At 40.6% G+C, this 576,716-nt stretch overlaps 1 protein-coding gene and 1 pseudogene across 3 annotated transcripts; both read right to left on the minus strand.

Moving 5' to 3' along the window:
- Positions 1–12,391: 12,391 nt before the first annotated feature.
- On the minus strand, positions 12,392–13,914 carry LOC118577839 (annotated as a pseudogene).
- Positions 13,915–44,361: 30,447 nt separating this feature from the next.
- On the minus strand, positions 44,362–451,485 carry Kcnb2 (potassium voltage-gated channel subfamily B member 2). Of its 3 annotated transcripts, none has more exons than XR_004944249.1 (4): positions 450,384–451,293; positions 424,910–425,577; positions 47,030–49,649; positions 44,362–44,711 (listed from the first exon to the last, which is right to left on the minus strand). XR_004944249.1 is itself a non-coding variant. In XM_036179239.1 (4 exons), the coding sequence occupies exons 3-4, from the start codon at positions 425,486–425,488 to the stop codon at positions 47,505–47,507; spliced, it is 2,724 nt and encodes a 907-aa protein (XP_036035132.1). In that variant the 5' UTR covers positions 425,489–425,577; positions 450,384–450,664; positions 451,356–451,485; the 3' UTR covers positions 46,872–47,504. The 3 variants fall into 3 exon arrangements, 2 of the variants coding, with proteins under 2 accessions (XP_036035132.1, XP_036035131.1); XM_036179239.1 differs by lacking the exon at positions 44,362–44,711 and adding an exon at positions 451,356–451,485 and having other exon boundaries at positions 46,872–49,649; positions 450,384–450,664; XM_036179238.1 differs by lacking the exon at positions 44,362–44,711 and having other exon boundaries at positions 46,872–49,649.
- Between the last annotated feature and the right edge of the window lie 125,231 nt (positions 451,486–576,716).

The raw sequence follows: 576,716 nt of genomic DNA on the forward strand, positions 1-576,716 counted from the left end.
GACCATGAGTTCCGTAAGTGTGATGATACATCTTAGGTGTGTTTCATTCAGTTGAGTATCTTCAGAGGCCAGAAAAATCCATACTCAAATCAACATGACTTTCTGCAGTTTTAAGCACACACAGGAAAAAAAATGTAACTTTCTTCTTGGGCTACTAACACCAACTCCCTCTCCATTGTTTGGTCTAGGTGAACATGGCAACCCCACCACCATGCCACTAAGAAAGTTGTACATGGTGCCCCTTCCCCCCCTTTTTTTTAGATTGTTATACAAAGTAATGAGTTTCATCATGACATCTTTATATACATGCATCATTAACTTTGTACTCATGTATTAAAGCTATGTCTTTCAGATACTTGGTGGCTTTGGGGATATGAATTCTACTGATGGTCAGGAAGTTTCATGGGTGTTCTTAAAGGAAACATAGATGGGACCTCTTTATTTGCATAATTTTGGAGGGTTTTCTGGGTCAAGAGCATAAAGATAATTTTATAGGTTATCCTAGGCTGATTACAAGAAGAAGGTATTATGATTTTTAAATATTAGTCATGTGAGACTCTGTTGGCAAAATGAATTACTCTCAAACAATATATAAATTTCAAAACATAGTACTACAAAGGGTAAAAATGCTGACTAGAAATAGTTCAACAAATTCTAAGATATCAACTAATGTTAAACCATCCCAGTTGCCATCACTATTTTCTTTAGTATATGAGTGGCCCTAAAATTTCTTGATATAATTTTTGAAATGCAACATAGAAGTTCTAAGTTGAAACAAAAGTCTTTTTTTTCACTAATTTACCTTTGGGGGCAATTTTATACTAGAAAATTTTCACTATTAAAAAACACTATAGTTGTATAATATCTGTATTGATTCTTTAAAAACAATATTCTTATCCTGCTGGACATATCTGGGCTTTGTTTCAGAAGTATGATGAAGGGTCGATAATTATGCTCTTTGATCTTCTTGCTGTAAATTTAGAATGCTGGTTCTCCTCATTTCAGAGTCACAGTTGCTTCTGGAGGTAACCACTGATGCCTGTGACTAACAAGTCCCCAGGAAGGGTCAATTGCTGCTCCGAATCTACTCTCTTTACAACATACTAAGTGTAGTAAATACTATTTAAATGTTTTATCAACAGTCCAACACCTTTATACAGGTACTAATCATTGCAATAAATGAGAATGGGTACATGGATGGTAAGTGGCTGGCTGGATCAATGGCAGTTCTTTGTTGTTGTGGAACAGATCATTTACAAACTTAGTGACAAAGAAAAGCCATTCATTTTTCTTGTAAATCTACATTGAACAGTCTCTGAGATGAGGCAGCTCATCTCTAATTGTGCGCATCAGTGGAAGTGGCTTAACTGATAGATGGGAGATCTGATTCCAAGATGATATACTCACATGTCTGGATAAGTTGTTACTGGCTGTTGGCTTGGGCTTCTGCAAATGATATGAACCAGGCCTTTGGTTTTCCTTGTGCCTAGGTTTTCCTTTGTATGCTGGCTGGGTCTCTAAGGCAAGCAATCCCTGAGGGGACACACTAAGAAGAATAGTGCCCTTTCACAGCCTAGCCCAGAGAGTCATACATATCACTAAGATTAATGTCTCTCCACCTAATGCTGTGACCCTTTAATACAGTTCCTCATGTTGTGGTGACTCCAACCATAAAATTAGTTTTGTTGTTACTTCATAACCATAATTTTGCTACTGTTATGAATCATAATGTAAATATCTGATATATGACCCCAATGAAAGGGTCACTCTGTCCTTGAAAGGGTTGTGTCCAACAGATTGAGAAACACTGACTTACACCAACTCTGTTACAGCTTTGCTCAGCCTCAGCACTGCTGACATTGTACATTATGGGATGTTTAGTAGTAGCAGCACTGTCTTCACTAGTTACGACCCTTAGTCTCTAGATGTTGCCAAATGTTCCCAAGGGAACAGCTATTCATGGGTTCACACTATTGGTATTGTTTGCTATAGATACAAATGTTTTCCCAGATTCAAGGAAACTCAAGATACAGAAACGTGCTTTTGCATGTATAACAAGAAATGCAATTATTTTTGTCAGATAGGCATTTTCACTATTATGGACTGATTTTTGTCTTTCCAGTTTACCCATGGAACACTAATTCTCAAAGTGATGGCATCTGAGTATTGGGCCTTTCAATGGCAATTACGTATTGAAGGTTAGGTATTCATGGTAGACTTACTAACCACATGAGAAGAGATACTAGAGAGCTTGTTTATATTACCAATTCCTTTCTCTTTCTCTGTCTCTATTTCTTGGTCTCCGTCTCTCTTCCATGTAAGAACACAGCAAGAAAGTGTTCTACTAATCAGGAAGTGGCCCTCAGAAACTATTGGCATGTTGGTCTTAGACTTCTTAGCTTCTAGAAAAACTGTGACAAATAAATTTCTATTATTTCAGATTCCCAGACTAGGGTATTTTGCTATAGCAACCTGAATTAAGTAAGATTTTAAAGGGTATAAAACGAATGTACGTGAATTTTGTTAGTATTTTCTTTTTTGTTTTTGTTTTTGTTTTTGTTTTGTTTTTCAAGACAAGGTTTCTCTGTAGCTTTGGAGGCTGTCCTGGAACTCGCTTTGTAGACCAGGCTGGCCTTGAACTCACAGAGATCCACCTGCCTCTGCCTCCTGAGTGCTGGGATTACAGGCGTGCGCCACCACTGCCCGGCTTGTTAGTATTTTCTATGCCAATTATTTGAAATGTTCCCAAATTGTAGTATTGACTTTAGTTGGAGAGAATTTCTATCTCATTTATCAAGTAAAGATCATAATTCATTCTCATTCTATTGCCTTGACAATTTTGATGTCTTAGTCATGAGGCTGTTATTGAAGTACATCTAATTAATACTATAAACAATTTGCATTGTAACCCAATAGATTGGACAGTTTACTTGTTTCTTATTACCAGGGTATAAATTCATAATGTATTGATATACTATCATTTAAATAAGTTTTCAATCTTCAACTATTTAATTTTGCTTCCAGTGATTAAGGACTTTCTTTCTTTCTTTCTTTCTTTCTTTCTTTCTTTCTTTCTTTCTTTCTTTCTTTCTTCCTTCCTTTCTTTCTTCCTTCCTTTCTTTCTTTTTTGTTTACACTTTCAAATTACATTTATTTATTTGTATATTTGCTATGTGTATGTGTAGATACCCTTGTGCCAAAGTATGCGTGTATTGATCAAAGGGCACCTAGAGGGAGTCAGTCCTTTCCTTCTAATAATCGAGTCCCGGAGGTTGAACTCGGGTCCTGAGTCTTGGTAAAGTACCCTTACCTGCTATGTCCTTGTGTCAGCCCTCCTTTCTACATTTCTACTGCTGTATCATAGAGCAGACCTTCTTACTATTCTGTGAAACAGTGCAACACATGTGCTCACGGATGTTTATGTTGTGTAAGAGCAATATAAAACAAGTATTTAGATGTTGACCTTCATATTGACAGAAATTCTGAAGTCTTCAGAATCCTGGTTTAAGTCATTAGAAGTAGCAATTAAAAAAAAATCAGGGCTTAAAGCTTTGCTCAAGACTATTTTAAATTATCATCTAGAAGGATTCCCTCCTACAGATCCATCCCATAAAAATGCCCTAAATCATTTCCTCTATAATCCTTCCAGTACTACCATGACAACCCCCTGAAGAAGGTTTGGAGGGCTATGGAATGTGGGATTTTCATTCTCAGTTTTGTTTTATAAAAAGATCTTAAAAGGATATGACTTCATTTGAAAATTTGCAAAGACTTTCCATAAAAACCTACCTCATGCCTTTGAAAAATAAGACTGCCTAACATTTTCTGAGTATATATTATGTGAATGTTTCACTGAGACCCCATTGAGGTACCTACTATTCTGATCCCTATTTTGCAAACAAGGAAACTTGTATTAGATCACTCACTTCCTTGTTAGTGGTAGAGCCCTACTAACCCCAAGGAACATAACACGATGGCCTGTAGGTCTGACCACTGTTCTGGACTTCCAACAGTGACGACTGGCTGTCTACATTGTACAGCCTTATTGGACTTATGGTTGGGGTGGGATAGAAGCGTTTTTTAAAATCCACTCTCATCTACTGCACAGAACACCGTCTCTATCCTTAGCGGCTTAAAACAATAATCATTTCTCAGGGACAGAAGATTTGGTGGTCTTGACTGGGCTAACTCATGTATCCATAGTCATCTGCTGGAAGAGCTTCAAGATGGCCTCAACTCAACTCAGGTGTGAGTTGGCTCTCAGATGGAGCATCTTAATTTCCTTTTACATGGTTTAGTCTATGTCTTTTCTAGCATGGTGGAGTCCACACTCCAAAAGTCTGAGTGCTGGATCTGCAAGGCCCTTTGTAGCTTAATACTCATCTAGGACTTCTACATCTCTTTTGTCATTTTCTATTGTTGAGTAGTCATAGTTCCTGACTCTTGATGGGAAATATGGCAATATAACATTGCAAGGAGGTATAGAACAGGGTAGCATCTGTCTTTGGAGCAATTGTTATAATAGTATTTTAAACTATTTCTGCCTACTATGTAAGAAGCCATCCCCAAATATAGAAGTTTATAGTAACAATGTCTTTACTCATATATGTGTAGGTCAGGGACTCAGGCACATCTTGATGGAAATGGCTCTTCTCTACCCTACCTGGTGCTGCCTAGGACACCTGGCTTACAACTGTTTGGTGCTGTGGAACTTAAGATGGTCCCACATGGCATGTCAGTGGTGTGTCCATTTCGGGCACATTAAAAAAGACAATTCGGGGTTGGGGATTTGGCTCAGTGGTAGAGTGCTTGCTTAGCAAGTGCAAGGCCCTGGGTTCGGTCCTCAGCTCAAAAAAAAAAAAAAGACAATTCAAAGGACTATAGACTTGCTGGATTCTTTTCTTGTGGGAATAGTATGGTTCATGCATATGCCAGAATCCTTAATTTTCTTTCATGTGCTCCCTCCTTCTGGGTGGTTTCTCCTCTAGAACCTGTCTTCATGACTTCTTCTGATATAACCTCAATGGACTTCTTTCCATGGCAACCAGGAGGTGCCGAATGAGCAGAAGCAGATGTCCTCAGGTCTCAGAAGGCTCAGGGTTGGAACAACAGTGTCACTCCCTCCCTTCTCTTTGGTCCAAAGCAAGCCCCAAGGTCACCCCACAGCCTTTGGCAGTCATGTAAGCTTTGTCTCTTGATAAGAGAAGGCACATGCATGTGTGGAGATGAGCAGGACTGTTGAAAGCCATTCTTGTAGACAATGCACCAGAGTGTTTGGGCAAAGGTGAAAAACTGAGCAGTTGGTGTCAAACAATTAGTCTGGGCAGTTAACAGCCAAATGATTCAATGTAGGAAGAAGCCATGCATTTTAGAAAACACAAATATTTCTTTCCAATAACAAATCAAGCAGCAGGAGACAATCTAAGGTCAGTGTTGAGAAAGTAGGGGGAGTATGTCCTGCAAATGGCATCTTCATTCTAGACGGCTGTGAATGGTCAAAAAAATGTCGGGAATGTCCTGCAGTCACACAGCAAGTACCCCGAGGGTCCTCATGTCTTCTCCAAAGGCAGTTAGTCCTGATCAGATAAACGTGGCATTTATCCTCCCACTGAAGGGATGAGATCATAAAATATCCCTTCCATCACTGAAGCTTGGGAAGGACCCAGAAGCAGATGGCCAGGCAATATGGAGACTCTAATTAAGGAGAGAAAGCTGCAGGGCCTCCAAAATAGATGGAGACATTGTCCCTCAGCAGTAACTAAGGCGGCTGTGGGCATCCCCAGATTGTTTTGGAGGAACATAAAGCCTCGTTTTTGTGCCAGCATTATTTATATACTTCACATGGAATCCTGCTGCTTCCAGTGCCTTCTCTTGTATTTATTTATTTATTTATTTATTTATTTATTTATTTATTTATTTGAAATGCTTGTTTTGTGATGCTTGGGACTGAATCCCAGGCCCAAGTGCATGCTAGGCAAATGCTATACCACCACTGAGATAGACCTCAACTCTCCTTTTATTGTTTAAATCTTTCCACATAAAAGTATTTATTTTTATTTTTATTTTTAAAGGAATTGGAGAGCAGCTGATAGTCATGGCCTTGGCAAAAATAAAGGTAACAAAAGTTAATAATTTTATGCTTTTAGTGTTTCTGGGCTTTTCAGGTAGACCCTTTCTATTCCTGTGGGTTAGTGTTACCATGGCAACAGTAATAGTAATAATAAATGACTGATATTTAAAAGAAATATTTAATGTTTTCATAGAGTATTTACATTTATCATTAATTTTTATTAATGTCTTACTTATGTTTCACTGGTAAATCTTGGTTTCCTGTAGATCATGGACCTCTGGATAGGCTGTGAAAAATCAGAAACTGGAAAACATAAATGATGTCATCTTTGCCTCAATTTTCTTATAATTATTTGGGCATTTTGTTATTTCCTTCTCTAGTTTAAAGGTTCACTATTTTTAGTAAAAAGCAAAATACATTGTATTTAGGAGCTTCAACTTAATTAGAACTCATAAATGCTAATTTTGTTCTTCTCCTAATGAGAGTCATTCTTATAGTTCCCGTATGTGCCCCCATTAGCACACAAAATGAAAAGTAGTGGTGTTACTGGTTAGTTAGCCTTTGCATTTAAAATGTGTGTTTGAAGATTGTTTAGTGTTGTTGAACATCAGTACACATCAGTAGGTTCACTTATAGGTACTAGAGTTTGGATGTTAAGTACTTCCCAAAGGCAAGTATTGGATGCTTGGTCCCAGGTGGCAGACTTAGTAGACCCGTAGGCTTCTGAGGGAAAGGCTCTAAATGGCACAGGGAATCCCACCCCACTCTTCCTTCTTTGAGGCAGGAGCACGTCTGTTTTGCCTCGTGCTTCCAATGTGCTACTTTGCTGCAAGCCTAAGAGTGATAAAGCCAAGACACTGAGTAGGACTTCTAAAACTGTGAGGTGAAGCCAGTCTTTGTCTTCCTCAGTTCATGCCCCAGGGATTTAGTGGAGTGTTGGAAAGTTGAAAAAAGAAAGAAAAAGGAAAGGAAAGGACATGACTGCTCCTAGGTGTGGTGGAGGAGAAAGTTTCTTGTAGATAAAAGGGAGAGTGTAGGTAGGGACAGGGATATCTGAGAGAGTCCAGAGTGGACCAGACTGAGCTGAGCCATGTGGGGAGACTGAGCAGGGAAGAGAGAGGGGAGAGAAGGAACCAGATGCAGCAGCCAGGAGGCCCAAAGGTACAAAAAGGCAGACAACTAAAATGTTATATAATATCCCTTTAGGGAAGGGCCCCTAGGGGAAGGGCAGCCCAGCTTCTGGGCTATAGAGCTCAGAGTAGAGGGCTGGATATGCCAGCCATCCCCTGTAACAGGTAGGGACTGAGGGGTGCTGGGAGGTCAGCCTTGATATGTTAAATAGGAGCCTTTGGAGAATTGTATCTGCCATTTCCTGAGTGGCCCTCTTTGGGTAGGGCGTGGAACTGCTACATACAGTGTGGCTGTCATGACAGCCTACTGACAAGGAAGAATGTTTGTGTTACAGGAATAGGCCCAGGACAGATTCTGATTCTGATTTTGAGGTTCTGAAGCTGTGCCCCACACCCGTGTAGTAAGGTACCCGGAAGCCATGTTGACTTCATAGCAAGAGACTTTTTCTTGGGCTCCATGCAGTACAGAGTTGCACTGAGGAGGCACAGCAAGATTGGTGTTTATTGAACATAGTTGACTAGTACTTTGTTTTTAATTTTAATTTCCAAATTTTCATCACAGTTCCCATGGAGCGAGTAGAAAACAGGGATGACAATTGCTGTGCTTTGCAGGTCACATTTGGACAGAAAATGGAACAATGTGAAAACAAAGGGGAAAATCAGAGTCTTTGTGATGCCTGAGTTTTTCGGCATAGAATTTTGTTCTTTAAAAATCAGAAATCTAAATCATAGTAAATCACTTTAAATGGCAACGTGATTGCATTCTGGACACTTACTAGAGTCTCACACTTAAAATGAAATGTCAAATTTCGGAGGAGGCAAAGTAATGCAGTCCTAATCACACACAGCCTGAGGCTAGGGTGGGTAGGTATGGCTGGATTTCCTGACTCTTTAGGTTAAAGGACCTGGGATAGAGTGGGTTGTCTACCCAGCAAGCAGTGAGCTTCAGGTCTCTGTTCTCTGTGTTGGATGGATTGGGTCTGTGGCATGACTTGACCTTGAATTCCTTTGTTGATTTTATTGTTTGGATGATTTATCCACGGATGCAGTGGGTATTGAGATCACCCAGTATCACTGTGTTGGGACCTGTCCTTGTCTCCTTTGTGAAGAGTTTGTTTTGTTAACTGGGGTGTGCCGGTGCTTGGTGCCTATGTATTTGTAACGATTCTATGTTCTTGGTGGTGTTTCCCCTTTGTCATGTGGTGACCTTCATGATCTTTTCTGAGTAGTTTTGGCTTGAGGTCTACTTTATCAGACTGGTTAGAACTAGTCTTGCATTGTTTGGCTTCCATTTGCATGCTATAGTGAATTGCATCTTTCCATAGTCTGTGTGTGTGTAAAGTTTCTTTAGTCAATGATAATTGGATCTTGCTTTTAAAAAGTTATTTATTTTTTAAAAATAATTTAACTTTATTCCTCAACAATTTCATACATATATACAATGTATCTTGATTATATGTATCCTAACTCCCCTGTTGTTAGAATTCTGCCCTCACTCCATGACGGCACATGCCCAGTTCAGGAGTTAAGCAAAGGGTCTTGTGTCCTTATGTCATCAGTGTGCACTGGTGATCACATGTTCGACGTAGTCACACAATCTGCGCATGTGTAGCAGGCTCTGTAAGCCCATCTGCACATTAAAGAGCCATGACTCAGACCCCACCCTCTCTCTGTTCTGCTCTGTTCTCTCTCCCCCTCCACCATCATCCCTCTCTCTGCACATGCTTTCCCCCCTAGGCCTGGTTCTCTTGTCTCTTCCCCTCCTCTTCCTAATAAAGCTCTAAAACTAATACTGGGTTCTGTTGTGACTGTGACCTTTCCACGCTGTAACCAGTGAGGCCACCAGCACCGCTTAATTTCACCTGTCCCTCCAGGAATTCCCCCAACCCTAAAATGTGCCTCCCCACCACATTCATGTTCTCTTTGGGTTTTGTTTGTTTGTTTTTTCTTTTTCTTCAATAACTCCTGTGTCCAGTTGGGTGGGGTGTATATTATTCATTTGGGAGAAATTCGTAGCCACCCTTTACTTCTACTATTTCTTTGCTTCTTTATTCCTTCTTTGCAAATTCCAAGAGCTCATGGCGTACCTCGAGCTACCCCGTAGTGGCTGGATTGCAGCTGGTTTTGTTATTTTATTTTATTTTTTAAAAATCTCTTTGCTTGTCAGTTTAACAAGTTTCTGCTAGTTTGCTTTTGAACTATGGGTTCTTTCTTTGGCTGTCAAAGGCATTCATTTTTGATGCCACAGTTTTGATATGCATCATGTATTGTTGATTCTTTTGTCATCTTTCCAGCTTTGTTTACATTCTGATCTGTTCTTAAGTGCTGTCTAGGCTGGGCATGGTGGTACACACCTTTAATCCCAGCACTTGGGAGGCAGAGGCAGGTGGATCTCTGTGAGTTCGAGGCCAGGCTGTTCTACAGAGTGAGTTCCAGGACAGTCTCCAAAGCTACACAGAGAAACCCTGTCTTAAAAAACAATAAATAAATAAATAGATAAATAAATAAATAAAATGTATTCTACTTTTTCTTCTAGTCATTAACATATTAATTATAGTTATTTTACAGTTCCTATCTGATAATTTTTTTTTTTTTCCGAGACAGGGTTTCTCTGTAGCTTTGGTGCCTTTCCTGGAACTCACTCTGTAGCCCAGGCTGGCCTCGAACTCACAGAGATCCGCCTGGCTTTGCCTCCTGAGTGCTGGGATTAAAGGTGTGCGCCACCACCGCCTGGCTAAGGGTATCATTTCTGATTCTATTTCTGATGATGTTTTGTCTTATCAGACTTTATACTTGGGATTTTAGCATTACTTACTCTGTAATTATTACTTTTTAAAGTATGTGTGTGTAGGTGGATGTATACATGTGTATGGAGAGTGGAGAACAACTTTGGGGGGCATTCTCAGAAATGTTGTTCCCCTGCTCTGGGTGGGTCACTAACTGGCCTGGAGCTCACAGATTAGGCCAGACTAGCTGACCAGTGAATGCCAGGCCCCTTGTGTGTCAGATTCTCCAGCCCTGGCATTACAAGCCTGCGCACCAAGACCAGCAGGTTCCTGTGGGCTCTGTGGCTAGAACTCTTCATTACGAGGCAAGCACTTTCCCACTTGAGCCATTTCCTCAAAGCCCTTTTGTGGTTGTTGTTTTAAAAGCCATGCATGATGCATAAGATGACAGGAAAGAAAGTAAAAAGGCCTTAAGTGTGAAGCTTAGTGTTAATCTAGTTAGGAGTTGCTACAGCTACATAAACCAGGGCAACAACATGCCACTCCAGGTCTTTGGTTTTGTCTCCCCTTTTGTTTATACTTTCTCAATAATTTCTCTTAAAATAGAATCTGACCCTTGCCGCTCTTTCCACTGCAAGTTATGTTGTTATGCTGGAGCCTTGTGGGGGTAAAGTGTCAGGAGTAAAGTATAATCATGTGACCTACGTTATGACCTCACACGCATTTTCAGCTCTTTTTTCCCATCTTTAGGTGAAACAGAAAGTCCAGAGGGAGTGGTGTTAGGTAAACTTCCTTTCACAGTGCAGACAAGGTTCTGCAGAGCTCTTTGGCTAGAAAGTAGGCCTTTGCCATAGGAATTCTATGGGGTTTAGGCATAGTTTAAATGGTTACCATTTCTATCTTCTTGCTGAAGATGGGAAGGGATATTCCCTGGCTCATCACTGGGAGAACTCAGTGGGATTCCTAGAAGCAAAACTCACACACCTATAAGGGTTCCCCCAAACGCTGGGATTCCAGAAAGGGAAGACCATACCCATATAAGGGTTCCTCTGAATGTTGGGATTCCAGAAAGGGAAAACCATACCCATATAAGGGTTCCTCTGAATGTTGGGATTCCAGAAAGGGAAAACCATACCCATATAAGGGTTCCTCTGAATGTTGGGATTCCAGAAAGGGAAGACCATACCCATATAAGGGTTCTGCCACACTCTGGCCCTGGAATTTTCTCACTCTCATTCTTAAAAGTGTTCCTGGCTTTGTCGGTTTTTGCTTCAGGCCAGCAAACCTGGACTGTGAGACTCTGTATTCATTCATCTCTCCAGATTTTAGTGTGACAGTTGGCCCTGTTCACAATTCTTCCTTGCGTGTAAGAAAAGTCATTGATTTTCTCTTTGCATTTTGCTAGTTAAAAGGACAGAAGTGGCAACATCCAAACTTTTTACATGTTGTAGATGAAGGCAGAAATTCTGTAATAGTTGATCTTTGGGGACTACTTTGCTGGATTTATAGATGAGGAGATTTACAGTAGGTCTCAGTGACCTGCAGAGGTCCACTCCTATTACCCAACTTAGAAATGGTGGAACTACAACATTATGATCTTCTAACCACATTTAGAGCTCTTTCTCTTGTATTCTAATTATTGCATAATTTCTTTATTCTCAGAAGTTTCTGGCAGAGCTAGGTTACAGAATTGGCTGATTTAGGGGATGCATCCATGAGGTGGATTTTTGTTGTTATTTTGAGACAGTGTCTCACTCTGTAGCCCAGGATAACCTTGAATTTGCAGTGACCCTCCTGTCTCAAGAGCTTGAATTACAGGTGTGAGCCATCACATTAAGCTAAGGCTGTGGATTTTAAGCTTCAGCATTCCATTGATAAGCAGCTCCTAAAATAAATTTAGTGTGTCTCTGAAAAATTTTAAAATATGTACTAGAACAGAATAGCATAGAGAAATCAGTCTCACCTAGTGAAATACTCTTTTACTATATGTGTTTAATAAATATGAATTTTGATATAAATTTCCATGTTTTTTTAATGTAGATATGCATTTGCTGGATTGTAATGCAAAATGTGTTCATTGCTATGAGTTGTGCTGCACTTAAGCTTGAAGGTATTGGCCTCAGGAAATGGAGGAGATGCTAAAACAAAACCCCATTTTATTTATTTATTTATTTTTGAAAAGTTAAAAATTCCTTAATTTTTTTATTCCTGGTACCACTACCACAATTTACAGGGCAATATACCTGATGTAATGAAAAGAAAAAGAAAAAGCTACAACAGATAAAGACCTCAGGAATGTACATCTAATTGACACTACATTGCATGAATCAATAGCTGCTCTTTTTTGGAAACTGTGGCTATGACAGGCCTGAACAAGAAGGGTTTCTTGTTTAAGCTGCAGTAACTTTTCTGACTATGGATCATCGCTCCTTCTGTGGCAGATGTTTGCAGTTCCTCTAATGCATTTAGGACGGCTGTGTCAAAGTAACCTGCAGCTTTCCTGACAACTCCGCATTCTCTCTCCTGTTGAGAACTGGAGCCCTTTTATGCTTTTTTTTTTTTTTAAACCTTCTGCTACCATATCCACCACTTCCACCACCAGATCCATAGCCACCACCATAGGGACTGCCTGAGCTTCTTCCGCCAAAACTGACCCCTTTCATGGGCCCATAATTTGATTGCTATTGTCCACTATAATTTCCAAAGTCATTATAGCTCCCACCACCACCATAGTTAGCTCCACCAAAATTTCCTCCTTCATTGTAACCATCATATCCTCCACCACCACCACCATATCCACCACCTTGGTTTCCATAGCCTGGTCCACCACCACCATAGCCTCCTCTTGCTGTGGATATCACTCTGTATAAATAAAATGCTAATTGGCTAATAGCCAGGCAGGAAGTATAGGCAGGACAAGCAGAGAAGAGAATTGTGGGAAGCAGAAGGCTGGAGGAGACACTGCCAGCCGCTACCATGAGAAGCAACATGTAAAGACACTGGTAAGCCACAAGCCATGTGGCAAAGTATAGACTAACAGAAATGGGCTAAATATAAGAGTAAGAGCTAGACAATGGTAGGCCTGAGCTAATGGCCAAGCAGTTTAAATAATGTAAGTATCTGTATGATTATTTTATAAGTGGGTTGTGGGACCGTGGGGGCTTGGTGGAACCTGGAGAGAAGCTCTCCAACTACATCCTCTACTGCTGTAACCAGGACCACCATCGTAGTTGCCACCATCACCTCCAAATCCATTATATCCACCATTACCGCCTCCATAACTACCTCTGCTGCTACCACCTCCACCACCATAGCCTTCTCTTCCACCAAAGTTTCCACCATGACCAGCATCACCTCCACCACCTCCAAAGTTTCCTCCACGACCCATAAAGTTGCCAGATCCACTTCCACCACCTTTCTGTGATCCAGCAGTCTGCACCTCTTTTTAGAAAAGGCCTTTTTCATTCACAGTTATGCCCATTAATAGTGTGGTATTTCTGAACAACAATTTTATCTACTGTGTCATGATCATCAAAGGTTACAAAAGTGGATCCTCTCTTTTTTTCCACTCTGCCTGTCTTTCATAACTTCTATGGTTTCAGTCTTGCCATACTTTTTAAAGTAGTCTCTCAGATTATATTCTTCTGTATCTTCTTTAAGACCACCAACAAAAATTTTCTTCACGATTGAATGGGCACCAGGCTTTGCAGAATCCTCTCTAAAAGCGGCTCTTCTATTCCACCACACGCCCATCAACCTTGTGTGGCCAAGCACACATTGCAGCATCCACCTCTTCCACACTAGAGTAGGTCACAAATCCAAAGCCCCTGGGACGTTTTGTTTGGGGATCTCTCATTACCACACAGTCTATAAGTGTGCCCCATTTCTCAAAATGTTGTCTTAAGCTATCATCTGTGGTTTCAAAGCTCAGACCACCAATAAACAGCTTCCTCAACTGTTCCGGTTCCTTTGGATCATGGCCCTCCATTTTGAGACTGGACTCGCCTCTTCCAACTTGAGTTCAATATGGGCACAAAACCCCATTTTAAAAAGAGCACATGAACTTAAGGAAATTTAACTTACTTCTTTATGAATTAATTCTAAAAGTGAAAAAAAAACCTATTTGCCAGGTAACACAAGAAGATATTTAAAAATTCATGGGAAATTAAGTTAAATTTTCGTTGTTTTTTTCCCCCCACTAGATATTTGATGATTTTGAAAACTCGTGGCTTTTTGGTTTGAGTACATATTATTTGGAAGATAAATGTCTGTAGCCAGAATTTTTGTGTCTTGAGATGCTAAAAAAATTAGACTTGAGAAATTTGACTCTTTTCTGATGCCAATTATTCTGCATTTAGTGCCCAAATGTTCTGTTAATGAACTGTTTACTACTGCGTCTGTAGGGCTAGGTCTATGGTCTCAACTACAGCAACCTTGGTTGTCAGCCACTAATCCATGTCTTCTTTTTAGTAATGTTTTTCTTTGAAATGAGAGCTTACTAAGTAGCTCAGGATGTCTGTGACCCGGTGATTATCTTGTCTCAGTCTTCTGAGTTCTGGAATTGCCCCTGACCCACTGATGTTTGATTTTTTTTTTTTATAAGTTCTACATAATTCTCGAAATTTAAGTTTCTGACAAACTGTTCTTTTTGCTGCAGCTCTTCCTGTAGTACACCACTAGAAATAGCATCTGTACCTTCGTCTAGGTAAGTTTCGTTTTTCAGATCCTCTGGAGACATTTGGGCATGGTTTGTGAGTTAGAGGCTTATGTGCTTGGTATATGCATGGATCCACTGGCCCAGGATGTGATGAAGGAGGGTTTCCATTGGACAGCTGAACCTGTTTGCTACAGCCAGAGTCATATACAAGATCATCAACTTGGAGAGTTACCTGATGGGAATGGGAGGGCTAGGTAGTTCTTGCTGGAGAATGGGCCACTATAGAGAGTGCAATGGTTTACCATTTATTATTATTATTATTATTATTATTATTATTATTATTATTAGTGTTTGTGTGTAGGTCTGTGTGTGTCAGACAAATGCTACAGCCTGTATGTAGAGCTGAGAACTGTTAGTTCTCTCTTTCCATCTCTACATGTTGTATTAGGGTTCTCTAGAGTAACAGAACTTATCGAATGAATCAATCTCTCTCTCTCTCTCTCCCACCCTGAATATATACATATATACAGAAAGGGGATTTATTACAATGACTTACAGGCTGTGGTCCAGCTAATTGAATATTGGCTCAGCTAATCCAGTATTGGCTAGCTGTGAATGGAAAGTTCCAGAACCCAGTAGTTGCTCAGTCCACAAGGCTGGATGTTTCAATAGGTCTCCAGTATATGCTGGAATCCTGGAGAAGGAGGCTCTAATGCCAGTGAAGGAATGGGTGTGCTAGCAAGGAGAGGGCAAACAGGCAAAGAGCAAAAGCTTTCTTCTTCCATGACCTTACATTGGCTTCCAACAGAAGGTGTGGACCTGATTATGTATGTCTTCCTGCCTCGTGATCCAAAATAAAGGTATGTGTCCCCCTTCCTCAAAGGTCTGGATTAGTGGATCTACTTATTTCAAATTAAGCAAATGTTCCTCATAGATGTGCCCTCCATTTTTTGATTTTAGTTAATTCCAGATGTAGTCAAGTTGACAACCAAGAATAGCCATCACACATGTGAAGTTAGAGTTTTCCTGCCTGGCCCAGTCAGGACAAATCTCTCTTACCTGCCAGTCCTACAGTCGCTCAGACCCAACCAAGAAAGCACACAAAAACTTATATTGCTTACAAACTGTATGGCCGTGGCAGGCTGCTTGTTATCTACCTTTTCTATCTTAAATTAACCATTTCTGTTAGTCTATACTTTGCCACATGGCTTGTGGCTTACCAGTGTCTTTACATGTTGCTTTTCATGGCGGCTGCTGGCGGTGTCTCTCTCCAACCTTGTACTTCCCAGAATTCTCTTCGCTCTTTTCCCGCCTATACTTCCTGCCTGGCCACAGAGTGATATCCACAGCACTTCACCTTTTCTTTTCTTTTTTTTTTTTTTTTAAGGAAGGTTTTAACTTTTACATAGTACAATTACATATAACAAAACAATTATCAAGCAAGAATTACAGTTACAATATTAAAAAAGATATCCTATCTATCTTATATTTGTGAGTCTAAGGTTTTATATCTAACTTATCTTTTATCATAACTGAGGAAATTATAACTATCTAGCCTTCAACCACATTAAAGACCTCAGAAGGATATAATATTACCTGAGAACTGGAAGAAGGATGCAAGCATTTTTCAGGAGTCTTGCAGGGTAGACAGAGACAGCTGGCAGCCTGGACAGTCACCTAATGTTCCTTTGTAAAGTTGGGGCATTTGTCTTCAGCCCATAGGGCTAGAGTCTCTTGGTCACTTCTCTCAGTGTCCTGTAGAATGTCTGGCAGTTTCCTCTGTGAAGCAGGAACCTGAAGGACCATTTTGTCAAGCAAAGTTTAGTGGTCACCTTTCTATGGGTCCTGCATGTCCAGTCGATCAAGCAGTCCAGGCAAGAACAGTTTCTTGCCCAAATGGCTATTTTTGCCAAGGTGAAGATAAGATATGAAGTATCTTAAATGCCCATCCTCCTCTCTGAAGTAAATTGGTGCTGCCAGAAGCAGACATGTCTCACTGTCCAGAAAGTCTAAATTTTAAAAGTATTTTAAATGCCATATTCTGTAAGTCTTTGAAGTATTTGAAGATTACCTATCTATCTGAAATATCTCTATGTATATCTAGAAGACTTAACTAACATGGCTACGAGTATGATTATCATAGATGACTAATTATTAATCTATTTTTAATTATCCATTTCAATTTAAAATGAGCTATACAAACATAATACCTTAAACAAGAGTAGAAATATACACACAGTATAACAAAATTAACTTTAAGTTTGTATCAATAGACTAAAATCTATACCAATGTAAAACATTTTAAATGAGTTGTTGCTCTTTTAGAAGTAAGTTCATTAATCTACCCTTTCATCCTATCATATCTATATCATATCCCCTTTTTATCTTTAGAAAGAGATTGCATTTATAATCAATCTGTTTTAAATAAAATAGTGGTTTTTCTCTGTCCCACACCAGAGGGCTCTTCTGATTTGGGACACAAGAAGCTCTTAACCTTTTCTTTTAACAATGTGCTTGGGTTTAGAGAAGGAATGAGCCAATTCCATCTCCAAAGCCAGCTGGGAATTTGGGCGTAGTTTGTCTTACTACTTCCTGCTGGAGTGGGGCGCTGTATCTTATGGGGACACAGAGAAAATTTTAGGATTATGGAGTAGTCCGTGAGGGTGAACCTCTGAGCCAGTTGCCTTGAAACCATTCTGGATGTTGGATCATCTGGGCCATGGTGTCATCATAGACCTTTCAGGTGGTCTTGGCTGATCAAACCTGATGTTTCTTAATCTGGAACAAATCCACAGCTTCCGGCCTTCTGTGGAAAGAAAAGCAGAGACTCTTTTCCAAAGCAACATATCCTTATATCCACATTTTGAAGTCAAGGTACCTTTAAAATGTTCATATTTGTTTAACTCAACAGCTTTTACGATCAAATCTTTTTTTGTAGTTAAAAATCCCAAAGACAAGACAAACCAGATTCTCGGTGTAATATCCATCTTTGTAAGACTGAAATGCCACTGTGGCTGCTGGCTCCACCCACCTCAGCTTCCTAACATGGAGGTGGTACAGTTTACCGCCAGCTCTGTGTCTGGAGCCATGTGTACCATCAACTATCAGAAGCAGTTCTATCAAAGCAGCGCATAGCCCAGAACCCCACCTCCTTTTTTTTAAACTAGCAAAGGCTAAATCCACCATGCAGCAGAGTAAAGTGCCACTTGTAGACTCCTCATTCCTGCCACACTGCAGGTCAGACACACACACCAAGAACCCGCCATAGTAGCTCAAACCGGCAGGCTGCCGCTAACTTGAGAGAGACAAGTAGGAAGCTGTTTTTAGCTCCGTTTTAGAATCTTTTTTCTCAGGTTTTAGGTGGAAACTCATGCCCCACATTGGGTGCCATTTGTAGTTAGAGTTTTCCTGCCTGGCCCAGTCAGGACAAATCTCTCTTACACGCCAGTCACACAGTCGCTCAGACCCAACCAAGAAAGCACACAAAAACTTATATTGCTTACAAACTGTATGGCCGTGGCAGGCTACTTGTTATCTACCTTTTCTATCTTAAATTAACCATTTCTGTTAGTCTATACTTTGCCACATGGCTTGTGGTTTACCAGTGTCTTTACATGTTGCTTTTCATGGCGGCTGCTGGCGGTGTCTCTCTCCAACCTTGTACTTCCCAGAATTCTCTTTTCTCTTGTCCCGCCTATATTTCCTGCTTGGCCACTGGCCAATCAGAGCTTTATTTACACAGAGCGATATCCACAGCACACATGGGTTCAGGGATTTAACTGAACCCTTGCCACCCACTTTTAATGGGAACTAGGTTATTGCTGCAGATCTCTCATATATTATAGTACAAAGATGTAGCATGAATCTTAAAAGGTCTTATTAATAAAAACAAACCTGGAGCCAGGTGTTTGGGTGAACAGAACAAATCACAGCTTCTTCACCTTGCCAATTCCTCAGCTGATCTTGTTTCTTCAAACTGGAAGCCTCATCCGAATGGATCTCAGCTGAACTGCTTTTAAAAGCCTAAAATCTTAACCAGGCTTGTTCCTGGTTTTTACGCCTTCTATACCTTTCTGCTTCCTGCCATCACTTCCTGGGATTAAAGGCGTGTGTCACCATGCCTGGCTGTTTCCAGTGTGGCTTTGAACTCAGAGATCCAGATGGATCTCTGCCTCCAGAATGCTAGGATTAAAGGTATATGTGCCACCATTTTCTGGCCTCTATGTCTATCTAGTGGCTGTTCTGTTCTTTGACCCCAGATAAGTTTATTAAGGTGTACAATATATTGGGGAACACAATATCACCACGCAAAGATTCTATGTTGTACTCTGTGTTGCTCTTATATTTCCAAAACAGGGCCCCAGACCTTAGCACAACTCACTACTTCATGGAGGTACCATTGAGGCCATGAAACTCAGCATATAGACATCACCCCCTGACAAAATGAAAACAAAGACTTAATCCATCAAAGTCCATAGTTCTAGGAAAGTCTCTAAATGTACTAACCTTGCCTTAGGCTTCTGAAGTTCCACTTCTGGCTCACTGTTCTTGTGAACTGAAGTATGTCAGCCCAGAATATGGTTTTGTTGTTTTTTTTTTTTTTTTTTTTTTTTTTTTTTTTTTGTGTGTGTGTGTGTGTGTGTGTGTGTGTGTTTAAAATCTTACCCAGAGAAAGGCTTGAGGCTACCCTGGGATCCTGAGCACCCAGTGTAGTCACCAGCCAGCTAATAAAGAATTTCTATTGGCTTAAATCCATGTCTGAGCAGTCTTCTCTGGTAGATAGTTATAGTGCACAACAGTATCTTCATTATAAGTCTTTCTATCTTGGTATATCAAACTAGGAATTAATCTTAAGAGGAGAGAGGGGATACTGCAGCCAGGATGTAAAACAAACAAACAAACAAACAAACAAACAAACAAACAATAATCTTATTGAAGTAGCATTTTCCCTCATGAATTTAAATCAACTTCTTTTTTTCTTTTTTCTTTTCCTTTGTGTTGGGAGTGTCTAAACTGTTAATAATAATACATGCGTGCACACACACACACACACACACACACACACACACTTGCAAACTAAAAGGCAATACAGATGATTTCTCAGAGCTGAAGGAATTGTCCCACCACTGCCAGGGCCCTGATTTTCTGGTTTGCAGCTTCCTTCTTGAATGCTAGTGTGGTCCTTCTGATGGTGCTCATTTATAAAACAGTTCCATTTATGAAGACTCTGAAATGGGCTTTGTGCTCACAGAAAGAAAATGGCTCTTTGGAGAATAATGCTTGATTACTTGTTCTGTGAGTGCAAAGTTTTTCATTTCCACAAAAAAGGATTTTTAGGCTGTTTGTGAAATTTCTTTCAGAGCCTCAACACTTGGAAACTTCCCAGGGTAATTTCTAGCGGGTTTCAGAGAAAGTACTATGCCTGCAAAAACGTGCACAACAAGTGACGACGAGGTGAACCATCTCACAGACAGCATCCAGAAATGATGTAGTTAATTCTGAGTGGAAGAGAACATAGAATGGAGAAATATGCATACTGTGATTCATTTAGCAAGTGGATGATTGTCAAGGAGAAATCAATTAGTACTAGTCCCTCCCAGTTGACTCTTTCCAAGCTATATTAAATTCCTTGGTTAAAATTCATCCTAAAGAGGGACATTGGATCTTTATTGAAGAAAGAGGTTCTATATACAATAGAAACTCATCCCATCATTCTGAATATTACTCCTTATTGGTTGATAGTCTAGATGAGGGCTGTTTTAAAGGACTTTTTAAATTTTAATTTTCATTGTTTTTATTCTTTTTCCCTCTTTTTAATTGAAAATATATTTTTTCCCTCACACAATATATCCTGACTGTGGTTTCCCCTCCCTCTACTCCTCCAAGTTACTTCCCTCCTCCTCTCCCATCCAGATCCACTCCCTGTCTTGTATTTCATTAGAAAGCAATCAGGCTTCTAAGGGATAACAATAAAATATAATAAAAATAAATATAATAAGATAAAACAAAAACTATCATATCGGAGTTGGACAAGACAGACATTCAGAATGGAAAACAGCCCAAGAGAAGGCCTAAGAATCTAAGACCCATTCATTTACACACCAAAAAATCCCATTAAAAACACTAAACTGGAAACCATAATATATATGCAGAGGTCCTGGTTCAGACCCTTGCACATCCTGAGCATGTTGCCTCAGTCTCTGAGAGTTCATATGGGCTTTGATTATGTTGATTGAGAGGATCTTGTTTTCCTGGTGTCCTCCATCTCCTCTTGCTCTTAAAGTCTTTTTATCTCCTCTTCCTTGGGATTCCCTGAGCTCTGAGGGGAGAGATTTGATGAAAACATCCCAGTTAGGGCTGAGTGTTCCTAAGTTTACCACTCTGCATAATGTCTGTCTGTGGGACTCTGTATTTGTTCCCAACTCCTGAAGGAGGAACGTTCTCTGATGATTGCTGAGCAAGGGACTGGTCATTGATTATAGCAGAATGCAATGAGGAGTCATTTTATTGCTACATTTATTTTATTATTATTGTTTTTTTCAAACAGTAGTATTTGTTTTTTGTTATGCCCAGATCTCAGGGATCCCCAAAAGACCACCACAGAGACCGAATCCTGCATATAATAGCTAAGAGCCTTTATTTCAAGCTCCAGAGCTTGGTCCCTCTGTCTGTCCAACACAGCGGTGAGAGCAGAGAGCCCTGAGCTCAGGTGGTGCAGAGTTTTTATCAGAGCAGAGGTTGGAGTGAGGGGATTTCCAGGGTCCAAGCCCCTGATTGGCTGACAATTGTCTAGGGGTATTTGTAAAACAAAAAATAAGTGTGTGCTAGACTCAGGGACATCTAGCCACTTTTTCTAATGGTTAAAATGTTTGGGATGTCAAGTACTTCCTCACCCCAGGGTAGATCCCTGGGTGGTGTCAGCTTAAGGCTTTTCATGGATCTGGGTGTAGCCTGCTAGTAAGCCTGTCACAGAAGCTGTGTCTAGGCCCCTAGGCCTGTCATAGCTTCTGTGTGGTCAAGCTATTTTGGGGCCCCTTTGAAGTTTTATCCTAGGTCCCTGGGCTATCTAGTCTTGGTTACCCAAGCAGTGTCAGGTATGAGTTCCATCTTGTGGAATAGGCCTTAAGTCAATTCAGCTATTGGCTGGTTACACCCCAGTCTTTGTGCCACGATCTCCTTTGGTAGCATGTTGTTTGTGAAATTTCTTTCAGAGCCTCAACACTTGGAAACTTCCCAGGGTAATTTCCAGCAGGTTTCAGAGAAAGTACTATGCCTGCAAAAAACGTTCACAACAAGTGATGAGGAGGTGAACCATCTCATAGACAGCATCCAGAAATGATGTAGTTAATTCTGAGTCATGACCCTATGTAGAATCACGTGACTAAATATGGATCTTGTGAAATAGAACATAGAATGTAGAAATATGCATAATGTGATTAATTTAACAAGTGGATGAATGTCAAGGAGAAACCTTCCTGTACCAAGGACACTAGACTGTAGGGATGAAGGCTGTATGTAGTCACCATCTCTCCATGTTCAATGAGTTGTGTGGATGTTGTCTTCAGCAATGGGGCCTTGCTGTCATTTGCAGAGAGCAACCTATATAGTCTTTGAAACAGCCTGGATGGTTTGGGGCCCATGGGACCCCTTTGGCCAACAACTCAATCAGATATTACCCAATCTAAATAAGGACTTCTTAAACAATTTCCACAAACCCCTTTTCCAGAGAATTGTTTATCTGACTCTAGGTATATAAAATATGTATACAAGCCAAGTAGTGATGGAGCATGCCTTTAATCCTAGCACTCAGGAGGCAGAGGCAGGAGAATCTCTGAGTTTGAGGCCAGCCTGTGCTCCAGAGTGAGTTCTAGGATATTCAGGGCTACATAGAGAAGCCCTGTCTGGAAAAACCAAAAGAAAAAAAAAAAGGAAAAATATATCTACAAATCAGATGTCTACTGACAATAAATTATGGACAAACATACTTATTTTAAAATAATTCTTTGGTCTACATTAAAGATGAATGCAAATTTGAGTGAGATAGGTGTTTTTCTAACAATGCAATACAATATAAAGATATATGAATTTGGTACTTGCTGAGAAATAATGGTGAGGAAATGCCTTTGTTTGCTGTAATGACACTACTATATTTCTATCAGAACTAAAAACTTTCATGCACAACAAAAACACTGCAATTCATAACATACAGTAGTCTTGAATCTGACTTGAATTGTTTCAGGCTGTATTTGTTGTATGGTGTGAGAGCATGCACAATGCCAAGTGCTCATGTTGTGAGTTCAAAACTATGAGTGTCATGGAGTCGCAATGCAACATGGGTAATCACTGCCAGAAACACTTCAGATTCATTATGTGCTCCATTTTGGATGCTTTTCTTGTGGAGCACTCAGAAACCTTTTTACTGTTGCTGTATATTTCACAAGATCCATATTTAGTCACGTGATTCTATATGAGGTCATGACCCACAATCACAGAAACTTTGGTCTAGGTATTCTTCAGTTACTAGGCTAGAGAAACTTGATTGTTGCCAATTGAGAATGGTGCTGGCATCTAGTGGTTAAGGCCAGCAATGCTCCTAGACACGCTACAACCATTAAGTCTTCCAATGAATATCAATTCCCCCTACAGTCAATGATTGAGAATCCTTAGTCTACCTAGGAGTATAGGTCTGCCAGGATCCCAAGTTTATAACAGAGGTGAGTTTAATGCATTTTGCTTTCCTTAAAATGTCAAGCAAAAGCTCGCTACTCATTTGAAGATTCCAACTAGTAGAAGCATTGTACAATCATATCCATGGTTGTGGCTTGACCTGGGGTATCACCTAATGTGGGATCGACTTCTGCTGCATGCATATCCTTATTTTCTCTTATAACTAACTAGATTATTAGTTCTAATTCACTCCTGCTTTCTGCTTGAGTGCCTGGAACATTTAAAAATGCTCATGTCTACCTACTTCTCTTCCATTTAAGGAAGTGGGTAGGATAATTTTTCAGTGGGAAAAAGTGAAAATAAAAGGGTTTATTAGTATCACTCAGTAAACCAGGTGCTTTTCTATTGCTGTGATGAAGCACCATGGCTAAGGCATCCTATAGAAGAAAGGGTTTATTTGGGCTTGTGGTTCCAGGGGGCATAAGAGTCCACTATAGCAGTAAGCAGTAAGCGTGGTGGAAGGAACAGAGGCTGAGCGCTCACACTGTGAATTGCAAGCATGAAATTGTGCACTGGGAATGAATGGTCACAATGGTTCTCATCCTGTGGGTCATGACCCCTTTATGGGCCAAATGACCCTTTCACAGAGGTCACTTCAGACCATCAGGAAACATAGAGGCTTATATTACAATTCATAACAGTAGCAAAGTTACAGTTATGAAGTAGCAATGGAAATAGTTTTACAGCTGGGGGGTACTATAGCATGAGGAAGTGTATTAAAGGGTTGCAGTATTGGGGAGGTTGGGAGGCACTGGGAGACTTTAAACTCTCAAAGCCTTCCTCCAATGACCCGCTTCTTACTTCCCAAGCCTCCTTGCACAGTGCCACCAGCTGGGGATCAAGCCCTCACATGCCCTAGACTATGGGGATATTTATCAATGTAAACACCACACATAGCTTCCTTTCCAAGTCCGTGGAGGAGAATATTGAATAAAAGCCGTTTCAATTTCATTACTAATTGTAGTATTGCTCAGCTATGGGAATATGAGCAGCCCATTGCAAGTGGGAGGTCGAGAGGATTCCAAAGCTGGTAGGAATGTTGTTTGGAGTGAGATGTGTGTGCACAGTATTTGCACGTTGAGAAGGATATTATTACAAGGGGGAAAGCTGTATAATTTAAAACTCAGTGTTGGGGGGTGTCCCAGTATTTTAAACTGCTTCCTGTGCTTACATGCCTCAGACTCATGTGAGAAGCTCAATAAAGATGAGCACCATAAAGATGAGCACCATAAAGATGCTCATCATAAAAATGCTGAAAGCCAAAGAAATACATCTTGAAACCAACAGGAAAAACATCACAAAGAGAACACCAGCAGGTTGTACTGGTGCATACCTGCAATCCCAGCACCTGAGAGGAAGAGGCTGGAGGAGAGCTACAAATTCAACACCTGTCTGGTCTACATAGCAAGTTCCAGGCTGTACTGAGTTTCAAGACATAAATAAATGATAAGTAGGAGAGCCAGAACTTCCAACTTAACAGCCAATTTCTCACCAGAGACAGTGGACTCCAGAGATAGTGGACTCCAGAGATAGTGGACTCCAGAGACAGTAGAATCCAGAGACAGTAGAATCCAGAGGCGGTGGACTCCAGAGACAATGGACTCCAGAGATAGTGGAATCCAGAGTAAATAAACACAGGTGCAAATTCTGAGTCTGTTTTTCAATCCTTTTATCAATGAACTGAGGAACCCAAAGAGGAACCCCAGTTTCCTTGGTGATATAAATACTATACCAGGGGAGTTGCATCCCTGGTTGAGTGCCTTCCCTCTTAACTAACTTTGGTTTGGTCATATGACTTTCCTTTATTCATGCTATGTGAACATGTACAACACAGAACACATTTAACATGAGTTTCAAGTGTGCTTCCATCATTTGGCTAGCCCTTTTCATTTCTACCAACTCCCACAGAAATAGCAAATGTCAGATATCCATTATTCCTAGATAAGATACACTTGGAGCCAGTTCAAATCTACAAGGTTGCCCAAGTTACAGAAATTCCTGTTCACTTTTTGATCTGAGTGAAAAACCACTATTTTTAGCCAGTAAGTCCTGGTCAGAGGTCTGGGACTAGCCATGTGCCATGTTCACTCAAGTCTTGCTTGGTGTTATTGAGCATCCAGGCACTGTCTTTAGTCCCAAGATAGACTCTTCAGGGACTACTCCACTCATTGCTTATCCATTTCCTGCTGGGATGAGTGGGATACACCAAAGGTGGGGTGGGTCTGAGCCAATGGCTTCCTTCAGTATTGGTCAGTGGGGGCTAAGGACTGAGCTTTCTGAGGTATAGGAAGTCACACCTAAGCAGGAAGCTGTGGTGGAAACTAAAAATGGTATTATCCAAAACGAGTTGTAAAATAGTAGAAAATTCTTTCATAAACCAGGAATAATAAAACAAAGATCATCAACCACAAAGAGGAAAGAATTGCTTAATTTCTTTTTTCTGCATAGAAAGTATTGCAAAACCATATAAAGAGTCATTCAAAGAGCATGCAGCCAAAAGTGTTGGAAGAAGATTCCAGGGGTACACTATTAACTAATAGCAATCCTAAAGGATGATACTTTGTGATAGTCTAGGATTTACCAACTTTAGCATTTAGTTTCATGTGTCATATAAAATGAGTATGAGGCATATAAAATGCAACTTTCTAAAATATTTTTTCTTTCCATCCCTCTGGGTCTTATTGTGTCCTAGCTCAGACGCTCATTATTTGTTATCTAAATTATTAAAATAGCATTCCTGTTTTCAAAACTCAGTGTCTAAGTCATAAAGGGTTAGCAGGAGTATTGTCTCCTCTCACATGGGGGTTGTGAAGATGATGTAAGAATAGGCACATATTCTCTACCACAAAGAAAGTGCTCACAGTCCCCCCTCTCAAATTTTCTTTCTGTTTTTTTTTTTTTTTTCTCCCAGATGCCTTATTCTCTTCATGTCTTATCACGACACTCATTTCTTCAAAATAGCCTCACTTCACATGGAGAAAAAGTGAAATTCTTTTGTATAATTTTCAAGGTCTTGTGTACTGGTATGGTTTGGATGTGAAATGTCCTCCAAGGTCTCAGATGTTGAAGGCATGGTCTCCAATATTTAGAGGTGATATACTCTGGAAAGTGATTAGATCGTGAGGACCCTGACCTTATAAACATATTAAGGCATTGATAGGTTCACAGCCTAATAGGCTGTTTGGAGGTGCCCAAAACTCTAGGAGGTGGGACCTTGCTGTGGATATCACTCTGTATAAATAAAGTGCTGATTGGCCAGTAGCCAGACAGGAAGGATAGGGTAGGCGGGACAAGGAAGAGGAGAAGGCTGGGAACAGAAAGGCTGGGAGGAGACACTGCCAACCGCTGCCAGGAGAAGCAACAAGTAAAGACAACGGTAAGCCACAAGCTATGTGGCAAAGTATAGACTAACAGAAATGGGTTAATTTAAGAGTAAGAGCTAGACAATGGTAGGTCTGAGCTAATGGCCAAGCTGTTTAAATAATATAAGTGTCTGTATGATTATTTTACACGTGGGTTGTGGGACCATGGGGGCTTGGTGGAACCTGGAGAGAAGCTCTCCAACTACAAATGGCGCCCAACGTGTTGGCAAGAATTTCCACCTAAAACCTGAGAAAAAAGATTCTAAAACGGAGCTACAAACAGCTTCCTAGTTGTCTTTCTCAAGTTAGCGGCAGCCTGCCGGTTTGAGCTACTATGGCGGGTTCCTGGTGTGTGCATCTGACCTGCAGTGTGGCGGGAATGAGGAATCTACAAGTTGCACTTTACTCTGCTGAGTGGTGGATTTAGCCTTTGCGAGTTAAAAACAAACAACAACAAAAAACCAAACCAACCAACCAACCAAACAAACAAACAAAAAACAAAACAAAACAAAGGGTTTCTGGGCTATGCACTGCTTCTGATAGTTGATGGTACACATGGCTCCAGACACAGAGCTGGTGGTAAACTATACCACCTCCACGTTAGGAAGCTGAGGTGGGTGGAGCCAGCAGCTACAGTGGCATTTCAGTCTTACAAAGATGGATATTACACCGAGAATCTGGTTTGTCTTGTCTTTGGGATTTTTAACTACAAAAAAAGATTTGATCGTAAAAGCTGTTGAGTTAAACAAATATGAACATTTTAAAGGTACCTTGACTTCAAAATGTGGATATAAGGATATGTTGCTTTGGAAAAGAGTCTCTGCTTTTGTTTCCACAGAAAGCCAGGGGCTATGGATTTGTTCCAGATTAAGAAACATCAGGTTTGATCAGCCAAGACCACCTGAAAGGTCTATGATGACACCATGGCCCAGATGATCCAACATCTAGAATGGTTTTAAGACAACTGGCTCAGAGGTTCACCCTCACGGACTACTCCATAATCCTAAAATTTTCTTTGTGTCCCCATAAGATACAGCGCCCCCCTCCAGCAGGAAGTAGTAAGATAAACTACGCCCAATTTCCCAGCTGGCTTTGGAGATGGAATTGGCTCACTCTTTCTCTAAACCCAGGCACATTGTTAAAAAAAAAAAAAAAAAAGGTTAAGAGATTCTTGTGTCCTAAATCAGAAGAGCCCTCTAGTGTGGGACAGAAAAAAACCAATATTTTATTTAAAACAGGTTGATTATAAATACAATCTCTTTTAAAGATAAAAAGGGGATATGATATAGATATGATAGGATGAAAGGGTAGATTAATGAACTTACTTCTAAAGAGCAACAACTCATTTAAAATATTTTACATTGGTATAGATTTTAGTCTATTGATACAAACTTAAAGTTAATTTTGTTATACTGTGTGTATATTTCTACTCTTGTTTAAGGTATTATGTTTGTACAGCTCATTTAAAATTGCAATGGATAATTAAAAATAGATTAGTAATTAGTCATCTATGATAATCATACTCATAGCCATGTTAGTTAAGTCTTCTAGGTATACACAGGGATATTTCAAATAGACAGGTAATCTTCAAACACTTCAAAGGTCTACAGAATATGGCATTTAAATTACTTTTAAAATTTGGACTTCTGGACAGTAAGACATGTCTGCTCCTGGCAGTACCAATTTACTTCAGAGAGGAGGATGGGCATTAAAGACACTTCATATGGAGTTTATCTTCACCTTGACAAAAATAGCCATTTAGACAAGAAACTGTTCTTGCCTGGACTGCTTGATAGACTGGATGTGCAGGACCCATAGAAAGGTGACCACTGAACTTTGCTTGACAAAATGGTCCTTCAGGTTCCTGCTTCACAGAGGAAACTGCTAGACATTCTACAGGACACTGAGAGAAGTGACCAAGAGACTCTAGCCCTATGGGCGAAAGACAAATGCCCCAACTTTACAAAAAAAAAAACATTAGGTGACTGTCCAGGCTGCCAGCTGTCTCTGTCTACCCTGCAAGACTCCCAAAAGTTGCTTGCATCCTTCTCCCGGTTCTCAGGTAATATTATATCCTTCTGAGGTCTTTGATGTGGTTGAAGACTAGATAGTTATAATATCTTCAGTTATGATAAAAGATAAGTTAGATATAAAACCTTAGACTCACAAATATAAGATAGATAGGATATCTTTTTTAATATTGTAACTATAATTCTTGCTTGATAATTGTTTTGTTATTTGTAATTTTACTATGTGAAAGTTAACCCTCCTTTTTTAACAAAAAAGAAAAGGGGAAGTGCTGTGGATATCACTCTGTATAAATAAAGTGCTGATTGGCCAGTAGCCAGACAGGAAGGATAGGGTAGGCGGGACAAGGAAGAGGAGAAGGCTGGGAACAGAAAGGCTGGAAGGACACTGCCAACCACTGCCAGGAGAAGCAACATGTAAAGACAACGGTAAGCCACAAGCCATATGGCAAAGTATAGACTAACAGAAATGGGTTAATTTAAGAGTAAGAGCTAGACAATGGTAGGCCTGAGCTAATGGCCAAGCAGTTTAAATAATATAAGTGTCTGTATGATTATTTTACACGTGGGTTGTGGGACCGTGGGGGCTTGGTGGAACCTGGAGAGAAGCTCTCCAACTACAGGACCTGTTTGGAGAAAGCAGGTCATTGAGGACACACCATTTTGTCTCCAGCCTATCTTCAGTCCTGCTCACTGTCCTTCTTACCACTGTAAGGTGAGGAGCATTTCTCACATGCATTCCCCTCTATGATTGTCATGCTATGGCCACAGAAGTCATGAGGCTAACTCAGGCGACTGTGGGCTGAAACCTGTGACACTGTGTGACAAAATACATCTTTTTTTTAAACTGTCCTCAAGTGTGTCATCACAGTGACCAAAGCTGCCTGCCACCCAGGTGTTCTACACTTCATGCACACTGTGAAGAATTTGCTGTTTTCAGAACACACTGGGCACTTCTTGTTTTAATTGTTGTGCTCTTTAACTTAGGGGCTTTCTTTGCTTCCCAGAAGGCCTTCAGCACTCATTCTGCTTGCTTCCTGGTGCCTTCTGAACTCTCCATGCTCAATTTCTCTACCCACAGCAGTGCACTCTGCCTGTGTTTCAGCTCAGCACTTACTTTACTCACCTCTTCCAAGAGATGATACTTCACAAGATGTCTTCCTGCTGGTCTGCAGGTGCCCTGAAGGCAGGGGTTGCTTCTGTTTCTCCTTTGGTGTTCCCTCCACCCCCCCCCCCCCTCACCCCCGTCCCAGACCCTGTACGATGTGAGAAGCCCTGTGTAGTTAGAGTTTTCCTGCCTGGCCCACAGTCAGGACAAATCTCTCTTACCCACCAGTCCCACAGTTGCTCAGACCCAATCAAGAAAGCACACAGAGACTTATATTGCTTACAAACTGTATGGCCGTGGCAGGCTTCTTGTTATCTGCTTCTTCTATCTTAAATTAACCCATTTCTGTTAGTCTATACTTTGCCACATGGCTTGTGGCTTACCAGTGTCTTTACATGTTGCTTTTCGTGGCGGCGGCTGGCGGTGTCTCTCCCCAGCCTTCTACTTCCCAGAATTCTCTCCTCTCTTTGTCCTGCCTATACTTCCTGCCTGGTCACTGGCCAATCAGCACTTTATTTACACAGAGCGATATCCACAGCAGCCCCGCTTACTGGTCCTCCTTAGAGACCTTCCCCTGCACAGATACCTGCCAGTGCTCTGCTTTCTGCTCATCTGAGTAGTCTTCAGTTCTGAGCCCATTCGCCCAGACTTCTTCAGTTTCTCTCTGCTTCAGTGCTTTCTGGGATAACAGCCCTTTGGTTTTGATTTTTTTTTTCCTCCTCATGTTCTCACTTCTTCATTCAATGCACTATCCAAGTGCTGAAAATGATGGGGATGAAAGAGCAGACTAGGTAGTTTCTGCATGAAGCTCTTATTTCCATTTAGGTGGCCTCATGGGAGTAGGAGAGAAACACCACAGGAGTAATCAACTGAACAAGGAAAGCACAGAGCATGGTAAAAACAGAGAGGATAAAGTGCAGAAAGGTGACAGGGAAGAACACGGCAGGAGGTTCTGAGTCAGGCACTGGAAACTGGAATTCTAGTTTATCCGTCATCCTCCCTATGCGGGGGGTAGAGGCCAAGAAGCTAACAGGTTTACTTCATCCTATAGACAACAGGATTAAGGATAGATGTTGGGGTGTCATGATTTACTGTTTGAGAAATAGCCTGGAGTTTGGATCAAAAACTGCAGCTTCTTGAAAATTACTTTATAGTAGTGATATTTTCTTGCTAAAATCAAATGTTACGTAAGTCACATTTTTCTTAATTCTGCTTAGACAAGAATCTGAACTCTCTCAAAAAATGCTTTATGTGTATGGGTTTTGCCTGCATGTATCTCTGTGTGTCTGTGTATCATGTGTGTGCTTGTGCCCTAGGATACTAGAAGACTTCATTGGATATCCTGGAACTGGAGTTATAGATGGTTGTGCCTTGCCGTGCGGGTTCTGAGAATTGAATGTTGGACTTCTGGAAGAGCAGCAAGTGCTCTTAACCACTGAGCTATCTTTTCAGCCCCATAATTGGAATTCCTAAAATTAAAAATACTCTAGTATTTTTGTTTTTATTTCTTTCTAAAGCCATTGACATTCCAGAATCAGTTTGTGTATACAAGTGACAAATACTCATTCATTTGTCCCCATCCTCACAGGGGCTTTTCAGACTCATTTATCACACACGGTGCAGTGTTTGTTTGCTTGGATTTCTGGGATGTAGCCTTATGTCATATATGCCACTTGCTATTGAGATCTTTTGGTGCATAATTCTCTAAACAGGACTTTTGTTCCTGCAAAAACGTGAATATGTGATGATTAGAAGCTTAAACACGTGTTTTTGCAGATTTCTTGCCTCTTCCCTCAGCTTTGTCATCTGTGCTAATGGGAAGGGAGGCAATTTAATGAAGACAATTCACCACAGATTTTTAGCAAAAAATAATAATAAACTTGATTCCAGAGCATCACAAATTGTAGAATCTCGGAAATGAAAAGGACACAGAAAGGTCATCTGCCTCATCTTCCTTCATCCCGACAGGTTTGTGCTTCTCATTACAGCTGGGTGAGTATCTATCCTAATTCTGAAGACATCCCAGGAAGACATCTCACCAGCTCTGTCCTTATCGCTAATGTGAGACATCCATCACCATGGCGGCTCCATCTAAAGGGCACCTAATTTCCTCATACTGAGGTTTATTCCCATTTCTTCTAAATGTGTCTTCATTGATGACTGCTGAAGAGTCCTGTTAACCAACTGCATTTGAGAGACAGGAATGAAGGAGATAGCCGAGTCATGGAACTCTTAGGACATTATCTGGACTACAGTGGGCTTTCAAAGCCCATTAGCTGCCACAACAATAATTACTGCAGAGGAAGGTATTGAGGTTTTTGCTCCTTGTAGTGATAAAGGCACTTTAAATGCTCAATGGATTAGCTTCTCTGATTGCCAGAGGTGGTTGATTTAGGTGTTGTGTATAAAGGCTGTGTCTTGAGTCAATGGAGTGCCTGATTAGAGGTGATATGAGAAAGGACAGCGGACTAGATTGCATGGAACACCTGTATTGACTTTTGCTTGCCCTGTAATGTTGCCTGTGAACTCTTTGATGGCAGATTCCCCATGTTATGAGTCTTAGGTCCCTGGTACTAAGCCTGAGGCTAGTATTTAGCACTGAAAGATGTAGCATGAATTAATTGAATGCTGGCTGTTCTAAGAATTATGTAACAAAACATTGGTAAGTTATGTGAGTGTTATTCCTACCTTCCTGTATAGTGACAGCATTAAAAAAAAGCTGTCTTTGAACGTACCGCCGTTTTTCAGGTTAACTTTCTTTTTCAACCTTTCCCATTCTCTTTTACTTGGCCAGAAAGCTTCCTGCAGTTCTCCTCGGGAGGTATTTCCCACTCATCTAGACTATGTGTGTGTTATAGGTACATGACTTGAACTGCATTGAGCATTGTGAAGAGTTCTGATAGGCCCTGCTCTCTGCTGCTGCTCTCTGCTGTCACTCTGCCCCCTGAGAAACCGCAAAGCTCAGTCATAGGAGGGGACACATGTTTCAGCCAATCAGAGGCATCCAAGTAACACTTAGCTTTGACTAGAGACTTCATTAGACCACTTTCCCGGCTAAGTTCCAATGGATTGGCTAGGGATGCTGACAACCTTTCTCTCTGAGAAGACATCCAGTGGAGCCATCAGGACTGAGAAAGCCCTGGGGATGAAGTGAGGAACGTGCTCAGCTTTGGCTCTAGTAATCTCTGCTATTCTGCACCCAGCTGAGTCACACTGTTAAACCCATCTGTTTACATGAGGTTGACTATGGGGGAAGGTGGAGAAGGGAGGGAAAAATCTTATTTTAGTTCTTTTAGAGCCATGCTATTATCCCCTTCCCACCTCCATCTTTTTGTTTCCCAAATCATGCCCTGTACAGCTTATATGCTAAGGTTAAGGAGGAGCGGGGGATGAATAGGGTGGACTGGAGCATTGAGAAAGGAACACATCTCAGGGGAAGAATTTGCACCCAACCAAGTTTTGTTCCATTTCTCTTAGGTAGAGCTCTAGGAGTGGATGACCTCCTACTTATATTTTTGTCTTAATCTGTTTCCCCTGAGTCTTCAAAAAAGAGAATTCTGAAGAGTGTGGTGGACAGAATACAGATGTTTACAGATTTATAATTTCCTAATGTGAACAGATCACCCACTCTGGGTGCCAACCCTGAAGGATGGCTGTGGTGGTTTGAAAGAAAATGGCCCCTAAAGGGAATGGCCCTATTAGAATGTGGCTTGTTGAATTATGTGTGGTCTTGATGGAGGAAGTGTGTCACTGTGGGGGCGGGCTTTGAAGTCTCTTTTGCTCAAGCTTCCTTCAGTGCGACTGTCAGTCAATTTCCTGTTTCCTGAAAGATGTAGCTCAGCTCCAGCACCATGTCTGCACACTCCCCATCATGATGATAATGGACTGAACCTCTGAAACTGTAGCAAGCCTCACCAATTAAATGCTTTCTTTATAAGACTTGCTGTGGTCATGGTGTCTCTTCACAGCAATAAAAAACCCAAACTAAGACAATGACTGTAAGTACTTTATCCAGATATTTTGGGTAGTGTGATCAAATTTGAAGGATGCTGGTATGGTGGGCTTTTTAGGGATCCCTGTTCTCTCCATCTGTGACACTGAATGCTGAAAGAACATTATTCATTTCTTTTCTTGTCCGATTCCTAGAGTCTAGTATGGAATCACACTCTACTAGCTCCAACCTCTCATGTTCACATACGTGAATTGGTGAACTTGTTCTTCTTCTAAGTCGAGTGGCAACTATGGTGGCATTTACTCATGTATGCTGCCCTTTGTCATTTTGGAAGAATGTGTGGAAGTTTCTGAGCTGGGAAGGCAGAGGGATGATGGAGGGAAGTGTCAAGGCCAATGCTATCTCCTAAGCAGCGCTCCTCTCTCTCCTCCTAATGCAGAAGGAGTCTGGAGAGACCAGGCTCTCTGCGATCATGTTTGAGCTGGGGGCACAAGCCCACTGGCAATATTTTACTTCAAGTTTATAGCTATCTTATTGATTTAACATGCACACATGTCTGACAACATGAGCAGGGCCATTTTGCTGTCGAGATTTGCAGTTTCTCAGAAGGTATCATCTTTGAAACTTTTCGGTTATTAAGCACTAGTTTTTATGGTAAAAGACCCTGAAGCACTTCCCAAACACTATCTTAACAAACAGAACAAAGTGCTGTTCTCTGATGGAAAGGCCACACAATGAAGCAAGACACAGCATAGTCTAAATGGTCAGCACATATACTCGGTGTCTCGGTGGGCATGCTTGGGTTCAAACACTGGTTTTCCTAGCTATGTGACCTTAAACAAGGTGCTTACCTTCTTTCTGCTCTAAGTTCCTTGTCTGTAAAATGGGGATGATGATAACACAGTATGGAGAGTCACTGAGCAAATAAATGTGTGATCAGTGCCATGTAAGGCTCTCATTCCGATAACATCTTGTTTCAGAGGATCTGAATAGGTGGGAAGTCCCACCGTTTACCCAACTGATGAAAATATAAGGCTTCTCCTTCAAAACTAAGAGTTTCAAGATGATATCACTAGGCATCGTTTTAGTACAGATGTGTGTGGTGGTTGTTCTCTGAAGGGTTGCACGTACATGGAGTAGCACAAGTCACATACCCACAAAGCTGGCACTAGGTCCAGAGTGAGGGCTTCATTTCCCTGAAGGAACTGTCCTGAGTTGACTGTAGGATAACAGTGGGCAACTATCTCAATGACTTTTGGTTATTTTACCCCAGAGTTTTAGCAGGGTTGTCTGAATTAGATTTAAAAGAAATCACTTTAAGTGTGTGTGTGTGTGTGTGTGTGTGTGTGTTGGTGACTGCAGAGGTCAGAAGGAGGGCGGGGTCTGATCCCCTGGAGCTGGAGTTACAGGTGGTTGTGAGCTGCCCAACATGGGTACTGGAAACTAAACTTGGGTCCGCTGTTGGACCCGGAAGCACTCTTAACTTCTGAGCCAATTCTCTAGGACCTGCATTGGGTTTCTAAAAAAAGATAAAGCAAGTGACTTTTGCCTGTCATCTTTGTAAAAGGATTGTTTTGGAAAGGAGAATCCAGTCCTTTCTTGGAGTGGCCAAGGATCCAGCCCCCATCCCCTCAGGATGTGAGAGCTTTCCCATCTTCTCTAAAGACCACCTGTCTAACCCACCAGCAATGCGGGGTCAGGCTGCTGGCAGGCAGCATTGGTGTCATGCTTGATGTTAAAGTGGCTTCATGCAGAGGACCAAAATGACACAGACGACTCATTTACACATTTATTTTCTACCTCACTTATTCTACCAGACTGGAACAGAGAACAATGCTGGCAATTTTACAGACATTTTGACATGAAATAAACAAGTGTTTTGATGTCGAACAATTGTACAGACTACCACATGCAGAGAAGTATGCGGATTGGTGCAGAATTACTGAGTTGATGAGCAAAACTGTAATACAAAATCATGTTTTCTTTTTATGGAGTTAAAATGCAGCAGATATAGGGACACAGATACAAATACCATTAAATGGGAGAAAAAGGCATTGTATTAATGGTGCAGGATGGACGGCCAAACAAACACGCATATGCTAAACCACATCCTCTTTACAGAACTGAAACCAAAACATCTCATTTGCAGATATAATGAAATAAAGCATGTAGAAGCCGATGAATGAGACTAGACGAGACTTAGCCAGTTATGCATACGCTTTAGCCCCTAGTGAGAGTCTGTAAGTCAACAGAGTATAGGATGAAATGCAATTATTACATGAGTAGACAGGACAGGGTCATTCATTTGGGAACTCTTAAAACAAAATACTGATTGTGCTTCTTTTTCCCTGCAGCATTCAGAGCTTTTATAGCCTAGTGTGAAAACCCCCTAAGACACTGAAGTTAATAAAAGGGATGATGTACCATGCACTGTAGCTACAAACCTAATGCTGTGTGCAGCTACAAGATAGGAAGCCGTTTTACTGAATATATATGTATAGAAGCATTTAAGGAACTACTCATTTAGTATTTAATTTCTGATACTTTATTCCCTAGATTTAAAAAATATTTTTGAGTATTTGTAACTTGGGGGGGGATGTTTAGGGACTTCATTACAATAATTAAAGCCTCTATAACTTGAGAGAAAAAAGACAGGTTGTATAGTAATATGTTTTAAAGAGAAATCATCCAGGATTACCCCAACAAGGCTTTTTTGAATGCATTAATTTCTGACAGCACTAAATACCTTCATCATAAGTTTTCAGAAAATTCGTATGAATCTTTACAGAGTTGTCCTGAGTTTAACAATAAGCTTATAATTCTAACATTAAATTTTGTATTAATGACTTTTGCAAGTTAGACAATTAAAAAGGAAAAACATGACTTTAGTAAACCAAAGGGGGGAAACCAAATAGATAATTTAGGATCCCTTTCTGATCCTAAACTCATGAGTGCCTGTGTGTGCACAGCTCCCAAAGCCAGTCACGTCCCCATAAACATATGCTACAAGCATTAACCCCACATTTGATACTTCCTTTGTTTGCGCTGCTTTTTCTCTCCTCCGTTTTCTTCCGTTCCTCTTTTCCCTTTTCACTCCCCCGCCCCTTTCCCTAAATCCTGGAACCTCAGTGTCCATAAACATTAATTTTGCAGATATCCACATTTTTGTTTGTTAGTTTCCTGTTGCCAGGGTTTGAGCCCACAGCCTTGCATGCACCAGGCAAGCACTCCAACACTGAGTGTGCTCACTCACATCCAGTATTTTGGAATAGTAGAGTTCAATAGATGAATCATTTCTGAGGCTAGTCCAATCTTTGACTAGTTTTAACAGTTAATGTTAGGCAGGTAAAATCTCATCACAGTATTTTATATGTAATAGTGATGAGAGACATCATTTGAGACAGGCCTATATTGCTAACAGAAGAGAATTTGAGCAATTATATGGAAAAATTAGTAGATATTTTTCTTTAGTTTGTCAGTAGGCAACATTTAAAAACTGAATTTTAAAATATATATACTTGATATACGGCTATGTAGATACGACACAGAGATTTTTATTACAAGTCTAAAATGCACTGAAAAACACCACTTCAGCATTTGTGGTAAAGAACACGGGGACGAAGATGATCTGCACAGTGCCCATTTGGACTACAGGGCTATTGCATTGCCTCAGACTTTGTGGACGCGACGCTGACTGAGGAATTCGCAGCTGTGTTTGCAACACCGCCTGTGCACACGACACTGTGGCGGCTGAGTGTTGGCATAGTAAGATGAAAGGATGACAGTGGCAGCTTCGGAATGCAGGAGACACATGACAGTCAACAAGGAAGTGTTGTATAAACCACACAGAGACAGGTATCAGAACACTTAAAGCTGATTGGGCGGCATCATTTTCTGTCAGAATTTTCTATTTAATAAACTAGGAACTTTATTGTTTTGAGAAAACAGAGGGATACAGTCTCCATTAGGCTATAACTAAATATAATAAGAGCTAAATTGTCATGCAATTATGACTTAGAACATGAATTGTTTTTTAAGCGTTATAATGAATTGAAAGTCCAAACCAAGTAATGTGTTATACTAAGGTTTTCATAAAATTACTAAGCAACTCCCACAAAGAGCTGCCATCTCCCCAAAACCACACCCAACCAAACATCTTCAAAATAAACATCCCAAGCCAATTAAACAAATGAAAATTCATTAAAATTAAAGTATGGTTTTTATTTTTCCAGTGATGGCTACTAGATCCTCTGAGAAGAAAGTTTTAATGTATCTTGGAAATTCTTTTATAGAGTCAATAGAAGAAACCCGAGTTTAGCTTGTCTTTAATATCAGAGCCACCACACTGTTTCCAAAGAGATCAACCTGCCTTGCCTGGAGTTGCTGCATTGTGTCCAGACGGAGTGTGCAGGGTGTTGTCTTGTATGGCACCCCCTGGTCATCACTTATCATCACAAGATATGGGGGTTCATCTCAATTTCATAGCTCTGAATTTTAAATACACTGACATGAAACATTAGCTCCCCTGGATCAATAGGATTAACATTAAAATAAAGCAACACAAAAGCCTTCAATGAAATCTGCTGATGACAATTTATACTATAGATTTTTCAAGGCAAAAAAATTTAATGAGGAAAAAATACATTAAATGAGAAAGCCTTTGTACTCAAAATATAGTTGGCAAAGGGCTAGTTATTGTAACTGTGGAACCAAATTGGCTGTGAATCCCTTTATGAAATGGGTCCACAGGTTTGCAAACATTGAATGTTCCCATGATGATGATGATGATGATGCAGCTTAAATTTGTGGTAACAGAAAAATACAAAATACTCTCCAAACAGACTGTGTGTTGAAATATTGTAGGAAGCTGTTTTCCTCAAGAAAAGATTGAGACTTGCAAACTGAACACTAAAAATTTAAGGCAATTAGGTTGAAAATGTACTACTAGTTTCCATAACATGTTATCTGTTTAAACATGTTAAAATAATATCATTCTTGAATGCCACATAGAGTACCTCTAGGTATATAACTTGGCAAATGAAATGACCTATATTTTATATAACAGTAGGTTTTACTTAAACACACATTAAATTTTTGGCTGTTCAGGAAGCTACAGAAGAATTTGAGAACTCAGTATTGAGGACACACATGTGACTTGAACCGCTTCCTTTGGAGTTCTTGTTTTAAGACACATATCTTCTATTTGTCCAGCAGTATGCTTGGCATTTTCCTATATTCCATCTTATTTAAGTTATAATAGTCTTTTAAAAAATCTACATAGTTCTAATAAAATACGTACTATATATTTCACATGGTAATCTTAAGAAACTTTTTACATAAAAGAAAAATTTAAAATTCCAATCCAAATATGAATTGTTTATAATTCAATGGATGACAAAGTATGAGCGTTTCAGTATGGCTTTCTTTCCGCCCTCGTCTTTTGTTAAGGTTTTGTTTGAATGGCTATTAGAATTTTGTCCCCTAACTATATGAAAATTGACCTGAAGGTCAGTTTTCCCCAGCTGAAATGTCTGTTACTATAGAAAATTAAAAAGATGATATTGGTATCTTCCCTTTGGGATATTGCCCTGAAAACAGACATACTCATCGGCTTCATACACACTTGGTAGAAAGGCTTGCATTTGAGATGATTGCCTTGGAATACATTAATGAATTTGGTCCCATCTTTCTAAAAATCCCTGCTATTTCCTTTCAAGTTTTACAGCTTGGTAGAATGAGTGCAGCTTAGCTGTAGAGCACATTCATAGAAGGAGGGATGGCCCGGGCTTGACCCACAGTGCCACTGCCTGAAATGTAGTTTTGGTCACTCATAGGGAAAGAATGATGTCAAATCATGTTACTTTTCTGTGCTGGGACAGTGTACCTTTGGCCTCTGAGTTTTCTGATTCCCTCCTTCTGGCTTTAGGTTTCAAGTTGTTATTGCTAATGGCCCACTTGCTCCTGCTTGTGACTAGGTACCTATGTTCTCTAAGCAGGTGGGCCCTAGGGCAGGATTCCTGGCATGTATTATAGATAGGAGAGGAATGAAAAATTGGAGGGAGAAGGATGTGAGATGTGATCATAGGACTGTCCTTTCAAACCAGGGTAGTGAAGCCTGGAAAGGGGAGTGTGTGTGTGTGTGTGTGTGTGTGTGTGTGTGTGTGTGTGTGTGTAACCAGGACAGTGAAGGCCACGTAGTTTTCAACTTACTCCAGGTATAGTTGGTAATAATAAATTGCCCAACAATTTCTTCCTTTAAACACTCCTTTTTTTTTCTATGAATACTCCCTTCTTCAAACAAAACACAAGAAGCAAGCAAACAACATATAAGCCACAGTAGAAAATAAAATAAAATATTCCATTGAAAGTAAGGTGCTAAGAGCACACGTCTGTAGCTCAGCTAAAGGCTGTTAAAATGCTTCAGCTTGCTGATGGAACCTCATATTTGCTTAGTAGACCCTTTCTACACATTCACTTCTGAATTTTTTATGGTTTAATATATACCTCTTTAAAATTGCATAAGTTTGGAAATTGATAATTGTGTGATAAACCTAATATTTTGTGAGTTGCAGATTTTTTTTTATTCTTCTTTGATCTTGAGCTGAATACAAAGAATTTTGGTAATTCTTCACTGAAATTTTAGTAGTATATACATTTTTATTAATTATTTCTGGTGACAGCTTTCCCGCTGAGCAAGTAATTTGAGTTAATACTAATAATATTGCTTTTTTAATGTCTGTTTTTCTTAAAGAATACTCCCCAATTTTAGTCAAATACAGTGATATGTATAAAATTTGCAGGCAGAAAAAAAGAAAAAAGCTTAGTCCATACACTGCAAATACAAATGTTGGCTGCATTTTGCCTTGAGGATGGGTGAGCAATTTGGCTCCAGTAGACTTTCTGGCCAGCACAAACCGATGTTTATGGGAAGTTTAGAAAACACTCCTTTCTTGGTCAGGGTCAAGCCAGTGGCTGTGTCACACTCTGGTCATAGTCTCCAAGTAGAAGCTATCAGAGTAGTAGCTGTTGAGCAGACCAACCAGACAGAATTGTCTTTACACCATGACTCAGACCCCCTGCCCCGCCCCCCACCCCCACCTGGTCCCCTTGCCATTTCGAGTTCTTGCCTAGCTTCCCATAGTGGCAAGAATGTCAAAGTGGTACACACGGTGTATCTACAGTGCATACCTAGAGCACTGATCAAGATTTAGCAAAACTTGAGGTTTTTTTTTGTTGTTGTTGTTTGTTTTGTTGTTGTTGTTTTATAGGCAGTAGCTGAGGTTCCCTGAAAGTGTAGTTCAGAGGGTAGCAAACACAAAGGGACAATAACAAGAAAAAGGAGATGTGATCACAGAAATGCCTGGAACCTAGCTATTTCTGACTCCATGCAGGGGACATGGACATAATGAATGGTAGAGAATTTGTCCTTGCTCCTGGTTACCAACTACCTTTTCTGTGCAAATAGGATCCTACCCTTTGCAGAACATCTTGAGTTGGGAAGGAGCAGTGCTGGGGATCTAGAAGAGGAGTTGAAGGGACAGGAACAGGGTTGACCTTGATCATTACATCTATGTGCAAATTCTCAAAGAATTCACCTTTTTTTGCATTGAGCACTAGAAGGCATTTAAGGCAAAGAAGAAAAGCAGAAGGGTGGGTGTTATGATACACCTTTGCACCTTCACCTCAGGCTGTCAGTGTTCTGTGTCTTCATTCTGAAAAGCTGTTGTTTTTGACTTGACATGCCACCTCAATCTGTTTCAGATTCAATAACATGTGAAATAATTATAAGAAAAACTATCCAGTCATATCTTTGTCAGCTGGTCCCATTGTGAATAGACTCAGACCAGCAGAAGGCTTTTACCAAGCCGTAGGTTGTGTTGGCTTAAATAGAGACTAGGGTTAAAAATATGGAACAGAATAGTTAAAAATGACCACTTCATAGGCAGCCAAAACAGGAGGACTGTGATTCTGAGGCCAACCTGGGCTACCTAGAGAGAGTTCCTATTTTTTTAAAGTCATTTTTATTAATAAACATGATTTTTGTTTATAATTGTTTTCATTCATCTTTTTTCTTTTTCTTTTTTGAAGTGGAAATATCTTCTCTAATTTCAGGTATTATAATTTTAAGCCAGAATGTTTAGGAATTATATGGTGGAATTCAGATACTAGATTAAAGAATGAAAATAAACACCTTGAGTCTAAGGGACAGAAAAGGACTTTGGAGATCTCAGACAACAGACTATCCCACTCCGTGAAACTGGATTTCACGTGGGAACACAATCACTTAAACATGAAGCATCTGCTAGGCTGTAAACTGGAGGGTGTGGACTGTACGTGTTTGTTAACTTTAGGCAATTATAGATGCTCAGGAAAGTTTTGTTATGTATCAACAGTAATCTAGAATTGTTTGATGATAAGAAATAACTTCTTTAGGAGAGAAAGTGAAGTTAAAATTATGGCCTAATTCTATTCTATTCTTCATGTATCAAGTATCTACATTTCATACATATATATTTGTATAAGTACAACAAATTAAGAATACACTAATTACTTACATTTTAAAAATCTTTTGTATTTTTGTCTTTTTCTGGTTTTGAAATGACTTATTATTATACCTTTTTCTCTCTATATATATATTTTTTCTGTCTCTCTCCATAAATAGCCTTTTAGACTTACCAAGGGAGGTCATGCATGTTAATGACAGTGGTAAGTAAGGATTCATGAAATTTAATTAGGTAATTTTACAAAGGTAAGTTGGAGAAATGACCATTGAAACCACATTAACTAAAATGTGTATAGGCTGTTCACAAGAACTGTTGAGGTGAGGCCTTCCTCTTCTTAGTAGAAACTGGCCTTTGAATATTTTCACCTCAGTTTCTTTTTATTTTCTCCTTCTCTCTCCTTCTGTCTCTCTTTTTAAAGACAGTATCTCCCTGTGTAGCTCCGGCTGCACTGGAATTTGATATGTAGACCAGGCTGGCCTTGAACTCAAGATTAGCCTGCTTCTTGCCTCCTGAGTGTAGGGACTCCTGTGTATACCACCATGTCTGGCAGCTGCTGCTGCTGCTGCTCTTCCTCCCCCTCCTTTTGGGATAGGGTCTTAGCAGATTAGCCAGGCTCATCTGAAATTCACTATGTAGCCACAACTATGCTCTCACTCAGAGTCTTCTTGTCTCAACCTCCCAATAATAAAGCCATGTGCCACCAAATCCATTTTTCTTTTCTCTTGTGTGTTTTCTTTTATTTCCTTTTTGTTTATTTATTTTTTGTGTTACTTTGAGGAAGACATTGCAGTGGCAAAGTAACCAATATATTTTCAAATCTCCATGGACCTAGTGATTAAATTCTTTGAGTCAAGCCAGGGGTGTTGACTTTTAAATGTTAGGAATTTGGAGGATTAAGTAGAGAATACGTTGTATTCCTGTAATGTTGCCAAAAGACTGCAGGAAGGTACTGGGGATAGAACCCAGGTCCTTATGCAGGCAAGTGCTCTACACGGAGGTGCATTCCCAACCAAATATTACTTTTTCATTTACCAGATAGCAAAGGTATTTCACAGTCTCACTCAATCAGATCAACAATTTGTCATTTCAAGTATGAAAACCAAACATGATTTTAACATAATTATAAATTAGACTTTATACAATTTATCTATTTCTTAGGAAAATGTTCTTTGGGAAAGTGATATAGTTTATTTATGTTTTATAGTTCTCTGATGCGATTGTTGGGTGATTTTTTTCAGCCTGTTAGGTGACCTTTGGGCAGTAACCTTGAGTGTGTAGCTGAAAGCGACAGGAAGCTCCATGAGATAAGAGCTGTACCTTTGCCCAGCTACTGTAATTGGCACGGAAGAGAGAGAGCTCATCTAGTATCATCTGAATGGGTAAACAGCACAATGTGAATAAATTCAATAAATGATGTGTCTTAGTTTAGATTGGAGGTAATTTAATTCTGTCTGCTTTTGGTTAGGAAGATCAGGTGGCTTTCTGTAATCTCCCTCGTGTGTGTGTCCTATCACATTATAAACAGTGGGGCTTTCTTCTGTGCTAAGGGACATGTATGCTGTGGCCAGAATCCCCAACTGTCAAATACAAGTGCCTAACTTGTTTCAGATTAATTACCAGGCCCTTACTACCTCACAGACTTTCCTGCTACTTAAAAAAAAAAATAACCTTTTTGTTATCAATATGGTTCCTGTTTATTTATATCATTTTCGACATTGATAGAACTGTGAAGTAGCCTACATACATAAGCTTTTTTTCCTTCCTTTCTAATTTCAAGAGAAAATAAATTGTGACATTTCCATGGCCAGCATGAAAATAAGAATGTTAACAGGAGAATATGGGGTCAGACAGTGGGCACATACTCTCTTTGTAGCAGATTTAGTCTCATCATGATAGTGTTTGATCACATCTTGCTTCAAGGCAGTTGACTGTGTCAGGGAATTACTAGTGAAATATTTCGAGAACAATTAAGTCAATTTCAGGGACCCACTTGGTGTATGCTTGTGGACCTACTTAAGGCATTTCTTCCTTTCTTCCCCTTTTCTTTTGTTTTCTGCAGTGTTGGGGATTAACCAGGATGTCATGCGTGCTAGGCAGGTTTTTTTTATTTTTTATTTTTTTTTTTACCATTGATCTCCATACCAGTACTCAATGCACACTCATTCCTATGCTCTTATCTTTGAGATAAAAACATCTTGTGGCAATTTGTGCTGGTTAAGACAGCCAGCAGAAACATCTTAGCCATTTGAGGGACCATGCTGTTTTGAGGCTGTTCAAATAGCCTTTTTCATTGGCCTTTATTCCTGGTTGCTGAGCTAACTAACGGTGAAATGAACTCTTGGAAGCGCGACCTTTCAATAGCCCATTCAGGCAGTCCTTTCTAAACTTGGGTGGTGTTTTCCAAGGGATACAAAAGAGGTATTTGAAGTCGTAAGACTGTCAGTTTTCCTGTTGATGAGAAAAATAAAACAGTATTAAAAAAATACTGAAACAGATATATCATAGAGTAAGTTGCTACATGGACATGAACTTTAAATGGAGAACACAGAAGACTTCAAAAGAACTCCGCACTTGATAGGTGTATCCAGGTCTCCTGGTCTTTCCAGACAGACACGTTCTCCTCTGAGTTAGATACCATTTGCTGAAGTTTGGAAGGGCTTCACAGGTGCATTCTGGGAGATACCTCCATGCTAAACAGCAAAGTCAAAGATTTCCTAGAGGAAATTTCTCTTTCTTTTCTCCTAGCCGAAGACTTTTGGTTCAGAGGAACTAAGAGACTAAGAGGACGAGATTTCCAAGGGATTAAAAAAAAAAATTCTTTAAAACTTCAAAACAAAGCAAACAGAAACCTTCCTAGCAAACCTCTAGGATGACAGGGAGAGACTTTTTAGGAAAAACGCTTCCAGGAAAAACATTAGAGACTTTTAGACTGGGTGAGGGTCCCGACGGTAAGCGTTATGGAACAGGGCTCTCAGTAGAAGGCCTGATAGACACATGGCGAGTGGGACACTGGTCATTTGGCAGGGCAGTAAGTCCACTTATGAAGCCAGATGAATAAAAAAAATAGAGATTCATCAGTTGGAGACGTTAGAAAATAACTGCTTTATGAGCTGTGTGAAGACAATGATCTTCATAACTTATTTGCTAGTCATCTAACAATAGATAGACCTACTTGACCTGAAAAACTATATATAGAAAATTCAAATACTCCAGATTTACAAAAACGGGTCAACATGTAGTCTTTAGACACTAAAAGAAGTATACACAATATAAATATTAATGATTAATGACTATAAACTCTTAAGGGTTATGTTTTGAAACAAACATGAAAACCATTAAGAAATTCTAAGCACAGTGGGATAAAACAAGTGTTTTAAATTAGTCTTCACATCAGGACTGCTTGGATTTTAACAAAAACCAAAATTTGTTTTTTGTTTTTTTATATGAGATTTAATGACCAGAGTCTATTAATTAAGAAATATTAAAGACTTAGATTACAAATATTTGGATTACTTATTTCCTGAATGGCTTTCCTTTTAAAAAGGAACAAAATTTAGAGTTTTTCCCTTAAACAATAAGCTTTGTGTTTAGTTTTCTTTATCAGTTTTCTCAGTTCCCTCAGCTCTTTGCACACACGCACAAAATACATTTTGCTGAGGCAAAACCTGAGCATTGCCAGGAAACTGGAAATCATTCCTTTGAGATCTTGAGGGGGCCTAGAAATAATTTGGTATTTGTTTTTATTCCGACACAAGTGAGATGACAAGAGGTTGTAGAGTCATTCCGGAGATGGCATGGCTGGTAGCTGCTTATCAGCAATGAGAGCCTTGGTTCCCACGAAGCAGATGAGTCCAGTGAGTGGGCAACCTCCAGTGCCCAGTGCCTTTGCATTCGGTATGCTCCGTAAGAAAGTGCCAGAAGGGACTCTCAGCAAGGAGAGTTCTGGCCTCTTGTCGGGGCTTCTGTGGGTTGGAAACCTGAGAGTTGTCCATTTGCTGCAGTTACTGAGAGTGCTCTTACTAGGCTTGGGAAGGATTCAAAGTCTGCAAGAACAACAGCCTTCCAGGACTGGTAGTGTCGTTCTACATCTCTAGCCTACATTGGAAAGGATTTTGGGGTCCATCTCCAGACCTGGGCTCCTAGCATGGCACCTCATTTGGGGACGAGCTCTGTCAAGGAAGGGGGCTCTACTTTTAGTCCATCAACAGTCACTTTGTGGAATTTCCATTTTAACAGACCTTAAGTTGTATGCTGGACACCAAAGGAAAATACAGCCATGTGTGCAGTGCCAAAAGAAATTGTTTTAAAGATGATTTCCAAATGTGGATTAACTATTTAAAAATTTTATTTTATGATAGAACCTTCTATACATTTTCAAGTTTATGAAAACTGAATTTCTATAATAGTCTGTGACATGGTATTTAATTTGTAGGCAAAAATTCAAACTTAAATTCCAAATACTTGACATCTGGTCATTAAATCTTACTGATTTCCATGATTTATAAATAATACCACAAATGCAACAACTAAGCAAAAGCAAAAAAAGGAAAAAAATGCCCTCTGAATTTTATTCCAAATAAATAAAAATACATATAAACATAACCCTCTGAATTATATCCCAAATAAATAAAAATACTGTATTCCTTTAAACAAACATAAGAGCTTTATAATCCAAAGCTAGATGCACAAAATGGGTTAAGAAGAGGTTGCAATTTTGCAACAGGAAGTCTGGACAGCTCCTCCAGGCAGTAGCTGTGAAGGATTACCTGTGTCTCAGAAACTTGTATCCACGTGTTCTTGAGACTTCTGCATCCAGGCCTATGTACAGAGATATGCATTTTGCAAGCTCAAAGCACCTTACTCCCCATAAGCATGAACACATGCAATGACATTTCATCCTTTCATGTGCAAATCCTAAAATTCATGGTAATGTAAAAGTTAAAACCGGAAACCTGCCTACAGTTCGGAATGAAAGGATCAAAAATGTCAGACATTGCAGAGCACTGGTTCCTAACAGAGCTCTTTATTTGCTCACTACTCTTGACTCAATTTTGTTTGTTACAAAATGCAGTCTTGACTCTTTATTTAAACAGTACTTAAACTAAACTGTTCATGCCATGCAAAAATAACATTTTATGCACTTTTTTTGGGGGGGGGGTGAGGGGTTTCCCATATTTTAGTTCACGGTATTATTAATCGCATTTTTAAGAAAGAAGTTTTTTTTATTGCTTTTATGACTAGTCACATGCTGGTCTCACGAGTGGGACAGTGACTCGTATCTCCTGGATTGGAATGAATTTCTGGGGCAAACAAGTGGTTCTCCATCTTGTACCCTTCTTGACTACTGTCCTTCTTGACTTCACCCACAGCCTGGTAAATGTCTTGCCTACAGTTGTGGTCTGTGTTCTGAGGGGAGGAGGAGCTCACACAGCCCTCTTCTCTTAAAGGGTCTCTGGCATCGCCAGGCTTATCTGATAAGCAGTTGGGGCTGGAGTCTGCTTGCTTGTCTGGTCTTGACCTTTGGAGGTCCAAGAAGTCTTCATCATCTCCAGTGTCTATTTCCGTGAAGCTCCTTCTTTCTCTAGGAGAGAAAGGAAACAGTTTTTGCTTGGGAAATCGAGGGGAGAGCCCTCTGGAAGATGCCTGACAGTGTGCTGAAGCATCGGCACCTAGCAAAGGTCTCTCTCCCTGGGGAAGGGCTTCTTCTAGAAGGATGGTACTGATGTGCTGAGGAGTCGTGAGCGGAAAGTCAGCCGTGGTTACTGGCAGTGGCCTGGCTGTGCTGGGTGGGGTCTGGGGTGCACTGCTTCTGTTTTCCTGAAAGTTCACTTTGAGGGATCTGGACTTGAGGGGGTTGCTCCCTTTCAGCGAGCTCTTGGGGCTGCCAGTAGCACTGTCAGGTTGCAAAGGACCCTGTGAAGTCCCAGCGTCAAGGTTCACAGTTATATCAATTGGGGCATAATCCAGAGGAGTCTCCCTGGCAGCAGGCCCCCTATCTCTGTTCAGGCTTAGAAATGGATGTGCCCTGACTCTTTGGTGCTCCTCTGCTCCTGGGAGGTCAGTGGGGAACCTAATCTGCAAATGAGAGGCAGAGGGGGGTGGCAGGGGTGACCTCTCGGTCTCTGTGAAGTCAGTGGCACAGCTGGTGAAGCTGTCGATGCTGGAGGTGCTCTTCATGTCCACGATGACCTCGGTCTGTGCCACAGCCAGCTGCTCCTGTGGGCAGGCCACCTCTTCCATTTCAATCTCCTCCTCATACACAGATGGCCTCTCGGGCTGTTCTTGGCAGTCTGGGGTTGGGTGGGAATGAGGCTGTGTCTTGGTGATTTCATTGTAGAGCATCTCCAGTTTCTGGGCACTCAGATGCTGTGGGCTGGAGGAAGAAGTGTTGTTCAGCTGTTCGTGGGAGTCTTTCTGGCTAACCTCCTGGTACTTATTCTCATAAGACTTATTGGAGCTTGTTTCTGACAGAGCCTTCCTGGCCCACTTCCACCGGCTTGGAGACAGGTGATTATCATCCACAGAGTCCTTGGTATTGGCTGACTCTCCAGCCTTATCCACAGCCACATCTATCAGTTCCATACTTCGAGCAAAGGCATCTTTTAAGTTCATAGAAACAATGCTGCCATTCCTTTTGGCTCTTTCAAGAGCCTCTCTCCTTTTAATAGCTTTCTCCTGGCGTTTTTGCTCCTTATAGAACTCAGAGAAATTGTTCACAATGATGGGTATAGGAAGGGCAATAACCAGGACTCCTGCAATACAGCAAAGGCCACCCACAATTTTCCCTAACAGTGTTTTAGGGTAAATGTCACCATAGCCCACAGTGGTCATGGTGATGGTGGCCCACCAAAATGATGCAGGGATACTGGTGAATTTGGTAGCATCTTCATCTTTCTCAGCAAAAAACACCAAGCTGGAAAATATCATTATCCCCATAGCCAGAAATAATATTAATAAGCCCAACTCATTATAACTCCGTCTGAGGGTGAAGCCCAGAGACTGCAGGCCAGTCGAGTGTCTGGCAAGTTTCAGGATCCTGAGGATGCGCATGATCCGGAAGATCTGGACCACACGTCTCACATTCTGGAACTGCAGCACACTTTTGTTGGACTCGGTGAGAAAGATGGTGACATAATATGGTAAGATGGCCAGCAGGTCAATGACATTCAGTGGGCCTTTAAAGAATTTCCATTTATTTGGTGAGGACAGGAATCGTAAAAGGTACTCCATGGTAAACCAAGCGATGCACACAGCCTCTACATGTGCCAGCTTGCGGTTGTCACTGGGCTGCCCAAATTCATCATTTTCCTGCAGCTCCGGAAGTGTGTTGAGAGACAGAGCAATGGTGGAGAGTACGATGAACAGGATAGACACAATGGCCAGGATCTGGAAAGGAGAAGGAGGTCCACATTAGCAAATCCTCTTTGTTTCCCTGGCAACCACACATGCATTGGTGGTTCTTGGAAAGATAGAGAATATGATCTTAGTTATTCCAGAAAGGCTTTATGAAGGTCACTTTACAACCTAGAGTTTGCTAAGGAATAGAAACACTTTATGAGTTAATTTTGCTTAACAGCCTCATGCACATTTAGATTTTAGCAATTTGACAAAACCTGAGTTCTCCATACTTGCCATTCTCTGAGACACATTTGTGTGGGTCACCACCATTTGGATGAAGACTCCATGTAGTTGCATACCTTCTTGGGGCTAACGGTCTCTTCTCTCTTAGCTAGCTGAACTTTTGCTTTCTGGTTTGTATTTGCTTGAGTAACTTCTCTTACATGCTACATAAATTTGATAGAGGATTTCCAAGCTTTCTTCTACAGCTATACACACTAAAGCAGAACCCAAATGAGAAGAGGAGAGACTGGGCAGTACTCCTTGTAAGAACAAATACTTCTCATGTGGTCAGCATTGGCTTGAGAAACAGCTTGGGAGAGCCTTTGTCTGGAATGCAGATTTCTGCTTCATATCACTTGGGGGAAGAGGATCATGAGATAACTTCATTTCAGGAAGACAGTGTTCATGAAGACTCTGAAGAACAGACAGAGATGTCATTACAGGACAGACAGATGCTCCAGCCAAGGAGAGGGTAGCACAAAGGCATCAGAAAGAAGGAAGAAGAGGCTCTTGTGACTGGAGCCTGCACTCCCCGCTCTGACATTGGCTGTGTCACTTACTGTGACACCTTGGCCAGATTATTTAACCTTTCTGTGTCTTGGTGTATAAATATGTTGAATGCTTGCAATGGTCATAGCTATTTCATGCTTGCTGTAACAATTGCATAGTATGCAGACATTGCTAAGAAGATCAAAGATATCTAGATGGTTGACCCAGGACTTTGGTGCAAAGGGGGATTTGTGGCTCTAAGTCAGTACCCAAGATTTATGGGGGTATATCAAGAAGATTAACGCTAGAGAGCAATGTAAGGGTGTATATCTTTGCTTAGAAAAATCTGTACATTTGGATCACATATGTTAATATTCTGATCTGCCCCTTGAAATCCCATCCCATGGCGCTGCACTGTGTCATGACGTAAAACCCTCATTCTAAGGAAAAGCTCCTCTCTCTCTCTCTCTCTCTCTCTCTCTCTCTCTCTCTCTCTCTCTCTTCCGCTTTTCCTCCCACCAGGTGCACACTCTCTCTCCTTTTTCTTCTTCTCTCTCTTTCTCTCTCTCTTTCTTTCTTATTTTTCTCTTCATCTCTCTATTGTAATAAATTCTCCACACGGATGCAGGTCTGGGTTGTGAATTACTGACTACTGCCACTGCTGCCATACCTGCATGGTGTGCATCTGCCCATCATGTTTCCCTGCACTTGTGGGACACCCTCAGGGGTTCCCCCATGTAATAATTCATAACAACATAGCTCTTGATGGAGTAGGAAGCACTCTTTGCCTAGTTTGGGTTGACTTGGTTTGGTCAGACCTTTATCTATGACCTTGAGTGAATGAAAATCCGCCATGAAGAAGTAATCCCTTGAGCTGATGCCCTCTAACCTTGACAGGTGTTATTAGTAACAGGTTTTGTACCTAGCTCTGAGAAAAATCTACAAATCCTCAGACCGAATTGGGAGGGAGGCTGAGATCCTGTCTCCATCCACCTTATATTCCTGTTTCCACCTCTCTAGTGCTGGGATTAAAAGTGTGAGACACTACCACCCGGCTCTGTTTCTCTTTTAGACGGTTCAATCTGGTGTAGTCCAGGGTATCCTTGAACTCCTGATCTTCCTCCTTCTTCCTCCCAATTGCTGGGATTAAAGGTGTGTGCTACCACTGCCTGGCCTCTATGGTTAACTAGTGGCTAGCTCTGCCCTCTGATCTCCAGGCAAGCTTTATTTGTCAGAACACAAACAAAATATCACACAACAGTAAAATAACCAGATAGTGACTGTTTTCCAAAAAGACTTAGCATCTAGCTAACATCTCAAAGCATAATGATTAGTCTTGAGGCCATGGCTCAATACTTATTAGACTGTGAAAAACTTAGTTTGTGTTAGGACTTCTGAATTCTTTCTCCTCTCTCCCTCTCTTTGTGTATACATGTATACGTGCGTGCGTGCGTGCGTGCGTGCGTGCGTGCGTGCGTGTGTGTGTGTGTGTGTGTGTGTGTGTATGAAGGTGCCCATTTGCTAAGGTGCATGTGTGGTAGTCAGAGGACAACCTCAGGTGTCCATTCTCACCTTCCACCTTTCTTGAGATGGGTCTCTTGTTTTTCTCCTGTGTACGCTAGACTATCTGGCTGAGGGATTCTGGAAGCCTGTCTTTGCTGTCCACTTCCCTGTAGGAGTGCTGGGCTTGCAGATGCTTGTGTTGTTCACCCAGCCTCACGTGGCTTCTGCAGATGTGAACTCAGGTCCTCAGGCTTGCATACCAAGTGCTTCTCCCCATCTCTCCAGACTGCATTGTCTTCCCTTTATGTCTGTAAGCTCCTCTACTTGGGGTTGTTCTCTTCTTTCTTTCTTACTCTTCTGCTTCATTTATTCTATCTTTATTGTTTCTCTTCCTGTTCCTTTGTTCTCATTTGCCCTCTCCACTTGCTATGAAGAAAACCCTAAGAGCATAAGGCATTTCAGGATGTCTTACGGGTGCTAAATAAAGCTATGTTGCTCTCCAATTCCAAGAATGGTCCTCTATTAGTAGATTTTGCTTTTTTTTCTTTCCTCTAGAATCAGGTTATGTATTGTTTCTTGAGTATACTTCAGAATTTTCTATTAAAAAGGTGGAGCATAGCCAGGCAGAGCCAGGCGGATCTCTGTGAGTTCAAGGCCAGTCTGTTCCACAGAGCAAGATCCTGGACAGGCACCAAAAACGACACCGAGAAACCCTGTCTCAAAAAACCAAAACCAAACCAAACCAAACCAAAACAAAACAAAAGATATGGCTCAGTGGTTACAAACACTTCTGTTCTTGCCTAGGACCCAAGTTTGGTTCCCAGCTCTCCTGTCAGGTGTTCATACCAGTTTATAACTCCAGTTCCAGCTGTGGATTCCCCTGTGGATTCTGTGGTTACTCCCCCCAAATACACACATGTACATTAATAAAAATAAATACAGAAGGGATGGGTGATGTCAAGGAAACAGTGTCTTCCAAACACAACAGGATTGACACATGCATATCACCGAGAATGAGCAGCATGTACAGGGCCTGCACAGGTTTGAGCCACATGGGGTCCCTAAACTGAGAAGGGGAAGTGGACACGATGCCTATTCCTAACCAAGAAGCTATCTCCAGTTGACAACCATTTGCAAAAGAATAATTAGCCTCATGGGGTATATACACCGCACTTAAGGGCTGCCCCCATGCCCAGAGGTAGAAGGCCAACACAATATGAATTCATTGGTGTTTTTGTAGATTTTTTTTGTCTCATATTGGTTTGTTTGACATTTTTTATTCCACTGGAATTTTGTTTGTATACTATAGTTTCTAATTTTGTCTTTTATGTTTATGTGTGTGTTTCTTGTATCTTTTGCTTTTTTTTTTCTGGCTTGTTTTCTAAAGAGAGAGAAAGGAGGCATGGAGTTAGGTGGGTAAGGGGTAATGAGGAGGATCTTGGAGGAGAGGGGGAAGGGAAGATATACTGTATGAATTTTCATTATAAATAAATATATGAATTAAATACTTTTTTAAAGATGGGCAGTGAATCCCAGTAGGACCAATAGTTTTCATCTCCCCTACGAGCTTACGGAGGCTGAAGTAGAACCACCTTAAGATTGTTTATTTAGATGAACCTGTGGATAACAGATTGTTTATTAGAGATGTTAGGAATGTTCACCTTGAATCTCTTCCTTCATTGGCCAGTGGCAGGACAACACCCAAGCTATTCTGTTTCTGAAGCCACTGGTCACCTCTTCCCTGACCTTTTTGCTCTACCATGAGAAACCAGCTCTGTAGTTCCTAGGAGGCTACACTCTTATTAACACACTTGTGACTTTTTTTTCTTTTAAAGACAGTGCAGCATCTCAGTAGGTAGCAGAGGCTGGCCTTGAATTCACTGTAAAGCCCAGGTTGGCTTCATACTTCTGAACTTCCTGCCTCTGATTCCCACAGGCATGTGCCACCACATCCAGCTCTGGACATTTTCATATTGGGATTTCTTATATCATTCTTGTATAGATACCCATACTCTAGATTTTCTACGTTGAATCTCTTCCATGACCACTTCTGAGGCATTTAACTGATGTTTGCCAGTCCAGAGGAAAAAAAGAAAAGCAAAACCACAAATGAATCCATCTGATTATTTTTAAACTCTTTAAAAAAGTATGGTGCCAGGAACCAAGCCCAGGATCTCACACATGCTAGGCATGTGCTGTATCAGCCCAGGATCTCACACAGGCTAGGCATGTGCTGTGACAGCCCAGGATCTCACACATGCTAGGCATGTGCTGTATCAGCCCAGGATCTCACACATGCTAGGCATGTGCTGTATCAGCCCAGGATCTCACACAGGCTAGGCATGTGCTGTATCAGCCCAGGATCTCACACATGCTAGGCATGTGCTGTGACAGCCCAGGATCTCACACAGGCTAGGCATGTGCTGTGACAGCCCAGGATCTCACACATGCTAGGCATGTGCTGTATCAGCCCAGGATCTCACACATGCTAGGCATGTGCTGTGACAGCCCAGGATCTCACACAGGCTAGGCATGTGCTGTGACAGCCCAGGATCTCACACATCCTAGGCATGTGCTGTGACAGCCCAGGATCTCACACAGGCTAGGCATGTGCTGTATCAGCCCAGGATCTCACACAGGCTAGGCATGTGCTGTATCAGCCCAGGATCTCACACAGGCTAGGCATGTGCTGTATCAGCCCAGGATCTCACACAGGCTAGGCATGTGCTGTGACAGCCCAGGATCTCACACAGGTTAGGCATGTGCTGTATCAGCCCAGGATCTCACACAGGCTAGGCATGTGCTGTATCAGCCCAGGATCTCACACAGGCTAGGCATGTGCTGCACCACTCAGCCACACTCCTAGACCCTATCTTCCAACCTTTGGACAAAGAATAGTAAGTCTTCCGTTTTTTCAACTTCACAGAGTTAGGTTTGTAAGCCATTTTATTTCTTAACCTATTTTCAACCCCCAAATGATGTGTAATATTAATCCAGTCTGTAGTCTAGATGGTTGCAACCTGATAAATATAGCTCTGTTTAACAGCTGGAAAGCCAGCAGACACATGAAATGGCCCAGAGGACATTCCTGAAGAAAGGGCATTATTGTAGGAAAAAACCAAACACTGAAGCTCTCAGCAACCCCGCATGCATGTTAAGGAAACCCAAGGTACTAAAGCGAACTATTTTCTATTTCATGTTGAAATTCAATCTGTTAGAACCCATTTGGAGTTCCAGTTTGGAGGAATGGCTTATTTTAAATATCTGTGAAACTTGGAGTTTTCTCAGAAGGACAGCTGCTCAGACAAATTGCTCCATATATCTCCAAAGTGCTTTTTTGTGGCACAATAAGCCAAATATATGTTTATTATTTTTATTGGAGAGGTTTTTTTTTAATGTAATAGATGTGACAGTTTGCTCAGAGCTATAGGATAAGCTTCTAAACATGGGTATTCACACTAAGTACAATGAACCCTAATCACATGTGCATTGTTTTACTTACAGCCGTGCATTCATTAAGACTTGACTGACTTGGATCTTTAACCTTGAATGGGCCTCCAGACCTAGCAGAGCCAAACTGTTTCTCAGCTTTAGCAAGTAGACTTCTATTTGTACATGGCAAAATAAGTGCAAACAAGTACCTATGTGATGTCAGCCTACCCTCCTCGGAGAGTTGAATTAGCTCAGTGCCAAGGTCCCTTCCTCACTAACACACTCACTATGAACTAACATTCTGTGTTTCACTTTAACATTTTTCTTTTTCCAGTTAGGACTACAAACCAAACCAAAGACAAGTCCTAAATGACCCTGACATTTGGTTCAATTGACAGAATTACATTTTGTTGCTTAAGAAAAAAATTGAAAGAGAAGGCTTTGAAAAATATTGCACTGAGGATGTTGCAAGCATTTAGTTATGGGGAGCACACATTCTTTCTGGGTGACTCTTTTCTCTATCGAATCACAGGGTGTGTGTGTGTGTGTGACTATTCCTGTCTTTGCTTCGACACAGGTACCGTAGCATGATGTAGAGTTACAGACAGGGTTCCTATACTTCCATAAGTAGGCACTAAAAGTTGGCTGCATGGACTTCTGTTTGTTAGAGTATGCATGGCAGCCCAAGACTTGCCTCAGTTACACCAACTTGTTGGTGTTATTTGTAGATAATGGATGTGCTGTGGTGGAAAGCAATGCAGGGCAAGGAATTAAGACACGTCGGTCTGCTAGATATGGAGACAAACCATTCTCATCTCAAAATGAGATGCGTCACCTGCTCCCGAGGACCACTGACTGGATCATGAAGAAAACACTTGGTAAAATATGGTGTGGTGAGTGCAAAGGATGCCAGCAATCCTCCCACACCACTTTTCTGTTTGCTTTTGAGAACAGATCTGAGGTTTTCCAGGGTGACCTCGATCTAACTGTATAGCTGAGGATGACCTTGAACTTTTGTTCCTTCAGTCTAAGCTTCATAAGTGCTAGATTATCGCTTTGCTCTACCCCGCCTTGTTTATGTGTTGCTGGGGTTGGATGTTCTGTGCATGCTAGACCAAGTACTATACCAACTGAGTAATACTTTTCTCTTAAATATGATGCTAGACCTTTTTTTTGTAGCCCAGGCTGGCCTCTGATTCCCAGACCTACTGCCTCTGCATTGCAGGTACTGGTGTTACAGATGTGGACCACCATAACCAGCTTCCTATCCATATTTTCAACACTTTCAAGCATATTCTTTGACCTATGCAGTGATTTGCATCTCATTTTCCTTCTGACTAAGCCACCTATGTGGCAAGTATTTACGGTTTGGCAGAGGTTGCTTCTGGTGCCTCAGGTCTCAGAATATGCGGATATATCAGAATATACTTGTGTTTCTCTGCTGTGTATTTACTGCTCTTCAGCCTGCCACACAAACAGGCAGACATTCTGTGCTTCATGTGGAATGCTCCGCTTGTGTTGCCTCTCTCTTCCCCAACCCTGCCTTTCCTGGCATAAACACATGTCAAGAGGTGAGTGAAGTAGGTTATATGGTCTGAACTGATGCACACCACTCTGACTTTATGTTCCCAGGAGGCCATAATCTACGCTTTGGATGAACTATGGAACACAATGTGGAGAAGAATGACATAATTTTCAGGGCAAGGATAAGTTGCTTAAAATGACAGGGAGGAAGAGGGCTGCAAAAAGCATTCTTAGAAGCATGAATAATTTTCTACTTTCAGAACACGGATGTTCTGGGCCTATCAGCCAAATGCCAACCCACTAGTTGAAGGGAGAGGCAAGGATTTGGTACGAATATCATGATTTCCATGCACCCATCTCCTGCATCTACTCCCCAGATGACTACTGGGAACAGCTGAGCAAAAAGTAAGTGCTTTGATTCCCACTGAAGGAAGAGTCACGTGGTTGCTTTCAGTTCCAGCCTTCCATTTTCTTTGAACCACATGGTGCCTATCTTTCTACTGGCTAGCTGACCCTTCTTCTAACGCTCCCTTGGGTCTCCCAGAACACAAGAGGCTCCACCCTTAAGTTCTCCCAGCCGATTTTCACATACAGGCAAGACTTCTTATGCCCTAATACCACATGACTAAGTGAAAAGAACAAACATAACAATAAAATTCAATTGCTTGCAGGGTTATGATGGCCCTGGTGATTATGTGACCCTAGAATTCAATTCTCTTGCAGTTTGGGGGCTGATTGGATGAAAGATTGCCCAGGTACACAATGCTTTCTGTATGGGGAGAGGAGGGGTGTGAGGAGCAGCCCTGTTTAGACTGCTTCTCATTTTCAGATACAAACCTAATTTTTTTGAGGAGACTTTGGATATTTTACAACCAAAGACATTGTTTTGCTATTTTGCTGGTGTCTTTAGAAATAAGTGTAGTTTCATCATCCATGATATATTTCTGTATCTGAAAGGATTAGATTTTTAGGAATTGAGTCATTAGGTGAAGGCTGACAAATGGAACGCCACATTATTCTTAGAATCTCTACAAACATAGGAGCAATAGTGAGCTTGAGACGACTTGAGCCTTGTAGAGAGCTGCGTACAGCTGCGCCTCAAAGATGGTGCCCACTTCCGCCCTCCACCTTCCCGATGGTGAGTGCTCTCAGTGATAAACAACTCCATATTTGGCTAAGGCAAAGATTCTGGCTTGCTTCCGCACACCTGGACCTATTGGTAGTGCCCACGTGGTGTATCAGGGTTGGCTACCCAGTAATTACTTAAGGCTGTGAACAGGTTTCCCTGGGGTCAGAAGATTGTTCAAGGTTCCTGAGTAAGCTGCTGAAAGAAGAGCCTGGTGTTGCGTCTTCCTTGCTGGTCGAGGTGGTCGCGGCAGAGCCTTACACTTACTCTCATGCTTAGGCAGTGCCTGTAACTGCTTCTCGGGGAAGTCTGTAGAGCCTCAGAGTGAAAATGGAGATGAGCCAAGCCTGGCAGGACACAGACATCGCCTCCGCCAGCTCTTCAGGAGCAGAGTCACGGATCCTTTCTGTTGCCTGCTGGTCTCCATGAACAGTTAACTAATTAAGTTTGCTTGCTTTTGTTGCCTCACTGGAGCAGAACCCAGAGAATTGCATGTATTAGGCAAGCCCTCTGCTACTGGATTACCCCACAGTCACCATGGATGTTTGGACCCTCCCCTTCAGCACAGGAATAACAGGGTGTGGGAAAGATGCATGCAGAGGTCCCGGGGCACACACCCTTCCAGTGGGTTTTTCATCAAGCTCAACTGCTTAGAAACTGTACATTATAAAAGTCAAGCTGGAAGAGAACCAAAGAGACAAAGACTGAGGGAGTGTAATCAATGGTGGGCCATAGGTAGGGCTGGGAGTGTATGACTGAGGATCAAAGCTTGAGTTTGAACCCTGCTTCTGACATGCTGTGTTCTCTCTCTGACCCTGGACATCAGAAGTAGCTTTTCTGAGAGTCAGTAGTCTCATGTAGAGATTTCAGAAAATACAATTCTTGCTTTGTTTATCTAGACAATCCTGTCTTGTGGACAAATAAACAAAGTGTATGTTAGATTTTTGTAAGCTGTAAAGCACTAACAATATTCATTATTATCCTTATTTGAGAAGTTCCCAAATCATATCTCAATTCCTGCTGAGCCAAAAGAATAATCTAGTTCTTTATTCTGTCCCTGTTCTGAAAGCCTAGATGCCCCCTGTCCCCAGTATCCTACAAAGGATCATGTTCAAGTACACAGCATAATTAGGAAAGCCAGAAAAATGGCAGGTTCTTGGATGTTTGGTGCCAACGAACAAGACTCCCCGAAACTGGTTTTTTTCTAACAACTGCAAACCTTCTAACATGGTCCCTTCTACCAGTTGCCTAGCCAGAAGCTGGGGGAGACATCCCTTTGAATATTTACCTGGAGAATTAATTTCACTGTAAACAAGAGGGCCATCAACACTCTCTGGACTGACTTGAACTTTCAAAATCTCCTTTTGTGGCCTTACTTATACTAAAGAGCTTTTTTTTTTTTGTTCCAGAGCAGCCAGATTTAAGAGATAAAAATACAGAACATTTTAGTTGTATTTAAATCAAATGTTTATCTGGGATGTACTGAAAATGCATTTGATGTTTGGATGAAATTTATGAAAGTATTCTATGTTTGACCAGGCATGCAGACCTGGCAATGATCTCTGCTCCAAGATGTCTAAGCAGATTTACTTTTTGATTATGTGTATGCATGCACCTCTGTGTGTGGGTTTGTCTATGTGCATGCAGGTGTCTGAGAAGGCCAGAAGAGGGAATCAGATCTCCTAGAGCTGGAGTGACAGGCAGGCATGAGCCACTTGACATGGGTGCTCAGAATTTCACTTGGATCCTCTTCAAGAGCTGAGCCATCTCTTCAGCTCCCAACCAGATAGTTTTGCTCTCGGGCATCCAGAGATGGAAGTGAGAGACTTGCAGATGAACAGTGGCTGGGATGCAGGATATGTAATGGGGGCTCTCTGTGACAAGCCACAGCAAACTCATGCTCTGTGGAGTCTTGTTTCTGCCCTCAGTTGACTCTTCCCTAAGTTGTCTCTTACCTTCTCCTCCTCAGCTCAAGTTAGCCCAAGTATTATTCATTTTCCCTTACACCCGTACAGCCTTACAGCTCTCTGGAATAGTCATTTGACAAGTTCATAGGAGATACGTTTGTTTCTCCAACAAGGTTTTAGGCTTATGGCAAAGACTACTGATCTTCTGTGGAAGTTCTTCCAGTATCTAACAGGGCAGGCACTTTGAATGTGTTTTGAATAAAGCAGTAAGCCTCCATTCCCCACTCTACCTTCCATAAAAAGAAAGGGAGATCCACAGAGCTGGAGAAAATGAGAATGGACCCTTAAAGAAATTAAGGATTTTTCTAACCAAGAATGGTATGAACACCTATAGCTCTAGAACTCAAAAAGCCGAAGTAGTAGGGTCATGCAACATAGCAACACTTTGTATTTAAAAAAAAAATAATGGAAGAAAGCCGAATATTTCCTAACTATGAGAGAATATAGCAGAGGATTTGTCGTTTTAGCTGGCTTCTTCATTATCCAAAGTCAGCCTAAAAAATCTTGAACTGCTTTTAATCATTTTCTTCTTTAAAAAGAAATTTCTATTTGAAATGGTCCACTTTGAGATAACAGAGCAGTGTTACAAGTTCAACAACATAATCCTTTCTAGTTTTAAGAGCTATACTTTTTATTAATCCCTTTCTTCTTCCATTACACCGAGGAGATGGCCTTTCCTTTTTTAAAATCCTTTTTCTTTAGGAAGCCTGTTCTTGAATTGATATTGGCTTTGGACGTCACCTTCATGGAAGGGTACATTTGCTTAAAGAAAAGCTCTATATCCATTCCATATCACATTTTTATGAGTTTGCATGTGATTTTACCAGTTCACACACAGTGAGAGTAACATGTATAGATTTGTATGATTCAGGCTTGTGCCAAAGACATTAAGCCACTGAGAATAATGAATGATACAGGTTATGGTTAAAAATAGATTTGCATATAGACATATTTTATTTTACCTTTAACAGTATTTTTTAATTCTTAGAGAATTTTATACAATATATTTTAAACACACTCATCCCCAACTTCTCCCATAACCACACTGTCTACCCTTCCCTCCCTTCAAACCCAACTTTGAGTTTTCCTTTTTCCTCATCCCGTTAAGTTTGTATTGGCCAACTGATCTTAGCAGTGGGGCCTGCCCCAACTTGTGGTTGGCTTACCAGGGGTCACCTCATTAAAGAAAACCAACTCTTTGTCTCATAACACTTATACACATATTTTGATATATCTATATGCCAATTATTATCCCATGTGAGCAAAAGTAAGGCCCCACAAAAAGTATTGAAAAATATGTAAAAGTAAAAAATAAAGAATTCTGCATATTTTATTGAAGAAATACATATTTGTAAGCATAACTTGTTAAAATATTGTGTGATTATACAATATCTCAGACACTTGAACGTTTAGGACAAAAATAATAGAATAAACAGAGACTTTCTTTACTTTTCCCATTGTTACCAGCTTTCCAGTTCTTTAAAAAGATAGTTCATGGAAACTTAAGGAAAAAAAACCCCAGATTTTGAATGTGTTTTATTTATTGGGTATTTCTGCCTATTTATATTTCTATCCAGATTTGGTAATATTCTTCCTTTTCATGTTGGAATGATGTTTGCTTTGACCTAAGTACGATTCTAATCACAAGTAATTTTGAGAGGGAAGCCTGGAAGGACAGAAAGGTAGAGATTTCTATTCAAGAAGGAAAGTAAGTCCAAGGCAGGCTGAGAGGAGAGGACAATGTCTTTGAGGCTCCCCAAATTATGGCTTGCTCAGAAAATATTGTGTGGCTGGAGGAGTTGCTAAGAGCATGGTGTGCTGGTGAATTCATGGCTGCTACATACAAGGGTATAGACTGTGCACTGCATAACTGCAGATGGTACCAGCCCAGATAGTCTAGTGTGAATGATCCCTCTCTCATTTGTGCAAAATAAACTATGAAAGCCTTGGGGAACAGAAAGTTCTGCCGTGTGTGCTTCTGGGAGGTCAGCAGATTGTAAAGGGCACACGATGTACAGAATGCAAGTGTGCTAAGCTTCCTTCTGTAGACTACTCTCTCTGGCTCAGCACCAATAGATCAGCAACATGGTGTGTATTGTGCTAAGTTGTTGGAAATATGAATTCCCAGGCCCTATTTAGTGATTAGGGATTAACTCAGCAGTCTGTTTTTGCTTGTTTGTTTTTGCTGCTCAGCCCAGTGATGCTGTTGCCTACCAAAGCTTGAGGATGACCTCTGTAAGGAGTAAATGCCACAAAAGGAGGCAGTGGCAACTAGATTTTCAGGGTGAACAGATCAATGGGTGTAATACATGAGACAGGTCGGGGATGCAAATGAGCCCAGAGAGCAGTTTCTACGGTAGCTGGACCGTGGGCAGATTATAAGAGCATTTCTCCGAGGCATCTCACTTTTACTTGTTACAGGGTTGGAGGACCCCGGGGCTCTCTAGCTACTCATTAATTTTACCAGGGAGACTGAGCAGCTCTGACAGCAGCTTCATCACCTTCCTCACCATCTTACAGGACTAGAAGACAGAGTCATCCTTGGCATCAACCATGACTCGTCTTAAAAAAATGTTTCTTCAGAGCAAGAATCTAGTTTCCTCGGAAGTTCAGGCTTTGTAAAGGGAAATGTTTTCCGATAGAGTTAAACAGTTCGTTGGACACATGAATAAATTTTGAAATACATACTGTGTTATTTACCAGAACTGTTTTCTTAGATAATATGTTATCTTAAGTGTACATGCTCAAGTCACACAGGGCAAAGGCTAGTTTCAGGACCGATTTATACTTGCCATTCCCTGAAAGCATGCTCGTTTTTTGAATGACTTCTTATCCATTCTGACTTTTAGTTTCTGCAAGGAAGTCTTCTAAATTTCCAGAATTAAAGTGCCATTAAAATCTGGCTTTGTTCCTGGGGTACCTTCTCACTCTCATCAGCTCATCAATCACCATTAACAGAGGACTGCAAGGATTTATTCCTTCCATTATCCCCATAGCTCACGAATGTGTCCCAGCAGCTCCACAGAAAGAAAAAACAAACGCTGTAATGCAATCATCTTTCCTTTTAATAAATCTCCGTGGCAAATGTCTTCTGAAAAGTACTTCTGGGGTCAACATCATTAAGACCACATTATGGAATGCTAGCAAACAAGACAAGCGGGGGCCATGGTGAAACTGAACAGCACTGCCAAGGGAGGAGCTAGATGGGAGCCAAACCCAGTTGGGTCTGCAGGGACCTAGCCTGACTCACTCTCTATTAGGGAGGCTACTGTGTGGTCTCCAGGCCCCAGAAGAGCTGTATTTCATGGAGGTTTTTTCTTTTCTTTTCTTTTTTTCACTTCTGATGCAAGAATAACAGGTGTTCTTCCAAGTATGAGAGTGAACAAAAGAAACAAAGGCTTTTCACTGGCATCTGTTTGACCTGCTTTAGCAGCCACAATCAGAGACCCACAATCAGAATGGGCGCTAGCACTTCTGGACTTAGTGCATCTGGGTTTACAACTTAGGCTCAAGAAGCGTTTGTTGGATAGAGAGATCACACTACTGTCTTATGTGGACAATGTCTACAGTCATGTAGATTCAAGCTAAGCCTAGGGTCACCCATAGATTCCCTTCTGAGGACTACCGAAGACCTTGCCACTTAGAATATGTATTTAAAAAAAATTTTGTTGTAAAATAAAATACTACATAGAAAGAGAATTTTTTCCTTTTTCTTATTTATGTATTTAGTTATAGTATTTTCGTGTGTGCAGATGCATTTGTGGTTTGTGTGAAGCCCCGAGGTCAACTTTGGGTTATTGTCCATCTTGCTTTTGGGATCAAGGTCCTTCACTGATCTGGAACTCACCAGTGGTTCTAGGCTGGTTGGCCACCTAGTCACAAAGATCTCCTTCCTTAGCACTGAGATTACAAGCCACACCCAGCACGCCCGGCCTTTCTATGTGATTTCTGGGCCTCAAGCTCAGGCTGCTGTGCTTACAAGGCAAGTGCTTCACCAGTCTACCACTTCACCCCCTGCCCCAGCCAGCACAAAACAGCCTCTGGAAATACCTTTAAATTCTATTTATAAACCTAGACTTTAAAATAGAAGCCACAGTATCATCTTAAATCTCAAGACTCCAGATAGTAAGGTAGGTTTATTAAAATAGATCTCAAATGGCTCTTTCCATTCACATCTTCCTACTGAAAGTTTTCTGAATCACTGTTTTTTTTTTGTTTGTTTTTTTTTGTTTTTTTTTTTTTTTTGTTTTTTTTTTTGTTTTTGGTGTGGTTTCTGAACTAGCTGCATCACCACCAGCAGGCTTCACCCCAAGCTCCCTGTTTTTTAAAAAAGTTACTGAAGATTGGACCTAAGGCCCATGTCAGGCAAACACTACACCACTGAGAACTACACCAACCTAGAACTTAAAATTTATTCTGTTTATTTATTTTGAAACAGAGTCTGACTATGTACCTAGGCTGGCATTGAATTTGTGACCATCTTGACTCAGTCTTCCGTGCTGGGATTGCTGGTATATGCTACCACACCTGGTTGCAGAACTTGCTTTTTAACAGGATTTCCAAGGAGTTCATATGTGCATTTAAATTTGAGGGACACTCCCTTTAAAAGTGTGTGTGTGTGTGTGTGTGTGTGTGTGTGTGTGTATGTGTATGTCTCGTATTTGTGTGTGTCTCTGTGTGTGTGTATGTGTGTGTATATCTCTCTCTGTGTGTATGTGTGTGTGTATGTCTCTGTGTGTGTGTATGAGTGTGTGTGTATGTGTGTGTGTGTGTGTGTGTGTGTGCACGCGCATGTGTGTCACTTGAGAAAAAACTCAGAAGGCAGGGGAGGATGGTTTAATGTAGCATGTTTGCCTAGCATGTGTGAGGCCCTGGGTTGTATTCCCATGATAAGAAGGAAAGAAAGCAAGATCAAAGAGAGTTGGAAAGAAAGCAAGATCAAAGAGAGTTCGAGGCTCTTTCATACATTTTTTAAAATGAGTTAATTTCAGTTCTGTGGGCAAGGGTGTGCTATCCAGCCTTCTTTAGACTGTTCAGAGGTTGGGTGAGGATGTTGGGTTCACAGTCGGACAGCAGAGCCTGGACAGGAAGTAGCCCAATGAAGGTGTGAAAGCCCCAAGTCTTACCTTCCAGTGACCCACTTTCTCTAGTGAGGTTTGACTTTCTAAGGGTCACACAACCTTCTGAAAGAATCCCACCCACTGGTTCTGATACATGGCTTTCTAGAGGACATTCCACATTCAAACCACTGTGGATGTCAAGACTGACAGCTGCCATTAGAAGCTGGGAGGAGTCTAGGAAGGGTTCTTTTCTAGTACCTTCAGCCTGGGAGGACAGAACCCAGTTGTTTTGGTTGTCTTCACCTCTGCAATTTGTGGTAATTTGGTATAGCCACAGAGCACATGAATGCAACCAAGTTGCTTAGTCAATTAGAGATCTAATCTTTAATGAGCAATAGTGCTAGGAACACCCAAAGAGCTCTTAAGTGTGTTTACTGCAAAAGCAAATTTACTATCCTTTGAAAAGGAGGGCTAGAATCCTAGTCAGCAGGAAAGCCAGTTTAATTGGAGGACACTGAGTTGTATTGACTGTTGTATGTACCTGTGTCCCAAGAGGCACCTCAAGCCCAGCTGGGACAGAGGAGGCCAGAAACTGTGAAAGAGTCACTTGTACCAGCAGGATGCGGGGTGGGGGTGGAGTGGGGGATAAGGAAATACTACTAATAACAACTTGAAAGCAAAGTTAGCAGCAAGAAATTCCTTTGATATTAAGAAATGGGAAAGCCCAGTTTCACTTTGAGTTGGTTCTCTATTTTTGCTCTGTTTATTTTTAAAGCTAGCATATAAATTGATGCTTTCATTTGGGCATTTTGAGATATATGTGTCATTATAATTCATTCTTATTCACCCCTCCCTCATTATTCCTGCTGTCCCTCCCCTCTCCACAAATTGTCCTTTCCTTCTGTTCTCTCTCTCTCTCTCTCTCTCTCTCTCTCTCTCTCTCTCTCTTTCTTTTTCTTTTTTTTCCAGATAGTGTTTCTCTATGTAGCCCTGGCTGTCCCGGAACTCGCTCTGTAGACCAGGCTGGCTTTAAACTCACAGAGATCTACCTGCCTTTGTCCCCTCAGTGCTGGGATTAAAGGTGTGTGCATCACCACCGTCCAGCTCCTTCTGCTTTCTTGTCACAGGAATTCCATTGCCCCCTCTTTCCCACCTTCACCTCTCCTTCCTCACAAGCTCTTCCAATCCTTTATTGACCTCCAACCCCAATCCCCACCACACACATTTAAATCTTGATTCTGCATATGAGGGAAACCATACAGTATCTTCTGAGTCTGACTTAATTTGCTTAAAATACTGACCCAGGGCTCCATCTATTTCCCTGCAAATGTCCTGACTTCATTTTCATTAAGACAGGAAAAATTTCCTTGTATATATGTATCACGATTTCTTTAGCCATTCATCTGCTGACAGACATGTAAGGCTGGTTCCAGTTCTGGCTATTGGGATTAGTGCTGCAAACAACATGGATGTGCGTGTGTCTCTAGAGTCCTTTGGTAGAAACTCAGGAGTTATAGGCTTAGCTCATATGGTGGTTCTACTTTTAGCTTCTTGATGAGCCCCCATCCTGATTTTGACAGCGACTCTGCAGTTCCACCAGCAACAAATAAGGGTCCCTCTTTCCCACCCCTGACAATTATTTGTTGTCATTTGTCTGTCTTTCTTTTTTTTTTTTCCTTTCGGTTTTTCAAGACAGGATTTCTCTGTGTAGCTTTGGAGCCTGTTCTGGAACTCACTCTGTAGACCAGGCTGGCTTCAAACTCATAGAGATCTGCCTGGCTCTGCCTCCCGAGTGCTGGGATTAAAGGCGTGCGCCACCACTGCCCAGCGACATTTGTCTTCTTAATGATAGACATTCTTCCTGAGTTGAGATGGAATCTCAAAGTAGTTTTAATTTGATGGTTAAGAATGCTGAACTCTTTAAAAAATATTTATTGGTCATTTGTATTTTTTTCTGTTGAGAAGTATCTCTCTATTCAGTCCTATAGCACTTTTAATGATTGAATTGGATAATTAAATTGTTTAATTTTGTAATTCTTTATGTATTCAAGATACTAATCTGTCTGGTGTAAAGCTGGCAAAGACTGTGGTGGTTTATAAATTAAAAGTGCTGAGGAATTATAATGCTATTGTCCAGATAAATAGATCTTAGACCAAAAGCACCTGAAATGTACCATGTTCTTATGTATTTTCTATTAAGCCCCCAGTAAGAGCAGATCCTGCCAAAACATGGCAGTGGTTTTCTATGGATGAACAGCACTTGTTTTCAAACTATAAATCATTTTGAGACTCATAGTCAGTGTCTCTATAAGAATGAGACAGGGGGTTGGGGATTTAGCTCAGCGGTAGAGCGTTTGCCTAGCAAGCGCAAAGCCCTGGGTTCGATCCTCAGCTCAAAAAAAAAAAAAAAGAGACAGAATAGTTGATCCTAGGACATAAAGTACCAGGGAGAATAAATTGTGTGTTGTAAAAATATTTGTTCATGTTTATGCATGTGTTGGGCATGATGTTACTAATACCACTACTAATAGTTGTTCCCTAAAAAGAATACAGGCATTTGTCACAGCTGTTCACTGCCTACCTGAACTAGATGGTAAGGCACTTGAGGAAGCTACCACATGATTTTGTCACAGAACATAGAAAAAATAAGCTGGGCCTGGGATAGAAGTTTTCATAGCACCTAGAGGATGCTATGTCCCCATCCCCAAGGACCTTTGGGCAGTTAATGGTAGCTATGGGGAGAGGCTCACAAGGTCCCTCTCCTTTCTGTGGGTCTCTCGGCAGTTGTCATTAGGGGAGGGAAAGACATTCTCTTCAGTGATGTAGCTTCTGGTTAGGAGCCCAGGCTCCAGTAAGTAATCCCTTACCCAATCATCCAGGGGAGAATTGCCATCCACAGTGTCACTCAGCTGTGGACCTGCATGCTGCACAAGTGACTGGCTGGGCTAGAAGTGCCAACCTGTGGAATAGTGGCAAGTCAGTCGTGGGGTAAGTAGCCTTGTTTATACCCACAGATTAGTGCTGCTGTCAGCTCTGGTCATAGGAGCTGTTTTGTTGCCAACAGCAATAACTACAGAGACTCATAACTGGTCAAAGTACTGAGAATAAGACACGGCTGATTGTTCAGCCACAAGTGAGATTCCCAGATCATTTCCTTTAAGGATTAGGGATCAATGTAGAAGAAGGGAAGAAAGAAGGGAAGAGCCGGAGGGAGCAGAGAGAAGTGAAAGTCTCTGCTCACGATCTCACAGATCTTAGGGCCCACGACTTGCTGAGTAAGTCTGCCAATGTCCTGTCATAGGGGGCGGGACAGAGAAGGGCTATGAGACCCCTGACCCCAAGGACCTGGATGTACTAAGGGGTAGCTAGGAGGAGGGAGCCTTTCTCCTCTCTGTGTGCTTATAGGCAGTTAATTGTCACTGGGGGAAGGACTTCAGTGATGTGGCTGTTGACAAACCCATGCTCCTGTAAATAACCACCCAAGATCCTGAAAGGAACCCTACTTAAAATCATTGGTTCATTGGGAAATTAAATAAATATATGAAGGGGGGGGAGTAGAAAAAGGCGGGGCAGTGTGGCAAGATGGGCATTGGTGGTAGCGGAAGGGGAACAAGAAAGGATTATGGGGCATGAGTATGATGAAAAATATTATATATGTATTAAATGCATAATGAGACCTATCATTATACACAATTAACATACACCAATAAAATCAAAATAAACAATAGTTGTTATTAAGTTAGAATTGTTGATGATCCATATAAAGGCAGCATGAGTTTGTTTCCTAAACATAGCTTTTCTTTGCTTTTTCCTCCCCTTTTTGAGACAAGGTTGTGCATGCAGCTCAGCTTAGCTTTGAACTTGTTATCCTCTTGCTTTGACCAACCAAGTGCTGGGATTATAAGTATGTGCTGCTATGAAGCCGAACACTGGAGAATTCTAAGGATGGAGGGAAGGTAGACTACCTCTGCACTCTCCTGCGCTCTCACACTTCAGCGTTACTCTGACTTAGGACTTGGAAATCTGGTCTGCCCATCTAAACATCCACATGTGGCTTAGGAGTGTGGTAAGCTCTGAGAAATGTGTCATCAGGCTATTTTGTCTTTTTCTGCTCATTATATGATGCGTTCTCACAAACTAATATGTCTATGATGCCACTCGGTGGTTTAATATTATGAATTACCATTGGATATGCACTCTGCCAGTGATGTAGACATCATTATGTGGTTTATGCATATAGCTACTTAAAAAAAAAAACAAGCATATTGGTGCTTTGTTACTTCTGACCTTAAGATTTCTATCCTTCATAGTATTAAACTGACTCCTAATGACTTATCATTATACTCAAAGGTAAATGCATTCTCAATCTTCATCAGAGATACTTGTATTTATACTAGATGTCAGTTAACATGACGACCCAACTGGCCAAGATACATAGAATAAGAGACTGCAGAATACTAAACCTTAAATAGGGAGGGCATCTACATCACACCCCTTCTTGCTAAGGTTTGGGTGTCATTGCAGAAAAAGGGGGAGGAAAGAGTGTATGAGCTAGAGGGGATGGATGCCACAAAGAAGCACTGTCTTCCAGACACAGCAGGGTGGCCGCACACACGAACTCAGTTTTGGTTCTGACTCGCACAAGAACTGTGCAAGTTCAAGCCAGACCAAATGCAGGCGTTGAGAGAGGAGATAGGCATGAAGTCAACAAACCACTGGCAACTGATAGCTATTGTGGGGAAATGAGTCAGTATTCTTTAAGGACAAAGCCCCTGGTAGGTTGACCACACTCCCAAGGAAGGCATAAATCCAAGAATACATGGCCAGCACTAATTGGACTTGATGGGTTAAAAAAAAAGAGGACACAGTGGTGGATGGGTAGGGAAGAAAAGAAGACCTGAAAGGAGTTGGTGGAGGGGTAATAATAAATATTATATTTATAAATAATAACACATCGTATAAAGTTCTCAAAGCAGTAATAAAACATTACAATTTTTTCTGTCATTTTATTTACCATTTCCATCCTTCTGTTATTATTGTGTTTTGAGTCTATTTAAATTGCTTACTTCATGTTATTTTCTAGACTATAAGTTGGGGAGATAAATTTCCATGAATCATTAAGAAGGTAGTAGTTAAAACCTTGTTATAAAGAAGTGGCAAATATTAAATTTGACATCACCATTATTTTTGAATATTCCATCTAAATTTATAATCAAATCATTCAAGATTTAAGAGGATTTGACAATATTGATAGATCACTCTAATGATCACATTGGTTTTTCAGTCATATGATTTGACTCAAAACAAATGATCCAAATTTTGATTAGATAAATATTTATTAATTATATAATAGTTACATATGATTTAAATAGTTAATATTAAGATACATGATTCTATACTTTAAAATTATTATCTTAGCTAATAGGTCATGTTTTGGATTCAAATACCAATTTTATTGCTCACTTAGCTATGAAAAGATCAAGCTATAATATGTCATATATTATATGTATCACCTAATAAGTGATTTATTTAAAAATATAAGCATGCACATTTTTCATATAGTTTTCTTATATGATGATTTAAGTCTACAATGATTCCTGTCCATCAAGACAAATTTCAAACACTAATATATTTAGCATACAGATAAAAACAAAGTGAATATATTATGATTTCAGAATAATTTTATATGCATCATTCTCAGCCTTATATATCCCCTAGACCACAGTTTAGGCATACTAAGGAGCATGGCTAGAGGTAGTGACAAGACAATCATGTGTGTGTCAGCATCTTACAAATTTTTTACAAAAGGAAATGGAATGCCATGTCTGAAGACTTGCACCTATCACTGTTTCTGATATTGGAGGGGAATTCTTTCTAGAAGTCTTGACAGAGCTATTTTGAATAAGGCCAAATTTAAAAGCCATAGCTTCCAAAGTTTTCATTCTTGATCTCCATGAACAGGAATTACTCCCTCCTGTACTTTTCAGGACCTTAGAAATCTATGGATGGTCCCAAGAGGCTATTGCTAAAAGAAGACTGGGTGGGCAAGCTCACCTTGCCTTGCCATAGACCTGGTGGAGCTGTGTCCCAGATAGTGCCAAAGGCACTAGGTAACTAGGTAAAGAAAGGAACATTTTCACTGGAAAATTTTTAATAGATTAAATATAAAAATAATATACACATACACACATACAAACACACACAGTAATATTTGCAAACAAAGGTCTATGTCCTTTAGAGTTGACGATGCTGGTAAGTACTGCTTTTAGGAGCTGTGTTGAAGGATATTGTGTGAAACCATTTGTATGACCACAAGGCCTTTCCATGTTGGTTCTTCACAAATAGATGCTTGTTATTCATAGCCACAGCTGTTGTTTGCAGAACTGGCTATTGAGTGAGACTCTGTGCTTTAGATATCTAGGCCTTCTAAATGCCATTCCAGCTTTGCATATGCCAGGAAGCTAAAATTTGATACTTCCAAGCAAGCAGAGGACATGTCTAACACATTATTTTAAGATGGCACATAAAACTGGAATCCTTTGAGAACCTGGTTGCTCCCATCCAGAGGAAGGGTATTAGCTAGCCTCTGCAAAGGCTGCTATGCTCAACCACTGTACCACCGATACATTTAGTTAGCCTCTAGAATGCTGGAAGGCTTGGGCACCAGGAAAGACTTAATCATTGGGGTTCTCCTTCTTTAAGAGAAATGTTGTTCAGTTTTGGATAATTGGATAAACATAATAAAAATAAAGAAGGTTCATCTCATACATTATTTACATGCTAATGTACGACTCCTTACAAAGAGTTCTGTAAGATGTTTAGGTCTGAGTATTCAGCCCAGCAATGCCTATTAAATATGTGTTATTCTCTTCAAAGTTCTATGTATGCACATGAATACCTTCCACGGCTGTGAAACCTCCTTAATCTTTGTTCTAACATCATAAGCTGAAGAAAATAAACTTTTCATATAAATGAAGAGTGAGCAGAAGAATCCTTTAGGCCCCTCATGCATCACACTTATTCCAGTTTCTCATTGCAGAAACAGTCAGCCTTTGCTTCTTAGAGTTAAGTAGACCCGAGAACAAATCCAGGCACATGATGACTTCGTACTTATATGAACCACACAACTTTTGTGCTGCCTGGCCTTCCTGCTTGAGAGTTCTCATCCTAATGATATGGTTGGGAGACTGTCAGGTACTGCAGATTTGGCAGATAAACAAAGAACACCCAAATCCCCATGCAAAGCAGGCTGAAAGGAACTACTAATTTTCTCTCTATAGAGCCATGACTAGGTAGGTTGAAGATGAGAACATAATTGTCCAATTGCATATTGGCATTCCAGACTCGCCGGGGAAACACTGTGGAGTAAGTAAGTTATCTATCTTATTATTTAGTCTGCTTCTTCCTGTCCTGTTTACCTCTTCCTTCTCTTCAGCCCTCAACCCTCCCCTTTCTCCCCCTCTCTTTCCTCCCGTGGTCATTCATTTCCTCTTCATCCCCTTGTGGGGCCAAGTCCTGAGCCCTGCTGGAGCTGTTCAGGGCTCTCCAACATAGCATATCTGCCGTGTCCCTTTTCTGCCCCCACCCCTTTCTTTTCTCATTAAAGTGTTTCCCCCCCAATCTCTACCTAGAGCTCCTGTTCAACCAACCTGATGCCACCATGAGAGTGGTGTGGTCGTCCAATGAGTATGTGCTTGTCAGTAGGATTTCAAATGGAGACATTTGTGATTAGTACAACCCATTACATTATAACACAAAACATTCATCTATCAGGTCAAATTGTAAGATTACTATTACTAGAGAAGTGGTTTAGTACAACAAACCACTGTTTTTAAATTTTTATCTAATAAGTAAATGGTATAAATTGGTCTTCCTCCCTCCCCTCCCCTCCTTCCTCCCCTTCCTTCCTTCCTTCCTTCCTTCCTTCCTTTCTTCCTTTCTCTCTCTTTCTTTCTTTCATTCATTCATTCATTCTTTCTTTCTCTTTCTGTCTTTCTATTTCTTTCTTTCTTTCTTTCTTTCTTTCTTTCTTTCTTTCTTTCTTTCTTTCTCTTTCTTTCTATTCCTTCCTTCCTCCTTCCCTCCCTCCCTCCCTCCCTCCCTTCCTTCCTTCCTTCCTTCCTTCTTTCCATCTTCCTATTTCAACCTCATTGGGAAAGTAAAAATTCTGTTTGAATAGAAACCTAAACATTTTTTTTTAATGCCACAAACAATGGTCAATTAAGAACATTTAAAATAGTCAATTTATTGACTAGATTTCAAGCTTTTAATTCTGGAAATTATTCTTTTCAACAAAATGACCATATGTGCATTTGAGGACAGCATAAATCAACTCCCTTTCACTTACATCACATCATTTTGGTTTTCTTTTTTCTTTGTGAGTATTTCAATAAGGGTGATATCTCACATATTAATGACTGCTTTTAGTCAACTGATTATAGTATTTATTCTCCTCTCGTTCCACTGAAGATATATTTGGTGCTAAATTCAACACTTGGATTCCTGGTTTCTCTTAGCCATAGAGGTTTTATTTTTTAATTTATTATTTTGTTAGATTTATTCACATTCCAAACAGTTAATGACTTCTCAACTTTAGTAACCAAAAAAATATCATAAGGAAGTGTTTTCCTTCTCAGCTTAATAATTTACTGTGATTTATGCCTCACAACTTTAAAAAAAATAAACAACAACCTTATATTTAACCAGTGTTATATACAATCCTGTAAAGTTGACTGGAAATTAACCCACAATGTAAACAAATTAGCATTTCCCTACACTAAGCTTCTGGAGTAGCTACAATCTCATGGATTCTCTCTGTAGATCTCATGTAGATGCATGTAGTTTTTGGTTCTGTATTTCCAATCTCTTCAGGGATATGTCCACTCACATAACTGCCAGTCTCTCTAAACTTACAGAAAGTTGAAAAAAGAAACTCATGATGTTGTCTTCCAACTGTTGTGAATCCTTCCCGATTAAAGAAAAATTCTTTAGTGTGTGTTTGTGTGTGTGTGTGTGTGTGTGTGTGTGTGTGTGTGTGTGTGTGTGTGTGTGTGTGTGTGTGTGCGCGCGCGCGCGCAATGGAACATGTGTAGAAGTCAGAGAACAACTTGGTGGAGTCCCATTTCCTTTTTTGTGTTCATATGGGGATGGAACTAAGGGATGATTCAGTTTTGCCAGAACTCAGAAGTTTCTGGAAAGAACTACACTTTATACTGAACTTTCCTTGAGTCCAGTTTAAATGATTAGACTTTCAATGACTGTGGCAAGGTTGGGATGTTGTCTAACTACAGGGGAAGTGAGAGTTCTGGTTTTGTGTGGGCTCAGGATGCCAAGCTTACAAAGCAACCACCTTTCCTTGAGGAGCCATCTTGCTGGCCTGTTCCTAGTTCTTGTATCTCTATTAAAAATACAACCCTTATTCACTGTTTAATTAATGGAATTAAAGCATTTTTCCTAGTTCTAATTTTTGTCTGTATCTATGTTTATGTGTATTTCTTCTCCCTTACATCCAAGTCTCTAAGTTGTAGACACTGATTCTTTTTGTTTTTCTTTCTTTTATTGAAAATATATTTTTTCATATGATAAAGTCTAATCACATTCCTCTCCACAAATCCTCTGACATCCTCCCACCTCCCATCCCATCTGAATCCACACTTTTTCCATCTCTTGTTAGAAAACAAGTAGGCACCTAAAGAATAATAATAAGATAAATGAAATGAAATAAGATAAAACAAAAATAAAGACACGGGAATAGGATAATTAAACAAGAAGGAGTTAAAAAAAAAAAACAAAAACGAGATACACACGCAGACACAAAAACACACAAGTTCCTACACACAGGAGTCTCCTAAAAACAACAAAAAAAGGAAGCTGTAATATATACACAAAGGATCTGTAAGGTTAAAAACAAAACAGCAAAACCATCAAAATCTTATGAGACAAAGAACCCCCAGTACTGCTATTGAGTTTATTTTGTATTGGCCGCCTACTGTGGGGCATAGGGCCTGGCTTTAAGAGTCGTTTGTGTCCCTGGTGAGAATCGGTTGGAGAACACTGATTTTTTTATTTGCAAATATTTGTCAATTGGACATGGCTTTTGGTATGGAGTAGCCACTGATTCCTGAGGATTTTATTTCTACGGTTTCTCTCCCCATTTTTATTTTCCCTTTCCAGACATCCAGATCTTGACTTTTTTTTTTTTTTTTTTTTTTTGAGCCCTAAATGATCTCACCATTTAGGTCAGATCCTCCTGCATCAGTTTCAAAAGCAGTAGGATCAGAGGCTTGTGGCACCACTTTTGCTCTTGTGGTGCTGGAGATCAAACCCAGTGCTTTGTGCATGCTGCCCCACCCTCAAACCCTGAACTTCTCACTCCTAAAGTCCATCACCTCCTCAGAGATTCAGCTGCTTCTAGCCTTGCCTATCTTCCTTGAGAGGATGGGATGGATGTGGGGGGAGAGTTCAAGGAGTGGGTACATATCCCTGTCCTTACTAATTTGACTACCCTGAATCTTTCTCATCTCGTTTCAGAGCTTAGGCACTGGTCTCTCTTGCTGTTGGGTTACTACCCCTCACAGACAAAGTCTGACTGAATCTTGAAGTGTTCACTTACGTTGAACTATTATTAAATAAAACTCGGGAGTCAGATATTGGGGTAAAACCCTGATTGATCAGAGAAGCAGCAGAGAAGTGACCAGTGAATGCCTCTCTCTCTCCTTCCCCAATCCAAAAGGCCCACAACTACTACCCCTGTGTATATGTATATTCCTCTATATGTATCCTGGGTCCTCCAAAACCTCTGTGCTTAGTTCCGGTCAGCCAGTTGCTGGCTCTGCCCTCTGATTCTGATTCAAGGTAAACATCATTGTCACTCCTGGAGTGTCAGTGACAACAAATATCCTGAAACAAATCTGTTTTCTTTCATGTACTCAGCACAGTGCTTACCCCCAGATGCTTAATTAAAGATTTAAAGATTTAATCAGTATTTGAAGGGCTCTAACAGGCCCAAGTATGGCAAACATGGTGCCCCCCCCCCCCCCCCCCCCCCGCAACTCACTTCTCTCTCTTTTAGATTTCTCTTATTCAGAAACTTCCACATTCCTAAACTAGTCACTGAGGTCCATTCTCTTACTTGGCCACTTCCTTATGCCTGACTCACTGGCTAACATGTGCAGTCAGGACTTACCAATTCATCCTAGCACAGAACTTCCCCTTTTCTTTTTTAAAAACCACTCCTACAGAGACACCTGTCACTGTCTTTGCCCAATCCAGAGGCAGCTCCCCCCCACTTGTGCCTTTAGTATTCTTGAACTTATACTTAACATAAAGTGGTACACCTCAACAGTCAGCTAATCTCCAGTTACATTGCAAATACCTCTCACCAACTTGTTAACTCGATTTTGTTATCTCTCCCTAAACACCAAGCTTAGTCCTTGAATCACTAGATTCCTCATCTCTTCTGTTTGCTTCCATTCATGTTGAGGAAATCATCCTTTCTGTCTGTGCACAGACTCCACAGAAACCAAAGCCATACATTGTGTACTGTTGCATCCAAACCCCTAATGGAGAATTACTTCTTCTAAAGCCTTCTGGACCTTTCAGTTCCATGTTTTCATGGCTAGGAAGTTTAAACAGGGAACTGGACTGTTTTAGCTAACAGAGCCCAAACAACAAAACATTGTATTGCTACCTCCACACAAAATCATCACCTCTCCTAAACTTCATTTTCTTCCATCCTGCTAGGGTATGAATGTTTGCCTTCCTCTAAAATTTATCCTTTGTTGGGGGAGGAGGTGAATATGAGCAAAGCACATGATATATATTCATGAAAATGTAATAATGAACCCCAATTATGAAAATATGCTAATAATTTAAAAGAAAAATTGTATGTTGAACATTTGACACCCAAGCTCATGGATTTTGGAGGTGGGACCTTTGGAAAGATTATTTTCTAAGAGTGGAGCCCCAGTGAACAGGTTTGTCCCCTAATAGAAGAGGCATGAGAGACTTCATGTAAGGACACAGGGAAAAGACATCTGTGAATCAGAAAATGGGCCTGTGCCAGACACAGGCTGCTCATGCCTTGGTCCTGTTCTTGGCAGCCTTCATAACCGTCAGAGATACATTTCCACGGTTTACAAGCAACCTTGTGGTCAATAACTTATTCTAGTAACCTGAAAAAACTAGAGCATCCTAGCAAGCACAAGGCCCTGGGTTCGATCCTCAGCTCACAACAACAACAACAACAACAACACTAGAACATAGCCTTTTTTCCACCTCACCTGTCTAAATTTTTCTTAAAAGTCAAAACTCAGCAAAAGTAGAATTTTTGAAATGCAGTTCTACCAGCTGAGATGGGAGAGGAGAGAATTCCAATGATTACACATTCATGAAAGATTGGGCGGAAGATGTCGTCTCTGGAGAATCAAAAGTGGCATCTCAGTTTCCTAGATGTTAACCGCTGATCTGGAAGGAATAGGCTTGATTTCTGGGACATCGTCCAGACCCTGTATTCAGCATCTTGTAAAGTCTAAAGTGATGAGCATCTTGGCTCCAGGATGTTTAGATATGAATGCTTATGGTCCTTTGTCTCAGTTATATTTTGAATGTAAGTACTCATTCAGTGCTGTCGCCTTAAATGGTAGAGCTGAGGGTCTGCAGGGACCTTGGACCCGGGCTGTAAGCAGAGCCAGATCCTAGCAAGCAGCTTTGTCTGGGAGTATAGAGATCCTATGCTCAAGTTAGGAAATGAATAATTGGATGTACCTGATGTTTTTCAAATGTCCCTTCCTGTGGGAAGGATTCTGCATCTTACCATTATTATATAGAGTCCCGCCAACATTTTCAAATATTCATGAGAAACTGAGTTCTGGAAACAAATTGATTGAGCTTTGACACAAGGCTTGCTCTCACCAGTAGGTGTCTCTGTTCCATCATGGTTTGCCCCAAACCCACCTAGGTTCCTCTGGACCCACGTATGTTACATAAAAGGCTCCTTTTCTTTAGAAATGCTATAGTTTGGAGAGAAGTTATAAACGACTTCTTGTCTTTATTTATACTCACTTCAACTCTGAATTTGGCCTTGCTTCACATCACTGGTTGCTGAAAATGTTGGAGGGTGTTTTCAAGATAAACTCCCTTTTCATTCTTTGGTACTTAAATTAGCCCCGTTGCTAAGCTTTATCTCTGTTAGATAAAGTGGTACATTTCTGAGAAAAACAGCAATAAATACAGTGTCGGTATGCAGCCTGCTCAGAAGGCCAGAAACCTCTGAAATAGTTGTTTCCTTTCTGATAAAATGAAGCTGTGGGTTAATCTATACAGGTATTCATCTCAGGTATGAATCTTGGAGAGCTGGTGTAGGTAACAGTGAACCATGTAGCCTTGGGCTCCCGATTAACAGTCCGTATTTTGCCTCTAACTTCGATTCTGTTTGGTCGTTTTGGAGTGACATGTTCAACCTGTGTGTCAGCTCCTCATGTATAGGAGGGTGATGGTAATAATGTGATTATTCTGCGATCAAGCTGTAGAGAGTGGACATCGTGTGATTTAAGGTACTCAGAATACCTCACAGTGTATGCGGGTTATGTATGCTATACATTGTTTGTACATATAGAATGTAGCCCTTCCAGTTACTGCTTTTGGCATAGCTGAACTGAGGGGACAGTTCCTGCAACAGGCAGGTGTAGATGTAACTGTCTCGGCTCTGTGTTTCTTATTTAACAAGACGGTTACATCTACAGGCAGGTGTGCACCGCCTTTAGGACTTGTCTCACCCATAAAAGCTCTGGATATGGAGTAAGAAAATCATAAATAAAAGAGTAAACTGCTTCCTGGAGTTTCCCTCAGACTTAGTCATTTCACCTGGCGTGTGGACTTTCCTAAGGTGAGAGCTAGCTGCCATCTCCTGAACTCCCAAGCAGCTTTTCCACACAGCACAACTCAGGACCACGTGGAGCTGGGTTACAGATGTTAGTACAAACTCAACTTTGGGGGTGAGGAAGTAAATACGTCTGGATTAAATCATGAAGAGTGACTAATTATGACGGCGCATGCGATGTTTTACTACACAGCCCAGGAATTATTTTCCAAATAAGCTTGATTAGGATATAAATAATTAGAAAGAGATGGTTGGTAGTGACAAGTACACATACATTGGCCCATGCCAATCTCTTAAATGTACTTTTAGGTGGGAGTCGTCATTGCTTTTAGCCAACAGACAAGAAAGCAAAAAGAGAAATGATTCAGGACTATGCCCGGTGCTTTGTTAACGAACATGTTAATACATAGTATTCTCACTACTACATGTCAATAGATACTACTGTTATCCCCACCACACAAGGTGGGGAACAGAGGCACAGAGAGATTAAACTGGTACTTGAAATCTGCCAGTTTGGTTCTGGCAGCAAACAAGAAATTGGCTAAGTGATGCTCACATTCAAGCTTGTAGCAAAGAATCATCTAATGCAATTCAGCCCAGAGCTGATGTTCAGTGCTTGGGTGATAAGTCCTGGATGGAAGGTCAGTCTTGACTAACAGGAAGGTCAGTTTGGGCTGTGGCTGTATTTTGGTCAGTGGTATGTGCTCTTCTCTATGCACAGCTGGGTAAACGTGCTTGCTATCAAGCCTGATGACTTGAGTGTGATCTATGTGATGAAACTGAGAACCAATTTTACCAAGTTGTCCTCTGACCTCTACACACATGCCATGGCACATGTACCTCTTCCCACACAAAATAAACAAGCAAACAAATAAATAAATGTAATAGCAAACTACTTGGTACTTCAATTTGTTAATCAATGTAATTTTCAAGTGAAGGTGTGAATGGTGTGTGTGTGTGTGTGTGTGTGTGTGTGTGTGTGTGTGTGTGTGTTCCTCAGTTGTGAGTTCGGTTGGACTAAAACTTGTTAGTCTGAGGGTAAATAAAGATCCTAACACAGATGAGGTAAATGGTCACAGGAGGACAGGTGCCATTTCAAATCTGTCTGTGCTCCCTGTAAAGGAAGGGGATGCAAGGCTGGTCTCAGATCTCCCAAAGCCATTGAGAAGACTCTGGAGCTGGGCCTAGAGATGTGGCCTGCCATCAGAACTTCTGCCCCAAAGAGACCTTTTAATGCCTAAGCACAAAAATAAATTCTCCAAGTGAATACACACGCAATGCAGAAAATTGCTACTGATGCTATATTGAGTTAAATTCCTATTCAAAAAATCCTTGAGAACAGAATAAACACATTATGCTTGGATGGCATATGTGAGAAGGCTCCTCTATAGGAAATAACTTTAGAATTATTATTTTCCCTTTCTTTGCCAGTGCCTGACAGTGTATGATAAAATGTTAGAACAGGGCATCCAAAGCCAGACCCTGAAGGTCTTTTTATCACATGCTGAACCTCAGCACAGAGGCAAAATCTCATTACTGCAGTCGGAATACACTTTCACTTTTTCATATGCTCCTGACCTGGACTGTTTTAATAAGCACCCTTGCGTTTTAACTAACCATCCATATCTGGCAGCTTCTTTTCACCTGACGCAATTTTGCTTTTGTTCCAGCCCATCTATAAAAACTCCTATCTTGGGGTCCCTGATCCTGACTTAACCCTGACTACAATGAGTCTTCACAATCCTTTCTCAGGTGCTTGGTAGAAGTTTCTTTTTGTACCACTCCCTTTTCTTGATGCCTCTCACTTCCTTCAGTGCCAAGCTGGAATTGCATACTCTTGATTTTCTTCTCCACCCCCCCCCACTCCGGAGGATTCTTATCTCCAGGGTATGCCACCCAGTGTCACTTCTTGCACTGGTTCCCCATCACTGCACACAGGCAGTTCTCAAATCGACACTTTCAGGGCAGTCGCTGCCACTATCAACCGTCATTTACTGAGACTCTCAATGTTATTTCACTCACTATCTGCTGAACCAGGCAATGCCATCTTTCCATCCCTGTGATCTTCTCTTGGTCCTGAGTCTTTGTGCATGTCGCTCCTGCACCTGGTAATGCTCTTTCTCCCCTCACTGGCATGCCTCTGGTTTGCAATTAGGTCACAGGTCACCTGAGACCAGGTGCAGCTCCCATGCCTGCATCAGATCATTTGCTGCACTGTGTTGCCCCAGCCCATCTGTGGCTGGTTAATCAGTTTCTAAGCTTTGTAACGATAGAGGCCATATCTGCATTTTTTTTTCCAGACCTTCTATCCAAAGACTTTGGCATGTGGCCAGTGTTTGACGAATATTGGTTGACTGACTAACCCTGAAGGTTTTACCTTCTTGAGTCAATTTGAAAAATAGTCAGGAAGAAAAATAGCAACTTAAAAAAAAAAATCCTGCTTATACTGCCACGGATACGAAATGGTTTAGATCAGCCCTTGGGTTGAGGATATTTTTGGTGATGGGTCTATTGGGTCAGAGAGGTGGAAGCATCCTTTAGAGGGTATTCCTTGCAACCCTTGTGGATCCTCTAAGAAACAGCAGGACTGTCTGAGGTTGTGTGACTCATTGCTCGTTCCTGCTGCTCTGCAGCTGCTGCCTTTGTCTGAACCTCAACATTTATGGCTTGGGCCACAGCAAAACCTTCCTCCTCCTCTTCCTGCCTCTGCCTCTTCTGTTCCCAGGCCTCTTTGCATCCTTCTACCCCAGTGAACCTCCTACATTCTTAACCCAGTCACTGCAGTTTTGAAATTTCATAGCGTCTTGTTTATAAGCTATGTGGAAATGCTTCTGAAAGGATGTTTATAATTCTGTCCCAATCTGACTTTTCTGGCCTCACCTGCCTTCCAAGCCTAGTCATGCTCACTTTGATGTAACACACTATGGGCTCGCGGTTGCTCCATCCATCCATCTGTCTGTCCATTCATCATTCACCAATCAATCCACAAATTAACAGAGTGGTGCTGAGTGCCAGACATTGGAATTAACTGCTGAACAAATTTAGACATGGTTCCTGTCCTCGATTTCTTGAGACAAGCATTAATCAAATAATCAATAAGTGAGTTTATTTACAGTTAAAGTCAGATCTGGGAAGAAAAGACTGAGGCTCAGGGCAACAAAGATGGCTGCCATGGACTTGGGGGTCAGGGACACTTCTCTGAGACTATGATGCTTGAGGCCAAAGGGAATGAAAGAGCTTCACAGGTATAGAACAGGAAAAAGGTCTCCTTCACTGTTTGAGGTTGCCCCTCAATAAACACTTGCTGAATGAATCAGAGACATCAGGGGAAATAATTACAAAACAAACAGAAACTACAAAAGGTTACTGTAAGACCTTCTCTTAGAGGAGGACTACCTCAGCTTTGTACACAGCCTGAGTCAAAGGCTCTGAGTTCCCAAGATCCTGTAGAAGGACAAACAGTCTTTGTCTTTGTCCAAGTGGAGGGTGACAGGTCCTGTAGACAGCTGTCCTAGGAAGCTGGGAAAGTGACCAAATTCCTCAGCTCGAATAAGGAGGGACCAGTGAATGGAAACTTACATGTAAGAACTGATTGACTAAGGCTTTAAGCCTTATTATGTAACTTTCAAGGGAGACTTAGGCTCATATTTACGTTGTCCACTAGGTTCATAGACATAGATATCAGGAAGGCCATTCTCAGGCTCTTCTCAGTCTCAATTACTAATTATAGTGACACAACAGAGAGGTGGAATTGCTGGAGCTTGGAAGTCCTTCCTCTGGCATTGCCTGACTTAGGAGCCTTTACACACACCTTCATTTTTTTTTTTAAACAGTTGGGGGATGAGAGAATCCAAGTATGCCTCAGTGTGCTTCTACATCAGGTTCTAGACTTCATGAAGACTTTCGGCAAGGGTTCGAAGCAGGTTCCTCCAGTGAGCCAGTCTATCTGCCTTGGACTGATTTTATTTGTTCAGCGCACATTCTCTCCTATGCATTGTACAGCTTTAAAAGATATGCTTTTTGGTTGTTTTTGAGGACTGTACTTCGGTTTTATTTATCAAGGGTACTTCATGGTTGGTTAATTCCTTGTAAATAAAAGGAACAAGGAACACATACTTATCAGCCAGCAACTATTTTTACTTCTAAGCAAACAAACATTGATTTGCTTGTCTGCTATTAATGGCAACATTCTTATGGTGGCACTGATTGTACCATATCTCTGGGTAAGAATATAGAAGATATATTCCTTGTAATCATAGTCTCTCGGTCATAATTGCCCCATGCATTCTTCAAGGACAGGTAATATGAGGTCACAATGGGTGGCTCCGGTGGCAGAATTGTAATAGAACTTAACGTTCATTAGAAAGCAATCAAACGACAAGGCAGTCTTTGCTGTCAGGAAAGTTATAGTTTAGAAAGTCAAAACATTGTGAGTCACTCCTTTACAATGCAATTCTCTATTTTGGCTCCACCTCATTAATTTGCAAACTAACTTCTACTCTAAGAGAGGAAATGATTTTTATATAAAACCACCCAAGCAGCTTTCTTTCATGGTATAGTTTAAATTCTACCAAGTAACTTGGAAACTATTAAATATTTTGATCATAAAAAACTGGAAACACATGCATTTCTTCAATTATAGATGCTCTTGTTCAATTAGACATCATCTTAGGACTAGTGATGATCTGAACTCCTTGGAAATGTTTTCGAAACCAATGAGGATCATAAGCTCAAATTGGAAATGAAAATAGAAAATTTGGGTGAGAATCGATGAAAGGTTTAGGGGTTGAGACAACAGAAATGACTTTTTTCATGGAGAAGAATGAGCAAAGGAGACAAGCTAGGCTGTTGTTTGTTTTTGGGTTCTTTCCTCTCCCTTTCAAAGCTACAAACAACTATGCTCACGTGCAGGATGCACTGGATGCTCCAGGGTGCCTTGACAACTCCCTCAAAGGGTGGGGGGAAGAACGAGCTGAATAGTGACCTGCTTCCCATGCAGTGGGGAAGAGTTTCGCTCTATGGAGTTGGCCTGGACTATTCCTTATGATGAGCCCATGGGAGTCTGTGCTCCCCGAGTCTCCTGATCTCTCCAAATATCTCACATTATTTCCTGACAGTCTGGCTTCCCTGAATGAGCTCACTGTGCTGCATGAATTCTGAGAAGGGTCTAATCAACAGTCTTCCCAGCTCTTTTGGTGGGTCCAGGGTGACAGTTGGGATTTTGGACTGGATTCAGTGTTTGTGGGATGATGGCTCTTTTGCTAGAAGCAGGCCTGTTCACATATGCAAGCAGGCAAAATGTTTTCTTTTACAATGGACCTCAAATTGTCAGCAATTATGCCCACAGCTGATTAGAAACCAACACCTGGGCTGGGGTAAAGCTCAGTAGTAGGGCTTGCTGAGCATGTGTGAAGACCTGAGTCTGATGCTCATACTATAAACAAAGCAAAACAACACCCATAGCTGAGGACTGACTGAGCATGTGTGAAGACCTGAGTCTGATGCTCATACTATAAACAAAGCAAAACAACACCCATAGCTGAGGACTGACTGAGCATGTGTATAGACCTGAGTCTGATGCTCATACTATAAACAAAGCAAAACAACACCCATAGCTGAGGACTGACTATCATGGCTGCTGTGCCTCTGTTGTTGTTTTTCTGAAAACTTTCTTCCTTATCAATGTGCTCCCATGTCATTAAATTCATTTAATTTTCAAATTCTTCTGAAATTTTAGCACATGTAAGATTCTGAGAGGTTTGAGGTTGTTGTTTTAGTTTAAAATTTCTACAGTCTAACTGTTTTCACTTAAATTCCATCAGAATGACCAACTGTGGTGATATTTTGTTTGTGCTCTAATAAATAAAGCTTGCCTGGAGATCAGAGGGCAGAGCTAGCCACTAGTTAACCAAAGATGCCAGTCTCTGGTGGCACACACCTTTAATCCCAGCACTTGGGAGGAGGAAGCAGGAGGATCAGGAGTTCAAGGCCATCCTGGACGACATGAGATTGATCCAGTTTAAAAGAGAAACAGAGCCAGGCGGTGGAAGCTCACACCTTTAATCCCAGTACTAGGTAGGTGGAGACAGTAATATAAGGCCAGAGGAGACAGGAGCTCAGCCCCTTTTTGTTAGAGGATTGGGGAGGTAAGAGGTGGCTGTGGCTTGCTCCTTTGTCTCTCTGATATTTCAGCATTTACTCCAATATCTGGCTCCGGGTTTTTATTATTAGGACCAATTAGGATTCGTGCTACAACCAACATGGGATAGAGAACAGTGTGATCCTGTGCATGTTGGAGAGTATGGTAGGAGGAATTGGAGAAGGGCCGGGGAGAAACCTTGAGAAAGTTGTTCCTATGGCCTCTGTAAGCATTTTAACTGTCTGCAGTGAGCTCTAGATACATTCAATTCTTTTGATTTTCAGAAGTCAAGCTTACCTTCTAAAAGATTTTGAGAAACTTTCAAATACTTTGGTTCTCAGGCCATTTAAATAAACCATTTGATAGATAGCCACTTGAAAGCCATTGGAAGTGAGTTCGGATATGCTAGGTGTTTTCAAAGGTAAAGGGACATGAAGATGGCTTCTTCAGACCTTGTTGAAGAATTCAGTGATGGCTGTTACCCATCTACCAGTCTATCCACCTGTCTCAGTTACTTTTCTATTGTGGTGGTAAGACATCATGACCAAGGCAACATGTAGGAGAAGGAATTAATTTGGGCTGACATTTTCAGAGGGTTAGAGTCCATGACCATCATGGTGGGCATTATGAAAGCAGGCGGGTGCAGTGCTGAAGTAGTAGCTAGGAGCTTACATCTTGGTGCACAAGCACGAGGTAGAGAGAGACACTGGGAACGGCAAGAGTTTTTAAACCTCAAAGCCCACTCTCAGTGACACACTTCCTCCAACAAGGCCACACCTCTCAATTCTTTCCAAACAATTATATCAATGGGGGACCAAGTGTTCAAACATACAAACCTACAGGGACCATGTCCATTTAAAATACCATACCACATGTCCATCCATCAGACTACTCACATATTCATCTATTCATCCATACATCCATACTTCTTTTCATCCATCCATATACCAACCACATGTCTACCTGCCCATTCGTCTACCTGGATAGTCTTTGAAAGGTATAAGGAGTATAGCAGTGGATGAGATAAGATTTTTTCTTTCTACAGACTATATTTGAAAACACATATGTTAAAAAAATTATACTACAAAATGATGAATTTTGCAGTGTAAGTTTATACAAAGTGCTAAGGCAGCATTGGTGAAGACTGCTTTAACTTTTTAAGTACCAAAGATAGATAAGTGTAGCCAGCTAAGCCAATGGAGTTTGCTCTTGTGCCCCTTCCTCTTGTCCAATTTCAAAGTGTCTAAGACCATTTCAAGGGGCAGAAGAAAGATGAACTGAGATTAATCTTATATGGAAAGTTGCTACTTTGGATAATTGAATTTTAAAGAATCTAAAACTATCTGTGCACACTTAAAAATAGTACAGTAGTTATAGGTCTTAGTAATACTAACTTGCAAACGCATCAGCTTACAAAAATAATTGGTGACATGGCCATCATATATATACAAAGCAATCATTTGGATAAAAATAGAAAAATGGGAAAATGTTGGGATAAAAATTAAAAATGAGAAATCGAAATATTTTAATTATATAGTTCTCCTCAAACTCCTTTTATAAATAGCCCAGTGTGTTTTAAACATACATGATTCATCTGGGAGTTAGCCTGTTTTTGGACTGTGGTTATCTGTTTAAATTTCCACCTGATTTTTATCTGTCTTATTAGCATATGGCACAAAATTTTATGCCTTATCCGTCCATGTACTCTACAAAATTAAATCCTTGTCAAATAAAGTTATATCTTCATTGAATAAAGAAATATGCCTTTTCTTTCCAAAACCTAGTATAACCAAAGGAAAAAAAAAACTTTTGTGTTATTTATCTGACCAAAATTTGGATTACCTGGCTTTTAGATGTCTAGCATTCATGGGGAAGATAATATTTTAAAAAGTACAATATTTTATTAATTCTTTGAGAATTTTATACATGCATACAGTATATATTGATCACAATTACCCCTCTCACTTACCTCCTTAATTCCTCCAAGATCTACCTTCCTCCCCCACCCCTTCCCAATTTTGTGCCCTCTTTTTTCCCCCCCCCTTTAATAGCACACCAATGGCAGTTCATGCTGCTCATATACTCCTGGGTGTAGGACCATTCACTAATGTATGATTGACACAGCAGGGTATAAACCCTTAAAGAAAGGCTGACTCTCCTCCCCAGAATCCATTAATTGTCGACAGCTCTACAATGGTGGGGACTCATGAGTCCTGGGAAAAATAATCTTTTCAGAGATTTAGGGTCATTGAATATTTGGGAGTATTTCCATAATTTGAAAACTCATTGTATGTCAAGGAACTGGTGTGATTTCCCACAAGTAGCTCTTTCCTTCCTGCCTTCCTTCCTTCCACCCTTTCTTCCTTCCTTCCATCCTTTCTTCCTTCCTTCCCTTTTTTGTTGCTTTAAATTTTTTTCTTTTATTTTTGAGATTATAATATAATTAAAACATTTATTCCTTCCCTTTTCTCCCTCCAAACTCTCTTATATACCCCCCCAATCATGGCCTCTTTTATCATTAACTGTTTTTACATGCATACATGTATATACATGTATATTCTAAATATAACCTGCTCAGTCTATATAATATTACTTGTATGTATGTTTTCAGGGCTGACCATGTGGTATTGGATAATCAGTTGGTGTGCTCTTCCCTGGAGACTATTTCCAAGGGAACTAAATACAGAAAAAGGAGAAAGAGGATAAAGTAACAGCAAGGATGTCTGAAAAAGCCAAAAGGAATCATACTATTAATTATTTACCTATAACCCCCAGTGATACATGTAAGTCTCTAAGTCTCTGTATAAATACACATATATAGTTCAAATAAACTTCTCTCATCTGGGCTGACAATGTTCATTCCAAGAGCCAAAGACCACCTAACAAAACCCTCAACACCAGGCACGAGAAGCCCTCTTTTGAGTTGTTGGTCAAGTTGTCCAAGAGACTCCCCAAATGTTAGATTATTGCTGTTGTCTTTGGTGTCCCCCAGAGGTGGAAGGGAAGTCCCTATTGCTGAAGACACCATGCACTTCAGACTCAGGGCACAGAGACCCCTGAGCTGGACCTGACCTGAATAACCTGCAGACTAGCTTTCATGGTGTTAGGAGGTTCCATGCAAGCTTCCAAAGGAGGGATGCTACCAACAGTCCTATGCAGCTATGACACCTATGAATTGCAAGTAGATTTTTTTTTTTTCAAGACAGGGTTTCTCTGTGTAGCTTTGGTGCCTGCCCTGGATCTTGCTCTGTAGACCAGGCTAGCCTCGAACTCACAGAGATCTGCCTGGCTTTGCCTCTTGAGTGCTGGGATTAAAGGCGTGTGCCACCACCGCTCGGCTGCAAGTAATTTTAAAGGCCAACCCAGGAACTTTAGTGCTTGCCTTCAGAGAAAAAAAATTTTTTAAGAGCTCTAAAGTTAGCTGAAGTCTTGAGCTTGGTGATTCTCCTGTCTTAGTTTGTTGGGGAACTGGGACTATAGGCATGTGTCACTGTGCTCAGTTTCAAAGGATTTTTAAATAAAACATTTCAGATGAGATGGATGAATATAATTTTTTTTCATTCCTTCAAATTCTTAGTCACTAGTTGAGGAGAGGAAGGAACCAGTGTGAAGGTCAGTGAGACAATGAGGGTAGTAGGTGGTGAATATGAACTAAATACATGATGTAGACTTGTGAAAATGCATGGGCTAAGGCACCTGCTGCCAAGCAAGATGACAGATCTTGAAATCCTTGGGGCCACATGGTAGAAGGAGAGAATCAACTTTCACAGGTTGTCCTCTGACCTTCACATGTGCCCTGTCCTGAGACAATAAATAACCATAACATAAACAAAAATTTTAAATTCCATCACTTTGTATAATGAATATACGCTCGTTTAAGAATTCCACAATTGTGGATTTCAGAGTTAGAAGTAGATGAGGAAATTCTCAGAACAACACTATCTCCAACGCTTCTACTCACAGTAAGATTTGTTCTACTGTGAATCTCTCACAGATAGATACAAAATCAGACCCAGGGACAGAGACATACTAAATTTCTTTACTAGCCAGCCATTAACGATCAAGTCAGAAACACTGAACTAAATGCTGAAAGTGTACACAGCTAACACCCATGAGCCATACCTTAGGGACTGGATATGGCTTTGTCCTCTAAAGGGGAGTGTGTTGGAATTGGGGTTCTCAGTGTGACAAGCTGAAAGGAGGTAGAATGTTCAGGAGGAGAGCCTTGGTGGAAGGAAGGAGTCATTGGAGATGTTGTCCTGGAAAGGAATTGATGCCTGTTTTATGGATCAAGTTAATTGCTCTGGGAATGAGTTGTTACAGAAGAGATCGTTCCTCCCACAATCTCTGGCTTCCTGGCTTGCCTTTCATCACCCCTTTAAGCACATGTTCCTGCCAAAATGTCATCCACCATGATGTGTTGTAGCTACGGTGGCCCCTGCAAGATCTGCAAGTTCAGTCTCAAGAACTATGAGCTAAATAAAAAGTTGAAATCTTTTTGAAGTTTTATTTATTTCCATTTTATGTATATGAGTGTTTTTTGCCTGTAGGTGTGTCTGTGCCCTCAAAGGCCAGAATCCTGTCAGATCCTGTGGAGCTGGAGTTACAGATAGTTGTGAGCCATCTCTCCAGCCCCCCAAATAAAATTGTTTTTAAAAGTAATGCACCAGCTGGTTATCTTGCTATAGCAACACAAAACAGGCTGGAAGACCACATTATTTCCTAAAAGCTGCTGCATAAGGTTTCTCTGAAGAAATTGTGTTATTAACTTCATTCTACTAACATTAAATAATACTAAAAATTTCTTTCACTTATCATCTACTTTGATCCATTTCAATACTAACCTCAGGGGACATTCATATTTATGCAATACAACTTCCTGATGCTTCTTAACCTTATGTGGTCCAGAACATGGTTCTCTTTCTTCTCTGGTAATACGCCATGTTTCAGATCTCAATTTCTGAAAATCCACCCTCTTATCCTAATCTCCAGTCTCCTTCTTTGCCCTGTTTCCCTGGTTCGTGACACCTATTGTTGGTGCTTCCTCAAGCTCTTCTGCCCCATAACTTGTATTTATTTATATTTCTTAGCTTCCTGTCCTTTTGCATCCTTTGTAGATGCTGAGGTATCCCCCACCTTCAACTTCCTGGCTCTCTGGTCCATGTGCTTTTACTGCTCCACATCGGTTAGTGTAAATGCCTGTGTCAATAGTTTTACTGCTGGCCCATGATCCACGGTTCCAGTCTGCTGAGAAATGCTGGCAGAAGGTCAAAGGCCAGCATCATGGTCGAACCCCCACAGTACTGAAGGGTCCTCTCTCACTTGGTGCTTGGTTTCTCTGTAGTTCTGAAAGTGTCTCTCTTGCTTCATAACACCAGTTCATACCAGCCTCCTTTTATATTCACCAGTGACCGTTTTCTATTTGACAGAAAACAGCAGCGCCAGGCTTGGAGCCCATCAAATCCCCGCTCTGCTTCTCAAACGTTACTCAATACTCGGTACTCACTTGACTTTCATTGCTGATGTGAATTTAAATAGCCATAGCATTGGTGGAAAGGAATTTGGCAGCACCTAGCAAAAGTACATATACCCTGACCCAGCAAATCTACTTCTACAAACTTATCTTAAAGCTAAAATGCTCCAAATACAAAGCACCTCCATCAGCAGGGATCAATTCTAACTATTGTAAGAAAACAAGCTCACTGCCCATTAATGCCATCAACACTACATAAAACACTACACAGGTGAAAGAAAGAGATGAGATTATGAGGGAGGGTTGTTCAGTGTTGATTAAGTGATAATAGTGATGTACAGAAGAAAGCTAGACTATACTGTTAAAAGATGATGAAGATGTATATTAATAATAGATACCTACAGTTGTTCCAAGGCTGGGCTGTGTCTCTTCTTTTGTAACTTTGACAGTGTTTCTTGCTGTGATTTGCTAAAATGCACCTGCTGTTGTGGCTGCTTTTAAATAATAAGACCCATTACACTGGATGTCTGACACCAGTGCTGTGTACTGTTTCCGCTAACTTCTGGTCTGCCGCTCTTCCTGTGTCCTTCAAAGACTTGGGCCCTTGACCTGGTGCTTCCACATAAGAGGGGTGCAGAGGCCCAAATAATGACGGCTACTTATATTCCCTCTTCATAGGTAACTAATATTTCATTGTCTCTTGAACCTGAGCACAAATGAGTATGGAGAAAGCACATTCAGGTAAATCAGATTAAAAAAGAGATAAAGGAAGTGATAGACTTCTATAATTGAAGTGTCTAAAAAAACTTGTCAAAAGCCCATTTCATTGCAACATATGGAAAAAATACCTTTAGAATTCATTTGCCTCAGCTTGGGACTAGGTGCACAGATAAAAATAGTTACTATCAGTTGAATTTCAAGTTTTTAAAGCTTGACTGAGAAGCAATGTTCATGACCCCATGAAGAAACAATCTGTTCAAATATACTTCTAGGAAGCTCAGCAAATTTGGAAAGGAATGTGAATGAGCAGGGGAAACTTCTGGCTTGGTCTGATAAGAGCATTGTCTGAATTTCAGTAGCTTTTGTTACGTGTCGTTTGAAGGAACACTTTGGCCTCCATAATGTAGGTCACCAAATAACTGCTCATACCAGATAAATAAATGGTCAGCTTTCAATGGCAAGGTGTTTTCAGCCTACTGCCAGCGTCTGGGAGATGTCTCAGCCACATGAAGTGATGAAGATGTACTTCCAAATGCTTTCCAAATATGTTCGTCTTTGCTAGAAACGCAATTCCTCATGAATTCTACAAGAAAATTAATCCCTATTTAACAAAACAGACTTCAAGGTATAAAATGGACATCAGATAAGCTAAGTCTCAGGGTCCAGGGTTGCTTTTGGAAAGCCGGGTAAACACACCAAAAATCTGGCACTATTAGAGGTGATAGCTTTGAACCAAACAGCCTGTTTAATCGCCTGGGATGCCTTTGTCTTTCTACTGGGTCTGTGATAGTCCCGTATAAATCCCACCTTATCTGGGAGCAGGGTATACCCATGAAGCCAAAATCGTGAATGAAGACCAAGAATTAGGGTAAGAATTCTTTTTTTCCAATAGGATTTATGTTGATCACTCATATTTAGAATTCATTTAATATGGCTACTTTTCCTGTCTGAGCTAAAGGATTTTCAAGGCTGAAATCAAGACAGCCTGAAGGAAAGGGATTGCTGGAGAGAAGAGCTGTGAATTAATGAATTTGGGACAGGTAGAAAATCAGTGAATCATTAGGACCAAACGCTGAGCTTCAGGGTTTTGCATGGCGGTGTTACCGTGCTCATCATGTTAATTTTACATGATATCTTTTTACATAAGATACTTAACTTGTTCGGTGATTACATATGCAAAACAGGTAGAGGGAATCAGAACATGTCTCCGCAGTGGCAAAAGTTGGTTTTCCAAATGTGATGCTCAGGTAGCATCATAAATTGTCTACTGTCATGTTAAATTGGGTAAGTTAGGGTCCAGAATTTAATACACCCTCACCTCGCACAAATTTTGTAGTCCTGGGAATAAACTCCAGGGCCCATGCATGTTAGGCAAGTACTTTACCCTGGACCTACACCCTCAGTTTGAATTATTGATTATTATTGTCTGCTTAAAATAGATAGCAGACTATGTTCTCAAATGGGGCAATGTATGTAACCCCTTGTGCTGGTTTGAATGAGAATGGCCCCATAGGCTCATGTTTGAAGGCTTGGTTCTAATAGAGTGGAACTGTTTGGGAAGGGGCAGGAGGCGTGGCCTTGTTGGAAGTGTGTCCCTGGGACTGGGCTTTGAGGTTTCAAAAGCCCAGGCCATTCCCAATTAGCTCTCTGCTTCCTTTCTGTGGATGTGGATGCGACCTCTCATCTACTGCTCCAGTGCCATGCTGCCATGTTCCCCACCATGATAGCCATAGACTTAAACCCTCTGCAGCTATGGGCCCCAAATGGAATGCTTTCTTTTGTAAGATCCCTTGGTCATAATGTTTCATCACAGCAATTGAAAAGTAACTAAGACAGTCCTTGTCTAGGAATATAAGACACTCTGAACAAAGGGTCCCCTGATAGTGGTGATAAGCTTTAAACTGTGTTAAATCTAATGGTTCCTTGTGATCCAGGTAAAGTCAAGTTTTCTACAGGTTTTATTCTCAGATGTTTCTCAAAGTCACTGTCTGTTTGCAAAAGACTCTACATTCTAATAAAACATTTCCAAGTTGGAAAAAGTAAAAAATAAAATAAAATAAAATAAAACAGATACAATCAATTGGATCATTATTTTTACTTGATTTTATAATATTAATCATCTGTGACCCATAGAATGAAATTCAACAAAAATATCAACTGGCAGCTTCATCCTAAATCTAAGGAATTACATAAAATTAATAAGAGGTGGTCCCTGTTATCATATAGGTGCAGGTGTAGGAAAGAACTCAGGAACTTCCTATGTTGCTATGATGTAATGAGAAACTTCAGTCTAGAACTTTCTAGAACCTGGATCATCCATTTATGTCCCACAGACCTATGTGCTTGTAGGGATAACCACAGTTGGTGTTTCCCATGAGCCTCTTCTAGGTTTCTAGTAGTCCAGAACAAAATGCAACCAAACAAAAACAATTCAAAAATGCTGATGAAGGGTAAGTGGATACTGACAATGGAAGAGAATGAGTATTTTCAGTCTTGATTTCTTCATCAGGCTCAAAATTTGAGCTTCTTGGCTGGTTCTTGTCTTGACCCCTTCTTTCCAGTGGCAAAGCCAAGCTGTAGGAGAAACTTCAATTAAAACGTATTATGAAAATTAGTCATTTCAAAGAAGTTCAATGAGAAGGAATTTCTACTTCTCATATATGGTGCATTCTTTTGAAATATTTTCCGGGTCCTTGAATTTAGTGTATTTGAACTAATAATTTAGTGTTCAATCTCTGATATTTGATGCTGACAAATTATACATATTAGGATGATCTTGGCAATTTACACACATATGCATTGGCATAATGTATAACTACAGAAGTTTCACGTGTATGAGCATTCATACATGAAAACAAGTTTGAACAGGCAAAATGAAAGCATAGGGACAGTCATAATTATTCAAATTGACTGCTCAACATTTCTGCTATAATTCAAATATTTCCTTCATTTATTCTCTCATGAAATACTATGTCCTGTTGGCTTTATGAAAGATACTGAGCTCATAGCTGGATGGGAATGAAGGTGGAGAACACATGTTGCATTTGTCCGAAGGATAGAGAAAATTCAGACAGTGACAAGTGCTGAACTCACTGTGATTTTCTGTGTCCTCCTCCCATAGCTGGCCTACACAACAGACAAACGGGGCAGTGTTGACTTTGTGGAGGAGGCATTGACTGACCTGTGCCATCAGAGTGGAGCTTATTAAATATCAATGGCCACTTACCAAGATATCCTGAGCTAACTTTCTCTTCTAAAACATTTAGCAGAGCAAAACTCTGCCAGGCACAGAATGAGCTTCAACATAGATCCTCACAAAGATCCATGGAGGTTTTCAGAAACTCACTTAAGAACTTTGAAATAAAGAAAAAACATAGTGCAAGGATATTTTGTCCTTCAGATTTTATGAGCTGTAAATGACAGCTTAAATGGTTATGAAATATAGACCCTTAAAAATAGGAGCAAAATACATCCCTAATCAACATCTATATTCATTAGCCCAGATATTTTTAAACTTATACAGAAATCAATCAAAAATATTCCTGTATCCTGTAGTAATTTAGACAGGCTGTTGGTCAGGGTGCTGGCTCCAAAGATGTGGAGATCTTTGTGTTTTCCTCTGCAGAAGGATGTCTACCATAGCTTTTATGGATGAGTATTTGCCTCTTGGGAGACCCTGGTCCTGTGAGTCTGTGTTCATCTCTCTTGCCTTCCTTATTTATGCCACATTGCGGAAGCTTTAGCCGTTGTACTAGTGTCAAGTTGCCTCTTGAACAAATTCCCACCAGGGCAGTGAACAACACTGTCATGTACTAGTTCCATAGTCTAAAGGTTCTTGACCCAGTGTTCTGTGGACTAGAATCAGGGTGTGTTGACAGGGCTGTGCTCTTTTGGGGAGGCTTTAGAACATGTCCATCTCCTTGCTTTCTCCTCTTTTCTTGGGTTTGGCTCCCTCCATCTTCAAAGCTACCAACATTGGATCTCTGCATGCCTGTCACTCAGCAACTCTCTTCTTATTCCCTTTCCCATTTGTAAGGAGGCTTGTGATTTCAGGATCAAGCTAGAGTAATCTGAAGGGAGAGAACCTCGATTGAGAAAATGCCTCCATAAGACCCAGCTATAAGGCATTTTCTTCATTAGTGATTGATAGGGGAGGGCCCAGCCCATGGTGGCTGGTACCATCCCTGGATGCTAGTCCTGGGTTCTATAAGAAAGCAGGCTGAGCAGACCATGGGAGCAAGCCAGCAAGCAGCTCCCCTCCATGGCCTCTGCATCAGCCCCTGTCTCTAGGTTCCTGCCCTGTTTGAGTTCCTGCCCTGACTTCCTTAATGATGATTCCTTAAATGAATAAACCATTTCCTCTTCAAGTTTCTTTGTTCATGGTGTTTCATCACAGCAGTAGTAACCCTAACTAAGACAGTACCCACTGTCATCATCCAGGACAAGTTGACTATTTTAGTGTCAGCTTATTAGTAACCTCAATTCCATTTGCAACCATAATTCCATTTTGCCATGTAAGACAACACATATATTCCAGGAATTAAAATATAGGAATCTCTGGGAGTCATTGTTCTGCCTATCACCTTTGTCATAATCAAAGCCTGAAATTCACCATGCTGGTGTATCACTTATTGTCCCTAGACTACTGATCGATTTTCCCTTTCTTAGGAGCTTAGGGGAGGGCTATTCATTGTCTCATTCTCGGCTCTTAAGGGATCCCGGGACACAAAACATGGGAATTCCCACTCAGATATTTATGATACTTTTCAAATGTCCCTCTCTTCATTTGAGGGTCTTTCCTGCCTCTGTCTGCATCCAGCTTCCAGAAATAAAAATAAATAAATAAATAAATAAATAAATAAATAAATAAATAAATATTGCAACAAATTCTACCAGAATGTGAAATTAAATTTCCAGAGAAAGAGGCAGAATTTCTCAGGCTCACAGAAAGCAATGGACCTCCTCTTAGAGTCACATATAAAACTATTGTCAAAAGGAGTTTAGATCAATCAGCATCTAAACAAGATGAACTCCCAAGGATACTGCTGCCTCACAGGAGGCCTGGAGAGATTGATGCAGTAAGCATCACCTGGGGCATCTTTCAGCTACCAAGGAAAAACTGAAGTGAGGAGATGGTTCCGTGGCATGCAACTGGGTGTGATTGACATGGGACTAATTCTTTCCTTATTCCAAGAATTAGTATATTGTCACATTTCTAACTTCAACCTTTAAAACATAGCCTTCTTCAAAGAATAACTTTCCAATGACTCCCACTCACATTTAGAATAAAACACCAACTGCTTATTCAGGCCTGTCATGGTCCACTTGTGTATGCTCTCTCTACCTTCACCTCTTCCACTGTCTAGTATGACCAGTGCCCAACAGCCACACAGACTTTCTGGTTGCCTTCCTTGTTAGCTTGTCTCTACACCTCCATATTCTTCCTGAAGACGGTGACATTGTTTGGTCCATCTTGTCATTGAGAACTCGGGATAAATATTGAAGTGAGTCCTTTATCACTGACCTCCCTCATACCTCACAGAACTTGTCCTCATGAGCTGTCTTGGTAGCTGCTTAATTCCACAAGATTATGGAAAGTGCCACTCTGGCTTCCTGCTTTATCCTTTGTGTGCCAGTCAGAGCAAGGCAGAGGGCAGGAACTCAAGAATTAGGGATGATATAAAATAATGGAAAATTGGTTTTATCATAGTATCATTTGGGTTGGCATCAAACCAATTTAAAATACCTCAAAATGTCCTCTGCTCTCTGACACTCCATATAATGAATCAGTTCAATGAACCCTTTGGCTTTTAGGTTTGTAAATGAACATCTGGATTTGAAAAAGAATCTGGCTAAATTTTCTGTATTTTAAACACTATTTCTCAATGTTTTTCCATTGCTTTCTAGATGGACAAAATATGGGATAGTAGTAATGCATTAAGATTAGTTGTTTCAATTGAATAATAGATACAGATTCAATAAGATGTTCATTCTCCCTCTCTGTGGAGGCCCACAATGGTTTCCTAGTGAGATCTGAGCTTGCTTCATCAGCAGGGCTGCATTAGAGGATTGCTTGAACACGTGTGTGGTGATTGGAAGGGACTATACTTGGCTGAGCTAAGGGGAGGTCTTTTGCTCCACTCCTTGGCATTCCTATAAATAGCCCTGTAGAAGAGACAGGAGAGGCTGGTAGAGAAGGATCCAGGCCCTCCCGAGGCTATCCTGTGTTTCTATCTGTTTCTATCCCCTCTCTCCTTCCATCTAAATCTCTTATGCCTCTCTCTTCTAGATTTCCTTGGGGAAAATGTGGGAGTGGGTCTCCCAGCTGGTCTCTCTCTCTCTCTCTCTCTCTCTCTCTCTCTCTCACATGTATATTTCTCCATGTGGTCGGTCTCCTACTCAATTGTCTTAGCATATTCTGTGGTCTCTGTGAAGACTCATCCGTCCTGTTCATCATCATACCTCTACCACCTTGTCATATATATGTGTTAGCACATATAAACATCTGTGTGCACATATAAACACATGTGTATATACAGTTATGAACAGTTACACAGTTTATCTAGTACTATTATTTTTTTGTGAAAAATATTTTGATTAATTTTTAGTCTAAATTATGATAACTAATATTTGCTTTTATGTGTGTTAGAATAGGTAGGAATCCCAGAAATGTAACTAAAATATCTTCAAGTATGAAACGCATAACGTCTAGGTGATAAAACATTCAGCAGAGTTGGAAAGAACAAATCAAAGCTATATTTTCCACCCTATGCTGGAATGGAAATAAATTCAGTGTAATAGGACTTGGGACATGAAATATATTTATTATGCCTACAGAGTAAACTGATGAGTGTGAATTTTTTAATAAGCAGAATAAATGTCAGTCTAGATAAATCTATCACAAAAAGCAAACAATTTCTTTATAAATAGCAAATCCAATCACATCACACCATGGCCATCTTCCTCTTTTGTTTGGTGTCACCTTGCATAAACCTTCCCCCTTTTAGCAGTTCTCAGTTCTAAATCACACACATTCATCACCCTAAGGTCAAACCAAATTTTCTGGCTGTGCAGTAGTCCAGGACAAAATCATTATCTGTTCCCAAGGGCTGATCAGCTGACACTGCAAAGCTCATAGTTCCAGAAGCGGAATGTTATTGTGGCCGATTCCGTAAGCACATTTCCTGCTTTTAAAGATGAATTTGCATACTTGTTTAAACAGTAATCTGATTTAATTCACAACCTAATGGCCACATATTCAGAGCCATAAGGTACTGGAAAACATTTCATGGAGAATACTTTCATAGAGGTTTTAAAAGAAAATAAACAAGGAACAAGGGAGTTACAGAAGGGGGATGAGGACTAGAGCTCAGTGGTCTAGCTCTTGCCTAGCTTATGAGTTGCTGACACTGGTTCAGATCCTGGCTCTGCTACTTCAAATCTACATAAACCTTGAGTGAGCTTTGTAAGTGTTGGGAACCCGAGTTTCTTCATGCATACAATAGGGATGCCTGCCAGCTCCTTCCACGACCGAGGGTGATGTATGTGAAATACTGGCTATGTCTACACTTTAAAAGTAGTCCCAAATTATATCAGAAAAATGAAGATGACTCCCTGGGAACCCACAGGGCACTCCAGACAGGGATCAGTATCCACATCTATCAGGAACCCAGAAGAATTTCCTACTAGCCAACACTCAGCTACTACACTTTCCTAAGAATCAGAGATGGCAACAGAAACAAAAGAATGGAACACTGCCCAACAAAGACAAGACCACATATCAGCACCTAGAATTAGAATCTTTCCAAACTCACATTGTTTTGATAAAGGAGCTAGAAATACACACTGGGACAAAGAGACAGGATCTTCAACAAATGGTGCTGGTCCAACTGGATGGCTGCATGTAGACAAATCCAGTTAGATTCATACTTCTTACCCTGCACAAAACTCTACTCCAAACGAATCAAAGACCTCAACATAAAACCAGATACTTTGAATCTGATAGAAGAGAAAGTGGAGAATAGCCTTGAACTCATTGACACAGGAAAAGACTTTCTGAACAGAACACTGTTAGCACAGACACTGATATCAATAATTATTAAATGGGACTTCATGAAACAGAGAGGTTTCTACATACTAAAAGATACCATCATTAGGACAAAGTAGCAGGCCACAGAATGGGAGAAGATTTTTACTAACCACAAATTCAACAGAGGGCTAATATCCAAAATATATAAAGAACTAAAAACAAAGCAAATCAAAACACTGGATATCAATAAAACAACCCAATTAAAATGGGGTATAAATCTAAACCGAGAATTCTCAGAAGAGGAAGTTCAAATGACTGAGAAACACTTAAAGAAATGTTCAACATCCTTGTTCATCAGGCAAATGCATATCAAATTATTTTGAGATTTCATCTTACACCTGTAAGAACGGTAGCACAAGTGACAGCTCAGGGAGGATGAAGAGCCAGGGGAACACTCATCCATTGCTGGTAGGAGTGAAACTTGAACAGCCATCATGGAAATCAGTGTGGCAGTTCCTCAGGAAGATGGGAATCAATATGCCCAAGATCCCAATATATCTTAGTCATGTACCCAAAGGATGCTTTATCCTACTACAGAGACACTTGCCCAACCATGTTCATTGCTGCTCTACTCATAATCACCAGAAATTGGAAACCACCTAGATGCCCCTTGACAGAAGAATGGATAAAGAAAACATGGTACATTTACACAGTGGAGCATTACTCAGATGTTAAAAAAAAATGAAATCATGATATTCACAGGTAAATGATGGAACTAGAAAAAAAAATCATTCTGAGGGAGGTATCCCAGACCCAGAAAGAGAAATATGGTATGTATTCATTGTTATGTCAATGAGAATCAAGTTACAATCTGTAGGGTCACAGAGGTCAAGTAAAGAGTTAGTAACGAGGGTGGAGGGATGGATCTCCCTAGGAGATGGAAATAGGTAGTTATGGATGAATGAGGCAGGGTTGGTGGGTGAAGAATTAAACAGGGAGTGGGAGGTGGGGGAGGGAAATGCGGGGAGAGACTGCTAAAATTAAGTGCCATTTGAGAGTAGTATGGAAACCTAATATAATAGAAGCTTCCCTGCTGTGGGATGTTCTGTATGTCAAATGTGTTGCTCTGATTGAGTAAAATGAAGTGCTGATTGGCCAGTAGCCAGGCAGGAAGGATAGGGTAGGCGGGACAAGGAAGAGGAGAAGGCTGGGAACAGGAAGGCTGGGAGAGACACTGCCAGCTGCTGCCATGAGAAGAAACATGTAAAGACACTGGTAAGCCACAAGCCATGTGGCAAAGTATAGACTAACAGAAATGGGTTAATTTAAGATAGAAGAAGTAGATAACAAGAAGCCTGCCACAGCCATACAATTTGTAAGCAATATAAGTTTCTGTGTGTTTACTTGGTTGGTTCTGAGCATCTATGTGCCTGGTGGGTGAGAGAGATTTGTCCTGACTGTGGGCCAGGCAGGAAAACTCTAACTACACTTCCCAAAATATATACATATGTGAAGGCAATATAACTGAAATCTCCAAATAACAGGGAGACAGAGTACTAACAGGCCGTGTCTTGTTACCAAATGAAGTTTCCAGTACTGGGATTGGGTTAAATCGAATTGAGTTGTTGGTCAAAAGGCTTCTAAGGGAATCCTCAAAAAAGCCAGGCTGTTGCCAAGACTATAGGTTTCTCTCCCCAAACTGATGGCAAAGCCCCACTGCCTAAGACAACAGGTACACAACTAATTGAACATGAAGAAGTTGAGCTGATGCCTACTTAGAGCCTTCACCCCTACGTTCTATAGTTTTTGGTACAAGAAGATAATCAGCATGATATCAAGGCATAAATATAAACACTAAGCCCTTGGATCGACCTTGGTGTCCTGCCTGAAAGATAAGCTAGTTTAATGGTGGCACAAAACTTGTGGGAGTACATAACCAATATCTGATTTAAGGCCCACTCCACAATATGGAACCCATCCCTGACACTTCTTGGATGACCAAGACTAGATAGCCCAGAGACCTAGGGTAAAACCAAATATTACTGTTCTCAAAAAAAAAAAAAAAAAAAAAAAAAAGGAGCAATAAAATGACTCCTAATGACACTCTGTTATGCTCACAAAAGCTTCCTCTGCAGACAGGGACACATACAGAGACTCACAGCCAGACATTATGCAGAGGGTTAGAGACTTTGGAATACTCAGTCCTAAATAAGGTGTCTCCATTAAATAACCCTCCTTACTTATCAGGGCTCAGGAGAAACTGGGGAAAAGGAGGTGGAAAGAACATAAGAGCTAGAGGGGATGAAGGACAAGAAAACAAGGCCCTTCATTTGACATCATCAAAGCACATATGAACTCGTAGAGACCGAGACAGCATGCACAGGGCCTGCGCGGGTCTGTACTTAGTCCTTAGCTAATATATATTGTGACTTTCAGTTTAGTGTTTTTAATGGGATTCCTGAGCATGCGAATGAGTATCTCTTTCTTGTGCCATCTCTTGAGCTCTTTTCCTTCTGTTTGCTTGTTTTGTCCAGTTGCACTGTGATAGTTTTTGTTCTATCTTATTATATTTTATTTTACTTTTGAAAAAAGAAAAAAAGAGCAAAGATGTAGTAGGCTCCATTCACTGCTTTTAATCTGCAGCAAGGTTGATTTGGTCTTCTTGAATGGTGGCTCTACTAGAAGCTCCTCTGGCCCTCATTTCACTTGTGGAACGCCCTACACACACATCCCTTGCTCTTCCTCTTACTTAGATTCAGAAGGAGCGTCCTGTGTCTCAGGTATCAAGTAGAGAGAGCTCCAGTGTGGGACAGCCTGAGCTGTACATTCTCCAGCAGGAGAGTTTAAGATGGAAGCCAGTCAAAGCCCAGGGAGAGCTTCAGGTTGTCTTTACGCTTTACATCTGTTCGTTTCAACTAGCAGGGATGGGATAAAATACAGGCTGTTGGGAGTCTTTGGTAGTCCCCATCATCTAGTTTACTTTCTAGTTCAGCTGCTCTTCCCACCTGTGGCTACCAGGCAGATCGACTTGCCAGTCTCTCCAATTCTGTTCTTTCTACTGAAGCTCAACACGACTCCATCTGACTTTCTGTCTGTTATGAGGATGACATAATCCAGTTGTTCGTGTTCAGGAATAATGGATGATAGAGGGTATGACATCCTTGAGAGAGTACTGTTAGTTAAAAAGAAAAAAAATCCTTGATACATTCTACCACAAACACAAGAATAGGCTGGTGTGTCACCCTCTGAATCACAAACAGCTTTAGTTAAGTCTCAGAAAATATCATACCTGTAATCCCAGGACTCTGGAGGCTGAGGCTGGAGTATTGCTGTGGGTCCCAGCCAGCCTGAGCTATAGTTTGGGAACTTATCTAAAAAAAAGAAAATATCTCCCAAATAAGAATAAAATAAATGACAAATTTTGAACCATGGATGAATGAAATCCCTTATCCAGTCGTCATCGATTGCACTGTCTATGGTATAGGTATTTCATATATGTGCTGCCATGGATCCCAACCTAGGGTTGTCTGAACTTTTAGACTTCTTTTTCTTGATATGGACATTCAAAGAAGTCAGTGCTTCTGCAGTTTAAACTGAATGGTTACTGTATCAGGGAACCATAGCTGATGGCCCATGTCCATTCATATTTTATCAGGAGACCCCAAGGGATCATGGGTTATGCTAAGGTTTCTTGCAATGGGAGAGCAACTGTTGGTCTTCCTGAGGACCCTTCTCCATTGCATTTCTAAAGAGTGACCAGTGAGCCATTCTGGTTGCATGTGAATTGTGTCCTATAGATTGCCATCTTCACTAAAGAGTCTTATCACAGGTAGACAGCAGCACAGCTATTGCTGCTGGTTCCTGGGATGACTCAGGGGTGATCATGTGTGATCACTTCTTGTTTCTGAGCCTCTGATTCTTTCCAGACACCCATTTCTTTCCTTTCATTTTTTCAAGATAGGGTTTCTTGGCTATCCTAGAACTTGTTCTGTACCTCAGGCTGACTCAGACTCAGAGAGATCTGCCTGCCTCTGCATCCCGAGAACCGGGATTAAAGGTGTGTGCCACTATCACATGGCTATTTTTTTTTTCTTCAAGATTCATTTTTATGTGCATTGGTGTTTTACCTGCATGTGTGTCTGTGTGAGGGTACCATACCCCTTGGAAATGGAGTTACAGACCATTGTGAGCTGCCATGTGGGTGCTGGGAATAGAACACAGGCCCCCTAAAAGAGCAGCCAGTGCTCGAGGGTAGGGACAGGTGAGGTGGGTGGTTTTAGGTTAGTGTGTTGTCCTAGGAAAGGAACCTGAGCTTTTCAGGTATGAGGAACCTTGCATTGGTGGGCCGAGGCCTCCCCTTATGGTGTGAGCTAAGCTGTAGTGTTCCATCTCAGCCCTGTCCACCAGTCTGCTCACCACTGAAGCACACCCATGGTCTCTTGAATTTAGACTTGAAGATCCTTCCTTACCTTGTCTTTTTGTAGATGTGGTGCCAGTTATGCTGGGAGAAGGAATGGAATTCAGGTATTTCTGTGCGGAGTGGGAGATCATCTGTGCTACACAGAATGTTCTAGAACTTTAGCATCTGAATCTGACCTTTTGGCATCCAATTAGAGAGCATGGTCTCCATCACTTTTTGTTCTTCCTCTGTCAAGGTCTGGAAATAAAGACTGAAAAAATAGTAGGGCTTGTGTGGGTATGGAGAGTTTTGAGCTGACCATTCCTTTTTAGTTATTGTGCATTTTGTTTTCTATTTTTGGTTATAGCAATGTTAGTTTACCTCTCTGAATGAGGCAGTGTGAAAATGCATCTTCCTGCCTCATTCCATGGTATCCTTGGATCCTAATGTACTCAGTCTCAGCGAGTGTTCCTTTTAGCTGTACAACGAAGCCCTTTACACAACAGGAAGTATTTGGAAGGATTTTGTTCATGTGGTGTGCTTTGCAATACCTGGTAGACAAAGCTCTCCTCTTCCCTTGCCCAAGAAGCTGGTGATGCTATGTGTCAGATGCTGGGGAAGCCCTGCAGAAAGCAGGCTTATATTGAGCCACAGAGCTTTCCAAAGCAATCCAGAATTTCCTGCAGGTTCCAGATTCTGCCGTAGATTTTCAGAGTCCCAGGATTAGTGTTACACAAACTGCCATTTGCGAATCCCAGATTTCATAAGAGCAGTAGCAGCAGCAGATGGTTAAAAAAAAAAAAATACAGTTCTAATTCACTTAAAATCTGCTCCAAGAAATGAGTTCTCCCTGTACTCTTCATACTGTTATTTTTTCTATACGTCTCTTCTATGTCTTCTAAATAAAATCATTATGAAGAGGAATGCCTGGCTGATGTTCCTCACTGCTGAGAGGCAACAGCAGTTTATGGCCTGTCCTCTTACTAGGGAATCATAATATAAACCTCTATTACCAAGGAACAAGGAGGTGAATTTTGTTGTTTTTAATGTCTGAGGCCCTAGAGGTGTTAGGTATAATTTACCTTTATGTGTACAGAATGCTTCCTTATTTTAAAATGCATAGCAGTGTCAAGAGCAATCATCAGCCTGACTCAAAGGCTTGTGGAATGTCCTTAAGACTCCACCACTTTTTGTATCAAAAGCATAATTAGGGTGTGACCACAGATATTGTAGATGGATTCTTAGAAAATTAACTGGTTGTGATTCAACAGAGGGCTCTTTAATGAAGACCACACTATATGCAGAATATTTGATTGATGTGTTTGCACTATTCTGAGCTTAACAGCTCATGGGGACAAGACACACACGGCACAAGCTGCCTGGGTTTTATGGAGCTATCTTCCACAGAACACACTTGGGGGCCAGTGAAACAGTTTGATTAGAACTGTGTAGATGTCTTCCCCTATCAGGCCTGTTCAAAACCAAGCTCCCCACTGGGCAGGGAATAAGTTCACAGTCCTAGGCTTAGTTGGGGATGAGTGAAGGCACATGAGGAAGAGGTCCTGCCTGTGAGATAGGTGGATGAAAAAGTCAATGGATAGCTAGTTAGATTAATAAATATTGAGGAAAATAGAGTCCTGAAATATCAGAGAATACAAGTTTGCTTTGCAGAGAAGCCTTTGAAGGGAGCCTACAGCTCCCCTTGTGTACTGGAGGCCAAGAGAATCCTCCAAGTCAGTTTAGATGGAGAGAGTATTGATCTGAAGCTCTAGTCCCATTCCTGACTTGAGATTGGATAGATTTTCTAAAAAGTGCTAGCTATGATTATGAGACAAGTTAGGAAAATCAGGAACCATGTTGTGCATTTATCTACACATCTGGTACATTAAACTTGGCATGCATTTTGACAAAGTTCCTTCACTCTGTATTCTAAAGTAATGTTCTCTTTCTCGGTTTAGTCTTTTTTTTTTGTTTTTTGTTTTTTTTTTTTGTTTTTTGCTTTTTGAGACAGGGTTTCTTTGTGTAGTTTTGTGCCTTTCCTGAAAGTCACTCTGTAGCCCAGGCTGGCCTCAAACCCATAGAGATCCGCCTGCTTTTGCCTCCCAAGTGCTGGGATTAAAGGCTTGTGCCACCACCACCCAGCAGTTTAGTCTTTAGAAGGATGCTCACTAAGTACCAAGATCCATCTCTAGCATGTTCAATTAAACACTGTAGCTGAAGTTATCTCTAGTCCTGTCTGGGACCATAGCCACTCAGACTCAAATAAACACAGATGCTTATATTATTTAAATTGTTTGGCCTAATGGCTCAGGCTTCTTGCTGTCTAGTTCTTGTATCTTAAATTAACCCATTTCTATAAATCTACACCTTGCCATGTGGCTCGTGGCTTACTGGTATTTTTATATCTTGCTTCTCATGGTGGTGGCTGGCAGTGTCTCCTGACTCAGCCTTCCACTTCCCAGAATTCTCTTCTCTGCTTGTCCCACCTATACTATACTTCCTTTCTTGCTACTGGCCAATCAGCATTTTATTTATCAATCAATCAATCAATCAATCAATCAATCAGTCAATCAGAGCAACACTTTCACAGCATACAGAAGGACATCCCAAGCAAAACACTGGCAGACATAATCCTGGATTGTTCTTGTAATAGATAAATAGGCCATTGAGGGGTGCTCTTGAGGCACTTGTGAGTGTTGGGATTTCATTTCAAGCTCCACAGACAGGATTTGACTTAGCTCCCTCCCTTGCTGGCTGTGGAAATGATGATAGAAAATTCTCACCAAGATGGTTTAGGGAATCCTTAACAATCTGCATTCACAAAACAGCTCAAGCAGAACACATCCTTTGTCCTGGAGAGAACGGCTTGCAGAAGTGAAATGCGTTTTGGCTGTGGGCAGAGTCTCTTGGAAGAAATTGCTGTTGATGGGAGATGTGTGCCATCTCCTGAAGATTAGGGCCCAGTGACTGCCAAGTGTGACCTTTGGTAATCCATCAGATTAAGATGGTAACCTCTTTTCTGTGCCACTGGGTAGCTATTGATGAATATTAACTGCATATTCCCAGTGTGCCAGCTTCCACTGTGATGAAAAAGCCGACGAGCTGTTGAAATTGCTGCTGTTTGTTGGGCAGAATGAGTCCAAGCTGTGAAAAACTTGGGGCTGTCTGTGAATATCACTGCCAGCTTTAGGGTCAGGAGAAGTCACATCACCAGGGCCAATGCTAGGCTCTGTGAAGTAAGCCAAAGGCTGTTAATTTGGCCCCCTTCCTGAAGAAGCCTGGTGGGAGGAAAATACTTTGCTCCCTTCTCTTTCTTCTCCCCCTTCCCCCTCTCCTACCTCCCTTCCATAGTTCCTTCCTTTTTAGACATTGGGAATTGAACCCAGGGCTTCACTCATACTAGGCAAGAACTTTACCACTAAGCTATAGCACAGCCTGAAGATACTTCTTTGTGAGCAAGAGAAAAGTGGGTGGTGAATATTGATGCTTCCCAGGAGTAAGGTACTTGGTGCTTAGTTCATTTCGGGACGGGGCAGAGCAGCCATCTTTGGAAGCAGAACTTCGGTTTAGGTCCAGACTGCTGTCACAGGAATGCTGTGGGCTTCTGTTTATTCCTCTCTTTCTCTTTATTTTTGTTTTCTTTCTGGTATATGGGAAACAGTAACACTAAGACAGAGCAGCCTTTAGCACAATAGGAAAGTGCACAGTTAGGGAAGCAAGTCCATAATCTCTCTGAAGTAGCATTGCTCAGCCAGTGGAGGGGCCAGGCCAGAGAGCAGGGGCCCAGGTTAGGAAAGGTCAGCATGGCAGAAAGCACACGGAAGAACATGTGTAAAGAAGTACGTGTGTTTTTCTTTTCATACTTTGATCTAAGCATCTGCTTTGGGCCTATGAAATAGAGCAACTAAATAGTTCAAGATAGAGGGAAAGGTGATTTGTGGACTATGAGTGTTGTCATCTTCCTGAGAGGCTAGTTTCAAATTCTAGGGTTTGGTATTGGGCTTGACTGGATTAGAAGTTCTAACACCCATGTCTTTCATCTGAGTTAGGAAGACACCCCTTGGAGGTGGGGGCTGGGAGTTGCAGGTCAGAAGTAGACCTGGTGCAGAGCATGCAGTAGGTCCTGGATTCAATCTCCAGCACTACTACTAACGGAACAAAACAGATAAAATGCCTATTCGGAGGAAAATCCCACGGAAAGCGGGCATCAGAGAACCAGGAGACAGGCTTGCTGCGGGTTTTCTGGCAGCAAAGCATACTCAAATCCGTGCATTTTGAAACCACCCCACACATATCTCAGACCTCAATTGTGATTTTAAGATTTCATCAGAAGAAATTTCTACTCAAAGTTGATCTTTGTGATGACGTGCGCAAACGAAAAATTAAAAAGGCAGGAGAAAGGGAGGATGGGTAGGAGATGAAGTAGTAGCAGGAGAATATATTAAATAAGAAGAGGTTATCAATTACAAATAATGCAGGGATTTCCAAATGTCACATGATGGTTTTCATCTTTATGGTAATAATGTCAAATACAAAAATGAGGTGAATGATTCCTAGAAAGCAATAAGTTAACAAGATGTCTCAATAGAGAGATAGTCCCAATACACCATCAGTAAGTGAGGAAGCTGCGTCACTACCCAAGTCTAAACATTCACCAATACAAAGCCTGAGTCTTTTGTACAGGAGACTTGATAAATCTTCAGGGAACAAATAACCCCTTTATTACTCAAATAGTTTTAGGAGAGGAAAAATATCCAGCAGCTAACTGAAAGTGCATAGGAAAGTGTAAAACATTAGACTAGTCTCATTAGAGAATATAAATGAAAAAAAAATGTAATTTATAAATAGTAAATTAGTTCAGCAGGGTATATGCCCATTGGGTATTTATTCAAGGAATACAAGCATAGCTAAGTTAAGTTAATTTTTTTATTTTGGATAAGATGTCTCATCATGTAGTCCAGGCCTCAAACATGTGATCTTGCTGCTTCGGCCTCCTGAGAGCTGAGCTACAGGAACATGTCACTCATTACCTTTAGGTACTATTTTAAAATCTGTTAATTAAACTATTTCCAACAGGTTACAGGTGATGATGTCCTAAACCATGACACCATATTAGCTGACACAGACAAATATTTAATGAAATTCAACTCTCAAGTAGGATTAAGAATTCCTACTAAATTACAGGCCAATTTTCTTTTGTTGTTTGTTTTTTGGCTTTGTTTTTTTGTTTTACAAGGCAGGGTTTCTCTGTGTGTCTTCTCTGGCTGTCCTAGAACTCACTCTGTAGACCAGGCTGACCTTAAACTCACAGAGATCTGCCTGCCTCTGTCTCCTGAGTGCTGGGATTAAAGGCGTGTGCCACCACTTTGGCTGAAAAATGTTTTCTTAATTTGATAGAATATACCTTTTTAAAAGGAAATTAGAAATCAATCTGTAATAATGCAATTCCAATTGAAACCCCAAAGATAGAGTCATGATGTTACCAGTTGACTGCGGAGCTTACATAGGACAGTGAAGGGTTAAACAGAGCAAAGGTCAATTCCAGGACAGAGGGGATGGAACCCTCCAGCATCAGGACCATCTAGCAACTAAAATGAGGATTGGGGGTGAAACAGACGGCAAAGACAAAGTGAAACAGAACAGAATTCCTAAACAGTCTAAACACGTACGAAAACACATAAATAACAATGGCAATCCTGCAGGCAACACTGTGGAAACACTTGTTTTTAATAAAGACAGGAAATGAGCTGGTTGTCATGCCCACACCTTTATTCGGGCACTTTCAAGGCTAGGGCAAGCAGATCTCTGTGAGTTCAAGGCTATCCAGGGCTGCACAGTGAGACCCTGTCAGAAAAGTGAGGAGTAGGAAGGAGAAGATTCCCCTTATGCCAACACCTACAGGAGGTTCAGTAATTTCAGCATGAAAAGTAAAATAAAACTTGAAAACAAACTAACATAGGAAAGTACATTTATGACTTCAGGACAGGGAAATAGTTGTTAAACTAGACATGGAAAGAACAAGGCATGAAAATATTAACAAATCACTCCACATTAAGACCCAAAACTTCTAAAAATCAAGAGACCCCCGTCATTTTAAATATATCTAACCTTCAAGTGATTGTTACTAAGGTTAAAGAGTGGGCTTATTAATCAGTACAAGAGAAAAAAGAATGAAATAATCAGGAAATTTATGGCATGGGGATTCCCACAGTAGGGTTCCTGAACATGTGAGAAGATTTGCAACCTGGTCCTGGAGAGATGCTCAGTGGCTAAGAGCACATGCTGCTCTTGTAGAGGATCTGAGTTCACTTCCCAGCATCCACACTGTGTGGCTCACAACCACCTGTAAGTCCAGCTCTTAAAAAGCATCTGATGCCTTTGGCCTTCTAGGGCATCTGCACTCACATATGAGCACAGACACAAAATTGAATCATATAATTTTATAAATATAAATATGTATATGTATGGAAATATATATTTCAGAAGATGCTGACTAGTAATCCAAAAATGAAATTTAAATGATGTTGAGGTGTCTTTTCATCCTTGTATTGGCCTAAATTAAAAGCCTCCTTAATATCAAATACTGGGAAAGCTGAAAAAAGGAAGCTCTTGTATATTGCTCTTAAGAAAGCTGCGGCAATGGTATTATTTTGGAGATGAATTGGTGGTAAAATAAAAGTATGAAAACACTATCTTGTGACCCCTAATTCTACTTGTAGGTGTATAAAGAGACTCATGCCCACATGCCAAATATAGGAACAGCCACTTCAGTGTTGGTAATGAGAAAAGCCAGACATAGTATACATGTCTGTGCAGAATTTAAGTCAATCATGAAGCATTATGCAGGGACATAGCTCTTAAACATGGACCTGTATCAAATGGCTAATCCTAAAAATGGCATTTGCAATAATGGAAGAGGAAGGTAATTAGACTGCCAGTAACCTTAGAAAATTAGAGAAGAGCATGGATCTGGGAAGAATATGTGGAGAACCTTAAACATACCAAAGCTGGTTGTTCTCAGGAGAAAATAACCTGGAGCAGCAGGGCAAAGTGCGTGGTTCCAGTAAAGCCAGGAGGTGTGCGTTACCTGTTCTCTTTTCTATGGATCTGAAATAATTCATAATGAAGAGTGGAAGCCAAGGAGCAGCTACAAATGAGCAAGTTCCATACAATGTAAGTAAGTGGGCGACCATTTAGCAAGTCTAGAGATGTAGTGTGTCCTTGAACCCAGGTGAGGAACATGGAAAGGACCTCCCGCAGGGAATACAGAGAGATAGGCAGCACATTCTCAAGAGTGGTTGGAGCCACAGAGCTGCTTAGGTGGGTTGACGGTGATGCCGAGTTTTCCAGGGATTGCTGCCGGCAGGTGCTGGCACTGACCGAAGAATAACCACAGAATCTACCCACACAGGCATTCCATTGCCTTCTTGTGCAGCCATTCTTATTCTTATCTGAAAGAAACATCTAGATGCTTTCCAAGTGGATCTTCTCCCAGCCAGGGGAAATGGCCACAACTTTAGATAGCTGTTGCCATATAGAAATGAAGATGCCGTCAGCTTCCCACTGCAAAAGAAGCCAGTAATCTGCAGTAATCTGGACCTTTTTTTCTTTTCTTTTTTTTTTAAAGAAAAAACAAAAACAAAACAAAACAAGAGAGGTGAAATTTCATGATTTTTAAATACTTCACAAATTTGAACATTTCTTAAAATACTGTGCAGGAGAAAGCATCAAGAAGAGTCAGTTGCTTGCAGATTCCTGCCAGCAGACTGTCATCTTGCTGGCCATGCACAAGGAAGCACCCCTACTGGGGGCCTATGGCAATTTTTTTTTTTTTTTGAGCTGAGGATTGAACCCAGGGCCTTGCGCTTGCTAGGCAACCCTTATCAGTGCACCATTGCTGAGAAACTCATAGTGAAGCGTAGGCTTGAGCACACTCACACAAACACACACAATACATTATACCTCCACCATGGCATATATCCTACACACTACAAACACATACACACGACACATGCTCACTCACTATATTCGTGCCTATACTACACACACAGAGCAATATGTACACACATACTATAAAGACACAATCACACAAGTGCATAACACAAACACACACACACACACACACACACAAACACACACACACACACACATTACACACCATGTTCATGAGTCTGCATGGCTGAAATTAACAGACCCAGTCTATGAACTCTAGGAAGTACAAATGCAGAATGGAATGATCTGGAAGAATCTCCTGGAGGTGAACTATGACCTCTGTTCACACTGGCCCTTTCTGTATAGCCTCCTTCCCAGGCTTTCTCTCTCTTTCTGGGGGAATACCCCCAAAGATGTTTGAGTTTCTTATACCCATATAGCACCTTTTTATATGCTGGAGGCAGAGGGGGCTTGCATGGGACACAGGTATGCTTCGATGCCCTAAACAACACCTGGTTGTTCTGTTATTATTATTTGTCCTGGTAAGGAGAGAAGCTTGTAGAGTCGGGAGAAATTTAGAATTGTTACAGACGTTCTCTTATTCAGTTATAATAATAGAGCTGTACATTTCCCCGGCCCACTGAAATGATAACTCTGGAGTTTATTTTTGGAAAAAGTACTTCTCATGTTGTAAAAATTTAATGGCCTCTGAGTGACAAAGGGAAGTTCCAAATGGTTTCCACTGGCCGTTTCCTGTCTGCAGCAGAAGGTGGCCTTGAGGACAGGGCCCTCCTTGCTTTTTGGGCAGTCAGGCAGTCATGGGAACCCCTCCCCATCCACATTCGCTGGGTGCTGTTAAACAGGAAGCCCACATCTATTTTCTTTCTCCTTTCTCTGAGCAGGGGTCAGGGCAGCGCAGATAGACCTTTGGGTAAGACTGTTGGGATTTGCAGCTTCGGTGCAGAGCATTTCTGTCTCACAAGCATCAGCACCTTCAACTCTTTCTGTTTTACAGCATGATTTCACAGAATCAGTTTCCTCCAGGTTGGTGTTCATCTACAGGGAGGTGTCTGGTCATTTTCTTCAGCAGCAGGACAGAGGGACTTTCCAAACAACTGCAAACAAATCACCCGGGGTCTTGTTCAGATGCAGATTCTGATACTCAGGGTGGAGAAGGGTCCCAGAGGCTGTTGGCAAGTTCCCAGGTGGTCTTGAAGTTGCTCATCCGTGTACTGCATCTGCACCCGGCAAGGGAGGGCTACAGAGAAGAAAATGCTGGAAGACGCAGCTTCCCTTCTCGCTCTGAGATGTGCTTTACTTCTCCCTAGAACAGTATATTGTCACCTAAGCCTTGCTGCGGGGAGGGGGCGAGCCTTGGCTTTGAGGCCCAGAGGGAGGTTTCTTGCACACACCTTTGTGAGAGAAGATGACAGGGCCAGCAGACATTTGTCTTAGAGCTGCTGCCCTGGTTCTTCAGCTTCTTGTCAACTATTCTCTGGGCTCCAAAGTAGCAGCAGCTGAAGGCTGGAGAAGGGAGTGTGTGAGCAGAGGATATTAATGGGTTGTATGGCAAATTAGCAGTTGTATGCTTCCTTTGAGATTGGGGCAGGTCAGGTAAGCCAGAGTGAAAAGAAGGCTGCTGCTAGCCCGTTCCAAGGTTTCTCTTAGTGCAGCCTGGATGGAGAGAAATTAAGCCCTCCAGTGCCAGGCCATTTGGCTTGAGTCCCTGGCACACAGATGGTGTCACAGTCAGGCTGGCCCCTCCTGCTTCTGACAGGGAGGCGATGAGAACCTCTGTGCCCCATAGGACTGGAACAGATGTTGTTTGGCCCTGGCAGCTGAGCGTGAGCCTCTCCCGCAGTGTAAACATGTCTGCTGCTCAGCGCACTGTCCCCTCTGTCTCTGAACATCTGTCTTCCTTTCCAGTCTGCATGCACTTTTCCATGCTTGAGCTGGTCAGGGAGTGTGCGCCAAGGCCTGGGGTGCCTGAGCTCCTGGAGCTGGCCAATTGGTGTTTCTGCACAGTGGGGAAGGCACTAACTACAGATCAAGGCAGAAACCAGATTCAGTGGCAGCCAGGCTGCCAGGGTGGCAGAATTCCACTCAAGCCCCACTCACAGACTCCCTCAAGAGGCTCTGGCCTGCCAGGTTCATCATAGGCAGAATAAAATTAAGACTAAGGCTCCTACTTTAAGATAGCTTTGAAAATTTTGGAAACCCTCTGGTGAATGTCTATCAGTCTCTGGAGCAAAGCTGTTACTGAAGATGATTTTTAAGTAATTTGGGGATACAGGAGTGATAGCTTTTTTTAAAATTGAAATCATGTCCCATTCAAATTCAAAGACAAGTGAAAAGAAAGATCCCCCAAGTGAAAAGAGAGCAAGTCACAGTTAATTCACTTTTAAATTGCAGATCTGAGTGCGCAGGAGCAGGCAAGTCCACATATGTCTCTTGCACGGTGCCTTCTGGAAATGAGAAAAAGACTGCACTGTGTGTGTGTGTGTGTGTGTGTGTGTGTGTGTGTGTGGTGGGAAGCCAAATCTCACAGTAGCAAGAGATACTCTACCCTTCAACCAGATTACAGTGACTTGTGGTTGAGGCTAGCTCAGTAGGTGATGTGCTTACCAGGCACGCTTGGAATCCTTGGTCCAGGCCCCAGCACTGCATGAAGAAGAAATAGTGGCCTATAATCCCAGCACTCAGGAGTTAGAGGTGACAGGATGAGAAGAAGCTCAAGATAATCCTTGGCTACATAGCAAGTTAGAGTACAGCCTGTGCTAAATAATGAGACCTTGCTTTAAAAAAACAAACAAAATTACTTTCCTGCCCCAAACAAAAAGGTCCTAGGTGTTTTAGGGAAATCTATTTCTAGAAAGGGAGTTTAACAGACTCCTCAGACTGTAGTAGCTTCTAGACCTTAGCACAACTGACCCCATAATGGAAGCACCATTTAGACCTTGGAACCTACCAGGTAGGCAGGACCACCTGTCAAAAACGAGAGCTAAGACCTACTCCATCGAAGTCTGTAGTCCTGAGAAAGTCTCTAAATGCACTAATCTGCTTTTGGCTTCTCTAGTTCCACATCTGGCTAATTGTTTCTCCTAACTGAGGTGTGTCAGCTCAGGATGTGGATTTTGCACTTAGACGCTACAGGCTTGGGACCTCACTCAAGTCCCAAACACCCAGTGCAGTCACTGGTCAGCTAATGAAGCCTTTGTACTGGCATAAACTTTTGTCCGAGTGGTCTTGTCTGGTGGATACTCCACAACAGGGGGAAAGTGATGTAGAAAGAGAAGCTTTGGTTTTCACAAAAGCAGATGGGTAACAGATACCACCTCATGATCTTTCTGCCTGGCATGATTTGCTCAGTCCTGGCCATATTGTAGATAACTCACAACAGAAGGTGTCAGTTCCCCTTGGTACTTAATGAAGATACTTGTGGGCAGATATCACAATTGCCTGGAGGAAAGATAGGCAGGTCTGCACAATTTTGTCTCTCCATTGCTACCCCAACAAGGAAGGGCAGAACATGCTTACTTTCTGGTCTGGTCTGCCTTCTCTTGTTTAGAGTTTAGGTCTCACTGTGTTGGCCAGCATGGTCCTTCTGGAGGCTCTGTGGACAGCAACTAGTGTTCTCTGAGTAGCACCTTTGCCACAGACACTTTCCTGAACACCACATCTCTAAGATCAACTGTGTGGTACACTGCACTGCTTTTATCATTCCAGATTTGGAAGAGCCAAAACTTGGGTCAACTTTCCCCTATTTTTAACATCAAAGGCTCCATGATGTCTGTCATGGCCAGGAGTGGAGGTCATGTTGAGTCTGTGTCATTTCAACTGTTGCTGCGTGGGTGGGAGCGGTACAGAACTGAGGCTTCTCATCCTAGTTGTGCGGGCTCAGGCTCATGGATAAAACTAGGCAAAAGATGCAGACCATGCTTCTGACTTTGTGCTTCCCTTCCCCAGGAAGGCTGCCAGAAAAGTTGTTCCCTTACATATGAACACCGCTCACAGCAATTTACTAGGGATAGGCACTTTCAGGACAAATGTTAGAGTCACAGAAACCTTTTCAACACATATGTGAAAATATAAAGACTCTCTTCTGATTTTTCTTTTCTCTCAGGACAATAGGCATACTAATGTTCAAAAGACCCTCCAGGGACCCTACTGTTTACAGGGTACCACACTGAAGCTGATGGGGAAGGGAGAACACCAAATAGAAGATGAGATGCTTAGGGCTAAGCTTAGGGCATGCTCGGAAGGACTGGGGCTCTCCTGGCAGGGCTATTTGCCAGCATTGTCCTTTCTGCTCAGAATGCCAGTCAATTATAGTCCCAGCTGCACAGGTGAGATGCCAGATCATAACCAGAGGCTGCTGAAAAGAGCACTTTCCTTAAGACACACAAGTTAATTTTCAGGAGACACTCTCCATTGAACAAGCAAGTGCCCGTGGCCCAGTGATTCAGCAGGCTGAGGTGGAGGTATGGGACTGACAATCTTGCATGAGCTCCAGGCTGGTTTACATCTGAATAAGCTGTTCTTAAACACTGAAGGGCCAAGGAGAGATTGGAGCCTGGTCTCTTGATGAGGAATGTCTACATTTGGTCACGGTTCTCTGCTAAGTTGCAATTCTCATGAACAAGACTCACCAGTGAAATTCCAATTTAAGGTACTACATGAGGTTAAACACTTCTACTTCATGTCATAGGAAACAAGCTGTTCTATTATGTCTCCTTTAATAGAAACTGTATTTTCTCAAGCATTTGCTGTCTACAGGGTGAGCAAATGACTTTAAAAATAAAAATTCAGTGTATACTTTATTAATTTATTATTTAAATAATATATAATGTAAGATAGTGTGCATGTGCATGTGTGTGTGCATATGTGGTACTGGGAACTGACCACAGCTATGCTCATGTGAGGTAAATAAATGCTCTACCACTGAGTTATATACCCAACTTTGATATGTCACTGCATTTTAAACACTTATTATTATGTGAGTGTATGTGTACACACATGATGTGAATGGGGGTATTTGTGTCTTGGTATTCCCATGAAGTTCAGAGACTAGCTTTGGGAGTTAGTTCTGTCCTTCCACCTTTATGTGGGTTCTGGGGATTGTTAAGCTTGTGCAGTAAGTTCCTTTACCAACCGAGCCATCTCTTCAGCTTGTAAGCCCTTTTTAAAAATATTTTTTTTAATTTAATTTTTAAAATATGTTTTATGTGAATGGGTGCTTTGTCTGCATACTACATACATGCCTGGTGTCTGCAGAGACCAGAAGAGCATATTACATCCCTCAGGACTGGAGTTACAGATGGTTGTGAGCTGCCGTGTGGGTACTGGAAGTTGAACTCAGGTGCTCAGGAAGCTCTTAACTGCTGAGCCATCTCTTTATCCCTTGTAAGTCATTTTGAACCTGAGAGTTTTACTAAGCAAAGATGAAGAGTGCTGAGGGAATACAAGTGGGAATGTTTCAGTGTGAAGGCACAGTGTGACGTGTCTCAAGAGCCAATGCTGTTGGGTAAATCACATCGATCCCACCACTCAGTGTGTGAATCAACTCTGGGCTGAGCAATGCAGGACCCCAATGGCAGCTGTAGTCTGTGGTACCTCAGCTAAATTCAAGCTATGGACTCTTAGCTATCCTATGTCATAGGAAATATTTTCCACCTCTGCTTTGGGCTGCCTTGTGATATTTTCACCAGTAAGGCCAATACAAGAGCTTAGTAGTTCACATGTGGGGAGCTTTCTGAGGCGTTCACTCATTTATCAAGGTCTACTGGATAGCTTTTGTCTGCACGTGTCTCCCCACCTTGTTCATTTTCTTCGGCAATATTTCCTGTCGTGCAAAGCTTTTAGTGTTAATAAACAGGTTCTTCTGTAGCTATCACCTCTCTGGACCCCGTTGGTGGTTCTGTGAGGATGTCACATCCGATATTATTACAAATGACAAAACTGGTGTTCAGAAAGGTTCAGGGCTGCCTGGAGGCCGCACACCTATTGTGAGGGGAAAGAGCAATTGAGGAAGAACTAGAAGCCATCTCCCATATTCCATTCACCTGTCTTTCAATTGTATCTTTATTCATTCTCTCTCTGTGTGTGTGTGTGTACATGCATGCAAGGACAGAGTGTGCAGAGGGGGGTCGGAGGTCAACTTGTGGGAACTGTTTTTCTCTTTTCACAAAGTGGGATTGAACTTGAATCCTCAGTCTTGGTGGCTGACGACTTTACCCACCGAGCCATCTTGCTGGCCCCTCAAACATTTCATTTATAGTATGAGATTGCTGCATGTCTGGTAGCCCCCACTTACTTACTGCTTTGATGCGGGCCATCAGCAAAGCATCTGGGCTACATTACCTCTAAGTTCTCATCACAACAACTTATGAGAAAGCCAAAGCTCGGAGATCACATACGGGAGCACGAAGTGGAGCTGAACTGCATTTTCCCGTTATGGGACACCATTTCCTCTAGATGCACATGTTGGGAGAGGAATGTTGAAGTTCTTCCTTAATGAATTTGAGCTCGTTTGGGATCAAAGACAGATGATGACATGAAGAACAGTTAAGAGGTAAGAATCCCACCTGAGCTGTATTCCTCTCTATATCAGCGTTTCTGTAAGATACAACTTCACCGTGCAGTGTGTTTTCCAGACGTGGTCACACCACGTGCCTCAGACTGGACTTGAAGCCTCCGTCTTCCTGCCTCAGCCTCACAACTACATGGAGTGTAGGCATGTTTTACCACACTGGATTCTAAAAGCTTTGATTTACTTATTTATTTGTGTGTGTGTGTGTGTGTGTGTGTGTGTGTGTGTGTGTTATGTATGCTGTGAGTGTGTGTGTCACTTGTGTGCTGTGAAGGTATGTGTGTGCGTCATATAAATGCTATGTGTGTGTTACATGTGTACTGTGAGGGTGTGTGTGTGATATGTATGCTGTGAGGATGTGTATGTGTGTGTGTGCTACATGTGTGCTGTGAGGGTGTGGGTGTGATATGTGTTCTGTGAGGGTGAGCACATGCATGACCTCAGGGGTCCTGATCTTTCACTCCCTGCCTACACCCTTGAGACAGGGTCATTCACTGAAGCTGGAGCTTGTCATTTGTTTTTTCTCTGAGAGGCTGCCTAGTCAGCAGGTCTCAGCAATCCTCCTGTCTCTGTCTCCTACACCCTCCCCCAGCCCTGAGGTTACAGGCAAACATGGCCACACCTGGCATTTACATGTGTGCTGCAGATCTGAACCCAGGTCCTCATGCTTGGACAGCAAGTGCCCTTACCCACTGAGCATCTCCTCAGCCTTAAAAATGTATTTTTATTGTGGTAATAACACTGGACTTGAGACCAATCTTTTTTAAAAAATGACCAGGTGCCTGATGCAGATTGTTAAGTAGAGATACAATGTCACACACCAGATCACTGGCATACGCATCTCGTACAACTGGAACTCATCCCCATGAACAGGAGATACCTACTTCCCTCTCTTTAGTCTCTGGAAACTGTCTTATGTCCTGTCTCTGAGGGTGACGGCTCCTCAGCCATATGTAAATGGAACTGTACAGTATTTGTTCCCTACAACTAGCTCATCGCTCCTACTACAACATCTTCAAGGTTTACCTGTCCGTGCTGCCACTCACGGTAGGGTGTCTTCAAGGTGGGATAACATTCTATTATGTAGCCATCGTACTTCTTTTATTCACCCATTTGTTGGTGGGTCTGTAGGCTGTCTTCAGGCTTTGACTATTGTGAGTAAGACTGCACCGAATGTAGGCAGGGAGACAGCACTTTGAGATCTTGATACCAATTCTTTGGATGTCCTTTTTCACAAGATTTCTTAACCATATGAGAGTTCTATTTTCAGTTTTCAGAGGAACTTCCACACTGTTTTCCATGGTGGCTGCACTAATTGACCTTTCTCCCAATAGGTACCAAGGTTCCATTTTCTCTACAACCTCAACAATAGTTTACCATCCCTTTTGTTGGTCACGGCCGGCCCACTTTGCTTCTTTATTGCAGTGGTGGACACCATGACCAATCATATCCTGAGACAAAAGGGTTTACGTCATCCTCTGCTTCCAGTCCATCAGTGAGGATAGTCAGGGTGGGAACTCGAGGCAATAGCTGAGACAGAAACCACAGAGGGACGCTGCTTACTGCCTTGGTCCCTCTGGCTTGCTCAACTACCTTTCTTCCATTTCCACAACCACTTGTCCAGAGCATGGTCCAGAGTGTCATCATCAACTATCCATCAAGAAAATGCCCCCACAGACATGCCAAAGGCCAATTTGATGGGGAAACCCCTCAGTTGAGAGTCCCTCTTCCCAGGTATGTCAGGTTTGTGTCAAGTTAACAACCAACAGGCACAGTGGCTGTCTGAACAGGTGTGAGGTGATGCTGCAGGCCACAGGAATATATCAGAAGAACTCAGCTGGTTATGGCAAAGTCACTACCTGGAGGAATCAGGGAATTCCTCTAGAGGAAGCCAGATACCAAGGAGTTTTTGGTGTTACTTGGCTTGTTATATATCAGCTGTATTCTATTATAAAAATCATGTGTGCCTTCATAGTTTTCCCAACTGACTTTTCCCCTAGAAGGGCTAACAGTGTGGACTGATCACTCTCTGGACATACCCATTCCAGGAATTTGGAGAAAAGCCTCATTCTCTGGAATCAGATATCTCCCTTATCCACTTTCAAGGTCTACAGGAAGCACACCAGCCAGGTGGGTGCCCAACTTCCAAGGACTAACAGTGATAGCAGCCCATATACAAGTCTCCTGACTTAACGTAAATTCCACAAGGGGATACTGCCTAGGTCAGGTGGACATTAAGTAATAGCTTTACACAGTTTAGCTCAGACCCTTCCTTCTTATATCAGGTCTTCCAGGGCATGGGATGGAGAAGAGAGAAGAGAAAAGAGAAAAGAGAATGGAAGAACTAGATGGATAAGAACTTGAGAGGAACTAACCGAGATGGGGAAGAACTAGATTGAAGGACTAGAAGAGAGTACTAGAGGAATGAGATGGAAGATGAGGAAGAGCCAGACAGGGAAATACTAGCTGGGTAAGAACAAGCTGAAAAGGCCCTAGGTGAGGCAAAATTAAGACAAGAGGGTTAAGATAGAACTTAGAGGGAACAGTAGATAAGTACAGAAAGAAATCAGGCAAGAAAGGAGCTAGGCACGAGAACAGAACTGAAGCTGTGTATATAGGAAGTTATCCTAGAGGAATTAAAGCAAGTGGACTATGGAGCTTGGTGTGCTGAGATTCTATTTCCTGAAAATAGTCTTCGCCGTTAGTAGTTCTCTCTCCTGAGCTCCTAGGATGTATAATATTGAGGCTGGTCCTTCAAATATTATACAAGAAGGTGACATCTCAATGTGGTCTTGACTTCTCTGATTCTTAGTACTACTGCCAAGTCTGAGGACCTGAGTAGGAGAGAGCTAACTCCTCTGATTGTCCTCTGACCTCCACTCAAGGGCCATGGCATGTATGTGCCTCCCATACACGCACACACAAATAAAGAAATAAAAAGATAAAAAACTGTCTATTGAATTATTTTGCCCATTTTTAAATTGAGTCATTTGTTATCCATTTTTGCTCTTGTCTTTGCTTTTAGCTTGTTGTCTCCCTTGACATGGTACTGTGCTGTACATCAGCTTGACAACAGAGCAGATATGTTTAGGAGTTCCTTATACATTGTGAAACATGTATATAATTTGAAAATATTTCCTCCTAGTCACAAAGGCACAAATCCCCCAGTCCATGAAAGCCATGATTTAGGTCAGTTCCTTTGCCCTCTTCCTAATGTGTTTGAGCTATGAAGAGGGTCTGTGGGTTTCTCTTTGTTTACTTCTCCCACCCCTCCATCTAACCTGGCATGCACAGACACTCTCCTTGCCTTCCAGGGGCTTTAACCTGTTGTCTTTACCCACAAAGGCAGGTGGCCAGCCAGACTCTGTTTCTGTCGCTGAGCTTGTCCTAAGCTAGAAGCTTCTCTTCTCTACAGTAGAGACAGAACTGCCACTGGCTTGGGGTGCGCTCACATTCCTGGGGCTGGCCTGGTTTCTTTGCTGTCAATCACTCCTTCTCCAATTTTGGCTGCATACTTGGTTCTTGTTTTGGTAAATGAGGACTTTGGAGGAAGAAATAGACTCTGTTCCATGGACACATGAGGAAGTGAATGATTAGAAGTAACATTGAGGTACTTCCAGGGACCACATTTTAATCTTAAGAGACCAAGAAGGAACCTCCATTGACGTAGGTGTGTAGCTTCCTCTATTTTGAGATTTTCTATTTTATTTTTATTTTTGTAACAAATTACTTCAGAACATTTTTTGACATCTTCCAGTTTGGCTGGACTATTATTAATGCAAGTAAGGGAGGATTTTATCTGTTTGAGACAGGGTCTTATGTAGTCCAGGTTAACCCCAAACTCAATATGCAGTTGAAACTGGCCTTGAACTCTTTACTCCTTCCTCCACCTCCAAGTGCCAGGATTAGGCTTCCTAGTACCTTTTAAAAGAGTGAGACTTTTCTCAGAGGCTTCTGAGCTGGAACTGACCTGAATGCCCCCTCCCTAAGGAACAGCTTTTATGGTACCGTGAAGGAACCAGAAGGAACCATGCAAGCTTTCAAAGGAGGAGGGCAACCAAGAGTCCTACCCAACTATCATGCCTATGACCCACATCAATGACAAGCATGATGTACTAACCCTATAGGAGCTAGTGGCACATATACTTCGGCAATAATCAACAGCTCTACAATTGGGATTATAGAGTTCAACAAGAGGGATACCAAAGTTGTACTGGGAACTTAACAAACTCTTCATTACTAGTGAAGTCGTGGTTACTGGAGAATCTATAACCACTAATTTACTAAATCAGCATAATCCCTAATAACAGTCTATAGACATTTGTTCTTATACACACAGATAAGTGTAGTCTTCACCCTTTGCCAAGAAAAATTCTCTTTGCAGATGGAGATACAGATGGAGACCATCATAGAAAAACCACAACCAATTAAAACACAGAAGACTCGAGCCCAGTCCCAGTGGATACTCTACAAAACACTCTCACACAAGGCTCAAGGAACATTTCGGAAAAGGAGGAGGAAAGACTGTAAGAGCCAGGGGATCAAGGAGTTTCCTGTGAGACTGTGTCTCTGAGTGACATCAGAAGCCACACCTGTAAAGCCTTGCTAACATGACTGCCCCAAAGCTAGTCGAACAAAGAAGTTGGCAAACACGCCAAACTGGATGGGGAAAAGCCCAGGAGGCCTCAACCCTCCAAAAGCACTAGAGCAGCTAAGCTGGGAGTAGGAGAGAGGGTCCTTCCCAGGAAAGAGCACCCACATTGGTTGTCCAGTACTAAACCATCAGCCCTGAAAACGTATATACAAGTAACATTATATAGACTCAACCGTGTATAGTTAGGAATATATACATATCTATAATTCATATATGCATGCAGTAAGAACTAATGAAGAAGAGGCCATGAATTTGAAGGAGAGTGGGGAGGCGTACATGAGAGGGTTTTCAGGGAGGAAAAGGAAGGAAGAAATGTTGTAATTCAAATACAATATAAAAATAAACAATAACAATAAAAGAACGAGGACCTTAAGAGAACTAGAAAACACTTACTGGAATATGGAAGTCATTGAAGGTGAGACCCCCAGATACCCAAAGCACCCCCACTGGCTTGTCTACTGTTCTTTCATTGATGAATGACATCAATATCTGCGGTGTTTGTAATATTTATTTCAATGAATTAGACAGCACAGTCTGCAAATGTGCAGGTCGCCTTGGGAAGTAGAAGGTGAAAAGAGGCAAACCACTAAGCAATGCTGGAATGGGCCTAAGTAGTCATTGACTACTGTTCCATTCCAGAAAATGTCCCCAGCAATGCCATTTCACACAGGGATGCTGTCCCTGGATGGGCCATTTAGAGCATCCTGTCTACTATAGGCTCATAGCTCACTTTAAATGTGAGTAAATTTACAGGGCATGCCCCAATAAGCAAGAGAAAAAGAATGTGCTAACTCAGTAATTAGATTCATGGCAGATGGATGTACCACTGTGGGCTACTCTTTATGATGGTCTCTTTAGATTTGATTCACTTGACTAAATTTCAACAAGAGCTACTAGATAGTATCAACAAGAAAATCTCCACCCTGTGGCTCTAAGACATGCTCAACATGGGGCTGATTTCTCAGAGCAAAGGTAGGAACATTTGCTTGTGAGTAAATACACCTGGAACTACCTGACTTCTCTTACCAGGACATATGGTTCACAGTATGGTATTTAGTGATATGTTAAATAGATGTTACTTGTGTGGATAGACAGGTCTAAAGCAGAGGGTTATAAATGGTTGAGAAATAACTGGTGCACCTGCAAACCATGGGCTAATCTGAGGTGTGAAAACCAAAGAGACACGGAGCCGAGTACATGGTGCACTTCTGGGACAGCTCCCCTGAGAAGAAGCCCTTGGCTGGAGTCAGTTTCACCTGCAATCTTCTTAACCAGCAACTAATTTAAGCACAGGCCCAGCATTTTTTTTTTTTTAAAGAATACTTCCCTATCTACTTTAAAATATTGAAATAAATAAGAAATAAAAATTTTCACTTCCTTTTAGGAATAATTCATAAAATGGAATTGTCAAGCCTGTCACCAACATCATTTATAAGAAGCATCCACACTCCCCCGAGTGTCCCCATAAGTGGCTCCTGAGACATCCTAGAATGCTATCTCAATAACTACTTACCCCCAGAAATTGCTCTGCGCCTTCAAACAGAGTGGCTGTCAGGACAATCATTTTAGGGCTTTTAACTCCGAGAGTCAAGTACTTCTGGGATGGAAGAGCTGGCACTTTCAGGGTCCTGTGTCTACCATACAGCACTTGTGAAGGAATTCAATAGACATTTCAGCCAGGTAACAGAACATGTGGCTGAAATAAATCTTCACAGCCAAACTTTAAGTTCTCATCTTAAAGATGCTCCAGAGGCTCCTCCAGGATCCTTGACTGGACAGAACCCTTTGACCTTTGGCGTAGAAAGTTTCTGTTTTCTAGTGGGATGCTATCATTATTCAGGAGAACTCGCCAACTCACAGGGAGAGGGATGACAACACATATCAAGGGTCCGTTTGGGGAAGTTATGATACTCAGGTGTTTTTATTGGCTCTTTCTGACACCAACAGCTCTTTGCAGCCTTCTCACTTACCCTCTGAATAGAAGTTTGTAAAGGCTGGAAACAAACAACCAAGGGAACAAGTATTTATTGAATGACCACAGTGAGAAGGTCTTATGCCAGGAGCTGGGGATGTGGTGCGGAAGAACCCTAGCTTCTGCTTGCAGGGACCTGAGAGTACAGGCTGAGAGGGAGGTGTTATCACAAACAGGCTGGTGCAAGTTCTAGTACGCAAAGGGACAGAGTGCATTTGGGATGTGGGTGGACTCCTGGGGGCAGGGTAGCTAAAGCTGGTTTTACTGAGGTGACATTTATAAGCGATGACAAGCAGGAAAATGAGTATTGTGTAGACCAGAGCTTCGTCTTCAGAAGGCAGGAAGGAGACTTTTGGAGAGGAAGATATCTTAGGTAAGCTAACAAGGAAGGGGGAAGATTAGCATTTATTTGCAATTATTATGAGATTATTCTAAGCGAGTAGGTAATGATGATTATTGTCATTATTATCTTTGTTTAATAACTAGTTGGTGAGGGTTAAGTACTGTACTGTATGTACTCAGAATACGTGTTCTTAAGAAACCCACACCAAAAAACTTGTCCTTAGACTTCAGGGAACATTCTCATTTCTCTGAAAGAGGAGAGTGAAGAAAGGAAAAGAGAAGGAAGGAAGTTGAGGAGCAGGCCTGGATCTGGGAGCTTTAGAACACATAATCCTTGTAACTGCTCGGCAGAGGTGGGGCAGAGTGGAGCTAGTGCTGAGTGAGCTGGCTACACAGCTGGGGAGTGAAGGCATCTATCAGGGGTCCTAGGCAGCTTCCCAGAAGATGCCAGCGTGTTCCATGTCTCAGCCCCAAATATGAAGTAGAAAAGGAAACAAGCTCGGAGTGCTCCTTCCTGTGGGCTAGGCTAGCGGGAACAGTTCTCAGGGGAGACTCCAAAGGCTTTGCTTAGAGGAGACACTGATGAGATTGTTGGGAAGCAAACATAGCCAGAGCAGGAGGGGGAGGGGGTAAAAATGAGCTCTCTCTTAGAGAAGCTGGATGCGAGCTGTCAATAACACAAGCGCATTGCATGAGCATTCAGCACTGGTTCTGAATCCTTCTCACACCCACTCCCAAGCCAAAGGGCAGCCCTTGCAGGAGATTTAATTAGCTAGGACACTCATGTAGCAGGGCCAGCATAATTTGTCTTCTCTTGCCAACACTCTTGAAGGTCCATCAGATGGGGAATCAGGCTCTGAGAAAAACAGAGGAAGTGCTGGGGGTGACTCCATGCGAAGTGCTGCCGGTAGATCCCAGCACAGTTCTTTTCTGTCTTTCTGTTATTTCCTACATCTAGATTAGTCACTTCTGGGTCATGACACATCTGGATTCACAGGACAAAGCTCCAACTCCCTTGCCTTGATCCTGGATCATTAGCTTGGGCTCACCCTCCCCTCTGCATCCACGCTGTAGGTAATATACACTCTGGTTGACCCTAATGGAAATTCAATCAATTATTCATGCCTCCTCTACAGCAGGCAGAGGGTGTCGACAAGGGGAACTCCCAGAGGAGTTTCTGCTCTGGTTTTTCTGATTTTAAAAGCCAGACTAAGGTAAGAAAGCATCTTGAGCATAAAAGATCCACTTTTAAAGATATCAATGCTGGACATTGGAATGAAAGCATTTTTGTATTTTCATAGATCTTCCCAATGCTCATGCTAGCTTTTCTGACCAAGGAGTATAAAGCACAGTGGTAGGTCTTCATGTAGACAGAGGGGCACAGGGCTCTTCAGTCTGATGCCATTATGAATTTAATGGCTCCTGTGTTATTGAAGATTTGACAACAACCTTCCCCGGCACACAGCCAGCCTAAGAAGGGCTGTCATTGGTGTGAGTTAAGATCAGATCTTACTGATGAGGCAGGCTGGGATCTGGCTTTAGAAAGCAAAGGGACTGTTCTACCCAGATGTGCACAGGAAGGAACCATGTCCTTTGTACACACTTAGTCTCATTTTCACAAGCTGGCAGGTCCTGTCAGGGTCCAGCTGCTGGAGGTGGGCGAAGAATGCCCTTTGTGCACACACCTACCTCTAGGTTATTGTCCACTAACAACTGGTGGTGAGGGTACCTTGTGGGATGACAGTCCACAGGACACTGAGCTGATAAGGAAGCTGACACAGGACAGCTCCCTCCCTCTCTTCTTCCCTCCCTCCCTCCTTCTCTTCCTCCTTTTTACTTTTTCTTTCAGAGATATGTTAGCTGACTTGAAGTTTTTGATAATTATCTGTATGAATTCTGAAACCATTAACATATTAGAACAAACTAATAAAAATTGTACTAATTTCAAATGTATTATTATTTTGACAGGTCCAAGCTGGGCTGGCTTACTTTTGCTTGGTAAACGCATTCCTAATAGCGTGAAATTAATAGTGCAAAGCAGATTGCAGAGGGAATGTTTGAAATACTTAAAGGACAAATTGTTTTCAGCACTGACAAGCCCTGTAGGAGTGCTGTTTACACAGAAACAAATGGCATGCTGCTTACAAACCATTAGAATTTATTAATGAAATCAGATCCCCCCTGCTAGGCAGCACTGAGGTAGCTTAGTTTGAATTACTGTATGGTTTTTGTTTTTGTTTTGATTTGGGGGACAGAATTTCATTCTGGGCTGGCCTCGAACTCACAATCTTTCTGCCTCAGTATCCTGAGTGCCAGGAATACAGATACACACCACCATGTCCAGCTATATGTTTTACAGAGAGTTAAAAAACACCCCTATAATTCTTAACATCCTATTGTAACTGAAAAGTCCCTGGGATGGTGCGACTTGGAGCCTTTGTAATGAGAGCCATCTGGATTGGTGTCATGGCCTTCCATCTGACTGTCATTGTGACTTTGGGGACCTGGGCAGCTTAATCTCTTGTGAGCCTGAGTTCTGGCAGAGGTGAGGTAAGAATTATATCTGACCTTTGTGGGTTATTGTGAAGATGCTATAATTGTGTGTCAAGTAGCTAGAACCATCCCTGACAACACAGGATGCATTCCTAGCCCCACCCAAGTTGCCTATGAGCTAGAGAAGAAGTGTAGGGTCTGCACAATACAGCACAAGCTCACACACTGGGGACAGCATGAGCAAGAATGGCGACTTCTCAACTACAGTAACAGTTAAAACAGACCTCTTAAGGACTGAGTGTAAGATGTTACTCAACCCATTTTTAATAAATAAGACTGGAAATTCCCACCCTTTGTAACTTGGGTGTTAATCCCAAGACTTATGATTAAAAAATAAATAGGTTCTCGATAAAAATAGGATTTGGGGGACTGGGGATGAAGCTTGGCAGTAGAACACTTGTTTATCATGCACCCAGCCTCTGGGTTTGATCCCTAGAAAAGCTCACAAGGACAATATAACCCCCAAAGCTTACAAATCATAGCGTCTTTTTAATGTAAGCATGCCGGACATTTTCATATGCTTTAAGTTTTAGTTATAGTTCAACATTTTATAGGTCTCAGGTTTTATGTAGAAATGGTGGTGGCATATACCTTTAATCCAAGCATTTGAGAGGCAGTGGCAGGTATGGATCTCTGAGTTCTAGGCCACCTTGGTCTACAGAGCAAGTTCAGGACAGCCAGAGCTACATAGTGGGACCCTGTCTTGAAAAGAAAAAAAAAAAGAATCAAAAGTTAACTGACTGGAGAGAGACAGAGAGAGAGAGAGAGAGAGAGAGAGAGAGAGAGAGAGAGAGAGAGAGAGAGAGAGAGAGAGAGAGAGAGAGAGAGAGAGACAGAGAGACAGAGACAGAGAGAGACAGAGACAGAGAGAGACAGAGACAGAGAACGATAACTAACTGTACAATTAGTGGCCACTTTTAACTAATGGCCATGAGAAAACGCTAACAAATTCACAACTTTCATTTCTTTTACTTGGAAGTCACTTACATTCTAGGTTTCATTTATACTGAAGACCAAGTATTTGTGTGACTTATTAAGCTAAAAAAACTGAAGTTGGCTTGTGTCTGGACTTGGAGAAATTAAAAATGGCTGCTGATAAATTTCTTTGACATTCAAATACCTAGTGTTTCTCAAAGAAATCATGACCCAACTAATCACCTTAAATTGGTAACAGCTTACAAGAACCAGGACCGTCATTGGGCACAGGAGACATCCTATCCCAGTTGTTTTGAATGGGAGAAATGTCACGATCAGCACTAGCATTTTAACACTTCCTCCCCAGTTAGTGGTGCTGTTTGGAGAGATTATGGAAAGCCTTGCTGCAGGAAGTGTGCCTCTGGGGGCAGGCTCTGAGAACTTAAAACCTTGTCCCTTTTCAGTACCCTCTCTCTGTGTTTGCTGTTAACAGTGTGGTCCCCCAGCACCCTGATCTTGCTGCCAGGACTGCCTATTGTCGTGCCTCCCTGCCATGATGGATTCTTCTCCCTGTGAAACTGTATGCACAAATAAACTCATTCTTCTATATGCCACCGTGGTCATGACACTTCAGCACAACTGAACAGTAATGAGCAGAAGCAGTGAAGAAACCTGCAGTGCAGAATGTATTTTAACAAGAGTCATGTGCTTTTGTGAATGTCCGGTTACTTTGCTTTTGGGGTCTGCGGGTCTGGTAAATTGAGATTAACCAGGGAATATCTAGTCTAGGCCTGGTGCAGGCTGGGAGATGTACCCACAGCAGCCTGCCACCAAAGTCACTGCTGTCAACAGCTTTGGTCCCTCATTACACCATTCTGCTGGAAGACACTTTTGGTCCTAAGCAGTTGAGTGTTGAGTTTGCGGGTTATTGCATGTTGTACCGGCTGCTTCTGCCCACCCTTGGGTTGACAGCTACCTCTGGTGACCTTCCAGCTCTCAGGACCCAGCGCTAGGGAGTGGAACTGTAATCACCTCTGAAAGTCTGTCTGTACCAGGAATCTTAGAAGGACTTCTTAATAAAATCAAACCCAAGCCAGGTATTGGGGCAAATGCTGGAAGATTAGAGAAACAGAACAGGCTACAGCTAACTTCACCTTGCCAACTTCTCAGCTGATCCTGTTTCCTTAGACTAGAAGCTTCTGAGTCCTCATCCAGAATGGATCTCAGCTGAACTGCTGCTCAAAAGCCTAAAAGCTTAACCAGGCTAGTTCCTGGTCCTCATGCCTTATATATCTTTCTGCTTTCTGGCATCACTTCCTGGGATTAAAGGCATGAGTCACCATGCCTGGCTATTTCCAATGTGGCTTTGAACTCACAGAGATCCAGGCAGATCTCTGCCTCTGGAATGCTAGGATTAAAGGCGTGTGCCATCACCATCTAACCTCTATGTTTAATATTATGGCTGTTCTGTTCTCTGACCCCAGATAAGTTTACTAGAGTGCACAATATTTTGGGGAACACAATACCACTACATCTGTCAAGGAAGAGAAAGAAGCAAGAACACTTCTTGACCTCAAATTGCATGGCTATGATCAAATCCTCATTTTTACAAAAATTACATTAGAGCAAATGACATAATGGCTTTGAGGTTAGAGATACACAGAAAATTCATAATTTACAAATCTGAACCTCTTGATGTGCTTCCACAGGGAGAATCTGCAAATGTGTAGAGGCCCAACATCCACAAATGGACTCCTCTCAGACTGAGAAGCACGCAAAGCCCCTCTTCTCATCATGGGCCTTACTATTTCAACAGCAAAGACATGAACGGTTACACGGCAAGAGCATTCCACGTCCTTCTAGGTTTTGAGATAGGTTCAACGTGTGCACTTCTCTAGGCTACCAGCCCCAGTTCCTAACGTACTCATTTGTGTGAGATGAATAGCGACTACATTAGAGAAACCATCTCTGACATACTTCTGTGTGAGCAGCTGCTGTACCATCAGCCTTTGCAACATGCTTCAGTGTTATGACACAGATGCTCATTTGGAGTAGGTAGTACTTTAGTAAAGGCAAATACAGAGTGATGGGGACAATTACAGATAACATGGATAAACTATCACAAAATATGTGATAGTTCCACATGTTAGAGCACAGTAAAATCCTTGTGTTCATCCCTGGGCTTTCCTGTCTGAGAATGATTTAAAAGCTAAAACTACCACAAGGAAATCCAAATTCACCACACTCAACAAAACCCAACACCATTATACTTGTGCAACTAAAGCAAAAACAGGTAAGTAGGTTATACCAAAACGAAAAGAAAAGGAGGAAGAGGCAGCCTAAGGCTTGGGAGAAATATTTACAAACCTTGTGTCAGGCAAGAGATTAGTGTCCAAAATCTATGAGAAATTCCAACAGCTCTATAGAAGGAAATGATCCAATTAAGAAACAGGCAAGGATCTGAGGAGGCTTATTAGAAGAAGGAATACAAATGACTAGTGGAAACATGATCAAGTGTTCCCTGGGGCTTGCAAATGAAAAGCACAATGAAATGTCACTCCTATGTTTTGTAATGGTTAAGACATCCCTTCCCCACCAAACAACAACAACAACAACAACAACAAACAAACAAAACAGAAATCCAAAAAACAAAATGCTATGGAGAGAAACAGAATCTGTTATTTAGTCCAACATTAAAAAAAAATTCTCAAAAGACCAAGAAACAGTATTATTATTATTTTTTATAGTGTCATACATACTAGGCAAGTACTCCACTCACTTACAGGCCCCACTTTCAAAACACAAAAAAACAAAACAAAACAAAAAAACCAAACCAAACCAAAACAAACAAAAAGAATTCTCAATGACCCAGGTGCATCTGTGGGTAACATTTACTCAGAAGACCTAAACTCTATAACTCTGTAACTCAGTATGCTAAGGAATGTCTTCACACCATGCTCACTGTACTGTTTATAACAGCCAAGTGAAGGGCCAATCTCGGTGTCATGAGGGATGAGTGGATAAAGAAACTATAAGGAAGCCAGGCACAGTGGCACACAACTTTAATCCCAGCACTTGGGAGGCAGAGGCAGGCAGATCTCTGTGAATTCGAGGCCAGCCTGCTCTACAGAGTGAGTTCCAGGACAGACTCCAAAGCTACACAGAGAAACCCAGTCTCAAAAACAAAAACAAAAACAAACCTCCCCCAAACAAACAAACAAACAAACTAAAAGGAACTATGAGGAATAATATCCAGCCTTATACTGCCTGGTTTTGTGTCAAATTGACACAAGCTAGAGTCATCTAGAGGGAGGAGTCTCAGTTGAGGAAATGTCTTTATGAGATATAGCTGTAAGGCATTTTCTCAATTAGTGATCAATGGGGGAGGGCCCAGCCCATAGTGCTATCCCTGGGCTGGTGGTCCTGGGTTCTATAAGAAAGCAGGCTGAGCAAGCCAGGGGAAACAAGCCAGTAAGCAGCACCCCTCCATAGCCTCTGCATCAGCTTCTGCCTCCAGGTTCCAGCCCTGCTTGAGTTCCTGTTCTGACCTCCAATGATGAACTATGATCTGGAAGTATAAGCCAAATAAACCTTTTCCTTCTCAACTTGCTTTTTGGTCATGGTGTTTCATCACAGCGATAGAAACTCTAACTAAGACAAGCTTTAATAAAGGAAGACTCTGTTTTTTTTTTGTTTTTTTTTTTTTTGTGGCATCAATGGCTGGACCTGAGGAACAATGTCGCAAAGTAAGCAAGCCAAACATCAAAAGACCAGAGGCCCCCATTTGGGAGTACACAGTATGTGATCTTTATAGGTTTGTAGAGCAGAAGTCAGTTTAGTCTCTGTGTAATCCAGTCTGTGCAGGAGGCAAATGAGATGCAAAACTCCATTCCGGAAGCCAAGCCTCATTTACATGAGGTAAAGGGTGCAGTAGCCAGAAAACCTGGTTCCCCCTGGAGAACTGCATTTATTCAAGAAAAGTTATGAGGGAGAGAAGCAACTCACACCGTGTGAGACAACATGTACCAAGGAGAGAAAGCAACAGGAGATGCCAGGACTCCCGTGACCTCACTCTGTAGTCATGGTGCATGGCCACTGGCAGTCACAGCAGGTTCCACTGGAGATTTACAGTAACAACTGCCTTGAGATGCACATATTATACCCACCTCATTTGCAAAAAAAATTTTTCGGAGTTGGTTCTTTTTCATTAGAGGGACATGACCCCAGTGTCATGTGATAGAGAAAAAGCCAATTTGTGCAGGAAATTTAACTCTGCAATGTGGGAAAATGCAGTTGTGCACACTTATTTAACAAACTGCTGTAGAAAGCAGCAAAATGGCACATTAGAGAGGTAAAGTTACTCCCTGCTCGGAATGTAATTTTTTTTTTCTTGCAAAAGCAGCGTTTGAAAGAACTAAACAGAAAACACGCTGCTTTTAAGGACTGGAGTTTCCTTTTGAGACATATTGTTAAACTCCAAGTCTTACAAGATATGGTGGGATCAAAGCCATTTAATTTGGTTAATTTTGTTCAGTGATTTTTTTGACTATTATCATGTTGTGAACATGAGGACTATATGAACTAGATATGCAATGATAAATGTAGATTGACATGGACCAGGGCACTGCAGGTGTATGATTTATGATTTACACTTGTGAGAAGACAACCGCAGTAATGAAATGTCCGGTTTTAACACTGAGGCCAGACAGGCCTGGATTAGCAGCCTTTCCTAAGGAACTTTCACCGTAAAGAACTCCAAAAGTTGAGTTTCCTCCTTCTCCCTTCTCTTTCCCTCTTCTTAAGACCTCCCTTCCTCCATCTCTCCCTCTGTCTATTTATTTTGGTTGTACTGGAGAGGGAAATTAGGTAGGGCCACAAGCACTCTAGGCAAGTGGTCTATACCCTAACCCACATTCCTTAAAAAACTCAGATTCCCTATTGTGCTTGGTTCAGTAGAAAGAGCTCTGGCACTGTGGCTTGGCAGCTCTGAGTTTGGGTGTGCATGTCCCTCATGGACCATTTCTCCATGGAGAGCACAGGCAACCACTCCATCCCTACCCCTTCCTTGCCTTTTGTTTCTTCATTTCAAAACATCCTATTCGGAAAACTATTCAAGGCACTATGCAAAGGGCTGTATACCAGGTTTTTCATTCAGTGAATCTCCTTTCCATGATCAGTGCACTGTCATCATCAATGATCCCAACTGGTCTTTCATCATCAATGCCAGTGGTTCTCAACCTGTGGGTCTCAATCTTTGGGAGGTCAAGTAACTTTTAACAGGAGTCGCCTAAGATCATTGGGAAACACAGATATTTACATTCCTATTCATAACAAAATTACAGTGATGAAGCAGAAACAAAAACATTTCTTGTTGGGGGTCCTCACAACACAAGGAAAAGGAATTGTATTAAAAGGGCTGCAGCATTGCAGTGGTTGAGAGCCGCTGCTTTACGCATCTCAACTCCCCCTTTATCCTGCTTCCCTTTTCTGTGTTTCCCCATCTTCTCCCTGTCACTTTTTTCTTTATGAACTGATCCCCATATAGTTTTTTTTTTTTTTTAACTCTTTGCTCTTTGGAGGCATGCCACCCAGCTCCCAAATAAACACATGGAGACTTTCTTTCTTATGAATGCCTGGCTTTAGCTTGGATTGTTTCTACCCAGCTTTTCTTAAATTATCCCATCTACCTTTTGCCTCTGGGCTTCTATCTTTCTCTATTCTATATACCTTTCTTTCCTTCTTACTCCATGGCTCACTGTGCAGCTGGGGGCTGGCCCCTGATGTTTTCCTCTCTTTCTCCTTTTCTTGTTCCTCAATCTTCTCTTCTCAGATTTCTCCTTCTATTTATTCTCTCTGCATGCCAGCCCCACCTATCCTAGCCTAGCTATTGGCTGTTCAGCTCTTTATTAGACCAATCAGGTGTTTTAGACAGACAAAGTAACAGCTTTACAGAATTAAACAAATGCATTGTAAAAGAATGAAATACATATTTGCACCATTAAACAAATATTCCACAGCATAAATGAATGTAACACATCTTAAAATAATATTCCACAACACACCCAGACTTCTTCCTCAGGCTTAGTCACAGCCACGCTGTGGTGATTTGAAAGAAAATGGCCCTCATAGGCCCATAGTGAGTGGCACTATTAGGAGGTGTGGCCTTGTTAGAGTAGGTGTGGCTTTGTTGGAGGAAGTGTGTCACTGAGGGTGGGCTTTGAGGTCTGAGATGTTCAATCCAGGCTCACTGGCTCTCTTTCTATCTGCCACCTGAGGATCAAGATGTAGAACTCTCATCTTCTCCAGCACCATGTCTGCCTGCATGTCACCATGCTTCCTGCCATGACGATAATGAACTAAACCTTTGAACTGTAAGGCAGCCCTGAGTAAATGCTCTCTATTAAAGGAGTTTCTGTGGTCGTGTTGTCTCTTCACAGCAAAGAAACCCTAACTAAGACACACACCATCCTTCAGTTATTCCCCTACTCACGATAGACAACAGATTTCCACTTCCTGGAAAGCCTTGTTTCCTGATGTCCAAATCACAATGTGCCATTTTAAATGTGCATCTTGCATGTGCTCTTTTCTTTGTGAGCCAGCTCTGTCCCAATCTCCTCAGCTAGCTAGCCCCTGCTCCTCCCTTGGCCCTCACCTTGATCCTTCTCTCTCAGAAAGGCTTTCAGTAGCCCAGGTCCAGGCTCTAGGCTGCTTCTGCAACCTTTTCCACGTTTCCCCCACACAAATCACAGGCATGCTCAACATCTGACTTCTTCAAGGGCTTGTGCACTTCTTGAAGTCTATGATTATGTCATCCTCAAGCCCATCATAAAGCCTGGTACATGGTAAGTGCCCCAAAATCCATCTATGAAACACTGACTGAAACAATGAGTGGCCTAGGGTTGTGTTTCTTAATAAATTCATGTGAGTCCTTCAGGTAGTTGTAAAAGATGAGTGGGCTTGTTGATGTTTCTCTGGCTGCAGAGTTAACTGGTGTCTTTCTGTGTTTCTGTGGTCGAGAGAGATGCTTGGATGTAGAAGTCTTGTTGAATCTCACTCAGTGATACTTACATAAACTGATCAAGTGACAAAAGCTGGTTCTGGAGGCAGGAGAAGAAATGTTGCTAGGCAACAATACACCAGCTATCTGTTTTTCTCCTGAAATATAAATGCTAGTTTTAAAAAATTTAGAAATTATTTTACAGTGCTCTTTAACTCAGTGCATCTGACTAGCTCACATATGTCTGGATTTGGAATCAAGAAAAAGTGAAATATGAGAAGCAGAAGAAATTTTCCCTGGACTTTTTAATTTTTTTTAAGGATATAATAATAATACTGAAGCATATACATGGAAATAGGTAAGGACATTTTAGTCCATCCACAACTAAATGAGACAATTAAAGCTTCTATGCTCAGACAATTGATTTCTCCAAAGTCTTTTCTGTGAGGCTCATATTGATGTTCTTCAGCTCATTCTCCCTTTTTGTTGTCCATACCTGGATGCCACCTATCTAAATTTGTGCTACCCAATATGGTGGCCATCAGCCACAGATGGACTTGAGATATGCTGAGCACCAGCTGCTGTCTGTTGCTAAAACATGTACAAAATTTGGGGAAAAAGCATGGAAGGTTTTAATCATTTTTAGTTTAATCCCATGTTGAAATGATTGCCTATTCAATATATGGGTTAAATAAATGACACTGATGTTAATTACACCTGTTTACATTTACTGTTCTGATTTTTTTCAAGATAAGGTTTCTCTGTGTGGCTCTGGCTGTTCTGGAGCTCACTCTATAGACCAGGGTGGCCTCAAACTCAGAGATCCATCTGCCTCTGCCTCCTGAGTGTTGGGATTAAAGGCATGTGCCACCACTGCCCAGCTACACTTACTTTTTTGATATGGCAACTTGGAAATCAGAGACTTGCATTACTTTGTTTCCGTTTAACAAGGCCATTCCATACTTCAGACTTCATTTAAACAGTCATGGAGTCTGAAATACAGATGGTAACAGAAACACGAAGCATTACAGTTTATGCCAATTCTGATGAGAAATTTGATGATTCTCCCCCCCCCCTAAAAAAAAAAAAACAACAACCCGCAGCCTGGAGTTGTTGGAATGTAATGATTCAGGGAGAAAAGAGATGGGCTAGACAGTCCAGTCCTGGAGGACTCAGCATATAAAAACACATTTTGCTTTGCAAATGAGGGCAAACTTCTGCAGAGGCTAAGGTGGGATTCTGTCAGGCATATATCTAAGAAGCTGCATAGGTTTGGTCTCAAAGCCATTTGGCTCTACGTTATAGGCTGTAGTATATCGTAGACAAATGACATAAGGTTCTGTTTGCTTTTAGGATCCCTGGGAGAAGAGCAGCTCAAGGCCATGCAAGCACAGGGCCCACAGGCACATGTGCAGAGGGATGGAGTCCAGTGGAGTTGAGAGGTGCTGCTAGGGTCCTCTTGAGGAAGATTTCCTAGCTCTGAATTGAAGACAGTCCCTTGCTTACAGTGGACACAAAATATACTTCAGTTTGGGCTGGAGAGATGGCTGTTCTTCCAGAGGACACAGGTTTGATTCTCAGTACCCACACTGTGGCTCACAACCATACATAGCTGCACTTTCCTGGGATCCAACACCTATTCTGGCCTTTGAGGACACTGCATGCACATAGCACACAGACATATGTGCAGGCAAAATACCTATCTACACAAAATAAAATAACAGGGATCATTTGAAAATACGTTAAGTGGGTTGAGAGGTCACTTCTTGTTGGGCAGCTGTCCCTTTTGTCAACTTTGCTCACCTTTTCTGAGTGGTTGTTTTGAGCTTTAATGTTAACCTTCACCGACAGCAAACTCTTGACTGTCACAGCTGGCCATGGCCCCTTCCTGCTACAGGATCCTTGCACACATGAGGCTTGTCATGAAATGCTCCTCCTTATTCTATATCCGTCCAGTCTTCCTATACTGTCAATGTAATGGTTAGGTTCTTTGGAAGCCTATTCTGATAACTTGGAGCTGACCATGCTCCTCTATCTGGAGAACGCCCTTCCCAATTATATTCACACATTCTTTGATCAGTCTTGTCAGCTATACTGTACTTGAAGGGACAGGGGTCATATGTGTTTCTGCTCTCCTTTGTGTTATCCCCAGCCTCTCAGTGCAGTGCTTAGTGCCCAGAAATCCTTGACAAGCATCTATCAGTCAACTGGATGAGTTCTGACTATTCCCAGGATCATGGAGTTCTAAAAGAACAGGGTCAGCATGATGGGCCATGACAGTCCCTGGGTTGAAAATGGACACCAAAAGCTAAACTTTTGGTAGCTGTCAACCATGTCAAAAACATAACTGATTGAGTGTTGTCTCAGATGTCATTTCCCTGTGTTTGTAAGAACATGTGCTTTACTCTTAGTGATTTTATTTTTCCTGTTTACAAACCAAAACCCCAAAGCCATAGTGTTTGCCGAGTACCAAGATCCAGTTTAGGGAACATCCTATAATAGCTTTCTTAATTAGGACCGATTAGCCCAGGAAACAATTAGATCTCATAAGTAAATGGATAGCTCATAAACAAGCACCTCATAGGAGTAGAACACAGCCTTAAATGGTGCTAATTTAATTGGGAGGAAATGTCTTAGACTTGCACATGAGCCATCAATATTGTTTTAATTTATACTAGTAGAAGATTGATAATATCACAGAGCGGAGGTTCAGACAAGAAAGCTGTAAGGCACAGCAGCATCTTTGTGCCTGTTTGGGAAGCACTAACATTTGAGAATGAATAGAGCAGAATAAAACAGCTAGGAAACCCCACTCTAGTTCCGCTGATGTGAAGGGACAAGGAGTGACTTGTCACACTATCCATTCAAAAAGACAGTTATGGCAGACTCTGCGGAAGGGTGAATAGTAAGTCCCAGACAGTGTAAGGGGCTGCTTGCTGTCCGACTTTGGTAATACTGTTGAACATGGGAAGAGTGAGTAAAACACCTTCACAGCACATTGTATCACTTATTACTCATAGTGATCCCATGGTGTGCCATTAGTAGGATTCTAATGGATAAAGCAAACCTTCAACACTAGATGGTATCTTAGGTCAGTTTGCTGAAGTCAGAGGCCGAGGAGGTTGAGATCCTTGTTCAGTGATGTGCTGTCCCAGCACCAAAAGGAGCCCAGGAAAGAGAGGGATGCTGGGAGAATAGAAGCCCCGAAGCATAGATCTGCTGGAGAGTAGACTCAGCCCGGCTCTGAGGGCCTTGGAGCACTCTGCCATGGAGCTGGTCCCATGTGGAGGCCTCTCTGTCATCACTGGCTGCCGCTGCACACAGCTTCCCCTTGGACTTCCAAGAGCCTCTATGTCTGGGGGAACCCACAGCTCTGTTTGTTGGTAGTCAGTACTCAGAATGGCAGAAGAATGGACACGATAAGTAAGGAGATGAATAGTTGAGGTGCTGGGGGCGCAATATAATAGAAAACGGCCACTCAAGAGAGTTCAGGTGAGGAAGATCAACTCTGCTTTGGTTTTCAACTTTCCTACAGAAGTTCTCACTGGTACTTGTGTATGTGCATGTGTGTGTGTGCATATGTGTGTGTGTGCGCATATGTGTGTGTGCGTATGTGTGTGTGTGTGTGTGTGTGTGTGTGTGTGCGTGCATATGTGTGTGTGCATGGGGAGGCCAGAGGTCAACTTTAGGTATCTTCCTTCATTTCTTTCTACCACATATTTTGAGGCAGGGTCTCTCACTGAACCTGGTGCTCATCAATCAGCTAGGCTGGCTGTTCAGTGAACTCAAGGGGTCTGCCTGGCTCCATGTCCCCAGTAATGGGGTTAGAGGGCACACAGTTGTCATGCTCAGCTCTTCCATGGATGCTGAGGATTTGACCTCAGGTCTCCATGCTCGAAGGAAGCATTTTCCCAACAGAGCTGCCTCCTGAGCTCCTCTATACTTGTCTATAACATGACTGAATAGAGACTGATGGAAATGAAATAAGAAGGCAAAGAAAACAGTCTGTCTCTCTGAAGAGGTGGGACGTGCTGGCCACCCTCTGCTGTACGTGTTCTCCAGCAGCTTTTTAGTGCGCTGGTTTGCATTATGTCCATGACAAGGTATATCATCATAGATTTATTATTCTGAGTTCTTAGTATGTGACATCCCAAAACAAATAAATCGTATTACCAAAACCACTCCTGCTAAGGATAAATGGCTTGGCACTGTAACTGCTAAGGGACCAAACTCCTTTAACAACTCCTTTGTCAGTTTTTGGCAACTGTTGTTGTCCGCTCACTTCTGGGACACTTTTACATGGAGAAATAAGCTCAAGATATCAGCCTTCAGAGCCTGTTGGAGTGTCTCCATCAGGCCTGCAGAAAATGACTATACCGAAACCTGTTTGGTTCTCTATTATCTGCTGTAGAATATGGCTATTGACTGCTTTCCCAATCCACATAAATGTTCAATAATATGTTCTGCTATAAACCAAAGATTGATGTAATAGAACTATGGGGCCTGCAATGTTTCAACTCTAGTTAGAGTCATAACTGCACAAATACAAACAAAGCAGTAAATAAAATGAAGTATGCAATTCTGATGATAAATAATTCATCTGTTTAGATTAGTGCATGAGCATTATCAATGGTCAGAGAGAGAGAGAGCAAGATGCAACAATACGCCTGTTAAAAAGTTCTGTCTGGGAAGAAAATTCCAAAAATACTTTCCAAACAGTTCTTATCGCCAAGGATTTATTTTAAATTCTTGAGTGTGAGTGTGTGAATGTGTGTGTGTGTGTGTGTGTGTGAGTATGTGTGTGTGAGTGTGTGTATGAGTGTGTGTGTGTGTGTGTGTGTGTGTGTGTGTGTGTGTGTGTGTGTGTTTGTTTTGCCCACAGACTATATAGGAGGATGTCGAGCTGGACTTATATGTGGTTGTGATGTACCAGACATCGGTGCAGGAACCTATTAGGGTCCTCTACAAGAGCAGCAATTGCTCTTAACTACTGAGTCATCTCTCCAGCTCCTCAAAACGACTTTGGTGAAGTTTGATGCTGGAAACTGAATCCAGGTCCTTCACAAGAACACCAAGCGCTCATAAATGCCGAGCCATCTCTCTAGCCCCATTCCATTCTCCCACTTCCCCACTAGTACATCGTCACCTTCCTGTGAATTTAAACCTTGCCTACATTTCAGCCTGCAGCAGCCAGGCCCGTGTCCTTGGTAGTCATGAAGCTAGTAGCTACTGCGCTGAGCTGGAGGAACACCATGCCGACAGGCTGGGACTAAAGTATAGGCACTTCTCTTCTTCATTTTGTACGAACAAAGGCCCTGGCTCTATCTGCTTCCAGTAAAAAGGAAATGACTTCCTTCCTCCTTACATTTCTTTTCATTCTTTAAACAGACAGTCCTGATTCTCTTGTGTCTGATGGGGAGTTTTTAGAGGTGGGAGGGGAAGTCTTGGGACTCAGCAGCAGTCTTTTCCTCCAGCTTCCCATTTAAAGGGAGGAGAGGAAGGAACACCAGCCTCCTGGCTTAATTCAGGGATGCATCTCTTCTCTAAAGGGGCCTGTGACCACATCGGTCTCTTCCACAGAGCCACCTGGCAGTTTAGAATGGCTGGTAGGTGTCAGTGGCACCACCAGCTTAAAACCAGCTTGTCTGCTCTGAAAGCAGTCATGCTGTCAGTGGAGAGGTACACTCAGTTTGGCTTTTGGAGGAAGGCTTGTAGCCCTGTCCAGCTGTCTAGGAAGATTTAGGATCATTTCAAATTCCCATATCAAAACTCTTTGCCAACTTCATGAAGTGAATGGGAAGAATTATGCAACAGGAATGTACAAATGCATCAAAGTGTGAGGTGACATAACACAGATTCTTTGTGCTTTACTGTCTTAATGCTTCCCATGGTGCATCTTGTCTCTTTTAACTAGACAACATCATAGGCCTCATGGTGTCCCACTTTTGGGGCTAAGCTGTTATTAGATTCAACATTCACTTAACAAACATTTGAGTCTATTTCGGTGTCAATGATATTTGTGGCACACAACGTCAGATGGAAATGTGGTCCTTGTTCTGGGAGTGCATATGATTCTGCTTGGCAAGTGACAGGTGTGGTAGGTAGGCCTGAAGTACCTGGATGGAAGACCATTGATAGCTCATCCCCACATCTGAAGTCTGCATGTTTCAAAGATTGTCTCCCAAGACTTCATGCTTCACAACCCTGGTGGGAAGAAGACAAAACTACCCTGCACTGTTGAAAAAAGAAGGCAAACAGGATGCCACACGAGCCCCGCTCCTCAGACACTGTTTGGCTAGTCTTCTCCAGAGCAGCAGACATTGAACATCCTCACTTTAAAAGTCAGAGGAGGGGAGAATCCCTTAAAGTAGGCGGAGCTCCGGTTTATGTTATTTGTTATAAATGATGATTGACAGGTTGGAAGGCCCGTATTTAGGAGCCCAGGTTTATAGCCAGATAGAGAATGCTTAATGTTAGAGAGAATCTGGTCACGTTAATCCAAGCTCAGGCACAGCCGAAGAAGATAAGAAAGAAAGGAATTACGGCTTGTGTGTAGAGTTGCAAGCTGAGAAGGTAGAAGCTTCTCTCAGTGGGGAAGGAAGTGAGAGCAATAAATACTTTGCTTTTCCTTAGAAGAAACACTATATATGTGATGAAAACACTGAAAAACACAAAACAAAACAATACCCTACTATTAGGTACAAGGAAAATAACCAAAACTTTGTAGTGCTAGATTTTTAGTTTCTGTTTGGGGGCATATTCCATTGAAAACACTCCCAACAGTGGGTAGGCCCCTGAGGGGAGACAGTGTTCTTTACTACTGTGTCTCCAGCATGCAACAATGTCCGACTTAACAGGTTAGCAGTGTATATTTATATATGCAACACGTATTTGATGAAAGAGTAGACAGATGGATGAATTAACAAACGCTTTGAACAGTAGCTTTGGGAGAAAGAAGAGGAGTCCAGTGTTCTTTAGATCTAGTCACAGATTCATCCTCTAGGGACATACTATTCAAAGTGCTGTCACTGGGTCAGACCCACCTGCCACTGCCACTAACCCATAGCAAGAGAATAACAGAAATGGAAGGAAATCATTTAGAGTAATAATTGTTATTTCAGTTTTTTTGGATACAGTTAGCCCCATGTAGTCAATGTGGGCCTTGAACTTGAGGTCCTCTGCCTCCCAAGTGCTGGCATTGTAAGTCTCTACTGAACCACCTCACCAACTAGATTTTTTTTAAGCAATGACCAAATAGTCAAGGGCATGCATGGTTACATTTATTATAATTTATTTGTCATATTGTTTACAAAAGTCTCCATCCAGGACAAATAGAAAGGAAACAAACAAGTGAGGAAGTGTTCCTTCATTAGTGTTTTAGAAATGCCCTTTTATCTGAAGCCTGCACTACAACCCCACCTTACTGATAGAATCAGATCAGTAATTGGAACAGCCAGAGTGGGCGGGGAAGGCTGGAGCTGGCCCTTTCTTATCTGGAAAACAGATGTATCTTTTTGCTTAAGCACTTGGTTTTTTACAACCCATTCTTACTGGCAAACATAAAAACAGAAAGCATCTGGCCATTTTTCTATATTTCAAATGCAAATTGGCCTTAATGGTGTAAATAATGGCATGCCCAGCAGTTACAGTCGGGAATCCGCCAGAAATGGTCGGTGCAGGAAAAAAGCAAGCACACACATAAGGAATTAATGCAACAAGGTTTATCCACTTGAGCAAGCCTGGTTGTGATCTATTAGGGAAAGAGGTTGTGATGGATTTCCCACAGAGTCCCTACCCTACTCTCACCTGGCAGGGATGAGCATACTGCTCACTCCAGGAGGCCATGTGCACTGAGTTAGAGAACTGAGAGGACCCGCTGGGTTCTGGGGAGGGAAATGGAGGGTAGAGCACATCTGCTGATTTGCCGGAAGATGGAAGATTGAGAGCATTGAAGTGGTTTGTTTGGTCTTTTGTGCTCTCACTTATTTGGATAATCATTTGTTTCACAGAATTTGATTTAATTTGAGTGGAGGGAAAACATAGAGACTTCTTATGAAAAAAGGGACTAATTCTCAGGATGAAGCAGCAGGCTGATCAAATGATGTTAAAATGTTTCACATATTCAGAATGGTCTCTTACTCTTGATGGTTGTATAAATGCTACAGGAAATATTTGACCTGATGCAAGACCATTAGAATTTACGAATTCCTTCACAAATACTTAGGAAATCAAATAATTATTAAATAGCAATGGAGGAATGAGAGACATTAAAGAACCTGTTTGTGGCTCTGTCTTTCATCTCAAGTGATCAAGACTTAAAGAAGCCAAGAGGAGGCCAGGCATGGTTGTTAATCCATGATTGCAGTCCCAGAACTCAGGAGGCTGAGGAAAGAGAATCATGACCTTGTCTCAAAACAAAAACAACACACACACACACACACACACACACACACACACACAGAGAGAGAGAGAGAGAGAGAGAGAGAGAGAGAGAGAGAGAGAGAGAGAGAGAGAGAACAAAAGGTCAGAAACAAAATAAGATCATAAGATCTTGAGGTGGCAAGTTCTAATGTTTTGGCAGAAACTGGAAGACCACTTGGGGGCGATGTTGTACAGGGCACTAGGACAGTGTTTGGCTACATTGAGAGAGCACTTGCTTTTAACCTCAAACCCTGCTGAGAAAGCGGGGGGGGGGGGGGGGGGGGGCTTTTAGTTGTTTCTTGAGTGAACTCTTCATCCAAATGTGTGAAATCATCCCCCATTTAAAAGAGAACCTTCTAATGGAACTCAAAAATCTCTTTGCTTTAGCTCGTCTCTTATACTGGCAATGTGAAATGTGCTTTAGGGGATTGTTGGACATGCTTTGCTGGTGAGTTTTTGCTTTTGCTCAGCAAAGGGTCAGTCCCTTTCATATTTTTGTGGAATACCTAACATAGTACTTGTCAGGGCATCCAGTTTCAAACCTGTGTGTGGATTGGAAGTGGATCTGAGTTCTCCAGAACAGAAGGCATGGCTTATAAAGTTGCTTCTTACTGGAACCTTTGAATAACATTTAATTGTTTAATGTTAAAAATAAAATTCCAGTGTGTGAACACATGTGTGTGCCATATGTATATGGGTGTCCTTGGAAGCCAGAAGAAGGAGTTGGATCCCCGGAAGTTGGAGTTACAGGCAGTTGTAAAGCACCTGACATGGGTGCTGGGAACAAAACTTGGATCCTCTGCAAGAACAGCAAATGCTCTTAACTGCCAAGCCATCTCTCCAGGACCTGGGTTTATGGATTCCAATGTCAAGTTTCCACCCTGGAAACAACTGTAATGAAACCTATAGCCCTCCTGTGAAATCCACAGCTAAGGAATATTTAAGAAATTGTATTTCACAAGGACAACAATAATAATATAAATTAGTATAAGGAGGTTAGACCAGTATGTGTGCCTTGACCAAAGCCTAAAAATATTTCTAAGAACACAGAGCTCTGCTGTGTAAGTAGCAATCTGAACTCATCGAATACTTTAATTTTTGAAATTTGTTTCCCTGGTCCTTATATAGGACCAGTAGACAAGCATTCTGCCATTGAGCTGCATTCCCAGCTTCCAAATATTTTGTAGTCTCTGATGGATCTTTAGGACTTTACTTATTTAGCAAATAAACTAGAAATAAATAAGGTCTGAAATTGACATGGGCAATGATTTAGAATACCTGAGGAATTTTGTTTTCCAGAGTCTCTGATATCTCCTTTGACTGTGGGTTAATTGCTATGGGATTAGTAAACCTTGTACTCCTATTAATTGCATGAGATTAGTAAGTCTCATAGGTGGGAGGAGTTATTTAGTGCAGTAAGATCAATCCGCCAGGGGTCACACCCTTAGAGAAAACAGAAGAGTATGGATTCTAAGTTGTTAGGATTCTGAGCGGGGCAGATTTTACTCTATGTGATTAATTCATTATCAGGGAAGACTGAGAGAGAGTTTGACCACTGATCATTTCCAAGTGTGGTTTCAGAATCTATAAAGGGACCAGTAGATTCTAGTGTGGAAGAGGGTTGATCACTGTTAAAAAAAAGTCAGATCTCTACAAAGTAGCTTGGAAACCTAGAGGGCCTGAATTGCCCAGCAGTCATGATAGGTAGGTTTTCCAGTCTGGAGGAGTGGGGACACAAGAGCTTCCAACAGCATGAAGGTCCCTTGAGGGACATCACTGTTTGGAGATGGACCCATGGACCTCAGTGGCCCTTGTGCCCAAACCAGGGGCAGGTGGGAAGTGCTCTGGACAGCTGTGTCCCAGAGAACAACCAGTAACAACTCGTCTGGTGCCTCTCAAAAGGTCTATGGTCACTTGAAACATACTCGATTGAGAAAACAGAGACTCATTTTGGCAGAATTGAAAACCACCACTTGGGAAAATACTCACATCTCAAGTCAGGGGGCGCTGTGGAGTGTCATGTTGTGCTCCCCCTTGAATTAGCAACATCTGAAGAACAGGAGGAAGCTGTTGACAGTGCTCGGTGTAGTGAAAGTACATTAAGTGATGAGTGTGCAAAGAAGCGACTTCCAGATCCTCTGGTAAGGAGGACCTGTTGGTACTAGGGATGCCCGAGCTTGTCAAATTTCCAGGAAAGAGCTAAAATTCCAAGACCCTTTAGGCTGATACTTTAGCTTACGGCAAGCACTGGCTGGCTAGCTCCTAGATCACTCTGTGTATGTTTGACTGGAGACTTCTGGAGAATTGTGCGTGGCCTTTCACTGTTATTTCTCGTTCATTTACCACAAGCTTGTTTTAAGGTAGAATCACATTGTGAATCGTAACCTTATTATTTATTTATTTTAAAGAAAAGTGTACCCACAGTGTGTAAATTTTGAGTAACATCAAGTTAGTAAGTCTTTTTGGAACCCACACCCTTAAGTTTTTGACAAAGTCAAAAGAAAACAAGTTAGGCAAATAGAAGTGAAATTGAGTAGTCACTTTTCTTTTTTATTCTGCCTATCTTTCTTTCCTCCTGTCCTCTCACTATGTTGTTGGTGATTGAACGCAGGGCTTCCCACACCCTACACAAGGGCTCTACCACTGACAAACTTTCCCAATGCAAACATTTAGCCTAAATTGTAAAGAATCGTTTGAGTAAAACATCTCACTTTAAAGATTGCTGCCCTTTGCCAAAACTTAGGAAAAACGAGATATTAAATATGAATTGTTATCAACAGAGAAAACAAAAGGTGGCTAGGCCAGGACTGACATACCCCGAGAGGGACAGATGTTGACATCTGTGCATTTTGTGACACATGTAAGTTCATAGGTGGCACAGTACCTTGGGAATGCAGGGAGCTGGTAGGACTGCTAGAGGAGAATGCGTGTGTGAAAGAATGGTTATTTTCTAGTAGATTCCTACCGTTAGCAGAGGAGTTCAGTGTTTAATGTGATTTATCCACTCTGGTTCGCCACACTATTCCATTCATCAGAAAACTGTGAATTTTCAGCTTGTGTCATGTGTGATTTGTACTTTCTACTCTGCTTACACCTTTAGGGCCTTGGAAATCACACATTGGGGAGCTCTTTGCCCAGAAAACTTCAGAGTAAGAGCAGGTCTTTATTTTGAAGCGCTGTAAGTACCGTCAAGTCTGTTTTCCACAGCTCTCCGTACCAGCATTAAAAGACAGGCAATTAGCTCCAGGGGTGTCTAGGTAGGCTCCTAATAAAGATCACAGAGTTCCCAGAGCTCTCTGCGCCAGGTGCCCTCCATCTCCAAGCTCGTGCTTCGCTCACATCTCTTGGTTTCCCATTGCTTTATTTTTCCTCGTGAGGCAAAGCCATCACCCGCACAACAGCAACTGGGTTTGGTTTAATTTTGAGGGTGGAGGGCCATACTATTCCTTTCCATAATAAAGTGCAGTACTTACAAGTTTAATCACTCAAAGACACCATTGCACTTAATCAAGGCGAGGTCTTGACAAATTACCCATGAACTATTAAGAGCAGAGGGGTTTGGGTCAACAATTGTCCTGGTTCATGTGCTTGCTTCACTTGCTTAATTTCTTTCTTTCTTTCTTTTTTTTTTCAGTCATGTGCAAGTTCCAAGTTCCTTGTTCAAGGTAAACAGCTATGGAAACACATGGAATGAACGTTGTTAGAGGAACAGCCACTCAGAGACTTGTCCAATTGGCCTATCCCTGCCAGCTTTCCATGCCAGCTTTCCATTGGTACAATTTGATGACACCAGTTGCCTGATTTGCTGGGATGGTACAGAGTGACAGAATCAAGGAGCAGTGTAGTATGCGTTTCTGGAGTGACCCTGGGTTGTTTGTATTCGAAGGTAGTGATACATTTACAATCTACTTATTTATCCCTTTCTTGCCTTCTCATGTTCCACATAGAAACAACCCCCTTTCCTCTCTTGAATCAACATTCTCTTCAATGCTTTTATTGTAGGTCTTGATTCTGGCTCTTGGTGCTTTTTAGAACATTTGCCATTAAATATCTTTTATTCGGCTCAGTATATCCACTTGTTGTTGGGAAATCATTCTCACAGATCTCCTGTATTCATGTATGTCTTGGAGCAGAACTTAGCTCCATTTTTGTCCTGGTATGTTATCCCAAGGATGTTTGATTCCAGTACACAGACTTACAAGATAGAGGCAATGATTTCAACTAACAAGCAGGGTAGGCTTATCACTAATCCAATGTTCCTCTCCCGTGGACGAAGGATCACCTGACCTTTTCAGTATTTCCTTGTGGGAACTTGGACACAGAGAATGACACAAGAAAACACAAATATTCTGGCTCCTGGCATGAATTTCTCTGACTTAGTGGTCTTGTGTATTTCGCCAGCATCAGTGGTCCTGTCCAAATCACGTAAGTTGAGAGTGGGTTAAATTTCAGATCTCACAGTTTTACCACAACAACAATGTTGGTCCTTCAAGTCCTTGAAAGTCGTCTTTCTTTGATTCTGTTACTGGGTTAATTCTAGTTACATTGTCTTTTGCATTCACAGCTCTCTTTCTCAAAAGTAATGTCTCTTCTCATCCCCACTCACACCTGCTTTGAATCCCAACCTTGCCTGCAACCTTACTAACCCTCCTCCTGGGAAGGGGAGAGTGGCTTTCTAACTCCAAATTTAGGAGACTGACTTTTCCTTATCATATGAGGCCATAACTTAAACAATCAGACACTGGCAGATGCTTCAATGATTCCACAGTTTCTGCAGAATAATGTCCAAACCATTAACTGTGACATTCCAGGTTACTCTTCATAACTCTCATATTTCTCTCACAACCTGTGTTAGCCATTGTGGATTTATGCTCACCCTTCTCACACTGTTCCCTATACATTGCTTAAAGAATAGGTTTGCATGTTTTGTTTATTGCAGTGTATATTTCTAAGGCATTTATTTTGTTTTTAATTGAAAAAAAATTCTCTTTGGGTGCCGATGTCAAATTAGTGACATTAGCCAATTTTAACTTAAATACCAAAATTATAATACAAATGCAAACAAGACGAACTGGCGTGGGAGCAAACATGGCTGGCTCTCAGGGTGGTCTCATGAGACCATGATAGAGTACCCCATGGCTGGACTATTTAGCATGATCACAGCCTCAGTTAACATGATTACTGAGGGAAATAAAGAAGACTGGAGATAAGCTGTTACAGCAGAAAAAGTTTGAATGGGCACCTATAGTACTTAAAATTTATTCTTAGTTTATGTTGTTGGTCTGTACAGAGGAAAATGAAAGAGAAATTGCTTAAAATTCAAAAGCAGATAACTCAACCTTAGCTTTTCTAAACTTGAGATTTTTATGTGATATCACAGAATATATCAATTTAAGCTCTCTCTGAATGAAAGCCTCGACTCTCATACTTCCACTCAAATTTTCTTTGCTTAGGACAAAATTCTACACAGATGGGAGAAGCCATCTGGACAGGTTAGCCTGGCACCTGAAGGGCGAACAGAAAGACTGAGTGCTAGTGATGAGGATGTGTGTGTGTGTGTGTGTGTGTATTTCCTCCTTCTCCTTCTTTCCTGGCAAGTAGCTGCAAAGACTTTATTTTCCAGCTCTAAGAATCTCTGCTGCTACAGCAGCCTATGTGGGGGTGTGTCACTGGAAGGCAAGGGGACTATGATGAAGTAGGCTGTGTCACTGAAAAGCAGAGGAAATAATGAAGAGCTGAAGAAACACAGTTCTGAGGTGCACTCTCAGTGGCATCTGATCCTTTATGGAATAGCTAGCCTTTCCCTTTTGAGACAGTGATTTTTTTTTCACCACTTTCTTCCCTTATGCCCTTCCATTTACCTCCCACAAATAATTATAATTTCTGCTGCAACCTCACTTTCTGCTTGTAATCTTCATGGAAGGACACATCTGTATCCATGGTTACAAAGGCCAGTTTCACAAAAATAATCACTTGAATGCTTTAATTTCAGACACATTATTTTTGTCTTGTTTACTTTATCAAGGCTTTGGAAAGGACTCACAAAGCAGTGTGCATAGTAACTTTAAAAAGTACTATGTGGCATATACCACACCAAAAAGAGAGAACCAGAGCTGGATGCCAGTCCCAAGACACCGTTAGTATTATTGTGACCCAAGGCAAGTGATCTGTGGTCTCACTCTCCATGTCTGGGCTGTTGTAGAAACAGGACCTTTCTTAGAGTTGTGCTGAAGTATAACGTGAAACATTTTCCAAAAGCCTTGGGGCCTTATGAAGAACTGTCAGGCATTTCTTCTTCCCCATTTTATTCCATACACCTTCTCCTCTGAAACTGTCTTATCGCAGCTCAGAGGGCAGGTTTTGGGAAACAATAGATGCTTTCTAGGCATGCAGAGGATTTCAAATAGACCAGAGTGATACAATCCTTCTCTTGTGTTTTGTGAAGCCAGAGATTGAACCCAGGGCCTTCTGTAGGCCAGGCAAATACTCTCCCACTCAGCTAGATCCCCAGCCTGGAAGGACTTTTTGCAGTCAAAATTGCTTTCTGATATGATGTGTAGAGTGGAATAATTACTGGGTTCATTTCAATGTGCCTCAGTTCATGAATTTATCTGTGCATGTAAGAACTAGATGACAGTGTCTTCATGGATATCATCCAGGCCTCTAACATCCTTAAGTTTGGAGAATGAGTTTTGGGCAGAATAATCTAAAGTAAATTACTGATTCAACTCTTCATCTCGACAGATTGAATTTTGTCTTTATAGACAGATATTCAGATTCTTGTCTGGGCAGAACCATGACAAAGCAGATGAAATTACAGTGAACCACAGGAGGAGGCTTGCCTGAAGGGGTTCTCTAAGTTAGAGCTGAAAGGAGAGAAATAGGCAGAGTAAGAAATACAAGAGGCTATTTCAAGCTCTCAAGAATGTCAAGTTCTTGAGTGCTGGGATGGAAAACTCAGCAGCATTATTTTCAGTACATGCTTTACTTTGGGACTTAGGGTTAAAACACTACCACAGCATCCCTGTTCTTAGAGGGTTTGAAAATGGACGATCTTAGCTTGGCTTGAAAACTATAGAATAGAATATATTTTTAGCATAATAGATCTCTTCAATCTGCTCAGAAAATAGACCCAGAGAAAGAGCAAACAGATGGAAGGCCATGTGCTATTTTGTCATACGTCCAGGGTTTTAAACTAGATAAACACTGAAACCCTGCAGCCACAAATCTGTCCTTTCTCTAGCAAAATCCCATGAGATTTTCAGAACTGCTCTGATCAAACATGCACATTAAGAAAATTCAGGAAGCCCTGCCAACCTCTCTGCTAGCACCATATCATAAGTGGCCTTGGTACATGGACACGAACCCATTTCTGTAGAGAAAATGTGCATAAGTGGGTCTACAGTGCTGATTACTTCAAGAATCCAAATACTTGGGCTATTAGGCTAAATAGAAAACCGTGCTGAGAAACTGTACAAATTAAGTTATTTTCCTATAGGCACCTATCATATCATCTATGGAGACGTGATGATAATTTCGGGCTGTGACCCAATTGTGTTGTGTGTGTGTGTGTGTGTGTGTGTGTGTGTGTGTGTGTGTGTGTTTCTCCAATAAATGATAGTTAAGCTGAGCCCTCAGGTGAGCATTGGTTAGAAATCAACTCTTCTCTTTAACCTTGTCTTCCCCTTGTGTAATTCATGCTATTCCTCACAAGAACACTTCCCTTTTTCTAGGTGGTTGCAATTACAGTTAGAAAGGCATTTTGTGGAAGAAAGAAATAGAATTACTTGGAAATGAAGACCCAGAGCAGAAAAGAGCACACCTGGGGAAGAAACAGAGCCTCTTGGAGGTTTGTCTCCCCTGCAGTGGATTGTGATCTTCTTGGTTGAGTAAGTAGGCATCTCTTAATATTTGCTGAACTAGTGAACGAGTGAGTGTAAGTTGGAGGTTAGGCTCTCTGCAACTCTCAGCCCCTGCTTTAACAATCCAAAAATTTCTTTCTTGCATGCCTTTTTCTTACTCAGCTCTCACAAAGTGATAGATTAAGTAAATTTTTTGGTTAGCATCTTTCACCATAGCGGAGTATCTGGATTTAAAGTATCTCCAGGAAATATTTGAAAGGGTAGGCTTAGTTTCCTTGCTTCAGACAAAAACTGTTAATACTTATTTAAACACTTTAGAAATGTTAGTTGACACAGGAATGATCAGGTATTCATTTAACCATGACAAACACTTGCATGTTTGATACAGGGACTCCAGGTATGAACATGGCCCATCCCTTCTACTGGGAAGCTCAGAGGGAATGAAGGTTGAATACGTATAAACTACAGGGTATTAGATTCCATGACAGGATGGCCTGGAGACTGTGAAAAAATATTATTCTATCTGGGTTTAAAGTGAAAAAAAAAAAAAAAAGCAGAAAGGCTTCCCAGGGTCTGAAGGATAATATCACTGCCTTAAAGGAGAAAGTGTGCGGTATGAGGAAAGGGGGTCTTTAGCAGGCTGTTCGGAGAGGAGAGCATTTGTGTCTAGGAAAGGATCAGGACCACAGCAGAGGGGAGAAAGTGACAGGAAGTAGCAGCTAGAAAGAGAATCAGATTACAGCAGGGGGTGGGGGAGGTGGGGGTGGCGGGGGGGGGAGGTCAGTCTACTGAAATTATGCAAAGTGTGAGGACTCCTCCGACTTGAATGCATAGAACTCCAGATACCAGTGCCAGAGCTGTCCACCCCCCCCCCCCCCCCCAGATAAAGTAGACTTGAATTTTCTAGGAAAACAACAGAGGCCTGAAATCAAAGATGTCATTAGGTCAGCTCACATATCAATGGATTTAACAGGTTGCCTGTGGGGGAAAAAAAATCGGTATCAAACTGACTTCCCTGGCTATGTCAAGATCACTTCTACCATTTCTCTCTGCCTCCTGAGCAGTTGGTATGTGTGCGGAGGATAAAAGCTGATTTTACTAATAGCTGGCTTTCTCCACCCTTGGCCGGCCCAGGAAGGTCAATCTCTGCTTGCTAATCAGGTGGCAGAGTCTAAAACCAGACAGAAGTTAAGTCTTGGATCATTCGATGTTGCAGATATGCAAGCTCACATCCCCTCTGAGCTAGCAGTGGCCAGCTAACAGGTGACCTTGATGGCAATAATCAGGGCAAGTGGAGTGCCGTTCAACACTTTCCATCTAGCATTGAACTCTTTTTTTAAGGGCAGAGCAATGAGGAGTAAAGCTAACACAAAGCTGCCGTGGAGTTATTATTGTTGTCTACATTTAGGTGACAGTGAATGACACAGAAATTGTGCAATGGAAATAAGCTGCGACAGATGTGAGGGTCACAGCTGGGAGGGTTGCCAGTTTTCATTCGTAATGTTCAGAGTTACCGACTCGTCAGGCAGGAAAATTGATTTCCTTCAAAGCATGGATTTTTGCCTGTAATATCATTTTCTAATTGAGGAGACTAAGGAGTCAATTCACTCACCCTGTCTCCTCTATTTGATCTAAGAAGAAAAATCTCTAAACAGAGAGACTTAGCATCCATGGTAACCTAGATACACATTCTCAGGAAATACCTAAATTAATCTCTCATCCTGCAATTGAAATCTATTTCTTTTACTTCTTTCTCCTCTGAAGTAAGGGAACAGCTGTCCGCAGTCTTGATCATATGCTTGCAAACTATTCTTGTCATACCTCAGCCTTCCGTCTTCAGGTTGGATACACCCATTTCCCTTCCTCACTGTTCACAGAAATCCCCATGTTTGCTGCTGACTCGCCTCTGTTAGGTTGAGACTCTCCACCATATTGACATGCTACACCAGTAGGACTTGTGGTCTGTGGGATCCAGCTGGAGTACAGTAGGTAACTTGCAATTCCTACATCTTGTTTTCCCATCATATAGATGTGAGAATTAGGTTCTTCATGCCTCAACCCTGACTTGGGTACCAATATGATGGATAACCAATAGCAAAGCAAGGATAAAAAGAAACCTGCATATGGAATTTCTGCAGAAAATCGACGCTACTAGGATATGGATCCTTCTACAAGGGAAGAAGAGATCTGAGCATAAGAATCAAAACTGTAAGTCTCTTCAAAGGAAAACAGAAAAACCTTGGTGTGAAGTTGGGTTCAGTAATGACGCCAAAACTGTAGGCAGAAAATTTAAAAGGAAAGATGTTGGACTATGGCAAAACCAAAATTGCTCCACACAGCACTAGTTCAGAGAGAATAGAAAAGCCAGAAGAGCCACGGGATAGGAAAACTGCATGGAAAATCACACCTGTAATAAGGAGTTCACATCCAGAATGAAAAATACAAACAATCCAATTTAAGAGTGGGCAAGAATTGAGATAGATGTTCCTCCAAAGAAGATCTACAAGTGGCTAAGGATGTGGAAAGATGCCCAGCCTCACTACATGATCCACATAGTCATTGGGAAGTGCAAATAAAACTACTACATAATTTCGCTTTATTCCCGTTAATATGGGTCATATCTGCAAAATACAAAACACATGGTAGGTCAGATGTAGAGAGTCTGGAATCTTGTGTACTGTTAGAGAGAACATGAAATGGCACAGCTACTGTGGAAAATGGTAGGAGAACTCCCCAAGCCATTAAACACAGCGTTAGTATACAACCCTGCAGTTCAATCTCTAGCCACCGACCCCAAAGAATCAAACGCAGGGATGCATGTCAAAGGCATCGTTCATTACAGCCAAGGGGCTGAGGCAACTTGGTGTCTATGGAAGGCTGAATGGCTGAACACAACGTGATATATGCAGACGATGGAATACCATCTCAGAGAGCAGAACTCTGGGTCGTGTTTCTCAGCTAAGACACTAACTGAGATCGTTGTGGAAGGACAGCTAGTAATTGATAGGAGGCACTAGGAATACTAAAAAGCCACAGACTCTAAAAGAAGTATGAACTCCTGGGTATGGAGATGAAAATGTTCTGGCAATGACAGTGGGAGATGACTGCTGTGGTGTGAATACACTTCACACCACAAAACTTAGCTTTAACAATGAATCCGCAAAGTGGCATATGCTATGTTACATGACGTTTACCATAGCAAAATACAAAGGGAGCCAGGCTGTAGAAGAGAAAGGGCTCTAAGAGGAAGCCTTGCAGGAGGGGTCTTCCCCACTCCCCTTCCAGTGTGGGTTGTCACCTCACCCACTGCCAGTCTGAGGCTGGTTCCAGACGTGAGACCGCCAGGAGGGCTTAACTCTGTGTATGGGGGTCCATGGGCCAGTATGCTTAGACCAAGGAAGACTGGGTGTTTCAGGCTCATGACTGTGACTGCTGCTTTGGAACGAGTCTGCGCGTGCAGAGATTTGAGGAAAGAAAGGGTATGAGGGTACCTGTAGGCCAGGCAGAAGAGAGTCATTGTCAGACTTTCAGGACATCCCCAGAAGAGGTCTACTTCAAGGGCAGGAGGATCCTAGCTAAAGAGTAGGAAGCATGCACCAGGAGATGGGGAGGGGGGGTTGTGAGGAGGGAGCTAGAAGTGACCACTGGGTGCTGCTGGAGAGATGGCAATGTTGGGGGACCCCGCAGGGACAGGTTACAGGAGAGCCATCTTTCAGACATGGATGTGCCAGACTAAGGCACATGAGCCAGACACTGGCCAGGGGTGGGGCAGGAGGAGCCCAAAGCAAGGTAAACCGAGAAAGCAGAGAGCTGGCTTATCACTCCAGCTTTTGTACAAATGATGCCCACTGCTCCTTTTAATGTTTCCATTGATTTGTTGTAGGGCATTAAGGCACATGTCTGTGATTCTAGCACATGGGAGACTGAGGCAGAAGGATAGCTGTGGTTCCAGGGCAGTCTGGGCTACTTAGTGTGCTTCAGGCAAGTCTGAGCTACCGAATGAGACCCTGTCTCAAATGAAACAAGACAAACAAAACAAAGACAAACTACCAAGCCAAACAAAACACAATAATAACAAAAGACTGTCTTTGTCACAGAACACTAGTCTCTGAGTGAAGAGGAGAATGATTGTGTCTATGGAGAAGAATATTGCCCAGATTCATATAGTTTAAAGGAATGGGGAAAACAGAAACAAGAGTGATTGTAAAAAATATTTGAAGATTTATTATTATTATTTTTTATGTATATGTGTCTGTGTCTGTGTCTACGTGGGGGTGTGTGCATGTTAGTGCGTGTCCTCAGAAGCCATTGTATTGCATCCCCTGGAACTGGAGGTATAGGTGGTTGTGAGTCACTCAGTGTGGGGGCTGGGAACCAAACTGGTCTTGTGCAACCTCTGAGCCACCTCTCCAGCTCACAAGAGTGCATTTTGATCACTAACCACTAGCCACACTTGTTGGGCATACCAGCTCCAAGCTCCAGGTTCTCAGGTTTTTGAAGACCGGATGCAGGTTTCCTTGGAAACCCCTTACAGGTGAAAGCAAAGTCCATGGCCTCCAGGGTGATGGCGAGTCTTTGTCTGTTTTAGTCCTAGCACTTGCAAGGATCCACTTAGCGTCTTTCAGCCCTGGTTTCTTCCCTTGCAGAATGGGGTTGATAATACTATCTGCCACTTAGATGGCTTTTGGAATTACATGAGACAATGAAAGTAAGTGTTTCTATATGTAGTCTATAATTGTTATTGTGGGTAGAAAAATTACAGGTGTTTGCCTTTTGAGGATTGTGTTTCCAACAAAGGATGTTGTGTCTTCTCTCTGAGATCCTGGAAAGTGGCATTTGACAAGGAGCTTGGCAGTGGAGTATCAGAGGCATCAAAGTCTCAGCTCAATTTAGCTCAGATCAAGATTAACAAAGAGTGTGCCCCGAGCAATGCCCTTGGCAGGGTCCATTTGGGAACCAGTGTCTGTGCAGAGACTCCAGAAGCACAGAGAAGCTCCTTCCCAGGTGGGATTTGCTTCCTAAAGCTTTTACCATGGCAACAGGGAAACACTGGCAGAGCCCTGCAGCTGACACTGTGAAAAATATCACCTGTTCTTAAGGTACTCGAAATCGCACAGCATGACTCAGCCAGCTTCCTCCTTCTGGTTATAGGCTGGGTCATAACTGCTGAGCAAATACAGAGCATTAAAGGAGGTAGGATCTGGGAGGAGTCGGGGACAGGAAACCATGATAGAATATATTGTATGAAAAATTTATTTTTATTTTCAAAAGTGTGTGTGTGTGTGTGTGTGTGTGTGTGTGTGTGTGTGTGTGTGTTCCATGGCTCATGTGTGCAGGTCAGAGGACAGCTTTCAGGACTCAGTTCTCTCTTTCCACCATGTGAGTCTCTGGGATTGAACCCAGGTTGGCAGGCTTAGAGGTGAGTGCTTTCAGCTGCTGAGCCCATCTTGCTGACCCATTCAGGAGTTTTAAGTGTGGGGTGACAATATGGTTTGTAATTCCTTATAAAGATCACAGTGACTGCTACTGGAGACCAACCCAGGTAGGCAGTTAAGGGCAAGCAGAAGGAGATTGGGATGGGGAGTGGAGAACGTGATGTCTGGACTCAGGAAGCAGAGTGAAGAGAAGAAAGGTGAGGTCAAGAGGGCGCACTCCATACTTAGGTCAACAGCCTGTAGTGCATGGGCAGTGGATACTCACTGCCTCAGACTCACTCCCCACTTTTGTTTCTGTGTCTTGTCTGTGCAGCTAGGTTGCCACACAGTTCAGCACAGAGGTGCCAAGTGTATGCTGTGTGTGAGACATTGGTCCTCCTGGCACCAAAGGGAGGGGACACATTCCAAACACACAGTTAGCTGTCGAACCATGACAAGTGCCAGAGCCGCAAAGGTGTGGGTCTTGCTAAAGGACAAGCTGGCCTTTTTACACATTCAAAGTGATATTTTAATTCCCCACTTCAAACAGCTAATTCCTGAGGAGAGGCTCTCTGAAATGATGTGCCACCAGAGGATTTTGTGACTGAAAGTTGCTGAAAAGATCTGCACTTTCGACACAGCCTTCTGCAAAGTGGATTAGTTTGATTAGAACTTCAATAATGTGGAGAGGACTTGAAATGTTCAAATCCAGAGCCAAATTATCCTGGGGTATCATTAGTCCCCTTAATAGCCATTTATTTCCTTCTTTGGTACCTGACCTAACATTTTCATGACCATTGGGGTATATCTTTTGAAATGCATGAACAGATACAAAGTCCATCATTGGCAGACATCAAGTCAATAATTTAAGGCAGGAACTTGAAGCATAAACCATGGAGGCATGCTGCTTACTGGTTTGCTCCCAGCACATGCTCAGCTAGCTTTCTTATACAGCCCAGGACCATCTGCCCACTGTGGGCTGGGTCCTCTCATGTCAATCATCAATCAAGACAGTTCCTCATAGACATGGGTATAGATCAACCTGAGAAACCCACCGTAAAGGCTCCCCTAGATCACTTGGGCTGTGCCAAGTTGGCTTCTGAAGCTAACTAGAGCAGATCCCCTAGTTTCCAATCAACCAAAGGTCTATGAATGCTGTCAGAGGGAGTCAAGTCCTATAGGAGCATTTTTCCTATTTTGCTGTAACCTGCCTACCAAATCCTTCCATCAATGTGTTTGAAATGCACCTTGACTTTTTGTTTTGTTACATTAAAAGCCTCAAGAAACTGTTACTACACTGGAACATAGAATTGGGGGTAACCTAAATCTGTGTTCCTGGTCATGGTCACTCACATTTGTCTACAGGATAAATGATTCCTATCCCCCTGGAGGAAAGTGCTGTATTTTTGCTCAGACATTTTAAAGCAGGGCAATGATATGGTCAGAGCACAGGTTAGCTAGAGATGAAAGAGCATAGAGAGAATGGTTGGCATATGGGTAGGCCAGGATGGATGAAGGAAGCAAGAGTGAGGATGGAGATAGAAGAAGACAGGGTGTAGCTGAAGTTTTCTCCAGTCCCGCCCTGGGTCTGCAGCTGCTCATATTCAAATAAACACACAGAGGCTTATATTAATTATAAACTGTATGGCTTAATGGCTTAGGCTTCTTGCTGGCTAGATCTTATATCTTAAATTAACCCATTTCTATAAATCTATACCTTGCCACATGGCTTATAGCTTACTGGTATCCTGGCGGTGGCTGGCAGCATCTCCTGACTCAGCCTTTGTCTTCCCAGCCTTCTCTTCCCTGCTTGTCCCACCTATACTTCCTGTTTGGCTACTGACCAACCAGCACTTTATTTATTAACCAATCAGGGCAATACATTCACAGTGTACAGAGCAATATCCATAGCAACAGGGGATGAGGGTAAGATATACCAAGGACTGGAAGCCACTCAATTTGGCACTTGACTGCAAGTGTGTGAGGATGGATGGGTTGGGGGAGAGCAAGAAGAAAAGGAAAACTCTCCCCTTCTCTCTCTTCCTGCATATGTGTATGCACATATGTATCTATGTATCTATCTATGTATCTATCTGTCTATCTATCTATCATCTATCTGTCATCTACCTATTCACATGTTTTCCTTAATCTGATTCCTCTCCCTTCCCTTTCACCTTTGTTACAAAGAAACAAATTAAACATACATCTGGAATATTAGCATAAGATTAAGGAAGTAAGGGCAGATCATTCTGAAAATATCATCGCAAATGATATTCATTCTTGTCAATTAATTTTAAGAGCTACATCATTATTATTGTAAAAAGATTTTCCTACCAACTTGGTATAGCATGGTGTCAGTTCATATTACTTAGTCCTTCAATCATCAGGCTATGAATGCTTTTAGATTTTCCAGGGGATTGCCGAAGGAATCAGAAGTGACATTCTCAGGGCCACAGAGCTCACTCACAGTGAAACTTGGACAGTTCCAGTTTGATTGGCTGGCACTGTGTAGTCATTCTAAACCAAATTATCCTTTCATGCAAAGAGTTTTGAATATGGAATGTCTTAGGAGGATAACATATTCATTTAGAAAATTGTTTGAATAATAGAAAAATACTGATATTAGTCAATAGGTTGTATAATATTTTTGTTACATATCAGGGTGGTAATGCTACATTTTATTTTATTTTTACACTACTGAACCCAGAGCCTGTGAACACTTGGCAAATGCCCTACCACTGAGAGGTATCCCTCACTTAAAAAAATACAAAATCTTAAAACTTTATTTTTGAGACAAGGTTGCCTAAGCTAGTCTTGAGCTTGCTATATAGCACAGGCTGGTCTTGAACTCTTGATATTGTTATACTAGCCTCCCAGGTACCCGGGATTAAAGATGCATGCCACCATGCTCAAATGCCAGTTCTTTAAAAGAGATTTTTGTTGGAGTATAGTAAATTTCCTTGTATATTAATTGAATGGTTATAAGACTCCTTTCCTTGCTGAGGATGAGAGGAATGTTTTAACAATAAAATACAACAGCATATGATTTTGGGCCATTAACTCTGTTGAATAAACCTGGTGGTTAGTTACTTTGGGGTTGTTGTGACTGAAACATGTAACGAAAAAAACTTTAAGGGAGGACAGAGTTCCTTTTGGCTTATGAGTTCAGTTTCAGTCCACTGTGGGAAAGGCATGGTAGCCAGGGCACGAGGCAGCAGCTCCCAGGGGACAGACCAGCAGACAGATGTGGTGGTATTGTGTTCCCCAAAAATATTATGCACCCTAATAAACTTATCTGGGGTCAGAACAGAACAGCCACTAGATACAGAGGCCAGAAAATGGTGGCACTCACACCTTTAATCCTAGCATTCCAGGGGCTGTGAGTTTACAGCCACACTGGAAACAGCCAGGCATGGTGACTCAGGCCTTTAATCCCAGGGAGTGATGGCAGAAAGCAGAAAGATATATAAGGTGTGAAGACCAGAAACTAGAAGCTTTTGGCTGGTTAAGCATTCAGGCTTTTGAGCAGCAGTTCAGCTGAGATCCATTTGGATAAGGACTCAGAGTCTTCCAGTCTGAGGAAACAGGATCAGCTGAGGATTGGCAAGGTGAGGTGGCTGTGGCTTGTTCTGCTTCTCTGATCTTCCAGCATTCACCTCAATATCTGGCTCTGAGTTTTTTGTTTTTTGTATTTCGAGGCAGGGTTTCTCTGTGTAGCTTTGTGCCTTTCCTGGAACTCACTTGGTAGCCCAGGCTGGCCTCGAACTCACAGAGATCCACCTGGCTCTGCCTCCCGAGTACTGGGATTAAAGGCATGAGCCACCACAGCCTGGCTCTGAGTTTGTTTTTATTAATAAGACCTTTAAGGTTCCTGCTACAGACAGAAAACTGTAAAAACCAAGGACTGCTGTAACCTTCACATGCCTACCCCTACTGAGTGATTTCCACCAGCTAGGTCCTGCCTCCTAAAGGCTCCATGACTTTCTAAAATGGTGTCAGACACTGTGGACCAAAACATTCAAAACATGAACCTATTTGTAGGACACATCTCAGACAGAAACTGTAACACGTACAAAACTTCCAATCCTTCCAGTCATTTATTCGTTTGTAAAATAACAATCTTGTTGGTTAACGTCCTATTTTCTGTCTGATGGCAGATATTCAGAAAGATGCTTGTAAAACATTTAATTGGTACTCAGTCTGGTTTCTATGAAGAGAGAATCACAAGGCCCTTTGTTGCCTTCCCTTCCATCAGCCATTGAGGAATCCTCTATGAATGGCAGACAGAGAAGACCGGGCCTCTTCATTTCCTAAAGGCAAGGCTTTGAACACACCTGCTTCAGGAGGGAGAGCACAGGGTGAGCCGAGGGCAAGACTTTTCAACGTGCAGCTGCCATCCACAGCTCCAGCAGGGCTCTGCCCTATGAATCACCAGCTCCTCCTTCAGAAATAGAAAAACAGCGACAAGATGTCACAAGCAGGAATCTTTGATTCATTCAAAACCCTGTAGTCTCGTTCAAGGTCACTGTTTGTCTTTACCCTTGGAGGATATTTTTCCTACAGGGCTATACCCTTTTCTAGGACCTCCCACACCAGGGTGCATGAAAGTTAGGTTTCAAAAATTCCCTAACCCAGAGAATGAATTGATCTATTTATTGCCCCCAGAGATGGAGGGAAAAAAGCCTTCCAGAGACCTGGACATTCACAGGATGGTGAAAACTGTTTGAACCACTTGGCTTCCAAAATTCACAGCTGGAGGCCTCAGGATGAGATGCCATGTGGAAGAAACAGCAGTGAAGGCCAGCCTTGACCTGCTTTCTTTAGAATGAGGAAAAGAGCAACCAAAAACATCTAATTTTATATCTTCTTTAACAGAAGTTTCAAAAACAAAGATGCCCTTAAACTCCTTAGTGAGACAATCCCATTAGTAGGAGCAAGACTTTTTAGATGCATTGAGTAGGCTACTCCTTACAGAGAAGACGTTAATTGTGAGTTCATACTACAAAGATGTATCCAGTCCGACTAAACTTTCTGAGATGTGTTTCCATTGAATTTATCTGCTACCAGGAGACTTGAGAAATTGCTGTATTTTTGTTCATGTTTTGGACTTGACTGCTCCGAAATCTTGACAATATGTTTAGTTTGCATAAATCAGGCAAAACATATTTTGTTTTGTTCAGCAGGCTCTGAACTTTCACCGTTATTTCATTATCTGCTCAGATGGTCTCTCAGCCTTCCTTCAACCCAAAGGGAAGTTGTAAATGTTGTTACAATACAACCCGCCTGGCGCACCAGCAGCTGTGCAGTTTGTGAAGGACCAGGGTTCAGGGATCTGGGTAAATTCAAGAAGCTTGGGTCATTAACTTCTCAAGTTGAAGAGCATCACTACTCAGCAGGTTTTGCAGAAATCTGTTCAAAGCTCTCTCAAATTTGTTCTTTTCATAGTTGTTTAACTTTGAATTACTTCATGATGAATTCAAATTTTCACTATTTCCTGGGTTACTGCTATCTTCTGCAGTTTTAACATGAAATGGTTGTATTTTTTCTCCCCCTGTTTACTATGTTATTATTTCTCTATGCTCTTATTTAGTTCCCTTAGGCTTTTCATATCAAGGTATCAACCTCTAGGTTTGCTGACTGGGTTTTAGGGAATTCTTCATGCTCTCTTATTCTTCCTCGAGAACATTCTTCCTGCACTTTCTCTCAAGTTGTGGATTACTTCCTGCTAAATTTTCTGCTGAGAAATTTGCTGTAACAGGACTGTATTTCACTCCCCCCCCTTTAAAGCGTAAGATGTGAAAGGTAAGATTTGGGGATCAATTAGTCAATGAAAAAGTAGAGGAAGTGTTACCCTGCGTTGGTCCCCCTAGGTTCGTCCATTCACCACTTATGTGACAAACATTTTTCATATGGTTTTACTGGTATGACAAGCAATGGAAATGCCACACAACTATAGCCAAAGACTCTGCTTTCTTCATGTCTCTCTTCACAGAGCACGGAGAAAAAGAAAGCACTGGTAGTGATACGAATAAGTGCTACTTAGGGGGGAAAGCAGAGGATCCGGTATTCTGTTTAAAAATGTGTGGTACCTGCCCATGATCACAGCACTCAGGAGGTTGAGACAGGACTAGATTACAAGCTGTAGGCCAGCCTGGGCTACATAACGAGAACTTGTCTCAAAGCTAACGGACAAAATTATTTTTGGGAATTAGGAGAGAGGGAATAAAATAAAGTATGCACCCCTTTGAGGGCATACTTCAGGATATTCTGTGTAGAACCTGAGTTAAAACATCCAAGAAATAGTCATTATTTTATGAAGACAAGTCCGCAAAGACTATTTGGGCATTTCAACTTCCCTTCCTGAGAACGTAAGGAGGATGTGTCCCAAGGCGCTCCAATGAAGCTAAGCACGACGTTAGAATTGGCCACCATTCTCACCAGGGCAGATTTGGTTAACTAGCTCCAAATGTTGGTGGAGAAGAAGCCCTACAAATTGAAAGGCAGGCTTTTGCAACTCCTCCACAACATGCCACGTGTTAGTCCACAAGGCATTGTCCAGGCTCAATAGTTTCCTTTGCTCTAATGTACTAGTTTCTCTTTACCAAGCACTGGCCTCTTTAATTTCCTTAGTAATTACTGTTGCTCAGCCCACTGTTTCCTCTGTAACTCAGGCCCTCTTCTTTGGTCCATTGTCTTGAATAATTAATGTGGAACAATTATTATTCCACACACTTAGAGATGTTATTTGCTAGAACTATAGTGTGCCGGATAAAATGCCAACATGAGAACAGGAAAATCATTAGAATCTAAAAGAGTGAGTCCCTTCAGTGTTCACTACGAATCTAAATGCAAATGTCCTCAGGAGGGTGCTTTTAGCCTTGGAATGAATCAAATTTTTTTGGCTAATTAAGAACTCCTTATTCCTTTCATTATTTATTTATTTATTTTTATTAATTAATTAAAAACAAGTTCTTAATATAAATTATTCAAAGCTGTGTTAAGCACTGAATTAACTTATAGAATGGCTAAAATGACAATAATGAAAATCGAAATATATCAATGGCGGTATAGAGGGTGTTAAATTCTAATACATTGTTAGGTGTCAAGTAAATTAGTACAATCACTTCAGAACACACAAGGCCATCGGATAACCTGCACCTTCATTTCTAGATATATACTTGATAACAAGGATAATGAGAACTCACGAACGAATATGGATATAGTATCAAAAGGATTCATAATAAATCAAACACAGAAATTATCAAAATCTTCATTAGTATCAGAGTAGATTAAAAAAAAAAAGCTAGGCGTGGTGGTGGTGAACACTTTTAATGCCAGGAAAAGGAAGGAAGGTATCAAGTCTGAGGAGGGCCTAGACTATCCACTGAGACCCTGTCACAAAAACAAAAACAGAAAAACAAACCTCAAAATAAAAACAACCAGAATTGATAAAAAAAACCCAAAAAACCAGACCCCCCAAAAAAAACCCAAAAAACCCTCTAAAATTAAAATAAAAACAAACAAAACAAAAACAAAAACTCCATACCAAAACTGTGGTATGGCCAATAATATCATAGTATACAATAACAATAATAGAATCAACACTTATCAATAAGGCTGTGTTGTACAAATATAATATTGAACAGCAGAAAGTAGATACAAAAAGAAACATGAACTAGATGATACATTTTAGATAAAGTTCAAAGCCAGGCAAACCAATTCATTATGGTAGAAATCAGAAAAGTACTTCTTTAGAGTGGTTGAGAGGGTTGATATTTACATGAAGCTGTGAAAATTAGTTAAGTTACCCACTTCTTGTGTTTGTGTGCTTGTATGTATGTATATGACTTTTCTCAAAAAAAATTTAAGAAGAGAAAAAAACAGATAGAGGAACAGAACAAAGGAGGTTAGAGAAAGGGTAAGAGAAAGGGAGAGAGAGGGAGGGAGGGAGGGAGAGAGAGAAAAATTTGTAAGAGAAAAGATAATCTAATCATTGGTTAATTCTTCCTAGGTAGAACCAGAAAAATGGCAATTTTACCTTTGACGAGCCTTTATTTCTCTTCTGGTAGCTCATTTTCAGTTTTGTGAATCTGGGGACATTAAAATCATTCTTTCCAACCTCCTCACTATTGTCATTTTCATGAATCTGGGAACATTACAGTCTTTATCCTTTCCTTTTCTGTATGAAAATCATCTTGGAGAGCCAATGACCAGAAGTTATTGCTTTAGGGTATAACTATAATTGGGGATTCAACATCTCCCATGGGAAGCAGCATTCTAAGACCACCTATTTCTGGTGTCCACAAATTTTTAGGCTCCCACTAAGGAAACTTCAGCAACTACAGCTGTGGGATGTCCTGTATGTTGTGAATATATGTTGCTATGATTGATTGACACCAATTGACCAGTGGCCAGGCAGGAAGTATAGGATAGGCAGGACAAACAGAGAAGAGAGGCTGGGAGGTGGAAGCCTAGGGGAGACACAAGCCTGTCATCCAGGGAGCAACATGTAAAGGCTATAGGTAAAGCCATGGAACATGTGGCAACATATAGATTAACAAAAATGGGCTGAGTTAAGTGTAAGAGCTAGTCAGTGGTAGGCCTGAGCTAAGTTTCTGAGTGATTATTTTATAAGTGGTTGTGAGGTCCTTGGTGCTGGACAGGACTGGAGAAAACTCCAGCTACAAATTACAGCAGGTCTGAGGGAACAAAGATTCTGAAGTTCCAGGTTGGACTTTTTGCTTTTCATTCTCATGAAAATGTCAAGACTAGTTTAGCGCAGTACACTTTTCTTCATTAAGCTATTATTTTTGTATTGTATTATATTTTGTATTGTCACATTTCCTACATTTTTCCACTAAAGAAACTTATTGTTCCTTTGTGTAACATGTTACTGACATGTTTAACCCCTCCCTACATTAGAACATAGATTTCTTGAAGGCAGAGATAATCTCATTCATTCCTGTATCTCCATGTGACTATGCACAGTGTTTGATACAGAATCCATCTAACCTTTGGGAACCTGACCATTGCATTAAAGGACTTTAGATTTCCATTTCTTTTCTTTTTTTCTTTCTTTCTTTCTTTCTTTCTTTCTTTCTTTTTTTTTGGTCAAGACACATAAAATAAGGAAACCATCCCAATTGTTTATGATGTCTGTACAATGTGAATCCCAAAAGCCTCACACAAAGAAGAGAACTACAGCCCCAAAAAGATGAAAATTCATGTAAAACCCTAACAGGAAGAATCTGGAAACACATTAAAACAAAACAAAACAGGATCAAGTAGAAACTCTCCCAGAAATTCAAGAATATAATGATCCTAGGTTCTGTACTAACATAAATAACATTGGTAGACATAAGGAAAACATATTACCCTCTGTATAGAACTGGTAATCTAAATCCAGTAACTGTTTGTAATTAAAAACACCAATTCAAGTAGGAATTGATAGCTATTACTTAAAATAATGTCCATCCAAGCATTCTTCCATTCATCCCTCTCTCTTCTTGTCTGCCATCTACCCTATCCCCAAATGACATCAAAATTAGGGGGAGACAAAAGGGTAGAAATAGAATGCCTGCTCTGAGCATTACTTTTTACCACAATGAAAGGAAAAGAAAGAAATCAGAAGCACAAAAATTACAAAGGAGGTAAATCTATTAGTAGTTTTAGACAAGATTGCTTACCTGAAAAACCCAAGAGAGCTAGCAAAAAGTGCATGCAAAGAATGAGAGAAATCAGGAAGACACAACCTCAATTAAGAAAGGTCAACAATCTTTTATAGAAATGCAAATTAGAAGGTGCAATGGGAAAGAGAACACATTGAGAATACAATCTGAAGCCAAAACCTAGCAAGCAATGTGGAAACTTTCACAACTTCCCAATATTTTTGAAGACATGAACAAAAGAAAAAAATTCTACTTATTGGATCACAATAGGAGGCAACAAGTTATCCTATCTCCCAGAGGGAATTTATGAAGACAACATGATCTAAAGTAGATGATCCTGGAATTCATTTACTTATAAAAAACAAGGAAGGATAGCTTTGAAAAGAAAAGAGAATTTAAAATAGATTGTAAAGTCTTAACAATTTAGTTGATGTGGTTTATGCATGTGAATAGACTGATAAACGAATGGTAAACATTAAAATATAGCAGTGATCATGTATAAGGCTATACTCATCTTTTGGATGGGGGTGAGCCAAGTGGATGAAAAGATTTGGATCCACTTTTTATCTCATAACAAATTCCAAATGGATGAAGTATTTTAAAATGGCACCATGAAAATTTGAGAAGTAACAAAAAATGTATTTATAGCTTGAGAATGGGGAAGACATATTAAATTCTGACTCCAAATCCAGAAGGTTAAAAAGAAAAACAGTAATGGAGATGCCATCTGCATTGTGGGAATTTGTTTCTGAAAACTGAAACCTATTTCTTTAAGTTGTCCCGAGAAAGAAATTGTTAGTAGATGATGGGGGAGGGGAGATAACTCAGTTGGCAAAGTGCTTAGGGTACAAGCATGAAGACTTGAGTTTGGATCCTCATAACCCATACAAGAAGCCAGGTATTGTAGCAGAAGTCTAATCTAAGAGCTGAGTGTGTGGATCCCTGGAACATGCTGGACAGCCATTCTACATAAATCAGTTAGCTCTAGGCCAAGGAAGAGACTGTCTGAAGATAAAGGTGGGAAGACATTGAGGAAGATGCCCAGTGCTCACTTCTGGCTTCTGCACATGTACATATAAACATGTATATGCATATTTGCATGTGCATACACACAGAGAGAGAAAGCAGACAATAGACAGTGTAAATATGGTTTGAACATATCTCTTCATGAGAAGATGATGTTGTTCTTTTCTTTTTTATGTTCCAGCTTAACAACTGTGATAGCTATGCAGCAAATTAGGCTGTTATTTATTCCTTCACAAATGACGTGCTAATGATGCTATGCCCTTTCCTTGTCTTCATCATGTCTAAGGCACAATATAGAAACCACACTGGGGATATGCACAGATGTTACCATCTAAGACATGTTACTGTAAATAGATGGTTCTCTCCTGCCCATCAGATCCTGAATAATCACTCAGAGGCTTAATATTACTTATAAATGCTCAGCTGGTAGCTCAGGCTTTTTACTAACTAGCTCATACACTTAACCCATAATTCCTACCTATGTTTAGTCAGGCGGCTTGCTCTGTTTTCTCAGTGCAGCATTCTCATCTTGCTTTCTCTGCATCTGGCTGACAGACTTTCCTCCATCCTCCTTCTTCCCATCATTCTCAGTTTGGCTGTCCCACCTAACTTCCTGCCCAGCCCCTGTCCAATCAGTGATTTATTAAACCAATTTACAGTGTACAAGAGGAGTAGTCCCAGCATGTTACCATGTCTAAGACATGATGTCTGTGTCCATCATGGGTTGGAGTGACTAAGGGTAAACATTATGCTTTGTTTCTTCCAAGTTCCAACTTGCTTGATATCAAGCACCAGAACTGAGATATAGTACTTCTTTTTATAGAAGTCTTTCTAATCAATGCAGAAAAGCTTTGTGGGTAGCTGTTGGGTGATCTCCAACAAAAACCTGGGAGTAGGCATATGGGGATATTTCTTAGTGGAACAACATTTTCATAGCATGTGTAAGCCCCAGGAGTTTGATTGCCCAGTGCCACAAAACAATAGTCTCTGGGTAATAAAAGACTTCTGTCTGTCCTCCACTAATTGCTTTATTGTGACAACAACACACAACTGGTTCTGTCAGGGACCTGCTCATATCACCTTAAGGATACTAGCAGTGCAGAGATGAGATTTGACCTTGTATGAAAATATTTCCTTATCTGAACAAGAAAAGGGATTTGAAGGTCAGTCAAAGTGGGAGAGCCAGCAATGGACATTTGGACAAAGGATGGCAGAAAGATTCATTTCACACCCTCATGATGGACCAAGAATCTTAGATTCTTACATCTCTTGTTATTTATATATCTTTCATTATCAAAATAAAATGGGTGACAATGCCTGATCCTCTAGACATCTCTGTTTTACCTATTTTCTTATCTCTGTCCCCTTGGAATAGAACCCTCTGTGCTGAATTCCTTCAAACTGGATGGATGTTCTGCTCTGAATTTTGATACTCTAAGATACTCTCCCTGCTGTGATATCTCCAGTGTAAAGGAAGCACCTTTCACATATATTGACTGGTGGGGTCTGAACTGACTGCACAGGGAAAACCATTCTAGGATGAATCAAAGTTAAGAAGAATTTGGGGCCATTAGGTTTTTACTATTTTGGTCCAATTTACAGTATATTTCAGAGTGAGGAATTGTTAGAGTAGTAGGAACTAAGATTGAATGGACTACTACAAAATACAAACAAAAATAATGATAAACAAAGGCATTTTTAGGTAGTTGTTTACTTGAAGAGATAATTTGAGACTGTCACATGTTTCTAAATTTTAGTGTACCAAGTCTGATTCCAGGCATGGTAAGTACTGATACTTAGAACCTAGAGCAGTTGGGGTCTTTTGGGCTTCCTTGGAGACATTCATGAATACTGATGGTCTTTTCCAGGGAAATGATAGGGGCATATTTGAGAGTGATATTAGGATGGTAGCTTCAGTTTTCAAAGCACTTATCTAATAAAGTTGAAAGAAGATGCTTCCCTTAGATCCAGAAAGCAATGTCCTTGAGCTAATCAGTCTTAGTTCCTTTTAATCCTCAGGGTGATGGTAGCTTTCTCAATGGTGCTCTTAGGAGGAGACCAGCCACATTACTTCAAATCCCACATTTCTTTTTGTGTCCATTTTAATTTTAATTTGTAAGTGACATTCTACCACTGGGAAATAAAATTTACCAGGAGGAGGACAACTAATTTCTATACATTTGAGAAGAAATTGGTCAGGAAATTTGTCAAAATACTTGTCTTGGAAAACAGAAATCATACACACTATCTGGATTAACCTCCTTATGGAACAGAAAACCAACAATACACCATCACATAGAGCTGGGCATTGAAGTGATACCACACAAGTAGAGCTTATCATATTTAAAGGCTGTTTTGTTGTTGATGGCTAAGGTAACTTAGTGGGCTGCACAGATCCTGGACCCCAAATCACTTCCTAAAACATTTAGTCAACAAATATTTATTGAGCACTTGGTTCTAGGTTGGTATCATTGTGTGGTAGTAAGAGGTATTTCTCCAAAGATGATTAGACTTCTACTCATAACTCCAGGGAGGCTACCTAGAAAACAGGACCCTAAGAAAGACACAGGAATCACCCAATAATAGAGAAATGGATGAGATCTACATGAAAAATCCTGGACACGAGAGGGGGTAATGAAGGGCAAGGTTGGAGGGAAAGAGAGCTTAGGGGAGCGGGAGATCCCAGCTGGATCAAGAACAGAGAGGGAGAACAAGGAATAATGAAGACCACATGACAATAGGAAGAAGCAAAGTGCTAAAGAGGTCCCCAGAAATCCACAAAGATACCTCCACTGTAGACTACTGGCAATGGTCGAGAGAAAGCCCAAACTGACCTACTCTGGTGATTGGATGGCCAAACACCCTAATTGTCATGCTAGAAATCTCATCCAATGACTGAGGGAAGTGGATGCAAAGATCCATGGCCAGGCCCCAGGTGGAGCACCAGGAGTCCAATCATCGAGAAAGATTATATGAGCGAGAATTGTTGAGACCAAGATTGGATAAAGCACAGGAACAAATAGCCAGACTAATGGAAACACATGAACTATGAACCAATAGCTGAGGAGCCCCCAACTGGATCAGCCCCTCTGGATAAGTGAGACAATTGAATAGCTTGAACTGTTTGGGAGGCACCCAGGCAGTGGGTCCAGGACCTGTCCTTAGTGCATGAGCTGGCTGTTTGGAACCTGGGGCTTATGCAGGAACACTTCACTCAGCCTGGGAGGAGGGGAATGGACCTACCTGGACTGAATCTAACAGGCTGAGCTGTATCCCCAGGGGAGTCTTTGCCCTGGAGGCAATGGGAATGGGGAGTGGGCTGGGGGGGGGGAGTGAGAGAGGGGAGGACAAGGGAATCCATGGCTGATATCTAAAATTTAATTAAATTATAAAATAAAATAAAAAAGAGGCATTTCTCATGGTTTCCATATACCCTATCCTCTAGGACCAAGAAAGATCAAAATGAATTTTAAATTATAATTGCGTGAATGATAAGTGGATTTTAGTTTTGTGATCCTTTGAGTGAGTAGAATCCTCAACAAAGTTAGTGTGATGATGACAAACTTGTGCCCAGGGTTTAGAGAAGATATGATGATATACATTTAGGGTCAGGAAGGGTCTATGAAGAACCCTCTAGGCCTGAAGGATAGATGGACATGATTTGAGGAGCTAGGGTTGAGACTTGGATCCTATCAATACCTGGGACCCCTCTTATTTTCCCACTAAATGATGTAATCCTAATTGGAAATACAATATTTTCTCTTGGGGCTGTGGCTAATATTTTTAACTGCAAACATATGTTGATACTTCTTTTACTTCTGAAGATTCTAGATGATTCTTGATGACTCTGATGTCAGTATGGATATTAGACTACAGTGATGTTGAAGACCCACTACTTGACAGTGTTCACTTGAGAGATGTGTATCAAGTTGTTCACTGTACATGACACCCTATGCTATGTGCTGGATTTTCCTCCTTATGTTATAAAACAGCCATGTATTAGTATCCAAAGATTTTTGTATAGGGATGTTATGAAGCTTCAAAAACACTACAGATGATTGTTACATAGATTTAGGCATACTTCTTTGAAAAGTTGTAAATTTATTTATTTTTTAATTTATTTATCCATGTAGATCATGTGCACACTATGATGTACATATTGATTAGAGGACAACTTTTAGCAGTTGGTTCTTTCTTACTGTCACGTGGTTCTGGGGATCAAACTCAAGTTCTCAGGCTTGGTGGTAAGAGCTTTTATCTGCTAAACCATTTCATTGGCTCTTGATCTATTCCTGGTCAAAACATATTCTGACACACACATGCAGACACACACACACACACACACACACACACACACACACACACACACGAACCATACACAGGACATTGCTGATAGCTATTATCATACTGCATTGCACTGGTGCTCATATCAAAGCAGGACAATGTTTAAGAGTGAAACTGCTCTTTGGCTTAGGATTTAGTGAGATTAAATGGAGGACTGTGTTTGGCCTGACCAGAAAACACTGAAGTATGGAGGTGTTTTTGTTTCTCTTGCTTGTTTGTGTTCTTTGAGATAGGGTCTTGCTAGGTAGTCCAGGCTAACCCTTGAGCCTCTACCTCAGCCTCGCTCCCAAGAATCTTGATTCTCTAGTATCTTGCATCAAAATTGTCATGAATATTAGGATGAGGAAGATTATCATAAGCATACAGTAACCAGGCAAATGTTCTGTCTTTTAGTAACAGCTTTATCATCTGGGTTTGCCCTGTACTCTTTCTCTGGTTTATTTCTCAACATCCCCGTACTTACTCAGTATTGGTTTAGAAAGAAATGCCCACTTTATGTGTATGTTTTGTATATATGCTTTCATCCAGTCATCTTTCTTTCTTTCACTTACAACTTTCATGGGAAATAAGTGGCCCAAACAGAGACACAGATTTACTTTTGTCTCATATTTGTGCGATACATAAGTGGCACTTTCTCCCTGCCCAGATGCTTTTTAGATAATGCTTTCCAGTTCATGCTGCTGAATGGATTTTTGGGATGTAATGAGTAAATCAAACACAAATCCTCCTATACAATCTAAGATCACCCCTCACCACTGTGAACATGGAGTTGGGTCCTAAGCAAAGTTAGGTCATTGAACACAAAGGAAGATAGAGCCAGGAAAGAACAAAGATGCGCACAGAGCCAAATTGAATGTCTAGAAGTGAATGGTGCCTGCAGAGGCCATCAATAAGTTCTGTATTAGCAGGAAACACAGTGATGCTCACACCTGCAGGGTGGGCAGGTTTGCAAGAGCTTACTCACTTGAGATACTGCATATGGGTCTCCCAACAACCGTGAATCCCCCAAAGCAGCTTGCTTGCATTGGCCTGCAGTGTATGCTTCATATACTCCATCTCTACAGCTCACTGGGGAGCAGCCATACTTTGAGATATAGGGCATCACATCCATGGTCTGCATGCTGTGAAGCCATAACTCTGCAGAGTCCCCAAACAGACATAAAGCTCCCACCAGCTGGTAGTGTGTGCATATTTAGGCCAGATAGTTGTGCTAAAAATTTCAAATATTTTTCTTCCTTAGAGTTTTTACAGTGAGCTGTACTCTTCCTCTTTTTATTTACTTATTGAGTAACAGGCTCCCTTTGACTATTATAGCCATAATTGTGTATGTGGTGTGTGTGTGTGTGTGTGTGTGTGTGTGTGTGTGTGTGTGTATGTGGGGGGAGACATACACAGAGATGGACATAGAGAGACAGAGACACAAAGAGAGAAATGGAGACACAGAAACACACAGAGAGACTGTCTATGACTATGTTCTTCAAACATGGAATGCTCTTCTGCTATCCTTTTTCATCACTTGGTTGGTTATTCCTTCAGAGTACCTGTAACCATCAAAATTCATTTGCCTGGCTTCTTTATTGACTGGACTAGAAGACAAGAGACCCCATCTCCTGCTATCTCAGTGAGCCAGCACAGAATGTGGTGCTGGTACACCTGAGGCATTCAACACATGTCTGAAAGAAGTTTACCTGTCATGCCTTTGAGTAAAATAATTATCATTTTAATTAGTTGCCAATGTAAAATAAAGCAACACCATTCTACCTCTGCCACTGTGCAGATGAAGAAATGGAAGGCGCTGGTGTTCTGTGTCATTCAAAGTTATAGCCAAGACTATAGCCAGGTCTCTGCCTCATTCACACCCACTCCTGCTACACAAGGGCCACATTTGCGATGTTCATACTTACAGACTGAAAAGCATTTATGAAGTGTATATCATAAGCAAACACAATGGGGCATGATGTTGATGAGACCATGTACTTTGAAAGCAGCTGCAAGCATTTTTTTTTTTTTTTTTGAGTAATAGTATTTAAAGAACCAGACTAAAAAATGAGTTTAAGGCTGAGAGGGGCATGAATCACTCCAGGTAACAAGGGTAGATGGGCTAAGTTAAGATATCAATGGGCCAGTCACTGAGCTAACACTATTTAAGCATTGTTTCTAAAGTCTTTATTTGCAGAAAGAATAATTCTTGAGAGCATGGATGTATGTAGGGAGACAGATTTATAGTCTAAGATAGTGTTCTCAAAATACATCCTTAAGCTCCTTAGGGAGCCACACTTTTCCAGGGAGAAGGCAAAAGTGAACAGCAACTTCTTTCTTAAGGTTGTCTGGGTTCAAAGGGGATACTTGGATAAAATTATGATTGGAGGGGCTTTCTTTCCCCCATTAATCAGAGGACATATGCATTAGTTTGCCATTTTATGTATAACCAAATATCTAATAGAAACATTTAAGGGAAGGACTATTGTTAGACCATGGTTTCAATGGAGTGGTCCATGGTAGCAGGGCTCAACTACTTGGGCAGTTTATCATGATGTCAAGAGCATAAGGATGGAGGCTAATCTGAACTTGTTGGCAGTCAGAAATCAGAGAATGGACATACACGCTCATGATGACCCATTTTCTCTTGCTAGCCCAACCTCTTACCTTTTGCCACCTCCTAATAATGCCATCCTATCATGAATCCATCCATTAGGTCATTGTCCTCAAGACTGAATTGTCTCTGGAGACATCTTCATCAACACACCCAGAGGTGCATTGCACTAATCTTCTAGACTTTTCTTAATCCAGTCAAGTCAACAATCAAGATTATGTCAGTGATTACCTAGCAAACACATTTCTTCCTTGGCATATTGCTCATTGTTGTTGAGGCATATTTTTCCATTTTGATATTATAGATTGTTCAGCTACTGGTCCTAATGATGATAATGAATGGCATGCATAACTCCAATTTAATCCTACACATGATCTGGCCATTATGGTAACTGATACTGGTCATCCTCACAGTTACCACAATGACAGGGATGTTCAACTTATGAGGGTGGAAACTGGGCTTCATTTATGCATCTGGTACATAAGTTGAGGCAACATGGTACCAGTGGCCAGCAGCAGATCCATTGCAGCATGTTGTCTGTCACCCAATACTCTAAAGTCTGTATTTTGATTGTAACCTTCACTCTAGAGAGCAAATGCCAACTGTTCTTTGGAGCTCTGGCTCCTTTCGACACTTCTCTACTTTCAACACTTCCTTTCAACACTTTCTCTAGACCAGATCCTTATCACCCCCTCCCATGTTTCTGTCCCAGCTCCAAGAAGCAAGATAGTCTTTTCCATTTTGATATTCCCAACAGTGCCGTAGCTAACAAATGCAGGTAACAGGTGTTTGGCGAATGTTTGCTCAATGAGTCAATGCATTTTCAGAACTAATTGCCATTCCATTCACTTTATTAATTATATAGCAAAGCCCCGCAAGTCATTTCCAAATGTTATGTTTTAATTAGTAGTTAATTTGACTTAATCCCTGGGGAAGGAAGGGGGTCTGGAAAGGGAGGAAATAGAAAAAAGGACAGTATTGATTAAAATTTTTGAATTGGAAAACCTTTGATGGAAGTACAATGACATGCGAATCTTAATCTTCATTAACAGAAGCTTTACTTAATTAAGTTGTCTTTGTGTGTATATTCCTAGGTATTCAGTCTTCCTAACAGGAATCACACCTTCTAGCAGCCAGTAAGAGTTTCCATGTTGTGGTGACACTTTAGGGCTTAGAACAGAGGAGATTTTCTATCTGGACTGTGTGTCTCTTTTCTCTTTTTTTGGCCTTTGTTCATTTTGATGCCCTTCTGCTAACACAGTCTGATCCTATCACCCTTCTTGTGATGCCTCATTTGCGATTCCAGCCTCCCTCGGCCTCTCCTGCTCTTCTCTTCAGCTCTCAGAACCCTCACTCTCATTTGCATTTCTTTCAGCTTTGGGTCCATTGGTCATTACTGCAGAAAGATCCTGGAGAAACTCAATTCTTGTATCACTTTCTGCAGGTTTTCAGAATTCTCTCCCCTCTCAGACCTGTGAACTCTCAGGATTATAGAGGAATCAGGAGAGTAAAATGTCTGCACTGGCCACTGATACAAGTTCAGGTTTTTCCTGGAGCTTCCTATGCCTCTCAGTTCTTACATGTATGTGCCACAAATCTTATATTTTATAAATGAAGTATTGGTGATACCAGATAATGTGCATCCTTGGGAACAGAGTGGCTCCTCAATTCTTGGTGTGGTTATCATGTAACTGCTTTCTTCAGGCATTAGGAAAGTCTGGGGAAATGTTGGTGAGATGCTGTGAGCGTGAAACAAGACATGAGGAGCTGAAGCAGGTCTGCAGATAGATGGTTGCAGTAACTCAAAGTATAATCCGGAACACAATTTGTTGTGACCATGGAATTGACTAGCTTGAGGTAAACCTACTTCAAGTCAGTAGCATCTACATTGACATCCTTGATACCAAGGTTGATATACCTGTGATAACTTTGGTTGGTATACACCACCCCTCCCCCACCAAATTATCAAGCTTTTGTCTTCTTTATTTCCATATGTTGAGATCATGGACACAGAATTATGGTTGTCACAACCAAGCACGTTTCTCAAAGTTGCATGGATTTTCAAATATGGCGGATTGTTTTAAGGACATTTAGGCACAAATCTTTTCACTAAGCACCACTTTTCAAAGGAAACTCTCTTGGTTTTTCTATAGCACTTGTCAAAGGAGCAAAGCAATACTTGAGAAAGAGATGAAGAAGAAGAAAGCAACTGACATTTCTACCAAGTGATTATTACTCACCCTGGGCCAGAACTTCCACCCTAAAGTGAAGCCCATAATGGGTGGCCGAGAACGATGATTTCGTTATAGGTGTCAAGCATGGCCTTTAACCGCAGCAGCAGCAGTGGAGGGAGGGGAGGAACATGGCTAAGAGTAGGACTGAATTCAGAAAAGTACTGAAGTCAGGCTTCAGAGTGTCTCTCTGCTGGAAAACCTCTCACATCTTTCCGTCTTTGTCATGCCAGGGAGATACACACAGAGGACCGAAGGAAGGGAGAATGTCTACAATCGCATTACCAAACACACAAATAGCCACACAAACTTCTAAGTTGATTAAAAGTAAAGCGAGCATCTGTTCTTGGTGTACTGCAGCACATATTTAATTAAAACCAACATGATACAAACAAAATAGAAGAATGAGCCACACTTTGGAGTGTATGTCAGTACAGAGACACTATCTAAAGAAGTAAGGATCATTCTGGGTGTATATGACTTCGTAGACTTGAGACAGCATTCTGTGCTGTTCTCAGTATGACGACTCTATGGTTAGGAACCATTACTATCAATAATTAACTCAGCATGTCTATGCATTGAGGGATTATTTGTCATCTCAAAGCTCTTGCAAATGGCATTATTTGCCCTATAGGACTGAAATCACTATGTTGCTTGCTGAAAAGTATTCAGCTCTGTGGAAGAACATAACAGCTGTTTAATACCAAATAACAACACTGCACAACAATTGAAGAGAAGGAAAATTCTGAAACCAATTAAAACTACAGGGATAAATTAGGTAGGAGGAATGTAATTATCCAAATTGAGATCTGGGCAGGCTAACAGGACAAATAATAAACTCATCTTTTACAGAGATTTAATAAGGAAAGCAGTTACTTAATTTTTCTTTTAAATGTTGTCCCCCCCACCCCATAGAGACTGGAGGAAGTGGCTGAAATGATTCTGCTTTTGTTTCAGCAAATACATGAAATGGAAAATGATGCTATCCTTTAGTTGATCCCAATGCTTCCATTGGATCTGCCTGGGGAATATGCTTCAAGCTCCTATAAGCTCTTTTTAGACATCTGATCTGATGAGGTCAGATAAAGAGCATCCTTTCTGGTGGTCTCAGGGACCCTGATGCCACATCCATCTATCCCAGCCCTCAGGTGCTTTATTATAGTGGAGAGATGTCCAGTCTCCCTTGCCAGGCTTGAAAGCAGAAACTGTGTCATCTATTTCATGAAGCTGGCAACTCAACTGATATAGTTAGAAATCAACAAATGCTCAAAAAATGGAGCTATTAGGAGAAGTGAGGACATCAACATAGCTACCAAAATAAGACATCCTAATATCTGCCCTTTAAAAACAAATTCAATTCTAAAACCTAAGCTACAGTCAGAATAGTATTCTCTTTCTCCAAAAGGGTGGCCTCAGACCATTCAGCAACACATCAGCAAGTGTGTTCTAGACTTTTCTTTACAGGACAGAAAAATGGGACACTGTGATCAATAGATGTCCTTGGCTTTTAGGCCAAGTATCTAAAAGGGGGTGTATGGTTACCCAGTGATTACCCAGTGTGCTGCATAATAATACTATTTCATGTGATGGGATCTCTTTGAATCAAAAGACTCCAGAAGAAGTTGGTGTTGGTTGCATCCCCTCAAAGTCTTAACAGAGAGACTCAGTTTGCTTTGTTTCCCCATGGGGAGGCAGACAAGCACAGATCTCAGATTTCACATCGTGATATTCCCCTTTCATGGTCCAAGTTGCTGATAAACCATTTTCTACAGGAAACAGAGTAAATGTAACATGAAGAAGTCCTCACAAAGGGCTGCTGGCAGCAACCCAAGTGGGAATCAAGTTGCCTTCTTCTAGGAAGGCTCACAACCTGCAAAGTTTAGCTCAGACTGGGTATTCTCTCTGACAATGGCATCTTAGCGGCCATTGCTATTATTGAAAAGTATGAAAGAAACATCACTCTACAAATGGTCACCTTGGGAAGTGGATGTGAAAGTCTACCAAGTATGACAAGAAACACTACTACAGCTAACCATCTTCTTGCCATTGGTGAGTGTGAGGATACAAGAACATCTATGAAAAGGTAGTAGGAACCAGGACTGTATTCCCAACACTAGGGAGGCTGAAGCAGGAAGATTGCCATAAGTTCCAGGCCAGCCTGGGCTAGAGAATGAGATCTTTGCTCACAAAAACTTATAAAAGAGGCCACAGGGACTTGCTATTGACAAATGTATTTATTCAATATCAATAGACAGATTAGGAATGAGCCTTGTCTAGTGCTTCAGGTGATATCCACATTTTCTTGACTGTGGAGTCTTTGGGAGCAAAGGCCAATGGTCCAGTAGCTACCGGTCTCACTGGGGCTTTCCTTTGTTTCCTTTCCTTCTTCTTCTGGAACTCTCTATATGTCTCTGGTTGATCTTTAACTCATGGAAATCCTCCTGCCTAAGCTTCTTAAAATAAACATACTGGGACTTTGGTTGAAGAATAAACTAACTATCCCAGCAATGTTCTATTATATTAAATTCAAACTTATTTGGCAACTAAAGTTTTGAATAAGAGAAAAAATGTTCCATAGTTAGGGGCCAAACTCTGTCAATATTTATGAATATCCATTGAATAAAACGTAGAAATACAGCATGTTGTATTTTCCATAGAATAAGCTATACTGCTTTTTGAGGGAGAATGATTATATTCCAGTGATGCAGCATTTCTTCAATCTGAAAATCTCCTGCCTATGAAGACATTCAAAGAGGTAAAATCAGCTGCTGTGATGGTTTGAATGGGCATGGACCTATAGGCTCAAATATTTGACTATGTGGTCTTCCATTGGGTGGGACTGTTAGGGATGGATTATGAAGTGTGGCCTTGCTGGATAGGTGTGTAACTGGGGGTGGGTTTTGGGGTTTCAAAAGGCCATCCACTCCCATTTATCTTTCTCATCACTATGTGAGCTCTCTGCTGTTTCTGCCACCATGACTTTGCTCCCCATCATGGACACTCACCCTCTGAAATTGTAAGCCCCAAATGAAATGCCTTCTCTAAATTGCCTTGATTGTGCCTTTAATATCATGCATGGTTTTTGTCTGGTTTCCTACCCTTCCTTATAGGCCACAGTATTTTTTCCAGTTTACAGAAAAGACACTCAGAGAATTCATTTCACTGGCATTTGAAAGTAAACTCTCTGTTTTGAGATCTGCACATGATAATAAGTTTTTCTTTCTTTTTAAAAAATTTTATTTTTGACATTATAATATTATTACATTTATCCCTCCCCCTGCTCCCTTCAAACCCTTCCTCATATCCCTCCCCACTCTCCTTCAATTCACAGCCTCTGTTTTCATGATAACAGTGTTTTATTGAAAAGTACATTTTCATTAAGAAAAGTCTAAATCCTCTATACATATTTATCAGTGTTTTAGACAAAGGTTGAGGAGGAAAGCAGTGTTCCAATTTTCAATTAGTTTGTTCAAAGTAATAGTAGTAGATCAGAATTTAGGAAAATATTATCTCTTAGCACTTTTCTGTAAATTGTCCCAAACAAGTGTAATGTTGGTACTACTAGGTCATCTACAGAATTGAGAAGATGGCCATGAAGCACAGTCTTGTGGGCCTCACACAGGGCAAAGCTTTAGAGTCTCCATTTAGTTTGAGTCCTGTGAGGACTACCCTCTTTGAGTCACTCCACACATCTAAAGACCGAACTCTGTGGGCAGAAGATGGTCCTGGAGAAGTCCTAGTGAACAACTAGAAGTGGAAGAGGGAACTCCTCTTCTCCCAGCACACCTCTAACCCCAGCACTCACAAGGCAGAGGCAGGCGGATCTCTGTGAGTTTGAGGCCCTACTGGTCCATACAGCAAGCCCCAAGATAGTCAGGACTATAGACGGGAGGTTCTTCTCTGCTAGGCAGGCTTGGTCTCTAGATGGTAAATTCAATCCATGAGAAATTATTGTCTCATGAGGGCTCTGACCTAATTAATGGATTAATTCACTGATGAACTGATACTTGAATAGACTATTGGGAGGTAATAGAAACTATGGGGCATGGGACCTAGTTAAAGGACATGGGTTGCTAAGATCACGTTTTATAAGGACATATGTTGTCCTGGTACTTCTCTCTGTCTCTCTCTCTGCTTCCTGTTTATGATGAGGTGAGCACCATGATGTTCTCTCTCAGTTCTGACCTAAAGCAACAGATCCAGTTGGCCCCAGACTGAAACTGTGAGCAGACATGAATCTTCCTTCCTTCTAAGTTGTTTCTCTTGGGTAGATGTCACGAGCTGGAAAACCGACCAACACATTTATTTTCACTTGGTTGTCACTTCCCTGAGCCGCCAGCTTGTCATCTGGGGACTTGACCACCATGTGCTGACTCTTCCTAAGAGATCAGTCCTCAGAAGAATCTGGATTCCTGCATTCGCTCACAGAAACCAGTGCCCCATGACAAGTGCCCTCTCCCACCATGGGAAGTCATCTTGCAGTAACTGGTGCCAGATGAACTGAGGAAAGAGAAAAGACATACTAGTGTGCTTGTGTTGGGAGGGTTAGGGTAAGGAGGATGAGTCAGGGAAGAGGGAGAACTTGCCTTTGTTCTCCCACTGATAAAACACCTGCCAATTTTGAGCTGTCAGGATTCCTGAGTTGAGGGAGGGAGGTCTTAGTATTGGCCATTTGGGAGTTTTCAGAGTAGGAGGGGTGCACTTTCACCAGCACTTAACTAAACAACTCTGTGAGGAAGGCATTCTGCCCAGAGCCACAGTAGCTTCCACATTAAACACACACACACACACACACACACACACACACACACACACACACACACCCCAGAACTAGCTTTCAAAAAGAGCTGACAATCCATCCATTGGGTGTCAAGATATTCAGCCTTGGGTTGCTAAAGAATTTCATGTTGCCTTCACATTTTGAAATCTTTGAGACACAGAGATTTGTGGTAAGATTCTCTTTGTAGACTAGTCTTAAAATGTAGCTAAGACAGTTCCCAAGGCTAGCACTAATCTAGGCAGAGCCTGCAAGTATTGAAGCCTGGGGCTATTTAAAAAAAAAAAAACTTATAAAATTGCTAAGGATAAAAGTTGTGTCTCAGGATCAAGGGCAAATACAGCACTGTTGTGTCTTTTCCATCTTTGACTCAAAGTAAAATATCCTGATGAAAATGCTTTAAAGGAAAAAAAAGTTTATTTAGGTCATATGTATTAAAGGTGGGAACAGATATGAAGAAAAAGGAGGCTAAGCAATTGTGATATTGTGGAGGACAAGTGGTGTGGGGAAAAGGTTCTAAAACATGGTAAACATGGTTAGACACAAATATAAACTTGTGCAAGTTTTGATCAACATAGCATATTAAAATGCCAAAATACGGAAGGTAATGGGAGCCCTGTTTTAGCTATCTTTCACATTCTCTTTCTCATCCTCCAAAAAGAAATTTACTGTGTGCAGGACAAACCACAATGGCATTACAGACAACCCCTTGGGAGCTGGCATGTATTCCCAGCAGTGAGCATCTTTATAATCCAGTTGGCACCATATTACTGTAGGTGAGATGGATAATTGGTTTCATAGTGCTAAGCTGTGTCAGCATGGGTTATCCCAGATGGATGAGAAAATGCTCTCAGCCTGGCAGGTGCAAGATAGCGAGTCTCACAAACTTCATTCCGGTTTATTAAGCTTCTCCCATTTGTAGCACATTTCCGTGGTGACCAAGTTAAAAAACACAAGGGGAAGAATCAATTAATCAAGTTGATAGAAGGTAGTTCACTGGTTTCCTGGTAGGAGGAGCAACCTCATACTGAGTGCCCATCCTGCCAAGGGGCCTCCTCTGAGCACAGGGCCTAGAGAGTCTGGCTGCCATCTATGTGATAATTGAGCTCTCTTTTTACTATATTCTTGGCTGTGGAGTAATTGATTGGCAGCCATACATTCATTAGTAAGCTGTGGGAGCCAGAACTTCTGGTTGCTGAGACAACAAACGAGAAGACTCAGTTTTACTTATTTAGCTACTTTTATAGATGTCTTTATAGGACTGCATTGACAGTCTTTAAAAACTTTTAAAGATGCTTATAAAAACATCTACTCCTATAAAAACAGGAAAATAAACATTCTTTTTCAGAGACCGCAAATCTAGCTTCACCTGAATCAGGAAATGGAGCATGGTGAGAACTGAATCCCAATACCATGCCGTCGATCACACATACCATGTCATGTGCCAAATTATGCCATCAGTGGTAACACAGACAAGCCATGATGGTTAAACAAATTATTTACAATTTGCTCTCACTAATCCTAATGGACCACTGGATTTACCAAAAGACAAGCAAACAAACAAATATTTCAAAAGTATCTAGAAAAGTTTTTCTTTGTAATTTTGTCAGAAAATAACTTTCTATGCACCAAAAAGTGCAACCAGAATTACCCATGCACTCAGGAATACACTTTTAGTTCATAATTTATTTCAGTTTGGTGACAACCTAAAGTTTTCATGTTATTATTTAAGCCAATCTAATATTGGAAATATTTCTACTCAGCCTCCTTATTTTGTGGTACAGAACAAAAAAATTTCCTGGTATTCATTACCACAGGAATCTTCAAAGACTTCATCATTTTTAGTAAATTATAGTAAATCTGGATAGATCACATAGGTTCATTAAACCCCATTTTATTATCTCAATAAATGACCTGTATATTTGTAAATTCTCCCAAAACAATACCAAAGAAACTGAAAACCATAATTACTTTTAAATTTGGCATGACTCAGTTTTCTTGAGCTGCCTTAAAATCAGAAGAAGTGTGACAAATTACCTTGTTTCTTGTATCTTTGAAAAGATACCAGATTGCTGGCTCTACGGTTAACATTAGCCAGATGTTTGGCACAATTAATAACAGCACACACACATTTGTATCTGTGTCCTTTTATACATTAGGTCATCTCTTTCACTTTCCCTCCTGTATTTGTAATGAGAACTGAAGAACACAGAAAAAAAAATCATTAGATTTTGGTTGTACAGAGCTACTGGGAATTGGGGTGAATTCAAACTCTGTTTCACAACAGCTCCAAACAGGTGGCCACTCGTGACAAGTAACCATGAACAAATATTGCCTTCAGTAAATATTTCCTGGTGACATAAAAGATCATGGGTCATAAATGTGGCAGCTTAATGTAAGACATGCCAGATGGAGCCACAGAAGGGTGACTATTTCGGCCTCTTTATTCTGTAAGAAGGAAGTCATACTTCTATAGTGTGCTATCATGTTATACATTATATTGCAAGGTGAACAGCAGCTTCTTGGCTCCATACGCATACATCAGCTATTTGGAATGACAGATTTTTCTTTTGTACTCTGAGTTTATTGAAGCTAATTTGGGTTTCAGTGCATCGTTACAGAGCCATGAGAGAGACTTTGCTGCAGGGGAAACAGTGGAGCTCTACTGCTGCCCAGCAGGACTGGGAAGAGTGGTTGCACAAATACTTTGGGCTTTGGTTTGTGTTCAGAGTCATCTTCTAAATTTTGTTAGTTCCCCTAAAAGGAAACTGTGATGTAAGTTCTTTGTGTTTAGAAATGAAGCTGGGTGGTGAGTCCATTACTAGTTTCAAGGTAGATGTAATCGGATGACCTGACTACTGCAGCCAGGGAGAGTCGGCCTTTGTGCAGTGCCTAGACTAGGTCATGCATTGTGTTTTCCTTTAGACAAATCCAGGCTGCTATAAAAGTTTCTTAGTATTCCATTACACTGCATAACTTTCAACAGAAATCTCAAAGTAGCTGGAGAAGACATTATTTATTTTAAGGGGTCATTTGGTGAAGCTGCTTCCCTAGTCCCTAACTAAGTAATATTACTGATTGAAATTCTTATCCTCTAACTTCTGTTTCCTACATATCTTCTCTTCTGGGTCCCTCCAAGAAGGGAAAGGGAATTAGAAAATATGTAAATTTGTGGAGTCACTATCTATTTTTTATGCACCCACTTACTCAACTTCAGAAGAACTGTGATCTATACATGTTTCCTCCTGCCGTCACATTAAAGCCTGAATCTTACTTATCTCTTCACAAGCTTGACTGCCTTGATCCTACACCTCTAACATCTTTCCCTGTGTGTTTTCAGTTTGAGTCACTTTTGCTGAAGGTACCCATTAACTTGTGGCAAGAATCTTATGGTCATCAATTACATTCTACCTAGCAACCCGATTTCTCAAACTCCCAATCTGAGATAAGAATTTTTCCAGTGATTACATTTCTATTAGACCTTCAGTAACCTTTGAACCAGCCAGCCACTCTTCTTTCAATTCCTGCTCTAGGGTTTTGGCTCCCAATACATTTATGACATCTTCATGACTGTGACTAGTTTCTATATAATTGGCACTTCTCAGTTTGCTTGTCTCATCTGTCTTTCACGGAGGTCCAGAGTTATCTGTTCACCTGCCTCCTTGCTTTTCCTACTTTCCTGGCCAGCAGAGAAACCAAGGAACAGATTTTTTTTAGGACCCACATATTCATACTTTAGTCACCACATACTGTCTCTGCTCTTTTCCCTCACAGCTAAAACATACAGCCATTCTCACTGTTTTTTAACCCTGGGTTACAAAGTCACCCCACCTTTAATTCAGGAAAATCCAGGAAGTGCAGGTGGCCACCTTCCAAATGCTTATAACAGACCAAGCCTGAGAACTCATCTCTACATGTTCTGGACAATGACAAACCATTGGTACCTCTCTTCTAGAATAGTCATCTTCCTTAATTGACTTCTTGATGATTTTCCTGAGTCTGTTCTAATCTATCCACTAGGCGGTGATGTGTTACTCCCTGCATCAGCCCATTTATTTCGTTACTTCTCATTATACTACATGTAAATGACAACCCCATTCCAATACACCCTTTCTTAGTTCTTTTTATCACTGTTGTGATATGGTTCTTGTGGTGTTTTGAATATGAATGACCCCCATGTGCTCATAGATTTGAATGCTTAGTCATCAAGGAGTGCTACTGCTTGAGAAGGATTAGGAAGTGTTGCCTTCTTAGATGAAATGTGTCACTGGGAGTAGGCTTTGAGGTCTTAAAAGCCTAAGCCAGGACCAGTGTCTCTCTCTTCTTGTTGCCAATGGATTGGATGGAGAACTCTCAGCTGCCTTGTCTGCCTGTCTGCATGCTACCATGCTCCCCACCATGATGATAATGAACTAACCTCTGAAACTGTAAGCAAGCCCCAATTGAATGTTTCATTTATAAGAGTTGCCAGAGCCATGGTATCTCTTCACAGCAATAGAGACAATCCCTAATGATATTGTTGAATTCATAGATCAGTATGGCTGACACCTCATCAGAGAAGCTTCTTTTTGCTGTAATGTAAGTAACACAGCTACCCACAACTGGACACCATGCAGACAATGATGGACTATGGAGCAATCAGCCTTAAATGGGGTATCTATACCACACCTTTCCCTTCAAGGCTCAGAGATCTATGTGGAAGAGGAGACCAGGAGATCTTAAGAACCAGAGGTGGTGACTCCAAGGAAATGGTGTTTTTCAGATATAACAGGGCTGATGCACATATGATCTCAGAGACAGCGACAACATAGGACCTTTATATTTTCAAACCAGATAAAATGCCAGCATGGAGAAGGGGACATGGGTACAAAGTCCCACACTTAGCCAAGAAGCTATTTGCAATGGATAGCTGCTGGGAGAGGACAAATAAGCTTTCTTTCAATGGAGCGACACTGGGTAAATCAACCACATGTTAGGGCAAGCCTCGTGTTTGGGAATAGCTGGCTAACACAAAATGGACTCTCTCTCTCTCTCTCTCTCTCTCTCTCTCTGTGTGTGTGTGTGTGTGTGTGGTTTTGTACTGGTTTTATTTTCCTTTTGAAGAGAGAAAGAATACAAAGTTGGGTGGGTGGGTGTGTCAGGGAAGAATTAAAAGGGGGGAAGAATGTGACTAAAATATATAAAAAATTTCAAAAATAGATTTTAAAAACAAAAAATAACACAATAAGAAGCAACTTGAGGAAGGGTTATTTTGACTTACAGGTGTACAGGGCATCATGGGAAGGAGAGTTTTGAAGTGGGAGTGGCTCCCAGCTGTGGCAGCAGGAGTGGGAAGCATCCAGGTAGATCAAGAAGCAGAGCGGGTAGAATCTCAATGCCCACCAGCACTGTCCAGCCTCCTCCAGTGAGGCTCCTCTTTCTAGTCTCCACAAGCTCTCCAATCGGTGACACCAGCTGTGTTCTAATTCATGTTCTTATGGGGACAAAGGAGCTTATGGGGGTATTGAACATTCCAATCACAACACTCATCCTAATCTTCGAAGTCTTAGCCAACCTTAGTCCTTTCTGCAATGTGTACTTTGTGTAAGAAACTAATGCTGCAACTGAACATCTTCTGGATTCATGCCTGGATTAAGCTTATAATTCATTTTTTTGTTGTTTAAAATGCTCTCAATTTGGATCTGGAGACCAATAGCTCTGCATTAAGAGGGTTTGCTGCTTTCCCGGAGACTCAAGGTTAGTTCCCAGAACCTATGTCAGGAGGCTCACAACCACCTGTAACTCCAGCTCCAGAGGATTCAATGTCCTCTTCTGGCCTCCATGGGCACCTACATTTATGTAAGGTGCACGCGCACACACACACAAATATAAATATAAAAAGAAAACTGTGTTCTAATACATGTTCTTATGGAGACAAAGGAGCTTATGGGGATATTGAACATTCCAATCACAACACTTACCGTAATCTTGTCTATGTGTCTATCTATCAATATGCACACACACACACACACACACACAAGATTCAGAGTATATACTGCCTTCTGGAGAACCTTTCCCCCCGCTCTCCTGATGTTGCCACCTAATTGGTGCTGTAACCTCGTCTTCAAATGACCAAAGTCAATTCCATCTTCTATCAGGCCATATCTGGTTCTCAGTATTGGTCTCTATTGTTGGCTGATCTGGCACACAGCAGCAACAGTAGCCAGATCATTTGTGGTGAACGGAATTTCATGTTGAGCTTTTGCATTGATCCCATCTCTGCTATCACAGCCACTTTGTTCTTGGGCCCATTGGGCAATGACCTGAATGGCTGGAAAACAAGGCTGACTGTCCACAGAAAGAGTCATCCTTACTGAGTCAGCCACTTTAACAACCCCCTGCTTAATAGAGGCTCTCTCTGTGAAAAAAAAAAAATAGATCCAGATCTGGAAAAATAGTTACATATTTGCTTGCCTGTACATGAGTAGTGTTTGGGTTCTTTTTTTTTTTTTTTTTTTTTCTTTTCTTTCTAAACGTTCTAGCTACAAAGATATCATCAGACACACTAAGCCCATCCCTGTAGCAAGATCATTTGGTGCCTGCTCTAAGTACCTTCTCCACATTCCTTCACAGAGACCCATCTCCCTATTAGCATGTTTTTCTTAGCTCGGAGATCCAGTTTTCAGAAAAGCCTTCTCTCGTGTCACTAGTCACAAGGGACCGCCCCTTGGTCTCTCCTTTCTGGACAGCTAGTTGCTCCAGGGTTGTTGGCTTTGTCAGGTCTGCTTGTGCATCTTGAAAAGAGTCTGGTGGAAGCAGAAACCACAGCATAGCATGATAGCTCATACTAGACCCTCAGGGAATGCACAAATGAATGTGGACTCTCTGCAATCATGGGAAAATACAAAAGGATATTTAAAATCACCATGGTCCTGGAAAACCCAGTATATTTTACTTACTTAACAAACAAACATGTTTAAAATTGTGGAGCTACTCTCAGGCTCTAGAGTACTGTTCTCATAGTTTGTGGAGGGGAGGGGATAATGTTACTAAGTTCTCCAATAATCTCTAAACATGTATTTTAAGACAGTTAATGAAAGTGAGAAGTATATTCAGTTGACCGTGCTGTTGATAAATGCCATTGAATTTTCACTTGCTAAATTCCACCATCTGGATGATGCTGTTATGTTAACAAACAAACAAACAAATAAATATCAGGTCAGGGCATTTAATTGGGTGTACATGAGATGTCTTATCAATGTAAGCTTTAGCTGGAAGCTATTAGTGGGTAATCAGTGGGCTTGTTGATATCAGTAGTTTCCAGTCTTGGCTACAGATTAGAAACTTGTGTGTGCACATACACCAAGAGTCTTCTACTAAAGAAGAATATCTGAGTGTGGGGTCCTGCTATCAGAATTTTATGAAAGTTACCCCCCAAAGCTCTGTGCATATCACTGACAACATAGTTTGGCCTGGAAAGGGGAAATGTTAAATTTGTGTGATAGGCAGAAAACATCCCCAACAGGAGCAGTTTTCCTTCCTCCCTTCCTCCCTTCCTCCCTTCCTTCCTCCCTTCCTTCCTCCCTTCCTCCCTCCCTCCCTCCCTCCCTTCCTTCCTTCCTCCCTCCCTTCCTTCCTTCCTCCCTCTTTCCCTCCCTTCCTTCCTTCCTTCCTTCCTCCCTCCCTCCCTCCCTCCCTCCCTCCCTCCCTCCCTCCCTCCCTTCTTTCTTTCTTTCTTTCTTTTTTAGGAAATAGGGACATTTGGTTTTTTGCTTTGAGAGACACTCATCTTTTTACTTTATCATCTGAGCTAAGTCGCTAATGTTATAGATGGTTAACAAGAGATAGAGGTATAGATTTGGGGGGAGGGTGTGGGTAGAAATATTTTTCAAGTGTTAATAAAATTGGAGAGATGCAGACCATGTGATTTCCTGAGTGAGAGGTGAAAGGGTTTGTTAACTGACCGTGGCATCCTGGAGACTCAACAGAAGGCCTGGGTCCTACCTGCCTTGCACACTCTGCTGTTTGACAGGTCTGTGACACTGGACCAGCTCAAGCTTTTCCCACCTCAGTTACTTACTGCCAGAGCAAAAGGAGCAAGAGGAGATGGTGGTCCCTTCCTCGCTTGGTTGTTATAGCAACTATGGGCAGATGCACTGAACATTCTGGGGGACACTGCTCCCTTCCCCCTCTACAGTAGAGGAACAAGTCATCTGGGATAACTGTACACAGTTATGTAAGTGCTAAGGAAGGGTTTGCAGCATTGATCATCATGAATGGCCTCTGGACACTGGTACACCTTACTTGAAGTGCTAAAAGGAGGAGTATCATTATCTGATACTTCATTTTTTCTTTCCTCTCTAGTGGAGCATGGCTCACTCTTGTAGCTTCTCAGACAGGTAAATCCAGATAAAATAGAGCAAGATTTGTGAATAGGCCTGCTGGACTCACATTTCCCTGATGATAATGGCTTTCTAGTGTGACCTGCTATTTCCGTGTAGGAGTGAGTGAAATGAGGATGATGCAGCCTCGGGTCCTCCTGTGACAGGTGTGTTTGCCCCGTGCACAGGGCTCACCTGGTTTTTTTTTTCCTCCAGAAGCTAGATCTGTCTTGTCTGAATCTAGCCTGAAATCTCTGAGCTCTCATCTTGCCTCCTAGCATCTCTCAGGATCCTTCAGTCAAATTTGAGGGAGGAGATCTCCTGCTCCCATGCAAATCTTTGGGAAGAGTCAGTCCCTTGGCTCTTCTTCCTTCTCCTACTCAGTCTTTCTGTTCATGGCAATGCTCACATTCTGAACACGTGTTAAAAATAAGTCAAACAATGTAAACAGATTATGATTCTTGTTAATGAACACTCACAGAAAAAGGATGGATAAAAACATTCTGAGCTGGGTACTCTTGAATTTCAGTCAAGTTTTTATAGCAGCCAGACACAGAATAAGCACAGGAAAATCTCATATACAAATTTCAAGTGCAAACAAACTTTATCACTTGTAAATGAAGTGAAAGTTTAAAAGAACAGTAGTCTTCCCCTGGCCCCAAAGCAGCTCTGAAAAGATAGGATATTGTTTAATCCCTAATAGTTTGGGTATTATTAGAAACTGTAGACATAGTAGGGGAAAAACACATTGCTTTTACTTTGATCTTGACTGCCTGCTGGCTACTACCACAGAGACTTTCTTCCTCAGGCTGCCAAAGTTCTTGAAAAACATCTTTTACTTGTGTTTACTCCTTCCATCACCCACTACATTTTGGCATCTGTCCTTACATTCCACCAAAGCCACTATGGCTCTGTGGCCAGGGATATCCAAATGATCACATTCAGTGGATCTGAAGCTGTTCTTACTTAACTCCAGGGGGTAGACTCCTGCTGTCTTGCTCAATCCTCCTGACCTCCAGGAAGCTTCTTTCCTGGGTTTTCTTTGGCTCTTCTGACCTCTGCAGTATCTGTTCTGGGGTCTTTGGTTACTGACCTTGGCAGTTATGGCTCCTGAGCTGCTGTCCTGGAGGCTTTCATCCATCACTTGGTCTTGAGCTACTGCTTATGAGTAAGCACTTCCAAGGTACCATTTCCAGACTGGTTTCTCTCCCTGGTGACAGCTCTGCACACCTACTGTCTGTAAGCATTGCTTGTTTGCATATTCCATAAGCAACTGAGAGCAAGGGATCCTGTGAACTTTATCATTCACCCAGAACCTCCTCCTCTTCCTTTTCTCTTGTGTCATAGGACACTATTTCATCCAGTTAAGATCCTGAGTCTCAGTCTTGCCTTTTTACTCAGCTTCAATTCATCTAGTTAACTATAACTACTGGTATATAAATCTTTTAATTCTGTCTTTTCAACCTTGCCCTCCACAGTTCTAATCCCACTTTCCTAGTTAAGATGCACTCCATCTCTTGTTTTATTTGGTTGTGAGACAAGACTTCACCACGTAGCCCTGTATGGCTTGGATCTCACTATATAGACCAGGATGACTTCAAAAACATAGAGATGTGCCTGCCTGTGCCTCCAGAGCCTGGGATCAAAGGCATGCACTATCAAGCATGTCTCTCACATTGTCTTTAAATATTTTCTTTAGATTTATTTTGTTTTATGTGTATGAGTGTTTGTCTTGATGAATATTTGCATCACATGTATGCCTCATGCCCAGAGAGGATAGAAGAAGGTGGGAAATCCCCTGGAACTGGATTAATTGCTGGTTGTAAGCTTAGATGGATGCTTGGAACCAAACCCTTTATAAGAATAACAAGTACTCTTAATTGCTGAGCCATCTCTCACATCATCTCTTGATTAGAGAAATGGTAAACTAATTTCTTCTTTCTAATGTTGCAGCTTCCTGAAATCCTGCCATCATTCAGTCCAGAAAGCAGCTCAGAAGTGATAACTTCCAAGGTGAGTAACCAGAAGAGCCTAGGCTAGACACATCAAGGAGGTCAGAAGAGACAAAGCACCCACAGGTACCAAACAAAACACGAAGCTTATCTATCTCATTTATGTTACCTTCCTGCTCAAAACTGTTCCAAGGTCCCTTGCTGTCCTCAGATTAATCCTTCTGAGATATCCTGGTTGGTTTTATTGTCAACTGGACACACCCTAGAAAAACTTGAGAAGAAAGAACCTCAACAAAAGTGTTGTCTCAGTCAGAATTGCCTGTGGCCATGTCTGTGAGAGTTCCTCTTGACTGATGATAGACATTAGAGGGTCCCGCCCATTGTAGGTGACACAGTCTCTAGGCAGATGGGTCTTGGCTATTATAATCAAGCTACCTGAGCAAGCCAGAGTAAGTCAGAAAGCAGTGTTCCTCCATGGTTTCTGTTTCAATTCCTGCTCTGACTTCTCTCAATAATGAATTGTGTCCTGGAAGTATAAGCCAAATAAACCCTTTCTTTACTCAAGTTGCCTTGGCCAGAGTATTTTATCACTGCCAAAGACATATAAGCTAGAACACTGGGCTCTTGAGCATTAGTTCTCAGCGTACTCTCCTCTGAGAGCTTCCCTCCTGGGTGTCCTGCTGTCCACTCCTGAGTACACCAAGTTTTTCCATATCTCCTGGTCTTCCCGAGTGCTTGCTTTCTCCTTCTCCACCCAGATAACCTCTGTCTTCCCTCTGAGAGCTCAACTATTGTGGGAAAGGAGAGGAATTTCAAACAGTCACATCTCATCTGCTGTCAAGGGCAGTCAGAATGAATGCACTCATGCTCACTTGCTTGTGCTCATCTTGATTTCTCCACTTTTACACAGTTCAGGGTCACCACTACCCGGCCTAGAGAACCGTACCTCTCACAATGGGAGGGGCTTCTTATGTTAATCAGCTTCAGACAATCCTCACAGATGTGCACCCAGGCCAAGCCAATGTAGAGAATCCTTCCCTGAGGCTCTATCCCAGGTGATTGTAGGCTAAGTAGACAATTAAAACTAACCACTGTAACATGGAACCTTCATAATCCTAAAAATGTTAATTACAACAATACTTAACTTCCTATGTTTTTGAAATTTTCAATGAAACAATTGGGCATGGTAACTAGCACATCAGCTTGAGCACCCAATAAATGATAAATATTATATTTCATGGAATTTAATATTATATCAAACTCTATGAATTATGTTTCTAGTTCATTATCATGATATTGTCTGTTTACATATCTTCTTTTTCTGAAGTCCCATGAGTTATTTCTTGGCTAGAAGCCCCAAGAACCATAATAAAGTGAACTTTTATTGTTAAGTCAACTCATATGGGGCACCTTGTTATGACAGGTTTAGTGAGTTGAAATACTTGGGACACAATTTCTGCTATTATAATAAAAGATATATAAATTGATATTATTTATTAAGGGATATTTGTCAGATTCACATCACTATGATAAAATACCTGACAGTCTTATAAAGAGGAGAGATTTATTCTGGCTCATGGTCTGGGAGGTTTCAGCCCATGGTCACTGAGCCCACTGCTTTTGGACCCACAGCAAAGCAGCAATAGTATGTCAGGTTGGGGAATGAATGGCAGAGGAAGCTGTTCACCTCACAGCATCCGATAATAAAGGAGAGAAAAGGGCTGAGGTCCCACCATCACCTTCAAGAGAATTTCCCTAGTGACTTAACTTCCTTTCATCAAACTCCATTTCTTCAAAAAAAATCCAGTCTCCCAACAGCATCAGAGGTTGATGACTGAGCCTTTAACATATGGGACTCTGAAGGACACTTTTACAATGCTAAGGACTATTGCATTGCCAGACACTATCCTTAATGTGCCTTACTGCATTCAATCCTCCTTACACTGTCCTTAATGTGCCTTACTGCATTCAATTCTCCTTACAAGTTTATGGAGTGGGTACAGTTACTACCATTTCATAAAGAAACAGAGCAGGGCAGGTGCCCAAGGTCACAGATAGCAGAAATGCTCAGATGTGCAATTCAAGATGTCTGACCTGAGAACTTCATGATGATAGATAGTAAAACTGAATTATCTGACACGAGTGAGAACAGGCACTAGTAAGTAATAAACGTGAATTAAAAAAAGCAATGAAAAACAAAACACTTTTATGGTGTCACTCTGGTGCAAAATGCATGCACATAAGTTCATCTGTCCTTATTTTGCTGGAGGGCATGGAGAAAGAAAGGCAAAGCTTGTTCCATTGGTTGACTGCTTGAAACTCTGCCTTGCCTTTCTTCCATAAGGCACTTCTGAAACATGCTGTATACAACTCTTAGTCATGAGTCCCACAGTCTATAGTGGATCCATGAGGACCTTTGCTAAACCATTTAGCTTTTTCATCTCCATCTTCCCAGTCTTTTAAAGTTGTCATGCATGAACCTAATTCAAAAGAAAAAATATTTGGCTGCATACCCTTACTGAACATCTCCACAGTACTCACTTTAGCTTTCATAACAGTAACAACCCATTCTTACTGTACTGTATTCCATGGGCTTATCCACAAAGCCAACCGGCACAGACAGGTTGAAAGCAGACACAACAGAAAGTAAGACTACAACACTGTATTTGAAGCATCCTAGCCCTGAGTGGGCAGTGTGGTTTGGAATTTAGCAGGGAGTGAAGAGCCAGTGTGACCCTGGCTCTTGGTTAGACACAGTATAGATTAGGAGCAACTGTACTGTGGGGTTATACCTTCCAACTCCTCCTACAAAGTACAAGCAAAATTGCTTAAATGTCACAGTCTAGATTTCTGTTTTCATGGGAGGATTTCCTATTCTTGGGCAAAGTACTTACTATTCCATGGTCTACGCCACCTGCCAATGGGCAGCTACATTCATTCTAGGATCAGAGGCAAAAACGAGATAATGAATAGTTCATCAAAGGAACGGGATAACTTGTAGTTAGAAAATGATTAGTGTGGAAAGTACCAGCATGGAGAAATGACATAGGAACTCCAGGCTTTGATTTGCCATCACTCTTACTTATGAATTTCTGTAAAGCATGGTATCTTACTTAGATGAGTTACTCTGCAGATACAATGAAAAGAGAATGGGAAGCAAGAAGCCCATCCTTTAAGACTTCCATTTTCAATGATTATTATTCTCTCTCATTTTATTACAGTATCTTTAAAGCTTTTTATTTCAGCACAGACATAATCAGTTTAGGATATTCAGAATTAAGCAAATCTAAGCTCTCAGAAGATGCCCTCAAGTCCTCATGGCCCCAAGGAGGCTTAACTGAATTGTCTAATCATGTAAAACAATCTGCGCAATGAAATGAATCAAACAGAAGGAGGCTGAGATAGCAACACCCAGTGGTAATTCACAGCCTGGGAGCTAACTGCCACAGAATTTATCAAGTTGAATGGGGAGAGGGGACTAGAACTCATGGAAATCCTGCAGTTCCAGAAGAGTCCCACTTTGATGCCAATCTTGCTTCACATGGAGTTATAGGATGGTTGGTTGAACACTGACTACATAGATGTAGGGAAATAAAATTTAAGGTGCGAGTGTCGCAAAGATTCTTAAACATGGGCTGTCTTCCCAAAAGCATCTCTGTCTCATGGGACAACGTGTCCATTATGTCGGAATCTCTTATTTATTTATTTATTTAATTTTTTCATATAATATATTTTGATGATGTTCCTTCTTCTCCCCCAACTCCTCCCAAATCCTTCCCACCTCCCCACCAGCCAATTTTATGTTCTTTCACTTCCTCTCTCCCCCAAAAGAAAAACAAATGACAAGAATCAAAACAAACAAACAAAAAACAACAAAACCCCAAATCAACAAAACCCAATAAGCCAAAAATACCAAAACAAAAGAAAACACACACAAACAAATGAAGCCAGAAATATACACAGGAGAAATGACAGTATCTTCAACAAATGGTGCTGGACAAACTGAACGATTGCATCCAAATAGATCCATATCTATCACCCCACACAAAACTCAACTCCAAATGGATCAATGACCTCAACATTAGACCAGATATCCTTATTCTGGTAGAGCAGAAAGTAGGGAGTGGGCTTGAACTCATTAGCACAGGGAAGGATTTTCTGAACAGGACACTGACAGCATAGGCATTAAAACCAATAATTAGTAGAAGGAGCCTCATTAAGCTAAATCCTTCTGTATAGAAAAGGATGCCATCATTCAAAGTGGCAGCCTAGAGAATGGGAAAAATCTTTACCAAGTCTACATGCCTGGATAACTTCTGATAGGCTACTTACTACTTCTCACACTAACGCTGTAGCTGATAAGAGGTTTGCCTTAAGGGTTAGAGAGTTTCCTGAGCAAAAAGTCATATTCCATGTCTTATGAGAGATGAGTGTGTGCATTTAAAACAATGCTGCTGTGTTCAATCCTATTGCATTATTTTTGTGCTTAGACGTTACCATAAAAATCTAGCATAATTGATTGTTTTACAAGTAAGCAGTGAATATACCAATGTGGGAGCTCTAAGCCAGGTCTCGCTTCTTCTCATTTTCAGTTTTCTTCCCACTTCACATTTAATTATGAACAACTTTATTTTTACAGCAAACTAGTGACCTTTTTGCATCTCCAAGCCACATTTCAATATGGAAATCCTCCAGAATTTAAAAATGGAATTGCCCTTTTCAGTATGCTGGTTGTGGGGAAAGGTCTTGAGAAATCTCAACCCTGTGACGTGTCTCACCTACAGCACTGGCAAGTGCACATTAGGTATTTGACAATGAGTGTGTGAATAAATCACAGCTCCACAGTGATCCAAAGGCTGTTAAACCAAAGTGACTAGATTTCTGGATTCTAAGTTACCATGCTAAGCTGACAATACACCAGAAGTTCTGGGAATACACGGACATAAAAAACAAATTCTCATCCATGGCAGGCATCTTTAATGACAGAAAATGGTGTCAGAAAAACACCAGATTAAATGGTATCATTTTCCTGTGGGGGTGGGGACACTGTTCTGATTAAAGAACATCATTTAATCCTGGTCATTTTTCATACTCATTTTTATCTGAATCGTTAACTGGATTAACTTTGTTTTTTTCCTAGAGAATTAAGAAAAAAAATCAGCAAGGCATAGTTGATTTTTTTCTTTGCTGACTTTCATCATGACTTGAGAATTCTAGAAAAAGAAAAAAAATGACTAGCACAAATCTAGAGAGTTCTAATTATTCGGAGCTCATTTCCCAGCATGTGGGCTGTTGGTAATTCCTTTCTGCCTCCCTTTCTCCCACATAATTTTGTTAGGAAGAGAAATGTGCAGAAGCTGTGCTCATATCAACATAGTTCCTTAGTAGTTAGAAGCTGTGAGCCAGCGTTCCATGTAAGTGATTTCTAATATAAGGTTTGTGGGTTTCTTAAGGATTGAGGTTATCCTTAGCAAGCACTCAGACCATATATATATATTTTTTAAACACTTAGCCATAAGCCACTTTCATGGATGATATGTTTAACTAGAGGTCAGAGACTCTTGCACATAGGTGTAGGAGGTCATAGAGTCAGAAATGATAACAGGGTGTATGCATTTGAAATGAAGGTTTGTTTCTGTAAAGCAAAAGTGTCCTACAGAACATTTATCTCCAAATGTCACACCCATTCTCTGTGCGTGGAGAAGGTAAAAAAGTGGCGGCCCCTGCTCCTTCCTGGAGTTTATGTTTAGTGGAGAAGAGCAAGCAAACAAGTTACTTTGGCTGGTGACAGGTTCTGTAAAACGAACAAGAAGGTGGATGATGGGGTAGATTCAGGATGGGAGCGTGGAGGTTGGGCAGCTGCAGAGAGTGGCTCAGCATAGTTTGTTTGAGAAGGTGAACTGTGCCTTGAGCCTGGCAGAGACTCAGGGGAAGAGAATTCCACGAAGTGGGTCAGACAATTGCAAAGGGCTCAAGGTAGAAATAAACCTGCATTCCCAAGGGTCCTGGGAGAGCAGCAGTTCATTTGAAAAAGAGTGAAAATATGTGAGATTTCAAAATCCTGGGGAAAGAACTGGATGAGCAAGCTGGGGTCAGCCTTGGAACTTGGGGCGGGGGTGTGGGGGTGAGGGGTTTGGAGTAGGGGTGGGGAGACACTGCTGGTCATTATCAGGCTATGACTTGGTTTATATTCTGAAAGATCACAGCCGATCTTGGGCAGGGGTGTATAACAAAGTGAAGGCAGAAAAGCAGAAGCTAGGGTCTAAGACTAAAGGTGTCTTTAACATTTCTTTGTACAGTGGACACAAAGATACTTGTGAAATTTGGCTAGTTGGTGTGAGGACTCAGCAGATGAAGCGCTTGTTATGCAAGCCTGGTGACATGAGTTCAATTCCCGGAACCCACATAAATGTGGTAAAAAAGAAACGACTCCACAAAGTTGTCCTTTGACCTCCTGTGGCATGCACACACCTTCCCTACTATGTAATACATATTAATAATGATGACAACGATGACGACTGAAATAAAAATCTTTGCAAAAAAGACCCATGCAAGATGGGAAGAACTATTGTAGGGAGGGATCTGTAGAATACCACATCACATCTCTCTGATTCAAACATCAGATAGTGTTGCAACTCTAATTAGCTTTGAGCCCATGGCCATTTTTATGAATAGGAAAAGTAATCACTCTTCTAACAATAGTTTGAAAGAATTTTTAAAAAGACCCAGAGGGAGAAACAGAATCCTCAGAAACTCAGCCAGGGCATTTAGAACTTTTTCAAAATAGAATTGAACTTCACTCTCAGGTAGCAGAAACTATCGTGGAAATGACCTGTGTGACATGCCTCTCAGGAGTCACCCAGGAATGCCTGAAAGGGGAGATCCAATCAGGAAAGAAAGATCTGGAAGGCTCTCACAAAAGTGGTGTTCAGAATGGCAAACACTAGACATTGACAGAGGTGTCAATGATTGAAATAAAACCACAAGGCACTCCCTGCCTACTCCTCATTTCTAAGCAATACCATTATAGCCACACAGTTTTTAATAGTGTTCTGAGAAATGTGTTACTGGGTGATTCCACCTGTGGGGACATCAGAGAATACACTTACATGAACCTAGAGAGCATGGGGCCATCACTAAATATGGCATAGTGATGCAACCAAAAGACACTGTGAACCTGAGATCTACCAGGCTAGTATTGGCATACTTCAGAAACTTTTTTTTTATAAGTAGATAACTGCATGCCAATACAAAGTATAGCAAGCACAATAACTGGTAACAGCATTGTCTTTTGTCATTCTCAAGGATCATGTTCAGGGTATAGACTGTATGTTCCATGTATTTCTGTTCCTGGTGGCACAGACACATAGACATGTTAGTGTCAAAACACTGTGGCACAATGACAGTATGGCAGCCACATCACGAGGAGACAGGAATGTCCAGCTCCATCTGAATCTTCTGGGAGCATGTGGTGGAGAGAGCACATCTTTAAGATAAAGGATTTCCCTCAGTCACAGTCCATGAAGATAGACACTTGGAAAGAGCCACCCAAAAGTCCTCGGCATTTCATGTAATAAACCACTTGGAAAGGGCATGTGTTTTCCCCAATGTGATTTAAACACAATAGTAGTCATTAAGAAAGTTCAGGCTCAAGAATAAAATGAGGGTTATTATAATACTCTGAGGTTTATGAGATTGACAGTTGATTCAGATGGGCGAACAGGCTTCAGACTTGTCCTGACTCTGTGAGGCTCTTCAGTCTTAAATACTTCAAATTTTACAGATCTCCTACTTGAGAATTTTAACATTTTACAACAGCTAAATGATATTTGCCATCATTTTCTAGAAGAAATCGAAGAGAGATAATGCAAGGTGAAGTGGGAAGAACATTAGCCATGTAATTTGAGATGAAAATATTTCAGCACCATGAGCTTCATATATTTCAGTCTGCATTTGTCAAACTGGCCTCAGACCTTCAATTTCCTCTGGACAGAGGGACAATCAGAAGTCATAAACTAGAGTGGCCATGTCTGGGCCTGTGTTGGAGCCAGGAGATTCTACTTGAAGCTTTGAGCATCATTAAGTGACATTTCAGAGGTGGAGGCTTTGCATTCCAAAATCAGTGGCTTTATAGTGCAGCTTGATCCAGAGCCACCAGCCCAATACACATTAGGTCTAAGCCATCATGAAGGATGGAGTGTTGTCTGCAGTGATGGAAGAAGATGCGCTATCCATCCTGATGACCTCTCCTCACACCAAGGAAACAGTCCTCCAAAGGCAAGGAGTGTGTGAGATATGACATCGCTAAGGAGACCAGTCATTTAAAAATAATATTTATTAGTTTAATTTAGTGTGTGTGTGTGTGTGTGTGTGTGTGTGTGTGTGTGTGTCCACGTGCCCCAGTGTGGGTACCTTGCTTTTCTATCATGTGGGTCCTGGGAACTCAGGTCCTAAGACTGGGTGGGAAGCCCCTTTACCAGCTGAGCCATCTTGCTGCCGGGACATTTTTATACAGTTCTCACGTTCAGATTTGTTCCACAGCTGTCACCTGGCTCCTTCTCTTCATTTAGCAGTAACTTTGCAGTTGCCAAGCTTCTTCTAAAAGGAGCTCTATAGACAGAGATGATCTTACAGACCCATAAAGTCCAACAGTTGGGGGCTGTATTCGTAATGTTTCTTGCTGTGACCTAATGCCTGACAAGCCGCAGCTTCCGGGAGGGAGATTGGTTTGGGTGGGGGAGGTTCAGCTGCAGGGGCCTGGGCCTGTCACTCTCAGGACTTGGTGGAACAGGAAGCAGAGGGAGATGAAGGGAGGTACACTTTCCCCGCTTCCCTTAGTCTGGGGTCCCAGCCCAGGGCATGGTGCTGCCCACACTCAGGCTGGGTGGTCTCTTTTCAGCCAACGACTAGGATCAGAGTGGGAGAACCTTGTCAAACAGAGTTTTGAAACATTTCCCTGCCCCTGTTGACACGTCCCGACATCAGGTAGCAGTTTTGCCAAGGAAGACATGGGCAGGAGGACACGAATATCGATTCCATCTCAAGAAAAGATGCCAGTCTGTTCGACCACCCAGTCCAGACAACAGGAACACGCTGTGTGTCACATGTCCTGTGTACACATCTGCATGCCATGATGTCCTTTCTTCCTATCTTCAGCACTTGGGGAGAGGTGGGAAAAGGGTCCTCTTAAATTCATTCTACCATGGTTTGGATGTAGATGTGGAGTGTCCCTTGTGGGTCTGTGTTGGAAGGCTGTTCACTAAGGTGGTGGCACTGTGGGAAACCTCTGGAGAGGACTCCTATACACTGGGGCTCCCTCCCAGACCTGGGAATATGCACCAACCACTCCCAAACATTTTTTTTTTCACAGAGAGATCCTTTATTAAATGGAGGAGAAACGTTAAAATGGCTGTTTTCTGACTCAGGCAGAGAACAGCAGCAAATGACCTTGCAGGTGTCATTTTAAGAGGAGACAAAAGGGAGGTCTGTGTTAGAATGGGCTAGGATGTGTGGTAAAGGAATAGAAATGAGGGAGAAGGGGAAGGGAACGAAGGAGAGGGGCAGGGATGTTTGTGACGAAGGACCGCCTCTGGATAGAGAGGAGACAGATGTGGCCCATAGGCAAGAGGGAGTTTATAAAGGTAAAGGGGGAAACGCCGCGTTAGGATGAGGTGTTCAATTTTAATTGGTCATGTTAATTAGGTGAACCAGAGGGGGCTTCTGATTGCTACACTGGACTTTGGTAGTCAGCCTCAGGGAGAGGAAATGGCCAAATAAGGGAATAGACTTTGGTGACTAGCTTTAGGAATCTAATCTAAGGGCTGTTAGCAAGGCAGAGGGAGTGGGGGAGAAGGGCAAGACCTACCAGAACCACATGTTCGAGTGGGCTAGTGTCCTGTCAACTTCTATGATGTGAGACGTAGTACAAGGTAACTATGCCACTTAGGGTACTGCTGTGAGAAGTGACTAATGAAGTTCTTAGGGGACCCTGGTCAGCTTCCAAAAGGTTTGCTACAAAGTGTAGGACTGCCCCCTGCCATCCTCTGGCTTCCTGTCTTACCATATGATCTCCATTATGAAGCAGTCAAGGAGATTCTTACCAGAGCTGTGGATGTGAATATTTCTCTCTTGAACCTCCAGAACTATGGGCTATGTCAACTTCTCTTCTTTTTTGGTTTTTTTGAGATAGGGTTTCTCTGTGTAGTTTTGGTGCCTGTCCTGGATCTTGCTCTGTAGACCAGGCTGGCCTCGAACTCAAACGAGATCTGCCTGGAGTGCTGGGATTAAAGGTGTGCACCACTGCCGCCTGGTGTTAAACCTCTCTTCTTTAACTGCTAATCTAGCCTTGGGTATTTTGTTATGTCATCATAAAGCAGCCTAACCCAGAGACAAAAGCCTTCTTTTAACCAAAGCAGAAGTTGTCCTAAAAGTGTTACTTAGAGAGTAGAGAAGTATTAAAATGCTGATACCTCTGCCTTTGCAGGTTGAGTGTACAGGTCTGGTTCTCTCTGCCTGAGATGGCTAAGCCAAAGCCTCAATTTGGCACTTAACTCAGAACGCAGCAAGCTAAGGTGCCAGTGAGGCACAGGTCAGGAGGGAACCAGCTGCTAGCTAGCCCTCCTTGCACTTACTGACTGGGCCAGACAGAGACACCACTGAGCCAGCTTCTTATAGTTGGCTGTGAGGCACTCCCTGGCTTTTTACCATTACCTCCTCTGCAGGTGGCCTTGGCAGCCATGTCTGAAGGAGAACGCACTGCCACACACAACACTTGGCTTTCCAAAGTGACCTCGCAGGAAATCAAGCCACAAAGTTGGGCTGGAATTAGAGGTGTTTCTTCGTTATCCTTTCATTGAATTGGGAAGATTTCTAGAAATGGAGGTGCTGAATTTAGTCATCATTTACTGTCTTCAACCAAAGACACATACTTTCTCTTTCTGATCCTCCCTCAAGTGAGGAAGGGTGACAGCTGACCTGGAAAGATTGGTTGAAAGCCAGGGGGCAATGAAGGTTCTTCTCTTTTCAAAGATCTTCATTTTCCAGGGCAGCAAAAGCAATACCTCAGTGTGAACACTCATTCTTTGTTTCCATAATTAGAAAACAAAGCTGCATAACCGTTGGCTAGAAAGGGGAGGGCATTAATTATAAATATCACACAGCAAATGACAGGAGTGTTATCACATGGCCCACCCACAGGGGCTCCTGATTCTCAGATGCTTCTTTAGATGATTTGTTCCCAGACTAACATTAGTTTATAAGTGAGGAAGAGAGGCCGTGTTACTCACCAGCTTGGAGGAACAAGGCTTCCAGAAAGGGGAATACTTCAAATGAATATTCATTAGTGAATGTTTCTTCAGAAGCAACAAATTCCATCTTCTATGCCATGTCAATGAGTCCCCCAAAGATTACAGCAGCCAATCGCTTTAAAGAGTTCTCTGTTTCTTTTTACTTCTCTCCTTCCTGCCTCTACACACACACACACACACACACACACACACACACACACACACACCCCTCACATACATTTTTATCTTCAGACTGAATGTCATAAATGTCATAGATTACAGATTCCTTTTATTCTCCTCTGACCACTAAGCCTAGTGGCATTTCACATGTATGTGTGTGCACAGACAGTTCTCAAGAGTGTTTGTAATAAGACAGCTTGCTACTAGTTTTAAGGTCTAGGGTTCTGGAAATTCTTCAAAAACAAAAAGACTAAGCACCCCCAAACTCCATGATGGTAGCAAACAGCTGAGAGACTCCTTTTTTTCTGACGGGATGATTTTACAAGTCAAGAACTAGAGGTACAAAATATGGATGACTTTCCTAAGAAAGCACAATGTCTTCCTGCCCCAGGGGGGTTGACTGCTTGACTCTCGGCCACTTACTACAGTTCAATCTAAACTCCAGGAAGTTTCTAGAAAGCTTCCCATGCCCTGTGCCTGCCAAACTGGTGTGGCTCATCCTCTCATCTGTCAAGTGCACATGAAACACATCCATAAGTCTCAGGAGCACTCTGCCAGTGTGAAGGGTCAAAGGAATGGCAGACACAGTGCCATTCAGCAGTCTTTAAGCTTTATGCTTCTATGGCATTGGAAGTTTTGTCTGCAGGCTCTTGCATGGGTCTAAGAGCATACTGCACAGAAAGGAAGGCAGAGGAGGCCATAAAATGCTAACCTGAGAGAGAACGATTCCATGGCATGGTCTATTGAAAATTTAAGTAAGTAAATTCCTCTTCATGGCTGTAAGATGGTCCCTACCTTTTCTGTTTATTTCTGGGGTCTATTCCATTTACAACCTTTGTAGATCAATGGCCAACTGGTCATGGGCTGTCATAGCGTCAAGTTATCTCAGAGGTTACCCAGTCTCCTTTCATCTTCCCATTGAAGACCCAGACAGAATAAAGTTCCAGCTTACTTGGGCTGCTCTGTAAGTCCCAAGGTCTCCTCTCTCCCTAACAGATTCTGTTCAGGAGATATCATCATCTAAAACTGATTGACAAAAATGGATTCAGGTATGTTGAATCCTGAACTGCACATTTCAATTATCACCCCAGTTTCCTGGACTGGGTCCAGCCCCCAAGTCCCCACTCCACAGATGTTTGTAAAGGATACTTGTTGGTGGCAGGCACAGAAATACAAATAAGACGCTGTGAACAAGGAGAGCCACATTGAAAATGCTAAAAATATCACCAGTGGAGTTGCTAACACCCTCCTAAGGTCCCAAAGCCCACACAAAGCAAACACATGTAAATAAGGACAATAATGAAGAGCCGTTCAAAGCACAGGAAGCAATCCAAAGGCTTTGAAAGAGGGTACCATTTGGGATTTCTGTAAATCAAAATATACCCAGCCTAGCTATTCCAACCTGTAGATCAATTTTGAAAAGCAAATTCATATAGCCACTTATTCTAGCCCTCCCTACTTATAACAAGGTGCTGGGAGGTGGGAGGAGGGTGGAGTTTTCTGTTTTTGCTTCCAGGGCTGAGGGGTGTTTACTGTGAGTCACAAAGTCAAGTTGGGCCTATGTGTTTTTAAATCTACATACTTACTTTACACACACACACACACACACACACACACACGGAGTATAAAGAACATTCTTTTAAAAGTATTTGCAAGCATCTTGATATTGAAGGGAAGGCCATGGTTCCTCTGAGATCAAACTTGAGTATTCTAAGGAATTCCTTGAGCTATATCCATGTAGGATACTCAAAACTGACAGTCTGCAGCTATACTCTGCCACAGATGGTCTTGCTCCCTAGACACTGTTTAAAAACTTACAAGTCCAGTGTCACAGATAGAGCGATTGTTCAGCAATTAAGAGTGTGTACTGTTCTTGAAAAGTACATGAGTTTGATTCCCAGTACTCATGGCAGGCAGCTCATAACTGTTTTTAACTCCAACTCCAGGAGATCTAACATGGGCAACCCTCAACTCTTAAAAACAAAACAAATCCCTCTCCTTCTTTTCCTTTTCCTCTTCCTCCTCCACCTCTTTCTTCTTCCTCCTCCTCACCCTTATTCTAAGGAGCAGTACAGCATCTTTTGGCAATATCTGTACCCTCTCCTTAGAGGGACCCATCCACACCTTTAGATGTTGACTGGGGCCAGTCTGTGGGGGACAGAACTTTAACATTTGTTTACAAGGAAGAGAATGGAGGTCCCGAAAGGTGACTTTCAGGAGATGGCTGGCCCTCCCCCCCTTTGTCTGTCTCAAAGGCAGAAGGAAGGGAGGCTAATGAAGAGCAGTGGAGTAGCCAGTCAGCTCTATCTTTGGGGGTGAATTTGCTAGCCTCCCGCTTCCCTGACTCCCTTTCTGTCTTCACTTCAGCAGCTTACATGCTTCCACTTTGAGCTGACTGTTTCATCAGCTAGTCTAATTTCTCTTTCCAAAGAAAACTAGTAGGGTTGGTTAGGTTGCTCTCTGCTCTAAATCCCAGTAGAAAGCTGGTGACCAGAGCCATTTTGTGACTCCAAATTGGGGGCACCTTGTTGAATACTAGATCCTTGAAGGATTTTATCTGCAGTGTGTTATTGCTCTAAACACATTCCCAAGCATAATCCAGGGAAACACAAATTTATACAAAGGAATTTATATATTGAGAACAGTAGGATTTCTGTATTCATATACACACAAAATTGGATTACATAAAATTGTTTGTTAATTTATGTATACATAAAATGTATGTATTTATATATAAAATCACAGTGACAGAGGTGGTATAAATGTGAAATAAGAGGAAAAGTAAAAGTATAGAAATATCCTCCTTTGGCTCATATATAAGAAAAATGGAATGCTATAATTATAATGCATGTAGACTTCATCTGTCTGCCTGGGCTTGAATACTGGCTAACCCATGGCTGGCACCAGGCAGGTGGCCTTCTGTGTCTCCATTTCCTTATTTACAAACAATGCAAACAATAAATGACCTCATAGATTCATAATGGATTTAATGAGAAATATACATGAGAGGGGATGGTAGTCATTATCATAACTGCTACCTAAAACTTGACCAAATGACACTTCTCTTAACGATTTTCATAGCTTTACAAGAGCTTGGAATAAATCACTGATCTGGCTTATAACTCTGTAAAAATGTTCTAGCATAATATTATGCTTTGACAATAAAGTTCTATACTATCTTAAAATTCTTACATACAAAATGAATGATTAAGATAAGCCCTGGGAAAATGAAAGTGAAAACTGACCCCTTCTAAACACCAGGCAAGTTGAAATATTTTAGCAGACATCCCAGACAATATTTTAGTAATAGGACTCAATTCAGCCAAGAATGTCTTGAATAGTCTAGATCTATCCCTAATTTCTGCCAGTACCCTAACATTTTGGCAAGTGAAGCCTGCCCCACTGTATCCCTATCCCATGGGCATATTCTAGACTTTCCCCAATGTAGCATAGGTGAGGAAGAAGACAAATAATCCTGTGGTTAAAATATGAGCTCTATCTTCCTTAGGAGTACTGTACAATCTATAAAGATCCATTTGTTAATGTTGAAATGATTAGATTAGATTAGATTAGATTTTCCTCCAGTCTAACAAAAATATCTGGTTTTCCTCACACAGGGGAAACTAGGAAAACATACTAAGCCTACTTTTTTTGGTTCTGGTCTGCCCAAGGAAAGCTGGCTGAGTAAGTTTTCATGATGCTGTGTTCAGCAGACCTGAGTGACTGCTTCCCATCTATCAACAATTCATATGAATTCTAATGAACACCACCCAGAACACCCCAACCAAGAAGGGTGAGCATGCTCTCAAGATCTCCCAGAGTAGTGTGTGTGTGTGTGTGTGTGGTGTGTGTGTGTGTGTGTGTGTGTGTGTGTGTGTGTGTGTGTGAGAGAGAGAGAGAGAGAGAGAGAGAGAGAGAGAGAGAGAGAGAGAGAGAGAGAGAAAAGAGGGATATTGAGATTATTTTAGGAAGGGTCTTCCTCTAGTGCAGGCTGACTTGAAATGTATTCTATGATCCAGGCTGGCCTTGAACTCATGTCAGTCCTCCTATGCCAACTTCTCAAGTGCTGAGCTTATAGGTGTGACCCACTACATTCAACTCAGTTTAGTCTTGACATGACATTTCCATCTATAGATAGCCAATTGAGGGAAATGACAAGGGGTAGGATTATATGTGATTCCAATATGTAGAGGGATCTAGATTGTCACCAAATGTCACCTGATCATTGCCATTGCAAGTGTTAGTTCCCAACTAACAAGAGTAGTATTTATTTTTAAAGCTAATGACTTTCCAGAGTGTTCTGGCTGACATCCTGGAGTAGACATTGACTAGAAACCAGTATCCCAGATTCATTTAACCGAGGGTGGCATTCACTATGGATCCTAGTTAAAATTTGGGCCTTGCCATGGTACTTCTTTCAAACAGAGTACGTTTTACCTATGTAGTTCCAGTAAATGGATGTAGACCAAGGCCTTGCCGACATCTAACTGCTTCTAGGGTAGACAGTGATGTTTTCTAACAGAACTCTTCTTACAGAAGGAATCAGAAAAATGACAAGCATGACTAGAAAGGATTTGGTGTTTAGGAACAAGAAGGGAGCTTTGGGAAGCTCAGTTAGGGGTGACGGGAAGACCCCAGCGACAGACCACCAGCACTGAGTGCTGAATATTACAGCTCTACATGGCAGCTTCTGAACTTGGGCAGTTGTGCCTGCTTATTAGTTTCAATCAAAGGAACTCATGGGGATATTTAACAAGGGCTGGAGACATTTTTAATTTTTATGACTAGAGGTTAATGTCTAAAGGCTAGATATGCTTCTAAATACTCCACAGGACATGGAGCAGCCCATCGCTGCAAAAAAAAAAAAAATGTATCTGTTTAAAATGTCAATGATGCCAAGGTTGACGTCTCTATATGACCTGTTCTAGGTTTATGTTCATACTGGCCCTGGCCCTGGTTAGGCCCTCCAAGTGCTACCTTAGTGGCTAGGGAGCACTGATCTTGCAGCATGGCCTTTTTTGCCCTTGGATCTCAGTGCTGGCCTTGTCTTCACTCTTGGCCCCATGTCTTTGCATGCTCTTTAGATCTCCTGATGGTCATTCTGCCTGGTTCGTCAGGAGCTGTGGTCTTAGCTTTCTCCTTGAATCCTTTAGGGACTGAAGTCCCGAATCCCGTCATCTGGTCTCCGGCACTAGGACTTGTTGGGATGTCATGGAATCTTCTGATTCTCTGTTGTAATATGGATTAATGCTTCACAAATCACCCTTGGGCTTGCCTAAAGACATTAGACTTCAAGGCCTAACCTCTGTTTTTACAATAATGTACTGAATGTCAGGCTCCTGAAACATCTGCCATGGCTAACCTCCCCACATACCAACCCCCCCCCCCACTACCCTCTTCTCACATGGGCTCAGTCTCAGGGTTCCATCGGCTTGACCTATTTCTCACTGAGACTTGGCCAGAGCATATAGTTACTTCTCCCTCTCATCCCATCCTTCAATAATACAAGAAAACGAGGCTGCCTTCTATGTCATAAATCCTCTCCAGACAGTAGTTTATATTTAGAGACCTCAGGAAAAAAGAATAGGCTTCTTTATAAAACCAATTCTTTTGATAAGATACAGTTTCGAATGTTGATATGGTAAAAGCAGACTTCTGTAGCTCAAAGGAAAGAAGATGAAGAGAGGGAATCGCTTTCTTTGCAGGCAAGTTAAATGAAATATTTAAGAAACACCACAGCAAAGCTGGATGATTTTCAAGTGAGCAGTTCTGTGAAAAGAGGCTTGGATAACTGCTAATGTTACCTGCTGCAAAGGTTAATTACATATCATCTTCCTGTTTATTATCGTAATTTTTGGTTAATGTATCTCTTCCTTAATTATACAGCCCATGTCCATTTCTTGTGGAATAAATACAACCCGAGATGATTTTTTTTTTTTAAATGGAGAAACCATGATTTTAGCTAAACATAGCTCAGTCCTATCTCTCAGTTAATAGCTGGGAGCTTTTCCTTTCAATAATACACAAATCACCATAAACAAATATAGCGGAATTCCCATCATAAAAAAGTGTATGAAAGGTATAATTTGGACTAAGATCAGTACAATGTCCTCAGAACATAGAGCATGCTGCCTAAGGTCCCTGTGGTTGGGGCCCGGGCTCAGCTATGGAGCTTTTACACACAGAGAAAACACGTGGTTGTTTTCAGTGTGTTGTATCTGTTGTCATTTGAATATGAAATGTCCTCACAGGCTCAGGCATTGACTTCTTGGTCCCCAGCTGGTGGTACTATTTTGGGAGGATCTGAAAACATTAGGAGGTAGGGCCTAGCTTGAGGAACTAGGTCACTGGCTATGCACCTTTGAAGTTACATACCTGGTCCCCAGTCCTTTCCTCTCTCTAACATGCTGTCAACCATGAGGCGGAAAGTCTACGCTACATGTACCAGCCACCGTGATGGTCTGCCTAGTGAGGCCTGAGATCTCTGGAACTATGAGCAAAGCCATATCTTTCACCCTTTCTGTATTTTGGTCCTAACTACACACATGTATTTAATGCAACATCCTTATTGATGTCCATTGTAAGAATGAGAGATAACCACAGCCCCAGCGGTCATTTCAGGAGCACTTAGTTTATGCTAAGTAGTTAAGCCTCAACATGCATTCTCCCACCAGTCCTCACGCTGACTTGAGGTTGTCGGTCCCACCACCTTCACTGTGTACAGCACAGAGCTGACAGCTCACAAAGAAACTTGTTGGTAGACAACACGACTGTATTCCAATCTTTAATTGCTCTGCTACACGGAAGACTTGCTCTCTTAACGAGTAGGGACATTTTCTTGCTCTGGTTTGCAAAAGCAGCACTCAGACTTTCCCCTCAGTGCTCAGTTTGGACACTGATTCCACAAATAGGCCCTTTTCATTAAGCACTAGAAGAAAACTTATATCTTTTGTTTATTTGTTTGTTATTTTGGTCTTTTGAAACAGGGTTTCTCTGTGTAGTTTTGGAGTCTGTCCCGGATCTCACTCTGTAGACCAGGCTGGCCTTGAACTCACAGAGATCTGCCTGGCTCTGCCTCCAGAGTGCTGGGATTAAAGGTGTGTGCCACCACTGCCCAGCTGAGAACCTACATCTTAATAAACAGGACTCTCCAACACCACTGATGCCCCCAGGGACATAGCTTGTAGAGGAGATAGGGAGCTTTATAGGTAGGTATGTGTCCTGATGCTATCAGGATACAGTCTTTACTCTTTTCTGGGCTGTCACAGGGCACTGGAAGGATGGCTGCTTTTCAGCTGTACCAGAAGGAGTGAGCTTACAGGGGTGGGGGTTGGGGAGGACGGGCATGGATCCTGATGCTCTCAGAGTTTTAAGGGCTGCTCAAGGGGTACTTGAAACTGGTATTGTGTCTCACGCTGAGCACTGGCCCAGCTTCTGTTTTACCTGGGCCATTGTGCCACTCACAAGGAAGGAAGCTCAGGCTATACTTGTGATCTCATGGTGGAGACTTTCCTACTTAAAGAGTCCTGTAAGTACCTGAGTCATGGTTTGGTGAGGAAAAAGCAGTCTAGAATTTGTGGTCAGTGATACCAATCCCGGGAGCATGCTCAAGTTAAAATGCACAAAGACGCTGGAGAACCTCCAAGAAATTCAGAGAACTAGCTATGTCTAAGATCCTTTAAGGGCTTCATCAGAATGTGGCCCAAACTCCAGAGGGGGTGTGGGGGTTATTCCAAACTGATTAGCTTTCTGCTTCAACACCACCCACTCTTTGCCCCACCCCCTCAAGAGCTCCAGTCTTCCAGGACTTCCTGTCCTTCTTTCCCTTCTCTGCAGAAGTCCCCTTCTCTCCAGGGCCTTCACCCCAGAGACAAACATTGCATTTTCTGTTCTGCCATTTTGCCCCTCACCTATCACAGGCAGAACATTTACCAGTGTTTACTGTTTACTCTTCTGTCTTCCTAGATAGGCAGAGTGGATAAAAATTACAGTCAGTTTATTTTTCTTTCCTAGAATACCAGTATGTAGGAAGTATTTAACTAGCGCCCAACTGATGCTAAATTAGGCTCTTTAATTGCTGTAGGACATGAACCGTATCCAGTATACATAGCCACCTACCTGATTGATTTTCAGTGAATCTTTTAATCTGAGAAAATATTATTAGTTTGTCTTTTTATGGCTCTTAATTTTTGAAAGAATGAAGATACTAAGACAATTCAACTGGGGGAAAAGAATAATCTTTCTAACAAATAGTGCTGGAATGACTTTAGAGCCACTTGCTAGAAATGAACCAGTTCTCCTTTTTAAAATGTCATGCACACAAAGCAACTCACAGAGGTCAAAGGGTAGAGGAAAGAGCTGAATTATAAATTTTAAGAAGGTGACAAGCATACACATTTGTGATTCTCTTAAGCAACAACTTCTTAGACGCATTGCCGAAACTCACAAGCAACTCAAGAAAGAAAAGATTAGCTACACTAGATCAGAATTGAAAATTTTTGTGCTACAAATAATACAGTGCCAAAAATATTTGCAAATTCTATTTCCAGAAAGGGATTTACAACCAGAATATAAAAAGAGCTCTTCCAAGCCAATCATAAAAATTAAATAACCCACCCTAAGTGTAAAACACTGAAGTGACATGTCGACAAAGAAGATAAAGAAGTGGCTTAGAAACACATCCAGTGGATGCTCACTATCATTAACCGTTAGGGAAATGCAAATAAAAATCACAATGAAATCACACTTCAAACCCATGAGTACAGCTATAATAAATAACTACTATTAATAAAGATGTGGGAAAACTGAAATCTTCATTTCTGGTAGGGATAGAAAATGGTGCTACCACTTTAGAATACAGTTGGCAATCTTTCAAGATGTTAAACATGGATTTGTCCTATCGTCTAGCAATTCTACTCTTAGGGAAATGGAAAACAGGTTCAGTTAAAACTTGTTCATGGACATTTGTAGAAGTATTATTCACAATAGCCTCAAAGCAGAAACTCAAATGCCCACAGGTAAAACTAGATAAAGTAAGTATTATGCCCAGACAATAGAACTTCATGCAGTAATACAAAGGGATGATGTACTGGTAGGTGGTAAAATGTAGACTTGGAGACATTAAGCTAAGTGAAAGAAACCAAAGACTACATACTGCATGACTGCATTTATATGAATTAGAGGCAGACAGTAGACTCTTGGTGCTTAGAGCTGGGTGGAGGGGTGGCAGAGGGAATGTGGATGCTTCCTTTTTGCTATGTAGCTTCTTTCTGAAATGATGGAAATGTTGTAGACTTAATTGCATTCATGAATGCACAAATCAATGACTACAACAAAACCACTAAACTGTGTACATTAAATAGGCAAATTTTATGTTATACAAATTGTATCTCAATATGGCAATTTTGTGTATGAAGATGGCCTCTGGACATTAGGTAAGAGTTGGTCTGTTGCAAGTTCTCTTAAGGAACATGGTTTAAGACAGAAGAAGTCTTGGACTAGTCCCTCAGTGGAGAGAAGGGGACCATGAGCCCTTCTCCAATCCGTGATTGGTTGTTAACATACCTAGTCTTGAGCATGCCCACTGCATGCAACCACAGCTGCTGTGAGACTATGTTTGTAAAGGTTGTGCCCTGAAGATAGCATTTCTCATCTGCTCTGACATTTTTTTTTATCCTATTTCTGTGATGTTCTATGAGCCTGAGAAGGTGGTATAAATGCCCTGTTTGAAAAACAGAGTCATTTTCTTCAGCTGTGTACTAAGAGTGAGCCCATCAAGCTCTCTGATGCCCAGTTCTAAACTTGTGGTCACACATATGGGTCTGGCTAAAATCAGTGGACCACAAGACAAAGCAAGAAGACATGAATGTGAGAAGGAACTTGTAAAAAACAGTGGGTCATGACAGGGTTGGGAGTGAGACAGGACAGAGTGAAGGTGTTGTGTGACAAAACTTTTTCTGGGGAGATGTGACACATGTCTATTCACCCCAAACCAAGGACCTATGAGAGACCAATTACAGATATCACTGAAGTGCATCTTGGTTAACCAAAGAGTTTTATTGGGGTTACATACAGGAATATATGTCGGGTTACTTATGAGAGCAGAAATGACTCAAAGACAGCTGCATCACCACAGCCCACCCCAGCATGGGTGACAACTCGCAAAGCTGGGATCCTGGAGCACACTGCACAGCCTGTAGGCAGCTCATCAGGCTGGAGAATGTCCTTTTCATGTGCCTGAGTTAGTCTCAACCTCTTCTAAGCAGCTCATCTGGTTTCTGCTTCTTCCAGCCAGCTGGTCTGGTATTGGTCTTAGTTGTAACTTAATGAGTCTTCTTTACAGCTTAACTTCCTTCAGTCTTAGGGGGACTGTCATCTTTTATTGCTTACTTTGGCAGAGAAGGGCCTAGTGAATCTGGATAATTTCAGGGCCTTCCTGAAGCTACTTTGAGCTGTTTACCTTCCAGTTTAAGGAGCTTCCTGAAGCTATTTTGGATTATTTACCTTTCTGCTTAAGGAGCTTCCTGCAGGATGGAATGTTTCTATCCTTAGAGGATTGAATGCAACAGGATACACAGCAGGAAATGAGAGTAGATAGAATGCACTACATGCATGTGTGGTAGTTTGAATGTAATTGACCCCCATAAGCTCATAGGGAGTGGCACTATTAGGAGGTGTGGCTTTGTTGCAATAGGTATAGTCTTGTTGGAGGAAGTGTGCCACTGTGTGGGTGGGCTCTCATATATGTTCAAACCACACTCAGTGTCCCAGTTCACTTCCTGTTGCCTTTGGATCAAGATGGAGAACTCCCAGCTCCTTCTTCAGCACTATGTCTCCCTGCACACTGCCACATTCTACCATAATAATGGACTATACCACTGAACTGTAAGCCACTCCAAATAAATGTTTTACTTTATAAGAGTTTCTGTGGTCATGGTGTCTTTTCACAACAATAGAAACCATAACTAAGACAGAAATTGGTACCAGGGACTGACTGGGGTATTTCTGAGATAGGAGGCCTGACTATGCTCTTGTTTGGAGGAATTTGGACTTAGAGAGTTTGGGTTAGAAAAGCAGTGGAATGCTTTAAGTGCTGCTTAATGGGCCAGACTATTAGGAGCATGAAAGACAGTCATGCTAACTGTGATTTGAACTGTGGGGGCAGAACGTTAGTATGTGGCCTCGAGACAGTTCTTATAACATTTTGGTGAAAAATGTGGCTGACTTTTCCCCTTGTTCTAAAGTCTGCCTGAAGCTAAAGTGAAGAGTTTTGGATTAATTCTGTTGGCAGAGGAATTATCTCAAAACAGCCTAGTATTGACTCTGTTGTCTGGTTACTAGTATCAACTTGAATGAAGACTTATAATGAAAAGGAGCAAACTGAGAAAGCAAAAATATAAAATGTACATTTTGAGGAGAAAAGGAGCACCAGGAAGTGGAATGGAGATAAGTCCTGTGTTCAAACAGATAAACTGATTAAGAAATGGAATAAAGGGAATGGTTGCCTCAGGACAGGAACCTACCAAGCTAAGTTTCCGACTCATGAAAAGGAATTAAAGAAAAGCTTAGAGACAGGTGTGGTGGTGCATGCCTTTAATCCTAGCATTTCAGAGGTAGAAGCAGGTGGATCTCTGAGTTTGAGGCTAGCCTGGTCTACAGATCCAGGTTCTAGACAGCTGAGCTTAGGCAGTTAAGGGAATCATGAAAAATAGAAAGCTGGTGAAGATGTAATTGAATCAGGGGGCCGTGTTCCAGCCCCAGCAAGCAGCAGAATGTGGCACTTTTGGCCAAGTGGTTCTGGCTTCAGAGTCAAGGATAAAAGGAAAATGTTATGGAAACTTCATCCACAACTAAGGAAAGCTGCTGAGGCCAGGTGTGTTTCAGGGGTGAAGCTATGAAGGAGAAGCCTGGATTGCCTTGGAGAACTCAAGGTGTTAGAGATGCCAGAGTCATGGGATACCTGCTGAGGAGCTGTAAACAGGGAGTGGAAACAGCTCAAGGGTTAGAACTGTGTTGCAGTCAACAGAGCTGAAAGGAATTGGAGATCTGAAGAATATTTGGCATCAGAAATGAAGATGCAGAGTTTGGAGTTTGCCCAGCTGGTGTTTTATCTTGTTTTGGGTCCAGTATTTCCTCACTATCCTCTCTTCTTTATATTTTAGAATGGTAATGTGTATCCTGTGCCATTATATGTTGGAAGTATGTGATCTGTTTTTTTTTTTTTTTAATTTTGATTTCAAAAAGGGTTAAAGTTAAGAGATTGCATGAATCTCAGAAGAGACTTTTAAACTTTGGACTTTAAAACATTGTTGAAACTGTGATTAACAATGGGGATTTTTGAAATTGGACTAAATGTATTTTGTATTATAATATTGTTACAAGCTTATGGGGGCTAGGGAGTGGAATTTGGTAGTTTGAATGTAATTGACCCCCATAAGCTCATAGGGAGTGGCACTATTACAAGGTGTGGCTTTGTTGGAGGAAGTGTGTCACTATGAGGTGGGCTTTGAGATCTCATATATGTTTAAGCCACACTTAGTGGTCCAGTTTACTTGCTGTTGCCTTTGGATCAAGATGGAGAACTCTCAGCACCTCCTCCAGCACCATGTCTGCCTGCATGCTGTTATGTCTCACCATGATGGTAATAGACTAAACCTCTGAACTGAAAGCCACCCCAATTAATTGTTTTCCTTTATAAGAGTTGAGTGGTCATGGTGTCTCTTCACAGCACTAGAAACCCTGACTAATACAACATATATGGAATTGTCAAAGAACAACTTTAAGCAACAGTGACGACAACAACAACAACAACAACAACAATAATAATAATAAATTACAAAGAGTTTATGTACAGGCTATCCTTCCTGGGTAGTGTCTGCACTTGGACAACTCAGGGGAGCCTTGAAACATTTCAATACCCAGGAAGTGCTCAAGTCAATTAAATTTCAATCTGCAGTCAGTACCTAGGAATCTATGGTCACTCAAGCTTTTCAAATGATTCCATTATGCTGGAGTCGGTAATGCTGGCGAATCAGTGTGGGAAAGTTCATTGTTATTACCTAGAAAACACGATCCTGCCATGAGTCCATTGCTTGCTCATAGCATCTAGGTGAGTTCAGTATACATGCTGCTCAGACTGTACCTCAAAAAGCAGTTTTATGGCCAACCTGGGTTTCATAAAAAGTCCCAGAGTAGCCAGAGTTACATACTGAAGCCTTGCCTAAAAAAAGAAAAAAAAAAAAAGAAAAAAAAAAAGAAAAAAAAAAGGTTATGGGGCTGACTATGGCTCAGCAGATAATAGCATATATTGCTTTTGTACAGGACCCAAGTTCAGTTCCCAACACCCACATTAGTTCAAAACTCTCTGTAACCCCCGTTCCAAGGGAACAGATGCCATCTTCTGGACTCCTGGCATGTGCGTGCGCGCGCGCGCACACACACGCACGCACATGCACATGCACACGTGTGCACACACACACACACGTCTTAAAAATAGAATCAGCAGTTTTGTGAATGAAGGAGAAAAGCACCTAGCACAGTTAAATGCTGTAAATTGAGATGGTAGTTACTGGGTTAAAAAGAGGTTCTTACTGTATGGATTCTAGACTAAAAGTATGACATCGTCTTAGAATGTATTAGGATTAAAGTCTGGGGTCCCTGACCCAGAAAATTGGAGTGTCTGGCAATGATTCCCAGCAATTTGAGTTTTAACAAACCATCCAACATGACTCGAATATACGTTGAAGTTTGAGAATCCTGAGGATAATGTGTAGCATTAATTGCATGAGCATTTAAAATAGACTTAGCTCCACAGTAAGGCTGCTGGCTTGTGTTTAAAGTGGCACTTTCTCGTTAAACTTATTCTGACCCTTCTCAAGTTGCTAACAACAGCAAAACTGGAACTGTGATATTTTTGAGAGAGGAAAGAAGATAAAATTGAACAAGGAATTTTTCCAGAGACAAATCCCACTGTACTCACACTGGTTTTTATTTGTTCTTGTGCATGGTGAAGAGAGGGATATTTCTTTTAATTACATTTAAGCATAAAACAGGCTGGCTGAAATCAGTAGAGGACCCATTACTCTATCTGGTTTAATAAAGGACACTGGTGATGAAATTGATGGAATATTTATCAACATGATACACAAAAATAAGAAAATTCCATCTGAAAACTTCATAAACCCTAGTGCTTTCCCCAGCATTTATCTGCCTAGTGGAAAGAAACAATACACAAATAATTTCGAGCAGAGGTCAGTCTTGATGGCAGGGCTTAGGCTCACTTGTCTGTAGACAATAGTGAATGAAGGTTAAGGATGTGACATCTGCCCATCAGAAGAGTTATGTAGGGCTCTTCCCATTTTATAAGTTCTCTGACACCCTGCAATTAGCAACTACTAACTTGAATGTATCTACTGAATTGTGTTAATTGGGAAAATATTCTCCCAAGTGAGACATTTGTCACGGTTGATTCAGACTCTGTGATGAGGGGTACCTGTCATTCCTTGTCAGGGAATGTATCCCATTGAATTTGGCAGATAAGAGTTTGCTCAGAACTGACACCAACTCTGGCATTATTCTGTTGAGCTGGAAACTGCAAAACAAGGGAGGCCCTAAGCACACACTTTTCGCTTGATAGATCTGAGAACACATTTTCCTAAAATATGATTTTGCCTAAGAAGCAATCAAAACTTGAGGATTAGTCTGCCTTGATTACTACTGCCCAGCGCTTTTCAACTAGGAGAGATGATAGGCAATGGGTTACAGGGCTATAGATGATGGTCAAGGCAAGAGAAGTCACCCCAGTCCAAAGACACACTGCTATTGCCCAGTAGCACAAGATGTGCTCCTGGATGGAATCTCCACACAGACCTGTGCTCAGGTAGAGGGAACTGTGTCTTTCCCATTGCTAGCCCTCCACACTACCCCCTGCTTGCTTAACTAGGATTGCTGGACACTTTTTCTTCCTCTTTGAGCTCTTCCTACCTAAAGGACCCTCTCTCTGGTCAGTTTCTACCTCATCTTCTGCAGTTGGATTCTCCTGAACTCAATGCTGTATTCATTTCCCCGTCTTTAGTGACTCCTCCTAGCCCCAAAGGCCTCTTCACCCTCATTTGTCGAACTCTGAGTGAAGCCTGAGAATTTTCAAGTCATCTCAGAGCACAGCTGGCTCTCCATTGCTCAGTTGTGAAACTCTCATTAGCTGCTCGGTTCTCCTCCATTTTTGTGCTTTGTCAGCTCTGAGGGAAGACTTTAGCACATAGGCCAGGGGTCTGTCTTTTCCTCTCCAGCTGTGAAGACACAGTGCAGGATCTCCATGGTCACTGTCATGGGCCTTCCACTGTGGCAGGGGATGATGTTTGAATTCTTCAACCATACAAGGCCTCTCCTATGTCCATGGGCACACACTGATCTGCCAGGATTGCTGCTCCTCCTGTAGTCGTCTACCTGAGCCCACTCTGTCTTCAAGACCATACAAGTCTCAGCTCCCTCAGGGAAACCTGCTGCTGTGTTTCCCAGCAGTGCTGGGCACAGGCCTTCACAACGGTACTTACTGTTGAAGCTAACAATACATTCTTTGTACTTAATAATTCAACATAACTTATTGAGCATTTGACTTGTACTGGGCAGGGTAGAACCTCACTGCGGGCAAATGATTCTGTTTTTAATCACTGGGCATCGTTGGCTGGATTGGCACCTCTTCAATTTCCCTTGCCTGTGCTGAATTGTTTTTGAGAAACAGAAGTTTAGTTTTTAAATAATCATAACCAAATGGGGTCTCTCTCACTGGGCCTCATGTCTAGCTAACTATATGGCTGTCTATTTCAACAACATCTCTCAGCCCTGCTAGGCTTTGTTTTGGATGGATTGAATGGTGTATCTGCTTAATGACCTTTGAAGGCACCAGAGTTTTAAAAGAGCACATTTGTCAACCCATTGCTGAATGTGACAATAAAATCAGTGTTTCTGATATGTCGATGAACAAAGGATCCCTGGGAAAGGGACGTTTAAGACCTGAGATTCAAGTAAGGGTCAGAGAAGTGCTCAGCTGTGAAAGTGTCCCCAGTGCAAGTGTGAAAAGCTGAGTTCAGACTCCCAGCACAAGCGTGAGTGCAGGACAGGATGGTGGCTCACCTATCATCCCAAACCCAGGAGGCTGAAAAGAGGGTCCCTGGAGCAAGCTGGATAGCTAGGCTAGCCCAACCTGGGAGGTCTGGGCTCAAGTGTAACAGTTTGCCTCATTATAAGAGGTGAAGTGTGATCTAGGAAGACAACCAGTATCAACCTCCACACACAAAAGTGTATAAGTGCATGTATACCCTCATCCACAAGAGCGCAAACATACACACATGCACACACACACACACACACACACACACACACACACACACAAACACGAATATAAAATAAACAAGTAAATAGATAAATAGATGAGTAAGCTTCAGGCTGTTCTGGAAGTTATGATTTCTTGGGACTGAGCAACGTCTAGGCATCTTCATGTCAGTGTGTATCTTAATTACTTTTCCATTGTCATGAAAGAACATCGTGTCCAAGACAACTTATAAAAGAAAGCATTTAATTGGGGGCTCAAGAGTCTAGAGGGTTAGAGTTCATCAACATCATGGTGAGCAACATGACAGCAGGGAGGCAGATATGCACGGCACTGGAACAGGATCTGACAACTTACATACATCTGATCCATAAGCGTGAGGCAGAGAGAAAGCTAACTGAGTCTGGCATGGGCTTTTGAAACATCAAAACTTATCTCCAGTGACACACCTCTTCCAATAAGGCCACACCTCCTAATCCTTGCCAAACAGTTTCATCAACCAGAGACCAAGCTTTCAAACATATGAGCCTATGGAGGCCATTTTCATTCATATCACTATAGCATAGTATCCTGTAGTGTGGTAGGTTGTGTTCTGAGATGCTCATTGTGGGGTCTGCAGCACCTACATCAATGCTTGCACACACCATCAGTGAGAAAGCCCATTCAGAAAAATCCTTTTAGAATTACTTTCTTCCAGTGGATATTTAGCATCAGGACAGTACTGATTGAAGAACAGCTTAAAAAGGATTTTTAATTCATTCTGAACCAAATCTAAAGAAAAGATTGCCTGCACGTTTATCTATAAGCTTACTTTTGTCAAAAATGACAAGCTTTATTTTATTGATATATGTTATGTAAATTCACAATGTAGCAGAAATGTAGCAGGAATCTTAACAGGTCTTATTAATAAAAACAAACCTGGAGCCAGGTATGGGGGTGAATTCTGGGACATCAGAGAAGCAGAACAAGCCACAGCTACCTCACCTCGCCATCTCCTCAGCTGATCCTGTTTCCTCAGACTGGAAGCCTCTGTGTCCTTATCTGAATGGGTTTCAGCTGAACTGTGCTGCTCAAAGCCTAAAAGCTTAACCAGCCAAAAGCTTCTAGTTTCTGGTCTTCATGCCTTGTATATATCTATCTTTCTGCTTCCTGCCATCACTCCCTGGGATTAAAGGCTTACTTCTTGGGATTAAAGGCACGTGTCACCATGCCTGGATGTTTCCAGTGTGGCCGTGAACTCAGAGATCCAGAGGGATTTCTGCCTCTGGAATGCTAGGATTAAAGGTATGAGTGCCGCCATTTTCTATCCTCTGTATCTAGTGGCTGTTCTGTTCTCTGACCCCAGATAAGTTTATTAGGATGCACAATATTTTGGGGAACACAATACCACCACACACATATTTATTAAAATGATGTGTTTTGTTTTCCTTCTTAGCAGCCAAGAAACAGTCAACCTTTTGATGCTCCAGTGAAGAAATAAGCACAGGATTATCTAGCCTAAGCATCCAAGAGCAGGTCAGCATGAGGGGATAGTAAGAGCTAACGCTTATTGAACATTTCATGCAGGCGAGGCATCTTAGGCTTCCTTATTTCATTCAGTCTTCTAAAATAAATGTAAGTGTACATGTATATCTTTAATCCCTATGCAGAGAAACCCACAGGAGCACTTCCTGCCAGGTAAAGCCCAAGTGTGGTGTGAAGGTACTAAGTATACAGGGAGGCTGGGGCGTTGAATGTGTCACCGAGCTCTGGAGGGATGTCCCAAGTGGAATGCCATTGAAAAGGAACATAAAGACAATGTGTAAAAAAATGTCAGCATTTCACTTTTCCATTGTTGACAGACAGTTACACATTCATTTTATGCATGCCTGAACCATGTGAAATCTGTGGCCTCAAATCCATAGGACCCTCCCTGCCCCTCATCTCAGAACATGGTCAGAAAGCCACACCTGCTGTGAAGCAGGCAGTTTTGGGAATGGAGTCTTGATGTCCCTCAGGTGACACTGTTGCATGTTTGTTTAGGACATAGTGAGGGTATTAGACAGAAACATTCATAAATAGGTAATACAATGTATTTTTTTATATCAAGAGTTATGCCAATTTAAGCCAATTTTTAGAGTCAATAAAAATCTACCTTTGATGATCTTTTAGGTTAAAATCTACAGAGTGATGATTGAAGCCAAGTTATGTGTATTTTACAAGGGGGATCCACCTTTGCATTTGATCTCTCCAGAGACTTGAACATGCTGCCACCACCGCAGATACTAGGTTATAATTTCCTTCTTTTGAAGCAGCCATTTTATTCTAAAATCAATGCCACAACTTTCATAGCTTATTGATTTTGTCTGTAGGCATTCCTTTGCTGCAGAGAAAAATCATTGCTTAAGTCAGGTTGCTCCAAGTAAGGTTGACTAAAACAAGCACGATGGTATTCTTGTCAAAGGTATCTCATATTCCAATTGACGTATTGCATTTTGTTACTGACAGCTGAGGGCTAGAGTTTTGATTAATCCATTTTCCTCTCATTATAAACACAATCTCTCTTCCCTGAATGTTCCAGCAATCACTCTGGCAAGTATTGGGCCTTGACCGAACAATGCATATGCTTTGGTGGCCACGGTGTACACAAGAGAGAAAAGGCTGGTTTTGTTTTCTGGTTCTCCTTGGGCATTGTTGAAAGGAACTCATTTGTGAATGCCTGTGTTTCAAGCTCAAGGCTGTGTTTTGTTTTGCTCTCCCATTCAAGGAGCGGTAGAGAGAAGGAGCAGGTATGTAGTCAACCCAAGCCTGACAGGCACCTGCTGATGAGTCATTTCAAAATCCTTGGTGAGACAGAACCTAATTCCATGGCAGTAAGAGGAAGCATCTGATGAAGGGACTGTAGAGCACCAGGTAAGGTGCTGTAGAAGAGAAAGTGGGGAAGAGAGGAAGCGGGGCAGTGACTCCCCTGGTCTGCCTCTATTTTGTACTGAATCAAGTTGTAGATTAACTCGGCTTCTTGAACCTGTTAGCTGCACTATCACGCACACCTGGAAGCTTATTGTCTGGATGGCTGTGAACAGTTACCGTTCTTTGAGACTGAGATTTTATAATAGCAGAGAAATACCCAGCAGCTGCTTTCAGTACTTAGTCAGCAAACGTCATAGAGAAAAATTGGGAGGGGAAGGGGAGTGATGGTACTCAGGAAGAACTGACTTTGCAGGAAGGCGATAACGTGTGTGTGTGTGTGTGTGTGTGTGTGTGTGTGTGTGTATGTGTGTGTGTGTGTATGTGTGTGTGTTCCTCTGTGTGTAGGTGTGTGTGCCATGTGGAGGCCAGAATCATCAACTGGCCACTGGTTCCCTCCAGTTTTTTCTTTCTCATTGCTCCCTCCTCCTTCTTCTCCTCCTCCCCGCCTTCCCTCCCCTCTGTTTCTGTCTATGTTATATACCCCTTCACTGAATCTGGAGTTTTCTGATTGGTTGGACTTCATGTCCAGTCTTTGCTCCATCATGGCTCTTTCATGTGGTGCTAAAATTTCAAACTTAGATACTCATGATTGCATAACAAGCAGTTGATGAGCCAGGCCACTACTTTTTTTAAAAAAATAATTTATTATTTTATTTTAAATACATTGGTGTTTTGCCTGCAAGTATGTCTTAATGAGATCACCTGGAGGAGGAGTTATGGACAGCTGTGAGCTGACATGTGGGTGTTAGGAATTGAATCCGGGTCCTCTAGAAGAACAGCCAGTGCTCTTAACCACTGAGCCATCTCTTCAGCCTGCCAGGCCACTTCTTCAGCCCAGCAATTGGTTCTGGAATTTCCAAAATTTAAGATACATAACCAAACATGTGCTATGTTAGTGGAGAGAACTTGGAAATGACCATTTTCAGCAAGTTCAGGACTTAGCCACATCCACCATGTAGGGCCCAGTTGAAGCAAAATATTACCAATACCAAATGGATCTGCATAGATAGGTATGAGATAGTACTCAGCAGGAAATGTTTGCTGAGGTCTACAGGCATTGCACTGGCTGCTCCTGAGTTACTAACCTGGCTCATCCCAACATGCCAGTGTTTAGTGTTCATGAGACTCCACTGGAGTGCTTGGTGAAACACAGGTTGTTGGGCCCTTCCTCAAGAATTTCTGGTCCAGTAGCTTTGCAATAGAGCATAGGTTCTCAGGTGATATTGTTGCTCCATATCCGGGGACCAAATTTGACTACCCCACTGTGAGTCACTAGGAGAGGGGATGCCTTACTCAGCACATTAGAAACATGGTAGATTTGAGCCCAGGTCTCTGTCACCTAGGTTGTTTTAATGTTTGCTCTTGAGTGGGAAAGAGACAAATTTATTAAGAAACTATTAAGCACTGGATACTTCATGTATTATCACATTTAGTGCTCACAATGGCCTGACAGGCATTATTATCTCTAATGCCCAGACAAAGGAATTTAAATTCAGAGAACCTTTCATTTACTCAAGTCCATGAAGGTCATATCTTGAGGCTGACGAGTCAACCAGATTTGGTCTGGCTCTGAATCTCAGACTTTCTACAATATCTGAGCTTCTCTTTGGGTCAATTATCCTTAAAAGGAGAACTTTTTAAAAGAGCCAGAGAAGAAAGAATCAGGGCCAAAATAAAGGAATTCATCTGGATTGACTATGTGGACCGACAGTTCATTTGTTTTAGGACAAGTAACAGGCACACTAGATTGCCTTGTTTCTGTCGGTGACACTGTTAACCTGATCTGAATTCCGATGATTAACTTGCCATACATACTGATCTTGACTCTTATATCTGCTCACTCAGAAACACAGGTGTCACTCACAGCCTTCAAACAAGAAGCTTATCCTAATGGGCGAATTGCTTCATGAATGGCTGCTTCCTTCCCTACTACTTCTCATGAGGATATCATTCAGGACTGGGGAAACCCTATGTCCCATCTTAATCTCCCTATCTCTACCTTACAAACCTTAGGTATCATCTCTCCCAAAGAACGGGAAAGGTAATTTTTAAAAATAGCACTCTTCAGCTGGGTGGCGGTGATGCATGCCTTTAATCCCAGCACTTGGGAGGTAGAGGTAGGCGGATCTCTGTGAGTTCGAAGCCAGCCTGGGCTACAGTGTGAGTTCCAGGACAGGCACCAAAACTACACAGAGAAACCCTGTTTCAAAAAACAAAACAAAACAAACAAAAATTAGTACTGTCCTTGTGAATTGCAATATTTGAAACAAGTCATGATGGAGAGTAGTGAATTCATCCCACAAGAAACAGAAGCATAACTTCTGTTGGAAGTCTCGCATACTCTGGTTGCATAATTTCAATTAACTGTAGTAGCAGGAAGAAGGCATCAGAGCAGAGGTGGAGAAAGAAGGTTAGTTTCTGATGGTTGTCTGTTAGTATTTATTAAGAGTCCCTGGGATGAACAATTCTTTGCACATTTTTTTTTCTAAGATTATCTAGATTTTTTTTTCACATAAGTTTTCACTGAGACCTTTCTCTGTCTTCATTTATAGTAAATATAAGGAAGCAGATTCTTTTCTCTTCAAGGTGAGTTTAGTTTTTCCATTTTTTATAATGCAATATAAGTGAGCCAAGAACTATTTTTCCCTTAAAACTGAAAAGATTGATATCTTTCCTTCTGTACCACCATTTTTCCCACAGACTAGAATAAACAAGACTTTAAAAAGCATATTTTGAGAATAATAGCTGAAAATGAGGAACTAAAAACCCCAAGTGTGTATTTATACCAGGCAGTTGCCTTTCCTCTGTGGTTACCAAAGCTGTGGTTTTTTAGCCTGTTTGGGATTAGTTTTAGATATTCATTGTATCCATGTAAAAATAATATTTCCTTTGTATGTACACATTTTAACCAGTATAGTACATTCATGTTATATGTCTGTTGTAATAAATGCTGGAATAGGTTAAAAAGAAAGTGGTAGTTTGACCTTCATCTCAGCCCCTAGTTCATTTTCCTGGCTTCAGTATAAAACTTCTACCAGTTCAGTCCAAGTTCATTACACAGGGGGTGTGGGGACAAAGAGAGAACTCTAGAAGTTTTTCTTGTAAAATATTGGCATGATTTTATCTTAATTCTCCAGCTGCCCTTTAATTATCCAGCCAAGCCTGGGCATATAATAAGGTAACCCAGATAAACAGCACTTGGCACATTAAAAGCAAATGTCAAATCAGGTTAGCCTGTGGAGTTCTGCCTTTTCTCCACATTAGTATACTTGTGGGAAATAACCAATGCTCCTTCTTCAAAAAGTATTGCATTGTGGGGCCTGCATTTCCAAGGGCTGCCATTCAATCATGGCTTAAATTTGGTGTGTGCACTGCAAAGGTATGTCTGGAAACTGAGCTGCTTCTCCATCTACCTGGTAGCGCCAGTAATGAGAATGGTAGACCTATTTCCTTTCAAGACATAAATGCAGAGGTTAGTGATATGAGCAATGAGTAAGAAGATCTTGAGTGAAGAACCAGATTTCATTCCCAAGAACTGGGCAAGAGCCATTTGAAAGAGGCTTGGGTTAACCATCATAATGGTGACCCACTCAGCAGCTGTATATTAAGAGTTTCTATTTCAACCTTTCTTTAGCATCTACTTCAGCTTGCCCTTTTTCTGGCCTCTTTTGACAGCCTGGCTCCTGGATTTGGGCCACATCTGCCTGGGCAGACTGGATCTTACAGTTCTGTCTATGATTGCACCTGAGCTGCCAAGCACAGCCGGAGACAATAACTCAGGGCTAAGGACTGGGGCCTCTGAAAATACCTGGTTTCCAATCTCAACTGGCCTCTATTTGACTTCTCCTGTTCAGCTTCATTTTCTTCCTTTTCTGTTCTCTTCTGTGGCCACTCTGGAACTTTTCTCTGCTCCTCTAGCCTCTTCTGAACCCCTGTTCTCTTTTAGTGACAGATGCTGTGAGTCCCACTTGGTTCAGAATAGAGAGCTAGGGGGTGGGGTCACAGCTCTGCCTTGAATCTGTCTCCTGCCCATCTTTCCCTTTAAGCTCCTATGACTTAGCAGGTGATGGGCTACATCCCACACCTCCCAGTATCTCCTCTGGATCTTTGATTCTCCTTCTCTACCATGCACACCCCACAGAGTGACTTTGCCTTGATATGATAGTGTGTCCCACCTATAAGCTTTGAACTTGAAGACTCCCCTTGATTTTTCTCTACTTTGAAACTTAGCACACACTGGGATTCAGGACCCACCCCCTGCAAAGTTCCTTCCTTTCTTGGGAGTTCCATTTTTCCTCTGCTGTTACTACTCAATTTCAGTGTAATCACTACAGAACCAACCCTGACCTTCTCTAGTTGAAAGTCTATGTAGAAATGTCAGACTGTGATTTTCTTTACAAGAATTGTTCTTCTTTCTCTAGGTACAAGGGAACACACACACACACACACACACACACACACACACACACACACACACAGCCACCACCAAGAACAACAATAACAACAGAACAAGGATGTCCCCCTATCCCCAGTGCTCAAAGATCCACTATTCTCTCCTTCCCATTCAGAGCCTTTGATATGTCAGTTGCCACTTCTTGCTGGAGTTTTACCTCTTTGTTGGTATGGCTATAGTTCTTCCCCACCCCTATAAACACACTTATAAACATACTTATGAATCTCCCCTGAATTCTGCATTCTCCTTCAGCTACCTCCAAGCATCCTTGTTTTCATTCACAGCCAGTTTTGCCAAAGAACCATTAGCCTTACTGTCTCTGTTTGCCTCTTCAGGCCCATTGTGGGCGGGGCTTCTCCCACCCATATCTACTAAAATGACCTGACCTGAGCCAGTCCACAGAAAAATTCAATAAACACCACACTGGACCCAGCAGCAGCCCACCCATGGACCTGCTGTTTCTTCCCACACTGCCTGCTCCTTTCTCCTCCATGGTATCACCCATGCTTCTCCTCGTTGCATCTCAGTCACTTTTTTGGCTCCTTTTCCTCTGCCCTGATCTTGAGTACAATGACTCAGTTCTCCCCACTCCATCAACATGCACAAAGTAATCTCATTGATCTCCAAGTTTCTAGGGAGCATTTTAGGCCAATGCTTTCCAACCATTTGCTTTGCCTTCCTCTCTTCTCAGCATCTCACCCCACCCTACCCCTGGATAGTTCCAGAAGTAGGGGACATTTAACACCTCTTCTGGCTTTCCTTGTGTGGTTTTAAGAGACCCTGAAACACAGACTTCATCCTCTCTCTCTAGTGCCACATGCTCTGCTGGTCGCAGCGTCGTGACCACTCAAGGCTGCATTCTTGTCATGACCCTCTGGGGAACTCTCCAGCAAAGTCTCCAGTTCGGTCAGATGCTGTAAAGAAATAACCTTTTCATTTTCCCTATTCCACTTCTGGTCATGCCAGTAGATTTGACCTTGGCTAGTCATTAGAATAACTTTGGGGGCCTGAGGTCCTGCCACTCATATTTGCAACCAGTCCAGGACATCTCTACTCTTCTCGCTCTCTAAGGTGATTCTCATATGCTGTCAAGAACCATCCCTGCATCGTATTGTTTATGATCAGTAGCTGCGACCCCAAATCAATGTCTATGCATGATGTAGGATACATGGATTAGTTACCACAAAGACTCAGAGTGGAGGGTAACAAGAGCGGAAGTAGGAACAAAGAGGGCTACAGGGGAGGGGAGAGAGGGGGCCATGCCCAAGAAGCTCACTGATTCCACACGGCAGCTGCTTACTGGAAGGTTGCTACCTGCAGCCCTTGTGCCTCCTATAAACAGGGACCTGGATTTTTCCTAGCACATCTGCTCTCTGCTGCTCCCTTCACCCGAGCACAAGGTGAGAGGATCTAGAATTTTCTCACAGTCCTGGCCAGAAGGAGCCATTGTGTGTACAGTTGTTGAGAGTCCTGGGAGTCAACTTTCCCCAGCTGGCAGGACTTCTGGCCACAACTGGATTAGTTGGTTTCTTTCATCCACAGGATTGAAAAGTGCCCTGCATTGTTTTACTTACCACCATGCCCATCCTTTAAAATACCTCATTACTATGTTTACTTGGATTCAGTGTAACCACATATGAGATTTTCATACATATTTATTTTGGCTAATTTCCCCCTTCCCCCTGCTTCCATTTTATCTTTTTGGCCCTTGTTCCCCACTGTACTCTCCCACCACCCTGTGTTTCCCTTTCATTTTGTTTTATTTTTTGTGGAGGTGGCATGAGAGGTGTCCCTCTGGTCTTTATGTTCCATAGCACTCAGGGATCCTCTGGGCAGCAAGTACAGTTACTCGATTGCAGATCTAGTCACATGTTGCTGTAGAGCAGGGAGTTTAGCAGTTGAAGGATGGGCTCTTGCTTGGCCTGCCCTTCTGCCTTCTTCTGAGTTTCTCCAGATTTCATGGAGGGAAGAAAGATGCTTTTGGAGGCAAATGACCACCTGTCCAAACCTACAGCCAGCCAGGGAATCTCTCATGGCTTTTTCAGCGTTGCTATTCCCAGGAAAGGCATCTCCTCCTTTACCCAGGCCCTTGTTCAGCACAGAAAATGGTGGGGGAACACCCTCTGCCAAGTGGTCTCTTCTACCCTTTGCACGTTCTTCCAGAATCAAGCCGCTGCAAACACAGCTGCATCAGCTTTCTGCACCAGGCTTGAGGAGGATGGCTTAGTTATTGCACTGGAATGATTTGTTTCTCTAGATCTCTGATAGCCTGCCTTGAGCAGGTTTCCTTCCGGACTGGATAACCCCAAACCTCTTCTCTCTTGTTTCAAGGAAATTCTTGCCTCTGCTCTTGTAAAAGTCATGCTTGAGGTTGCAGGATTCCTGTTGATACTTGTGCTGTCCAGGTGCATTGCAACACCATATCACTTTGAAGAGGCCTTAGCCATGAGGAAGGCATAAGGAAGATGTTATGAATCAAGTCAGTGGAGGCAAGAGGTGTGTCATTAGGAGGGCCTGGAATTGGCTAGGCTCCCCAGTCTTTATCTGAAACTTCAAGTCATTAAACAGTTGATCTTTAAAGTCTGAGGGTTTAAGATTGGGGGAACAGATAATTCATGGGGGGCCTTCCAGTGGACAGAGTAGCTTCTACTTTGCACTCATTCAAACCTGGCATGGGGGTTCTTTCTGGTAGGGTAGTCATCGAGAGATTGCTAGCCTGTGACTGGCCACAGAGCTCTGCTCCCTTGAATTTCTTCCCTGGACTTGTTAGACATGGAAACATTTCCTAATCCAGCCTCTTCTTCTGAGACCTCTGCTCTCCTGCTGAAACTCCTTCTTTATCCATTGGCTCATGTCCAGTTGCAACCAGTCTTGTGAGCAGCTGTGGGCTATCTAGTGCCTGGTCTAGGTAGTTTCAGGCCAGCTTTGTATTTGATGCCATGCATTTACTGCAGAAAAGAATATCCACTGTCTCTCATTCTAAGACTGTTTTTGTCTGCAAAAGTGACTGTCTCTAGGTCCCTGTCCTTTGTCACCCGCAGGTGAGGGAGCAGGCAGAGGAGCATCTAGCATTGGGATTGAATTGGTTCCCATCTTGTTGCCTCAGAGAGTGGTAGAGTTCCTCTGAGGAGCTTCCATCCTGTATAGCCAGAAATAGGGTGGCAGGAGACAGGAAATCTGGGAAGGAGTGAGATAGATCCTTCTATATTCAAGGTTTCTCTGGCTTCTTGACCTTTGTAGGGAAGGCTACATACCATCCTCACATGAAAACCTGTAATAAACCCAACAAATAAAATATCCTGAGGGAACATGGCCTGAACTCAATTTTTCCTATGAGTAAAGCTAACAGAGCTATGGTGTATATAGTGCGGTCATGGAAGCAGTGCTGATATGTTAAACAAGTGAAGTCTACAGTCAATTGCTTTAATTTTAACCCAGAGTCCTTTTGCTATGGCAGGTTTGCATACAGTTATTGCATTGCACTTAGCAGGACCTCAAAGATTCCCTTTGGACTAAGGCAATTGCTCAGACTCTTTGATGCCATGTCTGTTTGAATCTTAAGGCAGATGCTCAGGTGTTACCCAGAATACCTCCCTGGAGTCTGTCAGGTGTTTCTTCATCATTAGATCAGGCCTGTGGGTTTGGAGAGCTGTGGGCCCATTTCTTTCTATCAAGAGCTCAGTAGGTTTTTTTCAGTTCTTCTGTGACCATATTGCTTTTATTGGAAGGTTTACTACTAAGTTAACACATGTACAGGAAAAGTCACTGTTTCTGTTATGTTAAATATACATATTGATTGCAAAGTGCATCCTGACTTCTGAAACATTTAGTGAACAGAGAAAGCCTTCCTTCATTTAATGATGAAGGAAACATGAAGACTCCTTAGATATGCAATGGTTATGTTGGTCAGGCTATGCCCTTTTCCAGGTTATTTCAGACTGTGTCCTGCCCAAAGAGACTCCATTTTCATTTACATTTTTTATTTTTCAATTAGCGTATAATGACTTACATGTATGTACAGCCCATATAATTTCAATTCAAGGATAGACTTGACTAGTTTTTAGAGAATTTAGAGCATGTCTGGTGTTCACTAGGGTCTAGTTTGTGTTAGAGTTTTCCAAAGTTATCCTATTCTCTGGCATCTTGTGGACAGTGCCTGAACTCCTGGCTCCTCCAAACCAGCTATGGGACAGAAGGTTGCTGAACTCTATGTTGTGGTTTTCATGGGTTCAGGCATGCAGGAAGGCTCTGAGAATGCCTTTCTTCATATGCATTCTGATGCAGGTCTACAGACAGTAACCCTTAGTGGGAGATTCTGTAGACTGCTGACTAATCCTCTTTTGCATGAATATATCGGATTAATTTCACCCAAACCATTGCTACAAATCTTCAGCACTTCTTAAAAACAGCTTGAGATCAAGAATTGAAAGTTTGATATTTGCTCAATATATTCATTAAGAATGGAGACTAATCAATTAGCTCAGCGAGCCTGCTTTCCCAAGGAGAATCTACTGCACTGTTTATATATGAATTCAATAAAATCTCTCACAACTGACAAGATTCTGAATTGGCTCCATTCTTCCTGTCCCTGCCTGATAAATGCTTGTCTTGACTATAAGCTATAGGAAGGCAGGCACTGCCTGTCTCTGATTTATCACTGTTTGCCAGGGCATAAGGGCATAGGCATAGCTTGATGGAAGTTTGTTCAACTACGCTGCTGTAAAAGTGATGTTGCAAGATGGTGCTTACAGATGACGAAGCTGCTTACGTCCACACAAATAGAAATATTAACTAATTAGTAAGCAGAACCCAAATACTTTAAGTCACAGGAAATGGGCAATAAACTTTAACTTTATGGGGAGTTGGATTCTAGCTCAGCCGTGGGGTGTGCCCTGGCTTCTGCAGGGCCTGGGTTCCATCCTTTGCAGCGCTTCCACAGAACTATTTAGAGAAAAGACAGACTTTTCCTCTGGTGTCTATTGACAGTATCATTATTCGGTCCCCAAATTTGGGTCTGCTGTCAAAATACATCTTAAAGAAGGAAATCTAGCAGTCTTAGGGAGAACACATCCTTCCTTGGGCTGTCAACTCAACATATTCAGAACACAATCTCTTGTTCAATGCCTGACATTTTGATCCATAGATGAAGGAGTCAAAGCCTGGCTAAAATGGGAATACACCATCTGAGTGTCAGTGTTGGTTTATGGCATTTTTGAAGGAGACAAACAGGAGCAGACAAGCACAGACATCCTAGCTCAGTCATTTGACTAAAAATTAGGATAATTATCATGATTTCAGTAGTAAGCTGTTAGCGTGTGTGTTAGAGTTTCCTAGAGACACAATCCAACACACACACACACACACACACACACACACACACACACACACACACACAATTATGTTAGTAGATAGCTTTTCAGTTGCTAGTGGGTGAGTAGGCTGTAGCTCTGAGCCTGAAATATGATGACCAGGCTTAACTTTCATTCTGTAAGGTCTGTGCTATTAGGATGTTCACTAGGCTCGATGATTTAAACACACCTTGGACATGTGATATTTTCAATTTATGATGCCCTTATCAGGACATAACCTCATCATAAATCAAGGAGCATGTGCACATAGAATGATGGATTGCCTCTTGTGATTATAGAGCTTAATAAAGCCATGATTAGTTATCATCATGTGGAGACTGGAAGCTAGTGGGATAGTTCCAGACTGAGCCCAAAGACCTGAGAACCAACAGTGCACAGGAGACCAGATGACATGGCCCAGCTCCAGTAGTGAGGCAGAAAAAAAAAATAGGTATAGTATCTTCCGCCTCTGCCTTTGTCCTGTGCAGGCCCTCAGAAGACTGATCATGTTCAGCTGGGGAGGGAAATGTCCTTTACTGAATCCACTCATTTAAGTGCCCATCTCCTCCATAGGCATGAGGACCCACCCAGAAAGAATGTGCAGCTGGTTAGCAGTCATTCTTGGTCAAGTCAAGTAGACACATACACTTTGGCAGCTTCCGTGATAACCACATAATCCTGCTCATTATTCCATCATCATCATCATCATCATCATCATCATCATCATCATCCTCATCCTCATGATCATTCATTTTTCTCTCATATGTTATATCCAAACCTCAGTTTCCCCTCCCTGCTCTGCTCCCAGTCTTTCTCCACTCCCCCATCATCTTCCTTGGGTGTGATACAGTCATGGTTACATCAATCTACCTCACTTTATCTTGCTTCCTTTAAACCCATTCTGCCATATTACTGTTACTTCCAGTTGTTTGTGTCTGCTGCACTCATGTTCAGTAGGTTGCCAATCCTTTAGGTCCTACTTCCTCCCTATGTCCTGGACCTATCTCCCCGTTTTGGCTTCCACTGAAAATGCTACGGGCCTATCTCTGAAATACAAGAGGCATTTAGGTTCATTGAAATACTCTCTCCTCTCCTGGCTTCTGTTAGATGTCATTATCCTTAATGGTAGGCAAAATGTCTTTATTTTGGGTGTATGTAAATGTACATGCATAGAGAGTGTGTGTGTGTGTGTGTGTGTGTGTGTGTGCGCGCGCGCGCGTGTACAATGTGCCCAAAAGAGCGCCACACATACAGAAAACCTCTCATAGGTACTTACCTAAGTACTAAAATGTCTAAGGCAAACTGTTCCTCAGCTGGCTTTTCAAAACCGAATTCAGAATAAAAAAGTCAAAGCTGATACACACATGTGTTCTAGGGAGAGCAAACAGTCCTGAGGCATCCTTCCCAGTGACTTGCCCTGGTACCCGCCTTCACACCATTGTAATGCCCTGCCGACGGAGGCACAGTGGAGGGAAGAGGTCAAGCTTTAGGCTGTGGGCTCAGAAGCCTTGAATGCAAATTGCACTTACCAGTTTGGGCTATGACATCTCTCACAGATTTTAAAATACTGTGCTACAGTCTGACACTAGTGAGCAACAACACATTTTACTTTGTGAATTGTTAAAGTAGATGTTAGGTGTTCTTATTACAAAAAATGATAACTATGTCAGGTAATCAGGAGGACCGAGCCACTGCCAGATATTCAAAACATCATGTAATACATGACAAATACAATTTTTAATTTTCAAATACAAATATATAATTGTGAGGAAATAAAACAAGGAGAGATTAAAGAAAGAATAAACCAGTATAGCAAACCTTGTTACTTCATCAGCTTCTAATTTCAAACTAAACCAGTGAGTTGGATACTCTGCATATTGAATAGGAATGGGAATTTATTTATTATATTTCAGCCTAATCTCTCCTCTTCAGACCAATCTTTGTAAAGCATGGTGTGTGCACTGAACTTGGGAATAAAACTTAAACATCAACATGAAATATTCTCTATCTTCCAATGGCAACTCCTGTAATGTGCAGAGGGGTCCCTCTGCACACAGTGGGTCTCAGCCTGTGTGGATGTTCATCTGACAGGCAGTGCTAGGTTAATAAAGAACCCAGCAAAATCAAGTTGGGAGTGAACCTCAGTAGTAGAGCATTCCAGTTCAGGAATCCCTGGGTTTGTGATTGGTTAAAAAACTTCTCATGTTGTAAGTAGCTGAGGCTTGACTAAGGGAGGAAATAAATATCTAACATGTGAAAGCGACAACAAAGTCACTCAGTTTGAGTTAAACCACTTCTCATGCACGATTATCCACCCTGTTCCTCTTTTGCAGTGTTTGTCTTTGCTCTTCTGTCTTTTTAAGATTCTCATTAGCTGTGGGGCCACCCTGAGCTCTGCTTCCCATTGTAATTTCACACTTGACCAAATCATGGGAGCTGAACAACACTGTGGATATGAAAACAGCAGCTTTGAAGAGAGAATCACCGGAGTGTTCCGCATCGGAAGAGAAACTGTGGTCGTTCCATCTAGAACTCAACGCCCTTTTCAAAGGAACAGTGCCTCACCTAGATCTGAGCTGCAGCCAGGCGTGAGAGCCCTATAGCATGCTGACTACTAACCTGTTCACTTCCTCTGCTTTTGGGAACACGCCCAACAGTCTCACAGAAACACACTCCCTTATTGTAATTTCAGACTTTGGGTTTGCACATGCAAAGACTATCTTTACACAGAACCCATACCATCGAAAATCCAGAAAGGACAAGTTTGGTCCTTTGGCAACACAGGAAGGTAGAGAGGATCAATCCTTGTGCTGAAGAATTTGAGGTGGCTGGATTCCCTCCATAGGACATTGACAACAGTCACAGGATGTTCAATAGTTTCACTACTCAGAGTGAGGTTTGAGAGCAACAATTAATTAACAAGACTCTCGAACTTGCTACAAGGCAGGCTCTAAGCCTAGTCCACACCTGCTCAATCAGAACCTGCATTTTCTCAAGATTCCTCAGGCTAGCAGTGTTGATCTATTTTGTAAACAAAGCCAGGGCAGTCTGTTAAATTCGATTCTCAGACAGCAATTGATTTGTTTAGAGAACGCACATCCTGAGTGTTACACAGGCCACACTTAGCCTAAAAATTTACTTTTATCATTGTTTTGTAATTTAAATTACTCTGTGTGCTCTGTACTTCAACTGCAGTTGAGCAAGTGATTATGCATGAACTATGTAGCTTGAGAAAGGGTTAGAGAGCAATGGTCACCAAAGTGAAGTGTGAATCAGGGCCTGCTAAGACACAGTGCTGGGGCCCTTCCCCAGAACTTCTGATTCTCTGGGTTGCAGTGGTGGTGAATCCTAACATCTCTAATCTGGCTCCTAAATGATATTAGCACATTTCGTCTTGGGAAAACAAGAATTCCTCAGTGTGGCTTCTCAAGACTTCTGGATATACTACAGCTGCCTCTCCACACAAACACTCATTTCATTGGTTAAGGGGAAGCCTGGGCACATGTGGTTTTCGAAGCCCCTTGGGGGAGTCTGGCTTTTCTCCTTTAAGAAATCTATTCTTAGATTTTTTTTTTTTTTGAGGAATCTCCATACTGATTTCCATGGTGACTGGACTCATTTACATCCCCACCAGCAAGTCTAAAAATAGAACTAACATATGATCCAGCTATATGGAAAGATGAAATATGACCAAAAGAATCTAAGTCACTGTGCCACTGAGAGATGTGTGCACATATGCTCAGTTTAACCGTACACACAATACCCAAGCCTAGCTATCTGTCAGCAGGTGAATGGATAACAAACAATAAAGTAAGTTTACACAGTGAGTTTTATTCAGCCATAAAGAAGAGAACAATGTCATTTGCAAGAAAGTGGGTGAAACTGAGAAAATCAAACTAAGGGTGTAAGCCCAAGTTAGAAAGACAGCTTGTTTTCTTACATTGTATATAGCTAAACAATATATGAATGACATGAAAGCAGACTCAAAACTCTCTGGGAGAAGGAAGAGGACTATCAAGAAAGGGAGAAAGGTCAGTGGGAAGGGTGGTGAATACATCAAACTACATAGTGAATGAAAATGTCTTGGTGGAACACATGACTATATGCAATTACTACATGCTAATTAAAACAAAAAGTAATAACGAAATACAAATACCGGGTTAATTCTTCAGACTTATTTGGTTACATAAGTCATACTTAAATTAAGAGGGTTTAAAATACTCTTATGCTAAGGTCACAATGAAGACTCCTTTTTAACCCCATGTAGCAATTACACTTTCTGGAATCTGTATTGAATGCTTTGACACCTGGAGTCTTCCTGAAGGAGGAAGTAGCAAATTCCCAGAGAGCACAGGCAACTAGCATTGAAACTTCCTTGCATGCACAGACCAAGCAATCCAGACCTCAATCCCAGCCACCTCCACCACAGAGCTCTTTGAATGTCATTGCTATCATTGCTATTTCTTTGGTCCTGTTCTTCCCAGGACCTGGTACTAGGTAACTATGGACAGCTCCACGTCACAGAGACTGTTGAAAGTGATCAAACTTGCTAATCCCAAACCTGATGACTCTTCCTTGCACATTCCTTCTACAGAAATTATAGTATAGACTCTTGCTTCATCATCCTTCCACACCTTTGCACCTGACAGACCTTGTGTGTTCCCTGACATGTCCACTTTCAGTCCTGAAGAGTGTGCTAGGATGCTGTTTCTGGGCATTTGTTAGAACAAAGCTTTTCATGACAATCATTTCTGTAACCTTGTCTTACCAACTCCCAATTAAATAAATCCATGTACACAATTGAAAGACCATTAAGATAATATCAAAACCAAAACAAAATTATAATAATATCCATTCATTTGAAATGAACTAGATTAGTGGGAAGACCATTAAAGAGAGAATATAAGACAATAAAGTTTGCTTAGAAACAATTCAGTTTCTGGGACTGTTAGTCTACACAACATTGGAAACACTTTGGTGATTAAATTTGATAGCTTTTCTATAAGAGGCTAGCTGCCACATACCTGCAGTTGCCCACTGAATCCCTTAACTCAGTGTGGCCCACAAACATTGCTCTTCAAAAGCAATGCACTCATCCTGAGGCCACACTTGTCACACTCACAATCAAGCAGGCCAGACAGAGCCTGTGTATTGCTTAAAGTTATTGGAAAACCCATAAATAGCACCCACATCTCTTGGGCCGTTACACTGTAAGATGTAAAGTTCTCCACACAATCTTCCATTGCGTCATCAGACTTTTGTTGTTACTTTTTACTTTCATATTATGTGTTTTATCACTTGTAGATAAATAACAGTTTAAAGAGTTGACTGAAATCTCAGATCCTAAAATGCCAAGGATGCAAAGGGAGGTTTATTTAGACCATTCTCCTCTGGAGAAAAGGATGAGCTAGGGTCGTCTTTCCAGTACAGGTTCTCACGATGTTGATGTCATCTGCTCAGTGTAATGTCTGCCAGGCAGAGGCAAACATCCAGACGAGGGCAGAAGTAGAGCTGTAACACTTGCCAATTAGGAAAGAAGCACAGAGAAGTGCCCTGCGACATGTAGAGGTGGAAATTACAAATCTGTGATTCTTTTACAAGATGCTTACATTCCCAGATCTGCTCTGCAAAGAAATTCAAGCACCAAGCATGGCTGCTCTGTAACTCAGGCTTCCTTCATTGGACTCATGACTAGCATACAGAATAGCTGATGGCCTACAAATCTGATGCAAGGCACTCAAAGTCTTCAGCCTTTGTCTCTGGCTCTTGGGAGGTTTCTGGATATTTGGACTTTACTACACAAAAAGACAAAAGAGTGTCTTTACTGTTGATGATGGCCTCTTTTGACCTCACCTGATAATGTTTGCTAAGGAGCTGGCTAGGCTGGAATGATCAACCATGTGATTGAAGGGTCAATGGTTTAGGCTAGTTGAGGAGCAGAAGTGATTTTGGAGGTTCCTTGCTCACTGCCTCCTTCCCTCGCTTTCATGGTTAAGCTTGGCTGGCTAATTCATTCCTTGGGAGTCACCTAGGAGACATTGCTCTAGATGTGTCTGGGAGGACTGGTCCAGAGGGCACTAAGTGAGGTGGGAAGACTCACTGTTATCTAGAACTGAATAAAAAAGACAAAACAAACTGAGTACCAACATTTCTCCTGCCCCGCTTCCTGATTGTGGATGTAGTGTCACGATCCTGCCATCATGCTGAGCCTACCTTAAGAGACCATGCCCTCAAACTTGGAACCAAGATAAACCCCAACCATCCTTTCCTTAAGTTGGTTTAGTCAGGTATTTGGTCTCAACCATGAGAAAAACAAGTGCCACACTCCCTCCCTCCTAATTACCATGACAAGAATTCTTACACAGAGAAACTCCTGGTGGTAGACTGAGCTCATCAGTGTGGCTTCCACTCAGCTCTGTTTGGCCAAGTGTTTGTTCAGTTTCTTCTCTAAGATGCAGGGGTAGATAGCACTCAAATTCTCTAGGATGGAGAAAGCAAAGGGTTCCAGGATACATATTTTATACAAAAGGCTAAGAGATAAGGCTGCACTAGCAGGGTGGGTCCTCCTGTCTCTGTTCTAAGTCCCTTCACACCTTGTGAAGCAGGAACACACAGCTGAGTGAAGCTGGCAGCAGCCATGAAGGGATGAGAGTGATGGAGCTAACCATCTACAGGCCTCAATTCAAGCAGCTTTCTCATCCAATGGGAACTCAGGGTCCAGGTGGCCTCTGCTGCTTTTTCCTGTCATTGGGTACATGGCTCCTATATGTCAGCTTTTTCCCCCATCCTTCAGCAGCTTGAGTTCATTCTTGCTTCAGGACTTGGACAATTTTTTTTTCCCCATCTGGAATGTTCTTCATCCATCAACTCACATGTTGTGTTTTTCACAGTTGGCATTCAGTCAGTTCCTTCTGGACATGTGGGAAAGGCTCCTCCTCTTCCTGTAGTGCCACCCTGGAACTTGCTTCTCACTTACGTCATGGCTTATTTTCTTGTAAACACTTACTGTTTTAAATGTATTAGTAGTTTATATTCTTCCATGGGGATTTTCTCTGTCTACATCTGTACCCACTGTCGTAAAGTGAGCACTGTGATGACAGGGTTTGTATGTCTGTTTTGTACCATGTCCTTGGCCCACAATGCTTTTCCTGTCATAGGTGATGGAAGATCCACAGCAAATGCATAAGACTCAGTTTTTCCCTGAAGGAACTGTGCAGACTGAGCTGTGTGCACATAAGAACAAGGAAGGCAGCTACTTCTCTGCTGCTTCTGCTCTCAGGATGGTCCAGTTCTTGCACTGGTGTCCTTTGCTTTGTGGCTTATGGACTCAGTCTCTTTCAGACTTGAAACACAACTGATTCTTAAACTGATTCTTCAATTTTAAAAGTTTACATTGTCTCCAAGAATGTGTAATATAGACCTCCTAGAGAAAGAACACCAAACTTGCAGAAAAAATTACTTAAAATGTACAAGAAAGTTAGGTTTATGGTCTCTAAATTCACTGCATTTATATTTTAAAAACAGGGACATCTTAACTAGAGGGGAAAGATATGATGCAATTACTTGTTAAATTTTTCTTGTGGTGTGCTTTATAAAGATTTTTATTAGATGACATTGATACATATAAAGTGTAGATAAACCTATATAATAAGATTTATAGGCATTTTGAGAGTTCATACACAATGTGTCATAATTTAGTTGTAGTGTTCAAGACAGAATAAATACAAACGGTTAGTTGCCTGTCTCAAAAGAAAAAAGACACAGACAGCAAAGGATATAAAATAAATGAAAGTTTATTGAATTTATCAAAAAATAAAAATTCCCTAGGCCCACTGCCAAGGAATATTCTTGGCTTGGAACTTTTTCAACACTCTAAATGTACCCAGCTGTAGGTCCTTTGTAAGTGCCATCCCATAGAACCTTCTAGTTGGAGAGTGTGCATTCAGGAGATTGGTATTCTGTCTGGATATTCACTCTCTAGATCATAGTTTGCACTGTGCTCTACATGGATCAGAGAAGGTGCAGGTCCCAGTTAAAGACAACACACAAAGGATCAGTCATGTTGCTCTCTCTGGACTGTGCCTAGACCATTTCCACATTTGCAAGTCATGTTTTGTATAGGAAGTGCCAATGTCTCTTATTTCATGTTTCCTAGGATCTGAACACACTGGAGCCAGGGAGGGCTTTTTAGGATGTTCACTTCCAGCTCAGGGCCCCTATTGTGCTTAGAAGCAGGATTCATCCAAACACTGGCAATGGACAGATTCTAGTCTTGGCAGGAGCTCATGTCCTCATTCATTCATTCATTCATTCATTCATTCCACATACACTTATTAATAGAGACTGTACTTTATTAAAAATAAAATGTAACAAAGTGTCCTTCTCTGTTTGTAAGGTACTCATGGTAGAGGAAGGCACAGCCCATTACATGTTTCTATCCCAGGAGCAATTATGGGGGAGCTGATACAGATTTTACCACAACCTCAATGGTAAAAAACATTCATAATGCTGGGAAATGGAACCTTCTAGTTTAACCAATACAAGTTGCATCTGAAAGGCAACTAGTAAAGTCAGAAGCTGGCCACAGCATCTGGCTCTGTGTTCTTTGCATAGGCTCTAAACCTCCTCCATGAGTATAGAGAGTAGGATGAAGAAGGGTGCAGAAATCCAAACTTCTGAGAGAAATGCCCTTCCTCTGCCCAAGAAAACAGGAGACATTATTCCAATTCAGGTACCTATGGGGTCAAGGGCCTAGTTCATTAATTTACTAGTAATGTGAGAAGTTCCAAAACACCTCGATGTCTACATCTGGGAGCAGAGATCAGCAATGGGGCAGCATATTCATATTTCTGCCTCTTAGTTTGGAATGGGATACAGGAGGGTGGAAGGTATACGTAATGATAAATAAAAATTCCAAGGCTGCATCAGCACTACCTAACAGAAGTTAAGTGCTGTTATTACAGGGGACCAGAGCCCAAGAGTTGGGTTCCCAGCAGTCATGTAACTCTAGCTACAGGGGATCTGATACCTTCTCTTCTGGCCTCCAAGAGTACCTATACACACACACACACACACACACACACACACACACACACACACACAAATAAATAAATCTTTAAAATATCTTGAAGGAAGGCATAATGTGCCAGACACATGGGTCTACTGAGCATTATTGAATTCAGTATTTTTTTGTTGAAAGATACCTGTCTGGATTGAAAAATAGACCCATTTAAAAAGTATCAGATTTACTAGGAAGAACTAACAAACATAAGTTGTTGTGAGAGCAAAAGTGGGTAGTTGGGTTTTTAAGATGAGTTGATGGTGGTAATTCAGGAAGAAAGCAGAGTACAGCATGAATACAACCCAGCTGTGTTTCTCCATCTGAGCCTTTTCCTAGTTTGTTTCTTTACTCTGACAGTCCTCTTCTCATTGACTTCTGTCTTTGCCACCAGAACTTGCTCTGTGAAAAGGTCCCATAAACATATTCCTGTTAGAAGTGAAAGGTCATGAAGCTTTGGTGAGTTCTTTTCTTCTGCCATTTCGTTCAGCAGGGGGCAGGGACCTGAAGAGCGTAAGGGATGAGCTGCCTGGCACAGAGGTGTATTGACTGGGGAGGGGCGTTCCAAAAGCCTGCTCAGCAGCGTACGTTAAGTTTCCCATTGTAACTATTAGCTACACACCAGGATGTAAATCCGTGTTTCAAAACATTCTTGCTCATCACTCTTCATTCCATATAAAAATAGTAGCTATTCAAGTGACACACTTTCAAATATCAAGTCACTGTTTCAGCTTGATTGGCACTGAACTATGATTGAGTATTAGCCAGACTTAAGTAACATTAGAATCAAAGAAATATAAACCAACAAAGATAATAATAACAAAGTACTTTTATCTTAGAAGACAGAATCAGAAACCCATGGAAGACAAATATTTACTTACGACCTCATGAGGTCAGTAACTTGGACCTAAAAGCATAGTGATTTTTTCCCCAGAGACTTATTTATTTTTATTTCTGTGTATATGTGTGTTTCTGTGTCCAGGTATGTTCATGTGCTTGTGGGTTCACACAAAGTCCAGGAGAGGGCATTGGATCCCCCAGAGCTACAGTTTCAGATGGTAGTGAGCTGCCGGATGTGGATGCTGGGAACTGAATTCTGGTCCTTTGAAAGATCAGCAAGTGCTCTTAACTGAGGAACCATCTCTCTTCCCTAAGTACAGTTCTTCATAGGCAGCTGATCCGTTGAGTCAGGTAGTTATCAGTCAGCATTGCTTGTCAGATGTTTGTTTTGCATTCAGTGATATTGGTAATACTGTATTTGACCTGGCTCCCCGCTTCTACTTAGTTAAATAAAGGACATTTCCATGAGAAAATAGTTAAAGGGTGAACTTAGTTGTTGGGAGATTGATTGCTGGATGGCTTTTCCGTCTTCCAGTGTTTCCTCTCATCTTCAGGACGTGGCCTGAATCATCTCAAGGAATGATTTTTATTTGGTTCCCAGCAATTTTTCTAGCCTTATCTGATACTTGCTTTCAGGAACTGAAACCCTAGATCAACACATGCAATTTTCGGGATTTATCTTCTCTTTTTTTTTTTTTGTACAACTAGGGCTATTCTTTCTGTTTGAAATGTTCTTCTCAGTCTTTCCCCTTATTCCTACTCATCCATTACAGTAACCTCCTCTGATGAGACGTCTCTACTCCATAGTGTTTCACATTTCCATTTATTCCTAGTGTATCCTTTCCTACCTTACATTTCAGCTTGTGCTGAGATCAATTATGTACTTGTCTAACTTCTATTACTCTATTTTTAAAAGTAGGATAACAATCTGTAGCTCATTTATGTTTATATTCCTAACAGCTAACGTGAAACCTAGCACTGAATAGGTATTGATGTATATTTGTTGAATGGGTCTGGTTCCCAAGGTGGGCAGCAGGTAGGCAAATTTTATTCAGAGGGACTGAAAGAACTGAAAAGAAGACACAGCATATAGAACGGAAGTGAGGAAAACATACCCACCAAGTCCCACAGTATGCTCAAAGGTCAGAATATATCACTACATACTTGACAGGCAGATTTAAGAAAGTGAAAAGAACTTGTGCATTTTAATAAGTGATCTATTTGGAATGTGTAAATAATTCTGAGATTACCTACTGACATCAGGGCTAATTGTAAGCTTAGAGGCTATTTCCTCAATGACATCAAAATGAAAATCACATCCTATGTCCTGATGTTCCTAGAGGCTTTTACTGAAGAAGTACTGTTTGACTAGAACATACAGATTACATAACATGATAAAACTCTTTTAAAAATATTTTGCTTAATGTTTCTTTGGTTTAGTGTGTGATTCTTTGGCCAGGAATGCTTAGGCTTGAACCTACGAGCTTTGGCACTAAGTTACATCTTGTCAGAGGCACCAATTCTGAGCCACCAAGTAACTTTAATCACTGAATAATTATAGCCATAAGGGTGAGGTGGGAGTGATGTGTTTTTCTCTGAAGAATGGTGGAGTGCATACAGAGTTTGATGTGACTCCCCACTAGAGTGCATTCATGTCTCCAGGGATGCATGGGCAGCCCTGGCTCTCAGAGAAGGATAGTTGAGAAAGGGGGAACAAACTTGGGGCTGGTGTCTAGTGTGTTGTGCAAGACAGACTGGACAGCTGCCTTTTAAGCAACGATTTCAGAAGTCCCTTCGAGCAGGATGGACAATTAATCAAGGATATCATCTTGTTGAGGGACTTCCAGCTCAGAGCCACCGCTCACAGTGGGTTGTAAAGGTCAGGACAAACATCTAGGAGAAATAGGAAGAATCCAGCTTCCTCAGGAAATGTAGGCAGCCTTTGTTCTAGAATGAGAGCACTTCACAGAACCTCCAATAATTTGGTAGACATTGTGGACCCTCTTCTGGGACAATGCATAAATTTTACTGCTTGCAAAGATCTGGCCATCTCATGCTCACCTCTCAGAGATCTCACAGAATTGGGATCTTTAAAGACCCTCTAATGGTTACCTTTGTTTATAGTTTGATATATATTGCAGTAAAAATGCAGTCTAAATCAGGGAATTTACGAAACAACCCAAATGTGCTGAGTTATAACCATCAAGGCCTTCAGTTTCTGTGCTGTTTGGAGCAGAGGCAGCATCAGGGCATCCCTCCTTGGTTATTGTCCCATCCCCACCCTGTGACCACACTCAGCCACTAACGGCACTTAGTGAGTTTCCCATCTAGTGCAAAGGATCCATGACTCAATACTAAGGTCAGAAGATCTCCCCATTTAAGGAAATTGGTAATGGTAAAAGACAAAATATTCAGTCTGGTTATATGCTAGAAAACATCTCAGAAAGGATCTTTGAATACTGCTACCAAGAACATTTGTCATCAACTAATTTGCATTAATGAACACTAGCTAAGTAGACATGTCTGCAAGCTGTGAAGGCACAACCTTATCCCATGTTAATTCTGTATTGGAGCCAAGATTTTAATAAGAACAGGCTATTGATTGTGCCCATAAGGATTGCTCATTGCTTAATATAATTTGGCAAAATTCAGATGTTATTAATCACAACTAATAGTCTCTATCTGGAAAACAAGCACACTGTTGCTCATTTGGTTCAGAACTTATTGAAAACACAACTGTAACCCAAATATATGCTAGAAATCAATTAGAAACATTAATAAATTATTTCACCATGCATATATTATGCTTAAATATATTCAGAAAGAATATGATTTACTGCATATAAAGAATATGTACTGTAACCTTTGCCAAATCATACAAATAAAAACAAGAATAATAAAAAGTAAAACATAACTTTATAACAGCATGATGGTAATAGTTGTGAAACACAATTATGATTTATTTATGTTACATGTGAATTTTAATAAATGTAAGTACAGGAGTGCTTACACCTCTCTCTCTCTGTGTACAGCATATGTGATACACATATAAATACTCACACTTACACAAACACACACACACACACACACACACACACACACACACATACACACACATATCCAGTTCTTATCCAAAATGCTTGGGACCAATGTGTTTAGATTTGGAATTTTTAAATATTTTAATAGTTGACATATGTATCAAATGTTAGGTACCATGCCCAAAGATCAACAAGACATTCATGCATGTCTCTTACACACATCTTCTACACACAGTGACCTAAAGATAATTTTAGAGGATTTTTTTAGTGATTTTCTGAATGAAAGTAAAGTTTCATGGTGTGGAATTTCTATTTCAGATGTCATATTGAAACTCAGAATTTTAGTTTTTGAAGTATTTTGTATTTTTATTTTTGAACTAGGGATGCTTAATGAATATACATGTATGTTTTCTCTCAATGTGTGTTTGTATATGTGTGTTTTCCTCTCTATTGTGTGTGTGTGCATATCTGTGTACATGCATGAGAATTTTCTGTGTGTATATAGACATGAGTGAGTATGTGTGTTTGTCATATATGTGCATGTGAGTTCTTATCTATGGTTGTATGCATGTGTTTTCTGCCCATGTGTTTGTATACATATGCTTGTGCATGCTCTTGTCTGTGAGTGTGTATATATGTGTGTGCATATGTGTATGTGTATGTATATATGTGCACACATGTTCTTCCAAGGAGCACTGTAGAAGAAATGATGCTGGACTCAGGAGGCATCCTGAAGTAAATCATCTTAAATAAATTTCTAACATTAATCAGAAATAATTAACCACGTAAATTAACTTGGCTGTCTTTTTATTTTTCTTTCTTTTTATGTATTTATATCCTTTATTTACTTCTTACTTTCTTTTATATTTATGATTTTTAGACAGGGTCTTAATATGCAGCCCAGGCTGGCTTGGATGTATTTTAAGTAAATTTAGAAAGTATTATCCCCATGTTTTATCCATCAGAGATAAAAAGGTTGGTTAAAGAATTGGCTGTGCAAGTACAGTGGCACATGCCGACACACAGAGTGTTCAGGAGGCCAAGCAGGAGGATCTCACATCCAAGAATATCCTGGACTACAGAGTGAGTTCTGGCCCATCCAGGGCTGAATAGTAAGATCACATATATAAAAAGTTGTTCATTCCAGCCAGGGAATCAGGTAGCCTAACTGTATATCTTCATCTTTCCTTACCTTCCTGCACATCCAATCCCCCAGTCTCACCCTCAACTCTGCAGCAGAGCACCTGCTGTGGCCTCCCCTTCCTCTCTGCCCCCTTCTCCAGTTGATCACACAGATCTCCTCCATCCTTTTCTACCATTCATCCTGTTATCCCAGCCCCCAGCTGCATTAGGCAGTCCCTGGGAACCCGCCAGCCAAGACTGCAACAGAAGCAAGCAGAGCAGCAAAGCAGGTAAGCAAGTTTCAGGTCTTCATTCCCCTTCTCTCCTCCACACTCAGTCCTTCAGGCTCATCCCCAGGGCTGTAGCAGCTGCCTGTTGTGGCCTCCCCTCACTCACTGGCCCCATTCCTAGGGGAATGAGCAGATACTGATGGAACACACTGGTTTCCTTCCTCTAGTAGACCCCTCAGCATCCCCCCTTCTAAGGTGTCAGCTTCCAATACCTAGAAACATATTCCACCTGGAAACCCCAGGGCCACACTTGGCAGGAGCCTAGCAGACTTCCCTACCAGGCATTACACAGTCACCACTCCCTCAGAAGAGGGTGACAGAAATCAAGGAACAAAGCGCCCACCCAACAAGACAAGAACAGATACCAGCACCAAGAATTATAGTCTTCCCAAACCCAGATGTCTAAATGCCTGCATAAAAAATACAATTAACAACCGCCAGGACAATATGTCTCCATGAGAGCCCAGCAACCCTATCACAGTAAGCCCTAAGTAATGCAACATAGAAATACACACACACACACACACACACACACACACACACACACACACACACACACACGTCTTTATGAATATGATAGAGGCCCTTAAAGAGGAAATGAATAAATCCCTTAAAGAAATCTATGAAAATATGGACAAAGACTGAAAGGAAATGAATAATATAGTTCAAGAATATTTGAAAGTGAAAATAGAATCCAGTAAAGAGAACTAAAATTGAGACAAATCTAGAAATGAAAAATATAGGAACTCGACAAGAAGCCTCAGAGGCAAGCTTCACAAACAGAGTGCAAGATGAAGAAGATAGATTCACAATCATTGAAGACATAATAGAAGAAATGGATATCTTAGTTAAAGAATACATTAAATCTAAAACAAAATAAAACAAAACACTCCTGATTCAAAACATCCAGAAAATCTGGGACACTATGAAAATACAAAATAATAGGAATAGAAGGAAGAGAAGAAACACACATTAAAGGCACAGAAACTATTTCAATAAAGTCATAGAAGAAAATTCCCCAAATCTAAAGAGGGAGATACCTATTAAGGTACAAGAAACATACAGAACACTAAATAAACTAGACCAGAAAAGGAAGTCCTTCCAGCATGTAATAATCAAAACACTAAACATACAGAACAAAGGAAGAATATTAAAAGCTATATGGGGAAAAAGCCAAGTAACATACAAATACAGAAATATTAGAATAACATCTGACTTCTCAATAGAGACTCTAAAAGCCAGAAGAGTTTGCACAGATGTGCTATAGACTCTAAGAGACCACAGATGCCATCCCAGACTCCTACACCCAGCAAAACTTTAAATCACTGTAAATGGAGAAAATAAGACATTCTATGATAAAACCAAATTTAAGCAATATCTGTTTACAAATTTAGCCCTACAGAAGGCACTAGAAGGAAAACTCCAACCTGAAGAGGTTAGCTACATCCAAAAAAACACAGTATAAGTAATCGCATACCAGCATATCAAAAGAGGGGAAACAGACAGACAGACAGACACACACACACATTACACACATATACCCCCCACCCCCCACCCCCTACCACCTCCACAATAACAACAATAAAACCAATGGAATCAACAAATATCATCCATTGTTATTTCTCAACATCAGTGGTCTCAATTCATCAATAAAAAGACACAGACTAACAGAATGAATGAGAAAACAGGATCCATCCTTTTGCTGCATCCAAGAAACTAACTTTAATATCAAGGATAGATATCGCCTCAGGGTAAAAAGGTGGAAAAAGATATTCCAAGAAAATGGACCTAAGAAGCAAGCTGGTGTAGTCATTTCAATATCTGACAAAAAAGACTTAAAATGAAAACTAATCAGAAAAGATAGGGAAGGACACTACATACTTATTACAGGAAAAATCCACCAAGAGGGCATTTCAGCTCTTAGTGTCTATGCCCCAAACACAAGGTCATGGAAGTTTATAAAAGAAACACTACTATAGTTTAAATCACATATCGACCCTCACACATGGATAGTGGGAAACTTCCATAGCCTACTCTTGCCAATGTACATGTTGTTCAGACAAAAACTAAACAGAGAAATACTGGAGCTAACTGACATTATACACCAAATGGACCTAACGGATATACACAGGACATTTCATCCAAACACAACAGAATATACCTTCTCAGCACCTCATGGAACTTTCTTCAAAACTGTCCACATACTGTCACAAAACAAGTCTCAACAGACACAAGAAAGTTGAAACAACACCCTGCATCCTATCTGACACAAATGGAAGCTGGATATCAATTACAGAAATAGCAGAAAGCTTACAAACTCATGGAAACACGAACAGCTATTTACTGATTGAAAAATGTGTCAAGGCAGAAATTAAGAGATAAATTAAAGAATTCCTAGAATTGAATGAAAATGAACACACAACATACCCAAACTTGGGGGGCACAGTGAAGGCAGTTCTAAGAGGTAAGCTTATATCATTAAGTGCTACAGTAAAAAACTGGAGAGATATCATACTAGTAACTTAACAGGACAACTGAAAGCTCTAGAACATAAAGGAAGAAATTAAACAGGAATAAATAATCAAACTCAGGGCTGAAATCAATAAAATAGAAACAGACAGTACAAGGAATCAATGAAACAAAGATTTGGTTCTTGGAGAAAATCAGTAAGATGGACAAGCTGTTATCCAAGTTAACTAAAAGGCAGATAGAGAATGTCCTAATTCATAAAATTAGAAATGAAAAGGGGGATATAACAGTAAACACCAAGGAAATCCATGGAATCCTAAGGTGTGCTTTAAAAACCTATATTTCACCTGTGCGGATAGTTTTATGTCAATTTGACAGATTCTAAAGCCCAGAAACAGATGTTTTATGCACAGAATTTTACTGGACTTTTTTAAAAAAGAGTTAATGCCAATAGTCCTCAAATTATTTCACAAAGTAGAAATAGAAAGAACATTGCTCAATTCATTTAAGGAGGCCACAGTTACCGTAAGACCCAAACCACACAATGAACTGAAGAAAGAAAGAAAACTACAGACCAGTTTCCTTCATGAACACAGATGCAGAAGTGCTCAATAAAATATTTGCAAACCAAATGTATTAACACATTAAAAAATCATCCACCCTGATTAAGTAGGCTTCATCCCAGAGATACAGGGATGGTTCAATATACACAAATCGATAAATGTAGTCCACCATATAAACAAACTGAAAGAAAAAATAAACCTCATGATCATCTCATTAGACACAGAAAAGGCCTTTAACAAAATCCAACACCTCTTCATGATAAAAGTCCTTGAGAGAAAAGGAATAAAAGAGACATACCTCAACATAATATAGGCAGTTTACAATAAACCCATAGCCAACATCAGCTTACATATAGAGAAACTCAAAGCAAGTCCACTAAAAACAAGGAATAAGTCAAGGCTGTCAACTCTCTCTGTACCTATGCAGTATAGTACTTGAAATGTTAGCTAGAATAATAAGACAACTGAAGAAGATGGAGGATATACAAATTGGAAAGGAAAAAGTCAAAGTATTGTTATTTGAAATGATATGATGTTATACATACGTCACTGTAAAAACTTTACTGGGAAACTCATACAGTTGATACACACTTTCAGCAAAATAGCTGGATACAAAAAAATCATTAGTCCTCCTATATACAAATGATAAACAGTATGAGAAAGAAATCAGGGACCATCTTCACAATAGCCTCAAATAATCAAAAATATCTTGGGGGTAACTCTAACCAAGAAAGTGAAAGTCTTGTATGATTAAAAACTTCAAGTCACTGAAGAAAGAAATTGAAGAAGATATCAAAAGATGAAATGATCATCAGGCTCAGGGATTGATAGAATTAATATTGTAACAAATGGCCATCCTACCAAAAGCAATCTACAGATTCAATGCAATCGCCCTCAAAATTCCAACACAATTCTTCACAGATCTTGAAAGGACAATTTTCAGCTTTATACAGAAACATAAAAAACCCAGGATAGCTAAAACCATCCTGAATAATAAAAGAACTGCTGGAGGTATCACTGTGACTGATTCAAGTTGTAGTATGGAGCTATAGTAATAAAAACAGCATGGTGCTGGCCCAAAACAGACACGTTGCTTATTAGAATTGTATTGAAGACCTACACATAAATCCACACACCTATGATTTCCTGATTTTTGATAAAAAAAAAAAAAAACAAAAACAGAAATACACACCAGAATAATGACAGCATCTTCAACAAATGGTGCTGGTCAAACTGGATGGCTAAATGTAGAAAATCCAACTAAGTCCATATTTATCACCCTGCATAAAACTCTACTCCATGTTCTGGAGTGGTGGCTCACTGACTGCTCTTCCACAGGTCCTGAGTTCAATTCCCAGCACCCACATGGTGGCTCACAATCATCTGCAATGAGATCTGGCGCCCTCTTTTGTGTACATAATAAATAAATCTTAAAAAAACAAAACTCTATTCCAAATGGATCAAAGACTTTGACATAAAACCAAACTCACTGAACCTGATAGAAGAGAAAATGAGGAATAGCTTTGAACTCTTTGGCACAGGAAAAGACTTTCTTAACAGAACACTGATAGTGCAGGCTCTAGGATCAAAAACGAATAAATGGGACCTCATGAAACGGAAAAGCTACTTTACAGCAAAGGATACTGTCATTTGGACAAAGTGGCAGAATACAGAATGGGAAAAGTTTTGAACCAACTACAAGTCTGACAGAGGGCTACTATTCAAAATATATAAAGAACTCAAAAATCAGATATCAAGAAAACAACTCAGTAAAACGTGGGAAGCAGATCTGAATAGAGAACTCTCAAAAGAGGAAACTCAAAAGAGCTGAGAAACACTTAAATGCTCAACATCCTTAGCCATCAGAGAAATGCAATTCAAACTACTTTGAGATTTCACCTTATAGCTGTCAGAATGGGTAAGATCAGTAACACAAGTGACAGCTCAAGCTGGTGAGGATGTGGAATAAACAAACATCCCTCCATTGCTGGTGGGAATGCAAACCTATACAACCACTATGGAAATCAATGTATCAGTTCCTGAAGAAGATGAGAATTGACCCCCCCTGAGACCTGCTGTACCACTTTTGGGCATATACCCAAAGGATGCTTCATCCTACCACAGAGATACTTGCTCAACCATGTTCATTGCTGCTCTGTTCATAAGTAGCCAGAGACTGGAAATGACCTCATGTCCCTCAACAGAAGAGTGGATAAAGAAAATATGGTAATTTACACAATGGAATATCACTCAGCTGTTAAAAAATGAAATCATGAAATTCCCAGCTAAATGAGTGGAGCTAAAAGAAAATCATCCTGAGTGAGATAACTCAGACCTAGAAAGACAAATATGGTATGTATTTGTTTATATGTGGATATTAGCTGTTAATTTAATGATAACCAAACTAAAATCTGTAGAACCACAGAGGTTATGTATAGAGTGAGGGAGCTGGGGGTATAGATAGGTCTCTCTAGGAAAGGGAAATACAATAGATGGTTATGGATGGATGAGATGGTGGGGTTGGAATGGAAGGATCAAACAAGAAGGTAGTGGAGAGAGGTAGATGAGGGAATGAACAAAAAGAGAGAGAGCTAAAGTTAAGAGCCATTTGAGGGATAGTATGAAAATCTAATACATTAAAAGCTTCACAACATATATACATATATGAAGAGGATCTAAATGAAATTACCGATTCACAGAGGAGACAGAGCCCCAACTAGACATCTCTTGTCATCAAATGAAGCTTCCAGTCCCAGGATTGGGTTATGTCTAATTGAGTTGTTTGCAAAAAGGGTCCCATATTGGAACCTCCAACATCCCAGGCTGTTGCCAAGACTATGGGTTGCTCTCCATAAATCAACGGCAAGGCCCCTTTGTTGGAGACAAGACCTCCAAAATTCATCAAACATGGAGAATTCAAGTTGGTGCCCAAACAGAACCTTCACTTGTTGTGCTAGAGTCTTTGGTTCAGGATGGTGCTCTGCATGCTACCAAAAGAGAAATGTAAACACCACACCAGCCATAAAATATTTGATCTACAATGGTATCTGGCCTGAGAGTTATGCTAGTGCAATGGTGGCACAAAACTTGTGGGAGCAACCAACCAATATCTGACCTAAGGCCCACTCCAAAGAAGGAAATCGTGCCTGTCACTGCTTGAGTAACCCAGAACAAAAGATTCTATAGCCCAGGGACCTAGGGTAAAACGAAATAATACTCTTCTATAAGCAAGCAAGCAAACAAACAAATGGGTAGCAATAAAAATGACTCCTAATGACACTCTTCTATATCTATAGATCAGAGCCTTGCTCAGCCATCCTCAGAGAGGCTTCTTCCTGCAGCAGACAAACACAGACTCACACAGCTAGGTGTTAAGCAGAGAGAGAGAGAGAGTCCTAGGAACACTCATTCCTAAATGAGATGTCTCCATCAAATCCCTCATCCTCAGGGATTTCTGCAGAAGAGGAGGCGGAAAAAGTGGGGATCCAGAGGGGATGGAAGATGTTAAGAAAACAAGGCTCTCTAAATCAGCAGCACATTTGAACTCACACAGTCTTAACTGGTCTGCACCAGACAGGGTCTTAGAGCTGAAAAAAGTCGGCATATGATCCCATCCCTAAACTAGAAGCTATCTCCAACTGATTAACCACTTGCAAATGAAAATTTAGTTTTCTTCAAGGTAGTTTCACCCAGGAAACAAACTACTAAGTGTGAGCTATTTCTCCAGCACTCGATGACCAACAGAAAACAAGCCCAGTGACATCATTCGAGGTTCCTTCTTTTTATTTTTTAAACTTTTACCTTATGTTTTAATTAATTCTTAGCCTATAGATCCTTTGTATGTGAATTGCAACTTCCAGTTTAGTGTTTTTTATGGGAGTCCTGAGTGTGGGAATGAGTGGGTCTCTTGTCTATATCTGTTTCATGTGCCTTTTCTTGGACTCTTTTCCTTCTGTTTATTTTGTCCTATTATGGCTTGTTATTTTTGTTTTATTTTAGTTTATCATATTATATTTTAGTGTTATCCCTTAGAAACCTGTTTGTTTTCTAATGAGAGAAGAAATGGGGTGAATCCTGATGAGGGAGAGATGGGGGAACTAGGTGGAGCAGAGGGAGGGAGACTAGTTATGATATACTATGGGAGAAAAAAAAGTTATTTTCAGTCAAAGTGGGTGAGGGAGAAAGCAGTCGTTCATAAAGCAGGACATGACAAGAAATGCTTCTCAAGGCCAGTTTGGGCTTTACTTGTTTCAAACAAATGGAAGCAGGATTCATGGCTCCAAGGTACATGAACATTTATTTTTCCATGTTTCCTTCTTACGGAGGGGGACACGTTCTTGGGCCTTGTGCATGCTAGGCATGTGTTGTACCACAGAGCTGCATCTGCCATCGGTTCTTAATCAGAAACGACAGTCATCTTAGTTTTCAGTTAATGAACCTTGGATATATTATCGCATTCAATTTATGAACAACATCTCTGGGGACAGAGCTGAGGTCACAGAAAATCTGCCTGTTGTCATCCATGTGGATCAGGTAACTCTGGTCCATGACCTTGTATCTACCCATCTTGGGACCAGATAGATATGGTTCAGATGTTTTAACAGTAGAAAAGAAAGAGGGGCGTGTCCTAAAGCCAGCAGGGATTCCACATCATTTTGATTATTTTTTTTTTGGTTTTTTGAGACAGGGTTTTTCTCTGTGTACCTTTGTGCCTTTCCTGTTTCTCGCTCTGTAGACCAGGCTGGCCTTGAACTCACAAAGATCTGCCTGCCTCTGCCTCCCTGAGTGCTGGGATTAAAGGCGTGCGCCACCACTGCCCGGCTCATTTTAATTTTTATAACAAAGTAATTTCAATATTCACACTGTTAAGTAACTGTACAATAATTATATTAGTGGTGCCATGCCAACTCAGGCCAAGTTTTGCTCTCAGGTGAGTTTTAAAGCAAAACTTGGGGAATCTTTCTATTTTTAAGTATTGCTGAGATTTGGATGTTAAAGATAAGAATTGTAATATAGATGCACAGAAAGAATTCCTCCTACGGCAATGATCAAAGGACTTCCCATTAATTTGCAAACTGATTTACTGAGAAATTGTAATTCATGTGAAAGCTGAACATCAGCCAGCCCTGCTCAGTTTCTGTACTGTTTCTTAATGACACCAATTAACAACAGTCTCCATGGTATCTGAACGAACCAGGGACTACAGGGTTGCCAACAGGCTTAGTAAACGGCTACTTTTCTGTCAATGAACAACCTAGGCATAGTCCTAGACAAAGAGCACCATTGGTGCTTCCACAAGTCCAAGATCCTCTATGTACCAGCACGTAAGTAGACCACACACGACAAAAAGGCCCAGCCTTGCTGAAGCAGCAAGGATCTTGTGTATGAATTTTCACCAAATATGGCAGATAACTTCAATTCACAGTAAAGCCTGAAAAAAAATCTCTAATGGAGACAATATTTGGTTGCATTGTAACTTCATCTGTTTTTAAGTGGGAGAATTTTACCCTGGAGTATCAAATTTGACATATAGACTTCTTATGGGAAATTACTGCCATTTTTTTCCCAGTTAAGATACACAGTGACTTTCATGAATAAAATAATAAGTCTTGCTGGGAAATGATGATTCCAACTGCTTCTAATCAAGTACTTTTAAAAGCCCCAATGCTTGACTATAGCAGAGCATAAGGAATAATAAGAAATTCACTACCTGGTGACTGATTCTTATTTGTACGAATTCAAAATATTGTGTTAAAAATGGAACTGCGCTCCTGGATGCTATTTGAAATTGTGAAGATTGGGGCATTGGGTGTCTGTGGTTTACATAGCTGGCATGGTACAGTGTCACTGCAGTTTGACTGTGATTCATGGTAATGCTCACAGGAAGACTGTGACAAGGAGACAGATCTACATTCCCCCCACACTCGCTGCTGCCCATTATAAACCACTGAATTGCTTTCAGATAAATGCATCTTGTCCTTTGAGTGGAAGCGACTTATGAACTGCCCCCACCCCCAACGTCCACCGTGTGCCTGTTTTGTTCATAGTAATGAAAATGCACTTCCTACATCAGAATCTACCTAGTTCATTGGCACAAGCCTGGCCCACCTGCCTGCTCTGGGGAGGAAGAACAAGGGAGGAAATAGACTGGATTTTTCTAAAATGGCAGACTCTTATCCAAAATTGTTGAAAATCTTCCTTAGTATCCTGAGTTGACCTATGCACAGGCAGCCAGATTCCTCTCTGGACTAGAGCATGCCTGTACCGACAGACAACTACCCACTCACTAAAGAGAAAGAGCTTGGCCTGCTGCTGGAGTAGGGGGCGGTCTGAAGCCATGGCACTGAGTCTCATTCAGTTCCCTTATTTCAGTGACTATGGTTACCAGATACCCATTGCATTGCATCATGGGTCCTGTGGTTCAAGTGCTGGACTGGTCCTGGTAGCATCCTGTGCCCTACAAGTAACTGTTACAAAACAGCAGTGCCAGGAGGAAATGTTCACAAAACCCTTTTACAAAACCCTTTGAAAGCAACAGTTGAGAGCTTTCTTCTTCTGTATCCAACATTTCATAACTTCCTATCCACCTTCTTGGGAAAGCGCAAGATGACGCTAATTGAACACATCTACGTGACAGTCATAGGGACAGGTTTTGACATGGTTGAAGTCAGATTTTCCTTACTAGAAGAAAGAGAGAAGGGTGCCAGGATGGATTGAGGTTGGCTTTTGTTTTCACCAAAGCTGCCTGTACAGGTTGAGCCTGGGCTCTGAAAACACTTCTGAAATGGTAATGTGTTTGCCTTCTCTACAGGGAAAGCACTCTTAGACTCCCCGCTGGGGCTGGTGAAATTGTTTTTACATCTTAAAGAAGAATCCAGTTACTAATCTCAATGTTGTCCTTTTGAGATTACAGATGACAAATACTCCGTAAGCCAACTTCCAAGTCACTGCAGCAGCCTGGGAAAGGACGGAAGAGAGCTAGCTGCCTTTAAGAAAAGCCTGCATCTATAAAAAGAGCTGGATCAAAAGAAGACGCCCGATCACACACCCACTGTGGTTGGGATGACAAAAATAGCCAGTTGCACAGATTTAGTTCACTTCAATGCCAGGCTTTCCCTCCAATCACCCTGCCTCCCTCCCCCACCTCCATCTCCATAACCGATCTCCATGGTGAATTCAGCTCTGAGAGCAGGTGCCTCAGTCCTCCGCACCAAACACTCCATCAGAAACTGCATCTAGATACTGCCAGCCCAGAAGTCTCTTCCTCCTCCTCACTGTCTAAGGAGCACCTTCCTGGCACGGGGTGGCTTTGCAGGGCTGCCACGCGGAACGACCCTCCAAGGTGCCAGGCACTGTGCAGAACACTGTGCAGGCACACTCCATCACTCAGACCCAGACAGTCCGGCGTCAGAGTCATTATCCTCTTTATTTTACCCACAAGGAAAGGAGGGCTCAGACAAATAATGTATCCAAAGGCACACATTTAATTAGCGGTAGAGCAGACTCTGACCCCGAGTGCTCACGCAACCTGTGTATTCAGCTATTATGCCCTGCTGCTCCCTGCCTGGACAAAGCATGGAATCTTCAGTACACATGCTGGCAGGGGTTCCTTGCAGGAATGCCCTGTTATCCACAGCCCCTGCCTTGTTTCTCAGCTCAAAAGCAAAAGGAAACTTGGAGATTTTTACCTCACTTCTATTTAGACGAAGACAGTAAGTGAAAAGTCAAAACACACAGGGAGGCAGTTTTCTTACTATTTTGGTGATATGGAAGGGGGGGGTCACCGAGAGAATATGTGACACATCCATGCTGAATAATGTTGAAGTATGCCTACAATGTCTCCTTAGGCTAATTAACAATAAATGGAATGTTCACAGAGGCTTCCCCCTCCCCCACCCAGCACTTCCTACTCTCACGCTGTAGTATCCCCTCCCTGTTCCTCTCCCTTACATGTCCTGAAGTCATACATCATCCTTCATCATATCAGACACAGTCTTGGGTGCTGGAGAGAGGCAGGATACATGGCTGTCCCCACAGCGCTTACATTTTAGCTGGTAATCATCTCATTTTATTAGTTATACACCCTTGCAATGTATAAATGTCCAGAGTAAAGAGTGACCAGTAGGATGCTGTCAAGTGTTTCCTAGAAACTAGTGGGCCACCCCCAGCAGGGCCATCTCCTAAGAGTCAAGTCAGCCTGAAGACTGGCCACAGCTTATAAGGTGAGGCCAACTCTGCCTTCAGCTCCCAGCACAACCTGGAACAGGAGCTTATGGATTCATAGTGATGCTCACAGGTTCTAGATAGGGAGTAGTTCCTTCCAACTGAAGACACACAGTTGGACATATAATGAGCAGATATACAAGCAAATAAGGATGTTACCATAGCAAAGGGCTCAGCTCCCAGGACCAGCAGAATAAAAGCAAACATCTTCAGCAGAAAATGAACAAAACACCCTGTACCAGAGCGAACCCATTTGGCTCTAGTAACTTCCAAATGAGACATCCTCTTGGCATCCAAAGGGGAGGAAGAATCACCAGAGAATTCAAATCTAACTGTGGGGAAACTTTTTCCATTCTGCGAAGATGAATTAGCTAAATTACATATGTGAGACCAGCTGTCACATGGGACTTGGGCAGATACAATCTCCAGGCAACTGTTCTCAAAAATCTAAAGTGGCCTGGAACAGAAAAAATTGCCAGCAAAGTATGATACCAGGTATGACACGAAAGAATCAGAGTTTCTAAAATTAATGATCAGTTCAGACACAGAACGCTTTCTGTTAGACGTTCTCTAACATGTATTGATTTACAATATGCTTCTTTCTCCCATTGTCTCATTTCTTATGGTTTTCCTGAGCAGTGTTGACCTTATCATCTCACAGTGCTCGAGAGGCTGAGAAAGCATGATGTACTCACACTCTCACTGGCTCTTGCTAGTGTAAGCACTACACTACATCCCAATATTTATCTATGAAGAAGTAGCCTTGCTCAAGTAGCTTCTAAGCTAGTTCCTTTTCTATAAAGCATTTGTCTTGTTTGTGAAATATTTTTAAAATCATAGTAACACTTGGTTAATGGGAAAAATCTCTTAGCATATATTTCCAAGTTTAACACACAATGGTAATTGATTCTCAAAATGAATATTGTCAGATTCAAAAATACCTTCTGAATCATTATAAGAAATTAAATTATGCCCCAATATGTATTTTGTCTTCAGTGTATTTTATTGTATGCAATTCTTAAGCAAACAGTTGACTATTGATAGGTATAGTGGCCATCTTGCAAGGGAATTCACAAATTCAAGTAGCAAAGTAGAATTTTTCTATCAAGTAGACTCTTTCTATCTAAAAATAAAGGATGATAGATACACAATGCTAGATGTTTTCTTCTTTATTTTCCTTTCCTTTTCTTCTCTCTCTCTCTCTCTCTCTCTCTCTTTTTTTTTTTTTTTTTTTGTTTAGTCCTGGAACTCACTTTGTAGACCAGTCTGGCCTGGATCTCAGAGATCTGTCTGCCTTTGCCTCCTGAGTGCTGGGATTAAAGGTGTGTGCCACCATACCTGGCCTTCTTTATTTTACTTATTCCCACTCACTCTGTAGTCTTATTATTTAGAAACACTTCCTGACCATTGCACCAGAATCATGAAAAGCCCACATCTCTTTTACGGGTGTCATACATGACAGAAAGCAGAAAGTGGAGGTGGTAAAGATAAACAATGGCTTCCTGTCTCAGAAAGTCATATGTTAGTATCACTGTTTTTATAAAATAGAATATTCTTTTTTCAATAGTAAATTTCTTAATTATTAATAATTGATTACTCCATTTTGGTGAGAACTATTTGAGTAATTTTTTGATTGTGAAGAAATCAAGGTAAATGAATTAGTTCATGAGTTGCTACTCTATCATACACCCAGTAAGACTTTGATGGTTTAAAAAGAGGTCAATAATAGCACACAGGAGTCAATTGATCACTAGGATAAGTATTATACACCATTCTTTCCACATACAATTTCAGAATTTAATTGGTGTTTGGCATGAAAAAAATGCACATTAATCCAGATTTCATCAAAGGCTATAGGATACCTAGTTTAAGTTTTACTTTGGAATGGTGGTTGTGGTAGATAAGGAAAGATTCAAGGAGAGTTATGTCAAAAGCAAACCCATGTATTTTGGTGTCTAGGAAACCTTAAATAAGCATATTCTTTCCTCCTACTTTTCAGATTTTGCTATTTTTTTTCTAATTTATAGCAGAGACTATCACAAGAGAGTGGATAGAGTGGGTGAGTCCATGTAGGATGCCTTCTAAGGTATTCTAGATTAAATATTATATATCTAGATTTTGGAAACTGAAGCCCCAAATAACATACATACATTGAAATAGGAAATGAATGGGATGAGGGATCGGGGAGAGGAGAGAGAGAATACAGGAAGAGATATTTAACACTAAAAGCCATTTTTAAAAGCCACACAGAAGCCTACTAGTGTCACATGTGTGTGTGTGTGTGTGTGTGTGTGTGTGTGTGTGTGTGTGTGTGTGTTAATGAAGTTACCACATAAAAGGGGAGACAATACACCAATTAGACATCATATGTTGTCAAATAAAACCCCAGTACCAGTAAAGGATTACATAATTTTTAGTTGTTGACCAGTATAGTACCAAAAACCTCCAAATATTACATGCAATTGTCAATGTTAGTGGTTACCTTACACACACACACACACACACACACACACACACACACACACACACAAGACTCTATGGCTAAAGACACCATTTACATATATCATAGAATATTAATAAATCTAGCTGATCCTCAACTGGAAGCTTCATTGTCTAGTGCTAGAACTAGAGAAGAAAAGTAATTTCACATAGCTATGAACTAGTTAGCTACAATAATGACCTGCCTGTAAGATATGACTACTTGTGTAATAATGGTACAAATGTTATAGAGTAACTGACTACTTTTAAAAATTAGATTCAAGGCCTGTCCAATGAGATGGAACACATACCTGACATGACCAATGATTCTAAGAAGCTGAGGTTAGATACATGTCTTATGGTTTCTAGTGCTATGATAAAACACTATGGACAAAGGCAGCTTGGGAAGGAAAAGGTGTATTTCATCCTACAGCTTATAGTCTATCATCTCGGGAAGTTAGGGCAGGAGCTCAGGGAAGGAATCTGGAGGCAGGATCTGAAGCAGAGGCCATGGAGAAGGGCTGCTTACTGACTTTCTCCCCATGCCTTGCTCAGCCTGCTTCTGTCTTAGATACTCCAAGACCATCCGCCCAGGAATGGTACCACTGATAATGGGCTGGGCCTTTTCAAATCAATCACCAATTAAGAAAATTCACCACTACAGATTTACCTATAGGCAAATCATATAGAGGCATTTTCTCAATTGAGAGTCTCTCTTCCCAAATGATTTTAGCTTATGTCAAGTTGACATAAAACAGGACAACAGGTCAAAGGCCCTAGAGGAATTTGCTACTGTTATTCTGCTAAATGAATATAGCAACAACATGACTCCTGTGCCCATAGATCAGTGCACATCTCAACACTCACCAGAGATCTACAACTGCACAGCATTCAGAGGATAAGAGACTTTGGAATGCCTAGCCCTGAATGTGATATTTATATCAAGGGTCAGGGATCTACATGGAATAAGGACAGGGTGATTGTCAGAGGCAGAGGGGACATATGACTTCAAGGAAACAACATTTTCCAGAGCCAATAGGGCAGATGTGCATACGGACTCACAGAGACATGGATGGCACACTCAAGACCTTCACAGGCTCAAGCTGGACAAAATTCCAGCACAGAGGAGGGGAAGTAGGCACAAAGTTCACACCTATCCAGGGAGCCAGTTGTAATTGGTGGCTGTTGGGAGAAGGAAAATTAGGTTTCTGCCATGGAGGGACACTGGGTATAGCAACCACATTAGGCCCCATGTTAAGGAGTAGTTAGCCAACACAAACTGGACTCCATGTTTTTGTTTGGTGTGTGTGTGTGTGTGTGTGTGTGTGTGTGTGTGTGTGTGTGTGTGTTTTAAGAGAGAACATAAAGAGTTGGATGCATAGGCAGGATGGAGAGGGTCTGGTAAGAGTTGCTGAGAGGAATGAATATGATTAATATAAATTATATAAAATTCTCAAGGAATAAAAAATGTTTAAAAAAGAAGAAAAGAAAGTAGAAAAATAAACCAATGGCATGGTGCTGATGAACACTGATGGCAGAATATCATGCAATCCAATTGACAAGAAGCATGAAGGCCCATTGTGACTTCTTTAGCACTTTCTGTGGGCCATGTGTTTTTGTTACTTTTCATGTTTTAAAATATTTTATTAAATAGGGTAGCATAAGGCTAATTACATACTGTGCTCACTATAATGTGCATCATGCAGGGAGAATCCACATTATGCAAATGAGCCAAAGAACAAGTAGGCACAAAGCCCAAGCTATTGTGCTCTTCATTCACTGTGATTCCCAGGAGGCAGGTGTGTCTTGGTTTGGGCTAACTGTGAAGGACACTGTGGTCTTTATGTACAGCCTAGTAGTCTTTCCACTGTCCTCTTGTTGATATTTTCCCAGCACTGACTTTTTATTTGTTACATTTATACCAGTAAAAACTTTATCTTGAATTCCCGTTGAGTCTTTTGGAGAATGATGTTGTGTTAGTTAGGGTTTCTATTGCTGCAACAAAATACCATGACCAAATAGAAAGTTGGTGAGGAGAGGCTTTATTTGGCTTACATTTTCAGATCATAGTTCATCATTGGAGGAGTCAGAACAGGAACACAAGCAGGTATGGAACTGAGAAACAGGAACTGATGCAGAGGCCACAGAGGGGTGCTGCTTACTGGTTTGCTTCCCATGGCTTACTCAGCCTGGTTTCTTTCTTTCTTTTTTTCTTTCTTTCTTTCTTTCTTTCTTAAGATTTATTTATTATGTACACAAAAGAGGGTGCCAGATCTCATTATAGATGGTTGTGAGTCACCATGTGGGTGCTGGGAATTGAGCTCAGGACCTCAGGAAGAGCAGTCAGTGTTCTTAACCTCTGAGTCATCTCTAGAACCCAGGACCACCAGCCCAGAGACAGCAGCACCCACCATGGTCTGGACCTCCCCCACTGATCACTAATTGAGAAAATGCCTTACAGTTGGATCTCATGGAGGCATTTACTCAACTGAGGCTCCTTCCTCTCTAATGGACTCTAGCTTGTGTCAAGTTGACACACAAAACAAGCCAGGACAGATGTCTTCAAAGAGACAGTTTAATGTTTTGTTTTATTCTTTCTAGATGCTTTGTTGCCCTGTCTGTCTGGCAAATGCCTCATGACACCTCCAGGCCTACCTCAGTGTTAGACATTTTCCAGTTTCCCTTGTGTTACTTACTTCCCTTTGCATTACAGGTAGAGCAATGAGTTAATTATTAATTCATATAATTATGATATAGTTTGTAACATGAGGCATGCCATAATGGAAGTATAAGAGAACACTATGGGGAAATTAATCATGCTTTGTCTAAGTCTGCTATTATTCCACCATTGTTCTATTTGAGCAATGTCATATTTTGTACTCTTGAGCACTTAAGTCCTTGAAATAATATGGCATATAAAGGTATTTATTGGCATTTCATCAATCAAGTAGTGGCCATTCTTGGACTACCCTTTGAGGACCATTTATTAATCTATCTGTGAAACCTTAGGCATTATTAGCACAGAATGGGCTTAGACCTAGGGAACAAGTTCAGAAGGCGAGATTAGCAGACACAAGAGGTGAAGCCATGTATGGTGTTTCTTCATCAGTCTGCTGTCCAAAGACCACATCATATCTGAGGCCCACATCACTAGTCTAAAGGAAAGTGCTGCATATCATACAGCCTCTGATGCAATTAGTCCACCATTTCTGAGACTAATGTTCAACTTCCTCCCAATTAACAACTGATAATTGCGGAGATGTGAGAACAGAGTCACCCTAAGAAACAGGGACTGACAGAGACACTTCTGGGGAGCCCTGGAACAGAAAGAGAGCTGGCCTATCTTCTTTTGCTTGGTTGCTCAGCCCCAGCAAGTGCCTAGTGAAGGGACAATCCACTCTGCCTGGGAAAAGAGACTGCATTTCCCTTGGGGAGTTTGGAATTGGTTTCCTTGCATCTCAAATGAGTTGAATTCCTTTTGCACTGAGGCAATACATAATCTTAGTATTTACATAAATTTTAGAAATGCAAAAAGTATCTCTAGATTGTTATTTATACACACTGCACAAAGCTATGCTTCAAATAAATGGTTGAAAGCTCTGGTACAGGTTCCTAGAAATGACGACATGCTGATTCCTTTCTTAGATAATGGTTCTAATCCATCGGGGATGTTCTGCTGCATGTTCTCCAGGCTCAGTTTGTGATTCCTGCCTCTTCTTTCTCACTTCTTCTCTGAATTTGTGGGCCATCAGCAATGGCCCAGCAATGTGATCTGGGCATTTCTCCTGGCTCTTGTCACCCCATCTATCATGTCACAGTGAAAGAGAGCAGAGATCACCACCCCAGGAAAGGCTTCAATTCCAGCCTTGCTAATTAGGTATAGACTTGCAGATAATTCAAACAAAAGCCTGGAAAATAGGATTTCTTCTGTGGAAAGGGTTAGAGACCCTGTAACAAATGAATAGACTGACAGCTTATCTAACTTCTCAATGCAAGCTACAAGATTTCTTCTATTTTATCACAGTGCAGGAAAGTTGCAAAATGCTCTATGATAATGAGCGGTATGTTAAAGATGAGAGAGAGGAGGGTCAGAAGTCTTGGCTAATGAGCTTGCTGCAACAGCCAAATTGAGAAATACACCAATTTATTTTTTATGTTCACTTTTACATTTTATTTTATATTTAATTGACAAATTAAAGTCATATATTTATGAGGTGCAATCTGATGTTTTGACAAGTGTGTCCAGTATGCAGTGATCAAATCAGCCTAATTAGCTTGTCCTTTTTCTAAACTTGCAGTGTTAGTGCTAAAAGATTGGATAGACAGACACAAATTCCAAGCTGTGCAGAGGTGAAGTAAATGGGTGAGTGCCCTGGGGACTTCAGTCGATCTAGGAAAATACAGAAAAGCCAGTCAGACCCTTGAAACAACCAGGTCTCTGTTTCCAGTGTGTCTCTCTGTTTCATTTCAGCTTCGAATCGTCTCGTCTCTGTGCTCATTAGAAGACTTTCTGTTGCTGCGTGCTCCAGTGCCTTATCCAACCTACTCATCTTTATATCCAGTGAGCAAAGACACCAGCGAGGGTGGCAATGGCAAAGGGATAAGATGAAAAGAAAAAGGAGAGAAAGAAAGTACTTCTACCAGGTGGGACTCCTATTGGCCAGGGAGCTTTGAACCCTGTCTCCTAGTTCATCAAGAGGCTGCTGCCCACAGCTGGGAGCTTCTGGCCTTTACAGAAAAAGGCTCCTGAGTATGTGGGAACACTTCCTGGACCAGCTCCTCCCTTTGGTGTCAGCCTCTAAAGTAGGCATCAATTCATTTGCAACAATGACAACCACATGTCTCCTAATTGATTTTTCTGATTACAAAAGTAAAACAATGTTCAAAATCCAGCACTTAGATAATACGGTAGAGAATAAAATCAGAAGATTAATGCCTAACTCATAGATTCCCATTTTGATCTATGACCTTGTGTTCTTGTGTTTAAAAAACAACCAAACAAAAGTGACACGTTTTGTCTATGTACATACCTGTATCATCTCCTAAATTGCTGGGGGAAGGAGAGAATGTTCTTGAGTGGTCCATACATTTAAGTACTGGTAAGGTGTCTATACTCCCATAAACAGTCCTAATGGAACTCACTGGGTCACAAACAAAAAGTGACATGAAAATAGAAGGATGCAATTGGGGAGGAGGAAGGGGATCGTCAGTAGTGATGGAGGGACAAGAGAAAATAACAGGGTGAGCATGCTGAAATTACATGACATATACATGAATGAGAATGTCATAATAAACCATTAGCATAATTAATACATGCTAATGAAAATATTAAACATATAGCAGAATGTTTTGTAGTCTACTTTTTCATTTAAACATCACAAACATTTTCCCATACTCCAAATCGGCTGGAGAATGATGCTGACTATCCAGACATCTACAGAAGGGTTTGCCACCACTTACTGAATCCATATTCTGCACTTCGACATTGATCGTCCCTGGCTCAGGATGCTCTAGTAAGTTCTGTAGAGTGAGCAGCCCGAACAACAGAAATCACTTTCTCACAGTTCTCAATATAGAGATCGCGGTCCCCACATTGTCAGTGTCTGGCAAGGGCTCTTTTCTTAGCTTTATATGGATGTTTTCTCACTATGAACTTACATGGTGAAGAGATGGAGACAGTTCTCTGGTGACTTATGAGGGAACTAGCAAGAGACCTGATGAAGAAGAGGTGGTTGTATTAGTCAGGGTTCTCTAAAGGGGGCGAGCTGACTGTGTGTGTGTGTGTGTGTGTGTGTGTGTGTGTGTGTGTGTGTATGAGTGTGTATCTATAACTGTATCTGTGTGTTTTACTAGAGTGGTTTACAGGCTGTGATCTGGGTATTCAAACAGAAAAGCCAAGGACCCAGGAATTGTTCTGTCCATGAGACTTGGAGACAGGACAGATTGGGAGGCAGTCCCAATCTGATGCTGGTGTCCCAGAGGATTCCCTGAGAGCTGCTGGTCTTCAGTCTACGTTGGAATCCTGAGGAAGTAGATTCAGACACCAGTGAAAGAATGCTTCATCAACACAATAGATGAACTTGCCAATGAAAGTGAGGGCAAGCAGGCACAAAGTGAAGTTTCCTTCTTCCATGTCCTTTTATGTGGCTGCTAATGAAGGTGTTTAAGGACCAACCTTAAAGCCTTCTTTTCAGGGTTCAAAAAGAGACACTACAATAAGTGAGGAAAAACTAAGTATCTGAGGGTGAAGGAATGAATCTGCTCACACTGTGTTCTACCTGTGCACGTCTCTTTATTCTTCTGCTGTTCTCCTAATTTTCTTGGCCTAATTGTCTATAATTTCTTAGCTCTAATTCTCTATTCTCATCCTCCTGCTTCTTCTCATCTCGCCTAATAATTCCTCCTTCACAGGAGGCTTGAAGGAACAGAAAAAGTTACAAGTTACCTCTCATTGGTCAAAAGCACATTCCTAGTGTAAGCGATAAGAAGCCAAGCCATTTACCATGGCAACACACATTTTCAATGTTTTAGGGGTAAGAGGGAGGGCCATAGTGCCCAAATGAGACAGACTTTGAGACATAGGTCTACTGCCAGCAGACTTGGCAAATGAAGAAGTGGTATGCTTTTCTTAGGGTGCTTTGTGTTAGTAATCTTGGTAGATACCTGTGACTCTGACCTTGTACATAAATGTAAAGTTTTAAACTTACGATCTATTTACAAAGTCCTTCAGTCTAGATTGAACTTGCTCTGAGGTAAATGTGTGCAGTTGTTGTTAGACTGAAGGGAGCTTGTTATTTTTGTTAGTCTGAGTAAGAGGAACAAGGCAGGCTTTAAGTGTCTACAGTCTCATGGGACAATAGAGCTAGTTATGAAGCATATCCTAGTATATTTTCTATACATCAAAATTGTATAGCTAATGAGAAATCATCTTCCTGAACATCCATGGATATATATATGTGTGCCCATAAGATTGAGATGTAATCATGAGACTACATATACACATTATATGAAGATGTGTGGTGATGGGGAGATATCATAGCTGTAACTGCACAAGAAATCCACAACAAGAAACAGCCAATTCATTCAATATGCAATTATTCCAAAATGTCCTGCTTTCTTGGTTTAATCCTCCATGAGATTCCTTGATTCTAGTGGGCTGAACTTGCAAATGATGACTGAATTCTCACTGCATAATCCTGTGGCCTGCAATAGCTCCTGATAATAATGACTCCTGACAGGCTGCCACCAGAAGGCTTGGCCCAGATTTAGGGTGGTACTTCCCAACTCAGATGATCAGAAAATTCCTCCCAGGTGTGTCTAGCTGCTCAGGTTTTAGCTGATTCCAGATGTGGTCAAAATTGACAACCAAGATTAGCCATCACTGACCAGAGCTGTTACCAGACACTGATCATGGCCACTAGACATTGATTGCTCTGTAGAAGCCACTGCGCAAACAAGAAGACATGGATACCCCTTGCTCCAGAGGAGTGCCCAGTCTCAGCAGAAAGGTGGCAGGGGTCCAGTGCAGAGGCCGTGGAGAAGAAGCACACTTCCTTCCACCATCCCCTCTGCAGAGAAGGCTGTTTTAGTGGGTCATTTGTCCTCAGGAGTTTTGGGTCCTTATTGGCAATGTGCCTTCTAAAAAGCATATGATGTTTCCACAAGTCAAAAAGGGTTCCCACTTTGCTGAGTGTCAGTTCAGTTTTAAAAATGCACTGGATGGAATTCAACCTTTAGCTGCCCCTCACCAGAACTCCTGGTAGCAATTAATTTGCTGGCTGGATGCCGAGTTATTCCACATAACTGTAGAAATGTCCTTGTTAGGTAGAGAAGGAATGCAGATCTGTACATTTCTGTCAACTTCTCTGTCTGAGGCAGGATTAAGGAGTAAACGTTTAAAAATCTGCTAGCATTTCTCATCTGTACTTTAATTTGGCTTCTCCTGGTGGCGGAGGAATCAGGCAGATGCAGCCTAAAATATGATTTCATTTTTAAAAACATGGCTTCCTTTTATAGGAAAGAGGAGTGATTGATTTTCCCAAAAATTTTAATAAGACTAAATTTTAAATAATTTATGGAATTAAGTATCACATGACCAAAGTTAGAAAGAAAAAGAAAAACATTATAACATGTCTTTGGTGCTAAAGCTCTCAAACCTAAACCATTTCTTAGAATCATACAGAAACATTGTTAGAATGGTATCTTAGGACTTCTTATAAATGAAAAGGTAAAGAATCGACAGACTGACTTGCTGTCATCTGAAATGTTTGGGATCAAAATATTTAAATATTTAGGCCCTTTTCAATGTTTCTTTTCCTTTCCTCTCCTTCCCTTCCCTCCCACTTTTCCTCTTTTTTGATTTTGCAATATGCACATCCACATGATCACATATCACATAATCACAGTATTCACAAATATGTCTTAGGGATGAGACTTAAGCTTAAGCATAAAGTTCACTTGTACTTTAAGTACAGTGCACATATCTTGAAGGGAATTTTATATAATATATTAGTGTATATGCATTTTCACTGTAACTCATTATGTACTATCTGGTGTAGATTTTCATGCTCAATTTAGATTTGGGAGCATATTGTATTTTGTCTCCAGGATACTGAATCAGCTTTATCGTATTAGATATGTTAATTCTATGTTAGTATATTAAGTCCATGTGTTTGTATTACCTCAGGAAATTGGTTTTCTTTCTCTTAATTTTCCTATGTGGTTGTGATTTGCCAAAGAAAGGTCTAAGGAGCCTCAAAATATTTAAATTTCAGATAAACAACATAATTTAAACATGTAACTGAGATAGATAAGGACCTGACTCTGTGTGTGTGTGTGTGTGTGTGTGTGTGTGTGTGTGAGAGAGAGAGAGAGAGAGAGAGAGAGAGAGAGAGAGAGAGAGAGAGAGAGAGAGGGAGAGAGAGAAGTGAATGAGCAAAACTGTCTGGCATGGGAAGCCGTTCTTGAAAGAAAGCTGAAAGGCTCTCCACCTCTACTTATGTCTGTCTGCTTTGACCAGTAAACAGCTAGCCAAGCAAGTCCCTTTTCTGCCTACCTTCACTGAGTGCTCCACCATCACTCTGAGAAAATTATACTCCAACTGCAAGGGCCACTGACTCCATGATTTCTGCTTCAGGGGCCCTTGCTATAGTTAGGATGGCTCCAGGCAACTTTTACCAGCTTAACACAGTCTATGAACTCTAAATGACCCTGCCAACCCTGTGACTCTTCTCATTCAGGATGGGAGAGAACCTCAGTGACCCACCAAAAAGCCTGTGATTGATATCATGAGGCTAGTGATTGGCTCATAAGCAAGGCTTATGAGTGGTGGATATACAAGGCTTGTGATTGGTCATGTACATGTAAGGCTGAGATTCTGGAGAAAACAATCCAGTTGTAAATGTGTCTTGCTTCTTTTTAGCTGTATAAACAGACTGTTTCTCAGGTTTTTTGGATCAGTCAGGGAGACTTCTGCCCCTTGATATGATTATTATTGTTGTTTTTATGTTTCTTTAGTGTTTCAGGGTAGGGGTGGGGACATAAACCATGGTGCATCTGTGGAAGTCAGATGACATCTTGTAGACTTTATTCTCTCCTGTCATGTGGGTCCCAGTGATCAAAGCCAGGTTGTCAAGCTTTGGAACAAATGTTTTAATCTGCAGCCCTACTTCTTGGTATTACAACATTAAGAACCACTAAAAGTTTCTCCCAAATGTTTTTTTTTTTTTTTCCTACTTGTGGTCTTTTTGGTGGTTTTAGTGAACTGGGTTAGTAACACCAAAAGCAGATGTAATCATGGACTTCTAATATTAAGAACCAGGCAGCAGTAGCTAGAAGGTAGCTGGAGGATGATTTCTGAGGCTACAAGCACCCAGAACCAACTGGGATATAAACCCTTGGCTTGCTATCAGAGAAGAGGTAGCCCAAACATTTCAAAGAGGCTTGGGGCAGAGGCTGTGAAGACCACAAAGGACTGTGGGGATGCCAAAGGTGAGGGCTGGAATAGTCCCAAGAGCCACCGATGGTTAAGACACGAGGCCACGAGCTCAGGAGCTATAGACTAATCACTTGATGGTGGTTCTTAAACCCAAACTCAAAGCCTTGAGCAGTGAGCCTCTAATGTGGCACTGGGAGCTCTATGTCTCCTGTGTTGAAAACTTGAATCAATATGCTTCTAGTTCTTGGGGCCTAGAGCCATGAGCCTCTTAGTCCAAAAGCCCAGTTTACCAACTGAATGCCTAGAGATACAAGCCTCCAGGTTTTGGAGCCTGGGGCCATAACCCCCTTGTTCTCATGTCCTGCATTTTAAGCATCTGGGTCTAGAAGACCCGTGGATCTGCCACTCAAGAGTTCAGGCAGACTGGTTGTGGTCCTGTGCCTATTTGCAATATCTATCCAAATAGTGCAAAAGTATCCTTCACCTATTTCCAATATCAGTATAACCCATGAATTATCTGAGACATGTGTGCACTAAAAATCATTATTAATCTTAAATTCAAATTTAACTGAGTGTCTTGGATTTGATTTAGGCAACTCTTCATGGACATGATTCATGCTTTGGTTTCTAACCTATGGAATGAAATAGCCAGAAATGAAATAAATAAATAAAGGTCCTCCTGTCTGTCATAAAAGATCTGGTGTCTATAAATTAAGATATTAGTTCTCCTTTGATGGTCAGCTTCAAAGTCTTACAGTATATTTGGCTTAGTTTCTTTGTCTTTAGTTTGATTTAAAGGTTTTCCAAAATGATACATTCACTGTTTTCCATCTGGAAGCCAAGACATGCATCAAATGGAGAAATATCTATACAATTGGCATTGAAATATTAATCTGGTTAAAGATTGATTTTCCTGGGCATAACCACTCACTCATATTTAATTTACAGAACTGTGGGTACACCATAAAACACAAAGCAGACAGTGACATGTGATATCTTTGTTAGATTATGAAATCTGACCACAGTGCTCTGTGTGTGTGGGTGCTCCTTTGTCATGCAGGAGAGATGAAAAGATAATTAGGAACAGAAGGGAAAGAGACATGACTCAGAGGGGAAGGGGATTAGTCTCTTACTGAAGGAAGAGAGGAGTGTTACTTTCCAGGTGGTGAGGAGTGACTTCTAATCTACCATGGAGGCAGGAAGTAACCGTGGCACAAATACACCCATGCAGACGATTCTTGACTTCACAAATTACAGCAAGGGCAGCTAACCTTTTTAGATAACTGCCAACCAGAGAAATCTGGTTCATTCTATTTGATGGCCCTAGGGTGGCCTATGAAATCCTAACATTTCTTGGTCATGGATGAACATTCATCCATATGATTTGGAGTGGAAAATATGATGACAATGTTGGTTGTTTTGCACTTGAGGCATCTGGATTGTGAGGATGGGAAAGCAAGCCTGTCTGGTGTCTGAGGCTTATGAATGGGCAAGTGCTATCTATTAGGTAGAGATGGACTGACTCTAGGCAGCTGAGTAGCTATCAGGGTAATGATGGAGCCTACTGGGTTTTCCCAGAAGCTGGAGTACAGAATAGGGGGATCTGGGTTTCAGAGACCAATACAATGATTATTTTTAGTTAGAGGCACATATTCTGAGGTTTACAAAGGGGTAATTTCTATAGTAGAACTGAAGAAATCAGATTGAGTAACTCATTTGGGATAATGGAGCTTAGGTTTTGATGAATAGGACGGTTTTTAGATTTTCAGTTTCAAGTGTTACTCCATTTAATATGTATCTTAGTTCAAGTACATATCTTGTCCAAAGCATGCTCCTAGTATGCATTAATGCAATCATTCTGATGTCCTACTAAAAATGAGGCATGAAGGGTGAATAATTGAAGACAGATTTTGCTTATTTGCATTGCCCTTTCTAATTGCAATTTGGTCAACTAACCATTTCATAATAAAATTGTATAAAAAGGCAAACATTTCACATTATTAGACATATTTTAATAAAATGCTTCTCAGTCCTCTCAGGTGAATGGAAATCTTTCATGCACGAATGAGCACTTTCTATGGTATCACTATTGTCAAAGGAAGACTGGTGTTGGCTCTTGTTAGGACCTTGGACAATGCATTTTGAAGTGACTGGTGATAAATAAATGGAGCATTCTCCAATGAATACAGTTTTCTAGACATTGGGAGTAAGAAAGTATGGACAGGTGTGGTATCTGTAACACCTGGCTTTCTCCAGAGCAGGTGCTAATTGAGGTTTTTTTACTTTTTTTTTTTTTTTTTTTGAGCTGAGGATTGAACCCAGGGCCTTGTGCTTGCTAGGCAAGCACTCTACCACTGACTTAAATCCCCAACCCTGTTTTTTTTTTTTTTTTTTACGTTTTAATTAATAACATCGTATTAAATGTAGTTGAATTGTCAACATGTGTCCAGGGATGTTTCTTTTAATGTCTTAACCTTTCTGAAACAACACAGATCTTGGATTGTAAATGGCTAGGACAAAGTCTGCTACAATGTTCACACAACCACAAACCTCTTATCCATCGATTCAGTCAGAGTCTGTTGTGTATTAGGATTGTGCCATGCATTGGGGGGTCTGAATGTGAAATGTCACTCATCAACCTGTGCATTTGAGCACGTGGTCTCCAGCCAGTGGTGCTCTTTTGGAAGGTTGTGAAGCTTTAGGAAAGTAAGACTTACTGGAAGAAATGGGCCACTGTGGATGAGCCCTCGGGTTTTACAGTCTGTCCTTATTCCCTCTCCAACTTTCTGCTGTCTGAATGCAGGTGCAATGTTATCTGCTGTCTTACATCTTTGCGGCCATGCCTTCTCTGGCATGATGGGCTGTCTCCCTTATTAATCTGGCAGCCAAAACAAATCCTTCCTTACATGACTTTGTGTTAAATTTTTGTTGTTTGTTTTTGGTTTTTATCACAATAATGAGAGAAGGAATTAATACTCAAAGAGAAGAAAAGCAGACACATCCCCTTGACTACAATGTTTACAAACACTCATTAAATAATCCTATGAGCTACAGTGATGACAATTACTAGAGAAGAAGGACATGCTAGACAATGAGGTGGTGTCAGGGAGGTGATGACAGCAATGGCCAGACTATTCTGAACAGAGGTAATGGCTCTGGCAAAGACCTTGGGAAAAATATGTCCCATGGTCAGAAGGAAGCCTCTGTCTGGTGCATAGAATGGGGATAGAAGAAAGTAGACAACAGGTCCTGGAGGCTATATCTGCATTTTTTTTCTTAACTGCCTAGGCAGTGAGAAGCCAAAGCATTTCAAGGAGGTCAGCAGGTCAGATGAACAGTTTGGAAGATCATTCTGCTTGTGGGCTGAGCAGCAGGCTGACAAAGGGCCACAGCAGATGCAGACAGTCTAGGGAGGAGTGGATGCTGTGGTCTTGGTGGTGGTATGCTGCCGTGGTTTCACAGGTCAAAGATGGTGACAGAGATGTTATAGTCAAAATCTGAGGCACAGGGAGGAGACAGACAAAAAGAATCTGATGGTAGGTCCCAGTGAGTTGGTAGATGGAGTATGGATACAAAGATGAGATGTCAACATGGCATTGTTACAAGGACTGTGTACTGATGACTCAGAAAATCCTGCAAATGAGAAGCAAGAGTGTTTCATGGAGAAGAGAGATGCTTGGTCATGGACAGATTGCCATGGGTACTCCAGAGGAATCATTCAGTCTGATGTACTCTGTGCTCATCACCCAGGTTTATTAGGGAGGAAGGTCCATCCATGTTTGCTTTTGAGGGCAGAGATAGAGAGGGCAGGTCTTCAAGCCAGTAGGATAGAGAGCTTCAAGCCTCATGACTGATTCCACACCCAGCTCTGCTACATGAAGACTCTATGTCTTCACCTTTAACTGAGAACAAAGGGCTCAAAGGTGAAGTCTGAATGAGATAAAGGTACACAGGAAGTCACAGTTGCACACAGAAATGAACAGTTCTGTTCTGAGCCACAGGTGGGATACATATGAAGAGGACATATTTGGAGAAACATACAGGATGGGGAGTGGGTGTGTAGAGACGCAGAAGTTCTAAGAGGAGACAAGGTTAGGAGACAAGGCTTTTAAAGGAAGCTTTCATTTGCAGCAGAGTATACAGATAGAAGCTGGGGAAGATGGACTCTGAGGTTAATCAAGAAGAAACCATGGCCAGGTGACAAATTATGAAAAACAGCAAGGCCTAGAAATGACTCCTCCACAATGACAAAACAGGAGAAAACATAAATGTCATCCGCACTGGACAAATATGTTCTGCTCTTTGACACCTCTTGACAGAGCCTCAGTAAAGCAAGCAGCCAATCTATGTCTAAGACTTTAATATAATGGGGAGGACAGATGTACTCATGTCTGGAGGTTCAGTAACAACACCACTCTGCAGAAGGCAACATAAATTTGTAAAGTCATTCTCAGTGTCTACATACTACTTCAGAACCCCTTTGGATATCAGAATACAGCATGCATACAAATTATAACAACATTCTGTAGGAGGCAACAGAAATAATGAAATGCTCAGCTCTGTAGGAGGCCAGACATGGTCCAGCAGCTTTCAATGTAGAGGATTCAACTGTAATGTGGAAGCCAACAAAGGTTTCCTAGTGAGATCTGAGCTTGATTCACCCAGCAAAGCTGCTTTAGAGGATGGCTTGACCATGTGTGTGGTTACTAGGTGATTGGAAGGGTCTGTACTTGGCTGTGCTGGGGGAGGTCTTTACTCCATCCCTTGGCATTCCTATAAAAAGCCCTATAGAAGAGACAGAAAGGGCTGGTGGGTAAGGATCCAGGCTCTCCCGAGACTATCCTGTGTTTCTATCTGTCTCTCTCTCCTCTATATTTCTACCTAAATTTCTTATCCCTTTCTCCTCAAGAGTACCCTCAGGAAAAAGTAGGAGCTGGCCTCTCACACTGTAATTTACTCCAAAGTTAAGTTTCCTGCCTGCCTTTACTGCACTCTTTCTTAAGAAACTGTGACTGCAAGATGCACCCTTTCCCCCACCTCTCTTTGGTTGACTATAACTGAGAAGTAGAGTATGCTCAGGTCTCTTACACAGGTGGAGTAGTATTTGCATATAATCAATGCTTATCCATCTGTACCCTTTTAATCACTTCTAGATTGTTTATAATATCAATAGAATGTAAGTGCTATGGAAACAGTTGTTACATTATATGACAACAGAAAAAATGTTCATGTTCAATAGAGATGCAATGTTTTTCTCACATAATTTTGATTGACTCCACATATGTAAAGCCAATGGAAATAGAGGATCAATGATAAGATAAACAATGGCTATGTAAGTTGGGCCTGCTGGTGTAGTTCTGTAATCCATAACTCAAGAGGCTGAGGCAGGAGAATTCCAAGTTGCTTGGGCAACTTTGTTAGACACTGTCTCAAAAAAAGAAAGAAAGAAAGAAAAGAAAAGAAAAAGAAAGTAGGCCAGGATGTATCTCAGTGACACAGCACTTGTTCAGCATGTGCAAGACCCTGTATTCAAGTTCAATCACCATTAAAACAAACAACAAATCAAAGCACAAACCTGAACCCAGCAGCCTGACATGGAGCTTAAGGCACAGTGCTTGGGGTCTGACCGTAGACTGTACAGAAGAGGAACGGCTGAGCCCTGCTCACTAACTGCACTGAACTCCCCTGTGCTTACTCACCCAGGAAATACTGCCTGGAGGCTCAAGCACTTACAGACTGTATTCTGAGGACCAGAAAGACTGGCTATCACATGGTATGTGTCTTTTAACCACCTCCTCTCCCATGTTTCTAAGGTTTTCTTATCAAATTCCTTTTACTGGGAGTTTCTTTTTGTTTCTTTGGTTCATTGTTTTAAAATTAAAGTAGGTTTTCCCCTTCCTCTTTCTCTCCTTCTTTTCCTCCTTCATTCTCCAACCATTCTTTCTTCCCTCCCTCCCTTCCTCCCCTCCCTCCCTCCCTCCCTCCTTCTCTTCCTTCTTTCCCTCTCTCCCTCCCTTCTTCTCTTCCTCCTTTCTTCCCTCCCTCTCCTCCTTCTCTCCCTCCCTTCCTTCCTTTCCTAAGCTACTAAGAAACTATGAATGCAGCTGCCCCAGTCACTCCCATCTTCTTGTTGTACTAGCTGAGAGCAGAGATGTGTTTACCCTCAAGCCCCAAAGTATCTTTCTAGTGTTTAAATAAAACGGAATTGCAGAAAGACATATAATTACTTGGGTAGATAGTAAATCCAGTGGTAAATTAGATTATTTTTTAAAAGAAAAATATTTTTATGAGTAAACTCTAGCCACTTTGCTATCCAAACCTGTTAGTTCGTGTTTAATTGCTAAATTAACAGTAATAGAGAAAACTGCATGTTTTCAGCAGAAGAAGTGAGAAAAATCCTTTATTCTCAGCATTTAAAATGAAAAACAAATTATATGGTTTTATGTTCGATGTCCTAAGAACACTGTCTCTCACAAGCAGACACTGGTGTCCTTTAAGCCTTCTGTGGGTGTTGCAAGAACACAGGGTGCTGTTGGGAATAGAGTATTTACTTGTGAATGTGGCTACCACCATGGGCTATGAAGTTCTCCAAGGCAAAAGGAAAAGAAATCCAAAAGAATGCTTATTCAAGAATGTCTATTGCTCAATGGCAGGCACTTTTCCAGGCTAATATATCCACATAGAAAAGGGTCCTTTCAGGTACCTCCTGGCTCCCTGCTATTGGTGTCATAATTCTTATCCTAGCACTCACACATGCTGTACTCAGATCCACTGAAGGGTAGGCAGAAATCCCAGCAGGCATTGCTGCCTTATCCCTGAGCCTCTGATCCCCTGTATGCAAACTGCAGGAAAGGGCTCTCAATAACACCCCCTTAAAGGGCTCTTGTCACATGTACAGGACTAGTTTCTCAGCATCAGGATGGGGGAGAATATAAACTATAGCGCACATAGAGCTTTGCCCATCATCTGTGGCATCTAACTATCAGGCACATGAGTTCCATTTGTATTGCTGACAGAAACAACCTAAGCTGGGAAGGGTTTCTTTGTTCACGGTTTCAGAGGGTCCAATCCTTCCTGAGGAAAACGTGGCAGAGCAGCTCATTTCTCATCGTGAGTGTCGGGTCAAGAAGCAGAAAAGAAAATGTCAGCTCTACGCTCACTTCCCCCTTTTCAATTTTTATTCTATCTGGGCTCCTACCCCAGACACAGATGGTGCTGCATTCAGGGCAGGTCTTCCCCTTTCAGCTAATGGACTCTGGAAAAGCTCTCACGGGCACAGTCCAGTCTCCTAGGTGATTCTAAACCCAGATAAGCTGAAAGATTTTCTACTACACTCAGCAAGTGCTAACTGTTGTTATGCTGTTTTTTCAGAAGAAAACTACTGTATTCAACCAAATCTAGACCAGGTCATCGGGCCAGTTCAGTGGCATCTGGCTTTCCAAAACCAGTTTGGAAACTTGGCCAACAGTTTTCAATATATAACATGTACTATGGGACAAGGAGGGTAAGAAATTCACCCATAAACTGGGGTCCAGTGAGTGAGAGCTATTATCTGTTCAACCAACAAGACTTGGGCACCCCACAGCCTGCTACAGCACTTGGCATGTCTTTTAAAAGTCCCCCGGGAGTTGAGGATTAGCTCAGTGGCAGAGCACTTGCCTAGCAAGCGCAAGGCCCTGGGTTCGGTCCTCAGCTCCGGAAAAAGAAAGAAAAGTCCCCTACTTCTCTCCCCCCTGCCCCGTCTGTATTAAGCTTGGTTATGAGTTTTCAGAGTGAAAGATATATCATGAATTACATTGCTTTTCACAGATAACAGCAATCATTATATAAAGGCAAATTGAAAGGATTTCTGAGTACACATTTGAAATAATGTGCACAACACAATAACCAAATAATCAATGAAGATAAAGGAAAAATTAATTTCCTGCATGATTCCATTAAGAACGTCAGGAAATCTGAGATCATTCTTGGGTTTGTCTGGCTAATGCCTGTTTGTTCCTCAGGTTGTATCATAAGGATACCATTTCCTTTTAAAAGTACTCCTAATACCATAGACACTTCTGCAGATCCCTCCTCCAGTGTGCTTTTAGGTATCCTTTATCACAAACTCTATTAAACACGGTCTCAGATGCTGTTCCTGACTCTTCAGCCTGAATGTACAGGCCACCTGGGAACAATGGTAAGCCTGTACCTTATGGGTAGCCTGGTATATGTGGGCAGCACGGGTGCAGTCATTGGTCACAGAGATCATTGGCTCTTTGCTCCCTGGACTCCTGACAAGATTGCACTTCCGGCCTCTTGTGGTTTTGTTGGGTGGTGTTGGGTCCTCTGTACAATCAGGTGCAAGTAGAAGAGAAGTGTGCCACTTTTGTGTCAGAACAATCAATTGTCATTGCACTGCCCTACAGGGTGGCCACCTGCCAGGAGGCCAGCATCCCAGGAGGCCAGCATCCCAGGAGGCCAGCATCCCAGGAGGCCAGCATCCCAGGAGGCCAGCACCCCAGGAGGCAGTGCTTGCTGCATCATTTTAGATTCCATAGTCAGGATGATGCCCAGCAGAGTCCTAAGCTGACCCACAATGGACCAACAATAGTAACAAGTTCTTGACAATGAAGACCTTTGTGATTTTGGCATTGTTTGTGAGCAACATAACTTGGCTCATCCTGACACGTGAAGTCCATACTATTGACAAATGAATAAAGAAGAAACACCACTGTGACCTCCCTGTCCACTTAAACAGCCTTGAGAGACCTTCAAATCCATTGTCTTTCAGGGAAGCCTGTAATGCTTTAAATTTTTAAAGTTTAGTTTCTTTAAAAAAAATCTCTTGTATAAGCAAGAATACATTTAGAAATTTAGTAACATCTTGACCAAAAATTTCTTTGTAACTAACTAGGGAAGTGACATGATTCAGTGACTTAGGTAATACTAAAAGGCACTTTGTGATTGCATTATACTGTCACTCCTGACCTATTGTCCCTGGTCACTGGTATCACTGCTTAATGTAAGGGAAACTGTCACCATTATGAGAAGGTGGGTCTCCACTGCTCTTACCATCCACTTTTCCCTTAATTTCTTCTCTTCAACACACACACACACACACACACACACACACACACACACACACACACACGTGCATAGTGCATATATATGCTATTTTATACATACATACACATGCCTATACACACACCACACACGTACATATATTTGTATATTTACATACACTTACACATACATGTATACATATAAACATATATGTGTAATAATACATAAACACACACACACACACACACACACACACACACACACACACACTTCTCTTTCCTTATGATTCAAAACACACTGAGCTGTCCCAGTAATTTACAATACCAAATTCTCCATGCTAGTTCATTATTGGCTCTAATTAGTATTTTGGATAAACCTTTTATTATTTTCAAGCACTGAGGATTTTGAGAAAACTTAGAGATGACATGTCTATCGGAAGAGAATGGTAAAGCTTGAAACCATGTTAAGCACATATTTTGAAAGGAGCCGTAAAGCAAAACTACCCTTAAGTTACAAAGTGTTTGTGTCAGTGTTGCTGAGATGTTGCTGTTTTTTTTTTTTTAAACAAATTTCAGTAAACCATAACAGATGGGCCCAAATTATTTCATTACTACCTTAAAGTATTTGTCAACTCTCGTGGGCCTGGGAACATGAAAACACAGGGTGCAACATGCCGAGGACACAGAGAGAGGCTTCAGTGAGGCTCTTGGACAGCTAGGTGAGGAGCGAAGGCCGTGAGCGCACTGGGCATGGGCTGTTGAAGGGAGCGAGGGAGGAGGTCAAACTCTCATGCTGTAGCTCCATGCGGGAGTTGTGCAGTTTTTCCCACGGCAAGGCCGCCTTCCCCCATGGACCACTGGAAGAAACTTCTGCCCATTTGGGACCACAATAACTTCAGGAGAGGCTCCATCATCATGAAACAAAGCCATGCTTGAAGAGATGCTTGGGAGATTGAGACTCCCTGTTTTTTTTTTTTTTTTTTTGTTGTTGTTGTTGTTATTATTATTATTATTATTATTATCATTAAGATCACATTTCAAACAAGTCTAACTTTTGTTTTGGGAACCTTCTTTTGACCTTATTTTATGTTAATAAAATTTTAGAAAGTATCTTCAAGTCACATTAGAGGCAATAGGAACAGCCTAGGGAGATTTTTTTCTTTTATTCTATCCCCTGTTAAATAGGAAAAAAAGTAGTTTCCTATTCCTGCTCTAGGCATATTTCACCCAAGAGTTTAAGCTCAAACCATGGACAGCTTGATGAAAGTAGACAATGGGCCAGTAAATAATGTCAGTACTAAGAGAGGGTGACATTATCCAAATGTAAACAATGTGTCACTTTTTACAGTGCCTGCCTTTTTTATTAGCTACTTTGTAGCACCTGGCAGGGTCAACATCCAAGCTACACATTTGGCTACTGACATCCACAAGATAGACGAGCAGTCCTGGCAGAGTTCGTGTTCTGAAGTCTCTCTCAGGTTTGGACAAAAATAGGATGAGGCTAAGCATAACATCATGCCAGATTCTCATTCTTAAAACTATGTCAGACTCTGGGAACATGCTGCTTTTGCTATTACGAATAAATAGTTGCAAATATCATCGTTATGAGGTCCAAAGACAGAAACTATGGAAAACTTTTGACTGCATGTCTCTGATAGAACACAGATCCATGCTTACCTCTGCCTAAAGGGAGCAAGGGCAGGGTAGACTCTGAAGACACTGAAACCGAAGATGAGAAGTAATCACTCGCCACTATTAAAAGGCAAAGTGTTTGAATAATTAACACAGGTGCAGAAAAGCTTGCAAAGAGATCTGAGGCTTGTTCCGACTCTGGATGAGAGAAGCATTAACTCTAAGATAATGCACTAGAAGATGGCGTTCTCTGAAATCAATGGCAACCTCCAGTCCACACTCACCTATTGATTCTTCATTGTACCACACTAAATCATTCCGGATGATCTCAGCAAATTAAAAGAACATTGTAGATTCATCTCCATGTGCACTTCGCTGTTTCTCTTGCAAGTATATGCTTCAATAATGTCTTTCCCAAAGAAAGAAACCAAACCAACAGAAAACACCAGTTCTGCTCTTCATAAGAGGTCAAGTTTCTTCTCACTGTCTGCACTGGGAAACGTCTACTTATTCCCAAGCTCATTCTTTGCTGGTTTCTTCTTACTCCAAGTGCTCTAAGGGTACTTTTGGATGGCCCATAGAGGTAGAGCCTTTTGCTCTTGGCTTCCCATTGGGATTGGCCAACTGAGTACTGGAGAAAGACTGGCTGTGGTGGGCTGCAAGGGGCTGTGTGGCTCCGTCTTGTCCCCAGGGCCAAGATAGGGAAGAGAGCCTCACTCACCTTTCCCTCTTAGCACTCCCTCATCTTGCTCCACCCTGGTTTAAAAAGCCCTTTTTATACTCTTCTACATTGTACCACATACTCATTCACCACCTCAGACTCATACATTGGAAAATAAAGAGCATGTTTCCTAGGTCCCATCTTGAGGGTTTGGAAAATAGTAGGAAAGAGTAAACTTGAATAAGGACAACAGTTAACCCCGTTTATGTTGCTCTCTCTTATTTAGGAGGCATGGGACTTTGAGTTCTGGGGTAACCTCTTCATGGTGTATAGCTGCTTCTGGGATTTTGATAAGTGATACTATCTGTGCATATGCATAAAAGGACTGTGGCCCGGTTTTCTGATATTTTGGTATAAGAGGGTTCTGATATTCTAATGCTCATATTCCTGCAACTATATGTTTCTTTTTGTGCTATTTCATACACCCTGAAATGAAGAAAAATAAGCAAAACCAAAGGAACCAAACCAAGCTCCCCCCCAAAAAAAAATCTGTGCTTTACCCTCAATAATCACGTAGCTAAAGAGAAATACAGGAATAATTAGGAGACTCCTTCAGAAGATAAAGGTAGTCATTTACCCACTCTTTATTCCTTCCTGGCTTCCCAAGAATGATTTAAGGTTGAGTATAAGGAAGCTGAAACAGAATTTCCAAACAGTCACATAGTGTCTGGGCAAGTTGGAACGTCTAGAAACAGTGAAGGAGGTTAGCAAGGAAAGCTGCGAGATTGCTTTCTATGGATGTCATTGCAATTGGAGTTCTCTCTTCTCTGGGATGCTTGGTGCTGACTCCCTCTGAAGGCAAATTGTGAGATTAAATAACTCCTCAAGGCCCCTCCGTAGCCCATAAAGGTCAAATCAATATCAATATTTAAAAAGTAATGCTCAAAATTGGGTTCATTTGGAACCTGGTGAGAAGAAGCAGGCAGCACAATAGGAAAGCAATTCAATCAACAGGCACCGGGCAAGCAATGAGCAGCACACACCGGCAGCAGCCAGATGCGTGACTAGAGACTGGATTGTGGCCACATGACAGACAGCATAGCAGGTTGGTTGCTCGAGAAATGCTTTGAAGAACAATGGAATCCCATTGCTATCTGAAGGATAACATTTGCCAACGCTTCCTATCTTTCTCCTTCAAATGGGGCAGGGTATGTTAAGAAAGAAACAACAAAAGGCTATCTTTTATACATGTGAAACAATTAAAGACCAATCACATTCATTTCCATAACCCTTGGCTTGCTCAACACTGAGGTGTGTACAGATGAAAAATAATAGCATTCAGGGAACAGTGCTTAAGATCCATAAATCCCTATCTGTGCATGAGGAAAAATCTGGCACCGTGACACTAATCGGGAATCCATTTTCAACACCTAAAGAATTCACAGTCATATTAAAAAAAAGTTCTGTCTGTGAACCACTCATACTTATCCTTCACTTTCCAGGAAACACCATGTAACCACATGACGCTGTACTTCCATCAAGAGATGTGTAACATATAGATCAGTATTCAACTCTCAGATCATCGCTACGTATCTGTGGGAACTTGACTTTAGCTGTGAGACGGATAGAGGTCTGCAGAGGGTTTTTAGGCTTACTCGAGGGAAGCCCCACCCCCACCGTCATGTGTCTTCTCTAAGACACACAGCAGACCCAAGGGCACCATTGCATCTATCTTTTCTCATAAGACACTCTTAGCGTGTCTCTTCCTTTGCATTCCTGGGAGTCTCAGCCTAGCTGCAGATCCATGACTTCTCAAGCCACTGGCCCCTGGGCAGTCCAGCTCTCCCTCAACTTCCCTCAGATAACTTTATCTGGTGAGCTGTCTGTTTTGTTTTGTTCTGGCCCTGGAGTGTCCTCCTTGGCTTTCTTCCTTCTCTAGCCAGGCCTGGTGTTGGTTCCTTGTGACTGGAGCATTTGCTTTAGGGATAGGCTTAGTCCCTTAAGCCCCCAGGGGCCTGTGTCTCTATCAGGAAATGGGATCCTGGCTTTTCTCTGATTCTGAATCTGAGTAACTAGGCTTAGCTCCTCCAGTCTTTAAGGTTTGCCTTTCCTTTCCATTCAGAGTCCCCCCTCCCCCCGAAGATGTTTGGGGCACCATCACCTGTCATTATATAGTGGTTCTCATCCCACCTAATGCTGTGACCCTTTAATATAATTCCTCATGCTGTTGTGACCCCCAACCATGCTACTTCATAACTGTAATTTTGCTACTGTTTTGAATAGTAATGTAAATATCCATGTTTTCTGATGATCTAAAGTGACCCCCGTGAAAGGGTCATTGGACTCCCAAAGGGTCGCAACCCACAGGTTGAGAACCACTGCATCAGATGGTCAGAGAAAAATATCTCATTCTCAGGCTGCGTGCGTCTGCCAATTCTGTGGTCTCAGGGGTGCTTTCCCCCTTATGCTGTCCCTACCCAACAATACCCAAAACACTCATTCTGAAGATGCTCTTATCTGCTTAGTTTGAGTACCTTCCTCTACCTTTAAAATCCACACACACTTGTTTTCCTACTGTGTATGAAACAACCTCACCACACACTCAATGTCTCAATAGATGAGAGGAACACGGCAGTGCAGACATTAGAATGAACTACCAGTATTATTTCTCTCTTCTCAGGTATGGTTTCTCATCTTTTCTTCTCTTCACCAGGCAGTCTGAGCTCAAGAGTCTTCTAACATCATGTGTTATTGTCTTCACATTCTATCAGATCAACTAGACTGGACTCTGATGAGGGGTTCCTTGAGTTGGAAGATGAGGAATGGATAGCCATGGAGACTTAAGCCTCTCATAAAGGCTGCATACAGCAGACAGTGGGTATCCAAGGAAAGTTTCCAGGTAAAGCTTTGACAGTTCATGCACTGTAAACTTAAATCTTCAAATGCATATGTTGATTATATTTGAGATGAGGCTTTGGGGAAGATAATTAAAGTGAAAGAAAGTCATAAAGGTTAGGCGCCTATGACAAAAAATAGTGTTTTTAAACAAGGGAGAGAGACTTGAGTTGGCATGACTACCTTCTTACCATATGATGCCCCTGGCCATGTTGTGATCCAGCAGAAAGGCCCTCATTAGATGCCTCACCCTGGCATTGGACTTCCCAGTCTCTGTGCTGTGAGAAGTAGATTTCTGTTCTTTATACATTGCCAAGCACCAGGTATTATCTTATAGCAATACAAGAAGTACTGAGAGTCATTTCTAGATCCCTAGTCTTTGGATAGATCATGAAAATGCAACCCTGGATTTGTTTTAAAACTTACACGGTGTTTTTGGGTGCTAGATGGAAGTTTGCTTTTAAAGGTTGAGATCTTTTCAGGGATACAGTATGCTGCAAGTCCAGGGGTTACTCAATGTTTTATAAACACCCCTCCATGCATAACCCCCAAACACACATACATACATACAAACACACACACACACACACACATACATACATACATACATACATTTCTCTCAGAGAGAGTGAGCTGTAATAGTTATGTTATTTCAGTAATCCCTTTCAGACTAGATAGATACTCCCAGAAAACTTTTAGGAGAATAATAGCAGAAATTAGTAGTTTGAGACAATTATCTTATTTTCCTGAGCTTCATCTTCATGGGCACATTGACAAAACTCACTAAAAAAATAAAATTATGCTAAAATATTCCACAATGAAGAGTGAGCCAAATGTTAGTAGTAATTACTCCTATTCCATTTTGGTACTGCTCCACAACCTCTAAATAAAAGGTTATTTGCTTAATAAATGTCATTGACTAAATGACTGATAAAGTAATTTGATTCTGAACTCTCTCAATTAACTCTGGGAGCAAAGGTCTGCTTTTCCTAGTCACTGCCATCACCCAAGAATGGATCTTCAAACTGTAGGGTTTGCACAGGGATGATTATCCTCTGGCAGCCACACATGAGAATTCAATTGTGGGCACCAGTCGTCAAGCTTGGTTCTAGACATGTATCTTCAACTTGTAGGCACAGAATCAGAGGCCATAGGCTCCTGAGAGTGACATTCTGAGGACGCTGTTCAGAGGCAGCATTTTCCCTCACAGAATGGCCTACCCCTCAACCTAGCACTTCCTTCTTGACCACGTGGGTTCATGGGACTCATGGGAGTCATCCATACCTTCTCTTGTGCAACAGCTGCTCACAAGCCACTTTTATTCATACATGTATATACCATGTCTTAGTCATATCAACCGAATCATTCTCCCTCCAACTCCTCCCAGACTTCTTTTCTTCCTTCCACACTTCACCCCCTCTCTTCGTAGCCTCAATGTGTCCAATCAGTGGCTGTCCTTATGTACGTGAATGTAGCGAATGTACGTCCACTAGGGCACATGGAAATTAATAGGGGCTACTTCTCTGAAGAAAACTTACTCTCTCTCCTACAAATGCTTTTAATTGCTTATTATAGATAGACTTTTTCTGAGGCTCCTAGGATTTTCCTCTACTCTGACATCAGCACAGAAGCTCTTGTCCTTTTGGGTGCTGGAGGTACTGACAGACATCAGCTCTTAGCCTTGACAATAGTTGTCAAAGAGCAAAGAGCATCCTGTATCTAAGGATAAAAATTCCTGTCTTCCTCAGTCCAGCTGGTGACAACTGTAAAGGGCCACCAGAGCAAGTTGTGGGACTGAGGCCATGAGGCCACAGTGGTAATGTTGTAATTCAGCAACTAATTCAGCAACAACTTCTTCTTCTTCTTCTCCTTCTCCTTCTTCTTCTTTGTTCTCTCTTTTCTTTTCTCTCTTCTCCTTCTTCTTTTCCTCCTCCTCCTCTCCCTCCTTCTCCTCATCCTTTTTCTTATTTTGTTTTTTCAAGACAGGGTTACTCTGTGTAGCTCTGGCTGTCATGGAACTTGCTCTGTAGATCAGGCTGTCCTAAAACTCAGAGATCTGCCTGCCTCTGTCTCCTGAATGCTGGGGTTAAAAGTATGTGTCACTACCGCCTGGGTATAATTCAACTTCTTATATGGCTTAAAGAAAAGCCTTTCCTACTAAGTTACCAGCTACCAGTCAGGTCTGTCTGATTTTATCCCCCAGAGCTCCCGAGGAGCTGGACCCTGATGCCATTATCTCACAGCACAAAGGTGTGTTCAGAAAATCTTTGTGGGAGCCAATTTATCCCATTAGCACCATGACTGGGTTTGGAATAGTGCAGGAAATGGTGTAGCTTGGAAGAGAAAAGCCCTTTCATTTCCATATTCCCCTTTACCCAGGCCTCTGCTTAAGCATTTGTTGATATTTACACAAGAGCCCTGATTATTGCTAGAGCAAGATGGCAAACACACACAGAGTCTTCCCTGATAGACCTGGAAGTGGTCCCCTGGTGTCGCTCAGCAGCCAGGAGATGAGGCCAGGTCTCCATGCATGAAGACAGTCCACAAAACCCACAGGAGGCCAACAGATCTCTGGGAAGCCTGTTTCTCCACATCTTCCCTTAATACCTCAGAGCTTCCTGAGCCTCTTCTGAGCTGTGACAATGGTTCCAGATTAGACTTCCTGTCCAGGCTCTGTCTGCCAAGCTGAAAGGACTCTGACAAACAGAACACGACATTTAACAGCACAAACTCACTTTCCTCCCCTAGCAGATTCTTGGCAGAAGTTGGCTTTTGAATTAAATGAACGGCACATCATGATTCAATTTCTCCACATCATTTCTTTTCTTCAAAGAGTGTCAGCCTGAGACAGGCAGGGCCCGGTAAGGGCAGCCCTTCCTTCCTCTCCAGTGCACAGGGAGCCTGAGGTTTACTGAACAGCCACTAGCAAAGTAATTGACTGCATGTCCTATTTTCCTGCCTCTAGGGGAGAAAACACAAAACGAAGACAGAAGCAGACTTCTCGCTGAGACAAAAGTGCACCTATGGCGCACCCAGAGCATGTTCGGAGCTTTGCAGTGCTGAGAGCAGGCGTGGACACAGACTCGGAACTGCTGCCACAGTGTGTCTGGCCTTATTTGAAGGGCACATTTCTGTGTCTTTCTTCCTCAGTTTCATGGGGACAAGCCTGGTAGACGACAGGTCGAGACAAGGAGACGAATCAGAGTGGACTGCAACGAGAGTAAGGTTTTGTGAGTTCCTCCACTCTCAAAATTTGAAACCATGGAATGAACTTCCATTTTGGGCATTTGGAGTCACTGCTCAGATCTTGTTCTGACAGAGATAAGAGCTGGCTGAGCGTTTGACCTCACAATCAATGACAAATGTCAAAGAGGAAAGTTCATCTCAAAACTCTGGTTTTTCCAATTTTTGAAATTTGATGGATCGGTTGATTGATTGATGATTGCTTGGTTGTGTGTGCATGTGTGGCGGTCAGAGGACAAATCTGGGGAGTCAACTATTTTTTTCTACCATGTAGGTTCTGGAGATCAAACTTAGGTTTTTGGGTTTGGTAGCAGGGACTTTTACTTGCTGAGTTATCTTGCTGGTCCAAAACCCTCCATATCATCCCAAGTATGTGAAAAAGTTTTCCTTTTATGTATGCTCCATAAATTGCTTAGCCATGCTGTACTACATATTCAGTTACCTCTCATTTCTAGCAATGTTAACAACATCCAGTTAAAGGCTTTTGTAGATGAATCTCCACACATATGAACACATAGATGATTATTTCCTCAGGACCATGGGAAATGGTATTAAAAATGGTTGGTTTAATGTTAATTCTGTCTTCAGTATGAGTACCTTTCCCCTAGTCTAACACACAGACAAAATGGAAGGAAAGGGAAGATAAGAAGTACTACTATAAAGGAAGAGGTGTGATGTTAAATGCAATTGCTCTTACTGCATCAGTGTGCTATGGGATACAAAGGGCAGGGGATGCTGGTGTCTGGTGTTACTAGCAGACACGTTGGTCACTGAGTGACTCGTTGATGTGAAGTTCCTGCCTTGAAGCAGCAGGTTAATCCCTTAGACACGGAATGTATAAACATGGTGACAATAACAGTTTAAATGAGTTGAGAATGAGATCTAGAGCTTTCAAGCAATGATTCTCAAATATTCAGATGTATGACAGTTACCCAGAGGGTGTGTCTGAGAGCCTTACCCCAGCATCCAATACACAAAGTCTCGGGCAGCATGGACACCTGTGTTCACAGGGATGCTGCTGATGGAGTCACGTTTGGAAAACCAGAACCTCAAGGCTTCAGAGGTGCTTAGAGAATCCAGAGCATTTACACCCTGCTGCCTTGGGTTAGAAAATAAATGATGTGTATAATTGCTTCTCAAACTTCATATTTGGTAAATTTAAATTTTCTGAAATTGGACTGGGTTTTCTGAAGCAATAGATGTTACCCTCATTCAAACTGATGGTGAGTGAGGATACCTTGGGTGAGATCTTAGATGGGTAGCACATTGGGGATCTTTAGCTAAAAAGTTAGGTACTGGAGAGGCATAGGGCACACTAAAATAAAATAGTAATAAGGGTGATGATGAGGAAAGCCATCACTTTTTTTCTTTGCCTTCCCATAGACTTATAAGAAATTAGACCTTAGTCGAAGAGATGGGAAGGAAGGTTGAGTGAACATGAGCATGTCCATAGTTCATACTGATCCCTAAAATTTTGCATAAGGAAAGCCTTTCTGGGCCCACAGAGGTGGCTAAGTAGGTAGAAGCACCAGCTGTGTGAGCACAAGGCAAAGGCTTGACTCCACTCCTAGAATGGTTTATGAAGCAGGGTGTTGAAGCACACACACATGTAACTTCAGCATAATGGGTGGGCAGAAACAGGAGCATTGATTGATGGGATTGCTAGCCACTAGTCGTGTTCCAGACTCAGTAAGAGACTCTTCCTTGAAGGAAAAAGGTGAAGAGTGGTAGAGCAGGACACTGGCCATGGTCTCCTCTGGCCTTGGTGAGTGGACACACAAGCACATATACGTGCATACCCATGTTCCCACACGCCGTACATATTAAAACAAACAAAGCAAAAAACCTTATAAGAAAACGCATTCTTAGAGAATAAAGCAGAATTTAGGGTCAGAAGGGGATGGTTTCCTATGCTCTCCTGGCTTCTGATTCACTCAGGCTGTTTTTTCTGTCTGTCAATCTCTCCTATTGGATCTTTCCTGTCCATGATTGAAGGCTTGAGTCAAACACTGCCCCTATTCTCTTTATTTATACAATTTATACATGAGTACATGTATGTGTGTGCACTCAGACATCTCTCCAGTGGTCTGTAAACTCCTTGAGAGTGCATGTTCATGCTAACAAGTCTGCTTCCTTTATTAGATTCTCCCAGAGACTCCAGTCTTCTTTAACTGTCCAAACAGAAATGCTGACTTTCCTTCGAATTCTCCTATCATTTTATACAATGATCTCTCCCTGTTTAACCTCCTTGCTAGATTATAAACCCCTTCAGGGCAGGATCCAATTCTGATTCACCCCTGGATTCTTGCCCAAGCACTTAGCACAGAAAAAGCCCTTAATAAATATTTATTGGAGGAAGGAAGGGAAGCAGGGAGGGAAAAGTCAAAAACTATTAGATTTATCCCTGAGTCCCCTGACAAGGTTACACCAAAAACCTCCAATTGATGCCTTTGCAGGTGCCAGAGAGTAAATCACTTTAGAAAGATCACTTTCTTATTGTGGTTCCAGGGTTACAGCCTAAGACCATGATCTGATTCAAACTGCATTTTATCTCTGTCTCTAATTTGAAGGGTCACCATATAGAACTAACACTCAATTTTCAATAGGTCTTTCTTAGAAAAATATAGGACAGACATAGAGAGTATCCTGTAATTAAGATGGAAAAAAATGATGGTATTATTTGACTAGGATTTAAAAAAATGACAGAAGATATTCAGAGATTCATTCAGGGACTATGAACATATTAAAGATTCAAAAGTCACTTCTAGAAAACATGGTGGGTATGTTGAAATGGTCAATAATGGGAAAAAAGTCTGGGAATTTTTTTGTCAATGGCTGTCTTTTCTGCCCTAAGTAGTCCCTTCTCTCTGTACAAGATCACAGTGGGAAGGCATTAAAGGAGATGCCAGTACACGAAGACTCCCATTTTAAAATGCTCACTTACTGGGGTTATAATTCAGTGGCAGGATGCTTGTCTCACACACATGAGGCCCCGGGTTTAGAAGCCCATTTTGTTAGGCTACTAGATTAGTATTTTAAAGTGTTGTCTTTGCCAACATTCAACATACTCACCTAGTCCCATGAACTCTCAAAAATTCCCTGAGAAGGATAAATATTAGCAACCCATTGTATTGGTCAGGAAACACAGACTTATAAAGGTATGGACTTGTGAATTTGCACCTTTATAAACTTCCATAAGGATTCAGTTAAAAGCTAATGACTTACAGTTAATTTGGTTAAAAATGCAGATGGCCTTGTTTTCAGGGCAAGAAAGAATTTAAAGGCCTCAAAGTCAAAATCAGGCAAGTTGAAATAATAAAATATTTATTTTCTTTAAAAAAATGTGTGCATTTGTCTTTTTAAGGAGAGAAAGATGACTACAAAAATGCCAGGGCTTTCACCACCACAGATAACTGGTGTTATTGTTTCCTGGGTTATTCAGATCAGTAATACATGTGCCCCACTGCTTTAGTGTAAGCAGCACAGCATTGGACATGCTGTGATGAGCTAACAGCCTTCATTCTCTTAGACCTGTGACTACAAGATAGTCTTTGTGTGTCAGGTAATTTTTTTAAATCACAGTTTCCTATCAATATTTTAAATATCTGCTGTTTTTTTTTTTTTTTTTTAAACTGCTGCTGGGGCTGGTGGGATGGCTCAGTGGTTAAGAGCACAGGCTGCTCTTTGAGAGGATCTAGGTTTGATTCCCAGCACCCACACAGTGGCTCAATGATCAGTAACTCCAGTCTCAGGGGATCCAGCATCCTCTTCTGGATTCCTCAGGCACTGCAGGCACATCGGACACAGACATACAGGCAGTCAAAACACTCATGCACATAGAATAAGAACAAATCAGCAAATACAGATAATAAAAACAGTTTAAAAACTGCTGCTACAAGTTGCAGTCATTTTTGCTTTTTGCAATGTTTGTGTAAGATAAGTTTCTTTTTAAAATGCAAGAATACACAAAGAAAACAAGTCTGCATCATGTATATGCCCAGGTGTTTTTTAATACTCAGGAGGGCTTTGGGCAGGTAGGAAAGACAACAGATGTGTTTGTGGGAGAACAGGCATGCAAACTGGCTGATTTGCCTGTAAAAGCCAGTCTTCTCCAACCACCTATGCAAAGTCAAGTGCTTTACATGCCTGCAGGAGTATTTCAAGAAGTGACCTTAGTGAAATAAACAAGAATTCAATCAAATTTCAAGTACTTCCACATCCTGACCACTTTGTTATTTCATTATAATTAATTTATTCCTCTTGGTGCATGGTATAAAACATGCCCAAACTGAACATTAATTTCCATTTTTTCTCAATCTACACACAACACTGAACCTTTCTTAGGCTGAACATTTTATATACTGACTGAAATAATCCAATTGGATGCAAGTTTTCTTGCTGCTCACAAAACAGAAATACAGACTGTGAAACCGTAAGTGTAACCACGATGTTTCCAGGGAGGCCATAGGTAGGGTAGTTTCTGGATTTTCTGTAAGGAGGTCAAGACTTCTTGAGATGGAAGGGACAACAGAGACAGAGACATTTACACTTCCTTTCTCCAAGGGTCATGTCCTATCATTCTGTTTTTTCTTTCTTTTCTTCTCCAGGGATGTGCAGTCCAGGTGGGACCCATGACTACTGAGGGACCAGGTTTCTACAGATACAGTGAAACCAGCTCCATTTTGAGCCATCCCCAAGAATATTTCTAGAGTATTATGAACTTCCCATGCATTTCTGTGGCTAGAATCAACCTAAGCCAAAAGAATGACATTTGTACAGGGAGTTGTGCCTATTTTTAGGATGTAGCTAAGCGTTCTCCCTAGCTGTGGGGTGGACAGGCAGGTTGACAGTCTCAGGACTTATGCTCCTGTGCCAGTCTCTCAACACATCTCAAGGAACCTTATTTAAGGATACAGGGAGGGTAAAGCTTCATGTGAGCAGGTGTCCCTTCAGAGATGAGAAGGAAAAGTCATAGCAGGGTTTTTGTAAGGGGACATTCATTTACCAAAAGAACGATCACCACTTTAAGGGGAGAAATCAGGGGTCCAAGAGTGATGGGTGAAACCCTTCCTCATCCATGCTTTGCTTACGTGCAGATGGACCCACCACACATCATCCCTGGCTGTAACTCAAGATTAGACAGCTGTGAATGGAAGAAGGAAATGCAGAATCCTCCACTGTTCTCCTCTGCTCAAATTAGAGAAGGCAGCTAAATAATGGTGACCAGAAGAAGGGCTGCCAGCTGCTCAGGATATGGTAACATTATGATAATCATGGTATTCTAATTTCTCATCACCAAGTCACACAATTTTACCATTAGCAAAAAGCCTGAGAACAAAGTGCAACCCCCCTGAGACTTGTGTTACCAGATCTGCTATCTGATGCCAACATTTTTTTTAAAACAGAAAACCCAAGTTTAGAAAGAAAATCTATTGAATAACAAGGCATCTAGCACCAATAATTTCCATGGACTATATTAAGACAAATAATGTGGAATACATTTTCAGAAGTAGAAAGCAGTTTCATATAATCTGTGACATTATATGAGGGAGGTGGATGATATTCTATACAACACTCTAGTGATTATGAGCCCAGAAATCAAGATCTATATGACTCCATTCACAAGGAAAATCCTTGGATATTGGCATAGGTCAGACAGAAGAAACTGAAGACCACCAGGGGTGACGACTTTTACAAATTACCAAGTAGACTCCTCCACACCTCCTCACTCTTCCTGCCAGTGAAGTGCCTCTCAGATGGGACACACCCTGCTTTTGAAGGTATCTGTGGTAAAAGATCTACTACCTTTCTGCACTTCTTATTCTCCATATATATTTTGGCATAATCCATATTAAAAAGAAAATGAATTGAAAAGCCTAAAGAGGTATGGAACATAAACTCCCATCCTTCACATCAGATCTAGCAGGCATGAGCAAACTGCTACATACCAAGGCTCAGTCTCCACCATGGACCACTGCAAAGAGCACCAGAATAGCAAGCTAGGAATCTTCAAACATCTCCCATGGGAATGTTGAAATTGTAGAAGTAAAATGGCGGGGACATAGATTCCAGGAACCAAGCATGTAGCGGATGGGAGCACTAGGGTAGATGCCATCGAAGCTGCCTGGTGATCACTTTTGCAAAGCCTCGAAACTGCCAGCCTCTCAATGAGAATACTTGGCTTGAGAACTTTGAAATTATCAAATGATTAGTGAGCTGCTTTACTTTTTGCTTCAGTGTGTAATTAACCTACAGCACCTGCAGAGATTGGATATTATTGTAGCAAACAGATTAGCTCCTTAAGCATGAATAAAAAATACCAGTTACGTTCACTAAAATAATTACAAGGCTTACAATGTTGGAGGTTGCAGGATCCAAAGACGATTAGCAACCTGAAGGAGGTTCCTCTTGTGCCCTGAAATGGCATTAGCTCAACTATGGAAGACTTCTTTCTCTGTCTCTCTCCCCTTCCTTCCTTCCCTCCTTCCCTCCTTCCCTCCTTCCCTCCTTCCTTCCTTCCCTCCTTCCCTCCCTCCCTCCCTCCCTCCCTCCCTCCCTCCCTTCTTTCCTTCCTTCCTTTATTTCTTTCATGTAATGTGTTTGGATAAAATCTACCCCCTCGTCCATTTACATCAATTCTTTCCTTGTTCTCTGTATCATTTTGCATCCCAATATTCTATGCACCCCTTCACTGAGCTCACTTAGTGTTGCCTGGACATGCTTAGGTGTAGTACTATCTACTGGAGTACAAATAGCCTCTCAGAAGCCACAGCTCTAAAGCAAAGAACCTTTGTCAACTGCTAATAGCTCCTCAGATAGGAATGAAACTCCATTACCCTCTTCCCCATCCATGGTGGGAGTTTCAGATGGCTTGATCTTATGCAAGTCTCACAGGTGTGTGTGTGTGTGTGTGTGTGTGTGTGTGTGTGTGTGAGAGAGAGAGAGAGAGAGAGAGAGAGAGAGAGAGAGAGAGAGAGAGACAAGGTATTGCTCTGCAGACTTAGCTGGCCTGGAACTCTCTATATACCCCAAGCTGACCTTGAACTCATAGAGATTCACCTGCCTCTGTCTGTGTTGGAATTTAAGATAAGAACCACTATGCCCAGTATACTGATTTTCTTTAGAGGTAACTTTAGTACCAGCTGGTCAGTGAGAATTTAAGTCAACTAGTACTTTGGTTCCAAATGGACCAGAATAAAAATTCTCTCAGAATCTGAGATGCAAGAGTAATGCCTGCTGCCAGAGTTCAAGTCAGGGCATTATAGGGAATGACAGGCTCTGGGGAAGACAAAGCCTGTGCTTTAAAATGTCAAGTTATGTAAACACTTAATTCAAAGGGAAAACAGATGAAATGCCTCTTAGCCCAGGGGAGCTGAATCAGCCCATCCTATGAAAATGGCACCAAGTCAACACTCAGCTCATCAATGCAGAAAGTTCAGGGTCTGCTGTGGACATTTCCAACACACAGGCATCCTTCTGCCTCAAGACTTTTTCATATTCTGTTGTCCTTATTTCCAGAACCAGAGGCTGTGGCACTTGAGACAGTCTTCCTTCACTCACCACACTAAAGACACCTTTAAAGGTGGTTCTGCAAGTTTTAGGAGCATCTGAATTAGGGGAATAAAGGCGTCTTCTGGTAATTTTAATTTAAGTCTGTGTGTAGCTACATATTTGATAGAAAAAGGAAAGAAAAGGGTTGTGTGCATGTGTGTGTGTGTGTGTGTGTGTGTGTGTGTGTGTGTGTGTGTGTGTGTGTGTGTCTAAATAGTGAGAAGTTCCAGCAAAATTTAAAACTGAGCACTTCCTGAAATGATGGCCTTGGTTACTTTACACAAAAACATTCCAGCCTAGTAGATGACAAACCCACCCTTGTAGATGTGCCAAGTGCTAGGAAGACTGAAGGCCTAGGTGGGGACCCCAGGACAAGGCAGAATGACTTTTTCTGAGAAATGAAAATACTTATATTTGGTTTTTCCTCCCACAAGAGAACTGGTCTAAAGACACTGAGATGATAGTTGATTTAATTGATGACAGTTGATAATGACAGCAATTTGCTTCTGAGGGGAAAGGGAAACAGTAATCATCCAATCATATGGCTGCTCCTACTGGGCAGCTCTTGACAGGCCTACGTTCCCAGGCACCGAGATGTTCCACTTAAGTCCCTTTCTGCCCAGCCAAGATTCATAAGAGCAAGGGACTTGGAAGGAGTCCTCCAGCTCTCCAGGCTCAGTAAATGACAGGCTGGCATCAGAAAAATAATCTCTTGCAACATCCAAGTAAAGGTTATGTGGATACATGTTGTTAAGGAATTGGACTCCAGGTCTAGAGCAAGCTTAATTCACTTTCTAAATGTAAGGAGCAATTTCAGCTATATGACAATCTTGCTTTAGTATTACAATTAAATATAAAATCATCTGCTTACTAACTATAAAACTAATCAGTTTTTAGAGGTGGAAGTTCAAATGTAAGCTAGATGTAACCAGAGAACCAGATTCTGAAGTTTATAGAGAAAAATGAGAATCAACACAAAATATCTGTGAACTGGTGAACCATTAAACAGTGTGGCACATTCATGTAACAGAATGAGTGATGATCATGTGACTCCACAATAATCTCAAAGCTTTATGCCAAATGAAGGAACTCAAACCCTAAAGACGACACACCTCATGAGTCTATTTATGGAAATTTCCAGAAGGAACCACTCTTTAGAAAACAGATTAGTGATTGATTGGAGCTCAGGGCAAAAATGAAGAGTGGTTGTTAATGAGAAGCGCTTTCCTGGGAGGTGATGGGAAGGCAGGCACTAGAATTAGGACATGGTAATGGCTGCACAAGTCTGCAAACCTGTTTCATAGCTTGATACTATAATCTCAATGGAGTTCAACTTTAAAAGGAAAAATGACATCAAAATTCAAGAATTGCTTCATGTTCAATGCATCACTTTGTCAAAATAAAAATACATAAATACTTCTTCCCATATTGCTCCACACTTAGCAATTGCTCCATCTGCTGAATGGATACACTTATTAGCAAGTAATTAAACAAATTAAACCAATTTTAACTTCTCTCTGTAGATTGATATTTGCATCTCTCCAAATATCTATCTTTTTTTCAAAATGTTAAGGTTACCTATAAACATTAAAACAGAATTTTAAAAGTAAAATTTCATTTCCTCCTGTCATCATTTAAAGGTAAGTAAAAGCAATCTAAACTAGTCCACTCATTCATTTATTCAGTATTTTTCAAGTATTTATTAAGCATCTTTCTAGACCCTGAAATGCAAGGCGTACTTCCTGATTTCTGTACCCAAGAAGTTATGGTGTCACCAGGAGACAGAGAAATAGGAAGGAGCAAACTGTGGCAGCTGCTCTGAAGAGGCAGGAATCAGGCATCGTCAAGGGAGATCATTTTTCAACCAAGCCATTTTAAGAAATGTAATAGGAATGTGCTAGAAAATGTCTCCAGGAGTAAGGGCTTGGTGGTCGAAGGCAAAACAGGCAGATGTGAAAGAACACGCTGTTCTTGGAGAGGCTGAATAGGTTCCAAGAGTCAAGAGCAACCAATGTCCCTCAGGGACCAGCAGCAATCAGTCTAGGAAAGACAGCGGAACCTGGGCTAGAAAGGTAAGGATCTCCAAAAGGGTTTCAGTGTGTGTGTGTGTGTGTGTGTGAGTGTGTGTGTGCCAGAGGACAATCTTTTGTGCTATTTCTCTAGCACTAACCATCTTGTTTGTTTAGACAAGGTCTATCAGTGGTTTAGAACTTGCTGATTAGGATAGTGTGAGAGACCAGTGAGCCCAGGACTATCCCTGTCTTCCTCCCCTGGGATCATCCGCATGTGCGGCCAAACCAGATCACATTTTATGTTTTTGCTGTAGGTTTTGCTTTTTAGTAGGGCTCTTGGGCATCAAACTCAGGTTCTCTTTCTTAAATGGCAAGCACTTTACCAACTGAGTTATCTTCCTAGCCTGGGTATATCTTCCAGTGAGGGACACATGATCAATTCTGAGCAGGTGAGTGACAACCAGATGGATGTTCTACAAAGACCACTTGAGCATTTGTGTAGAGGTCAGACAGGACAGGCCATCTAAGGGGCTGCAGGTACAGTGAGCTCTGCAGATACAGCCATCTCCAGGCCCCATCTCTCATGTATTGGGACGTCTCTAGTACCCAGGGCTGACTTCAGATTCTAGTCTTCCCATTCTTTCCCTCACAGGTTCTGCCCTGTCCTAACCCTGCCACCAAGCCTCTAAAGTTGTTCTGTACAGGAAGCCCTGCTTCTTCTACAGCTGAGACCAACCAAAAACATCTGCTCATCATCCCAGCAGACCAGTCTTGTGTCCCTGTGACACTGGAGATACAGAGGCCTCAACAGCCTTAGCTTAAGGGACAGCTAAGTAAAAGGCGGTGGGCTAATGCCTATATTTCCAAGGCCATTATATCTCTCTATTGTGGAAGCATAACAGCCTTGAGCCAAATTGAATTTACCAAAGCAAACGTTTACCTTGAAAGAACTAAGTAACTCTTAAGCTGTCTGGAGCCATAGAGTTTGTGACCCCAGGTTTTATGGTAGAATACTTAGGAAGTGGTCTATTTTTGTATTTTTTATTGCTGTGGTTTCATTATTGAAGAGTTTCATTGTTGCAGTTCTTCCTCCAGGGAGAAAATAACATGCCCACCCAAGGCTACAGGGTTGCTGGAAATGACAAGGAATAAATCTCCCTGGACAGCTTTCTCAGGGCTCAGTCCAGAGGAAGATGGCACGTCAGGCTTGGAAACAGGATAAACACGATATACACACAAAATCAAATTATGTTTTAAGAGGGACGTTTTTCTTTTCTTTTCTGTCTTACAAGCTATCTAAAATTTCCATTGGCTGATGACACCAGAGCTGAGAGCAAAAATAGTAATTCTATTGTAAATGACACTCACCAAACCCTGAACAAACAACCTGGCAGAACGCTGATGCTGGGTAACAGTTTTAAAGGCTGGTCTGTTTCAGTAATAAATATCCCAGTCTGCTGCTAACAGTGGCCATCCACCTGAGGGGTGAGGTGAATCAGCTACTCATTTTCAAATATTCACAAAGACATCATCAACTTCCTGTCACAAAGGGAAGACACTTTTTATCCTTCCCAAGTGGCTGTCCACATAGCTTCCTAGGTAATCAGCTCTGTGAGGTGAGCTCTCGTGTGGAGCACATTTCTCAAGGGAATGCTACAGGAATCCTGAGGCCATCACATCCTAATTATTCGATGTCATAGGAGTGGAAATAGACCAGTGTCCTGGGGAGAAAAATGACTTATGGTGGCTGTTTGGGATATACACTTCATTCTAAGAATAGATCTAGGCAAACAAGATGGGGGGGGGTGAATTTCTATGTGCCCTCAGGGCTCTGTTTCTAACCAAATTCACCCAGGATGCATAATTCTAAAGCGAGGTGAATCACCATAGTACCAGGAAGTGACTGACCAGCCAATGACAGGAAAGAACAGGCTTCTGGGAGGTCACTCTACATATAGCTGTACCCTGTGTCTTGGGTGAGGTTTGGTGTTGGGTTGTTTTCCATGTTGGCAAGATAATTTATGAACTGACTAACTGTCCCACACCTTTGCCTTCTGCCCTTTCAGGTGCCTCAGATAAGAAGTTCCCAGTAAGGAGAGATTAGAAACTGTTGGCTTGGAGAATCCCAGACTCACTGGAAGAGGAGTTATACTCCAACAGGTTCACCCTTCAGTCACCATCAAAGTGGGATATTTTTCTGTGTGAAAGGGTAAGGTCTGGATACAGCAATTAAATAAGAAACTGTATATTTCAAGTGAGAAGCATACAATCTTGTGAAGTTTCAAGGGAAAGGTTAGCCCAGGGCTTTCCTTTTGCCCTGCTATCCTTTGGGCATATGGAACTTGGGTTCCTAAAAACAGGTTCAGCTGCCAGTCTTTCTCTGGCATTATTTTCACATGGTGGTGTGATGCTTTCAGATCCTAGTTCAGCCTGTCTGCCAATTACCTTCGGGCCTCAGTATCAATCTCCTTCTAGTCTTTCTTCTCCGACACCCTCAACCCCTGGCCTCCCGAATTTAGTGAGGTTCTTGCTTTTTTACTGCTTGCTCACACAGATAGCTGGACCTCTAATGTTGGAGCACCACCTTTCCTCATTTAAAAATCTATACAATTGTTTGTCTTACTAGCCTGCAAATCTAGAAGTTGGGAAATACATAGATCCTATTCAATACTTTGCATCTGCTTTTGAGGACCAAGCCTGGCATACCTGCAGTGGTCCAATACAAATTTGTGAATTAGTTCATTAAAATTGTTCTGGTCTTTATGAACATATGTGTTGCACATGCTGTTTTAGGAACTTGGAGGAAATAATAACAGGCTATTGAAAATATCACAAGACTGTGGGGTGATGGCCGTAAGAATGATGTTTCCCCACGCCACTGATTCTTTTTGAGAAATAGACATAACAATATGTCCTGATAGTGTTGGCTTTATGGCAGAGTTTTTTTTTTCTTCTGACTTGTAAGGGAACAGCATTCAGACTAAGCCCATTTTCTGTGGTTCAGAATAACAATGTAGTCCCTTCTAGCTTTATAGCATGTTCCTTGCTTCTTGAATTTAATTTTTCATTGCTTATAAACTACAACTTATTATCATGTAAATTCCTTAAAGATTAAAGACCAGTGCAAAGAAATAAAGATGGTTGTGTATATTTACAAGGTGGAATCACCATAGAGGTGTCAAATTATATTGGGGAAACAACAAAAACCAAATTTGAATATGTCAATGTGACTATCTCAATGGACAGGGCACATCTCATCCATGTACAAATAACATATGTTAATTTTGCTTGTGTTTGCATTTTATTGAACTAAAATCAGATATCAAACAGTATTAAATCCATTGAACCTGCTTTACTCAATATTTTATGAGATTTTATTTATATTATTTTATTATTCTCTTTTTAGACTTTTAAAAACTTATAAGAACACACATTACATATATTAGTGAAGAATGTTATTTTGGTACTTTTGGTACATACACACACTGTGTGTTAATCAGGTTAAATATATCTGCATCAAACACTGTGGTGGTTGATACTCACTGTCAACTATAGTCGATTAAGAATCACCTAGGAGACACATATGGGTGAGTCAGTGAGACAATTTCAGAATGCTTAACTGAGGCGAGAAGGTCCACCTAAATGTGGGCAGTACCATGCCATGGGCTGGAGTCACAGATAAATAAGAAGGGAAAGGGGGGACAACCAGGTGAGTGGTAGCATTCAGCTTTCTCCACCTCCTGGCTGTGAATTTAGGATTACAAACTCCTCATGTTCTCACTGGATGTCTCCCTTGATGAGGGACTGCATCTCCTCAAACTGTGAGCCAAAACAAACTCTTCCTTAAGTTGTTCCATCAGGCAGTTTGTCACAAGAAGGAAAGTAACTGATGCCAACATTTTGGGTTTACTCCCAGTGGAAACCCTCAAAATCTTTTCTGTTAGTTTTCTGAAATATACAGTACATTGTTCATGTTCACATTCACTCCTGGGTGACTAGCTTAGCTCCTAACTAACTACGACTTAGCGTCTGTTGATTAGTCTTCATCCCTTCCTCCTTTCTACTGGTTTATTTCAACTATTGAGCACTGATAAAATCTTCTGACATGAAGACGTACTGTACAGAGATTCCTTTTCAGGTGGAGAAGCTTCATTCAAATTTCCATCACTTTATCCAACGCCTTCTGTTCTTCTTTGTCTCTTCAGGGGCGAGTCTCTTTTCTTTTGGTAAAAGTGTTTTAGGTTCCTCAGGTTCTATTGGAGGAGCTCTTAATTAATCAAGACACCCCCACCTTCTTTGGCCAAAGGGGAGGCACCTGACTTAATCCTGGTCAAGGAGAAGTTCTTCCTAGACTTTCGGAGAATGACCACCAATGGACAGGAGGTTGAGCTGATTCACTCCAGTAACAATGCCTTGATGGGGCACTTCATCAATTGTCTGTTGTCTATACCTTTGTGGTTGTGCTTATTCCTGTCGTTCCTTACACTTAGTTCTTGATCCTTTAATATTTTTAAGTTGTTTGCACACATCTCTGCCACCAATTAAAAGCACCAACTGATAAGATTCTTGAAAAAATGGATTTCATTTTTCTTTATATATTGGTTTGGCATAGTGCCTAGAACACAATAAACATTGATTGATTCGGATGAATGAATGCTTGCAGGCATGAATAATCCAACTCTTTTGGAAGGGGAACATGAAAAAAAAAGTGTCATAAGCAATAGAAAGAGCATAGGGACAGTGCCAACAGTGCTCTATTGTGATGGCAGGGAGTTAGAGCTCTTTACAGCCCTACTACTTACTTCTCATTTTCCTATGTTATATAATAGCTCAGATAATAAGTGAACTTTCCACTGCATCAGATGAGAGCAACCTCAGGCCATCTTAGTACTTACTCCTGCCAGGATGTATGATGCTTTGGAGCTCTTCTGCATGCCAAATCTCACACACACACACACACACACACACACACACACACACACACACACACATGAAAGGATTCTTCCTACTCATTGAAAGCACTTGCACCCCAGTGAGGATATTTTATTTGATTTTTCCAGGTGACAATTAGGGTTCTGCTTACTGTCCCTGATGGCCTGGCAGGGTGTTAGGTGAAAGGTTCTGAGGTGCCATCAGGAAGCACAGTGCAAAGCCACCAAATTTACAGATGACCTAGTTTCTCAGATTAACTCAACAGCTGTTAGTTTGCTTCTATGAAAAAGTTTTATGTTTATGAAAAAAATTAAGTTGGTATGCAAATAATGTCATTGTGAGATTTCCACATATGTATATGATTGCACATTCTCCATATTCTCTCCCCCATAATCTCCTTTGTCTCCTATAGAATTGCCTTGAGAGGTTATAGAAAATTCTTGGGTGAACACAATGACATTAATACTGCCATTAGCAGTTCATTTATAATACCAGTCAGCAGTATTTCTAAATTCCAGAGGATGTGGCACAATCATTAATATCTGTAATTTAGAAAAGTATAAAATTCTTTGCCTTGGTCTATAACCACCATGAGTCATGGTGAGCTTTTTGGAGACAGTGCCAGCTATGTTGGTGGGGTGGCCACACTCCAGAGGACATTTATTATGGCCTGAACCCAAGACGATTTATTTGAAAAGCTGTGCCTTAGTTACTCTCTAAAAAGAATTGGGCTTCAAAGAGAACATCCTATAATCAGACAGTTGATATTAACACATTATCTTTGAAAAACTCAATTTACATGTCTAAAAGGTAAGGATGCTTAAATTCATTTTGGTACAGCCTTGGAAGCCACTATGTCATGGTTAACAGAGTAGACATAACAACTTAAAAATGTAATTTTAGCCCCAGATGCAGATTATTTTCAGAATACTCATTGAAGGATGTGGATGTGTTAAACCACAGTATTTCACCTCATGCTTCTCTTCCATTTTGCTGGTGTCAGAGGTCTTTCTTTCTTTTTTTTTTATTAAATATGTTTATTTATTAATTTTTTTCCATTTTACATACCAACCCCAGTTTCCCCTCCGTCCCTTTCTCCTGCCTCCTCACCTCCCTCCCATTCTGCCCCCATCCACTCCTCAGAGTGGGTAAGGCCTCCCATGGTAGTCAACAAAGTCTGGCATACCAAGTTTAGGAGAGCCTAGGCCCAGACTTCCTGCCTTCTACCATGCTGAACGTGTAATACAGCTCTGCTAGTGCTCTGGGAGAAGACACTACTCCAAACCCAGACCCCAAGGCAGGCAGACACCTGCACTGCGGGAAGCTTTCCTGTTCTGTGAGCTTCCAGGCACAGGGAGCGTGTCCTGTATGGCAGGCTGAGAACGAATGGACAGCTGCAAGTGACAGTGAGGCTGCAGAGGGAGAGACCTGCAGGTCGACCTCACCTCTAGGGCTAGAAATGGTGCTTCCAGAGTCACCAAAAGAGGGCAGGACTGCTGGAGACCTGTGGGCATCAGCACTGAGCGATACCCTGGCATCAGTGAAGAGACACCAGCATTCTCAGGAAGCTAGTTGATTTAAGAGCTGTGGCCTGACATGAGAGGCAGGAACTCAGACATTATTTTCAGCACAGAGGCAGAAAAACAAACTGACCATAGCCCATGTGATTCTCCATTAGTCCAGAGCTGGTATAGAGCATAAGTCATCTGTCTTGTAATCCCAGAAAAACTCCAGCTAATCAATCTATATCACCATACATTCATCAGAAGTTAGGAGAATTCACTTACCCCACAGGCTATTTCTGTAAAAGTAAATACAAGGATATTTATTTCACTTAGGATGTGAGCACGGGGACTGCAAAACTTTGAATGGTCATCTACAGTGGCTTTTGCCTGTGATATTGCACTTTACACGAAACAGTAAAAATATCACTGGAGGGCTGTGTTTCTGTCCTGCAAATTACAAACTATTGCTGTATGGGGTGTGTGTGTGTGTGTGTGTGTGTGTGTGTGTGTGTGTGTGTGTGTTGTCCACATGTGAGTGTGTGCATCAAATGACGACCACAGGTACCATCTGTATTTGGTCTCTTTTGAGAGAAAGTTTCTCACTGGCCTGGCCCTTCCTTAGTAGGCCAGACTGGGTAGCCATGGATCTCCAGGGATCTGCCTATCATTGCTTCCCCAGGGCTGGAAGTCGAAGCATGCGAATATGCTCAGATTTTTTTATGTGGATTTTGAAGACTGAACCCAAGTCTTCCACATACTTTTCTGATTGAGCAATCTCCATTTTCCTAGCCCCTGATGTGACTCCAGGAACAAGACCATAGCCTCACCTTAGAGATGAGGCCTTAGATAGGCAATAGTTATGAACTCACACTCATTTCTACCCTGCACGCCTCCGGGCCTCTGCCTGGCCTGTAGTGACAGCCTCAGCTGTGCTGACCAGCTACACTATTCCGCAGTATCCCACCTAGTTGTCAAAAGCTGCGTTTTCAATCATGCCACTTTCTGTATCAAAAGCATCCCATAGCCTCCCCTGGGCAGCACGGTTGCTTTCATTTAATGAACTCCAAGTTCACAGTTCCACTATTCAAGGCCAAGTGAGCTGTGACACTCCTTCCTTGTCTGACCTCCCACTTTTCTGATGTCACCTTGCACGGCTTTCTCACACAGAGGGTTACCATCTCTCCCTCCCGTCAGTCAGTTTACTCCATGTTGTGACCCATGCCTTCATATGTAAACTCCACCTCTACGTACATCTTAGTGATGGTTCCATAGAGAACAGGCCTTGGAAAACCCCTAAGTTAATTAAAGTGAAACTGTGTTACAGTGCTCTAGAAATACAGGTAATTAAAATCTTCTTAGGCATTGATGATTATGCAGCTGAATCTTGTGCGGAGACAGGTGACACCACAGCAAGAGTCAGGGAGAAAATGAACCTTTGGGATGTTAGTTGCATTATTGATCCAGGCTTAACAGAACAAAATGAATAAAACAGGACCCATTACGCAGTGATGCATCATTCCATTAGAGATGAGGATTGGATGAGACAGGAAGCTGTCTTCTGCCAAAAGCAGCCTTCTGATGGGAAAGCAGCCTCTGTAGGCAGTGAGCTGTGTTCAATGGTTGCCAGAGCTATGCCTAACAAGGACAGCTAATTCGTTATTATCCGGAGATCATGTAAGAAGCCCCAAACTGTGGATTTCAATGGATACTTGCTCCTACAGGTTCCTTAAAGTCACAAGACACACACGCTTTACCTTTGGTGTTCTTTTGTAAATAACTGACAACATCAGAAACTATTTCACAATAGACATAACATGGTTAAAATAATCACTTTAATTATTTCTGAATGAACTCAGTGAGGTGAGATGTGGAGCTGGGGGTGTATTTCAGTGGGAGGGTACTTTTCTGATATTTATATATTTGTACAGTCTTCAGTACAAATCTAGCAAACAAACACGTAAAAAAAAAAAATCATGGGATGGAAAATTCCACAGTGCTTTGATGACAGAGCATGAAGCCCTCTTGAATTTGCTGATGACTCTTGGTTTACAGAAATGGACCCTTGGGAATAAGTGTTACTCTTTCCTGATATCAGAAGTATTTCAGTGGAAAGGCTTACAGAATGCTGATGTAATGTGTCAAGGAATTTGGACTAAGACACAGTGGAACTTAGTTATCAAATGATGAAAGGCTCTTTCCAGATGTGAAGGGCATGGATCATGTATTGGTACAGAAAGAAAAATGTAGACACTTGGCTTCTGTGATCTCATGCACAAATAGAAACATTGTTTATACTAGTCCTTAAAAGTTGGTCCTTTATTTGTTAAAATCAGGTTTATTCATTTTATTTTAAGTATGGGTGTTATGCATGCATGTCTGTCTGTGCAGAGTTCAGAAGGCATTGGACTTCCCTGGAACTGGAGTTGCAGATGTTATGAACCACCATGTGGGTACTTGGAAGCAAACCCAGGTCCTCTGCAAGAGCAACAAGTGCTTTTAATCACTGGAATTCCAGCCTCAAGATTTGTCCTTTTAGTGCTTTGCTGAGTCAACTCAGGCTTCATTATGCACCTTGAATGTTTCCAAATAGGATCTTGTGATCTTGTTACATTTTGGGAAATGTGCAGCCTAAATCCCTTAAATCAAACCTGCCATATAATAAGACCATATAAAAATCAAGTTTGATGAGGATTATATTTCAAAACTAAGAATCTAAGACCTAAGGACTAACTACACATTTAGTCAGTCAAAATAACATAATAAGTATTTGTTAAGACTCCAAGAGCAGTAAAGAGCAAAGAAGTTTCTCAAAGTACATCACCACAAGATTCGTACAAGGATCCCAGGACAAAGGGAAGCAGAGGTTCATATCAAGATGTAGTTTGCTGGGAGGAACACAGCCCTGAGAGAGATGCAGCACTATCAGATTTACTTGGTTGTCTGTCTCAGCTTAGCTGTGGAGCAGTCAGTCAGTCAGTCAAAGATCCTGACTTGTATGTCAGGATCTTTCCTAATGGTTGTGCTACAAGCTCCCTGACTTTGTGAATCTTTCAGTGTTTCTTTAAAAAAAGTAAAAACAAAATGAGAATGATACCAAATAATGACAAGGTTTTTAATCATGGGGGGCTTTCTGAACAGCATCAGTGGCAAAAAGAATTGCAAACACAAGGGCCATGGTAGAATCATGACAAATGCGTGGGGAACTAGGGTTTGGGGACAGAATGAATGATGGACAAGTCATGTTGATGGACTCTGAAGGACATTACATAAAATGAGATGCAGTGAGTGGTGAAGTGAACTAGAAAAAGAACCTGAGAAAGGAAATGGTGTCATGGCATCTAAATGGATGCTGTTGACAGATGATGGTGTGAAGTAAATACTGAGGTGCGTACCTGGGATTTCACCATGTATAGGTCAAGGGCACTGAGGATAAAACCCTGTTTGAAGTCAGTTCCAAAGAGACCAGAGGAGACAAAGAAGAGACAATCACCATGCACAAGTTTTCTGGAGATGAATTTCTAAACAGTCTTATTAAATAAGAAACACAGAGCCTAATACAGGGGTAATAGCCAAAGAGATGAGAAAAATAGTAAATAGCCACTGACTAACCTTAGCTTTACCACCTCGCTATAGCTTCCCAAGAGAGCTTCTTCCTGTCTAACCTGTGCCTTTATTGCCTTCCTGTTCTGCCCTCTCATTGGCTCTAAGCCCAGCCACATCACTTCCTTGTTACTGCCTGTCTATACAGACCTCCAGGTCTCTATGTTTGGTACTGGGATTAAAGGCTGTGTTATCAGGCTTGGCTTTGTCCTTGACCACACAGAGACTCTACCTGCCATGTGATTGAGATTAAGGGTGTGTGCTACCACCACCTGACTTCTGTTTATGGCTATGACCTCTGATCTCCAGGGAAACTTCATTTATTAACATACAAATAAAACATCACATTTCAGCACAAATAAAATATCACCATAGTTTTCCAATAATTCTGTATACAAAGCAGCAAAGAAACAAGAGCATGGTTGGGGATGGCTTACAATATGATTGTGTACTAGCGCAATTAAGTACTAACAGAAGAAAAGTTGTCACAATGTTTTCAGGGATGCAATCTTGAAAGGGACAGTGAGGGGAACTTGGGCAAGCTTGTTAGCATGGCCATGCAGAAGTCTCACAGTCTGAGCAACTTAAACAACAGAAATGCATTGTCTGACAGTTCTGGAGGCAGGATAGGAGATAAAGGAGTTAGCAGGGCTGTGCTCTCTCTGTGGATATTCTGGAAGGATCTGTTCTAGACTTCTTTGCTTTTTGTTGTTCCTTGATTTCTAGTAGCATAGCTCCAATCTTCACAGCTGTTCTCCTTGTACACGAATCTTTGTTTAAAATTTCCCCTTTTAATGAGGATACCAGTCATATCAGAATAGTGGCTTACTCCAATATGCTGCCCCCTTTCAACCTGAACTGGACTACAACTCACAGTCTTTCTTCCTTACCCTCACGAGTTCTTGGGCCATAGGTGTCCCAGCCAACTGCACCTGCTGTGGTGACCTTATTTTAACTGAACTGATTGCAACAGCAAACACCACATTTCTAAATATGAGATCATGCTCTGAAGCACTTAGACTTGGGACTTGGATACATAAACTTCAACAGAATGGAGGACACAATTCAAACCACATAAAGATCCAATCTGAAAAGCAAGGGTGATGGGTCAAGGAGAGAGGAGCAGGGGGTAAGCATGGACTCCAATGCCAATGAGGGTTAGCTGTGGTGTGGGAGTCTATGCAAAGTGTCATCTGATTGCTTCTATTTTCCCAGTGAAATAAAAGGCAACAATGTCAGCAAAAGCAAAGAACTAGGTTAAATGCCTCTTGTCTAACTAGCCTAGACCTCTGCAGAATACTCCTCTGTCTGTTTATGAGTGCTAGTATATTCAAATTTGAATTCTAGCTCCCAACATGCATGTAAGTCAGCAAAGCTGAACTGAAAACATGGTCTTAGGAATTATGACCTGAAGTATGGGAGAGTTCTTACTCTCACCTAGGATGATGGTTTACTGAATGTGTAAACATTAGACAACAGGAAGAAGATGAAATGAGAGTGACATGGGAAGCAAAGAGGCCCTCAGGCATGACAACTGCTCAGTCTGTAAGGAATAGGGCTCAGGGGTGTGATGCTCAGTGGTAAGGTGCATGGATGGGAGCTGTGAGATCCCCTACATTCAATCCCCATTTTGGAAAGAAAGATAAGCAAAGACATCCCAGTCTTTCCTGGATGATTTCAAAAGAGACAATACACTGTATGTAGACGTCAATAGCCTTGAACAGAGGAACGCTTTTATTGTGTTCAGGAGTTTGGGTGAAACCTCACCACCCACTAGGTTCACTTCCTTGACAATTTCAATGAACTGTTGTTTTTCAAGCTCTTGACTTTCTGATGGAGACCTTGGAAAAAGAGTAGCAACACTTCTCCCCAACAGGCACCTCTAAATCTGCAGCTGTTCCCTGCATGTGAAGAGGAGGTTGGGGAGGGAGAGGAGATGGATGATGGGAGCAAAATCAATGCAACCACTTGGAAATGTTTATTGAAACATCTATTTTAAAGTGATTGCTGAAAAGTGACACTTTGGGGGGGGGTGTCTTAATTCTTCAAACAGTTTTTGTGAGTGCTTCTCTGTCTTGAGAGTAAGAAGAAGGCAATGAAACACTTATGCCAGACAGAATGATCTCATTACATAAATAACAATAAGACTGCAGATTGCCTTGTTTCTGCAATAGGGCCTTCCATTAATGTGGGTGGAAATGGTGGGAGTGAAGGGATGGTAATATACGGCCAGCAACCACCTAGAACTCTAGACAAGAGGAAATGGAAAACATCCATTATACTGTCAGCTAGTCCTTACCCTGGGGACTTGCACAGATTTTTTTCTCATTTCATATTTTCTTCATTTTCCCCCAATATTGCTTGGAAGTAAATGGAGCAAAGGCTGCTAGTCATTGCTTCCATCAGGGAACACATAAACATAAAAGCCTTGAATTAAAAATAATACTTCTTAGCAAAGACACTTATATACTTTTTACTATTTTTTTTTGTCCCAATGCATCTAGATATGATACCTGGCTCTATGATTTTAAAAAGCTCTTTATCTGTTCATATCATTCTCTTCCAGTACATGTGGATGGCGGCTGTGGTCCTCATTAGTCATTTTCATAGTGGGTTGTATGCAAGCAAAAAGAATGGCCAAAAGAATAAACAGAAGTCAAGCCCTGGAGCAAAGTGAAATACAACAGTTACTTCTGTTGATTTAGGAACATGTTTTATTGCTCAAACCCACACAATACACATTTTTTTTTTTTTTTTACTTTTGCATGGGGACAAAAATCCTTAATTTTTTATTTGCTACAACTCCATCTAATCTTCTGCAGCAGCAGGAAATCAACTTTTTTGACAGGTTTTTCAACAGTGCAATCTGTCTCTCCAAGCCTTTGTACTGTAAGCGCAGGCTCACAGTCACACCTGACACTTCTAATTTACCCTTCTCTAGCAGTCAGGGCTTGTTCTTACACGTACAACAGGTATTAACTATTTCATTTGTGCTGGATGGTAGGGCTACTCAAAATGTCAATTATCTATTACTAGTCATTTAAGACATGATTATTTGCACTTTCTATATTAACAAATTGCAAAGCATTTTTGATTAATATTGAATTTTCATGAGCTGAACTTACTGATGAATATGAAGTAAGTAGTATCATGCTTATAAAAAGTCTAACTATTGTACCACAAGTAGTATCTACAAGCTAAGGTTGCAAAGTGGAAAAGAATAGCTTGAAAAATATAATTATACTCTTTCATAACCTTTGTGGACCTTGATCTGTCTGTGATCTTTGATGAAACTTACACCTTAAATTGTTGTTAGCCTAAGTGGTATTTAGCAAACCAAATGAAGGGAAATCAGAAGGCTTGGAGAAAAGGAAATGACCTTTTTGAACCCAAAGATGTTTAATAGCTTCAGAATCCTTTTCTAGGTAGATGTTATCATCACTATTTACTGAAGAGAAAACTAAGCATAAGGAAAAGCTAATTAGCATGACCCATAGTCTGACGAGATGTCCTTGGGATTTACAATCGTGCGTCTGGCTTTGTAACCTATGACCCTTTCACCACAACACCATGTCATGTTAGCTACTCCAGCAGAGAAGGGCTATTTACACACAGGGTGAGTCAAAAATGTCACCGGAGTGACCAAGGGAGGCAGCCGATGCCACTTAAGCTAGTAATTAATAGCTTTTGTCTTCACTTTTGAAAATTCTGGTAAAATATATCCAATTTAAAAATCAACATGTATGTAGTTTTTAGGTGTGGAGTTTGGGGGTATTAAGCACATTTACATTGCTGGGAACCCATCACCACCCTCCATCAGCAATTTTCAATCTTCCCAAACTAAAGCTCTACACTCCTTAAAATAACTCCCCTCTCCTGACTTCCTCTAGGCTTCCCAGCCACAGTTGTGCTGATTGACACTAAGAGTGGAACTTGTCTATGTGTTTGATGGATTTGTCACTGTGCTTAGGTTCTATCTCTTTCTAGGCCTTCAGTATTCAGCCGTCTTGGAGCTGCCCGTCTTAGGAGACTTACAAATCCCACTGTACCTGAACGTTGTTACAATGTGTTCATCTGTTCTTTAATGCCGCACACTTAGGCTGTTGTGAGTATGCTATTATGGACTTTGGTGCCCACATACCTGCTCAAGTCCCCACTTTTGGTTCTTTGGAGTATAAATTCAGAGATAGGATTGTGAGACCACACAATGATTCCATGTTTAAATCTTTGAGGACCTACCATATTGTTTTTCAAAGAATCTTCAGTTTTATGTTCCTAATGCACTGCATAAGAGCTCTAATTTCTTCACTAACAGATGTTATCTTCTTTTTCCCTTGGTAATACTAGTACTCATTTTTAAATTGAAATGTACCAACCAAAGTATATATTATAAGAGTTATGGGGGTTCAAAATATTGTTAATGGACATAAGATACACACTGTAAAGGGTAGCCAGGTGAGTTTTACTTCAGATTGCAATTTACTTTCTGTAAGCTCCAGGGCATTTGAGACAAAGACCTTTAAACTTGACAGAAAACTTTAGAAACCTTAGGAAGACACTCCACTGACTCAAAAGAGGCCCCTTTGAATTTAAGAGTATCCCAAATGGACCCTTCACTACAGTCCTAGTGAATGGTAATAAGAACTCATGACAAAAACCACATCTATCTCAGTTTATCACACCTTCCCAGAGTCCTGTGGTGTCCCCAGAATTGTTTCTCACAAGGTTCTAGACCCCTGTCGAGTTTCATTAAGCCACTCATAGTTCATAATGCCTTAGCATGTGGCTAATGCAGCTGTGGCAAAGCAGCCCATGTTAATTTGCTGCAACCTTCTGAAAATGGCTATGCTAATGAGTTTGCAGGAAATGAGTTAGCTGAGGGTTTTCTCCTATGACTTGAATCAAGAAGTTCCACAGAATCTCAAACTGCCCCTAGTGTTCTTCTAGTTCATCTAACTCAAGTAAAAACAGCAATTTTGCAGCAAAATTAACTTTTCCAGAATACCTCTGGTTATTCAGTGAGCATTGCATTTTGCCACCCTTGGACACTTCAGCAGAAAACTACTACATTTGATCCTTTGCCATATCCTTGCTAAGGGATTTATGGGCCTGAGGTTACCTTTTCTCTTAGTACATCTGTTATCTATTTTTTCTGTGTTTTGATTTCCAGACAGTTCCACTGTGTACCCCTGGCTGTCCTGGAACTGGATTTGTAGACCAGGCTGGCCTTGAACTCACAGAGATCTATCTGCCTCTGCCTCTGAGTGCTGAGATTAAAGGTGTGGATCACCATGCCCAGCCCAGTTGTCTATCACACAATAACGCTGTCTAACAAACAATCATTCAATTTGAAAAGCATACAGCAGATGTGTATCTAGCTCACCAGTCTACAGATACTAACCTGGCAAAAGCTTTGCTGTGCAGGGCTGTGATTCATACCTTTTTCATCTGTCTGCTAGCTTTCAACTCACTCAGGGCAGCCATCACTCACAAGATATGGTGGGCTCAGTATAGCTTGGTACTCCCATAGCCTACGGTGGGTGTGGTTGTACGATCCCAGCAATGACATAGGAAGGGTGCAGAGACAGAAAGGCAAATCCATCTTCTAACCTTGACTTGTGGCACAATGGCTAACCATACACTGGCAAAACCAAAGGGGGAAACTGAGACTCGGGCAGGAGCAACAAAATCACATGGAAAAAGAAACTGAACATGTGCAAGGCTGCCAGATGAGCTACGAGGCTGCCATACTCTGCTTTATATCCTTAGGAAGACATGGAACTTATTATCTTTTGTCAATCACAGGACCCATAATAAGAAGTTTACCAATCTGTTGTTGTTCCAGGACCATAAAAGTCATTTGAATAGATCTTCTGAAAAATGCTGGGACAATGAATTGATGAAATAATGAGGATTTTTACAGGCTCTCCTGTACAACATAGGAGCAACTTGCAGCAGTATTAACATGAGTAAAACATGTAGTTTGTGATTTTCTACATTCATACTCATTTCCACATTAAGGTGACTGCATCCACTTTATCCAGCAAATATGAGTTAGGCATACCTTTGTACAGAATACTATGGTATACCCTCAGGAGGGTAATTGATGCCAGGTTAAGAAGCAGTGGGCTACAGGAAAAACCCACCTCCATCCCTGTTTAGAATAGTGTTAAATGTACAAAACATCTTTCAAATAAGAACGCTGTACAAAGTTTCTTTCACTTCAGAAATTCTACAACTTCAATATTTTACATACAACAACAAAGAGGGTAGATTAGAAGACCGCTGAAAAGCACTTATAATGATAGATGAGTTTCAATGGAGAAGAAGGCATGTCCACTTGGAACTGGAAAATCAAGCTTCAGGCTAGGTTAGGCATGTCCTTGTAACCACAAGGTGAAATTGAAGGCCACAAGACAGGCAAGTGCCTTCAAACCTAAGGGTTGACATATATCTCAGATGTTTGAGGATAGGTGGCTTTTGAGGACTTGTGAGACCTTTTAAACCAATGGGGACCATGAAGTGGGCAGTTTTAGTTACATGAGGCTGGATGTGATAAGAGCAAGGAATGATCCACTTTAGTGGGAGCTAAGAATATGTGTGAAGAGGCTGTAAATGATAAGCTTTCAAGGAAGATCAGGTCTACTTTGTCTATGGCCTTGATAACAAGTGGAAATGTCCATATGTATTTCTATAGATACTCCTGTTTCAGAGAAAATCATCAGACCTAACTGTCCTATGAAGTGAAAAGAGAAACCCATAGGATTTCAAAATCATTTAGGTGAGAGATAGTGCAGGTGTAAATTACGAAGAAGGTAGGGGAAAAGAGAGTAGCTCTAAAATAGAGGGGGCTGTGGACCAGAGAGGAACAGCAGTGTATTGTTCAATGAATCTTTCCCATAAGACATAAAGCAGTAGATGAAGGTTCTCATATATGCTCCCAAGTGTTCTACCAGAGTGAATCTAGTCCAAATCTAGGAACAGTGGAGGCAGAGTTGCTTGTTCTATGTCAGGAATGCCACAAGCATGAGAAACTGAAGTTAATTGATCATTATACACACAGCAGCTCACCAGAACCTGTTCACTGGGTACTTATCTTTGATCAGCATGAATTGTCTGCCTGGGTGGTTGAACACAATTTCATCTCTCAAGAATTGATGGAGACCTCCAGATTATCAACAGAAGGGAGACAGATCCCAGACTTCGAGAGGCAGGGATTGTGGAGATCCCATTGTACAATGTTCTTATGCCATGAATGATATTTGGGGAGCTCTGGTCCACTGATGTCATTAACCAGAGAGGGACTGAGACCAGACCCTGGCTCTCCTCGTGCTCTGAGGTGTTCCCTGAATGCTCTTGCTTGACATGAACACTCATACTTGTCCATATGTTTAAGGTAATACTTTCATCCTTTGGGTAGTCAACTAGACCATACAATATCTGGGGACCACGGACAGTAGTTAGGAAGAGGCAAGTGTGGAGTAGTCCAGTAGCTGGTTGCTGAGATTGTAATTAGAAACAGGGTCTTCATATCTCTGGGACCTGCAATAACAAGACAAAGGTTTGGACTGAAATAGAAAATGTGAAATCACAGAAGGCTTGTGCTACTGTGATTTATTTAAAAGTACTCTAGCTCCTGAACTTCTGTACAAAAGCTGAATGAAATTCATTTCATGTGACTGCATTACTATGAAAGAATAGATTTTTCTGAATATTGCCACTGGCAATTAGAATTTTTTTTAACGTCAAAACTGAGAGAAGTTTCTGTTTATTATAGTGACATTTCCAAAATTATACACATCAGTGTAAATTAGAATCTTTTGGGTGTATTTATTTTTTCTTCTCTATGTCAGTCAGATTTTTTTGAACCAAGGAAGTTATATTTTTAGTTATCTATTTTAGAGCCATTATTGGTTAAATATATCTGTTAAATATAAAGCAAAAATACACATTTTATTTTAAATTATATTATAGTCATATATACTTTAGTTACTTCTTGACTTGTGATATACTAATGTTACTGAATTAATTGAATAGCACTACCACAGGTAAACTGTAAATGGCAAATACATGTGATTAATAAAGCCAATGTAGCCTTGCAAATGACTACTTGGACTGTGTTGTTAGATTTATAGAGAGTTGGGAGGAACAAGTGGATTTTTCCTGCCTGTCATTTGCAAAGGCACATGTGGAAAATACTGGAAATTGCCTGACCAGATTAGCCAACCCAAGAGGTTACAGGTATAGTAGAGAGAATACCCTTAACTTGGCTGTTAGGTTAGAATGATTCCTAAAACTCTTTGAAATCACAAAATCAATACAACTGATAGACATTCACCATTCAAATTTCAGCTCCAATCATTGATATTTTCTGAGTAATGAGTTCATCTTGGACAATGTACCTAGCACAGATAGTCAAGAAGCATGTTTTCTGTTCTTTGTATAAAACTTGAGAGACAACTGTAAACATATAAACACAGAGTATTTTGCCCAGGTTATATGGTAGAGAATAATAAAAGAAACAGGCCAACTTGTACCTAGTGGTTAAGAAAGTTCTCTTTGATGATGTGACATGCAGAGAAAGATGCCCCAAGTGAGGAGGCACCAGGGACAAAGGCCCTGGGAGGAGAAGAGCTTGGTCTACTGTAAGATCTTTCACCTTGTCAAGGGACAGAGAGAATTCAGTCAACATGCCTAGGTTGTTCAGCATCTTCATCTTTCAAAGAACAGTCTGATCATTGACCAATTCCTGAGAAACAACATCAGAGCACTTGGAATGCCCAGCCTGAAAGCTATCTTTGTCTACTGGAGTTATGGGTCACACTAGAAAGTTTATGCCAACAATAATCTGGGGTATATGAGCAGTTTAGGTCATACTGTGTGCCTTTGTGACTAATCTCCAATGAAGATGCTATTCTCCAGTCTCTAGAATTCCTGACTGGCAGGTTTCCATGTGTGCTTACACACATCGTTCCTAGGAGACCGACCACACTTTAAGACTCTGGTAGGGTATGACTGGAAGCTCAGGGAAGTTTCTCTTGGATGTTGGCCTTGGTTTATTTTCCTTTGTTGATTATAATTTGTGTCATTTCACCATGGTAGGTCATAACTGTGGTTTTAAGAAATTTTCAAAGCTCTGTGAGTCCTTACAGTGAACCGTTGAACTTGGGGTGGTCTTCGGGACTCCCAACACAGTCACTGAGTGAAGAGGGCAGTAAAGGAGGCATTTGTAATGATGAGGAAGGCTATGGGGCTAGGGTTTTAAGTTCAACAAGACTCCACAAAAGGATTGGGGGGCTCAGGGAAGAGTGATACAGTTGTAGCATCTCCCTAAGGTCTACACAGCTGCTGTGTGAGGAAAGATTAGAAAGGAGTAAGGATGCAGGCCGGGCCTTCATGCACCCACCAAGATGGGTCACGTTAGAGACTTGGACAGGGCTGGCGTAGCTGAGATCAGTGAAATGTGAGAAAGGCATGGGCACTTGACGTTGTCTGTGAAAAAGAAACTGGTATGTTAGGAGAGAGGGGAGACAGATCACCAATGGTTTCCACATTACCATCTTAATAACATCACTCCTCACTAGGTAGATGGTGGTGTCCTGAATTAGAAGATCAAATGAGGAAAAGTTTGTGGGATACAGCAGAGAAGAAAGTCATATTTATGTATTATATGTGAGATGCTTGGAAACATCTAAATTGAACAGACTAAAAATATAAATTTTAAAGGTGAAAGATAAATATTTAAAGCCAAGATAATGGACATTAGTACTAAAGAGATTCTCTGCAGATGGAAGAAAGAAGGCTTTGACTAAATCCCTGAGGGTTCCAGTAGCCAGGATGAGGAAGAGGCAGCTTCACACACATCAGGTTCAGTGTTAAGTAATTTTTGTGAGTTGATCTGGTCATCCTCACCAAGTATACAGTGTGATTATTAGTCCTACTCTTCAGAGACTCAGACCAAATGACCTAGAGTGTTAAAATCCACCTCAAAGTCACTCTTTGTCTCTGTCTATTATTTATATAACGTCTTTCTTTCTCTCTTTCTTTCTATAATCTATCATCCATCTAGCTACCTATAATCTATAAGTCAATCTGTCTACCTATTTATCATTTATCATCTATCTATCTATCTATCTATCTATCTATCTATCTATCTATCATCTCTCTCTCTCCTTTTGTGTGTGTGTGTGTGTGTGTGTGTGTGCGCGTGCGCGCGTGTGTCTTTCTCTCCCCTCCCTCTCCTTCCCCCACACACTCATGTGAAAGAACCAGAATACAGACATTTGGCCCTTAAGCTTATGTTCTTTTTCAATGTCATAAGCACAAAGGAAAACAAAACAATCAAACAGCTTCCAACATAACAACAAAATAAACAAAAAAGGCATAACTGAAGCAATTTCTAGTAGTTATAATTTTCATGGCTGAGAAAAACAGTCAAGGAAATATTATTACTGAGCTGTCAAAAATTTTCTATTACTCATATGAAGGCATGTAAAACTGTTCACAGCTCAGACAACTTACCCAATAAATCATAGCAGCATAAAATTTTGCTCCCTAAACCATTCATTCAGAATCTAGTCTAAACATCAGATTTCTTCATCTATAAGATGAGGATAGTGGCAATGTACTCAAAGGCACTTTAAGAAGCATTAAGACTTTTACTCATCATTGTTTTCATAAGGTTTTTTTCAGTACAGGATGCAAAAGCATCTTTTCTTCATGAAACAAATAGTCTTTCCTGCATTTTTAAAGCAGGAGAGGTATAAGGGTCAGCCCTAAAATTATTTTTCCGGTGGACACAGATAGCAATGACTGTGTTTCCCCGAGAAGATGAGGTGAGACCAAAGTACCCACAAGCTCTTTGCATCAATGAAATTGTTACTGTTTTGTTTGTAAAGGCCAAAACATTGAAGGTGTTTTAAATCAGTTTTGATCAAGTAATTTTGAAAAGGAATACTATTTCACTGAACAACAAAGCAAACAAGCAAACAAACAAAAACAAAAACCTAAAGAAAATAAATATCCAAGCGCTGTCTCATTCACAAATCTGTGGCCTACCGCAGGTAGGCAAGGGACCCTAGCTCCTGTCCACAGGGAACCAGGAAGTTGCCCCTGTTCTCTCCAAGTGTGCCCAGCTCCACTTTCTCACATCCACCACCTTCCTCACTCACTGTGGTAACCAGTTCATTTTCACAGTATGTCAGCTGGTGAGGAGGGGAGAGATCGACTGTGTTTAATGATTAGCTTGCTGGGAGACAGCTAGACTATTTGGGTTGAGTCTGCAGTTGCTTTTTTAGTTAAATAAAAAATAATCATCTGGCTAGAACTAAGCTTTTGGCTGGGATAAATGTAATCCTTCAATCTGGGAAAAAAAAAAAAAAAAAAGCAACAACAACCCATCAATCAGGAATGGTTTAAGAAGAAGCCTGCCTGTTAGTCTTTGCAGTGGTAAACTCAATCAAAGATCAAATAAGCATCCATTTAGGACTTAGATTATTGAGATTCTCCCAAATAATCTGATGATCTGCCTATATAATATTATTTATCATTTTGATTAAAAATTTGCCCCAAGAGTTTAACAAGGTTGTCCATAGATGTATTTATATTGTTATTCACATTTTTCTTTATTTTATTTTATTTTTATTTTTTATTTATTATTATTTGTGTTTTAATTTTATATATCAGCCATGGGTTCCCCTGTCCTCCCCTCTCCTGCCCCTGCCCCTACCTTCCTCCAGCCCCTCCCCTCCATTCCCATCTCCTCCAGGGCCAAGACTCCCCTGGTGGTTCATTTAAACCTGGTGGATTCAGTACATGCAGGTCCTGTCCCCTCCTTCCAGGCTGAGCAAGGTGTCCCTGTGTAAGCCCAAAGTTCCAAATAGCCAGCTCATGCACTAAGGACAGGTCTGGGTCCCACTGCCTGGGTGCCTCCCCAACAGTTCAAGCTATTCAATTGGGTCATTTATCCAGAGCAACATCCCTAATTATCCACATTTTTCTTTTTAAAAGTTGTAATTATGTATATGCCTGTGTGTGCCTTTGTATGCGCATGTGCATGAGAGAGGGGGGGGAGAGAGAGAGAGAGAGAGAGAGAGAGAGAGAGAGAGAGAGAGAGAGAGAGAGAGAAGCATCTCTTGAAGCTGGGGACATGTTTTTTTGTGAGCTACCGAATGTGGGAAGTAGGCATTCAGATTCTTGAGAACTGCCTTTCTAGCCCCATCAGTCAAGGTTTTCACGGTGTTAGGAAGGATAGGCAGCAGGTACTTGAAGAAGTTTTCATATTCCTTTTGCTTCCAACCTGTTCTTTGGCTATTACCCCACCTCCAGCCTCTCAGCAGCCTGAACACAGAGTCTAGGATACATGCCTGTCTTCTATCAGCACGTGACACCCCAGTACTCTGGTATTTGTCATCAGCTCTCCTCTAAAAACTCTGCTTCCTTATTTGGACCGTCACCATCTTCATGTGACAATCTCCATGTCTCTTCCACCCCCTAGTCAGTAAAGTAACTCCAGCAATCATATTCGAAGGTGGGTCAAATCATGGCCCGCATGTGTCCCTTGCCAGTAACGTCCCGGTTCACATGAAGCGTCTGAACTAGTACCTATGAGATTCATGCTTCTTCCAGATTTGTGCCTCAAGTTCTCTCCATGGGTCCCTCCTTCAGTTCTTTGTACCTCAGTCTCTTTTTCTATGCTGTCTCTTGAATACTGAAGGTATTTGCTGGCCTTTGACTTCTACATTGTAGACCTGCTTTTCCTCCATTGTTTTCTCTGACTACCTTATTTAAAATGTTAATCCCCCATGATTCTGTTATCATGTATGACTTCTTTCATGGCAATCATCATTGTCTAACGAACTATGATTTAAAAAGGTTTTTTTGAGAGAGTCTCATATGGCCCACACTGCCCTCAGAAATCTCTGTGTAAGCAAGAAGAAAGATCTTGAACACCTGATCTTTCTGCCTCTACCTCCCAAGTACATGCATGCACCACCAAAGCATGGTTTTACTTTTTCTTTCTTTGTTTTTGTTTTGTTTTGGTTTTGGTTTTTCGAGACAGGGTTTCTCTGTGTAGCTTTGCACATTTCCTGGAACTCGCTTTGGAGATCAGGCTGGCCTCAAACTCACAGAGATCCGCCTGGCTCTACCCCCGACCCTGAGTGCTGGGATTAAAGATGTGTGCCACCACTGCCCCACGGTTTTAACTTTTTCATTTTGTCTATTTCTCCCCCTGGAATGTAGTGCTAGATGTATTAATCAAGGCTCTTCTGAACAAAGCCAGTAGGACAGACATAATTATAAAAGAAGATTTTGTGGAGTAGCATGGCTGGTCAGAGGCTGTCTGTTCAGTGGAGAGCCACAGAACCCAGTAGCTGAATAGTCTGAGAGACTGGACTCCTCAGAAGAAGAGGCAGCAGTGACGCAGCCTCTGTCCGAGACTAAATATCTGGACTCTACCTGAGGAGTCATGGGTATGTATCTACATAGAAAGAGCGAGAAGCCAGAGTCTGTTGTCCAAGGGTGACAGCAGTGGCCATAAGCACATTTGCTAAAGGAGAATGGAGCTTGCTCATACTGGTTTCTCCTTCCTTCATTGTGTTCCAGCACATCCCCCAGCCTGCTGGGGGGCTAGCCACATTCAGGGAAGACTTTCCTCCACATTTCAGTTTCCCGTGCTAAGTATAGATGAAAATTCCCTCACAGACACTCCTAGACATCAAGATTGATCTTGATCTCTTAGGTTGTTCTCCCAGCCCAATCAAGGTGACAATGAGATCAAACATCACAGATGGTGTACTAGGTGGTTTCGTGTGTCAGCTTGACACAAGCTAGAGTCATCAGAGAGGAAGGAGCCTCAGCTGAGGAAATGCCTCCATGAGATCCAGCTGTAAGGCATTTTCTCAATTAGTGATCAGTGTGGGAGGACCCAGCCCATTGCGGGTGCTGCTATTCCTGGGCTGGTGGTCCTGGGTTCTATAAGAAGGTGGGCTGAGCAAGCCATGGGAAGCAAGCCAGTAAGCAGCTCCCCTCCATGGCCTCTGCATCAGCCCCTGCCTCTGGGATCCTGCCCTGTTTGAGTTTCCTGTCCTGACTTCCTTCAGTGATGAACAGCAATGTTGAAGTGTAAGCCGAATAAACCCTTTCCTCCCTGACTTGCTTGTTGGTCATGGTGTTTTGTTGCAGCAATAGAAACCCTGACCAAGACAGAGGGAGAACAGCTGCAGCTTTGCAGATTGTTGTAGCCTTGGTGCCTGGAACAATTCTAACATATAGAAGGTATGCAATAAAGATTCATCACATGAGTGAAATTAATGATAAGATGCTCCATCACAAATAAGCAAAGGCAGTCTTTCCATCGAGATAACACATTCCACAGAGGCAGGCCTTCAATAGCGGAACAGAGTTTGGGTGGTGCAGGTACCATTTTATGCCACTGGACAGTCACACGTAAGAGCTGCATGTGGAGAAGTGACAGTGTGATGGACACATCTCTGGTGAGAGTTTATGGCACTTTCCTCAAGCACAGGAACACATGCCTGCCAAGTCAACCTTAAATTCCCTCTTGCATAACACATGGGGGAATTCTTCTTTGGGGTACCACCACTTTACCCTGGGTCAGATCTTACTAAAGAGCACAGGAAGACCTCACTGGAGGAAGCTGAAGAGCAGGGGAGTCAGGACCTGGGCTGACATAGGGTGACACAGCTGGCTGCTGGACAGAGATGGGTAGCAAGTCTCAGTCTTATCTACTGGGGACTTACAGCTCTGAGGACACAGGGCAGACATTATTCATGCAGTGGGGACAGGCTTTCCCTGTAATCTAAATTAGAAAAACGGAACATTTCACATGCTAGAAGGACCCAACTCCTGCACTCAAAAAGAATGTCATTTAAACAGGGCCCCATCTGAAGCACCAAAGAGGAGACCCTTTATTTCTGGAAAGAAAATCTTAAGGAGGCTCTGATATTGCTTAGCAAGCCCATAAAACTGCAGTTGCTTTGTGGAAGTAACATCTCTAATTATTTAAAGTCTTTGTAAAGATGAACAACAAAAATACACATATATGAAAGTTTATATATATATTTTTATATATATATATATATATATATATATATATATGTATACACACACACACATATTTGTGTGTGTGTGTGTGTGTGTGTGTGTGTGTGTGTGTGTATTTTACTTTTTGAGATTAAAATACTTCCCTCCTGCCGAACCTCACTTACTCTTTTTTTCAAATTCACGGTCTCTTTTCCTTTAATTGTTGCTACACAGACACACACACACATGCATTCCTAAATACGTAGATACATTTGGTGTTGAATAACCAATTGATGTGCTCTTCCCTGAGGAGGACTATTTCTCTGTATTCCTTCATTGCCTGTACTTCTTTGTTTAGGATTGAGGCCTAGGAGGAAAGCTTACCATTTTTTAATCACTGCAAAGTCCATCTTTGTGTGTATTCTAGCTACCCTGTTTCATCATTCCAATTCCTCTTGTGTGGATATTTTCAGCGAAGTGCAGGTGATGCCTAGCCAAGTCACTCTTCTCTCAGACAGTGGTTACATTTTTATATCTAAGTGACACATTATACTTAAGCATAAATATAATAATTAAAATACAGATAGAGTTACATGCAGGATGCTCTGATTTAAGTAGGATGGGAGTAGAGAAGCTAGAATCCAACTGACTGGCTTTATCCCACCTCTGCTATACTCAAGGCTTCATGCAGATTTAAAAAACAAACAACCTCCCCCCAAAATCATAAAAACAACAAAAACCTAACAACCAACCAACCAACCAACCAAACAAACAAACAAACAAACAACAAAACATTGGGGCTCTGTGGAACTATGAGAAAAATACTGGCCTGACCTGAAAATTACTTGCTTTCTATCTTCCTTGACTTCACTATGCAAGATGTTTATCAAAGATGATTCCAAATCACCACCTTACACTGAACTTGAGTTCCATGTGAAGCCCCAGCCCACGAATCACTGTGGTTGGAATATTCTTTCACCTATTCTGTGGTGTTTTGTTTAGTAAAAAAACTAAGGGTGGAATCAAATGCTTACTAGTTATATGGACCTTGGGCAAGTTATGGAGCCTTACAAGTCTGTTGTGGCTCTTAGGGTCTTGAAAGCCTGGGTCTTCCATTGAATCTGATGTCTGCATTCTCTGTCTGCATTATATCAGTCCTAGACATCAGTACCAGAATGCATAAATATAGCCAGGTACCTTAGACTATGTCCAGAGCCCCACAGATTGCCATGGGAGTGGCAGTATTGATGGTCAAGGCAAGACTATTTTACTCATAAAATGTTTGTCATACTCAGTGTGCAGGTACAAGACTATAATCCAGTCTTAAGGATCAGACAGTCAAGGTCTTCAGATACACAGTAAATTTGAGTACAGTTGGGCCATATGAGACTGTCCCAAACAAACAAACAAGGCCTGTACATGCACACAAGATAAGTTACTGGAATTCTTATCCTTTCAACTCTCAGCCTCACTGAAATAAAAATTAGAGTCCTCAGTTCAACTTTGATGGAAGCCAGACACAAGAACAAAGCATTAGGAACACAGCAAAACAAAATACAAAGCCAGAGGTCTTTAATGAAATGCCTTGGGACTCCAAATCTTTCCTCGGGTTTAAAATAGAGATGTTTAGGAGAGGATCTCAAGAAGAGAAAGCTAAATATTTAAATAAGAAGACTTGGTACTTGACAGTGCAAGAAAGAGCCCATCTTCACAAGATGCATCATTCCACATCTGACTCAAGTAGCTGGAATGAAAACGTCCTTCTGCACACACCAAAAAACAAAGCAACAAACAAAGGACAAGTGTGGGCAGCACCAGAAAACTGTGCAGGTAGAAATTCCACCCTTTAAAGAACCAGGAGTCTGCTTCCCAAAGAGAATGAGCTGTGGAGAGGACCCGAAAACTGTACAAAACGGTAGAGCCTGGCTGCTGAAGCGTTTACAGAAGTTTAAATGACAAAGTCAAAGGAAGCCCCTGGAGGACTTAGTCCCAGAGACCCAAATCTAGGTTGCTCTTCTTGAAGAAAGGCATGGTGGTTGGTGGTAGAGAATGGAGAACTCCTACAAGCCAAAGGGGCTTTGAAGACCCACGTGATGGAGCCAAGTAAAAGAAGTATTTATAAAATAAAGAGAAAACCAAGTATGTAGTAAATTATGGAGGAAAAAAAATAAGTGATATACTTCAAAATCATATTAGAAATCTCGAAGCTGAGAAAGCTTTATTATAGTTAGAAATACATTGAAAAGAAGATAAAAATGTCAGTAGAAACTTCAAGTCTTATCTCTACTGAATTAAAAAAAAATGAGTTTTCAACAAAGATCCAATTTAAAAGTAGTTGAACTCATAAAACTAGAGGCAAACTTACCCATAGCTGATGACAAGATCAGCCATGCATGCAAAAACTAAAGCCAAAGTTCTTCCTGGAAAAAGTCGAATAAATCACTGATTATTATCAAAGTTAGTTAGCTCATTTCCCATGAAAGACATGCTCAGAGCCATCATTTGAGAGCTCTGTTGGTTGAGAGACATCTCAGTAACTGAAGAAATGCCCACACCAGATAAAACTTATGGAAGTATTTAAGTGTTTTGGGGAATCACATTGTGTCCCTAATGACAGAAGTGGGGTAGTTGGGGAAGCTTGAGAAGATCCCACAGAAATTCTGGGTGATTATTTACAGTGAGGAAGGATATCTGGTTCTGATATAATGATGAGCCTGTGTACACCAAATGCCCCTCATACAATGTCAAGGTTCAAAGACAGTCCTACTCCATTAGGCTATCTCCATTCTCCAGGGGAGCTTTTTCTGGGTTCTCTTACTGTCCTGGGAGCTACCAAGGACTTTATTTTTATTCAACTTTCCATCTCAATGGGGATGTTTCATCTCCACATCACATTCCCATGAGAAGCCAAATGTCATGGAGAGCTTGAGGGAGGCATCTCTTAAAATAATCTGGGGCAGTTTTTATGGCTGTTCTCGACAGCAAGGACAGATCTTCCTACAAAGGGCCTTCCCTGGTCTATCACATCCTTGACTTAGTAACAGGAATAGTCTTTATATCTTGTTCTGCAATGCTTCCACACAGCCTGGAAATACATAGAAGGTCCCTTGCAAGGAGGGCCCAGCCTTTATAGGCCTCTTTCTGAATGCTTAGAACTCTAACAAGATGCTTTGTCCTTGAAACTAAAATGATTTGATGTGTTCATTATTAGGTTTATTGTCACAAATTGATTGCATAATAGTTTAAATGGGGGCTTGATACAATTAAAATTCTTTGAATAATGTTTTATAGTTGTAGATTACTAAAATGTGGACATTGTAGGTTAATTGCTTCCATTTGGTTATACTCTCAGGTAGTATAATTACAGTATTTTTGTTGATAACAAGTCCACTAAAATCATACAGAAACAAAGCAAGTTTTTTTGTTCCCTTTCTCTGAAAATAAGTTGAGTATTTTCTGTTTTGGTCATTTCCTGTGGTTTAATGATTACACACAAGCTCACCTGGAACTGCAGGATAATCATCATTCTTCTGAGGTCTTTATATAATATAACATGCATTATAAATGTGAAGAGCAGAAAGTAGTTCACAGTTTATTTGATTTTTAGATAGTCTGCTATCCTCATGTAACTATTCAATAGTTTTAAATACAAACTCTTTTTGGCTTCTCTCCTAAAACTTGGAATTTCTTCACATTGACCTTCACTGCTTGTTGTTAAAGGGTCACCCAAGAGTCCCCCTGGAAGCCGGGTGGAGTTATAATAATTCTATAAATGTAGTTTGAAAGTGAATTTCACAAGTAAGTACTTTCCCTTCCTCTATTAATATATATTTTAAAGATCCTATTTTATTTATTTATTTATTTATTTATTTATTTATTTATTTATTTATTTGCTTTTTTTTTAGGACAGGGTTTCTTTGTGTAACAGCTTTAGCTGTCCTTGAATTAGCTTTGTAGATCAAGCTGGCCTCTAACTCACAGAGGTCCATGGGCCTCTGACTCCCAAGGGCTGGGATTAAAGGCTTGTGCCACCACACCTGGCAAAGATCCCATTTCAATTGTGCTATTTACTATGTCCTTCATAACATGAACTGTAGAAAGAGTTTATATGTGCCCTCCTGCAATTGTAATCCTTTGTGTATGACAAGGTTTAATTTGTCCAAGATAAATATATTTAACTAAATAAAAGTTGAGTCCTTTGCTGGTTTTTTTCCTGGGTAATTTAATCTTTTTCTATGATTTCTCCCTACCAGTTCTCAGACTTTTTTTATTTATTAATTGCATATTATCTTGTTACATCTTCATTCAATCAATTAAAATTTTTATATGTGTGGACAACTTATGTACTATCCATGGCTGATACAACAGATGTGGCTGATATTTATTAAATTGAAGTAGAGATACTTTACTGTTAGGTAAGTGAATCTGATACATACTGAGTACTATATGTAGCAGGTGATAAGTTAGAAGCTGAGAGTTCAATTCAAGAATGTAATCATCAAGAGAACAAGTCCTGGTCTGCAAGATGTCATGAGAGAATGGAGTTTTAACTTTGATCATTGTCAGCCAGCAGTCATAGCTGGCCTTGTCTTGCCTACACTTGGCAATTCTTTGTAATTCTTACCATTCAGACTCTCATCACTGCTCAGACTTCTCAGTGCTTAGTTATTTGCTTGCTTATTGTAGGCTATAAAGGGCACCAATTCTAGAAGTCATGCAGCTTAGCTATACTGTCCTTCCAAGCAGTATTGCAGGTAACACTTCTGGTGAGTGGGTCATGGTGATAATGGTTGCCTAGGTCACTCTGCAAGGACTTGAAGGCTGTTGTACTGAGTATGACAGACTCACTTTTTGGGCCTGGATGACACTGATGTCAGGGGAACAAAAACCCACCCCTAGCTAATGTCACCATTTTCTGCACACATGCTTCATAAAGGGCCATGAGAGTTTATTGTACATGCTCACATAACATGGGTTACTACTAGTTGCCTTTCTTCATACTTTAAGGCAGCCTGCTTCTTTATCCTATAACCACTCCATGAACCCTCTCCTCATAGAGGTAGATTTGAGAGCTGGGTCTCCACTGCCATGCTTATCTTGCTGATGCTAAACTAGATTGGAGAGAAAGTATTAAGGAAATCTATTACCTATACTGAAAAATATATCCATGTAGATGAGCTTCTATTTCCACAGATGAAAAACTATTATCTACCAATCCACAAGATGGTCATTTATAGTTTAATATGAAATTTCCTGTTTATACAATGTGAATGGTTTAAGCAATAATGCCTAGAAGAGATTCAAATTATGAAAGCCTAAGGTGCTTATTATAATGGTAACTTAACTGCATTGCCCATTTTTCACATACTAAAATAAGTCTGTGAAGTTTATCTAGATATTGAAAGATATTTTAAGGCACAACCGGATGAGTTAATATTGGAATGAAAGCCTTCATTTATGTATTTCCTAGCTTTTGTAGGCTATTACTATTATTTATGATTTGAAAGTTGACAGCCAATTCACCATTGCATAAGGATAGAGTATTAAGGGTTTCTGCCTTGGGGCTTTCTGAATGAATCAGACTGGCAGACCAGTTTATATTAAAACCTTCAACCCTGAAGACAGGTGGTTCTCAAAGGTGAGAATTTGCGTTGAAGACATTTCACCTTTCTTTATCATTTCAGCCTTTTCTCTTCAGCTGGAGACCATTGGGAAAATGAAGGAAGCTGTCAATTTTCCCCAAATCCCAAAGAGTTGGTCTTGAGGTTTCAGTGTCACAAACTGAAAGCGCAGGCGTGAGGAAGAAAGATCACAAGTTCAAGAATTTAATTAAGATACTTTGGCCTCTGAATACTTTGGTGTTTTTAGCTCTTCTGTCTGTGGTTTCTCTTTCTGCTTGATTCCAGCTCACAAGTCCCTTCTACTGACAAACCTTCCTTGACCTTCCCACCTGTCTGTGAAACTCCCAAGGGCAAGGAGGATGCTTTCCTCAGCTGTGAACCCCAGATCCGGCATGAGCACTCAGCAATTACTAGTCATGGATGAATAATTATTCTTTAAGTCAGAGAGATACACTGAATCTGAGGTAGACATGTCTGTCCTGTCTCTTGGAATGACATGGTTAGTGAATCTTCTACCTTTCTACTTACCATCTTAATCAGAATGATGACTTTGGGACTCAGAAACACCCATATAAATGCCAGAACAGCATATATTATCCTGGTTTATTGTTCAATTTGCTGTAGATGTATATATGTATTTTCCTCATTCAGTGATCCTGTCATTCCCTGAAACTCTTCTGTAGACATTGACTCTGTCTTTTGTCTTTTCATTTAAGGCTTTCCTATGGTCTTTTCCATGTTCAAAGATAACATTTTAAGTTCACTAATTAATTTTCAGAATTTTCATGTGCATGTTTTCATATTTTACATTCCTTTACTTAAATCAAATGGTTAAATGATACATAAAGCAGTTGGTGATGCACTTTGGACTAACTCTTTCTTGTTTGTAACTAACATATACTCATTGATTTTAGTCACCGGATGGCCCTTGAAGTTGTAAGAAAATATTTTAAGTTGCTTAAATCATTCAATTGCACTTCATTCTATTGCTATTAGGTATCAGAATCCAGTTATATAGCAAAGTATCATTTGTCTGCATCTCTGGTTATTCTGTGTTCTTCCAGTGTTAGTTGGTGTACAAAAATTAGACATTATATTTATTCTGAAATAGCTGCTTCTTTTTACTATTTACATTCTGTACTAAAATATAAGATAATACTTATGCCTATCAAGAGTTACAGACATACCATGCTGATACGCTTGGTCATGGGCATCTATGAGAATTAGGAAATGTTTGTGGTGTATCATCATCTGCTCTCCTTGATAATATCCACAGTGAAACAGACACAATGAAGAGACCCTGAACTTCAAATTAGAGCCCAGGCAAAGCTCTGGCATTGCCTCCTTCTGATAGAATGACCTAATGTTATCTTCTTATTTAATGTAGAGCATAGTATTGACTTAGCTGGGCCATCATGGACATAAGCACTATGGGACACTCTTCAAAGAAGATTGAGATCTGAAAAGTTCATTCTGTAACCTTGTCTTTGTATCATCTCTTCATCTCTTAGGTATCCACATTATCAGCTAGGAAGTCCTCCTCTAGGTTAGAAAGAAAGGAACAAAAATATAGACGCCTTTCTACTAAGTGGGTCAAATCCAAGATCTATTTTAATCTCTCTTTTCAGAAATAATGCTTTATAGTATAAGTTTGACAGTTCAACAAATATATACTGTATATCAAACTCATTCCCTGAGCTCATGGTTTCCTATAAGGGGACAAACACACACAGCTTACTTCAGGTTTTGTGGGCTGCATGGTCTCTGTAACATTATTCAACTCTGTTGTTACAGTATAAGATGTTACACAAACTATTTGACCCTGTGGGATTGGCTTGTTCACATAAAACTTTATTTATGAAAACTGATGACCAGTTAGATTTGACCAGTGGGACATGTTTGCTGATTTCTATTCTAGATAACACTTATGTGAGACAAATAAAGTCTCTGACTTTACAGAACTCATATTATTGTGAAGAAAGCAACCAATAAACAAAAATAAATAATACTCAAAGGAGTGTAAGGTGCTTTTTAAATTCCATGAACAAAAATAGGAGGAGAATAAAAGAATCCAGAGTGACAAGGGCGAGGAGAAAGGTATTTCAGACAGGGCACAGAGGATGACCTCTCTGAGAAACTGTTTGAGAAGAAACTGAGATAAAGTGAAGAAGAAAAGTCGTGCCTGTCAAAGTCAAAAGAACCTACAGGCCTGAAAGCTGTTAGACTGCATGTGTAGCTGAAGCTGCTGCCACGGATTTCTCACACATTCTGACTACCTGGGACATTGTAATATGAACGTACTTGAAATAAGGGATTTTGTGGGTGGTATTAAATTAAGGACCTTGAGATGAGATCATGTAGGATGATGTGTGCATTAAATTCAATGAAAAGTTCTCATAAGAGAAACAATGGGAAACAGGAAGGGTGGAGGCAATGTGCACACAGAGGCATAGATAGGGGTTAGAACCAAGGAAGTCCAAGAATTGCTGACAGCCATGATAAATTGAGAGAAGACATGATTGGATTCTCATTGTCTCTAGATGGGATTGGTCCTGGGTCTGCCTTGATTTCAAACTTCTGATCTTTACAACTGTGAGAGAATGAATTTCTGTCAAAGGAAAACAATCCCGGAATTAAGCCACTCAGCTTGTGATGATTTGTTGAGGCAATCCTAGGGAGTTAATACATATGCAAAAAGCCTGCTCTGGTTTAGGAACAGCAAAACAAGAGTCAAGTGGGCAGATCCAAAAGAGGTAGTCAGTATTGATATTAAAGACACTTAGCCAATATGGTATGCCACCTATCAATCAGAATAGGCACTAGTCATTAAGCCTTGACATTCTATGTTGATTACATATTGGTCCTGAGAGGTCAGAGCTATCTGAAGAGATAGTCAGTGGCCAGATATCCTGAGATTTGCGGCCATAGGGGACAGTTTGATTTGGATTTTAAGTGTAAATGAATGCTAATGGAAGACACTGAGTGAGGAAAGAGGTGGCATGATATATGGTTTTAAGAGATCATTCTAGATGCATCTTGAAAAAGTGACTGTAGCAGAACAGGGAGGAAGGAGGTATGGCCATTAGACGCCTCCTTCAACATTCAAGACATTGGGCATGGTGGCTGATTCAGGGCCCTTATACATGGTTCTCCAGGTTTTGTACAGCACAGTTCCAGGGGAATCAACGAAGACATTGACATCAGGGACATGTGACTTTATTACACTAACTTTATGGTCAATGGGTGTGCTTTCAAGAAACCATCATAGCAATGCCTGTGCCTTGAGAAAGGAACATCTTTTAAAATTTGTTGGAGTATCCTACTTGGGCCTTGAACTAGTGGTAAGAAGGTATTGAGCAAAGGTCGAATTTAAGGTAAATTATGGAGGTGGCATTGATGAGCTTATTTCTGTGGTAAATAAGGCAGAGAGAAGACTCCAAATGATGATCCTTTTCTGACTGGAACAACTGGTGGTATTTAATAGGATGGGCCAAATACAGTAATGCTTATTTGATGGTGGAAGTAAGACAGGACAGATACAAGGGTTCTGCTTTTTGCTGTGCTCTTGGAGGTCACTGTTGAATACCCAAGTGATGAAATCAAGTATATCAAATTAGGAGTTAATTTCTGATTTTTTTTTGCATTATCATATCCTGAAATAATGGAATAAATATTTGGCCATTGTCTAAAGTGAAGTAGATGAATGGGATGCAGATCTAGTATTCAAAGACCAAAAGTAGAAGCACTTTTCAAAGGATTCTCAAGATTGACTATGATTATCTAATATGAATTATGGCAGATAGATCACATCTGGGCCTCTAGCCAAGTCACTTCTGAGACTTTTATTACTGGCTTGCGTGGTTCAGTGCTGCCTTCGTTGACTTTGGGGGCCAGAAAGTCTCCCTAGATGTGGATGTTAATATTAAATAATCTTTAACAGTGAGGTTTTAATGAATTATTTTAGTGTTGAGTATTTCAAATCCTTAATTCCACTTTGGCTGCTTTTGTTATCCAACACAATTTCAATATAAATGCAACATTTGAAAGAACTCTTAAGTGGATGTTGTTTGTTATTACTTTGCTCAAGTAATACAATTAGTTACTTAAACATGTAATGCCTTTAATCAACTGGAGGTCAAATTGGATATCAACAGAATAGGAATTGATATAGTTATTTTTTATAGCTTATAGGAAATAAAATATGGCATATGCCTCATAGAAAAAATGTGGACATGTTCATTTTTGAAGGAAAGCAAGAGGCCATGCTTTGTGTTTTCCTAATTCCTGAGACTCCCATCAATGAAATTTTCTCAATGAATGCTTCAGAATACAGGAAAAGGCATTTCTTGGAGCTTCTTACAGCCTTGTGACATGGTAATTCTAGGGTTTAAAGAAAGCATGCCAATTTTGACACTCAGTGTTATCTTAAAGTTCCCAAATGTATCAGTCTGCTAAAAAGGTCTTAGCTGCCATGTAGTAGATAGGAAATCATTCCAGGGAGGTTAAAAGTCATTAAAAAAAAAAAAAAAAAACTAGAGTAGATTTTTCTATCAATATGACGCCATTTATATGTCTATCTCTTTACCAGAGTGTTGGAACACTGAAAGCATGATTGATGTTGACTTTCCCTTTAAAAAAATACCTTATAAATCCTGATAGTCCTCTTGCAAGACTCTCACATCTATGGTCACTCATCAATGGAAAACTAAACATGTGACAAGATCTTGTGATATGGAGCATGCAGAATGAGGCCTCTGAGGACCCTGGTATGAATTCCTGCCTCTGACAGATACTGTACACATGCTCTTGAACAAGTTACTTAACCTTTCTGAACTTGAGTTTCTTCATTGGCAAATGAAATGTTGAGAAGAGTAAATGAAAGCATAGATGGAACCTCTGTGGAAGCCAAGGCTCTGTGGAGGTCATTTCTGGCTTTTTTGTTGTTGTTGTTAGAATCAACTGCAGGAAGCATAAGCAGAACTGTTAAACAAAACAAGTAGGACCTGACAATAGCTAAAGCATTCAGCAAACTACAAATCCCCAAATTTAGAAAACCATCCAAAGTAGCTAAGAGAACTAGGACAACTGGATCAACTTGTCAAAATAAAACACATGTAATTTTACGTGTATATGTGTACAAATACAGTTCAAATGACGTTAAAACACAATGCTCCTCTCAAAGCCAGAGCGCCTCTAACTCAGGAGAGTCCTAGAGATTCACAAAACAACATAGGCTGTTGTTGTTGCCTTAGTTACCTCTCAGAGGTTGAAGAAGAGTCTCTGTTGCTGAAGATACCATCACTTCAAACACAAGACTTGGGGGATCCAAGTTAATTTGACCTGGAAGCCTCCCTGAAGACTACCTTTCATATAGTAGGTGCTATATAAGCTGCTAATGGGGGAGAAGAAATCATTAGTTCTACTCATGATGCCCATGATCCATAACAATGAAGATATCCTTAAGGGTGTAGTAGTGGCATTCACATCTTGATGGCAACCAATAGCTGTCTGATTGGATTAATGGCTGCTCAATAAGAGGGAAATCATGCCTGGTCCTGGAAATGTACCCCATTTCCTGGAATTAGTGGGGCCATGTATCTTAGAGGATATGTGGCTGGCTGTCAAAGCAGAAGGATTGGAGATCACATTTTTAACATGGAACAGAGATAGCAAACTGGAAGTAGAATGAGATTATAAACACTCAAAGTCTATCCCACTGATGTATTCCTTCCAGCAAAGATCCACATCCTAAAGGTTCCATTGACAACAAAACAAGTCTTACCAGGAGAACCATCTGTTTAGGGAGATGCTCTTGTCACCCTTTACATTGCAATTTAATGGCTTACCTGTAGTGGGTACCTGTTCCACTTATGACCCTCAAGTACCAGCCCCTGCGACACGGCCTCAGGGCTAGCTTAAGCTGAGGAACACTTATGCCTGGCCCTTTCTTCCCTTGTGTGCTTAGACGGTACAGGTTGACTCAGGTGGCAGGAGCAGCATGGGATAGGTTATTAGCCTTCCAGGACTCTGTGATGATTTTTGTCTATCCTGTTTAGTGAGTTGTTCTCCCCAATATAACTTCTAAATAAATAGATCTTTTATCAGTATCTGTGGATTATTTGCTATACTTCCCCTTTTGGAGTCATTCCAGGTAGTTCTCCTATTAATCATTTCACTGATCACATAATCTTTCGAACTATTCAGAATCCCACAAGCAGGAGAAGAACTTGACATTTAGAGGTTCCATGAAATCCAGAAAGGAACCAGACCACACTGGAGACCTGACAAACTTTCTACACTGGATTGTAAGATCCCTTTGACCCACATCTCCACCATTGAAACATTTCTTGCCAGTGATGATTAATGGTAAGCCTGCTTCTAAGCCCATGACTCATCTTCAAGTCTCTACTTTGAAGACTGAATGCCAGTGAGTCCTTTACATGAAAAGGAAGAGGTCTCCCAGCATATCTCATAAAGAAGTTAGACCAAGACAGCAGATTCTTAGTGACATATAAACAAACCCACATTCATTAATCAAAGTGATAATTCCAGATACCATGAGTAAGAAGATGTTTTTAAAAGAGCACATTAGCCTATTTTTTAAAACACAAGGAATGATAGGAACGGAAGTTTCTTAGGCTACAACATATAATGAAAATCTCCTCTAAGAGTAGACAAAAAAATGTCTTTAATAGGGAAACACAGCAGCTGTACGCTGGATTGCATGCAAATCTGCACAGCCAAGAAAGTACACAATGCAAGAAAGAAGTTCAAAAGCCTTGTAGTGCTAAATTTCAAGAGACAGATGATGTTAATTTGATGTGGTAGTAAACCTGTTTCTCATAAAATAGTGCCTACTTTAGAGACCTCAGGTATTGATCCTTACTTATTGATCTGATAACATAATCATCTGTCTAGAATAACTAGACAGTATATCATTTGAATCCCTATTTTCTTACATTAATTATCTTATATCTCATCTATTTAGAAAAACTAGCATTTCATTCCATTTAAAATTTTTAGTTAAAAAAAATCTAAAAATAATTACACATTGCACAAGGAATTTACTGAAACTTATAAGACATTCAACCAAAAAAAAAAATGTGAGTATATAATTGGAAAGCCGTATCTGTTTCTTTTAATCCTGAAGTAAACTGATATGCTCTCCCAAGTTTTGGCAACTACAAAGAAGTTCTGATAAAAGACAGGCCTGGCATACTCATGATGTGCATAGCTAATGTGCCACAGAACTTCAGCACAGTTAAAAATGGACCTTTTTCTTCTTTTCTTTTTGGCCATCTTCAAATCAAACAGTGTATTCTTCTCTATAGAGCATCTACCCCAGGACCCTGGAACTGGAATAGCTTCTGTTTCACGGTACACTCACTCTGCTGTGTTGGCAGTTTAGCATGACTGTCCTCAAACCAGGCTCCTGTTGCCTGAGGATGCTTCCCTGAGATAGCTCAGCTCCCAGCCCCAGCCTCCTTCTGAATTCCTAACTGGAAAAGTTCAAGAATTTATTGGGCTTTTTGCAATTTGTTTGTTTCCTTCATGGCATTTGACAACAGGCCCTGACTTCCCTTCCTTAGATAACTTACCAAAATGGACGTACAGGGTCTCAGGCTTCCTCAGTGGTATAACATTTGGTTAGCACGAGTAAAACCCCTTTGTAATGGGGTATAATTCTCAAAACTGTGTCTGTGTGGGGATTCAAACTGACAGTCCTTTTCTGTCCCTTGATGATTTAAACATGTCTCCTATAACTCAGGAGTGTTCTTGTCAGGGACTTGAGAGCCACCAGGAAGGGCAGGCCCGACCTCCCCTCCCCCATGGGTGGGAGGACAGTGTCTGCTGAGGCAGCATAGTGGAGCCTAACCACAGGCCTAACCTTGTGGAATCCGAAATGACTAACATGATTTTTTTTTTAACTTATTGATATCAGCAAAGCTCTAGAAAATTTGAGGAATGTTATTTTCTTCAAAAGGTTTAATGATAGGAACACCGGAGTATGTAAACATCAGGACCATGAGGGAAATGGCAGTATGGTTATAAAGAGGCACTCTTCCTTCTGGTTCCTTTCCCTTAGTAGTTGGTGCTAGGCTGGGAGAAGAGTCAGCATTTGTAACAGAGTTGGCTTTGCCATGAGAGATTTTTAGAGCTCAAAAACTATTTTTAGGGAGGAACGATTCTCCTCAGGCTGCCAGCCCCTTATATCTCCTGCCAACCTCGCTACTGCTCGGAAGGGTGCAAACGTGTTTATCCAGGCACAGGGCGAGTTTCAGGGAATCCTCTGCTCTGCTTTTAGCTCTTTCATTTATTTACTGAGTGATCTTAAGGTTGCTTAACTGCTTCTTATTCTGGAGCTTTGTCCAGGAAGTGGAATCATTAGAACTTTCCAAAGAGTGTCAATACAAATTGCTTTCTTATAAATACACTATTTTTACTTTGCTTCTTCATGATCTTTCTGAGATCTTGGAGAGCCTCTGTCAGGATTTATTGAGAAATGGTAGAAACAAAATAATGTGGCTTAGGAAAAAACAAACAAACAAACAAACAAACAAACAAAAAACTCTTGGACTCACTTTTTAAAAGTGAGAAAGACATGTCTTGGAAATAAAGGGTATTACATATGTGCTCAGTTACCCCAAAATTCACTCTTTTTCATTTAGGACTTGGGGGGATGAACTCTCTAGCAACAAGGAAACTTTGTCACAGTGGCTTTTTTAAATTGTAAAATATGCACAACACAAATGTTAGCAGTGAGTTATTTTATTTGTAAAGTGCAGTGATGTTCATCACAATCACATTGCTTGGAAGCCTTCATCATTCTCCAGCTCTGTTATTTTCTTACCTCTCCAAACAGCTTATAATCCATTCAACTCTAACTCCTCACTCCAGCTACCCCAGGCCACATGTGGCCACCGTTCTACACTCTGCCCCCATGACTTTGCTCACATGTAGATGGAAGCAACTACACATTTGTCCTTCGTGTCTGGCTTCTTTCATTTAGTGCAATGTCTTCCATGTTCACTCAAGTAGAGTGATCCAAATTTCTTTCCTTTTATTTCAGGCTGAATGCAGAATACTTTTAATGCAGTCTTTGGGGAGTTAGCAGGCCTGATTTTGTCTTTCTGTCTTTCTGACTTCTATCAGACAATCAAAGGGACTCTGGAAGATTTTCGAGTCAATCCTCGCACTGCATGAAAGACTTTATAGTTCTGAGGGAATATTGTTACATTTATCCATAAGAAATAAGGACTTCAGAAAAACATGGTTACTAACTGTCTAATAATAAATGAATAAACACAATTAATTGAATATAAATAAATAGCAATACAAATAACACAAAATAATTCAGTCATCCTAATATATAAAATGTATTTGATATATATTAAATTTGAATATATTTTAATATTTAAATATATGTAGTATTTCTGATATATGAACATTAGTCCATATACTAATCTACTTAGTAAAATTAAGTATATCCAGAAATGTGATAAGCCTCTATTCTTAAAACACCATTCATCTTAAAGTGATGGATCTTTCATTTATATTTTAAAAAGACAGGAAATAATTCTACTGCTAACACTGATGAAAAAGCTGAAAAGAAAATGATAATAACTGACACTCCAATGGCAGGTGGTGCCAATTTGTAATCTGGGAAACAGGACATGTATTGAATACCAATGACAGTAGTTGGAAAGACTCATTAATACCCTCTACTGTTCAGTAATTAAGAAGGCAGCACCATTGATAGAATAGAACCGAAAATTGGCCAAAATAATTTGAAGTTTCATGTTGAAGTAGGTACAGTTCAACTCATGAGTGCTTAGGAATGGTGATTTGGAGGGTTCGGAACACAATTTGGCTCAGTTTGGAGATCACCAGGCAATGCTGATGACAGAATTTGGACCAGGCCTCTTACCTTTGGAAGCCTCCACAGAATATGACCCATCCATATATTACTCTACAGTAGGGACCCAGGAGTCCTAATGTCACCATACCTTCTCTGGACTGCCTTCAGTAGTGGGGAGAGAGAGCAGCTTTTGCTGCTAGGCCATATGGCAACTGTGACACTTTGGTTGTGTCTTCCTTCTCTATCCTTCAGCATAGCTTCCTGGCCTACTAAAGAACCAACAAGCCTATCAAGAGATAAAGGGTCAGCTGGCCTTGGCTTTTATTTCTTTTGGTCAAGACACTTAATTTCTCACATATCAGTGGTTTTATTTAGGACTAAAGGGAAATAATCCCACAAGGAACTTCAAAGACTAAATGAAAAAAAAATGTGTATGGTTCAATTCAGTTAGTATGTGGTCTAGGAAAAAATATTCGACAGATCATAATTGAACTGTGAGATAAATCAATTGAGACTCAAATAAATCCTCCACATGTATTTAAAATGACATGGAAAATTATGCCTGTCTATTTTATAAAACCAGAATTCTGCAAATTAGATGGAAGTGAGTCTGTATTTACATTCTATAAAAAATGGGTGGGCTTTCTGATTGGGCAAGTCCAGGTTGGCAAAGATGATGCAGTGCTTTGGTGGCAATGGTGTTATCATGTTTGAGTTCCAGTATGTGGAACCACCACCACACTGCATTTCAAATTGAAGGAATTTTCACCATTTACTCCCTTTCCTTCCGTTTGTTATCAAATCGCAAGCTGCATCAACAGCACCAGGCAAACCATGACAATTAGTGTCGGAGGGAAATGTGGCAAGTTATCAGTTACTGTGATCAAGCTGCAAAATCCACGGCAAAACTAAGCAACAACAAAACCTCTGCTCCATTTTCACATAGCATTCATCTGAGGAGAAAAGAGTGCGAGAGTTTTTAAAACCATCGCTTCTGACTCCCAAAGGCTTAATCCTTTTACCCACGGAGGAGCACATCTCTCAACTCTTATCAGAGAAGCTTCTTGTTGGAGGGTATGGCAATTAACACGACACCCACAGCTGATTGGAGTGCAAAGAGTAAGAGACCGTGGAGTGGTCAGTCCTAAAGAGACATCTCTATCACACCCGTTCCAAATGCTCAAGGATCATTGTAGAAAGGGGATATGTGTGTCACAGAGTCAGTTGTACACATGAACTCACAGAGGCTGTGACTGCACACACAACATCTGCAGAAGCTCATGAACTCACAGAGGCTGTGACTGCACACACAACATCTGCAGAAGCTCGTGAACTCACAGAGCCTGTGACTGCACACACAACATCTGTAGAAGCTCAAACCAGGAAAAACAAATCCCAGCATGGTGGACTAGGTGGCCGGGAAATCCCAATCCTATCCCTAGCCAAGGAGCTATTGGCAACTAATTTGGCTGCTGTGACAAAAGTTTATTTCAGTGATTTGACTCTGAGAGCCTGCACATGTTCTAGTAGATGTCCTACACACACATGCATACAGGAAGCAGTAAGAAGACACTGTGGGTTAAACATACACACACACATACATATACACACACACAAACACACACACACACATACATACACACACATACACACACATACACACACATACACAAACATACACATACACACATACATACACACACATACACAAACACACACACATACACACACATACACACATACACAAACACACACATACACACACATACATTCACATACACAAACACACACACACATACACACACATACACAAACACATATACATACACACACAAACACACACACATACACAAACACACACACATACACACACACATATACACATACACACACACAATTTCAAGGTAAATAATGTGATGGTCGGCATAGGGGATGAATTATTAAAGGGGAGGAAATGAAAAGTGTACTTGATCAAAACACGTGCTTGTATGAAATTTTTAATCAGAAAAAAAAAACCATATTGTAATGGAGCTGGCTGAGTTACAGTGTACATGAGAACTTAAATTTCTGGTATGAATTACTGTGTTTAGCACGTGAAAACAATCAGCTCATGTGCAGCACTAAGCAAATTCACTTTCAAAGAACGTGACATTTTATGGACATATTTAGGTGACTGATCACAATGCTGTCTTTACTTCCTCATTCCAGGATAGCATGGTTGCTCTTGTCCCAATCTTACAAAACAGCTGCTATCATAGTTGTTTTTAATGCCAACTTGCCACAAACTAGAATCACCTCAGTAGAGAAACTTAATTAAAGAATTGTCTTGATGGTCTTAGTTGACGTGAGAAGACCCTGCCCCGACCTGAGCCTGCTGGCCTGGTCTAGTTCTAATAGTAGCCAAGATAAAAAGGGGTGTGGCTGAAGGAAGCTTATTCTCCTTTTGCCCTCTTGGCCTTCCCTCCTGTCCTTTGGCCTTCCCTCCCACACACCCAGCCTTCCCTTTTGCTGCAGGCTTAATTTATCCTTTCATTGAAGCTGCAGCTTCTTTTGCTGATATCAGAATGAGCATCTCCAAGAGTTAGGCTTCCAAGACTAAGGACTGGTGCCTCTCCATGAACTTTCCAACTTTTCTGCACTAGACTGGGGCTGCTAAGGCACCCAGCCCTGTGGACTGAGCAACGAACAAGTTGTTGACCTCTCCAATGTACGACAGCCACTAGGGGCACTCCTGCCAGTGCTGAGATTCTCAGGGGCCAAGCAACTACCTCATTCTCACTTTCTATTATTCTCATCCTCTGTTACTATTTTAATGTAGGCTGATTTAATAAAGTCTTCTAACATCTATCTATCTATCTATCTATCTATCTATCTATCTATCTATCTACCATCTATCTCTATCATAATTTGTCTATTCATTCAACCTATTGGTTCTGTTTCTCTAGAAAATCCTAATCACTACAGCTAGATATTTCCTTTGTCTAATTTGATTTGTCTAATTTAGGCCAATTTTAAATTGCTAGGAACATTTCAGAAGCTCACTTAAATTAGCTTTATGCAGATTTCCTCAGGGTTGTTATTGTCCCTGAATTGTTCTTAGTGTTCTATACAGTCTCAACAAGGACTACCAGGCCTACCATGTGTGTTTCCTCTTCCTCATGCATAGGTCCACTGATTTTCCAAAGTCAGATATTTATTTGCTCTGAAAGCTTTAAGTACCCCCTACTTCACACTGGGTGTTCACAGCACAACAGAGAACCCTCCAAGAAGGGAAAAGCTAGCAATGGTCAAAAAGAGTGCAAGTTCAAAAGGAAAAGGTGAGGAGGCTCGAGACAGGCGCAGGGCACTTCCCCAAAGTCAGGGAGCAGAGGAAACGGGCTGTACACCACACCATGAGTAATCTTCCTTCTTAGGGTGTATGTGGGATCTTAGGCCACTGTAGGAAACAGCCATGTAATAGGACAGAAAGGAAAGCAAACTTAGACTGATGCAGGATAAGAGGTATACCATACAGTCCCCCAAATCCTGGGATGACCGGGAATCCAATGATTCTACACACTTAATCAATAATAGGGAACTGTGGCTCATCACACATTTCAGTTTCCCATGGTGATTCCCAGTACAGTTCCCCCCAGCAAAAGAAAACTCACTGGGCGGTGGTGGCACATGCCTGTAATCCCAGCACCAGGGAAGCAGAGGCAGGTGGATCTCTGTGAGTTCCAGGCCAGCCTGGTCTCCAAAGCGAGTTTTAGGAAAGGTGCAAAGCTACACAGAGAAACCCTGTCTCCAAAAAAAAAAACAACAACAACAACAACAAAAAAAACAAAAACAAACAAACAAACAAAAAACCAACAACAACAAAAAAGAAAACTCAAAAAAAGCTACTTCCCTTTTCTCAGCTTTATCTTGATCCTTCCCTTCTTTATTTCTAAAAGTGAGGTGAAAAATATTTTTTTTAGGTTTTGGCTTTGTGTGGAAAGGGCATGCGGTGCTCACCCATTGTGTGACAGCTCAGATGCTGTGAATGTGTGCTCCTGAACCACAGGGCCGAACAGCCACTTCCCATTTGCCATAGACAAAAGGGAAAAGAGGGTTCTGATAGAGTAGCTGAAATTTTATTTTTTTTTTACTTGGCAAGCTCAAAAGACATCTACCCAAAAGTCAAAACAACTATTTCTTGTCAAAGCTAAAATCTTTAAAAACGTGCCTTTAAAAAAAAAGTCAGATTTTTAAGTCCCCTCTATCCAGGTTTACTTTACTTCTTGTATTATTACAACAAAGTATTTCACAAAACATGTCTCAGTTCTATTGGCCAGAACACTGTGAAGCCCATGTAACTCTTTCCTTTGGCCTTCTGATATCTGAGGTCGTAGAGGAGAGCTTACAGTCCCAGTAAGTTCTCAGAACTGGTGAGGAACACTCTACTGTTGGCTTCAGCTGGGTTTTCAGTGAAAACTCATCTTCCTTGGAACTTCCAACCCTAAGCTGACACCATCGCATATGAATGAAACAGACAAAGACAAACCAAAACAAAACACCCCAATGACACAGACTACAAAGCCCCATGCTATAGGCCCAGTCTTACACAGGATTGTGGATGTTCAGTAATGTCTGCTCTATCTAGACTACCAGTTCTCTGTATATACGACAAACCAAAACAAAACATCCCAATGACACAGACTACAAAGCCCCATGCTATGGGCCCAGTCTTACACAAGATTGTGGATGTTCAGTAATGTCTGCTCTATCTAGACTACCAGTTCTCTGTATATACGTACCATGGTCACTCCTCATCTCTCTCTCTCTCTCTTTAAAGAAACAAACAAACAAATAAACAACAAAGCATATGGGCCACACCATCTTTAGATGCAACAGTGCTGTCTAGTAGAAGTATGCAAATCAGGTCCATGATTGGAATTTTACTAAAAGTCATCATTTTTTCAAAGAACAAAGAAATAGGTGGAACTAATTGCAACAATATACTTTATTTGGGACAATTCATCCAAATTTTTATTAGTTCAATATATAACATAAAGGTATCATAAAGATACTTTGTATTTTCAACATAAAGATATTTTATGTTTTCTTTTTCTGAACTAGGCTTCAAAAATCACGTGACAGCCTATCTCAGTTTAGACTGGCCACATTGCCAGTGCTCCATGGCCACATGCAGTCAGAGGTGACCATACTGAACCATGGGGCCACCATTCTTCTCCCTACTTAATTAATTGTACTTTCTCCAGCTTAACGCTTCAACTCAAATCCTGAGCTCATCATGTGTGGGGAACAAGAAAGTTCAGAGCCAAGTGGTTCAACAAGTGTTTTCAGCGTAGGGAGCTAAGTGGGCAGAGATGGCACAGGACACATCTAGCATCATGGTGAGTCTTCAGCATCAACTTAGCTGCTCTGTTGTCCCAGCATGTATGTGTATCACCTCAGTTATGCCATCATTACCCAGTGAGCTAGGTAAGATGGCTAGAGTCACTGCACAAAGGAGCCTGAGTCTTAGGGAAGTGGCCTGCCTACTCAAAGTTACACTGATGGTAAGAGTCAGCGTCTCAATCTGAGTCTCCACAATCTGGTCACAGGGTTCTTGTGTCTAGTCATTACACACTAGATGACTTCAGGAGAGCCATGAGTATCTGACTTCACTGGTGTCTCATTTCACATTATATTAAAATGAAGCTTAAATGGACGGGAACACTAATACAGAGAGATTCACTGAGCAAGAAAAGAAGTGCAAACCAGGCCACCTAGAATGGCAATTTCTTTTGTCTGGCATAGAAGCATATAATATACATCCTTCCCTTGAGTGGATAGAGAAAAATTAATTTTATGGCTTGATTTAACTCACCTGCAGAGCTTACAGGAATGCAAGCTTATCTTGGAAAGTGCTTTCCAAAACAGAACTGTGAGGGTAAGAAAATGAATTCATGGTCAGTTGGGAGCAGCTAAGTCCACCGTGGTTGATAGAACCACAACCATCAAAATGTGCACTTCAAATTAGAGTGGAGGTTTGATACGTGGATCCATGAAAACTTATCTTAAGGGGGAAATGATTTTCTACCTAGGGAAAGGGAACTGGGTAGATTTCCTCAACGATCTAATTATCATGTTAGCTGCTGCCTAACTTTCTGCATCTTCTTTAACATCCTCACTGCACCTTTAGCTGCATCCCCCACCCATACACACGCCCCCTGGCCTGTCAGAGGGCCACATGGTGAATGAAAACCACTGCAGTCCCACAAAGGTTAGACCTAGAGGGCACGGAAGTGCTGCTGTTCTAACTTTGATTCTCCTGCAGAACACTGGCAGCCAGAGTAATTTGTAGATGAGGCTGAATGAACTGATTAGCTGACAGCACCATTTAAAAATCTTATGTTTAGAAAGAGGGCAGTTTTCATCAAAATTATGGAGTCAATTAGTCCACATTAATGTCAATTATAACGTAATATTAGCAACATACACTTGGTAATTAAACTTTTTTCCTAGAATATTTTTACTATGAGTTGTATGGGTTTCCCTGTGCTTTCCTATCTAAAATATGATTTTGTGAGTTTAATAATGAACTTTTTAAACTGAAATGTATTTTTTCTTCTTTGACACAGTATTTTTCAGGAGCATTGGGCTGTGTTGGGTGGTTTGAAAGTGAATCCCCAGGGGAGTCTTGGCTCTGGAGGAGGTGGGAATGGAGGGGAGGGGAGGGGGGAAAGGTGGAAGTGGGTGGGGGGAGGACAGGGGAACCCATGGCTGATGTGTAAAATTATAACACAAATATAATAATAATAATAATAATAATAATAATAATAATAATAAATAATAAATAATAATAATAAAAAAAGAAAGTCAAATATCCCTCATAGGCTCCTATGTTTGAATACCTGGGCCCCATCTGGTGGTGCCCCTTTGGAAGGTTGTGGAACATTCAGGTCTTATAGTCCAGCCCCATAGTCTATCCCTGGCTTGCTTCTTGATTGTAGACAAAATGGGCCCAGATGTCTCAATGTCTTGATGCCACACCTCCCTTCCGTGATGGACAGTACCCTTTCTTAAATTACAAGCCAAAATAAACTCTTCCTACATTCAATTGCCTTTTGTCAGGTATTTTAAGAAAAGTAACTTTGATGCTCTGATAAAACATGATTTATTCGACATGTCCTGGCATCAGATCATGGGCTGACTATAGCAACAAACCCGAGAGTGAGCCAGTGGGTACAACTTTTCCATTTATTCTCCTGGTCTTCTCTGGTTCATTAGCTTCATGGGCACATATTTAGCTCTTGCAGTTCAAGCTCCACTGGACACAGACATGCAGTTTACCACCAGGATTTTGATGAATAATAAGATGGCACAAGAAGTGAAAGCCATAGCATGAACAGTCATTAGTGGTTTAACAAGGCGCATACTACATTTTACCCTTTATCATGGGTCAGGGCCACCATCATGCCACATAGAGGCTGTAAGATTAGACAAGCAATGACGCATCTAATCAATTTCTTGAAAAGACAGTAAATAAACCCAGGATATACAGCTGGACATACCTTCTCCACTAGCTGTTCTCCTTTGCTCGACTCTATGTCACCTGTTTGGATTAAAAGGTCTACACCAAACCCACATCTGACAGAGGGTTGATATCCAGAATATATAAAGAACTCAAGAAATTAGACATCAAAATGCCCAACAGTCCAATTAAGAAGTGGGCTATAGAACTAAACAGAGAATTCTCCACAGAGGAAGTTCAAATGGCTGAAAGACATTTAAGGAATTGCTCAACATCCCTAATTATCCGGGAAATGCAAATCAAAATGACTCTGAGATACCTCCTTATACCTGTCAGAGTGGCTAGGATCAAAAACACAGAAGACAGCTTATGCTGGAGAGGATGTGGAGCAAGGGGAACTCTCCTCCACTGCTGGTGGGAATGCAAGCTTGTACAGCCACTTGGAAATCAATATGGCGCTTCCTTAGAAAATTGGGAATTTCATCTCTCCCAAGACCCAGCTGTAGCACTCTTGGGCATATACCCAAGGAATGCTCAATCATACCACAAGAGCATTTGCTCAGCTATGTTCATATCAGCTTTGTTTGTAATAGCCAAAACCTGGAAACAACCTAGATGCCCTTCAACTGAAAAATGGATAAAGAAAATATGTTACATATACACAATGGAGTACTACTCAGCAGAGAAAAACAATGACATTATGAGGTTTGCAGGCAAATGGATGGATCTAGAAAAAATCATCCTGAGTGAGGTAACCCAGACTCAGAAGGACAAACATGGTATGTACTCACTCATAGGAGGATACTAGATGTAAAATAAGGATGACTAGACTGCTACACAACTCCAGGGAGGCTACCTAGAAAACGGGACCCTAGGAAAGACACAGGGATCACCCAATGAAATGGATGAGATCTACATGAACAACCTGGATCACAGTGGGAGTAATGAAGGGCAAGATTTGAGGGAAAGAAAGCTTAGGGGAGCAGGAGATCCCAGCTGGGTCAAGAACAGAAAGGGAGAATGAGGAATAACAGACCATGATAAATGAAGACCACATGAGACCAGGAATAGGCAGAGTGCTCGAGAGTTCTCCAGAAATCCACAATGATACATCCTCTGTAAACTGCTGGCAATGGTTAAGAGAAAGCCTGATCTGACCTAGTCTGGTGATCAGATGGCCAAACACCCTACCAGTCAAGCTGGAACTCTCATCCAATAACTGATGGAAGTGGATGCAGAGATCCTCAGCCAGGCCCCAGGTGGAGCTCCAGGTGTCCAATAGTTGAGAAAGAGGAGGGACTGTAAGAGCGTGAATTGTTGAGCCCAAGATTGCAAAAAGCACAGGGACAAATAGCCAAATGAATGGAAGCACATGAGTTATGAACCAAAGGCTGTGGAGCCCCCAGCTGGATCAGGCCCTCTGGATAAGTGAGACAATTGAATAGATCCATTCTTTATTTCTACGTATTTCAGTTGCTTCTCCATTTCAGGAACATTCTGAGTAGGTTGAACACTCCACTTCAGATTGTCTTAGGGAGTTTGAAACACTGACTGATGCCAAGCCTGTCTTGTGAAATCGTGTTGTAACTCGTCTACAGTGCAGCTCTGGCAGCACACTTTTCAAAGCTGCCCTGACAACTACTGAGAACAACCAGAAGAAGGTCCGGCGACTGTTCTCCTCAGCCACCCAGAGCCTGAGGTGCCAAACTAGGATTAATTCACAGACCTGGTACACAACAGAGGCTGGTTTGGGAAGGGGAACATCCCTCCAGGGTGAATTAATTCAGCAGTATAGCTGGGAGAGAGGCAGGAAAGAGGGCAGATTAAAAGCCTTATCAGCCAAATAGTAACAGCCTAAGATAGGAACTTCAAAAACCAAGGAAAGAAAATATATTCAACTTAAAAACGAGAACATGAAAGCTGAAAACGTGTTTCTCTGCCTAAAGCTCAAGGAATAAGTAATCAGCAAAAGAGCTTGTAGGTGTCTAAGCAATGGATGCCCTGCTGGTTATACAGTATTTCCTGTGCTTTCCCTGTGGGTGGTACAGAGAGCTTAGGAATAGTCATCTTGGGTCAGAACCAGAAGACTTGCAGTTAGAAGTCCAAACTAGGGAAAGATTCATTTATCAGTCCAAGAGGCCAAGGGCCCACTCCCTACTTCTCTGTCATGATGGATTTGTTAATGTGATGCTTTTGAAATTTGAAAATCCAGTTCATATTTTCAGCTTGAAATCACCAGGTGAAGGAAGAGGGGCATTGAACATTCCTGGAAGCTAATAATAAGAGTTCAGCAAAATACTATCCGCACAAGTTGGTGATGGGTTTGCTATTGACTGAAGTGCTTGGACTTATTTCCTTCAGGCTTTTAGCCTCTAAAAGCAAGAACTTTTACTTGAGGTTTTTCTATTTACAAGTGGGAAAGTATAGGAGAAAGTTCCAGGCTATTCTTGAATAAACTACACACACTCTACCAGGTCTTCTCACCTCCCCAGTCACGGGGAGAGAATGGCCTTGAGTGGCTTCTCAGATTTTCCTACTTATAAAAGGTTATGAAATGATTAAAATCACAAAATTCCTAGGAGTTTGAGGATGATGCTTGCTTGTGTCTGTCTAGGAGGCAGAATTTGGACAATAGTTATGATTGTAAGACTGATTTGAAAATGTTTGCTGTATCCAAGGAAACTGTACGATCAGAAATGCCCATTCAAAGAACTTAGCTGCTGTATGGAAGGCTTTCTTAAGCTGAGAAAGACATCTTCAGGGTTGTTGTGCAAAGAGGTAAAATAAGCATCAATAATTTTGAAGCCAAGTAGTCAGTCTTTGATAGAAATGGCTTCTGAGGATTTAAGAACAAAAAGCTTAAGTCCATGGTGGATGACCACTTTTTTTATATGTAAGTTTCCATATATCTACGGATAAAAACGTGGGAGTGTTTGCTTCTGTTTCAGTGTGCCATTGAAGGCAAACAGTGGAGGAAGAAGACACATTGCAGAGCAGTGTTCCAAAGGCCATGGAACTTTCCCTTATAGAGCTGGGAAACATTGAGAATGGGCTCTGTGGCTGTGGGTAAAGGGTAAATCCTCTTTCCATGAACACATACATACTGATTACACAAAGTCAATAAGTTTCACTTGATATTTCCATACATATCTGTCTCATGTGTGAATCATGTCCACTCTTAAAAGGGGCAATCCTAACCTAAGTGAATATAAGCCCTCATGCGTGCTTTCCATTCATATGCCCATCTTTATGATTATATGAGCCAGGCATTATTATTACTATGTTCCTATTTCTCAGGTGAGAACACAGAGATTGAGTGGACAGTCTCAGAGCTGTACAGAAGGAGAAAGGAATTATCAGCATCTGACCAGCTTTTGCCCTTCATTTTCTCCTCGTTCCACAACTTGTTCATTTCATTTCTTCTTCTTTCACTTTCAGACAGCCTCAGATGTGGTCTTCCAGAGGCTTCTGAGAATTCCCTCAGCTGTGTTCATCACATGTTCTCATCAGAGGTTGTGAAATTTGTGTGTGATGTGGGGTGGTACGTGCGTATATGTGTGTGTGTGTGTGTGTGTGTGTGTGTGTGTGTGTGTGTGTGTGTGTACCACATACATGTGTGTGCTCATGTCTGTAGACGCCAGAGGTCAACTTTGGGAGTCATTCCTCAGGTACCAGTCACCTGGTTTTCTGAGACGAGATCTCTTAATACCCCCAAGCTAGCTGATTTGGTCAGGTCTGCTAGCCAGTGAGACCTGGGGTCCTGCCTGTTTCCACCTCAGCATGCAGGGATTAAAGTGCACACTGCCATGTGTGGCTTTCTAAGTAGGCGCTGAAGGTCTAAAGTCAATCCCTTTGTGTGGCAAACACTTGACCAACTGAGCCCTCTCCACAGCTTTTCTGACCCGTGTGTACGATCCCTTGCTCTTTCTTAATGATCACTTTACTTCTTACCTTGAAATAAGTCTAAGGTCTGATCTTCTGGGATGGGTCATGATAAACATTGTTTTGAAACATTAAGAGATTTAGCTTATTTATGGAAAGGACAGCATTGCAGGAATCAACAGCGTGACTTTGATGTCAAAGAGAGCAAGGTTATATACTGCCTGCTTGGCATCAGCATCTTAGTTCTTTGTGATTGAAAGCATGCTACTTAACCTCTCTGGGCTCCAGATTTCCCATCTTTGGTGTAATGGGGATTGGGATATAATCCATCAAAATGCTGTCTGAATGTGGTGAGGACTGACGAGACCCAGCAAACAGAATGCTCTCTAAATGCTGCTGTCATGAGTAGAATCTGATCTAATCAAAAGGAAAGGATTGGAGATAACAAGAGAAAAACAGCATCCTCTCCATGCTTCATAATGCATACTCTCTGCAAGTAGATTTCTAATTTAGATGAAAAGCTCATTTGCCTGCTATCACATTTACTTGCTTTTAAAGTAATACTTAAGAAAGCATGTTTGCTGCAGCATCTTGTTCTTCAACCATCTCTCCCTAAGTGAAAACTCACCACCAGATTCATAAGTTCTTTTAGCTTAACTATAACCATGAGACAGAGGTGCTACCTAGCCTGTTCAGCAGACAGAGCTGCAGAGCTTCTGTATGATGGGCCCCAACTCATATACTGTGTGTGAACTGAACATCCTGTGTGATGGGCCACAACCCATACACAATGTCTGAACTGAACATCCTGTGTGATGAGCCACCACCCATACACAGTGTCTGAACTGAACATCCTGTGTGATGGGCTACAACCCATACACAGTGTCTGAATTGAACATCCTGTGTGATGGGCCACAGTCCATACACAGTGTCTGAACTGAACATCCTGTGTGATGGGCCACAACCCATACACAGTGTCTGAACTGAACATCCTGTGTGATGGGCCACAGTCCATACACAGTGTCTGAACTGAACATCCTGTGTGATGGGCCACAACCCATACACAGTGTCTGAACTGAACATCCTGTGTGATGGGCCACCGTCCATACATAGTGTCTGAACTGAACATCATGTGTGATGGGCCACAACCCATACATAGTGTCTGAACTGAACATCCTGTGTGATGGGCCACAACCCTTAGAGTGTCTGAACTGAACACCCCTACATCTTTACTTGCTCTGAACATCCAGGAAACTTCCAGCAGTAGGAATGGGTTGAGCCTTCAGTGAATTTACAACTTATGCCAGACACTGTTCTAATCTTTCCAGATGTATAAACATATTCAAGCTGATGAAATCCCTTAGAAGTAACCAAGCATTCCCAACATATAGCTAACTGCGGCACAAGTAGGAGGTGGTAAACATTGGGGTCAAATCACAATACTTCTCTAAAGCTTTCTATGGGATGACCATGCCATGGAGAAGACAGATTAGAAGATACTGCCTACCTCAAGAAAGACAGCTGGAAGATGTTATATTTGAATTCTCTATCGACACAGACTTTGCCTTTTCTCTTTTGCATCTAATACCCCAAATGAAACTTCCCATTGTTCTCCATTGGTAATCATGACTATGTCTTTATGAGCACCCTGTAGAAACAGCAGGTGAATACCTCTGATGAACCTGGAGGCAGATCCAACACAATGGGGTAAGAGGTACACTGTTCACTACCACATCATGAGATATAGCATCAGCAACAAGGGCACTCACTGTTCAGCTGGGCTCCCTATTCCAAGACAGGATCACATGGAGTTCCTTTGGGACCTTTCCAGTCAATAAGATAGAATCAGTTAGTGACAGGATTGGCAAGTCACCAGGAAGATAATGCCTCCATTTTGACCAAACCTAATCTTGATGATTTAGAGTCTTCTGTAAATTGGATTACATTGTGTTGATGGCTCTGGCATATCCCTTATCTCTGAGGGGTGACAAGCCTGACTACAGCCTCGTAGGTGTTACCTTTATCTACCTTCTTTCCTTGAAGCTAACTTTCAAGGCAGCAAGAGGAACATTATTCAGGTCCAGACTCAACAACATACACAGAATCAAGGCTACAGACAGGAAGCCTGCCTCCAAGGAATCCCCAGCCCTCACATCAACCTTTAAATGTTAGGAAATACTGCGAAGGGATTGTTTACCCCAGTGTCTAGAAGTGGACCCTGTTTCATATGTTCAGACCAAACCTGAGGGCAGTCATGTAAATATGGAGATTTCAGATTCATAGATTCATACACTTTAGACAACAAACTCTTAATATGACAGTAATTACACATTTTTTTTTCAGGGCTTCTTAAAGAATTCTGGGTGTGGTAAAAGAAATATAGAGGAAGACTCTAAATACCTATCCATCATTAGACTGCATTGTCTCATTCTCCAATTATACTTAACACATTTTAAACAAATTATCTTCCTTATGCTAGTCCCATCATCAAAATTCTACTTGGATTAAAATTTTAGCTTGCATCCTTTATAAACACATTATTCTCTCTAATTAGATCTTGAGTTATTGGAACTAATGGCATTCTTCACAGTTGTTCAGCTGAGAGATTGCAACATCATTAAAACTATACCTAAATGTGATTATCAAGAAAGAAAAGTGACATCATGCCTTCCCAGTAACATAAATATATTTAATATAAAAGTCAGTTAACATTAAAACGTAACCCTTTTGAGGAGAAGTCCATTCAGTTCATTTATAGTCCAAACTCTTGTTACTCCAAGTATAGTTCATGGCCACATGGAGACTGCACTGTCTGAGATGTGATGATGCTTATGGAATCCCTGCACCCCCTACCCGCTGCTTCAGACCCAGATCTGAACCTGAATTCAAAATATATTCCCTCAGTGACTCAAGAACCTGTAAGAGCTCAGGAAGCCCTGTCCCACCTGGGGGCCTGTACACTGTGTTCACAGTTGGAAGCGAGAAAAATTCAGCTCCTCATTCTGATTCACTCTCCCTATGGCTGGTAAATCTACTTTACTGATCTAAAATATGCTCAATGTAATTATAATTAAACCAAAATTTTCAGTGTGTCTCAAGATTCCTCATACTTGGATCAAGTCCAAGAATTTCTTCAAACTTGGACAGAAACCAGATTTAGGTAAGTAATAGGAAACAGAGTATTAACAAGACAACAAGACAGCAGTGTGTCTACAGTTTGAATAGTCATGAGTGAAGCAATGTATTCCAAACTTCAAAGAATGCCTGTGCTTTCTGGTGTGACTTCTGGATTTTTGGCTTCAGGAGAGAAAGTGTGGGCAACAAGAAGCAAACAGAACTTTTGCCTGGGATGGTCTCTGGAGGAGCAAGTCAAACACCCTACAATCCACTGAGCCATGTTCACATCAGTTATTATTATTATTATTATTATATTTTTGTTATAATTTTACACATCAGCCATGGGTTCCCCTGTCCTCCCGCCTCCTGCCCCCAACCCCACCTTTCCTCTCAGCCCCTCCCCTCCATTCCCATCTCCTCCAGGGCCAAGACTCTCCTGGGGATTCATTTCAACCTGGTGGATTCAATACAGGCAGGTCCAGTCTCCTCCTTCCAGGCTGAGCAAAGTGTCCCTGCATAAGCCCCAGGTTCCAAACAGCCAGCTCATGCACTAAGGACAGGTCCTGGTCCCACAGACTGGGTGCCTCCCAAACAGTTCAAGCTATTCAATTGTCTCACTTATCCAGAGGGCCTGATCCAGCTGGGGGCTCCACAGCCTTTGGTTCATAATTCATGTGCTTCCATTCATTTGGCTATTTGTTCTTGTGCTTTTTCTGGGGCAGATGGGAGCTGGGGGCTCTCTGGTCCAGATGGGAGTTCCAGGGCAGGATGGATTGCTGGACACTGGTCTCTAAGTCTCCAGAAGTGGCTGGGGTCTCCAGCAGATGGGTGTGGGGGCAAGATATTGAGGTTGTAGTGTCCACTGGAGGGTTTCTCTGGTCCAGATGGGAGTTCTGGGGTGGATGGGATCTGGGGGCTGTTTTCTGAGTCTCAGGAAGTGGCTGGTGTCTTGGGCAAATGGGTGTCGGGGCAGGGTGTGGAGACTGCAGGGTCTGCCTGCCTGTGGTTTTGGAAAAGGGGAGCCTTCCCACTTCCCAGTTGTCTCTCTGACTATAACCCCAGGCACTCACCTCTGGTCCAGATGGGCTCACATCAGTTTTTATGGCTGAGGCTTTGTAACTATGAGTTCTTTGAAATAATACTAATGTTCTGAGCTATTGCAATTTAGGCCACTTGGTGTGTTGATTGGGAATAACATGATGCATACATGAGAGACGAAGCTCAAACTCTGCAGTAGAAAGAAACTGTCCACCAGGAGTTCCCAAAATGGAATAGAGAGTGGAGTCTTTAAAGCCAAGTGCTGATCTCTCAACCTCAGAACAACATAGAGACATAATTCCTCAGGTTAGAAAGAGAGAATCCAGGGCTGCTTAGATGGCTCAGCAAGTAAAGGCCCTTGTTGCCAACCCTGAAGACCTGAGTTCAACCTCTGGGACCAATATGGTAAAAAGAGAGAATTGAGTCCTTTAAGTTACCCTCCAGACAACACATGTACACCATCATATCATCACATGATATGCACACTCACACACACACACACACACACACACACACACACACACACGAACACAAACACAAATAAATGAAATGAAATGAAATGTAACAAAAATAAAAAAGAAAGAATGACCCCGAGAAGATTAACCATGCAGAGCAGCCATAGCAGTTACCCACTTCTCAGGTCTAGGAACCTGTATATGTTAAATTACATGACCAGTGAGATTTTGCTGATATAATAAAGTTTTTTTTTACCTTAATGGAGAGACTTCAATAAGTTATTTGAAAGGGTCAAACCTAATCAATGAGTTATTGAAAGAAATATTTTTGCCTTAGATACTGTTCTGTTGCTGTGAAGAGATACTATGGCCAATGCAGCTTATAAAAGGAAAGCATTTAGTTGGGAGCTTACTTACAGTTTCAGAGAATTAGACCATTATCATCATGGTGGAAAACATGATGGCAGGTTGGCAGGCATAGTGCTGGAGCAGTAGCTGAGAGTTTATATCTTTATCAGGAGGAAGGAAGAGAACAAGACCAGGACTGGTATGGATTTTCACATCCCCAATGACAAACCTCCCCCAACAAGGCCACACCTCTTATCCTTCCCAAACAATCCACCAACTGGGGAACAAACATTCAAATATATGAACCTATGTGCACCATAGTCCTAAATCTACCCATAGTGAAACACACTAACAGTTCCAGCACACAGGATGCCGATTAAGTCAAGAAGATTGCCATAAGTTCAATCCCTGTTTGGGCTACATAGCAAGACCTTGCCTCAAAAAAACCACACACACACACACACACACACACACACACACACACACACACACCAATAACAACAACAAATACACTTCCCTTCAGCTAGAGGCAAAAAAGGACAGATCAGAAACACCTGAAGAAAACATTGGCAGCACCCTACAAGATGTAAGAAAGGTCTTTCTAAAATAGAATTTCATTTGCCCAGGAATTACAACAAATAACAACAAAAAGACTTTTGTGCAGACAAGAAAACAATCAACTGAATGAAGAGGAAGCCACAAAGTGCCAGCTATACATCTGAGAGTGGATTAATATCCAAAATATATAAAGAACAGTAAGAAAAACTGAAGAATCAAGAAAACAAATGGTTAATTGAAAATGGGCTATGAATCTTAACAAAGAGGTATCAAAAGAATAAATAAAAGTGGCTAGGAAATATATTAAAAAGTGCTCAACATCATTAGCAATTGGGAAAATAAAAATTAAAACTACTTTGAGATTTCATTTTACTCTATTCAGAATAGCTAAGATCAAGGAAACAACTGCCAACAAATGCTGGTGAGAATGTGTGGAAAGGGGAACCCTCATTCACTACTGGTGGAATTACAAATTGGTACAGTTAATTTGTGTAGAAAACCCTCATAAAGCTAAAAATAAATCTAACATATGATTCAGCTCTATCACTTCTTGGCTCAAAAGAATCAGCATCCTGGTCTACAGACTTGCTCTTCTACGTTCATTACTGCTCTATTCACAATAGGAAATGGAAACAACCTAAATGTCTTCCTACTGAAGAATGGATAATGAAAATGTGGTACATACATACTACAGAATAGTGTGGCTGTAAAGCAAAGTGAAATCATGAAACTTGCAGGTAAATAGATGGAACTTGAAAAGATTATGTTGAGTGAGGTAACACATACTCAGAAAGACAAATACAACATGTTCTCATCTCATCTGGAGTTCCTAGCTCCAAGTCCTCAGGTGTAAATATATAACACAGAATAACCATAGAAACCAGGACAATAAAACAAGATCATACAGAGGGAGCTTGTCTTAGTTATGGTTTCCCACTGCTCTGAAGAGACAACATGGCCATGGCAACTCTTACAAAGAAAAAATTTAACTGGGGTTGTTTGATCACAGTTTCAGAGGTTCATTCTATTATTATTGTTATGGGGAGCATGGCAGAGTGCATGTAGATATGATATGGGAGTAGCTGAGAGTCCTACAACTTATAGACAACAGGAAGGTGACTGGCAGTCACCCTGAGGGAAGCTTGAGTAAGAGACATCTTAAAGCTCATTCCCACAGTGACACACTTCTTCCAGCAAGGCCACACCTCCTAACAGTGCCACTCCCTTTGGGGGTCATTTTTTTCAAACCATCACATTCCACTCCCTGGCCCCCAAGTGCTTATAGCCATATAATAATGCAAAAATGCATTCAGTCCAACTTCAAAAGTTCCCATAGTCTATAATTGTCTCACACTTATTTCAAAGTTCAAAGTCTCTTCTGAGATGCATGGCAATCTCTTAGTTATAATCACCTGTAAAAATCAAAATCAAAAAGCAGATCACATACTTCCAACATATAATGGTACTGGATAAAATTACCATTTGGGCAAACTCCAAATACTTCATCTCCATGTCTGGTGCCAAAACACTCTCCACATCTCCAACTTCATTCAGCTTTGTTGACTGCCACACACTTCTTTCTCTTGGTTTCACTCCCTGTTTGCAGGTCTCTTCAGCAGGTATACTACGACTCTGTCATCTCTAACATCTTGGGTTCTCCAAGGCAATCCAGGCTTCACCTTCACAGATTTACCCAATGGCCTCTCTTCCAGGCTTTTATTCACTCATTCCCTTGACACATGCCTGGCCTCAGAGGCTTTATTCTATAACTACTTTCTTCTATCCTTAACTCTAAAACTAGAACCACAAGACTGAAGCTGCCAAGTTCTGCTGCTTGCTAGGGCTGGAAATGGACCCTTCTTTCAATTACATCTCTACTAGCTTTCTGTTTTTCACTGCCTAAGCTTGGCTGTCTTGAAACTAGCTGTAGACAAGTCTAGCTTCAAACTCAGAGATCTACCAGCCTCTGCTTTCCATGCTAGGATTAAAGGTCCACCCCACCACAACCTGCTCTAAGTTTTTCTTTAGTTTCTTTCTACAGGTTGGACACTTAGCTGGGTGGAATTTTGTCCTGAGTTCACTACTCCCTTTATTCCATTTCTTAATCAGTTTATCTCCTTGAACACAGAATTTATCTCTATTCCACCTCCTGATGCTTTTTTTTGTCCTTAAAATTTTCATTTTGTAATTTTCCCTGCTCAGTTTGCTCCTTTTCATTATAAATCTTCATTAGAGTTACCACTAAAAACCATATGACAGAGTCTATATTAGGCTGTTTTGAGATTTTCTCTGCCAATGGAATTAACACAAAACTCTTTACTTTAGCCTCAGGCAGACTTTTTGGACAAAGACAAAAGCAAACACTTTTTTCACCAAAATATCACAAGACCAGTCTGTAGGCCACATACTAACATTCTTCTCTGAAACCTCTTGATCCCTACAGGTCATCAAATCACACTCAGCACCACTGTCTTCCATGCTCCTACCAGTATGACCCATTAAACAGTACTTAAAGCATTCTACTGCTTTCCAAACACCAAGTATCAAAGTCCAAATTCCTCCAATTGAAAACATGGTTAGGCCATATTACAGCAATACTCCAGTCCCTGGTAGGAACTTCTGTCTTTGTTAGGCTTTTCTATTGTTGTGAAGGAACACCATGACCATGGCTACTCCTATAAAGGAAAAAAATTAATTGGGGTGGCTTGTTTACAGTTTCAAAGGTTCAGTAGATAATCATCTTGAAAGGAAAGCCTGCAGATATGGTGCTAGAGTAGTTGAGGGCTACATTTTGCGGACAACAAAGAGTCGACTGACAGCCACACTAAGGGAAATAGACACACTTTTGCTCAGTCAGCCTTAAGCAAAAGAGACCTAAAAGCCTGCCCCTACAGTGACACACTTCCTCCCACAAGGCTACACCTCTTAAGAGTGCCACTTCCTTTGGGGGCCATTTTCTTTCAACCCACCAAAAAGATCTAGAGAAGGGAAATGACAGGATATATGTGATATGAAGGGGAAAATGAGAAAATGAGGAGAAGGGGGGAGACCAACACAGGAGAGGGAGCATGGAGAGAAACAGTACTAAGAATGCTTGAAAATGACACGGGGGAATCGTACTGCTTTATATTTACTTTAAATTACATATAGATACTCATTGTATATTCATAATGATAACACTCCTCCCAAGATCCAGGTATAAGAAACACCTTTTAAGTTGTGGGTCAGGGTACTCCAAGAGACCTCCAAACAATATAGGCTATTTCTGCTGCCTCTGGTTGCCTCCTAGAGGCTGAAGACAAGTCCCTGTTCCTGAAGACACCATGCACTTTGAACACAGGATTCAGAGCTGGATCTGAATGAACTTGAGGACTAGCTTTCATAATACTAGCTTTCATAATAAAGGTAATATAAGAGCTGCCAAGAGAGGAATGTAATAAATAGTCCTACCTATCTGTAATGTCTATGAATCACAAAAATGGCCAGCAGGGCAAAATATATCTGAAGGTGCAATAGTGGGAATTATATCTTAGTGGGTAACCAGTAAGGTCCATTCAACAGGAGGGAAATCAATCCTGATACTTTAAACCCAGTCAACTGCTTATGGTTAGTATGGTCATGGACTTAGAGGAGAACCTATTATTGCCACTTTCCTAAACCAGTATAATTCCTAACTCCATTCTAAATACTTATCCTTCTATCTACACATACACATAGCTCTTTCTTCAAAGAAGCTTCTCTTTCCATTGAAAGAATAAATACCATTACAGAAAACCACAACTGATCAAAAAAAATGGGATGAAAAAAAAAAATGACTGTTGGGTACCCAACCCAAACTGATATGTCTACAATATAAGCCCTACAACCAAGACTCAGGGAACATGGCAGAAGAGGGGCAGAAAGGTTTAGAGTTAAAGTCCTAGGAAAATTGTGTCTCCTAGATATGACATGAGGACTATACCTCTGAGATCTCCTCAGCATTACTGCCTGAACAAGAGACAGTGATGACAATACCAGATGCCAATGTGGATGGGGCAAATCTCACAGAGGTCCTCCCTAGACAAAGAACTATAACAACTAACTTAAGAGAAAGGGAGAATGTCTTCCATAGAGATGAACTCCCTAATTGGTTATCTAATCTCAAATGGTTGGCCCTAAATATACATATCCATGCAGATATACAAGCAACACTCAATGGACCACAGATTATAGATTTATTCACACATATATATTGTTGTATGTTACAATAATAATTAAAAAGAGAGCTGGGCTGTGGTGACACATCCCTCTAATCCTAGCACTTGGGAGGCAGAGAAAGGTGGATCTGTAACAGTTCAAGGCCAGCCTAGTGTACAGAGAACGTTCCAGGACAGCCAGGCTATGCAGAGAAACCCTGTCTTGATAAATGAAAAATATGTTATGGCTGAGTAGCTTTGTGTTCTTGTGGGATTCTTAACAGTGGGAGCAGGGGTGGTCACTGACCCTTTTGCCTTCTTATGGGACCCCTTTCCTCCTACCGGGTTGCCTCACTCAGCCTTGATGTGATTATGTGCCTGATCTTACAGTGGCATATTAATTGTGCCATGTTTGTTTGATGTCTCTTGGAGGCCTGCTCTTTTCTGAGGGGAGGTGAATCTGGGGGAGAAGGGAGGTACGGGGAGAGACCAGGGTAGGAGAGGAAACTGCAGTCAGGATGTAATATATGAGAGTAGAATAAAAAATAAAAACAAATAAAAAACATAGAAAGAGAAAAAAAATAATTAAGAAGAGGCCATTAACCTGAAAAGTACTTGGTGGAGGCAGGGATGGGGAGGATTTGAGGGAGGAAAGGGAGAATAGAAATGATATAATTATATTTTAATTGATAATAAAACAAATGCTTGTTAAACATCAAGGGAAAAGAGCTGAAGGACTGACATGGTGATGTGAAGAAGGATGAGATGGCGAGAGAAGAAATTCTGGCCATCTTGAGAGAGGCACCTTTGAAAGCCATGCTGGGGACAGTGCCCTCAGCCCGAAGGCCACAGGGAACTGAGTGCTTCTGGAAAATGAAGGTCTATGCACGTCAGTTCTCCCCTACAGTTTCCAGAAAGCGATGGAGTCCTGCCAACATCTTACGGTCGCTGAGACCCAGAGCATAGAAGTCAGCTACGTCCACTGTCTCCTAACCTGCAGAAGACTGAGAGGGTGGATGTAGGGTGGTTCAATCTGCTACATTTGTGGAGATCTGTTTTTGGCAACAACAGAAAACTAGTAAGAGAGAGGATCAAATATAAACCCACTACATTTAAGTGAACTAAATTACTCCATGATGAAAGTCACATATGGAAGCTGTGTTTATCACACAGACATAAAACACTGCCATACTGGGAGGAGGCTGGAGGTGATTAATGCTTGCACCTTTGATCTCAGCAGTTAATTTTGTGAGTGGAATATTAAGCATGCCTATCAACAGCTCTGATGCAGCTTCCTAATTAAATGCCTACTAATTAGCCGTGTGGTTCTTCTCATAGTAACAGATTAGTCCAAACCATGAGGATGTTAATATTTATGAATGAAGACATCTCTTCATAGCAGTAAGACTGGCAGCACCTTGCTTAGCTGTCTTGGTGGCTGCTACTTGGAAGCCTCAGAAATCAGTGGTGAATGGGGTCTAGTTTACAAAATTAGTGTCCTAAAGCAGAGGTCAGCCAGCTATGCCTGTAAATGGACAGAGTCCGTGTTAGGCTTTGCAGACTAGAGGATCTCTTTCACAACTCCTTAGCTCTTCTCATGCAGTGTAAAAGCCAGCACGGGGGAATATGCAAATGAGGAAGTGCGGTTGCTTGCCAATGAAACTCTGTTTATTGGTGCTGAAATTTGAATTTTATATCATTTCATGTGTCATGAAATAGTCTTCTTTTGATTTGTTTCCAACATTTTAAAAATGTAAAAAGCACTCTAGGTTTTGCAGACACTGCAAGAAGAAAGCAAGGGGAAGACAGGCAACAGGCTGAGTTGGCTGGTCCTTCAATGTGCAAAGCTCTGCTTGCACAGTGGAGGTCCACATGAAAGGGAGAAGAAGGGAACAGGGGATGGGCATTCTGAGCACTCTCTGGAAATCACTAGGAGTGTCTTCTTCACAAGGAAGGAACCTTGACTTGTCAGATCTCCAGCTTGATGAGGAACATTTATAGATTGATATTAACACATGATAATTTTATAATTTAATTACAGTGATATTGTGAGTTGAATTTTGTCTACCCTCAAGAAAATATGTTCAAGTCCCAACCTGTTACTTCAGAATGCAATGTGTTTAGAGACAGGTTCTTCATGCCTAGGTCAAGTTAAAGGCAGTGCAGAGGGCATGCCCTAGCTCAGTGGTGGATGTCTTAGAGGACATTTAGACAGCAGCAGGAATGGAAAGAACACTGCATGAAGATAAAGGCAAGAGCAGAGTGATGGAGCAGAAGTCCAAGGAGTCTCAGGATGCCAGAGAACCTGCAGCAGCTGGGAGAGCCAAGGAGAACAGACTCTCCTTACAGGCTCAGAGGGAAGCAGCCGCGGACACTGTGATATGGGACTTCTTGCCTCCAGAACTGTGAAATACTAAATTCCCATAGTTTAAGCAATGAAAATACATGCCTTTATTCCTTTTCAAGTTAGGTTTAAAAAGAGGAATTTCTGTATAGCTGTTTTCTCCCCTTTACCCAAATAATTGTGTGCTGTCCCCAAAGGCAAAGCTAACCAATATAATTGTTGCGAAATGTGGGTAGAGAAGATGCACTACCGTTACATGGAAAGGGAAGAAGTACATCTGTGATATCCAGCTTCTCCATTTGTCATACTAAAAAAACAATCAGTCAAGTTTATAGCTAGAAACTCATGTGCATTATCTAATAGAGTCTGACTGGTTGGCCAATGTGAATTAAGCATGTACATGAAATAAAAATTACACTAAATGTATAAAATTGAAGACCTCTGGATTTGCAGTAAAGTAGGGGAAGAAAATAATCCACTATTTTAATTGGCTTCCTGTTCTGTCACAACTCTACCTTTATTGAGAGTTTGATTAAATACTCTCGACAAGGGGGAAAACATTTGAAGATTAAATCCCTATAACTATTTTGGGAAATGGATCACAACCAGCTCTTTGTGGTGGGGAAGCTGTGCCTTGTTATGTGGACCAATTTCTATGGTGGTGCAAATGTCCCCATCACAGCTTGTGATTTCAAGGTATGATGAACACTAACATATGTTAGGAGGAAAGAGATATATAGATGAATTTCTCACCAGTGTACAAATAATAATAATGATTCATGCAACTAACTACTTGCTAATCATCCTTGGTTGGCCAGCTAGCTATAGGAAGAGGGAAACAATGCATCTAGGTATTGGAAGTGACTTTAGGGTTTCAAGACATTCCTTATTTTATACTCTAAATTCATGAAGTTCACAAGTAATAGATTTCTTCCTGGAATCCAATTTTAGTGTGACTGATCAGTTAGGACTACTGGACAATCAGAGTGCCTCATTTCCTTTGTGATACTAGCCATGCCGATACTTAGGAGATGCCATCAGACCAATAAAGTCCAGGGATGTATCACTGATGTTATTATTTTATAAATTTGGAGAAGAAAACTGTTCTCTGTTGGAATTATTGAGAAGACAGAATATAAGCTTGAAGTTTCTAGAAGCCATAGGACTTCCTGAGAGGGGAGCTTACTAAAGACTGACAGACTTACATAGTGTGAGGACTAACTTCAGGAGACGTCAGTGCACGTATGTATGTGGGTGAATTGTGTATCTGAGGTGTGTACATGTGTGTAATGTATGCATTTCTCTAGAACTCCATTCAATTAGATGCAGTTTTCTGTATCTACAATGAGTTCATTCTTCCAGTGAACATGAGTCTTCCCACTCTCCATACCTGAGTTCTCTTCAGCATTTCAACTATTGAGTTGAAGCATGTTTTTCAGAAGTCATGGGTTGACCCTACCCATACCCACAAACATTTACTTCATTCTACTTCAGAACTCTTGTGTGATAGGGATGCTTTGAAACGTCTGCATTTCCTGCCCGGTGTTGCTTACTACTTTGCAGTCACTGCTTGACCGTTGGTTTGACTCTCATCAGTAGCATCATAATCTATTTATTGCTTAAAGTACAAATTATTTATATAATAAGGTGTGAGATTCCATGTAACTCAGAAAACACAAATTTATTCTTGAGCCTTTGAAGTAAAGGAAAGGAAACATGGTAAACTTTGCAAAAGTTAGAAGGAAGCCAACATGGTGTCCAAGCTGACACCTTATTTCAAATGGGGCATCTCATGTGACTACTAGTCAAAGGCACTGTGTGTGCAGAGCAAGACTGACTGGTATGTTCTCAGTGGTTGGCCCTAAGATAAACCCATGAAAGCCCGATGCTCATTACCTCTCAGTGTAAAAGAAGGGGTGAAAAATCTGCAAGCTGCTTCCGGGAACTACTGGAGAGAACTCCTGTCATTACCACAAGGTTTGAGAGATCCCAATCTAGACAATCAAATGAGCACTTGTCTTTGGGGCTATCTTCTGAAAACTTAAGAAGTAATGCCTAGTTAGTCTGTCTTTCTTTGGAGAAATCTCCTCCAAATCTGTGACAAGAAGTGCTTATAGTAGACTTTACTTTAAGTGCAAGGTGGGGCATGCATGCAGCCTAACAGGACCATTAACAACCTCTGTAGAATACAGAAATCTCTCTCTCTCTGTCTCTGTCTCTCCCCCCCCCCACACACACACACACACACACACACACACACACACACACACACACACAGGACTTGAGAAAAATGAGTGCAATAAAGTTCAAGGTGAAACATTTTAAAAAGTGAATAAAATAACAGTATAGTTTGGCATGTTAAAAAATTACTGTAGCCGGGCAGTGGTGGCACATGCCTGTAATCCCAGCACTCGGGAGGCAGAGGCAGGTGGATCTCTGTGAGTTCGAGGCCAGCCTGGTCTACTGAGCAAGATCTAGGAAAGGCGCAAAGCTACACAGAGAAACCCTGTCTCGAAAAACCAAAAAAAAAAAAAAAAAAAAAAAAAAAAAGGTACTGTAAAAATATGATGAAAAAGACAGAGTTTTCTTGTGGAAGTAGGTGTGTAAGCATCCTGGGAGTGAATGTGAAGTGGTGGAAGGAGGGGAATCTGGAATCAGAATGGGAGTTGTGGCAGAAAATATGGAGGTGTATGGTTGAAAACACATGGTTGTTATATATGGTGAGTGAAGGTAGCTGGCAGAGGTTAGAGATGTGTGTATGTGCACAATCTTTGCATTACCACACACGTTGTTTAGCTCAGTGCAATTTTCTGTATTCACCTAGCATTTCTCATGGATAAAAAGTAATGTGCAAGAAAGTAAGAAATTCACATTGTGCTCAAATTGTTTTCTAATGTAAGAAAATTGAGTGTTGGAATGACTTTGAGTTTTTAAAATGTGTAGAGTAGAAATGATTATGCTTTTCTTTTCTGAATACCTACTTTATGCAGCTTCTAGGTTATAAACAAGGTTGTCTATGATACAACACATAATTAGTCATAAAGGAAATCAGAACTGAAAGCCCCAGAAAATGTTTTTAGTATCTCTGAGCATCATTACACAGAATCTCTTCTGCCCTCCTCCTTTATTAGAGAAGTGCTTTGGGTCTTCATATGTCTGAATTCTCATGAATAAAAACTTTCAAGGGAGTGTGAGGGAAACTTATTATTACTAAAGTATACATAGGAGCTTTGATGGTTGAATGAGAAATGTCCCCATGTGCTCAGGTATTTGAACTCTTGTTCCCCCATTGGTGGTGCTGTTTGGGGAGCTGACGGAACTTTCAGGAGGTGGAGGCTTGCAGAGGGAAGTTAGGCAGTGGGGATAGGCTTTGACTGTTTATAGCTTCACCTCAATGAGCTCTCTCTCCATCCTCTGTGTGGGTGATATGTGATCATTCAGCTTCCAGGTCCTGCTGCCAAGCCTTCTGCAATGTCAAGCCTTCCCTGCCATGAAGACTCCATTCTCTGGAGCCCTAAGTTAAAATAACTCATTTCTTATTTACATTGCTTTTATCCCAGCAACAGAAAAGTAGTAACATAAAGGGCTGGGTATGTAGCTCAGTGGTAGAACGTTTGCCTAGCATGAGCAGTCCTTGACTTTGATTCCCAGATTGAAATAACACACACACACACACACACACACACACACACACACACACACACACGGACCATAGGCATGTATGCATGTGTGTGTGTGTGTGTGTGTGTGTGTGTGTGTGTATGTGTGTCACATACAATGCACATAATGCTCATCTATAAGAACAATTTTGGTGTCTTCATTTGTCCTAATTGTGTAAAGAATGATTGTAGCACCAGAAAATGTGTGTCTATACCTTAGCTTTTCCAAAAACTAGTTGTTTGAACATTTTGATTGTATATCCTGCCTATTCTAAATGTCTTCTACAGGGCCTATTATCAGGGACAAATGAGAGAATCCAGTGTCTTGTCACCCTAACAACAGCATGTTGGGATGTAGAAACTGTCAGAGGACCTGATTTAAGGCTTTGACCCTAATGTGTCATTGGTATTGGGGCTTTGGTATGAAGCTTAGGTTCTCTAAAGTTCTTCATTCATTCAACATAGACAATGATACTTACATTTAAAAAAATTTTTAATTATATGTACTTGTGTGTGTGTGTGTCTCTGTAGTATGTGCCTATGAGTGCAAGAGTCCATGGAGGCCAGGAGAGAGTACTGGACCCCTGGAGCTAGAGTTACAAGCTGCTGTGAGCTGACAGATGTGGGTTTTGGGAATCAAACTTGGGTCCTCTGCAAAAGTTCATGCTTTTAACCACTGAGCCATCTCTCCAGCCCTGCAATGATACTCTTAAGAAAGTAAAATTAATAAATATCAAATTACTCAGCCTGATTTTGAAACACAGAGAGAGTCAACACACGTTGTGAACAACAAGGTAAGAACCAGCTAGATGAGAATCTCATGTGTACCACTGTGCCAGCCATTTCACTGCATAGTGCACAGAACACATAAGGGCTCTATATGTGTTCTGAATAGGACTGTTTACATATGAGTCTCAAAAACACTTCTGTCTACTCCATAGAATGTGGCCTTGGTTTTGCTGTTTGCTGAATAAGGTAGACACTTCAGGTCCCCTACATGACTAGCATCTCAGACTTAATGGGCACTTGACCAGGTGAGCTATGGTCCTTGTGGCTGGGCATTCTAGGGTTAAATGTAAAGCTATGTAAGTTGTGTAGAGATTCAAACAAAGCCCTTGCCCAGAGCTCTCTGGAGAGACTCCAGACACTAACATACCATATCTGTTAACATGACTATAATCTTCTGATGGCACAAACGGAGCTTCAGGTTTTCTTTTTAGGCAATAGTATTCTAGAAGTTGAATTACCAATTTTGGAATAGCTTTATCCTGGTGACTTTGGGCAGCTTTGTATTTAATGTTTTAGGTGGCTTATTTTTGAAATGTTTCCATGTTCTGTAGGAACATAGGGACAGACAGATCACTGCAAAGTTCCGAAGCTAGAATGTGGTTAAAAGAAACACCTCCAGCTAGACTGACATGCTAAAAGTTACCCCAGGTTCATGAAGTTTTATGAGAGATGACAAGCAAACAACAACAAAATGTAACATTGTATTTTGTTGAAGAAAATGCTTCCAAAGGATAAAATGATGAAGCCTGCTGCAAACTGAAATCCCTTCTTGAAAGGTCTTTCTCTGGTTTCCAGAGCCTACTGAGGTGAGAATATGCACCTTTAATCTGGGTGGTGCCTTCTCGTGGCAGTCCATATGCAGGACATAGATGAAGGAAGCTTGCTTTCTTTCCCTGTTCACTCCCCATTCCTTCACCGGCATTAGAACCCACTTCTTTGGTATTCTGGAATATCCCAAAGATCAGCTGAGACACTCAGCCTTGTGGACTAAATAACTACTGCAGTCTTGGACCTTCTGTAGGTAAACAGCCATTGGTGAACTAGCTGGACCCACAGATTTTAAGCCATTCTAAAAATTCCATATGTGTGAATATATATTCAAATATAAATACATACATATATATATTTGAATGAATACTCTATTGGCTCTGTTCCTTTAGAGAATCCTGAATAATACAGTATCATAGAAAACATATTTCGATGTTTCCTGCAGATAAAGGATCCAAATATCTTTCTTCAGACATGAGAACTGGAGGTGATGTTTTTACATTTGTCCAGGTGTCCTCAGAAGGAGCCATGCCGGTGGATTCACTTTTACATCATCAGGAACCTTTTCCTTTTCTTTCTAAACAAACAAAGAAATGTATACGCTATGTTCTGAGATGTATGAATGGAGTAGTGTTTCGATCTAACTAAGATCTCCGTGTGCCATGAGCCACTTACCTTCAACTAATTCTCGAGGTTACCTCTACTTCCTTTCTCCTGGCAACCTCTTCCCATTCCTTTTCCTGCACAGTCATTTCCAGTTTTTTGTGCTTCCCTGGAATGCGACTGAATAGCTTGGGTTCCAGAACCATCTATTAGCACAAATCAGCAGCAGGCCATAGCCATGCCTTCCCTGGCTCTTTCGCCTCTACCTTCGGTTTCAGCCAATGACCCTTCAGTTCTTGGTTTTTGTTTCTTCAGGCCCTGGGGAGACTCCCCTTCTTTCATGCAGTCTTCCTTCTCCTTGAAGCTAGACTTTGATGTCTGCAACCCTTGTGCCAACTTTCGAAGGGCAAACGATCCGAAGTGTTCCTAATTTGTGACGGGCAGCTCTGTGATTTAGGCTGGGAGAAGAAATTTCTTTCCTAGTGCTTTGTGGATAACTGTTTCATCAGATCAATACCTTCAGAGAAAGTTAACCTCAACATCGATTGACTCAGACTGACCAGAATACAAGTCCTCACACCAGCAATGTCCCCAAATGAAATGGCTTTATTACTAACTACCCAGTCAATGAAGACACACCAAAAATAACACTTCAAACCTTCTGGTGCCTTCCATTTATCAGATTTTTTTTTGAAAAATCAGAGTGCTGAGTCTGCTCCTGTTTTATAGATGGGGAAATTCAAGCTTAGGGAAGTGTTGTCTCTTATATGCCCACATGAGGAGTATAGGTGGGGGCTGAATAGGTCACAAACCCAAACTATTGTCCTTGGACTCTCAGAGCCTCACTATGAGGCTCCTCTTTTTATTTATTTTTATTTATTTATTTTAAATTTAATTTAATTAAAAATCCCCTTCTTCCCTCCTCCCACCCCCCCACCCTCCCAGCTTATCCCCCACTACCCCCTACAAGAAGGCAAGGCCTCCCATGGGCAGACACATCCAATAGGGGCAAGTCCAAGCCCTTCTCCCTGCCTCAAGGCTGCACGAGGTATCCCATCATAGGTAGTAGACTCCAAAAAGCCTGCTCATGCACCAGGGATGGATTCTGATCCTACTGCCAGGAGGCCCCCAAGCAGATCAAGCTACACAATTGTCTTGCCATGCAAAGGGCCTAGACCAGTCCTATGCAGGCTCCACAGTCATTGATCCAACTTTCATGAGTTCCCACTAGTTTGGTTTGGTCATCTCTGCAGGTTTCCCCATCATGATCCTGATGCACTTGCTCATCGAATCCCTTTTTTCTCTCTTTGACTGGACTCCTGGATTGGCTGTGGATCTCTGCATCTGCTTCCATCAGTCACTGGAGAAAAGCTCTGTGATGACAGGGTATTCACCGATCTGATCACTTGGGTAAGCCAATTCAGGCACCCTCTCCACTATTTCTAGTAGTCCAAGCTGGGGTCATCCTTAAAGATTCCTGGCAACTTCTCTAGCACTGGGTTTCTCTCTATCCCAATGCTATCTCCCTCTATCATGGTATCTCTTTCATTGTTTCCCCACTCCATCCCTGTTCCAGCTCGACTCTCCCATTCCCTTATGTTTTCATCACCTGTCCTCTACCCTTTATTATTCACCCCTAATCCCCAGTTCACTCATGGAGATCTCATCTATTTCCCCTTCCCAGGGCGATCCATGCATCCCTCTTTCGGTCTTCCTTGTCAGCTAGCTTCTCTGGAGCTGTGAGTTGTAGTCTGATTATACTTTGCTTTACTTCTAGTGTCCACTTATGAGTGGGTGAATACCATGTTTGTCCTTTTGAGTCTGGGTTACCTCACTCAGGATGATATTTCCTAGTTCCATCCATTTGCCTGCAAATTTCATGATGTCATTGTTTTTCTTTTCTGAATAGTACTCCATTGTGTATATGTGCCATATTTTCTTAATCCATTTTTCAGTTGAAGGGCATCTAGGTTGTTTCCAGGTTCTGGTTATTACAAATAATGCTGCTGCTATGAACATAGCTGAGCATGTGCCCTTGTGGTATGATTGAGTACTCCTTGGGTATATGACCAAGAGTGGTATAGCTGGGTTTTGAGGAAGAGTGATTCCCAATTTTCTGAGAAACCGCCATACTGATTTCCAGAGTGGCTGTACAAGTTTGCACTCCAGGATGACCAAGTTACAGTGATCCAGTCAGCAGATGGGAACCCAAGATAAACCAACCTCAAGTTCAAAATCCACTTTTGGTTACTATTCTACAGGGCAGAACAGCTAGCATTAAGCAGTAGGCTTCTACCCATGGATTCTTAACTAGTGCCATGACTTCTCCATAGATCAACTTTCAAAGAAGCTGCATAGTAGGATTTAATCCTTGGATTACTCACATTCCTCTTCATTGAGACTCACATTCCTCACTGAGTTCCCCCCCCACTCCCCACCATGTGTGTATGTGTCCATTTGTCTCAAGTGTTCAGATTAATAAATTAACCATTCTGGGGGCCTGACATAGAGAAAGTAACTTTAACTCCATTTCACTGTATCCAGACAGGAAAATGCTTAACCATCCAATAAAAATGTGTTTATCCTAGACTTTCTCATAGTTCAGGGTACTAATATTACAGTATAAGTTGAACTGCCCTCATCAAAAACTGCTTAGGGGCAGAGCATTTTAGACTTCGGAGTGGTTTTTAATTTTCAAATATACAGTGTGAATATCTTAGAGATAGAAAACAAACATAAATGTTAGATTCTTTAATGATTTGTGCATCTTACACATAAAGATTGAAAGCAACTTTGCACTAGGTTTTGAAACCATTTTGTACATGAAACCAAGTGTCATGATGTGGGACTGTCCACTGGGGGACAGTATTCAGAAAGTTTGAGGTTTTAAGCAACACCTGATGGCACAGATCTCAGGATATTGAGGCAGAAGGATTGAAATTGCAAGGGCTGCCTAAGCCCCAGACTGAGTTCAAGGCCAGTTGCAACTTTGTGAGGCATTGTCTCAAAAAATTTTTTTAAATTAAATAAAAACACAAAATTGAAGAAATAGCTCAGCTGTAAAGTACCTCTTCATAGTATGGGCAAGGCTTTGATTTCAGTCCCCAGTAACACACACACACACACACACACACACACACACACACACGCACGCACACTCATGCACACTCACACACACATGCAAACATGCACACATCCACACATGCACACACTCACTCATAGACAGGTTTCAGATTTCAAAACACTTTCGATTTCAACTTAGAGTTGTTCATTTTGAATTTCAGGTGATCTATGATAGGAAGTTATGATAACAACACACTGGTCTATCTCCTATTATTGATAAAAAAAATAATGCTATATTTGGTCTCCTATCTTTGGGATAAAAAGTGAAACTGTCACCATTATTCAGTAAGCCAATGGTGGAGGGATAGGGCTTTACTCCTTCTGAAATAATGTATGAATCATTAAAAAATATGTATAAAATGCTCAAACTACAAAGGTATTTTTAAAGAACAATATAAAATCCTAGGAAAATCCTGAATATGTCTATTTTCTTTCATAAGAATCAGGTGATATACCAAGTTGTCAGTGTATCCCCAAAACTTCACACACAGCCCAAGACTTATAAAATATACAATAAAAACAAAACTATTCAAACCTATTTGTAGGTTTTTTTATAAAGTCTGTATGATATAACTATAATTAAGCTATATACATTTAACGAAGCAAACTGTTACACCATTACAACTTAACTCCGGGTCAGATAATGTAGATTAATCACACTGAATGGCATGCATTTCATGAGACTCTGCATTGGTTATTTCCTTGTTATTTTCCATGGCTGAATAATTGTCAGAAGCAACTTTGAGAAAGGAAGCCTTCTTTCAGTCAGACTCTGAAAGGTGTGCCATGGTGGGGAAGGCCTAGCAGAGTTCATGGGAGCTTGCAGCACTGTGGTTGCTGGTTACACCTTCTTTGCAGACCAGAAAAGGACAGAGACTGAGCTGAATGAGCATGGGCTGGAACCCACAAAGCCTGACTCCAGCAAGCCATTTCTTCTCTCAAGAGCCCATCTCCTCCAAGTTCTCCTTCCTTCGACACCAACATCATCTGGAGATCAAGCTGCGTCACTTCAGGTTCAAACCAAAAGAGATATTTAGCTTTAAAATTAATTTTTAAGTGTGGTTTAAATGTCATCAAATCTGGGCTGTTAATGCTAAATTGTTTATTTCTAGTTTTAACAATCCTGTGAAACAAAACGAGGGAATGGAAACAGAGGAGTCAAGTAATTTTATGGTACAGAAGAACTACATAGGGCTGGGGAGATGGCTCAGTGGATTGAAGAACTCCTGCTCAAGCCTAAGGACCCTATGGTTGGATCTCTGGCATGCTCAGAAATTGCTGGAGGAGAGACAGCTGAGACAGGTGGATCTCTAGAACTCAGTGGACAACCAGTTCAGATGCATGAGGAGCTACAGGTTTACTGAGGGCCATACTCTGTCTTAAAGGGAAAAAAAATCAAAGAAAAAGCAAGAAAGATACTCAGTGAATGTTGAGATCTGATTTCCACGGTCACACACCCACAATAATATGTATAGCCACACCACATACAAAATGCATAGATAAATATACATATAAACAATTAAAAATGAAATAAAAGGCAAAGCAAGCAAACAGGCTTCCAGGAAGCAAACAAAGCAAAACATTGAGCCTGGTGGTAATGCCTGGTGACAGTGTCTGGCAACGATGCCAAATAGATAAGACCTATTCTAAATGTCTTTCTGGCTTTTCTAATGGAAAAGTCTAGAAGCTGGGAAGTGGACTGGCTGAGATGATGCTGTGGGGCTTATGACTGTATGAACTCCACACATACCAGCAGATGGCAGGAGCTCCTTGGTGTGCATAAGAGGTCATTACCATCCTGTTAGGATGGAACTTGGATGAAATTTTAAAAACTTAAATTAGAAACTGGTAAGAGACAAAATGCATGCATTTCACAAAGATCCTTCGGAAAAAATATTTCTATAAGTTTGTAGTCTTCATGAATAAAAAGAGGATTAGTTTCTATATTAATATTTTGTATTCTAGAATGTTCAAATATCAGACAGCATTTACAGAAATGTCTCAGGAAGACGGAAGTCCAGAGATCATGTTCACATTTGTGCCTGATGGTTCAATACATAATCCATTGAATTCATGCACCTCTGAGGTAATACTGGGAAAGCCTAACCCCTTGGGTAACAATGCCTCTGTGAGTGACACATTGTTCAAAAGGGGCAGTTAGTTTTGCCCTAGAAAAATGTGGGAAGGCACTGAAGAGCCTGATTCTGTGGTACATGTTGATGTATGCCATTCTCCTCTTTCACAGCAATTGGCGGTTCAGCAACTCCCTCACATACCAATACTTTATGGTTGTTACTGCAGAGGAGGAATGGAGGAGGGGGTCAGTGAAGACAATGAAGTGGCCATTTTCATCCCAGAGATGCCTTTCCAGGTTGTTCTGGAGGAGCTTTGAGTAGGTTCTCTGGGCAGAGTATTTAAATTAGCTATCCTGGATCTCAATGTGTAATGTACTTGAACTGTTTTCAGCAAAATAATGAGAGATTTTAGTTTCTCTAAAGCAGCCATGTCCAATGGACACTAACAAAACTGTTTCCATGTTATATTTTAAAAATATCAACAAATAAATTTTAATGACATGTCTTGTTTAGTTTTTTAAGACATGGTTTCACCGTGTTGCTCTGACTGTCCTGAAACCCACTCTGTAGACCAACTAGACTGGTCTCGAACTCATAGAGATCCCCCTGTCTCAGCCTCCCGAGTGCTCAGATTAAAAGCATATGCCACCAAAGCCAGGCTTAATGACATATCTTATCACAATACATTCAAAATATCATTATTTTGTGTGCCATCTATCTAAAGAGTTGTAAAGGAATATTTTACATTGTTATTTTTTTTCAGTAAGTTCTCAAAACAAATTGGCATGTGCTTTATGCTTGTAGCTCATCACAACTCAAACCAGATACATTTAAAGTCCTTAGTATCTGACAGGTTGGACAGCACTGCTCTGTTTATCTATATGAATTACCTTTATTGCCTCTGTGGAAAAATATCACAGCTTAAGGAAGGTGAGACTCATTTGGCTCATGGCATTGGTGGGTTTGGTGCATGGCTAGGTGACCCAGTATGTTTGGGTAGAACACCATTATGGCATTAGCCTGTATCACAGAGGCGCTTCTTTACTTCATGGCTGACAGAAAGCAGAGGAAGAAAGACATCCACTAAGAAACTTCTTCCAGTGAGCTAGTTCCTCCAGGTAGGTCTCACCTCATAACTTCTCACAATCATACCACCATCTGTGGACCAAGAATTCAAGACATGAGCCTGTAGGGGACATCTCATAATCATACCATAACACCATCCAGCAAATGGGCAAGTAAAGTCTTGGATGTGTCAAATAAATGATTCTGAAGTGTTTGTACATTTCACTTTCATTATTATAGCCTTGAAGATTTTGTTAGTTGTTTCCTGAAACCGATCATGTTTGTGCATATTGAAATGCTGAATAATGATGTTGAATGATAAGATTTAGAACAAACAAAATTTGAGGGAAAGGAAATCATATAATGAAGGTGAGTAAGTGAAATTATTTTACGACTACTTATAGGATGAACTGAAAAGAATTAAAATATATTTTTAGTGAAGTCATATTTTAAATTCTAGAGACCAGCAAGAAGGGCTCCTGAAAATTCAGCAACATTTCCGTTTTTAAACCAATACCTGTGGTATGTTAATTAGGAATTAATACAGCTTCCCAGATCCTAAGGGTATAAAACTTAAGATTTTAGAGGTACTGTCTGGTTTTACCACTTGACCTAGTTCATTCTTTATGGGTACTACAGAAATTCGAGTCATTTGGGCTTTTGGGGGGACATTTGTATACACATTGTCAGTTCACAAGGCTTATGAGAGAAAGTCCATTTATGTTGCCATCTTTACAGATATTTCTAGCTTTCCTGTCACCCAGATGCAGCCATACAAGGGAGTCTGAGAAACAGCAGTGTGTGTAGGTACTAAGGTGAGTGGGAGGCTGCAGAGCCACAGCAACTGCATAATGAAAGACTCCAAATGTCACTGCTGATGTTCGATATGGGAGTCCTGAAGCTGTTCTACTGCATATTTATATCCCTCGCCAAAAAGCCTGAGAGGATGCTTAGATAATATTATGGTGTGTGTTTTCTAAAACAGGCTTCAGACAGCCCTTGCCAGAAATTGCTCTATTTTTAATGAGTTATTTATTTTTGAGAAGTGGGGAGGAATTTGTTGTCTGGAAAAGTGATCACATGGCGAGCTTAGAGGTGAGAGGAAATCATGCAACCTGGGCAACCCAGCCACCAGCAGAGAGAGTTCTAGATGTATTGGTGAGTCTGGAGGAGAGCTGCTCCCTCTTGTTCCTTTTCCTGTCATTTACCATTCGCAGCTAGAGAGTGTCTTTATGTTGTCTTGGGAGACCTTATTTTAGGACAGTTTTGGTAGACATCGCTTGCTTTCCACACTTTCCCAAACCTCTCCACACCTTCTGCATTTATACATTTATCATCAGTCCCTGTCACCATGCATCTGTTCCATGCATTCACAGGTGATCTAATGACCTAACACTGTTCTGCTGTTTATCTCTGTTTGTTATTCTTTCTATTGGTGTCACAAAATACTCAGCAAAAGCAACTTGAGGAAGGAAGAGTTAACTTGTCTAACTGTTGGATGCTACAGTCCACCATAGTGAAGTAGCCTAAGCCAGAGGCAGGAGCTTGAGGCAGCTGGTCACTGTCCACAGTAAGAAAGCAAAGGGTGATAACTCCTGGTGTTCAGATGGCACACTTCTTTTTACTGTCTGGAAACCCAACCATGAAATGTCTTCCCACCTCAGTTAACCTAGTCTAGATAATCCCTCATAGACATGCCCAGAGGCTTGACTATTCATTGATTCTAAATCCTGTCAAATTGGCACTCAACATTAACCACCACTCCACCTTCTCCACAATGGTTTTTCCTCAGCATCTAAACAGTATTTCAGCAGAAAGTCTTGTTTGGGATTCTACAGGATGCTTCACATAGAAAAGGAGAAGAGAAGGCAACATCAGCAGTGTGATCAGGCAGTGGCTAGGCTCGCAAATCAGGTCTTATTGTTTCACCTGTACAACTCAGAGAGACTAGAAATAGTCTCATATGTTAGCAACAGGATCAGGTCTATGGCTTGACATTTCCATTTTTTTTCTTGCTCACTATGATGCAGAAGTTGGTGTATTTGGTTAATACAGTCTAGTGTCATGGAGATGCAAAACTAGACATTTAACCAGGCTCCTCTTTATCAGTGGACATTTTAGCTACATACTTACTGAGGTGGTATAACACTGGTTATAACTGCTGTACATAAAACATATTAAAGAAGAAAACTGGCTTATAGTGTGAAGTCATATAACTTCATAGAACATAGAACGCATAGGAAAGAGAAGAATTCTAGAAGGCAATTAATTATGGTGTGTGTAAGAGATGTGAGATTCTCTTCATTCCCTCCCTCATGAGATTTCAATGATGGGACAGAGTTCAGGGGTCAGAATGCATCTCTTCTGATTGTCATCAGCTCTCTCTATAGGTATCCAGCAAACACTTCATGTCATTTTCTGTTTGAGCCTTGGGTCTGGCTTTAGGGAGGAACAGGAATGGTCAACCTGCCTTACTCTCATGAATTCCACATCCCAAGGGAAGTGGAAGGTAAGAATAAACAGAAAAGTAGGAAAGTTTCAAATGCTGAGATGTGGTATAAAAGTGTAAGCAGATGTGACATGGGAGGGAGAGCTGTACAATGAACTGTAGGATGCTTAGAATAAATGGTGGAATGAATGCCAGGACCAAGGACTCAAGAAGTTCACACCGAGACTGATGGAAGATGCCTGACTTCCATGGCTACAACAGTTCTATAAAAACTGGAATAAGTACCAAGAAGGTTTATGAAGAACCATGAAAAAGATCTGAATTACCACTTATGTGAAATATCCACAAGAGGCAAATACATGGGCATAGAAAGCTAAATAGAGACTAGAGAGTCATTTTGTAAAAGCTATAAAGTTTCTGACAGGGATTATGAATAATAACAGTGATGATTTTACAGCATTGTGAATGCAATTAGGCCATGGAATTGTACACTTAAGAATAGTTACAGTGGAAATGCCATGATATATATATATATATATAATTAAAATTATCTATGCAATAGGCCAAAATCTAATGAATTATCTTACATGTGAATTATACATCAATAGAACCATTTAAAAATGAGAAGCCTGATTCTCTTTGGCTAGCGTAGAGAAACTTTTTTCCCTCGTGATTATGCAGCTTTAATTTTTATGATTTTAGGATAGCTAATAATTGGGAGAATCCTGCACATGACGGCTGACATTTCCAAAGTAATAAATTCTTTTCTGTGTGGCTTAAGCTTAAGTTGTCTTTTGTTCCTCAATTTTATAAACTTATCAAAACAGGTTATGAGTCCTGTAGCTGTGCAGTTTCTTCCTCTACTGAGGATACATCTGTTTACTTCTCTTCCCTTTTTCATCCTCCCTAAGCACTTAAAAACTGCCCTTTGGGGGCTTCAAAAAGCTAATGTACACATTTTGAATACCTCCATTTTTTTCACTAATTTTCTAAACTTTATAGTCTCCAGTTTATCAGGAGATAATATATGAGCTATACTTTACTTTACAATATATGAGCTTCCACTTTATTATTCCTAAGTAATTGTCCCAAACATACCTATCCTCAGTGGACTGGCCCCTTAGGGGACAAAATGGCATTTGGTCATGGACCAGGCACTGTATTACCACTGTATACTTGTTAAGATACAGGCTTCATCATGAACCAAAGGACTAGAAATTCTTGAGGTGAGGTTCCAGACACAACATTTAACTCTAATTCTCATACAACTGAGAAGCCAAACTTTGGAATATTAAGGTGAACTCTTGAGCCTGGAATACCCCTCGGTGCAAGGTTTCAACGAACCCAATGCTTTAAATGGGACCAGAGACCGCTAACTACTTGTAGGAGAAAACCTTGCCACCCCTAACTTTCACTAAGTAGTGCATTCTCATAATGAGCATTCATGGAAAGCAGAATAAAGAGGGAGCCTGCAGAAGGGAGAGAGACACTGAAGACCTGATCCTACAATGGCTGATTTGAAGTATCTTGAGGCAATCATCATTGGCAAAAAAATCAGAGAAAAAGCAAGCGTCTTTATAAACACCCTCTGTCCAGCAGGCAGAAGGACAGACTTCTCAAGCACTGTGCACTCAGAGACTACCATCTGCCCCATCAGTGCCGGGCTGTGCATTTTACTCTAGAATCTCAGTTGCCAAAGCAGTCGAGCCAGGTGTATGTGTGTAGGGGTATTCATTTCATAATAAATAAAATAAAATAGCTTCCTAGTTATTCACATGACGACAGCCAGAGCTATGATTTAAACCCAAGTCCTATCTCGTTCTATACTTACCACTCCACACTGATCCTTCCAAACAACTCAATAGTGGGACAAACTTGGAGAAATTTATTGATGTACTTATTTTCTTAAATGTATATGTAATTTACATATATACTTAATTGTAAATGGTATTTCCTTCTTATTTTGCACTTAATCTGTATCTAAGAAAATGATTTTTACCCAATACACACCTCCCAGAGAAGCGACGGCAATCCTAGCTAAAAGAAGAACTATTTCCTTCTGAATACTACACTCTTAACAAGAGGAAACTTGCTGGGCCACTGTGTGTGATGAGCTATGTTTCCCCATCCATCCCAGCAGAAAGATGGGCAACATTTCTACAAGAGAATCTACTGCCATCTGACTAAAATTAGATCAGTCCACATTTGTGCTTTGAGTTGGTGTCATTATCTCAGCTGCTGTGTGGGAGTTTACACTCCTAATCTCTGCATATTAAGAATGGATCAGACCCGATCTTAGTAACTACAAGAGCTTGAGAAATTCACCCTTCTGTGTTATTTCATTCTGGTGATGAAATTTCAAGGGGACCCTTCCAAATTCCCAATAGAGGAAAAGAGTGTCTGACTGAATGCTCAGCGTGCTAGCTGGTAGCAACTATGAGGCACACTGCTGAATCACCTCCAGCACTTACAAAGGAACATGAGCCAGAGGTGTTTTCAGATGTTCCTGAATGGCTAGGACAGGCCACAGTGAGTTGACAGTTTACTTCCAGGTACACAGCTCAGGCTGGGCAATGATAAACACCAGTTGGGCACATTTGTTAGGGGTCAGATCTTAAAAACCCAGCAAAACATTGATTCTGTGTAAGAGGGGTTTCATTTTTTGTTTGTTTGTTTGTTTGTTTGGAACTGAGGATCGAACCCAGGGCCTTTCACTTGTTAACAAGGCAAGCACTCTACCACTGAGCTAAATCCCCAACCCTTCATTCTTTTTATTTTTTTGGAGGGGTTTCATTTTTATGTATTTTTTCTAAGTCAAATGTTAGAACAGGATGGGACTAACTAATTAGAAACATATTTCAGCTACATAACACAGATGTTCATGGCCTGACAGTACCTCTATCTATACAGTGAATTGTATGAAAATTAGATAAAATGCTGTTTTTCAAGGACTATAAATTTGTAGTTATCCTAGGTTTGCTAACAGATTCCTATAAGAACTTCTAGAAGCCCACCCCCATCTCTGTATTGCTTGCTCTAATCAAATTCCTCTGGAAGATAATTGCCTATCTGCCATGTACTATTTCCATTTTATCTTCCTAAAATCTGGTTTCCTCTTTGAGGCCACAGTGTGGAAAAGCATTTCTCACTCACTGTTGCCTACTTTTCTTCCTTCCTTCTTTCCTTTCCTCCCTTTCTCCCTCCTCCTCCTCCTCCTCCTCTTCCTCCTCCTTCTCTCTCTCTCTCTTCTTCTTCTTCTTCTCCTTCTTCTTCTCTCTCTCTCTCTCTCTCTCTCTCTCTCTCTCTCTCTCTCTCACACACACACACACACACACACACACATTTCTTTCTCTGTGACATTTGTTTGTGAGCTCATCTGCACTCCTGAGTGAATGAAACTACCTTTATAGAGAGACTATTTTAACCAAAGATTATATCCTTTATTACTATATCATGCTTAATCTTCAAGAAGTGTTGAAACACAGAGGGGGGGACTTAAATCTATTGAGAAGATCATTCTAGCATACTTTTCTCAGGCTACACTTCATATTAAAATCATTGCTTGCAAGGTAAAACTTGAACTCCCTTGGAAATTTTAAGGACTAAATTACACTTGCCTCAGGAAAAATCGATGACTCCATGCAGTCATATTCAAATACCCATTCTACCTCCACAAAGCCTAAGGCAACAGGTTCTGTTTCTCTAGTTGTAGACTTTGACCTTGATGTCTGGGATGCTGACACTGCTGAGGAGTGCAGAGCCTTCATCTGCAGGCTTGAACTAGGATTTCCCACAGCAGGTGTTTCTACTTCCACAGTGTCTTCCATATACTTTTACTTAAGAGATGGAAAACTTAAGAGAAGATGAAGGCAAAGCAGAAATGTTATTGCTTTGAAATGCAAAGAACCGAAAGCGATAATCTGATTAATTGTGTTCTATTGCCTTGTGTTTCCTTTTTGATTCATCTTTTGCATGTGCATGTGTGTGTGTGGTATGTACGTGCATGCACATGTACGCTTTACATACATTTGTGCAAAACCCAGAAGTTCACATCAGGTGTCTTCTTTGATCACCATCTATTTTGATAACTGAAGCAGAATCTTAGCCTGGCTGCCACTGGAAATTCCATGTCTTGCTTCTGAAGTGCAGGAATTACAGATGTACTTACTACCATACCCATATGGAATTTACATGTGTGTTCGAATCTGAACTCTGAACCATCTCTCTCCTCTGTGTTTTTGAAAATCATTTTTATGTTTATGTTTACCAAAGCTTGGGTAAATTAATTTTTAAAAATTTACTTTGATTATATTTCATTATGTGTATATGTTTATCTGTATGTGGATATATGAATGTTAGTGCAACTGGCTAAGAGCATCAAACCCTCCTGGAGCTGGAGTTGCAGCTGGTTGTTAGGGGCCAGACTTGGCTGGTAAGAACCACATTTTAGAAGAGCAGCATAAGATCTTAACTCAATGCTCTTTTTTTTTTTTTTTTTTTTTGAGCTGAGGATCGAACCCAGGGCCTTGCGCTTGCTAGGCGAGCGCTCTACCACTGAGCTAAATCCCCAACCCAACTCAATGCTCTTAATTGCTGGGCAATCTCTCCTATTGGTAGAATGCTTTTTAAATCACTCATGGACAGGTTAAATGTCACTTTCCAAAAACCTAGCATTGCAAATAAATTTAAATTTATTAGTGAATTTATCTTTTTGCTTCCTTCTCCTATGTTTCTAATTGTCCAAATCCTCTTTGCCATGTTGTTAATGATTTGTCTTTTGATTTTACTCAAGCTAAAGACTGATATGTTTTCCTTTCCTCAACAGAGAAGAATGGTCCTATTTTTATTGTGCTGATCTTGCTTCCATAGGCACGTTTTTCAAATGAGGCTAATAACAGGCCCTTTCTCTTAGGATTGCTTGTAAAGACCAACTGGTTAACCTATCTTTAAATTATGTACAATGGAGCTTTTCTTACAGGAAACACTCATCACCAGTTGATAGTATTATGAGTATTAATTTTACTTCCTATGTAGTAAGACATCATTTCCCACCTTATCCTTTTCTTTGGCAGAGCGTATCTTATAATCTGAGGAAGATACAAACAGTAAACTGAATTTTTAAACAGCAGTACTTGGTGAGCACAAAATGATTGCAAGATAAATCATCATAAATTCAATTACATAAAGCCTAAATTCTATGTTAAACCTTTTCCTCAATTTAGCTTGGACTCCATTGCACGCATATCAGTAGAAGAAAGAGCACCCCTCCCCACCCCCATCGCCTCCACTGCCGGCCCACTGGTTAGAGCAGGGAGGGGGCGGGAGGGCGGTGGGGGAACTCAAGTGCTAAGCCCTTGGTTCTGAAGGAATTATATTGCAGTACAGCGTCTGCTTTTCAAGTGCTGTGTAATCTGAAGTGCTCTAAGAGTCGCTGTCTTCTCCCTGGGCTCTCTGCTCTCATCCTTTTCTGTCCGTTGATGTGTAGAGATGTTCCCCTGCTGCCTTATCCGAACACTGCAGGCAGAAAAGTCCACAAATTCCCTTCAAGTAGAATTTGTTTGTGGTCCTTGGCTATGAGTGAGAAAACCAATTTTCCTTCATACAAGAGAAGAGGAGAGTACACCTCTAGGGGGAACCAGGGCCATAATCATGTGACTAACAGCCCCCAGTCCCAATGTTCAATGGGAATGGTGGTCTTAGCTGCATGATGGGATGCCACTGATGTTTAGATGATGTTTTATCCTGTTAGGAGCCAAAATAGAACCTGATTTGGATAAATGCACAAACGAGCACCATGCGCAATGGTCTAAAATATTTTCTAGGTATTCTAAGCACTACAAATGAAATTATACTACATTGATCCTAACTGATAGCATGGCCTAATTATTATATATTTTATTTCTTGGTCCTGACATTTTTACAGTACATTTAAAATTCGATTTTATCTGGGTCTCTCTAGTCTGTATTCAACTACAAAAGCACATTAGAAAATATTAATATTTATTTTTGGAATAACCTCTTGTTCTTCATGAAAAAAATAGAATACAATTATAGATCATAATGTGGAGATCGATATCCTGTCCTAAAAGACTCTGTGTGGTGTTTTGAATGAGAATGTCCCCCATAGGTTCAGATGTTTGAAATTGGTCCCCAATTGGGGTGCTGTTTGAGTATGTTGAAAGGTGAGACCTTGTTTGCAGAAGCGTTTCACTGGGAACAGGATGTACCATTTCATTGCTCTCTCTTTGTGCTTGCAGTTCAAGGTGCAGGCTGTCAGCTTCTAGCGCCTATAGCCATGCCTTTGCTGTGCCAGCACAGACCTCAACTCTGTGGAACTGTAAGCAGCAATAACTATTTCTTCTCTAAGTCCCCTTGGCCATGGTGCTTTATCACAGCAACAGGAAAATAACCACCATAATCTGATAAGGAAAAGTAATGCTCTTCTTCTTAGATGATAAATGTAACCACATTCATAAAGAAATATCTTTGAATAGAAATATGACCCAAGATATATTGTACAGAATTAGTTCTACAGTAGATTTAATCTCAGCATTACTCTTTTTTGTCACTTATGAATGTTAATAATACTAAGTGGTCACCCGTGTGCCTGCATGTGTGAATATGTATGTGTATATGCACATTATTAACTTATTTGCCATGAGGACTAAGGACCGAGGTTCTAGCCTTCACTTGCTCATACACTACTGTGTGACTCTGAACAAATCCTGGAGATAAGGGGAGGGAGATGGTGGAAGAAAGCAACGTTTCAGCTCTCACTTTCATTCTAATGCTCCAAGAAGCCATTTTCCAGCTCCCTGACTTACTGCTCTGTTTTGCCACAGCTCTATCACAAAAAAATTACTTGGATCAGAGAACTGAATCAAATTTTCTGAGTGTTAAGTAATATCGATGGATTGTACAGTTTGTCCCATCTTTTTACAGTCACTGGGTAACTGACGTCTTTGTAACTGGACCTGTGACATCTACATGAGTTGGACCACAATATAAAGGCCAGAGTCTGCCCACTGGTGGCCTTGTTCAGTTCTCATTTTCAAAAGCATGGTCTGATTGGTCTTCTTTATCACTTTCCACTGTTGGCTCTTCTCCCTTCTGCCCCTTGGTACTGATGGTGCTGCAGGCCATCTTATTTCCCTTCCATCCAAATATGATCATTGTCAGATTGGCATCCAATAGTCTAGCCACCTAACCTTTGCTCCCCTCTCTCATAACTTAACATTCCATCACAGCTACTTCCTTTCTTCCTGTTAGGAATGCCCACATAATCCTTTCAAAAATATGCATGTGCCAGCCTTCTTCTATAAGGTTTTCTTCAACCTCATAATCCAGACTATCTATTTAGAATTCCCTATCACGCCACTCTGCTCTAAAATCCCTGGGTAGTGCCTCACTACCTGAAACATTTCAGATGGCTCTCTCTCATCCCTGTGAGAACATAAGCTCTTTTAAAGGCAGGCTCTTGTCTGGCTTGTTTGAGATGATGCAGTCTGTCGTGGGGAAGAAAGCACATGGCTGGAATTCTTTGTATCACTAGGAAGCAGAAACTGCACAGGACGTAGGACTGGACTAGGAAACTTCAAGCTGAGAGCCTAATGATGCACTTTCTCCAGAAGGTTCCACCTCTTCCCCTGATAGCACCTCAATCTTGGAACCAGTGTTCAAATATTTATGGGGGACACTTCATGTGCCAGCTATCACATTTTCTCTGAACCCATATGCTCATATCATAATGCAGACTTCATTTAGTCTAGCATTACAGGTCCCAGTGGTCTTATAGTCTTTACACTGCTGAAAAATGTGAAATTAAAAGTCTCTTTGAAGGCTCAGGCATTCTCCTAACTTGCATAAAAACAAATCACATACTCCAACATGGGGACTTTGGCCCAGGGTAAAAATTCCCATTCTAAAAGGGATGAGCAGTGCTTGTACCAAAATGAGACCAAACCCCATTATGCCAAATAAGAGATCATACGTGACATATTGAACTCATGATGGCAGCACCAGTGCTCCAGTGGCCTTGGGTAGCCCCATCCCTATAGCTATATTGTGTTTGATACAGCTGTCCTCTCTTTTAGGCTGGATCCAACTGATAATTGCACCTTTCTACCCTTTAGACATCTCATATTCCTGGTATTTCTTATACACCTGGATCATAACTATAACTTAGGCTTCAGCCTCAGAGCTTCACATGCTGTTAGCTCAAGGGCTCCATGGAAAGAATATGACCCTCATGTATGTTATAGGATCTCAGCAGCTTTCTGGAAACTTGGTTCAAGCCTTTATAACCCCTTTTGCATAGAGAATGCCGAGCCTCACTGCATACTCAAGATGCAACCTGGTCAGTATTGGCCAGAGTTGTTCAGCCTCTGTGTGCCTTCATGGCTGAACCTAGGAAAACACTCCCCTTAGCTGCCATTTAGATGTCACCATTTAAATTAACTTTCACCTTTACATCCTTGAGATCTCAAGGATGGATTATTGTTCTAGAGGTACATTTTCTGTTGTCCCTGGGAAAAATCTAAAAGTTCTCTTAATAGCATTATTTTTTTTTAAAAAAAAAAAAAAACAACTATAATGACTTTATTCAAACATCCTTAACCTTAACTTCACCAGGGTTCAGATTCCTTCTCCACCACACTGCATATTTCTAACCACATCTTTACTAAGTTCGGGTTCCTTCCTTTGCCACACTGAACACTTCCTACATATTTCTGCCCTACTTGCTGCTCCTGCTCACTGTAAATATGGGCAAATGCAACAGTCTACAACTATTTCACAGCCGAGATTTTAGACTGCCTTGAAATTTTCTCTCCAAACATCTTAGTCCATTATTTTTTCCTTTATCTATCTATCTATCTATCTATCTATCTATCTATCTATCTATCTATTGTTATTTATTATATTTGTGTTTTAATTTTACACATCAGCCATGGATTCCCCTGTCCTCCCCCCTCCCACCCCCACCTTCCCTCCATCCCCTCCCCTCCATTCCCATCTCCTCCAGGGTCAAGACTCCCCTGGGGATTCATTTAAACCTGGTGGATTCAGTACAGGCAGGTCCAGTCACCTCCTTCCAGGCTGAGCAAAGTGTCCCTGTGTAAGCCATTATTTTTTTAATTTATCACATTCAAAATTTAAGGACACAAGAAAAACATAATCAGATTCTTGGCAAAAATACAACACAAATGGCACATAGCCCAACTCTCAGGGGGAGTTCCTGTTCCTCTCTGAAACCTCAGAAGCCCACTCTTGACTGTCATCTTTTCTGTCAGTATTCTGGTCTTTTGAAGGACCCACCAAAAGGATCCTTCAGGAGCTCTTCCCAACACTCTAGGCCTTTCTTGCTCACATATTTTCTACCTTCCTCTTACAAACCTGTTCTGATTGCCTGCAATCCCTATGCTCAGCTTTATCCCAGGAACAGTCTCTATAAGTGACTTTTCTTATTGCAGTGATTAAGTACTTGGCAAGAAGGAAGAGGAGAGAATTGAGGATGACTTTGCCTCAGAGTTTGGGAGTACAGTCAGTCCATCATGGATGGAAGGGTGTGGTGGAGTTCAAGGCACTACAATCACATAGCTGGAAGTCTTCACATCTTGAAAGATCAGAAAATCAGAAACTATACAGAAAGCGGAACTGAGCTGTTACACATCAACAACTATCTCAATGACTCATATTCTGCGACATGGTTCTTCTGAACGTCTGTTACAATTCCCCCCCCTTCTCTCTCTCTCTCTCTCTCTCTCTCTCTCTCTCTCTCTCTCTCTCACACACACACACACACACACACACACACACACACACACACACACTAGCATTGTCAGCTGGAGACCAAGTGTTAAAACACACAGATTTTTGAGAGACATTCATATTCAAACCGTAGCACATACTTTTGCCATTTCAACTTCAGAGACCCTCAAGGATACCACAAAAGTTAGCCTCAATTTGGTTTACCACAGCAGCCCTACTGTGTACTCATCAACACTAAGATGTTTTAAAGTTTAGGGATCTTCAGAACTGTACAATTGGAAATGTGAGTTGCTATTTTTATTTGCATCTTTAGTATAACTAGGTAATTTACACATTTTCTTCATCCTTTGTCCTTTTCCCTCAATTATTAGGGAAGTAATGTCTTACCAGAAAAATACTGAGGATACAACACCTTATACTTTATATTGAAAAGTTAATCTTATGGTATGATTTTATATTGTCGTAAAAATAAATACCACTTAATTATCATCTTGTCTATAATTTTATCTCTTCCTGCCATTATTAACACCCTTATTCAATCACACACCTTCACAAAGATGAAATTGGTGAGCAAAGGAAGTTGAAATTGATGTGTGTATGATGTTGATTTACATTTTTTTTCCAGTGAAATTAGTTTGCAGGTTTTACAGTACCTAAAAAAAAAGTACCTAGATATATTCTCTTTTTGCAAATACACATCTGTTGACTATTCTACCCTTTTCTTAGTAACGATTTCAGAAGTTGTGTTAATAAGGTTCAATGGCTTTATTGAAATCCTGTTCTCTTATATTTTTCCAAAGAAAACCCTTTAAGGCCATACAATTGTTTCCATAGCATTTTAATCACTTACGTTTCAGACTGATAGCAACAACACAAATGGGCCCAGAGAATGGAATCAAAGCTTCCTACACCACAATAGCACTGATGATATTTTCTGTGGAGCCCCCAGTGTAGCCGAGACCCAAAGAGCTGATGAGGAATGACCTTATCGGCACCAATGTTAACACCAGGTCCCATCTGTTCAGCCTTAGTAAGAATCAGAGGCAGTGTGAGGGGACATTGTTTCTTCCTGACGGTTTCTCCAGTGACTTCTTACTGTCTACTTTTATTAATTAACTTTGTCTCCTAGCCTAGTACTTGAAACTCTTTCTTATTGCAGATTTGAGTGACACACACCATGGTGAACCACACTTAGGCTGATTGGCTGTCTTAAAAGTGACAGCACAACACGAAAGGAATGAAATATCCTAAGCAAGGCTGTTGATCGAGTTATGAGAACAGAGAACCAACTTGGCATCCAGAAGCAGGCAAGAAAGCCTGTCAAGAATGTTAAAACCATTTTTTCCCTCTTTTAAAAAACACAAGAGAAGGCATGATTGATAGATAGTTCATAAAATAATAAAAGATACATTTTAAAAGATCATGTGCTTCTACTCAGCATTCTTATCCACGATGTGGATGACCTTTGGAGCCTAAGGGAAAGGACACAAAAATTCATAACCACAAACATACTTCTGGAAAGATACAGTATTCCTAAAATGTGTTAATTTAAATAAGCAGTGAAACATTGATCGATATATTCAATCTAAATACATTTTCTTTTTAGACATAGGGTCTCATTATGAAGTCAAGGTTGACTGTTAACTCATTATGTAGCATTGCTTTATCCTTGAACTCTCGATCCTGCAGCTTCACTCACCCAAGTGCTGGGATTATAAGTGGGTGCCATCAACATCCAAACAGCTCATGTCTTAGTGACTTTGTAGAAAAGAAGCTAGTTCCCTTATCTGATCAATGTGGCACGTGATGCTATAGAGCAGTCCTACTTGCCACAGTATCTTTGAAAAGCATGTCATATTAGGTCACTTCATATATGAGATAATTGAGGATGCAAGTTACATAATTTATTCAAAATTACCCTTAAATGACAATACATCCCAAACATGAACTCAGTCATTATATTTTTTAAGCTGTGTCATACTGCTTCTCAAAGGAGGCATGAAAACCAGAGGTCATCGCTACTGTAGTAAAGAATAACATAAGCCTAACGGTGTATAGAGAGGACCACTGACTCTGTGTGGACAAGGTTCTAAGAAGTTACTGTACCAAAACCCATTTACTTCACACAACACTTTACCAAGTAAGGCTCATCACTGTGGCCATTTTACAGATGATAAAACTGAGGTATAGAAAGGAGCAGTCAAGTGCTCAGGGTCATCCAGTTAGTGCATTAATTTCCTAGGGATACAATAACAAAGTTCCACAAAGCTAGTGGCTTGATACATTACTTACTCTCTCACCTTTATAGAAATTAGAAATAAAAAAGAAAGCAACCTGCAATTGATTCCCAGAACTGAAATGATGGGAAGAAAAAACTGATTATCACAAGCTGTCCTCCAGGCTCCAAACATGCTCTCCCAATCTAAACACATAAATAAATAAGTATAAAGTTAACTACAACAAAAGCAGCAGCAGCAGACTGAGAACAGGCAGTGCAAGTCTTAGAGCACACAGCTAAGGCATCAGTACAGCACTTTGTATGGCCTTCAGAGGTGTCAATGAAAATTGACAGTGGTGTGCTGGAGTATAAGAATTTTGGTGACACTGGAGAGAAGGCAGGGATATCAGTGATGAGGCTATCTATGTAGAATATACTCAAGGGGTGTATTTGAAAAGTTAAATGAAAAAGGACAAGTTAAGAGAAGCATGAGATAACACGTATGCATGAGGTTTACAGGAGATATGGCTTCAGGCTCAGTGACTAGCACCTTTCACTTGCTTTTAATAGGGGGAAGTTTTAACTTGGGAAGGGAAAGGAAGGACAATACAAAGGAAGAAGGGGGGAAAAGGGATAACAAACACTAAGGATGCTTGAAAAATCTGTAAGGAAGCATATTGTTTCATGTTTACTTAAACACACACACATAGTTTAAATGAAATTAATCCTCTTAGGGAGTAATAATTCCCACTAAAGGCATAGGAAACCTTCCTTCCATTTTTTGGTCAAGGGAGTCCAAGAGAATCCCAAAACAACATGGGCTATTGCTGTTGCCCTTTGTTTCATACCAATAGGTAAGACCATTTTGTTGAATGCCCCATGCATTTTAGTCACAGGACTTGGAGAAATCAAGTTGTAACTGACCTGGAAGTCTACTTCCTGAGGCCTAGCTCTCATAGTATCTGAAGGTGCTGTGCAAGCTGTCTAAGAACAAAAGCAATCAATAGTTCTAACCACCTGAAAAGCCTAGGAAGCATAGCAGTGACTAGCACAGCAAGATATGCTCCAGGGTACAATAGCGGCACTGTATCTTGGAGTAACCAATAACTGTCTAGTTGGAGTGAAGGCCTGCTCAGTAGAAAAGTTCATGGCTGGTAACTGGAAACCTGGCTAATCACCCATGGTTGACTGGTCCATGGAACCTAGAGAAAAACATACAACTGAGACTTTCCTAAACTAGAAAAATTCTCAACTTCATTCAGTCTTCAGACGGATTCTTTATATACACAGATATATGTAGCTCTCACCCTTCATCAAAGAAGCTATTTTTGGGCAAAAGACAGAGACCATTGCAGAAATACACAACTGATCAAAATGTAGAGAAGAACTGACTGTGGGGTGCTGATCCTCTATTGATGCATCTACAATTTAAGCCTAGATTGAAGGTTCCAGGAGCATCATGAAAGGGGTGGGGAGGGACTGTAAAAGCTAGGGCATCTGGTCGGAAACAGTGTGTTCTATATATGACAGGTAGTTGCAACCATGAAATCTTAATATTATGATTGCATAAGCAAGATATGAACAATGACAGCACCAGTTGACATCTGTAGATGGGAGAAATCTCATAAGACCCCTCCTAGACAAAGAATTATAGGCAATTAATTTCTGCTAAGAGAGGGAGAATCAGTCTTTTTTTTTAGGATGAGCCCCCTGATAAATTATCCAATCCCAATCCTAAATGGGCAAATGTAAATGCCTTAAACACATATACATGGACAATTCTAAACAGAATGAGCAGGCTGTGTGTGTGGTCTCTGTATATGCATGCACCACGTGTGTGTGTGTGTGTGTGTATGTGTGTGTGTGTGTGTGTGTGTGTGTGTGTGTGTGTGTGTAAAACAAATATAAAGAAAAGGTTGTGAATTCAAGAAGAAGAGGGAGGGAGTTAGAGAGGAAGAGGGCGGATTGGAAATAATGTAAATACAGTACTCATATATGAAATTCTCAAAGTAAAAAGAAATGTGCTCAACATCAGAGAAAACTAAATCGACCCATAAATGCCTGATTAAAGAAGTTCTGCAATTAATTGACACAGGCAATGATGATGTATCTTGGCCTTAGTTTCAGGTGGGACCCATGATATTGTAGGACTCTGGAGGTTTAGTCACTACAAATTTTGCAGCTCCACACAGGCCTTTCAGGGGACTTGCTCTAGGAATCCTGAGCTGCTATTTATGAAGTCTAACTTCTACTGGACATTTCATATGGAAAGACTTCTTGGAAAACACAAGCAAACAAACAAGCAAACAAACAAACAAACAAACAAAAACATAGATGACCAGCTTTCCAACTTCTTCCAGAAATGGGCTAAACTTGTGAGTGAAGACCAACCAGATGCCCAATGAAACCACCAGTTGATACCTGATGTGGGGTCAACTCAAGAACTTCCAAGCTATGGCCTTTCTGAATTCCCAGCCCACAAAATCAAGAGTAGTTCTACTAAAATGATTGTCACGGAAGCCACTACACTTGCGGCAGTTTGCAAAAGATAAGCAAGTTCAAATCTGTCTGTAAATCTGCATATCTAGGGGTTTCAGTGTGTGATGTCCTGTCCTCACTAGCTGTCTGCCAACATTACTTAGTCCTGTGAAAGCCTTGTGTAAGTGAAAGTGTCAAAGGACTATTCTTGTGTGAGTTGGTCTTGACACTGCTCAGGTCAAGAAACTATACTTGTCTCTTTTTCAGAAGTTAAAATCTATTTACCTATTGGAATAGTAGATATATTTTTAATTAATCCTGCATGGATATTTGCTCCTTAAACATTAACAGTGAAAGTGAAGTCATCAATCAATCAGCCTATAATGAGTCAAACCAGAAGCCAGCAGCCTGTGCATGCTACTCATTTTTTTTTTTTTGCATACTACTCTTTAATGCCACACAAAAGGGTTGACCTTCAACCCATGGAAGTCCAGATTGCCACATACATATATATTCTATGCTATTCTGCATTACATTATATTCTGTATAAATAACACAAACAAAATATTTATAAGTTCAATGCAAAAATATAATATTTGGAAGGCAGCTATGTTCACCACTATACCACCAATGATAAACTATGTACAGTAAGTAAAATAACTATATACAATATATACAAGCAACAAATGCATCAACAATGCCTAGTCCATTTGCACTGAAAAATTCAAATAAAATATTCCATTATCTATCCTATTTTGGTGAATCCAAAATGTATCTAATTCGCTTTCTTTACTAACAGAAAATTATCTTATGATGTCTTTCAAATTTATACACTTTACATTTCTTAGTGAGTTTTTCTGAAATTGTTAACAAGGAAAACTGTACAATTATCTAATCTTCAACTCCCTCAGAGACCTGAGAATGAAATAATATTACCTACTAAAATGTACCACATGTCCTATCATCATAGTGAGCACCTGTCTTGTGTGAACCTATTTATTTTTATGTGTTAGAAATTTGAAATAAAATCTAGATTTCTCTAGTCAACAGAAAACCAGAACTAATTCCTCTTTTCTTTTTTTCTCCAGAATTTTATTCATTTATTTGTTTGTTGAGGTTTCTTTATTTTTTTTCACCTATATGTATATGTGGTATATGTGTGAATGTATGGCATGTGTGTGTGTGAATGATCTAGGACAGAAGAGAAGTTGTGGGTGCCCTAGAGGTGAAGTTGTGGGTGATTGTGAGCCACCCCAATTCTAGGAAAGAAACTCTGGAAGAGCCATAATAGCCCTTAACTGCTGAGCCACCTCTCCAACCTTTCTCCCTGACTCTTGATGACGTTATGTAACTGCACAGATGAGAGGGAGAACATGGAGTGTCTGTCATTCTGTGCCTGGCTTATTTCACTAAATGTAATTACCTCCATTTGCAGCCATGTTGCTCATAAGCAAAAATTATTGAGGGAGACACTTCCACTGAAAATCACGTCTTTAAAAGCTTCCTTTGAGGCAGCCACTACAAAGCCTTTTATTCAACCTGCCTCATTTCATCTTCACAGCATCCAAAAGAAACACTAAAATCCACTGGTTTATTATATGTGGAGACAAACACCAGAAAGATTATATAAATTCTCATAAATGGGAAATTAGCAGAGAAGTTCAATGTGTTCTCATAGAAGGTCCTAATGGTAGCAAATGTGACAGCTAGGACTCCAGTCAATCCTGCATTCTAATGTCAGATGTTGCTCTTAGCTGTGCTGTCTCTACTTTTACTACAAGAGAAGTCTGGGTTCAAACTCCAGGCCAGTCAATTTTACCTGCTTTGCAATGCTTAACAAAATCATTGTTTCACCCTTCGTAGTGTCTTCACATGCTACTCCTGAGGATTTCATGAGTAGCGCCCAGAACACTGCTTAGACAGAGTGTGAATAATTCTTTTAATTTTTGCTTCACTGGTGTACTTATATACTATGCTAGTTTTCAATTAATTTCTTAAAAATATGTACCCTATACAAATACTGTCCTGAACACTAGATATTTGTGGTACATGAGATAGAGACATATTGCTTGTTTTAAAATCCAAGAACCAGAAGCATTTTTATGGAAAAACTAAGACACTAAAGAAGTTGTAGAACACGCACCCTCTGCCCCAATGTCTAGATATGTCATTATGTTGTGGGAGGAGTCATGAAAACCAGCATGGTCATGTTCCACTATAACTTTCTTTAAGAAATAGGTAGGGTCAGATTTGGTTCATAGGTCATAGTTCACTAAGTCCTGCTCAAGACTATTCAAGAGAACCCTGTCCAATACAACCACCATGATATACTGTGCCCTACAGGCACATCACAACAGGATCCAAGTGATTACAGACTATTTAACCATGCAGCGACAGAACCATTTCCTCCTCTTACCATGTCTCTCAAGTGTTTTGTCATAGTGACTTGAAAGCTGACTAACAATACTTATGGAAAGCTGTTGACAGCCCCCCTGTGAGTGGAAGAAGAGATGGAATCATGGTTATGTAAAAAACAGACACTCAGAGGGCTTTTGAAATAGGAAGAACTCTTTTGCCATTGCACCAACTGATTCAGAATGCGTTGGTACAAAATCTTCAAGGGGAATAATGGAACAGGGTAAATTGCGGCAGGGTGGAAGGACAGGCTAGAGGAGGGAATACTGGGGAGGGATAAGTAACACTAAAAGCTTTTTGAAAAAGTCATATGGAATCCTACCTACTGTAGAATCACACACACACACACACACACACACACACACACACACACACACACAGTAGAATTGCCCTGCCAGAGGTTATTAGCACCTCTACTAGATACCACAGGCTACCAATAAAATTTCCAGTGCCAGGAATGGCTTACCTATTTTGATTCATTGGTCACTGAGGCCCCATGTATCCCTGACCACTAAAGACTGTTAGCAAGGCTATTGGTTTTCTTTCAGAACTTAATAGTAAGATTTTATTGTTGAAAAAAAAAACCACATATTTAAGTCACAGAACATGAAGGTAATAAGCTGATACTGACCTGGAAGCTTCATCCTTATTGGTTAGCTTTCATGATGCTAGAAGGTCTTATGCACACTACTGGAACAGAAAAGTAATCATCAGTCTTACTCAGTTATGAACCCTGTAAGCTATAATACTGACTGGCCTGTAAAGGTGTCCACTGATGCAATAGTGGTATGAACATCATAGACTAACCAAGCGCTTCCTGATTGGATTTATGTCCTTCATAACAAGATGAAACTCATATCTGGCACCACTGTAGGGCCCAGAATCTGTGGCTAAACAGGTCATGGGCCTTAGTGGAGAACCTGCTGCTATTATTCTGCTAAGAGGACATAGTATTAAACCAATTCCTAATAACTTATCATTATGCCCATAGATTAATGCCCTCTCTACTTTCTCTAGAGAAGTTTTCTTGCAGTAAGTAGATACCAATTAACTCAGAAACCCACAACTGGTAACTATACAAAGAATAAAAGACTCATGGAATTATCATCCTTAAATGGGACACACACACACACACACACACACACACACACAGACACACACACACAGACACACACAGACACACACACACAGACACACACAGACACACACAGACACAGACACACACACACAGTCTCAAGGAATATTGTGGAATATAGACCAGAAAGACTGTAAGAGTGAGAGGTGGTTGATGACAATAAGGGGACAGTGACTACTAGAAACATAAATAGAATATAGAAATATAGACTATAGAATGAATATGAACTCACAGTGGTTCTGATAACAAACATCAGTCCTGTGTACGCTAAAACCAGACAAAATTCCAGCATAGAATGGGAGTGGGTATGATATTCCATCTCTTGCTGAAGAGCTATTGGCAATTGATAGCTTCTGGTATACAGACAGTCAGTTCTGATTAAGAATTTAGCCCCTGGTGAGTCAACCATGCTCTAGTGGAAGGCCACACATCCAAGAATTTATGGCCAGAACAAATCAGACTTGATGGATGTTTTAAAAAAATCAGCAAAAACAAACAGAGGATACAAAGTTAGGTGGGTAGAGGATGGTGATCTGAGAGGAGTTAAGGGAGGAGGTGAATATGATCAAAACATATTGCATGAAATTCTCAAAGAACTACTAAAAATAGTGTGTGTTCTCATGAAAGCTTTTCATAGGTTTTTATGCTCAGCAATCCAGGTGTGTGTCAATCATCACTTCTGACTGATGTGCATACACAGAGAAAACTTTCATCTAATATTTTCAAGCTAATGTGTTGTTTCACCCTGCCATAATATTAAATCTATTCATTTTAAAAAATTGTTTATCTTTTTAAACACAATAAATCAAGAAAATCCTTTTATCAGGAAAAAGCAGAGCAGGATTGGAGGGTGTTTTAGTTAGGGTTTCTGTTGTTGCAATGGAACACCATGGCCAAGAGCAGTTGAGGAGGAAAAGGTTTATTTGAACTTCTGTACCATTGTCCATCATTGCAGGAAGTCAGGGCAGGGACTCAAACAGGGCAGGAATCTGGAGGCAGGAGCTGATGATGCAGGGGCCATGGAGGGGTGCTGCTTACTGGCTTATTCCTCATGGCTTTCTCAGCCTGTTTTGTTAGAGAACTCAGGACCATCAGTGCAGGGATGGTACCACCCACAATGGGCTGGGCCCTCCACCGTGAATAACTAATTAAGAAAATACCTTACAGACAGATATTATGGGGACATTTTCTAATTTGAGGTTCCCTCCTTCCTGATAACACTAGCTTGTGTCAAGGTGACACAAAACTAGCCACCACAGAAGACATCTGAAACATGAAACATATTCATCAGCTGAGTAAATGATTTAAAGGTAAAGACATGGGCTAGATTAAGTCCACACATCATGTTGAAATTGAAATAGTATGTCTACTGGCACATTCAACAAGAAAATTTTGGTTGTTGTTGAAAGAAAAGTCCAAGTTACAGCTACCAAAGCTACCAAAGCCAAAAATTAATCCCTTGCTCTAATCAAAGTATACCTGAAGTGTCGCCTCCTTACTTCCCCTCCACTCCTAGCTGTATTCCAAAACAAATTCTCACAAGCCAATGCAATTGAAAGAAAATTGGAAAATTCTTTTTGGACACATTTGGCTTAGAAAATCCATCCTTAATTGATGTTGACCAGAGAATGGAGTGGTCGTACATCGAAAAGGTGGCAGAAAAAGATGGGGGAGTAGGGGTATACAAAACAAGTATTTTTTTCTTCTTGGTAGACAGTTTTATTTTCTGAAAAGTGGGAAAATTCCTTAAAAAAGAAACCCATTTCATCTCACTATTTCCATGTATACCCTTTTAAAGGCCGCTGTAAGCACCCATGGAATTGAGTCACAGCAATATCCAGACGAGTTACACAACTAGCCTCTAATTTTCTATGCTAGACTCTAAATTCCTTGAAATTGAAGGTAGTTTTGCTCAGCTTTATATCTCTTTTAAACTCGTCAATAAATGACAAGTGAAGGTAAGTGAGATGGCCCTTATGGAAAAATCCTTGAAGGCTTGCAGTACCTCCTCCATGGAAGTTCTATTTCCTTCCAATATAAAGAAACCAAACAGAACCCATTCTCACTTGCTCCCTACAAGCCCAGGAAACACATCAAAGCCATTTGGCAGATGCTGGCTCATCCAATATTTATGAAATTAACCATAACCCAGCAGATTTGAAAATTTCAGATGCCCTAACAATGGTCTTAATCATCGATCACCACAATGTCAATGCAGCCATGGCAGCAGACCAGGGCTCCAGATTGGGGAAAGGGTTATTGGAAAATCACTCAGATCCACAAGTGGTCATTGACCCCCATTGTCTCACATCTGATGCAGTGTGCTCAAAGGTGGTAAGATGGGAATGTCAGAGGTTCCCCACCCAGGTCTCACACAAGCTCTAAATGGTTTCTCTGGAATTGTGTAGAAATTAAGACAGAAAAGAGAGAACAGATGTTAACCTTGTTTCTTCAATATTTACCTCAGTAATGATGGAATCTCTACAAAGCTCTTTTCTCTCAGTGAACAGTGTATTTTCAGTATCTTTCTCCTTAGTTCCTGCAAACCCCATAGTCAGTTTTTTTTTTGTCTTTTTCACAGCCAAAGAGGAGACAGAATAATTTTAAAGTAATATGTCTATAGTTCCCCAAATGTAAATCAGAATATTTAGTGTGCTGATTCATTTTTGTTATCTAGGCAGAAACTAGAGTCACCTGGGATAGGGAAACCTCAATTGAGGGGTTGCTTATATCATATTGAACTGTAGACATGTCTGCAGGGCAATTTTTTGAATTAATGACTAATATGGCATGGTCCAGCCCATTGTAGATAGTACAACCCCTGTGCAGGTGTTCCTGAGTTGTATAAGACAGCCGGGTGAACAAGCTATGAGGAGAAAGTGTATAAGTAGTACTCCTCCATGGTCTCTGCTTCACTAAGTTCCTGCCTTGAATTCCTGTCTTAGCTTCACTTGGTGATGGACCTGTAAGTCAAATAAACCATTTCCTTCCCAAGTTGGTTTGGATCAGTGTTTATTCATAGCACAAAAGAAGCAAACTAAAATACTTAAAGAATATAAATAAAGAATTTAATGAAGTCCAAATTCATAATTCATATTTCTCTTATAGTTCTATGCACATTAAATTACTTCTCTCTACAAAGATATTTAGGGCTCAGGACATGATCTGAAATGTAAATACTACATAAGTTTTATGTCTACAAACAAACCAAGAATCGTATCTATAATGGTTGTTATTTTCTAATTTAAATTACAACCACCACTTATCAAACATGCCAAATATTCCACACAGTCAAAGCAGGCTTCCTTTCACTAAATGTCATTCTCACAAAAGAAGTCCAAAGTAAATCTATGTATTTCAAATTCAGAAAGTCTTATTTAGTTTATTCCTCCAGATTCACTTACAGTAAATAAAGCAGTCTTTTTCTTTGGGGGACGTGATGGGAATGAGCTATGGAGAATTGGGATTTTGCTGAAGTAGGTTAAGTTAAGCTACACTGCTAGAGAAAAATGACTCTAAATCTCAGAAGATTAGTAATGCACAAAAGTCTCCTTCTCAGGCTGACAAGATGTTTCATCAGCAGAAGGTACTTGCCACCAACCTTGAGGATCTAAGCCCAGGACCCACATGATAGAAGCAGAAAACTAACTCCCACAAGTTGTTCTCTGACTTTTGCATGTGAACTGTGGCATGCGCATCCTACAAACACTAAATACATACATTAAATGAATGTAATAAAACAAATTTTAGGTCTTTTTCATTTTCACTGTATTAACACAGACTAGTCACTGAGAGACACTGTCTGATGGTAGAGCCATCTCAACACACATTCCCCTATTCATAAAGATGAGGAGCAGAAAGGAAATGCATATGTTACACACAGACTCTTAAAATATCCGCCAAGAAGTGGTGCCACCTACAGTACTCATGTTTCATTAGCCAGTACAAGTCACATGTGCCTTATGTCATAGAACTCAACGAACAACCTTAATGACTACTATAATTTAAGGTAGGCTTTCTATACAGAAATGAAACAATTTACACACACACACACACACACACACACACACACACACACACACACTTTTTAACCCAAGTCATAAGTATTTTTAGCTACCCTCTACAACATGCAGATACATGTGAGATATGTTTTTTCTAATATTAAGTTAAGGAGAGAAAAGGGCTTAAATCAGCACCAATGTAACTCTTGGTTTCCTACATTCATTGCAATTCATTGCATTTTCCTTCTTTAGAGTCAGGGGAAGAATTCCAAGGTCAACCTTAACTCAGATACAGATTTCCTAATTTCATTATCATGAAACAAGGAGAGACTTGGGATAAAATTCACAAATCAGAAGTTTTCTATGTATTGGAGTATGAGGCAGATGAATAATCCATTGAATCCTCCCACTTGGCTCACTAGAGCTGAAATCTATGCAATGCTGGAGCAGATGGACATGATATAATTCAACAATAAAGAGACACTCCTAGCCAAAATGTAAATTTCTTATGCTTTAAGTTTTAGATGTACAGTTTATGTAGCTAAATATTCATTTCAAAAGATTCTCTATATCTTAGTTATATAAATTTACATAAGATTATTCCCTATGATTCTATTCTTATAATTCAAAAGACTAGCATTATAATGTGAAGAGTTTTACACAAAATGATAATCAAAATAATGTTAATTCAGCAACCGGATGCTGAGTGCCCTATCAGCCCCATGCTTCCTACAAGCAAGTCAAAGTTGACAGAGATATGACTGTGGTCTTCCATTTATGAATCTTATCTTCATTGTCTTTTTTTCTTACTACCCTGAAATTTAAGTCTGTATGAGTGAAACATTGAGGGGAGACAGGAATGGTATTAAGAGTCAGAAATATATAACCTGACTTTTCACTGATAACTGAATATATGATGAGCCTCTGAGGTTATTAGAATAGGTAGTTTCTACTCCCATAGTGCCTAACAAATTTTTCTATTATTTCTGAAAGCCTGCTTTTTCAATGTGCTCTTGTGAATGTCTAATCAGTCTCAGACTATGGGGGCATATTTTTAGGTTGACATATTTACATATGTATCAAATTTATTTAAAATGTATATTTACAAATATATGTAAGAAGCTGAATGTATTTGTAAAGAAAACTTATGTAATTCACAACCCACTAATAATAACTTATATCACCCATCTCTTGGATTCCCTGAAAAGAACAGATCAGTGCTGGACAGCAACTGAATATGAGGTGTCCTAACATTGGAAAAACACATAAGGGAGTTCTGCCTTCACAGGAGGATGCCAAAGAAATTAACTAAAAAGGACTGACTGAACAAAAGGTGTTTCTAACCAAAAAGGGCAAAGGATATTTAAAAACTATGCAAATTAAAATTTACAACTCTCACTCTGTCTGATGCAAAAATGCTAGAGGTTTCCCTCTTCCTTCCCTTCATTACGTAAGTGAGCTTAAATTAGAACCAAAGTTTTTGCCTACTAAGGTTAAATGCTGAGGTACTATTAATAGGTTTTTGTTGGGCCATATGTTGTGTGTGTCATATAATACACTGGTTACCATAGGGAACATTTACTTTTTTTTTTTTTTAAAGAAGTGAACTCGCCCTTTTGCACAATGGTATTAACTTCTTACTGATTCTAATGTTTTTTTTGTTTTGTTTTGTTTTTGTTTGATTTTTTTTTTTCTGGAGAGGATATATATATATATATATATACCAATCAAAACAGCAGAGAAATGAGAAAACTATCCTAGGATGATGAGTCCATTGTTGTATTGCTTCTGAGATTAGTACAATTAAAACAAATTACAAACAGGGTGATGACATACATGTACATCTTAGTTGTACCACATGGTACCTATCAAGGAAGTAATTCTTAGATGATTAAGTTAACACTGGTTAACTGCTACGAAAATTGGCAGAGTAAAATTAAAGACTCTGGGTCCTTACGGCTCCAAATGAAAGGCAATCTGGGGATTCCGAATTCTGTCAAGAGTGACACCTCCTTTGAAAAGATGATTTTGTGTGGCTTTGTTGCCACATTGGGATGAAACTGGTGAGTAATTTAATTTAACTTATGTACACTTAAAAATGTTAATAATGACTTTGAACTGAATGTGAAATGCCCCATGTCATCCTATGTGTTGGGAGGTGGATTGGTAGTTGAAAAGCTTTTAGGAAATTATTAGATCCTGAGAAGCCTGAATTAATAATTGGATTCATCTCTGGATGGATTCCAAATCTGCTGGTACTCTCCATGTGTGTGTATGTGTGTGTGCATGTGTGTGTGAGGATGTAGGTTCATATGTACCATGGGCATGCATGCTGAGGTCAAAGGACAACTCTCCTTATCATGGCAGCGTTGGGAAAATGCTGAGAAATAGGACTCAGCAGCAGAAAGTAGGTTATAAAGCCATGACTCTGAGTGGTACATCTTGCCTCTTATTCTCCTCTTTTCTGATTCCTGTCCACTGTGCTGTGCACAGCTGCCTCTCCCTAAAGGTCCCACATTCATGATGTTCTGCTTCACCTGAGTCCCAGAAACAAAAGGCCACCTGACCACAGACAGAGCCCTCTGAAAGCATGAGCCACACATTCCTCCACCTTTATCTTGTTGTCAGGTATTTTGTCGGAATGATGAGAAGAGCAACTAATAAATAGCTAAATAAAAAAAAAAAAAACAAAGGGATACACTTTCTAATGAAATAATCTAGGTTTCCCAAATGCAAATGCTCCAACAGCCAGGATATAGCCATAGGTCTGCCCTTAGCTATGTGAGTATCATGCAAGCACGTATTAGTGACTTTAATCCCATGAGCAGTGCTGCAACCCTGGTGTGATTTCCAGAATTGTTCAACATCTTGTGTGATTCAGAGCAAAGTAAAGTACTATGATTTTTGGATTTATACTTCCACTCCACTTTTTGGATATTCAATTAAAACAAGGGTGTAGAGACATGTCAACAGATGCCCCCACTCTCATTTAAGGGCTATGAAGGACCACTGTGATCTGTAAGAAACATTCTTCTGGTGCTGTCCCTCTGCTGCAGCGTTCAGTGTCTTCTATAATGTTAAGTTTTCTCACATTTCTGTGCTGCTTTTCCTAGGCAGAGCAATGTCTGCAGTGATGCAACCCATGGACTCTGGAAATAAGACTATTGGTATCATCCTGAACTCAGCCGTTTTCCATTTTCCAGCTATGTGAAATGGTGTATGCTTGTTTATTTCTCTGTGTCTCTGATCCTCACCAACAAAATGGGATGAAAACCTACTAGTTCTGCAGGCTGAGTAAGAAGTATGAAGACTGAGATAACCTACTAAGGTGATTTGCAGAGAGGAGTCTGGAGTAGATCACTACAGGATCCCTGTTGTCCAGGGATCACGCTAACATGTGAATGATATTCAAGAGTCTCTGGTAAGATGAAGAAACTCACAGAGCTCAGAAACCTCAGATTGGCAACAAATCTAGAGTTTTAAAATCTTTAACTCGGAAGTGGACCAGCATGAGCATCCATGAAGAAGACAACATTTCCAAACTTCAAAGATATGACTGTGTTTCCAGACCTGGTTCTTTTTTAACAAAAATCAAGAAAATGAGTGCACAGTACATGTGGCCATTAACCCTTTACCTAAAATATGGTTGGAATTTTAAGCCAATTCTTCAGATTTTTCAGTGGATGACTGTAGTAAGTTAACTCTTTTCATGGTCCAGGCATGCACATTGTGTGAAAAGGAATATTTCACCAATGTTTTCTTCATGCAATCAAGATGTTATGACAACTTCAAAGTAGAAAGTGACTTTAAATTGAAGTCAGCCATCCGTTATGGAGTTTACTTTGTCAATAGCTGTACTAAAAGCTGTATGTGAATTCAGACATAACAAATTCACTCATTATTTCATGGAAACACCACACCGTCCTATATCCAAGAAGCTTTCAATGCCTAGGAAGAAAGGCTGCCACACAGGGATTGTGAATGTAAAAAGCCACAGCAAATAAGAAGTCTTAGAGCAGCTATCCTCTGATGATGTGTTTTCAAGGTTTAAAGTCAATATTTGTTATTTCTCTATTGTTTTATCCAGGAATGATAAAAGGCATATTTAGGACTCTTGCTCTCTTGACAGCAACACATTGTAGTACTTAGTAAAAGAGAAAATACGCAACTTCTTTTCTTCCCACAGACCTCATTTGAATGAAATCTCAGAGATGCTAACACAGGATGAAAGTTCCTAGCAACATCCTAAGAGCATAATGTATGTTATTTAAGACATGCTATTTCCTGATAATCCACAAATGAAATGGCCACTCAAAGTGAGTCCAGTCCTAGGGACTGAGGAGGACACTAATGATGTAATGAGGATGGACTTTTGATGGCAGTTTGCCTTCTTTCCTCAAGAATTATTTATACTGTCTTGGCAGTGTACATGATAGACTTACTTAAGCCAGGATGCAAAGTTGGGAAATGCCCTTTGTTCTGTTGCATAAGCTCTCTGAGCTTTAGTTTTCAACCCCCAAGGTCAGAACAAAAGCACATACCTCAGGATTGCTGTGTAGCTGTGGTCATAGAGCATGGAAAGTGTTATGGCGGATAATTAATGCCTGTTTCTTCCTCAGACACCTCACTCTTGTGCATTACCTTAACATCATCCTTCTCAATTTCCTTGTTTGTTCACATGGTAGTGCTATTTTTAATTTTAACGTTATTTTATTCATCTATTCTTCGAGAATTTCACATATGTATACAATGTATTTGAATCCTATTTACCCTCTTTATTCCGTTAAGTTCTCCTAAGCCTCCATGTCACCCTCCAAAATTCATATCTTTTGTTTTCTAGCTATATTTTCATGGGTATATGGCCATCCATGCAACATAGGTAACCTACTAGATGTCATACCTTTGAAAAAATGTCTCTCTCTCTCAGTAGCTATCAACTGCCAATGCTCTCAGCTATAGGGGGGACATCAGGAGTTCCTTTCCCACCCATGCCCAAATGTTGGCTGGCTTGATCATGGACAGGTCTTGTGCAAGTAACCACAGATGTTGTAAGTTCATAAGTGATATGGCCATGTCATGTCCAGACACTCTATTTTACAACTGTACTCCCCAACCTTTGTCTCTTATCCCTTCTTCCAGGATATTCCCTGAGCCTTGGGGGAAGAAGTGATACAGATGTTCATGAAACTGAGCACTCCATGGTCACTTGTTCTCTACACTTTGAATAGTTGTGAGTCACTGTATTAACCACCTTCACTACAATAAGAAACTGCTCTGGTGAGGGGTGAGAGCTACATGAATCAATGGGTATAAGGACAAGTATTTTAGAAGGCAGTTTGATGTTATGTTTGCTTAAACAGTTTGCTTATTTCTTTTCTATTAACAGTTTTCCCCCTTCTTCAGCTGAAGACAGAAGTTATAAAAATTCAGCCTATTTGTTTCAAAAGCCATTCTGAAAGTGAGCAAGATAACAATCTCAGAGCTTACAGATGCAAGAGAAAAATCTTAATTTATCTACTACCTAGAACTCTATCTAAAATCTCCACAATAATGGTTGGAGAGATAGCTCAGCAGTTGAGAGTACTTGCTGCATAGGCGTGGGTACCAGAGTTTGAACCCTAGCACTCATGTAACAAGCCCAGCATGGTCCTATACATGCCTGCAACTCTAGTAATGATGGGAATAGGCAGGAAGGCTGGAGCTTGCTGCCTGGAGCTTCCAGCTAAGCCTAAAACTGTAAGCTCTGGGTTCGGTGAGAGACCCTGCTTCGAAGGAGTAAGGTGGAGAACACTACATAAGGACAGCCTGGTCTACACCCTCCTCTGGTCACACATATATACACCACATATACATGTATCTCACAATACACATACACACAATAAAACAGTAAAAACATGGCTGCTAAAGGAATATTTTCATTTTTTAGATATAGTCAAAGTAGATTTGACACATATTAAGGGCTCTATATTGGCAAATAATCTAACATGTTTCTCTTTTCTTCTCTTTTTTTTTCTTGGATTTTATGTGTTTGCTTGCTTTTGTTTCGGTTTTACCTTGTTTGTCTGTTTGTTTCTTTGTTTAGATAGGATGTCATGTATTCCAGGCTAATTCTGAACTCACTGTGTCCCTGAGACTTAAACTCCTAATTCTCCTGCCTCCACATTCCAAATGCTGGCTTGCAATATGTCAACACCACTTCCAGCCTCCAGCATTTCCAAGCAGTTCATTCTGGGACGGTTTTTCTCTTGTTTAAAGGGCAGAGACCAGGAGATGGCAATGTAGGAGGACTTCCTTCTGGTAAACCCAAGGCATCTGGCAATGTGGACATTCCTCTCTGCCACATGGAGGAACATCAGTATGTTACTTTTCAGGAATGCTGGTGGGTTAACAAGGATCTATTTTCAGTGAGCGAGAATATAAGAAAGAGTGATTAATTTTTGGAAAAGATCTGACTAGATAGAAACTCCACATCCTTTTAAATGTTTCAAACGAGTGCATTTTCAAGTTGTCAGTTTCTTGTGTTTTGAAAGTATAGGTTTAAATGAATCAATTGAGAAAAGTGTCAGCTGCCATAATTTGGCTAAAATATGATATTTTCCAACCCTGCTTTCACAAACCCAGTATATCTCTAAAAAAATCACATTTTGTCATAATAATTTTGATATAAAATGTCTTTCTGTTAACCATTGATGTAAAATTTCTAAACTAAAGCAAACAGCAAAATAAAGGCATTTACCAACTGTATGCTTAGTACTTTGTAACATGAGGGGACACTGGTCCTAGCATTAGAGGTAAGGAAAAATAAAACAAATCCATTGAATCCTCGTTCAGTTTAATATCTAATTTGAAGAAGCAAATTCACAGAAAATAGTTAAGAAGAAACAGAAAAAGTCACTGTTTTTTTTAAAAGCAATTAAAAAATTCTCTACTAGTTACTTCATATGTATATCCCTATGTATGTATACTAGTGTCCACAGAGGCCAGAGGAGGGTGCCAGATTTCCTGGAGTGATAGTTAAAGGCAGTTGTGAGCCTCTCCACATGGGATTAGGAACCACTCTAGTCCCCTTGGAAGGCACCAAGTGCTCCTGACCATTGGGCCATCTCTCCATCCCTGCATATTTCTTAGAGTAAGACCCAATTTAATTCATAATTGATAATATTACAGATAATCCTTAGGGAATTACTTGCAATTTTTCTGCATATTACTTAGGAGCTATTTTCATTGCTCATACACCTTGCTGCTAAAACAGACTGTCAGTAAAAACAACACATCCTCTTACCCAGCACTTACTGTGTGTCAGGTCTTTCTCTAACCTAGGTGACGTGGACTAACCCATTCAATCCTCAGCAGACCCATGTGAGACAGGAGTGTGCCACCCTACATTAGAGTAGAACAGCATATGAGGTGGTGGTGTTACTTCAATGTCACATGATTTGTAAGGCTGAGACTCAATGACCTTTCTTAACCCTGTAAAGCTTTTGTAGGAATACAGAGGAGGGAGTCAAATGAGATGGGGATAAAGAAAGGAGAAAGGATTTATTTTTATCAGTCTTCAACCATCCCAAATTGGGGCTCTAAACAGTAGTTTCTGCCAAAATCATATGACCACAAAGCAAATACTAAAGTGCCTCACTGATTTTAAACATATGAATGCATAAACATGTCCTCTCCTGCAATAAAATAGCATAATTTCACTTGTTCAGTGGATCATAGTTACAAAGGGACAGTTCCTGTCCCTGCATAGAGGGTGAGAAGTGGCTTACATTGCCACTACAGGAACCTTTGTCTAATTAAATCTTTAAATCATTAATGCTCTGTAATGTCAAAGAAATTTTAAAAAGGTAAGAGGGGAAGAGACCTTTTCTAATATATATTGAACAACAGCAAAAAAAAAAAAAATGAAATTAGCTGATTTGATAGGGCACTACAGTAGGAAAAGGCTTGTAGCAGTGTGGGCTCTGAGCCTTAACCTGGGTACCACAGTTCAACCGGGTGCAGGGAGCTTTCTTGATGAGAGTTTCTTGCTTTCTTGGAATTTCCCCACATTTATCTGGGTAGGATTTGCCCTGTTCCAAAATATTTATATTCATCTATCTGTCTCTCCTGCTTAACTTATTTTTTGAAATGATCCTCTTTAGATGACCCCTCTCCTCCCCTCCCCCTCTGCCCCAAGATACCTTGGTTTTCTGTGCTGCATGGTTTTACTTCTTACAAAAGCTCCTTTGAACTATGGGCAACTGAGTAAAGCTGGGAGTGGGAGAGGTGGTAGACCTGAGGGAAAAGCATACTGATTGGCTGCACAGTGTCAAATGGACAGCTCTGAAAATACATATATAAGTAACATTATGTACTCAACAGGTTATATTTAGGAATATATATATATATATATATATATATATATATATATTTCCATGCAATAAAATTATTGAAAAAGAAGCCATAAATTTGGAGGAGAGCACGAAAGGGAATGTAGGAGGGTTTGGAGGGAGGAAAGGGAAGGGAGAAATGTAATTAAAATACAATCTCAAAAAATAAAAGTTAAAAAGTAAATTTTATATTCAATGTTTAATATGATTCCATAGAAGTTTCACATGGAGCTATGTGATTTAGTTAATAAATTCAGTTCATTAAAAAAATGTTTCTGATTTTTGTGCAAGTTGCTGAAGACAAACTGGCCATCACTGGCATTCCTAAGCTGGCTTATGTATTTGAAGGTCTTTTGTTTTTGTTTTGAGACATTCTGTTGTGGTAACTATTAAAATTTAACTTTTCATAGACAGCATTCCCTCCTATAATTTAAAAACTGAACAGCCAGGATGTTGCCTCCATAGACACCAGTTTTAAGATGACTATAAATCGTCTGAAGGGTTTCGTATGGAACTCTACCAGTTCATCATGCAGTTGCATCAGTTAGTGTGATATGCTCTTCACATTTATTCAGAAACATCCATCTTCACCATTTCCCTTCACTAGCATCTATTTCCAACATGGGAGCTGGGATGAGACTGTTTCAAAAGAACCCACCTGTGGCTCCATGACTTCAGAGTTTTTGAAAAGAGAACATGCTCAGAAAAGGGCTTTCTGGGTCCCATACGATCCAGACTCCTGTGAAGTGTGTGAGCTTAACTCCTGAGCTTCCCCGGCTCACTCCCCAGTGTTATCCTTGAAACTAGGCCAGAGCCAGGTCCTCTAGAAAACCCTGTGCTTTGAGGGGCTCTTTTGTTTACTGTGAGACATGTAGCAGCTTCCCAACCTCCACATACCCAATGACAGTAGCACTTTTATCCCAAAGTTGAAAATCCAAAGCTTCTGTCATTGTCAAATGTTTCCTGAAGTACGAGAATCACCCAAGCTGGGAACCACAGTTGCCAGGAAGGTTCACTTCAGAATTTTACTTCAGTATGCTCTTTCCAGCGACACTTTCCCTTGAAAACCTACTTCAATTGGAGCTACCAGCCAGGAGACACTCCCCATCCTTGCTTCTTGCTTTATTTCCCCACCTCCTTCACCCTTTTTTTATTGTATTAGATAGTTAGTTGTCCCTCTGCACCCCTGAGTAATTGGATCCAGGATGCCCTGCAAACATCAAAGTCCAGACAAGCTCATGTCCTCACAGCAAATTTCAAATAATATGCTGTAGTATTTGCATATATCTATACACATCCCTCTGTGTGTCACCTTTATATTACTTATAGTAATATGAATAACTATGTAGATAAATGGTCTTACAGCATTGTTTATAGAAAATTGAAACACGAAAACAAAGCTTGTAAGTGTTCAGTACACACACTTTTATCCCAGAATCTGCCTTATCTGTGGTTGGTTGAATCATGGATGTGAAAACACAGAAAGGAAGAATGTGTTGGCTCCACACAACTTGTCTGTTCCTTCTGCAGTGGTAGTGCATTAATGCTGCCTACTGTCTTTAAGGCTGGATTCTCAGTACACAGAGCAGTGTCAGGGAGTCAGTAACACTGTCCAATAGGTGAATGACATGTGCAGAGCTGACCCTGTATATCACATCTCTCTTGTCAAAGATCTTTACTTAGAGAGGAATCCTAAGGTTTACCTGAGAAGATGAGATTTTGTGGAATTTTGGTTTTTTAAACTTGTGTGTTTACTTATTTGCTTTAGCATTAAGAATTTGTTTATTTGTCATTTCCTGACCACTAGAGGAGTGTCTATGTCATAAAATTTTGCATTTTATTTTTCCCTTATCCTCCCTATATTTTGCTGCCAACATTTCCTTATCCATTTAACATCTATTTCTTATATATCTTCAATGTAGCATACATCTATCTACTATCTATCATATCTATAATCTATTAACCTATCATCTACCATCTATCATTTTCTATCTACCTATTGTCTATCATCTATCTATCTATCTATCAATCAATCTATCTATCATTTATATATTATCTATCTTATATCATATGTCTTCAGTCTAGCTTCCATTTATCTACCATTTATATTATATCTATCATCAACTATCTATAATCTCTCTCAATTATCTGCCTCTCTATGAAACTCTTTTATTTTCAATTTATCTTCCCTTTATTATCTATCTTTAACCAATCATCTGTATTTTGTATCTATCTATCAGCTTATAGCTCTCATCTGTTGTCTATCATCTATCTACCTATCTAATCTATCTATCATCTACTATTTATCAAAGTTAGCTATCATTTGTCTATTATATAAGTACCTAATCCATCTATAATTTATCATCTATCACTCTCTCTGCCTATCAAATCTTGGATATTTCAAAAGGAAAATAAGTTTATTTAATATACTACAGAAAGAACAGTGAGCATGATATTAACAAAAGAGCCATCAATGATCTAGTTCATCTTTCTGGCTTTCCCTTTTGATTTGGGTTATTCAGTCTCTGTTTCTCTACCCACAACCCAGTCATCCATTATCCTGTCATGATGCTAATTTCTGTAAGATGTCTTAGATAATTTGAGGAAATGAGACCTACTAATGCATACTCTTAATCAAGATGGTGATTCATTAGATGCTAATACAAGTAAAATGTGATATTTTAAGGGGAATGGATTTATTTAAATAAATTTCCACATTGGAAAACAAATATTATGGCATATCCATATCTCAATCTTAAAGTTAGCAAATGTGGTTCAAGATGAAAAAAACTGAATAAAATTAAAAACTAGTATTTACAATAAATTATTATTATTACTAATGATTCAGAATGATGGGGCTTTAGAAGGTCAGTGTTCTGTATTTAACTTCATACTATGTTCACAAATGCTTAGGTAAGACAGGTGAACCAGTGAGCCCAACTGGAAAGTGCGACATGATAGACTGATCACCTCCATGCCCCAGAGCAAAGTCACTGTTTCTGAGCAAGAATAGACCTATTTACAACTGCTAAACTTTTGGCAGTTATATTAATATCAGTGATTGACATGACAGTGACCATCTGGAAAAGAGGACAGCTAGGTCAAGTACTAAATAGCTAAATCAGTCTCCTCTCTGCCTCTGTCCCTCTCTCTTTGTACATTAGTAGGTCCTATTTGCCACCCCCAAAGCAGAGGGTCTTTAAGATTTTAATTTATATCCCAGTTTCTACTTCTCTAATGTATCATTTTCAAGAAAACTTGGATAAATCAATAAATATTAATTCAATTAGCTGCCCTTAAAGGATTTATTCTAAAATAAGAGGAAAATAATTTACTACATGTGCACAGATGTCCTTCACACTCAAATAAAATTGCCATATTGCAACATAAATCCCTAATATTTAAAGGAAAATATTTTCTTTGTGATGACTATTTTTTTGGGTAATAGTGATGATAATGTATATTCTAGATAGATACCAGTGATTCTGCTAAGTAGCTAATTTTGTCTTTGTAACAACTGTATTTGCTACTTACTACTCTCCTTCCCCATCTGATGAAGATTCTGAGGCTGAGCAAACTCCCTACGTGGGTGAAGGATCTGAGTCAGCCCTCCATTCCAGATGTCTTAACCCTGAGCCTGTAGCTCGGCTGCTGTGCTATGCCCCAGAACTCCCCAGCACTGTGCACGAAGAGAAGCCCATCTGCCGAGAGCCCTGGGAATACAGACTCTCAGGTGGGCCTCGGGTGGGAGCAAAGCAGGGCTCTCCAGAGCCTTCCATCAGCTTTCTGCTCTTGACAGTCCCCCAAGGCCCATGCAGGCATCCAACACTGTTGTCCTTTCCTGTGGCCTTTGTGTATTTCTCCTTCTTCTCCAAACATTCTTTTATCCCTTCTGCTTTATTCCCTGGTTCAGAAAACCTCCTGTTTAATCTGCATAATTAAACTTCTCTACACATAAAACTGACCTCTGCTCTAATTTGTGCTTGTATAGAGAATGACTTCTGATCAATCTATGTCTAGCAACTTGGTCTCCTATAAAATCTTATAATTTCCTCAAGTATGACTTTTCTTTTGTATGGTTTGCAGTGATGGAACTGGGAACATAGTGTAACTTGACAGTGTTCTCTGTCCTCCCTTCCACAGCTGAATCTCCAGAGAACTAAGTTACCATATGATGGAACTCAAAACTCAAAAGCAGGTATGATTGCGTCAAAAGTCAAAAGATTTAACACACGAAAACGCTAACTGTGAGCAACTGCAATTATGTTCCTAGAAGACACATTTAAGGCTTAAATTCTGGTTGCTTATCCACAAAATAGTTCTAAAACAGTTTTGTGAATTGTTCAATGGAAATAAGACAAAATCACTTCACAGGTAACAGAATTTTAAAACACACTGAATGAGCATGTTAGGCGAAAGTAAATTAGAAAATCCCAAGATTATTAGCTGAAATATCAGAATATTGTCTCAGCATACTTGCTAGCCAAATAGTGTGCAGATTACAAGCATTTTTGAAATAAACAAAATATTCCCCATGATTTTTCTATAAAATCTCAGCTAAGGCATTTCCAGAAAAAAAATTTTGTTTATACAAAGTCAGTTCACTTATGTAGATAACATTATTATTCTACATTTTATAGTGAGAATAAGTAATCAATCTCTATTAAAATTACTATTTTCAAAAAATATTATCTTTAATATTTCTCCATAAAACCCCCATATTAGTCTTGTTCCAAACCCTGGATTTGCCCTATTTGTGGCTTATCAGTGATGAGGTCCCCTTGCAGGGCCTGTCCCCTCTGGGCAGCCCTGGACTGACTCTGTCCTTCTTTCTCATTTATAGCTCACAACTCACTGCAGATGTGTTGGGGAGACAGCATCCTGACAAAGAACTGTCTGCAGCCTCCAGAAACAGGAAGTCCTTCAAAGCAGGCTGCCTTCCAGACCCTCTGCACCCTGAGAAGCTTTTCTGAGCATGGGGGGGGGACCAGCTGCCGAGGCTTCCACTGTCCCTCGACGTCCATGTGTAGGTAATACATCACTCCATGCACGGTGTCCATGAGTGTCTGTCTCACCACACTCAGAGTTGTAAGTAGTATATGCTGAGTCTATTTCCCAAATATCCCTTGGACCCAAAGTTCTCCAAAGTTAAGATGAATGTATATGATATGATATGAAATGATATGTCCATCCTCTAAGGGTGTGGAAGGACACACGCCTGGAGTCAGAGCCAGCTCTCCTGTGCAACACGCAGAGACTGAGAGGCCACCTATTGCCTCTGACAAGAATCTGTGGTGCAGATAACAAAATGAGCAGACCTGGAAAGGCAACATATCTGAAAGCCTGCCTCTCAGCAGCACCTGACTCCTTTCTTCACAGAAACTCTGCAGCATGCAGAGAAGCCTCCACTGCTCTCTGAAGGGAGATTTTATACATTACAGAAACAGCTGCGGCGACTCTTGGCTTACATTTAAAAACATAGAGCAATTTAAAACTGATAAAATCTCCAACTTTCTTAAACTGTCAAAGCCAAACCTGGCAATACCCAGGTCTGATTATTTAGGATGTGATATTCAACTTCTAACCATGTTGTTTAATCATCACAGAGACATCAAACTATCTGCAAGCATGGTTTTATTACTACCATTACCCTTCAGTGTCATTAGGTAGCAGGAAATGAGAACTTGTTACACTGAGTCAGAACCGTGCGAGGTGTCGGGAACTAAAGGTAAGAGGTGCTCTCATCCCTCTGAGGCCATGGTCCAAGGAGAGGCGCACAGCACAGGCAAACTCTTCTGGCTGCAAGACTAGGGAAAATAGTAGAGTCAGAAAGAACTCACAGAAATGTGGCATGCGAGCTGAGATAAACAAGAATGCTAGGGAATGGACAGTGTTCCAGACTGAAGAGGCAATGGTGCTCATAGAGGCATCCATGAGCCAGGTGTCTGCAGGTGTGGCTGCAGCTAAGCTGCAGGCATCCTTGGACAAGTTCGAGAAGTGTCGCTCCTGTGTTCCATAGATAGATCCAGCCATATGGGGTTACTGTCTGCAGAGGGCAGAGAACAAGGTCTAGCCAAGAGCCCCATTTCAGTAGAGATCAGGACTTTAGAGTCGTGCACCTCAGGAGTGGTAAGGCTGGACAGAAAGGGGCTAGAGGTCGTCAGTGAAATGCCAAGGAGTCTTAACTAGACTTTGGGCAATGAGAAGTCAGTGAGGCTTCTAGATCATGAGCGATCCATCACAGATGTGTCTTAAAAGGTAATTCTGTTGGCCAAGTGGAGGGCAGACTGGAATTGGGGGAGGAAGAGATAATGTGAAGAAGTCCAGTTAGTGACCCTTCACAGGAGTCTAAGATGAGCAAAGCCTCAACTATAGAAGGCTGTCTAGAGGCCACAATGATGTGAAACACGGATAAGACAAGCAGTCATAAAGATCTTACATGGGTAACAAAGTGTGTGTTCAGTGGGGTCATAGAGAGCAGGCTTAGAGATTGTAGCCAGAGTTGAGGACACTGGATGTAAATTCTACCCCCTGCTAATGGATTTCAAGATGTGGGGCATTTAGAATGGGACTCAGCATTGGTTGCTTTCCTGAAGGATGGTGGCTAGCAAGGTGCTTTTAGGTCCTGAAGCAATGTCTTCTGGGACTCTGAAGGAGTAATGGGGACACTGGACAACAGTGAGAAAGCATGGCAGGTCTACCTGAGTAGGAAAGGCTCTGCTCTCTAATCTGCTCACTTGGTTTAGTGATGTTTCCCACAGGATTGGCACAAAATAACTGTGGCCAAATAGGCCCCAGCTGGAGAGTCAAGTTTTACTGGAAGCCACGAAGAGGCCTTGTTGCTTCAGATTCCCTCTAGCTGCTTTCTCACCACACCTGCTGAGTGGAGACTTCGAGTCCCACCAAACTGAAAATGTTGACTCCTTGGCCCTTTTCAGAAAAATGGCTTCCCACTGCTGATGTAGAGAGTGAATGTAAACTGTGTGAGGTCTTGGACTGTGGGAATTAGGTTCATTTTTCCCTGGTTGAGAGGGAAATGGGATTGTAAGAAAGGATCAGGGCTCAGAATTGGAAACTAGAGCCATTGTGCTGGAAACAAACATAGCTTTGGGTTCTCTATCGGGTGTGAACTACATGCAGCCTCCTCCAAGTTATGTTTCTGCTCAAATTAGGAGGCTCAGGGGAGAAAGCAGCAGCCACAGGGATGAGAAGGTAAGCTTTACTTTCCTTGCACAAGCTGAGTTTACGATGAACTCGTTCCTCTCAAAGAAACAGGGAAAGAACAATCTAGATTCTGGTTTCAAAGAAACCATGAAGGAAAAGCCTACCTCCTCTTCGACTCCCTGCCTTCCAAGTCAAAAACAAAAGGAGGCTGAATTTGCGATTGATCATCTACTTTCCTATGTTTCACATCATGAAATTTAACAAAATATCAGCACACAACAATGATACGAGAAAAAGCTAGCATAAATGCAAAATTTAACAAGAGCCAAAGGAATCAAATGAAGAATCAGGAGTTTGTTTAATAATCTACATATTAGCTCACACAGTATCTTCTGAGGAAGGCTCTTGGGGAGCTCAGTGGGAAAGGGCTGTACATTGGCCTGGGGGTGGGACAAGTTTCTTTTTAACTTATTTGGAAGATCTGGTCCAGGTGAAGGAATACAGAAGTGGGTTGTTAAAGAAGAGTATAGGATGAGGTGAGCCTACTCAGGCAGAGAGGAAATCAAACTCTAAGGAAGGAGTTAAGGCATGTACTTACAGGCTAAATTTCGGTGAGAAAGACATTACCATGCCTTCTAAATCCTCCTCAGTGGTAATATGGTGCCTTGACTAACCTCTTCAACACTGGAAGTACACCAAGAGACCCCTCTGACAGGCAGACTGGGATGGCCCATAAACAACCCAGACCTGTTACCTTGTCTTCAAGCTCATTCATTGCAAAGCACAAAAGAAAAATCATCATTCTTTTTTTGGGAACAAATTGTACATGTTATGTTGTTAATCAAAATAGTTTGCTGATTATTAAGTTACCTCATGCTAATCTTTAAAAATTTATGGAGGGGGAAGGCATGTGTGATTATTACATTATAAACATTCTGTGGAGATTGAAATGTTTATAATGGCTCCTGTGCTAGAGATGGAAAAATAAAGACTAGTACTAAAAAACAGATTTTTGCTCTCAATTGTAATATTACTCATAATGCAATTACTTTACTTATGTAATCCAATAATTTTCACACCTGAAGAATTCATTTAAGAAATACAATAAAATGTGCTAGATTTTTACAGAGCTAATGTGAAATGGCAAATGCACGGTTTCCTGTTTTCCAGCCTGCTCATTCTTATCTTTATTCTTTGAGTATGCAGTTCATTCCATCTGTGGCACCAAATATTATCAGCAGTTGAACAGCAACACTGCTTACCAATGTTTGTCTGCTTGTACACCACAACATGCACTGACTTGAGGGTACAATGCAGGACCCCTGCGCTGACACCAAAATACAAGTCAGATAATCCCACACAAATCATTGCTAAAGAGGAATGCCACTTAGAAATGTAAACTAGCCGGGCGGTGGTGGCGCACACTGTAATCCCAGCACTCAGGAGGCAGAGGCAGGTGGATTTTTGTGAGTTTGAGGCCAGCCTGGTCTACAAAGTGAGTTCTAGGACAGCCTCCAAAGCTACAGAGAAACCCTGTCTCGAAAAAAATTTAAAAAAAATGTAAACTAAAATCTCAATGTTAAAAAGAAGTTCTTAGCTGAAAAGTTGGTTAAGGACACACATTGGATGTTACCAGCTAGGACAACTGCAGTTCAATATCCAAAGCTGTATTCGAGGTTTTATATTGACTTAGAGTTATAGCAGTGGTCAGAAGTCCTTCCTCCCATATGCAAATATCCTGAGGTAGGTTTCAGGAAAGGATGCTATGCTGATATCACTTGGTTGCCCTTGGTACTGCTGTGGCATAGGCTCGAGTGTCATCTATTTAGGGTGACATTCAACACTTGTGGTTGCATCAGGAGTGACTCAATGAGGCACAAGTTAAATCATGACACTCAGGGTAGCAATGACCTCCAACATCCTGAAACAAAACCCTGGGAGACTAATAAAAACACTTCATCTTTCTATTCTTGGATAATAGAGCACTTCTCATGGATTTTCATGCTTGATCAGATTATCACAGGAGGTTATATTCTGAATGGGCTGAACATCTTATTTGGATGACAAAGTTGAATCTACACTAAATTAACAAATATATGTTCCAGTTCATTGCATTTTCATGCAGGGGAATTCTTTATATTATAACATGCTTAGATGGAGAACTGGCAGTGTGGATGCATCTGGACAGATACATCTACTTCAGTGACTTGTCCTTGGGGATATCAAAAGGACTCACTTCAGGGTTAATACAAGCAATAAAGGGGTGACTTAGGGAGTGAGAGGATAAGTAACCTCTACTTAATTTATGTATTTTAAGAAGTCAACTTAAACATAGAAACATGTACAGACAAATATGAACAGTACACAGGTGCCAAGCATGGAGTGGTTGTGATGTTAGCTTTCAGTGCCTCCTAGAACATCTTCATCAAGACAGAAGCAAACATCTTCCTCTTATCTGTTACTATAGCTCTCTGTTGGTCTATGGCCAGCAATTTTCTTTATATTAGCATGGTTATGTCTAAAGTTAGCCTGGCAATGTACTCACAGAGATACCTCGGTATTAAGTCCTTAAATTCTGAGTCAGAGATACAAAGCCATCTTCAACTGTAGTTCAGGAGACATGGGGAAAGAGAAAGAAGGAGGAGGTGGTGTACACTGTTGATAGACACAGGAAGTGCTGCTCCCCACATGCTGTATGGAACATGCCTGATGTTGAGGATATTTCTGCTCATACCGGAACATCTTCGTTTCAGGCTATTGATAAGCAAGAAAATTTCCTGATGGATTGTATCTGAGAAATCCCCTATCAAACCATAGACTACCTAAAGTGAGTAGGCATGTATATGTGTATGTGTGTCTGTGTGTCTCCTACTTAATACTGACTTATTTATCATGAAGCAGTGTCTTATTATGGAGACCAGGTTGCCTTTGAACATGTAATCTTCTTGCCTCAAGCCCTCAAGTTATGAGACTACAAGCAGGCTGCCATGCCTGTCTAAGTTATTCCTATTGATAAATGTGTCATGAGATGTTTATAAATCTCTTATTGTGTAGAATTCCCCCTCTCATATATAACATAAAACATTAATTTATTAATATATACAAGGAGGAGAAAGCCTCAAATATGTTAAGCTCTGTGGCCAGCTAAATTCTCTCAGTCAATGGCATGCCTAATCTCAATTTACATTACATATAGTTCAGATTAATGGTTCAGCACATTAAAACTGTTAAATGTCAAGGAACTCTGCACTTACTCTCAGATGAAATAAAATCAGCGATGCTAAATCATTGCCTGAAACAAAAATCTACCTCAAGAATTATACTCTGTCAGCTCTTTTACACCTATGTAGCTATGATTTCATTAAAATAGATTTTAATTCAAGTAATAATTCTATAATTGACTGTTAATTATTTTTGAAAGCATGTTTTATCAGAAAAATTCAGTTCAAAATGGTACACAGATGGGGTCTCTATTATGAATGGCTCTTCTTTTGGGTCATTTAGGATATTCACTAAGGCCAGAGAGACAAGTTCTTCCAATCATGAGCATAAATTTTGTTTATGAATATAAAGGCTATTTAAAATTGTAAGATTGTAATATTGCCCTAAAATTAGGCACAGCATTTGCAGAAAACAAAATATTCTCTAGTGTTATTATGGCAATTTAAAAAATACCTTTCCATTTCTATTTTTTGCTTTGGATTTTTTATTGTTACTTTATTTGAGTCATTAGTACATGGATTTCTAGTGAGCTGTCCTTTTGTGGAACAATCTGGAAGTACAGATGAATCAAACATGAATAAGACATCTAAAACCTTTTCTTTTTGATGATTGAATTTGTGTACTACTTATTGTAATATTCAATAAGACATTCAATACTTTATATTTAAAGCTTGATGTTCCATAATGGTCATATTAATATCCTCTGGGAAGAGATTTCTTTTTTGTCATATGCTTGATATTTCTGCCAAACTTAAAAAGTGGATCATTAAAGGGAACAAACCAATGACATTCAAAACAGCCTTTACCGATGTTCAGTTCTAGGTCAATTAACTGCTGTAACTATATCATATTAAATGTCAATATGACTGTTGCTATTCTATGAAATGCTATGAATACTAGTCTATCAGTTTTGAAAAAAAAATGATGTGTTTTCTGTAACATGCTGTAGACAAAGCTAAACCATGAAAATATAAACAAAAATGGAAAAGGTAATTTCTAGCCATCTCCTCAATGAATCAAAGCAGCTTCATTCAACTATCAGATAGGCTCTCAAGGCATTATTACACTAGAAAACAAATTCTTGAACACAAACAAGATGGGTAAGCTCTCTGAACATGCAACTGGAATTTTCTTCTAAGCTCTTAGCATTTGAAGGGATTGGTTTCTTCTTCCCATTTTAATGGGGTATCAAGCCCCAGTAAGAGCAGTTAATCAAAACATATTGTTCAAACCCTTCCAGAATCTTTCAAAGTGGAGATTGTTCAATATTGTGACCATTTTTCACAATACTTAGGCTGACTTAAAATAGCAGCTCATTCACTTCACAAAGGCTCTTATTGGAAATAAAACAAATCTGCTATTACTTGGGGTTGCAAAGCAATGACATTTAAATATTACAAATGCATTCTGGCTTTTGATAATATTAGGCAGGGTAGAAAGAGCTTCTTGGGTTTTTAGATTAACTTTGAGAACGATAATCACTTACTGATGTTTAAAATCGAGTTTGAAAGAAGCATGAATGCATTCTCTTTGTTTTGTCTTTTAAAGAGATGAAAAGCTGCTGCCATGTTAGGACCGGATCTCTTCAAAACAACCACACACATCTAACCAACCAACCAACTAAATGAAAAATGAGTAATTCTTGAATTTTTCTTATTTCACAAACATTCCTGGGTGCAGGGTATCTTCTTGGCAAGCAGGAAGACCCGAGTTCAATTCCCTGCTCTTTGGCACAGGGTGGGGGAGTGGTTGAGGGCGATCACATAAGTTAGAGTGTAAAGAGGTATGTCTTCACATGCAAAAAGAAGTTACTAATAATTAGATTGTAGTAACAGCAAAAATAGCAAGTAAGCAGGCTCTATTCTTCACCTCCGTCAAGTTAGGCTCACACTGAGCTTGTGGGTTCCTCCTATTTGCCTGCCTTTCTCATCCTGATCAAATGTGACCAAGTGAGCCAAGGGGCCTTTCACAGGCAGCCTTTCTGGAAAAACACAGAAGTGGAATTTAGAAAAATAGCATAAGACCACAAGGAATGGAATATTTGAGACATTTGAACCAAAATTCTGTTTTATTTTCTATCTAATCTTCTTTCTTTTTTATCCATATTTTTAAGCTAGGATTTTGACTACTCTGTCTGCATGGATGAAGCTTTTTTTTTTTTTTTTTTTTAAATAAAAACATCAGTCTTCAAGTTCATCCTCCACAGCCTGGCCACATTGTGTTCAATCTCTCATCTCCTGTTGGCACCTCTGAACTCTTATGCTATAGTACCAGAGAACACAGACTGGCTTATTTTGAAAAATGTGAGTGAAGAAAGAGAAGAGAGAAGAAGACTAGGAAAGAAAAGGAGAAAGGAGACTGAGGAACACCAAAGCAGCCGCTAGCATGGTAACTATCCAACTGTCGATCCTAGTTAAGAATTGCCAACCTGTCGACTTCACAAAACTGCATAGATGCAGGCAGATTTCTCTGTGTGTGCTCACACTGCATCATCAGAGTTTGAGTCTGTATTCTGTGAATGTTTATTGTCGCTTGGTTTTGATCACAAAGAGAGGCATCACGGAGTTAGATGGAGACTAACATAGGGCAGAGCTTGGCCCTGTACAGACCCACCAGTCAACATGTGACAGTTCTGTTCTTGAACTAAGCAGAAATCACCTGTGGTTCTATTCTAGCAGCTTTCTTTTCTTTCAAAGCATTAGAATCATTGATGCAGATACTATAAAAAGAATGAGAATGGTATATATGCTTTCTCCTTGATGAGCTCAAAGGGTTTTTTGTTTCTTTTGATACATTTTCTCTTTACTGTTTTTGTGACATTAAAGACCCACACAGTAGGATAAGGGAGGGTGTAGTTCTAAAGGAGCTATTACACACAGAGCAACCCAACAGTGGGAAGCTCCTGACATTGACCCCGGGTCTCTAGGAAGTGGGAGGTCCAGGCTTGCTTTAGGTGCTGTGCTGGGCCATGCTGCCCATGATGGCCATTTAGAGTGTGGAAAGAAGGAGTCAAAGGCAGGGTCATGGAGTCATACCCCTTCCCCAAATCCCTGCAGCTTCAATGGAAACAGTAATAGCTGTAAGGAGAGAAAAACTAGTTCTAATGGGAAAGGCTGGAGACTTAGACAAGGTGGTCATTTGCAGCATTCTAAGCTCCACTTTAAAAAAATGTTATTCCATCTTATTCCTTCGTTGTTTGGTTTCTTCCTTTTCTTTGGGGAAAATTTAATTTTTCTTGTTAGGTGGCTATTAATAAAAACTTGTCGAGAAAACATTTTTTTCTGGCTAATCACCTCCATTTCCCTTAAGCTATACAGCCACTTCCTAAGGATGACAGATGGGAGAAGTGAGTGGAGGAGAGGGAGAAGGAGGAGAAAGAAGAAGGGAGGAAGAGGATGAGGATGAAGAGCCATTTAGGAAAATGAGGCTGTTCTTGAAGGACAGAGGCAGAGGAAGAAGAAGAAAATGAAGAAAGAATAAGAAGGGGAGGAGGAGGGTCAGGACTTGAAAAGTGAGGAGAGGGAAGGGGAAAGAAGAGGAGCTCAAGAACAGTGGGGAAAGTGTATGAAGCAGGACAGTCATGGCAAAGGAGGGAACCGAAGAGGGAGGAGACAAGAGCCAGTGTCCACTCCTGACTCCGCACCGTGTCTGACAAGGCTGCTGCGTGGTTCCCACCGTCTGGTTACACTGAACAGAAATGTATTTCTGTGTTCAGCTCTTCCCATGTCAGGGCTGCTTGGAGCCCTGGTTCCCTGTGTTGCCTCAGTTGAGATCAGCCTGCTGCCAGGCACTATTCTGGAGTTGTTTCCACCTGTGCCCAGGCTGAGGCAATGCTGTGGACCCTGAGCTGATGTCCTTAGTCCACAGCTGTCGTTAGACATCCAGAGTGTGGCCTTGTGTGGTATGCAGTGAGTTAGTCTACTTCAGAATGTAGGCAGCTGTGTGCCTCTGTTCTCTACTTCAAGCCTGAGGGTACTACAGGGGACAAGAAGTATTTTCCTCAGATCTTCTAAACATCCCTTATATTGAAGTCCTTGTCAGCGATATTTATAGGAAATGGCTATTGCAGCTCCCTTGGAAAAGGCCAAATAAAGAGAGAAAAATGCTTCGAATCTGGAAACAGACTAAATTGTTCCAGTCTGGAAGAGGTACAGGCTCAAATCTAATTCCAATCTACTGTCCAGGGAACTGACATTGAGTTAATCCTGGCCCTTGGCCTTCCACAGTCCTATGAAAACATAACAGAGCCAATAATCCCCTCTCACATATACTCGGAGAGGTGTCCTAGTCATGTTCCAGGCCCATGTGGCTGGACCCAACCTTGACAAACAGCCTGTCATTTTAACTCAGGGCAGTATCTCTACATGAAGGCGAATATAGGTCCTAAGACATACTGACAGGCTGGAAAGAAGACAAAGTCTGCCTTGCAAATGTAAACTTGGGCTGCAATACCAGATCATAGGTCATACCATACCACTAAGAACTGATGAAGGCATGTCCCTTGGCTGTAGGGCTAGGATTTAATACCCTTACACATATTATTCAAGCACCTACCCCCCAGAGACACCATTTTTACCAGTCCTTTCAGATTTTATAAAAAGTACAATTATAGTTCACCATCTTCTGTGTATATGCATGGAAGCTAATTTGTCAAATGCTGATGTTTCAAATAGACTGTGTTCCTATGCCCTGTTCTGTTTGTTTTTTGTTGCTGTTGTTGTTTGTTTGTTTGTTGTTGTTGTTGTAGTACACCTGGAAGTTATTTGACAATGTAGCTTTTATGTGATCCTGGAGAGCCTGTTCTCTAAGGGTCCAATTCTTACTGACAGGATCCTCTTCAAACGTGAATTAGCGTAGGTCAGTAGTGAGTATGTGTATCACAGTGGATACACGTAGCATGGCTGAGCAATTGCTACTCAATTATGGAATATGTATTAGATATCAGTGAGTAGGTAGTTAACTTATTATGGGTAGTCTGATAAAAATCTTTTCCTTCCACACTAGGAGTGTGGTTGGAATGGCAAATTGTCTCAAAACATTCATTTTTTTTTCATTTGTTTGTTTCTGTTTTCTGAGACAAGGTCTCAGCACATAGCTTGGGCTGACCTGGAACTAGATATACAGCCTAGGTTGATTTTAACTGCCTGAAATCTTTCTGCCTCTTCATTCTGAGTGCTAGGATTATAGCTATGCAGCAACATGCCCAGCTGTACTTTATCACAGAAACATTACAGAGAAATCAGAAAATATAGAGAAATCAGAAGAGGAAAATCCTAGTATTTTCAGTGGTATGAAATTCCTGAGATAAAAGGATAGATTTTAAATTCTGGGAAGAAGGGAGCATTTTCACAAGTTTCTGCATTAAGTGTATAGTGCATGTGGAACATGAGTTCAACTAACAAAAGCAGCAATGATTGGACAAGGAAGATAAACAGACATCCGGACCACAGATCTCTGCCCCATAGGCCTCCTAATAACACAGAGCAATTCTAGCAGTTTCCACATGAGTTTCATACACATAAAGAACCCAATGTATTCAGAACCTAAATACATCATAGTGAGGACTGGAGTGTCATTCCACTGCAGATGTAACACAACTACTTATTCTTAAGTTACAAAAAAAAAAAAAAATGCTATTCACACATAGCTGAATGGGTTCTCTCATTCCCAAAATCCCTCTAGGAAAATAACAAGTTTTATTGCTTTTGAAGCATGTGAAAGTCTCAAAGCTCAGACAAAAGAGGTACACTTTCACTAAAATACTATGGAATCAGACATAAACAGTTCCATAATATTTCCCTGTTGAAACAGAGAGGAAATGTGGACATTGAAATAAACATAAATGCTTTGTGACTGTCCTTAAGGCAGCAAAATCACTCCCCCTCATTAATATGTGGAGACAAATATAATATTGATAACAACATAAAAAATTGAAGGACAGTGTACATAGCTTTTGCATATTGTTTTAAGCACATATCTATACAAAGCAAGCTTAAATAATTGTTGATATATAGGGTAAAAATGGCATATTACAATAAGCCATTATCTTCCTAGAGATCAAGAAATAGGTACTGCTTCCAAACTTTAGATGTCAAATACACTCCCTTGTCTGGAAAACATGTTACTGACCCTAGTATAACATTACCTTCTACAAGAAGGATATATTTCAAATATCTTCTCCACTAGCATTCTACATTAGATGTGTATTGATAATGTTATGATCAAATCAATCATATTAACTTCAAGTCTTCTTGATACACCTGCTTGACTTTCCATACTTGATTAAACTTCTTGAACTTTTGGTGTAAACCTACCTTCTTCCTCTGTTGCTGAAAGTCTTTCTTTAAAGCTAATTTTTAACTCGCACAATACTAACTTAAATCTAGAATCTACTTTATTCACTTTCAAAATCCACCCCATATTTTCAGTAGGAACTCAAATTTGTAACTGAATAGTCAACATGCGGGAAGGCAATCACCTTTCCCAACCAATCTCCACAGGGGTGACACATCTCCCTCCTACATACAGGACAAACAAGAGCAAACCAAGGATTTGTCACTAAAAAAGGAAAGAAGAGCTAGTGAGATTGTATAGTCGCCATCAAGATATGTTTCTTCATTGTGTGTAAAGGAAAGACATTTTTTTTTAAATTTAAAGTACACATCCTGCCCAGAAAGTAAAATGCTTTTGTAAGTCAATCAGAAACCAACTCAGATAAACCAAACACTGTGAGAACCAATGCTCTCATCATCTGCATCAGCTGCTGTCATTATTTATGCTGCCGGTGATACTGTAGAATGTTCATTTCAGGTCAAAAGGCTCATATGTCCTATTTTAATTCTGTAGCCATTAGCATTTACAAAGGAAGGAATTTTAAATAAAAGAGCAACCAGAAAGTCCCCTATGATGGCATTCCTTCTCTCTATGCCACTCCATGTCATCTGCCAGGAGCAAACCATTGATGTTACCCTCCTGCAGCTAAAGGCAACTTGACATTTTCTGTATCATTCCTATTGCAATATAGAATTAAATATATGGCATGGAAATTGGCTTTCACTCACTCTTGATGCTCTAGATAAAATTAGACAAGCAGAATCATGTATTATAACCAAACACAAAAATCGGTGACAGAAAACTAATTCAGATTTGGCTACATATGCAGGCACAATGAAAAACATGAGTTTGCCTTCATTTTAAGCAAATACTTTATAAACTCTGAGACATGATAATATACCAGTTTTATAAAAGAAACATGCATCAGTAGTTAAAAACAGCTCTATCTATGACAGAAGACCTCACAGGACAGGTCAATGGGTGCATTGTGAACACTGGCCCATGTGTTACACAGCTTTTTAAGATGGCTCCCTTCTCCTGTGTATGACTCCTCAGTCCTCTGACCCATGCTAGCTTCTCTTTCCCTGAACTTCCACTGAACCAGGCCAGGAGGCACTTTTGCTACTTCTAATAACAGCACCTTCTTGACCAAAGATGAAGCTCATGTCTGGGTCTACAAGACTCTGACTTTGGGTATCAGTTATGGTTTCTTTCTCCACCCCCAAGGCACCACACCATGTGGCACATCATGGAAATCAGAACCCTACCCTACGGTGCAGGCCTGTCCCTACAGACAATAATATTTCTCAAGGACTAGCACCATTTCATAACATCTCACAGGAAAAATGGCAACATCTGCCTACATACAGTTCTGTGTGGCCACGTTTTATTCTGTCTTACCATAGCAATGAAGAAAACGGCACTCCACCTTTTCTGACTACACAGGTGACCCAAGACCATGCTTTCCATACCTTTGCAGCCACGGATGAATTCGGTTTCTCCAGCAAGTCCCAAAGTTTCTTCCTTTTCTCAGGGCAGCAGGTGTTATCAAACTCCTCTCCCTCCCGCTCACGCATGGTCTCTGCCTCCCGCCTCAGTTCTTCATTCATCTGCTCTTTCTTCTGATGGTATCTGGCTTGGCAGCAAGATTCTAAGTAGATCTCATCGATGCCCCAGTAATCAAGCTCTTGGCCAAAAGAGAGTGCACACATTTCTTCCATCATGTGGAGCTTCCCTGTCCGGTAGAAGTTTAGAATAGATGTGAAAGCTCCTGGATGTCGGTCGAAGAAATACTCATTCTCGTTAAGATTGTAGTCATCGCATACCTCTAGGAGGCTCTCATGTGTGTTACAGTCTCGAAGCTTCCCCAAGCGTGTCCTGGGTAGCCTATCCAGAGTTCTCCACAGGACTTCGTGGTTAAGGCCCCCCACGTTGATCTTAACTCTCCGAGAGCACGTTTTGCTTCGGATAATGTCCACAGGTTCTGGAGGAAGAGAAAGTGTCGACCTGGACGTCTTCCTGTTCAAGCCAGGTGGAGCCTTTTCTGCCATTTTGAACTGGACAGAACCACAGAGCCAGGGTCCTTAAAGAGGAGGTCAGCTGCAGCAGGACTCCTCTGGAGCAGGCATCTCCATGGCAGCTGGAAACGAAGCAACAGCATTTGGTTATTCACAGTTCTCCCAGATCCCACAGCACTGCATGTTGTACTGGGTCATTCAGCTGTTACAACCAGGTATGTTATTAATGGTCATTCTTTTACAGGTATAAATCTATGTTGTAGGAGATAAGAAAGAGGGGAAGCAACATAGTTAGGTTCACAGAGAAGTTGTGTGTTCACTTGTGCCCACCTGTAAGCTGATGAGACCCAATTGTGTGACCCAAGTCCTTTTGCTCAAGTTGCTGAAAACTTCCCATGCCGATGAAGACCTCAGAGAGAAAGCCCCAGCGCAGTTCTACCAGCTACACCTCTAGTCTACACAGTCAGGTCCTGTCCACACCACCTGTTTCGGTTTCATGACCTTCCTCATGCCCACACTTACCCCAGTGACCCAAGCCAAAGTCTGAGAGCACCTGATCCTCGCATTCCAGAGGCAGAAATTCCTCTGGATCTCTGTGAGTTCAAGGCCACATTGGAAACAGCCAGGCATGGTGACACACACCTTTAATTCCAAGAAGTGGGCCTTTAATCCCAGGAAGTGATGGCAGAAAGCAGAAAGATATATAAGGCGTGAAGACCAGAAACTAACAGCATTTGGCTGGTTAAGCTTTTAGGCTTTTGAACAGCAGTTCAGCTGAGACCCATTCGGATGAGGACACAGAGGCTTCCAGTTTGAGGAAACAGCATCAGTGAGGAACTGGTGAGGTGAGGTAACTGTGGCTTCTTCTGCTTCTCTGATCTTCCAGCATTCACCCCAATAACTGGCACTGGGTTTATTTATTAATAAGACCTTTCATGATTCATGCTATAGAGTGGATAAAGGGATTTTTCTTTTGTGTTGCAACAACCCCATCAGGCACACACACTGTTTCTAGAACTTGGCTTGTTTATTGTGAGTCCTGGTGGGATCTACACCTTTTCTATTTCATTTTGCTGAAAAACTGCTCGCTTTTCAAGACTTGGGCCAGACATTACCGAGGGTCCTTCATGACAGACCCCCTCTGGGATCAAGAAACTATATCTCTTGTCTTTCACCATGTTATTGTAACAATGTTTCCACAATATACCACAAGCTCCAAGAACAAGCCCACCCTTCTTTATTTTTATGCCTTTGTCATTGAGTGCTGTTCTTATACACTGTAGAGGTTTACTATATTTAAATGAGTCAATTCTTTGTTTTCCATAAGGCAGCTAACAGAAAAATGTATACATGAAGTTGTTGGGATTGTGTGCCTAAAATGCACACATGTGTACATGTACAGAATACGTTATTATATGTGTGGTTTGTCTTCTTTTGCGACACATATCTTTCCCATTGGGCATGACTTGGTTATAACATGATATCTATGGTGTTTTCCCTTTGATGTTCTTATTGTATTGTCATCTGAAGCAGCAAGCATCCTCATGGTTAATGTCTTCTGAGTGATTTGGCAGAAAATCACAGAGCTTTGAGAAACTAGCTCACAGCACTCTCTTTAATGTAAAATGCCATGTTTCACAGATCAGTGCCTATGACTAAAGTGATGAACTTTGAGATCCAAGAGGTTCTTATGCCTAGAACTTTCTTGTAAGATGCACAACAATGTCTGCATCCCCAGGATTCTCCATCTGCAAGTTAAATTTATTTCTCCATCTGGAGGCCAAGCATCCTCTCAAATGAATATGTTTGGCTTCTGAAGAAAAAGTAGATGGACTATATAAGAGTATTTTAGACATGGACAGCAAATATATTTGAATTGGGAGTTTTTTCAGATATATAATTATAGGAATTTTTAAGCATACACACACACACTTCCCTCTTGTCTGGTAAAAAAAAAAAAGTCCGTTTTTACAAAAGTAAAAAGGGAATATAAGAGACTATAATGATTGCTAACGTTATTTGAACTTGAATTCTTCCTTTATAAAAACCAGAATAATAGCTCATCTGTTAGGTGTGGCATCACTGTGAGTAAATGAGACAGTTTGTGTAAAGACCTCACTCCAAGAAAATACATCTGAATAAAATGAGAATATTCATAGATCTTCCTGAGGTTCAGTTTTCAAGCACTGAAAGAAAATGAATAATAAAAGAGCACATTCATGTTTATTAAATGAATGCTGGTATATCTTTTGCCTTCTAAGGCCTGAACTTGTGGGTCTCATCCTTTTTCTCTATTGAGATGTAGATCTACAAATAACAGGCATCCTGTAATATGCACTATGTTGACATTGATGTTCATGTCCACATTTTGTATCTTACTGACATTGAACTATAAATATTTTTTTAATGAGCAGCAATATCAATATCAGGCAAAATTGCATGAAAATATTAGGGAAAGGCAATTACAGTAGTGAGCCCAGATGTCTCCTCCACTGAATGACTCCACTCTGCTGATACCATAACAACTCAAAGTCTTTCACTAGTGCACATGGACAACAAACATTAAGGCCAGACTGCTTTGAACTCAGGTACTGTTCTACTTTGGTTTTCCTTTACTGTGATAAAACACTAACCCAAAGCAACTTGGAGAAGGGCGGGTTTATTTGGCTTATACCTCCACATCACACAATGATGACTGAAGAAAGCCATGCCAGGAAAAGAACTTGAGCAGAAAGTTGGAAGTAAGAACTGAAGCAAAGACCATGGACAAAGGTTACTTCCTGACTCACTTACTGCTTCTGTTCAGTTAGCCTCCTTACACAACCCAGGACCATTTGCCCAGCGTGGCCCTGCTCCATCAATCACCAATGAAGAAAATCCCCTGTAGGCATACTCACAGGCCAGTCTGACAGAGTCTATATTGTTCAACTGAGGTTCTCTCTTCCTGGGTATGTAAAATTCATGACCACAAACAGCCATCACAAGGACAAAGGAACAGAAAATGCACCTACTCTTTTTGGAACATCATGCCTTCTGCTTAAGATAAATAGTGTTTCAATTAATTATCTCATGTGTGAGATTATGATAGAAAGAGAGCCTTAACATGACTCTGATAAAAACATTTCATAACTATGATCAAAGGTAAACTGAGACCTGCCATCTTGTAATGTTATTGTCAAGAGTAAATGCTGTGTCCCAGTCACTAGCAGGACACCATTTCCTTAAGCAACTTCATGCCCATGACTTCACAGAATTTTCCTTTTCAAAGGCTGTCTCAAGTGAAAAGAGAAGAGAGGTCACAGAACTTAGATTTCAAAATATCTTCCTCACTGATCAAGAACTTTCTATTATAAGAAATCCAGTGTTGATTACAGATTCCCACAATAAAAGGCAGGTGGAAACCCAATGCCTTCTTTTCAAAGTGAAGAGAGTGACCAGGGTGAGAGAATGCCCTGTTGATTTGATTTCCTTACAACTTAACATTGTCTGCTGTGGCTTTTATTACTGTGGTAAAATTTCCTCATTCACCTTTGGCAGAATGTCCGTCATGTTTCCTGACAAAACACATCAGTGAATTGTGTTCAGAGAGTCAAAAAAGCTTTCAGAATAAGCCAATAATTCAGGTACACTCTAGTGCACCAGCCCAGACAACAGAACCTCAGAAATTCACCAATCTGTTGTGTTTACCAGCTGGTGCCTCCCCCTACTCCCCTGTCTCCACTACCCTGCAAATTCTATGTCTTACTCCCATTCCACCCCATCTTCCTAACGTGCATGTTCACTATGCCATTTGATTCTTACAACCTGGGAAACAAACCAAAAACAGAATATTATTTTCAGAGTTACAGTGCTTCCCATATAAAAATTGAATCGAGATTCAGTTATCAGATCTTATCTTAGAGACAAAAATATGTAAACCAAGCTGTTAGTAGTTTTCAGTTGTTGGAGGCTGAACCTAGGGCTTGGTACTTGTACTACTAAGGTACACACCTTACCATTGAGATAACCACAGTCCCTGACAGTATTTTCACATTCTTTTTCACTGTCTCTGATAGGTGTCACTATGTTTCCCAGTCGAATTTCAGACTCCTAAACTTAATCTCAAGCAGCCTACCTGCATCAGCCTCCCAAACTACTGGGACCTTGGGCACCAGCTGCCATGGCTGCCCCAAGGTGCTTTCCATGGACGGGTGTGGGAGGGCCATAGCATCTCCTCCCACTTGGGCTGACCTTTCTGGTTGGGGTTCTGTTTCCTTGTCCACACAACAGTGGCATTTCCAAGTCTATGATTCTCTGACTCCTATGACACTCGGGTGCTATTTTTCTGATACTGTGATTCTGTGGCCTTTCCCATCTTCCCTTCAATCTCTGTGTTTACTTTAAACAGGAATAAACACAGACTACCTCCAAATCAATGAAAACTTTTCATTTTCATTTCTAGATTCCAAAATGAAGAAGGTGGTTCACATATTTCACTTTAAGAGCCCTTTAGTTTTTATCATTGCCTAGACAAGACTACATTCTGAATATTATAAAAGTTTCACTCATTTTATTTAGCATTTGGGTAATTTTCTATTCTGTAGCATTTCACTTTTAATCTATATTCTTTTCTTCCATATTAATTTTACTTCTAACAGTGAATCTCTTGGTTTGGTCTGGGTTAGGTATTCTGTCTTACCACTCCAGAGTACTGGCGAAATTTATGTTTTTAATTTTGGTAATGCAAATGGATACAGCACTGTGTTCTCTCACATATAGTTTTATATGTGAAATTATGTCTACCATAATAATTTTACTCCATAAAAATTAATCACATAATTCAACTTGTATATACATTGAAAATCAAATGATTCAATACCTAGACTATAGGTATTAAGTAACTGCAGAATTTATATATAGATGTAAATTACCAGTTACAAATGAAGATATATACATTTGTCAGGGATGAAATTGCAGTTGATATTTTGTCTTTGTTGGATCGACTAAACGTAAAGCCTTGCAGCAGATCAATTGGCCAGTGCAAATGTACTCAACATCCCTCCATTAGTCTAAGAAGAAAGCCTCTCTTTACACAGTAAACAACCAGAAAGACTGGAGGTTAGCACAGCTGCATCCTTCTCCCAGCAGCAGCGTGGAATTATGCTGCCACCCGTACAGGGCCGAAGCTGACAAAACACAACTTTCTGATCATGGCATCATAATTACAGCTCCAGGCTCCAGGTTTGAAAAGGAGATTTTTTTCTTTTTTTCTTTTCTGCAGTCTCAAAAATACTAGCATTATGTCATATGCTTGACACTTCCTTAGTGTAACCAAGCTGTGGATCTGGGAACACAAAAAGCAAATGTTTCTAAAGGTCTCAGTGATGTCTCATTTCAGTGTTGTGTTGCTGGCCTGTGCTGACCAGATATTTGCAAGCAAAGAGCTTTTAGACCTTTAAGTCTCCAGGATCCGTATCTAGCTATGTGGTTGCTTCTTAAAATTTCACATATATCTCAAGGAATAGATTTTTGGAATGCTGTTTCTATTTCAAAAAGCCACAAAGATTATCTGTGGTTACTAGCTGGAGAGATATCTGGAGAGAAAGACAAAATAACTGTTAGATGATAATGAAATCAATTAAAAAAATACACTCCCTGGTAAAATCCTTTAAAACACCTTAATAAAAAGTGAAAAAAAAACCCTTTAAAATAATTAACAATTTAAAAATACATCAAACTTCTTATGTCAAGACAATATTCTAAACAGATTTCCTGGAACCTCTCAAGGATTCTAAGAAAACTGAGCAAACCAGGATTATGTTGGAACTTAGAGATACTGTCTCATTTCAGACTATGGCTTTTCAACAGGTCAGGCTCCAGTAAGGGCTGAGGTGCTGCTGTGTCCTGAGTACAGGGTACAAATCCCTCTTTTGCAACCAAAGGCCACTCGTGTCTATGTGACCCTCAGTTTTAGCACAACTATTTACCTTTTAGTTAAAAACAAACAAACAAAAACCCTAGAACTTTCCCCCTTGCTATAAGTGATGTGATGCTTTTTTTAGATGCACTCAAATAGGGACCCAAAGCTTTGCTTGCCTTCTGTGGTCACAGGATGTGCTTTTCTGCAGTCTGAAGGGGCAAAGATAGGTATTAAAGATGATGTAATATGAGCACTTTTCAATAATACAGACGTCCCCAAATTTATAAATAAACTATTTTATTTAGACACCATTTTCTTCACTAGAATACAGAATTATTTAAAGAATTAGACAATGTATGCATGTATTTGCTATACTTAGAGCATGAAGGCTCTAGACTTATATTTAGAACAATGGTCTTTTTAAGGTTTCTTTAAAAATATTCCTTTGTATTTTGAGATTATAGAATAATTATATCATTTTCCTTTCCTCCCTCCAAACCCTGCCACATATATTGCCTTTCTCTCTTTCATATTCATGGCCCTTCTCCCCATTAATTGTTTATATGGCATAAAGTTCAACTTTCATAGTATCACTTGGCCATTCAAGTAGGGTTTAATACTATGAGAGTGTGCCTTTATGTAGAGTTTGATTTTTTTGGGGGGGGGGATTGTTTGTTTGTTTTTTGAGACAGGGTTTCTCTTGTGTAGTTTTCGCACCTTTCCTAGAACTCATTCTATAGCCCAGGCTGGCCTCGAACTCATAGAGATTTACCTGTCTCTGTCTCCCAAGTGCTGGGATTATAGGCGTGCACCACCACTGCCTGGCTAGAGTTTGATATTATGATGGAGAGCATGAACTTATGTTGGGACCTGAGACATGTTATTTCAACTATCTCTTTTTACAAAAGTCTTCCCAGAATTACAATGGAGTAAAGCGGGAGAGCAAGGATGAAAGCTGGTCAGAAAAATACAGAAAGCAATCAACAGAAAAGTTCTTAGTGTTGAAGGAATAACAAGCAATGGGCGACACCAATCTCTTGAAGACTGTAGCTGGGCTTCTGTCTGGATGGTACAGTTAATTCCTTGGATGACTGGCTTACACTTCATACTCCATTTGGATGGTTGGCATAAAGCAAAGTTAGACTCTATGAAACCAAACTAAAAAAGTTTATGAAATTTGGATAGAGTCTGAACATGTTGTTAAGCTCCTTCTAACACTAGTAGCTTTAATGCACATAATGATGAGTCTCAAACATTCAGGAATATGATTTTTGCACAGCAATATTTCTCATTTAGGATGTATTAGTAGTAGACAAAAATTTTCCAATTATGTTCCAGTCCCTGTTTTCTGGAGTCCATTATGTGACAGGTAATATAGTTCTCTTAAGGCCCAAATACTAAAGATTGGCTCTGCAGCATAATCTTTTTCAGATTTAGTGTGTGTGTGTGTGTGTGTGTGTGTGTGTGTGTGTTCGCGCGCGCGCACGCGTGGGCACGTGTTCATGTGCCCTTGGAGGCCGCAGGGTGCCAGATCTCTGGGATGGAGGGATGGAATTACAATGTGTTGTGAGTCATCCTACATGGGTGCTGGAAACTGAATTCAAGCCCTTAGAAGAACAGCAAGTGCTCTTCACCCAGAAGCCTTCTTTCCATCCTGCTAAACATAAACATTGCAACATGTTTTAATACATGTCTATGTTTGGGAACTAGAACAAAGTACATGGCAGAAGAGATTGGATGTGGCCCATTTTTCATATTTTAACTCTGGGCTCCAATAAGGTCACATGATTAAGCTGACATCACCTGGTCTCTGTTGATACTGAGACAAGTCTCTTTCCATCACATCCTGCCAACTTACCCTTGGATTTTCTCCTGTTAGTGAGAGCTTTGAAGAATGACTCTCATGTAAAATATTGAGTCAGGCAACCCCAAGATGCCTTTTCTGTGTTGTTCATTTAAAGGAAGGGCAATGGCTGAAGTGAATGGAGAGAGGTGCACCTCACAGATTCTTTTATTTCCTCTGTTTCTCCAGTCCAGTCTCTATGGTGACCACCTTATTCTACTCTAGACCCCTCCAAGAGGTTCTGCTTACTTCAGACCGGGTTAACCACAGCTCAGGGGTCTTTCTTGTCAAAGGAGCTTCTAACATTTCTAGGCTCTCAGAATAAAGATACTGCATGCAATACAAAGACCACAACAGCTGAACTCTGACTCTGGGCTTCTCCCACATTGTTTTCTCTGATGATCTCTCAAGTCCACTCTTTTATTGTTTATGTTTACATGTTATTCTCTCTCTGCCATGAAAAAATTTTGTACAGCTTGTTTCTCCATCTTTATCTCCAGACATCAACTTGCAGCTGACACTTCAGGTCCCTCTGACCTCCATAACCATATAATATTTCTCATATTTTAAGACTTCTCTGAGTCAGGTATCTTTAGCCTGTAGCAACCGTGGTTACAATGTCAAATTTTGTATTTTATTTATTTAGAAATCATTTTCTCTCACTCCAGATACCGCACATTATCTGCCATTTCTCCATTCCAATATGGCTCCTGTATGAAATGCTCGTTTCTGCATTGTCTTTCTGAGAAACCCTGACTTGTTATTCAAGATCAAAACAAGTATCTTTTCCAGAGAGGAGCAACAGCCCCTGCCTCAGCGAGTCATCAGTCTGTTTTATCTATTATGATGCTTTTCTTGTATCACTCTGTAGATCATCCAGAGTTCCTTCTTTGTTTGTTCAGCAACTACATATGAGGCACTACTCTGCTCAGGGCCATTGGGGACATCATTGAACTTATAATCTAGTGAAGGTACACAGGTGTGATACAAAAATCCAAATGAAACAATAACAAAAGCAGGCGAAACATGAAATGTTATTGTGCCTCCCCAATCACTCAGGGGAACAGCAAAGTCAGAGTCTAAAGTCTTCCTTCCTTCCTCCTTCTCTCCCTCTCTCCTCCCTTACTCCTTTCTCCTTTGCTTTCTTCGCTTCTTCCCCCCTTCTCCTTCTCTCTCTCCCATTCCCTTCCCCTTCTCTCCTTTTCTCTTCCCCTCCTCTTCTCTCCCCTCATCTGACCACCCCCTGGTCTGCCTTTCAACCCTCCTTCCTTTCTGTCATTCTGATGGAAAGATGATGTGTTCTAGATTCTACTACAGAAAGAAAATCATATTAATGGACCATATTTAAACACCAGAACTCATCATAAGTACATGTCTGCTTGGTTTTATTTTTATTTATTTACTTTTTCATCATTACTAGGTAGTAAAGGAAACAGTGTCCCTAAGTATAGACACTATTGTCTCTTCATCCCCTCCATCTATTCTCATCATCAGGGCAGATCGTTAAGTGTCCTTTTAAAGCATCCATCTGTATATGACAATGTTTAAATATTCCTTTCCTTGTCCCTATCCCCCTTTTAATCTGCCATGTGTCTGTTGTACAAAAGGCTGGGATTCTACAATAATGACAAACAATTAATGGCAAGGATAGAAGCAAATGGGCAAGATGACCTACTAGCATCTATGAACCTGGGGGTTTTTAGTTATAACCAATAACATTTGTCACAATCTGACAAGAAAATATGAAAGCATTTGAGAATTGAAAATCAACTCATCAGTTCCCATCAACAGTTTCTAGAATAAAAATGTGAAAATTAGGGACCACAGATGGACTGACTGAAGCCCTGAGTTCATGTGATTGGTACCAGATGATACAGTCTTGAAATAAATAATCTCAAAAAATAGTGTGGAAAAAATTTAAAAAAATATGGCAAGAACAGTAAAACAGGGAATTGTTGCTTTTCACCAAGGGAAAATATTCAGTAACAAATGAAAGGAGCAATGTGATTTGAGTGGTGGTGGGTTCAGAGGTGTGTTTCCTGCTTACAATTCTTATTTTCTATGATGCTATTTTCCCACTATTTCCCCCTAAGGAAAGTCTAGTATTCTAGATTTGGTCATGGAAGAATCTTAAAGCATTTGTTCCCTTGGTAAGCCTCATGCAGTAAGGCTCACCATGAGGGAGCATGTGAATGTAAAATAAATATGACAATGAGATTCAGTCTTAATTTGGATTTGATTTCAGCTTATGATCTCAATGTCCATAAGGAAGATTCACATTTCCTAGAAGGCGGGATAGTCTTGGAGCTGTATCTGAAACTGAGCCCAAGTTGTGATCTCATTTGATTTGTGAACTTTGTTAATAATTATCATTATCATCTCCCAGATACTGAGCGACCATTCTGTACAGCCACTGTGCTTAGCCATTTGATTCTGATAGTGGGGTTTTGTTTTTATTTCTAACCCATGTTGGGATGAGTGTTAGTACAGTTTACTCACACTTTAGAAAGGCAAATTCCTTATACAAAAATGACACAAATAGTTAAGTGTTGGCTTCAGGATTCGCCTACCCACAGCATTATCTGAATCCATGCTGCTCCATGGGAACATCTGTTTGTGTTATATACATGTGAATATATTCCTCTGTGTGTCTTTCTCTCTCTCTCTCTCTCTCTCTCTCTCTCTCTCTCTCTCTCTCTCTCTGTGTGTGTGTGTGTGTGTGTGTGTGTGTGTGTGTGCACATGCATGTGGATGTATTTGTGTATGTCTGTGCATGTGTGTCTGCTTATGTGTCTGTGTGTAGGCCAGAGGTAAACATCTGGCATCTTTTGGACTACTCTCTACCTTATGTTTTTTAATTTTAATAAAAATTATTCCAGTGTGCTGGCCCAACTTAAAATATTTCTAGAACCCTCTTTGGAAACTTGTCAACTCCCTAGCTTTCTCAGAGTAAGCATGTCTTGGTTCTTTAAGTGTAGGTTTATATTTGAAGATAATTTTTTTTAATATCCAAAGAGCATTATAAAATGTATCTGATGAATGAAATGAGTGGTGGAACTTGGCACAGTGTCCACCTTATTTTTTGAGGCAAAGTCTCTCATTGATCCTGAGCTTGCTATTTCAGCTAGACTGACTGGCCATAGAGCCCCACATACTGCCGATTTCAACTCCATACCTCTCTGTCTGGTCGTTAATAAGGTGTTTACTCACTCTCCTAGCCTCAGTTTTAATATTCAATTCTTATGGTCAAGACGTATCCCAAAAAACTTTTTTCTTAATGTTAAAACTTTGAGAAAGTCAAGGAATTTAGAAGAGAAATCACATCAGTGGGCTGAAGTCATCTTCCCAAGAGTGTTCAGAATGAAGGCTAGATCCTACCTTTTTCACTTAGACCTTGCAATTTCTGAGTTCACAAACAAACATAAAATGAAAACAGAGAGGTAGAAAAAGTATAAAACAAGTACATACACAGTTTAACCTATAAACACTGTTGAGCTGAACCTAATTCTTGATGATTCTGGCTTCCACATGCTTCCCTAATTTCCACTGCTTCTGTAATAGTCAGACTGGAAAAAGAACATGAAATATAAATTAAAGATGCTGGTTTAGATCTGTCACTCCCTTCTCATTTCCATTCTTTCCTCCAAAGCAATGTGTCACTCAGCTATTACTGTTCATTTTGGTCACAGGAAACAAGTTGGGCAAAGTTGGGCTTTCAAGAAACCAACAGGACCACTGCACAGAGCACTGCGGTTCTAGGATTTGTGCTTCTAGCATGTGTTCTAAGGTGCAGATGATACTGCAGACTTCATTATTACACTGGAGTTGTCTTGAAGCTTTCCCCTTTATTTAAGCAAGCTACAGCAAAGGAAGAAAAGTCATAAAACCCCAAGCACCCTCTAGGATAATATCTCTTTTTATGGCAGCTACAACTTTTGCTGCTGTTTGGTTTTTAAATGCTTTGGAGTTTTATTAATTCGTTAATTTGTTCAACAAATACTTATTGAGTATCTATTACCTACTAAGTATTGCATTCCTAAGATTATAAAATTCTAGTAAGGAAATAGCTCCCTAGATACAAAACAAACAGACAAACAAAAACCCGACAAAAACTGTCGCTACAGTGCTGTACAGTGCTGCATGCGCCTGGCTGCAAACTTTATTATGCTGCAAGCCAAGTGTTTTGTTGGGCCTGACTCAAGCCAGAGGTGGTATAAGAAGTAGGTTTTTACCAGCTTCTTAGCTTCCTCTGTGCACTCCTTCCATAAAGCCTAATGAAAATGCTCTCCTCAGACTTAGAGAAAGCCAGGATTCCAAATTTAAAGAGACATTTATCTCAAAAGTCAATTAATATTTAATGATGTGCTGATTAATAATCATGATTTTATGAACTGGAGACATGCAGTTTATGAACTGGAGGCATGCAGTATAAAAGCCCCTGGACCCACTTTTTTCCCCCTGAACCTTTCAGACCAAGGATAAAGGGATCAAGATAAACTATTCCTTCTTAAACGTTACTTTACCATTACACTTCATAATTTTCCCTTCTAGATACCACATTTCCTTCCAGGATCATGTCACTAGAAAGATTTTTTACATGAAAAGGGTAGGACAAAGAATTCAAGAGCCTGACCCACTGGTGCTTCTAAAGGACCAAAACGTGTGTGTGTGTGTGTGTGTGTGTGTGTGTGTGTGTGTGAGAGAGAGAGAGAGAGAGAGAGAGAGAGAGAGACAGAGAGACAGAGAGACAGAGAGAGAGACAGAGAGACAGAGAGACAGAGAGAGACAGGGACAGACAGAGACAGACAGACAGAGAGAGACAAAGACAGGGAAAGAGAGTGGGGGGGAGGGACAGGGAGGGAAAGAGAGGGGGAAGAAGGGAGGGAGAGAGAGTGGGGGGTGGGGTAAAAATCCAGATCCATGTGGTGTGATACCTTATATGCTTCATATAATTCACAGTGAAACTATTAAATTTTTACAAATTCCAAACTGTATTAAGTGGTAGCCCAAAGCTGCCATTGTTTTAGAGATGGTGTGTGTGTGTGTGTGTGTGTGTGTGTGTGTGTGTGTAAGCCAAATGGTCTTGCATTTGTTGTTGTTGTTGTTGTTGCTCTGCTCCTTGCTACTGAACTAAACTGACAAACATATTTATAAATAAGCACAGGAGAAAAGTAATCAATACAAAAAAAAAAAAGAAAGGGAACCTGCTAAAGGATACAATGGTACATTTGTGGAACTTTGGAACTTAGGAAGTATGAACAGATGAGAGGAGCAGAGGGCACCTGCCTCCTCCCTGACACACACGTACACAGTCCTGGTCAGGACACTTGGGTGTGAGAAAACATTTAGCTTCACATGAATCAGATACTTAAAAGGATAATACTCTGCATTTGTATCTACATTTTGTGCAGATCACAGAAAGCAGGAAATACCACCCAAACAGGGATTCTTATGGTTAGAAACAAGAATCATTACACTGAGATCTCTTCCTCAGCAAGTACCTGGGAAATCATCTGAGTCAAAGTAGGCACTGGGTACCAGAAATGGCCTACATGTTTACATACAGTAAAAGATGGTCAATATGGTTAGTAAATAACACTGCTTTTGAAACTTAGGTTTCTTAAATTTATTCATGCTAGGGGCTGGAGAGATGGCTCAGAGGTTAAGAGCACTGGCTGTTCCTCCAGAGGTCCTGAGTTCAATTCCCAGCACTCACATGGTAGTTCACAACCATCTACAATGAGATCTGATGCCTTCTTCTGACCTGCAGGCATACATGCAGGCAGATAACTGTATACATAATGAATAAATAAATCTTTAAAAAATTAATTCATGCAAACAGACCTACAGTTTCTAGCATGGCCACTAGCCACTATTGCTACTTAACTTAGGCAAGCTCCACTGTATTTTCAGTGTCAGAAGTCACATTTCTTGTATTCCATAGCCCATGTGGCTTGTGGTCAGAAGGCACAGACACAGACCATTCCCATCCTCAAATGGAGTTCTGCAAACCCTCCTCTGCAGCCTTGATGGCAAGTTCTGTTCTTAATGCAGAAATAACTTCTCACCTTTAAAAGGTGAGAGAAAAGTTGTCTTGGAAGCACCAAGCTTGGCCTCATCTGTATTTGTATTCCTGTTTACTGCCCATCTCCATTCTCAAGAGTGATAGGTTCTGGGCCTCCAGTTACCCGCTTGTTCCTCCCAGATTCTGGGAATACCCTAGTCCTTGGCAAGAAGGCTACAAAGAATATGCGAGCACCAACAGTGCGGAGTTGTGGCTTGGTAGTTTACCGCTAGGAAAAGGAAGAAAAGGTGAGGAAGTATCTAAGAATGAAACGATCATATCTGATATTTATAAAATATGCAAAGTACCAAATTAATTAAGTGGTAAGAAAAGCAAGAGTCTCTGTAAGTAAGTTGTAGAGGAAGTCCAAGAAAGACAGGTTAATCACATGGTGATGGCACAAGAAATGGAACTGTCTACTGAATCCCTTCATTAGTACAAGACCACTGATTTGTTTTTCAGATAAAGCCCTCATAGCCACTAAAGACAGAGGTTTCTCCCAAACCTCATGTTCCTCCAAAGAACAGCACTCTGAGTTCATGGGACTTGGCCATTTTTATCCCACCTGTCAAAAACTCCAAGCACTGGATGCTCTGACACCCTCTCCCCCAGGACAGTCTGCCATATTCTGTAAGTCCTGACTCTGTCGATTGCCATTTGTCCTCTGCCCCACTTTTTCCAGATGTCACATTATCCCTGTCTGTCTTAGCTCCTTGTAAGACAAGTTCATCTTGACTGTTAAAATAGGAGGAGATGGTGTACCAAGACACAAGCAGCTAAGCCCTGGTCTCCACAGAGGACAAAATCACCTCTGGAAAATAATGGTGACAGGGTATCTCAGCTCTCCAAGTTTAGCACACTACAGCCCACATCCAGCTTCTCACCTCTCTTTCCAAAACAGTTTATAATCAAAGAACTACCATTGGTCCTGACCTGGAGTAGAGTCACTGCAATCATCATGAACAGAGGACTGGGGGGTCAATACTCACTTTCAGATGGACAAGAACCCCATGAATGTTAAGACTCAGTGTGTTTAACCCTGGGACTTAGCAGAGTGCTTCCTATCCCAAAAGTGCCTAGTAAATATTTGCTGAGCTCATGTCTCATAAAAAGATGTCTATAATTTCAAACTGCAGGCTCTGAGAAATATTAAGAACTGCTTCTTTGTGAAAGAAAGAAAGAAAGAAAGAAAGAAAGAAAGAAAGAAAGAAAGAAAGGAAGGAAGGAAGGAAGGAAGGAAGGAAGGAAGGAAGGAAGAAAGAAAGAAAGAAAAAGAAAGAAAGGGAAAGGAAAGGAAAGGAAAGGAAAGGAAAGGAAAGGAAAGGAAAGGAAAGGAAAGGAAAGGAAGAAAGAAAATGAACCAACCAACTCACAGTGGATTGTTATGCTATTAGAGCCAAGTGTCCTTGTCAAAGTGAGACAAACATGAGTTAAATTGTTCCACATAATAAGCTACCTGTGACTTTTGAACTGGCTCTTTGAAAAAGGACAGTGTTACAGTTCTGGATGGAGAAGAAGAAGGATCTGGAGGAAGGAAGAGATAGCAAATGGCTGGTGCCTAGACTTTAAGGAGATAAGAGCCAGTAGAAGAGCTCTCGTGCTAGGAAATGCTACATACATTCCAGGAGCAATGACACCTAATATTTAATTAGAATTAGTTTCTTGTCTATGCCATAATTACCATCCTTTATTCCAAAGCACCCAGCCAGAGTCTGTTACATATTGGAGTCTTATAATAGTGAGGCTTCGGAGAATAAAGGAAGATGTGTCCCACAGGATCATGTCCCAGAGGTCTGGGAAGAGAGCCAAAGAGAAGATATGGTATGCCACCCAAAGTATGGGTTGACTGGTGACTGAGCTGAATTCACACCCATTTCCCCCCTAATTTATTTTGAAAGAAGATGACTATAATCAGAATGGCTAAATGTCTATCTAAATTTATGCTTCGACTTTATTTGAGAGACTTGTCACTGAGAAACTCCCATCAAGCCAAGGATTTAATTTCTAGCCCCTATCCATCTAGGTTGAGGCTGTTTGAAAAATATTCATTAGTGGAATAGCCCCCAAAATGTCTCATATCAGAGTTAAGGTATTAAAGAAGTAGTCAAGACTGACTATCTATCTATCTATCTATCTATCTATCTATCTATCTATCTATCATATATCAGTCTATCTATCTACCTACCTACCTACCTATTATGTATTATCTGTCTATCTATCTATCTATCTATCTATCTATCTATCTATCTACCTATCATGTATCATCTCTCTCTACCTATCATGTATCATTTATCTATCTATCTATCTATCTATCTATCTATCTACTTATTGCTACCACCTTCTGCCATCTCTGATGACACCTTTATTCTTTACCTTCCCTCGCTCTCTTTTCTCTTTGTGTACTGGTAGAGAAATATACAGCATGTTAAACAGCTGCATTCAGTGTTATTGCAGCCATTATCACTATTCTATCTTACTCTGAAATTGAAATTGGTACCCTGAAAGGAGGTGCTGCCTTTACAAAAATCTAAATATTATGACACTGGCCATCAGCAAGGAAACCAATACAGAACTTTGGTAGCTGGAGGCTGTGCTATGTTTTCAGCAAAACTGAAGAAACCCAGGGCCTGTCTGAGGAATGCCAAAGGAAATTATTAGAATGCTAGCATGAGGTGCTTGCTCCTTACTACTTGTAATGAGGTATTAACAAATAACTGCTGGCCTTGGGAAGGAATTGCTAGCTTTATAACAAAGACAAAGGGAAGTAACCAAAATCTAGGATGTAAGACCTTAAAATCTGGAACAGCTCACTTTTGATGGGATTCCTAAGAGGGACAGCCTTGAGTGACAGAAACTCACTAGCTCTTCCCAAATGGACAAAGTAACAGCCTGTCAGCAAACATCTGATTAATGAACTTCCCTAACCATCCAAGCCTATTTTGCTGATGATTCCAAAGGTAACTTTGGTGGCTAGTTTTATGTCAACTTGACACAAGCTAGAGTCACAGGAGAGGTGGAAGGCTCAACTGAGAAAATGCCTCCCTAAGACTAGGAACAAGTCTGCAGGACAATTTCTTAATTAGTGATTGATGGGGAGACATTAGCTGTCAGATCATCCCTGGGTAGTCCTGGGTTTTAAAAGAAAGCAGGCTGAGCAAGCCATGATAAGTAGGCCAGTAAGTAGCACCCATCCATGGTCTCTACATCAGCTCCTGCTTCTGGGACCTGTCCTGCTTGAGTTACTGTCCTGACTTCCTGTGGTGATGAACAGTGATATGGAAGAGCAAGCCAAATAAGCCAAACCCTTTCCTCCCAAGTTGCTTTTAGCCACGGTGTTTCATCACATCAAGAGTAACCTTAACTAGGACAGTAATCATTTGAGATTTGTGTATTTGAGTCACAAGAAAAGAAATAAATTGCATTCAAGGAATATACAAAGGAAATGGTGCTCCTTGTGGTCATTGGGAAAACAGAAAGCAAATACATGCATGACCTAGGAAGGTTTTGAGGGAATTGCACAAAGGAGTTCAAAGCTGGTCCTAAAGAAAAAAAGAAATCCACATCTGCCTCTTGCCATACTTGTTTGAAGGAGGTGCTTGATCTTATCCTGCCTGTTTTCCACAAGAGCCTATTTGTCTCCCAGGTGTCAATCTTATTTCTCATAATTTAATCACCTCAAAATTGCAGTTTAGAGATTGTCTCTAAAACATGAAGGGAATTGTGTCACTTTTGTTTTTAAATTTCACATGATCCCACCAGCCTGTCCTATGGGGGCAAAATTCAAATGTTTTAGGATGGCATATAACACTCTGATGTCTAATCTTGTCTTCATTTTCTTCATCTTCCTCTGACATCAACTTCCTACAACTGTCAACACCAAGCCAATCACTAGCCTAGCTCTTTTCCTGACAATGCTTTGCAAATGCTGTTCCCTCTGCCCAGCCCGTGCTCTATCTGCCTCCTTCTCCACCTGGAGAATGCTTACTCATCTTTTAAAAATGAGCTTAGATGTCACTGCATCTGTGAAGGCATGTCTGACACTCCCACGTAGGAAATGAAGCTCTGACAGCTCTCATCAGAGCATCCCCACCAGCCAGCCTTACACATTGTATCTGCTGGGGGCATGTCTCTAGTGCTTAGCCAGCTATGTGTTTTGATCTTTTCGTTGTCACCTTTGTGTATTATTTAGCCAGCCACCGAACTCACCTTCTTACCAGAAAGCTTGAAAGCTCTGATGACTTGTCACTCACAGATCAGGGCATCTCTCAACTCACATCAGAGAAGCTTCTGTTTCAGTAGACAAAAATTAACCCAGAGACCTACAACTGGTGGGGGAGCAGAAAAGCAGAATCCACAACTGAGAGACTCTGGGATGTTCAGCTGTAAGTGGCACATCTGCCTCACCTCCCCACCCTCCCAAAGCTCAGCATGCACTTCAGAAGAGGCAGAAGAAAGATTGTAAGAGCCAGAGGCAGTGGATGAATACAGAAATAGTATCTTCCCTGCACAGCAGGGCAGTTGCAGATACGAACTGAGAGGGTGTCAAAGCATGTAAATATCCTGTACAAACTCAAGCCAGAGAAAAATCCCAGCATGGAGAGGAGAGGTAGGCACAAATTCCCACTCCACTCTGAAGAGTTGATAGATGCTGGGAAAGGAATAGTTAGTCTTTTTTGAAGTATGTAAACCGGGTGGGTCAAATAACATTCGGGTTGATGGCTTTGCACCCAAGAGTATGTCAACAGCACAAATTGGACTTAATAGGTTGAAAAGGAAAACAGAAGATTGAGTTGTATGGGTAAAGAAAGGGGGTGGATCTGGGAGGACCTGGGGAAGGAGGTGAATATGACCAAGATATATTGCATGAAATTCTAAACCTAATGAAAAGCCTTTTAAAAATAAAATAAAAAGCTTGAGTCCCACTTTTTCAAATCAGCTAGCCATGCATTAGAACCTCAGTAGCTTCCTCTAATGGGAAAATATAGGCACAATTAGTGCTTCTGGAAAGCTGGGTACAGTCCCTTTGCAAGGAGTTTGGTCAAGTTGGCCAGGCCCAGGGATGTAAGAACCCTGGCCATGTGTGCAGAAACCCTGTGTCCTACCCTGAAATGTTCCTATATCTCCCTGGACAGCTCCATAAGCAAAGCCCTGTTCATTATGTCACTGAGTACCAACCTGATAGCACACAGTACATTTTTACAGAGGCATTTTCTAGGAATATAACTACCACATTTGGAACATCACCAAGATTTGTTCACCACTTTGGAGAACTGTGTCACCCTATGTAACACTGTTCATGCTAACTGGTTCACTACTCCAGTACACCCACATCTGTTTACAGTGTACAGTTGTCACAGTTGGTGAGTGTTTATCTCACTCCTGTTCTAAAGTGGCAAATATACAAGTGTCATCACTATCCAAGAGAATGTTACTTTCTTACTCAAAGTTATTTTATTTCAACTTCTCTTTTTCCTCCAATCATCTGCATTATCAGTAGCTCTACTTCATTCTCTCTTCTGTCCATCTGGATCTGAGCACATACATATTGTCATACCTGCTATTTTTCCCTGGAGATATTTTCCTTTTATTTGTATTTTCTATGACAAATTTATTTTACCTAGTTTAAAATATATGTGTAGACAAACTGTATTATGTATAAATATCATTTCAGGATAGCAAAGAGGAAATTGCAAAATACTGCCTATGAAAAAGGAAGAACTTGGTCTAACTGGGGTCAGAACCATGGCTCTAAATATGAAGACATGGAGGAATTAAACTGAACTGTATTTCCATACTCTGGGATCCTTCTGTGATACAGCTACTCAGATGAATTGCCATGCCACCCACCAAGATCATTCATGGTATGTTGTGAGGATTTTTATCTCTGCCTCTGGACTGAGAATGCATGATGTCTTACACTCATTCACACAGGACTCAGAGCAGAGGAGACACCCAGGAGATCTTTCAGGATGAAATATCAGATGTGAATCCTAAAGGCATTGTTCTCAGGATGGGCTTGTGAGTCACTTAGTCAATGCTTTGCCTAGACTAATCTAAGAAAGCATTCTTTCTGCTCAGAGCTCCTCATACATAACTCTCTCCAGCCTCTCTCCTCCTTGTGGACCTGGACAGTACTGCATCCACCTCTGCATGCCCCCAAGGAGTCTCATACTGAGAGGTCAATACACATTATTTAAAACAACCATTCCCTGGGAACACTACTAGAGATAATGGTCATGGATTTTACTGTTAATGGCACTGAACTGCAAGTATTTTACTGATTTAAAAGACTTGGTTAATTTTGTCTGAGGACCTGAACATCACTTAAGATTGTTTTTTTAATGGGGAAATGGAAGTTTTTAAGTGAACTTTTATACTACAAGCCAATTGTAGTCTGAGAGACAACTGTTGTACTATGTCACCCAGTCTATGAGACACATCTGTGTGAAAAATAAAAGTGTCAATCAACCATGAAGATGAATCCAAATATTTGATTCAGTGGCATCTTGCAAAAAATATTTAATCATTTTATCTTTCAAATTTAAGCCAGATGGTATTTTCTTCATAAACAGAAGCAGTGGCTACTTAGAAAGAACTTTGCTTCAAATATTGTTTAAGTTTTCTTGACAAATATTTCAAAGGAGGATTTTTTTTTTGCTGTGTTTCCACAATTATAGTTATTAGCTGTGTAATCAAACAGAAGCATTCTAGGAATATACTAGAAAGAATCTGTTAGGAGACTATGCTTCGATTCCCATTAAATATTGGGTTTATATTTTGCAAAGTAGAAGACGAGGACACTGATAAATGACTATTATATTTATAAATACAATAATTTCCTTTTAAGGCATAAATATGTAATTTTTAAAATGCCTGTAATGCTATGTTTTATTGAAAATAATTCACAAAACTTAGGCATAAAGTTGGACTCCTGTGAGCAGTCCACCAGTCAGGTCACCTGTGTTAGATATTTTTCCTTTTTTTTTTTTTTTTTAACTGTATGTGAGCACGAGTACACATGCAGAGGCCACAAGACATCTTTGGTGTTGTTCCCTGGAAAGGCTGCTCTCTTCCTTTGAGACAGAATAAGTAAGTTAAGCTGTGTGGTCAGAAACCCTCCAGCCTGGCCTCCATAGCATTATGATTGCAGGTCTGAGCCACCATGCTGCATCTTATGTTGATGCTGGGATAGAGCATCATGCATAGAACCACCCCACCCCTACCCCACATTTTCAAAGGTCACTGCAAGCACGGTGCTGTCTAATATACTAGCTTTCTTAGGAGTTCCCAACCCCTTGCCACCACAATTTGAAAATCAGCATTAAACTGGACTTTCTTCCTTCAGATTCCCAGTAAACATTTATGGAGAAGAGCAGGTCAGGGGTAGGTTTCTCTCAGATTAAAACAACAACAACAAAAAGTGCCCCTCCATTTGGTCTTTCCCAAGCCTCCCTTTATCTGTAGAACTACGCTCTCTATAGAGAGAATACACAGCTCCCAAAGAATCTAGAAGTGAAAGCATACTTCCTAATTCTGTCTAGGGTCATCTTTCCCAACATGCCCTAATATCAAAGTGGGTCACAGTGTTCCTGAACCAAAATACTGACTTTAAAGTGACTTCTCCATTTCCTTCCTGTGTCACTCTGAGTAAGGAATGACTGTGAATATTAGCTTTCATGTCCCTGTATGAAGGGCATTAGTTTTGGCTTCCTCATAAGTTAGGGTAAAAATGGAGAAATTTTTGCAATATACTTAAGACAGCATCTGGCTCAACTAAGTGTGGGCTATTACAATTATTTTGTTTAAAGAAAACAAAATAAACATTCTGATTTATAATGAAAATATTCTCATGTACTCTGTAAGTCTAAAATGAAACATTTAGTAAACTTTCAGTGTTGTTGATGATAGGATTTTCTGAGAAGTCCTAAATTCACAGCCTTGACAAATTTTAATGATCTTGTTCATGAATTTGCTTTAAGTATGAAATTGTGAAATGTGTTTCCACATGCAAGAAATCTGTCACTTTGAACTGAAACTGAGATTCTTCAATCAAGTACGCAAGAGTTTTGTTTTTGTTTTCTCCTCACTTATACTTTAAAAATGGGGGGCAGGGACTGTCTTCCATATATTTGGCATGTGTTACATTCTTATCCAGCATTCTTCTGATACATACTTAATAAGTATTACACCAATTAAGGAATGAAATAATTAACCTCTTTATCATATTAAACTGGAGAATAAAAACAGGTACAATTAAGCCTTTGGGAAAGGTATTTTAAAGAGGCTAATGTAGGACTAGGCTCACATGGGTTAAGGGACCCTTTTCTGACAACATTTGACTTTCTTCCTTAGAAACTACACTTTAATACAGAGCTGGGGAGACTATCTATGAAGGAAGGGAGGAAACAAGCAATAAATAGGAATTGACTACAGATCTACGGAGACACTTGTGGTACATGACTAAGAAATCTAGAAATTGCTCTGCTCTATAAAGTTTATTTTATGACCCTGGGAGTAATACAATCATAAATTCTTACCTTAAAAATATTCTTGAACTTCAAAGATTTCACACATAACCAACCTGTTCTTTGCACACCTCGGGAGGCCTTGTGAAATTAGCAGGCAGCATGCTTTTATGCAAATCCCACTTGATGACTATGTGAATGTAAGAACACCCTAAAGAATATTTGGAAATAAAGAGACTATCTTTACCATATCCGTCTACCTTAGAATACATATGGGGAAGTTACCTATCAATTTAAGTGTTTCCCTTAGAAATTAGTCTATAAGAGATAGTAAATTTCAAGGAATTAATCAAAGAAAAATCATGCCTTGGAATGAAATGAAATATAGTCTGTGGCTTTCCTAGATTGCCAGTAACATGATCTACTTTCATAAGATGTAGACATGTGCATTGATCTCGTTACAACAGCAGTTCAAAAAGCCACTCATTTTTTCCCTCAAGAAACAAACTACTTCTCAGCGCTCCACGGACTTAGACACTTTTAAGCATTCAGACAAGTCTAACAAAAATCTGATCAGATATGCCTTTAAGTTGCCAAGAAATGTGATTGAACCCACATCCTGCAATTTCATTTTGTCGAGCAATCTCATTCTTGAACATCTTAGAAGGGCAGACTAAACTCTCATTCGCCCATGACATCAACAAGGATGCTTTAAAAGCCAAATCAAAAGCATTGATATGGTGATATTTCTATCAGTTGATCTGAATCATCAGTAAACAAACAAGCTTGGAGAACATAACTGTAGGATAAGATGAATTGGGAAACAGTTTCAAGTGATGCACAGATTGATTCTCTTCAGGAAAGGGTTGCACAAGAGGATGGAAACCCAGAATGAGCATGAAAACGTCAAGTGGCAGACAGTAGAGTTTGTTTCTAGAATCTGCATGTAGGAGTTGGTGCAAGAGGGAGACTTGGGGACACTAAGCTTTGAAGGGAAAGGTGAAGGCCGAAGGAGAGAGAAAGCTAAGTGTTTCATTCCTCTCTCCAAAAGTCTGAGTAGTGCCAGAGGAAGAAGAACATGTTAGACAGGTTCCTGTTTGTGACAAACAGCTGCTCTGACCAGCAGCACTCCATGAAGGAGCAGACCACAGGCTTGACTTTGTGGCTGCATAGAAACACTGTGAGGTGACCTGGTCCCTTTGCACTTAGTGGAGAAATGAGTGGGTCATTTCCATACTGGACCTTCAGTATTTTCAGAGTCTTTGCAGCTACACAAATAAGCCCTACACTAAAAACAATACCCGAAGTAGCTGGAAAACTAAAAAAACAATGCACAGTTATACACGTAACTACTGAACTGTTTAAGTTTTGGTTAATTTAAGAACAAAGAACTCTCTAGTCTGGATATCTATATGTTTTATTCACATACTAAAAGAGAAGTGTGGGGCATTCTTGTATTTATTGATGCACCCTGCTCATGTTTCTGGAGTGAAATAGACAAAACTTTACAAATGAACAATTTTAACATATTACTCTCTTTGCAGATTCTTTCCTGTGACTCATTCAATGCTGGCAGGTAAGACTTCAGACATTTGACCAAAATCTGTTATTTGCTAATTCTATGCAATGTGCTATCACTGATAAATAACTAAGAGGTGTCTGTCCCACACAATGTTAGACATTAAAAACATTAACATTGAAATATTTACTTTTCTTTTGGACTGGGCTTGAAAAAAATCAGATTGTAAACAAACCTCAAAACCAATCAATGCAAAAAAATAGAAATGTGAAGTGCTATTTAAAATATTGACATCATTGCATGATTTGATTAGATGGAGTGTTGAGCATGCATGCAATTACCTCAATGCCTGCTCTTGCATATTAAAATTTCCCAGTATTTAATCTTCCCTGTGTTATTTTTGACTGTTAAAACACTTGTGCAGTCATAAATGTATAAATGGCATGTTTATGCCCATTGCACATTGACACTTTTTATGAATGGATACAAATAAATGCTCCTAATCTGAGAAAATGGATGGTAGGATATTATCTTGAAAAGGGTCGTTCAGTCCTTAGAGCAGATGATGAGGCAAATGGTGGGTGTCTTTTGATGCCACTCAGGGCAACTGTATTCCCAAGTCTCCTAGGCAGAGCTTGTTGGAAACAGCCTCGGAGCGCTTTCCTTCGAGACTTGTTCTAGCTCGCTCCTGGGAACCAAGACCACTCACCATTGATGAATAAAACGCATGCATGCCTCAGTGTTCTGAGGACTGTGCATGGAACGGAGAAATCACACTCCCTAAGTCTAGTCCGACAAGTGTGTGCGTGCGAGTGTGGCATTTACTAACAAACGAACAGGAACAGAAGGCAACAGGGGCTCCTCTCCTACATACAACAGTTCTCATCCCTTTGGTCAAAGCAGGTTTGTCAGGGGCTCACACTTGCGTGTCTTCCTCACCAGGAAGAAGCCCTGTGTGAATATTCGGTCAGTAATAATCATCAGTCAGGGTTAACAACCGGGTTAGCTTTGTATGTAAGTCCACTAGGCGCCATATGGCAGTTTCCAGTTCCTTTAGCAACTCAAGTCTGGCAGGCTGTCAAGGCGAAGCATCTCTAAAGAGCTCTTGGGGAGCAGCAGCAATGCCTGGACCACTTACCTAGCTCCCACAGACCCCGTTCCACTCAGCCAGCAGCTCTGGCTCCTGTGCCACAAAGGGTGGTGGGATTCCCTGCTCCCTCGGAGGGCTCCTCTCCTGCGATGGTCCCTTTCGTCAAGGCTGTGTCGTTGGAAATCCCCCTCCCCTCTGCAGAGAGGAGGGTCTCCCCGGCTGGCTGGAGCTCCTGGCCGCTTTCCTTCTCTCTTTACATCCCTCACTCCGGTTGGCAGCCTCTAGTAGGAAGGCTCACAGAAGACTCATTGGGAGGAAGCGAAGACATCCTTTAAAAAGAACAATAATCTTCTTCGATCGTCACCCTCTTTCCCCGCCTAGGGCCCCCATCCCCCTGCCGCCGCCGCCCAGATCAGAGAGGGCTGGAGTGAAGGGGGAAAAAAAAAAATCAAGTGGTGCTCTGCGCGCCGCGCCAGCCCTGGACTTGGCTTTGGATCCCGCTGCCCGAGGCGCGGCGGCGGCGGCGGGGGCGGCGGGTGCTCGGTGGCGTTCGGTGGGTGTGTGTCTGTGCAGCAGCCGCGCTAGCTGCACGCGAGAAGAGGCCAGGCGGGGCGCTCGGGGTGCGGGTCCTCCTTCCCGCAGCTCTCCGGCCGGGCGCGCACACTCGCCCGCGGCCACCTAGACTCGCGCTCCGCCTCCCGCGCTCCGCGCACCCGCGGGCTGAGCGGCGGCCGCCGCCTCTCTCTTTCTCTCCCTCTCTCTCCTTCTCTGTGTCTCCTCCTCCCGCAGCTCCCAGGCAATCGTGGCTCCCGGGGTGGGCAGCCTTGCTGCGCTGTTGGCCGGGCACCTCGGGGGGAACGCCAGGCTCGGCCTCCAGGCACCAGAGCTGTGCGCTCGGCAGGCGACAGCGCCCCCGGTGCCCAGGGCGCGGCCGGGGCGCTGGCGATCGGGCGCCGCCCACACCTCACCGGGATCCTCCCTCGGCTCCCGGCGCTGCCTAGGTCCAGGCTCCACACCCACCTGCCTCTCCGCGGGGCTTCCACATAGCTGCACCCGGCAAGGGGTCCACAGCCCCGAGGTCGGTCACTGCAAGCACTCGGTCGGGGAAGCCCTGGGACGACCCGCCGGGACGATCCCGCGGCTTCACGGATTTCCTGGCCCTTCTCTTCCAGCTGTTGTGCTCTCCCGCCTCCCGACCCCTAAGCGACCAGAACCCGGGCTGCCTGTTCCACCACGGGGAACTGGGGCGAGGACATATGGCTCCTGAAGGATGGGCCCCAGAGTGTTCTCCCATAAAAGAAGCTTCCGGAATAAACGGGAGTCCAGGTGGAATGTTACTTCACTCCGGGAACCTCCAGCTATCCTCGGGGACCATTCCTACCTAGCCTAAGTCAATGCTTTTCTGTGTTTAGGGATAAAGCTAGGTGGGAGGCCGCTTTGACTCTTGCTTCCCACGGGGGCGCTGTTCAGACCCTGGCTTGCTTGTTTTAGTGATCTATTTACTGGCTGGAAAACTCTGCCAAGTTTTCCCTTAGTGAGAGGGCGATAAGCTGGATACCCAGGCCCCTCCCCAACTTTGGGGTGTAATAAATGCAATGAACTTGAACAAAATTACTGGCCTCTGCAGCTTCCTGACTTAGGTGCACCTCGATGGTTGGAACATTAAGCAGTCAAAACAGTTGTGTGTCTTTCAGGAAAAACAAGTAACTTAAAACACCCTTTCTTTCTAAAAGAATTCAGGACATGGGAGTATATTCAGAGCTGGAACCCCGACATTACTTTTGATCAAGAATATCTAGCTACTGGGTTTAAAATATGTCTCACTTAGTCCTATGTACAGGAGGTGGCATAGCCTTTTGGAATTCTCCATGTCTTTAATTCCGGCCTCTCTAGGTCTTACCTTGTGCTGAGCGGTCCTTTTCTGAGCTGTCATGCTTGCTGGATGTTTGCTCTGGGAACTGGTTCTTCTAACTCCATCACCCTCCAACAAGAGACTTGCCTTGGCTCTTGTTTTTCTCTCCCCGTGACTTCTGAAGTGTGAACATCAAGAAGAGAATGCCTGGATTCTAAAACCTTTATCATAATCTTGGCCCATTCCCAAACTCCAGCTCCAAGTCCGGGAGTTTGCAGGAAGTGCCTTCTTTTGCCTCCGGTCGGTCTTCCCATACAGTTTACATTTCTCTGCAGACGACTAGTCTCCAAGAACAACACTGAAGCCACAACTGCGCCTGCACAGCTGTGTCAGTGGGCCCTGTGTTTCTTTCCTTCTAGAATATTCCTTACTACCTCGCAGGTCCAAACTACTACAGCCTTTTCAAGGACCATTTTGTACTCTTAACTCTTCACAGACCTCCATGCCCAGACATCCATAGCACACTGTCCTGGCTTTTTGTTTGTTTGTTTTGTTTTGTTTCTCAAGACAGGGGTTCTCTGTGTAACAGCTCTAGCTGTCCTGAGACCAGGCTGGCCTCGAACTCAACAGAGATCTGCCTGCCTCTACCTCCTGAGTGCTGGGACTAAAGGTGTGCGCCACCACCGCCCAGCTCTGTCTCAGGTTTTTGAAGAGACACAGGGTACCATGTGCTTTATATGGCATATGTGTACTTCAGTGCCTCATGGTAAACCACAAGTTCCCCCAGGAATGATTTAAAAATACCTTCACTGTTTTTGTGCCTTAGATGGAACCCAAAGTCCCATATTTATTCAGCAAACACTCGCTGCACAGCAGAGGACCCAGGTTCTGTTGCCAGCATCCACATGACAAATCACAACCAGCTGTAATTCCAATTCCAGGAGGTCCGACTCTTCCTGCCTTAGAGGACACCAGGCATGCACGCTGTATGCATATACACATGCAGGAAAAACACTAACACATGCAAAATAAAAATAAACTTTTTAAATAAAAAAAAAATGATTGTTTAAACTTTGGTTAGATTTGAGACATTTGAATCTATTTGTCTAGCATGAGAAGGATTGTTAGCCCACCTGCAATGCTGCCATCTCCATCTTCTGGGAGACAAGGTGATAAGGGTTGGTTACCCCCCAGCCTCAGTTGTGTGTCTGAGATGCAATGATAAGAAAACAATTTCAGGGTATGGGAGGTGATCTAATTCTGTTTACAGGGGGCAGGGCAGTTACTCACTGAAAAATGGGTTAGAGAGAATAAAGCATTGTGTACCAGTTGTTATGGCAGAGTTCTCCCAAACCACAGAGCTTTGGTTGCAACCGACAGCCCAAACTCCTGCATTCATTATCATCATGTGGCTGCACCTCTTCAGTGCATAAATTTCCATTTTCTCCATTTGTTCTCCGAAGGAAAATGCAACATGATGTAGCTGAAAAGTCAGACATGTTTTCATATTGCTTCTTAATTCATTTTAATCTTTATTGAGATTTATAGAAATGTTCCTTTTGCTTATGTTTCAGTTTCTCAGATTCATTCTGTGATATGGTGAAATTATATTAAAGAGGAGAAATGACTGCTCACTGTGGTGTCCAAATGCCTACCTGGTAAAGCCTGCTAAAATAAATAGCTTTAGTACAAGGTTAGCCTGAAATAACCTTTCTGCATATCAGTAGACACAATTTAAATGAAAAATGTGTTTCCTCATACCTCATAATGCTGCTGTATATGACTCTCTGCACATACACAGTACAGAGCGTAGTATGTTCTTGGATTTTTACTGTTGAATGCAGCACTTGGAAATATTTAATTTAATCTGAATAGCATTAGTATTTAGTTCAGTCTATCAAGCAGGGATTTGAATTGCATGCTGACTTACAGGGTTTGTATACATTAGAATAAAAGAGTACATCTAGAGGATGAACATATTTTTAAATGCTAAATGCATAAAGGTAAATAATTTCCAAGTATTTGGAGATTTAATTTGGTGGTTTGATTTTTTAATTTATATTAATTAATTTATTTTTTTATGGCAAATAAAGTCAGTGTAGTGACCCAGGCCTATAATCTCAGCACTTGAGATGCCAAAGCAGAAGAATCTCACATTACAGGCCAATGTGGGCTACCCAGAAAAAACTCTTCCAAAAGAAAAAAAATTGAAGGCACTGTACAATGTATTGAGTAAAATCAAACAAAAATGAAGGTCTAAAGAAGAGTCTCCAAAAAACATCACAGGCCCCATTAAGAGGAAAAAATTAAAGGCACAGTCTGGAAAAGATTTTATTACCAAGCTAAAGAAATTGTCTCTGGATTGATAGGCAGCTTTGTTTTGTTTGGTATAACCCAATCATATCAGAAGATGTGGTGGCTATCAATTTCCTTAAACATCAGCACATAATAATTCTATTTGTGCCCTTAATTAAAATCCAATGTATATATTGATTGTGACTATAGGCTTTTTTAAAGAGCAAATACTACTGTGGGTTTTATTGTCATAATGGAAGCATTGTAGTGCAATAAGGAATTAACATACTTTAAAGCCTAATGTGCTTCAATATTTCCTTCTAACCAAAACTGTAGGCACACTTGGGCAGTTCTGAGCAACTCCCAGAATCCAACACTCAGGTATGCAGTGAAAGCTAGGAAAATAAATGAGCTGTCCGTGCTCTTCACTGAGGAGATAAGTGCTATCTCATGGGTGCTCATGGGTTTAGTTGAGACAGACTTGGCTGTTCTTTGAAAATTTAAAGCAAGAGATAAGTTCCTGACTGACTATATTTGTATTTAAAATAAAAAAAAAATCCAATTCCTATTCTGAGCATGAACTTTTTGAAAAATGCCAGATACTTGAACACATTTTTTTCTATGTCCTAGGATAGCTCTAAGTACCACAGGTGAATTCACCCTTTAACCTACTAGCAAACAGTCTTAGCATCTAAGCATCATAAGCAGCTTGTTTTTTTTTCCCTTAGGTATCATAAGGAATCTGGTAGAGTTTCTGGAACCAGTGAACTAGAAATATAAAAACATACACTTTAGAATTTGAAATTGTGGTATGTTCCCAGGGCATTGCAGAGCAATGATTCGAACCCCACTCAGTCTTGAGTTTCATTTTCGTTAAATATTTATGCTGTGTAGTAACAGATACATTTTTAGCAGTCTTATTACATATCAGTCATGAGGCTGAATTCTTTACAGGTCTTTACCAGTTTAATCCTTATGATATTTCTTAAAGGTAAAAACTATCATTATCATCTTCATAATCATCATCATCGTCATCATCATCATGCCACTGTTGTTATCGTTAAAGATGGAGGCAACTAAAACAGAGGGAATTGAAATTCTTAGCCTAAGATCATATGGCTAAGTGGTAGAATTGGAATTTGACATGAAGCAATGTATTCTCAAAGTTTTAGGCAGCCGTACTTCACCCCACATTCCTAGTCCCTTTCTTGTTTCACTTGATTGCCTCACACTCATGTGGGGAAATTCACAAAACACTAAGATACATGTGGGGCTTACAAAAAGAAAGGAAAAGAACCAATGTAACTAAAGAAAAAATATTATCATTGATCCTAAATGGGCATGGAGGTAGGGTGTGTACCTTTGTTTTCTGACAGACTGGTCACTTGGTTTACTCACATGGTTTATCTGTTGTCTGAATGACTGTGTTGTATTGGTTTGATTTGAAAAAAAAAAAAAAACAAAAACAAAAAACCGCAGCTTTGAGGATGAGGCATGCTGCCACAGACTCGGATGAAGGCTTTCAGACTCACCTAAGGAAGACACCTCTGTTCATGGCTCACCTAGATGTACCAGATGGCTGCAGTCTGTCAACATACCATTAGCACAATGTGTTAGAACATGTTGGGGGCTCCTAGACAAAACAGATGTAAAGAACTTCCTATGAGTGGGACAAGGAGAGAATGGAATAATCTCCAACAGTGAGCAAAGAGCAACCACCCACCGTGCAAAGGGCTGCTCTGCAAGGGCAAAGGCATTGCTCTGCACCCCTGACGTCTCACCGACAGAAACAAAAAGTGGATGTAATGATAGGATACATCCCTTCTGCCCTGGCAAGGACCTTGTCTGGAAAAAGCCAAGATCAGACCCATAACTAGCAAGATGAAATCAGTTACCCACAGTCTTTTCTGAGAAATTTCCGTGTGATCACAGTACTCAACAAAGCAATTGGGTTTAAAATGTGGCAGATACTGTAACAGCGCTTGTGTTCCTTTCTAAGAATAAAGCCTGGACTGACAACCAGTCAATAGAAACCTTCCAGAGGGGACATTCACTTCTAGGAAGAGTGGAAAAGTGCTGGTTATTTCCTGGTCTTCCATGGAGTTGGTACTCTCAGACCTTTAAAACCTCTATAGTAGAAATAGTGATCATCCCTGGATCTGTCATCTAACAATTATCATTTAGTGATGCTGGTTATTTCCTGGTCTTCTGTGGAGTTGGTATTCTCTCACCTTTAAAACCTCTATAGTAGAAATAGTGATCACCCCTGGGATCTGTCATCTAACAATTATCGTTTCCCAATAAACTTATATTTCAGTGTTTTGTTTAATTAAAATATAATGAATAATGCATTAAAAAATCAATTTTCTAACATCTAACATTTATTAAAATTATATCAAGAAATGAGCAGTAGCTACTTCTAAATACTTAATATTAATGATAAATAGATATGAGTAATTCATAAAAATTGCTCAACATGTATGAGATACATAGAAACTCAAACATAAACTTGCTTTACTTAATAAAGATGAATGAATAATATTTTCAATAATGCCAATTTTTAGATCCATTAATTATTGTTAAAGTTTTGTTTTAATGCTTGTTATGGTGCATTTAATGTTTTATTACATACAACCTATTGTGTTATATAGAATTTGAAGTAGCATGTTATCAATGTACATTTTAGGTGGTTGAGTCTATTTAAGGCCTATTTCAGTGAACCCAGGCATATATTTTGGAGTTCAATAGCAAGTAAATTTGTCCGGAATTTAAAACACAGAAATGGAAAAATAATCTTGAAATTGAAAGTGACTAATCCCCTACACATGTACTATCTCCACTTTATGTATTGATAACACGACTGTTGTGGTTAATTGTCATTATCAATGTGGTTGGATTTGGAATCACCTAAGAGACACATCTCTGGGTGTGCCTTTGAGAGAATTTTCAGTAATGCTTGACTGGGGGAGGAAGACTCACCTTGAATGTGGTGGCACCAACCACCCTAGGCCAGCTAATATCAGCATGGTATGTTCTTCCCATCCTTATCTGCTGAGATAGGTGGAACCCCAGCTCTAAGCCCCCAGACTCACCAACTCTGCACACTGTCTTAACTAAGATGGACTATACCCTCTTGGATTATGACCCCTCTTGAGTTGTCTCTGTCAGGTATTTCACCACAACAATGAGAAAAAGAACTAATACGTAGACCAAGCAAATCTTAGAATTTGACATACATCATATTTAGTCACATTGCTTATAAAGACAATCACATACTCAAGAGGAAAATCAACACAGGGAGTCAGTCTGCTGAACGAGCATCATTAACATGAAAACAATCTAATTTGACTTTCTGCTCCTGCAATCCAAGAAGTTGCAATTATTGCTGCCACAGTCGGGTCACAGGGCACTATATTGGGAGAGACACTCATTTCCTTGAAGAAGTAAATCTTTAAGAGTTTTAGGTTAGCTGTAGCTCATCTCGCATTATTTTCCAGCCAATGAAAATGTGTAATAAAAGTTTACCTTTCCAGAGAACACCAGCAAAATTAAAAGGCACACCCTTGATATAGCTAGTGCTAAGTAGTGTTTGGGGATGGAATCCCCTTTGCATTAGAAGATTCTGCTTGTTCCTTCTTCCGTTTCTTATCGTTACCTCTCAAGCTGGACCTTGATATGATTGCCAACAGGGCCATGATTGGTGCCAGGTGAGTTCATCTTCCTGTAGCAACTATAAAGAAGGATACAACATTCTCTTATATTGTCTAAACTCAGTGAATACAATAATCCTGATAACTGCACTCAGTAGCCCCAAAGTAGTCTAGTGTGATCTTCCCATCTTCTCTACTATATGCTGCATTGTTTTAAAATATCATACCATATTCCTGTGAAATGCAATAATTTAAAACTTGTTACTAGTGTATACTCATTATATAAAGACCTAAGTTCCACAGAGACATTTTCATTCAAGTACACCACATACTATAAAGTTCAGCATTTTGCAAGAAATTCATTTAAAACTTTGAAGGGTTACCATATAGGAGGCCATAAAACTGTTTTCTGAAGAACGGTGTGTTTCTGTGTAATACACAAAGTGAAAATTGTCTATCATAAACTAAGAGCTGTAGAGAGAGTTTCCAAGCAGAATACTTTTACTATATTTATAGTGAAGTTATTGCCTTGTGCAATTTTCCATATTGCCAGTGGCAATTACCAATAGCTGTAGAACTGGAAACTAATGTGAAAATTAACAAAAAAAAAAAAAAGAAGAGAGTGGATGGAGTGAGTCAGTTAGATAACAAATGCTGAGGAAGGAAAACCTTTGCTGCCTCTATACAAACACTCCAGTTTATCCCCTGAAGCATGAGATTTGAGTGCCTATAGACAACATTATTGTTTGGCTTGCAGAGCTATAAGATTTTGTTGGCATTCCCATTTGAGAAACACGGCTGTTGACATTTAAATGACTGTTAAGATCTGAGCTGAAAAATTAAAGTCAATTCTGTGTACTTCACCAGCAGAAGAATGTGGCCAGATTAAGAGTTGTGTAAAAAATAAAACAAAACAAAAGCAATTAAAAAGAAAAACACAGAAAGAGGCATTAAAATTTTGTTACAAAATGAGCAGGGGAGGGGGGATGTAAAAATCCAGGTTCCAAACAGTGTTATATGTGTAGGAGAGAACCATGAAAGTTTCGAGGGAGATGCTGCGCCTCACATACACCAGACTTGAAGGACCAGAAGATGCCAAAACAGAATGCAGGGCTCCTAGGAAAAGACTTACCATCTCCCCTTTCTCATTCACTAGAACAACATTAAATGTGGAGGCTCTGGAGGCCAATGTCACAAATTCACCACTCCTTGTACAACATTTTCTGTAACTTTAGTAACCTCTGGCATCTCTGGTGCCTGATATATCCCAGCTGTGCTCCGCCCACTACTTCAGCCACTGCAACTTTGTATTCCTTTCAGAATTAATCTAACCCTTTAGCCTTAGTCTCACCCATCCTGCTTCCCTTCTAACCTAATCTCATTAAGTAAAATTCTGGTACCTTCTATATAAAGGGGGGAGCATTATTTTAACAGCAGATTCTGCCATTGAAACTTTAAGAGGGGCTTGTAATGATGTGTTTCAAGTTTTGAAATATGACAGCTGCCAGTCTAGACTATTCCATTGAGCAAAGCTATGTGTTAGAACTGAAGGAAAAATAAAAACCATTCATAATAAAAACACACCAAAGGAACTTAAATGAGCTGTACAGAAGATGTTTGAAAGAATTCTTTAGATTAAAAAAAAGTCAGCTATGAGGCTAGAGAAGGGATAAGTCATGCTAGAGCAATAGTTAAGCAAGAGGAGAAGAGAGAAACCAAAGGCACTACAAAAGCCACATAATGACAGGAATCAGTGCACAGATTTCAATAATAACTATGAATATCAATGGTATCAATTACCCAGTCAAAAGATACTGACCTGTAAACTAGATCCAAAAGTCAGAATCTCCTATGTTGCCTCCAGGGGATACACTTCACCACAAAAGACACTACCTTGGGTATACGGATGACGTAAACTGTTCCAATCACATGGACCTAGTAAACAAGCAGCGTCACTGACACCTAATACCTGACAAGATAGGCTTCCAACAGAAACGGAAGAATACACCAAGAGGAGGCTATGATCCTAAGTAGAATACAACCTAAACACAATTTCATAGAACAAATACCATTAGTTGTGAAGTTGTAAGTTAACCTTAGCACAATAGTACTGGGTGGCTTCAATGGACAGGTTTTCCTAAAATAAACAATAAGAGAAATGTATGAATTAAATGACATCATAGAGCAAATGGACTCAATAGCCATTGGCAGAATGTTCCATATGAACACTGAAGAACACACATTTTTTTCTCAGGAGCTCATAAAACTTCCTCTAAAATAGACCACACTTTAAGACACAAAGGAAGTCACAAAAAATGCCTTATATTCTATCTGATCACAGTAGAGTGAGACTACAAATCAAAGAAGCCTCAGAACATATGCAAACTAATGGAGACTACAGAAAGCACTGGTAAATGATGGCTGAGTGTGGTAGGTTTTTAAATTTTTAATAAGTTATTTATTTATTTGTTTGTTTGTCTATTTATTTATTTTACATCCTGGCCACAGTTTCCCCTCCCTCCTCCACTCCCAGTCTCTCCTCTGACTCCATTCCTCCTCCATCTTTGCTCAGAAAAGGACAGGTATATATGAGAGAGCATGAATATCTACAAAACATGGCATATCAAGTTGCAGTAAGACTAAGCACCTCACCTTGTATTAAGGCTGGACAAAGTGACTCATTAGGGTAGGGTAGGGTCCCAAAAGCCAGCAAAAGAGTCAGAGTCAGCACCTGTTCCCACTGTTAGGTTCCCACAAGAGGACCAAGCTACACAGCTATCACATATATGCAGAGTGCCTAGGTCAGTCCCACACAGGCTTCCTGGTTGTCGGTTCTATCTCTGTGAGCCCCTATGAGCCCAGATTAGTCGATTCAGTGAGTTTTCTTGTGGTGTCCTTGACCCCTCTGGCTCCTGCAATCCTTTCCCTTCCTCTTCTGCAGGATTCCTCAAACTCCAGCTAATGTTTCCATCAGTGGCTGGATGAAGCCTCTCTGGTAATAATTGAGCTAGGCATCAATCTGGTCACAGGAGTCAGCCAGTTCAGGCTATGTATCAACTATTGTTAAGAGTTTTAGGTGGAACCGGGTGGCTGTGGTGGCACATGCCTTTAATCCCGGCACTCAAGAGGCAGAGCCAGGAGGATCTCTGTGAGCTTCAGGCCAGGCTGGTCTATAGCGTGAGTTCCAGGACAGGCACCAAAACTACACAGAGAAACCCTCTCTCAAAAAATCAATCAATCAATCAATCAATCAATCAATCAATAATACAAATAAAAGGAGTCTTAGCTGGGGTCATCCTTGTAGATTCCCAGGGAGATTTTCTTGCCCCAGGTTTTTCTCTGACTCCAAATGCCCCCTCACAACCTGATCCCATCCCCACCCACCTTCAGTCCACTCACAAAATCTCTTTTATTTCCCCTTCCCAAGGAGACCAGCCAAGAAAACTCTCCTTGTTATCTAGTTTGTCTGGGTCTGCAGATTGTAGCATAGTTATACTTTATTTTACAGTTCATATCCACGTATGAATGAACATATACCATGTTTGACTTTCTGAGTCTGGGTTACCTCACTCAGGATAATTTTGATAGATCCATCCACTTGACTTCAAATTTCCTGGCATCCTTGTTTTTAACAGCTGAGTAATACTCCATTGTGCAAATGTACCATATTTCCTTTATCCATTCTTTGGTTGAGGGACATGTAGGTTATTTCCTGGCTATTACAAATAAAGCTGCTATGAACATAGTTGAGCATGTGTCCTTGTGGTATGATTGAGTATCCTTTGGTATATGCCCAAGATTGGTATAGCAGTGTCTTGTGGTAGGTTGATTGCCAGTTTTCTGAGAAACTGCCACACTGACTTCCAAAGTAGTTGTACAAGTTGGTATTTCCACTAGGAATGGAAGAGTGTTCCCCTTGCTTCATATCCTCTTCAGCATGAGCTGTTGTTTGTGTTTTTTATCTTAGCCATTCTGACAGGTGTAAAATGGAATCTCAGAGTCACTTTGATTTGCATTTCCTGGATGACTAAGAATGTTGAACATCTCAAATGTTTCTCAGACATTTGAGAGGCCCCTGTTGAGAATTCTCTGTTTAGATTTGTAGCCCATTTTTAATGGAATTACTTGGTTTGTGGATATACAGTTTCTTGAGTTCTTTATATATTTTGGAAATCAGCCCTCTGTCAGATATGGGATTGGCGAAGATCTTTTCCCATTCTGTAGGCTGTCATTTTGTCCTATTGAAGTGTCCTTTGCCTAATTTTATGAGGTTCCATAACCTGTGCTTTTGGTATTCTGTTCAGGAAGTTGTCTCCTGTGCCAACACATTCAAGATTATTTCCCTCTTTCTCTTCTGTCAGGTTCAGTGTTTCTGGTTTTATGTTGAGATCTTTAATCTACTTGGATAAGTTTTGTGCTGAGTGATAGGTATGAACCTATTTATATTCTTCTATTTGCTGATATCCAGTTAGACTAGCACCACTTGATGAAGGTTTTTTCTTTTTTCCATTGTATAATTTTGACTTCTTTGTTAAAAATCAAGTGTCAATTGGTGTGTGTGGATTTATGTCTGGGTCTTTGGTTTGATTTGATTTGTTTTTATGCCATTACTATGTTGTTTTTATTACTATAACTCAAGAACAGTTTGAAATAAGGGATGGTGATATCTCTGGAAGTTCCTTTATTGTACAGGATTATTTTAGCTATTCTGGGGTGTTGTTGTTGTTGTTGTTTCCATGTGAAGTTGAGTATTGTTTTTTCAAGGTCTGTAAAGAATTGTGTTAGAATTTTGATGGGGATTGCACTGAATCTATAGATTGCTTTTGGTAGAATGGCCATTTTTACTATGTTAATCCTATTGATCCATGAGCATGGAAGATCTTTCCATTTTCTGATCTTCTTCAATTTCTTTCTTCAAAGATTTGAAGTTCTTGTCATTCAGGTCTTTCACTTGCTTGGTTAGAGTCACACCAAGATATTTTATATTCTTTGAGGCTATTGTGAAGGGTGTTGATTCTCAGATTTCTTTCTCAGCTGGCTCTGCCCTGTAGGCTTGGGTATGAGAACCTGGGCTCCTGCATGGAGCCTTACTCCAAACAGGTCCGAGGACCTGGGACAGAATGTGAAGTTGGTGCAACAAAGAAACTCTGACTGCCTTTTCAACAAAGCCCCAGATAACTTGGGCCATTTTTATTTATACAGTTTCAATGGTTTATAGGAACAGCTTTACAATAAAATTTGTTTCCTTATATTTCTCATAATGGTTACAAAATTTGCCAGTTTGGCAGGGTGGCAGTGGCACATGCCTTTAATCCCAGCACTCCATTCATGAAGCAGAGCCAGGCGGATCTCTGAGTTCTAGGCCAGCCTGGTTTACAGAGCGAGATTCAGGACAGGCACCTAAACTACACAGAGAAACCCTGTCCCAAAAAACTACAATAATAATAGTAATAATAATAATAATTGCCAGTTTGTTCATTTAAGTCATTCTCCTTCCATCCCCCAACTTTCCCACTAGTAACCAATTCCTACTTGATTCATAGCTTTAATGTTAGAAGGGTAAGCCATGTTGCAAGCAACAAAGGAAGTTTTCTAACTAGTATCACCTACAGGTAGAATAGTGTGCCCAGTTTACAACATTTGCAGTTACAGGGTCATGCGAAGTGAAAGAATTTGCCTCTAGTAGTTAATGTTTACCTCTAGTCAAATGTAAGTTTTCACAATTAACTCATCAGCCAAGACTGAATCAATTCATTCTTTATTGTATATTACTCTTTCTCCTATGGGGGACATACCAGGTTTTTTTCTTATCATCCTGTAAACTACATAACTTTAAAGTTTACACTTAACAGTTGGCATTTCTTATCCCTTTTTCTCATATCCACTTCCTCTCTATTTCCTTCAGCATTGGCACAACTATTATAAATGAAGGCATTGTAGGTTTCTATGATTCTGTTTTATTCCCTGTTCTTAGACTGTTCCCATTAACTCTTGATATCACCTATTCATTTGCATTTCTCCTAGTTTCTTATATGAACTACTGTGACTGTTTCAGGATAGTCACAAGGTGCCTTGGAAAGGCAACATCCTGTTCTTCAAAAGGCTGAATCTATGGTCACACTTGAAACATCAAAGGCTTTAGGAACTGAATCAGGTCCACTGTATATTTTTTACAACATCCCCTCTAGCTCACCCAGAGGAGAGTCATCCTCTTATAATAGCTATTTTATCTCTATCTCTGGGAAAGTGAAACTAGATGCAGCCAGCAATATGGTTTGTGTAAAGAATGCAAGGAGAGCGGGGAGCACACATGCTCTTGGGGTTATGCCCAGAATTATGCAGTGAACTCTTCATTGGCCTTGCCAAAATGGGTCAGTTTCTCCAGGGCCTTGCCACAAGAAGAATTTGTTCATTCTATCCTCTAGCCTTGTCCCCTGAAGAAGTCACATGGCTCCCAGCAGGCTCCCAGTTGGAGGAACAGTTTGGAGAGGTAGGAGGTGAGGCCTTGCTGGAGGAAGTATGTTACTGTGAGTGGGTTTTGAGAGTGGATATCCTCTCCTTGCTTCCGGCTTGTTCTCTCTGCTTCCTGCTTGCTGTTAAAGGTGTGACCTCTCTGCTTCCTGCTGCTGCCTCCATTCTGCCACTTGTTGTCCTGCTTCCTGGCTGTGACAGACTCTTAACCCTTTGCAACCATAAGCCAAAATAAAGTCCTCTATAAGTCCCTTTTGGCCATCATGTTTTATCACAGAAACAGAAAGGTAACTAGTATAGTGCATCCTTGAAGAAATAAAGAATAAATAAAATGAAATATTAAAATCAAATGAAAGTGACAATACAATGTAATAAGACCTAGGAGACACAATGAAAGTAATCCCAAGAGGAAAATCAACAGCATTTGGTACCTACATTAAGAAATCAAAGATCTCAAATAAATAACTTGAGGATACTCCTTAGGGCCTAGAAAAGGAAGAATAGATTAAGGTTCAAATCAGTAGATGGAAGGAAATCATTAGGATTCAGCAACAACTATTGAAATGGAAACAATAAAACAATACAAAGAATCAATGAAATGAAGAACCAGTTCATTGAAAAGATAAATAAGACTAATAAATCCTAGCTAAACTAACCAAAAGAAAGGAAGACAGAGAGAAGACATATTAATAAAATTAGACACAGAAAGGGAGAGATTGGGACAGATACCAGTGAAATGCAGAAAAACATGTCTTACCTTAAAAACACACATTCTAATACATCAGAAAGTCGAAAAGAAATGGATGTTCCCATCCCTCATCACTCCCATCCCCAACCCTTATGTTTCCATCTCCCCATCCTTCTCCACCCCTCTCCAAAGGAGATCTGATCTATTTCCCCTTCCCAGGGAAATCCATGTACACCTCTTTGGGTCCCCTTTCTCATCTAGCCTCTCCGAGACTGAGGATTATAGGTTGGTTATCCAATAGTTTACTCCTAATATCCACTTATGAGTGAGTACATACCATGTTTGTCCTTCTAAGTCTGGGTTATATCACTCAGAATTATTTTTTTTCTAGTTCCATCCATTTGCCTGCAAATTTCAGGAGGTCATTGATTTTTACACTGGAGTAATACTCCATTGTCTAAATGTACCATATTTTTCTTATCCATTCTTCTGTTGAGGGGCATCTAGGTTGTTTCCAGGTTCTGGCTATTACTAATAATGCTGCTATGAACATAGTTGAGCAAGTGCCCTTGTGGTATGATTGAGCATCTTCTGGCTATATGCCCAAGATTGGCATAGCTGAGTCTTGGAGTAGTTTGATTCCCATTTTTCTGAGAAACTGACGTTGGGTGGGCTGGGTATGGGAGGCAGGTAGGGGGCAGGGTGGAGGGTGAGAATAATGAAAGGGATGTCTTGATGATGGGTTGGGGGGGATGCATTTCAGGGTTAGGGAGAAACCTGGTACCAGGGAAACTCCCAGGAATCCACAAGGATGACCCCTGAGAAGACCCCTAGCGGTAGTGGAGAGGGTGACTAAACTGGGTCTGTGCTGTAATCAGATTGGTAACTACCCTCATTGCCATCAGAGAGCCTTCATCCAGTAACTGATGGAGGCTGATGCAGAGATCCACGGCCAAGCACTGGGCTGACTGAGCTCTGGGAGTACTCCTGAGGAAAGAGAGGAGGGGTTGTATGAGCAAGGAGGGTCAAGGTCATGACAGGGGAACCCATGGGGACAGTTGACTTGAGCTTGTGGGAGCTCATGGAATCTGGACCAACAATTAGGGAGCCTGCATGGGACGAATCTAGGCCTTCTGTGTTTGTGTGACAGTTGTGTAGGTTGGTATGTTTGTAAGCCTCCTAGCGGTGAGATCAGGAGCTGTCCCTAGCATTTAGCTGGCTTTTGGAAACCCATTCCTCACTCTGGATTACCCTGACCAACCTTGATGCAGAGGGAGGAGTGTGATGTGCCATGCTATGTTCAAGCCCATGGGAGGCCTGCCCCTTTCTGAATGGAGATGGAGGAGGAGTGGATGAGGAGTTGGGTAGGAGGAGAAGAGGGAGAGGAAACTGAGGTCAGTGTGTGAAATAAGTGAAAAAAGTTAACTAAATAAAATAAATTTTTAAAAAGAAGAAAAGAAATGGATGAATTTCTGGATGCATATGACCTATTTCCCAGTTTACCTCTATGCTGCTTTAGTAAGACACTTACTAAAACCAACCTGGGGAAGAAATGGTTTACTTTTGTTCACAGATCACTGCCCATCATCAAGAAAAGACAACACAGGAACTCAAGGCAAGAACCTCGAGGCAGGAACTAAAGCAGAAAGCATTGAGGAGCCCTGCTTACTGGGTGGCTTCTTTGCTTCTAGGTTCACATTTGGCTCTTTTCTTATACTTCAAGGACCCCTTGCTCATTGGTAGCACCAGTGACAGAGAGATAGACCCTCTCACATGAATCAACAATCAAGAAAATGTCACATAGACATGCCCACAGGCTAAGATGAGTGAAGGATTTCCTCATCTGAAGGTCTCTTTTAACAGGTGACTCTAGTTTGTGTCAAGTTGACAAAAATTTAGCAACACACCTATCAAAAGCAATCCCAGAAGAAACAAACAATAAGATTAATGCAGAGATTGCAAGTTTCCAGACTAAAAAAAACTCAAGGCCTGCCTAGATGGAACCACTGGTGAATTTTATCAGACCTTCAAATAATTAACACCAATGTTTCCCTAGTTATTTCATAAACTAGAAAAGAACATTGCCAAGCTCCTGTTTGAAGTTAGTATTATCCTCATACCCAATGCAGATAATGACGAAATGAAAAAAGAAAATTATACACCAATTTCCCCCGGTGAACATGAATATGAAAAGTTGCAACAAAGCCGGCATGATGGCACATGCCTTTGGTTCCAGCACTTAGGAGACAAAAGCCGGTGGAACTTTGTGAGTTTGAGGCCAGTCTGGTTTACAAAGAGAGTTTCAGGTCAGCCAGGATTATACACAGAAGCTCTGTCTCAAAATAAATAATTAATTAATTAAATAAAACCAAAAATTCTCAAGAAAATATTTGCCAAACAAATCTAATGGTATCTCAAAACATCATTCACTATGATCAAAATGGCTTTATTCCAAGGATTAAATGTAGCTCAGAAGACATAAATCAGTAAATGTAATCAATTTCACACATGGACTCAAGGAAAAAAATCCAGTATTTGTTTATGTTAAACACCCTGAAGAACTAAGGAATGAAAGGAACATACCTCAACATAATAAACAATACAAGTGGTAAGCTTGTAGCTAGCACTATATTAAATGGAGAAAACCCAAATCATTTCCACTTACATCAGAAACAAGACAAACACTCTTCAGATCGTACTGGAAGTCTTAGAACAGTAAGACAAGAGAAATGGAGGGATGTAAAAAGGAAGGAACAGTAATAGTAAACAACAGTGTCTCTATTTGACAATAAGATTAAAACATAAGAAACCCCAAAGACTAAAATCAAATAAAAAAAAAAAAAACTAAAATAAAAGAAACTCCAAAAGAGAACTCTTAGAATTCATAAACATGATTATCAAAGTGGCACCTTCTTATATGGCAGTGACAAAAATCCTGAGAAGTAAAGGAAACAAATCCACTAATCATAATCTATATTATTATATTATACTATATTAACCTAGCCAAGGAAGCAAATGAACTTGACAGTGGAAACTTTAAAACCTGAGGAAAGAAATTAAGAAAGACACTAGAAGATGAAAATATCTCCTATGTTCATGGATAAGACGAATCAATACTATGAACATGACCATCTTATTTAAAGCCATCCTAGAATTTAATCCAACCATTACCTACATTCCAGCTGACATTTTTCAAGGAAATGGAAAAACAAATCTTAGAACTCTTATGGAAGTATAAAAGACTCCACAGAGCCAAAGCAATGTAGGAAGAAAAAATATTGGTAGAAGTATCATTTTATCTAATTTCAAGTCAGATAATAATAGCAACATGTAATAAAGATAGAAGGTACTGGCACAAGACAGGAATGTAGATAAATGGGGACAGAACAGAAGGCCTAGATACAAGGGCATACAACTACAGCCAACTGATTGTTTACAAAGGTGTAAAAAATATACTTTGGAGAACAGACAGCATCTTCAAACAATGGTGCTTGGAAACTTGGGCATCTACATGTAGAAGAATGAAATTAGATCCTGTCTCTCACCCCACACAAAAATCAACTTGAAGTGGATCAAGAACCTCAGAATAAGCCCAGAAATCTGAAGTTTCTAGAGGAACAATTAGGGATCACATTTCAAGATAGAGACAGAGGTAAGGTTCATCTAATTGTGACTTTGATCAATCATGAAATAAGATCAATAATGGGCAATTGGGATCTCATAATTAAAATGTGAGAAAAGCTGTCAGTGGAATGAAACAGCAACCTAAGAATAGAAGAAACTCTTTGCAGACTATCCTGTAGAGGATTCGTGTCTACAATACACAAAAGACGTAAAGTAAACACAAATTTTCATAAACTAAGATAAGGAAGTGAACAGAGAGTATTGAAAAGAATAAATACAAATTAGCAATAAATATTTTAATAGTTGTCAGTATCAATAGCTATCAGTGAAGACACATTAAAACTACTTTGTGATCCCATCTCAACCAAGTCAGAACGACTAACATCAAAGGGGAAAAATGGCAGAAAATGTAGTGAGAATATGGAGAAAAGGGGATCTATTTGAACCACCACCCAAGGGAATATTGCGGAAGAGGAAGCAGAAAGAATTTAAGAACCTGAGGATTGAGGAAAGTGATGTGAATTTTTTTTCTTCTGGCCAAGATACAGCTATTGAAGACATGAACTCAGTGGTGTTTGCTGCACATCTGTAAAGATCAAGCTGGTCAGCTTCCCAGCATGTATAGCAGAAGAATTTATGAAGCACCAGCCCTAGCAGAGGTGCTATTGGCAACTGATGCCTGAGGGAGAAGGAAAATCATTTTTTTACGGCATATGGCTATTGGTAGAGAGCTCATGTTCTGGTGGATGGCCTATACCCTTATGCATGTAGGTAACAGGGGTTAGGCTCAGTGTATTATTTACAGAAAGACGTGGACATCAAAGTGGGAATGGAAGAATTAAGGGTGTCCCTTGATAAGTGGGAAAAGAGAATTGTGGGTGGATATGATCAAGATATTGTTGTTGGTTGTTTTTGCTCTTTTGGGGGGCCTGCCTCTTAGCTCCCAAATAAATCACATATAAAGGCTTATTTTTTATTTATTATTTTGTGTTTTAATTTTACACATCAGCCATGGGTTCCCCTGTCCTCCCCCCTCCCGCCCCTCCCCCCACCTTCCCCCCAGCCCCTCTCCTCCATTCCCATCTCCTCCAGGGCCAAGACTTCCCTGGGGATTCATTTAAACCTGGTGGATTCAGTACAGGCAGGTCCAGTCCCCTCCTTCCAGGCTGAGCAAAGTGTTCCTGTGTAAGCCCAAGGTTCTAAACAGCCAGCTCATGCACTAAGGATAGTTCTGGGTCCCACAGCCTGGATGCCTCCCAAACAGTTCAAGCTATTCAGTTGTCTCACTTATCCAGAGGGTCTGATCCAGTTGGGGGCTCCACAGCCTTTGGTTCATAGTTCATGTGTTTCCATTAGTTTGGCTATTTGTCCCTGTGCTTTTCCAATCTTGGTCTCAACAATTCACACTCTTGCAATCCCTCCTCTTTCTCGACAATTGGACTCCTGGAGCTTCACCTGGGGCCTGACCGAGGATCTCTGCATCCACTTCCATCAGTTATTGGATGAGAGTTCTAGAACGACCGTTAGGGTGTTTGGCCATCTGATCACCAGACTAGGTCAGATCAGGCTTTCTCTCGACCATTGCCAGCAGTCTACAGTGGATGTATCTTTGTGGATTTCTGGGGACCTCTCTAGCACTTTGCTTCTTCCTTTTCTCATGTGGTCTTCATTTATGATGGTCTGTTATTTAAAGGCTTATTTTTAATTCTAAGTGCCTGGCCTTAGTTTGGCTTGTTCCTTGCCAGATTTTCTTAACTTAAATTATCCTGTCTACCGTTTGCCTCTGGGCTTTCACCTTTTCTTACTTCTGTATATCTTACTCTTACTCTGTGGCCCCTAGTGTCCTCCTCCTTCCTCTCTCATTCCTTCTTCCTCTCCTCCCAGATTTCTTCTTCTGTTCGTTCTCTCTGCCTGGCAGCCCCGCCTATCCTTCGCCCTGCCTTGCTATTGGTGGTTCAACTCTTTATTAGACCATCGGGTGTTTTAGACAGGCACAGTAACACAGCTTCACAGTTTAACAAATGCCAACATAAAAGGATGAAGCACATCTTTGCATCATTAAACAAATGTTCCACAGCATAAACAAATGTATCACACGTTAAAATAATATTCTACAACCAGATATATCATATACATGCACAAATTTGTCAAAAAACAAAAAAATATTTTAAAGCAAAACAAAAATTTCCCCAGAAAGATCAGAGATAACCAAACCTTCCAATTTGAGGTGAAAGCAGGCTTCTGGGGATTAAATAAGTGTGCTAAGTGTACACTGTGATATATTCTTCAACCTTCTAAGTTGCCTGATCTTAAAACATCCACTTCTCAAGGTATGTCAACTTATAATGTATTTATTTTAGTATTATTTCTGTTGCTGTGATAAAACACTTTGACTGAAAGTAACTTAGGACAGCAAGAGTTCATTTAGTTTAAAATTTCAGGTTACAGCCTTTCGTTGTGAAGTTGAGGCAAGAACTTAATGGGTCACATGCACAGGCAAAAGCAGAGAGACCAAACCTTTGCTTGTATCCTGGCCGGCTACTCTCAGCTAGCTTTCTTCTCTCTCACACTGTTCAGGAACCCTTGCCTAGAGAATGATGCCACCCAGAGTGGCTGTGTCTTCCTAAAATAGTTCATCATAGACATGCCTATGGCCGAGCTTGATCTAGGTGGTTTTTTTTTTATTATTAAGACTTCTTTATTATTATTAAGACTGTCTTCTCAAATAATTAAAGGGTGCTTCGAGGTCAGATAAAACTAACAGCACAGTATTATTTTCCCCAGATAGCAAATATTGCAAACCCACCCTTGCAGAGCAAATCAGTGTTAGGCTATCATCTCAGCTTAGCTCATCTGAACTGTTCCTTCTGTTGATCACCCTGCAGCTTTTTCTTTCCATTTCTTAGATGAATGCTTGGCAGCCAGTTTTGCTTTGTTCTCAGCCCTATCCAGTACTTACTAAGTCTTGACTTTTCTCCCACGTGATCTTCAGACTTAGAACTGCATGCACACATGTGTGTATGGGAACAGGCACATGTACACTTCCATACAACGTTTCTAACTTTGCCTTATTCTCACAGTATCAGCCAGTAAGAATCCAGCCTGTTTCACCTCCCCCACACAATACCAGGTGGTTTAAGAACACCGGGCTTTGCTTTATGACTGATTTCCTGTTGCCAATTGGGTAAATCTACAATGTGTCTCTCTGAGGTTTAAGGGATCCCATGTTTGACCTACTGCATGTTTCTGCCTTCAGTCCCCACACAGTTTCCTCTAGTCCACAGTTTCAGACTTTGAACAGTTCCAGATGCTTCTCTTAAGATATCCTCCCATTCTTTTCTGTCAGTCAACATTCTGAAGAGGTCTACTTAAATTCTACTGACTCCCCAGCGTCTCCCATGATACTGTGAGGAGACAAGTGTTGCTCATGTTGAAATTCTAACATATTACCTGCTTCTTCTTTGTCCCAACAGAGAGTATCATTCAGACACGGCAGCCTCCTGTATCATCCAGGATTTATAATACTTATGAAGTAGTCTCATCACTATTTTCATAGAGTTTTGAAGGTCATCTGTCACTCTGAAAGATTAATTTCTGGAGGGGAATTGGATAGGCATGAGATTTATAACATCCAGGTGTGAAATCACAGCCATCTGAGAACTCAGAACATATCCCAAGCATTGCTAAATGAAACAGCATCTCTAGGTCTCAGGTTCATGGTTCATAAGAAGGCAGAGGGAATATGCATTTTGAAATATTGTTTTAAAGGTCAGTTAAAATAACAAACATGTAGAGAAACTAATCCTAGAAGACAATAAATGTGAGTTCCTGCTGTTGTTCACAAAAGGACTTGGTCAAAATCAAATTCATAGCAAAAACTATTGTGACAATTTATAATTTTAACATTTTTTTTTAAGAAGAGAAGTTAGTTGCCCAGTCTCAACACAGTAAAAGTACATATCAGACACTGCAGGCACAGTGGTTGACTATGCAGGGTGGTATGAGGCAGCAGTAAAACTTGACCACCAGTCTTTCTCAACCTGAAATAAAAGATGCTGAAACAGATGAACAGAGCCACGTGACCCATTGCTCCTCTGCTTTTCATTTGTTCCCATTGTAATATGCTAAGAAGAACCAGAGTTCTTAGTCGGTTTTTGCAAAAATATAGACTTGGTGTCAGGAGGTGGGATTGATATTCTGACCCAGAAAATAAGTGACCATAGGCACATCCCTTTCCTTCCTTGAACATCTGTTTCCCTTCCTATAAGATGTAATTAATAATTGTGTTTTCATGGGACTGCTGGAGGAGCAAGATTAAATTTGTAAAATGCAGTTCACAGAATGTGAATATTATTTTATTGATTAATTGGTTATCATATTATTAAAATTAAATTTGGTGAGATAGGCCCCATGACTTATAATTCTCTAGAGAAACACCAAGATGCAGGGCTTAGGTCTTTGTTTATGATGGACATTTACCAATAAAGTCAATGGTGGTGTTGACTCTCAATGTAATGGAGGAGCTGAGACAACCAAGGAAATAGCTGCATCAAAGACAGTGACCTCTGACAGACTCATCCAACTGCTATTTGTCTTGGTTCCTTTTTCTGGCTTCAGTGCTGTCCTGTTTCAAAAGCAGGCTGAAGTTCCATTTTTTAAAAATTGTAATTTAACAGTTTCCTAAATGTATAAGACAACATTGACTACTGGAAAAAAAGTAATAGCATTACATCAAGTTAAATTAAATCCAGTAGGAAGAAAATTCAATAGAATATTGCAAAACAAAACCACATAGTTTGCTTTGAGTCCTAAAGACCAACAAGGGAATGGTCAGGATGAAGCCTCCACATGGAGCCTGCATGTCTCTGCCCAGGTTGGAGAAGAGCAGAAAGTGGCACTCTACTGTTTGTGCTGCTGTGGGGCCACACACGAGGGTTCTTAGGCCTGAAGTCTTGCCTGACTTGAAAGATGGAAATAATTCAGTTAGAGTTGAGACATCTCATAGAACTACAATCTGAATTAAGGAATGAAAGTAATCATTAATATTGTTGGTATTTCTTGATATCATCTGGACTTTCTAATTACAGAAATGATTACATTTCTCTGGTTAAAATAACACAAAAAGAAGTAAATAATGAATGTTAGGGTCTTAAATTCTGCTATCCACACAGAAGATTTAGATGACAGTTCAAATAGATTAATATCACTAACTACGGAAAATGAACATAGTGTCAGGGCTACTACATAAAAAATTTACTCAAAGTCTAATCATTATGATATATTTTAATTATTTCTGGTTTGTATTTAGCCTTCAGGTTTGGCAGTCTTAGTTAAAAGAAGGAAATGAAAAATTGAAACACCCATCACTTTTAATTAAAATTCTAATATCAGAAGATATTGAGTAGTCTCTCCTGATAAAACCAGTCCCAACAGTGCTTTTTTGTCTTTACAGTTAATGATTAATTTAATGATTTTTCTAAGCTATTTTTAATATTAGGATCTACGGTACTTGATTAAGGAGGCAGGGCTTTGCTATTTCTAAATTATCCCTTGGTATTAAAATACATGCTCACATCAGAGTCAGGTCCTTCATTCATTCAGCTTGCATGACCAATTAGTTGCAGAGGTCTGAGGTTTATGGGGATAAATTATTAGTCTTTAGGTTTATTTTGTTTGTTTGTTTGTTTGTTTGTTTTTGTTTGTTTTTTCGAGACAGGGTTTCTCTGTGTAGCTTTGAGCCTTTCCTGGAACTCGCTTTGCAGAACAGACTGGCCTCGAACTCACAAAGATCTGCCTGGCTCTGCCTCTTGAGTGCTGGGATTAAAGGTGTGTGCCACCACCACCCCGCTAGTTTTTTTTGTTGTTGTTTGTTTGTTTTGTTTTTTTGTTTTTAACAGATCAAATATCTGTAAATTTGAAGCTTTATCTTTGGTTACAACTGTTAAAAATGTAAAGTGACATCTTTAATTCTTTCATATCTTTGGGAAGTATGACTTACTTTTGCAAAGCATGTCAACTTCTTCTAGGAGTTTTTAATAGAAATGTAAAGAGACTTCTCAGAGCAAAGTCTTCAAATTTCTAAGTGAAAATTATCTCAGCCTCGAGTTCAATACTTAAGCTATCACTGTGGTCTCAATGAAAGTTAAAGAGATGGCAGGGGGCAATTAAAAAAACTCAATGCTTTTTGTTCCTCGTTCATCATTTAAATGTATTTAAATTTACTTTACTTCCCCATTTTTTTTTTTTACTTTTGATAAAATTGATATGGCATAGAATTTATAATTTTTAAGTGTACAGTTGAGTGGCATTAGCTACATTTTTTATTGCTATTACTATTGTGTACTCCAGGATCACCCCAAACAAAAAACTATATCCATTAAACAGTGCCCACTGTCCTCTCCTCCCAGCCCTGGGAGCCTATCCGTCAGCTTCCAGTCTCTAAGGAGGCTGTTCTAGGTGCTTCAGGTATGTGGAATCAGACTGTATTTGACCTTTCATGTTTGGCCCATTCCACTTAGAATATCTGCCAATATTCCTCCCATGCTGTAGCTTGTATCACAATTTCATTCCTTTTTAACATTCCTCTGTCACATTCCTTTGTGCCCCATTTTGTTTTTCCATCCACACATCAGCAGACAGTTGGGCTGTTTCTATCTTTTGGCGCTCGTGAACAACAAACACAGATATGTATTTTAGTTGTTGCTTTCATTTCTTTGGGGGTTCAGAGCTAGAAGTAGATTATTGAATGATTGGTGACTCCATGCTTAATGGTTTTGTAACTACCGGCTGTTTTCCACAACAGTTGCATTATTTACATCCCCACTAACAGAGCAAACAGTTCCAATTTGTTTACATCCTTCCCAACACCTTTTTCTATTTTTCTGTTTCACGGCAGTCATCCTGACAGTGTGAAGTGCAGTCACATGACTCCCCCCACCCAGTGTGCACAGGTGCACATGTGTGTGATGTGAATTTGTAAATGTGGGTGCACGTCCTATAGTCAGGGTTCTGAGGTTAGGGTGCAGCTTTCAGGAGCTGGTTCTCTCCATCCACTGTGGGGTCCAGGGAAAGAACTCAAGCCATCAGCCTTGCAAGCTCCCTTATGAGCTGAGCCATCCTGCCTGCCCTGCATTACGGTTTCAATGTCTATTTCCCTTAGTTGAGCAGCTTATTCTGCCCTCACTGTTTGTATGACTTCTTTGGAGAAACTGCTATCAGCAGACTTTGACTCTCTCTCTCTCTCTCTCTCTCTCTCTCTCTGTCTCTCTCTCTCTCTCTCTCTCTCTCTCTCTCTTTTGCCGAGGATTGAACCCAGGGCCTTGCACTTGCTAGGCAAGTGCTCTACCACTGAGCTAAATCCCTAACCCTACTCTCTCTTTTCAATTTAGTTGTTTATTTTGTGATTACTGAGTTATAGGAGTTGTGTGTATGAATATACTAGTTGTTAAAAGTTGTTTCATGTGTACAAATGTTTTGCCTGCGTGTGTACTTGCATACCACATATATGTCTGATGTCTGCAGAGGCTGGATGAGGACATTGGATCCCTTGGAGCTGGAGCTACTATTAGTTCTGAACTACCATGTGAGTGCTGGGAATTGAACCCTGGTCCACTGGAAGAGCAGCCAATGAGCTTAACTACTAAGCCCTCTCTCCGACCCCTATACTACCCTTTCTTCAGAGGTGTAAGGTTTAATGGTTTCCATCATATGATTTAACCTTTTTCTCTCTCTCTCTCTCTTTTTTTTTTAGACAAGGTCTCATGGCCTAGCCCTGGTTGACTTGTGACTCTTGTAGACAATGGTGGCCCTGAATCAAAAAGATCTGCCTGCCTCTGCTGTCTGAGAACACAGATTTCAAAGGTACAGCCACACACACACACACACACACACACACACACACACACACACACACACACACACACACCTGACTTCCCTTTTCAACCCTGGACAGTGCTTTTGATGCACTGAAATTTCAGATTCCAATGAGGTCTAAGAATCTATTTCTTTTCTCTGCTGCCAGTGTTTCTGTCTCCTATCCAGAAGTATCAGTGACATGATGGTTTCCCAAGTGTCTTCCTATAAAAATTTTACAGCTTCAGCTCTAATAGTTAATCATTTAAACAATTCTGAGTTACTCTTATCATATAAGTTAAGGATCCAGCTACATTCTTTAGTACATGGATGGCCAATTTTTTTTAGCACCATTTATTGAAAATACTATCATCTTGATAGTGGATGGTTTGAAAACCTTGTCAAAAATTGTTTACCTGTAGACATGAAGATTTAGTTCTGGGATCTGTTCTCTGTCCCACTGGTCTTTCCTTATGAGGCTCATCATTTCTTTAGACAGTGACTTAAAGAAGCATTCCTAAGTAACATCAAGAAAGGAGACAAGACTGTCCCTGTGAAGCAGTTGTACCAGACAGACAGTGGCAAACGAGCCCCAGTGACAGTTTTCCTGAAGCCAAAGGGGATCAGGCCCAGATTGGAGCAGGCAGCCAGAGGTCTCTGGGACCGTGTTAGTGACATAAAGGAATTCAGTCAATTAGACAGAAGGAGAGCTCTGAGAGTACAGGCGAGGTACATTGTGAAGCAGAGACAAGAAAGCATGCAGAGTGGAGTGAGGAAAGTTATACAAAGTCTGGAGGGAACAAATATATGTTTGCTCCTTTTCGGTGGTGTGTGTGTGTGTGTGTGTGTGTGTGTGTGTGTGTGTGTGTGTGTGTGTGTGAATGTATACTGTATGTGTTTGGTTGACTACAGGGGCCAAAAGAGAGCAGCAGGTCTCCTGGAGCTGGAGTTACAGGCAGCTGTGAGCCTGACACGATAGGTGCTGCAACTAACTTTGGTCCTCTGGAAGATCGGCAAGTGTCCTTTAAGGCTAAACAATGTCACCAGCCATGCCATGTTTATTTTGGGGGGCAGAGTCTCTCACTGAACTTGAAAGACATTGGCTCAGCCAGGCTAACTAGCCAATGGGCTTTTGAGATTTGCCTGTCTCTATCCCATCTCCCTTCTTCCTCTGGCCCCACTCAGCGCTAGAGCTACAAATAAACACCATAATCCTTGGCACTTTCTTTTTGGTTCTGGTGATATGAACTGTCCTCATGCTTGCGTGCAGGCATCTGAGTGACTAAGTCATCTCTCCAGTGTTCCAAATGTGTGCATTCTTGATACCAAAAATTTTCTATTAATTATTAGAACTTTAACTTTTAAAATGAAGACATGGACAATTCAGAAAAAAATCAAAAATTGCAATATAATAATGCATATTTTCTTCACCTTGAGAATACAGAAAGTAAAGCTTTGAAAGATGAGGTCAGTGTTAAAGTAATAATGCTAACATGCTGATCTTTTACAGAGGAGGTCAAGAAGCATTGAGTATCTCCATGAGGGTAGAAAATAGATGTTTAACTATATTGTTTAAAATTGTAAATGTATCTAATGGAGAAGTATGAATGGGAATGTAAAGAAACAGGGAAGGAGAAGTGGGACGTGACAGGTGACATTCGCTTTCTAGTGTTACAGAAGCTGTGAAACAGCAAACAGCAATTAGCAATGAGCATTAGTGAGCAAGCTAAGAGAGTACTGAATCACACCGGAGGAGGTAGTGCAAGGCATTGTGAAGGGTGGTCCCTGAAGACAAACTACATTCCCTTCTGTTCTCAAGCACATGCATATCTTATTTTGATGATGCAAAATTGAATATAGAATATAATATCATAAACTACATGATCGGATTAGAATTCATGAATCAGGATAATTGAGGATAATGAGTCAATTGTGAAATGTTATTTGGTTTATTAAGGAATCAGTAGTGATGGGTCTCCTTCAATGGCAGAGGCGCCACTTGAATCTAAAGGAAGCAGAACTGCTACCATCATGTTGAAACACCTCTGAAACCAGAATCTAGCTTTCTGGGTTTAAAAATTTAAAAGAACCTTCATAAGGAGCTTATTTGTAGAGTGGAGATAGTTAAAATGCTGTGATTATGTTTGTCTCTAAACACAGTCAAGTTTTACTGAGTTCTGTTCTGAAAACCCCATGCCAGCATCAGGTGAAAAGCACAAACTTCAAATACGTGAGTTTTGTATTCAGTATTCTGCTATGGGAGATTGTCATTCCCTCTGTGAGATGACTATAAGCCACTGGTATTGGTATAGACACAGTTCTAAACACCATTAGGTTAACCTTGTGTGTATGTGTGCATGAGCGCATATGCATGTGCATGCGTGTGTGTTCATGTGTGTGTTCATTTTAAACAAAGTGGATTAGGACATACATGACTGCATCAAGAAGCAAGTACTAAAAACAAGAGAAGGGGCATTAAAAACCAATAAAGCCAGGTTGGGGATTTAGCTCAGTGGTAGAGCGCTTGCCTAGCAAGCACAAGGCTCAGGGTTCAATCCTCAGCTCAAAACAAACAAACAAACAAAAAACAAACAAACAAACAAAAAACAATAAAGCTAGTACAAACCCTCTCAAAAACAGTAGTTGAAAACTAGTTAGTTTTCTGTCAAACACTGGAAAGCTAGGAAGAGGGGCAGTTCAACAAGGTCATGACTAATGACAAATCTCCCTAATGTTGATGACTCTTGAACCCAGATTTCTAACCCCAAACATTCAGTGCTCCAGACACGTTGGCCACACTGCCCAGGGGAAGTCTGCAGTGGCACATTCTACAGCAGGACAGAGTCCAAGTCCTGTGAGTCTTCTGTCCTGTGCTGTGACTTCTGAGGGCCAGTCCACACTAACCACCCCTGTGTGCTCTTGTCCATGCCCTTCCCTCTGCTCTCTTTGTCTTCCTCTCTTGCACCCCTGGAGAGGACATGACAAATGCTTCTCCATTACCAAGATCCAGCATCCCATGGCTGCGTGGAGATTAACCAGACCTTTTGGGAGCTCCACAAAGAGCTCACCACACTCGGCTCAGACACTGTTTCTTGCAGCACCTGCTAGGTCACCTGGATTTGTATGTCTCCCTCTACTGGGTTGTAAACTCCCTGCAGGAACAATCACAACTTCAATTGGTACTGGCTATCTCATCTTCTTAGTTCCAGGCATCTACCATCTGCTATAAGAATGTTTACTGAATAAATGGGTGAGCTGTATAGCTGATATCAAAGGATTTTAACTAGTGCAGTGAGCAAGTCTTAAAGAACACACATATGTGCATGTATGCACAGTGTATGTGTGTGTGTGTGTGTGTGTGTGTGTGTGTGTGTGTGTGTGTGAGAGAGAGAGAGAGAGAGAGAGAGAGAGAGAGAGAGAGAGAGAGAGAGAGAGAGAGACTGCCAAGTAAACATAGGAAAGACTTTTCAGTTTTCAGTTTGTCAAAGGAGTGGGAGAGACAAGTAATTCAGACTGCTAAATAAAGAGGAGACTGGCAATGGCCCTTGCTTTCTGGGATGGATAAGACTTGGTGACATAAAATATTACAGCTGTTATAAGCAATTAGAAAGAGTCATAGTGTACTGTTCAACCCCATGCCTTCAGTTGTAGGATTTTTATCCAACTCTCCTTCAATGCTGAGATAAATACACAAGTTTGTTGGTTACAGAACTATTGCAGCATCATTTCTTCCTAAATACACAAACAGAAATACCCTTAGAAATCTAATTGCTCATCAGTGGGGAAATCAGGTTATAAACTTGTAACACACCCACAGAGTAAAAATATAAAGTGATGTAGAGCTGTGTATTGACTTGTGCAAAGAGCCATAAAAGCAAGTAGCAGAGTAATACGTGCCATCCGACACAAATTAAAACTTATGCATGCACATGTTCCTGTAAAAGCAAAAGAAATATAGAAAGATGGAATTGTCAAAGGAGGAGAGAAGATTGATTTAGTCTTAAAACCTTAAGAGTTACTTGAACTGGTATTAACATCTCCAAATAAATAACTACTTAGTATGTGGAAAAATACAGAAAACATGTGACACCTGTCTACCCATTGCTCAGATATATCAAATGTCAATATTTTGACATATTTGCTTCAGCTTTCTTTTTTAAAAAAGGAATAAAATGTCACTGAGAGAGCTAAAGTCATTTCGCCCACATCCCTGCTCCCACTCACCCTCCCACTATCCCCAGAGGTAAGTGCTGCCTTGGTGTCGAATGGCTCCTTCCGTGCATGGTTTCATAATTTGCCTGTGCATATGTACAAAGTTGTAAACAACACAGGTCTCTTCATTTAAGTTTACGTAATTTATTATAATTTTGCCTACATTCTGCTACTTGTTTTTTCTATATTAAACATTCCTTTCTAGCATTATTCATGCGAGTGTAGTCAATGCATTTTAAATGCCTATGGTGTTCTCTTGTAATAATTTTATGATGATTTATTTATTCTGGAACGGAAGAAGATGAGCAATGAAGTGCCCACTGTTGTCTGTATTTGTGTGTGTGTGTGTGTGTGTGTGTGTAGGAGTTTGTCTAGAGCTCAGAGCAGAATTGTGCATCACAGATTATTGTTTCTAGAACAATCACATTTGTTTACTAATTGCTGTTAAATACTTGAATGGTTTAATGTCATATTCCCTTTACCATTATTCATGCAATTTAACATGCATGCTTAGCTTTAAAAATCTAATAGATTGATTTACTCTAAAGAACCTAAAGATGAGTACCAATAAGTCTGAATTTATCTTAGTGATAGGTTCAACAAAACAACACTTGAATTCTGATCACAACTTGCCAAAGTGCCTGCTGGACATGTCATGCCTCCAAACCATTCTAGTTTCACCTTCTTTTCAAATATCTCACCCCACCTGCCTCTGCTCTTGTTCTGTAATCAGTGTTTGCAGAAATTTGTGCAGCTGTTTTAGGATTCTTTCATACGTGTATTTTATTGTGTCTATTTTGCATTTCGTACTCCTTCCTTTCTACTGTGAATTGCATATTTACAGATTCATTAATACTTTAAAAATTACAAGGGCAAGAGCAATGGCTTAGTGGTGAAGATCACTTGCTCCTCTTAGAGAGGATGCAGGTTCAGTTACTAGCACCCACAATATCTCACAACTGCCTGTAATTCCAGCTCTAGAAAATCAGGCACCCTCTTCTGGCCATTTCGGGTACCTACATACCTGAGGTACACATACACATGCTCAAACATAAACACATTAAATAAAAGAAATTATTTAACTGAAATGTGTTTAGTTATTTTGATTAATTAACCCTTTTGTGGTAAAAACCAGACAGTTTAAACTCTGTATCAGGTGGATGACACTAGAGCAGTGGAGAAAAACAACCAAAATACCTTTTTGGTATTCTCAGGGTAGAGACCACAGCTATCATCTGTTGAATGGCTACTGGATTCCAAACACTGTTTGAGCACTTTGCATGAAGCACAAGTCTTGGCAATTTATGAGGCAGATATCTCCTTTGATGAATGAGTTAACTACTTTTCCTCCCAGTGTTGAGTATTGAACTCAGAGTCTCATACAAGGTGGGTAAAAACTGAGCTACAAGCCAGAATAATGCAACAACTGTTGAAATGGAAGATGATTGCTCCCTAAGCAATTGGCACACTACCCCTGTTTCCAATGTCTGCCATGTCCTTGGGAAGGCAATAAAACAAGGGCTTCCCACTCCCTCTTCTAGAGAGTTTCCTGCTCCTTTCTGAGGCAGTATTCAGCTTTCTCTTTCCATGAGGCAATGTTGATGAATGGTTGCCAAGGAAGGTGTCTTACACAAAGCAAAATTTAAAATGTACTCTTTCAATGTTTGCAAACTACTGCCCTAGTTTCATTAAAAGAAATTCCTTGATAGTGTCTCTAAAGAACAACAAGCAGGATATTAGAGACATAAAAATCTGTTTCTAAATATTGAAGGGACCATCTTGTTGAAGAGCAACTAATCTTGCCTGGGGTCATCTAGAAGGACCAAACTGAGATTAAGTGATAGCCATTACAGACTTGTGTAAAGGGTTAAAGACTGGTATTTGAATGGACATTTTACTTACATGGGAAGGTGTATTCTAAAACAGATTGTATACTGTGCTGGCTAGTCTTATGTCAACTTTGCACACACACTGGAATTATATGAAAGGAGGTAACCTCAAATGAGAAAATGTCTACATAACGTTTGGCTATAAGGCAATTTCTTAATTAGTGATTGATGAGGGAGGGCCCAGTCCATTGTTAGAGGTTTCTTCTGTAGCCTGGTAGCCTTGAGTTCTATAAAAAATCAGTCTGAGCAAGCCATGGGAAGCAAGTCAGTAAATAGCACCCCTCCATGACCTCTGCATCAGCTCCTGCCTCTAGGATCCTGCCCACCTTGAGTTTCTGTTCTGACTTTCTTCAGTGATGAACAGCAATATGGAAGGGTAAGGCAAATAGATCCTTTTCTCCCCAACTTGCTTTATGGTCATGGTGCTCCATCACAGCAAATAGAAACTCTAACTAAAACATATACTAACTTAATTCAGATGGGTTTCCATTGGGATTAGTTTTTACACAGATTATTAAGCAGTGTGGCAGAGGTGCTATTAGTAAAAGTTGGAATTGACTTAAGGCCCTGGCTCCATGAAGACTGAGTCTTCCTTTTTCAGTTCATTCATCCCCCTTTCCCACCTCAGCTTCTATTTGCCCAATTCCCTTTGCTATTTAAGTTTCACTAAGCATAATGTTCTCCATACACTTGGTAGGGATTAAGAAGACAGTTGGTCTTCTGAATGGGCTGGTTCTGTGTCTGTACATTTCATCAATCTCAGATTGAAATAATCTGGGATAAAAATGTACCTATACAGAGCATGAACAGATACGCTTGTCATATAATACAGCAACTACATAATTATCATTTACATTGTAGCATAGAATATATGTAAAGTAGAGATGATTTAAGCATATAAGGGAATATGATCATGTTACATGCAACTACTGTGCCCCAGCTTCTTTCTCTGTAGATGTCTTTAATGTTGAGAGAAGGCTCTCTAAGTTACTTCAAATTGTACAAAATAGTAGTTTTTCAGGTGGTGTCTTTCCCTAGACACATTGTTTTAAAATCAGCTTTTGACTCCATTTTAAAGGTGGAGGATGATTGTGTTTGTAAGTAACCAAGTAAGCACCCACCATTGGTCTGGCACCAGCCATGCAATACAGGCTGATCAGTGGTGACTTACCAGGAGAGTAGCCAGAGTACCATCTTATACATTTATCAGGGTGAATTGAGATTGTGGGGGCTTGTGGTTGTATTAAGGTCCTATCAGGGAGCTCAAACTCAAGTTACATTAAGAAAACTGTGTAACTCCCTCACTTGGACTCCATGAAATGGTGGACTTGTAGTCTAGCAATGGCAATGGCCCAGGCCCCACAGTTGCCTGTCATCTGGTGGCTAATGTGGACATCAAGGACCAATTGACTGAAATCTCCTGACTGCTCCTGCAGCTTCACCGTGGTTCAGTCTTCCTTATTCCTTGCTATTGATGTGCAGAAGTCTATTTGATGGCTGTCTGCTCCTCCTGCTGTTCATCCATCTGGACCTACGTCTGCTCTTCCTAACCCCAGCCAGTTCTGCCCATCTCACCTTGTAGCTAGGCTCAGTGTTGCACATTTATTCCCATCCCTGGCACTCCCATGGCCCGAGAAGCTGGCTCTTCCCTATGGCTTGTTTAGATTTGTTAGCACAGACTACTGCACTCCTATCATGCCACTTCTGAAACTTCTTGAAGACTATTGTAGTCTTTTTAACTTATAGGCAGATAGATCGTTGTGTTCTGTGTGATAGGAGAGTCAAGAGTGGTAATTAAGACTGGGGGGCAGGAAATCACTTGCTCCTTGTGGATTTATTACTTAATAAATTCTTGCATTGTGGAAAGATGTACATGTGCTCATCCATATTTCTATAATAATGTGCTTATGATATTTAGTATATAATTTAATATAGTGTGTTCTAGTATAGCAGTGTTGTGTGGACCTGTGTTATTAATTCTGCATTCTAAATTTTCTGTATGGGTGGATTGGAACAAAGTCTATATCGTACATTAAAAACTTTGAGAGTGAAAAGTCAAGTGTGGTGATACAAAGCTGCAACATCAGTTCTTTAAAGGTAGAAACAAAAGAGTCATCACAAATCAAAGGCCAGTGCAGCCCTACACTCCAGGTCATTCATGGCTACAGAAAAAAAAAATTAAGGATGATATTTGACTTCTATTTTATAGTATGTAAATATGTAGTATTTTATTAGAATCTCAATCATTTTTAGCTTGCTTATTTAGTTTTAATTGGCACACCCATGTTTATAGAGTAGACTGTGATGTTCTGATGCAAGTATACACCATGTAATGAAACAGACACTTTATAATATTCATCACCTTGCATGTTTATCGTCTCCTTCAGTCACTGCGACAATAGAGCAGTGCTGTTAGCCATTGACACCCCACTGTGCAGTAGAATGTAATTATAACATTGTATATCTGTCAGTCTCTTACACAGATTTTAACTTGGAATACCTTTTCTTTTCTAGGATTCCTCTGTGGACTTGATTACCTTTCAGTGTCAGGACTTCTTAGGTTTCTCTGGACTGTGATAGTTTCATAGATTTCATTATTTGCTGAACTTCAAAATTTTAAATACATGGCCAAATATTTTATGGAATGCACCTTGATAAAGTTTTTTTGTCTGACTTTTAAATGATTACACTGGGGTTACAGGATACAGAGAAAGTTAACACTACATTGTCACCCACCTCCCTGTTCAGTGTTACCATTGCTGTTACCTCTTAATCATTTGATGAGGTAAGACGTGTACATTCCCCGCCATAAAGCTAATCCTTTCTCATCTCTCCATATTGTACACTTTGAAGAGCAGCAACTATATACAACTCACACTGAATGGAAATTCCTACATAAATTACTAGAATTCTTCTGCATAAAAAAATGTGTGTTTATTTCCATGATGATCATTTTTTTCTGTCAGAATGTACTCAAGGATAATGGGCTAGACTCTTTGGCCTATACAATATGCTATGTTACCTTTTTAATAAAATATTTTTTTTTATTTCTGGTCATTCAGAAATGTTTTTTTTTTTTATAGTTTGTTTCTCTGCCCCTTTGACAAATTGTATCATTATGAAATCTAAAATAATTAAAAAACACATTTATTTACTATTTATTTTATATTGGTGGGGAAATGTGCACACTGCTGTGCTTGTGGCTTCTGGGATTCAAACAGGTTGTCAAGCTTGGTGGCAACCCCCTTTACTTGCTGAAGCATCTTGCTGGTACCATTTTGATCTCTTTGAGTACTTATTTTTGATACTTTGAGATATTTGAGATTCAACTTGCCTATTTCTTGTCCTGTAAGGTGCTGTTTGTCCAAGGAGACCTGGTGCTATGTACTGGAACAGGCTATTACAACCCAAGATTGAACACTGAATGTACTTGATGCTTTGGGGGCACTGTTATTCACAGACTTTACCAGATGACAAAGCAATGATATACATATGTGTGTATTAATTGGTGCATTTACATATCTATAAGAACACTCACACATCCATCTGTATTTATATTAAGATAATATGATTTCATACTCATATCTCCATTCTAATTTATTAGGGCTTAGATCATTCTAGCCTTCCCACTTGCTTGTTCCTGATCTCTCTAATGCTGAGAAACCTAGCCTTTGCCCCTCTTTCACCCACCTGCTTAATTGTCAATTGCAGTCTAGATGCACTGTGATTTTAGTTTATTGGCTTTCATCAAAAAGGGTGAAGCCAAATGTTTCTTCCTAAGTGCTGCTGTGGACGACCCACAGAAATGGAAGTGAGTATCTATCTGCTATTTCTAGTGCCATTTGTAGAATGTTAAGGAAATTTAAATATTCATCCAATATCAGTCTAGCGTGCGACTGGATTTTATGCAGTTCAACAGACATTGCACACAGGCAGCAGTTGGATAGGTACTGAAGAAGCCCTGGAGGAGTGAGACTGCTTCAAGAGTAGCATATGGTGTGGATGTAATTGAGTGCATAATACTATGTCAAGCACTGTTCTGGGCATCGGGAAATGAATAAGAGAAGGATGTGTTCATAGAGTTTAAGGTGTCACAGGGTAGAAGACAAAAAAGTAGACATAAAGAGTGCAAAACTAGAGAGAGACACAATGCAATTAGATCAATATTAAAATAGTTGTGCAAGCAAATTGGAGGGAGAGGGTGCTTTTATTAATGAGAAAAGGGAGATCTACGCAGAGCTGATATTTGATCTGAGCCTTAAATACAGAAAGAAATTCAATAGCAGAGAGAAGGAAAGACAGTCCTGGACCAAGGGACACAAGCCAAAGAGAAGAATCAGGAAAGCACACACTGTTCTCAGAGAATTCTCAGTATCCTATTACATTATCTTAATAGTATCTTGTTACCACTTAGTGACATTCATTCTTGGTAAACTGTAAACATTAAAGATCAATGGAGAGCTGTGCTTGGGAAGCACAGTGATATTCCTAACTGCCTGCTCTATTTCCAGCATGAGGCAGGCAGTGTGGGAATGAGTCACTAATGGGATCAGATGAGCAGCATCTTTAACAAGACAGAGATTTTTGCCAGAGGAAACAATGGGATAATTAGGATTGGGGATCTCTGGGGTCTAATGCAACAAGTCACTTCCATTTTCACTTGAGATTATCCCACCAGTTAAACCACAATTGGAAACTGTCATAATATGTATCATATTGTTTCTGAGCATATGATCCTAAATGCTGAGTAATTTCCTACAATGGTCCATGAGGAAAAGGAATTTTTTAGTTTTAAAGGATTGAAAAAACTGTCTCCAAAATTTTACTCAACACTGTCTGTTTGGACTAATCACACTTTAAAAGGATTTTGCCCTTTTTATGAAAATTACCTTTCTCTTTCTGTTCTTTTGTTTTCATGTTGCTATCACTACAAATAGTTTTTCTGTTCATCTACTCAAATACCCATGAGCATCTCCAGACTGGAGGCATACACTGTAAATACTAAGAATTCTTTAAATCAACAACATCAGTTAAGATTGTTTTGGTAATAGTGCCATAGTAATTTTATGTTCATTCCAAATTATTGAGCTTAAACCTAGAAAAACACAACAGCATGGGGCCCACGGCTTTAAAATAACTACAGTACTTAGTTTTCCTATGTCATGTGTTGAGTCAGAATAATGAACACTTAACTGAAGGCATAGATTGGACTTTGAACAGAAAATTCCTTTCATGAGAAAGAAATCAAAATAGCAAAAGTATAGAGACCAAGAGTCTGAAAACACTGCACACATTTATGTACATCTTAAACAAAATACATACAAATAGTCCTTTGTGGTTAATGCTTACTTTCATTAGAAACAAAGATTGATTTTGGTGGATCTGTTTAGCTGTGATATGACACCCAGGGTTCTTTAAGCCCCTTCTGCCATCCCTCTGGTGAACACAATATTTAGTGTTGAACTGTGTGGCGTTCTATTAGATGCCCTTCAGTCATTCACCATCCTCCTGTGCCAGTGTGTTGCATGACCAGTGGATTAATCTTGGAATTCTTCAAGAACAACCACACGGTATACAAGTCTTCCTCCCAGACAGATGAGAGCTGCAAGTTGTCCAGAAATTTCCCTACTCTTATCTCATCTTGGAGTAGCCTGATAATTGATAACTGATGTAGACAAATGGAACAGCAATTTGCTTCCTCCATATGCAACAAAATCCTGTGTTTTTATTCATACTACCTATCTCCTGGAAGGAACTGGTAAGCCTGAGGACACACCCAAAGTCATGTCTTTGATTGCCACAGATGGAGCCATGCTAGAAAGGTCCACTGGAAGCTAAAATTGACACCAGTGACATGCTGGTAATCTTCTTTGTGGGCTTGACTAGACTTGAGATTGCCTGGGAGACACACTTCTTTTTTTGTTTGTTTGTTTTCCAGACAAGGTTTCTCTGTGTAGTTTTGGTTCCTGTCCTGGATTGATCTCACTTTGTAGACCAGGCTTGCCTCAAACTCACAGAGATCTACCTGCCTCTTCCTCCCGAGTGCTGGGATTAAAGATGTGCGTCACCACCGCCTGGCCTAGGGAAACACACTTCTGAGTGCATCTGTAAGGGTTTTTCCAGAGATGTCTAGCTGAGGAGAGAAGACTCACCCTGAAAAGGACTGGTCTAATAGCCTGCAAATAGTGTGACAAACTGCCTCACATCCTTGACTGCTGCACTCCTAACTCTCTTATGCCCATGCCTTCCCTACAACACACCCTCAAATTATGGAACAAAATAAACCCCTCCTTCATGAAATTGCTCCTTGTCAGATATTTGATCATAGTTTTTTTTTTGGTTTTTTTTTTGTTTGTTTTGTTTTGTTTTTGTTTGTTTGTTTGTTTTTTAAAGCAGTATACATATAGTCTCTCAAGAGACGCATCATACTACAGATCTTAAAGTTCGGGGCAGAAGTCCTATCATCTTTAGCAGGGAACTGTGTATCGTTTGAAAAACTGATCTTATTATTCTTGGTAATGGCAGTGACTGAGTACATGAACCGTGGGAGACCCTGTCACCAGGGTGACCGGATGGAGCATCATAATGGGAGAGCTGCAGATCCACAAAGATTTAAGGTTTAGGAGACTCAATTATAATCCATTGGATTTTAAAAGTGATATAATTAGTTTCATGCCCTAGAAGTTCCTAAACCTTCATGCCTCTCATTATCTTTGAATCATTGGTCCTCCTCCTGGCTCACATTTATGACCTAATGAAGAATTGTCCTTGATCAATCAATGGAAAAAGAGAAAGTTGAGCTGATTCATGGATGGGTAGAGTAATGTAAAACAGAAGTGGACTGCTACTGCAAATGTAGTCCTATGAGTAGTTCCTGGAAGACAATGTTGATTGCAAATCTTCCCAATGACCATTTAGTTAACTACTACTGTGTTGAGAGAAAAGCAGCCTGAGGCAAGTGTTTATTTGAATTCATGGGTAATGAATGACCTGGCTGTTTGGTCAGGGGCCCAGAAGAAACAACATCACAAGGTTCAGCATACAAGATTTGTGGCAGTGATGTGTTGAGAGACCAGTTGAGTATGGGCACAAATAATAAGCATATTTGTATGCCATGTTAACATACACCTCAGACAGTCCATTGTAGAGGAGACATGGTCTTGCAGGCAGATTGAGTAGTCCAGAAAATGAAAGTCAGTTTCTGTTCTTGGCTAATCTAGCACTTGTTCAACATGCTCATAATTGAAGCAGCCACAGTGGAATGCAGGCTCTCTCACTGTTCTGAACTGAAAGTTGTATACCTCTAAAACCATTATGTTGAAATATTAATCTTCAGTATAACAGCATTTGTAGACAGGAACTTCAGGACATCCAATCTACCAACCCATGAATTAATCTCAGTGATGTCTTTTTCCATCACTTTATCAGAGACAATCCTCTATGAGGACACAAATGTGAGCCAAGGGAGAAGTTAAATTAGCTTAGGAGATTGAACCTTTATGATGGTAACCAGTTTCCTTCTCTCTTTCCTCACATGCCTGCACTAAGGGAAGGTCAATATCAGCTGACTCAAAGGAGAAAATTTTCCTGGGGACTAAATTGTCTAGTAACATCAATCTTGGTCTTCTTAGCTGCTAAAACTATGATAAAATAAACCTTCTTTTCTGGAACTGAGGGAATACTTCAGAAACAAATTCAGTGTGTGCTTACCATATGACACCTTAGTTCATAGTGGAGTAGCATTGTCACAGTAGGAAAAGACTAGGCTATTCAATAGATGTTTTGTTTATGGCTTCCCACTTGGGAAAAATGCAATTAGTTTTTGATATCATGCCGTATAAATAAACAATAAAAAGCTCTTAGACTATAAGCCATGAAAATCAGAGAGAATTGAGAGGCTTTGGACAGGAAACAGGAGGTCAATTATAAGTGATAACTGAAGAGTTTAAAGCCTGGACTATTGGCTTACTTGTTGGCTTGAGTAAGAATAACCAACGAGTAAAGACAAAGAATTATGGGGTTATCAGACAGCCAACAGTCTTTAGTGCTATAATCTTTACACTTGAAGGGGAGAAGAGAAGAGGGTGAGTGGACACAGGAACCACTAGGGTGAAGCCACTCAAAGGTCATTCAACAGGAACCATGAACTTGGATAGATGCATTGTCCTTAATTTTCACGAAGCACATGATAAATGATAAACAGAAATACATTGATTTTTCTTTCTTCCTGCTTGATCTCTGGCAGATGCTTGTCAATTGGCCATGCACATCTGGAAGCTGGAAGCCAGGGGAGCTGGTGACATAATCTATGAAGATTAGGATTTCAGAGCCCAGCACTGAATGTAGAAGGGTGTGGAGGTAGTGAGGACTATTTGGCACATGACTGAGAATCAAGAAAATGTTTATTTTAGAAGAGACAGAAAAAGAGCATGACTCTTAGAGAAAAAGACTGATAAATTTGACAATCAAATGTAAAATTTGCTTAGCAACCTAGTTTAAAAGACAAACATAAAATAATTGAAAGAAAATATTTGAACGACACACCAAAATTCAGACCCAGAATATAAAAGTGTGTGTGTGTGTGTGTGTGTGTGTGTGTGTGTGTGTGTGTGTGTGTATACAGATAGGGACATATAAACATAGAGACACATACATCATAGCATTTGCTGACAAACCTTTGAAGAAATGAGATCTCATAAGCTGCTGTGGTATTGTTAATGGTACATTCATTATAGGGAGAAGAATTTTGCAAAAATCAAGTGAGGCTAAAATTGTTCATACCTTATGATCTAGCAATTTCTTCCCTAAAAATATTGTCCAGAGAAATTCTTACAAATGTGCTCCAGGAAGTCATATTTTAAGACTATTCATTTTAGTGTGTTTTCAATAAAAAAAGAAACATTGAAAAGAACTAAATTTTATTCAGAAGGAACACATAAGTTCTGGTTTAATCATATCATAAAATATTATATAGTAGTTATAATTCAAGAATAATATATTCATTTTGACACTGAACGGAACAAAGTATTAGACTGAATGAAAAAGAAAGCTTAAAAGGGCTTTAGTGCAATGTAGTAGCTCTTAAAGAACAAAGTTAACAATACTCACTCATGTTGTCTTAGTCTGTGTGCTGCTGTAACACAGTGTCTTAGAGTGGGTAATTCAAGAAGAATGTACTGTCCATAGTTCTGGGATGTTTAAGTGCATGACACTAGCCTATGGTGAGTATTCAGAGCTGCTGGAAGAAAGAAGCCATGGGAGTATACAGCAGGTGACAACTAGTGTTCATCAGGGTGACCCACCAGACTTTCTGATGGGCAACCCCACCTGGCAAGACCATGGTTATTGTTAATGACCAGGTGCTCCTGTCTGTAATTGCTCTCATGTGTCATTTCATTTCTTCCCTAAGAACAGCTGTGGGTGTTTTCCCATTGTGGTGTGTTTATCTCACATATATATTCTATCTACTAGGCACACATATCCATGGATGGTCAGAAAGATGACTTCTTATTTAGCTGTATAAAATTGATATATAGAAAATATACTAGGATATGCTTCATAACTAGATCTATAGTCCCATGAAGGACTATACACTCTTAGAAGCCTATTTTATTCCCTTTGCTCAGACTAACTGCATAACTTTGGCTCATTTTTTTACCTCAGAGCAAGTTCAAACTAGACTAAAGACCTTGTATATAGATCATAAGTTTAAAACTTCACAGTTATGCACAAGGTCAGAGTTGCAGGTATACAACCAAGGTTATCCACACAAAACATCTTGAGAAAAGCATGCCAGTTCTTCACTTGCCAAGTCTGCTGATAAAGAGCTGAGTGTCAGAGTTTGTTCCTCTGGTCTTGAGACTTTGAAACCTCATGTTGCCATGGTAAATGTCTCTGACATTATTGCTTACCCTAGGAATGTGTTTTTGACCAATGAGAGGTAGCTCATAATTTTTTCTATTGTTTCAAGTCTCCTAAAAAGAAGAAGAAGAAGAAGAAGTAGAAGAAGAATTTTTAGGCTAGATGAGAAGCTAGGAAGGATTTAATTGGACAGGAAAATTAGATGAATAGAAAAAACAATAATGACACATGCAAAGAAGAAGTGTGTGGATTGATTCATTTGCCCTCAGATTTTCCTCGCTTGTTGTAGGGTCTTTTCTGGACACTGAAGAGGTCTAAGGGGCTGGCAACCAAAGGACCTTATTAGGTGAGTTCCTTCATGTTTCATTACAACATGATGGAGAAAATAAGGCTGAGGGAACATCATGGAAAATGTCTTATTGACTCTAAAAAGCTCTACTTCTTAGTATCATGGTAATAATTTAATTTCAACATGAGATTTTGAGGGTTCACATACATACATACATAAATACATACACTCATATGAGAACATGTAAGTCTATATATACATACATATACATGATAAAATATAAAACATTGATTTGAAGGGGTGTGTGTCACATTTTTTTAAAGTGTTTGATTCATGTAGATCTGGGAAGAGAGAATTTTAAAAGACTTCAAGGTTAACCATTTGGTATTGGATACCTAATTGGTGTGCTCTTCCCTGGGTAAGACTATTTCTTCTCCTCTTAGAATGTCTCAGTTTCCTGCAGTTCTTTGAGCAAGGTTGAGGCCCCTAGACTTTTCCAAGTCCACATCTTAGGTGGTCATGTTGGTGAGGTTTTATTGGTGTAGCTTCCGATGTTCCTACAAGACACAATCTCATAGCAAATTCTTCATCCTCTGGATCTTACAAAATCAAATGGTCAAACCTGAAAACATACTCACAGATAACATTAACTAGACTGAGGAGGTTGTATTTACATGCTTAGGAATATATATGTATAGATATATGTGCATATCACAACAATTAATGAAAGGACAGGTCATGAAGTTGAAAAAGATCAAGAAGAGGTATATTGGAGGGCTTTGTGGGGGAGAGAAAAGGAAAATAATAAATGATGTAATTTTATTATTATAATCTCAAAAAGTAAAAGAAACAACTTTAAAAAGACTTTAGTTTGATTTGTAATGTGTAAAATCAGCTGAGGGGGCTAGAGATGACTTAGCAGTTAAGAGTATGTACTATTCTTGTAGAAGACACAATAGGTTCTAATGTCAGGAGTCTCACAACTGCCTAACTCCAGTTCCAGAGATCCCACACATTGTTTCTTGCAGCCCCATGCACCTGTACTCATACACATACCCACACAAAGACTCATATATTAAGATACACATTCAACAAAACCATATACCCACACTAAGACACTCATACATACACATACACACATTAACACACACATACAAATACTTATATCCACACTAAGACACACATACACATACAAACACACATGCATACCCACATTAAAACACACATACACATGTACACAATTAAAAACATAAAACATACAGCAATCAATTGAGGAAAGTATGTTAAAACATTCAAGGCCTACCTTTGGAGAGTGGCACTTGGTGCAATATTTTCCCTATCCTTGAATTTTCTCTCTAATTTTCGACTTGTTAAAATGGCCACATATTATTTTTTAACGCACCACACCATACTGATTTTAAAGGTGTACTACTGTGCATACAATACATGGAAGCAGTCTTGGAAGCCTTAAATCATGTAAATACCAGAGATTGAACCCAGGACTTGTTCTATCACCTCCAGCCCATTTTAGAAGCAAATTGGGTAACAGTCAGCATAGCCCATGAAGAAGAAATTACCATCTATGTCCCATGCCATTCATAGTTGGGGTCAAGTGTGACTGGGCTAGAGGGGCTGATAATATAGAATGCTCTCTGAATTTCTGCAATGTGTATACTTTTCCCTAATTTGTTTCCTGTGTATTAAGGGGAGACTACCTAAAGTCACGTTTGCATTAGATTTTTTGTCAGGGTTTCATCTTGGTTAATGAACTATGTGGGTAACTCCCAAAGGATTATGTGCATACTCAGTGCATGAAGTCTGTTTTGAGGCATGCTAGAAAATAACACACAATGAACCCTCTTATTAAGTATAGCTTTGTCTGATGTTTTTCCCTCACTTAAAAACTTTACTTTCCCACATTGAGATCTCTAAAATCAGTTTACCTGTGCCCATGTGCTCCCTCTCCCTCCCAATGTTTAAACCAATCAAACCAGCTAAAGAGCAAGGTACCACAACTTGAGGAACGTGGGGTTTTATCCCCAAACCAGTTATCTGTGTACTGCTCTGTTTCTTCAGTTGCTTGACTTTGAGCTAATATTTCTAAGCCTCAGTTTAACATTAAGTTATAAATATATTCTAGGATCTCAGATTAAAAGTCTCAGTTGTAGACAAATTTTTAAACAGTCTTATTAAATAAGAAACACAGAGCCAAATATAAGGGTGAAAGCTGTAGAGATCAGGGAAATAGTGAGAGTCACCAGCTATCCTTAGCTCACCATGCCACCACAGCTTACCAAGAGAACCTCTTCCTGTCTAACCTGCGCCTTTTTTGCTTTGCTGTTCTGTCTTCTCATTGGCTCTTAGCACAGCCACCTCACTTCCTCATCACTGCCTGTCTGTACAGACGTCCAGGTCTCTATGGTTGGTACTGGGATTAAAGGTGTGTGTCACCACCACATGCTTGGCTGTGTCCTTGACCACACAGAGACTCTACCCGCCATGTGATCGGATTAAGGGTGTGTGCTACCACTGCCTGACTTCTGTTTATAGCTGGCTGTGACCTCTGATCTCCAAGCAAACATACAAGTGAAATATCACTACACTCAGTAGAATAATGAGTTTATGTTATCAATTTGGTTACTAAACTACATAATGACAAAGTCAGGACTTACCATTTTTTTCTTGACTAAGCAGGTAGCTCTAGGATATCAAGAAGTGATGAAGAAAGAAGGGTTGACTAGATTCTTGACAAAGGACAAGACAATAGATTTATATGGAGATGTCTCTTAGAACATAGTTCGAATCCATATGTGACCATGAACATTGGGCAAATGGCTCTTTAGGAGTTTAGAAATCCTAGGTAAGCAGACAACAGGTAATAACATTATATGTATATAATATTTTATGTATATATATGTATATGTTCACTCATTCAGTTTGCAATAGTACTGTATTATTTCAGATATTTTTGTTTTCGATATGCAAAAAATCCTATAAAAATATGTCAATAGTAAATATATCCGATGGAAATTCTTGCCCCTATGGAGGGAAACAATTAATCAAAAGTAATTCAGTAAAATATTTTGATTATAGAAAATAATAGGTGAGGGGGGAGTGATTAGACCGGGGACAGAGCTGAAGGTTGGGCTGTGGCTTTACACACAGAGATGAGAAGGCCTGAAAGATGCTGATTACAAACCTCCAGCTGCAGGTAGTATGCACTGATTCCCCATTATTATTCCAAACAGCAAAAAATTATTATTCTGTGTTCACTGTGGATGGGCTTGGCTGGTTCCTCTACTCTGGATCTTGTAGAGCTTAAATTGGGGTATGGATAGGCCTGGATTCTTATCTGGCGGCACTGCAGAATTCACTTCTACGCTATTCAACTCCTAGGCAATCACTTCTCTGTCTTTGTAGGACTGAGTTCCTTATTTCCTTGATGGCTGTCAGTGACTCTTTTTAATTCCCAGCACTCTTTCTTATAAAATCATTGTTGGGTTTGCATGAGGACTATGCTTCCCACAGGACTCAATGACTATGACAAGAGTGCTGCGCAGACCCAAGTCCACAGAGTGCTGCGCAGGCCCATGTCCACCAGAGTGCTGAAGCAGGCCCATGTCCACCAGAGTGCTGAGGCAGGCCCATGCCTGGGACACATTCCTTAGCAGTGACTGTGTCTTGATTCTCTGAGAACTCTGGGGAAGTTGTCTTCCCTAGACTCCTCAGCACTGTTGGGTGCTTCCACCCAATTTTCTTCTTTCTGTTCAGTCTTGAATCAGAACAATGATCCCTAATATAATACATATTTAATCCTGTCTTGGTATCTGCCTAGACCAACAAAAATAGATTTATTAACAGTCAAAGGAAGTGGGTATCTGATTCCAGCTTAACTACTACCCAGAAGTGGAAAGGCTGCTTTCCTGGTTAGTAGATATAATGCAACAACATATCCATTTCTAAATATTTCATACTACAGTTTCTTGATGGGAAAGAGACTAGGGGTGTGTGTGTGTGTGTGTGTGTGTGTGTGTGTGTGTGTGTGTGTGTGTGTGTGTGTGTGTGTGTGTGTGTAGCATATAAACATCCACAGATGTATTTATGAGTTATTAAAGATGGCATGTCTACATGGACCTTGGCAATGATCAGTTACTGCTAAGTCATACTCAACTCTTTCAAAAGGATGCTAAAATGAAAGAGATATCTTGATAAGGGAGACCTTATGGTGTAAGGGAGAAACCTGGTGCTAGGGAAATTCCCAGGAATCTACAAGGATGACCCCAGATTACACTACTAGCAATAGTGGAGAGGGTGCCTGAACTGGCCTACCATGGTAATCAGATTGGTGAATATCCTAACTGTCATCATAGACTGTTCATCCAGTAACTGATTGAAGCAGATGCAGAGATCCACAGCCAAGCACCAGGCCAAGCTCCAGGAGTCCAGTCAAAGAGAGGGGAGAGGGATTATATGAGAAGCGGGGGGGGGGGGGGGGTTCAAGATCATGATGGGAAAAATCTACAGAGACAACTGAACCAAGCTTGTAAGGACCCACAAACCTTAGACTGACAGATGTGGAACCTGCATGGGACTGGACTAGGGCCTCTGCATACAGGAGACAGTTGTGTAGCTTGGTCTGTTTGAGGGACCCCTGGCAGTGGGATAAGGTGCATGAGCTGACTTTCTGGAGCCCATTACCTATGATCAAATACCTTACTCACCCTTGAGGCAGAGGGGAGGGTCTTGGTCGTTCCTCAATTGAATGTACCAGGCTGACTCCCTATGGGAGGCCTTACTCTTTTGGAGGAGGGGATGGGAGTGGGTTGAGGGGGTGTCAGGAGGGAGTGAGAGGAGGGGTGAAAGGAGATCTGTTGTTGGTATGTAAAATGAATAAACTTTTTTTTTTAATAAAAAAAATAGGCAGAGCGGTGGTGGCACAAACCTTTAATCCCAGCACTCAGGAGGCAGAGCCAGGTGGATCTCTGTGAGTTAGAGGTCAGCCTGGTCTACAGAGCAAGATCCAGGAAAGGCACAAAGCTACACAGAGAAACCCTGTCTCAAAAAACCAAAATAGATAGATAGATAGATAGATAGATAGATAGATAGATAGACACTAACAAGCAAACAAAAAGAGGATGCTAAGTAAGTGAAAGTGTCAGCAAGTGTGACAGTCTCAGAAAATACTTGGTAGCTTACAAAGAATATTTTATCTCTGACAGACAGAAATATGCATCTTCTACTGGCAGAGAGAAGATAGTTGTGGGAAGACTGAATACTGAATACTTCATGGCTAGAATCACAGAGACATTTGAATGCCGAGCTCAGGCAAATTTGTCGACAATCTTAAAGATGCAGAAAGAGATATTGCTGGAGATGAGCCAGAGAATGTTGACCTCCATACCTCCTGTGTTCTCACACTCTGACCTCTATGTATGTGTCCTTATGACTTTCTACAGTTTCACACTCTGACTTCCATGCATTCTCACAGGATTTTTCATTTTTGAATTTTGAACATACTTTTCTAGAAAGCTAGTTATTATACTTAATGTTCAATAAGAATTCATGAGACATTTATTTATCAAGTGGCCTTTGTGGGGCAAGAGTTGCTCTGAAAGGACCCCAGTCCCAGGCACACAATGGTAACAGAGCCATAGTGCTGTTTTCAAGGAGTTGATGGCCTGAAAAGAAACCAATTTGAGCAGGTCAACATGTATGTGAAGAACATTGGCAATTGTTGTAAGTGCTTCTGAGGAAGAAGAAATAAAGATAAACACAAGGTCACATAGAAAAAATGACCTCTGATAGCTTCCAGGACAGTCTTCTCTACAGGGGTGAGAACAAAATGATAACTCACATATTTGTCAAGTTGAAAATAGAGAAAGACCCTTCCAGGCTAAATACTGCAATCTACTCTATGAAGGCTACCAGGCCAAAGACTGCAATCTACTGTATGAAGGGTAATCTCAGTTGTCAGCTTGATATACCTGGTGTGATGGCTATTCTTGGTTGTCAACTTGACTATATCCGGAATGAATTATAATTCAGAAATGGAGGGCATGCTTGTGATCTGGATCTTGAGACAAGAAGACAACAGGTCTTTAATTCAGACCTGGAGGCAGGAACGGCACACCTTTAATCTGGGCCACACCTTCTGCTGGAAGCCTATATAAGGACAATGGAAGAAGGAATGGGATGTGTTCATTCTTTGCCTACTTGCCCTCGCCTTGTCAACACATCCATTCCTTCACTGGCATTGGCGTCTACTTCTTCAAGATTCTAGCATATACAGAAGACCAGTTGGGACACCCAGCCTTGCAGGATGGGAGCAACCACTACATTCTTGGATTTTCCATTCACCATTGTTGGACTGCAGCTTGTAAGACATTCCAAAAAATTCATATGTGTGTGTGTGTATATATATATATGGAGAGAGAGAGAGAGAGAGAGAGAGAGAGAGAGAGAGAGAGAGAGTTCCGTAAGCTCTGTGACTCTAGAGAACCCTGACTAATACACCTGGGAAGAGAAAACCCAAGATAAAGAATTATCTTGATCAGATTGTCCTCTAGGCATGTGTATGGCACATTTCTTGAATGTTATTTGAGGTCGGAATGCTCAGCCCACTATGGACAGCACCATCCTAATAAAAGTAGACTTGGGCTATATATGAAAGGTAGCTAAATGTGAGCCTGCAGCAAGCAAGGCAGTAGACCACACTGTTCTGTGACTTTTGCCTTGACTTCAATTGAGGGTGTGCTAGATATAACCTTTAAGCCAAATAAACCTCTTCTTCCCCTGAGTTGCTTTTGGTAGAGTGTTTTTGTCATATCAATAGATAAGTGGACAGAATATATTGTATTTACTGAGATGACAGAAATCTGGGTATTGTGGAGACATCACAAAAGCTAGCATGGCTGGAACCACAGAGAAGTCCAGGGCACTTACAACATTCTTCCTTCTGGTCACAGGATCAGCTGAGTATTTCCAGCTCACTACTGAGTTACCTCCCAGGTTTTTTCTCCTTTTCAGTCCTCATGGAGATAACCTGCTCTGTACCTGCTTCCTGGGTGATCCAGATGAACAACAGTGGTCTCAAGGTTCAGGGCTATAACACTAGAGGAAGAATGTGCAAGAAGTAAAGGGAGTGAGTTCAGAGAATATTTTGGAGAGAACCTTCCAACAAAGCAAAAGCCTTCACTTTTCTGTTATGCTTAAGGACAGCAGGAGTGTTGATGGAGCCGGCTAGATGATGGCAGGGAAGTGGACAGCGAGGAAGGCACTGGGGCCTTCAGTGAGAATGGAGTAGAAACAGCTGCAAAATGGGAAGTAGAAGAATGGTGTCCTTTAACTGGGGTTTAAAAAAGATCCTTCCTTCCTGCTGCTGTTTGATAACTAGAGTGGTAAAAGGCCACAGATGACAGCCAAAGTGCCAGTCAGGGGACCATAACAAGATTCCAGGTCAAAGATGATGGATGTAGCCTAAGGTGGAGGGGCTGAAATGTGCACAGACCCTTGGTGTGTACTCAAGGGGAAGACAACCGATTTCCCAAAGAACGGGTGGTGAGACATAAGAGGAAAAACAGTGACAAGAAAGTAGAAGTGAGCAATGCAGGAGGTTAAGGAGCTCAGGACTTTGGGGCACGGTAAGCCTGAGATGTTGGTTCAACTGTGCGTGGAGATGTCAAGAAATAGTTGGATATATTAGTCTGCTGTTCATTGAGGTCCAAGCTGGAGACATAAATCTGGAAGCTGTGCATAGTAAGATAGAATTTAAAGTCCTGGAACTGGATGAGCTCACCAAGGAGAGACTGGATAGCAGAAATGTTCCCTTAATAAAATCACATAGATGCCAGTGAGTTCCTGTCACTTATGACCTGCAGGCCATCTGTGTTCAAAACTACCAGAAGGTGGGGTGCTTATTTTTCTCTATGAATTTCTGGGATGCAAAGTCCAAAAGTGTTGACTCATCAACTCTATCCAAGATCCCATGTAATAACTTCTTTCTACAAAACTTGTGTTCTTGGCTAATAAAATGAAGAATCAGGAAGATAAGTGAGCAAAAAATAATAAATGTTTTATATATTATTATTCTATTTGCAGAACTGATGTTGAGTTTTGGAGCCTGAAGTTCATGCCCTGCGAGACATGCTCCATAAACTCAAGCATAACAAAGACATAGGCCATTCCAAGGTTCTGTTAGGCCTAGTGTGTGTACTGGTTAGCTTTTGTCAGTTTGACATAAACTGGGGTTGCTTTGGAAGTTGCTTTTTCCTCAAACTGAGGGAAAAGCCTCTATCATTTTGGCCTGTAGGAAAGTCTATGAGGAATTTTCTTGATTAATAATTGATGTGGAAGGGTTCAACCTACTATGGGCAGTGTTACTCTTAGGCAGGTGGTTCTGAGTTGTGTAAGAAAGCTGACTGAACAAGCCACAGAGAGTGAGCCAGTAAGCAGTTCATGGTCTTTGCTTCCGTTCCAGCTCCCATGTTCCTGCCTTGAGCCTCTACCCCAACTTGCCTTGGTGATGGGCTGTAGTCTGGAAGCTGAAATTACCTGCCCAAGTTACTTTAGGTCAATGTTTTATCACTGCAACAGAAAGCAACTAGAACAGTGTGTCTAGGTGACAAGGCATACAGGAAGAGAGTGAATCCCAGGATCAAATGCCATTTGGGACACCTCCTTCAGTGTAAATTGGGATGTTTATATAAATAGTAAGAATGTACTTATAGTGTGTTTAGTTTTGTGACACATTGCTTGCTTAAATGGCTATATCATTTTGTATCTCCCAAGTAATGAATGAGAGTTCTTGTCACTCCATAGCCTGCTGGAACTTGGTATTGTCAGTCTTCTGGATTCCTGCTCCATGACATTTGTAAATCTCAGTGAACTGTCTATTCAGGTCTTTCCCTTGGGTTTGTTGTTGTTGTTTGTTTTTGTCAAGTGGTTTTTATTAATATTATTGTTGAGATTTAGGAGTCTATTGTATGTTTTTGATGACAGTTCTTTATTAGATTTGCTATTTGTATATATTTTTGACCAGTCTAAAGGTGAGATGGTAGATTTGAAATTTAATGAAGTCCAGCTTATCAGTCATTTCATGGATCGAGCTAAATATATCTAAGAACACATTATCATATAAAAATCTTTTTAGATTTTCTATCATGTTGTCTTCTAGGATTGCATGCTTTTGCCCATCAGATTTATTTACTTATTTACTTATTTTTTAGGATTTTCAAGACAGGGTTTCTCTGTGTACCTTTGGTACCTGTACTGGATCTCAAACTCACATAGATCAGTCTGGTTCTGCCTCCCAGGTGCTGGGATTAAAGGCATGGGCTACCACCACCCAGCCTTGTCAGATTTAATTTTGTGATTTATTTTGAGTTACCTATGTGAAGATAGTACTATTTATCTCCATATCTTTTTGCTATTTTGCACATACTTTCTTGTTGTTCTAACTCCATTTTAGGAAAGCCTCTTTGGGTCTTGTGAAGTAAAATACCTCTGTGCCTTTGTTAAAGATTAATTGACTATGTCCTTCATATGTGCCTATGTTTGGAGTCCACTGTCCCATTGATATATCTGCAATCCTTGCTTTTGTCTTATTGCTCCACAGTACATCTGACACTCTTCCTCCCCCCTCTCTGTTTCTCTCTCCCTCTGCCTTCATCCTCCTTCCTCTCTTCACTCGGCTTTCCCATTGGCAGGACCTTGGGTAGCCCAGGTTAGCCTCAAAATCTCTATGTAGGAAAAGAACTTCTTTATCTTCTTGAACTCCTAATCCTCATGAGTGCTGGGACTGTGGGTGCACAGCAACAAAGATTATGTGGTACTAGAAAATGGGCCCGGGGTTTTGTACATGCTGAGAAAATAACAACTGAGCTGCATCCTCAGCCCCTTCCTTCACAAGAGTTTCATAGTTTTGAACATGTAGACTAAGGCATATATTGTTAGATTGATACCTAAGGTATAGGGGTGCTAATGAAAAAAAAAACCAATGTGTTTCTCATATCAAATTCCACTTACTACTTACTTATTCTTGGAATAGGGAAGGATGACTTCAGTCATGTATTCTGTATAATTATTTATAAGCTCCAAAAGGTTTTTTTTTTTTTTTTGTCCTTGTTAACTCTTTCATACTTTCTATGTGAACGATTTTGTCAGCTGTGAATGTGGGAATTTTTATTTCTCACTCCCTAATCACTGTACCTTTCATTTTCCTCTTTTATATTTTGTATTATCTAGAACTCTTAGTAGCCTCTACTTAACATATACAGCCTTCTAAGTCATATGATAGTGAATGGATTGAGACCATGTTGTCAGTTGTCACTTGACTGATCCAAACCCAAATAGTTACAACAAGAAGTATACCTCCTAATGGTAATGGAGCCCATGGCATAGTAACTCATGCTTTACCACAGAAAAGCTGTCTTGCCTCTTGGCATGTGATGCAGATCCATAGACTTGTATAAAATTTACTTACATGAAATCTATAGCCAATTTTTTTTATTACTTCTGGCTCTCATCTGTTTTATGGAAGCACTCAGTGTTCTTGCTACTTCTACTTAAGTTATCAACATATTGGGTTGATGTATGCTGTAGAATTTTAAAGCAATAAATATCCTTGTCAACCATATTGTGGCAGGAATCATGAAAATTTGTGTAGCCATGGAGAGTGAAGGTAAATATAAAAACAATTTTGAATTCCTTTGGAAGGAGATAAAGAATGTTGGCTAGAGTGATGTCATTCTGTAAAGTAGCAGCATTTTTCTGATTTATGTTACTAGATTCTCAAATACAGTGAGGATTTAGTGTATAGAGACACAGGAGTCGTTCAGCACTTCATTTATTAGTTGGACTCTGTAGGTATCCATACAAAGTCTATCTGGACCAACACTAAGACAAGGTTTTATAACACTGGCCTTTAAAAAGTAAAATCTGTACTACTTGAATGAAGGAAACAGCAGGGGAATTTTCTGAGTATTTATTTTATCAGCATGGCCAATAATAATCCTGGAAGTCACAATATCAAATGCTGTAATCCCAAACACAGCAATACCAAGAAATCAAAATCTCTTAAGTCTAAAGTCCCCCAAACTCAACACTGAAAGATGAAAAGCTGGAGTATTAAACTTGTGAAAGCTGAAATCTTGAAAATGGCTCTTCCAGGTGGGAAAGTGTGGGTGAGATTCTGTGAGAGTTTGAAAGTCAAATAGTAGGGGATAGACTGGCCAAATAAAATAATAATGACAAAAAACCTCAGCTTATAAATGCATCATTCTTTTGCTGAACTGGCTGATTAAGTTCCAAGAGACTTTTATGAGACAAGGTAAAGTAAGAACACATTTCCTTGACAAAGGCCAGTCAAGTGATTGATTAGAACGTAATCACGTACATTGTGCAGTTACACAATTTTTAATGCTGCTCAGTCAGCAGTGTCCTCTCCACCAAGTTTGTCATCTATGGGAATGCATGGAGACTGGACCTGCACATACTAAAAACAGCAGAGGAAATGGGTAGGACAGGGGAATGTTGAATAGAAAATGATTATGTTAGTGCATATTGAATCACAGAAGAGTTTCAAAGGAGCATGCCAAGTGGAAAATGAATGGGAGCCTCAGGCTTCAAACTGAGCCATCACCTAAGTAAGTGAATGGCTACAAGTCAACAGACCAATAGTTAGTCACAAATATGCAACATTTCACAATGCAGTGATTGCTGTTGTATAACTTCCAGTGGGAAGACACACTGGAAGCTTCTATCCATGCCAGACACAGAGAGCATCAACAGATTAAAAAAATAGTTCCAATTCCAGCTTGATGAACAATGAGTTTATTAGAATGAATTCCAGAAGCACAAGTGACTTAAACTCATATATCACCAGGAAGTCCTCTAAGGGTAAAGGCAGCTCTCCTACTGTAAATTCCCACCTATATCCATTGTTTTCTGCATATAATCTCAGGAAGAGGAGCCTTGAAGGGTTCTCTTGGAGACTGATGAGTCTCTTCCCTCCATCCATGAGATAACATCAGGAGGCCCAGTCTTGTGTGAATCAAACTCTAGGTCTAAAAATTGTGTTTTGCAGGTTGTATATCCCTGGTATTTTGTCACAGTAAGGGAAAGTTGATTAATAGCTGATAATAGGTGATCACAATCTTTTCTGAAGGGGTTTCTTCTTTCTAACCATGTTGATGATGAGCTACCATGTAGTTCTTAAAGCCCTCCCATCCACTCTTTATTACTGACACCATCCACCACTCTTGGCTGTCCATCATTGTTACACCTCAACCTGTGAAGCCCATCACTTAGGTCCAACCATCCAATCTCTGTGTTTGTTGTCCATCTCAGCCACATCGTTGTTTCTATTCAAGCTTCCCAACCTCTCAGAAGATCATCTCTCTGCTTTCACTGCTTCTTTTCTCCACCAGACTGTATAGTCACACAGAACTACACTGCAGTCTCCACCACCACACCCTTCAGATTCTAAGTGCCTTTCCTCATCCTTCAAACTGTCTCTTTTCATGTTTGGAGACTTCTGTTCCCTGTAAGCTGTGTATGGTTCCTACCACCTTTTTCTTCTGCTGCTCCTTGAGTTTCATGTCCTTATAAAAAAGAGATCATAAACACAGACTTATTGGGTGTCTTCAGTGATGCAATCTGTGGAGCATTGTGTAATTTTTTATTTACATAAAATGGTTAATCTGTTAAATGTACAAGGAAGTACTCATGTACATTCTGTTTACCTGCTGACTGCCATGATGCCTGCAGACAATAAAAGTCAGAGGTGTAGAATGAACTCTACAGCTTTGAGTCCCATCGAGTATGAAGTATGTCAGACAATGCCTGGTGTCTGCTTATCTTCAGTCCACTGTTGTTTTTGTAAAATGCACTTTGTACTCTGCTTTGTTCTCCCCTTTCTATTGGTCATGTGTCCTATTGAACTGTATCAACCCAAAGTGACTAACCATGAATGTATAATTGACAGTGAAATTCCAGTAAAAGAGCAGAGGTTGAGGATCATGTAACTCTTCTAAAGGGAAAGCTTTAGAGGTCTTGAGGCATCCTCAAGAAAATCATATCATTAGGATACTTTTGATGTCAAAAAGCAAAAATCCTCAACTCCATGTGTTTTTAGATAAGATAAATCAGCTCACCTCATTGATGAGCTGGCTTCAGGGGTGATGATTGGTTCAACCACAATACAACGAATATTAGTTTCCTCATGTTTTTTTCTGGATCCATTCCCTGAATTAGCTCTGCTCTCTTATCTTGTGTCCAGGGGTTCCCTCCTAATCTCTGCCCCAGGGTCAACCTTGGAGGGGCTGTGAATCTGAGGGAGTCAGCTGAGGACTGGAGCCCTTTCCAATCCTTTATCTTTTACCACTTGTTTTGAGCAATGTGATTATGCATTTTATAATAGTGTAGTTTCACTCAATACTTAATTCATCATCATGTTCCTCTGAAATGACTAATATTCTATGCCATTCAATTAATTTAAAAAGCAGTGTCACCTAGGCTAACAGTATAGATCAGTGATAGTATTTGCCCAGCATGCTCAAGGCCCTGGTTAATATTCAGCAGAAGGGGTAAACAAAACCTCCTACATTGTTTTGTTTCATGCCTAGAAGTTCAGTTTTTAAGCTCTGTACTAAGAGAAGAGGGAAGAAGTTTCACCTTGAGTCAAAGAAAGCCTCCAAGGACCCTGAATTCTTATGCAAGCATTTGCCACCTCAATTTTTTTTAACTATGGGATAGACCAAATTGCCAATCTGAGAGTGAAAATTATTTCCTCTGACCTTCTCAAGCAGTTTTGTGCACATACATTTTAATTCCCAACATATTGCAGAAATAGAAAATCTCTCCCATGGGTATTGAAAGACATCTTACAGGATCAGAAGAGAACTTAAAACAACTTTCATTGCAGGTTTACATTTTGAAAAATTCTTAATGACTCAGCTCATTGCTATGGTTGGATTTTAGCAGTAAAGTGAATTGAGTGCAGAAATACAGAATGCTTTTGTCTTTCATATATTTATGTTTTTGCCCTTGTAGTATTATGTAGTATTATATATTGTCTCTATTTAAAAAAAATACCCAAGGACTCCATTGAATATAAATCAACTAAGTAAAATTATGATAACAAATTAACATACGAAAATCAATGGCATTGAAAACACTGATAATGAGATGTGGGGGGCTCCCATGAAAGGACTCCTACTCACAATAGCCACAAAAAGAAAGCAAGTGACCCAGAGTGCATGTGACTAAGGAAGTGAAAGATATCCACAATGAATGCTACAAAATGCTTTGAAAGAAATTGATGAGGAACTACCAACACAACCAAACCACAAACAGAAAAGGGGGAGCATTCATGTCAAGGAAAGAAAAATCAAATGATCACAAGGCCCATGTTACCCAAAGCAATTTACAGACTTAGTGTCACCCCTACCAAAATACCAATGACACTGTTCACAAAGGTAGAAATACTACATTAAAAACCTCATGATAATATTTCTGTAGAACCTAGAAGTAAGTGCTACATTAAAAAACTCAAGGTAGTATTTTTATTTTCTTGCTTTTCTAGGGAAAACAGGAAAAATTATGCTGGCTTCTGTTTAAAAAAAAAAAAGGCAGAAAATGAACTGTTACTACTTCTCTGCTTATGTGTTTTCTTATTTTATGAATCTCATACAACTAAAAAAAAAAAGTACCAGAATCCGGTAGATACTTTCAAAGAAAATATTAGCAACACTTCAATGGAAATATAAATATTTGCTATTGGAAGAAACAAATAGTCTAGGATCCAATGAGCTTATGACTACAGTGAGTCCTATACAGCAAAGGAAAGAAACATTAAACTGTGATTTAGAGTTGTGTTCACAGACATAATTCTAACAATTAACACAGGAACATAAAATATTTGAATATTTAAAACAAATTCTTTAACACAGCTATAAGATTTCTAAAGGTCTCTAAGGATGCAGACACAGTCACTATTAACACAGAAAAATGATGTACCTAATAAATCTTAAAATAATTACCCTAACATCAATTTTCTTTAAATATTACCATCTCAGGCTGGAGAGAGAGCTCTGTTTGTGCAGAGCTTCATTGCAAGCAGGGCACACAGCATCCCCTCTTCTGATGAAAGAGCAGATAGAACACTCATATACATGAAATTATAAATACATCTTTTTAAACAAATTAAAGAATTAAACAAATCAGAAGGCAGTGGCCTGCTATTTTCATGTAAAGGTGGGTGTTTCTGCAATTCACTGAGTTCGAGTCTGGTCCCCATAATCCAGATAAGAATGGCGTGCATGATGACATGTACCTGTAATCCCAATTCTGTGAAGGCAGACACAGGTGGTTCCTTGGGGCTTGTTGTCTGTGCCTGGCCTGATCAGCAAGCTCCAGGCCCGTGAGAGACCGCATCAGAAAACAAATTTGGTGGCTCCTGAGAAAACCACCCAGTGTTGTCTGTTGGCACACACACACACACACACACACACACACACACACACACACACTTGTGAATACACAATGCCTGTTTCATAGACATTAGGTTAGTATATCAGTGTTTAAACATACACACACAAACACACACTTGTTCATATACAATGCCTGTTTCATATACTTTAGTATATTAGTGTTCACACACACACACACACACACACACACATGAGTGGACAGACACTATTCCTTTTACAGTACATTAGTATTTACACACATACACTGTTCCTGTTTCATACGCTTTAGTATGATGTTAGTATTGTATAGGGAACTACATTTATTGTAACAGAAGGAACACACTTTCCAAATGTTCACAAAGAAAAACATCTATGTGACATGTACATATGAATTTTGGGAAAAATTATTTGAATATTTTAATTGGACTAAGAATTTACATCATTTGCCAAAATTATTACTATTACAAGCTTGATACAGGGTAAAATAGTTTTCACTATAAAATATGTTCAATCTATTAACATCTTTGGTCTTTAAAATAACTGCAAAATGATACTAGCCTGTAGCTGGGCACCACATTTTATGCACAGGGAATAGATAAGTGTTCCTCATTATATATAGCATATCTTTCAACTCTTTAGAAATGAGGTTTAATGCTCCCTGTGAACACACAGGCCACTCCAGCCAGAGAAACAGTTAGGCTAGCTGTAGACCCCCACTTCTCCCTAGATCTAATGCCCCAGTCACATCTTCAACTCTGCCACAGAACACCTGCTGTAGCCTCCCTTCGCCCACCCTGCCCCATCTCCAGTTGATCCCACAGATCTCCTCTTCCTGACCTCCCTCTGCCCACTTTGCTCTATTCCAGCCCCCCTCACGCCCCATTCCATCAGACATTCCCTGGGAACCCACAGATCACTACTGTCAGGAAAGCCAGTAGATGACCTACAGATCTTGACCTCTTCCTCCCTTCCTCCAAGTCCAATCCCTAAGGCTGACTCCAGCTCTGCAGCAGAACACCTGTGCCCTCCCCCTCTCATCTCTGCTGGATCCCACAGATCTTCCCCTTCTATCTTCCCTTCCCCTGCTTATTGCTTTGCCCCACCCCACAACACCAGCAGGCACTCCCTGGGAACCTGGGACATTCTAGTCTAGGAACCAGGCAGGCTAATGACAGATCTTCTCTCCCACTGCTCCTCCAGGTTAATTCCCCAGCCACTTCTCAGCTCTTCATGGAACATCAGCTACAGCCTCCAAGTCCGATTCCCCCAGTCTCATGCCCAGCTCTGTAACAACCTTCTACTGTGACCTCTCTCACTCCCTGCTCCCATTCTCAGGGTATTAATTAAGCAGATCCTGGTGGAACGTTCTGCCTTCTTGCCTCTAGTGAACCCCTCCACTGCCCAAGCCCATCCCCATTCCTAAGTGTCCACTCCAAATACCCAGAAAAACATTCTACCCAGAATCCCCCAGTGGCCACACCTATAAGGACACTAGAAGATTTTCCTACCAGGCAACACACAGCCATCACACCCTTCTCAGAATCAGAGAGGAAACAGAGACTAAGGGGGAAAAAATCCACCCAACAAAGATATAACCAGATATCAGAACCTAGAATTACAGTCTTCCCAATCCTAGATACATAGATGCCAGTGTGAAGACACAATCAATAGCACCCAGGACAATATGTCTCCACTAGATCCCAGCAACCCCACCACAGCAGCCCCTGAATATAGCTGAAGCACAAGAGAAATACCCTAAAACAACAGCCTGTATATGTATGTGTGTATACCTACATACCTACATACATACATACATACATACATACATACATATATATATATATATATATATATATGTTAGAGGTTCTTAAAGAGGAAATTAATACATTCCTTAAAGAAATCTATGGGGAATAAGGCACACACATAAACACACACAAAACAAAACAGAAAACGGTGGAAGGAATGAATACAACTGTTCAAGACCTGGAAGTGGAAATGAAAGCCAATAAAGAAAACTGACACTGAGGCAACTCTGGGAATGAAAAATACAGGAACCCAAACAGGAACCGCAGAGGCAAGCTTCACCAATAGAATACAAGACAAGAACCACACAATCCCCTTAGTAGATGCAAGAAAAGGCCTTTGACAAAGATCCAACAGCCTTCCATGATAAAAGTCCTAAAGAAGTTAGGAATATGAGGGACATATGTCAACATAACAAAGACAGTTTAAGCAAGCTTGTGGTCAACATTAACTTCATTTTGAGGGAGGTGAGAACACTGTATGATACTTCAATGAGATATATGATAGCATTTGTCCAAACTCATAGAATGAGTTTTAAGGGCCATTAGTGTTCACCAGTGATGGAGATGTATTGATTCAGCCTCAGCCATAGCAAGAATAGTATTTAGGTAGGTTGTTTTGATAATGAGAAAGGTTACAAATGTGTGAGAACAAGAAATACATGATTGGGCTTGAGACCTAATGCCTCAGAGGTTAAGAACACTTGCTATTCTTGCAGAGGACCTGGGTTCAGTTCCCAGCATTCACCTGGTGACTGACAGCTGCCTGTAATTCCAGTCCCAAGGGATCTGATGTCCTCTTCTGGCTCTGGGGGCACCATAAATGTACTTGGTACACATACATACATACAGGCAAAACATTCAAGCACATAAAATAAAAATAAAATACATCTTTTAAAGAAGGTAGTAAATGAGGACTTTCTCATAAAGTAATCTACTAGAAAGAGACATCTTGTATTGAGGCTTCATATATGATCAGTGTACAAAACTTAGCTGCATATCTCTGTACCATCAATAAACATGTGGGAATCATAATTGTGAAAAATTGACTATAACTGACACTATATTTGAATATAACATAGACACATGGTGAGGTTGTTTCCACTATATTTTCCATTAGCATATTTCAAGAATATTTATTTTCTTTACATTAAAAATAACAAGATTTAGTGATGCAGGGAATTGCTACAAATATGCCACTAACAAAACAATTTCAAACCTAGTTAAAATACGATATACTTTAAGGGGATATCAGGTGCTAGGGAGATGATTCAGAGGGTGAGAGCTTGCTGAGCAAGCATAGTACCCAAATTCAAATTCCCAGAACCTATAAAATAATCCAGCTATGACTGCATACATGCCAACAATTCCAATGTTGGGGTCTTGGAAAACAGATAAAAAGACTTCTTGGTTGGGGTCTTCTTGCTAGCTGCCAGCCTAGCTCAGGCTCAGTGACAGACTCAGCAGAATAGAGGAGAGAGTGATGGAGCATAAGACCTGACATCATCATCTAGATGCCACATGCATGTATGAGCACATGTACCTGCACAGATACACTCTTAGTTATGCAGTAGGGATGCAAATCAATGGGAATACACTTACCTAGTGTATGCTGAGGCATTACATTTAATGCTAGTACTACAAAAGGACATTATATTGTTTCTATATAAAGATATCCTATAACATACCTTATTTATTAAAAAGGCAAAAGGGAAATACAAATATATACTATAAGGAAATGTTGAAGTTGCCAAGTTATGGAGATAAGCACAAACTGAGCAAAGATGGCAAAATGAATAATAAGCAGTATGGGGAAGCACACATAGAAAGCCTGGCATCTCCGTCCATTCTGTGCGCCAGAACAAAGTATCTGAGGCAAAGAAGCATGTAAAGCAAAGAATTTTACTTGCCTTATATTTCTGGTGGCTGAAATTGGCAAAGGCTGCTCTGGTTCCATCACAGTAGGCTAGAGAGGCAGAATGAGGATGGGCTGTGCATAGTAGGCCTGTGGATTAGCTGTACTTCGTAACAACCTGTCCTTTTGAGCGTTAACTCATTCTGGAAGACCTGAATGAATCCACTTCTGAAGGTGAGCCCCCCTCACTACCACTTTGGGAACCCAGTTTCCAGCACATGAGCCTTTAGGGAATCCACTCAAACATGTCCACAATACCACTAGGCCAAAGGAAGACAAGGGGAGTTCACAGTCATGTCTTCTCAATTGCTTCCTATGCTCACCTGTGCTTACTTTGTGTTCAACGGTTACTAACAGGTGATATAAAACACGAACCTGCTGGCATACCCATGGATCAGTGGGAGTTTATTCTGAAGGATTGCCATCACTCTGCTTATACTAATCACTTAGGAACTATTTTTGCCACATACATTTACAAATACAGATTGGATAGACTCTACCTAGGAACACATCCAATAAAAGTTGTTCAACAACGATTTGGAAAATTTACATGGTGTTTTCTAAGTGCATTTTTGGAGGGACCTTAATGAACTGCATTTTAGATTGTATTCATGAATGTGAGCATCCCAAATTCTAAAGGTTTTCCCAAATTGATAGATATATGCAGAACAACAAACATTTTAACAGGCTTATTTAAAAATTATTTAAAGATGATTTTAAAATGTGTATGAAAAGATGAACATTCCCCAGGAGCCCAAGCTTAGGTTTAAGATGAGAAATCTTGACATACATGTGGTTTATATACATATGTGTTGTCAAACACTCAAACACATAAAATTAAAATAAAGTCTTTTTACAAAGGAATAAAGGGTGAGAGGTCTTGCTTTACTGGCTATTAAAAGCTGAATAAAATTACAGTAATTAAGAAACTGTCAGGTGTGGAGGTGATGTAGTGTTTGGTTAGTGAAGCCAAGCAAATGTGTCAGAAATGGGTTTAGGTACACACTTAAGCTGGATAACTGACGTGGTAGACTCTTGTAGAAAGGGATTCTAATTCAGTAAGTGATTAGGATAATGGAGCCAAAGAGGTTCAATCCCATTTCTCCCATACACAAGAATCAACCATTGACAGAATCAGGTAAAACTATAAAAGAAAAAAAAAAACTTTAGAGGAAAATATAAGAAAGCACTTCTGGTATCAAGTGAGGAAAGAATTTCTGAAATAAGAGAAATGGAAATAAATCATAAAGGGAAAAGATGAATAACTCCACTTTCATCAGAATTGATAGTTTTATTCTTCAAAAGATAGCATAAAGAACATGGAGGGGCAAGTCATATACTACCAAATGATATTTGAAACACAGAATCACCCAAGGACTGCTGTTGACTAATAATTTAACAATGAAGATAAATAATGCAAAAAGGAAAATAGAAAAAGGCCTGGGAAGGCACATCACAGAACAGAAAATACAAATGGTCAATGAACATGTAAAAGATGTTCAACTTCGTTAGTCATCATAGGAACATGCATTGATATCAGAAAGCATACCATTTTCCATCAACATATTCCCATGATTAAAATGTATTATTGTTAATTTTTGTCATCTTGATTGCACTGAAAGATGAGTAGATTTGTAGAGTCTACCTTCTCAGCATGGACATGAGGAGGATTACAGAGATAGTCACACTGTGTACACATTGACCAGGCCAAAGCGTCAATGCACTGACAGACTTACGCTCTGAATAGTTTATAAGAAGTTGGTAGGACCGTGAAGGCAGAGCCAGTGGGGACAGTGGTTGCCGACTGCTTGTCTTTGAGGGAGTATCCTGGCTCAGGCCCCTTATTTCTCCTTTCTGCCTCCTGGCTTCCATGAGGCAAAGAAGCAGCCTTTCTCTCCATGTCTGTCTGCCTCCCCAAGGCACAGACCATGCAGCCAGCTGGCCACAGACAGAAACCTCTTACCTCATGAGCCAAACTATGTCCTTCTTTCTTTTAAATTCCTGCTTTCAGATGCTTCTTGGGTTAAGAACATTCTGACTAATACAGTCTGGCCAACCAAATGCTGGTGAATGTATTTGCCCAGTAGGGCTGTTCTAACAAAATACCTTAGATGATAAGACACTCATTTTCTACAGTGCTGGGTGCTGTAAGGACAAAGTTAATGTTATAGTTTGGATGTGAGCCCCACAGGCTCACGTAGGAATGTGTGAGTACCAATTGGTGGTGCCATTTTGGAAGGTCCCGGAACTTTTTAGGAGGTGGGGCCCACTGGCAGAAGTAGGTCAATAAGGGGTGGGCCTTTGGAAATTATATCAGGTTCTTCTTCCTGTCACAGTCTGTGGTTTCTGGTTTGCAATGACATGAACAGCCTTGGCCATAAACTCTGATTGCTGTGAACTTGGCTGCTCCCCACACCCTCCCTGCTACGGTAGACTGAAACTTTTAGCCAAAATAGATGTATTTCTCCATGAAATCGTTTCTTTTACCTGTTAGGGTCCCAGTGCTATGGGAAGTGACTAATACGGTGGTACTGGTAGCAGAGTTGCTTTCTTGCAAGCCCTCTCTGCCTCACTTGCATTAGTCCATCCATCCACCATCTTTACAAGCCCTGTCTCTTTTGTGCATGTGTAGTGAGGTCTCTGATCTCTTTTTTCCTTCCTGTACAGACTCATTACATGACAACTTATTGTATAACAACTACATTCTTGTGATATCATTTAGCCCCAATTCCCTTCATTGGCGAGCCTACTTCTAAAAGCAGTAACATTGGGGCTTCATATTTAAGTATATGAATTTCAAGGTACACAAATAAGTCCATAGCAATGATGACATGAAACAGCAGGAATCCATGCTCTTCCAGTGGTGAGGCATGTGTAGGAAATTGTTTCCATTATTTTAGAGAACATTGTGACAATACCCAGAGAATTGAAGCTGTGTGTTCCCCATGGCTTAGCAATTTCATTCTCAGGATGAGAATTTCACAAGGTGGTCAGACTTCCAGACTTCTCAAATAAAAGTACAGAGTTCTTAGGTTAACCTAAAAATTTTAGTATAAATATGCCCCAAGTATTACATGGGGTATATTTATTAAAAATATTTCATTTCAATCAAGTGACATATTTTATGTGTTTACCCTAGGTAACCAGGAACCACATAAAAAATGTCTATGACCATAGAAGTATTGTTTGTAACACAAAAACAACCCTATGAACTGGGGATATCCACACTTTGCTCAAGTACCATGGGTTATTGAAAAGCCAAACATTTTGATACCCTAGATGAATAACCTCAACTTGATACAGAGAGGAAGAAAACACAGAACAGTAGACACTAAACAGACAGTGATTACGTGGTTATAACTTCAAAGTGACATAAAGGGAAATGACTCGTTGTCTAAAATTTGTGGAAATGCCCAAAAAACCATGCAGCAAAAGAAAAGGAAGATGAATGGAAGTTCAAAGCAGTGATCACTCCTGGGAAGAAAAGGGAGATGTGCTGTGTAGAAACACAAGGGGCTATAGAAGTGTGGGTCATGTTTTATTACTGAAAACATGAATTTATGTTGTTTATATAATTTTAGAACACATTCATATATATATATATATATATATATATATATATATATATATATATATATACACACACATAGGTATTTTCAGAATGGTTAAAACAACTTTATATATATGTATATAAACTTTATATATATATATATATATGTGTATATACATATACATATACATATACATACACATACATACACACACACACACACACACACACACACACACACACATATATATATATATATATGTTTTTTGAGACAGCAAGACAGGGTTTCTTTGTGTAATTTTGGTGTCTGTCCTGGAACTCACTCTGTAGCCCAGGCTGGCCTCAAACTCATAGAGAACAGCCTGGCTCTGCTTCCTGAGTGCTGGGATTAAAGGCATGTGCCACCACCACCCAGCTGAAACAACTTTATATTTAGGGATAAATCATATCCTGATTAATAAAAGCTTAACGGATGCCTCCATTGAGTATATTTCTTACTCATTATTTGTCAACTATTACATTCCTGACCACTTACAAAGGTCCATCCTATTTTTCCACAAATAGTAGTCCTGATTTACCATTTGGCACTACATGTTCACTTGCTCATTTTGTGGTTTGCACTATCCCCCTGCCTGGAGTGAAGATAATCCTAAGTGGGTGAGCACTCTGTTGCTGGCTTGCACACACAGCATGCTTAATAAATTATGAAGCAAGTCTCAAGCCTTGGTCTGATTTCAAATCCCAGGTCTCTTCCTATATACATTCTATGTGATGCCCCCACTCTAGAGAACACACTGTTCTGTTCTCAGGCACTCCTTGTTCCTTACATTGAGTTTTTACATCCACAATCATCAAATGTACTATGCTGTAAAGAGATGATAAAAATAGTAGCAGAATAGACAACATTGAAGTGCATTATACATAATGAGGGTAATTGCTGTTTTGCAGAGATTTTTTTGTTTACATTTTGTGTATCTTTGTATATTAATGTAAAATATATTTTTTTTACTGTGGCTGAAGTCAAAAAACGTGAAGTCTTCTGACACAGATAACTCAATTATTTCCCTTCCTAATTGGACTTTTTCTAATTCCTCACTTCTTTTAACTTTTCACAAGATTAAGAACAGTGGTAAAGGCAACACAAAAATAATGGATGTCTTTCAGTTGTGTTACTAATTCAAATGTTCATCCTACCAAACTGAGTTAAAAAATTATTACAGTAGCCCTGTCTGTTCTGTTGAATGGAAGTAGAGATCAGCACATGCAACTTGTATTGCATCTGACTTAGTTGGGGTTTCTATTGCTGTAATAAAACACTGTGACCATAATCAGCTTTTCAAGGAAATAGATTGTCTTGCCTTACAACTTTTCCACCATTCAGAAAATTGAGGGCAGGAACTCAAGGCAAGAACCCAGAGGCAGGAACTGATGCAGAGGCCATGGAAAAATGCTGCTTACTGGCTTGCTTCCTAGGGATTACTGAGCCTGTTTTATATAGCACTCTTCAGGAAGAACCCCTCAAATATGTCTCTTGTTTTCTTATTTCGATTTGTTGATTGAAAAGAAAAATCAAAATCATTTTAAACACTTCTGCCTTTCTAGAAGAGTCAACTTCCTTTCTCAGAGATGGGAAATACAGGGAGGGGGATGAGTTCTCTGTTTTTAGAAGCTTACAAGGATTGTAACTGCAACTCCTAGAACTTTCTAAATTGCACAGTCCTTGTTTGCTTTCCATTGCTACGATGAGGGTCAAACTAAAGACAAGGTGGGGAATAAAGGGTCAATTTGACTTACAGATAACAGTCCATCATTGAGGAAGCTACAGATGGACTACATGGCAAGAACCTGGAGACAAGAACTCAAGCTGAGACCATGGACAAACACTGGCTTGCTCTCCACAGTTTGCTGAGCCTGCCTTTTTTTTTGCAAGCAAGGACCACCAGAGGTGGCACTGCCCACAGTGGGTTGGGTTCTCCCACATCCATCATTAATCACGAAAAATCTTTATCGACTTCAATAAGCCAAACAGATGGATTTATTTTCTCAATTGAAGTTCCCTCTTCCCAAATATGTACAGATCCGTGTCAAGATGACAAGCAGTGACTAGTACAGGTATAGTTCTTTCCTTATATTGATTATGGAACTAAAACTCTTTGGCATAGACATAATCCTGTTTTAAAAGCCCTGCCTCTACCTCGGTGTCACCCCTTCTAGAAACTTTCTCTGCCTCGACTCAGCTTAATAAGCTGTTCATAGGACTCTTAAGGCCCCCGTCACCTGCTCGCACTAGCCAACTCTGGAGAAGCCACCCTGCAATAAGATCTGCTGTCATTTCCTCCTTAGATCATGGGACATCACTGGACTGGAACTGTTAAACCCCTTTTTACCCTGCCACCAGCTTGCAGTCTCTCTTAGGACATGAAAGATTTATTCACTATGTTCTCCCAACACCCATCCCAGTTCTGTGTGAATATTTCTTTTTGGAATTGACTGAAAAGGTACATAAATAAATTCCAAATACAATCATAAAAAATTAATTCTGAAAAAAATTTGGATCAGATCCTCTGTAACTAGTTATTTCAAATGTATCTGTTATTAAGCAGCTTCTGTGAATATGCACCCTTCAGGGATAACAGCAGCTTTGCCAGACTTCTTAGAGGTCCATGAAAGAGCTGTGGAATTACCCTGTGGTGGGCTGTTTAATCTCTTCCAGAATCACACTGATCCTATCAGTGGATGGACCACTCTTACCATGGTAACATTCCCTTGGGCACAAAAGCTCAGCACTATGAAAGCAATCACTCAAGGATGCCATTCTTGCCAAATGTGAAATCCTGATTAACCAGGAACGTGGACCCAAGAGAGGGCCCGCAGAACAAGTGATACTTCGTGTTGTGCTTACTGATGAAAGGAAAAGACGACATAAACTATGGCCTGTGTTCTGAATTACAATTAATTGGCACAATGAATGCTACACAATATTTGCTCTAAGCAAAAACCAAATATGAACAATGTGGTTTTTTGGGGGGTGGGGAGGGAATGATGATGTAACAGCAGAGCCAATGTGCTCTAATGTCCATTTGCCCTGCTCAAAGATTTGGTGCCTCCAACCTGCTTAAGAACTTACAACTTCTTAAGGTAAATACTGGATAAGTGTTTAGTATATTGAAACCCAGGGTTGCTGAGACATACAGCTACTGGTATGTTTATAGAATGGCAGACAGCTAGAAAGGGTCACTATTAGTCTGCAGCTACAGCTGTGATGCTGGAGCACTAAAACAGCAGTGAATGTCATGTGACCCCCAGAGACATTGAGCCAACAACTAGAGTGATTATGTGTGTCAAGACTGAAATACTTGCTTTTGAACATACTTAGGCTCTCTGTTTTGGAAAAATCTCAGATGCAAGTGAGGAATAAAGATTATCATGTGATTTGTAAAACCCTTAACAATGATCTATAAATGTTTGAAAGGAACTAGGTTGCTAAATCACTACCAAATGTATTTCTCCTTGTCTGTGTGGGAGTGTCTCAGGTTTTATTTTATTTTTGTCAATTTGGTATATTATAAAAATGAAATAAACTGAATTAATTACGTCATTCAGCAAGCATCTGTTGGATACCTATTACTCTACTCTCTTTTTTGATATTTAAAATCTGAATTCTATTTGTTTATGTGTGGGACTCAGTTCTATTCTTCTACCATGTAGGTCCTGGGGATTGAACTCAGATCATCAGGCTTGGGAGCATACCCTTACTGCTGAGCCATCTCATTAGAACACTAGTCTATTATGGCTGAGAACTTCGTTAATGTCAATATGTCTTTGGAGACTGGTGTTCTAGTTCTCGAGAGAAGTGAGACAGACAGACAATAAGCAACAAGCACAAGAAAAGCCAGTAAGTGGTAAAGGATCATACAATAAAGATAATATCATGGTGACAGAAAATTAAAACAGATCCAGAGATAGGCTGATAGTTGGAGTAGGGTCTAAGCGCCACAGAAATCTTAAGCAAAGAATGAATAAAAATTGTAATTGTGCAGTTGCCTATAAAGGGGAATTCTAAGTAGTTAATGGCCTTTTATGCCTCTGTATTAGTTATGTTTCTCTAGAGCAGTAGAATTAATAGAATGAATAAATATCTGCATCATACATATACACACATGTTTGCATGTGCACATGTGCGCACACACATGCACAGACACACACACATACACACACACACACACACAGAGAGAGAGAGAGAGAGAGAGAGAGAGAGAGAGAGAGAGAGAGAGAGAGAGAGAATTTATCAGAGGGCCTTACAGGCTGTGGTCTGGCTAGTACAACAATCTCTATCTCCCAGCATAAAGACCAATAACCTGGTAGTTGTTCAATCCACAAGGCTTTACTGGTCTTCAGTCTATATTGGAATCCTGAAGAAATAAGTGAAGTGATTCCTCAGCATCAAAGCAGGTGAACTTTTCAGTGAGAATAAGCAGGGAAAAAGTAAAAATTACCTTCTTCCATGTCCTTCTATATAGTCTGCCATCAGAAGGATAGCCCAGATTTAGGGAGGGTCTTCTTACCTCAAATGATCCAATTATGAAATCCTCCACAGATGTGACAGGTGTTTAGGGTTTAGTTGATTCCAGATGTGGTGAAGATGAAAACCATGATTATCCACCACAGCATCCTTAATTTTTTTTGAGGGAACAAGGGCCAATATGGTTAATTTGTTAGTTAAGTTAATACAATAGAGAATCGATGGTTTATCAGAGTAGAAATTTACTTTTCTTGCAAACAGTACAATGAGGAGAAAAGCAGTAACTTGGCATATGGAGAAGCCAGGCTTGTGGGGGTTTATTATGTGTAGTCCATGTCTTTCAAGGTCACACTGTATCTGGATATCCATTAGATGACAAAGTTTGAGGAACTAAAAGGTTTCAGTAGGACTGGGCTAGGTTACCGATTCTCCACATTCAGGGGAGGGGTTCCCAAGGATGTGAAACTTTTGGTGTTAAAATGGGAATGGTCCTGGGCAAACAAGGAAAGTTGGTGGCCATTGGTCAGCCAAGAGGCCTATGGTCATGGGACACATGCCAGGGCCAGAAGTCAGTTATGAGATCTCATATAAAATAAAGGGGTTTGAAATTGCAAAGTGAATGCCCGGACAGAGGGCGTGAAGTCAGGCAGGAGTGGGATAGATCATGGGTGACAGACTACTACAAGAACTTTGAATTTTAAGTTTTATGAGGGAAGTGGAAAGTAGAGAACATTAAAGAGCAGAATATAATTTTCATGATTGTACTGTTATTTATTAGAACACATATTTTAAATAATAAACTCTCCTGTGAGCATTTAAAACTATGCATACATTTGATGTTTGTTATTTACCTCTCAAAATAAGAGACCAATGTCTTGCATAGGCTTGTGTATTTGAACATTTGCTCCCAGGCTGGTGGTGTCATTTTGGAACATTCTGGAATTTTTAGGAGGTAATGCTTCACCAGATGAACCCATGTAGCCAAGCTCTTTATAGCCCAGTTTTACCTCCTTGCTGCTTTCTGCTTGTAAATCAAAAGCAATGCAGCTGACCGTCTCATCTCCTTAAAGCAATGCAACTGACCGTCTCATCTCCTTAAAGCAATGCAGCTGACCGTCTCATCTCCTTAAAGCAATGCAGCTGACCGTCTCATCTCCTCACAGTCATGCAGCTGACCGTCTCATCTCCTTAAAGCAATGCAGCTGACCGTCTCATCTCCTTAAAGCAATGCAGCTGACCGTCTCATCTCCTCACAGTCATGCAGCTGACTGTCTCATCTTTTACTGTGCCTTCCTTCCTGATGGAATATGTCCTCTCAAACTGGAAGCCACAATAAATCCTTTGTCTTTTCAGTTCCTTCTTGAGAGATATTTAGTCACAGCAACAGGGACAGTCACTAACACACCCTTGTTACTCTTTCTTACAGAGGTGGGAACTGAGGCACAGTCATTCAGTAATGTGTTCAGAGTCATTAAGCTAAGTGATGGAGCTCATTCAGTGCAGGCCATGTAGAAGAAGCTTGCACATTTTTAACCACTACAGTATTTACCACTGACCCAACACCAGGCCTCTGCAGAATTCTTGGGAAAGGAAATAATGTGGTTTTGTTTGTCCTGTCTGTGACCCTGCTTGTCTAGCAGCAACCTTGACTCTCCTTCGAGAGAGATATGGTCCTGTGGTTGTGCCATGACTTCTGTCCCCCAGAAGAACAATGGCCAGCACAGCAACCACACGGTGTGACGTTGCAATGGATCAGAAAGGGACATGTGTGAGAATGTAAGTTCCATCTCACTACTCCCAAACACCTCTTTGGTTTTTTTTCTTCCTATTTTACAGTGTTAAGTTTGCTTAGCTGGGCATTGGTGGCACACACCTACATTCTCAATACTTGGGAAACCGAGACATGATGGTTAGGAGTTCAAGTTCATTCTCAATTACACCAGGAGTTTGAGATCTACCTAGACTACATGAGAACCTCTCTCAAAAATCAATCAATCGCTGGGCGGTGGTAGCGCAAGCCTTTAATCCCAGCACTTGGGAGGCAGAACCAGGTGGATCTCTGTGAGTTTGAGGCCAGCCTGGGCTACCAAGTGAGTTCCAGGAAAAAGGCGCAAAGCTACACAGAGAAACCCTGTCTCGAAAAAAAAAAAAATCAATCAATCAACCCATTCCCTTGCTTAATATTTCAGAACTTTTGCTTTAATTCAAATAAATTTTACTCTATTATCATTTTATTATATATGACTTTTTAACATAAGCTCACGCTGTTGTAGAGATTTTAAATAACGAAATCAAAATCTTGGAGATTCTTGCCATCTGCTCTTACATACCATGAATTATAAAACAAAGGAAACTGTCTCTGGGAATATATTTAGCTGAATTCCATAATAGGCAGAGTAAACATTAATTATAATTTCTAACCAAGAAATGCTAAAGGCACCAAAGGGTAATGTGACACACAGTTTATCACCTAAATAAACAAAAAGAATGAAATGTCCCAGGAAGGGCCCACAGTCAATACTTTTGACTCACAGTAAATGGTATTTAGCAATACTAGCAGTGAGGACAAAAGAGCCAGAAAAATCCACACAGACAACAGGAAAGAAAAGCTGCAGACAAGGCAGTCAGAGAAACAGAACAGGGACAACAAAGACAAACCATGAATCTTGAAATTAAGGAGTGGGTCAGAAATACAGCTCCTGAAAACTGTGCATGAAATGATTAATGTGGTCAGACCACAAAGTCCCACAAAAGCTCCATCAAGGAATGTGATATTTTTCATTTTATTTCTGGCAGAAAATACAGTTGAGTTAGCAATTTTTGTTGACAGATAAAACATGTGTTTGTACGTGGAAAATAATGCATAATCATCACTCAAAATACTGTCTTTATAAAAGCAAGAGAATTTCACCTCTGATAAGCTTGTACCCTAGGGAATGCTCCTAGTACCTATCTAAAATTTCTAAACGTCCCTCGAAGCATTGGAAGGGGATCTAATTACCTAAACACATATGGCACATTGCAAGGATGTAATTAGTATACTTTCATTTCTTCTGTAAATTAAAGGAAGAAGGCCTTTGACAACCTGATTAGTGGGCCATGGACTGGCTTCAGGGTGGGCAGCAAATCTAATAAGCATAAGAATTTATTTATTTTTATCAGTATATTATTACCAGGGAATGATGGAATTAGGATGTATTCATGGACTTCATAACATTAATTAGCTTCTTGTATGGTGAAATTGCTGGTGGCCATTAGTAATCAGGCACAAACAAGCTTTAAGCAGGAGTTAATCAATGCAGGCTAGCTTCCTTATTTTTAGGCCTTTCTCTCTTGTGAGAGAAAAAGAAGAACTATGTTTATATAAATACTAAATTTCTCGTCTTCAATATGTCAGATGATATACTGAGGTTAGAAAAACATGATTATAACTTCTATTAACTTAAGCCATTAAATTATTATCTGTTTTATAGTGTTTCTATAGCTTCCTACTGTGAGAGCGAGCATTCATAGACACACAGATATAAATAGTACGGTATTGAATTCTGAGTTTTTAAAATTTGACAGTATGCATGTTCTAAAAAGTGTAGCAACATCTAACGTCACTGATAAATGACTCACATTCTATCTACTGGCCTCAGAAACTACTTTCGCATAAGAATGTAGAAAGTAAAACATCCTGAAGGAGGAACCAACAGACTGATAGCAGCTGACCTAGGAAAACTTTGGCTGGCTGTGATGGCACACACCTCTTTTTGTGCATCTGGAGCAGGTGGTCCTGCTGTCTCAGTACACACCCCCTTTCCTACCTCTGACTTCAACCTTCACTGTGGGTGTCCCTCAGCAGAGGCTTAGCTTCACCCTGGCATCTGGCACCTCCAGCCTGGTCCCAGGCTCTCTGGCTTTCTGCCAGAGGTTCTCCCTAAAGCATTTTTTTTTTAATTTAGGGAAAACAAAACAAATCATAATGTAGCTGAGAACAATGAAGTGTTATTGTCTAATCACATGTGTTTTGTTAGAGAATGGATGCTGGCAACTGTTAGATATTTCTGGTTTAACAATATGGGCATCAGGAGAGGGTAACAGAATGCATGCACTGTGAAGTCAGAAGGGAGATGATTGCAGGGCAGGAAGGAGCCCAGCAAGAGGGGGTGGAGAAGCAGGGAGTACTCTGGGCAAACATGAACATTATAATATACAGATGTATGAAAATGTCATGGTAAAACACATGTATTTGTATGCTAACTAAATAATTGAATTAAGAAATAATCTAGGTGCCAATAATAATTTATATTTATGTAACAATGCATATGAGAGCCATAGGTCCCGGTGTTTGTGTGAATTGAACCAATTAACTCTTAACTAGACTTCAAATGAAGAAACTAAACAGTATTTTTCAATTAACAAATTAACAAAAAGTCATGGTGAATGAAAAGCCTCACTGGTTTAAAATCATAGCAGCAATACTCAGAGTGAAGGCTTCTCTAGAAACAAATTGCAGAAGCCAATTGATTGGCCATGCACGTGCACAAAAGAGCTTCTCAGCATCTGGGTTTGTGTGATATGACAGCCAAAGGAAGCTTTAAGTGCTATGGCTCTCCCTTATTCAAACATGGAATGCCCTAACTACACATTGCGCTGACCCATAGATATACTACATTTGGCCTATATCCATGCCTCTGAAGAGGTCCACTTCACATGTTAGGTTTAGGAACAGACTGACAACAGCAACAATGAAATAAATCAATGATAACAATACACTGTCCTGAAAGTTCTGCAATGTAGCTTCTGGATATTCCACTGTACTATATTTGTAGACTGTGGCTGACTGGCTTATTTTATTGAAGTCGACTAGGGTACATGGAGACTATCCAATGGACTCCTTCAAAGCTACTTAATCTGAAGCTAAAGAAGTGGCTCAATGGATGATAACACTTGTTCTGCAAGCACGAAGACATGAGTTCACATCCCAGCACCAACATAAAACCCAGCTGTAGCTTCACATGCCTGCAGCTCCAGTGTTGGCGATGGAGTCAGGTGGGTTCCAGGAGATGGCTGGCTAACCATTCTGGCAGAAGTGAGAAGTGGTGAGGTTCAGTGGAGGTTAGTGGTAGAGTACTTGTCAAGCTAGCATGCATGAGGCCTTGGATTTAATCCCAGCAATGTACATAAGTGACTTAATTGGATGTAAACATTAACATCTACAGAAATACATCTAACTGGTAAAGCCTAAAGAGGAAAAAAAATGCTTCTTGTTTTCATTTTAAGCTTGTTTCAGGGAACCTCTTAATAGTGGAGGTTTTGTGGCCTCACTTGTAGGAGTATTTGAGACTCGCTGTCCTATTTGTTCTGCTGTTCATCTCCTTTGTCTATGTTCTAACCTTTCTGATGTCTTCGGCTTTTTGCATTTGCACACCAGTGACAGAGAGCAGCACCCCCTATTTTGGCAAAATAAGGCTCTTTGTCTTTATTAAGATTGCGGTCTGTCTCCAACTGTGCCAGGGTTGGTTTCCACATGATCCTTTTATTTCTAGAGTGTGCTCAGGGAACTTCTTGTCATGACAAATTTGGGGGGTTAAATAAGTCTCAGTTTCCTTAATCTTTTAGGGGTATCCATCATAAATCAGTCCAGCTACAGAATTATGATCTTAGCGCCATACTGTCTGACTGTTCTGGATGGCCAGCTTGGCCATCTCCACTATTTTAGTCTCAAGGCCAATTTCCAGTGTGCTCAGACAAATCCAGATGGAGGGACATTTTATGAAAATATTTGAACTGTACTCCTTGAAGTTATCAACGACCTAGAAAACAATATGATGACTTGGATTGTGGAACAAGAGACAACATTCATAGGAAGCTGATTCAATCAAAACATGGTGTGGAGTTCAGCTAATTGGAAGATACTATTATTGGCTTCTTAATCTTGACTACTGGTATCATAGAGATAAACAGGCTAACACTGGGATAAAATGGAAGAAGTAGAGTAAGGAACTATATTTTTACAACTTTTCTATAATACTATTCTAAAATGAATTTGTTAAAAAGAACAAAATGGAGAAACACTACAATAATTCTTTTCAAACCCCTGTTTCCCATCAGCACCAGTGATAAAGTCCTAGGGTGAGCCATAACATGGGCAGTAGACTGCACCAAGGAGTGTGACACAGGTTGGCTCAACTCCAGCAGGCATTTTCAGATTATTTTAAATGCCTTATCTTCCTTTCCACTTTATTCCATAGTTCTTTCTTGAGTAGTTTTTTTAACACAAGGAAAAAGAACAAGGAGTTAGATAGTCCTCCTTATTCTTTATCATTCTGAGTTCTAAAGGATGGCCCATCCTGGTGCTTGGATAATGCAGGCATTTGTAAGCCTTCCCTCCTCATGAAGGTCCCAAAGGAAAAGTTTATAGAATTGTAATAGGAAGTCAAGTCAGAGGGCTCCCTGCTCATGACTGTGGTTCATGCTAGCAAAGATATTTTATTCTCAAAGTCCAAAGGGAAATTTCTTTCCTTACCATGGTAAATCTATCCTCCTCTCCAGATAACAGAAAATGATGATCATTCAAGTATATAACAATTTGTGTATATTACCTAGAGACATATATATTTGTGTGAATTTCACTGCCACCTACAGCACTATACAGTTTTATTTACATTCAAGTGCAGTAGCATCTTGACAGATTATGGCAAAGCTGAGCTTGAAAGCAAGCAGATAGTGTTTAAAAGTTTAGCGCCCCTTTTCAAAAACATACTTCCTCAGGACTAAGACAATGGTAGCTGTTCATCCAACATGCTATTCCTCAAGAAACATTAGAAAAGCAAACACTTCGGAATTGCACACCTTACGTTTTACAGTCTGTACATATTTATACAGTCCCATCTCAGCTTTTAGAATATTTATCAGGAGGTAAAAAATGAAGTGACATCGGTCAGCATAGCATCTGCACGTTTAGGAAAGCTGGAGTGGGGTTTGGAGGGGGGAGTGCCTCTGGAACAGCTGGGTAGCATAGTCTTTTCAGCCGCATCTTAGACACCGTTCTCTCATGCTTCACCACACTCCAGTTTGACATCTACTTGTGGCTGTCTGCTCCTTCCTTTGTCTCCATTCTGTGTGCTATTTTCCCTTCTGCCATTTTACTGGAATCACTTTTCTCTTGCATTGTTTTCTGAAGCATATTTTCTTGTGTGTACATTTCTCAGCAAGCTGCTTTGAGACCATAACTTCTTGTATTCATTCCTCTCTTCTGCATTTTATTTATTTATTTATTTATTTACTTTTTAGGTGAAGAGAAGAAGAGGTCTAGGAATGGTTCTTTTGACTTAAGGTTGAGTATCAACTCCAGAGTGGGCCTGAAGCACATGTCTAGGTCTTCTGACCTGAGCCTCAGAAGGAGCCATGGTGAATAGAAATGAAAGTAGCGATTTGTTCCACTCAGTTCTCCACAGAGCTGCCTGGCCACACTTGATGCCAGTGAACTTTGTGTCCTTGAATTTGAGCCCAGTCATCAAGTTCAACATGAATTCATTTATAGGCATGTAAATCTCCCTCCCTTTGGGTAGTGGGTGGGTATCTCGAGGTAAATGAATTCTCACACAGCATCCTGCATTTGCAGGAGCTTTTGACCTAAATCTTTGGGGAATGGAAGGTGCTGAGGAGTTTGAGAAAGCTGACTAAACCATCAGGGCCTGTTTACAGAACTGAAACTGGGACCTGTGGGGCCTGTGGAATTTGTGCTTTTTGCCTGGTGTCCAAATCTGAAAGCTGTGTTTCTGACATACATTATACATCAAGGTACTGACTCATATGTTAACATACTGACATCTCCATGCTTTTATTAATTGGCAATTAATGCCAAAAGTGAGAAGCAGGCATTCACATGAGCCTAATTAAAGACTACATCATTGTCAAAATGTCTAAAAGCTAGAAATGCAATAGGCAGGAGTCCCAGCCCACTGAGTGATTGTTCATGTTCAAATCCTCGGCAGCATGGAAACTTGTCAAGCAGCCTAGAAAATACTTTTTCCTGGGTTAATATTTTTCCTAGGTTAAATGAATAATTTAACACAATCTTAGTCAAATTTATGAAAGTGAGAGAAAAACATACCTTTTAATTTGCTTTCTTTTATTTTTTTGACACAGTTTCTCTGTGTGTAGCCCTTGCTGTCCTGGAATTTACTCTGTAGACCAGGTTGGCCTCAAACTCACAGAGATCCATCTGCCTCTACCTCCTGAGTGCTGGGATCAAAGGTGTACATGACTACCCCTTAACAAATAAAAACTTTTTAAAGCAAAATCATTTATCATATATGTCCATACTTCAGGTCCAAGTAATGTGGAAGAACTTTCACTCTCATAATTAAAAAAGAAAGTGGACACAATAATAAATATATTAGATGCTCAAAAGTATATTCTGCCATTGTATGATGTAACTTAATTTTTGAAAAGGCCATAATTTATTGGGTATTTTGGCATCTTTCAGAAGAAAAATTTAATCTCTAGTGTGTTACTTAATAGTGGGGTGGCCTGAAAAAAACACTTGTTTATTTTTAACTACTCTGAATTTAAATTTTCCTATTTTTAGTTGACATGGAAACATGTTGCATTGCAGCACGGTGCTGAAGGAACGAAGTCACTTTGTCCCCTTGCTATGCTTCTTGACTTGTCTTCTTATACCATTTCAAAGGGGCTGGTTCCCCCAGCCTTCTGCAGGCGGGTGCTGGGGAAGGTGTGTAGACAAGTAGCCTGCCACTCTACCTGGATTGTCTTTTCTAAATGATTGCTCGCAGAACCCACAGATTTTACATAAGGAAAAGGAAGAGGAGGGGTGGGAAAGGGAAGAATTTGGAAGTCCCAGAGGAAGAAGGAATTCTCTCCATCTCCACAGATAAACAAGAGTCCCCAAGAAGCAGAGGAGTGGCCTGTGGATGCTGAAAGCACATCGTCCAAGAAGGTGACAATGTTCCCAAAAGGAAAGGCTGCATGACCAAGGCAGGCTGCTGAGACACAGGAGTCCTCACTGTAGTCCCCAGCTTACGTGAAGTCTGGAGGCCACTGAGTACACTGAACCAGAGAAGTTACGCTAGCTAGAGGCGATATACTCATCAGTGACCAGTGAGTGAGGGCCCCTCACCTCGTTTTCTTGGTTTTTTATCTTACCCCAGGCAGGGACATGACTTGAAGTTTGGTGGTGAGAAGACCAGAAAAAGATTGACCTTTCCTGCTAGCCAGAGAGATGAACATTAAATAAAAGTGAAATTGATTTATTTATAATAAAGATAGGAAATACTTACCATATGTGTGAGCATGTGAAATGAGATTTAAATTTAGCTCATATGTAAACCAGGTAGTGTTAACCTCAGGAGTGCAGAAATTGCTCTGTGAATATTACCCAATGACAACTGACATTGACAAATGCAAAAAGAACCATTGTTGTGGGGTGTCTTTCTGTACATTGTGAATGTGTGTTACCACCATTGTTTAATAAATAAGCTGCTTTGGCCTATGGCAAGGCAGCTTAGAGGCAGGTGGGAAATGCAAGCAGAGATACAAGGAAGAGAAAGGCCAGATTGGAGGAGATGCTGAGCATTGCCTGCTGCTGGGGGAGCAAGATGTAATGGAACACAGGTAATGGAAAGAAACAGAAATGAGTTAAGTTGTAAGAGCTAGTTAACGATAAGCCTGAGCCATGGGCCAAACAGTTTATAATTAATATAAGTCTCTGTGTGTTTACTTGGGACCGAGTGGCTGCAGGACACAGAAAAACTTCTGGCTGCAAACCATTGTGTTAGTTGGAATGTAATTGGCCTCTAAGTTCATAGGAAGTGGAAATATTAGGAGGTGTAGCCTTATTGGAGGAAATGTATCACTGTGGGGGTGGACTTTGAAGTTTTCTATGCTCAAGCTATGCCCAGTGCCACAGTTTACTTCCTATTGCTTGTGGATCAAGATGTAGAATTCTCAGCTCCTTCTCTAGCACCATGTCTGCCTACATGTTGCAGTGTCCCACCATGATGATAATGGACTAAACTTCTGAACTGTAAGCCTCCTCAATTAAATGTTTTCCTTTATAAGAGCTGTCATGGTTATGACATCTCTTCACAGCTATAGAAACCCTAAGACAGCCATATTAAGAAATAAAGGATCTCTTGGTTTCCCCTGGCTGACTCTGCCTATCCAAGGCTATGGACCATAGCTGCCAGAATTAGGGAAACCCTAACCAAGCAAGTGAAAGATTTGTATGGCAAAGACTTCAGGTCTTCTAAGAAATAAAGTGAAAATGTTATCAGAAGATAGAAAGATCTCCCATGCTCATTGATGGGTAGAACTAACACAGAAAAATGGCCATGCTACCAAAAGCAATCTGCAGATTCAATGCAATCTCCATCAAATTTCCAACATGATTCTTTATTGACCTTGAAATAAACAAGAATCAATTTCATATGGAGAAACAAAATACTCCAGATAGCTAAAATAATTGTGAATGATAAAAGAACTTCTCGAGGTATCACCATCCCTAGTTTCAAGATGTACTACAGAACTATAGTAATAAAAAAAACACATGCTACTGACATAAAATTAGACATGGTGATCAATGGAACTGAATCAAAGACCCAGACATAAATCCATATGGATATCTGATTTTTGATAATAAAGCCAGAAATATACAATGGAAAAAGAAAGTATCTTTAACAAATGGTGCTTGTCTAACTAGAGGTTTTCATGTAGAAGAATGCAGATAGATCCATATTTATTGCCCTGCACAAAACTCGTCTAAGTGGATCAAAGACCTCAACAGAAATACAGACACATTGAGTCTGATAGAAGAGAAAGCAAGGAATAGTCTTGAACACATTGGCACAGGAAACAACTTCCTAAACAGAACACCAATAGCTTAGGCACTAAGATCAATAATAATAAATGGGAGCTCATGAAATTGAAAAGCTTCTGTAAGACAAAGGATACCATCAACAGGACAAAATGGCAGCCCACAGAATGGGGGAAGATTTTCACCAACCCCACATCTAATAGAGGACTAATTTCCAAAATATATAAAGATCTCAGGAAAGTAGACATCAAACAACAAATGATACATTATAAAATGGGGTACAAATCTAAACAGAGAATTCTCAACAGAAGAATCTCAAATGGCCGAGATACACTTAAAGAAATGTTCATCATCCTTAGCCATCAGGGAAATGGAAATCAAAACAACTCTGAGATTCCATCTTACACATGTCAGAATGGCTAAGATCAAAAACACAAGTGACAGCTTACCATGGTGAGGATGTGGAACAAGGGGAACACTTCTCCATTGCTGGTGGAAGTGCAAACTCGTACAGCCATTGGGAATCAATATAGTGATTCCTCAGAAAATTGGGAACTGATGTACCTTAAGACCCAGCTATACCACTCTTGGGCATATACCCAAAGGATGCTCAATCATATCACAAGGCTAATGTGGGAGCTGAACCCATGATTCTGAGATTAAGAGTCTTATGCTCTAGCTGTGTATCAGGTAAAGTGAGAAATCTATGGTAGTCTGCTTAAGGAGTATTAGGGAATTTATTAGGATATAAAATGAGGAAATATACTCATGAATACAGAACCGAGTAAACAGCTGAAGTCGTTTTGACCAGAGTGAATTCACTTGGCAGTTTGCTCACATCAGGAAGCAGAAACCAGGGAGAAGGGACCTCATAACCCCTCCCCCTTTCATTTTAGGAGATCAGTTATGATGATAAGAAGCACTGCTTCCTTTAGGCCATATAGCCCAAGGTCATGGGCAGAGCAAATAGCACTATAGTATAGGTTGGCTTCAAAAGCTTTAACTTCCCTTACTAGATAATGCAGAGCCTTAACACATATATCCAAGGGCTTTCTAAACTCTTTACTTTTGGCTTTGGGTATTTCCCTCTGTTGATTTAAGCAGTGAAAATCTTACAAAGGTTAAAAAATAGCTTTGATTAAGTGACACCTTTGAATGGTTTAACACAGAGATTGACTACTAGGGAATTTGGGGCTTGGTTATGAACTTAAGCCCTATGATGTTGGATGAATATGAATATTGAGATGAGGTGAATATCAGAGATACCTTTAGCTCCCAAGAATGGTTTGTATGTATTTTACCCATTTTTTCACAGCCTTCCTTGCAAGCACCTTCTTGCCTGGCATTTCTTTTAACTTCTCAAGCTGTAGAAGCCCTGAAAAATCTAGGGGGCTGAGGATGTAGCTTAGTTGGTAGAGTGCCCTGCCAACATTCATAAATTCCTAGTTACCTCATGAACTAGCTATGCTGGTGTGTGCCTGTGATTCTAGCACTTGGGGAATGGAGGTAAAAAGATCAGAAAATCAAGGCCTTTCTCTGCTATATAGTAAGTTCCAAGACAGCTTGAGACATATGATACTTTGTCTCAAAAAAAAAAAAAGGAGTCTGAAGATGTGTCTTGGGATGTATATACCAAATTACTAAAATAACTGGTCTTGCATTCAGGAAAAAGGCAATTATAGCTTTTCTATTTGAATTCTTCCAACATCTGCCTGGTTCTTAGACCTAGGCTCAGAAGATTATTTTGCATGTTTAGCAAGGAAATGTGGACAAAATGTTGGGGAAACAGATACCAGCTTTCTGTAGGGTTCATCACTCTTACCCAGTCTTACCCTCCGGAAATCCAGGGTCCTTTGGATATTTATGGCTGTTTCAAGTTGTTTCAAGGCAAGCCCTCCCTGTTTGTGAAGGATGATCACACATTTTGCTTACCTAGCATATCTTTAGTTTGCTTGTGAAATTTAACATATTCATCTTTAATTTTCAGTGCCTTTGCTGCCATCTAAGATGGCAATCAGCTAATCTGATATGTCAGTTTATTGTTACTGAGGTGTCTCATATATTATAAACCTATTGTCTCTATGCTTGTAGATGGACCTTTCCCTCTCCTACATTAGTACAAGCTCAGTAAATGGAAAGAGGTACTCACTAATGACCTATGAATGTCTTATTCCACTCAAGCTGACAATCAAAATGAATCATCCTGGAAAAGGATCCATCATCATGCTTAGCACATAGTGACATCTCAGCATCATAAAGGCTTTATAAAGCTATGGGGAACTATGCTCTAGTGAACCTGGACAAGATGATGCTATGGCCCAGATAGTCACCAGAATGCCCCATCAGTGAACTTTCTCTGTTCTTCCTACTTTGAAGTGGCTTGAGAAATATGCAGATGCTGGACTTCCAAGATGGTGTTTTTAGTTCTTTGACATTACTTGCTCTTTTATATGACATCTTATGAGAAATTTTTTTCAATTAAAATGTATACCTATAGAAAATTCATAAACTGGAAATTCAAAAATAATACAAAATTGTACCTCAACAACTAAAGAAAAACTACAATGAACATTTAAATATTTCCTTGGAGTCCCTTTTTCTATGCTAGCATATTTCTATGCTAGCCACCAACAGTGGCATAAATGACACTAACTTGACATAATAAATTAATTATAGGACTTCACAATGAAATTTGTTTAAACTTTTATGTATCTAACAATGTTTTGTCAAATATTTAGCTTTTTTATTATCTAAAGCTTTAAAAATGCATTCACATCTACTTGTTACCATTACTGTTCACTCAGGATTTGGGAACCAGTCATTGAAGAACTTTCAAGTTTGGTCTAAGGGGTTTGGAATTATTGTAATTGGGATAAAAAGTCAGTGAAGGGTTTAAGGCAGAGACTGACAGAATCTGGAATTTTAGCAAATAATGAAGGCAAAGTATGCATGATGGGGACAGATTCTACGGAGGATGGAGATTTCTGTCTCTTTGGTCAAATGCTCTGTGAGGGTTGAAGCTAAGGTTGGAGGCACTGGATATACAGAGAAATGGGTGGAGCTGAGTGGTGCTTCCAGGACAGATGGACAGGATTAGATCATAGACTAGAGATGGTGTTGAGTGAGTGAAAAATGGCAAGAGGTCATAAGGGTCCACTTCGTCTCACTGGTGGATGAGGATGCCTTGTATAGGATGGAAAGCACAGAAGAGGGTGGTAGTCACAAGAAAAGATCAGGAGTTTATCTGGGGATGTGACATGTTTCCAAATTGTTCTCCTACTTTAGATTCAAGGCCACCCTATGTCTTCACAGAGGTGGACTTGTGTAAAGGTCATGCTCTACTGGTTATAGTTGAGAACTGTGGTGCTAAATGAATTTTCAGTGCAATTTTAATGGTTAGTGGTCAGAAAAATGTTAGAAAACACTTACTCTAGTGAGATTCTCTTTGTTTTAAATGGTTAAAACTCAGTTTTAAGCATGCTTCATTAGTTTTGTTTCATGTGTCAGCAGCTCAAGAATGCCCCAGGCACAGCTGGCTTTTTAAATTCCCAGAATGCGCTATCCTCTCCTTCTGTTCAAGTTTGCTACACTCTGTCACTACTGCATTGCCCCATTCTCAAACTCTCCTTTCCTATTGTCAAAACAAACTTTCAGCGTCAGGTTAACAAGGTCCTCACAGCTCACAGTCTCATGGGAGTGTGAGCGAAACAAGCCACATCTCAGGTGCTCCTATTTCCAATCACGATAAAAATGGAGTCTTTGGACTGAATAATACCTTTATTCCTGGTAGAACAAAGTTGTCCTCCTGGGAGTGGCTGTATTCCCAGAAGGGAGGGTAGATCAAAACTAGTCAGTAACAAGAAGCAATGGCTTTTCTCCCCCAGAACTTCCCCTAGTTCTTCCGGAAGGAATTTTATTGTCAGGCTCATGTAGTAAAGGCAGATTGTGACATGGCCTTCTCTTGTCTCTGTACGAATGCTTAGATTTCTGTTGGCTACAATAGAAGACATGTGGCCTCATAATCCAGAGGTGACATCAAGTAGTCATATGTTTGAAAGGGTAATGGAAGAAAAGAATTCTTTGGAGACAAAATAATAAAACTCAAGTGGGAAAGTTGGGGAGGTAGATTGAAGAATAAGAGTAGACAAAGTTCAGAACTCTTGGGGCTGGGTAATGAGCACCCAACAGTTCGTGGGAACTACTGCATCTTATTTGTCTATATTTGAATTTTCATAAGTAAAGGATCCAAGTGGGTAGTGTTAATGAATAATGAGAATACTATATCATTTAAAAAGAAATCTAGAAATTATTGTTTTATATGTCAATGCATCGTTCTCATTGTACTCTTGGGTTGATATGGAGGTCAGACAGAATCTGCAGTGAGTTAATCCACTTCAGTCCATGATTAACCAATTATCTGAGTAAAGCTCTGAAATAAGAGTTTTCAAACCTAAATATCATCTTTTATCATTTTTAGCAGATGTCACTGGGCAAATGTCCTGTGTTAGGTTTGTCTGTATTTTGGTTAGAATTTTGACCTAATAAATTTCCTCTTAAAAAAAAAAAAAGAAAAAATTCTAATAGAATGTGCTATGCTGTTTTCTTTAATAACTGAGCACACAGAAGATTTCACTTTTCTAAAAAAATGAGATAGGCTGGGTGGTGGTGGCGCACGCCTTTAATCCCAGCACTCGGGAGGCAGAGCCAGGAGGATCTCTGTGAGTTCCAGGCCAGCCTGGACTACCAAGTGAGTTCCAGGAAAGGTGCAAAGCTACACAGAGAAAGCCTGTTTCATAAAACAAACAAACAAACACACACACACACACACACACACACACACACACACACAAATATGAGATAGGGTGTTGGGAATTTAGCTCAGTGGTAGAGCGCTTGCCTAGCAAGCACAAGCTCTGAAAAAAAAATGAGATAGGGTGTACTCGAAATTGCATTTAGAGATGAAAAAGAGCAAGAAAGTAAATAAAACTAGTCACCCCTGTTAATATAGGGGTGAGTATCCCCTCCTGTCACATGGGAGACCCAGGTTCAATTCTCCAATGAGGAGACATGCCATCCTTTTGGGCTGGAAAGATGGCTCAGAGGTTAAGAGCTTGTGCTGCTTTTCCAGAGGTCCTAAATTCAATTCCCATTACCCACATGTTGGGTTCACAACCTTCTGTTATGAGATCTGGTGTCCTCTTCTGGCCTGCATACATATAGACTGGCAGAACATTATATACATAGCAAACAAACAAACAAACAAACAAACAATCAAATAAATAAAGCTAAGTCACAAACCAAGGATGAGTGTGTTCTCTTAGACACTGTCTGGTTCTAGGGCCCAAAGCATTTTACTTCAGGCTCTTGAGAAGATGTGCCTTTTAATCTACTCCAACTGGTCCTTATCAATGGTCAATTATAGTGAGAAACTGAATAAAGTATCTATGGCTCTTGACATTGGCTTATAGAATTGGGCAAATAAGTTTCCAAGGTGTCAACTAAGAATAATCTAAGTTTCTGTTTGACTTTACACAGTTATAATTTTAAACAATATTCAGAGGTCACATATAGGTTCTCTGTGATGAGTTTTTTATTTTTGTTATGATAAGAATGGCTTAAGTAATATAGGTTATACCCATTATATTTCAGCTTTAATAAGCTCAGAGTGTCTTTACATTTTCATTCTGCATGTCAGTGCACTAACTCAACTATAGTATATAAATATATGTGTGCATAAAAGAAAATCCACGTGGTAAAGTAGTGCTTAGAATGTTATAAACACGTTACCTCTTCGTCTGAACCATTTTCTCTCATGTATCCTGGGATCTGACATCATTTGAATAATACTCATTTGCAAGAGAAAAACCATTATGGAACTGAAGCATCAAGAGTGATTGCTGTATCTGCCTGTGCTTGTATGAACCAAAGGAGAAAAGAAAAATCAAGAGACGTCCTCTGAGTCTCAGCCAGATGGCTGCTCATCATACTCATTCTTGCTTCCTCCACATTGATTGGAAACAGCACCAGAGAGGAATAGAATTTGAGATGTGTGCCATTACTGTCCAGTTTCCTTTGTCCTTGGCTTCCATTTGGGAATTGATAGGGTTTGTATGCCCAGAGAGACTTCTAAGCACTCGGCTCAGATTTTTTTTTTTCATATCCCAAAGTAAGCAGATAAAAAATGTTCTAGCCAATTCTACTGAATAAGAATGCTCAGGACAGTTGTGTGGGATGGAGCCACACAATGGGCATGTGGTAAATGTTCCTACATCAGTGAATTTGCTTCTGGGCTTCATTTGGTACCAACCCCAAATCCCTCTCAACTTAGCAATTTCACTGTCTTCCATTAAACTTTCTACGTTCATCTCCTTTGTTTGACAGACCATCTGTGTTCAGGATTTTTTAATCACAAAATTTGTAAATATCTTTACTAAACTGAACAAACCATTGTTTTCCACTAATTAAGGAAAGAAATCTCCAAATCCCACAGAATAAGTGCAAAACCAAAAAGAAAAAAGCATATTTATTCCCTGGGACTTATATTGATAGGTGAATTGAGGGCACATATTTTTGGAATATTATTGATTCTCACCAGTTTTGTAGACACACAATTTGATCTAGAGTTATTTAAAGAGACTGTGGTAAATCTTGTTCCAAGAATTTTAAGGGTTTTTTTTTTCCCTTTAAAAAAATTAAACATATTTATTTAAATCCCAGCTGCAATTTCCCCTCCCTCTCCTCCCATTCCCTACCCCCATCTCCCCTCCAACCACCTCCCTCAAACCAGTCCTCTTCTCTTTCTCTTCAGAAAGGGGCAGGCATCCCATGGATATCAACAAAACATGGCATATCAAGTTGCAATAAGACTAAGCACCTCACCTTGTATTATGGCTGGGCAAGACAACCCAGTATGAAAAATAAGTTTCCAAAAGCAAGCCAAAGAGTTAGAGAAAGCCCCTGCTTTCATTGTTAGGAGTTCCACAAGTAGATCAAGATACAGAACTATAACATATATGTAGCTGGCCTAGGTCAGACCCATGCAGGCTCCCTGGCTGTCTGTTCAGACTCTGTGAGATCCTATGAACCTAGCTTAGTTCATTCTGTAGATTCTCTTGTGTTGTCCTTGAACCATCTGGCTTCTACAATTCCTTCTTGCCTCTCTTCAGTGGGATTCCCCAAGGTCTGCCTAATGTTTGGCTGTGGGTTTCTGCATCTGTTTCCATCAATTACTGCATGAAGGCTCTCTGATGACAGTTGTGATAGCCACCAATCTATGAGTAAAGCAGAATATCATTAGGCATCATTACATTGACTTTTTTTCCCCTTTAGTCCTGTTTGGATCTGTCCTAGGTCTCTGGGCCATTCAGCCTCTGGGTCCTTGCACTCCAGGCATGAGCCTAAGGCTGGACCAATCATTGGTTGGCCACTCCTATTATTTCTGTGCCACTCTTACCCTAGCACATCCCATAGGCAAGAAAACCTGTAGGCCAACGTTGGTGTGTCTGGGTTGGTGCTGTGCAATGTTGTTCTGTATGCTGTGAATGTGTGTTGCTCTGATTGGTTGATAAATAAAATACTTATTGGCCAGTAGCCAGGCAGGAAGTATAGGCAGAATAATCAGACAAGGAGAATTCTGGGAAGAGGAAGGCTGAGTCAGGAGTCACCAGCCAGACACAGGAAGCAAGATGACAAGGCAGAACTGAGAAAAGGTACAAAGCCACATGGGTAAACATAGATGAGAATTATGGGTTAATTAAGTGTAAGAGTTAGTCAGTAATAAGCCTGAGCTAATGGCCAAGCAGTTATAATTAATATAAGTCTCTGTGTGTTTACTTGGGGGATGTGACCTGACCACCGGCTGGCTGTGACACAAGAAAACTTCCAACTACAGGTTGGTGTTCCAATACCTCCACTGTAAGTCTCTCCTGGTCACAGGAGATGGTCAGCTCAGGATATTTATCCACTATTGCTAGGAATTTTAGATGGGGATCATCCTTGTAGATCCAGTCATCTCTTTCAGTACTCTTCCCCTTCACCTACTCCTCAACCTGATTCCTCATGTTCCCATCGCCACCCACCCCCAGTCCACCCACAAGATCTCTTCTCTTTCGCTTCTCAGGGAGATCCATGTGTTCCCTCTTGGGCCTCCCTTGTTACCTAGCCTCTCTGGGTCTGTGAGTTGTAGCACAGTTATCCTCTCTTTTACATCTAATATCCACTAATAAGTGAGTACACACTATGTTTTTCTTTCTCAGTCTGGGTTTCCTCACTTGGGGTGATTTTTTTCCTAGGTTTATCCATTTGTCTTCAAATTTTATGATGTTTTTAATAGCTGAGTAATATTCCATTGTGTAAAATGTACCACATTTTAAAAATCCATTCTTCAGCTGAGGGGCATCTAGGTGGTTTCCAGTTTCTGACTATTATGAATAAAATCGCTATGAACATAGCTGATCAAGTGTCCTTGTGGTATGATTGATCCTTTGGGCATATGCCAAAGAGTAGTATAGCTGGGTCTTAAGGTAGATTGATTCCCAATTTTCTGAGAAATCACCATATTGATTTTCAAAGTGGCTGTACAAGTTTTCACTCCCACCAGTAATAGAGGAGTATTCTGTTTTGTTATATTGACAGTGTCCTTTGCCTTATAGAAGCTTTTCAGTTTCATGAGATCCCATTTATTAATTATTGACCTTAGCATCTGTGCTACTGGTTTTATATTTAGGAAATTGTCTCCTGTGCCAATGCATTCAAGATATACTTTCTCTTCTATCAGATTCAGTGTATCTGGATTTATGTTGAGGTATTTGATCCAATTAGACTTGAATTTTTGTGCAGGATGATAGATATGGATCTATTTGTATTCTTCTAAATGCTGACATCCATTGATCCACCTATCTTTTTTTATGCCAATACCATGTGGTTCTTATTATCATTGCTCTGTAGTAGAGCTTGAAATCAGGGATAGTGACACCTCCAGAAGTTCTTCTATTGGACAGGATTGTTTTAGATATCTTGGGTTTTGGTTTTTCTATATGAAGTTGAGTTTTGTTCTTTCAAGGTCTGTAAAGAATTGTGGTAAAATTTTGATGAGGATTACATTAATTCTGTATCTCACTTTTGTTAAGATGGCTGTTTTTACTCTATTAATCATACCAATCTAAGTACGGGAGATTGATCTTTCCATCTTCTGATATCTTCTTCAATTTCTTTCTTCAGATATTTAAAGTTATTGTCATACAAGTCTTTCACTTGCTTGGCTCAAGTTACCCCAAGATATTTTATATTATTTGAGGCTATTGTGAAGGATATTGTTTCCCTGGGTTTCTTTCTCAGTCCATTTGTCATTTGTGCATAGAGCTTTTGGGTTTTGTTTTTTTCTTTGAGTTAATCTTATATCCAGCCACTTCACTAAAGGTGTTTAGCAGCTATAGGAGTTTTCTGGTAGACTTTTTGAGATCTCTTATGTGTATTATCATATCATATGTAAACAACAATACTTTGATGTCTTTCTTTCCAATTTGTATCACTTTGATCTCCTTTAGTTGTCTTATTGCTCTAGCCAGAACTTCAGGTACTATATTGAATAGATATGGAGAGAGTTGACAGTCTATTCCTTCCAAGTACAATTTAAATATGAGGAAAAATGATATAAGCCCCCAATCTTGCAGTATTTATATGCTGTGTGGCAATATGAATCACCAAGCAATTACAATTAGGATTTTGTGATGGGGAAAATGGGTTTAGAAATTTTATTGTTTAAAAATACAATAAAGAAAAATTTTATAACATGGAAATTCAGAAGTGCTTTCTACAGAATCAATGTTTAAAAAGATAATGGGGAAAGATGATTGGGGAGGTGGTTGAGGATCTGGAAGAAGAATAACATATATGATTTTGAGGAATTATAAAGGGATTATGATTATCTAAATTCTTGCAAGGAAGCTGGATAGGTGTATGAGGCATAGTCAATCCAGTCAACAAAGTGAGAAACAATCACAAGAGACTTGCACTATCCAAACATAAAAGCAACTTCCACAGCCTGAGGTGGAGATAAAGGCATGTAGGAAGTTCATACACACAGCAGGTTTGGAAGACCAGACTGTGTGCATCTCCTCCCAATTTTGAATTCAGTTACATCACATAAAATGACACAGGCATGGTACAAGTATTTATAGCATTTAACTGGTGAATGCTGCAGATCTGAACTTCTTTCTATGTTTATCAATATATCACTGGTCAGAGAGGAAGGATGATGAGCAGGAGTAGGCTGTGGTAGGGGATGAAGAGGTCATTTTCATTTGCTCAGTGATTGATTCAGCTCTAAGTTTAGTTCCAGCTCTTGTTCACCTTCCATGATTTACTGACAATAATAACAATGATACTGATACAAACTAATCATCAGTGTCTACATATTATGCTAGCAGTATGGTAGATACTTTTTCTAACTAGCTCATGTCATTTTCACACTTAAATATTACACAGAATAATTCTGAGATCAAGTTCCAATAACTGCTAAGGATCAACAATGGGTAAGCAGACCCATAGCTTTCTTAGACATTCAAGTTCTTTGTATTAAGTTTCTTCTCTCCCTTGTTTTTACTTTTATTCACATGACAGTGTTTTATTTTTTATTCTTCTAAAATATTCTAGCTTTTATAATTTAAAAAGCCATTGCCATTCAGAGGCCAAAATACCAGAACTGGTGGAAATCAAACAAGAGGAGTTTTGTAAAACAGTAAAATAACACACAATGGTTTGAAAAAATAACTGTACCCCTGACCCCCTAAAAATCACATATAGAAACTGAGGGCTAATGTGATGGGATTGAGTTGAAATGTCGGGAGAAGTAATCAGGCTATGAAAGCTTCTCTCACAAATAGGAGATGATATATGACTTACTTTTGCACAGTTATGACACCAAGAACTTAGGGGAGGGAGGAGGATTTTGGTTCACAGCTTCAGAGGGCTCAATCTGTGCCCACTTGGCTTTGTGTTTCTGCGTCTCTTGTGAAAACATCATGGTAAAAGGAAAATGTGTGGGAAGAGGTGTTGACCTCAGGATAGGCAAGAAGTAAGAATACAGAAGGGAATGGTGACTAGGCATTTCCTTCAAAGGCACAATCCCAGAAGTTGCCTCTTCTAATAGGCTCTCCTCTGAAGTCTTCAGAACCTCTACAAACAGAATCATCATCTGGGAACCAAACATTTAATACATGAGACTATGGGGGGGGGGCATTTGACACTTAAATCATAGCAGACACCTGATGAAAAGGGCTCAAGGGAACTAATGAGCCATTTTCCTCTATTGCTTCAGATGGAGATTCAGATTCTTCCCCTCCAGAGGACACAATTACAAGGAGCCATCTTGGAGGTATCAGCTAAGTTCTCACCAGACACTGAAGCTACCAACAACTGGATCTTGAGCGTTCAGCTTCTAGAACTGAGAGAAAGTACACTTGTCTTATGTATAATTAAAGCAACCAAGATACTGCTATACTCATGAGACATTTTGTTATGTGAGCCCATTACTTTTCTTAATTTCATAAAGCCAATTTTTTGTTGTTGTTAAAGGGAGGCGAATCATTCAAAAGGGAAGATTGTATATGTATATTTACATATATGTATATAAATGTAAACAAAATTTCAAATTGCCATTGCAACATTGTCTGCTACTCCCCCTATGCCACTAACAGTGAAAGAACAAGGAAAGGCTAAGCCATGGGCATGGAGAAAATGCTTCCAAGGACATGTAGCCCACTCTAAGTGCTTCTAGAACTCAAGTAACAAACAAGCAAGGCATAGAGTCCACTAAAACAAGAAAACAAAGGGAGTATCAACAGGTAGGTGACAAAGTACTCACTGTTACTAATCACTGGGTAAAAACTAGAACCACAAGATGCAACTATGCACCCTGAAGTGACAAAAGTTACTACTGTAGCTTCCTGGTGTGAATCTCCTGGGACTGAAATCACCAAGTGGCATAAATATTAGAGTATGAACATCAAAACAGTACTTTTACATAGTCCTGGCATCTGGAAGCCTCAGGACAAATATCAGCAGGGTTGGTTCCTTCTGAGGCATGTGGGGGATTGCCCTAGCATTTCCTATTTTCCAGCAACCTTTGGTGTTGCTTGGATTATAGATATACAACCCTAATCTCTACCTTCAGGTCCAAAGTCACTGTTCCTGTATGTATCTGTCTCTGAGCTCAAATTTCCACATTTTGTTAGGGCAAAGTCTCATGGTAAGAGCTCACACCAGTGTCTTTATCTCCCCTAATCATTTCTTCAATGAGCCCATTTCTATTTCAGTATTTCTAAACAGTCACATCCTAAGCTATGTGTTAGAACCCTACCACCTTTGAGGGGTTTCCAATATACACAACATACATGAGTATGTGGCATGATCTTTAGATACATATACTCTTTAGAGGAAATACAAAATGGAATTATAATTTTGGAAAATACTTGTACAAGTTTTTACAAAAGTGAACATTTGTTTATCTTATGATACAGCAAGTCTATTCCCAGATATTTACTCACAGGTTTGCTGAATAAATGAATGCCAATCTGTGAGATCCAACTGTTAAATTTTCACAGATATTGTGTTTTGCAAGAGAAAGAAAAATTCCAACCCACAAAGCATTAGTTTGGAACTGTTTGCATCTACATAGACACTTCCCCATGGCTGCAGGCAGGAGGCCCCATCTCCTCAACACTTAGGACACTAGAGTACTGACTGTCTTCATAACATGGTGATGATCTCCATCCAGAATCTAGGATTGGATAATCTGAGAAAGGAAGGTGTCAGTATTTCTTTTGTGGACTATTCTTGGAATTCATATATACCCACTTCCACCATTAGAAGTAATTTATTCATTCCATCTCATACTCAAGGGCATAGATCCATATATCAAGGGGATATAACTTGAATAACTGGGGATAAAATTTAAAGCTTCTATATCATTCTTGTCTTCTCTGATGAAGACTATATCCTTAATTGTCAGAGAGCAAACAGCAAAAAACACTATGCATTAAAAAAAAAAAACTTCTTTATCCTAAATAACATATATTTAGAATTGAAGCGAATGTCATTTGAAAATAAAAAAATCTCTTTTCAAATGGTTATAATAGTGGCAAATATCCTAAAACCAAACTGGAGTTGGCCTGTGAACCAATGACAATCAATGAAGGAAAATGTAAGACACAGCACCCATCTGAAAGGCATATGCATACTAAATTCACAGCTGAAGAGGTCTTTTTTTTTTTTTGGTCCCAGTGACTATAAAGCATGTGGTACTCTGTAGAGCAAAGACTAACACACAATAGATGTCCATGAGATCTGAAAAAAAGAATAGTAGCTAAAATTAAGCTTTTGCAACTTTGGAATGGCCACTGGGAACTAGAGACATGAGATGTTACCATGATGTCAAAATTACAAACAGAAACTACCACAAAATAACAAAAGACACTGTTACTTTGTCATTGTCTCAGCAGGTGCACTACACTAAGAAGCTTGCTCACATTGGCGAATAGATAAAAGGTAAATGTCCTGGCTAGAGAGTCCAGAGTGTGTGGTTTTCCTATTTAAAGATTGTGGTGCTAATAGGACTCCAGAATAGGTAAGCCAATGCTAATTCTATTGGTATGGGTTTTTCACATCAGCAGTGCAGTGTGGACTTAAAATAAAGCAGACAGAATTCAATTACCTTTAGAAAACACACACACACACACACACACACACACACACACACACACACACACACACACTACACCATGCTGTTAGCACTAAGTATAAGCAAAAACTTGTTTTTCCTATATTAGTTGTTTGAACTGTAACCACCCAAGTAATAGCGGTAAATTAAGCTAATGTGATGAAAACTATTTTAGAAGCTGTCAATTTTTATGCAACTAAACAATGACCATATTCACAGAAAGGACAGAAATTGCACCTTGACAATGAGGCTTCTGTTGGCTTTTCACTTCATTAGCATAATGAGTGCATTGTATTGACAGGTCTAATGGGGTTTTAGGATTGCCAGCTCCAAAGAATAGTGAAGCCAGTAATTTATCACTTACATATTAAGGCCATTAGTAGTTCTAGGACACACACACACACACACACACACACACACACACACACACACACACACACACATCAGAAATGGGTGTTTAAGGTTTCTGTAATTAGGATACAGACAAACCTTCCTACTTGGAGAAATGAACAATCATTTTAATGGGTTCTTTTTGAAATAACTTTTTAAAATCCCTTCTTATGGAATTCTTACATAATAGAAGGTACTGGTTTCACCATTTCTGAATTTTCTGGGATTCTGTGAACAGATTAGAGAGCAATCATTTCTTTGATATAAGTTGGCTTCATTTTGAAGAGTTGGAATAAGCTCACACTCTCAAAAGATTTCTTAAAGGCTAAGACCGTTGGAGCAACATAATAAAACAAATCCAAGTAAAGAAAAACTCAATAATTCAGTGCAAAGTTCTGCTCTTGGAGAAGTTGCCCTTTGGTAACATGGACCTCTTGAAAAAGGCAAGCCACAGTGCTAACACAGCCTCCACTCAGCAGGGAAAGAGATGGGGCGAAGACGTGAATAATTTACTAACTGGAGCCTTTGGGGGGAGAAGAGCATTTTCAATAAGGGAATTAGAAGAACAAGAGAACACAACAAAGCAACACAAACAAAAACCCTAGGTGTGCACAATTCAATTCATTCCCTTTCTCACTAGCTTTTTATCTCGGCTATCTGCACAATTATTTATTATAAAAAAAATCCCTCCCGAATTCAATTTCCTAGACATTTTTTTTCCAGAAAAAAAAAAAAAGGTGAGAGTAGTTGAAAACTTAGGAGGGGACTCAGTGGTTACATTTCAGAGGAACTATTGGATTTTCAGATGTTCTGCATTCTGGCATCACCAATGTGCAGATTCGAAGGTTTCCACCACTCCTCCCAAGAGGGGTGGGAAGAGCGAAGTTTCTCTTCCCTTACATGTCTAGAGGGAGCATTGAACGGTTTTCTTCCTTTCTTTTTCTTTTTGTTAAATTCCTTTTCCTTCGGAAACACTCCTGCTGGTCAGCACATTGTTCCACACACAAACCTCTGTGTCCAAGAGAGCTTCAGCAGCAACGCTGTAACTGAGGAGGAAAAGGGAGGGCTGGTTCATTAAGGTCTTCAGAGCGCAGACAGGAACTGACAGTTCAGCCCTCTGAACTGCCCACCATCCCATCTGCACGTTCTCAGTCAAGGAGCATGATGCTATAAACAGTGGTGCTGACAATCCTGGGGAGGTGACACTCAAGGAGTGATCAGATTATATATGTATATAGATAGTTTTGGTTTATGTAAAAATATCTGGTGGTTATTGCCAATAATGACAAACAAAAAAGGGACAGGGAAGCCTGTGTTATCTTAGTGAGCAAACCACTCTAAAACCTCATCTGAATTTATGTCGGTGTGTCTTGAGAGCTGCAGGAGCCATGATTAATAGGGACCCTAATAAGGTTGAATTGTATCTAGTTTTGAAAAAACAATGCCATATACTTGAAAAAATTATTGTCTGTAGAAGACAAATTTAGATTTGGCTAAAGATTAAGGAAAAAGAGGCAAAATAGAAAATGTACCTCACAGGCTATTAGGACATTGTAAATTATATCTAGATTCCAAATTACTAAAGCTGGCACCTAAACACAAAGACTTTGTAGATATGTGTGGGAAACAATTATTTTTTAACTAAAAATAAATAAATATATAGATACATGATTATATTTCCCATGAAACTTATGCAAAGGAATCAGCCTAGCCCCAAAATAGCTTTGTAACTTCAGCAGCAAAAAAGAAATCTCTCTAGATGTGCTGGCACACGTCTGTAATGCACTAGGGAGGTACAACCAGGAGGATTAGCAGTTCAAGGCTATCTTCAGCTACAGAGTGAATCACAAGCCCAGCCTGGGCTGCCTGAGACCTTGTTGCAAATGACAAAAAAAGGTTCAATCCAATCCAAACACTATACCATTACATATCCCTGCCCCAAGCCTGTATTCAATGGTCTTATTTAGTTCATTTGTCTCCTGTGATGATAGAGTATTTTCAGTCCTTAGTATGTGCAAGGTTCCATGCCAGTCATAAGCAATATCATGGAGAACAATGGGACATAGTCCCTGATCACAAGGAGCTTACATTCTAGTGAAGTAGCAAGCAATCAGCCAACCCCACAGAAAATGGAAGGGAGGGAAGAAGGGATGGAGGAAGGGAGGGAGGGAGGGAGGGAGAGAGGGGGGAGGGAGAAAACTGTGCATGTGTCCTGAGAGAAATGGGATGTATTTAAGAAGGAGACCTATTTTGGGCAAGGTGATCAGGGATGGTCCCTCAGTGACAGAGGGATTGGGGAATCTCTCTGGAAGGAGGAACAGTAGGTGAGGATGAAGAGAGCCAGTAGGGACAGCTGTAAACCCAGTGGTGGTGGTCTTTGATAGGCAAGAGGAGTGATTGGGGTCAACCAAAAACTTATATCTAGTTTGCATGGAGAAGACACATCCTAGAATATGTAAATATGCAGATAGGAGTGATCCTGTAGAAAAACTGATGTTAAAGAGAGTGAAGGTCTGATGGGAGTGAGGCTTGGAGGGAGGCAGCTGAGGCAGCAAAACAGCACAGGTGGTAAGATGGAGAGAAGACAAAGGACTGAGTGAGGTAGACATCACCCAATAGGATCCAGGTGTGAGCAGAGCAGCTTGAACAGAAAGAAGGGGATTCAGTCTAATAGTTGAACTTGCCTCAAGAAGAGGTTATCAGTTGTGATGGGCTGTAGAGGACTGATAGGGAGAGATGTGAAATCACAGAGCTGCCCTGATAAACAAGGAGATGCTGTCATTACAGCTATTCTTTCATCCGCTGGCTAAAGACTTAATGCACAATGAGCCTCTAACTGGAAAAAAAAAAAAAAGGTACCTTCTTAGTGGCCTTGATTGGGGGCTTATCTGTAGATTCAGTGTAGAAATGATGACATGTTTCTTGATTTCAATTTAAGCTCTAGACCTTTTTCTCTCTTGTGTTGGGTTTTAAAGTCCAAGAATTTGGGAACTGAAGAGACATAGGATGATTGTGACAAAGTTTTTACTAAGACATGTGGGCTAGTTTCATCTCTTGAAACCTTGATTGAGAAACTGCCTTCAGAAGACTGGGCTGTAGGCAAGTCTGCAGTGCATTTTCTTAGCCAGTGATTGATGTGGGCGGGACCAACCCATTATGCTTGGTGCTACTCTTAGACTGAGTGTGTTATAGGAAATCAGGCAGTTGCTCTAAAGTTTGTGAGTTGCCACTGCTTGGTTTGTTTGTCTCTGTAGGTTTCCCCATCATGATCCTAAATCCCTTGCTCACAGAATCTCTATTCTCTCTCTTCAACTGACTAACAGCTATGGAGCCTCCATGGGACTGAACTAGGACCGCTGCTGCATAATCGAGACAGTTGTGTAACTTGAGCTGCTTCAGAGCCCCCGGCAGTAGGATGAGGATCCATCCCTGGTGCATGAGCTGGCTCTTTGGAGCCCACTACCTATGGTGGGACACCTTGCATAGTCTTGATGCAGGGGGAGGGGCTTGGACCTGCCTCACCTGAATGTACCAGGCTTTGCTGACTCCCATGGGAGGGAGGCCTTACCTTTTTGGAGTATGAAATAGCAGGTGGGTTGGGAAGGAAGACTGAGGAGTGCCCCAGCCAGCGGGGTTTCAACCGGGGCGACCCACCTGTGGGAGTGAATGAAAGGGACAGCAAGACAAGATTCTGATCAAGCTGCCAATTTTATTTTACTCCGCAAAGCTTATATAGCATAGGAGGGGAAGGAGCATGAAGGAGGGAAGGGAAAAGGGGCGTGCAGAACATGGAAGGGGTGCAAGACGTGTGAGGCAGATAGTGCAACTGCGAGATGTTGGCTAAGGTCACTGGTCAGGGGCCGTTTATTCTGTTGCTAGGCTACCTGACCATGAAATGCTCTTTTACGTTCGGTTGTCATGGCACCTGACTGTGGGATGTTCTCTTATCTTTGGGGGCCTCTGGTTACTGCTTTAGGAAGGGGCAGTGGGCTTATGACTTGTTCTCTGGCCTAGCTAGTAATTTCTATGGTTCATGTTTGGTTCCTGACATCTTGGTCCCTAACAGAGGAGAGGGTGGGAGGAGGGAAGAGAGGGGGAATCTGTGGTTGGTATGTAAAATGAATACAAAATTTCTTAATAAAGAAAAAAAAAACAACAAAGAAAGCAAGCTGAGAAGGCCATAAGTGAGAAGTAAGCAGTACCCCTCCATGGCCTCTGCATTAGTTCCTGCCTCCAAGTTCCTGCCCTCTTTGAGCTCCTGCCCTGTCTTCCTTTCATGATAAACTGTGATGTGGTAGAGAAAACAAAATAAACCCCTTTCTTCCCAACTGGCTTTTGTTCATGGTGTTCCTTCACAGCAATAGAAATAATAACAAAGACAAGAGAAATTAAACAAATATTCTGCAATACGGGGGGCTGCTTCCCTGGTGCCTCAGGTGTAGAAAAACATTACCAAAAGTGTCATTCCCATTTTTGTTTGTTTGTTTTGTTCTGTTTTGCTTTTGAGACAGGGTTTCACTATATAGTTTTGGTGCCTGTCCTGGATCTCGCTCCATCCTGGATCTTGCTCTGTAGACCAGGATGGCCTCGAACTCACAGAGATCCACCTGGTCTGTCTCCCAAGTGCTGGAATTAAAGGCATGCACTGCCACCACCTGGCCTTCCCATTTCTTAAGGAAGAGCATAGAAAAAGTAATTGACCTAGCTGGAAGGCTATGTCAGCTTCCCTTAAACCAGGAGATGGAAGAACTGGGGCAGCAGAGCCAGGTGTTTCTCCAGGACTCCAGTTTCTACATGGGGAGCCTGAATGAGACCAATGCTATTGTCAGAGCAGAGGGGAAGCAAAAGAGTGTCTAGGGAAACACTAGAGGTAGATGGTGAAGTGGATGATTGGGACAAGAAAGCCACTAGAGGGTCATGAATTCAACAAAACTGTTGCAGTCCAAGACAGCCACTCCATATGCTGAGGTCTTGACATTTAATATCGTGTTATCCTGACATTCCAAGATGACCTCACTGCAGACAGAAAAGAGTTTCCTAAGTCTGTGTTGCTTATGGGGGAGAGGGCATCAGTAGTATTTGTATTTGAAGAAATCCATGTGATGGTATTGCTTTTGATGAGGATGGAGAAAGTTCCAGGAGGCTGTGACCACCATAAACAGTGAGAAGAATCTGGACGGCACATACAATGTTGTGCATATCATTTATATAACCTGGGTCCTAAAGAGCAGCAATCCTTCTTGAAGACTCAGGCCCCCTAGGAAGAATGTGGAAGGCCTCTTCTCCTTGTGCTATCATCTCCTGGCATACTAAGCCTCTCATCTACTTTTATTCATACCAGACTTTTTGAAAAAACCTCTCTGCTTTAAATATACATCTTTTTCTTTTTGTGTCAGTAAAGAATGTTTTCAGTGACAAACAACACAATATACGACCACAGTACCAACATAACATATATGATACCAGCCGTTAGAAAGACTACTTTGTGCCAGGCGGTGGTGGCAGATCCCTGCACTGTAATCCCAGCACTCGAGAGGCAGAGGCAGGCATATCTCTGTGAATTCGAGGCCAGCCTGGACTACAGAGCTAGTCCAGGACAGGCTCCAAGGCTACAGAGAAACCCTGTCTTGAAAAACAAAAAACAAAAAAAAAGAAAGAAAGAAAGACTACTTTGCTACTAATTTTGTAATAAAAATTATAATGTAACTTGATGCCCTCCTAAGGATTTTAAGCCCTGAAACATTTCATGAATTGTTACCTTCATCAGGTTTTTATATGACAGCCATTGGACACAGAGAGGTTGAGTAACAGCTAATCCTGCCTCAGAGCTTAGAAACATTTTCCTAGTTAACTGCCTTGCCTACTCTATGGCATAGCCAATGAAGTCAAGGAGCCGTTTCATTCTCTGAGAGATCTGTAAAGACAGGCACCATGTCACGTTCTACCTACTAGAATACACACTAATCAGTAGACAAGACAAAAATGATGCATTGTTAAATAAATCCATGCATTTCAACATGACTTGGATCAAACCATAATAAAATGATTATATATTTTTCTCTTACCAAGGAACTTACTATTTTTTCTAGATCCAATGACAAAGTATAACTCTCTGGCTGACCACCACTTTTAATATTAAGATAAAATCTATGAGCATTTTAGATATGCTACTGGCAGAAATGATCTTATAGACAAGTTCTTGTCCTCATTTGTGGAATTAAAAAAGTGTCATTTCCAGAGAACATTTTGATAATTGTGTGCTGCTGTCTATTGTGGGTTCATTCTGTTCTTTAAATATTAGGTGTTTTTTTCTTTCTTTTTTTTTTTCCTATCACTGATGCCAACTTACAATACTATTGCACTCTTCACTAGCTGAATCGTGGAGAATCTGATCTCCATTACTCTGAGGTAATGAAGAAAACACTAATTAGAAAAGATAAGAATGAGCTAGGAAGAGAATGGATGCATTTTAGAAGGCTACTAATGGCTTCTGTGTCTGGCACGTCATTAGCTGTTGCCAGTTCTCACTCCTAAAAGTTTTTCCCTCATGATCCTTAAGAAAACTAAAAAGTTTAAGAAGAGGGAAAAAAGAGTAAGTTAGCAAGTCACAGTCACTTCTCTGTGGCATGCAGACTTGGTCCTCTAGATTTTTTTGAAAGTGGCTTTTCATTGTTCTTAGGGTCTGGGTGTGTGTATGTACATAAATATGTATATACACATGAGAGTATGCACACACAGAGACACACACACACATTTCTCTGTGGCATGTAGACATAGTCCTCTAGACCTAGTTTGAAAGTACCTTTATTGCCCTCAGGGTCTGAGTGTGTGTATGTACATAAATATGTATATATACATGAGTATATACACACAGACACACACATAATTCCCTGTGGCATGTAGATATAATCCTCTAGACCTAATTAAAAAGTAACTTTTCTTTGCCTTCTGGATCTGAGCTTGCATATGTATGTAAATATACATATATATGTATATATACATGAATGCATATATATACACACATATACATACATAAGCACATACACACACACACACACACACACACACACACACACACATATTTATATATATTTCCAAAACTGTAGTATTCTAAAACAAAATGATTTTGGATAAATCTTTGATGAAATAATGAACAATTATAAAACCTCAGCAACTTAGAAGCACACATTCACTTCCTGATCTCACTATAGTGAGCTTGGGAACTGCATCCCTAATTCTTTTATTTTGAGTCCTGGCTTAAAGAAAGTCCCTGAATGGGCCACACTTGTCTCGTCTCACAGACCAACACAGAAGCATCAGAGGCCAAGGTCCTCTTGTGATTTTGTACTTGATGCTTTGACGAGGCTGAAAGTCAAGCTCATCTCTTCACATTCCATTGGCCTTCAGTAGTCAAGTGACTATTTCCAGAACCAAAGGCGGGAGGGTGTAACCTTCTCCTAGATGAGAAAGTAAATTAAGAAAAACAACACCATCAGCACAACGGCTTGTCCAAACAATGCCTCGAATATAATTTTCATTAAGAAAGATTTTTAAATAGATCCAAATGGCATAGTTCTTATTTTAGTAAATAATTGTGTGTAATTTCAGACTGCAAACATTAGCTTAATAGCATAGTTTTCATTAAAAAATATCATATTTCATTAAAACTAGGAATCATAATTTCTCAATAGTTTGACTCTTTAGATCCCTCCCAATCTTTTGTTCTTTGTAACTACTATTTCTGGTCTTATGAAAACCTTTGTAATTTTTTTCTGTTCATAAAATCCTTTCTTCTGACTAGACGCCCAGACGAATAATAACTGGGTCAAAGAGTGTGAATATTTTTAGACTTCTTAAAATACTTTGACAAATTGCTTTTCAAAGGGTGCTAACAATTTTGACTCCTATTTGCACTGAATAGGAAGGTCCCTCTGCACCAAATTCTTACCAACAGTGACCTTAGCAATGAAGGAAATACCTCTGCTATTATTTCTTGCTCCAGGTGTGTTTGCCTCTCCTGTCATTTCTTCCTTCCTTCCTTCCTTCCTTCCTTCCTTCCTTCCTTCCTCCCTCCCTCCCTCCCTCCCTCCCTCCCTCCCTCTCTCTCTCTCTCTCTCTCTCTCTCTCTCTCTCTCTCTCTCTTTCCACAACTTTCTCCTTGTTTGAGGCTTTCTTCCTTTAGTGCCAGCAGCCCCACAGAGGGTATGGCCTCTGAGGGTCTAGCAGCTAAACCCTCCACACTGCAATACCTGTGCAATAACTGCTGGCTGAGTCAGTCACTGCTGAATGAGCAAACACTGGCTGAGTCAGTCACTGCTAAATGAGCAAACAGAGAAAGGAGTTCATGTTGCCTTTTTTCTCTTGGTCACTACAAGGGGAATTGCTTTCCTATATTTCTATGCTGATGGTGTGATCTCTCTGCTCTGTTGAGCATTCTTACCCTTGAAGCTCACTTGGCTCTCAGGACCCAGTGTCTCTTCCCATTGTAGGTTAACTCCTTGGGCTGAGGATGTCGCCCACTGGGGCAGCAGCCTTCGTTAATCCCCCACTGCAATGTGTCAGTTACTTTGGCATACTTTAATTTTTTATGTCACATTCATCTTTTGGTCTTCTGTAAGTTTTCCTTCTACTGCTTCCTCATTTAAAATTTTCTTCCTAAAAGTGTAACAGGCAAATAGCCTAGTGTTTATGGTCTTTAATTTTATGTTTGGTCTTTTGATTTATTTATACTTTTCCAGGTTGTGGGCAGTGGGTTGAAATTGTGAACTGGTTATTTTTCTAAATGGTTGATATATCCCTTCCCTTTATGTACCACAGAGCCATGTTACGTGATAAAGAATGCATCTGCCATCTAACACTCAACGGTAAGTGAATGTTGTGCCTTAAGTGGTTTAAACTATTTAACTTCTTAACGTTTCTTATAATAATTAAAGGATAAGTCAAAGAGGATGGATTAGCATTTACTCTGTGATCACTGGACTGTGTCCCTGATCTCAACCCATGGTCTGGAATAATTTCCTTGCCAAGCACAAAAAGAACTGGACAGTTGAACACAGATCTACCCCAACAGAGATAAATGCCAAGCAGACACTATAAAGTACCCACACCTCAGTGAATCAGTAGCAACTGTTCCATGTCTGGAAGAAACAGCTCAGTATTACATAATCCAAGTCCACAGTAATGTGAACTGTGAGGACAAGGCCAGATGTCCTGTAGGACTGCAGCTGGAATTGAACATGTGGTTCTAGAATAACTTCACTTAGAGAGGAAAAGGGGGGTTTTCTGGGAACAAATTACTGCTACAGAGACACTGTAGGTGGTACTTCAAGGCAGGTGGGTCAATTTTGGTACTCTGGAAGAAGGATGAGGACATTGTTACCCTTTAAAAAGACTATACAATATCCTTTTTGCATAATATTCTATCTTTAGTTAACAATATTAGACTGTGCATTTGAAAGTTTAAGTGGGTGGACCTCTTGTTAAGTATTCTTATGACAATATTTTGAGAACTAAGCCATCAGACATAAACATCAATACTATCTGGCAAATAGCAAGGTGCCAAGGGCAGCCCAGGCTTAACCCAGAGCCTTGGCCAGGAGTTCAGCTGAGTTTAGGTGAAGCCCTGAAGCATGTGACACAGAAACTCACAGGGTTGCAGTTGGCACAACACTTGGGTTTTATCACTAGTGAAGGCATTTGAAGTTGACAAGTATAGAAGCACGAGGCTGTCTGGAAAGACTTGCCTAGAGCAGTCCATAAATACTTAGTACCTGCTGTGGATGGTAGTGTGGGGGACAAAGGGACAACAAAGTAGATACAACCACCACTCTCATGTCAATCATATTCTCAAGGAGAAACTGGCATCACAGGGTAACCAGGAAGGGAGCAGTCAAGTGACAAGGCAATGCTGATGTCATGGGGCTCAGGGGCAAGTCTTTCCTGTTTCTTCAGGGAAGACATAGTCCTGGGCAGCATTAGCACAGACTGTGCTCGTGCTCCACCTTTCAAAATCAATAGGCGTTCCAACATTTCACCTCCTACTACAAAGAAATGGCTGAATTTTCAATGCCATTAATTAAAAAAACAAAGCATTTTGTCTAAGTTTCTTCCATTTCCCATCTGTGAAGGGCAGAATACTGGACACTTAACCATGTTGAGTGTCTTGAGTTCTAGGTGTGTGATGATGTGAAGGGAGACTGCAGATTGATTGCTCATGCTTGTTTTGTTTTGTTTTTCCAGACAGAGTTACTCTGTGTAACAGCCCTGGCTGTCCTGGAACTTGCTTTGGAGACCAGGCTGGCCTTGAACTTACAGAGATCTGCCTGCCTCTGTCTCCTGCATGCTGGGATTAAAGGCATATTCCACCACCACCCAGCCTACACATGCTCTTTAATCTGTTGAGATTGCTCAGGTATGTCCAGCATAATCATGGGGCCCTTCAGTTTGGAACAAGACAACAGAACAGTGAGAGACTTGCCGGGATGTCGATGGCTTTGAAGAAGGAGAAAGAGGCCTTTCTTTTGTGTCATTGTTTCCAAACATAAGCTCTGTTCCTAATTCTGAAGAATGTAATTTTAACTCATTTTCAAGGTGAGCTCTGTAACTGCAGACACTATTTTATTGACTATTTTCTCTTTTTTCTATAGATGTTAAGAGAGTCATTTTGCTCCTGATTCTATCTTGTGCTAATGAGATGGATGTGCCTTTTGTTTCACACAAGGAATGAAGTCCTGGCTGACTATTTGATACTTCAGAACACAGGCCACCTTCAGTGTTTTTCAGATTGATCAATAGTCTGTTTCTATAATAGTCAACACCGAGAGAACGCCACTTCACATAAATGCATGCCACTGAATAGCAGAAATGCGCTTAGGGATATGGCAGATTTTGTTAAAAATATTGTCTGAATTCTAAGCCAAAATTCTTTGAATGGTGTTTATGGAATTCTATTCAACAGGTCAAGCAGCAATGCACAAAACCAAACATTCTAAAACAACCCAATCCAAAGAGACACTCACAGGTACTTACATGCTGAGGAGTGATGGTTAGAAACTATTAGAAGTCTTCAGGTTTTTTTTGTAATTAAGCCATCATTTGTACAAGATCAGAAAACCTTGTGTGCACAGTGAAAGCACTACAGTTCAGAACACCCAGTAGTCTCAAATATGACCAATGTGGTTCAGATAGAATTTAATGACGCTGTGAGGTATGACAGCATGTACAATGCAAAGTGCTGATGGTGTGTGCTCAGAATCATGGCTGAGACAATCTAATTTATTCCATGTTTGATTTTAATTAATTTTTGATCACTGTATGTTCAGTAGTAACCTTTTACTGATGCCAGATTTTCCTGCCCCCCCCCCACCACACTCGGTTTTGAAACCCCATTTGAGGTCATAACTCATAGTTGGAGAAGCTGGTGTCTAAACCCAGCTTACATTTTCCCTTGCCCTTGTAAAGGAAACAAAATCTCTGTTGTACTTTAGCATTTTATGAACTAATGAAAACCTATTTCTGAAACCAGATCAATGTTTCCATGTACTTGTCCTTCACTATCCTCTGCCTCTTTCTTCCATCTATTGGGAAATTTGTTTATGTCACCAAAGTAGTAAGCAGCTGTCTTCGCATTCATCTGCATTATTTGTCACTAAAAGCCGTCAATATTATGCTGCACTAGAAAACCAGAACATAGACTCCTCTTCACTTAAATCTAACGTAGTCTGTAAAGAAGGTCTGTGAATCACCTCATAGATAGGCAAATCTAATAGACAGCAGTTTTGCTGGTGAGATAAAGACATCCTCTAACGATCATTGAAGAAGAGATTGTTTGATTAATTAAATTAAGAAAATTAATACGTGCAAATTCAATCTTGTTATTATTAATGCATTGTTCAACCTGTCTACGAAAAGTAGCATATATTCTTTGCCAAAGAAATAATGCTTTGCAGAATTATATAAAACCAGGAAATAAAGACTCCAGGGCCCCTAAGAGAAAACTTTCTGAAAAATAGACACCAAGTGATGTATAATTATACAGATTTTTACATGCATACCAACTTATTGAACCAATTAATTTCAAAGCATTCCCTTGACAGAGGGTGCCATATTGCATATCTACTTTAGAAAGGAGTCCACAGTAGTAAAATCTCTTTCTTTGAAGCTTTAGTCCTCACATACAGAAGCTAGATCCAAACTAAATTAAGGACTTGTCAGCTGATAATTAGTACTCAAGGTAGAGAAGCACGAATCAGCAAGGTGACCTAACACATTTGTAAGCTATTTACTCTGATATTTATGGGCCATCTGTTTATACAGAAGGGCCTTGAATGAGTTACTCTCACAGTGCTGTGATGAAACATATAAGGGAACAAGTGAAGGAGGGGACATTTATTTTGGTTCATGGTGTCAATGTTGTCCTCCCATTACATTAGAAAGTATGATACATCAGAGCAGGTCCCATCAGGACAGCTAGAAACCAGAGAGAAAATTGTAGGAAGGCACCTTGGGAGACACAGGCCAAGGATGTGCTCCAAAGCCCATTTCCTCTACCAGGCCTCCATCCTCAACATTTTAGAGCTCAATAATAAGGTCATTCACCAAGGGGTTAACTCATTGATTATCTCAGAGCTCCCATATCCAGTCACTTCCTGAAATCCTGTCAGCTGACAACCCCAAATACATAGACCCACAAGGAATGTCCAAGCCATAAATGCCCCATGAGGCATCAGTGATGGTTAATCTTTGTCTACAATTGAACTGAATCTGGAATAAAAAATAAGGCAAGCCATTGTTTATATCTGTGATGTTTTTATTTATTAGAGTATTTGAAGTGAGAAGGTCCACCCTAAATATGAGTAATATCTGCCGGCAGGAGATGAAAGACAAAAGCTTTACTTTATGTCTCCTTTCCTTGGCTCCCTCTGTAAAGTTCATCTGCTCTGTTTCTGCTGCTGCATACCTTCCCTGGAAGCAGAACCAAGCTTCTCTGGGCTTCCAATGCAGACTGCAGACCAGAGGACTTCAAAATCTTCCAAGTCATTAGAACTTGGTGGGTACTCCTGAAGTGTCAAGCCTCATGGGTTGAGTAGCTACTGGGTCCTCAGCCTCTGTAGTGAGAGGCAGGCATTGTTGGATTGCCCAGATTCAGACACTGAACATAATGTAACAAATGTCCTTTTGATATATGTTCATTCTATCAATTTTCTTCATCTAGAGAACCCCGACGAATACTATATTAGTGATACAAGGCAAACAAGACCCCTGAAATAAAACATGAATTTGACATTTCCTTTAACATTAAGAAGCTTAGATCCTTACATTTTTCATGGGAGAATTTTTAATTCTCATACACTCAGAAACTGTGTATATGCTAGTACCTGTATTCATTCAACGGGCAGGCCAAATTATGTCCTCTGCTATTCAAACACACAGAAAACGTAGCAGGCAGTGAGCACCACTTCTCATACCACAAACTGACTGGGAATTTCTAGCTTTTCTTCTACTTGAAAAGCCTGCCTCTTGACTGTTCTGCAAAAAAGCAGAGAGCATGTTGTAGCTAGAGAGTCGGTGCTTTGTTTCTGAGAAAGTGCTTCAACATCATTTTGCTCTCCTCGTGACTCCTTTTTCTACCACCAGGGACACATCTCAATTGTGACTGTCCAGCAGAGAGGGAGCATCATCCACTGGTGATTGATCTGGGGAGCTAATACAGAAAAAGGGCCCCCCTGATGGCTGTGAACCCAAAAGCTTTCTGTGTGGTGTCGAGAAGATAGACAGGTGCTCTCTGGTTGCCAAGGAAAGCAAGCATCATGGCCAATGATTTATAACACAAAGTCAGCTCTCCTTCTTAAGCATAGGTTCTTTTTTTCCAAGTGGATTTATGAGGATCCCAGACACTCAGCTGACATCAGAGTATAAAAGAAACAGAAACTAAGATCAGCACTGACTAGGGGATAGCTCTATTCTTAGACATGAACATCACAAATTGATGTCTTATCAGCAATTCCTCTGCAGACTGAAGCGGTACATTATAAAACCATCTACATTCCAGGCCTCACTCTGCTCATCAGTGAAATCAACCACCTGAGGAATCAGCCCGAGTTTATTCCTTTACATAGGAATGCTCTTTGCATAGGAATGTCAGAACACTTCCCACTGTTTTCTCTTGTGAGAAGGAAGTTCATTTTGTAGAGTGATCTTGCTACTTTCAGGCAAGGCAGTTCCCCACTAGGAACTTCTGGTCATCTTCATGTGTACCTAACTCTCTTCAGCTTTTGAATATTTCCAGCTGTTCTGCATCTGAAATCATGAAACTCACATTAGGCATTATGGTAGGTTAGTGCATGGTGGTGCTCATGTTATGCTAAGTCTGAGCCAAAAACTTGAGGCCACCACTAGACCACTGGTGTGATTTAAACTTTTTTTTTAAATTTGTTTATTTTTTCATTTTCTCTTCAACTCTTATTATATGGTTGTATTGAAGGTGACTAATATTTGAAACTTTAATATATTTAATGAATACAACTGAATGATTCTGAACATGTGCCCTTACAGTCACCCTAGTCAAAGCAATAAATAGGTCCATTACTACCCATAATGCCCTTGTATTTCTTTGCTGTCTCCTGCTCTTCTTCCTCCTCCTCTTTCTTTGTGATTAAAAAATGCAATATTTATCCTCTTTAGCAAATGTTTACTTGTATAACTCCATATTATCAGCTACAGGTACCCCATTGTACAGCACATCTGCAAAATTTACTCATTTGTTTAATTATAGTTTTATGACCATTGGACATGATTTCCTGCTCTCCACCACTTCCCATACTTGGGCAACAAAAATTGAACAGTACAAGTGTACTGCTTCTATGAGTTGAATTGTTTTAGGTTCTTTCACTAGGTGGTGTGACTAGACAGTTTACATCTGTTACAATGGTTATTATTTTTTTAAGTCAGTAAGTATTGGTGAGAATGTATAGAAACTATAATCCTGTGCTATAATGACAATGAAAAATGATATATCAGCCTGGAATATAGTTTAGAAATTTAGAAATGCTAAAACATGATTGCCGTGTGATTCTACTCCAACAGAATTGAAATATGTGTCTTGAGAATTCTGTACTCATACGTTTATTCCAATACCATTCATAACTGGTAAGTAGGACAATTCATATTTGTTACTTTTCTTCCCACTATGACAGGTGGTCTGACAAGGGCAACTTTAAGAAAGGAAGGTTTATTTAGACTTACAGTTGAAGAGGCTGTGTAGTGCATCATGATAGAGAAGTTGGAGCAGTGTGTGTGTGTGTGTGTATGTGTGTATGTGTGTGTGTGTGTGTGCCTATATGTGTGTGCATGTGCATGTGTATGTGTGTGTTGCAGGGGAACTGTCACATTGTAGCCATGGCTAGGAAGCAAAGAATTGGGCAGGAAGTGGAGAAAGGCTACAAAACCTCAAGGCCTCTTCCAGTGACCCACTTCCATAATGACTCTACAACCTTCCATACAGGGTTATAGTCTGGGGATCTAGTGTTCAAACATATGAGCCTGTGAACGACATTTCAAATTCAAACCACAGTGCAACCCAAGTACCTGCTGATGGATAAATGGATTGTGATACATTACACACAATGGAATATTATTCAGCATTTAAAAAGAACAACACCCTACCTTTTTGACAACATATGGGCTTGGAATACATTATGCTAAATGAATTAAGTCACAGGAACACAGATATAGCTTTTGAAAATAGAAATAATGTATGAAACTAAGACTTATAACCTATCACGTTTCTGTTTTTTTCCAAAATGATTTTGAATCTGACATCCTTGAACTGTTCCCTGTGGCAGCTGTGGCTAGGGTCGAGGAACAAAGAAAGCTTAAGAAAGCTCTGGGATTCACAGTGTTCTCATCCCACAAGCAAATTTGCTCACCTCCTTTGATTTTATGCTCATTGCAGACCTCAGAGATCTGCCTTCAATCTCCCTTTCACGTCCATCATGCCTCCTCCCCTTGAATTTCCAACTTTGACTTCTTGATTGATAGTTCACTTGGGGATTTGAACCTCAGACTGGCCCAGCATTCATCAAAGTCCTGGCTTCTGGCCATCATTGCCTGGGATGTTTATCAAAACATTAGAGCTGTCTTCTCTTCTGTATCCTGTTCTAAGGCCAGAAAGACAATACCAGACCAGGCTCCCCTGCCTGATTGGCCTCAAGCTTTCATATAAGAGAGATTGGAACACTGAATCTCTAGCTTTAGACAAGTACAGAAAGCAGGCCACATCTGAGAAATCTCCTGAGATAAAAGACTTAGAATAAATTCTTCAGAACATATGAAAATGAAAGTGTTTTATGTTGATGATAGTTCATTGAAGGGATAATTAGATACCATCTTGCCTAGGATGCCCTCCACACAGTGAGAATCATTAATCATTACTGTAAGAAATGTGACTTGGTAACCCTTTCTAGAAAACAGGCTGGCAAGTGTACATTGAAATTTGTACCTTACCCAGTATTCTTCCACTCCAAGGGAGCAACTCATCAGGAAGACAAATATCACTTTACAAAGGTATTGTTTAAACATTACTTATTGCGATAAGGTATTGAGAATGATCTTAACATGTATTCTCCAGGTGTTTGACAAACAAGACATACTGCATCTGCTATGGGATTATTATACAACTTCTGGAAGTGGTGTTCCTCAAGCAATTATAATCATATGAGAGAGAAGTTCATGGTGTAATGCTGGGATTTCTTTTTCTTTCAAAAGCAGTTCCATATTTATAGCAGTCTCCATGACATATATTTTTATAGAGAGGTTCAGGCTTCTGTGGTACCAGCCTTGTAGCACTGACAACACAGGAAGGACTTTAATAGTAGTATACTTTGGGGACATGTTCAGTGGACACTGGTTCTCTTTCTCTGATGAATGATCCACTACTCTCAGTTAAGACTGAGTTGTTAGTAGCCATAATATTCTATGTGAGTGAGTTTTCACCACATTGACTTGACTCTCAGCATGAACTCAAGAAAGCAGGTTGACCCTGGAAAGAACCTGGGGTTATTTTCACGAAGAGAGAAGATGGAGTTGTAATGTGTGTGGTGGTCATGCTTGGGTACATGACATGAGAATATGAAGAAAACCATGGTGCAACCACAGAGAAGGGTTCCAGGATTCCTGTCTTTCTTGTGTCAGCTGTCCTTGGCATATTGTGTGCTTTGCATGAATTGCTAATTTCATTTAAGTCAAATCAACATGGGTTTCTGTCATCAGCAACCAGGAGAATCTGACATATACAAACCAGCAAGAGCTTTTTAGAATAGTAAGAATGGTAAAAGATTACTCAGAGCTTTTATTTTCTTCTTTATGCTTTTGTGAATATTTATAGTTTTTCTAAAGGAAGCAAGACAATTTCCATAATAAAAACAATGAAGTGTATTATGAAAGAGAGAAATATTTATTTCTAAAGGCATGTTTTGTTTTTCCTCCCACAACAGAGAGATCCTCACTATTCAAGTATTCTGGCACATAATTCTTGTGGTGGAATATAAAACTTACCTTCTAAGCAACTTAGTGTGTTGTTGTGTGGTGGTGCTCCCATTAGCCTGAGAAAACCTTATGTTAAGCAAACACCACATCTAGAGCTGAGCTCTGTTGATCAGGAGATGGAATGAGTCTCTTTGTTAGCAATTACTTAAGTCGTGTGACCTGATATGGGGTGATGGAACTCAAAAAGACACTTATAGAAACTTTCTGTTATGTTTTTTCCTGAAGATCTTCAAGAGATTGCCCTCACCTCTTAGAGATGGAGACCAAAGCAGTTGCTGCCACCTTGTTTCCACCCTTAACAACCTAGACGAGAGGAAAGGGGAAGGAATGGAAGGCATATAGTGCTGACACTTCCCATTCAATCAGCGCTGACCTCAGCTTAACTTTGGACATCCATTTAAGGAAGCCAGTAACTTCTGTTGGCTTTTAGCTAGTTTGAATTGACTCATGTGTCTTTTGGATCTGAAGCTTCTAGACATGGCTATGAAATCAGAGCTATTACTATGTACTCCCTCAGTTATTAATCTCTAGACTCTTTCCAGTTATTTCTACATCGCTCTGTCCCTGAGTCAGATTCCTTATTTCCTGCTGGTGTTAGGGTAGTTCATCTTATCATTAGCACACACCCCATGTGGAACCTACTTGGTGGCATCTCTAAACTTCTACCACTCTTTGTGCTGTTCTCTTGACCACACAACCATCCTCCATGAGGCTTCTCTCTGTGAGAAGACATTGGTACTCCTGCAGGTGTCTGCTCAGTCAGCCCACCCTTTTCCTGGCATGCTCCAGCATTAGAGAAGTGTGTAGTTGGAGAGCTTCTCTCCAGCCCCTGCCAAGCCCTATTAGTCCAACAACCCATTTATAAAATAAACACACAGACATTCATATTATTTAAACTGCTTGGCCATTAGCTCAGGCCTATCATTGTCTAGCTCTTACTCTTATATTTAGTCCATTTTTATTAATCTATACTTTGCCATGTGGCTCGTGGCTTACCAGTACCTTACATCTCGTCATGGCAGTGGCTGGCCGTATCTCTCTCCCTTCACCTTTTTCTTCCCAGAATTCTCTTCTCTGCTTGTCCCACCTATACTTCTTGCCTGGCTACTGGCCAATCAGCATTTTATTTATACAGAGTGATATCTACAGCAGAAGTGAGCCCTGGGATGCATCACTTGATACCTTGAGACAACCCTTGCAATTTTACAGAAGAGTGATATATTCAGTAATAATCTATTCTGTCTTGGTTTGTGCTGGTTTATACAAAATACTTCATGAAGAAGTAGATAGACTTTAAAGGCAATTAAATCAAAATTCTTATATTGTAGCTTCTAGGGTATAATCAACATTGATGAAGCTTCTGAACAAATTTAGCTGTGAGAACCCTTAGGAGATATGACAGTACAGAGTCCCAGGAAATCAGCCCCACTTACACAAGAAGTGTTGACTCAAGCAAGGACTTTTCACGAGTTTCACCTGCTCGTCAAGTGAGGCAAAATGTAACTGTAGAAGGATGAATTAAACCACGAGGGCAAAGGGTATGCGACAGCATATTCCCAGTGGCTAATGAAGGCAAACTACATCTAAGACTTCAAGATCCTAATAATCCCCTCAAATCTTACCGAGAGGCAAGGGGGTATTTGTTCTTTTTTTTGTTGCTTGTTTTAGGTACTGAGGATTCAACTTAGGGCCTAACACATGCTAGACAAAGGTTCTACCATTGAGTTATATCCCCAAGCCACAAACACAAGAATTTTGCATAACATCAAGGACCAGGTTTGCAATACTCTAAAACAAATACAAAACTTTATTATTTTCCATAGATTTTTTTTTCAGCATCTTAAGGCTATTCTAGTCCTTTGTAATTATATTATTCTATCTCTGTCCATATATTTCTGGCTATAAAATAAATTGTGTACAAGTGTCTCTCTATTATAGTCCTTGATGGATCATAGACCTTGGGTCAACAGGTGTCACATTTCACAAGGGTTGTGGCAATGACTAAAGTAAGAAGTGGAAATAAATATTCCTTGGAAAATTTCCAAGAACAAAATGTTAGTGTGTGTCAGGATGACCCTGAACTCACAATTCTCCTGCCTCCTTATTGTGAATACTTGGATGACAGGAGCATAAGACCTGTCTGGCTTATGTAAGGTCTAACACAGAATTTCATGCATATTAGGTAATCACCCTGCTAATTGAGCAATTGAGCAGTAACTCTAGCCCATGAAAATAACTTTTCAGAACTGATTGGAAAAGATTTTTAAAAAATCAAATTCAGCCATGCAGAGTGGCCCAACTGAATTTTCTAAAGGATCATCAAACCAGAATATGGGAACAAATGATATAGAGAAAACTCTTGGCATCTATGAATCACTACCAGAGGAGCTGAGAATCAGCTGTCTGCATGACATCCTATGAAGCCAGAAGAGGGTGTTGAATCTCATGGGACTAGAGTCACAGATAGTTGTGAGCTTCATGGGTGTGTTGGGAATTGAACAATCTTGGTCCTCTAGAAAATAGCCAGTCCTCTTAACCACTGAGCTACAATTTTAACATATTTAAATACAAAAGTGTCAGCATTTGGGGAAAAAGATAATATGAATAGCAGAATATATCTACAATACCCACAGAATAGAATCCTTAATCATGATGGCCAACATTAAGTAATTCTAAGCAAACTATTTTGTTTCAGCATATTTACCAGGTTCTGTGAAATTGTGTCATTAATTACAACACTGAGGAGACTGAGACAGGAGAATTACAAGCTTGAGAGTTCAGGCCAACCTAACTGCCTGGTGCATTCCAGACCAGCCTGTGATGCAGACAGACACTTTTGCAGAAATCAAAGAACAAAAGCTGACCAAACAAAGGCCAAAAGCTCACAAAGTCTGCAGAAAAGGGATAATTGAGTAGATTTCACTTCATGCCCTGAGAGCTGCCAGGTGCAAAGGGGCCTGAACTCAAAGGTGTCTTCTGTGCCAGTCATTCAAGGCAATCTCCGCTTTCTCTTCTATTAAATTCAGTGTATCTGGTTTTATGTTGAGGTCTGTGGTCCACTTGGACTTGGGTTTTGTGTAGGGCGATAAGTATGGATCTCTTTGTATTCTTCTGCATGCAGACATCTATCTTGACCAGCAACATTTGTTGGAGATGTTGGCTTTTTTCCAGTTGTCTTTCTGGCTTCTTCATCAAAAATTATGTGGATTTATGTCTGGGTCTTCAATTCATTTCTATTGAACAATGTATCTGTTTTTATGCTAATACCAGGCAGTTTTTCTTACTGTAGCTCTATGGTACAACTTGAAATCAGGAATGGTGAAATCTTCAGTAGTTTTTTTATTGTTCACAACTGTTTCACTAGCTATTTTGGGATTTTTGTTTTTCCATGAGTTGAGAATTGTCCTGTGAAGGTCTGTAAAGAATTGTTTTGGAGTTTTGATGAGGATTGTGTTGAATCTGTAGATTACTATTGGTAGGACGGTCATTGTTACTATGTTAATCCTACCAATCCCTAAGGATGGGAATTCTTTCCATCTTCTGATACCTGTTACAGGTGAATAGTCTGCACAGCCAATCCACTGCACCAATAAAGTAGCCTAGAATAAAAGGACAGGATCAGTGATTAGCTGACAAGGATTAGCCATAAAGTTCTTGGAGGACTCAGGAGGAGACCAGAGGGGAGTGGAAGTGAGGAGGAATTCCAGGGATTCTTTTTCACTGTGGATGGTTCTGGAAAAACATGGAAAGAGAGTAAGCCAATTGTTCTACTTTCCTTGGATTCTTTAGGTCATTATCCCAATTTTCAACTCCTGAGTTTTTTTTTTTTTTATTAAATTAGAACAAATTAGGTAGTTGTTACATCTGGCAGCCTCATTTGGTGCCCAATGCATGGTATTATTAAAGTAGACCAAGGCTATAAATCCACCAAGCCACTGCCGCAAAGGCCTGCTTTGTTTCCCTTCCCACAGGACCTCTGTGCCTTTTCCCAGAGTTTTCCATTGCAGGTTTTCTAAAGCAGCCTTCAGATGTGTCCATCTCTGTCCCCAAAACTCTGCTGGGGTATCTGCTCCACTTCCTGCTACAGGACCTTCCTCCATGGACTGCCAATCCAGGCCAGTTCAGCCTCCTAGACTTGGACTTAATGCTGCTGCCACGATTGCAAGCTGCCAAGGGGCCTGATTGTTCCCAGCCTTGCAGCACAGTGACAGCCAGCGAAGTTCACTCCTGGTCACCCACCCCACCACTGCTAATGGCAGGTATGTGGTCCTATCCTATGCTGTGTCCCAGCAGCACAGATTTCTCCTACCAGTTTCCTTACATTAGCTCTTCAGACAGTTCACACACACACCCCAAATGGCATATGAGCAGGTATATTGGACCCCAGCGTGCAATTAGCATAGCTGGGGCATCTTGTTCTATGCCACAGTGCTGGCACTACAGCTGGCTACCCACCCCCATCCCTCCACCCACCTTCATCTCTATCTATGCTCTCAGCATCATTAGATGTGGTAAGACACTTGGGAATTTTTAAACAGGGAATCAGGATATAGTTTTTAAAAAAGCGGGGGGGGGGGAATCTTTCCCATGTTAAGAATTGGGACTACTGGGCTGGAGAGATGACTCAGTGGTTAAGAGCACCAACTGCTCTTCCAGAGGTCCTGAGTTCAATTCTCAGCAACCACATGGTGGCTCACGACCATCTGTAATGAGATCTGGTGCCCTCTTCTGGCCTGCAGTCAAACATCCTGTATACATAATAAATAAATAAATCTTAAAAAAAAAAAAAAAAGAATTGGGACTACCACAATCTAGGAAGTTAGGAACCTGTTTAGTGCTACTACTGTGGATAACTTGCAAATGCAAAAAATAAATGAGGGGATAAACAACTTAGCTGGGGCTGACATAATGTCAAACATATTATCATTTTAGTAATTCATATTTTACCCTTAAAAATTGGTTTTATAACTGTCAAATATGATAATTTGCCTGGTAAGATATAAGCCTTAGAAAAACTTACTAATGAAAATAAGAAAAATTTGACTGACAAAATATAAGCCTTAGAAGAATTTACTATTGATAAGATACAAGCTTTTTAAAAGCTTACTACTGACAAGGTACAAGCCTTAGAAAGACCTACTAATGAAAATAAGAAAAATACTCAGACACAGACAGGGGAACTTAGAGCAAACTTACCTCACTATTGCATAATGAAAGTGAAGACGAGTGGTCTAAGGTTATTAGAAAATCAACCATAATTTACCCAGTTACCATACAGGAATGGCCACCAGATAATACGTACCCTAAAGGCTATGCAGAAGTTAATTGGGATCCTGCAGAAATGTTAGATTTGAGGAGATTTAAGGATGCAGTAATTTCATTTGGTATGCATTCACCCTTTTGTGAAAAAAATGTGTTAAATTCATGGGTAACTCAGATTATCCCAGAAGAATGGAAAGATTTAGCTACAGCAATTTTGGACACTGAGCCTTAGTTACAATGGAGAACATGGTGGGAAAGAAGAAGCTAGGGTCATAGAACAATGAGGCAGGGCTAGAAGTATTGAAATTTCTGAAGAGCAGGTACTCAGTGAGAGCCACTCTGCTGATGTGCAAAAACAGTACAGATTTGATGATAACACCTTATGCTATGTCATATAGCATCTTTGAATGCCTGAAACAGGATTGAAGATATCAGGAAAGATGGGCTGAATCACTTACTAAAATTATACAAGGCCCCAAATAAGCCTTCACTGTTTTGTTTTGTTTTACAAAGATTGACTTCAGCTGTAAATAAAATGATATCAGACCCAGAAGTTAGACAAATATTAATTGAGTCTGGCTTTTGAAAATGCTAATTCAGAATGCAAAAGGGTGATTAGGCCTTTAAAGGTAAGATCACTATTAATAGATGAATGGATTAGAAATACAGCTGATATTGGATCTCATGCTTATTATGCTGCTTGGACAGGAGAAGTAATTTCTAGAAATTTTAAGAAAAATCAAAATGTCAGATATTTTAATTGTGAACAACAAGGTTATTTAAAAAGATGTAGGTGAGATGTTCCAAGAAACTGCTTTTTCTAGAGATAGTCCAAACAGAGGGTCCTAGCCTTCTGGAGTATATAAAGGTGTGGCAAAGGCTAGCATTGGGCTAATGAGTGCAGATAAACAAGGAACAAAATAACTCTTTACCATTGGGAAATGCCCTGAGGGGCCTCCTGCAGGCCCAAATATAAAATTTGGCTCAATCGTTCCCTATCAGCATTGGATAAATTCATTTACAGAGCAATTACAGACTTAATACCTGTTGTTAAAAACCACACTGCTCTGGATGTGACCTAAGATAGAACAACTTCTATAGCTACAACAAAAACTTCATGAGAGACAAGAAAACAAGTATTTTGGCAAAATGCTGTAAATGATAAGAGACAAAAGCTAAAAATATATGTAAAGGGCATTGAGGCTGAAAGTCTCATAGACATAGGGGCAGATATAACAACAATTTCACCAAAATCTTGGCATCCAAATTTGCCTCCTGAAGAGGCAAATTTCAGCTTCTAGGGATTGGAACATTATCTCAAGTAAAAGTACAAGATGGGTCAAATGTATAGGGTCACAAAGACAGATAGGAAAATTAAAACCATGTGAGACTAACATAGCAATGACTTTATTTTATAGGGATGTGATTTGTTGCAACAGTGGAAAACACAGATAAACATTCCTCTAATCCAAGAAACAAATCATAAAATAAAGATTTGCTTCTAAGAGAAATATTGAAAAGTATTATCAAGAATGATGACAGACTATTCAGGTTGTACATAAATAGGGCACAACAGCTGATGATCTTTCAAAGGTACTAATAGCCCTAAGTTTAAAATGGTTAACTGATCAACCTATGGCACAATGTCCTCTGACATCAGAAAAATTACAAGCTTAACAACAGCTGGTACAGGAGCAGATAAACCAATCCTTGGAATTCTCCTGTATTTGTCATAAAAAAGAAATCTGGAAATTGAGACTGTTAACAGACTTAAGAGCCATAAATAAGGTGGGCTTACTCATGGGCTCTTTACAGCCTAGAATTCCCTTGCTTTGTCTATTACCTAAAGGGTGATCTATTATAGTGATTGATTTAAAAGACTGATTTTTTTTAAAACTATACCTTTACAAGAACAGGATAGAGAAAAAATTGCCTTCTCAGGGCCTACTTATAATAATTCCTAGCCTGTTAAAAGGTATCAGTAGAAAATTCTTCCACAAGGGATGTTGAACAGTCCTGCCTTGTGCCAGTATTTCATATAACAGGTGTTCGAAATAATTTGTAAACAGTTTCCTCAGTGTAATTTACCATTATATGGATGGTATCATACTAGCTAACTCAGATGCAAATACCTTAGAAGAAAATGTTTAAAGAAGCAAAAAATAAAATAAATAAATACAAGTAAAAATAATTCCTTGTTTAGGATTACAAATTATTCCTGAAAAAAAAATACAAAGAGGAAAATCTATTACCTAGGATAATAGATAGGTTCACCAAAAAATCAACCACAGAAAGTACAAATCAAGAGAGATCAGTTACAAACTCTTAATGATTTTCAAAAAATGCTAGGAGATACTAGCTGGCTATGGCTCACAGTTGAATTGACAACTCAAGAACTAAATAATTTATTTCAACAAGGTGATAAGAGCTTACATAGCCCAAGAATATTATCAGCTGAGTCTGAGATAGAATTGGTTTTGGTAGAAAAGAAACTACAAGATGCATATGTGGATTGCTTGGATCCTGAGCTTAATAGTATCCTGGTCATATACCCTCTACACATTCTCCTACAGGAATTCTTATGCAAATTAAGTAATCATTGCTTCTGGCGGCCTCAAATATCTTCTTCAGTTTCTTTCTTCAAAGACTTGAAGTTTTTATCATACAAATCTTTCATGTGCTTTGTTAGAGATATCCCAGTATATTTTATATTATTTAAGGCTGTTGTGAAAGGCATTGGTTCCCTGGTTTCTTTTTCATTTCATTTGTCATTTATATATAGAAGGCTACTGATTTTTGTGAGTTAATCTTATTTTGTTACTTTACTGAAAATCAACTACAATATCAACTACAATAGTTCCCTGGTGGAAATTTTAGGGTCACTTATGGATACTATCATTCATGTGAAAATAATGATACTTTGACATTCCCTTCCAATTTGCATCCCCTTGATCTCCTTCCATTGTCTTATTGCTCTAAGACCTCAAGTGCTTTATTGCATAGATATGGAGAGAGTGAATGACTTTGTCTTGTCCCTTATTTTAATGGAATTGCTTTGAATTTGTCTCTATTTAATTTGATGGGCTTGTTGTAAATTGCCTTTATTATGTTGAGGTATGTCCCTTGTATCCCTAACCTCTCAAGGACCATTATCATGAAGGAGTATTGGGTTTTGTCAAAGGTCTTTTCTGCATCTAATGAGATTATCATATTGTTTTTGTCTTTCAGTTTGTTGATATGGCAGATTACCTTTATTGATTTTCACATACTGAACTATCCCTGTATCTCAAGGATGATGCCTACTTGATCATGTCTGTCAGTTCCAGTATTTCTTTGTTTAGTTTTTGTCTGGATTACCTGTCTATTGGTGAGAGTGAGGTATTGAAGTCTCCCACGACCAATCTGTGAGAGTCAATACACAATTAAAGCTAGAGTAGTGTTTCTTTTACAAACTTGGGTTCCCTTGTGTTTAGTCCATAAATTTTAAGAATTGAAATGTCATCATGGTAGATTTTTCCTTCCATCCCTCTCTCTTTTAATTAGCTTAGATTTGAAGTCTATTTTATAAGATATTCAAATAGCTATACCAGCTTGCTTCCTAGGTCCATTTGCTTACAATATCTTTTCCAACCCTTTACTCTGAGGTAATGCCTATCCTTGATGTTGAGCTGTATTTCTTATATGTAGTAGAAGGATGGGCCTTGTTTTTTTGAATCTACTCTATAGTCTGTCTTTTTATTGGTGAATTTAGACCTCTGATATTCAGAAATATCAATGACCAATGATTGTTGATTCCTGTTATTTGTTTTTGTGTTTGTGGTGCTGCTGCTGCTGCTGGTGGAGGTGGTGGTGTATGAGTGTGCTTCCTTACTTTTTATTTTTCTGGCATGAAATTATTTTCTTCCTGTGTTTTAATGAATGTAGTTAACCTCATTGGATTGGAATTTTACTTCTAGAACCTTCTGTAGGGCTGGATTTGTAGAAACATACTGCTTAAATTTGGCTTTTTCATTCAGTATCTTATTTTCTCCATCTATGGTGATTGAAAATTTTGTTAGGTATAGTAGTCTTGGCTGGTATTTATAGTTTCTTAGAGTCTATCGCATATCTGTCCAGGCCCATCTGGCTTTTAGAGTCTCCATTGAGAAGTCAGATGTAATCCTAATAGGTCTTCATTTATATGTTACTTTGTTTTTTCCCCTTGCAGTTTTTAATATTCTTTCTTTGTTCCATATGTTTAGTGTTTTGATTGTTATGTGGCAAAGAGACTCTCTTTTCTGGTCCAATCTATTCAGTGTTCTGTATGTTTCTTATACCTTTAAATGCATGTCCTTCTTGAGGTTAGAAGAATTTTTTTGTATGATGTTGTTGAAAATATTTTCTGGTCCTTTCATCTGGGATTCTTCTCCTTCTTCTATTCCTATTATTCTTAGGTTTGGTCTTTTCATTGTGTCCTAAATTTCCTGGCAGTTTTGTATCAGGAATTTGTTTTATTTAACATTTCTTTGATTAATGTATCTATTTTTTCTATCATATCTTCAGTGCCTGAAAGTTTTTCTTCTATCTCCTGTATTCTGTTGGTGAAACTTGCCTCTGTAGTTCAAGTTTGAATTCCTAAATTTTTCATTTCTAAAATTCCCTGAGTTTGTGATTTCTTTTTGCTCCAATTTCCAATTTCCATTTTCAGGTCTTGAATAGTTTGGTTTTTTGTTTGTTTGTTTTGGTTTTTTGTTTGTTTGTTTGTTTTACTTTCATGGTTTGTTTGTGTTTTCTTGAAGGGATTTATTCTTTTCCTCTTTAAGGACCTCTATTGTCTTCATATAATTGCTTTTAAAGTCCTATCCTTGTGGTTAAGCTATATTGGAATATTCAGGGTCTGTGATGGTAGAATATCTGGGCTCTAGTGGAGATATATTGCTCTGGGTGTGTTACTGTGTTACCCTTGTTTCTAGACATCTGGGTTTGGATTGATTATAGTTCTAAGTGTTGATATCTGAGTTTGTTTTTGTTTAGTAGGTGTTTTGTTCGTTGGTTTCTGTCTCTTCTCTGGATTTTTCAGAGTGTGATTGCTGTGTGTTCCCTGTTTTACTAGTCTGCACAGCTGGTGTGTTGTCAGTGTTAATCCTGAGATCTGTCAGGAGAAAACCAATTTCACCACTTTGAGCCAAATTTGAAGCAAGTTTTATTTAAATATTAAATATTGACGAAGACTTTTGTGGACTTTGGTCAGGACCATTCCTTGGAATTTCCCAGCTGAGAGACCCAGGCCACATAGTGTAGAGGCTTTATGGACAAAACCATTCAGCAACTGTACTTTCCCATGAAGTATTGCTGTTATTTTTTTCAAGAACTACAACTCCCAGTACCCCCAGGAAGTTAGCTTGCCCTAGGGCAAGTGGAACTTAGAACTATAACTCCCAGCGTTCCATGAAGTTACATGGGAAGATGGGGCTTACAGGTTAATTTTGGATACTACAACAGTGATGTCTTCTGTCATTGAAGGCTGGGATACTGGGATGAGTTGGGTAAAGGAAAACTGGGAGAGAAGGTCTTTGTAATCTTTTGGGGATGGGGTCAAAGAGGAAAGTGAGATCACAGCAGGTTTTCTGCTACAGAGATGGGGTTGCCACTAGAAATATTGGATCTCAGGAGCAATAGGAGAGGTGTGGGCCCTCCTCCAGCCTACTGGTTACCCTGGGAGGAGTGACCCTTCGGTTAGTATGTGTCCAGCACAAAGCAACAAGTGGGGGAAGGGAGACTAGGGGTAGATGTGCTAGGGGATCCCCGGGAGATTTGGGCAGGGGACAGGAAAGCTGCAGCTGGTGTTCTGTTGTAGCTCCGAGAATGACACTGGGGGACTGGATTTGGAGGGGAGCGTGGAGTGGTGAGGGTCTTCAGTTAGCTTACCCCTTTTCCTGTTCTGCTTAGCTGGTGTGTTCCCAATTAATGCCTGCTGATTTTGGAGACTGGGATACTGGGATGAGTTAGGGAAAAGAAGGTTAGGGGAAGATCTTTGTGATCTGTTGGGAATGGTGTCAGATAGGAAATGGAGATCACAAAGATCTTCCTGCTACAAAGCTGGGGATGAGACAAGAGGGATTAGATCTTAGGAGTAGTAGGAGAGGTGTGGGTCCCTTCTACATGTGTATATCTATCTATCTATCTATAACTATATATATAACTATAACTATATATATAACTATATATATAACTATATATATATATATATATATATAACTATAACTATATATATATATATATATATATGATTTAAGACCAGCCTGGACTATATAAGACTTTTTCTCAAGGGGAAAAATAAAACAAACAAAACTACAATAGTAACAACAAAACCAGGCAGCAGGAGGGACTAGTCTAGGTAGAAGCAGCGTCTTCTTGGTCCTTGCACTTTGACAGACAATATGGATGCACCATTACTAACATGGAGAAGAACTGGCACCAGCCTGCTACTTTGAAGTTTCAAGTTTTGATTTGTTTGCCAATAACAGTGAAATATAATCATGAAAATAATATACTATCTTTTAAAAAGAAAACTGTCTGAAGCAAATCTAAATTCAAGAGAAATATAAACACAAATTTTTAAAACATAACAAGACAAGAAGAAAATTGGAAGAATTCTTTATGCTTGAAATGAACTTAGGGATACAAAATTCATTAGAATTTTGCCATTAAGAAGTAGAAAACTGATATAAGCCCATGCCAGACCAAATCTCAGTATGGAACGGGCAGTTAGGCACAAATTTCCACCCTTTGCTTAAGAGGCTATTGTTAGCTGCTGGAAAAGAAAGCATCCATTTTCTTCAAGAGTGTAGCCCTCTGGTAAGTTGACCATACTCTAGTGGAATGTTGCAATTTCAAGAATATTGGGGCAGCAAAAATTGCCCTGGATGTGAAGAAAAAAGTTGGATGGGAAGGGAAGTGTGTGACTCTGGGAAGGGTTGGATGAGGGGAGCATGAATATGATCACACCTCATTGTACAAAATTTTCAAACAAAAAAGGATGTGGAAAACAGGGCAGGTAGTATATCTCATGATAGACTGCATGATTAGTAGGGAAATAGGCCTGGGTTCAATTCCCAGCCCCACTAAAAATGAAAGACGACAAAACAAAATGTAAGGAAAAATAAATTTATCACATATGTAAAATGCTATATTTGAAAGTATGGCTTAAGATAATAAAAGAGTCCTATACAATTTATGGTATGATTTTATGCTTTTTAGTGTTTTCTTCTCCTCAGAAATGGTATTATTATGACATTATTACGTGCATTGCCTACCAGTAGTGTGGCAGTTCTTATGACTAGCTTGCTTGCATACATAGAAGAAATGATCTGGTTTAACAATCCAACTAGGTATGGTGCCTTGTATACTTACCTCTGTAACTGTCCATCACACTGGCATGATCTGTGGAACTGCTTGCATTTCTATGACACTGTATCTTCAGGGTAGAGACTCCATCTAATGCCTCTTCTTTTCTCTGATACCTAACAGTTTCTGGCAACAGTAGATGTTCAATAGCTGCCTGTTAAATGGATCAGTGTGGAAATGCTCCCTGTTTAAAACCAAATCAAGATGGCTCTAATGGGGATTTAGAAGAGTAGCCTAATAAAAGTCAGGCAGCATTCAGAAACCATTCCGATAATTGCTTCAGGAAATGGGTCTGTACTAGTTTTAGAATAATAATTGGATTTCAGTCTTGTCCAACCTGCTTACAATTTCATTACTTTAAATGGGAAAGACTTCTCTGGCTCTTTTTTATTGATAAATCCAGTTAATGTAGAATAACCATGGCACAGATTGATGAAAATAGTACCATAATCATAGTTATAAGTACACTTTTGGCCTCTGCAGTGGTTAGTTTTAATTGTCAACCCTGCACAATGTAGAATCACTTGGAAAAGGAGTCTCAATGAAGTATTGTCTAGGTTAGGTGACCTGTATCCTTTAGGTCTGTGTGGAATTATCATGATTATGTTAATTAAGATGAGAAGACCCACCCATTCCTGGCGGCATTATTACCTGGGCAGGGGATCCTGGGTTGGTGGAGAAAGCCAGCTGAGCACTAATATGCAAGCATGAATTTAATTCTATGTGCTGTTAACTGTGGATGGCACATGAGTCCCTAAGTTCCTGCCACCTGGGCTTTCCTGCTTTGATAGATGTGACCTGCAATTGTGAGCTGAAAGTTGTTTCTGTCGGGTGTTTTGTTATAGCAACAGGAAATAAAACAAGGAAAACCATTGAAAATTATGAGGATCCTTTCAAGTCCCGGGTTCAGTCTTCAGTACCACATACATACAGAATGAATATTGTTTCCTTTTGTTTTCTGTTCTCTAGTGCTAGTAACCAACCAGCTAAGAGAAGCAGTGAGAGCCATCACTGTCTGTCTGAGAGAAGTATGAGAATCATCACCTGTCTCTCTGCTAAGCTTTTAATTTTGACTTCTGGACAGGCTCAGGACCTGAAGGGACTTCTGGGCTGTGGTGAACTGGCTTAGTGGATTTAGAATTTGCTTTCTCAGATGTTAGATACCCATCTCTTCAGGTAGAGCTCTGAAAATCTGATATGAACTTGACACTGTAGTTAGATCACTTTGCACACATTATTGTTGTAAGTGTGACCACAATGGTAGTAGTTAGAGGCTGAAGTGTTCCCCACAGGCTCACATTTTAAATACTTGTTCTCAG

Source organism: Onychomys torridus, chromosome 2, assembly GCF_903995425.1.
Source record: "Onychomys torridus chromosome 2, mOncTor1.1, whole genome shotgun sequence".
Classification (NCBI taxonomy): Eukaryota; Metazoa; Chordata; class Mammalia; order Rodentia; family Cricetidae; genus Onychomys; species Onychomys torridus.

Coding starts and splice junctions, on each gene's coding strand:
- Kcnb2 (XM_036179239.1), bottom strand. CDS start 425,488: ATGGCAGAAAAGGCTCCACCTGGCTTGAACAGGAAGACGTCCAGGTCG. Junction 49,650..424,909: donor ATTCATCCGTGGCTGCAAAG/GTATGGAAAGCA, acceptor TCTCCTTTCCAG/ATCCTGGCCATTGTGTCTAT.